The sequence below is a fragment of the Mustela putorius genome, unplaced genomic scaffold (assembly GCF_011764305.1).
Source record: "Mustela putorius furo isolate JIRA1106 unplaced genomic scaffold, ASM1176430v1.1 tig00000095_pilon_pilon_pilon, whole genome shotgun sequence".
Taxonomy (NCBI): Eukaryota; Metazoa; Chordata; class Mammalia; order Carnivora; family Mustelidae; genus Mustela; species Mustela putorius.
Genome location: NW_025421280.1, coordinates 31722048 through 32175653, shown reverse-complemented (window position 1 = coordinate 32175653; position 453606 = coordinate 31722048). Strand labels below are relative to the sequence as shown.

Here is a 453606-nt window from a genome sequence, read left to right as displayed (position 1 = left end):
GTTTCTGGGTTTGTCTCTCCTAGCCTCTAGCCTCCGTGCAAGCGCAGAAACAAATCTAGCAGGTGCGTACTAAGTGGTTTTTTGTGAATGAATGATCACTTGGAACTCTCCTAGGAGATCGGTCCTTTGAACTCCACTTTTTACGGATCGGGAAACTGAGGCCAGAGAGGATCGCCTCGCCCTGCAGGAGAGCAACTAGGGAATAGCTCTAGTCGTGTCTGCCATCCCCAAATCCCCTCCCCTCTCCGCTGTGCAGGACAGGCGCCCCGCTGAAGCCTCCGCAGAGCTGGGAAGGGGCCGGGCCACAGAAGCAGCACCCAGACCGGTTCACCCGCTTCCAGGAACCTGGGCGAGGTCCGCGCGTCCGAGAGGAGGAAACGCAGGCCCAGGCCAAGCCGGGCGAGGACCGCACTCGACCGCGGCTAGGAAACCTGACTTCCAGGCCGGGCTGCCGGGTCCGTAACTAGACAACGCGGGGCGGAGCGATCTGGGTGTCAATCACAGGCGGGGGCGGGATTTACGAGTTTACGGGGTCTCGTGCTTTGCTCCGGTCTCGCCCATGCGCGCTGCCCCGAGTGACTTCCAAGAACTCGCCGGGTACTGCGCCGCCGGGTCCACGCCCCTCGCCCCCAAACCGGTCCCTTCCGGAGCCCGCCCAGGCCCTCCGCGCGTGGCCCCCTTCTCCCAAGCACGCCCCTCGGACGGAAGGCGGAGGCCGCGCCGGGGGCGTCTGGGGCTGGGGGCCCCGCTCGGAATCAGGTAAACGGCGGAAAAAGCGGAAGGGAAATGGGGATTGCCAGGGTTTGAGGCTCACGCTCCCCACCGCCGTCGTGGTGGCTGCTGAAGCCCCCATGTGTCCAGAGGAGCCCAGAACCCGACACCAGCGTTCGGGGGGACCAGAGCCCCCCGCAGCAGTGTTTGGTGGAGCTCAGATCCACATACCTAAGTTGAGGGGAGCCCGCACCTTGCCCACCCGTGTCCAGAGTTGCTCTCGCTAGGGTACTTCTCTGTTTCCTGAGGCTCAGCCTAGGGCTTTTATTCCGCCAGGCTGTGTTAAGGGGAGTTTAGGTCTCCCGAGATTTGTGTCCAGGAGAGCTGAGGCCAAGGCCTAAGGCCTTCTACCTACTGATTCAGGCTTGAGACCTCCCCCACCGCCACCTCCCAGCCTGATACTTTTTAAGGCAGCCCCTCTCAGCAGAAATCTCCCTGGGTTCCAGGCCCCCGCCCAGATCTTTTTATTTCTCTTGGCCTTCCAACCTCCCTGCTTCATCGGTCCCGACTCCCCCCATCCCCTGCCTCCCCCAGCACATTGTTGACTCTCAGCTAAGAAATAATCTCAATGTTCTCTGACCCCCCACCGTTTCTGCTCCTTCCCGCACCCTGGCTGCTCCCCCGGGCCCCCTTGGGGACCTGCCTTTCCCCGCCTGTTACCGACTGGCACCAATTAATTTCCTCCTCAGCCTGTCCACCCACATCTGGTGGCCAGCTGCTCGCCCTCGCCCTGCCCGCCCCCAGGGTCTCCCAGGGAATTGCTAACAGCTCTCCTCCTCCCTGCGCCCCTCAAATCCGGGACGCCCCACCAAAAGCACAGACTTCCTCCCCTCCCCCACCGGAGTCTGCTAATCGGAAAAAGCTGGCCGTTAGGACCTGGAGAAGAGAAGATCTGAAATCAGATGGAGGAGGGGTGGGGTGTGAAACTTTCTGAACCAGAGATGGGGGGGGCGGGGTGGCGTGGAGGGAGGAAAGGGGTGGAGGGAGGGAGGCAGGAGTTTAAGTTTTACCTAAAAAGCTCAGATCAAAGCTTTCTGGCCTCCAGATGGGGACTGCAGGGAGGGCCGCCCCCACCCAGGGGCAGGCAAAGCTGAGCACCCCCCTTCTCGGAAACCCCCTGAGATGTGTCGGTGACAGCTGTGCCCCAGCCCGCGCCCGGCGGGCTTCCTTTTCCTGTGCTCACTCTCCCGACAGCCTGGCCAGCAGCCTGGAGACACCGGTCAGGCCCTTTTGAAGGGGCTCCCCAGAGGGGGAGGGGACTGGCGGACAACAATGGACTTCTGTAGCTGCCCGTCGCCAGGGGCTTCCTGTTAACCCTTCTCTTCCGTTGCAGTCTGGGGAGCATCTCAGAGCCCTGGACTGCGGAGGGGACAGGGAGGGAGGGCGTTGACCAAGCAAGCAAGCAAACACACAGCTCTTTTTCTCCTGTTGCGGGTCTTGTTTTCAAAAGTGATCAGAAACCGTGAGCTGAATGGAGACCTTGCCTTCCCATGGAGTCATAGAGCCTGGTTCTTGGCTTTCTGTTGAGCTGAGGGCTGGACAGCCAGCGGACAGGGCTTGGCTAGTCTGGGAGAATCCTCCATCTGGAGCACCCAGCCATCCCAGGATCTCTGGTGGCGGGCATGGCTGGGCTGAGGGACCCAGGTGAATCCAAGATACAGCCACGTTTGCCGCCCTGTCAGATGAGCTGGGGGTCACTGACTCCTGAGCCAGTTCCCTGGGTGGTCTGGACCTCAGTTTCCCTGTCTGGGAAGTTCTCCCAGGCGCCTGAGAAGAGCACAGGGTGGTCCTCACCGGCCAGAGTGACCTGAGCCGGGACTCCTGGAGATCTTTTGCTGTTCCTTGGAGCCCCGGGAAGCCATGTTGGGGAATTAGCTGCTGTGTTAATCTGAGGATGCACGCGAAGTCCCTTCTGTTTACAGAGCTAGCCTGAGAAGTTCACCCTCAAGAGATTCTGTGAGCCTCCGTGAGCCTCTAAGGGCCTCCCCAGTGGCCCCGAGACAGCACCTGGCCCTGGAGGCTTTCCAGTTGTTATAGACCAGATAACAAGCCCTGTTTTAAGAAGAGGCTACATTCAGGGGCCTCCCACCAGCCTATGGTGCTTGGCTCCTCCCCTGTGTTCACTGACCCCTCCCTGCAAGCCTAGGTCAGAATTAAAGTAGGCACTTTCCCTGGTCCCATTCTACGGATAAAGGAATTGAGGCACAGAGCAGGTCTGTGTCTAGTAAAACAGAGTCCACTGTTTTTCTGTCTCTTCTGGATTGGGGAGGCAGGTGTTAGGTAGGGGCCCTTGTCCACACCAGTGCCCCACGTCTTCGTGCCATCACTGGGTGGCCTTTTCCCTCTCTCCCTCCATCCTTAGCAGACTGCCCCCAGGTTTGCCCACCAAATGCCCTTTTCAGCTTTTTCAGAACCACTTGCTGGGTAACTTGGTACCATCTTTTCTCCTCCCCCTTCCGATGGCGAAAAGCCCCCCCCCAAGGGCCAATATGTGCACACTCAATCCAAGGGCTTGATGAGGACAAAGTTGGTTTGGGTTTTTTGTTTTTGGGGGGTTTTTTTGGTAATCATTATTTACTGAGCAAAACCAAACTTCTAGACTGGAAAGGATGTTGCCAGGGCCCCTTGCTGGTGTCTGGAACAGGAAGTGTCTCGCTGCTTTTGCCTTTCAGCTCGGAGGGCAGGTGAGGAGGGTCTGCTGGAGGCCTGGCAGCTGGGGTTTAGGCCACACCGGGGTTTGGGCGCCGGGCCAGCTTACTGCCGCCAAGCCTCCACCTGAGGCCCCGTCCCCTCCCCCACCTCCCTTCTGTGGCCCGCCCTTCCGGAATGAACCTTGTCCTGGCTTCTGGCCACCAAGAAGGCGAAGCAAGCCTGCAATTACTCACTGCTGGGTCCCTGCGGGCTGCCGTGCTCAGACTCATCCGGGTGGGGGTGTGGTGACGGGGTCCTAAGACCCTTCCCCTCTCAGGCTCTGTGTCGGAGCCGGGCCCGGAGTCTGCAGCACCGAGTTCCCCTATTCCCCCAGCTACCCTCGAAATCCCCACAGATGCTGCCTTATAAACAGATCCTGGAATTTTCAAAGTGCTGTCGCCTTCTCTTCTGCGAGGGGTGGGTGTGAAGCCAGTTCTGAAGAAAACCGAGAAGCCAGCTGCAAGAAGGGGCACGCGCTGAGACCAGCAAAGCTCTCCTTCCTGCCAGGGTCTTCCCCCTCCCCGCCCCTTGGTTTGGCTCTGCTCTGCGGCTGTGGCTGCTGTGAGGCCCTGGGGCACTCGGTATATGTGTGTGCATCAGCAGCGCTTCTGTGTCTTCGCCTGGGCGTATTTTCCCATGCCTCCTTCATTTCTCCTCAGGCCTGTCCTTTCTCGTGGCTCTGTGTCCAGCCTTGGGAGGGGTGCGGGCATCCATGGACAGGTCCAACCTCCCAGTAGGTGCACTGTAAGGCTGGGAAGGCCAGAGCCAGGATCCATCCCCAGGATCGTGTCTCCAGCTTGGACCTGGGTTTCTTTTCTTTCTTCTTTTTTTTTTTTTTTTTAAAGATTTTATTTATTTATTTGACAGACAGAGACACAAGTAGGTAGAGAGGCAGGCAGAGTGAGAGAGAGAAGAGGAAGCAGGCTTCCTGCTGAGCAGAGAGCCGGAAGCCGGACTCCATCCCTGGACCCCGGGATCACGACCTGAGCCAAAGGCAGAAGGCAGAGGCTTTAACCCACTGAGCCATCCAGGCTCCCCTGGATCTGGGTTTCTGGTCAGACGGGGAGGGTGGTCTCAGTCTCCTCAACGGCCAGAACTCAGTCTAGGGGCTGTGGGTTACACACACACAAACGCGCGCGCGCAGCTCCCAGGTATTCTCCATCAAAGGTGTACATTCTAGAAAGCTGGGGAGGGAGTTCCTCAGAAAGCTCCTGCCAGCCACACTCCAGGTTGGCTGGGGTCTCACACGTGCGTGGAGCCATATGCTTCCTGCTCCGCTCACGGCCGGCATGAATCCTCCCTGCGACCTTCTCCGAGTCCCTTGCACCTGAGCCCATCCTGTCCCGTTGCCATGGCATCCTGGAGCCCAGAAGCCAGATGGTCTCATGTCCCCTAATGCCCCTTCCAGACTCAGACGGTTCCGAGCTCAGCAAGAGTTCCCCCAGCAGCCCTGGGTCCCCAGCGCGCCCTGGGGCTGTGTGCCCAGCAGCTCATCTTTTCTCCTGATTGCAGTGATAGCACTTGTCCAAATCCAGCTCAAAAGTGTCAGGTGTTGGGTTTTTTTGTTTGTTTGTTTTTTGTTTTTACATAAGATCTACGTGCAACTTAGGCCTTGAACTCACCAGAGCCAGCCAGGTGCCCCAAGGCAAGGGTCGGATTTGAATTCAAGTCTATGGGACTTGGAGTCTGAGGTCTTAAGAATGACAGTGGGGTCACCGGGGTTGGGGGTGGGGAGGCTGGGTGGCTCAGTTGGTTAAGTGTCTGCCATTGGCACAGGTCATGATCTCAGGATCCTGGGATCGAGCCTGGGCCGGCCCAGTGTGGGGCTCCCTACTCAGCGGGGAGTCTGCTTCTCCCTCTGTCTCTGTCCCTCCCCCTGCTAGTGCTCTGTTCACTCTCTTTCTCACCTAAATAAATAAAATCGTAAAAAAAAAAAAAAAAAGAATGACAACAGAGCCAACTGGCTGGCTTATTCTGTACAGCCTCTGACTCCTGATCTCAGGGTTGTAAGCTTGAGCACCACGTTGGGCATAGAGATTACTTAAAGGAAAAAAAAAATGGCAACAATCATAAGTAAGCCAGAGCTGGCTACTTAAAGTATTTCGCTCAGAATCCTCACCGTTGGACTTACTGGCATTCTCATTTTCACGTTGAGGAGACGGAGGCACCCTGCGGGTAGACAGCTTTCCTACCATGTCTAGTCTTTATGACTAAAAAGTACCGCAGGTTGAATTCGCACCCGGGCCTATGCTGGCATTTCTTGGCTTTTGCGGCTGAATCTCACACGTGGGCGCTGGCCTCCACCCACTAGGTACCAGTAGGGTGTCTTCCTGCGGTGGTGGCAATCAGAACTGTTCCCAGATGTGGCTGACTGTTGGGTGGGGAGGGGAAAGCTCACTGCCCTCTGCAGAGCATCACTGCGTGTGCGCACGTGTGCACGTGTGTGTGTGTGTGTGTGTGTGTTTGTGTGTCTTAGGGTATAGCCTTGACTTGAGTCCTGGAGATGGAGGAGGCGGTTGGCAGGTCCTGGCATGTTGGTGGGTGGGGGGGATCAGCAGGGCCACAGTTCTAGGTCACGTCCCCTCCGTCCCTGGAGGGAGGGGTGCTGGCTCGCAGGCCGCTGGTGGCCTGACCTGCCCAGGCAGTGGCTTGAGCAGTGCCCCAGGTGGGTGGAGACAGGCAGCCCTTCCTTCCTGGTTCCCAGGGGTGGGCGGTGGCAGCAGCAGCTGCCCCAGAGCCAGAGGGAGTGGGGAGCCCCGACCCGGCCCCTGGACTTACTGAGTGGGTGCTGGGGTGTGTGCTCTGAGACCCAAGGCCCTTGTGGACGGGCAGGAGAAACCAGAGGCTAAAGTAGGTCTCCCCGCCCGCCCAGCCCGGGCTTCCTGCCAGCGAATGCCGCTCTGATGACTCATGGCCAAGTGGAGGAGAGAAGGACTGGGCAGGGTGGGGGGATCCCCCTCATTCTTAGTTTCCCCAGCATCCCTATCCTGACCAGGACCCTTGAGGCCACCTCTCAGATTGGTCACCCTGGCTCTCTTCCTCTCCCTGTGTGCCCCCTAACCCGCCAGTGGGATTTCTGTTCTTGGCACCATCCTGGGGCAGAAAGGCGGAAATGAGTGTGGGGCATGGAATGTCTCTGAGGTTGGAATATATTTAGGCCTGGACGAGAGAGAGGGAGAGGGAGAGAGAGAGTGTGTCAGTTGTACAGAGCAGACTTCAGCGTCGGCTTGGGGTGGGAGGCTTCTGTCTTCTCTCTGTCTCTCCTCAAGACAGAGCTTCCTGGTTTCCCAGGGGCCAAAGAGAAAGAGCAGGGAGAGCCAGATGAGGCTCTAAAGGTGGAGACAGGCGCCTGCCCAGCGCCAGACAAGACCGTTTACCGCTGAAAACCTGAGGCCCAGAGAGGTGAATTTCGCGAGGTTGCTCGGGAAGGAAGGAAAGGGACCCGGGTCGGCTCGCTGATCTGCTGGCTACAAAAACGGGTCTCCTGCTGCCCTCTAGATACCAGCATCCATTCATTCACGGAGCTCTTCTGCGCGGTCAGGGCTCGGGTCCCAGTCCAGAGGCCCAGCCCGCAGGAGACCAGGCAAACTGGACCAGGGTCTCCAGACCCCAACCTGCGGGCTGCCTCCTCATGTCCTTGGCAGGACCCTCTAGTTCAGAGATGGCTTTTGAGTTATTAAACAGATGAAAACGAAAGGAATAGAATTCTCTGTGAGGGGTGCCTGGGTGGCTCAGTGGTTAAAGCCTCTGCCTTGGGCTCAGGCCCTGATCTCAGGGTCCTGGGGTTGAGCCCCGCATGGGGCTCTCCACTCAACGTTGAGTGGAGAGCCTGTTTCCCCCTCTCTCTCTGCCTGCCTCTCTGCCTACTTGTGATTTCTACCTGTCCAATAAACAAATAAAATCTTAAAAAAAAAAAAAGAATATTCTGTGAAATAAAAAAATCAAATGAAATGACATCTTCTGTGCATACCGTCCTGCCCGTTCACCTCTGGCTATTTTGTTTGTTTCGTTTTTAAGGAAGTTAAAATACATGCAACCAAAAAATTTACCATCTTAGCCATTTTTAAGCATACAGTTCTGTGGTATTAAGTGCATTTTTGCATTGTTGTGCAAGCCGTCCCGCCAGATCTCTTGTAATCTGACCCTTTGTCCCCACGAATCCCCCCCAACCCCACCCCGCACCCACCACCTGCCTTCTGTCTCTGAATTTGGCCCCTCTGGGGACCTCATATAAAGTGGAATCAGAGAGTGTTGGTCTTTCCGTGTCTGGCTTAGTTCACTCAGTCCAGGTTCACACGCGGAGCGGGTCACATGCCGAAGCGGGTGTCAAAATCTCCCATCTTTGTCTATGGATGGACCGCATTTGGCTTGTCCCTCAGTTCATGGATGGACACTTGCATTGTTTCCATCCATGTTTTAACTCTTGTGAATAATGGTGCTAGGAACGTGGGTGTGCAGCTCTCTCTTTAAGATTCTTTTGGGGGATATACCCAGAAAAGGCATTGCTGGGGTCCCGTGGTAATTCTATTTTGATTTTTGGAGGCATCGGTATGCTGTTTTCCATGGACGCTGCACCCTTTGGCAGTCCCACCAACGGTGTGCAGGGGCTGCGGTTTCCTCATTTCCCCGCCGACACCTGTCTGGGGCTTTGGGATGGTAGCCATCCTGATGGGTGGGTGGTGGTGTCTGGCTGTGTCTGGCCTCCAGCAGCGCACTTGTAGCAATGGACACCCACAAAGGCAAACTTATTTTCCATTCTTTACGGATGTTTGCCAGTCCCTGGACTGGACAGGTGATGGGGGGTGGTCCCTATCCTTGGAGACCTTGTTTTCTTTCTTTCTTTTTAAAAAGATTTTACTTATTTATTTGACACAGAGAGAGATCACAAGTAGGCAGGGAGGCAGGCAGAGAGCCCGATGCGAGGCTCAATCCCAGGACCCTGAGATCATGACCTGAGCCAAAGGCAGAGGCTTAACCCACTGAGCCACCCAGGGGCCCCGAGACCTTGTTTTCTATGGGGCCGGGGGCACAGGCCATGTCGCATAGTCTCAGGTGGCCAGCGAGCCAGCTACACATCAGCACTATGAGGACACATGACAGGGTCCTGGGGCGAGAGTAGTGGTTCGCTGAGGAAAGCAGTCGGAGGCAGCCTGTCGTGGGGGGCACATGGGAATGTGTGACTCCCCATCCTAGGCCAGGCAGTTGGGTCTGTGTGTGTTGCAGCAAAGACCCCTGATCGGGCCTCTTGTGACCCGTTTCTCTCAGGCAGCTGGGGGCCTGGGGAGTACCTCGGGGTCTTCAGGGACTCCTGTGTCTCTCCGCTGGGAGAGGCCCGGCCCGCAGTGGCTGCTGGCTCAGCAGGGTGGTGCTGGCATGTGTGTCTTCTGACTGTGTCTGGGTTCAGGACGGTGTCTCGGGGCAGTTTTGACCTGGGGGTTTGGAAGGTGGCAGATGGGGGGAGGCAGGAGGGACAAGAAAAGGGGGCTGGGGACTGTGCCATCCTCCGCCTAGTCTCCCGGCGCTGGCCGGCCCGACGCGGGGCCAGGCCGGGCTCCTGCACACGGCCTCTAACCCTTAACCACGAGAGCCTGTTCTGTCCTGTCCTGCTTCCAGTGCCTCTTTCTCCTCGGTTCTCCCGTCCCCCGCATTTTTGCAGTGTGGGCTGGGAGCAGGGGGCCAGGCCAGCAGTGAGCCCCGCAGGACGGCGGGCGTGTCCTTGATGGGAATGCCGTCGCAGCCGCCGGGCTGGCGGGCCTCCCCTTCTGGGTTGTCTCGGGAGAACTCGCACCCCGTTCCTCTGTCCCCTTAATGCTGGGCTTAACATGTGAGACCTTTGCAGAAAACCACTAGAGTTTCCCAGCGTTCTGGAAGAAGGCGGCTGTGGCCCTGCCTCGGTTTTACTGGGCTTCTTTGACTTTACAGGCCCCCCACCCCACCAACTGTGGCGGCTCAGGCTCTCACCTTAGCCAGAGGGTGACAGGTGTCCCCAGAGGGTGTTCTCTGTCAACAAAAACTGCGGTGCTGCTGAGGAAAGCTTCTTCTAACATTGATGCACTGATCGATGGATCCCATTCGTTCACTTCCCACACATTCGCTGCGCTTCTGGGGCAAACCGTCAAGGGCTGGGTGCAGGGCCGCCCTCGTGGCCGTGTCCTTGCTGTACTGGTGAGGACAAGCTCAAGTCGCCAGACCCTGAAGGATTCAGAACCATTGTTCAAAAAAATCCCTGCACGCCTGTGTTTGTCGCAGCGTGATTCACAGTCGGAAAGAGGTGGAGACGACCCAAGGATCCACTGATGGAGAGAGGGATGGGGGCGCCTGACTGGCTCAGGCCGTAGGGCGTGCAACTCTTGATCTCAGGGTTGGGAGTTCAAGCCCCACGCTGGGTGTAGAGATGACTTAAAATCTGGGGGGCGCCTGGGTGGCTCTGTCGGTTCAGAGTTTGGCTCTTGATCTCAGCTGAGGTCATGATCTCAGGATCGTGGGACCGAGCGCCACGGGTTCCGCCTCCCTCCCCCACCTTAACTCTCCCCTGCTCAACCTCTCGCTCTCTCTCTCAGTGAATAAATACGTTAAATGAAATAATGAAATCTCTATTTGACACAGAGAGAGAGAGAGCACAAGCAAGGGGAGTGAGAGAGGGAAAAGCAAGCTCCCCACCGAGCAGGGAGCCTGATGCTGGGCTCGATCCCAGGACCCCAAGATCATGACCTGAGCCAAAGGCAGACGCTTAACCGACTGAGTCACCCAGGCACCCCCTCCACCCCAAATAATGGGTCAACAATATGGTCCATCCATACTATGGAATATTATTTGGCCATAAAAAGGAATGAAGCTCAAACGATTGTGTTCGGTGAAAGAAACCAGTCACAAGAGGCCACGTATTATAACTTCATTTACATGAAATATTCAAAACAGGCCAATCAACAGAGAAAGTAAATTCGTGGCTGCCAGGGGCTGGGGAAGGGGGAATGAGGAGTGACTGCTTAATAGGTACAAACTCTCCTTTGGGGATGATGGCAATATTCTGGAGCTAGAAAGTGACTAGCGGTTGCAAGAGAGCGTGACTGTGCTAAATGCTGCTGAATCATACACTTTAACATGATTAAGGGTTAATTTTATGTTACGTGAATTTCATCTCAATTAAAAAAAAAAAAAGACAAAGGCACGTCAGCATGCTGGGTTTCATGCTTCCGCCCTGGCTTCAAATAAAAAGATTTACAGTGGTGTGTGGTGGGAGGCAGGGCAGAGCCCGAGCGAAAGGAAGGAGTTTCCCGGCATTCACCTCCGCTCCTGCGGGCGCATGAGGCTTCCTTCCCCGCAGCCCTGTGTGCAGCCCTGTGTGCGTGAGGGCAGCTGGCCTTTGGGTTGTGGGGAGGGTGCCTCCCGAGGGCCTGCCCCTAGGAGCCACTCAGAAACTGATGTCTCAGGATGGTGGGGGGAGCAGAGTCACCACATAGACCAGGTGCTAACACTTGTCACCCAGGCAGGAGGGGAGACGGGGCCAGAGGACCACTTTGTTCACGAGCCCACGGAATGATGACAAGGGATCGGTAGAAATGGGTCATCCTGTATTCACTTAGTTATTCAAATAATCCTCCTGTCCCAAGGTCACTCTTTGGTGAGTGTCAGTGCCTTCGGGCTGATATGACAAAAATGCCATAGGCTGGGTGGCTTATGAACAGCGGACATGTATTTCTTACTGTTCTGGAGGCTGGAAGCCTAACACCAAGGCGTGGGCATATCTGGTTCGTAGACTGGATTTTTTTGCTGCGTCCTCACGTGGCAGAAGGGACGAGGGAGCTGTGTGGGGTCTCCCTGTAAGGGCACTAATCCTGTTCGCAGAGACCAGTGATCTCAGCACCTCCCCAAGTCCCCGCCTCCTAGTACCATTACTTTGGGGGTTAGGATGGCACACACCTCCCTCCCAGGCTTCCCCAGCACCGATTTTCCCTTCAAGTCACTGACCATCCAGCCAAACCTTGGCCACAGCCCACGAATCAGCATATGATTACACATCCGGCCTTTTCTCCTTCCAGCTAAAATGAACAGCCAGGTGCCCTGCTGGGAGTTCCGCCTGCAGGGAGGGTTTCCTTTCAGGACAGCCATTCTTCCAGAATGTTCCAGGAAGGGATGTGGTGCTGCAGCTGTCTGCTTTCAGGTGGTGCCTGCAACCCTGGGGAAGGACCATCTGTAATCCCTGCCTGAATTTTCTCCTCCTTAACTGATCATAGGGACCTTCCCATGAAGCTACAGGTGCAGGACGGCAGAGAGAGAAGGAGGCATGGGGCCCGGGTGGGGAGTGGGGAGGGGAGGACTCTGTACCACGTGACTTTTTGCTTATAACAACATGGGTTTGTATGATCATTATATAACATAACATATTTTTAAAAATCTCGATCAGGGGGGCACCTGGGTGGCTCAGTGGATTAAGCCTCTGCCTTTGGCTCGGGTCATGATCCCAGGGTCCTGGGAGCAAGCCCTGCATTGGGCTCTCTGCTTTGCCGGGGGGTGCCTGCTTCTCCCTCTGCCTGCTGCTCCCCCTGCTTCTGCTCTCTCTCTCTCTCTGAACAAATAAATAAATAAAATCTTAAAAAAATATATAAAAATAAAAAGCTGGATCCTCTTTCCAGACTCCCTGATACAGTATTAGAAGGAGCCGATATGGGGCGAGAGGTGGTGCTGGAACCGTCCACAGGCTTGTTTTGCTAAACGCAGCCCGCTGCCCGTTTCTGCACAGCCTGCAAGTTGAGAATGGCCTTTTCATTTTTAAATGGTTGGGGGAAAAAAAAACACGATGTGAAAATTAGATGCAATTCAAATTTCGGTGTCCAAGGGAGTTGGAGGGATGGGACAGATGTTGTTTAAGGGTACAAACTGGCAAGAAGTAGGAGATAAGTCCTGGAGAGCTAATGCACAGTAGAGTGAATATAGACAACAATATTGTATTATAACCACCAGCCTTGCTAAGAGACTAGAAGTCTTAATTATGCCAGCTACTAAAAAGAGATGATAATTACGTGATGTGATACAGGTGCTAATTATCGCCACAACGGCAATCGTATTACAATATTTAAATATATCAAATTAGCATGTTGTACACCTTGAATTCACACAGTGTTGCACATCAAGTACCTCGCAATGAAAGAATTCGGTGTCCATCGATAAAGTTTTATTGATATCACAGCTGTGCTCATTCATTCACTATCATCTGTGGCTGCTTTTTTTTTTTAAGGTTTTATTTATTTGACAGAGAGAGATCATAAGTAGGCAGAGAGGCAGGCAGAGAGGAGGAAGCAGGCTCCCCGCCGAGCAGAGAGCCAGATGCGAGCTCAATTCCAGGACCCTGGGATCATGACCTGAGCTGAAGGCAGAGGCTTTAAACCACTGAGCCACCCAGGAGCCCCTGTGGCTGCTTTTATCCCATGTGGCAGGCTTGAATCATTGCAACAGGGATTCCCTGGCCCACGAAGCAGAAAGTATTTCCTGCCTGGCCTTTTGGGGGAAGTTTGCAGACCCTTCTGCTCTACAGGGCCTGGGACCCCAATGGCAACATGCCTGGGATGCTTCCTCAGTGAAGAGGTGGGCAGGATTTGGAGTCTCTGTGGAGTGGGTGTGGGACACACAGGGGATCAATAATCGCACCGAGAAGGGGAGTATAAGGACATTCCCCAGGGGCAGGGGACATCTGGATCTTCAAAGTGGAGTGGGATTGAGCACTGGAAGGGGCCGGCTGGCGGCGGGCACAGATGGGGTGCATGGTAATGGCTCTGCCCCAGCTGGTAGATGCTTAACCCACTGAGCCACCCAGGCGCCCCTCCTCTTTCTTTTCTTTTCTCTCCTTTCTTTCTTCCTTCCTTCCTCCCAACAAAATACTTGTAACATTAGGTTAACCTTTGTTTGTTTGTTTGTTTGTTTATTTAAGTGAGCTCTACACCCAGTGTGAGACTTGAACTCATGACCCTGAGATCAAGACTCGAGACCCTCTACTGACTGAGCCACCCAGGCGCCCCTAGCTTAACCATTTTATTTTATTTATTTTTAAAGATTTTATTTATTTAATTGATATATAGAGAGAGACAGCTAGAAAGGGAACACAAGCAGGGGGAGCAGCAGAGGGAGAGGGAGAAGCAGACTCCCCACTGAGCAGGGAGCCCAATGTGGGACTCAATCCCAGAACCCTGGGATCACGACCTGAGCCAAAGGCAGATGCTTAACGACTGAGCCCCCCAGGCGTCCCCTAACTTAACCATTTTAAAGTGTACAATCGCCCGGCATCTAGCACCTTCACCCTGCTGCACGACTATCCCCTCCATCCATCTCACAACTTTCCCATGGCCCCAGGTAAACCTGTAGCCATTAGCCGCTACTCTGGTCCCCCCTCTCTGAGGCTTCAATCTTTCTCTGTCTCTGTGGATCATTTGCCCGTGCTGGATATTTCATATCCGTGGAATCATGGATTTGTGGTCTTTTGTGTCTGACTTCTTTCAGTTAGCATGTTTTTGTGATTCATCTGTGTCCCAGCGTGAATCAAAACTTCGCTCCTTTTCTGGCTGAATACTTTATTGTATGGTTAGAACCCAGTCTGTCTATCCATTCATCCATCGATGGACATGTGGGTTGTTTTGTTTTCCCCTTAGCCAATAACTTTTTGTGTATGTGTGTGTGTTAAAAGATACATAATAGGGGTGCCTGGGTGGCTCAGTGGGTTAAACCTTCTGCCTTCAGCTCAGGTCATGATCTCAGGGTCCTGGGATTGAGCCCCACATCGGGGTCTCTGCTCGGCGGGGAGCCTGCTTCCTTCTCTCTCTCTCTGCCTGCCTCTCTGCCTACTTGTGATCTCTGTCTGTCAAATAAATAAATAAAATCTTAAAAGATACATAATATAAAAATTTACCACTGTAGGCAAGTCTGGGTGGTTCAGTCTGTTAAGTGTTTGCCTCCAGCTCAGGTCATGACCCCAGGGACCTGGGATTGAGCCCCACATTGGGCTCCTTGCTCAGCTGGGAGCCTGCTGCTCCCCTGCCTGGTGCTCCCCCTGCTTGGGCTTGCTTCCTCCCTCTCTCTCTGTGTCAAATAAATAAAATCTTTTTTTTAAAAAGATTTTATTTATTTATTTGTCATAGAGAGAGAAGCGAGAGCAAGCACAGGCAGACAGAGTGGCAGGCAGAGGCAGAGGGAGAAGCAGGCTCCCCGCCAAGCAAGGAGCCCGAAGTGGGACTCGATCCCAGGACGCTGGGCTCATGACCCGAGCCGAAGGCAGCCACTCAACCAACTGAGCCACCCAGGCGTCCCTAAATAAAATCTTTTTAAAAATTACCATTGTAACCATTTATTTTTGCTTTTTAAATTATTTTTACTTTTTAAAATTGTCATACAAGACATATAAAATTTACCATTTTAACCATTCTAAAGTGAAGGGTCAGTAGCTTTGCCTACACTGACACTGTCACACAGCCATCCCCACCATCGGTCTCCAGAACTTTCTCATCTTCCCAAACTGAACCTCTGTTCCCCTTTTTCCTCCTGCAGCCCGCGGTAATCACTGATCCACTTTCTGTCTGTAAGTCAGTGAGCTTTTACAAATGAAAGTCTGAGCATGCCAGCTCTCCTGAGCCTTCAATGGCTCCCTATTGCCCTCAGAGACCAAATAGTCCCAAGGAGGATGCACTTTGCATCTTGGTCCTCAATTTGCTCCTCAGTCTCATGGACACCTTCCCTTCCCCTTCTGAGGAAGGCTGGCCTCCTTACAGTGCTTTGGACTGCTTACTCACAGCGTACATCCTAGTTAAAATTCATTACGTCCGTGCTTTGTCCTTTGGTTTGTTGATGTAGGTCCCTGGATGTGCTCTCTGCCTTCTCCATCCGACTAGAGTGTGCTGTCCGCCTCCTCCATCTGACTGGAGGGTCTGGGCAATGCCTATTTTACTCAGTACCATGCATCCCTGGCTCCTGAGCCTGTGCCTGACACATAGCTGGTGCTCAATATATCATGGAAGGCACAGCAGAAAGTGCGGGTGCAGCGGGACAAAGGGAGTGGTCAGCTGCCCAGGGTGGTGAGCGGACAGAGGCAGGAGATGGATGCTAAGAGGCTCTGGGTGGGTGTGGGCGCTCCAGGGCTGCAGGATGGGTGGGTGGATGAGCAGAAGGCGGGGACCAGCTGGGTGGAGGAAGCAAGGGGCATGGAGAGGTGGACCCTCCCACCCAGGGCAGAAGCGCAGGCCGGAAGTGGGGTCCAGGAGAGGTGGGACTAGGAAGGCAGGCGGATGATGCTGTTGTATCTGGGCCCATCCTGCATGTGAGGGGCCAGTCCAGGGCCAGAGCCCTATCAGGATGTCTCTGTGTCCTCCATGGGAGGTAAGTTCCCCAGGCAGGCTTGACCCATCTTGGCTGAGGGAGGGGGGGGGGCATTTGCACAATTTGCATTTTCTGGGGCCCAGCTTTGGCCAAGGAGAGAGGCCTGTTCAAAGTCAGACTTGGCTTTCCCCCAGCTGGCTGGCCTCCTTATGCCTGATGCTAAATGTTGGCTTGTCACAGTGTCTGCACGCAGGCACACGCCTGCACCTCTTGGAGTGGGGGGTGGGGTGTTTGCCATGCTGGGGCAGTATGGGGGCGGTGTCTCTTAGCAAGCCAGTGGCCGCTCCCCTCCCCACCCCGGCGCCCTCCCCACGCTTCTTTTTATATCTCACGTTTACAGGGAGCCTAAAACGTCTGAGCCTGCGAGGGAAGGGGCGGCAAGGCGGAGAGGCGGGGATGCCTGAACCCAGTGCGGAGGGAGGCTGGCTGGGTCAGGGGCGGCCGCTGGCTTCCTTCCATCAGTCCCGAAGCATCAGATGGTGCTGAGCCATATTTAAAGGCTGATTTCTCCGCCTCCGCTGCGGGGTCCTCACCAGGATGAATGAGTCAGAAGGAGGCCTGGTGTGGCCTCAGGCCTGACCGGGTGTGCCCTTAGATGCTGGGAACCTCTCCCCACGAAGCAATCCCAGAGCAGACCCGGCTGGCTGCCTGTTGACCTGAGGTCTCTCTGGCTCAGCTCCATACCAGAGCCCAGTGGATGACCCCCGAGACTCAGGGGGACCCCATGGGCGGCTGGAGAAGGCCCGAAGTGTCTCCCTGGCCTCCTGCAGGGGCCTTCCCAGCCAGCAACTCCTGCGGGATTCCCAAGGCCCCTGCCTCCTCCATCCTCCGGCGGGGAGGGGGGGGGGCGCACAACCCCATTCTTTCCCTGGCTTTCTGGCGTCATCACGTGCTACCGTGGTGGGCTCTGCTCACACTCACATCCTTCCGGTTTTACTCCTTTTTTGTGGATTACAAGCCTGAGGTCCCAGGGTGGGGTGGACCTTCGTCAGCTCCAGCTGCTCCCACAAAGGACCACAGAGTGAGGGACTTCTAAACGACAGACATTGATTTTGCACAGGTCTGGAGGCCTGTCCAAGATCAAGGAGCCAGCAGGCGATGTAGCTGGGGAGAGCACTCTCCCTGGTTCATAGGTGGCATCTTCTCACTCTGTCCTTGCCAGGCAGAAGGGCGGAGGGAGCTTTATGCGGGCCGAGCTGCCATTCCCAGGGGCTCTCCCTCATGACCTCACCACCTCCCAAAGACTCCATCTCATAGTACCGTCACCATGGGGGTTAGGGCATCGACACAGGAACTGGGGGTGGTGATGGGGACAGTCATAGCAGGATGTGTGCCTGTGTGGGCTAGATGCAGCAGGACAGGGATTGGAGGACAGCCTGCCCCCCCATCTCTGCAGGCTTCCCCAACTTTCCCCAGATCCAAGCCCACAGATGGGGGGATCCTGCACCAGCCACTCATGGGCAGTGGAGGGGGTGATCATCCGGGCACAACAGAGCTCAAGAACGATCCTGGGGGTGGGGGGTGTATGTGCCTGGGTGATTCAGTTGTTAAGTGTCTCCCTTCAGCTTGGGTCATGGTCCCAGGGTCCTGGGATCAAGCCCCGCACTGGGCTCCCTGCTCAGCTGGAAGCCTGCTTCTCCCTTTCCCACTCCCCCTGCTTGTGTTCCCTCTCTTGCTGTCTCTCTGTCAAATAAATAAATAGAATCTTTAAAAAAAAAAAAAAAGTACAGTCCTGGGAGTGTGAACCCACACCTGTGCCATCCAGGACAGTCGCCTCGAGCACTGTTGAAACATGGCTGGTCCAAATTGAGAGGTGCTCTGAGGAAAACACACAGGTTGGGTTTTAAAAACTTCCTAGGGGGAAAAAAAAATAAAAAGATTGTAATACTATTTATAGTGGTTACATGTTGTAATGGTTGTATTTTGGATTTGTGGCATTAAATGAATGTATTATTTAAAATATAACCTCACCATCCTCCAAAAGCTTAACAAAGGGCTATCCTGGGACCCAGAAATTCCACTCCTAGGTATAAACCCAAAATAATTGAAAATAAGCATTCAGATAAATATTTGTACACGGCAGCTTGGTTCACAGCAGCCAAAAGGTAGAAGCATCACAGATGTCCATCAGCAGATGAACGGATACGCAGAGTGTGGTGGAACCCTACCATGGAACGTTCTTCAGCCATAAAAAGGAATGAAGTCCTGATACGTGCCACACGTGGGTGTGCCTTGAAGACATTATGCTCAGTGAAAAAAAGCTAGACTAAAAAGTCACATATTGTATGATCCCATCCATGTGAAATGCCCAGAATAAGCAATTCCATAGAGACAGAAAGTAGACTGGTGGTTGCCAGAGGCTGGGTGGGGGGGTGGGGAATGACTGCCCACAGGGACAGGTTGATTTCAAAACTAGACAGAGGTGATAGGTTGCATAATGTTGTGAATGTACTAAGTGTCACGGAATTGAACTTTTTTAAAAAAAGATTTTATTTATTTATTGGACAGAGAGAGAGAGGCAAATAGAGGGAGAAAGAAAAGCAGACTCCCCACTGAGCAGGGAGCCTGATGTGGGGCTCAATCCCAGGACCGACTAAGCTACCTAGGCACCCCTTCCAGGGGGCTTTTGATTGTCTTCTGTTCTTGAGGCAGTAGGACCTCACTGTCTGTGGCCAGTGGGGAGGGGTGGTGGATAGAGATTGGTGCAAAGTTTGGTCCACCTTGGACTTCTGACCACCTGAAGTTCAAAGACCTGGAGACTGTTGTTTCTCGCTGGTGGCTTAGTGGTGTGCACGCCCAGTGACCCTGGTGGCAGGGAGGCAGCATTTGGGAGTGGTTTAGGATGAAGGACAAAAGAATCAGAAAAAGGGGTCATGGCACGATGGACAGGGCAAGAGGTCACTATGTCCCAGCCAAGAGGGGTGTGGTGTCACCCTGTGGGAGGCAACAGGGCCAAATGGAGGGAAACCAGCTGGGTGAGTTTTTAAGGTTCTTCCTTTTCTCCCCCCTGTGTGACTTTGGGCAAGATCTTGGACAAGTGATTGAACAGGTTTCTCATCTGCAGGTGTCTTCCTCAACTTCTCTTAGCCAGCCCCTCCTCGCACTGTGCTCCCAGAGCTCCTCTCCCGCCCTCCCGCCTCCCCTGGGCTCTTCCTGAGAACGTGGAGGCAAAAACAGGGAGACCAGCCTCTCTGGCTCCTGAACGCCCCCCCGCCCCCCGTCTTCCTGGGTCATCTGTCCTGTTCTGAGTAGTTGTTAGAAAGTTCCTCCCATAGAGCGGCCGGGCATTTACATCCGTGGTGTCCCGCTGGTCCAGCTTCTGTCTCTGGAGCCGGGATTAGGGGTACTTTTATGCCCCTCCCTCCACCGCCTCTATTCCTCGCTCCACCCCCTGGTTCCCGGATCACGCCTTAGCCATTCGCTTTCTGGCCTCTAGGTGGCGCTGCTTATTCGATGCACCTGCGTATTAGATTGACCTGTCCTGCGGGTGCAACCTTAGCTCCACAATAGCTCCCCTGCGCCTCCTTGGGGGGCCAGGAACTGCAACTGGGCTGGGGACACCACCTTGAACAAGGTGCAGACCTCTGAGAGCCTTTTGGTTGTCCAATCGGCTGATTATTACAATGTGGTCTTTAATCTTACAGGGAAATGTGGAGTTCAGGAGGCATTTTTTGGAGAAAAAGGCATCTGGGTCCCTTCATTCATTCATTCATTCATTCATTCATTCATTTATTAGATTTTATTTATTCATTTTCAGGAAGGAGAGAGCACTAGCAAGGGGAGCTCCAGGCAGAGGGAGAGGGAGAAGTAGGCTCCCCACAGAGCAGGGGAACCCAATGTGGGGCTCCATCCCAGGACCCTGGGATCACGACCTGAGCCAAAGGCAGATGCTTAACCAATTGAACCACCCAGGTGCCCCCCTCCAGCTCATTTTTCACAGAGGAAACATAGTCTTGGAAGATATGTTGTACATGGTGAGGCTGTTCTCATGTTTAAGGGCTGGGGCAGGGTGGGTGGGGGGAACGGGGGGGTGGGCCTGGGCAGAACTGTGTGGGAGGCTGGGAGGGGGCCTGGAGCTCTGGGAAGCTCACAGGGCCCGAGGTAGTGGGCACGCTGGGAAGACTGCAGGGGGGCTCGGGCTGCTATTCCAGGCAGGCACAGGAGTCCAGATGGAACGTGGGTGTTACGTTTAGCAGATGAGGCTGTCATGGCAGATCCAGGGCAGGGGTGGAATGAGAGCGGTTCCGTGTCCACCCCCTCTGAAGATGCTTCTCCGGCCAGCAGTCCTTGTCCCGTCATCCTCCGCAGCGATATCCCCTGGGCCCTCAGCAGGTGTTCAGCTGTCTGAGTCCACTCAGGCTGCCGTAACAGAATCCTGGAGCCCGGGGGGCTTATAAATAACAGAGAGTTATTGCTCACAGTTCTGGAGGCTGGAGTCCAAGATTAAGGCGCTGGCAGATTTGGTGTCTGGCGGGGTCCGCTTGCCTCCTGATTCATATACACCGCCTTCTCGCTCTGTCCTCGTGCTCTCGAAAGGCTGAGAGCACTCCTGGGTCTCTTTTACAAGGGCACTGATCCCATTCATGGGGGCTCCACCCTCATCACCTAATTATCTCCCAAAGGCCCCACCTCCAACCACCACCACACTGGGAACCAGATCGTAACCTTTGAATTTTGGGGGGGGGGGGGACACAAACATTCAGTCCATACCAATGGCCAACATTGGCAAGTGTGTGGGCGACTCCTCATCACAGTAATTTTGTGGCTGAGACACAGCCTCAGGGTGAAGTTAGCTCCTGTAGGGCACACAGAGGGCGACGGAGGTTGGGGCGGGCCTGAAAGCTCCCCCTTCTAATGACTAGGTCTGTCTAGTGATCAGCCGGATCCTGAAGCTTCTTAGGGTCAAGGTGCACCGGATAGGCAGCGCCACCTAGAGGCCAGAGGGCGAATGGTTAGGCGTGATGGGGTAACTGATCAGGTAACCCGCGGGGTGGAGCAAGGAGTCCAGGCGGTGGGTTGGGAGTGAGGGGCATAAGAGTACCCCTAATCCTGGCTCATTAGCATAAACTCAGGTGTGATCTAAAGGGGCTCCTTCTGGGGACGCCTTGCTGGCTCAGTCAGTGGAGTACGTGACTGTGGATTTTGGGGTTGTGAGTTCGAGCATCACGTTGGGTGTAGAGATGACTTTAAAAAAATCCTTTAAAAAAGTTGGGGGGGGGGCGCCTGGGTGGCTCAGTGGGTTAAGCCGCTGCCTTCGGCTCAGGTCATGATCTCAGGGTCCTGGGATCGAGTCCCGCATCGGGCTCTCTGCTCAGCAGGGAGCCTGCTTCCGTGTCTCTCTCTCTATGCCTGCCTCTCCGACTACTTGTGATTTCTCTCTGTCAAATAAATAAATAAAATCTTTAAAAAAAAAAAAGTTGGGGGGACCCCTTATGAATGATAGAAGACATTCATATGACTTATGAAATTCCAAGGGTTTTAGAAGATCTGTACAAGGAACTGGGGACAAAGACCAAATATATTTCTTTATATATATATATATATTTTTTTTTTAAAGATTTTAAAGATTTTATTTATTTGTCAGAGAGAGAGAGAAAGAGCACAAGCAGGGGGAGTGGCAGGCAGAGGGAGAAGCAGGTTCCCCAATGAGGAGGGAACCCCATGTGGGACTTGACCCCAGGACCCTGGGATCATGACCTGAGCCAAAGGCAAATGCTTAACTGACTGAGCCACCCAGGCATCCCCAAATGTATTTTTTATTAAATCACAGGGACCTTATTTGGAAATAGGATCTTTGCAGATGTAATTAGGCTAAGGACAGAGATGAGATCATACTGGATTGGGGCTGCTGCTAAATCCAGCAGAAGTGTCCTCATAAGAGACAGAAGAGGATACTCAGAGACATAGGGACAAGGCCAGGTGAAGACAGAGACAGAGATTGTGGTGACACAGCCACAGCCAAGGAATGCCAAAGGATTGCCAGCAACCACCAGAAGCTAGACGAAAGCTGTAGACTGATTCTCCTTCAGAGGCTTCAGTTGGGAGCTGACTCTGCCAATACTTTGATTTTAGGACTTCTTGCCTCGTGAGTTGTAAGACAATACATTTTTTTAAAAAAGATTTTATTTATTTATTTGACAGACAGAGATCACGAGTAGGCAGAGAGGCAGGCAGAGAGAGAGAGGGGGAAGCAGGCTCCCTGCCAAGCAGAGAGCCCGATGCGGATCCCAGGACCTGAGCCGAAGGCAGAGGCTTTAACCCACTGAGCCACCCAGGTCCCTGTTTTTTTTTTTTTTTTTTTTAAAGATTTTATTTATCTATTTGACAGACAGAGAGACAGCTAGAGAGGGAACACAACCAGGGGGAGTGGGAGAGGGAGAAGCAGGATTCCCGCCGAGCATGGAACACGATGCAGGCCCAATCCCAGGATTCTGGGCTCATGACCCGAGCCGTGCTGAAGGGAGACTCTCAAACGACTGGGCCATGCAGGCGCCCACATTTGTGTTGTTTTAAGCCATTCAGACTGTGGTAACTTGTTATATTGGTCCTAGGACAGCAATATTGCTACTATGTCTTTAATTTTTTTTAAGCCGTTTGTTTTCCTTTTACTTTTTCTTACCTATCTGTTTTATCACTCTAAGTGCGCATCTCTGTGAGATACCTGGTTCACTGTGTCGGTGAGGCTTTTCCAATGTGCAGCCTCCTGGCTGCACATCTTGTCCCAGTCCTCTTCCTTCTGGTTGCTTCCGAAAATCAGGACTTCACCTCAATGCTGTACAGAGCTCCTGAGGAACTAGTAGTTCCCATATTGGGGTGCTCTGGTTGGCGCCCACACACGGATCTGGCTTTCCCACAAGTCTTTGAGCCAAGCGCTGTCACCCATCCACACTCTGCCGGTCCTTTGATGACAGCTGATGGGGGTCAGAGTTGCCACCCCCAAATATGCCACTTTAGCGAGAGGATTATTTTAAGCTGAAGGCAAGTGAGATGCAGAAGAGGCCTCTGTTCTCCCCTTTTCTACCTAAAAGCAGGGCATACATTTCCTTTTAAGAAAGTGACATAAATTTCCCTTTTTGAAGATGTCCCCTTTTCTCCTAAATCAGGAAGAGAAGAGTGACTCATCACTGAAGATAGAGAGGCACCAAAACGAGCCTGTATCATCAACAAACCTTATGAAAATAACCTTTATCTTCCATTCGTTTCTACCAGACATTTCCTAGTCATTTCCCCACCATTTATCGTCCCTGGAAGCCCAAATCCCCTTTTCTTTGTTAAAATGGTATCTAAACCCCTGGGTCTAATCACTTCTTTGAAATTCACTGCTTTTCTATGCATGTAAATATTCATAAAAATGATATGCCTTTTCCCTATTAATCTGTCATTCATTAGCTTAATTCACAGGCCACAGTCACTGAATCTAAGAGGGTAGAGGCAATGTGTTGCCTCCCTGACACAGTGGTAAGTTCCCATTTCACAGACAGAACATTGAGGCTCAGAGAGATAGCAACTGGAGGCTGTGGATTACAGGGAAGCAGTTCCTTGAAGCACTGAGGACACATCTGTAATAAGCCTGGGTCTCTCAGACTGTTTTCCCCAGGAGGGGTGCTGCCCAGGGCATTTGCATGGCAGGCTGGGCTTTCAGAGTCTCCATTTCCTTGCCCCTTTGTCAGCCTTCCAGATGTTGTGGCTAAGTCCCCGGGGACTGAGGGATTTGTGAAACCAGGGCTTAAGCCAAGTCACGCCCTCCCTCTTCCTCTCCTGATCCCTCTTTCTGAGTCTCCTGGGCCTTTTATACCTGCTCTAGCCTGAAGGTGTGGGTGGCGGAGGCCTGGGGTCCAGCTTCCTGACACTCAGCCACAGGTTTGGCCTTTGGGTCCTGGGGTCGTTGGGGGGCTCTGGCAGTGGGCCTTGTTCCCTCATGGACAGATGGCTGTGGCTTCCCTGGCTGCAGATGGGCCCACGTGCTCCTAAATAGCCTCGGCACCATGGGAGGTGGACCTCTGCCAGAGGCCAGCCCTGCCTTGGGCAGGCAGCTGCTCTAGAAGTCTGCCGGGGTTGTGATTGGCTAAAATGCCTGGGCAGGAAGTCAAAACCCTCTATTTAGATTTTTGCGGGACTGGTCACTTCCTAGATGTCATGATTATAGAAGGAGGTCTGCCTGCCTTGCCGTTTGGAGTCTCTCAGCCTTCTTGGCCCAAGGTAAGGTCAAGGGTGGTTGGGGTCTAGAGCAAGGTCTGTCAAACTTTCTGCTTTGGTGCCATGGTGATAATGTCATTGGTAAGCAATTGCTCACTCTGAGACGGGGAGGTTCAGAGAACACATTATATATTACGATACTATTAATAATGCTATTAAGATGTCCTGTGCCTTTAATACTTTCATTCTCTCACACGTGTGTGGTCGAGTTTCCAGAAGATGTGGGATATTGGAGCAAGCTGAACGCAGAAGCAGATGTGAGAAGCTAGCTGTCTTCTGTGAGTTGACATGAAAGAGATGCAAAAAACATAAAACAAAGCCTCTTTTTTCATGTTTTTTTTTCCTTGAAAAAGTTGTTATTTTTCATTAAAAATATTATTACTCTAAGTTTATTTTATTTTATTACTATTGGTAGGTTTATTATTGATTGCGATTTAGAAACTAGTATGTAGGGACGCCTGGGTGGCTCAGTCGGTTGAGCATCTGGCTTCAGCTCAGGTCACGATCCCAGGACCCTGGGATTGACTCCTGCATCTGGCTCCCTGCTCGGTGGGGAGCCTGTGTCTCCCTCTGCCTACTTTTCCCCTCTGACTGCCGCTCCCCCTGCTTGTGCTGCTCTCTCCCTCAAATAGATGAATAAAATCTTTAAAAAACCCCACAAACGTAATACATAGTTTAAAAAATTCTCAGTTTTAATTCCTAAATGGTAAACATAAGTGACTGTAGTCCACATTAATAGATATACTTTGGAGTCCTCAACAATTTTTTTTTAAAAAGATTTTTATTTATTTATTTGAGAGATAGAGTGAAAGCATGAGAGGAGAGAGGTTAGTGGGAGAAGCAGACACCCCGCTGAGCAGGGAGCTGGATGCGGGACTCGATCCCAGGACTCCAGGATCATGACTGGAGCCAAAGGCAGTCGCCTAACCAACTGAGCCACCCAGATGCGCCCGCCCCCCCCAATTTTTTTAAGAACGTGAAGGAGGAGGGGCACCTGGGTGGTTCATTTGGTTAAGCTTCTGACTCTTGATTTCAGCTCAGGTCATGATCTCAGGGTTGTGGGCCCCAGCCCCATGTCAGGCTGCAAGCTCAGCGTGGAGTCAGTCAGCTTGTCCTAACCCTCTGCTCCTCCCCCTGCTCTCTCTCTCTCAAATAAATAAATAAATAAATAATCTTAAAAAAAAAAAATAAAGAATGTAGAAGGCGCTGATACCAAAAAGTTTGGGAATGTCAGATGTAGGACAAGGGCCCAATTTGGTCCACTGCTTTTGTTTATAAATAAAGTTTTATTGGAACACAGCCACATTCACTTATTAACCTATTATCTCTGGCTGCTTTCCTGGTACAAAGGCTGAGCTGAAGAGTTGCAACAGAGACTGTCTGGGTCACAGAGCTGAAAATATTACTCTTTGATCCTTTAAGGCAAAGTTTGCTGGCAGCTGATATAGACTAATGCGCTTAATTGTCATAGTCTTATTATTATTTCTGTTTTACAGATGGAACAACAGAGGCACAGAGAGGTTAAGTCACTTTCCTAAGGTCACATAGTCAGTGAGGCTGGAGCTGAGCCGGGAGTGGTTCTAGGGAGGGTTCAGGGCCAAGCTCCTCAGGTCCAGTGACTGTCCCCAACGGGGTGTGGTAGATGTTTGTGGTTAGTCTACCGCTGCCTGGCCTCTGATTTTCCTTCTTCTGTTACCCAGATGTTCCCTGAGGACCACCCCCCTCTCTGTGTCTATAGATTTTGTGGGGTTCTCTGAAACCCTCTCTAGAGAGGTGCTCCAAAGAAAGGCCTCTTAGCTCAACTTGAACAAGGGGTTATAATGGGCCTTTTGATCACCTGAATCAACACAGCCCTCTCATCTTCTAACCTCACTGACTGCAGTTTTGTAGCTCTTGGCCATATTCACAGAGGCATTCACAGAACAGGCAGGGAGGTGAGGCCCTGAGGATGGGGGTCAGGAAGGGGGGTCTTCTACCATCTCCATCTGTGGGGTCAGCTTCCATAAGTCTGTAGTGGGAGGGTATAGACAGGTGCCCTGGGTGGGCTGTCAGTCCCTTCTGTAAGCACCCCACCTGCCCCTATACGTCTGCTACACTGCTGGCATCTTGAGCTGGCCATGACCATCCATTCGCACCCATGGGTGGGCTGCTTTGACTGAGCTCTAGGACTCCCCACTGCCAGGGTGTTTCCCATAGAAGTTCTGCTAATGTTTGGGACCTCACAGGTGCTCTCTGGGGTCCCAGTGGCCCAGTCATGCAGGATGGTCATGCCGGATGGTTGATCTTCCAGAACGGTTGCTTTTAGATAGAACCTGTTTGGCAGGCAGATGGCTGGAGACCTGGGTGCCTGAGGATGGAGGTGTGGGGTGGCAGTGGGGGCACCGCTCTAACTTCCAGCCAGAACAGCTGGCAAAGACCTGGCTTTTGGCCTTGGCTTTCCTCGGCTTGTTAAGGTAGCCAGGATTTCCAGAGCTCTGGCCGCTAAGTGCGGTGAGGCACAGAGCCTGTCTGCCTTGTTCTTTGTTGGCTCTGGAGCAACACCCAGACATCGCCAAGACTGGATGCCTAGAGAGTCACAGCTTCCTTGGCTACTTTCAAATACGTTCAAAGGGCCTCCTTCTACCATTCCCCCAAAGAGACCTAGGGAGCGCTTTGCATAGGGATAAAGACCAATGCAATCAAAAGCCCTTTGATTCAACTTTTTTATTTTTTTTTTCTTTTTGAATGTCATGCAGTAATTCACAGTCCCAAGCCCACAGTTTTCAAACAAGGTAGGAAAAAGGAAAAAAGAAGCAAAGGAAATCGGTGGTGGTGGTGGTGTTTTTTTTTTTCTTTTTCTTTTGTTATTTCAAGCAGGACCAAATGTCAGAAAAAATGCTTCTTTTCTCAATCATTAATTTTTTTGTCCTTTTTAAAATTGTTTTTTTTTTAAATTGATTTCTGCAGGCAGTAATAGTAGGGTTTGGTATAACCAGCAAGCACTCCTGTGTGTGTCTGAGAACGTGTGTGGGGTATGAGTGTCTGGTGGAGGTCTGTGTGGGACGCTGGGTTTCAGCTTCACTTCTGGCTTCTCCGCCACACGGGCCACCAGCTCGCGTTCACCAGGGAAAGGAAAGATTCGATTGAGATGATAAAACTCATCAATAGAAGCGATTTTTTTTTCTCCCCTTTTTTTCTTTTAAAAATGTTTTTTTTTTTTTTTTAAATTTCCATTTTTCCCCAAGGTTCTCCAAAAATGGCTGAGTTAATTCGAATCCCTTGGCTGTGTGGTTTGTCTGCCCCCCCGAGGGCCCCCGTCATGCGGGGGAGGGTCGGAGTTGGGTGGGGGGCGCATCACCGCCCAGGAGCGGCTTTTCTGGCCGAGGGTCTTTGCGGGACACCCTGGTGTGTCCGGGTCCTGGGGACTCCCTCCAGAGCCCGGGGTCGTCCGGCAGGTCCTCTCCTGGGCCCCTTCCGGGCCTCCCCTGTGTGCTGGGCAGGTGGCAGCGAGGTGGCCCCGCGGCCTGTGCGCGGCTCCTCCCCGTGGGGCGTGTGCGTGGGGTGCGTGGGGGGGCCGGGCGGGCGCGGGTGCCACCTCGCCCGGGCTTAGCACCAGTCGTCGTCGTCAGTCTCGCTGTAGGCTTCGTGCAGGCCTTTCCTGGAGCCCGGCCCGCGGGGCCTGGCCAGTCCGTGGGCCAGGTAGTAGCCGTTGGGGAGTCGCCGGCCGTGCCGGGAAGGCGAGGCGCAGGCCGGGCCTGGGGCCCGGGGAGTCCTGGGCGAGCACGTGTGTCGCGCAGGGGGTGGCGCGTCGTAAGCCGCGGCCCGGGGCTCCTCCCCGCCAACGCCGCCCGGGCCATCGGCCTCGTCGTAGTCGGAGCCCCGGTAGTAACCGTGGTGTCGGGGTCCGGGGGGCCCCTCGGACGCGTGCGCGCCAGACGCCGGCCACCGCGCCCCGCCGTGGCGACACGCCCTGGGGGACTCGCTCTGGGCCGGGCCCGGGACCCGCCGCTCCATCGCGGGCGAGCGGCTGCTGCCGTGGCCCCCCGCGGACGGCCGCTCCCCGGCCAGAGGCTCGGCCGCGGGGCCCGGGTACCTCCGCGGGCCGCTGGGGGCCGCCCGGCCCGGCCGCGCCGCCGGCTGCTGCTGCTGTGGCTGCTGCTGCTGCTGCGGGGGCCCCGAGCCGCCGGCCTTACGGATCACGGGGGAATAGGACACGTGTGGCCGGGGGGTGGAGGGGGTCTGGGGGAGCTGGCGGCGTCCGCGCCGCGGAGTGCTGGTACCAGATGTTGAGGGGGCTGGGCTTCCACTTACGGAACTACTGCCCTACACGAAAATTGAAACAAAGGAAATCAAAAAAAAAGATACAACAAAATCAACCAGAAGGAGACGGAGGAGACACAGGGGACGGGCGGGAGAGAGGGAGGGGCAGAGGAATACCAAAGGGGACGGAGGAGGGACGGGGGAGGAGGAGAGGGGGACACAGGACATTTGAATGGAAAAAAAGGAGAAAAGCAACAGCCACAGGGCAGAAGAGGTGAAGGAGGAGGAGGAGGAGGAGGAGGGGGAGGAGGAGGAGGGGAGGAGGAGTCAGACAAGGAGGGAGGGGAAGTCGAAAACCAACACAACAAAGTGAAAAGAGAAATGAGAAATGGAGTTTTGTAAGTTTCGGGGTTAAATAGCAGAAGTTTCAAAAATTACTCACAGGCGTCCAGAGGACAGAAATCATAATCGAAACAAAAACGGAAGCCGGGTTAAAGGAAAGCAAAAGGCAGCAGGCAGCCAGCGGGGGCATGAGCCATAAGGACCACGCTGGCCAGAAACTCAAACGTGATCCACAACCAAAGAGGAAGCAGCTGCGGGGCAGGGGAGGGGGCGGCGGGCGGGCAGGGGGGCTGGGGGGGCAGAGTGGGGAGCCAGTGCCTACCCCTGCCGGGCTTCTCCCCATCCCCGGGAGCTTGGGGACCCCAATGGTGGGCAGGGTTGGAGGTCACAGTGGGGAGGGAGGACCCTGCCTGGAGGAGCTCTTATGGTGTGCCCCCCGCCCCCACACTGGTCTCCCAGGGGTTCAGGTCTGGGGCGCCCAGTGCCACACCCACCTGCCGGTGCGCTATGTGTTCACGGCCCTCGCTGGGCGAGCGGGACCAGCGTTGGTCCCGGGCCCGGGCCCGGCCGTGGTCAGGCGGCTCCTGGGTGTAGCGCTCCTTCTCGGAGGGTGGGGGGTGCGGGTGGTGGTGGCGGTGGTGGCGGTGCTGCCGGTGCCTTCGGTCCTTGGGCCGGCCTCGCTCCTGGTCTCGCTCCTTTGACGGCAGGTCGCCGGACTGGGTGGTCATGCTCAGGTCTGTCCCCAAGCCTGGGCCCGGGTTGGGGTGGGGGTCAGACAAACAGATGGCCGTGAAGGAGGAGTGGGTGAGATGTGCACCCGGGAGGTCACCTGGGGGGGGGTGCGGGCTCTAGAAAGGGGCCTCTTCTCTTGGACCAAGGAGGTCTGTTTGGTCCCCAGGCTCTGAGCAGCCCCTGGCCCAGCTCGGGGTCCCTTGGTCCTGTCCCCTGAGAGTCCTGTTCCACACCCAGGCCACTCCTTTTCTCTCTCCATGTTTGCCCTACTCTGCCCTATTTTCCTCTCCTGCCCTCCTCTGTCTCCTGGGGCCCGCAGGGCAGCCCACCTGTGTCCACATCTGTGTAGCGGCCCAGGGAGCGCTCAGAGGCTCGGTGGCCGCGGTCCCGGCGCCGCTGATGGTGCCGCTGGTTCTCCTCAGGCGGCACCCTCTCCAGGGAGTAGTCGTCCAGGCGCCGGGCCTTGGGGCCCAGCACGGAGGCTGAGCGCTTCATGGGGCTGGTGTCTGAGATGGTCTGGGAGGGTGGACAGGCCAGCGGGCCAGGGTCAGCCGCCTGCACCAAGTGGCCCCGGTCCGTTCTGCCCCATCAGCCCTCAGTGACCAGGTGTGACCACCCGGGGCAGAGTCCGAGTGGGCCATGGGGCTCGGCTTCCGATCCACCAGGATCCCAGGATGCCTCTGCCTCCTCCCAGGCCCATCCTGGGCTCCTGCCGGGAGGCCCCATCCGATGCCCTCCTGCTGCTTCTCAAAACCACCCCTGGAGGTACCACCGCCCAGCCCTGGCCATTCAGCCAGAGACGCACAGGCAAGCTGAAGGGGACAGCTTCTCCCATCCAGAGTGTCCCCTGGGGCCGCGGGGCTGCAGGGCCCTGCCCTCAATCCTGCCTACTCTCCTCCCACGGCAGGGCAGGGGGGGCGGCAGTGGTCAGGCTTCCTATGTGCCCAGGGCCAGGCACCAAGAATCCCAGCTCACTGTCCTTCCTCGGGTGAGCTGGGACCGGTCTTTCCTGGTCACCCAAGTCTGGCTCCTGTAGCCTGCCCTGGAGGGGCTGCCCTGGCACCTGAGGCCCTGGGGGGACCCGCTCTTCTTGGCCTGCAGTCTGGGAGCCTGTGGGAGCTGCACCTCCCAGGTCAGGCCCCGGAGAGGAGCCTGTGGTTCTCTGCTGCTGGGAGAGGGGAGGAGGAGGATGGTGCCCGGGGCTGGCCCAGCTGAGTGGTCAGTGGCACTTCGGTTTTAAGGGACATGAGGCTTCAGCACCAGAGGGTCAGAGGTGCGTCCGGGGAACAAGAGCCTCTGAAAAGGCGTGGGCCCGGTGGGGCTGCGGATCAGGTTTCTTGGAAAGATGGCACCTCCTGGCTTGGGGGCTTGGGGGTGAAGATGGGGGAGGGGTGGGGGGGCAGACCCCGCCCCCCCGGCAGGGCACACAGAGGACACAACACACAAGGATGGGGCTTCATGGGCGAGGGGGGTGCAGTCTGCAACGAAGGGGCGGGGTCCAAGGGGTGGAGAGATGACAGGACTCCCACGAGGGGGGGTGGGCGGGAAGAGGGGGCCGGAGCCCAGCTGGGAGGCGGGCGGTGAGGTACATACACTGAGGTTATTCCCACGTGGCCGGCCCCTTCTCCTCTGTCACAGCCCCACGGGATGGTGCACACAGAAAAACAGAAAGAAGAAAATAAATATAAAAGCCAAGAGGGAGAGGGAGAGGTGGTACACGGAGATGCCACGGTTGGGGAGAGAAACCTGGGCAGTGTGGGGGAGGGGAGCAAGGGAAGCAGGGAAAGAGGTTAAAGTCCCTGGTGCGTGGGTGACCCCAGGCCCGGCTGGCCAGCCTCCCACGGGCACAGAGGAGACAGACAGGAGACACCACAGACAGACAGATGGCGGAGGCACGAGACCGACAGATGGGATGGCGTGGCCACAGGCCCCTGGCCCTGGGCTCTGCTTCATGCAATGCGCCCCAGCCCTGGCTCCGGCTGACACTCAAAGCTTGGGGAGGGGGCGGCCGTCAGCTGGCTTGTCCCACCCCTCTTCTGGGGCCCAGCGACTCTGTCCTGGGGGTGGACGGGGTAAGGGGGCTGGCAGCCACATGCAGCTAGGTGCCCCCCGACCCAGGTTCTCTGCAGCCAGAGGCCAGCCAGGTCCCTGAGCCACCCTGGCCCCGCCAGGCACAGCACAGCCTCCCCCTACCGCTGACCCCTCCGTGCAGACACCACGGCACAGCACACGGGAAGCCCGCCCCGGCCCCACATGCCACCGTGCCTCTCAGGCTGGGCGGGCAGCCAGCCATGCTTCTGGCTTCTGGCCCCTCTGTCCCTGCAAGCCTGGGGCAGCGGGATCACACATCTCCCCACCCCACCACCCGCCCCGCTAACCAAGTGGCCTCTGCAGCTGGGCAAAGCAGCCAGCCACACACAGACACACACCAGGCATACGCCCCTGTTCCCCCCACTGGCCCCCACAAAGACCAGACAGGAAATACAAACCCCAGCTGCCTCCAGGCCCACCCCAGACTCTGCTACCAGGTCCTAGGACCTGCCAAATTCCTGATAGCAGACCTATGTGCATGCGTATGTGTGTGTGTGTGCAGTGTGAGCACATGCGTACATGGTGTGTGTGTGTGTGTGTGTGTGTGTGTGTGTGTGCGCCGCGCAGCTCACCCAGCCCCGACACACCACCTCCTCCCAACACCCCCACATGACCTCCACATCCCCTTGCCTTGGCCCCTCCAACCTGGATAGCTGGAAAGCACTTGGCAGTGACGACTGTGTCCTGCTCCAGGGGAGCCCCTTCCCTTCTCTGCTCTCCATCAGAGAGATGCTCAGAGGGCCAGGCCTTCTGGGCCCTCCAGGATGGGCCTGCCCCCTGCTGCGGGGAGCGCAGGTGGGTCCCCCCGCCAAGCCCGGGTCCCAGAGGAAAGAGATTCCCTGGGCTGTGTGTTGGACCCCAGGGGCCCAGGAGTCCAGCCCCAGGGGGGGTGGGTGAAAGCCCTCACCTGGTTCTCCGCAGGGAGGCGGGGCATGGAGGCGGCCCGGGCCTGGCCTTCCATGGGGAGGTAGTGCTCGCTGTCCGAGTAGCCATCTCTGCCCATCTCTCGTAACTCTACAGACTGTGGGGCATCAGGGCAAGGCCAGCTGAGTTCCTGGCCCGACCGTTGGGCCCCAGGGGTGGCCTGGTGGGTGTGCGGCTGTGGGGCCCACACCCTTCCCTCCTGGGCTGCCTAGGCCTGGGAGCTGGGAGGCAGTTGGGGGGACAGAGGCACCTGGGAGTTGGGCTGGCTGTTGGGCATGTCGGTGGGTGGCCCCCGCTCTGGGCTCCATGTTCCTGTCTTCTGGAACATCTCCTGGGCTCGCTGGGTCACCCAGGATGGGCTCTCCTTGATGCTGCTTTCATGAGCCATCCTGTGTGTGGGGGGGACAGAGGACAGGGTGGCGGTGGGCACTCCAGGGGTGTCTGCACTGGGGAAGGGTGCCCCCCTGCTCTTCCATCCCCACCTCCTGGCCAGAGCCACACTCACAGGCCTCCACCTGGGTCCAGCTGGGAGGAGGGGAGGGCGTTCTGGCTGGGGCCCCCCTCCTGGGTTGGAGACGGGGGCTCCATGCGCTGGAACATGAGTGGTGTCCGGTTCTGGAGAGGCAGAGAACAGTGTGTGGGTACAGGGTGGACAGGCAGGGGCAGTGAGTAGGCTGGGGAGGGTGTTCGAGGCTCCGGGTCTGGCCAGCTGTGCAGAGGACACTCAATGCTTCTCCCCGCAGCCCCAGCCCCCCAGCGCCGTCATTCTTGACACCCAACACACACACACACACTCTCTCTCTCTCTCTCTCTCACACACACACACACACACTCTCTCTCTCTCTCTCTCACACACACACACACACACACACACACACACACACACACACACTCAGGTTCGCTCCATCAGCCAGTCCGCTAGACTCTTCCCTGCAAGTCCGTGTAGAACAGGATCACTTCTCACTGAGCTCTGGCCCTATGGCCTCGCCTGGACTGTGCCACTCACCTCCTCCCCTGGCTCCCCGCTCCAGCCCTAACCCACCCCGGACACCAGAGGGCGCCAGCGACCACCTGAGTGTGGTCACTTCTCTCCGGGGGCGGGGCCTCCCATCAGACCCGGACAAAACGTGTCAAGGGCCTCCAAGGCTCTCCACAGTCTGCCCTCTCACTTTCTTACCCTTGTCTCCATTCTTTTTTTGAACTCACCGCCCGGAGTTCAAGACCTGAGCTGAGATCACGAGTCAGATACTTCACTGACTGAGCGACGGGGCGCCCCCTTGCCGCCCCTCTTGCTCTCTGTGTTCAGCCATATTGGCCGCATCGCTCTTCTCCAAACTCAAAAGTCTTGCCACAGGACCTCCGCCCTGCTGTTCCCTCTGCCTGGAGCCCTCTTCCCTCAGACATCCACATGGCTTTCTCCCTCTTCTTTTCCTTTGGGTCTCTGCCCGACATCACCTCCTCCAGGCAGCCTCCCTGATCACCGGTTTCAGACTGCACCCCTCTCCCCCAGCATGCCTTCTTAGGACACTTACTGTTCCCTGCCATGTTAGTCACTTATTATTGTTGGAATGTCCGCTCTGCAGTGATTCTGGTCTGTTTTGCTCACAGCTGCACGCCCCCTCCCCTCCCACCCCCCACCCCCAGGTCTGAGAACAGTGTCTGGCACACAGTAGATGCCCAATAAGTGTTGAGGGAACAGATGAATTCATCGGGGCCGCCTCCTCGGCCCGGCCCTACTTTCCGGTGTCCTGTCCTGCGTCCTGGCCATGCCCTGCTGCTCTGGTTTGTCACTGTGGGGCCCGCAGGGGAAAGAGCACCAGCGGGGAGGGGGCCAGGGCCCAGGGCCCAGGGCCGTACCTGCTCCTCGCGTAGGGCCTGCAGCTTCTTGGCCTTGCTCTGCCGGTAGTACTCCATGATCATCATGGCCGCGTAGATCTTGCCCACCGTCAGGTCTGTGGCTGGGGGCACAGGGTGAGGTCGCCGTGGGTGTGGGCCCTGTGTGTGCCAGCCTAGCCCCTGCTCCAGCCTCCTCTCTCCCTGCCCCCTCCCACCCTGGCAGGGCAGAGCCCAGGGCCAGGCCAGGAGCGGCTCTTACACTTGTGGGGGGTGACCAGCAGGTCCAGTGTCTTCTGGGACAGGTTGGGCCAGATGGCCATCATCTCTTTCCTCAGCTCAGCGTCCATCTGCTGTTTGTCAGCTCCGCCTGCAACGTGGGCACAGAGAGGCCCTGACTGCCTGTCTGGGGGTCAGCCAGACTCCGGGGCAGCTGGAAAGCCAGCAGCTCCTGCCAACTCAGGCCCTGGAATCCTGCTTGCCATGGGTCACCAGTTCCCTGCAGGCCTGACCCAGAGGACAAATGACCATGTGGGCTCTGGTCCGTGGGGGGGCTATGTTGGGGGTGGGGGGGGACAGGCAGCATCAGGAGGAGCGGGAAGGCGCAGGTCCCAACCTGGCTCCCACTTACCCACTGCATGGCTCAGGTGTTAGGCTACCATTGTGGGCCTCAGTTTTCCCATCTGCAAAATGGGATGACAGCAGTAGGACCTACCTCACAGAATGGTCTGAAGATCAAAGCAGCTAGTATGTGTGCAGCCTTAGGACAGTGTCCTGCCAAAGAATGACTATGACAGCAGCCCACAGGTCCGAGGCAGAGCCTCGTGCTAAGCCTCGGAGAGGCTGGGTTGTCCCAGAGGAGCCCTGATAGGGGAGGTTTCTCCCTCAACCAAGTCTCCCCTCCCACGGATGTGACCTTCAGCCACTGCTGATCCTCGGTCCCTCACCCCGCCCACGGAGGTCATTAAGGCTCCCTGCCAGCGATTCCTGGTCCGTCCAGCCTGACTGCCCAGGAGCCTGGCTCTTCCTACCCCTGGGCTTGGCCAGGGGGCTGTGTGATGACTTCTTTCCAATGAAGCGTGAGCGTGCTGAGTGGCCACTTCAGGGTCAGGGGATTTAGTGGCCTGTAGGGGGCATTCCTGTGTTCTTTTTCCAAAACTCTGTCACGGTGGCTGGTGAACAGAGCCCCCTGCCCACCCAGGAAGGACAGAGAACAGGAGTGGGAAGCAAATCTCGGTCGGTGGGAGAACTCAGGGCTGTTTGTTGCACGGGCACGTTCTCCTCCATCTTGACCGCTACACCAGCCCGACCCCCCTTCTACTACTGTTTCCAACTCCCCAGCTCTGGGCACAGGGGCGCTGTTCCAAACTTTTACCAGCAGGTATGGAGGGACAGCTAGAGCAAGGCCCACAAGGCCCCCTGTTGGGCCAAATATTAACCCTGTAGTTGCTGGACTGTGGGGTGGGGTGGGGGAGGTCCCGGAGATGGGGGAAGGGCAGGGGCCAGTACCAGCCAGCAGGGAAGTGTTTCAGAACTCTAGCAGCCATCGGCCTGCTGGCTGAGTAGCAGCTCCTAGCCTCGGCACCCCCAACATCCCACTTTGCCTCCACTCCCCGTGGACCTCTCCTTGCCCAGGTCTGTCCTCCCTGCCCTTCCATTTCCCCGGGCCACCCCTGCCCCGCCGCTGGAGCCCGGGTCCAGCTTCTCAGCAGATGTGGGTCAAAGCATAAACGTCTGCCAGACACTCTCTGGAGCCTTCGCTCACCTTCACACATGTGCCCCTGGACACACACATCTTTACTCCGAGAAAGACCCTCCAGAAGGGCCTTTTTACCAGTGCACAGGTAAAGCTCAGAACTCGTTCTGGAGTGAGACTATTGAGGCCCCGCGGGACTGACCTGCCTGCAGAAGGGCAGGTGCCTCTGCTCAGGAATCTGTGTCCGTCCCCGCCTCCACCACAAGAGGGCGCCGGCCCGGTTGGAGTCAATCCCCCAATGCCTCTGCTCTGAGTTCTCCGTGTTCTGTTCCCTCACTCCTGTGATTGCCCAAGTCCTCACCGTGACCCCACAAGGCTCTGCGCCATCTGCCCTTTTTTCCTCTACTTCCTCCCTTGCTCACTCTGTTCCAGACTGAGTTTGCTGTGCCTCACACATGCCCAGCATGGTCCTGCCTCATGGCCTTTGCTCAGGTTATTTCCTTTGCTAGGATCGTTCTTTCTACGAATATCCATGTGGCTTCCTTCCTCATCTCCTTCAGGTCCCTTCCCAAACCCAAACCCGTCTTCTAGCTGGCCTCCCTGAAACAGCCTCCCGCCATTCCCTTGGATGCCATTCTGCCTCTCTCGCATTCCTTCAAATCACTTCGTGATGTTGTTCCCCATCTCACCCACTAGAGGGCGAACTCCACGGTCCGTTCTGTCTTTACACCACTGGTGATGCAGGGGTGTGTGGTCACTCAGGCCAAGCTGCATGGGGGTGGGGTTGATTCGTGGGTTAGGACTCAAGTTGAGAGTTCAGGACTATCATGGGAGACCCTTGGGAAAATCCCCCGTGTTGTTAAGCTCTCAAGACCCTTGACACTAACTCATAGTTTTTCTTTCCTTATGGGAAGCAGCTGGAATTACCAGCTCTATCTGCTGTCCGCTGTAGCTAATTGAGGTGCCCGGGGTGGGGGGGGGGTTGTGTGGCTCCTTCTCAGAGACCCAGGGAGGGAAAAAAGAGATTGTGGCATTTCCTAGTAAAAGTCACGTTCTCCTTCTAGTTTATAGGTTTCCTGTTTCTGTGAAGAAAAGGAACACACCTGCCATTGAGAACAGAATTGTGTCCCCCTCCCCCAATTCATGTTTGAGCCCTAATCCCCAGTGTCACTGCATTTGCAGGTAGGGCCTCTAGGAGGTAATCAGAGTTACATGAGGTCATAAAGGTGGTCCCTGATCCCAGGGGACTGCTGTTCCTATAAGCGAGAGACCCCAGGCTATGTGAGGACACAGCAAGAAGGTGGCCATCTACAAGCCGAGGAGAAGGCATCACCAGGAACCAGCCCCGCTGGCACCTTGATCTTGGACTTCCAGCCTCTGGAACCATGAGAAAATAAATCGTTTAAGCCGCCCCGTCTCTGGTATTTTGTTACGACGCCCGAGCGGACTGTTGCGCTCGCTCTAGGCATTTGGGTTAGGTAAGGGATCTGGGCAGGGTTTCTCAACCTAGTTAGCACCATGGATGCCTGGGGCTGTATCATTCTGGGTGTGGGGTCACCCCATGCACTGCAGGGTGGTGATTAGCCTCTCTGGCCTCCACGTTCTTGGTACCAGTGACACCTCCTTCCCCAAGTCCTGACAACCAAACTGTCCCCAGACATTGCCAAGTGTCCCCGAGGGGATAGAACTGTCCCTTGGCTAAGAATCACCACCTCCAACTGTTTCTGTTTCAATTCACTGGGAAGTCTCCCATTCGGGATTGTCATTTCACATTTAAACAAAGGGGGAATCCTTTGGGGACTTCAAGGTGGCCTTCTGCTGGGGTCCTGGGGTTCCCTTCCAGGCTGAACTTCAGACTTATTCCTCCTCCAGGGACAGAATTACTAACATCTGGGGTGGGGTGAGGGCAGGATCAGGAGGTCCTCCTGGACGCAGGCAACAGTCCCTCACAAACCAGTTGTGTCCCAGGGTTTACCATCCTGGGTCCTCCCCTGCTGTATCCTGTTTTGCGTGACATTGGGCTCCGAGTCTGTCCCTGGAGGACATTTGGCAGCAGCCTCGGCCTCTACACCCCAGATGCCACTGGCACCAGCTCCCTCCCAGATGTGACAACCAGAAATGTCTCCAGAGTGCCAACAACCCTTGGGGGCAGGATCAGCCCCTGGCTGACCTAGGGTTTACCCCTCCCCCCACCCGAATCCCCAGTCCCTACCCCTCGCCAGCTCTATCTTTCCCCCTGCATGCCTCACCTTCCAACACATTACATACTCCATGAATTTATCATGCTTATTGTTTGTCGCCTTTTTGCCTGCAGCCCCATGAGGGCTGGAGATTCATTCGTCTTTCAGGTCTGTGTCCCACATACCAACAACAGGGCTGGGCACACAGCAGGCACTCAATGAATGCTCTCGTTCAGTGAGCCACGGCCAACGTGGCCAGCAGTTCTGGGTGGATAATAACATGCCAGGAGGTCACCCTCTCTGGTGCACCTGGGTCAAAGCCACTTAGCTCCCATGAGGCCCATCCCAGAACCTTCCACGTTCTGGCAGATCCCACATGCAGAGAGAGTCTGGTCTTTGGGGGAGATTAAAGGGCAGGATAGTGGTCTTTTGGCTCGTCAGCCCTGTGGAATCCTGAATGAGTGTGCAGGCTGGCCCTGGGTGGGGATAGCCTGGGCTGTGGCCCTTTCTAAGACAATTCCTGTTTTGGGAAGCTGAGGTCCCCTACAACAACCAGTGGCATGTCAGGACTGAGGACCATGTGGGCACGGGGGATGCCAGACAGGTGCAGAGATGTCTGGTAATAGTTGGCTCTGGTTTATCTTTTCTCCGTGCACCACCCCCACACCTGTCTGGGCTGATAGTGCACGGTGGCTCCACGTTTCTACAGCTCTCGTGTGCTCTCTGCAGAAGTCGGAGTACTAGTGTGTGGCTGGGGGTTTGCATCTGCTAACTGGGTTTCTGTATGGGTTGGTGGTTGGCTCTGCCCTTAGTGCACAGCCAGGGGGAGCAGGAGGACAAGGGGGCAATGAAAGGACACAGACTGAGTCCCTTGGAGGGAGAATTCAGGGGTTCAGACACAACGTCCAGGAAAAAGAGAAACATGAGAGAAGAACTTTCCTCAAAGATGAGATTCTCCTGGGTGCAGAGAACAGAGGGGTGGGGAGGAGGGACGGACAGACAGAGGAGGGAGAGGGATGGACAGAGAGGGGACAAATAGGTGAGCGGAGGGACCTGCCCTCTTTCTTCCAAGTATCCGGCTAAGAATGACCTCCCAATTTTTGGAGGATCTGTATGACTGAGGTTAGTCCATTCTCCCATATGCTGCCCCCTGTCTGCTGGAAAGGAGTTCAGTGTGTTTAGAAGTAAATGGAGTTGTTGAAAAAAAAAAATAAGTGTTATACTTTCAGCCCTCCTAAGACACAAGTCAACTAAAAAGGCTGTGATTGCCATCACTGTTCTAACTGTTGTCCCCAAGCACTCAGCGAACCTTCCTTAACCCCGGAAACTGGATCAGTTATTCTCCGTGGAGCTCTGGGAGGGCCTGGTGCCCTCACCAAAGTCAGGATAGGGAGAGGTCCCTGGCTCAGAGATGTCAGGGGCGTGACCCTCTGGGGACTGAGTAGCATCTGGAGTATGAGTGACAACAGCAACAAAGTCAGGCACATCCCTGGGAGCCTTTGAAATCCTCATGTAGGGCATCTGGTGGGTGTCATAGAGACTGGCCTGACTGGAGTCCCACAGACGCTATCCTCATGATAAAGGACAACTTGGCATTCTGAAAGAAAGGACTGCTCTATGACCAGCTCCTGGGAGGTCACCTCTATGTCCTTAGAGTGTCCTGCATGATGAAAGTGTCTTTTGGGCACGTGAGATAGTTTACCCCAACAATGGGATTTGTGGTGGGGGTCTTGGGCCATGTGACCCACCATTAGTGTGACCTCTGGAGGGGCTGGAGTCTGAGTAACTAAGTCAGCCAGGCCTACACGTCCAACCTCCAGCATATACTCTGGTCACCAGGGCTTGAGTGGGTTTTCACAGTTGGCCACACTTCAACTGGGTTGTCACATCCTGTTGCCGGGACATCAGTGCTGCCCACATGACTCACCTGGAAGTCTGCACCTGGTCTCCTCCCGTGGACCCTGACCTCTGTGCCTCTGCTTTGCAGATTTTAACCAGTATCCTTCTGTTGTAATAAACCATAACTGTGAGTCCAATAGTGCCTCTTGGTTCTGAGAATTTCTAGGTAATCACTGAATCTGAGTCTGGAGTTCTCTTGGTACTACTGAACAGGTCCCCAGAGAGAAACAGAAGCTGGATCACAAAGGTATTGCAGACCAAGAGTGGGGGCAGAGTTAGACCCATTTTAAAGGTGAGTGTAACATGGCAGGCAGAATTCTGAAGCTACCCCTACCTCCTGCCCCAAGACGCTAGTTATTCGATCAAATGCTAGTCTAGGGACTGCCAGGAAAGGCTTCTGCAAATGTAATTAAAGTCCCAAGTCAGCCAGCTGTAAGATACATAATTTATCTGGGTGGGCCTGACCTAATCAGGTAAGCCCTTGCAAAGCTGAGTTTTCTTTCCACCTGGTGGCAGGAGAGGTCAGACAGATTTGGAGTATACAAAAGATGAGATGCCTCCCTGGGAGCTAAGTGCAACCTCTGGCCAAACGCCAGCAATGAAGTAGACCCTCGGGCCGATGGTCACAGGCCACTGAATACACCTGAATGAGTCTGAAAGTACATTTTCCCCCAGGGCTTCCAGAAAAGAGTCCAGCCTGGCCAACAGCTTGATTTCGGCCTTGTGGGATCCTGGAAAGCCCAGCTGAGCCTGTCTAGACTTCTGACCAACACGACTGAGAGCTATTAAGTGGGTGTTTTAAGCTGTTATGCTTGTGGTTGTTTTTTATGTGGCCTAATTAGCTAATATGTGGACTGAGGCTCGGAGAGGGTGTGATCTGCCCAGGTTTACAGCGAGGACAGGGCAGGGCAGGTGGGGAAGATGAGCCCATGGAACATAACTCTTCCACCTGATTAGAAGTCTGCTGCCTGCGCTTCAGATTCCTCACCTCCCCAGGCTGGGACCTGGACCAGCTTCAACCACAATGATAAGGAAACAGTCTTTGGGGCGCCTGGGTGGCTCAGTGGGTTAAGCCTCTGCCTTTGGCTCAGGTCATGGTCTCAGGGTCCAGAGATCGAGCTCCACATCGGACTCATGCTTCTCACCGCCTCCACCCCGCCTGCCACTCTGCCTACTTGTGATATCTCTCTGTCAAATAAATAAATAAAATCTTAAAACAAACAAACAAAAAGAAACAGTCTTGGGAGCATAGAGCCACAAATAGCCAGGACCTGGGCCGGACTTCTGCTGAGCACTGAGCTGCCTGGTAGGCCTGAGCCACTCACCTCTGACTTATTGCAGGAGAAAGAATTTGCAGGCTGTGCCAGACAAGGGCCTGACCCCCACCCCCCCACATCTGTCCTCTCCTGAGCCTTATCTCTGCTTTTTCTGATTCTCTCTTGCTATACTGGGGGGCTCTTTTTGCTCTCGGAACTTTCACCTGCATGTTTCCTGGCTAACTATGTCTGTCCTCAAACTACTCCCCTCTGCCGGGCAGTGTCCTAGTAGAAGCTGCTAACATCCCTCCTGGAAACCTTCCACCTCCCCAGCAACTTCTGGCCTTGGCTCCTCCCCATCCTCTTTCCCTCGGGACCCTGGAAGGAACCTGGGTCCCTGAAGTTCTGTCTTCCTTCCTCTTCACCTCCTGGTGGCTTCAGCTGGTGGAACCCTAACCTCTCTCTTTAGTGCCCTGATTTCCAGCCCAGGGCTGGACGAGGAACTCAGCCTTCTGTCAGCCCCTGTGCCCCCTGATGACCTGTGTGCACCTCTTTCTCTGTCCTCCTGTCCCACTAGCTGCCAAGTCACATCGGGTCTACTGTCAGGCCTCCAAAGCCCATTCCAGGTGGAGGGGAGGAGGGGCCCTCACCACTCCCCCAGAGCTGCCTGTCACAAAATCCACGGGTCACTCTTAGGCTTTGTCTTCCTTGGTTACTGGACAGTGCCTGATAGGCTGGAGACACCCTCCAAAAACCCACATTGCCCTGGCCCTCACTCGCCTCCCTGGTCACCCCTTCTCTGTTGCCTCTAACCCTGCAGGCTGTCTTTGGGGGCATCCCTCAGCTCACACTCATCTCCTGGGAGAGCTTGTCCAGTCTCCTATCAGCATCTGATGTCTCCCGACTTTTCACCTTCAGCCCAGCCAGGAAAACTCATTCTTTTGCCTCCTTCAGAATGTTCCTGGGTTGTGTCCCACATAGGACATTTAAGCTGGAGACTCCCCTGCCTTCTGTGTGTCTCTAGGCTGACACCGACTTCCTGCCCTTCCTTAGCCCGGAACCTACCCCTTCTACATTTCCCTTGTCTCAGGCAACTGAGACATGGCTCTGTCCTTTTTGTGGTTAGGGCTCAGCCCCTGGTGGTGGCTCTGACTCCTCCTCTCTTTCCTTCATCCCCTCCATTGGTCATTGGCTCCCAAGAAATATCCAGAACCTGAACACTCCACATCCCCTGAATCTAGGCAGTCCTCCTGTGTTCATGGGGTAGTGGCCTCCACTGTGACCTCCTTCCAGACAATTCTGCCCTGTGGCTAGAGGGAACCTTTTCAAATGTGAGTCTGGTCAAGCACCCCCTTGCTCAAAGGGCAAGTTGGTTCAACACATTGGCGGATGGATGGCCTCCTACCCCAGGGCCTTTGTACCTGCTGGCCTGAGCACTTTCTCCCCAGGGGTCCATGTGACTCCTTCAGACCCTGCTGGGGGAAGCCCCTCCCACAGGAAGCGGAAGCCGCGGAGCACAGCGCCGGCCGCTCAGGCAGTGCGGCGGGATGTCTGCCAAGTGAGTGGGGAGTGGGATGACGCTCATGATGAGGCAGTGGCGCATCTGGTTTCATGTGGCGAGTGGGATCCCTGGTTGCCCACAGCTCTCCCCTCCCAGGCCCCAATTCCATCCTGTCCTACCTCTCTGCTCCCGCTCCTGCCCTTACCCTTGGCGATCTTGATGTCCAGGGCTGTGCGGATCAGAGCCATGAGGGTAGAATTGAAGTGGACGGTGTTGTCGTCCGCCACGGGCAGATCCATGCGAAGGAGCCTCTACAGAAAACCAAAGGCGGGGGCAGTCATTGCCAGGCACCCCTCCCAGTCCCCCCCCGCCCCCCCCGTGAGCCAGACCCACACTACCCCGGGAGCCCTAGGAAGAACTCTGAAGGCGGTGGCTGAGGATGCTCCCCACCCTCAGGTTATCCATCCCCTGCGCTGTTTTCCGGTTTCCCTTCGTGGCCCACAGGGAGAGCTCTGGGGCTCTCCTAGTCCACCAGCCCCCGCCCTTCCCTCTCCCGCATGCTAGATCCCAGAGCTGGCATTTCCCAGGTTGGCCAGACCCTTCCTTGCCCTGCCCCAGAGTTCTTCTGGACGGCTCCGCGCCATTCTGACCCCAGAGAAGAAGAGCGCAAGGCAGATCGCGGCAGATCATGCAGCAGCCAGGCACAGTGGTCCCCGGGCCACAGCCGCCGGGGGGGCCACCGGCTCCCGCCTCCTCCCCCGGCTCGGCCCAGACCAGACCAGATGGGCACAGACCACATCATTCCTCTGAGAAGCAGCAGGCAGGCGGCCCCCCACTGACGGGGCAGCCGCTCACGGACATGCAGCGAGGCCATGACACACAGAACGGCAGACAGGGGTGCGCATGCAGACGGAATCTCGAGACTCATTCATAGCTCCGTGGGAAGTGTTTCTCAGGGGCATGTCCAGATCTTGGCTCTGTGCGATGGCAGGGGAAGGGTGAGGGGGCATTCCCGTGGCCCAGGGAAGAAAAGACTCCCCGTGTCCCAAGCAGGGGCTCTGTCCCCCGTGCTTGGTACTGTAGGAAGGTTTGCTGGACTGGTGGGCACCAGCCCAGGCGGAGGTGGCATGGAGATGGGGTTGAGGGTGAGTTAGGCGCTCACTAGGGGATTCAGACATACGTCAGCAGGAAAACACAGAGCTGGAGATGGGGAGAGGGATGGCAAACCCAGAACAGAACACAAGAGAGGGATTGGGGCAGGGAGGGGAGGGAGGTGGTAGACAGAGAAACACACACAGACTGGGCTGCTGTGCACAGCTGTGCAGGTTATGCACTGCACAAAGGGCTAACCGTCTTAGAAATCATAGATTAGTATATTTAAATGACAGCTTTTCAGCAGATAGCAAAGAAGTATCTTGTTTTTGCCAGATGGGTGGATTACAACAATTTTCCAGCAGACAAAATGTTCTGTGGAAAGGGTGTCCTTTTCAAATTTGCACAAAGGTGCCTAAGGACCCCTGGTGGCCCTGCACACAGACCAGGAAGGGAAGGGGGTTCACGCTCTCTCTCTCTCTCTCTCTCACACACACACACACACACACACACACACCCACGCACATACACACACGCACAAGCACACGGGCAGCCAAGCAGAGACCAAGAGAAGGTACAAAAGGAAAGCTAGAGGAAGGATAGGTGCTGAGAGAGGCTTGTCAGAGAGGCTGGTGGGACAGCCTCTTCCCAGTCTAGACTGGGGAGGAGGAGGAGGGACGAGGTTGCAGGGAGAAGGATGCTTGAGGCGGGAAGGAACGGCATTAGCAGAGGGGAGGGAGGACTCTCACAGACACAGGGGACGAGGGGGGCAAGGTGGCTGGATGATGGGGCGATTTTCTGGGAGAGCAGGCGGCAATTTTTAAAGGTCATCCCTGAACTTCTCGTGGATGAGCTGGAGGGAACAGAGCATCTGTCCTTGGGTGCCAAGGGAGATTCCGGGACAGGGGTCTGAGGGGTGGCCCAGCCCAGCCGCCTGGCGGCAGGACCCCTGCTCCTTCAGCCAGCATGCACCGTCCCCCGGTCGGCCATGGTGCTTGCCCGCCCCAGGCCCCCGCCAAGGCAGCGTGCATGGCCTGCATCAGGGTGCCACGGTCCAGGGGTCCAGCTGCGGCCTGCCTGACCACTCTGGAACAATGGAGAGGCATGTTGGGGGTGTCTGGGGGAGAATGGGTGGCATAGGGGTTGGGGCTTGGGAAGCAATTTTGGGGGGGAGGGAGAGGTGGAGGGAGGAGAGGCTCCGGGTACCCCTTGGGAGGTCTCGAGTCCCCCAAGGCCCTAGGTCAGAGATCAGCTTCAGGTGTATGTAGGGGTGCTGCTGGACCTGGGGGCTCAAGATATGAAAGATGGGGGGGGGCAGGGCCTTGCCTTCTTGGGGCCAAAGCCCACCCCCCCTAGTTGTGAGGTACCTGCCCCGGCCTGGGACTGGGTGTGGAGGCTGCTCTAGGTGAGCAGAAAGGAGACGAGGCGGCATTCCCTCTGAAACATGTTTGTGTCCAATTTGGTTCCCAGGGGACCAGGTGCGAGGGGACTGGGGGCACCCCTCCCCCTCCCCCCGGCGTGTCGGCCATAATGGAGTCTCAAAACACCAAGACACACTCATCAGAAAAGACGGACACAGTGTGCTGCTTAGAGTCAAGGGACGGTCATGATCCATTTACTCGAGGAGGAAAGGGCAAAAAAGAAAAAGAAAAAGAGGAAAAAAAAAAAGAAGAAGAGTAGCTCCAGAAAAAGAGACTCGGCTGGTTGTTCCTGGTCAGCGCTGAAAAATCCCCAGTGCCCGACGCCGGTGGTCGGCAAGGGTAGACTACCTTGTAAGCCACTCTGGCCGGACACTTCTTCCCCAGACCCAGGGGCGGAGACATGTGTCTCAGCATCTGATACATGTCCGGGTAAGGCATGCGGCCCCTGGCAGCACCGAAAACAAAACGGGGTAGGAACGGAGAACCAAAGAAAGGGGTGGGTGAAGGGAGAGGGAGAAACGGAAAGAAAAAAAAAAATTAAAAAAATAAAACAAAAAAAAACAACAAAGATAAAAAACAAAACACCAAAAAAAGGAAAAGAAAAAAGAAACCAAAACAAAAATCCAACCAAACAAACAAACAAAAAAAAAACAAAAACAAAAAACAAAAAACAAAAAAACAACAAAAAAAAACCACACGAGCCGAAAAAATAGAGAGAGGAAGATGCAGAGAACAATAAAATAGGTGTTTCAAATAAATGGAAAACAGGAGGAAAAAAAAAATGGAAGAAAAGGTCATTAAAAAAAGATCATTTCACTGCTCATGAGCAGGGAGAGAGAGAGAGAAAAGAGAAAAGTCAGATTCAGTTTTGACTCTGAGCTAGGGTTCTGGTGGGGCTTGGAGGAAAGGCGGGGTCTCATTTTGGAGGGACTGGCACAAGGCTCTGGCTCAGTGTTATTTTAAAAATTGGGTCAAGTTCTCTGGTTTGGCTGAGGCTGGTCTCTGAGGGGGCCTAGAAGGGGAAGGGGGGGCCAGGGCGGTGGGAGGAGGGCTGGGGGCTTTGGGAGGCAAAGGGTGGAGGGGGAGAGAGTGGAGGTGATGGGGGGTCAGTGCACAGCTCCGACCCCCGATGTGTCTGATTTGGGGTGCCGTTGAGACCCTGGGATGGGCAGCTTCAGCTAAGAGCAAGCAGAAATGGCTGAAGGGAACAGAGAGATTATGTCCCATGCTTCATCGAGTCTACGTGACTGCATTCTGTTGGCTAAGAATTCTCTAGTTTAATGCAAGAAAGAGAGATGGCTCTGTTTTTTAGATATATATATATATATATATGAAATATATATATTGAGGAACCCCAAGCCACACTCATTCCATGGATGCTAGCAGGTTTTAGTGGAATTCAAACCTTGCAAGCAACCCTATGAGGACATTTCTTGCCTAAGCCGAGAGGGGGAGATATCACGCGCAATAAACTGTACATATCCTTATAATGAATCCGACCACTGAAAGGAGAAGACAGGGGTTAGTGGAGGCAGGGGTCTGGGCTCACGCTAGCTCCCTGTGCACGCAGCAAGGTCGTGATGCCAGAGGCTGGGGACCCCCGGCTTTGAAGGGGTTGGGGAGACTCAGGGATGAGGGAAGGTCCCTGAACTGTTCCCAGACAGTCCGGGGGAAGAGGGTCTCGGTTGGGGTGTGCGAAAGCTCTGGGCCAGGGTGGGCTGGGGTGGGGGTAGGAGGGGCCCTCCCCCAGGGCTCTCTCTGTAACTCCCTTCTCCCCAGTCTGCACAGGCTACACTGCAGGGAGGGGGAGCTCGAGGAATAGGGGGACAGCATCCAACTGCTGTGACCTAAAATCAAAAGAGGAAGAGTTAGGAACCAGCCAGAAGTCAAGGCCCCCGACCCGTGGCTCACCCCAGCCTCTTGGTCTCACGGAGGACCTGTCTGGGGTTGTGGGAATGGCAAGGATGGAGTCCTCCCCACCTTCCTCCTCCTGGAGGCCTCCCCTCCAGCACTCGGGGTGCCAAGGGCCCCCATTAATGCTTTCTCAGGCCCCCAGCCCGGCTCGAACTAGACTCTTCCATTAGTGGTTGGTGGGCGCTGAGGTTCGGGGTAGCTTCTCTGAGCAGCTCCATGCTGGTCCCCAAGTGCACAGGGTAGAGAACGACCCTTTGGAACCACCACCAGGAGCACTCTGGTGCCCAAGGGTAGGAGAGCTCGCTCCCTTTGTAGCTGCGAAAATGCGAGAACCCCTGAGGCTTTGTGTCTTTGGCTCTGGCCTCCTGTGATAGCTGTCCGGCACCAGTCTGATCTCACAGCCAATGCCACCTGCCAAGGGAGCTAGACCGACCCTGTTCCCATCACTCCCAGGACAGCAGAGGGTAAGAGGCCTCTGGTTTCTTCCCCGTCCTCTGTCTGGCTGGCCTGGCTAGCTTGTCCTCACCATCCTGAGGCCTCTCAGTTGCGGGGAGAATCACAGGAGGCTGAAACCTCAATGTTTGATTCCTTCCTTCTTCTCCCAGAAAGCCTGGGCCTCGGGCAGGCGGTCCCCAACCATTTCACCTGTGGCACGTGAGGGCGCTGATCCTTGTCTCTTTCCTCCAGGTTGACCCCTCGGAGATCCCAGCTAGCTCCCCAGCGACCCAAAGACCCAAAGTCCAGGACCTGACCTAGCCTCGTGGGCTCTAGCAGCCAGGGAGAGGTGGGCGATGTGGCTGGAAGGGGCGGGCGACTCCTTACCACGCTGCGGGGTCGTACTCGGCCCAGACACGCACGTACTCATCCAGGTGGTGGGGACCCAGGATGGAGGAATCTCGAGTGAGGTACTCAAAGTTGTCCATGATGACGGCGACAAAGAGGTTCAGCATCTGTGGGGACCCCGGGGGCCGGGAGGGAGTGGGGGAGAGCGAGACACACCCAAACACACATACACAGAGGCCGGGAGAGAGAGGGAGGGAGAGGGGTGAGATGACAAAAGGGAGACAGAGAAAGAAAAAGATGGGGGGATGGGGAGGAGAGACACACCCTCACACAAGGAGCCCCAGAAATGAATGCAGAAATGGAGATGGGACAGAGAGACAAAGACAGAGACAGAGAAATACAAAGAGACAGAGACCAGTAGTGATGGACAGAGACAGAGCCGGAGAGAGAGGGGGAAGACGCTATGTGAAATGGGGGCCAACCCCAAGGGACCACCATGACCCCGCATCTTCCCACACCATCCCCCCCCAACAAGGCCAAAGTCAGTGCTCCATGTGGATTGTATTCCCAGCTCCAGCACAAAGTAAGCATTCAGCAATTATTTCCTGGATGGACAGATGGACAGATGCATGAGTGAATGAATGAATGAATTTTCTTGCCCACATCTGCACCCCGTAGCACGTTTTCACATGTCCTTCTGGCCCTTAGCACAGCGGGAGATTACATCATTTTGCCTCCAATCCTTTGCAAATGTTGCATCTTTAGTAAACATCAGGATTTGTCTCCCTGTGGGGAGCAGCATCTGGGGAACCCCCCTCTTTTATCTGTAAGAGGCTGGAGCTGGGTGTGGCCAACCCCCAATTTCTGGCTCCCCAGGCACTGGTCAGACAACCCAGGAAGAGCTGTGATTGCTTGGGGAGGGACACATGACCCAAGGTGGTCAATGCGAGCCTTCCCTGGGATTTGTGCTGACACCCTGGCCATCGTTTGGCCTCAACAAGGAGAAAGTCTGAGAGCGAAGCCAGTGCGGGGAGGAGCGAGGAGGATGGGGGTCTGCTGTCAGGATCCCGCCTCACGTGGACTTTTCAGGTACACAAGTCAGTGAGCTGTATGTGCTGCTTACATTAGGGAAGTTTCTGCTACTTCTAACGTGTTCTAGTTCTTGCTCGTGGTCCCTGCAAGCCACTCCTTGAAATCTTCCTTCCCTTGGTCTGAATCATCTCATCACAGCATGTATCAGGCCACGTAGCTATTACCTGCTGACTTGTCTGCCAGTTACCCCCGAAGCCTGAGACACCTGAGTTCTGTCTCTGTATCTCAGTGCCTAGCATCAGGTCTGGCATGTAGTAGGTATTCAACAAAGGTATAGATGTAAGCCTAGTAGGTGCTTAACAAATAACCCGTAATCCTAGGCATCCCTAACTTCAGTGACTCAATTTTTAATTCATCTTCATGATATTGACGAGCTCCCGCTGTGTGCCAGGCACTGTCCTAGGTGCTGGGGATGCGGCAGTGAACAAGACAGAAATCTCTGACATCGGGGGGCTGATGGTCAAGCAGAGACGTCTTCTAGGGTGCCTGCCCTTCTCAGATGGGCTCTATTATAGGATCTTGTCCTCATATGTATCTATAGCTGCTTGGACAGGGTGGCTATTTGACCAAGGGGTGGGCTGGTCCATTCAGATTCTCTCGCCTGGGAACTTGGAATGGGGCAATGAATGGAGCTTGTGGGTCAGCAGCTGCGGGTGCTGGACTCGGGGGCTGAGAGACAGAGCCTACAAGTCTCTCAGTGTGAGGCCACAGGTCTGAAGGGGGTGAGGGTGTTGGACTTTCGCCAACAGATGCTGGCGTCTGGTCAGGGTCTGCGCTCATCTCACGCTCTCTTGGCAGCTGGCTTCCTATATCCTGCTGGTGGGATCCACGGTCAGGAAACTAGACCAGGGAGGATGGGCGAAGGGACCCCTTCTGTCTCCAGTGTGGATCTGTCTTGTGGGTTGAATTGTGTCCCCCTCAGAAGACATTTTCAGATCCTAACCCCGGTACCTGTGAACCTGACCTTATTTGGAAAAAGGGTCTTCGTGATATCAAGTTAGGATGACGTCATACTGGATTGGGGGGGGCCCTAAACCCAATCTGACTGCTATTCCCCTAAAAGAGGAATCTGGACACAGACGCACAGAGGAGAGGATGGAGGTAAGATGCCGGAGGGACAGACCCAAACCAGGGAACACCGGGATCCAGAGAAGCTGGAAGAGGCCTGGAAGGATTCTCCCTTAGAGGTTTTGGAGGGAGCATGGCCCTGCCAACTCCTTGATCGGTTTTAGCCTCCAAAACTGTGGGAGGGTCAATTTCTGTCATTTTAAGCCATCAAATCTGTGGTCCTTTGTCACAGCAGCCACAGGAACTGTGTACAAGTGTCCTGGGGCCATGGACAGCCAGGGTGCCAGGGGCGGGCTGGGGGTGAGTCAGTCCGCCCTCTTTTCCTTTTAATTCCCGAAGCCAGGAATCCCTGATGACTCCAGGGTTCTCTAGTTCTCTTTCAACCCCATGTAGCCAATCCTTGTATTAAGTCTCCTCTAAGATATCTGGAGAGTTTCTGTTCTCTTAACTTGGCTCTGTGGCTCCAGGAAGAGGAGGGACATAACTAGTATCCCATGTAACTAGACTGGCCGTGGGGACCGACTGGCCCTGGGGACCAGCTCTCAGCTCCGCTAGTTTTTTCCTCAGTAAAACCCAGTGACTCTCGGATAGGGGAGATTCTGTCCTTCCCCCAGTCTCCAGGGGGTCACTGTCAATGTCAGAAGGCATATTTGCTTATCACACCTGAGGCTGGAGGCCAGGAAAGCTGCTAACCACACTGCAATGCACAGGACAGCCCCCCTAACGCTCTGCAGAGACCGAGCCAGGCCCAAATATCAGCAGTGTCGCTGCTGAGAATCCCTGGTTAACTGAATCCCCAGCCGGTGCAGAGACGCTCTGGAGGGAGCAAATCTGTGACACAGCCGTATTCTAGAGAAACCTATGCCCCGCAGTGGGAGCCAGGTCAGGGAGGCCCCCCGACCCCATGCTACTTGCCCCACCCCCCCACATGCACACAGACTCACCAGAAACGAGCATAGGAAGATGAAGGAAACGAAGTAAAAATAAGCAAATTCATTGCCACACTCGGGAGTCAGGATGCCCGAGTTCTTATCACACGGCTTCCCACTGAGGCAGGAAAGCATGATGTTGTGCCAAGCCTCCCCAGTGGCACTCCTGGGGGAAAGGAGAGGGGGAACCATCAGGGACCTGGGCACCTGGACCTGGGCGCCAGGCCTGGACATGGATATCCTTCGGGGATATTTGCATGGGGGTCCGGAGTTGAACTGGCATGAGTTCAAGTTCTAGATATGCTACCTTTTTGCTCTGGGAGCTCAGAGAGATGATTCTCATTATTTAGGTGTGCTTTAAAGTTCATTCTGGGGGACTTTAAACAATGCTGATGCAAAAGCCCCACTCTCGCAGACTTGCTTTCAACTGGTCTGGGGTGAGGCCTGGGGACATAGCTAGGTATTTTTTTTTAAAAGATTTTATTTATTTATTTGACAGACAGAGATTACAAGTAGGCAGAGAGGCAGGCAGAGAGAGAGGAGGAAGCAGGCTCCCCGCTGAGCAGAGAGGCCGATGTGGGGCCTGATCCCAGGATCCTGGGATCATGACCTGAGCTGAAGGCAGAGGCTTTAACCCACTGAGCCACCCAGGCGCCCCATAGCTAGGTATGTTTTAAAGGCTCCTCTTCCTCCAGGCTATGATCACCTCTTATTACCTTCTCCCTAGGTCTCTCTGCTCCAGGCACACTGGGATCTCACTGTCCCCAAACATGCCAGCCATGCTCCTGCCTCAGGGCCTTTGCACTCATTATAACTTCTTCCTGACCTGCCCTTCCTCAGATAGCCACAAGATTCCCTCCCTCACCTATTTCTCTCACGCGTCACCTGCCTCCAGGGAGGCATGACCTACCAGCCCTCCATTCCTTTAGATGTTGTCGCTAAATTAAAGAAAAATTTTTTTTCTCATTCCCAAGTGTACATAAGATTTATCATTTTAGGGGTGCCTGGATGGCTCAGTCGGTTGAGCATCTGCCTTTGGCTTGGATCACAATTCCAGAATCCTGGGATCTAGCCCAGCATTGGGCTCTCTGCTCAGTGGAGAGCCTGCGTCTCCCTTTCCCTCTGCCTGCCCCCCCCCCACCTGCTTGTGCTTGCTCGCTCTCTCTCTAATAAATAAATAAAAATCTTAAAAAAATTGATTTTAACTATTCTTAAGGCTAGAGTCCAGTGGCCTTCAGTACATTCACAATACCGTGCACCTACTTGTCACCACTGTTCACCTGTAGAATCTTTCATGCGTCCCACTCATGCAGTCCCTGGCAATCTCTAGTCCTCCTCTTTACCTCTATGAAATGTGCCTGTTCTGGGCACTTCATGTAAGTGAAATCACACATTATTTGTTCTTTTTTCTGTGTGTGTGTGTTTTCTTTTTAAAGACTTCATTTGTTTATTTGACAGATCACAAGCAGGCAGAGAGGCAGATAGAGAGAGGGGGAAGCAGGCTCCCCGCTGAGCAGAGAGCCCCATGCAGGGCTCGATCCCAGGACCCTGAGATCATGAACTGAGCCGAAGGCAGAGGCTTAACGCACTGAGCCACCCAGGCACCCCCGCACATTATTTGTCCTTTTGTGCCTCCATTTCCCTCTTAACCTTGAATTCTATCCCCTTCCTGCACTCTCCATCACTAGCTTACTGATGGCCTTTCTCCTGCGCAGGAATAGAAGCACCTGGAGGGCACGGAATATCTCTTTCTGTTTTGTTCACGGTACCTTCAGCAATGCCTGGCACACAGTGGTGCTCAATAAACCTCCCACGGATAAATGAACGAGGGAACTCTAATGCGCATCCAGGATTAAGAAATCAAGCCTCAGGGTCCAATTAGCCTCAGTTTCCTCACCTGTCAGATGGGGTTGCCAAGAATCCCCACCTCACAGGACGGTCAGGACTCAGTGATGTAATGCCTGAAAACGCCTTCCATGCTTGTATCCTAGGACCTTTAGCTTCTGCTTAGCCAGGGTCCCTGGGCCCCCCACAAGCCCATGCCAAGCCTCATTGGAGCAGAAGGAAGACAGCACGCCCCCTATAGGAAGAGGAGGGAAAGGACATGCCCCCTACAGGAAGAGGAGGGAAAGGACACGCCCCCTACAGGAAGAGGGGGGTAAAGGACACACCTCCTACAGGAGGAGGAAGGAAAGGATACGCCCCCTACAGGAGGAGAAAGGAGAGGACACGCCCCCAACAGAAGAGAAGCAGGAAAGCACATGCGCCCGCTCACCTGAAAAGAAGCATGAGGGCCTGGAAGAAGGTCCGAAAGTTATTGTGCTCAGTGATTTGGAACTCATCCTCATCACTGTCCTCATCCTCCACGTCGATGCCGATGTTGCCAAACACCTGGGGAGTAGGAAGGTCATGAATGACCAGGGGCACCCATGTCCCCAGTGGCTTCAGGGAAACTCCACTCAACCATCATGGCTGTCTCTCCAAACTGGGTTCCCCTAACCCACGCCTGCCTAAGGATGGTGGCCCTCCCAGGGAGGGCTCTAGGAACGCTAGGGGATCGACACTCACCTGCATCCCGATGATGGCATAGATAAAGAAAAGCATGGCAATCAGCAGACAGACATACGGCAGGGCCTGGTGGGGAAAAAAAGGCAATAAAAGAGAGTGCCAGGGGCCTCTTACCCAAACCATCTCCCTCCCCGTCCCAGGGTTCTGCCCCACTGGGCTGGGCAGCCCCAAGCTGTGCCAGAGTGGTGCCAGGGATCCGTGGGCCTTTTTGAGGTCATAGTGGCAAGAAGGCATCAGGGGGACTCTCAAGCTATACCAGGGGCCCGCGGTTGAGGGACGAGCTCTACAGATCACAGACTCTCAGCAAAGGACACCACAGAGGCATTTCCACCTCATTTTTACTTTCAGCCACAGCAGGGGTGGGGGTAAAAATCTTCTCAGCCCTAGACTGGCAGCAGGGGCTCACCTTGAAGGACTGCACAAAGGTCCAGAGAAGAATCCGGATGGTGTAACCCTGACGGAGGAGTTTGATGAGCCGGGCAGCTCGGAAGAGGCGGAGAAAGCTCAAATTGATGAAGTTATTCTGGGGAGATGGAGAGAAAAGGGTGACCATCCACCCACCCCCGGGGGCTCAGAGCCGTCACCACTCACAGAGGCCCCTACATGAAGCCAACCAACAGGAAAAGCAAGCCAGACCCCAAATAAGGAGGGAGAGAAAGCACTATTAATGCAATGGTGCGGAGGAAAAACGTGGAAAAAGGAACAAAGTTGGGGGGGGGGGTTGGGAGGAAAAGGCAACTCAAAAGCATAAACCCTCCCTGCCAGCCCCACCCGCGATGGGGAAAAGGAAAGAAAAAGGAAGGAAGAGAAAGGAACCGGGTGGGGTGGGGAAAAATAACCAAAGAACAAGTGAAAGAAAATATATCCGAATCATCCAATCAGGAAAAAAATCGAGATGGTTTTTGTTTCTCCCAACAACCAAATGCACTGAGACGATAGGACACAAGCGGGTCAAGTTGCCGAATCCATCACACGTGTACGATGCACAAACACCAGGGCAGGGTCGGGGTAGCCAGCGCGCAGGCCTGGTGGACATGTGCGGGTTCCCAGGGCATGTTACGCTCTGGGCCAGAAATGCATCTGTCATGGGACTCAACGGGCCCCCTGCCCTGCCCTGCCCTGCCGAGCTGCCCACCCGCTCCTGCCCGCCCTGACCTCACCCCACGGCCAAGAGGAGCAGCGGCTCGAGCCAATCGGAGAAGCGGAAGAGCATCTTTTCTTACCCCCTTGGCGAGCGGGAATGGGGAGGACGGGAGGGAGCTGGGGCTGGTCGGCTGCAGGGCGAGTCCTCGCTGCCCGCTGAGTCGGAGAAGATGCATTTGGGGCCCTTTTCCCCCCTCTCAGGGATGGCTTCTCAGCTTCTGGGGCTGGGTGGAGTAGCACGGGACCAGGCCTGCGGGAAGCAGGAAGTACGCAGCGCCCGTGGGTGGGTGAGCTCGCCGACAGCCCAGGCCCACCAAGGGGCCGGTGCTGGAGGTGGGGCCGTCCCTGCCCCCAGGACCTCCCTGCGTGGGCCCTGCCTCTGCTCAAAGACCCCCTGACTAGTCACTGCCTCTACCTCCTCCCACCCAAGCCGGGAGAAACCCCCAGGGAAGGGGGCGCGGTCAGCTGGGAGGGGGGCCAGGAGAGCAGCGGGAGGTGGGCCCCTGGCTGCCCCCCGCCCCGGGTCGGGGAGGAGGGGTGGCTGGTCTGCTGGGGCCTCAGCGTCGCTGGTGGGGGACACGTGGCTCAAAGTCACAAATGGACCAAATGTGACTGGCGAAGCTCTCTCGTTGGGCCTGAGCGGTTTGGTTCTGATTAAGAAGAATTGCCAGTGTTTAAAAATCAGATGTCTCCACCAAATCTGGTGATTCTGGCAACTCTGGACCTGCCTCCAGGCTGGCAAAAGTTGTCTGGGGCTTAGATATGGCAGCCCCCATGAAGTGGGCCATGTGCCCTCTAGTTTGACGAGGTCCCCCACGTTCTAGAAATGGCACCCGCTTTCCTGGTCTATGGCACGGGCTTTGATGCCAGAGGCACTGGGGTGCGAGACCTCCGCCTTGGGCAGACCAGGAAAGCTCCGCTGGTCACTCTGCCCGCAGGCTGGAGGGGGAGGACCTTTACCTGGGCTCTGCTCTAGGGGATCTAGAGAGCCCTAGACATGGGCCATGTAGCAAGATTTCCACTGGCCTCGCCCTCACCCTTCACATGCGGCAGGGACGACCATACAGGCTGCCCTGACAATCACAGCACTCCTTTTGCTCTCAAAAGCTCGGCTGATGAATTCTATATGGGCATCCTACTTGGTGGCTCCTGGGGGCTCCCCAGCTACTAGGTCTGGCCTGGGAGCTGAGAGTCAGGGATGGGAGTTCAAGGAATTTCTGGGGCTGATGGCGGGGGGGGGGGCTCTGGATTGGTTGGCAAAGTCTAGGGTGCTCGTTGGGACCCATCAGTTGGCCTTTGGGCTTCTAGGATGGGGGAGGGGACTGGGAGAGCCTATCCTGACCATCCTGGGCCCAACCACTGTGAGAAGCTCCCAGGGGCCCCAAACAAGTTCCCACTCCCAGCTCAGCTGAGAGTTGCCCCCTGTGCCCAGCTGACCTGACTCCCAGCCCTGCCTGGCTTCCCAGCTCTACCTGGGGATGGGGCCGATGGCCCAGGTGTCCCCAGCCCCTCCCGACCATCCCCAGAGTACAAGCCATCCCTTCACGGGGCGGGTCATAACATGTGGACTCTGCCCAGCATGCAAAGGCAGGCGGGCCTGGAGCAGCTTCCGGGGACTCAGGGTAGAGCGGGGGAGCCTGCCACCATGCAGGAGAAGCAAGGGGTCTCGCAGGGGGACACGTGCAGAGAGCATGCTGCCCTTCTTGGAGCAGAGGAAGGAGACACATGGGGGAAGTAGGGGTGGAGATGAGAGAGGTCCAGGGGGTGGGGGCAGGGGAAGGTACTTGTATGCCCTCATCCACCCCTCCGTCGTCTTCTTGGTTCTGCATCAAGTCCTTCAAGTGCTCGCAGAACTTCTGGAGACTTCCCTCTTCCTAGCTTCCATCTTTCCATCCACAGCCCAGGAAGGAGCAGCTGTGCTCTCCTCCAAGCATGCCCCGTGCGCCCTGGTTCAAGGGTGATGGGGTGGGACGCAGGCCCGGGAAGGCTTGTCACGCTCAGGAAGACACGAGAACCAGCCACTGAAGGGTCCAGAGAAATCCTAGCATTTGCAGATCACACCTCCGCAGACCTTGCCCCTGCGCCCCAGATCCCGTAACCACCTGCCTACTTGACTTCCCCCGGGGTGCCCTTAAAGGCACCTCAAACTCTGTGTCTACATCTGCGCTCTTCCCCCAACCTAGTCCTCTTCTGGTATTCCCTAACTTCTGTCTCCCAGTTCAAGCCAGACTCAGATCCCTCCAGGTATCTTTCTCCCCCAGCCCAGACCCAACCCATCCCCAGGTCCTGGAAAAGCCCCTGCTTAGGTGGCCAGTCCCCTCTCGAGGGGATCCTGGTGCTCCCTCGTGGCCTCAGCCATCTTGTCTAATCACACTTCCGTAGCTGCATCTGCTCCAAATCCTCTCAGGCTTCCACAAGGCCCCAAGGGCTTATCCCCTCCTAACGTTTTCACTTTCCCTGGGTCAGCCTTCCTTCACTCTCTTTGCTCCCACACCCCCTCACTGGGAGACCCAGACACCTGCAGGATTCCTCTTGCCACCGGACCTTTGCACATGCTGTTCTGGGCCTCGAACGCCCCCCCCCTTTTGTTAACAATGCTTATCCTTTAGTTCATAACACAGTTGTAATTTCAGGTGGGTTTGAGAGTGGTTATTTGATCAATGCCTGGCTTCCTCACTTTGGCTTTAGGCGAGAGGGTGGCAGTGATGGTGTCCCCTGCAACCCACTTCCGCTTGCGGCACCACATTCAGAATCATGAAATGTCTGGGGGATGAGCGCACGTGGTGTTGCTAGCATGGGAGGGATCCTGGTACGGGGGGGGGGGGCGTCCTTCAAAGGGGCGCAGAGTTGGTGGGGCTGAGGCAGGGGAAGATAGAATTTACGAGAATGAGAAGTGTGCAAGGAGCAAGGAGTGTGCAAGTATGCAAAGAGGAAGGGAGGGAGAGCGATGGAGATGGTGCGTGCTGGGGCAGGAGCGTGGGTGTGCAGGGAGGGACAGAGAGGGACAGGTATGCATGGATATGTGTGGAGCAGAGAGGAGAGAGAGGAAGAGCACCCAAACAAGAGAGTAAGGGGGAGTGTGGGTGTCGGAAAGGGGGGCGGGCACATGGGTTCAGCGATGGTGTGCATGACCTCCTCCTTGGACTTGGAAATTGACGTCTTAGCCAGTCAGACCCACAGGCCTGGAGTGGGGTGAGTTAGCCCGGTGCCTGGGCTCCGTGAAGCTGAACAGGAGACAGGGGCGATGAGTGGCTGGCTGAGGGCTCCGAGTGTAGGGAAGCAGGTAAGGGATGGGGTGGGAGACCCAGCCAGCTGACTAGTCTTGCGGGAGGCATTACACAGGGCAAACCCAGTCTTCTCTTGGCAAAAGCTGTAAACCAACCCATGAAGAAAACCCCAATTCAGAACCCCATAAAAACAATGAGAAGGGGGGTGGCAGGGGAGGGAGGGAAGGAGGGGCTGTTGGAATGAGGAGGGAGTGGGAGTGGGCTGGGGAGACAGACAGAGAGATGGGGTAGGGGGGCTGGGGAGGAGCATCAGGCAACCCAAGTCCAAAGCCCAGGGCAGGACGTGCAGTGCTGACGCGAGAAGATGCGTTCACAGTTAATGTAAGGCATTTAGACTTCAGAAAGAAGTAAGACCAACCGGATTCTAGATGCAGATGTTGAAGATGGAGGGGGAGCGGGCGGGCGGGGGCAGTTGGGAGGCGTGTTCAGCGTTTTTTAGGTTGATTTGTAACCAGTGCCAAAAAACCAATGGGTTTCGGTTCCCGGGCGGGGAGTGGGGGTGGTGGGTTGGGAGATAGTCATTGGTGTATGAACACACAGACCACGTCATGGATGAACAAATGAATTTCATAGTGCATTTTGATTGGATGAGTTTTTCAGACGGCGTTGTGCCAATATACAGTTTAAAGAGCAGGCATGAAAAGAGACAAGACAAGAAACACAGTCATTATCCATTGAACGCAGGGCAAACCCACGTCACCCGGCCACTTGGGGGCGGCAGCTGAGGCCCAGGGGGTCCCCGGAGCCCTCTCCCTCCCAAACCGTGGGGACTTGGCCTCGCGAGGGTCTGGCTCTTCCTGCCTCAGCCTGAGCTGAGCTCTGGCTTGACCTAGCGGGCTTACCTGGGAGGCAGAAAGGGGACGCTGTGGGCTCCTTGCCCCGCAGGTTGGGAAAATTAACATCCTAAAAGTGTCCACACACCCACCCTCTATCTTTCCCCTCCAGATGATTCTAATTCAGGGCCCCAGGGAGATGGGGCCAGGGAGGTGGTTGGCCCAAACCCCAAATACCGCAGACCCAAATACCTTCACGGTAATAATAGCAGTAATAGTAACCACCATTTGGAAGCAATCTATTTCCTGGCAGGTTCTGTGCCAAACCCTTCACGTGGATTGCTCACACCTGTTGAAAGCTGCCGACTCCCTCCCGAGATGATAGATCATGAGTCCCCTGGGGGCGGGACAGGCATTCTTGTCTGTTTTCGCTTTGTCTGTTCCGGGCACTTACAGCAATGGCTGGGATGCAGCAGGCGCTCAGTGAATGCCTACTGAATGCATGGGGGAACGTGGACCTTGCAGGGACCCAGTGAGGTTAACTGCAACCACTGGACCCATTCTACGTGAGAGGAGGCGATGCAAGCCAGTCGAAGTAAACAGCTTGTAGGGAGGGGTGTCCGATCACTGTACTAGTCCTGATGTTCTTGAATTGGGGGCCCGGTGCCTCACCCTCCTGTCCTTCCCTAACCTGCCAGCCTGGAGGATGGGCCATTGGGGTCCAGCCTGATGGTGCCTGGAGGTTTCAACTAACTTTCTCCACTTGCGCGGCTGGGGTGCTGGGCCACCCTTCCGACCTCTCAACCCAGAGGGCCACTGGTTCAAAACTGTCGTGTGCTCAGCTGGATGGTGAGATATTGTGACTGCCAACGGGAGCTCTGGATCCCTTAGAAACTCAAGACAGTGATGAGGCCCTCCAGGTCCTTGGCTCCTGCAGGTGGACCCTCCTCATTCCGGCTTCAGCACCTGGGCAGGTAACATCTCCCCATGGTGGCCGTGTGCTGGGCACTTTGTCATCCTGTTCTGCCTCCCTCGCCTCCTTTCTGTGAGTGGTCTCTCTTTTCTGATCCCTTCAGCTGAATCCTCCAAGGGAGTTCTTTGCTGTCCTGACCCCCTGACCTGTACCACGGGCTAATTCACGTGAACTGTTTGGCACAGCACCTGTCGTGCATCTGAGTGGGCCGTTCTCGCCAGCCATTATATTTATTGCTATTATGATGAGGTTGATGCGCCCCGCCCTGCCCTTGGCTCCAACAGTCTTTGCCCTTTTGCTCTCCCTGTGAGGCTCTCCTGCCCTCCCCCTAGTCTCCTGAGGGCTCCCAAGCCTGTGCTCACTCGCAAATGGCCAAGGAAGGGGTCTGAGATACGAGCTCTGGGGCCCTGAGTCTTTCAGATGAGGGGGAAGGACGAGGTGGCTTGTGGGGCCACCGCAGAGATGCCCAGAGACCCCCGCAAGTCACAAGTCTCCCAAGCCTGGGGATGGAAGAGGGTGGACATCCTGGGAACCTTCCTAAGGTCCTGGCAGTGGTGTCCCCTGTTGGCTCAATGGCCACGGCTCCCTCCTGAACCTCCCCCCACGAACCAGAAGGTGGTTAGTTCAACCAGAATGGACTTGAAGCTGGTTTTTTCTGGGTCCCAAGACTGTGTGGTGTTTGGGGGCAGGGCTCAGCCTTGGGGTCTTGTAATTGTCCCAATGCACTCATCCATATTATATATTCATAAATCAACAGCCAAGAGGCAGGGAAGTTCACGCTGCAGAGCTGGCCCCAGAACTGTGGCTTTGGGCTCCCCCGTCTCCCTAAGTTGCCCTCCTGAGGGGCTGCCCTTGTCCCTGGGGTCCCCAATTCTCCCTCTTTGGTCACGGTCAAGTGCTGGCCCCAGTTAGCTGTGGCTCTTGGGACCGCTGCTTCTGGAAGATTCCCCCATTCTCCACCCAGCCAGGAGTTACCCAGAGAGAAGCTGGTGGGAAACTTACCCCAAACTCCGTCACGAGGATGTCGGTGATGCTGCCCAGAACAGTCACAAAGTCGAAGATGTTCCAGGCATCGCGGAAATAATTCTAGAATGGGGACCCACAAGACAGGGATGCCAACGCAGGGCTCCACGCCCAGCTGCCACGACCAGCCCCGGGGTACATTAGGGGAACAGCTGCCGATCATCCCGAGTGCCCACAGCATTTATGGTCATTCAAATGGCAAAATGCTGTGTGGGCTGCTCAGTATCATCTCCTCTGAGCTCCCCCTCCCTGGGACTAAACAGCTCTCCTGGCCCCAGAGGGGGGTCTCTGCAGCCTGAGTCAGCTCTGCTAGAGAGAGGGCTACCCTGTGGGCTTGCCTGTCCCTCTGACATACAGCTCCCTGACACCCCAGATGCTTTATAAATGATGTCACTGGGATCCTCACGTAGACCCTCGGAGAAAAGGATTATCAACCATTTTTTACAAGGTGGCTGAAGCTAAGTGAGGCCACTCGCCCATCTGAGGCAAACAGCACAGATGTGAAGAATCAGGATTTGAACCCAGGCCTGGGTGAGTCCAGAGTTTGTGTTCAAGACCCCACTCGTTATAGCACGCTAGCTAAGAGTGGGTTGTGGGTTCATATCCCTGCTTTGCTACCATCGTGCTGTGCGGCTGTGGGCCAGTGACTTAACCTCTCTGTTCTTCCACTACCTAATCTGAAAAAGAGATAGTAACAAGCACAAAGGCCTTCTGGCACACCGCAGGCTTCACTTCCTGGTCCCCCTCGTGGTTCTGTGGGGCCACGTGTCTCATTATAGCCAATGGGTTTTGAGCAGAGATGGTCTGAACCACCTCCTGGCCAGTGTCGGGCTCACCAAACTCTTTTAACCCTGGGCTTGGTGACTGTCCATGTTCCAGGTGGTGGCTGCTCTGTGGGCCTGGGTCCCTGTGTAACTATGAGGCAAAGAGCCTCCTCCCTTTGAATGTCAACAAAACATTTGTTGACCGAAGGGATTTAGATGTGGGGGTTGTTTGTTTCCGCACGTAAACTTGATCTATCCTGACTGGCACAGCCCAGGCAGGGTGCTGGCTTGATCGGGTCACACAGGGACAGCACACTGCTGTGAAAATGATGAAATGTTTCCCACGGTTTGAGCTCACACTGAGCAGCACCTTTGAATCCAAGGGTCTGGTTGAAATAGACAGCCCTGCTCTCAAGGCTCAGGGCGACCCACGCGACACGTAGGCCTTTCCAGCATCCTACAAAGCAGAGGCCAACAATGGGCTCGGGTCCCATACTGAGGGATCCGTTCCTTCTCTGAGTGTCTGACCCTGTGGCAGCCCTCTGCCTCAGAGAGAAGAACCCCGACTTTGGAGCTGCGCTTTCCAAGATCAAATTCTTTCAGCCTGAGTTAAATGTCGTCGGAGTTGGACTGGTTGGGCCTTAGAACCCCCTCCTGGAAGCCAGGGGTATAACAGCAATCAGATCAGGCATGTGAATGCAAGCGTGAAGTTTGGTTATACAGTAGGTGCTCAATGAATGGATGCTATTGAATACTCAGCTGAAAGGAATTCAGGTTTTACAGGCCCTTTTGGTGTTTTCATAGATGCTGCCAGGGCCCTGACCACCTCCCCTCATATTGTGACTACACGTCTTCAGTTACTCTGCCCAGGGGCATCCTCTTTGGATGGGAAATTAAAATTCTCTTTGTGGGAAATTAAAAGCTCCCCAGGGAGCAGCCCTTGACTCTGACTGATGGGCACTGGGGGATAACTACCCCAGCTCTCTCCTCCCCTCAAGTGAAAGAACTGTGACGTATGTGCTCTCTGCTGCCTCCTGTTGACCCTCAATGGAGCTGTGTCCCATAATACCCCCTGTACTGGCTGTCTTCTGGCTCCTGCCTCACTCCCCACCCCCCACGCTGAACTTCCTGGGCTTTTCAGGTAAATTCCTTGCACTCACTCCTTATCTCAAGCTCTGTTCTGGGGAGTCTCAGTGAAGGCAGCTTTCTAGGTGTCTGGCCACAGGCCTCAAGCCCCTGGACTAGGAAGCTCCCCCCATCGCCTAAATTGCACATGGTGAACTTGGGGCTTCATCTACACTGGTGAGAGAGGCTCCACCCCCATGGGATGGTCAGGGGTGGAGGAGGTAGAAGCCCAGCCCTCGGGCAGAGCCACTTTCATTACCAAAAGATGGACTGGGGATTCAGAAATTGCATAGCACAGCTGCATCGTGCAGGTCCTGTGCCTGAGCCCACACCACGCTCCCCTCAGCCCTGGGAGGCTGGCATACAGCATTCCTATTTCTAGAGTTGCCTTGCTTGAGGCCAGGTAGCTAGAAAGAAGCTGGGGCAGGATTTGCACCCAGATGCGGGCACGCCAGAGCCCAATCCCCATCCCCCACGCATGTCCCGCCATCCATCCTGGTGGCAACCCTGGGACCCCAATGCTGAGTTGGTGCCACTGCTCAGGATGGAGGGTACCTCCCCCGCCTGCCTGGTGTTCAGCACAGGACCTGATAGCCCAGGCTGTCTCTTGGACTCGGCTGGGCTATTTGTTAAAGATACAGATTCCAGGGGTGCCTGGATGGCTCAGTGGGTTAAGCCTCTGCCTTCAGCTCAGGTCATGATCTCAGGGTCCTGGGATGGAGCCCTGCATGGGGCTCTCTGCTCAGCGGGGAGCCCTCTTCCCCCTCCCTCTCTGTCTGCCTCTCTGCCTGCTTGTGATCTCTGTCTGTCAAATAAATAAATAAAATCTTAAAAAAATACAGATTCTGGGACCCCCACCTGACCAAGGGAATCTGAACTTCTGGTGTTGGCTCGGGGGCACCATTCAATTTTAAGAAATCTCCCCAAGCGGTCCTAATAGGTAAGAGGGTCGGGAGCCTCTGCCTTGGAGGAGAAGGGGTGGGGGTGACAAGGCTTCCTGTGACCCTTCCTGGCATTTACGGGACACTCCATGCCAGGCTTCACCCTCGTTTTATCCAGACACACTTAATCTGTGCTGGGGTTTGCAGGGGCTCTTTTGAGGAAGGGGAAGAGGATGGGCCCTTGCGATGGTGGGGGTGTGTGTGACACAGTCGAGATGTGATCTGAATTGAGGGCTCTCTGGTCCCAACAATGACACTCTTTGCTGTCTCAGGAAGCCATGGTGAGGAGCCAGCCTCCACCCCACTGAGAGCCTGGCTGTGGCCACCGACTGTAGACCATTCTCCTCTCCTCAGGGAGGTGGACTCAGCGGCTGGTGGGGAGGAAGCCATCTTGTATCGAGTCTGAACTCGGCCACTCACTGGGGGGGCTTCTTGAAGTCACCCCAACACACAACCCCACCAGTTCAGGCTTTCTCCACTTTTTTTTTTTTTTTTTTTTTGGCTCTGAACCTCCTTGGCTGGGAAGACCTTCTTAGAGGAAGCTTTGTAAATGAATAAAACAAAATACCCAGGATGGCAAGGGCCCCTGTTATCTTTAAAATACGCTGATCACAGTATTTTTTTTCAATGATCTAATTAATTAATACACTTCTTTGTTAACTCACTACATAACTTCTAACTATAGGTTTGAGAGTCATCAGCATCTGAGGGTGAACATAAAAGAAATTTGGAGGTGCCTGTGAGGGTGAACATAAAAGAAATTTGGAGGTGCCTGTGATCTCTTATCACGCCCCAAGAAAACATCTGATTTTTTATTGGGAACCCAGGCTGCACTGAGGGTAACATGGCAGGGGGCTGTCTGCCTTCAAGATGGAAGGAAATGTGAAAGTCCGATTAGTGGCTTGTGGAAAATAAAGATGTGGTCCCCCCCCCCCCCGTCTGATTTCACACACACTCCCCACACTGATCAATGGGCCTCTGGCTAAGACCTCCTGTATTAGTGGGAGATGAAGGCAAGCTAGTGGGGCCCCGACTGCATTTAAAAAAGAAAGGCAGGGGTGTGTGTGCCTGGGTGGCTTGGTAGGTTAAGCCTCTGCCTTCGGCTCAGGTCATGATCTTGGGATCCTGGGATCCAGCCCTGCATCGGGCTTTCTGCTTGGCAGGGAGCCTGCTTCCCCCTCCCCTCTGCCTGCCTCTCTACCTATTTGTGATCTCTGTCTTTCCGTCAAATAAATAAATAAAATCTTAAAAAAAAAAAAAAAAAAGAAAGGCCGGGCCATCAGTGGACACACAGCTTAGTGACAGGACACACAACAAGGGCACAAATCATCTCTGCTGTGTTTGGATGTCTGCCTGCTGCCTCCCTTGTAAAATGTACGTATTTCTGTGGATTGTGGTTTAGAATGGCTGGAATGCCATGGGCTTGGCCTGTCTGGATCTTGCTTTCCTTAAAGTGCAAGGTAATTAGGCCCAGCGCTTTGGATCACTTCGAGGAATGACTGCACCAGGATGCGCAGAGGACCCAAGAACCCTCAAATGTTGGGTCTCGTTGCTGTCACTCGGCAAGCGTGCAAACACCTCCGTGGGGTCTGTGGGCACTGGAGGGATGCTCATGCTACTGGGGTTGGGGGTTGGGGGTTGGGGGTCCTGGGGCAGGTGGGGAGACCAACACCCCAGGACCCAGTGCCCCTCTGGACGTCCCCCACAACCCACGGCTCTAGCCCCAAGGCCGTGCTTACCAGAATCCCAAAAGCCATGACTTTCAGCACACATTCCAGAGAGAAGAGGGAGGTGAAGACGATGTTGAATACTCTCAGTGCGTTTTCATAAGCCACCGAGGCCCCATAGAACTGGAGAAGGGAAGAGGAAAGACAGTGGAGTCAGCGGGCAGGGCGGAGGCTGGGGAGGCAGGTGGCTTCGCGACTATTCTGCCCCGGGGCAGGTGGGACTTGGACACTGGGCTTCCCAACATCCTGTGGAGGCGACCCAGGTCCCAGGCAAGCCCTCTGTGGGCTAGGCTAATCTTTTCACAGCAAAACAAGCACTTTCTCAAGTCCTGCCTTAGCATCCCAGATCCTAGGACTGCCTGCCTGATGGCACTCCTGGGGGGACGAAGGAGGACATGTGTAGCATCTTTCTGCAGGACTTTCTGTTTGTTTGTTTGTTTTTTCCCTTCAGATCTCTCTCTCTTTAAATCCTTACCTGTGAACTCCCATAAGATCACTCCCTAGCCCAAGACTTAGAAAACCTCCAGGACCCCCAAATCGTTCCTTGTATGCCTTTCTAGTCAGCAGCCCACCCCAGAGGTAACTTCTTCTTTTTTTTTTTTTAATATTTTATTTATTTATTTGATAGAGAGAAATCACAAGTAGGCAGAGAGGCAGGCAGAGAGAGAGGAAGGGAAGCAGGCCTCCTGCTGAGCAGAGAGCCCGATGCGGGGCTCGATCCCAGGACCCTGAGATCATGACCTGAGCCGAAGGCAGAGGCTTAACCCACTGAGCCACCCAGGCGCCCCCAGAGGTAACTTCTATTCTGACTCCCTCTGAACTCTTCTTGCCCAAACTGTTTAATTAACGTTCAAGTTTATAACCTTGAGCCCTGAGAACCAGGTTACAGGAGACATGGCAGGTAGACGAAGAGGTTACAGTTCCCCACGAGAAAACCAACGCACCCGGCGGGGGGACCATTTTCCTTCAACTCATCTAGTTTCCTCAAGAAGTCCACAGCATAGGGGACAAAGAGGAGGGGCGAAGATGGAGTTGTAAAAGACAAAAACCAGAGAAAATGGGTAGCCATTTGGATTTTGGCTCAAAAAACAACTCCTGGGGCACGTGGGTGGCGTGGTTGGTTAAGCGTTAGATTCTTGATTTCAGCTCAGGTCACGATCTCAGGGTCGTAAGATCGAGCCCCATGTCAGGCTCTGAGCTCAGTAGGGAGTCTGCTTAAGATTCTCTTTCTCCTTCTCCCTCTGCCCTTCCCCACTTCTAAAAAACAAACAAAAACCCAACTCTTGCTGTAAAAGACATTTTGGGGATGTATCTTAGAGAACTGTCACTCATCTTGTTGAGCTTAAGAATATGGAGGAAGGGGCGCCTGGGTGGCTCAGTGGGTTAAGCCTCCCTCTGCCTTTGGCTCAGGTCATGATCTCAGGGTCCTGGGATCGAGCCCCATGTAAAGCTCCCTTCTCAGCGGAGAGCCTGCTTCTTTCCCACTCCCCCTTCTCCTGCTCTCTCTAATAAATAAAATCTTAAAAAAATTTTTATTTATTTATTTGATGGGAGTGGGGGCACAAGTAGGCAGAGCGGCAGGCAGAGGGAAAGGGAGAAGCAGGCTCTCCACTAAGCACGGAGCCTGATACGGGGCTTGATCCCAGGACCCTGGGGTCATGACCTGAGCCGAAGGCAGCTGCTTAACTGATGGAGCCACCCAGGTGCCCCTCTAATAAATAAAATCTTAAAAAAAAAAAGAATAAGTAAGAAAACTTCTTCTTAGAAATACATACTGAAGAATTTAAGGGCAAAATACTGCGGTGTTTGTCATTTAAAATAATTTAAAAAATAGATGAAATGTCCAGAACGGGTAAATCCATAGAAACATAATGCAGATTGGTGGTTGTTGGGGGCTGGGGGAGGGACCCGGGGTAGGGGTGGCTGGTCATGAGGATGAGGGGGGTCCCTTTTTGAGGCAATGAAAATGTTCTGGAAGTAGGGAGAGGTGACGGTTGCCCAACCTGGTGAATGTACATTGAACTGCACACTTTGAAATGGTTAATTTTATGTGATGTGAATTTCACCTCAAGAAAACAGAGAAGGTAGATGAAGCAACCTTAGAACCGTGGGCACCTCTGGGTGCTGGAGACTAGGTACTCATGAGAGTGGGGTCTGGGGACCCGCGGCCCCAGTATCCTGGGGGATCCTGACTTGGAATGTCAGGATCCCAGCCCGATTCTGCTGAACCGAATTCTGCATGTTAATGAGACCTCCAGATGATCCGTGAACACACGGCAGCCTGAGAAGCGCTGTGCTATACTATTCTTTTCTCTTTGAAACTGCTCATGATTCTAACAATGAAAACATAAAAGAACTTGCTTATGGGGAAGCGTTTCAAGCAAAAATAGGCACTGCTTTTTTGCCAATCCAAAAATGAATAGCTTAAACATCGAGTGTTTTTGAAGTGTCAAGAGATATGCTCGTCTCTTTGCCTCAATGTCCTCATTCAATCCTTGTTCCCACCCGGGGACGGGAGGAGCGTGCTATTATGGTCATCCCCATTTTATTGACAGGGAAACTGAGGCCTGAGCATTGCTGGTCCCTTGCGCAAAGTTAAATGCTGAGATAAATGGCAGAGCTGGGCTTATATCCGGCCCTTTGGTTTCCAAACCACAGGGTGAGACGTTCTGACTTTTCACCCTGAAGAGGCTCTGTGGCCCCAAGAGTTGCGAGGTCCGTGCCTGCACCTCCTTCCTCAGTTTAGCCACAGGACATTTATAAAGGGCCTCCTGTGCCCTTAAGGGCAAGGATTCCTTGAACCCCAGGAATTCAGGGGTGACAGGGACTTGCCTGGGCCCTCGGAGCTCACAGGCTGGTGGGGGAGCGTGCTGGGCAACCCGACGCTGATATGATATGGCTCATAGGATCACTGGTGCTTGCAAAGACAGGTGCCTCGTGCAGTCATGGGAGGTCGGGAATGGCTTCCTGGAGATGCAGGTGGAAGGAGCTGGCCAGCCGAGGGGTAGGAACTGTGTGTCCGGCAGAGGGAACAGCCGGAACAGAGGCTCTGCAGTGGTGACGGAGTGTGGTCTGCCTGGGAAACTTGGGGCACATGGCCCCAGGGGGCCAGAGGAGGGCGGGTGTGAGGGGCGGGCACGCATGGGGCTTACGCAGGCTGGGGGCTCACCTTCATCATGAGCACGATGGTGTTGAGAGCGATCATGGCCATGATGGTGTACTCGAAGGGTGGGGACACCACGAACTGCCACATTCGGTACTGGAAACTCTGCTTGTTCTGGGGCATGTGTCGGGTCAGCGGTTTGGCACTGATGGCGAAGTCGATGCAGGCTCTCTGCAGGAGAGAGGCCGGTGGTGTGAGGGCCGGGGGTAGGAGAGCACCCCCCATCTCCCTGGCCACGGCTCTCGGGCACATCTGCTCGAGCCTGTCCCTAGCCGGGATTCCCCACTCCCAGAAGTCCTTCACCAGACCACTTTCTTTTGCCAGCAGCTGCGGCTCCTTGAGAAGTCATGGTCTGCCTGATCTTGCGCTAACATGCCCCTTGTGACCTCCCCGAATCCCCGCAGCAAACACGGGAAGTGGGTACTCTCGATAACCCTACTTTGCAGGGGAGGAAAAGAGAAACTCAGAGAGGTTAAGCCCCTTGCCTGACGCAGCACAGCTGCCAAGTGGGCCAAACCTGAACCTGAACCAGAGTCTGATTTGAAGTCTGACCGTGCTTTCCTACTGAATATTTTGCTTCTTTTCCTCCTTTGCTTTACAGGAAGGAGGAATAATGGCTGCTTAGTCTTAGGGGCCAACAGAGCAGAGGAAGGATGGATTTCAGGTCCTCTTCCTAGCTTGGATGATTCTAGAAGGGCAAAGAGCCAGGTCTGTCCTCTCTGGAGGACTGGATTTTCATTCATAAATATTCACGACCCTGCCCTCGGGGAGATCATACTCCCTCACCCCGCTGATACCAGACATTGATGTGTGACTTGCTCTGGCTAATGAAATGTGGACAGAAGGGACACGTGTCCCTTCGGGGCACAGAGCACAAAAACTGGACCGGGGTTTGCCATTCTCTCTTCTTGATCTGCAGAGACTCAGAGGGTAACCAGAGTAAAGATGACGTGGACCAGAGTCCCCCAAGACATGTGGTGTTAAGCAAGAACTCCATCAATCCCTTTGTGGGTATCTGGCGCCGAGATTCTGGAACGGCAAAGCTATTCCAAACTGACTGATACAGACACCTGCGGTCGGTGTGTCTTCCTCTGAGAACCCCAGGACGGGCTGTCCAGCAGATGGACTTCTGCCTGCAGGATGCTGCTGTGCCCACCCCAGATGCTCCCAAAAGCTGTTTCCTGGGTGTGTGTGTGTGTGTGTATGTGTGTGTGCGCATGTATGTGTGTGCGTGCGCGCATGTATGTGTGTGTATGGGGGGGGTGTCCTCAATTTTTAAACAAGGGATGCAGGCAGGAAGTAGCACCTCATTTTTCTCCAGGCTGTATTCCTCCATCATCTTGTCCCCCTGCTCCTGGAAGGTGATGATGATCAAGGCCACAAAGATATTGACGAAGAAGAAGGGGAAAACCACGAAGTAGACGACGTAGAAGATGGACATCTCCATGCGGTACCCGGGGCTGGGGCCCTGGTTCTCAAAGGTGGCGTCCACGGAGTGCTTGAGGACTCTGTGAGGGGTGGGGTGGAGAGAGGGGGCAAGTGGGTGGGTCACAGGAATGGAGGGAGATGTTAAGAGAAAACAGCAAAGAAATGAGAGTAGTCATTGTTTTCAGATGCCAATGACTGTGGTGACTTTACAAAGCCAGAAGTCTTCCCACCTCCTTTTGTCTGTGGGGAGGATCAAAAACAGCGTCCGTTACCTTCATCAACGCTTCTGGAAGGTTATTAAGTGCTGGGCATGATTTTATTTATTTTCTCGGCCACCCTCTCAGGGAGGTTACCACTGGCTCCTTTTTGCTCATGAGGAAATTAAGGTTTAACAAATTAAAGTGACCTCCTGAAGTTCACCCACTAAGGTCTGGCCAAGTTGGGATGGGAAACCAGGTTGGTGGTGATGGATGGGAGGGTGTATAGGGTCATGGAGACAGAAAGGAGTGTGTGTGGGGGCATTTAAGCACAGCTGGTGATCGGAGCCAAGAAGGGGTAGTGGGGATGAACGTGGGTGTGTATGTGCGTAGCTGCTCTGAACGGTTGCACAGATTGTGCACTGCTCAAGGGTTCTGTGCTTAAGGGGTGCCATTCATACTGTAGTCATGATAGATTTGTGTATTTATGATGACAACTTTTGGGCAGGTGGCCATGAAATACCTCATTTGAACAAAACCATTAAGTATATTGCAATGATTTTCTGACAGATGGAAGTGAAGTCTGCTGAGGAAGCGCTGTCTAAAAAATTTTCTCCGAGGTGCCGTATGGGCTAGCACTGGCCCCATGTAAGTGGGTACTGAGTGTGTGTGTGTGTGTGGGTGGGTGGAGAGGCACAGGAGGGCTGCTGTGTTTCCTGAGAGCAGGACGGAGGGAGGCGAGGACGAAGAGGGTGCACTGGAGTCCACTTGCATTTCTGAGACCTCTGGGAGGAGGGCCAGGACTTGGGTGAGGAGCGTGAGGCACTTGCCTTGGACACAAATTAAGGAGGTGCCAAACCTCTCAGTCATCAGGAGAAATATCATTTTACTGCAATATTTAAGCAAATTATTACAAATGCCAAAAAGACCTATGATGAAAAAAAAAATCAACATTTGAAGTAAAGACAGGTCCAGCTCTGGACTTGCACATGATTCAGCCTCACCCAGGCCCTTGCCCTGTTCTGGGCGAAGAATGATCCTGTGGTCACAGGGACTTGGGAAATGTCATGTCCACACACCCTGGTCCTGGAGATCTGCACTCACCGGCACAGGAAGGGTTAAGAGATGGGCCTACCTGTGTCTAGGAAGCCTCCCTGCAAATTAGAAGCAATGCCTATTCCACAAACAGAGTCTGGCAGACGGAGCTCAGTGAGGGCTGGGTTCCTGTCCCACAGGCCCAGCCACACGTTGCGCAGGCTGGCGTTCCGGTGACAGCCCCTCACGCTCCTAGCGGGGTCTCCACCTTGGGAAGCCAGGAGCCAGCCTCTCCTCAGCCAGGCCTTCCTCAGTACTGGGCTCTCAGATCCTCCCCCGTCCTGCTCCCTAGCCGCCCCCCGCCCCCAGCTCCACCGTGGGGTTCTCTGGTGGGCCACTCACTGTGGCCAGCCTTCTCCCGTGGACACAGTGAAGAGAGTCAGCAGAGCCCACAGCACGTTGTCATAATGGAACTCGTATTTCTTCCACTGTCTGTCCCGTGCCTTCACCTCGTTCTTCTCGTAGAGGAGGTACTTGCCGCTGCCACAGAAAATGGGGGCCATGAGTAAACAGAAGAAGGGGACACTCATCTCCAGCAGTCAGAGAGAGAAGAAAGAGGAAGAGGGGACCACCAGCCCCCACTGTGTCCCTCAGCCCAGGCAGCAGCCTCCAACGGGTCTCCCTGACGTCTGTGTGCGTCCACTTGGAGACAAACCCCCACATGAGGCCGGACTCAAAGCCACGAGCCGACTCAGGACCAAGCACTCTCTTGTAACACAAAAACTTCCGGTCCTGCAGGTGGGAGCCTCAGCCTTGGGGGGTTGAGAGCAGGACGAGAGAGAGGCACATCTCTGGGTTCCTCAGGCCGGAGGGGGCGACTGCTGCTCTTTTTCAGGGCAGGACACAAGGCTCAGCCCCAGACATGTGGCCAAGTGTGTGGGGTCCTTCCAATGTCAAGACCTAGCCACCAAAACAAGAGGCTGCCATTCCCTGCCTAGTCAGGTTTTATACCGGGCGATGGTAAAATTTACAGGGAGCTTAGTTAAAGGCTTAGCAATTTCTATCACGAGGCTGACCCAAAGATGGGGGCGACTTCTGGTCTACAGTTTCTCCTCCATGACTCCAGAATCTAGAAAATTATGAAAACTAAACACTTTTCTCTTAAGTCAGGGGTGGCAAGTTATGACCCGCAGACCAGATGTGCATCTGTTTCTGTATGGTCCACAAAGTGAGAACGGTTTTCTACCTTTTTCAGTGGTTGAAAACAAATAAAAAGAATGCATTCGTGACAAATTAAATTTGTCCGGCATTCACAATTTTCATTTCTAGAAATAAGAACACAGACATGCCCGTTTGTCCCCGTGTTGTGTGGCTGCTCTGCATTAGGATGGGAACGGACACGGGCTACTGAGGTCTGTAGGCCCCCTAGAGATCAAGCACATAGGATCCGGCCCCTGGCAGACAAAATTTGTCTACTTCTGACCTAATTTGTTTGGCAATAAAACCTGACCCGACTAGACCTGAAGCTCTTCACCCTTGTCATTTGTCCCATTTAGTGCAAACAAGTGGCATGGTTCCCAGAAAACAAACAAACAAACAAACACACAAAAACAAAAAATCGGTTTGATTACAGGGATGCCTTAGACCCAGCTGAGGGTGCGACTGATGTCCTATGTGTAACTCGCACTATTTGATCTTTCTAAAATCGCAAAACATTTTCACTTTGAAACGCCATCTGCCGGTAAAGGTTTTCCAAAAAGGGAACGTGGACGAATATGAATAGCCCTCACGCGACAAAGGTGGGGACCGGAGCGATGCACGGCAGATGCAAACACCAAAACCTTTTCTTCCCACTCCAGTCCCAAGCGGGTTGCACCTGGGTCATGTCCAGGGGGTTTCCAAGCCCAGGGGCGCTTCTGGCCCCTCCCCAACCCTCCCCTGGCCCGCCCCGGTGCGGACACACCGAGGAGAGCAGAGACCCACCGGCAATCTTTCTCGAACTCCTTGGACTCGTCAGTGCAGTGGAAGAACTTGCCCTTGAACAGCTGCACGGCCACCACAGCGAAGATGAACATGAAGAGCATGTAGACGATGAGGATGTTGAAGACATTCTTGAGCGAGTTCACCACACAGTCGAACACGGCCTGGGGGGCGGGGGGCGGAGAGGAGAGAGGGCATGAGGGGCTGTGGGCTTGCCCGGCTTCTGCCTCCAGCAGCCCGTGGTACCAAACGTGTGGTCCGTTTGTCCACGTTCCAGACAAGCCCTTTCCTGTTGATTCCAGGTCCCTGCCTCCCTCTCTTCCTTCTGCCCACTGAGCAGTAGGGGGCGCTCCGGCTTTGGGAGCTGACCTCCCAGGCCCAGGAGATTCCATCCTGGGTGAGATGGCATCTTTCCATCATCTCCCAAAGAAGGCAGGGGTTCCTCTCGCAGCCTCTTCCACCCCGTTCTGCTTCTAACCATAGTGGGTCCTAACCACAAGTGGGTAAGGGTCCTCCAGCCCCCTGTAACTACAGGCCAGCTTTCCTGGGGGTGGGGGGCGAAGGGGGGGCTGAGTGCATAGCTTTCAGGGGGCTTGGGGAGGGGGCTGCTACCCAGAAAAGGGTGAAGAACCACAGCACCCAATAGGGCTGGACTGCATCGTACGTGTTTCAGCGCAAGCTTTCCTGCCCAAAGGGCTGCCACATATCTGGGAGCACAAGTACCAAAGTCATGGGGGAGGGGCACATCCGGGTGACAAAGGACCTTCCTTTAGGTCCTGCAGGAGCCCAACGCTAAGTGGTGTTGAACTGCATGGTAACAAAGTCATTCACTTTCCACTTTTTCCCTTCAGTTCTTTTGGGTGAAGGAGAAAGTCTTGCTTTGTTGCCACTGTGAGCACCTAACCCTGATACTTTTTTTTTAACCTGGGAAGAGCAAGTACCCATGTCCGAAGCCTTTTTCAGGCAATCTTTCTGCCTAGATCTTAATAACCGTGTCTTTTGGGGGGAATGTATTTAGTTTTACCTTCTGTTAACATTGGGTTCCAATTTGAGAACCTTGGCATAGCATTTCCTTTTAAAACACATTCGTTTAAATTAAAAAAAAAAAATGAGGACTTTTCATGAAGTAGGAGATAATACAGGTGGCCTTCGGGTGGAACATCAGTGGAAAAGGTGTGTTTGAATGACTGGGTTGCATTTCCTTTTCTTTTCTCCCGTGTCTCCTGAATGACAAGCTTGGGAAATACTGGTTCATACTATTTTGGAACAGGAGATAATAGAGCCTAGAACAGACTGGTGAAAAGTAAAAAGTTGTGTGGGAGCAGAAACCCAGTTTCTGGCTTCCCACATTATGGTTGTGCCCTATTTTATCCATATGATGTCCTCCTGTGAATTAGGAAAAGGGATCTCCACCTTAAGACATTTCATCTAATGGAAAACTGTCACAATACACAGATTTTGTTAGATCAACTCACTTTACTGCCATCTGCTGGAAAGTTCTAATAATAAATATATCCATATATGACGGATGTGATGTTATCAGCACCCCTTTCAATGTCGTGCCTTTGAGCAGCATGCAACCTGTCCAACTGTACATGGCAACCCAGACAGGCCTCCCACATGCCCCAATCTCACCTTGAGCTTTGGCAACCGCTTAATGGTTTTAAGAGGTCGTAGCACCCGGAGGACTCGGAGGGATTTAATTGTGTTGATGTCCTTTCCTTTGCTATTGCCACTGTGGAGGGATGTTAGGGTACGGAGAGGGGAAGAGAGGGAGCAGAAGTCAGTCTGGGTGGTGGGTGGCCCACAACTCCATGTGACCCCCCCCCACCCTCTCAGGCCTAAGGGTCTGAGGGGAGCCTGGCACAGTCCTGCCCTTTCTGGGGAAGCGTGGTAAGCATTCCTGCTATGTTTGAGCTCAAGAGATAATCAACAGATGGCCTTCTGTGGTTCTTGTCTCAGGATTTGTTAAGGTCCTCCACCACTTGGCCTGGCTTGAGTAGCTGCAGGGGTGGCAGGGGGGTGCTCAGACCTAGCAGAGGAGAGCTGGCTGCCCTTGTATGCTGGCTGGGGGTGGTCTTGGTGGGCTCTTCCAACAGGATTCAGGAAGTACTTAATGTGGTCCTCCCCCAGTATTCTCTGAGCCCACATGAAAGGAAAGAACCAGACTTCAGATGCCCATGTTGAACCTCTGCCAGGATCCCTTAGCCCGTTTTTCCGGAGAGCTGCATAGAGGTTTTTTAGTCCGGGGTCTATTGGACTTGAGCCTTTGCCCTATGGCCCCTGCAGATGCTTTCCTACCCTTACCCAGCCATGATGTGGGTCCCCCAAGAGGAGGGCATTGGGTGCAGCCATCAAGGTCTTGTGGTTAACAGAACTCACCATCTACCCAGTCTCCCAAGTCAGAAACCCAAATGTCACATTAAGCTTCCTGTCCTCCATCCCCAGTGGGTTACCTCCATAACATCTCCATCCTCATCCCTGGGCACTATCTTATGCTGGACTCTCGTTACCCATTTCCCAGTCCCCCACACCCTCACTCCCTGTCTCTCTCTCCTTTGATCTTTTCTGCACACAGTGGTCAAAGTCAATGACCATTTCGCTCTCCCTCTCAGAATCCTTCTGGAGCATCTGAATTACTAGAAGTGGAGACTTTGGGCGTGGCATTCAAGGCTCTTGGAAATCTAACCCAACTTACCTTTGCCTTTGCATTCCCATCGACCGTGACACACCCTTTGGTCACAAAAAGCTACACTCTTTGTTCTCCCTCTGCTTTTGCACATACTGTTCCTGCTGCTGGCAATGCCCTTCCTCCACCTCTCCATTCACAGGACCACGCAGCCCCCAAAGCCAAGTTAGTTGGTCTTTTATCTGACAGCCTTCCCTGATTGCCGCTGGGTTTTACCGGCCCCTACTCTGCTCCACAGTCACCTCTGCTTCTGTCTTTGGCTTCAGGCTTTAGACAGACAACCCCTCAAAGGCTCGAATTGTGATTTATTCATCTACGTGTCCATTTTCCCTTTCATCTTGGTTCTTGTCCCAGCCCCCATCATGTGCCTGGCATGTGGTCTCAGGACGCCCATGAATGGATCTAGATCAGAGTTCTTTGAGGGTCCTGCAGTGAACATCTCTCTCTCTTGTTACCTCGTGGGTCACATGGAGAGCTATCCCAGGGACCCCCACTATGATGTGTCTGGGTATCTGGGCACAAAAACAACCCTTTTTTTTTTTTTTTTTTTTCTTTTTCCCTTTTTAAAGCCAAGGTCATCATTGTTATCTCAAGGCCGTGCCCCTGAAGTGACACATGTCAAGAGAGTCACTGAGGTAATGTGAGGCAGAACAGGGACACAATGAAATAATTAGACCGCACAGGGAAACCAGTGATTTCTTCTTCAAGAATGTTTTAGGCCTTTTGCTTTGGTAAGAGTGGAAGGTCTCCAAGATGTGCTAGGAGGTCTGTAATGTTTCCCTAACACTCACTAATTTCTCTGGAATTCCTAGAAGCCAGCTTGAATGTGACAAGTCACATTGTCACTGTTTCATGCCTGTGGGATTCACATTTCCAGCCGTGGTTCTGTCTGAGGTTAACAATACTGGTTGTAACGGGATGATCTAGTTTCCCAGCAAAAACTGAAGCACAGTTTAGACTACGTGTTGGTGGAAAAAATGTCAAGCAGGTGGACATCTAGGTTGTATGTGGAACCGGCTACAATCGAAGCACTGAATGGCTGACATTTGGAAGCATGACTCCCATGGGCATATCCACTCTCTGAAAAGGACTCCCTGGCCTCCCCCCTGCGGGGCCCTCTCCCCCCACGAGGTACTTTGGCCTCAGGTGAGGCTGAGAAACAGTCTTGTTTATTGAGGCAGTGAGGAGTGTCCCTGGCAGTTTGGGTTCTGAGCATGCAGGAATGGCTGGCTCAAGGCGCGCTCACAGAAACAACCCAACTTCGAACCGGCTTTGCTGAAAGTGTAGATGCTCCATGGGAGGCCAATTTCTCCTTTTAGAGCCCAAGTCCTGGTTGTGTGGCTTGTCCTATCTCGGGGTCTGGACACGCTTACCACTCTAGGAACCGCCCCACCACGTTTGTCTGCCTTGTTGAAATCACACCTTGCAGAGGCCCCGCTTCCCCATGTCCTTTCTATTCTCTGCCAAGAACTGGACTCATGGTGGGTCATGGTGGGAGGCAGTGGCCAAGACCCCTTAGGGATCCTCCTCCCCGCAGAGAGACTGAGGGCGGGCTCTGGTCACTGCAAGCAACGGACGGCAGCAAAAACAGAAGGCCGTGGAAACAGGCCCAGAACCAACACAGCTGCACCAGGGCATGGAGAACGAGAGACAAAATGAGAGAGAGAGAGAAAGAGAGAGAGAGAGAGAGAGAGAGAGAGAGAGAGAAAACTTTACCGTGTACTGCTCCTGGTGAGGTGGCATCGGAAGGAGAGACAGATCGTAAGCGGCCTCAGAAGAAAGAACACAGAACACACACATACACACGCACATACACCTGAGCGCCCCCTGCCCTACCTGGGCACCAGGAGGGGCAGCCTCAGGCTTGTGGTTCTGGCCGACATCCAGCCTTCCATCTGGAAGCCCCCCGTTCAGTCCCCTGCCCTCGGCAGGCTCCCGGCACTGCCCAACAACACCAAGAAAGCCAAATTTCCAAGTAGCAGGACAGCCAGAAAGTTGTCAATGACCAAAGGCAAATTCACCACTGAAGGTCACTGCCAAGAGCTGGAGAAACCCCTTTTCTCCAGAGGTTCTGGGGCTGGAAGGTCTTAGAATGGCTTGGAAATTGTGAGCTTTGGAGTCGGGTGGGGGGCACTGGGGTTTGAATCCCAGCTCTGCCCCTAATTATTGTCCTCATCTGCAAAACAGACCTTGGGGATTCTGATGCTTGATACATGGCCTAGCTATGGCCTTGACTTTACTCCCTAAGTTAGGAAGGAGAGGGAGGTCAGCAAAGAGTTCCAATTTGGGGTGTAGTTAGACACAGTCTTGGGGGTCCTGAGCCGAAGCTCTTGGCATCTGACTCAGCCCCTGCACTTATCTTTGGAATCAGGCTTGGTCTCATGACAACGCTCCAACCATGGCTGGAGGTCAAGGCCAGAGGAACTTGAATGTCATCAGAAACTCTTCTACCATAGGGGCACCTGGGTGGCTCAGTAGGTTAAGCCTCTGCCTTTGGTTCAGGTCATGATCTCAGGGTCCTGGGATCGAGTCCCACATCAGGCTCTCTGCTTGGCAGGGAGCCTGCCTCCTCCTCTCTCTGTCTGCCTCTCTGCCTACTTGTGATCTCTCTGTCAAATAAATAAATAAAATCTTAAAAAGAAAAAAAAAAAAAGAAATTCTTCTACCAGGCGGGTACTCTGTGGAACTTCCTGTCTGTTGCCTCTTTCAAAGCTAGTGACTTACCTTCCTTCCTTCTTTCCATTTAACATTTTATTCAAAGTTAGTGATATTTCTAAATGCAGAATGGTTTAAATGTCTACAGATATTCCTGCTGGATTTTTCCTGCCCCCCCCAACCTTTTGATTTCATCTTCCAGGTTCTCAAAGCTCAAGGTATCTAGGACTTATCATATACATGGAATCGTGTAGATTCTCCTCGGTGGATTATTATAGATCTTTCAATGACAGTGATTTCTGCCTGACCTCCTGACTTTAAGTGTAAAATGTGAGCCTTCTGAATGTCACTATGTTTGCCTGTGGCACCATCATGCCTGTTTTCCAGATGAGGAAGCTGAGGCCCAGAGAGGGAGAGTGACTTGCCCAAGGTCACACAGCTTGGAAGAGGCAGACTGAGATTCAAAGCCCGGTTCGTGTATCTTGCACTCAAGTCTTCTTTTCCATTTTGTCACACACAAGAAAAATCATGTCTTCAGTGCAGGGGCTGGGTTGAGGATGGGATTAAAAATGCGGCAGCCCGAGGGCTCCTTCTTTGGCTTCCTGGCAGTTCGGCTCCTGAGCATGCAAGAGAAGCTTGATCAAGGCGTTCTGCCAGCTGTGCTGGCCTGCCTTGAGGGAGGAGTGGCAGCACCAGATGGACTCTTGGCAGTGAGGGCAGGATCACGATCTGCCAGCTGCTGAGACATGTCAGTTGGCCACCCCGATGCATGGGCACAGAGCATGAGATCACGTGTGACGGCTCATGAGATGGTGTGTTAATGGTGGTCGCGTGGACACGGCACAGAGTCGGTGGAAGGAGCAGGACACACACACACACACACACACAGATTCGGGTGAGGTGCAGGAGGGGTGGAAACTATCAGCAGAGCTTCAACACATCCCTTGGAGAACCACAGGGATAGTTTTCCTACATCTGAGACGGGGCCACGATCACAGCAGAATCCTTGCCTCCTCCCCAAAAGGCCAGACCAGCAAGATTCCTTTCAACGAAGAAAGGAGCAGCCTTGTGCCCCCTTCCCCAGGCTTTCGAGGAACCTGGTGGCTAAGCGGTCAAGTGTCCTTCTGTTGATTTGTGAAAGCTTCCACGTTCACAGCTGTGAGATGGGCAGCACCCTGGAATCTGTCGGTTGAGCCCCACCTTAGCGATCCTGCCAGACTCACCTCTGGGCCTCAGTTTCCTCCTCTACAGAATGGGAACAGTGAGACAACTTCCCACAGGAGGTTGCCGGGGGGATTAATTATATGGAGTTTGTGATGGACTATCCAGTCAAATTTTTTGGCTTTATGGGGAAACTGAGGCACAGAATGGCGACGGGACATGCATATAAGAGACAAACTTGTAGACTTGCAGGAGGCTCTTTCTAAAGCAATAAGACTAATTAACACCTCTCGGGGGTCTCAGCCTTGTCTGTGAGGAGATGGGCACTGGACTGATAAATTGAGCTAAAAGACCAGAAAGGAAAGAAGCAAAGGACTCTGGGGTCGGGCTCTCAGGCTGAGACCCTCAGAGACTTCCCACTCCTACCAATGTGATATCCATGTAGTAACAAGAAAAGATAGTAAGAAAGTCCTCATAGGGCGAGAAATGTTCTCAGGCAAAAGAGGCCAGAAACCTGCAGCCAGGGGCAGGATTCTGAGACCTTGCTGAGGAGACCTCCTGAGGACTCCTGCTTTGGATTTTGGGCAGATATAGCCCTGGGCATGCAGGAGTGGCTTGATCAAGGTGCCTGGCCAACTGTGCCAGGCCTGCAACCCTGCCTTGAAAGAGAGGTGGCAGCACCAGATGGATTCCTTGCAGCAAGGTAGGGAGGGTCTTGGCAGGGGGGTCTCAGGGTCTACCTCTCCTATCCCCATGACCATCACACAAAGGGACTCGCATGGATGTCAGCTCTCCCAAAACCCCTTGAGAGCGGCCAGCACTTGTCAGGATCCCACTGGAAAAATTTCACACCCCCAGTTCCTGCATGATCTATAAGCCCATTGAGGCTTAGAGGATGTCCTTAAATCACAGTCTGGACCTTTTCCTTGCATACGAATTAAAAAAAAAAATACAAAATGGGGATTTTCAAGGTCATGGGTTGGCTGGCTTTATGCCTGTAGCAACTTCATAGAAGCAGTTTAAAAGACTGACTACAAATATGCTGCCAGATTTCTGTGAGTTGTAGGCTCATTTTAAATGCCCTTGTATAATTTCATATATAAAATGAAAATTCAAAAAAAAAATCAGCTCCCTCTAGCAGATTCTTTTGCAACACAAAGAATCATACTGCTGATTGATTTTTGGTGGAAAAATAATTTTGATTTTGCAAATTGTTTGCTTAAAGTAGAGCCCAATTATAGCTCCAGGGATCCTAGAAACAGCATATTGTCAACTACAGCTTATTATGGCGAAAGTTCTCTGGTTGAAAGTCCCACGTCTTTGGAAGACCACCCATTCCCCAAATTGTGAGGTCAAATTGGGGGATGGAGGCGAGGCAGGGCAACTGTGGAGTCCCCCTCCTTCTTACTGAAGCATGTTGGCTCCGACAGAGGTCTGGGAAGAAAGTGCCAAGGCCAAGGGTGAGCTGATGGGCCCCTGTCATCACTTCTTTTGTTCTATACCCAGTGGTGGCCATGGAGAGCAAAACTCCCCACCCCAGGCAGAGCTGGCAAAGGAGTGGTTGTGTGTGGACAGATGGATGTGGCTGACAGGGTCCGCCTTGACCTATCATCTCCCGAGCTCTAGGAGACTTGATGGCTGCTGGGAGGAAATCACCCTGGAAGGCTAGAGGAAGTCTGAGCGAGGTGCCTGCTAACTTGCCCTCCCTTGCCGCAGAGGCTGTCCCGGGTCAGAAGTGTCCCCTTTCTCTAGGCCACACAGGTTAGGTAGATGGTCAGGCCCAGGGGGCCAGGGTCAGAGGAGGGAGAGAGAGAAAGAGAGAGAAAGAGAGAGGAGAGGAGATGAACCAGACAGACGGACAGAGACAGAGAGAGACATGTATGTGCTGGGGAGGGCTGGGTAGGCAAAGAGAAGCAGAGAGACAGAAGGTGATAACAGAAAAGAGAAAATGCAGGGTTGGGGAAAAAAGGAAGAAAAGGATGAAAAGGGAGAGACACACAGAGAGAGAGGGAAGGAGGAATGGAGAGAAACAGAGAAGGAGAAAGAGCAGGAGAGGCAGTTAGAGGGAAGAAGAGAAAAAAGGGGTAAGAGAAAGAGGCAGAATGAAATAGGAACGAGGGAGGGAATGGGATTCGGGACAGAAATGGAGACAGACAGCACGGAAATAATTTCCACAGGGGATAGAATCACTCAGGCTGAGGGCAGTAAAATATTTTGGCTCCTCAGAATTGAAATTTTCTCAGGACCTAGCACGGTGCCTACCAGATACCTTGTAGGAGTCGTTCAAATACCTGATGGAGGGAGGAACGAGCATATTTCGTGACATCCTTAAATATACTTTAAAAATCTTTTTGGAAGCAACTGGTGCTATCTTGGTAGGAAACAAATTGTATCTTACTTGTATTTTCCATTTCTCCGAATTCTTTTTTTTTTTTTTTTTTAAAGATTTAATTATTTATTTGACAGAGAGAAATCACAAGTAGACGGAGAGTCAGGCAGAGAGAGAGACAGGGAAGCAGGCTCCCTGCTGAGCAGAGAGCCCGATGCGGGACTCGATCCCAGGACCCTGAGATCATGACCTGAGCCGAAGGCAGCGGCTTAACCCACTAAGCCACCCAGGTGCCCCCATTTCTCCGAATTCTAAGGAGGCTGATTTTTTTCCCCATTTTTTTTTTTTTAGTTGTCAGCGTTCTGCAAAATTTTTGTTTACATCCCTCATCCATTTATCTACTGAGGTTCATATTTCTTGTTGATTTGCAATTGCTTTTTATATATGAATGCCAATAGTTCTTTGTCTTATTTGTGGCAATCTTTCTCCTCTAATTCACCGTGCACTTATTTAATTTTTGAAACTTCAGAACATGTTAAAAACATAGTCAAATTTTGTGGTTTTTTAGTGTTTTCCATTGCTCTAATACTTAAGTACTCATTTAAAAAAGGGTAAGAGAGAAGGAGGGAGAGGAGGAAGGAAGGAGAAACAAAGGAGACAAGGTAGAAGGAGAGCAGACATAGAAAGAGGAAAAGAAAGTAGAAGAGAAAGGTGGGGGGTGGGAAGTCTGGTCAGAGTCAGAAATATATCAGCCTCCTGACCCTTATGGTACCTCTCCACCAGCTTGGAGACATCCAGAACCTTGGAGCTTTCTGGCTGTTCTGACATAAGCTGACTTCATTGTTTTCCCACAGAAGAATCCGAGAGTGGCCACCATTAGTCCCTAAATTGGAAATGAGCCACCACTCTGGCCTCCTGACAAACCAAGTCTTTGTTATTTGGTTAGGGGGACATTCAAGAACCCCTAAAAATCTCCTGAGAAGGAAACTAGGGGGCAGAGGCACAAAGGAAGCCTCTGATTTCTCACTATGGGGGTGAGATGAGTCACAGTCCCTCCGAGACTTTCCTTTCTGGGAATGATCCATGGTGCTGGGCCCAGACAGGTCCCCAAGACAGTTCGTTTCTGGATTAGGAGCTGGTTGGGTCTTCTCAACCTGCTCCAAACATCTATAATTTGAGGAAAGCACTGCTAAGTTTGCTATCAAGGCCCTAAGATCTAGTGGCTGCCCAGCCCTTGGGAGCAATCTTGAAACGGGTTCCCACAATTTGGGTGCCATCTTGGATGGAATGGCTGCTTGGCCCTTGGGTGCCATTCTGGAATGGCTACCCACAACCCAGGTGCCATCTTGGAGTTGCACAATGATGCATGACCTTTCTGGAGGCAGAGAGTCCTAGGACTTCCAGGAGAAGTAAAAGACACATGAAGGGAGTCACAGGTCTACAACTACAGGGCCTTCAGGCACAGGGTAGAGGGGGGTTGAATTCTCATGCACATTCATTTCCTGGTTTTCTTTTTAAGGGGCTCTCAGAGAGACAGCGGTTGGGGTGGAGCTTGTAGAGCAGAAGGAAGATGAGATGTCCCGGCGGGGCTATTCTACTGAAAGCAGCAGAGCAAGGATTCGGTGACGCGGCTGTGTGAGGAGGTAGAAGGTAGGGTCCCTTCTCCTTCTTCCTGCACAGTGGACGTCATGCAAAAGCCAGTTGAAGCTCTTCCTGGAGGCATGCGGATGTCTCCCACCCCCCAGAGCCCACTCTCCCCATCTCTACACCCTGAGAACATATTCCCTGATCCAGTGGGCTGCCCCAAACTAAGGGCAGGGGGCAAAGAGGCAAGTAGAAGCCTCAAGAGGAGACTTACGTGAAGGCAAAGGCCACCAGGGCCCCACTGACCACTATGAAGTCAAGAATGTTCCAGAGGTCACGAAAGTAGGCACCCTGGTGCAGGACGAGCCCCAGGTCGATCATCTACAGGTGAGAAGAGATGGTGCTCAGATCCCGCATCCCACCTTGGGGATCGAGACCCACCTTTCCAGCCTCTGGGGGAGGGGCACCAGGAGGCGACATAGTGAGGGATGGGACAGCAGCCGGAGGTCGTGGGGGAGCCCAAAGTATCTCCCCATCTCATGAGAGGCAGTTCTGACTTGCTGGTTCTTAGGCCCAAAACCTCGGGGTCCCCCTCGACTCCTCTTGGTCTTATTCCCCACGTGGAATCCATCAGCAAACCTTCCAAGAATCTGCCCACCTTGTCCACCATCACCCTGATCTGCCCCCCATCACCCTCTGCCTGGACTAGTATGATCGCCGCCTGCTCCTGGTTCTCCTGGCTCCCACCTGTCCTGCCCCTGCCTCAAGTCTGTCCTCCCCAGCAAAACCAGAGGGTGCCGTGGGCATGGGTATGAGTTGAGTCCCTTCTCTGCTCAGAATCTTCCATGGCTCCCGCCTCACTTGGAGCAAAAGTCAAAGCCCTGCGGGTTCTGTCCTGTCACCCTGTTCTCATCTCCCTGCCCTGGTTTCCCATTTTTCTCACTCATTCCTTCCAGTCCTTGCTGCTGCTCCAACACACCAAGCATTTCTAATCCCCCGGGTAAGCCACCCGCCTCAGGGTGGCATTCTTGAGGTTGAAGATTCCCTTAGATCCCTGGCTCTCTCAGCACTCACCTTGATCACCATCTCAAAGGTAAAGACGCCTGTAAAAACGTAGTCAAAATATCGCAGCACCTGCAGGGGATAAAAGCAAGGGGGCAACAGATCACTAGCTTGCTCCAGCAGAGTCCCCATGAACCAAGTGATGGCCCACTGGGGTGTGTCGTCTCCAGAAAAGTCCCCAAGGAACACACTTTCCGAAGCAGAGAGGAAACATGGCTGCCACATACAGTTGGGCAGGGTGTGCACCGCACAAGGGCCCATCCCATCCTGTCTTAGTACAGATTTCTATGTTGTGTATGAAACTTTCCAGCAGATGGCAGCAACGTCCTAACAAAATCACTCAGGATGGTTGGTCTACCAGTGGGAAGGGTTTCTTGATTTGCCCAAAGCTGAAATATAAACTGAAGGTGGTCTTGGGGGAGTTCAGGGAGGACTGCATCCTTGTTGGGGATGAGTCTGACCTCTTAATGCCTTTGACCTTTGGGGCATCCTAGGTGAGAAACTGTAGGGTCTCTTAAACATGACCACCTAAGTCAGACCCCAGGGGGTCAAATTCACCACTGTGGTCTCCCTCCCAGCTCTGCGGCCACATCCTCACCATGGTGGGGTGGTTTGCCCTGCACCCCCTGCCGTACACAGATAGGGCCAGGCAGAGAGGTTTCTGCCTAGATGCGCAGCAGTCTGCAGCCTGTCCCCTCTCAGGCCCTGTCACCACACACCTCTGGTGGAACCTTAGTGTGAGGATGTGACTGGGCTAGTACAAGGGTCTGGCAGGTGGCAAATACAGGGGCCTGACTCCCATCACACTCACGTTAGGAAGGAGCTGATATTTCCTGAGGCCCACCACCAGAGGACGTCTGTGAACACCCGAGTCAATTTCAGGTCCTTCTCTGCTCTAGAATTCTCTGTGGCTCTGATCTCACTTGAGGTAAAAGTCATAATCCTCCTGCCCCCGCCCCCGCCCCCCAACCAAAGCCGTGAGCACTCTGGGGGGTTCACCTCTATGCCTTCACCTCCTCTCACTCCCCTTTGCTCTCTCTGCTCCTGTCACCCTGTCTTCACCCCAGGGCCTTTGCACAGGAGGCTACCTCTGCCTGGAATGCTCCTCCCCACATCCCACTGGATGCCCTCTCTCTCTCCTCCTCTATGGCTTGGCTTACACATCACTTTCTCAGTGCCGCCTTCCCCCACTGCCTGTTTCAAGTCCTACTTGCACTTTTCCTCACCAAGCCTACCACCCACCCTGGCAAACTATTTGTTATAATTTATTATAGTCATTAGTGATCTTAAAGTCCATGTGCCCAACCCGATGTCAGCCCCATGAAGGCATGAACATTTGGCTGTCCCTGTAGCCCCTCTGGGTCAATATCCAGGTCCAAGCATAGAGCTGGCACTCAAGAAATATTTGCTGAGGGACACCTGGGTGGCTCAGTGGGTTAAGCAGCTGCCTTCTGCTCAGGTCATGATCCCGGCGTCCTGGGATCGAGTCCTGCATCGGGCTCCTTGCTCGGCAGGGAGCCTCCTTCTCCCTCTGCCTCTGCCTGCCATTCTGTCTGCCTGTGCTCGCTCTCTCCCCCCCCCCTCTGATAAATAAATAAAATCTTAAAAAAAAAAAAAAGAAATATTTGCTGAATGAAGGCATGAGTACTGGAACTGTACTGGGTCCTGTAGGTGCTGGGCTCTGTGATCCACGTGGTTGCAACTCACATTCCCATTTTGTGTGGTGCTCAAAGGGCCAGTAGGGATCAGAGTGGTCAGGATGGCCAGCTTCCTGAGGTGGGGCGACAGGTGCAAAGGGCGGGGGGTATCTGGGTGCAGAGAAAGCATCCGGTTGCACTAGGTAGAGGGCTCAACAAGGTCCAGGACCTGGTGTTCTGTGATCTCTGGGGGACCGTTTATACCCTGTCAATCCTGGATGCTTAGCCCTCTGCCTGGCAATACTGGCTGCTCATTTAGTAATGACTAAGCAAAGCAACGAGTGAAAAGCAGAGAGAGAAAATGGAAGGCAGGGAGCGGGGAAGGGCAGCCTGGGAGGTCAGGGGAATCTACTTCTGGAGAACGGAATGAATTAGATGGGGCAAGAGAAAATCAAGAGACCAACAAATTAGCTTTGACTATACTGAATATGGAGATCCTTTGACCTTTATGAATGGCAATTTCCTGTGGCTCAGTTTAATCCGATGGTGTTCTCAGACCCATTTATCGAAGAGAAATGCAAATCAAAGTCACAGACAGATTCCCCTCCATAGCCACGGAGTCCGCCAAGCACACAAGTCTCCAGCACCAAGTTCTGACAGGCTTGTGGAGCAGCAGGAGCCCCCCACGCTGCCTGTGCGAGCGTCATCGTATCATCCAGCAAACACCTGGCTGCAGCCGGCAAGCCTGACTGCACACAGCTTCTCTGATCTAGAAACTCCGCTTCTGGTTCTCTATCCTGAAGAAAGTCAAGCCCATGTACCCCCAGAGACGCACCCGGGGTGGGGTGGGGTGGGGTGTGTGGCCAGTGTTTTCACCTGGAAATGATGCAAACAGACATCAGCAGAGGAATACGAAACAGCCATGAAAAAGAATGACCGTCACTCCTTGCCACAATGTGTTCCTCTCACAGGGGACACGATGTCGGGTGACAGAAGAGAGGCATGGAAGGATTCTATCTGTTGAGGGTCAGAGAGGAGCAAAACCAAAATCTAGTGCTTAAGAAAGCACGAGCCCATGGGAAAATGAGAGCAGTTAAGCTCATTCCAGAAGTGGGGGAGGGGGTGTTGTGTCATGGTTACCTCCAGGCTTCGTTTCCCAAGGTCGGTGTGACGGACACTCAGGGCAGGGTCGTTCTCTGTGGGAGGGGCTGCCCAGGTGCACCGTCAGGGGGCTGAGCAACACCCCCGGCCTCCGCCCTCCAGACGCCAGTGGCTCCCTGCCACCCGCCCCAAGTCACGAAATGTGCCCACAGACATTGTCCCCGCTTGTGAACCTCGACTCCAGAGAGAAGAGGTGCACCGGGGAGGCCGTGGTCACGGGTGGTTTGTTCTATTTCTTGCCCCTGGGAGGGGTTGTGGGGGCTTTAAATCCTTGAAGAGATGGATCATGCGTGTTTCCTGCACTCTTCTGAGGTCTGTTCTAGTTCAGCCAACAAAAGAATGGGGGGAGGGGGTCCCTGGGCATCAGCTGGCAGTGCGGGGCCACAGTGTCCTTGAAGGCGGTGGGGTTTGAGGAGAGAAGTTTCAGCTGCGAGATGCAGCCGGAAGGGACCAGGATCTGAAGCTTTGCAAATGCTCCATGGGGGCTGGTCCGTGCCTGGCTGGGTTCCCTCAGCCCGGGCACCGCAGCAGCACCCCTGCCAGCCAGCGACCGAGCCTTCTCCTATGTCCTATAGGCGGCAGGGGGTTTGCCGACCCCTCTCAGGATGCCCCGTCCTGGGCCTGGCTCCCTGCCGTCCCTGGGGGAGAGCAGGCAGCAGGAGATAACAGGGTACAGCCCCAGCCCTGCCCTGGTACTAGTTTCTTCTGGGAGCCTTGTTCTAATTATTTCCTTGTAACTCCCCCATCGGGTCCCCAGGGACCCTGCCAGGCCTGCAGGGGAAGGGAAAGTGCAAGGTAAGCTCCTGTCATGCAGCCTTGACTTCTGGGGCTTTCTAGTCTCGCCAGGCTCCTAACCTACTTAGTGAGGGCAGCAGGGCCCAGCTCCCAGCGGGAAATGTTCCTTTGGCTCTGAGTGGGGGCAGGGCAGCGATGGGGGGCAGGAAGGAGCTGGGGCAGGGGCTGCTGCTGCCAGTCCAGAATCTGCTACGTGCCCGTCTGCCAATCTCTTGCTTCCCCGTCTCAGCCACAAGCACAAACTCATTCTTGCTTGGCAGGGCACAAGGGGAGCTGTGCTCAATAAAGGTGCTCAATAAAGAGACCGTTGAAGGAAGCAGCGGGAGCCCTAGGGGAAGCAGAGTTGGAATTGTGCTGTGTGATCTTGGTCGGGTCCCTTAGCCTCCCTGAACCTCAGTTTCCCCATCTGTCCCATGTGGGGATATTTGGGAGAGCTTACGTGCCAAGTGCCTGAGGTTGTGCCTGGAACACAGCAAGCACTCAATTAACAGGAACTGCTAGCAGACCCTGGACCCCTAAAGGGAGAGTTTTTTAGCCCTCCAAAAAGTTAAAAGTGTCGGCTGTGTTTCTGAGTCAAAATAGTCCTTTCTTTCAAAGCTCATGTCCAAACCCAGAAGTCTGTTTGGTGACACCTGGCTGTCCAGGCAACTGGCTGTGGAGGACCCCCTGCCTGAGTACCCCCATACCTGCCACGCACAGCGTGCGTCCCTCCATATCACTCAGCCTCACTCCCTCTACCAGGGATGCCAGCAATTTCTAGCCCTACCCACTGTCAGCCAATTTCCCCTCTGCCACGTACACATAGCCTCTGTCCCCTCAAGTAACAGCCAGCCCCCAAGCACCTCCTCCAGGAATCAGAACTTCCCCTCCCAACCAGCAGCCATGGTGCACCCAGGGCTATGCCCAGGGGTACCCCTGACATTCCTTCCACCATGGCGATCAGCTTTCAGGGATGCAGGACAAAGGAGCCCGGAACAGAGGAGCCCAGCCAGGAAGGGGTCTGCTGGGTGGGACTCACGTTGTTTCGCGGTGCGTTGGGCTGCACGGGGTCCTCAGCCGCCAGGGCGATGCTGCTCATGGCAATGACCATGAGGATGCACATCTCAAAGTAGCGCAGGTTCAGGATGTAATGGCACAGGCGGCGCAGGCTGTTGGGGACACGTGGGTGTGCAGAGGTCTACTCAGATCGTGGGCTTACAGACCCTTTGCTTCTGTAATCTTATTTCACCTACCACTTCCCAAGGTCCCGTGCCCAACAAAGTATCAAGATCCTCCACCTGGGGGCTTTCATGGAGGTCATGGAACCCCAAGAAGGTGGGGGGGCCCTCAGCCAGGGGAGATATTCATAGGCCCTGTTGATAAGTTGATAGTTTCCCCGATTCTGCAGGACATGAAAAGGTTTTTCATGCATAAAATGTCCCATGGTCAAATAAAACAGGGAAATTCTGGGTTAAAGAGATTTTTTTTTTTTTTAATTAATTGAGTGACCTTAGGCAAGTTACTTATCCCCTCTGTGCCTTAAAGCTCTCATCTGTGAAATGGCCATAATCATGGTGCCTACCTTAAAAGAATGTGAAGATCAAAAATGTTAATATATGCCTGGCACATAGTAGGGGCCTCCAGAAAGCTACTGAAATTATAGGTTGCAGACCTTATCAGAGCCTTTGATGTGGTAATGGGATAATACATAAGTACCTAACCTCTTAAGTGGAGCTAATAATATTTATAAATATGTCATAAAGTTGTGTGGATGGCAGCAAGGCTGTGTGTGTGGTTAAGAACACGGATGCTGGCATTGGTCTGTTTGGGCTCTCCCACTTGCTTGCGGTATGACCTTTGGCAGGTAACTTCATCTTCCTGGGCCTCAGTTTCTTCATCTGTTAAGTGGGCATAAGCACAGTACCAAACTCATAGCGTTATTATGATAATTTTATTATTTTTTTTGGTAAAGCACTCACAACAGTGCCTGGCACTAAATACCACATAAATGTTTTCCTAGTAAAATAGATAATTTCAACCACATAAAAAAGGAAGCATGTAGGATGAGACTCAAAGGTCTCAAGAGGCAGGTAATAGAAAGTAGTTACTGACCAGCTTCTTTGACATGATTTTTGTCAGGAAGCATTTTGACAGACCAGGGTTTCAAGAAATGTCCTTTGGAAAAATGCAATCCTCAAAGAAGCCACAGTGAGATGCACGTGATAAATTTCTCTCCTAAATCATCTATCTTCCTCAAGGATGCCCAAGACAAAGGGCTATGGAACTCAGAGACCATCTGCCTAGAATCCAAATCCTTGGGGAGGAGAGGTTAGGAGAAAGAGCTCAGGGACCAGGGCCGCCATGTATGATGACATAGGTTGTGCACTGCATAAGGCAAACATTTCTTAGGGGTGCCTCTCATATTACAGGTGGTGTAGATTTGAATATTTATGACAATAATTTCTAGATGATAGTTGGAAAGGGTCTTTCACCCTACATCAATACTTTATGAGAAATTTATGAGATTTTTATCTTTATGAGAAATTTCTTACAGGACTCAAGAAAAGGGCATCATTTTAAAATTTGCTCAAAAATCCCCTATGGCCTAATGGTGATCTTGGAGACCATTCTCCCCAGTACCCACTGGGTGGGCCTGCCGTCTGGCTTGACTTCCACCAACCCAGCGGAAGCCCCAGGCACCCTGCCCTGGCCACAGGCCATACTCACGGGTTGGTTGTAGAGAGGATAAACATGGAGCTGTAGGGAGGCATGGGTTTGGGGCCGTCTTCCCCGGGGTCGTCGTCTTCCTCCTCCTTCTTCTCTTCCTCCTTTTTTGGCAGTGGGTCTGGGTTGGCGTTTTTGTTCACTGTGGGGACAAGAACCAACACAGGGCTCCTTCCGTGATTTCCCATAAGCCTCTGGGGGTTCCCGTCCGCTCCCCAGAGCAGACAATAAGCAGCTGAGATTTGTAAAGTGTCCACAGTACGCCAGGGACCACATTAGTCCATTTAATACTCACATGACCCTGTGAGGTTGGTACTTTATACTCTCCATTTTACAGAGGATGAAACTAGCACAGAGAGGTGAAGTGACTTGCCTAAGGTCACACAGCTGGGATGTGGCAAAGCTGGGATTTGAACCTGGTCCCAGAGTGCCTGCTCTCAACCACTCAACAACCCTGAGGCTGGTGGACGTTCATGGGATGGTAACACAAACCTACCCCCATCCCGTGGGATCATCACACCGTCCTTGGAGGCAGGGAGCATGAGCTCCAATAGACCCATTTCACAGATGGTAACCCTGATCCCACCACCATGAATACCTCTCTTTCAATGGCAAGGGCCACTACCCTCCCAAACATTGATCCTGCAGCCTTGCTTTGCGTCTCTGGGCAGGCTGAGTTTCTCTGAGCCTCAGTATCTTTATCTATAAAACGGTCACAATTACAAGACCCTCCTTGTAGGGCTGTGGTGAGCATTTATCAAGCAGATTCATGAAATTCTCCTGCATAGAGCTGGCACTACCAAGAGGGCTATTGTTACCATCTTTGGAAATAACTAGCTCAGTGGGTCATCTCTAAATTCTCACTGCTTCTCTGACCCCAATCGTACATGGTTGGGGGACTTGGAGGGAGGTCACAAACTGCCAATCCCTCAAGGGCCTAGACCTGCACTAACACTTGAAGAGTACGATACTCTGTACGTGTAAAACACACTGAATTTCGAAGACCGAGTATAAGACAAAGAAGGTAAAGTAGTTCGTTACTGTTAAAAATGTTGATTACGTGTTGAAATGGAAGCATTTAAGATACAAATAAATAACACTTCGGGTTAAATGCGATTAAAGGGAGGGAGAGAGAGAGACTCCCAAGCGGGCTCCAATCCCAGCGCAGAGCCTGATGCTGGGCTCGATCTCACCACCCTGAGATCATGACCTGAGCCGAAAGCAAGAGTTCGATGCTTAACTGACTGAGCCATCCCGGTGCCCCTCTTTTCTGAAATCACTCCTTCCTCCCTCCTTCTCGCCTTTCTTTCTTTCAATAGGGCCACTAGAAAATTTAAAACTATACACGTGGCCCATGTCGCATTTCTTTTGGACAGCGCTGGTCTGGGGAATCATCTGATGCCTCCTTGATTTCCATGAAAAGGACCCTTTGCTTGTCAAATACGGTGGCTTCCTGGCTTCCCTGTGAGAATTTGGGAGGCAGACAATATCGCTGAACTTCTTGGAGGCCATGTGCCAGGTCACGGTGTATTATCTCATTTAGCCCTCCTGGCAGTCCCATGCGGGCAGGAACTGCATCTATACCCATTTGGAAAGGAAAAAACTGAGGCCACAGAAGTAGGTTCACTGTCAAGGGTCACTTGGCCAAGGCTGCCGGGACTGGGCCCTGCTCACCTCATTGGCCCCAGGGACATCAGGTGCCCCTCCCAGTGCCGGGGGTGGTGGGGGTCTCACCTTGGACGACGGTGTGGTTGAGAGGGGCCGGGCAGGCTGGGGGGATGTCCACTGTCGTGTGGTCGGGTTTCCTGGCAGTCTTTGCTGAGTTGGTCTGGGTGCTGCTGGGGTTGGTAACGATAAGGCTGTTCTCGGGGGTCTTGGGGGGGCCGGGGTCAGACGGGTCCCCAGGGTTGTTGGGCGTCCGGCGGCTGGCGGCATTCTGGGGGTTGGTGGCCGTGGGCGGGGCTGGCGTGGGTCTGGGTTCGGTGCTGTTCCCGGTCCTGGCGGGGCTCTGGGGCAGACCGGGGCGGCCGAGGCTGTCGTGGGCGCCGGCCGACCCCGCGGTGGCCAGCTTGTTGTTCCTCATGTTGTCGATGTCCTCGGCCAGCGGTGGCTCTTGGCGGCCCAGGTCCTGCTGGATTGGCCGGGTGGTCGACAGGTTGGGGCCTGACACGGGGACCCCAGGGCCCTGGTTCTCTCTGCAGAAGGCAGGCCAATGAGAAAGGACCCGTAACTGAGTGAGAATAATAGGACGAATGCTCTAGACCCTGCCTCAGCTTCTACCCTTCAGGGTATACACTTGGACCCAGAGGCCTGGAGCTCCCCAGGCCCTGACACGAGAGAGGCCTGGCTGACTCCTGCTTGGAGATCATGACCCCATGGAAGAGTAACGTCCCGGCCCCCCAGAATTCAGTGTGGTGCTTCTCTTGCTGTTTCCTCGGGGATGAGGCTACTCCTGTGGGGAGAGACCCGAGGGTAAAAGAACTTTCTGCCAGAGCCTGCCTTCTTCCAAACCAAAGCCCCCTGCCTCCGCCTATAGGTCCCCCCACCGGAGCTCCTGAGTGGGACTGGGGTCCATAGTGTTTTCAGGGGTGGTTAAAACTGATAGGGAGACACCATCTTTTTAGGGATAAAACTGTCTCATGGCTTTACATGCCTGATGTATTTATGTCCCCTCCCAATATCCTAGCTCGGGAGAGCACACTATACACCCAAATAAGCATCATAAACACGAATAAACCTAATAACAGCAAACACTTCAGTAACAAAGCTCTCAGCGGCTGCTCTAAGCACTCGGCTTATGGTAACCCCATCATCCTCAGCTAGATAACGAGCCCCATTTTCCAGATGAGGACACTGAAGCTCAGAGAGGTTTAGTCTCTTGCCTAAGGCCACACAGCTGGTAAGGGAACGTGATAATTTTTCATGGGGATACAAGTGTGATGGCCAAAGCATTGCAGGCAGAGGGAACAGCCAGTGCAAAGGTCTTGAAACGGGGACAAGCTCATGAAGTTTCAGGACGCTGGTATGGCTGCAGCTGGAGAGTGGGGGAGACAAGGCGGGTAGGAATTTGGTGCCTCAACTACTCAAATAATTAACACCGTGCAGACGGACAGAAGAGTCTTGAGTGTTCGGTGCAACTGGGGAGAAGAGAAACATGTTAAGGGTCTTGGCTGGGCTTTTTCTACCCCATCGCCGTTTGGGACATCAGCTCTGGGAGGCAAGTGGTTTATTTCTGTCTTTCTGTTCACAGCTGTGATTCCAGTGCCCAGAATGGGGCCTGGCACACGGCAAATGCTTGGTCACTTTTTGTCAAGTAATAAGTAGATGCCCCCACTTTTCAGATGAGGACACTGAAGCCCTGAACTCCCACGGTCCCAGCCCTCCCATCAGGCCCCGCCTCCTCCCATCTGGAGACTCACCCCTAGCTTGCTGGGCACCCCCAGGAGCTGTGGCCCCGGTGAGGGTGGTGGGGGTCTGGGTCCTGACTGGTGCCTGCTGGCTGCATGTCCATCCTCAGCTGGCTTCAGCTCTGCCTGCCTGTGCCAAGCGGACCTGGCTCCCAGTCAGCTCCCTGAGGGTTTGGACCCCAATATGCTCTGTTTGCTTTTAGACCACCCTTTAGACCTTGGGTCCTCCGATGAGGGGTCTTGTCCTTCCCTAGTTCCTGGGCGCTGGTCCCAGCAAAGCCTGTGCCCTGGGAACCCCAGGACATGTATTGTTTATAATCTCAACGATGTCTCTCCCTGGAGGGCTTTGCAATCTGAAACTTATCTCTCCGGCTCTTCTTAAAGGCAACCCCAATTCTGCTTCCTGTATCCTCCGCTTCAGCTCATAATAGCTCACACGCACTGAGCACTTGCTGTGGGCCAGACATAACATGCCTCTCAGACATACACAGATCATCTAATCCTTAGAATCACTGGGGAAAGTGGGCAGTGCTATTAGTCCCATTATGCAGGTGAGGAAAACTGAGTCCTGGAGAGGCCAAGGCATAGTAGAAAACGATGTCCTCAGGCTGCACACGTTCATTGACCAGCAGGGAGGTCAGGTAGGATGGTAGGCACGAAAACCCATGCCCAGTTTGGAACTCTAAATCCACCTAACACTTCCTCGTCTTAATTTTGCATTTTACTTGCCAAAGTCCACGGTGTTTTTGGGAAGCGGAAGAGAGACGAGGGATTTTATTTTCAGACTTGCGTCTCTGAGTCTGCACGGGGAGAAGGGCAGGCCCAGCCGGTTTTCTCACTTCTCAGTCATGTGAGTGAGACAGACTGGCCTGGCTTTGAGTCTCAGCAAAGCCCCTCACCAGCTGTGGGACCCTCTGTAGTTCAATTAACCTCTCTGAGCCCCAAGTCCCTTGTCTTTATATTGGGGATAAAGTAGCAGAGCCTTCCCTATGACCGGGCGGCTAAAGTGGGGATCCTGGAGCTGAGTGGCTGCAAAACCATCGGCAAGTTACTCAACCTTGTTCTTCATCCAACACATGTGCGTGGTAACCTCCTTGGGTCTCTATGAGGCAACTCCCGGGCCCGGAACCTGTTGGGATCTGCCCTGCCTCGCTTAGAACCTGCTTGTGACTAGTGATCCTTTATCCTTCTCAGCATCTCCCTTTTGGAATAGGGCTGTCTACCTTGTGCTCATCCTACCCCTGTATTCTGCCGGCAGAGAATTTGTCTTCTAGTTCATGTCCACAGATGGGAGGAGATTTGGCCTCTAAGTGGCTCAGCCCCAGAGTCTCAGCCATACCCAAGTTAGATGATGGGATGTAGGATTTCTGAGCTGATACTGTGAGAGGCCAAGACTTCTGGGGATGTTGGCATGGGGCGGGGGTCAGAGGGCAGACTGTAATGGGCGGAATGTTGGCCTCTCAAAAGATACGCCCACCTGGAAACCGTGAATGTGGCGTTATTTGGAGAAAGGGCCTTTGTAGACATAACTGAGTTAAAGATCGTGGGATGAGGGGCACCTGGGTAGCTCAGGTCATGATCCCAGGGTCCTGGGATCGAGCTCCGAGTTGGGCTCCCTGCTCAGCGGGACATCTGTTTCTCCCTCTCCCTTTGCCCCTCTCCCACTTGTGCTCTCTCTCTCCTTCTGTCTCTCAAATAAATAAAAATCTTTTTTTTTTTCAAATAAATAAAAATCTTTTTACAAAAGGGATCATGAGATGAGGTTATCCTGGATCAGGCTGGCCCCTGAATGCCATGACCAGTCCTTGGAAGGTCTGGAGAGGGGGAGAGAGAGGTCTTGGATGGTCTTGGAAGAGAAGGAGAGAGGACACAGGGGCCAAGGGGTGGGTCGTGCGGTATGAAGCTGGAGGTCAGATGTGCAGGGATGCATCTGTTGTTCAAGAAGGACCCAGCCTCCAGGACGCCAGCAGCCCTGGGAACCTCGTATGGTGCCCGGAGAGTGACTGTGCGTCAGCTGTAATGGCACGGAGTAAATCAAGTCTCCACCCGTATTTCCCCAATGTCTCATGCAGCCCACAAATAGGTTCCTATTTCGAACCCACTCCTGGTCCTTTTTGAGAAGTTGTTCATGAGAGGAAAATCTGGTTGGGAGTATTTTCTCATTGTTCTTATCAATTTTGCAGGGCGGGGGGGGGGAGAGATAGCCATCCCTAGCACAAAGCAGGTTCGGGTAAATTACCACTTCAGAGAGAACCTAGATCCTTCGGCCAGCACTAAAGAACACACAGCTGAGACCTGGTGCATCCACGGGGATGGCAGCCTCGTGCCCAGGACCAGGAGCCCTTGGCTCCCTCGGCCGGCTTGGTCTACTGAGAAACTGGAGCCAGCTCAACCGCAGTGGCCGCACCTCAGTCTCCAGGAGGCTTCACTGCCAAGCGTCTCCAAGGAGAACTCAAAAGGGGCAGAAAACTTTGAAGTCAGGCCCCTTCCCCCTTCCCTCTTGGGGATGTGCATCAGCTGCCCAGAATAGGCAGCCGGTTGCATAACCCTGTCCCGCCCTGCATCTCTCTGCCAGCTAATCACTTCAGCGTCCTTCTGCCAAGGGCCATGGACACCTTTTCCCGGGCGTGCAAAGGCCCCCGATGCAGAGGAGGATGGTGCCTCCTCCTCTGCTTCCTGGTGCCACTATGTCCTAAGGACCTTTGTGTATTATTAGCTCATTTAATCCCCATATCCACCACCACTGGACATGGGATTAGGATCAGACCCATTTTACAGAGGAGGAAACTGAGGCCAGGAGAGGCAAAGGCCAGATGTCACCCAGCTCGGAAAGGGTTGTGCTGGACTGGACTCTGGTCCTACAGATTCTAAGGCAGGATAGATTCTGTGAGGCTCAGGGGTTCAGGATCTCCTTTTGCTCTTTCTGGGGAGTGGGTTTCACGGTGACGGCAGCAGGTGGAATGAGGGCGCAGAGAGCCCAGATGCTAACTCCAGGGTGGTGCAGGTCTTGGCAAGAGATGCCTCTGCTCAGCCCCGTCCAGCAGGAGGCACTGCCTGGCTACTGGGGAGCGGCAGCCACTCTGCGACCCGCAGCGTTTTCCTGGGAGTGGGGGACATCTCCACCTTCGCTCTGATGGCCTTGGGGTGCCACCGGGCTCAGCCACCTGGGGTGGGGGATCTGGGGTCAGTGGCTACAGAACGATGTAGAATGAATGACAGAATGTGCTTACGTCCATGTTTCACTGGGGTGAGCTTATGAGAGCTACGGGAGGCCATTTAAAGCTGGGGAGGAGAGGGTGTAATCCAGGAAGAGGCAGAGGGAATCGAAAGGGAACCCTTATATGTGTATTATCCATGTTCTGGTGAATGAAATACACAGCGCGGATCTGGGAAAAGGCCGAAGAAATGATAAAAAGGAAAAAGGCAGGTGGCAGACCCCTTAGGCAGGGCCACTGGCTTGTCACCATGGAGAACTGAATGTCTTTTTAGTATATTACATTCGTGATTAAAGTTTTCTCTTGGCCAGTTTTTTTTTTTTTTTTTTTTTTTAAAGCAGATGAATGCCTTGTCTTGCATTTTTTCTCTCTAAAAGTGTTTGAATCTTCATGAAGCTCTATTTCCAACGAGCATTAGACCCTTTTTATAAGCCAGGAGAATAATGTCTTCCTGGCCAGGGCTTCGAGTGAGTGCGTCCATTAACATGGTAATAGGAGCGGCCCCCTGGTGCAGGTCTGAGGTGGGAGTGGGGAGGTAGTTTCTTCCTCCAAAGGGGAGGGGGAGCAGGGGCCATCTGTGGGATTTGGGAACACTGCATTCTCATCACACCGCTGCTATCTGCGAGCTGCCCTTGGGAAAATCTCTTCTTCTTTCTGGGCCTCAGTTTCCCCATCTGTGAAAGGAAGGGCCTGGAGTGATCACTCTACAGGCTATGGATATGAAGTTGTTTTTTATGTCTGTTGATGAGAAAAAAGAATTTTTTTTTTTTTTTTTGGGGAGAGGAAGGGAGAGAGGTGGGGTGGGGGCAGAGGGACAGGGAAAGAGAGGATCCAGAGTAGTCTCCGTGCTGAGCACGGAGCCCAACGTGGGGCTGGATCTCACGACCCCAGGATCATGACATGTCCCCAAACCAAGAGTCGGACAATTAACTGACTGAGCCACCCAGGTGCCTCTATGAGAAAATCTTAACAGTATAAATGATAATAGTAAGAGTAATAGCTAATACTTCCAAAATGCTTGCTGTTACCACCTCTACACATAGTTAAGATATATTGAGTACATAGTAATAATCTTCACCGTGATAATAGCTAACGTTCACTGAGCACTTATTATACACCAGGCATGATTCAAAGCCTTTTACATATATTAACTCCACTGAACCTTCCACTTACGCTCGGCAGTAGGACCGCTCTCATACCCACTTTACAGATGAGCCAACAGAGGTGCAGAGATGGGAAAGGACATGCTACAAGTCACAGAGCTGGGAGGTGATAGGCAGGAGTGTGACCTCTGGCTCCAGAGTTCTTGCTCTTCACCACCAGGCTGTGCTGACATTCCATCCCTGTCACTCAGCCTCCTTCGATCATAGGAGTCATATAGCAACAAGTAATAGTAATACCAGCAGGAGGGAGAAGAACAGCCTCGGTGAATCACGGGTCCTTAATCACGGAGTCATGTTCTAAACACTGTGTTCCACCTAAAAATCCTTTCTGTGGCCTCTCCTTGCCCTGGGAGGATTCAAGGTCCTGCTGATCCATCACTGTTCTTTCCATTTTTTTTTGTCTGCCACTCTCTCCTCACCTTCCAAACTGCAAACCGGCTTCCTTCTGGTTCACCTCAGGGCCTTTGCACATGCTGTTCTCAGCCCAGAACAGTCTGCTCCCTTCTCAGATAGCTCCTGTTGGGAGCCTGGTCTGGGTAGAGGGGGAGGGGGAGAGAGAATCTCAAGCAGACCCCCCACCGAGCACAGAGCCTGCCGTGGAGCTTGATCTCACAACCCAGGGATCATGACCTGAGCCCAAAGCAAGAGCTGGACACTCACCCGGCTGAGCCACCCAGACACTTCTTGTATGTTTTAAATACACTCCCTATTTTCCTGGAATGCAACTACTGGACACATTGAAGGAAGACTAGACTATTTCACAGGGAACTTCACCAAGAGGTATTCTCCAGTTTGGAAGATCTCCATATTGGTGGCAACCCCCTCATGTCACCTGAGTTGCCCACACCACCCAGAGCCAGCCAGCGTCGGCACCTGTCACGCTCATTCGTGGTGCCTCTGCACACAGGGCCCTGTGTCACTTTACTCTGTCCTCTAGACCCTCCTTACTCAAAGTGGGGTCCCTGGACCAGCATCAGTCTCACCTGAGAGCTCCTTAGAAATGCAAAATCTCAGCTGCACCTGAGACCCACTGATTTAGAAACTGTATTTTAATAGGATCCCTAGGGATTCATGTACACATTCAGTTTTGGTAAGTGCTGGCCCAGTGCCCATGTCATATAACAGAGCCACTTAAACACATCATTAAAAAGCCAATATGATCCCCTCGTGGTGATATAAATGAAGACAAACAGGATGTCAGTGAAAATAAGAACAACTTCTGTTTCAACATGGTTGGGCTCCTGTATGTAGCATTACTACAGGACAGTTACAAAATATTAAGAAAACAAAGATGCTTTTGCTACTGGGTAGGGTGCTGGCCTGCAAGGGGCCTCAGAAAGCCTCCGCCTTGCTCTCGTTTCAATTCTGAGGGCCCGGAGGGGCTTTTCAGATCCCTCAGGAATAGCATCAGGTAAAAAGATGGTTGACTCATTAACAGCTAAAAATGGTCTACTTTTACCCAGCACTTACGTGTCAGCTGTTCTTCTTCGGGCCTTTTGCATGAATTATCTCTTTGAATTCCAGCCATGACCCAATTTGATCCCACCATCTCCATTTTACAGATTGAGAAAACTGAGGCCCAGAGATCTTTAGTCACTTGCCCGCGATCACACAGCAAGTACATGGAAGAGCTGAAGAATTTGGGGGTAGGGGGTTTGGCAGGATTTCTCATAGATTATCCCTGAGATGCACAAGGGGGAAATGGTGAGCCTGCAGAGGCTGGCGGCCAGAAGGCCTAGTTTCAGGCCCCTTAGTGGCGGTAGAACCCTGTGCCCGCAGCCCAAAGGCCTCTCGGTTCCGCATCTGTGACAATGGGGTGGGCGGAGGAAGACTGAGATGCTCAGCAGGGGCCAGCATCATTACCACTACTGTCACCCACCAGCCAGCCTCGAGGTCATCCCCACTTACTTCCTCCTCCGGTGCCTGCGCTCCCGGTCCTCCCTCCGCGCATCCGCCTCGTATGCAGCCGGAGGGCCGTGCCGGTGCCGCCGCCTCCGCTCGCCGCCGTCCGGCCCCTCGCCATCGCCCTCGCCGCCCCGGACCGGCCGGCTGCCCTCGCGGTGCCGGGACCTCCGCTCGGCCTTGTCCTCCGCGCCCTCCTCGCCTGGCCTGCGGTGGGTGCGGTGGCGTCGCGGCTCCCCGTCGGCGCCCGTGCGGGGCGAGCTGCTCCGGCTCTCCCGGCTGCCGCCCTGACGGTGCACGTGCCTGCGGTGGGGGTCCCCGACCTTGGCCCGCTCGGCCTCGCCCTCCCAGAAGCCCGGCTGCTCCAGGCTGCCCTCCCGGGCGTGGTGGTCCGACTCGCGGCCGTAAGGCCCCTCCCGGCTCAGCTCGGCCTCCTGGCTGCCGGCCCAGGCCCTGCGGGGGTCCAGGCCCACCGAGCCGCTGGGGTCCCGGGCCCGGTCGTGGAAGCGGGCCTGTTTCCTGAGGAAGTCCTCGGCTCGCTGCTGGCCGAGGCGCTGGTCCACCGTGGGCTCGGCGGCCCGGCTCTTGTTGGTGTTGTTGTTACGGTTCTCCTGGGGATCGACCACCAGTGGCCGGTCCAGGTGGGTCTTCATGTCCGGCCGCAGGTGCCGGGCGTAGGAGGCCTTCCAGCGCTCATCAGGGTCCATCTCGTTGTACAGGGCCTCCCGGCTGGCCAGCAGGTTCTGCTTCCGCATCTCACTGGTCCGCTGTTCCCACACCGACTTGGTGGGCTTCTGGTTCTTCTGTTGCTCCTTCCTGCAAGGGGAGGGCGCGGGGCTTAGAGCACCGCTGGCACTGTGGCCTCCTCTGGCTGCTCCCACTAACGGGAGTCTCAGCCTAGGGGGCGTCTCAGCCCACGTGGTCTTGGCCCGAGGCACTTCGAAGCTCAGAAGGGTATCTTGGCCTGGCTTGGTTATCTCCGCCCAACCAGCTTGTGCAGAAAACTCAACTTGGCTGGACATCCTGGCCTAGCAAGTGCCTTAACCCAGGTGGGTGTCTCCATTCAGCAAGGGGTCTTGGTCTGACTGCATATTTTGTCTAATGGGGGCTCTCAGCCCAGATGGGCGACCCTGTTGTCCCTTCTACTCTTTTCAAATTGTAGCACATGACCTCCTGGGGGTGTAGCATTGACATTAAAAATATTTTAACTTCTGAGACAGCCAATCAAAAGGACATTGGCCTGGAGCAGATTCTGGAATTGTCCACGGGGTCTGCAGGAGCCTTCGGTTCTCGGTTATGGGAGGTCTGGGTGGTCCCAGGGAGAGCTGGGTTGGGTACTTTGGAAGTCTGGGGGACAGCACCTCTTTACCTGCAGCTGCCGATTTACCCACAGGGCCCCTGCTGGACTGCTGGCCAGGCCAGAGCGCAGCCTGGAGATTACAGACTCTTCCAGGGTTTCTGTGTGCACTGATAGTTTTATACAGACCATCCACAGACCATCCTCCAAAACTCACTGGTCTGATTATTTGCTTTCCTAGGCTCCCCTTTCAGAGCCACTTCCTTCCGCTTTGGCCAAGAAAGCCCCCTTCCCACCGTCACGTGATGCGCCACCCCACAGTGTGTAAAGTCCCTGGGACATCCGACATAGGCACGGTTCGGAGTATTGGGGTCAACAAATCTCCCTTTAATCGAGACACCTCAACTCCCACCGCCTCACCACCTCTGCTTCACCAGCAGACTCTGTCCTCTCTGCCTTCATGATCTGTCTGGAATTCGGCTACATCCATCACCCTAATCTGGTCCCACTATCTGTTTTGCAGGGACCAATGTAGTCTTCAACCTGGTCCCCTGACTTCCACCTTGTTCCCCACAGTCTGTTTCCCTGAGAACTGCCAGAGGGCGTCTGTGAGCTCCCAAGTTAGGTCCTGGCCTTCCTGTGCTCAAGAACGGTCTATAGTTTCCCCCTGACTCAGTGCAGACGTCTGAGTCCTGCCCATTACCCACAAGGCCCTGCACGATGTTTGCCACCTGTCTTCACTTCCTCCCACTCTCTTCCCTCCCTCCCTCTATTTCAGTCACCATGGCCCCCTTCATGTTCCCTAAACACAACAGGCACTCTTCCTGCCTCAGGGCCTTTGTATATGCTGTTCCTGCTGCCTGGTATGCTCTTCCCTCACCTCCTTCCACCTTCTCAGGGAGGCCTGCCCTGACAACTTTATTTAAAAGTCCACCTCTCTCGAGCTCTAGCAGGCCCTCCACCCCTTAACCTCTTGTTAATGCTGTCTCCCCAACAGCTAGAACAGGGCTTGGCACAAAGGAGGTGCTTATTAACTATTCATCAAGTAAAAGGGTATGGAAGAGCAGAAGTCCCTCATTCTAAAGCTCAACCCTGTTGGGGACTGCTCCCTGCCCCCACATCATGGATGGGGAGGGGGTAAGGGCTGAGGAGCCTGGAGAGTGTTCTGGACTTGGGGGCACTTACACAGCTATGGACATGTTGGCTGCCGACAGGGGACTCACTTCCGCCACCTCCTTGGCTTTCTGTAGAGCAAGTTTCTGGTTGGCTGCTTCTTCTTCTTCTTGCTCATCCTAAAAGACACACGGAGTCCCCCTTCACAAAATAGGAACTAGGCCTTGGGGCCTCCCCTCAGACCCTACGGCTAATGAGCGGCAACACATGGAATATTTAGAAGCAGATGTGGCCTGGGGGTTGACCCACCAGAGCTGAGGCCCACAGAAAGGAATAGAGCCCAATGTTGGTCAAGGGCACGGCCACCCCCTTGATGTGCAGCCTTGACCTCCAGCTCGTTATTAACCCTATTTTGGCACACAGCCAGGAGAAAACAAAAGGAAAAAAGACCTTTCCTTCCCCACAACGGGGATTTCTCTGCGCCCTGTCTCAATGAGCCAGAAATTAAGGCAGAGATTTTCCTCTCGTTTTACCTTCTGGGTTGTGCTCTCTGAACCAAGACTTTTCAAAAACACTGACTAGCCCCCACGTGCAGAAAATCCCCCCCTGGAGTCCCATGGCCCATCCCATGCACCGCCGACAGCCTCCAGAAGGGGAATCAGGAGAGGAGCTTATGTTCTCAGCCGGTTAGGTTCAGAGAGGAGGAGGATGGGGGAAGAGGTTTTAAAAATACATACAGAAAAAGATGTTTTGGGGCTTTAAATCCTTCTTCAGCCTTCATGCAGGGCCTCATTCGTAAAACAGAAAAGCCAACAAAGAAAAAGCAAAGAAAAAGCAACGAGAAAGAAATGGCCAGAGATGAACCCACCCGTAAGAAGAGTCATGCTGCCGGCAGGACGCCTCTCCCCCTGTGCGGGGATCTCTGGGGCAAGCAGCAACCTTACCACCTGGGAAGTGGTCAGATCAGGACACTCTGCCAGTGACAACACGGAGGTGGGACCCGGCCGGCCACCCCTTCTCATAAGGCCTCCCTTCCTCCTTGGCACCTCACTCAGCATTTCTCAGAGCCCAGTCCCTGGACCACCCGCCTTAGTGGCACTGCAAATGCAGACTCCCAGGCCCCCGGGAGAGCCCGGACTGGGCCCTGGAATCTGCATCTTCAACAAGCACGCGGGTGAGTATCAAGCATGGGTCAAGTTTAAGCAGCCGGGAATGTGGCAAAGAACGCAAGTTCTAGACCCACCTGGCTTCAGACCCCAGCTCCTCTGCTTACTGTTGATGTCAGGCAAGTTGCCTCTCCTCTCCAGGCCTCACCAGCCTCACCTAAAATTTCTACTCTCCCCGACTTTCCCTCCCTCACTCATCTCCCCAGCACTTCTCCCCATCTGACAAATTTCTTTCTTGTCTGTCTCTCCCGCTGGAATATCAGCCCCAGTGAGGGGGGGGGGATTTCTGCTTCTTCTGTTCACTGCCACGTCTTTGGCTCCTAGAACAGGCCATGCTCACAGTAGGTGCTCGATAAATGCTTTTGGATGAATGACACAGCCTGTAAACTTGCTTCTTGGGGTTTCTGTGAAGATTCAATGAGATGAAACACCCCAGAGGCTTAGCAGGGTACCTGCCTCGTATGAAAGACCCAAGAAATGCTTGTGGAATAAATGAAGGAATCACTGTGGGTCTGGAAGAGAATGTTCGTTCTCCAAAGACCGTCTTGCCTCTCTTGCTCCCCGGCTCCCAGCCTCCCGACGCACCCGCTCCCAGAGACAACCTCTGAGGATAGGTTCATGGAACCTGGATGAGCACAAGGTCTGATCAGCCCCTGCAGCCAGCCAGCACCATAGTGACCAGGCCCGGGGCCGTGTGCTTGGGGTAGCAGAGACTTCCGATTTCCCCCCTTTTGGAGCGGGGCCCAGGAAACTCTCTCTCCCTCCTGCCAGGGCCAACAGATGGAGGGTTTGGCAGCGTCCACTCAATTCGGTTCAACACCTCCAGGCTTGGGAGATGGGGCCATGAAGCGGAGGGATGCCCTAGGCCTGGCCCTCCTGGGCGGACAGAAAGGCTCTGCACATGTTCTCTTAATGGGATGGGGCTGTTTCCCAACACCCTCCTTTCAAATTGCAAAAATAGGTGCCTGGCTTCCTTTGCGCAATGCACAACCTGTATAACCATTCCCCACGGCCCTGCTCACGGGCTATCCCAGGGTGGTGAGCTGTGTGACTGAAAGTTATGTTGCCTCCTCTGTGCCTAGCTGAGCTGGACCCGAGTACCAGGGAAGTGTGAAGCTGCTCGAAGGGGGCATCCACCAGAAAGTTTTGCCCGGGGCAGTTCAATATTACTGATAGGACTGAAAACTGGACTTCTCGCACGGATGGCTCTCAGCCCCGTCTCCCAAAATTGTCTCCTGACTTCATTTTCTTCTGCTCTTCCTTCATTTCTGCTCCTTGAGGGCATCACATCTCTCCTTTCTCAGCTCCTAGCTATGCGGCAAGGCCACTGAACCCCTCTGGACCTCAGCTTTCCCATCTATGAAATGGGAAGCAGAGTAAATCCCCATCTCTCACTGTGGTTGTTATTTTGTAACTTTTCCTGCTCCAGCTGGGGCTCCAGCTAAAGCCAGCAGAGCCTGTAGTAGAAAGCTCAGGTTCTAGAGCTTGCCAGGCCTAGATACCCAGCCTTCCTTTTACGAGCTCTGCCCAGTGAAAGCTCTAGGGCCAGATCGTGCCTCGTGACTAACACAGGCTTCCTTTATTGAGCACTTACTGTATAGCAAGAACCGGGTTGAGTGCCTGACATGCGTTGTGTGATGCTATAAATAGTACCTGTTATTATCCTACCATCTGGGGCCAGTGACTTGGCCTTTCTGAGCCTCAGTTTCCCCTTCTGCAAAAGGGAGATGGCAGCAATGCCTGGCACTGTAAGCATCAATTAATTCTTTACTCCAGTCACTTGGAGGCAAAGTCTGGCCAGCTCCCAAGCTCCCGGGTACAGGCATTGAGCCTCAGGACCCTGTGCAGGTTCTAGTCCATCTGTCCTATCCTTTCAGCTCTAGGGTGGTGACAGTGCCTGCTAGCCGGGGGGCTACACCATTCCTTGGAGGTCCCTTGATGCCGCCCACTCCCTCTAAGGGGCACTCCAGTGGAGTGTGCCATCTGTTTCCTGCGGCAGACCTGCTACCTTAACCGCCTTCCACCTCCTCTGTTGTGGGATCCACTTGGTGCGGGACAGTCTGTTTCAGGGAGAGGGTGGGCCTCCTCCCTGGCCCAGTGCATCCAGGGCGAAAGCTCTAACCCTGTCCACAGCCCCCACGCCCAGCCCAGTCCTGATCTGCCACGAGCGGGTGGTAACTTTGCCACAGGGAGAAATGTTCTCCCACCAACTCCACCTTGGTGAGCTCCTGGGCGTTGGCCAAATTGTCCACCGCGATGGCTAAGAACACATTCAGGAGGGTGTCTGCAGGCGCTGGAGTCAGGGAAAGCACCGCCACTGGGACCCTGGCTACTCGGAACCTCCTGGGTAACTATCCCCCCCCCCCCCCCCCCCCCAGCACCCTCTCCATGCCGCCCACCTGCTCCACCAGCCGCCCGGGCCTGCCCCACCTCCCCCACGGAGGATACAGTTCCCGAAGAGCGTCAGCACGATGAAGTAGATGGAGAACACCATGCCGCCCTGCACACCCCCCTGAGACTTGATACCGTCATACATGACCTCATTCCAGTCTTCGCCCGTCAGGATCTGAAAGGGGATGGAGAAACACACAGCCAGCTCCTCTCAGCCACGGGCCGCGCGGAGACGAAGCTGGGGGGCTGGAACCTGCCTGCGGTGGCTCTCCCTGGGCCCTCGTCTTGGGTGTGTGTGTGGGGGGTTCTCATCTCGTTTGTGAGTGGGAAGGGCCATCCCTGTCCTGAGGGCCCTCTGCCCGGCTTCTAGGAAAAGGTGACCTTGGGGGAGCTACAAATCTTTCTGCAACTCTGTCTTCCCTGGTGCGACAAGGGATTTGTTACAGATGGGAGCTGTGCCCCTTAAATGCACTGCTTGAAGCTCTCAGCCCTGATGGGACAGTATTTGGGGATGGGGTAGGTGAGGTCACACGCTGGTGGGTCTCTCGGGATAGGATCGGCGCTGTTCTTTCTAAGAATAGACACCAGAGAACACGCTCTGTCTCTCTCTCTGGGCCAGATACGGAGGTGACCATCTATAAACCAGGAAGAGAGTCCTACCCAGGAACAGACCCCGTGAGCGCCCTGGTCACGCACTTCCAGCCTCCCAAGCTCTGTCACTTAAACCACATTGTCACTGGTCCTTCTGGATTGCTGGGCCTGGGGGCAGGGCGGGAGCCAGTGACCAGAGGACACATGAGGTACAGGGATGCAGGAACTAAGATAAGTTACCCAGATGCTTATGGGATGCCATGCTCATTGGAAAAAAAAAAAATCCAGCTTCCCTCCTTTATAATATTTTCATTAGGATAAAGTAAATATAAAAGAACTCCAAAAATGTCAATCCGTTAATGCAGGCTTCTCAGCCTCGGTGCTGCTGACATTTGGGGTTGGGTCACTCTCTGCGGGGGGGGGGCTGTCCTGTGTACGGTGGGGAGCTGAGCCACGGCCCTGGCCTCCACCCACCAGAGGCCTGCAGCATCCCTCCCCCAGAGCTGTGACACCCAGTAGTGCTTCCAGAACTTCCAAGTGTCCCTGGAGGACAGAATCCCTCTTGGACAAGAAGCCCTGTGCTAAAAATACATGGGTGGTGATTACGGCTGCTAACAGTCATGCATATGGGGGCTCAGAACTTCATGGACGGTTGCCCTTTTCCAACCCTGGTCTAGGGGGTCTCATTTAGAAATTACCCTCCCAGAAGTGGGAGAGAGTGAAGTCATACTTTCCATATACTCTCTGTCCCCCTCACCCCAAAGAGGCAGAAACTACCAGAAAGGCTCTGGAGGTCCCAGCCAGGATAGTCCCAGATGTCAGGGCATATGTCCTGCAGAAGTTGGTTTGGGGAGATCACTCAAAGGTCTATTTGCCTTAGAATATGGGATCAGGATGTCTTCCAATCTGAGGAGGATGGGCCTATTGCTACCCTCTGTCTTTTACTTCCTCTATTCTGATGCTTTGACATGGGGGGGGGGGAGGGGCATGGCTTGCTGACCTTGGAGGGAATTAGGGCTGGCTAATTCCTACAAAGAGTAATCAACTTGCTTGTGAGCACACTTTTCAAATGCAAACCAGTCAATCCAGAGCCTGTACTCCCAACCACTTTCTCCAGAGGCTCTTACACTTAGAGCCCCCAATCCCCTGCCCTAGGCACTCAGGGCGGGTACCGGCCAACCCAAGCAAGACAGCCCTGATGCCCAGAGCCCACTGAGATCATTCAAACTAGCCAATTCTGAATCTGCTTAGCCTGCCTCGCCGATCCCTCTTGCAGAAACCACAGTCAAAGCCTTGGGTTCATGTTCCCCCTCCCTTTCCTTCCTGACCCACCCTGGGGCTTCCCGGTGTGGCCCTGTGTGGCAAGCATGTACTCCCTCTCTTGGGTTCTGCACGTATAACAAGCTGTCTGTCCAATGGCAGTGCTCCACTGATCTGTTGGCCTCACCATATCTGAATTAATGATAAAACCTGTATTTTAAAATAGAGGGGGCAAGGCAAAGCAGAGAAAGAGGGATTTAAAGAAGCCCCTTGTATACTGAATGGGAGCGTTAAACTTTTTGACACCAGGGGCATCTCCCGTGGGGCTGGGTGAAGACCGTACCTGAAACACTGTCATTATTGCTGCTGGAAAAGTGTCGAAGTTGGTAGGAGGAGTCCCCTCATCAAAATTAAACCTGCGGGGAGGACACACGCATTTCACATTGGCCCCACCCTGGGTGCTCTGAGGGCTTGGCTCAGCATCCTGTCTCCAGGGCAACATCTCCAGCATCTCTGTTCTCCAGAAGGACCCCCTGACTGGTACCCGGGGCCCCTGACTGGTACCCCGGGGTGAGTGCATTGGACATCGAGGCCATGCGGAAGGTGGTCTGAGGGATGGAGGTGAGCCTGAGTCTCTGGATGCTTTGGACCTGGGTCTGGGGACACTTGACCTGAGGCAAGCAGAAGTCGGGGAATCTGCTCAGCACTTACTGGCCGCCAAAGAGTTGCATTCCCAAAAGGGCGAAGACAACGATGAACAGGAAAAGGAGGAACAACAGGCTGATGATAGATTTCATGGAGTTGAGAAGAGAGACGACCAGGTTCCTGAGAGATGCCCAGTACCTGCCAACAGCGGCCAGGTGGGGGAGGGGCGGTGAGGACAGGAGAGCTGAGCCCACTTCCCACCGCGTTGGAGGGGGCTCCAACCCTGGTCCCCCTCCCCACCCCTGCTGGGATGCCAGGGAGCTTCAAGGACTTACTTTGTGACTTTGAAAATACGCAATAACCTGAGGGCTCGTAACACGCTGATTCCAAAGGATGTGCCGGGTTTTATGACGGCCCAGATGACCTCGAAGATGCTCCCGATGATAACCTAGAACAGAGAACCTGGTCTTATGTCCAGGGACCTTGAAAACATGCCCTGGCTCTAAAGCTTGCAGGAATCCAACCAAGCTAGCCCCTGGATGGAAACAGGGGGAGGGTCTCAGACTCCTCTCATCTCTTTCTTGAAGTTGATTAATAGGTCACACCGAGTAAAGAATTCCTGAAATGCACAACTGCAAAGTGAAGATCCATGTAACTTCCATCTCCATTAAGAAATAGGACATGTCAACACCCCAGAAGCCTCGAGAGACCCCTAGAGATAACCACCATCCTGAATTTTGTAATAACCATTTCCTAGCATCTTTAAAAAATGGAAGTGAAATTCACATAAGACAAAACTCACCATCTGAAGCACGCAACTCAGTGGCATTTAGCACATTCACAGAGTTATGTGACCTTCACTTCTCTCCAGTTACCAAAATATTTTCATCACCTCCAAAAGGGAGTCCAACCCCATGAGCACTGCCCCCATCCCTCCACCGCCCCAGTAACCACTAATCTGCTTCCGGTCTCAATGGATTTGCCTGTTCTGGACATTTCATTTAAATGGAATTATGCAGTATGTGACCTTTTGGGTCTGGCTTCTTTCACTTAGCATAATGTTTTCGAGGTCCTTGCCTTTTTAAAGTTTTCAAGCATCATCCCTAGCCAATACACTTTAATTTTATCCATTTGAACTCCCATGGGCAGAACCATGCTGTACGGACTGATTTTTGTCAGGGTCTGCCTCCTTTTGTGCAATACCATGCAGGTGAAATTCACCCAGCTGTTGGGTGTGACTGTTGCTGGTTGTCTCTCACCCCCGTGGAGAATTCCATTATATGGCTAAGTCACAACTTGTTTATTTATCCGTGCTACTGTAAAGGGATGTTGCATTATTCGGTTTGGGACTGTTACAAACACAGCCACACAGATCATTCTTGTGAGTTGCTGTTGCATGAACCTCTAGAATCGCCAAGTCTCCCCTGCAAAGGAAGGTCTGCACACCTCCCTCCCACTGGCAGTTGGCTAAATATTTTGGGGGCTCTGCATCTCCACCAATATTTGGGATTACCCTCTCATTCCTTCTGCATTCAGCTGAGGCTCTCGCATCCAGGGATGACCCCTATCCTTCCCTTTCTGATGTCCCCAGGCCTCAGCCATGTTAGGTAAGAGCTGCAGAAATGAATTCTTTACCAACCAGAGCACTTACCCCACAGTCAAAGCAGTTGAAGGAAGAGTGGAAGTAAGGCCGCGTCCCAAGCCCGTACATTTTTATAAACATTTCGGACATAAAGAGTCCTAAGAAAATGAATTCTGCATAGTCTAGAAAGGAGTGGGGGGAAACAGAGAGGAGGTTAGGTTTGTGGGGTGGGGGTGGTTCCCCGTGGCTTTGACTTTCCTGTTAATAGCTATCCTGTCCTGCTCTGGCCTGGGAGGCAGGGACAGAGGACAGTTGTTGGTGGCCTCAGCCAAAGATTATGCAAGGCTTCCTTTCCATGGGGCTCAGGTTCTCCTCTGTTAAAGGGGAGGAACAACAATTGCCCACCCCCCACCCTCCAACCCACCATGGCCTGACTAATCTTAAAAAGGAGTGAAGAAAAGTTCCGTGGCTTTCCACCTTGTAGTTTCTGCCCTGGTTCAGTGATAACAGCTGGACACGGGACATGGCCAAGGACCTAGGTTTTGTGATGGCTGGTGGGTTCCTGGGTGCTGAGCATGTTTTTAAAACTAATGAACCAACAAACTAACTGACTAACTAATAAAATAACAATGGTCCCAGGATGTTAGTGTGTCATAATCTAAGAATGATGATCAATCTCCTTTTATATTCCTGAGCTTGCAAGGAAAAATAGAAATAGAAATCATAATGGTGTCCTTTTAGTAATCCTTGTGTCGGGGATTTAGCTGGAGATTCAAGGGCAGCCCATCTAAGGTACAGCTTTTCTGCCAACTTGGAAAACCCATCTGAGGTCCCCTGGAAGAATCCTGTCTGACTGGTGTCTAAAAGTCTTGAACAAGATCAAGCATTCTTGTTCTTTGTTGAGAAGGCATAATGGTGTAAATGCCCTGGGGAGAGGTAACATAAGGGTAATTTGTTTGCTCCAGCAAAGACATGGCTAATTTCAGGACCCTTTCTCGGAGAGCTTTCTTGGTAGGGTGGAAGGATGAGTCATCAGGAAGGGTATGGATACTCACCCAGTGGATGGGAAGGGGGGATATGGCGGGGTCTGAGGGGGAAGAAAACGCATAAAAAGGAAGCTGGAGGACCCAAACTTCCAAGAATGTCAATTTTGGTCACATAACTAATTCTGTTTGAAAGTCAAGGGTATTTATTATACCATTCTTTTAAGAGATGGTTTGAACTGTCAAGGTCCTTCATACTCATTCCTGATTGAAACTTCCCCTTAGTTTTTTGGACTCAAGGGAGCTCCTAGGATCTGAAGGAAATCAGGGTCTCCAGGATCATCAGGCCAAGATATCAGTGAGGGAAATATGTCTACAACATCTGGTGTATTCTAAGAACCACCAGAAACAACTCTGAGAGTACTTAAGAGTTTCTGAGGTGCTTGCTTCCCAGTTACCATGGAAACCTGATTTCTGGCAATGCACAAGACCTGAGAGAATTGTCTATAGCACTGGTGGGTCTGGAAGAACTTTCAGGGCCGTCAACTCCAATTTCCAGATGAGAAATTCAAGACCCCAAGAAACTACCACACTTCACTGATTCCAAGACAAACACTTTTGTTCAGTTTGACATCTGTGAATTCAGGGTATATCTTAAAATTGACATGTCCCAGTTTAAGATGGTAGCACTGCTTTATTTCTTAGCGGCAAATAAAAGAAAAGGGTGCTTTATAACTGAAGATGCTTTCAACTGATGAATGATGGGAGTGACTTGTCCGGGGTCACATGATGAGTTAGGAGCAGTGCAGACACTGAGAATCCAGGTCACCTGGTGACCAGGGAAGGGATCTGTCATCAGATCCCTTGGATTCTAGGTTCAAATCCTGGCTTTGTCACTTACTAGCTGTGTGACCCTGGGCAAGTTACTTAACCTCTCTGTGTCTCAGTTTTCTCAACTGGGGATAATTAGAGGACCATTACAGACACAGAGTCCCAGGGCAGGAAGTTCCAACCCCCTGCTCCTGAACCAGGACAGACAGAGCAAAGTGATTAGTGTGGAGAATATAGGAGATTAAAAATAGACTACAGAAGAGGTTAAGACAAGAAGTAAAGAGTCCTCATTTGTAAGACTCGAGGGGGACCAAAGCAATTACTAAGGTTGGAACTAGGTCAGGGCTCTCAGAAGGAGAGCTGGTCCCTGGGGGGTGTCCTGAGGGGTCAACAAATGTGACTGAGAACAAGAAAGGTTACAAGGAAACAATGACCTGGACCAGGCTTCTGGGCCTCTCTAGCCTGAAGACTAGACTACCTCCAGTGGCTGTCTGGGTGAATTCCAAATCAGGTCAGAAGGGGAAAGAAGCCACAGACCTAAGTTCACAAACATGCAGGAGGAGAGTAGCCAGCAGGCAAAAAGGTTTAGGGAAATCTTCTCTTAGGGTTCAGAAGTCCGAGCCAGGGCATGGACTCGCCTTCCGCACTGCCCAGACACTATTCTTATTGATTCCTCAGAACTCTTTGTTTTTTAAATCCTAGTCAGAAGTCTCCCTACCTTTCACTGCTACTCCTCACCCCCACCTGGCCATTGACTCTGATACTGTCTTATGCTAACTCCTGGAATCTGGGAATAGGTCCAGTGGGGCAAAGCCTTCCTTAGGGGTCCTTGTTTCCACTGAAGGAGAAAGAGGCCCTCACACTTGTTGGAGGAGATCTTCTAGAAATGAATTCTAGGTTTAAGGAAGTCAAAAAGGGCAAGAGAGGAAAGGCAGAAGGTTTGAAAGAAGAGGAGAGAAGCCGGGAGTGTCAGAAATGAGTAGAGAGATTGGGGACAACATAAGGGCCACTCTTTGTCCCTAAAGCATTCCCATCTCTCAACCACAAATTACTTATTTTAACATCCTCAGAAATGGGCCCATTAGTTAGATGTGTGTTTCTGTCTCTATCTGGCTGTCCTGTGGTCTCAACCCTTTTCTGTCTCTCTTCCAATGCCCCTCTCACCCCTATGGCTCTCTCCTAAAAAAGCACCACTGCAGTATTTGGTGGCCCGCATTCCAGCTTCCAGCCCCCAGGCCCAAAGGAGTTGGGCTCTGATATTGTGGTAGCAGTTACAGACACATCCAATCGAAAGGACAGGTTCAACATGAGCCAAGGAAGGAACACGCGCCACCGGAGGAGGACAAGGGGAAAAGGTTTAGGAAGGGATTAGGGAGCGGGCGGGGGCAGGGCGGGGTGGTACTCACAGAGGAAGTCGGAGAGCCACTCGGGCTGGTTGTAGTGAACAATAGCAACACAGAGCGTGTTGAGGGCTACCAGACTGAGCACAGTCCAGTAGAAGGCCTGAGTTTTGACCATGCGGCGGATGTAGAAACGCATCCTCCTCTCCTTTTTGTGAAAAAAAGTCGAGTTCTCCAGCTTGGCACTTTTAATGCTGGCTCGGGCGAAGGGAGACCCTGCCAAGGAAAGGATGGAGAATGTCAGGGTGTTCCTGTGGAGGAAATTAACTGATGTGCGGCCCAGGCACGGAATCTGGCCAGGGGATCCATTAGCCTCCCCGGTGAGCACTCTGGCCCGAGGGAATGATCATGACCCAGGGCTTAGCTTTCCAGAGATGGAGCTAACAGGAAGGCGGAAATACCCAACGAGCGCTCTGGATGTCGGGGGTAGGCAGAGGGCTCTTCGCTGATGGAGTCAACTTTCTGTGTCTCCTTCTCCTGGTCACATCTGATGATTCTGGGGGTCATGCCACGGGGGGGATGAGGAACGAGCTCAGGACCCTCAGTGCAGAGGCAAGCAGCAGAGCTTCAAGCTTGGGAGGCCTCCCGGAAGAGGTGTGAATCGGACCCTAGTTTTCATGGACACCTCACTTTAGGCATGATCACCGAGGAATGAGCCTCCAAGGGATCTGCCTGCATATACTTTTACTTGTGGAACATCTACTATGTGCCAGACTCTCTTCTAGGTGTTCCAGATACACTAGTTAACAGACAGAGCCCTGGCTTTCTGGGTCCAATCTCCATTTGGGGAGAGAGACAGGAAATACAATAAAAAGTAAATTAGTAGTGTGAGGGAAGTTATAAAATACTTTGGGGGAAAAAGAAACAGTAGTGTAACGGGATGGGGAACCCCAGGAAGGGCCATGGGGCAATCTGCCATATTAAGTCAAGTGGTCAAGGTGAAGGTGTTGACCTAAATCATCTCAGTAATGAAGGAAGAGTTAACAGGTCTTGAGGCAGCAATATGCCTCCTGGCATATTTGGGGAGTGGCATCTGGAAACCAGTATGGCTGGAGCGGAGGAGGTGGTTAGGACAGGAAGCGGACAGTGTGGAACAAGCAGTGCATTATGGGCTGTGCCGAGAACCTGGGCTTTTGCTCTGAATGAGATGAGGACCCCAGAGGTCTGAGCAGAGGAGGGACAGGACCTGACTCAGGTGCTCACAAGCACCCCTGGGCAGCCATGGGGGGAACAGACTGTGGAAGGCCAGGGCAGGAAGAGAGAGGAGGCGACAGCCCTGGTCCAGGCCAGCAATGATGCCACTTGGCTCCAAGGTGGCAGAGAAAGCAGAAGAGTGGGCAGATTAGGGATGTGTTACTTAACGGAGAAGTCAACACCCACCGCGGGATCAAGGGTGGGTATGAGAGAAAGGGAGGAGCCAAGGTTTTGGGTCTGAGCCCCTGGAGGGACAGAGCTGCCATGCGGTGAGTGTGGACGGGTTTGTGGGGCGGTTTGGAGCTCGGTTTTGGATGAGCTGTTTTAATCTTCTAAATGATTTCTTCTTGAAAACGTTCAGTGGCACTCATTTGTTTGTTTATTGTGCTTTGGCTCCTTCACTCCTTCCTCTGTTCACAGCTTGTTCACTGACCCACGTATCCATTAGCTGATGTGTCCAGTTACGCGTTCGTCCACGCGGCTTGTGCACCAACCCCATCCCACCAGGCAGGCACGGGACATGGCAGACATCTCGCAGGATGCCACTTCCTTCCTGGTCACCAAATTCTACTCAGCAGCAGCGGGCCAGGCATGGTGGCTGGACCCCAATCTCATGTCTATCACCCGCCTGACCTCACAGGCATTGAGAACCCCAGGGTGGCTCTTCAAGGGCCTTCCCACTTGGGACATTTCTGGCCCCGGTCTCTGCAGCTCCCGAAGGTGTGCCCAGACCCGCAGGCATCCACAGGGTGTGGCAGAGAGAAATGAGACTCTTGAAGGTCTCAGGTCAGGTTCGAATGCTCCGTGGGGAGGAGGGAGAGAAAGAGAGTTGGGGTAGAGCTCAGTCACTGGGCAAGAGGGTCCCCATCCCTACTCATGGTGGAGCCACGCTGAAAAGCTGGCTCTTTCACCAACCACCAAATGACCTTGGGCAAGTCACCTTGCATCTTGGGGCTCCAGTGTCTCAATCTGTAAACTGGGGACAACCACACTTCCTACCTCGCAGAGCTGTGGGGAGGAATGCATCTTAGCATGATGCTGGCACAGTATGCTTATTGGCCATGATAATCTTCTATAATCCCAAGAGCTACAGTGAGGATCTGGTTCATGCACCAACTTATAGAGCAAGTTTTTCCTGATCACTGGCCTGGAGACACATCCCTCAATCCCAGCACTCACAAGGAAGGGAGAGAGAAACAAATGTTAATTGAACACCTACTACATGCTAGGTCTCTATTAGCTATATTGTACCTGTGTATTGTCATCTGTGTTGTATTTCACGCTCCACCTTGCACCATCCTTATCTCTTATTTTTTCTCTGTGGTCTGGAATTATAATTGTGGGCAATCTTTAGATCTTAAAAATACATTTTTAAAAGATTTTATATATATATTTTAAAGATTTTAAATTTATTTGACAGAGAGAGAGAGAGAGATCACAAGCAGGCAGAGAGGCAGGCAGAGAGAGAGAGGAGGGGAAGCAGGCTCCCTGCTGAACAGAGAGCCCGATGTGGGGCTCGATGCCAGGACCCTGAGACCATGACCTGAGCCGAAGACAGAGGCCCAACCCACTGAGCCACCAGGTGTCCCAAAAGATTTTATATATTTGACAGAGAAAGACACAGTGAGAGAGGGAACACAAGCAGGGGGAATGGAAGAGGGAGAAGCAGGCTTCCCGCCAAGCAGGGAGCCTGATGCAGGGCTCGAACCCAGAACCCTGGGATCATGACCTGAGCTGAAGGCAGATGCTTAATAACAGAGCCACCCAGGTGCCCCTTAAAAATTTAAGGCACCCTTTAAAGATATAAGAGATTTTATGAAACCCAACAGATCCAAGATATTATAATTTCCACATAGCATCAGTATAAATCTATGTTAAGGAGATAGTTTACACCTTTTTTTTTTTTTTTTTTTTTTTTTTGGTACTAGGACTTCAGATCTGATGTATTAGAATGAAGCACATTTTGGTTCTCACAAGCTGTACTTAAGGGATCAAGAGCTACAGGTGGCCAGTAGCAGTCTAGAATGTTCTCTGGTGAGGACAACAGTCTGTCACCAGGCTTGATCTGGGGATTTGGGTAATTTACTGGTCCTTAAAATTCTCTGTAAATGGAAATAGGTCCTGCCTAAGTTGTGGGTTGGACTGTGTGTCTTAGAGAGATGTGCTGAACTCCTAATGCCTGGTACTCGAGAACACGACCTTACTTGGAAGGAGTCTTCGTGGTTGTAATCAGGTTAAGACAAGGTCACACTTGACTTGGGTGGGTCCCAAATCCCACGACTGGTGTCCTTATAAGAAGAAAAGAGCCACACAGGTGCTCAGGAGGGCCACGTGGCAACAGAGGCAGAGACTCAAGTAATGCACATAGAAGCCAAGGATCCCCAACACTCCCAGAAGCCACGTGGGGCAGGGAACAGATTCTCCCCTGAAGCCTTTAGGGGCAGCACAGCCCTGCCAATATCTTGATTTTAGTTTGGACTTCTCACCTCCAGAACAGTGAGAAATCAGATTTCTATTGTTAAGCCCCCAGTCTGTGCTATTGAAATATGGCAGCCCTCATAAATGGATACATGCACCCCATTCTGCATAAAACCCAGTTTAAAAACTCCTCCTTCATGAAACTTTCTTTGCTTTACAACCAAATACCTCCCAGCCCACACAGCCAGCCATTAGGTTCCTCATAATTAGTCTTTGTCGCTTTTAAGTAACTTAAACTTATCTAATTACTTTTTTCATTTCAGAAGTAATGCCCATCACTAATTTGTATGTTTTAGAAAAATATCACATAGAAAGTAAAAATACCTTGCAATCCTCCAAATTCCACATTAAAATTTTTTTCAATTTCCACATTTTTATTAAGTAGCTCTTATACTTAATATTGTTCTTAAAATGGGATCAAAATTTTTATATAATGCTGTGCAACTTGCTTTTTTCACTGAGAAATTGATTTCAAACATTTTTCCATGCCAGTAGAAACCTTGTTCTTTTTCCTGGCCATGTAATAGTCCATCATGTATAAATCATGTAATTTCTTTAGTCATTTACCCATTTCTGGGCATGTGGGTTGTTTCTGGTTTTCCCTCTTTAAAAATTTTTTTTTGTTTTATTTCTTTATTTGACAGGGAGAGAGAGAAAGAGAGCTAGAGAGAGACATGAGAAAGGAGGTGCTACAGAAGGAGAGGGAGAAGATTCTCCACTGGGCAGGGAGCCCGATGTGGGACTTGATCCCAGAACCCTAAGATCACAACCTGAATGAAGCCAGATACTTAGCCGACTGAGCCACCCAGGTGCCCCATGGTTTTCACTTAAAAAAAAAATATTATATTTTTAAGTAAGCTCTACACCTAATGTGGGACTCGAACTCATGACCTTGAGATCAAGAGCCGCATGCTCCACTGACTGAGCCAGCCGGGCACCCCTGGTTTTCACTCTTTTGAACACCAGAAACAACACTGTTGAGAAGAGGCATAGGCCTTTTGCACACATGGAAGAAATGCTTTTGAAGTGGAAATGCTAGGTCAAAGAATATAAACATCTATAATTAAATAATACCAAACCATATATCAGAAACACTGCGGATTACACTCCTGCCAACAGCATATGACTATGCTCATTTCCCCACATCCTTGCCAACACTGAGTAGTATCACTTTTTCATTTTTTCTAGAATGACTGATGAAAATAATTTCTCCATCAATTAAGAGCAGGTGCCTAATCTTATCCATAGGGGAGACCCTGACTTGAGTATACCAAATTTTTTTTTTTAGCACCTGGCATTTAAAACAAGAGGTCTGAACAAAATGTGTCCGCCTATCAAAATACAACAAAACGTTAAAAAAAAAAAATGGAAGCAACCTAATTGGCAAAAGGTGTGGGCCAGACAGAACCCATCAAATACCCAGAGCACCGACAGAGTGCTCCTGTTCTTGAACTTGCTGGAAGGAAGGAAACAGATAGAGTCCACAAGTTGAAATAGGTCGGGTTCATCATTACAAGGAAAAGAGTGTTTTGGCTAGAAATAAAAAATGCAAATTAAAACAAGCTTTAAGGTATCATTACAGACTTACTTCACTGGGAAAGAAAATGAAATGGAAAATACGCAGTGGCCGGGGTGTGGGGGGGAGGGATCCGTGATCATATGAGTACTTGGCAGGTTTATAAATGGGTTCAGTGCTTTGGAAACTCAGAATGGCTCTGTGAATAATGAGTTGAAAAGCTGTTAATATCTTTGATCCTGTAATTATCCCCAAGGAAACACGCCCAAAGGGTGGGGGGAGTAATTGTGTATCAATGTTCGCCGCGGTGCTTCTAGTTGGGGCAAAAATTGGAAACAACTCCCAACACCATATGACGGAACCACAGCCAAGCAAACTGTAGTGTAGCGCTCTTTTGGAGTATGGGCACTGCAGGGGGAATGATGTCGAAACTTAGCATTCAGGTCAAAAACTAGGGTGGAGTGAAAACAGCAGAGTATAGAACAGTTGGTGCCTGTGGACTAGAGCTATGTGTGTATGTTAAATTCCCTTCTCCCCTTCCTTCCTTCTGTTTTTTTTTTCGGGGGGCAGAGGGGCAGAGGGAGAGAGAGAAAATTTTAAGGGGGCTCCACGCTCAGCACAGAGCCGGCTATGGGGCTCGACCTCAAGACCCTGAGATCATGATCGGGGTTGAGATCAGGAGTTGGACACTTAGCCAGGCACCCCAGAGTATTTTATTTTTAAGTCATCTCTGCACCCAACGTGGGGCTCGAACTCACAACCTCGACATCAAGAGATTCGTACTCTACTGAGTCACCCAGGCTCCCCTCACCTTCCTGCTTCTCTGCCTCTAGTTTTTCCTTGTCTCTCTTTTCTTCCTTCTTCTTCTCTCCCTCCTCCACCTCTCCCGCTCTCCTCCATTCTTCCTTCCTCCAGCCATACAGTTTAAATGACTTCTCCCCTCAGAGTCACGGGAAAGGGTAAATGTCTCCTCCCCCTAAACACTGCCCTTTGTGTTTGTCCCCACAGCAACAGACCGAGTACAGCCTTTCCCATGGTCCTCTCTGCTTTCACTGCCACGGCGAACTCCTACTCATCCTTCAGTTCTCAGCTTCAGTGTCACCTCCTCTGAGAAGACTTCCCTGATCACACCCCACTCTTCCAGAGCAGGCCGGACCCAGGGCATCTCCTCCACGGCACCATTACCATGACAGGTTTATTTCAGTAATTATCTGTTCAACATCCGTGTGCTACACGGACTGCATGCTCCGCGTGGGTAGGGATTTGGTTCCTGTCTCATTCACAACGGGCACCTAATAACAGCAGCCCCTCAATGAATACTAATGGCATCTAGTATCATGACTGGGAGCTTATTCTCTGACAGACACCCTGCTAAATGCTTAATGTGGATTATTTTAAGTTTTCACAACAGGATTAGGAGATAGGCACTGCTGTTATTCCTGTCATCGTATCATCTGCCCCAGGACACCCAGGTGCAAAGGGGTCAGATGAGGGACCCAAGTCGAGGGAACGTGGTTCCCAGGCTTCCAGCTCCCATCTTTCCTGCGATCAGTGAGAGTTGAGCGCCAGGCTGGGGCAGGAGGGACTCACCCACAGAGGCGATGTCGGCCAGCTGATCTTCAGCCTCCTCCGGGTTGAGCAGGTCTGTCTTGCTCTTCTTTATGGTGGCTCTCCGCAGAGCTCCAACAATGGAAACATGGCAAGAGAAAAAGACGTTACCCTTTTTGAGAAAAGAACCATACCTCGGTGTCCTTGGGTTCTTGGGGCCAGGGACTTGCCATGTGTTGTTGGGTTAGCTAATCCTCGTGGCCATCCGGGCTGGTGGGAAGTAAGAGTATGCCCATTTTATAAAAGTGGAGACCGAGGCTCATGGATGTCACATGACTTTGCCCCAGGGGTAAAGATGAGAACCGAGTCCTGTTTGGTCTAAGTCTGGGCTCTCAGCCACCCTTCCCCTTTGGGCGTGCCTGGGACCGGACATACAAAGACACCCATGAAAGCAGCACACCTTCAGCACACTTGCAGGCAGGATGGGACTGTGGACGGCTTTGCTCAGTATTTAAGTTCTATTCCTTCCCCACGAGCTCTCCAGGGGACAGTGAGTTCAGTCACATACACCCCCCATGAGTCCATCTCTTCCCCTTCCCCCCAAATTGTAAAATCAATTTTGTAATCTATGGAGATCAAACTCCAGCTCCTTTACTTCCTTTTCAATCTTGGTATTGTTTAATCCAAAGTCCTTGCTCTGTCTAGCCAAATTTCTAACACGGGAGACTGTCCTGAATAGTAAGCTGGATTCTTGGCTATTGATCTATTTAGTGAACACAGATGGGGCTGACCCTGGGCCAGGCGCTGTAGCAGGCATTCTATTTGCAAGCATTAATGCAATCTCCATAAACAATCTGGTGAGGTAGGTATTATTACTCTTGTACCCATTTGATGGATGAGGAAGACTGAGGCACCTGACTCAAGCACAAAGGGCAGGTCAGAAAATGTAAAGCCTACACCAAGGTCCTGAAATGCCCCCAAGAAGCAGATTTGCACCATGCTTGTGTCTTCCTGGTCCTGACCTGATCTTGTGTTTGTTCTTGGAGTCACCTGGGCCCTGAGCATCTATTCCCTGGAGGCCTCTTAGAACCAAAGAGTCTGTTCTCCCAGCCCTGGCTGCTGTAGTCTCCCCTGGGATCCACCCCCACACCCCGAGCCAGGTTCAGAGCAGTTACCATCAAAGGGATGCCTCTGCTCCCCGTCGGTTTCATCCTCCGCGAGGATCACCTCTTCTAAAGAGGAAGAGCACATAGTTAAGCTCCAGCGCCTGCAGGCCCCTCCTGGGCTGGGTTCCCTTGAATCAGGAAGGAGAAGGGTCTGCCCAGCCACCTTCCTTCTCCTCTTGCTGATTGAGGCAACTCAACCAGCTACAAATGTGCTGCTCTGTTCTTCCAGACTCCCAGTCTCACTGCAGCCAACACCACCTCCCTCAAAATGAAACGCAGCTTCCTTACTGTGACCTTTATCAGGCCTTGCCTGATGTGGCCCCTGTCACCCCTGTCACCTCCCGGTCCTTGCTTCCTCCCATTTTCCTCTGCACATATTCTGCTCCAGCCACACCGGTTTCCTGGCTATCACTCGATGCTGCTCCCACCTCAGGGCCTTTGCACTTGCTATTTCCTCTGCCCGGAACTCCCTTCATTAGACATCCACAAGGCTTCCTTTGGGTTCTGCTCCAACGTCAACTCCTCAGCTATTTCCACGCCACCTCGTTCGGACCACCCCACCTCCTCCAGCTTTTTTTCCACTTCCTACGCTGTTTTATTCTTCTCAGCATTGGGGAACACTCAACACCAAATGCCCTTGTTTATTTTCTGTCTCCTTCAGTAGAACATTTAGGAGCCCCAAGCGTGAGGATTTGGTCTTTTGGTCACTGCCATATCCTCAGTGCCTGGAACAGTGCCTGATACACAGGAGGCGCTCCATAAACGTCTGCTGAATGGCCGAACCAATAAACACGCACCCACTGTGTGTTGGGCCCTGCCCTTGCTCGGTGGCTTAGCTTGGAAGCTCTTACTGCACAGTCCCCAGCCCTGCAAGGGAGATGCTATTGTATCTCCACTTAACAACTAAGGAAACTGGAGCGCAGGGAAGTGAGCATCGCGACTAGGAGGTGGCAGAGCTGGGATGTAAACAAAAAGTCCCTCAGCCATTACGTGACACCTTATCCTGGTGTCACCCTGAAAGTTTCTCTACCCTGTTCCCGATTGCCTGCTGCAGAGAAGCGAGGCCACCTGACCAGGTCCTCTTTCTCCTGCCATCAGGGCCCTCCCTTCCCCCACTGGCGAGCTGCATGCAGGACTCCGTGTGCTCCGAAACTCTCGGAATGAAGGCCTCACCTGCTTTTGAGATCCACTCCATGTACCCATTGAGCTCTCGTTCAATCTGCTGCTGCCTCCTGAGCTTCAGAAAAGCCCGCCGGTTCTCCACCCGCTCCCTTTCTTTGGCAAACTCTCTGCAGAAGCACGAAAGAGCCAGGTGTGGCTGTTGTTGACATTTTAGGGAGTGTGTGTGTGTGTGTGTGTGTGTGTGTTTGGGGGTTCAGAAATCCCTGGAGGGCAGGCAGTGGACTTTAACACGAGAAATCATGTCTCCTGAGATATCAGAACACCACAGGGGTTGGGAGTATTTCTGCCAGCTTCCCACCTTATCCAACAACTGCACTCAGGTAGAGGAAAAAAGTAAAGCCACAGAACCATGCCATGCCAACCACTGCTGGCCGCGTACCCCACTCTGATTCTCTGTACTCTCAGGTAGAGAATATTTTCAGCCCTCTTTTAAGTGAGGCCAATGAGACATAAGCTGAAGATTTCTGGGGTAGCCTGAAATATATCCTTCCCCTTTTTGTTCCCTCTCTCTTCGTCATGTTTGGAGTGTGCAGTGGCCTCTCTTGTGAGTGTGAGGCAGCCGTCTTAAGACCGTGAGGCATCCATGAGACTGAAACCCTCTGTCTGGTAAGGATGTCAGAGTAGAAAGCTAGAATGAATTGGGGTCCCTCACGTCACCATGGAGCCACCATTCCAGCCCCTGGACTTCTTGTGATGAGAAAAACAAAAATCTATTTATGGAGCCCCCCAATCTCCAAACCCACATTCAATCCTGGGGATAAGAGACACTATGTGTCATGAAAATGCGTGTTTGATTGTATACGGAAATATACAGTATATTTGGAAAATGGGAAGGGGGAACCCAATCTATTAGTTTTTAAAAAAATTTAAGTTATAAAAAGTAAAGCACTATAGAAGTTTCTTGTGTGGTGGTTGTGGTTGGGTAAGACTTCTGAATGAGAGGTCTGCATTGGAAAGAACCTTCCCTTTCTCTGGGTGGAGGTTGCTCAATGCCAGGGGTACAATGTTGTGAGCTAATGTTGGACTGGATTCCAGACCTCATGAGTCCTTTTCCTGGGCGCTTTTAGCAGTGCACAACCTGTGCACCTGTACCTGACTTGCTAATAACTTCCTGGCTAACCCAAGACAAGGGAAGGTCTATTTTCTGCCTGGAGAATGAAAACAAAGGTTTGATGGTCTCTTTATGGTCAGAAGATAGTGAGGGGGTGTGGGATGGGGAGACTAGCAGAGACTTACCCTGACAGCACACCCAGCACGAGGTTCAGCATAAAAAAGGAGCCAATGATGATGAGGGGGATGAAGTACAACCAGTTCCAAGTGTTCCCTGAGGCATCGTTGCTCTGTGGGAAATGAGGACGGAAAGTAGGTGAGAGTTCATGGGACTCAAGTATGACCTGACAGGTGGGAGAAGGGGGAGCTCTGCCCTCAAATGTCCTTGGCCTGTGGAGTTCTGGAGCTCTGGAAGCATAGAGAGAGAAATGGAACTGGATCAATTAGTGGGGGAAACCCCAGAGGTACCATTAGACAGACAAAGCCCCCTCTTAAGCATGTAGGCCTCACAGGACCCAGGAACTAGCATGAAACTCAAGAGAACATCCCAGACCAAACTCCAGGAAAAAAGAAGGAAAAAAAAAAAACCCCAATCAAAATGTAGAAATGATCCCCTGGTTCCCTCCTTCTCCCTGATATAGTCACACTCTTCCCTTAGAGGAAGTGCATGAAGGCAGGGCCTGAAGGCCAGGTTAAATCACCAAGACAGATGGCAGGGCAGTGAGCCTTTTCCTCAAGGGTCTCCCTCCTCTATGCTCTGCAGCCTCAATGTGAACCACAAAGAAATTCCCAGATGTGCCCAGCTCAGTTTTCGAAAAGGCAGGGAAGATGTCTACAAGTCAAACATTCTTCTCTGGATGGCAGAACACTGTGCCAAGAAGGAAGTAAGAGGAGGGGATGAAAATCAAGACTAGAAAGAGAAAGAAAGGGAGAAATATAAAAACAGGTGCTCATGGAGTACTTGTGCCAGACGCTCTATTAGCTATGTTAGCTTAGTTACTCATTTAATCCTCATGATGACCCTATTCTACCATCATGCCCATTTTCTAACTGGGGAAACTGAGGCCCAGAAAGTCAAAAGTGCCAGTCCAAGGTCCCAGAGCCAATTGGTGGTAGACATGGGACTGGATCCAGGAGGTGGGGACCCAGAGCACATGGAGGTAACCTCTGTGCTGGGGAAGCCCTGGTGTCAGCAGCTGGAGCAGAGGGAGCCTTATGGTGGTTCATCAGGTCTGGGACACCCATGGAACATGGCTTTAAAAGCTCACCTTTAAACACACCCATACGATGCTACTTCTCCTGCCCCTGCTCCCACCAACCACAAATACTAGGATGAGAAAGACTGATTCTATCAGGTGTTGGGGAGTCTGAAGAAACTGGAATCTCCCTTATGTTGCCCATGGGAGGGTAATATGGTGTATGAGTGCTCTGTGCCTGTGGTAACAAAGAACTACAACCAGGGGCCTTAAAATAACAGAAACTTATTGTCTCACAGTTCTTGGAGTCCAGATATTTGAGACCAGGGTGTCAGCTGGGTTGGTTGGTTCCTTTTGGAGGCTCTGAGGCTGAATCCATTGTATGCCCCTCCCCTGGCATCTGGGGGTTTGCTGACAATCTTTGGCGGTTCCTTGGCTTATAGACACATCACCCTGATCTTTACCTTCATCTTTGCATGACATTCTCCTTGTGTGCATGTCTGTCTCTCTGTCCAAATTCTTTCCCCTCTTTTAAAGATGTCGCCATATTGGACTAGGGCCCACCCTAATGACCTTATCTTCCACAATGATCCCACGTCCAGTGAAGGTCACACTTTTCTCGTACTGGGTGTTAGGACTTCAGTATATGAATTGGGGGAGGGAGGACACAATTCAATCCATAAAACATGGTACAACCACTTTGGAAAAGGGGTTGGGAATTTCTACCAAAATTAAATCACATACTTGTACTACCACCCAGAAATTCCACTCCTGAGTCCTGGGTCGTTACCCAACAGAAATATGAATGGCATGGACAAGATTGTTCATAGTGGTGATCTTCATAATAGCCCCAAACTGGAAATGGTCTGAACCCTCATTAATAAGAGGTTAAATAAATGGAATGTCATGCAATGAATGACTGCCACTTGTCACATGAAACCTTACGGAGTTAGTTAGTGTCAGGCAAAGGAAGCCAGACAGAAAAGAACATGTATGGAAGATTCCATTTCTACGAAATACAAAAGCAGGCAAACTAGTCAACCATGTCTGAGGTCCTGATGGGGCACCCTTTGTGGAGGGGGCCCCACGGGGCTTTCAGGGCTGAGAAGGTTCTGTTTCCTGATCTGGGGGTTGGTCACACAGGCGTGCCCAGTTTGTGAAAATTCATCAAGCTCCTCACTTAAGATCTGTAGGTTTTCTGTATGCTTATTTTACTTTACTTTTTAACCATATTTTTTGGGGTCAACTTTACCTTAAAAAGGAAGAAAATTTTGACCCATGGTATAACATGGAAGAATCTTGAGGACACTATGTTGAGTGAAATAAGCCAGTCATAAAAAGGCAGAGGTTGGGGGTGCCTGGGTGGCTCAGTCAGTTAAGTGTCTGCCTTCAGCTCAGGTCATGATCCCAGGGTCCTGGGATTGAGCCCTGCATCGGGCTCCCTGCTCAGTGAGGAGTCTGCTCCTCCTTCTCCCTCTGCCCTCCGCCCTACTTGTGCTCTCTCATGCACTCTCTATTTCAAATAAATAAATAAATTCTTTAAAAAAATGCTTTATGATTCTACTTCTATGCAATCCCTATAGAAGTCACAGTCACAGAGATAGGGAGTAGATGGCGGGCACCAGGGGCTGCAGGAGGGAGCAGGGAGTCAGTGTTCAGTGGGGACACAGTCTATTTGCAAGATATAATGAGTTCTGGAGATGGGTGGTGGGGATAGCTGCACAACAATGAGAATGTACTTACTGCCACAGAACTGGACCCTTAAAAATCATTAAGACGGTAAAGTTTATGTCATGTACCACCATTAAAAAATGGAACACAAAGCGAACCAACAAACAAAGCCAACTTTCATCATGGACACACACAAGTTCTGGAAACAATATGTCAGGGCTCCTCGTTCATGTCCTTCTTCCAACAAACACCCAAAGTTCTGATGTTTTGCTTCTAGAAGGTTCTGGAAGAAAGAATGGAGTCAGCAGAACAGGGCTGGACAGGAAGGCAGGACTGGGTTTGTGCTTTTCCTTTCCAGTGCTGCGGCAGCTGAGGCTTCTCATGCCTATTCCTTAGGCTAAATATAGTCCAGGGAGAGAAAGCCCGCACCAGCCAACACAAGAAAAAGTCTGGGCCATCTCAGGAAACAGGTTTGGGATGGGGACAGAGTGGCGGGTGGGGGAAGAGAGGTGGGATGGAGCAGGGAGAAACAGCAGAGGCCCCTCAGAATTGAGGCAGCCCCTCCATCTCAGACTCTGCTCCCAACCCAGCTCCCCAGTAGGCTTAGGACCCCTCTGGTCCATGACATGTTGCCCAGCCTAATAACAGACATACCCAGTGCCAGGCACTCAGTCTACCTGAGCTCAGTTAATCCTCTCATAGACCCCAAAAGGTGGTACACAACTCTTCCCATCCTCCTTGGAGGGTAAGGAGAAGTAAAGTTCCATGTCCAAGGTCCATTCTGGGTTGCCTTTTGTCTCCCCACTCTCCCAGTACGTGGGAATGTGACTTTACTTGGAAATAGGTCTCTGCAGCTGCCATCAAGTTAAGGTGAGGTCATGATGGTGGGGGGGGGGCTCATCCAATGTGACTGGTGTCCTTTTAAAGAGGAAAACACCAGGTTGAGACAGGGACCTGCAGGGGAGAGGATGGCCACATGGCTATGGAGGCAGAGTGTGGAGGGAAACCAAGAAGCACCAAGGGTCAACAGCCACTGGAAGAAGCCAGAACGAGGTGAGGAAGGGTTCTACTGAGTCTCAGACGGAGCATAGCCTTCCTGACATCTTAGTCTCTGGTTTCTGGTCTCCATGAGATGGCAGCCACAGAAAACAAATATAGCTACTAATTGGCAGAGGTATCCCACCCACCAATGCCCCTGTCTGCCCCTGGATAACTCTTCTCTAGTCACATGGGCTCCTTTCAGCTCCTCAGATACACTAGGCATATAGTCCCATCTCAGGACCTTTGCACCTGCTGCTCCCCCCGTTGGAAGGCTCTTCCCCCGGATTCCTACATGGTTCCTCCCTCACTCTTCTTCAGGTCTTTGCTCAAATGCCACCTTCTCCAAAAGGTCTTCCCTGATGGCTCTTTATTTCTAATCCCATTTCCTGTGCCAGATTTTCCCTTAGCTTCACCCTCTCTATACTTTTCCTATTTCTCCTGCTCACGGCCCATCTCCCCAGCTAGAATGTCAGTTCCACAAGGTGCTCTTTTTGGTTCTTGTTCACTGCTGTATTCCCTAGCACAATGCCAGGTAGGCAAGCAGTGCACAATACATGTTTGTGGAATGACTGAATGAGAGGAGGGTCCAAGTTCCCCACACATCCCGCGTCATCAGTTCCCAAGCTGTCCTCCCTCTCCCTCCTCCCTAGTTTGCTCTTCTCCCTGGGACTGAGAGAGAACTTGTTCTCTTTCCAGTATGGCCCCTGGGGTCTGCTTGCGAACAGTATGGGAACTACGTTTCCCAAGAAGGCTAGAGCTGCCACCGCTATTCTGATAGCAGACAATGTAGGGGGTCCAAACGTCCCCTCCTGGGTCTGACCTCCTTTGGCAGTTCAGAAAAGGGCGGGTGTGTGCACGAGTCTGGTTGGCGAAATGGAGGAGGATGGAAACTTGCTCACCTGTCATAATCAGGAATCCTGAAAAGGACGGGTTCTTAAGAGTCCTGTCTTTTTCCCAAAGGCTCAAAGCATTCCAGTGCTTGGAACACTTTTTCTTATTAGTGCTGTCACTAAGTATTTCTGGTGATATGGTGGGATGGCCCGTCCCAGTCCCCCTGTGGTTGGCTGAGGGCCTCATGCTGAGTGCTGGCCGATAAGGAGTGAGTGGAGACAGCTGTGCCACTTTGGAACACTGAACTGTCACCGTGGGACCCTTGGGGCTTTTTTTCTATTTGGGACAGCAAGTGGCAATGTCCTAGCTGTTTTATTGGCTGGCTTCCAAGTGGCAATGGTGAGCACAGCCCCTTCTCCCTCACTGCCAACCCATGCTAGACACGTAGTGTGAGCAAGAAAAGAGATCTGTTGTTAATGTCATGGAGACTTTGGGGGATGTTTGTTACTGCAGCATGACACATTTTCCTGGCTGACACACCCTGATATCTCCTTGGTTTGCTCCTTCATCTCCTTCAGGGCTTTCTCAAATGCCACTTTCTCATTGATCCTTCTATGGATCTCATGAGGAAGGTGAGGAAAAACAATGTCTCTGGTATGTCTGATGGAGAAATCGGTACACCAAAAGGTAAAGTTCAAGATTACAACGCACTAGTTGTATCTGTTCTCTGAGCCTCTGTCTGGAGCCCAGTGTCCCCTGGAGCCCAGAGTCTCCTAGATCTTGGTGTGGTTGATGCCTCCTCATCACTCACTCTTCAGTTCCACTGTTCCCAGATCAGATAAGCCTTCCCAGCCCTCCTGACCCACAGGAGTAGTTCCTCCCTCTGGCACTGCCAGACATCCTTTCTCTTCCTGGCATGCTTTGTTCTCTGATTCACCTTGTCAGTTTATACCTTCGCTTGTTTGTAGACAGTCTTTGTTCCTAAAACCTCACCTCCCCAGTGCCCAGAACGGCACCTGGCATACAGCAGGTACTTACTAAGCGTTGGTGGCATGATGAATGCAGGTAACCTTGAGGTCCCTGGAATGGGTTGTTTAAATAATACCAAGGGCAGGGACACCTGGGTGGCTCAGTCGGTTAAGCGTCCGGCTCTGGATTTCAGCTCAGGTCATGATCTCAAGGTCAGGCTCCATGCTCAGCAGGGAGTCTGCTTGAGATTCTCTCTCTCTGCCCCTCCCCCACAAAATAAATAAATAAATCTTTAAAAAAATAGTATCATGGACAGGAGACTGTGCTTATCTCAGGTCCAAATGATCAGGCTGTTTCCCTGGGAACAAAGAGGCAGGTAGGACAACCACTGTCACTTTAGTGACAAATACCCCTTGATTCCCACAGTTTCCATACCCAGGGGATGGGGGAACCAGGCTGAGGAAGGCAACGTGACTCGCCAGCTCGCACAGGGTGTGGATAGCACAGCTGGGGCTGGAACTGTCCTTCTGGCTTGCAACAGAAAGATTTTTTTTCTACTTCACCTCTTCGCTGCACTTACATAGTATTTTATATTTATAATAGTTGGCCCGTGAGAGCCTTAAAGGAGAGACTGATTCATCCCCGCACTGCTGGTGCCTAGCGTGGCGCCTGGCGTTTAGCAAGCGTTCAATAAATACTCATCAAACAAATTAATGGCTGAGTCCCAGTAAAATTCTTAAGTGCTTTCTGTTTTATGGTTTATTTTCCTCTTTTTTTTTTTGAGCCTGGTTCATTCAGAAAAAGTACAGAGGATGTTAAGAAAAAAAATACGCAATTCAGGAGAACACCCAATTCCCCAGCATACTGGATAAAAATGGTGCGGGTTTGACCGGGAAAGAGCCAAGGTCCCACAGAGGCTGTGAGGGAGGTCGTATGTCCCAGTTTATACTCACTGTAGATCACACAATGCCTGTTAATTATTTTTTGAGTCCTCCTTTCCTATTTGCTCTCAAAACTGTCCTGGTTTGGATGATAAATTACACAGCCTCTCTGCCTATTTGGTCCTGTCACCTCCTCTGGCCTCACCAGCTCCCTCATTTCCTTTACTCACTCCCCACCTTGCTGCTCCTCATAAATGCCAGGAACATTCCTGCCCCAGGGCCTTTGCACTGGCTATCCTGTCTGCCTGGGCTTCTTTTCCCTAGCATACTTGCATGGCGACCCCCTCACCTCCTTCAGGGCTTATTAGAAGAACTGCAACCCTTCACTTTGACAATCCAAAGCTCCTCTCCTGTTCAATTTTTCTCCTAAGCTCTCTTTCCCCTCTTACACAGGACTCCTCAAAGTTCAGCCCACAGCCTAGCCACTTGTGTTTGTAAATTATGGTTTTACTGGTACACAGTCATGACCATTCTCTTATGTATTTTCTCTGTGGCTGCTTCTGTGTTATGACAGCAGACTGAGTAGTTGTGAGAGAGATGGTGAGGCCTGCCAAGCCTAAAATATTTAAGATACTCTCTGCCCTTTACACATACATATATAATCTCTAAATTATGTTGATGATCCCAATTCCCTGCTTCCTCCACTAAAATGTCAACTCTCCCCAAACAGGGATTTTTGTCTCTTCCATTCACTGCATATCCTGAGTGCCTGGAAGAGTGCATGAACGTAGGAGGCATTCAATGAATGTTTGTTGAATGAATGTATGACCCAAAGTCCCCTCAGTTTTGGTGATTTGAAATTGGCCAAAAGGAGCATCTACGAATTATAAAGGGTTTGGGTCAAAGATCAGTTTCAAGCACAAGTGACCATTTGTTAAGGGACACACAGTTATAATCATCAACCATGCACAGTCTCGCTGTCTTCCTAACTGACATTAACTGAAGGAGAGAAACAGAGGGAGAGACACACAGTAAAGCAGAGAGGTGGAGAAGGAGAAGACAGGTGGAGGAGGAGACAGAGACAGATACGACATAAAAGACACAAAGAAAGAGGGGGAGGAGGAAGAGAAGGGGAGAGTCAAACAAAGGGGAGGGGGTGGGATGATGAGTTCCCAGTGCTGGGTTCGAATCCAGATTTCACCACGCTTGGCTATAGGACCTTGGCAGGTTGCTTTATCCCTGTGGACCTCAGTTTCCTCATCCGGATGATGGGTCTAAAAATGCCTCTCGCACAATGTTGTTTTATGGATTGACTGACAGTACAAGAAGATGTGTGGCATCTGATAAATTCAGTGAATGGCAGCCAAAAATGAACTTAGGTAGTGTTGGTCCTGCCAGGACCCCCATGCTGTTCACGACAGGTCCTGGGTGAAGGACCCATACCTCTCCCCTTATATCCACCAAGAGAGGGCAGTTCCCATCACCCACACGCTGCTTCCAGGCTGCTTTGGGCCAGCACAGCGCTCCTGAGCTTCCCCATGCCGCCGCCACCACCTGGGGCAAAAAAACCAAGTTTGGGCCACTCTATCACGTGACCGATGTTCACTAAACTCACTGGGTAATGATGCGTCTGTCAGATCAGCATCTTGTACGTCTCAAACTTGTATGTCAATAACACAAAAACCATAAAGAATCCCTGAATTCTCTAATGTAGGCTCTTTGGCCCCTAATGTACGTTTTCTGCCCCAGACTTAAAGAGAGTTTGAAGAAATTACTCCTTTAAAAATTAAATGGCTCGGGGCACCTGGGTGGCTCAGTGGGTTAAAGCCTCTGCCTTCAGCTCAGGTCATGTTCCCAGGTTCCTGGGATCGAGCCCCACATCAGACTCTCTGCTCAAAAGGGAGCCTGCTTCCTCCTCTCTCTCTTTGCCTGCCTCTCCATCTACTTGTGATCTCTATCTGTCAAATAAATAAATAAAATTAAAAAAAAAATTAAATGGCTCTCCATGCTCAGCGGGGAGCCTGCTTCTCCCACCCATCTGCCCCTCCTCCCACTCATGCTCTCTCTCTCAAATCAAGAAGTAAAACCTTAAAAAAAAAATTAAACTGCTCTCCTTCCTTTCCCCCATATCTCTTTCCTGGGGTTCAGTTCAGGGCACCTGGTCCTGCACGTCCCGGCCGCCAACCTCCGGCCACACTCTCTATCTCGGAATCTTATTTGTAAAACGGGGGATAGTCCTCTCTCCCCCTCAGGTTATTTATAAACCAAACTCCTGACTTTATTTGAACTTTGTCAGTTTCCCATTAATGTCTCCTTTCTGTTCCGGAACCTCATGTCACATCCAGTTGTCACATCTCCTTTGGCTCCTCTGGTCTGTGATAATTTCTCAGTCTTCCCTTACATATATCATGACCTTGAGAGTCTGGGACAGGACTGGCCAGTATCCGGCGGAACACCCTCCAGTCTGGGTTTGTCTGATGTTTTGCTCATGATTACACTGGGATTGTGAATCTTAGGGAAGAAAACCAGAGGTGAGGTCCCCTGCCCATCACATCCGTCAGGGGTCATACGATAGTGTGTGTGTGGTTGGGGGGGGGGGGAGCGTCCGACCTTGGTCCTTTGCTTCAGGTGGTGTCTGCGAGGTTTCCCCCACTGTAAAATGACTTCATCTCTCCCTTCCCTACTCTATTCTCTGGAAGTGAGTCACTAAGTCCAGCCTACCCTCCAATGAGGGGGGAGACTCAACCCTGCTTCTAGAAGTGGAGCATCTGCATTTATATTAAACAGAATTCTTCCATAAGGAAGATGTCCTTTTTCTTCATTTAATTTGTTTATTTAATAGTAAAACAATAAGAATGAGCATTGATTATTGCTATATTAATTGAGCCTTTGGTGTTCACTCTCTCTGGACGGGTGAGTAGCCAACACACTGTGGACACACCCAGAAAATATTCATTTCCCCCCTTCTCATAATAAGCAAAAATATCTTTTTTCCCTCTTAAATCTATAACAAGACAAACCTATTTTTTTTTTCCTGATTACAAAAGGAAATTGTGCTCACAGTAGAAAAATTGATAATACAGAGAAGAATCGGGAAGATAAAGATTCCTGAACCCCACTCTCTAGAGGCCATCTTGGTACAGTGCGTTCCAGCCTTTCGTTCCCTAATGTATATTTTCAAATGTACACACTTGAGAGCAGAAGATGGGACAGGCTGAAGTGGATCGCAACCCCTACGATCATGTGTGGAAACCCTGAGCCCCAGTGTGATGGTGTTAGGAGGCGGGGCCTCTGGGAGTTGGTCAGGGTTCGAGGGGGTTACACAGGTGGGGCCCCCATGATGAGGTTAGTGTCTTTATATGAAGAGACACCACAGAGCTAGCTAGCTGTCTCTCTCCTGGCAAGAAGCCGGCTGTCCTTAAGCCAGGTGGAGAGTCCTCACCGTGTTGGCCCTATGGTTCCAGCATCCAGAATCGTGAGCAATGAGTTTCTGTTGTTGAAGCCGCCTGCTGCATACTCTTCTAATGGCAGCTGGAGCTAAGACATAGGTTTACCTAACCTTGATTCTTTAAAAAAAAAAAAAAATCAGTTCTCCCCACTCGTCATTCTACAGTGTGCATTTCTACGCATCCGTAAATATTCTCCCAACAGATGCTTTTTAATGACGACGTAATATTCCATCATACGAAGGGACCATACGGTACTGAACCAGTTGCTTCCAGTTTTGTTCTATTTTTACAAATAATGCTGAGATGCACATCCTGATATAAATCTTTGACAACACTGCTGATTAGCTGGGGTTAGGCTTTTTCCAGAAGGCGCTTGATTTAACCAGGAAGCCAAGCAGAAAAGAAAAGGAACAAATCAAAACTGGGAAAACCTGGAAGGGGGCTGAACATGCCATGTAGGTGAGCTACTGCTGTTTCCTTTGCCAAGAATGCTCTCCCACAAACATCCGTCTGGCGCTCTCCTTCTCTCTGGAAATGTCACTTCCTCTGAGGAGCCCTCCCTGATTGCTGACCTAGACTAGCCCTGCCTTCCTCTTGTGCTCTTTTGTCTTCACAGGGCATGTCACCACGTCCCCTGTTATGCATTTGCTTACTGTCTATGTCCCACCATAGATGAAGTTTTTGATTTATCATGTTTAATGTTTCTGTCCATCTCCCCTATCAGAGCGAGGGTTTTTGTCCATCTTCTTCATGGTGGTGGGTTCCTTCCCCTGCTGCCACCTGCCCATTTCCCAGCATACCGTAGGTGCTCAACAGTTAGTGAATAATCAAATGGTTATCAATGATATTGAGAAAAGAAATGAGATGTTGGGATTGTAAAGTCCTGCCCACCCAGGCAGGTGGCATCCATCTGGCTCATGGATTCTAAGAAACCTGGAGCTGGTGCACCCAGACTCTCTACTCCTGGGTCTCACCTGCCAGAGGCCAGCGAGGCCATGCCCACGGGCCTCGGCTCTAGCACAAATACAGAGGATAAAGATTCCAGACCTTGTGGCTGCCTGTGGCCAGATGCATTGAGAAGGCTGGGCTGGCAGAGGGCAGAACACAACAGCAGAGCCCAAATGCCTAGAAAAGCAGCAGCTCTGTCCTCAGCAGCAGAAACTCAAAGGCAGTCACCTTCGCCCCCTGCCTTTGACAATGAGAGGCTTTAATGGTTGTATTAAGTTTGTGCCTTAATTTGAGAAGCCCTAGACAAGGGTTCAGGTCCAGTAGTTTATCTGGGAGGTGTTATGGATTGAATAATACCTCCCCCCAAAAGGATACATTGAAGTGTTAACCCCCAGGACCTCAGAATGTGACCCTATTTGGAAATCAGGTCATTGCCGAGGTCATTAGTTAAGACCAGAGGGTGCTGGAGTAGGGTGGGCCCTAATCCAACATGACCTGTGTCTTTATAAGAAGACAGCCAAGTGAAGATGGGTTGTTCACGTGGAGGGCAGAGAATGTGTAAGCCAGGGAATGCCAAAGATTGTTGGCTAGAAGCTGGAGGAGGGTCAAGAGGGCTAATGCATCTGGCACCCAGACTGGGAGACAACTAATGTCTGTTGCTTTAGCCACCACTTCGTGCTACTTTATTACTGCTCTAGACTCACATCGGGCCCAGATCATGGGTGGAGTTTCTACTCACAGGATGATGGTGGGATGTAAGTACATGTAAAGTTCTAGAAGGCTACTCGGAGTTAGGAACAGCTACCAGTGTGTTGAGGGTGAGGGTGGGGAATGAAGTGGAACCCCACAGCTCACTCTACTTCGTCAGGTGCTGCTGGGGTTTTTATGATAAGAAATTCATATGTTTCTGAGAGCCATGCCTACCAGGGTGGAGAATTCAGCCTTATGCAGAGCTTGCTGAGGACCAGGCACTGTTCTAAACACTTCACATGTACCCAGCTCACTCAGTCCTCCTGCCCTGTGAGGTAGGACCGTGCTTCTGCTCATACTGCACAAGTGGAAAGAGGTACAGAGAGGCCAAGTGACTTGCCCAAGGTTGCACAGCAAGGAAGTGGTAGAGTCAGGATGGGGACCCAGGCAGTCTGGTTTCTGACTGTGCTCTCACCACTTCCCCTCCTCTTGTTTCCCCAAAGACAGCTCAGCTCTAAGCTTCTAGGACAAGTATCTCTTCCAACAATGGTGCTTATGACTAGAGAATCTTCTGGAAATATGTCGTCCTGCTCATGCTTCCTCTCCCACTACTAAGTACATCCCCAGTGTCTTCCTCTGAACCTCTGGACACTTTCTCTGGACACAACCCTTTCCCATGTTCACAATTTTCTTAGCTTCTGTTCCTCAGTCCCATTCTCTGTCCAAGTTCCTTACCTTCCTGGCCCCGGGCTCTGTTTCACTTCCAGCAGGGCTCATTTCCCTCTGCAGCCTCCTCTCACACCATCCTTGCAAAGCAAAAATCTAGAACCCATAAAAATCCCCCAGCAAGCTTTTGCCGATTGGGTGTAATCTTTGATCCAAGCTCTTTGCAAGTGAGGCCCAAGAGAGAGACTGAACATTTCTTAGATCTGTGGTCTGTTTCTAGGATGCTATGCTTAGACAAGGTCTTTATACAAATTAGGACACCATGTCTCCTTCTTACATTCTTTATAGTTGTCAAAAAACTGTAAGAATGGTGAACTATAATACCAAATACCACTATTTGGCAATACCAATAATATAATACCAAAAAATGGTAGTCTACAATACAAATTACACTCCTGAGATGTGGCTTGTGCAGTATGTGACATGCTCAGCTGTCCATGGCACTTTTGCAATCCACTTCCAGGCTGTACTCTCAGCCCCACCCAAAAATGAGCCACTGATCAAAAGGATAGATAGGTTCTTGCAAATCTCCATCCACCCCCAAGGGGGAACCTTCCTTAAGAAACCTCAACTGCCACCAGGAGGAGACTTCAGCAGCCCCCCATGTAGGAAGAAACATGGTGTTGCTTCCCCAGCAGGCCAAGCCCTGGCTCATATGGCAGAACCTTAACTGGCAATTTCAGCATTTACGCAGGCAGAGAGGACACCTCTGTGAGTCAACAGAGGTATATGTGGACCAGCCCAATGAGGTCACTACACTTGTGGCACCTTGTATTCCTGACTCTACCCATCTCCAGCTGCTGACAGGTGACGACCCGGCGGGGGGAGGGACAGGGGGGTGAGGAAGGGGTGCTGTGTTTAGGGCAGAGAGAGTTCTAAAACCTGTACATCTAAATATCTATCAAAATTATAAATACACTTTAGTTGTTGACCCAGTGATCCCACGTCTGGGAATGGACACCACCAACCCCTGCTATTTCTGCACAAGGATGAAAAGACATAAATGCAGTAGGGCTCATGGCAGCTCTGAGTTCAATGTCAGAGGATGGGGAACCACCCAAGCATTTGTCTCTGGGAGAACTGATTAAATGAACCACAGCCCACCAAACAATGGACTGCTATGCAGCTGTACAAAAGAATGAGGTCATGTTCCATGTCCTACCATGGAAAGATCTCCAGGATATGTTGTCATGAGACCCCCCCCCCACCAAAATCACAGAATAAAACAGCAGGCATAGAATGCTACACTCTGGGCTAAGAAAGAGGGAGGAGGATATAGATTTGATTACACTTATATTTGCATAAACACAGAGAGCATACACCAAGGAGCTGAAGGGGTGGCACCTGGTGGAGGGATAGGAAACAGGATGCAAGTGGGGCAGGTGGGCCTGTCTCTAATGTTTTCAAGATCTCAGACAAGAGTACTGATGGAGGCCCACATACTCTGTGTAAATATTTAAAAGCTACTTAATAAAATATGCTGTATGCTTCGCCTTTGTAAACATAAGCACTGGGAAGGTCAGGGTGGAATTTAGAACCTAGACGTCTGCCCTGGATCATGATGTGAACAAATCCAGCCCTGCCCCTGGACCATGCCTGGCCTGCCTTCTCTCCCACTCATGGCTCCATCTGGCCCGGGGCAGGGGGCTTCATGCACACATGCATGGACATTTCTGCTCACATGGCTAAGCTCCAGTCACATTTGTGCCAACAGATGCTCCTAGGACACCTGGCCCAGTTGGAGAACAGATCCACAGAAGAATCTCATGCAAGTCCACAGAATCTGGACTTGGGCAGAAAATTCCAGGATCCTGGATAATCCAAGAAGGCTGTCTAGAAAGTGGGATAGCTGGTACCAGCTTCTGAAAGATATATCCCCTGTGCCCCACGGGCTCCTCACCCTACAGAGAAGGAGTGTGGCTGGCAGAGGGCCCCTGAGGGTCCCAACACAGAGTCCCTTTGTATATATCCCGGGATATTACTCTTTTATCCATATGGGCTTGTGAATCACACATTTACATATTAAAAAATCTAAAATTATACTTAAACATTTTAACAGTGAAAATTTATGCAGCATCTAAGTGCCCTCTATATTTCCATGTCCCAAGGGGCCTTCTCTACCTAAAGTTCTGATGCCTCCTGCCCCCTCGCCCCGTCCCACCTCACCGGCTCAGAGTCCCTCCAATTCAGCCTCAGGAATTGGCTGGTCCAGGAGGGCCACCTCTCCCCATACTTGCATCACTTACGTTGTAGAGGAGGTCAGTCCACCCTTCCATGGTGATGCACTGGAAAACTGTCAGCACTGCAAATAGGATGTTGTCGAACTGAGTGATCCCATTGTTGGGCCCTTCCCAGTAGGGCTGACATTTGGTCCCATTGGGGCAGGTGCGGGCGGGTTCCTCTGTCCCACACGGAGCCGGAGACTCACCCTGAATGTCATCTATGAAAGGGAAGGGGAGAAGAGTCAGGGGAAAGGGCTAGGAAAACCAGCTCTGAGAAACAGGGGCTGTAGAGATTCAATATTGTTGGAAAAAAATGACTATTGCAATGAATTTATCAGTATTTTTTTTTAAAGATTGGCTTTGTTGATCTATTCATTGTTTTCTGTTTTATTAATTTCTTCTCCAAGTTTTATTACTTTCCCTGTATATTTCCTAAACTTTTGAGATGGATTCATTTCTTTTAAGGCTATCAATTGCCCTTTGCGTGCAGGTTTAGTTGCATCTCACAAAACTTGTCATGCATTATGATCATTATCACTCAAGTAAAATATTCAGCAATTTCCAATATTATTTCTTCTTCGACCCATGGATAACCAAGATGCATTTCTTATTTTTTTTTAACTTGCCAGATATTTACAAAAACATTATAGCATAGGGGCACCTGGGTGGCTCAGTCGGTTGAGTGTCCGACTCTTGATTTCAACTTGGGTCATGATCTCAGGGTTGTGGAATCAAGCCTTGTGTCAGGCTCTGTGCTCAGCATGGAGTCTACTTGTCCCTCTCCCTCTGCTCCTCCCCCCACGCTCTCTCTCTCTCTAAAATAAATAAAATCTTAAAAAATAGAATAGCATAATGAATTTCCATGTACCTATCACCAATTTCAACACTTACCAACTCAGGGCTAGTTTTGTTTCATCTGAATCCTCTCCGCACACTTTGCCTTGCGCTAGAATATTTCTAAAGCAAATCTCAAATACCCTATCATTTCATCTACAGAGAAGAAGCATGCCTCTTAATTTCTTAACTTTAAATGAACTTAAATTAACTAAACTTAAATTAACTTAACTTCCAAACACTTCCAGGGTTATCTTTTTGTTACCAAGTTCCAGCTTAATTACACTGGGGTCAGAGGATTATATTTTGTATACTTTGGTCCTTTAAGATCTGTTGAGATGTGCTTTCTGTTCCCTGATATAGAGGGTCTGGGTGAATATGCCACACGCGCTGTGAGATGGTTGGGGGCAGCGTTCTCCAGACTTCCATTAGGGCAAATATGTGAGTCACGTGATGCTGTTCTTCAGTTGTCTGACAGATTTTTTCTTTTTTTCCTCTTTTCTCCCTTCCTCTTCTCTCCCTGTTTTCCTCTCTCCCTCCCTTCCTTTTTTTTTTTTTTTTCTTTTCTTTTCTTTTTTCTTTTCTTTCTTTCCTTTGAGATGTACTAGGCTCAGGGAGCTGTTCTGGGGGCGAGGGAGGCCAGTACACACAGTACTTACCCTTAGGCACAGGAGCTAAGTTTTCTCCCCAAACAGCAAGAGGCAGATTGTAAAAATGCCACAAGGAAAGAGACACATGCCAACAGATGCCCCTTTTGCTGGCAACCAAAGACAACTTCCTGGTGAAGTTGGGCTGGGTGCCAAAGGTGGGGTCTGAATTCCAAGGTGTTGATGGGGAGACCCTGGAAACACATAGCATCAGGGGACCATCGAATGACCCAGGGGTGTCCCCACTGGACCACAGCAGTGGATACAAGAGGACCCTATTCAGTGAGTCACACTTTTGAAGGTTTTCAGAGAGCAACACTGTCCGCCAAGAAAACAAACAGCCAAGTCGGCAAATTCAAGGTCTCCACAAAATAAAAATAGCTCTCAATGTATGTGCTATAGGCACAAATTCCCAACCCCCACTCAGCATGCAGCAGAGAGAAATAAACCAGCACAGAAAGCGTGAATCTTACTGGCCTTTGAAGCGTCAGTTAAATAAAAACTGTAGGTCACGCAAAGAGACACCCGCCACTCTCAGAGCTGACACCCACTGCCCAAGAAGAAATGAGAACATCAGCCACTAGTTTAAGTGGCTGGAAATGCCTTCCTCATTTATGCTGGATTTGGTACAGGGGGGTTAATATTGAACAGATATAGATTGGAAGGCAACATCTTATAAACATCAGGCTCAGAGCGGGGAGAAGAAAATGCATGGGCTCCTATATGAAATGAGAACCAGTGTTTGTTGGGAAGGTCACCTCTGTCCAGAACCTTCTATGTCTCCACCCTGTGACCAAGTCTGGCTCAGTTCCCACCCCCTGCGGCCCCCTGCGTCAGCCAGTGAACTCTGGTCCCTCCTTTTCCTCAGGGCTACAAGAGCTCCCCAATGTTCGTCCATATTTGGTGGGGAGATAAAGCTCACGCCAGCCTTCATGGCTACAAACTGATTGGAGACGAGGAGTCTTGTCTCCTTAAACGATTTTGGAGGCACTTGGAAAGCAGAATGCCTTCCACTTTACCTTTGCATTTCTCTGAGTGTTTGGCACGGTTCTGGGCACGCGGGAACCGGGTTCCCGAGGATAAAGAGACGCAGCTGAAAATCTGTCTCTCCTTGGCAGTTTGGCCCAGTGGTTCTCCTGATTTCAATCCCCCCTCAACCCTCCGCCCCCCCATCACGAAACACTCTGAGCACTGCTTCTAGAAAAGCAACCGTCCAGAGAGTCTGAGGAATTTGGTTATAAATATATTTTAAAATTAACCTGCTGCCTGGGTGTCTGTATATATCTGTCTCTTACTCACACGCCTTATATTTTTAATCGCGAGCTTTTCAGTCATCCTCCTAAAATGAGGTTTTCTAACCCCCCCAGCTGCTCCCCCCCCACATCTGCCCCCTCACAACCCCACTCAGACCTAAGCCAGTTGTGTCTGCTTGACTAGAAAGACCAAAAAAGAAAAAAAAAAATCACCTCAACAAAACCCCAAAACCTAGGCTCCAGGAGTCCTGGTTTCTCTGCTCTTGGCTGACTTTTCTGAGGGGCCCTGCCCTGTATCTCTCCCTCCTGTGTTTCCGCCCGGGTGACGAGGCCAGGCGCAGAAATAGCTCTGCCTCAATTAACACCTTCTTCATCGGGGAAAGAAATAATTAGGACATCCCATATTGAGCAAACTTCACAAGCCCAGGAGAGAAGGAGTCAGGAGGAGCAAGAGAAAAGGAGCAAGAAAAAGGACATCTTGAATAAACGTTTCCAACTGAGTTTTCCTTCCCTCTGGGGTGGTCTTGGGCCATGGCTCCACCATGTGGGGTGCGTGGGAAGCCACTCCTGAACAGAATCTTCTTCCCAGAGAGACGGGCCTAAAACTCCTTTCATTTCTCACAGGGGTTCCCCTTTAGCTTCACCATCCACGCTGTCTATCCCCTGAATTCATGGTTCCCTGGTCCCATGATCAGCACTGCCAGCCAGCCCATCTGGACCAAGATGGCCAGTGGTCCCAACACAGACATCCAGGCTTCTGTCCTTATCCGGTTCCATTTGGTTCTTGGGCTTCAGAGAGCGAAGGAGCTTGGAGAGCAGGACACTTAATGGAAAATGTATCTGGAGGGTGCTGGGGCCCCTGAGTGTGTGGATAGTGGGGGACACCACCCTGTGACATTGCTGATTCGGAGCTGAGTCCCAGAAGTGAGCCTCCTGCCTTCCTGGCTTTTCTCTGCCTGTCCCCCAACCTTGCATTTCTTCACCCAACCACTGAGGAGATGCCAATGACACAGAACCCTGCTTGTGCTAGGTTCTGATTGTTGGTGTTCTGCCTCCCAGCTGGGGTGTCTTCAAGGTACAGTCTGGGGGGGGGGGGCGAGAGGGCCGCCTTCTCTATTCCTTTTCTCCAGGCAATGGGGATTGCCCCCCAACAAAGCAATCGGACCCCTTCCTTCATGACCAGGCTGTCCCCTTTCCTCCTGCTTGAGAACACAGCATGGGATGTGGTCCCTGCAAGGTTACGAGGCAGAAGCTGCCGGCACCCTGTCCATATCCTGCTGTTGGCCTGGCCTCCCCACCCTCTCACCTGAAAAGATCTTTCATGCCTGCTCCAGCCCAGCATGCAGGTCAGCCAGCCGGGCCGGGACATCAACGCCCACCCAGGGACAGTCCTTGTCAGTGTCGGACAGAAATTGGTGGATAAGACCCTGACTCCCTTGCCCCTGGCTGGGATGGGTCTGAGGCGTGTGTCCTATGCTACCTCCCCAGGCTGCACAATGGGACCGGACCCCAGCTGCCCACAACGGTAGCCTGCTTGATAACACTACACCCCTTTACTAGATGTCTTCCTTTCCTGTCTCATGTCCCCACTGCCCCTCTGGCACTTCCTGGGATCACTTCCCAAATTAACTACTTACCCCTGGGACAGTTTCTGGGGAACCCCAATGCAAGGCCCTAGAACAACCAAGACCCCAAGGGCTATCTCACCCCCGGCTTTGCCTGGAGCACTTTGCAAGGAAGTTCTCCCAGTTGCCAGGAGAAAGAAGCAAAGCCCTGCATATCCTTTCCAGGAGCTTGTCCCCAAGGGAGGAAGGCTGGGGGAAAGAACCCAAAAAACAAAAACCAACCACATCATGCTGCTTGGACCTACCTGTCCCCTCTTCAAAGCAGGTGGTATGAAATTTTCCCATATAAAATTCTAACCCTATGATTGCAAAAATAAGGATTGCAAAAAATAGGAGGAGGCCGATCTGCAGCAGGGGGATCATTGCCTTCATGATCGACTTCAGGACGACTTGTAAACCTGAGAAGACACAGAGAGAGCCCCACGGCTCTGTGAGCAAGCACCCCAAACTCTAGGAACCCAGAGCACACGTGAGGCTGGGGGTGGGGCGATGTCGAGGGAACCACACAGGCTGGTTGTCATAAAATGGGAACAAGCCCTCCTAATATTTTAAGGCACTTCTTCTTTTAAAATATTTTTAAAGCATCTGACATACGCTGTCATTTGTTGACCTTTTAGCTAAGGAAGGGGTGGAAATTGATTGCTTTCTGAGCCATATTCCTGGGTGTTGGGGAAGCTTTTACCCAGAGCGGGGTGCTTTTTCCTAATTTTTCCCACCAAGAGGGGGCGTCTTTTCCTAAGTCATGCAGAGGCACCGGCGAAGCCAGCCACACCTCTGTGCGGGGTACAGCAGTCAATGTCCCAATTCCAGTCCTGAGAAACCAGACATGGTTTCATTGGCTTCTAGCACAACCCCATGAAGTGGGCACCCGTATAAAATTACCCCATTCTGCAGAGGTGGGAAGCAAGTCCGAGAGAGGTGATTCGACCAAAGGCGTCAGAAATAACAGAGCCGGGACTAAAACCCAGGTCTGAGGGATGTCAAATCTGTGTGGTTGTAGCCACTGTGTTATTAGGAAAGTTTACGGTTAAAATCAGGGTTCAGACAAAAAGCCCAAGGCCTTGCTTCCTGATTAGAAGAACTTTGCATGGCTCAGGATTAGCACCTCTCAGCAGGTGGAAGCCCTAGGGCTCTGGACACTGCATGCCTGCATGCGGGTGAGTGCCGGGGGTTGGGGTGGAGTGGGGGGGGTGGGGGGGGTGGGGGGGTGGTTCCAGCTGGCTGCTAATGGCTCCCTGCTGCCCCTCCTCTTTATACAAATGCCCTTGGTTTTCAAGAGCTGCCTTACCTGAGCAGCTCTTGTCTTCCCACCGTCCCCCACCCCCTGCCCCCAATAAGTGACCAGAGAAGCATAAAAGGCCAGCCGTCCCTCTGCCTCGGGCTGGAGGATAAGTTTGGTGCTCCTCACACTCCTGAGCTTCCCGCAGGATCAGGCCGAGACTGTGTCCTTGCTCGTAAGCTTTCCTCCTGCCTTCATTCATTCTCTCCTGACACCCGTCCCCAGATAAAGCAGGGCTATCTGAGCACCTAGCTCAGTCTGCATGGAGGGGACCGACCTAGTCGTCTGCTTACTAGCAATGTGACCTTCAGCAAGTCAGGTCACCATTTTGAATCTTGGTTTCTTCATCTGTAAATGCGGACTGGAATAGCACCTCCTTCTCAGGATTAAATGAGAGAGCACATATCTGGCAAAGTACCATCACGGGTGCTGAAATTCTTGTTAGTATTAGTTTGGAGATGACCCCTTAATGCAATGCAGGCAGCTCCTGGAGTCCTACGGACAGCTAAGCACAGTGCCTTCTTTCTACGAAAAGACCCTGCTGGTGGTGGTCGTCTGGGAGATCTTACGTTTAAATCCAGATGGCAATGAACTTGACAAATGAAGCTAATGAGTAAAATGGAACTGATAATAGAACCTACCTCACAGGCTTGTCGTGAGGACAAACGAATTTTTAAAATGGCAAATACTCAGAACAGTGCCTGGCACATAGTAAGTGCTTTCTTTTCTCTTCTTTTTCTTTCTTTCTTTTTTTTTTTTTTAGTAAGTGCTTTCAAATTAGTAGTAGTAGTACTAACTGAGGCAGCGAGACAGAAAAAGGTCAGCCCTGTTTTGTTTGGTTTTTGGTAGCCAAATCTACGTCTGACCCTGAAAATGGCAGCTGTGCCCAACGGGTGGGGCAAGAGCACCCTTGGAGGAAGAGAAAGCAAGAAGATAGGACGAGTATGGGCTCTGGAGCTCATTACTGTCAGGCTGTCAGAGCTCAGGTGCAGAATTTAACCTGTCTGAGACTCGGCCTTTTCATCTGTAAAATGGGTTCATTGGGCCACTGAGAAGACAAACAAGACAATGCATGTAACATTCTCTCTACAGTGTCCAGTATGCAGCAGGTGCTCAACAGATGGTCATAGTCACTGCCACCAGTGTTAGTGGCCAGGCTTGGGGTCACACTTGCTAACTCCTAATCCTGCCATTTTCAGTCACATGACTGTGCTCAAATTATTCAGCTGCTCTGAGCCTCAGTTTTCACATCTGTAAAATGGAGATATCAGCACTCCCTCCCAACTTCAAGAGCCTTGAGTACTGACTGAGATGTATCAGCATGGTTCCTGATAGACAGCAGGTGCTCAATAAACTGGTGCTGTGGTTATAGGTGAGGCTCCTGGCTTGCTTTCGAAAGCTCACGGAGACCTACTGCCAGGTCCCTGGGGGTCCCTTGGGAGCATCCCCCCCAAAAGAAGGCGGCCCTGGTACAAGCTGGGAAGCACTCAGGGGCCGCTTCTGAGATGCTCTGCAGAGGGGAAATTGAGGACTCCTAGGACCCCTGATCAGACCCCTTCCAGGGTTGGAAACTCACGCACTTGGGATTCCAGACACCAGCTTGAGCGGCCTCAACACTCGAACTGCCCTCAGCGTCCGTAGGTCAAACTCCGTCCCAACAGTCGCCAAGATGCTGGAAGAAAGAAGCCAGAGCGGAAAACAGAGGGTGGGTTTCAGGGTCAGACGGGAGTGGGGTTTGACGTCATTTATTGGCTAGGCGACCACAGGCAGGTGACTTTACCTTGCTGGCCTCAGTTTTATCTCCCGTGTTTACCGTACCTGCCTTAGAGGATAAAAGGTGATTTACAACGACCCCAACAAGGTGTATGGTTCATGGTGGTAATAAACACCAGATTGAGAGGAATAGAAGCTTCCTGTTGGCACGTGGTTGGGGTGACATTCAATATATTTCACATGCACAATTGGAATGAATCGTGGGGAGGCCCAGGGGTCCTGGGGAGCATCCAGGGAGCATGGCAGACCCTTCAGGGCTCAGTGCTTTTTACCAACTGGCAGGAAAGCGTTTCAGTATTATAAGCCCAGCCTGCATGGGGTTCAGATCCCGGCTCTGCCATTTCCCACCTGGGTGACCCTGGACAAGCCAGTACACCTCTCTGTGCCTCAGTTTCTCCTTTTATAGAACAGGGATAACAATAGTACTGACGATGCCTCAAAGGGATGTGGGGATGAAATGGACTGATACAGGGGCTGTGGTTGGCATGGTGCCTGGCACACAGGAAGTGTGCTAAGCTACTCGGAAATAAATGAAAAGGGGAAAAAAAAAAACCCACAGAAAACCAAACCAAACAATGAGTGTGGCTCTGCTGGTGTGCAGCTGAGGGAGCGTGAGGAGGCCGGGGTGGCCAGAGCCAAGCCAGCCAGGCTGACAGTGAGGGCAGGGTGGTGACGGGCAGATCATACAGGGCCCAGTGGGCCGTGGTACGGACTCTGGTTCCTTCTCTGAGTGACGTGGGAGCCACGGAGGGTTCTGAGCACTGGAGGGATGGGATGTGACCTGTATTACAAGAAGATCCCCTGCGGGGCAAGGCCAGAGGTTGGAAGCGGGGGTGAGGAATGGGCCACCACACTTCCAAGTGAACCATGTGGGTCTGGGCCAGGCTGCGTTGGACACAGTGGTAGCACTGAGAAGAACTTGATCCCACCCTCAGGGGACTGCACAAGTGGGTGAGGTTCAAACTTGAGTCCCTGTGGCCGCAGGCTGGAGAATAAAGAGGACCTAAATACAGTCAGGAGAGCTGGGGACAGCATCACCATGGAGCCCAAGTACAAGGAGTTAGCACAGCACAAAATCTCAGACCCAGAGTTAAACCCTGGCCCTACGTTTTCACAGTGTGTGGCCTTTGTTCTAACCAGTCTAAGCCTCAGAAACGCAGATAATCCGACCTCCCCCTGGCCCAGGGCAATCTTAACCTGGCACCTAACATGTACTATTTTTCATCCCCCACGCTGGAAGGATGAGAAGGAATTAAGAGGGAATGGGACAGGGTTGGGTGGGGAGGCTTCTGTGGCCAAGAATGCCCCACAAAGACAAGCTTTGTTCAGGGTATTGGTGGGGAAAAATGGGTGGGCTGGTGTTGGAGGCTGTGAACTGGGGGCTGAGGAGGTGGGTCTTGTCCTGTGGACAGTGGGAGTCATGTAAGGTTTCGGAGCAGGGGAGGGATGTGATTAGGGTTGGCGTGGTGAAGACAAGGCTGACAGCTGACAGGACAGATGGGCAGTGATGGAGGCAGAGCGAGGAGGGAGCGGTGAGAGCAGGCCAGCGTAATGAGGGCTGGAACTAGGACAAAGGCAGTGGGAGTACAAAGGAGGCCCCAATTTAAATATAGCTGCCATTGATTGCTGGGCATCGGGGAGCTTGCCTGGGCTCATCAAATCCTCCCTACATCCCAGCAGTCTGCAGGATGAGTCCCATTTTCCAGAGGAAACTAGAGCCTGGAGAAGTTACTAATGCATGGAGGTCCGTACCACTGAGCAAGAACTCAAAGCCAGGACCCCAGGACTCCCGAACACCCGTTTTCTACCTCACATGGCTTTGAATGGGGTGGAGGCCATGGTGGGAAAGGGAGAAAGGAAGACTGGCTTCCTGGTTCTGAATTGGCCACTAAGCAACAGCTATTCATTTATTCAATGCGGGTTTATTGAGCACCTACTATAGGGTGCCTGAGGACACTTCCATGCACAAAGAGACAATGGGAAAACATGACATGTTAGATCATGGCAAGTGCTATGGAGAACAATATGGCAGCCGCCAGGGTTTCCCATGGAAAGATTGAGTGGGGTGGGAGCTAGAAGAATCAGAGAGGCCTGTAGCGTTTTGGCCTGAGCTACCTGAAGGATGAAGTCTCTGTAAATTTTAATAGGAAAGGGGTAGGTTTGGAGGAAGATCAAGACTGGGCTGTTGACATGATGAGTTTGAGATGCCGGTTTTCTGTCACTTCCTTGTTCAAACCTTCCATTGGCTTCCATCAGGCTTAGAATATAATCCAAACTCTACCATGACCACATGACCTTGCATGACTTGACTCCCACTGACTGCCTGTCCCACCACATCCTGGCCACTCTGATCTTCTGTTCCTCCAACAGAAGGAAGAGCTCCTTCCTGCCATGGGAATGTTATAGCCATTTCCTCTACTGCAAATGCCTGTCCCCTCAACTCTCTCCCTCTCTGCCTTGCTGGCCCTCTTCAAACCCTTCAGAGCTCACATTTTGCCTTCTCAGAGAGGATCTCCCTGGCTCCTCTTGCTAAGGAGATCCTTCCCTCTGAAGGATTATATAGCTTATTAAGTTGCATTTATTCTTCACCCCTTCTTTTACAATGTGAGCACCATGAAGACAAAGTTGTTTGTTTATAGTGCCTGTAGCCCTGTTTATGGCCTAGCAGGGACTCAGTAAAAATCTGGTAAGTGAGAAAAGAGTGGTGGAAAACAGGGTTATGGTAGACCAGATATCCTAGGGGTAGATAGGGCAAGTGAAAAAAGCCAAGGCCCCCCAGTGGAATGTTGGGCAAGAGCGACATTTTAAGAGAAGGTGTTGAGATGCTGGCGAGGATCCGGAGAAAGGGGAACCCTCCTACACTGTTGGTGGGAATGCAAGCTGGTGCAGCCACTCTGGAAAACAGCATGGAGGTTCCTCCAAAAGTTGAAAATAGAACTGCCCTATGACCCAGCAATTGCACTACTGGGTATTTACCCTAAAGATACAAACGTAGTGATCCGAAGGGGGACGTGCACCAGAATGTTTAAAGCAGCAATGTCCACAATAGCCAAACTATGGAAAGAACCTAGATGTCCATCAACAGATGAATGGATCAAGAAGATGTGGTATATATACACAATGGAATGCTATAAAGTCATCAAAATAAATAAAATCTTGCCATTTGCAATGATGTGGATGAAACTAGAGGGTATCATGCTTAGTGAAATAAGTCAATCGGAGAAAGACAACTATCATATGATCTCCCTGATATGAGGAAGTAGAGATGCAACATAGAGGGTTTGGGGGTAGGAAAAGAATAAATGGAACAAGATGGGATCAGGAAGGAGATAAACCATAAGTGACTCTAAATCTCACAAAACAAACTGAGGGTTGCTGGGGGGAGGGGGCCGGGAGAGGGGGGGTGGAGTTATGGACATTGGGGAGGGTATGTGGTATGGTGAGTGTTGTGAAGTGTGTAAACCTGGTGATTCCCAGACCTGTACCCCTGGGGATAAAAATACATTATATGTTTATAAAAAAATTAAAAATTAAAAATTAAAAAAAAAAAGAGAGAGAAGGTGTTGAGGAAGGAGCTTGGTGAAAAAGAGGAAGTCATGGAGGTTGCAGGAGATCTGGCAGAGGAGGTTATCCCCAGGGGTCAAGTTCAAAAGTGTTTTGAGAAAGGCAAAGCCGATGGTCTCTAGGGCAGCCTGTGGATGAGTCAGGTGCAAAGGATGAGCAGCATCAGGTGGCTGATGGCTGGAGAGAACAAGAGAAGATGAACCAGAGGGGCGCCTGGGTGGCTCAGTGGGTTAAGCCTCTGCCTTTGGCTTGGGTCATGATCTCAAGGTCCTGGGATTGAGTCCTGCATTAGGCTCTCTGCTCAGTGGGGAGCTTGCTTCCCCCCACCCCCACCCTTTGCCTGCCTCTCTGCCTACGTGTGCTCTCTGTCAAATAAATAAATAAAATCTTTGGAAAAAAAAAATAAGAAAGAGAAGATGAACCAGAAAGAAGAGCCTGGGTATGAGAAAGGAGATTTTAAAGGTGGGAGACGCTAAATATGTTGACATGTCCAGAGAGAGAAGTCGATAATGTATCCCTTGGCCTTTAGAGCTGCCTGATATGGTAACCACTAGCCACACACAGCTATTTAAATATACCCTTAATTTAATTTAAGTTAAATCAGACGTTTAGTTCCTCAGTCACATTAGTTGCACTTACATGTAGCTGTTTAAATATATAATTAAATTAAATTAATTTAGACATTCAGTCCCTGGGTTGCATTAGATGTATTTCAAGTACTCCCTAACCACATGTGGACAGTTGATTTCCATCACCGTAGAAAGTTCCACTGGATGGCACTGCTCTTGCATGCCCCCCACCTGCCACCACCAGGGCAGGAATTTTCATCTGTATTGTTCACAGCTGTATCCTTGGTACCTAACACTGTGCCTGGCATATAGATAGGTGCTCAATAAATGCTTGTTGAATAGATAAGAAGGAAGTTAAAAGTTAAGAAAGCCTAGTAATAACTAATATACTCTAAAAGAGATGGAAGGCTGGGTAGATGACAGGACTTCTGTTAAACTAGGAAAAGAATCATGGAAGATACTGATGGTTGTTTATTCAATAGTCAATCCTATCCCCTCCCTTGTCAGTGGAGTCTGCCTTCCATCAAAGAGTCAGAAAATGCCCAATAGTCTCTTTTCTTCCGGATTCCCTTCGATGGGAGCATGGGTCACATGATTGGGTCATATGCCTAACAGGATCTGAGTGAAAGCCTGCTGGAGGCTTCTGGGGATGAGTCTCCCTCCCCCGAGAGGAGTAACATGGCAGGAGAAAACCCCTGCTCTTCTCTGGCCCAACATTTTCTGTAGACATCTTGAAGCAAGATGGCCATCTTGGGACCATGAGTGGTAATGATTACCAGGAGAGTCCTTACAATGGAGATGACAAGAGTGGAAAGACGGGAAGTGATGTCCTTGGGGACATCACTAAGCTGTGGAGCCAATCCTGCAACCAACCGCTGGGCCTCCAGACTTCTTACAATGTGGATAACAAACATCTTTTCTAGTGGATAAGAACTAGGAAGCTTAGGTTCAAATCCCCATCCCTCCAATCACTAGCTGTGTGACCTTGGGCAAGTCACTCAATTTTTCCGTTCCTCAGTTTCCTGAGGAGTACAATGGGGACTGTACTTATCCCAACAGGTGTGGGGGTTTATGCAAGATGCTTGGAACTGTGCTTGGAATTTAATAAGTCTTCTATAAATATTTGCTTTTTTCTTCACCATCATCATTTGTATTCTTGCGTTATACAGTTATACCAGACCCCACTGATAAAGGCAAGTCGTTGAGTTTTCTTCCTTTGTCAGGTTGTATGCTCGCTGCTTTACATACTCAGACCCATGCCTCAGAATCTTTACCAGGTGAGTGTTCTACTCTCATTTCATTGACAGGGAAACTAAGACCCAGGGTGAGCTACTTGTCAAATAGCTAACATGTGGTGCCTAGCTCCTGAGTCTTGCTGTGCCACCTCTAGTTCCCCTGGTTAACCCTACCTTCCCCTCTGTCAGAACTTTAGCTAAGTTCATGCCTCCACCCGAGTGCAGAAAGGAGCTAGGTTTTTCTCTGCTGCCTGAAAGTCACGATGTCAATAAATATTTGTGGAGGAGCAACTACTATGTGCCAGGTAGGTGAGGAGGGAAATATGTGCAAAGGCCCTGGGGCTGGAGAGACCTCATGGTAAAGGGTGAGGTTACTGGCTGAGAGAGAGTGGTAGAGGACAGGAGAGGGACAAGGAGGTGTCAGGACAGTCAGAAAGCAGAGGAGAGAATGGGGGCTGCTCTGGACCCCTGACCTCAGGTTAGAAGCACCTGCCAAGATTGACAGGGTCAGATCTTCGTGAGATGGGTACTTAGAAGCATAACTTCTTCTCATGCCTTCTATATTCTTGCCATTCATAGATTGTGCAAATCCTCTTCAAGTTTATTTTTACATCACTTGGCTTTTACCTCCTCTTGGGAAAAGTATTTCTAAAATTCCTTTTTAAAAAATCTTCAAACTGGGAGAGTCAAGTTAATCGCTTTCCTCAGTTCATGGCATCTTTCCACCTTTGGTCTGTGCAATGCCCCCTCTCTGCTCATTCATTCCTTCATTCATTCCTTCCCTCTTATCCCCAAGCCCTACTTTCATTTGTCTCTCCTGAGAGACAACCAATATAATGTTTAATTTGGTCTTATTGGAGTGCATTCTTGCAAAACATGTGCTTTATTTTGAGTGCTTATATTTTTAACTTACATTGACGGCACGAAGTTAAAGCATATTCTGTTGTTTCCTGTTTTCACCCAGAACCATGTTTTTAAGCCCTATCCTGGGTGGTCTATTGGATGTGCCATCTGGAGCTTTCACTGGGCTCGGGGCTCTCCATAGGTGTATCTACCACATCCCTGTTCTCCAGGGATGGACACCAGCTGGCCTCCGGCATCCCGTCCACAGATGCTGGTGTAGTGAACATTCTCACACCACTCCTTACAGACCCAGTGAAAATCTCCCTAGGGTGGATGTCTTGGGGATAACTGTGGTGAGTCTGACTTAACCCAACTTAGCATGCTGATGACCTTCCACATGGAGCAGCCCCCCAGCCATACCTCCAGCCGTGGGGCAGGAGCCTCCTCTGTTCACACATTCTGCGGACCCTTGGTTCATCCACCATGTTGATTTTTCCCACCACGAGAGGCATACAGAAATACTCGCAGTTTTAATTTTCATCATTCTGATTACAAATGATTTTGAGTACCACGTCATATACTGATTAGCTTTTCAGACTTCTCTTCTCTAATCTCCCTGATCACAGTTTTTGCCTGTTTTCCTATTGGGATTGTGTGTTATTCTTGTTGACTTGCAGACATTGCCTAGTACGGTCTTAATCAGCGCTGCCCAATATGGCAGCCACGGGCCACATGGGGCTCTGGACACTGGCAATGTGGCTGGTGGGAGTGAGAAGCTAAATTTTGTTTTATTTTTTCTTTCAAGATTTTATTTATTTATTTGTCACAGAGAGAGACACAGTGAGAAAGGGAACACAAGCAGGGAGAGTGGGGGAGGAAAAAGCAGGCTTCCTTGATGAGCAGGAAGCCCAATGCGGGGCTCGATCCCAGGACCCTGGGATCATGACCTGGGCGGAGGGGCAGCTGCTTAACGACTGAGGCACCCAGGTACCCTAGGAACTGAATTTTAGGTTGTGTTTACTTTTAATTCATTACACTGAAAACAGCTGCATGTGGCTAAGGGGTAATGTAATAGATAGCAGTGAGTTATTAATCTCTGGTCAGTTAATTTTCTACCATCCTGGGCACTATATACAAATTTTACTTAAGTTCTTTCTAGGCACCAGAGGCTATTCTATAGAATTTATAAATGTTTACTTGCTTTAAACTCCTAACAACCCCATAGGCAGATATTATTCTTTCCATTTTGTTGATGAGGAAACAGAGGTACAGAGAGGTTGAGTAACTTGCCTGTGGATTCACAGGAAACAGGAAAGCAAGATTGGGATGTGGGCAGTTTGGGTCCTGAACTGTCCCCATAATGAACAGAACATTAGTTTTCATCTAATCCATTATCATTAGTATTATTTTTGTCTTAGAGTTTGTGCTTTCAAAGTTCTGTTTAAGAAGTCCTTCCCCTACCCCAGGCCACACAAATATTCTCCCGTGTTTCCTCCTGTAAAGGGAAAGCTCTGACCACTGACACAAGGTCCTCTCGAGCATCTTAACCTCCACACGGAGCTTTTCTTCCACTTATTTGTCTTTTAAAGTAGAGGATTACACAAAAGGACACGTTTCTATTTTGGGTGATTCCTGAAGCTCTCTTAATGTGCAGTGTTTTCTTAAATAAAAAGCAGGAACAGATGTAAAAATCCCAGAAGGAGAGAGTTAAGTGATTCCAGAAAAGATGGGCCCTCCAGAGAAGTGGGGCTGCTGAGGGAGGAGAAAGGGATGGCGGCTGAGCCAAGACAAGTGGGTTCGGAGAAGCGGCAGGTCTCGCTGGCCTGCTGAAGGGCACTGTCGCGGTCGCTCGCTGATCGTGAGGCTGAAGGAGGCGGTAGAAGGGAGACCTGTCCCTGAGACACGGTAGCCAGAGCAGGGAAGAGAACTGGAGGACTCTCTGGGGGCCGAGAGGCTTCCACATGGAGGGGATCTGTCCAAGTTTGCAAGCAAAGTGTACCAAGTCAGTGCGGAAGGAGAGCCTGAAGGTCCAAATGAGACATTTGATGGAGTAAAGCTCTCGAGGAAATGGACGAGTACATTTTCAATTTAATTCCCAGACATTTAGCAAGTACCTCCTGAGGGAGAGGCACTCCCAGGTCAAAGTAAAAACAAAAGCTCAATTCTCACCCACAGCTGGTGGGAGTTGAGACCGGTCCCACCACGGCCCAGAATTGTTAGGGCCATTTCCACCAGAGCTAAATGGACGCCTCCTGATGACCCAGAAACCCCAGTCCCGGGAACACCTCCTGCCAAAGACAAGCATGAGAGCGTCGACAGCTCTCTGTAATAGCTGCAAAGCTCAGTGCACCGAAATGCCCATCACCCATGCGGCACATGTGGCCATGACATTGAACGCCGCACAGTTCTGGCAGTAGCACGGGCGGATCCCACACACACAACAGCAAGGGAAGGAAGACGATGAGAGTGTGCCCTGTGACCCCGTGAGTTTATAATTCCAAAACACGTCTTGAGACTAATCCGTGCCCTCCTAGGTCAGGGTGGGGTGACCGGTGACTGGAGAGGAATGAAGGGGTTTCTGGATGTTGGGGGAGATTCTGTTGCTGGATTTGGGTGCTGGTTACATGAGTATGTTCAGTTCTGGAAAGTCACTCAAGCTGTACCTGCCATGTGTGCTTTTCTGCGTGTATGTTCTACTTCATTATAAAGCTGAAAAAGCAGAATGAGGAGGAAGGTAACATTTATGGAGTGCTTGCTGGGGGCCAGGCAGCGGGCATTGTTTTAATCAATCCCATGATGACCCTAAGAAGTGGGGCCTGTCATTCCTTCTGCTTTCCAGATCAGAAAGGTTGAGTCACTGCTCCAAGCCCACAACGCTGGCACATGGCCAAGCTGGGCTTTGGTCCCACCTCCCATACATTTCTAATTACTCTGCAACACTCCCCAGGCTTGGAAAAGTAAAAGGCCATGGATTTCGCTAAGACAGAGGAGAAGAAAAGAAAAGATGATGATCCTGAGGAAATTTAAAGGAAGTGAGTTCATAAAAGTTGGCAAGATCTCAAGAATCGAGGGAAGACTGGAAGCAGATGTGGGGTGAATTTAATAAGGCAGTGACTTAAGATGAAGACATATTGAGGGATATTGAAGATCTGAGTAAGAGCCACCGTGTAGGACAGAAAGGAACCTTCTTCACTGGTTCTCTCGAGGCCATTCTGGCCTCAGTGATCGTTTCCCAACATGGCAACAGCTAATACCTTATACAGTCCTACTTCCCCATAGCCCTTGTTCATGGGCATCGTCATCACGGCAGGTAGGCTGACACCCATTTTGATGAAGAGCAAACTGGGGTTCTAAAAGGCCAAGTGTCTTGTCTGAGATCATACACCACTAAGTGTCGGAGCCAACCTTGAACTGAAGCCTCTTTTTTCTGCCTCATGAGGTAAGCCTCTAGCCAGGCGAGCATCTCATTCGACCTCCCTGCTTCTCCCCTCTGCTCCTTTATTCAGAGAATCTCCTCCCCATGGACCCACAGCTCTGCCTGCCTCAGAACTGCTTCCTTCACTGTCCAGCCTCATGCCTGACTCCTTTCTCTTCCATCCCATAATCCGCAGGGGCTCAGGGTACATCAGAGACTTGCCATGATGGTGGAAATGTTTTATTTTGAGTTGTCCAATACTGCAGCTAACAGCCACGTGTGGCTAGTGAGCACTTAAAATGTGGCTGAGCAACTGAATTTTTCTTTTGAGCTTATTTTATTTAATTTACATTTATATTTTATGCCATAGCTACATACGGCTAGTGGCTACTGTGCTGTACTGTGCAGCTCTGGAGCTGCATTATAGAGTAGATTATATAAACAAGTGTACGCAGTCAGTCACACACTGCTGTATGCTAATTATTCCCTGTTTGCCCCTCAGGTCCATTCTCCAGCTTATGCTGTGCCCTGTAAGGTTGATTCTTGTGGACTACATCTCCCAGAATGCTTTGCTCTGGTTCCTGGTTGGGTTTGGCCAATGGGAGGCCCCAGCAGAAGGTGAAGGAGAGAGGGTGTAATATTGTTTCCACCCTCTCTCCCTGGTTCTGAGCCTAGTTCTTCTTGTGTGGTCCTGCCTTGGCTGAATTCTAAAAGTGTTAGGGTAGCAAGGGCTTCCCTCATGGGATCTCAACATCCCTTACTTGTTTCCTTTTTCTGCCCCCACTTCTTTAAGGAGTTTCTTCAAGACCACTCTTCATTTGAAACCATCTCGTGGGTGAATTCTGTTTCCTGTGGAGAGCTTAGACCAATAAAAGGTGAGAAGAATGGATGATCCATGAAGAGTGCCCATCCGAGTGTCCTGAAATCCCCCAGTTTCTGAGACAAAGGTTTCTGGAGAAGCGAAGACTTGATTCCAGGTCTCCTAATCACAAGGGGCAGGGATACCATTTGCCTATTCCAAGTAAGTCTTTAAGTTGGGAGAAAGATATTCCACGAGGTGCTTGCCTTGCCCCACTACAAAGGAAGAGCAATTCCTCTCCATAGGAAGCTCAAGAAACAGAGGAAGTAGAAGAAGACAGGGGTGTCTGAGAGCTGTCCTAAGGTAGGACTCCTCAGGGGAAGATCCAGGAAGATGTGGAGCTCAATTTCCATTGTTTTTGGTCTCTTTTTCCCAGGCACTCAGCTGGACAGCATAGCCCAGCCTTGTTGGTAGACATGGCTCTGTGCCTAATATCTGGCCAGTGAAAACAGAGCAGAAGCCATGTGGACTACCTCTAGGCCTGGTCCGGAAACATGTCCTGGGTGCCCTCCTTCATTCTTTCCCCTTCTGTGGCTTCATGCCAAGAGGCACAGAGACTTTGGAAGCCCCGGGTTGAAGATGAGGAGCAACAATATGGAAGGAGCCTGGGTTTCTGCCTCCCTGCTTGGAAGGGAGCTGCCCACTGTTTATGAATTCGTATTTTGGACTTTGTGTGTGTGCAAGAACCAAATTCTATTGTGTTTGAGCTCTTATACATCTTGGGAGTTCTTTGTGACAGCAGCAAGCACTTATCCAAGACACATATTAGTATCTTAACTTATCTAATACACAGTGACTAGGACACTTGTGCAGCTAAAATGTCAGCCCCATGAGGCCACAGATCTGTTTCTTGTTTCCTGTTGGACCCTTAATACATGATAGGTCTCAATAAGTAAGTGTTTGTTGACTGAGGTGTCAGCTTCAATTTTTTTCAGCTCAGTGGAAGGCATAGGAGTAAAGCAGATGTGAGCTGTGGCTCTCAGGTGGGAAGGGGCTGGGTTTATATCCTGACCAATTATTTACTAACTGTCTACTTTTGGCAAATTCCCAAGCCTCAGTTTCCTCATAGGGAGAAGAATGATATAAAAGCCTTTTCTCTTTGTGGGCAGTGGGAGGATTCAATGTGACCATTCATGAAAATTGCTGAGCACACTGCCTGACGCATAGTAAGCCCTCAGGAAGTAGTGGTCACGATGATTCGGACATTTCTTGTTCTCTGGGCAAACCAAACTCTGAAACTGTCGCTGCCATCAGGTCTGACAAATTTCAGGCCCTGAGGTATGGGTGGGGGAGGGGAGAGGCACGGCTTGAGCCTGGGATTATAGCCAAAGACCAACTCAGGAAATGCTATTCCACTCCCATGATCCTTCTACTGTCCCAGGAGGGCTCGAGACTCCATTTCTCATCCTGACCTCAGACTAACTCTGCGGGAATTAGACTCGCTGTTTCAGGGCTTGGAGAAGCTGCCTCTGGATCAGAGGGCCCCACTGGGGCCCCAGAACTTGGAGAACCCAGAGGAGTGCTCAGGACTAATGGAGGAAACGAGCCATAGTTTAATTCAGGGCTACTACATTTGGGGGGTATTGTTCTTATTACAACCGGCCTGGAGGTATGGGTGGTTGGACACATGCCTTAGGCTGATCAGATTTTTCTCCCCCATTAATTAAAATGTGAATCACAGCTGAGTCACTGAAGAAAGAAAACGGTCAATGAACAATTCTAACTTCCTCCCTCCTTCCTTGCTCAGAGAGATGAGTCAGCAGAAGTCCGGATCCGAAAGTGAGAAGGGAAAAAAGCAGAAGAGATGCAGAGCTTGGGGGAAGCAGGAGCAGAGCAGCCCTGAGTCACTTAATTCTTTGTCTTAGCAGAAAACAAGTCCTCAAGTTCCCGTCCCAAGGCATCAGCCAAACCCCCTAATAAGCATGCCTCTATTTCTCGTTTTACACAGACTCACGGTACTCTGAGTTTTACACGTGCCCCAACAATCTCCTTCCTTACTTCTTTCAGGCAAAGGTAGCAAAGGTAGGTTCCTCATCATAACAGAACCCACCTCAAGTCTCCATCCTTCCGCTTCATTTCCCCCACAAAACCCCAAGCTCCTCTGGGAATTCACACACCATGATCACATTTCGCAAGCTAATGGAAGAGTGGGGAAGCCATGTTGCCTCTGATCGGTAGTGAAGGACAATCGGGAGCAAATGGAAGATTCCAGAAGTGGGTGTCCCTCGGATCAGGGTGGCCATGGAGTCTACTAGCTGAAAGCAAGACACCTGGAGCCAGACTGGGTCTGAATCCTGGCTCTGCATAGCACTGGGAGAGTTAGTCTGTCTTTCTGAGCCTCAGTTTCCTCCTCCACGAAATGGGGATAGTAAAAACACCTACTCATGCTGTAGTGAAAATGAAGTAAGTACCCACTACAAATTAGCAGTGATGATATTCATAAAAACAACGTAACCCAGGCATTCCCGCCTCACCCCTAAGGTCGGCAGTCAGCAGGAGGCACAGGACCTGAAGCACATACCCAAGCAAGGATGTGTTGCATGTGCACACGTGCAATTTCCTCCACAAAACGGCCCAATAGCACATACTTCATTCCCACACTTCATTTCTTCATCATGAATTTTCAGGAGAATTATTTTTATTTCTGTATTCTCAAGGGGTTTCACCAATCACCCCATCTTGATCCCTTGATATTCAAACCATTCTCTTTTACAGAGCTTGTGGAGTCTTGGTCCCTGTTGATTTTTAACCAGATACACACCATCCAGGTGTAATTTGCCACTACTGAACCTTATGAAATTCTACTTTTTGTTGTTGATGTTTTTTACAAGGTTGGAAATTTCAAAGGCAGTCTGCCTTGAACTTGCATTACATTGCAGGATGATATTTAACGATCTAGAACAGTGGTTCTCAACCAGGGGTAATCTCATCTTCCAGGGGACATATGGAAATGTCTGGAGACATTTTTGAGTATTATGATGGGGTGGGGGTAATCCTACAGGCATATAGTGGGTGCTGGCCAGGGACTCACATCCTCACATTGTAGGATGCTAAGCATCCTACAATGCACAGAACACAAAGAATGATCTGGCCCCAAATGTCAAAAGTGTGGTGGCTGAGAAACTCTGATCTAGAACCTGATTAACAAGGATGTGGACCCAGTGGGCCATCGTTGCCCTGGGGTGAGATATTTTGAGTCAGAACTCATTTTTACAAGTGGCCAATTTCTTAGTGACCAAAGAGCGGATTGTGTTTTTTGGGTCCCTCAGCCTCCTTGTAACTGTAATAAATTTATGCCAAGCTTGAGGCTCTGTAGCCAGACTGCCTGGATTCCAATTCCAACTCTGCCACTTCCTAGCTATGTGATCTTGGGTAAGTTATGTAACTATTCTGGGCTTCAGTTTTATCACCTGTAAATGTGGCTAATAATAGTGCCCACTGAATATGGCTGTTGCACGAAATGAGTTGGTATGTGCAAATCACTTAGAACAGTGCCTGGTACATAGAGAGTTGGAGGGTGGGTGGGAAGTGGCCTGAATTCCCGGTACAAACACGGTACAAGAATGGTGTGCTGCGTGAAGATTCACATTCTCCTTCTGTGGGGTGGCTGGGAAATGGCTGTTAGGTCAGGAACTACACCTCCCATTCTCCCTTGCATCTAGGTGGGGCCATGTGACTAAATTCTGGCCAATGGAATGGAGTCAGAAGGGAGGTACATCACTCCCTGGCCAAGCCCACAAATACCTCTCATTCCACTCTCCCTTTCTGCTAACCTGCTGGCTGGGAGCAGACTCTTAGTGCAATACTGGAAATTACATGTTGAAAAAGGCAGGGCCTCAATCACCCCAAATCCCTGAGTGACTGTATGGAGCCATATTTTCTCATCTACCTCTTCACCCTATACCATCTCTCACCAGTTGCACTTTAGAAGTTTATTTTTCTTTCATATATTTTCTTAAGCTGGAGGCTTTTGGTTTTATCTGTTATAGCAGCTGGTGTTAACTAACACAATCTCTTCCCTCCGCGTGGCTCCTGTTCTCCCTGCGAGCAAATCTTGTCATCTCCTCACCATCTGACCAGCTTTAAGATGTCTCTGAACTCTTTGTTTCATAGCTTCCCCCACAATCTGGCAGATAGGCAGGGGAGAAAGCCCCTTCTCCCAGTGGGAGTGGATTCCTCAGGCCAGAATCTTAATAAAGATCTGTGAGATACAGGAACAAGGAGGACCCCAAGAGACCTAGCTCTTTAGCCAAGTTTTGGATCTCAGGCAAATTAAAAGGGCAAGCGAGGGGGCATTGGGGTGGCTCAGTTGGAGTGTCTGACTCTTGGTTTTGGCTCAGGTCATGCATGATCTTAGGATCATGAGATTGAGCTTTGCACCAGGCTCTGTGATAAGCATGGAGTCTGCTTAAGATTCTCTCCCTCTCCCTCTGCATCTACCCCAACTCATACATGCACATGCTTTCTAAATAAATAAATAAAGGCATAAGTGAGATTTGACTCACATTAAATTTAAACTCATATTAGTGCCTACAAATGGTAGTAATATGTGTCAACACCTCAGTCTGCTTAAGTGCTCAAATGTCACCTTCCCAGTAATGCCTGCTGTGACCGCACACCATTGAACACGGCATCCTGTAGCACCACCCAATACTGGCAACCTTCTTACCCAACTTTACCATTTTCCCATGGCACCCTTCACCTTCTAGCATCCTGTTCTTGTTTGTAAACCCCATCCTGCTAGATCATAGGTCACAGGTATCCCCATCACCTAGAACAGTTCCTGGCACATAGTAGCTGTTCAGTAAATCAATGGATAGGTAAACAGAGAGGGAGGGATTGGTTTGGTCAAGTGCTCTGTGCCCAGAAAGCCCTACGAACTTTATGTGTAAAAACCTACCTGAGCACTCACGGCATTTCAGGAAAGTGGAGATTCTAATGATCTCCACTTTACAGATCAAACAGTAGGTTCAGAGAAGACACTCAGGAAGGAAATGGGAGGGTCAGGATTTGAACCCAGGTTTTCTGTCCTTAGGTCTAGGTCTTTTGGAATTTGTTTTGTTCAAGCCCACATCATAGAGCTGACATATCCTAGACAAGCCCAAGAGGATCCTAAAGCAAAGCTGTTCATTTAGTCTGTTTGAAAAATATACACCCTGTTGTATATTGGTCTGTGAATATGGCAAGCCCCACAGAAACGTGCCTGGTGACTGTTATAAGGGTGGGGAGGTACACGTGATCAATCCTGGCCCCTTCACTCACCGGCTGTGTGATCTTGGGTAAGGGGTAACTTAACCTCTGTGTGCCCCAGTCTTCTCATCTACCAAATGGGTTGCTGGGAGGGTTACATGTGTTGATATTTGCAAAGTGCTCAGGAGAGCTTCACAGGCACACACATATATGTACACACACACACACACACGGTGAAGCTTATAGTAAGCACTGTGTAAGTGTCTGTGAATGAAATAAAGGTCACAGTTCCTGCCCCAAGCTCAGGAGAATGGGCAGGCCACCTGAGTGCAGAGCAGAGCCCTGCACTGAATCCAGGCTCACTGCCACCTGCAGAAACATGTGTTGTGGCCTAAAGAGCTGACAGTGGCCTTCTGATGATTCTTGATGATTTTGAGGACAAGCTTCTCAGTGCTGAAATGATGGCACCAGGCGTGGGCTTCTAGGCCTTCCATCAGGAAGATGCCCTCTCTCAGGAAAGCTGAAAGCGGGAAGGGGCCCAGCTTGCCTCAAACAGGACAGGAAATGGCCCAGAGCAAAGCAGAGGTGGTCAGGGGGAGAAAGCACGAGAGCTCTACCCTGCCTGTCCTCCACCTGCCTGGCACAAGGATCTAACGTTGGCTTCGAGATCGTGTAAGCCCCATGATCTTTCCAATCTGCAAAGCACATGGGTCACCAAAGTGCTTTCCGGAAGTGAGGTAACAGTACCCAGGGACAGGTCGCTGATGCTAAATGTGGCCACCCTGAGGGAACATGTGTGGAATTCCATTCAAGAACTGATGACACCGCAGGGCAGCGGGAGAGAGGCCGCTGGTAGCAGTGATGATGATGGAGTGATCTGAAGGCATTACTATTCCCATCATGAATATAGGCTCTAATATTTATTAAACGCTTACAAGGAGTTGTGCCCTCTTCTAAGAGCTTCACATGGATTATACCAGTTAATTCTCTTCAGAACTCTAGGAAGGAATTATTATCCCACTGAACATTGGAGTATTATTATCCCCACTGAACAGATGAAACAAATGAGGCCCAGAAAGGTTCAGGAATCTGCCTCAAGTCACACAGCTTACAAGAGAGGGAGATGATTTAAGCCCAGGTGGTCCTCATCATTCTCACTGTTATGATGATGTTCTGAGTATTTGACAACACTTGCAACCCCCTGAGGCTATTACTGGGCCCATGTTCTAGATAAGGAAACTGAGGCCCAGAAGGGCTGGCTGACTTGGCCAAGGTCACAGAGGCAGGAGGTGGCAGAGTCAGGATTCATTTGCACTGCCTTCCTCTCTCACTGCCCACACCAGAACCATTGGAGGATGTCTTCTACAGGAGAGCTTTACAAAGCAGGGAAATGGATCCCTTCATTAGTTCAGGATTGCCTCAGTTTGGGGTTTGAGGAGGACAAGTGGCTGATATATTCCACATCCACTGTCTGACCTCCAAGTGGGGCTGCTCAACTTGGCCACGTTCGGTCTGTCCCTTGATACTGTGCAGGGCAGAGAAAGTGAGTAGACATTCCTGTACCTAGGCAGGTGGACTCCTTCATACATACCTGCATTCTGGCTATCATGGTGCAACCAGGGTAATCCTTCTAAATAAAGATCTGATTGTATCCACCCCTTGTCTGAATCCTTCCATGGCTCCCTTGTACTTTAAGGCTAAAGTCCCAACCCCTTAAAACATGGCCAGGTCCCTGCTGACCTTCTGTAGATTCTTCTTTTGCTGCTCTTCTCTTCCAGCATACAAGCACATGTGCGTGCACCCGTGCACATATGCACACACACACACACACACACACACACAGGCATGCACACAGCTCCAGTCACATTCTCTTTTTTCTGCCTGAGTTCTGCATCCAGACTGCCTGATTTTGAATCTTGGCTTTGCCACTTGGGTGAATCACTTAACTTCTCTGGGCCTCATTTCTCCCAAAAGGAAAATATTTTGCTCACCTCCGTGCTTCTAAATCCTAACCCCCAATGTGATGGTATTTAGAGAAGGGGCCCCTTCTCTAAAGAGGTGATTAGGTCATGGGGGTGGAGAGACTCCAAGGGGACCCATCTGTGAAACAGGATGAGGGCTCTTACCAGACACCATATCTGCTAGTGTTTTGATCCTGGACTTCCCAATCTCTAGAACTTTGAAGAACACAATTCTGTTGTTTACAAGTCACCCAGTCTATGGACTGGAAATGAGTCTGAATGAACTAAGACAACGACCATTCTCTGCTGGTTTTGGGGAAGATAACGCACACACGTAGTATGCAATTCAGGAAAACATAGTGCATTTGCTGTGAAAAGGTAAATTTTCTCTGCACACTTACTGCCAAGTCCCTCAGAATCGCCCTAGAGAGGCAAACACAATGATTAGTTTCTCCGGCAGCTTCCATGCAGTGCTGAGGGCATGTTTCCCATCGCCCACGTGATCAGATCAGTACCTCAGAGATCAGCACCTCTGTGCTGGGGCTATGAGGTCAGCTCCCTGTTGGAGAACCAATCTAACCAAAGGGGTAACCTTCACAGATGGAGGCTGAGTTGGTCCAGTTTATGGACTGTTCTTGCCCTCCAAATGTCGCTCATGTCCTTTTCGTCAGCTCTTGGCTTCTGAGGACCTTGTTGGTTTCAAAAGGTCAGACAGGAGTTGGTCAAAGGAGCACCAACTTGGCCTGGGGAGGGAGACGCATGGCGAGGCAGCAGTCCCCAGGGTGTCCTCGAGGGGCTGGAAGGAGGCCTGGTGAGCCTGGGCTGAGTGGTAGGATGAAGGGTAAAGAAGGGGTAGGAGGCAAGGAAGAGAAGCGAGGTGGATCGTGAGCTTTTTAAAAATGTATTTTTGTAACTCTTGAGTTGAAAATAGGCACACCGACTTCATGCCGACTGTTCTGTCTCAGTGACGTATCCCCGCTCGTGGGGGCCTTTCCATTCAGCACGTCTCTGTGGCAACGGACCACTTCTCATTCACGCCATCTCCAGGGTTACCTTGCTTGGCTCATTCATGACTGTTGCCACGGAGACGGGCCCATTGATACAATCTTGATTCTTTGGAACTTTGCTTTCCGGAATGATAGATAGCGTGCTGGCCTTGGGGTGGGGACAGGATCACGGTAGGGAGTGGAGTGAAGAGTGTTCTGGAAAGAGTGGGGGTTGAGAGACTTAAAATCCAGCAAGAGGAAGATGAGGTGGTGGGAGATGGGAGAGAGGAAGAAGTGAACATCACTCGTGGCTGACATTTAAGATGGCTGGTCTAACAGTCCCACAGGTACATGTGTGGCCTCTCTGTTGGACCTGAAGTACGAATACAGCAGGTGCTCAGCCATGCCTTTGTTTGCAGCTGTATTACCAGGGCCAGCCTGATCCAGAGCACCTCCCCACCTGACAAATAATTATTGAATGGACTAGACTTTGTAGTTCAAGAACCTTCCTTGAAGGGCACCTGGTTGGCTCAGTCGGTTAAGCTTCTGACTCTCGATTTTGGCTCAGGTCATGATCTCAGTCAGGGTCTTGAGATGGGCCCCCATGTTGGGCTCTATGCTGGGTGTGGAGCCTGCTTAAGATTCTCTCTCTCCCTCTCCCTCTGTCCCCCCTCCTCTCCATCCCTCCTTCCCTCTAAAAGAAAAAAAAAAAAAAGGAACCTTCCTTGATAAACTGTGAGAAAATAGAAGCATTAGAAGAGAACTCCCATGGCCCCCACCTGATGTCTCCTCCCCAGCCCCAGCACTTATAACCACACTGTGCCTTCCCTTGTGTGTGTGTAGATGACCCGTGTCATCTCCACACCCAATCCCATCCCTTCTGGTCCACTGGGAGATATCCCTCCTGCCAGCCCTCTCCTTTCTGACATCTCTGTGTCTCTCCTTCCTACGGGGTTATTCCCATCAGCATAAAATCTGTCAGAATCTCTTCACTTTGAGGAAAGAAAACCCCTGAACTCCACTTCTCCCACCAGCTAACACCCCATCTCTCCCCCTCTCCCTGTCACAGCAAACTCTTTAGAGCCATGAGTAATGCCTCCAAGGGTCTCTGCTTCTCCCTCTGCTCAGAGCAGCTCTGGCAAGGATCACCGAAGACCTCCATTCTGCTGAGGTCTCATTTCTCATTTGAATCCACCCATTGGCCTTGGTGGACACTAGCGATCATTCCCTCCTACTGCACAGTGTCCAGAACCCACACTCCTCTCATTGGCTCCTTCTCTGTCTCCTGTGCTATTCTGTCCTCATCACCCCAGCCTCCTTAATGTTGGAAGAGCCAGCCCAGGCTCAGTGCTTGGTGCCCCTTACAATCCACTTCCTTATCCACTTTCATAGCTAAAAATAACCTCCGCAGGCTGATACTGTCACATTTGTATCTCCAGCTCTGTCTCTTCTTCCTGCACTTCAGACTCCAAATACCCCAACACAAGAGCTACCCTCCTTACCAGGCAGGGAAAACTTAGCATGTCCAAAGCTCAGCTCCTAATCTGCACCACCGCCCTTCCCATCACAGTCAATGGCAAATCCATCTCCCCAGTCACCTCCTAATTAGTGTCCCCACCTCCACAATCCCTTCAGTCTATTCTTGACACAAAACAGGCAAAATAATCCTTTTAATTCCTCAGTCAGGGCTTCCCTGATTAAAGGGAATTAAAGTTGCAACCCTACCCAACATTCCCTCCGCTCCTTCTTGGCTATATTTTTTACTATAACACTCATCACAATTTATGTACTCTGTATTTCATTTATTAAGGTTATTGTCCATAGTTTGTCTTCCCTCTACTAGATTATCAGCTTCATGAATTCTGGAAACTGTATGATGTTCCTGGCACCTAGAAAATGGTCTTGCACACAGCAGATGCTCAGTAAATGTTTGTTGAATGACCGAAAGGAGGACAGGGAGAAAGAAGGTGGTGAGTTAGGCAAGGGCCAGTGTGGCCACAACAAAGAATTTGTCGTTTTTCCTGAGGTCAGTGACTTCAAACTGGGTTTCTCAGAGGTGCCTCAGGGGCCACCTCATGGGCAAGGGGAAGTGAGGTGTAGACTGGGCAGGTGGAACTTTCTGGAAAGTCCTTATCTTCTTCAAAACTCCTTTTTTATTGCTTTACCTATTGGGATTCAAGTAACACTTTAGAAGTTCAGCTAATGGTAATGCACCAAAGTTAATTTCTTAGTTTTGACCAAGGTACTGTGACGGTAAGTTATGACGGTAACACTGGGGAAACTGGGTGAGAGGTAGATAGGAACGTTGTACTATCCCTGCAACCTTTCTATAAACCCCCAATTCTCCTAAAATTCAAAGTTTATTTATTTTAATTTTTAAAAATATTTAATTTATTTATTTTATTGAGAGAGAGCAAGAAAGTAAGTGCAAATGGGGGGAGGGAGAGGGACAAGCAGACTCCACGCTGAGCTGGGAGCCTGATGTAGGGCTTGACCTCATGGCCCTGAGATCATGACCTGAGCCAAAATCAAGAGTAGGATACCTAACTGAGCCATGCAGGTGCACTTACTTACTTTTATTCTTTGTTGTTGTTGTTGTTGAGATAGAGGGAGTGTGCATGTGTGTGGGAGCAAGCGGGGGGGCAGTGGCAGAGGAGAGAGAATCCCAAGTTGACTCCATGCTAAGCAGGGAGCCTGACGCAGGGCTCGATCTCACAACCCTGAGATCGTGACTTGAGCCAAAATCAGGAGTTGGACACCTAACCGACTGAGCCACCCAGGCACCTCTAAAATCAGAAGTTTATTTAAAGGTAAGATTAATTTGGTAGAAAGGGTCCCATTGATTTGAAAGGGTTTGAAGACCACGATTTCAGTGTCTGAAGTGGGAAGTGATTTGATAAACTTAAATATTAGATGACAATAGTTTGTTTGGAAGTTCAGATGGTGGGTGAGGGTGTGGGGAGAAGGATGCTGGCGGTGGAAGCCCAACAGGATGGTGGCCCCAGGTCCAGGTGGTCCAGGTAAGGATGAAAACCCTGAACTCAGGAAGGATGAAGGGGATGCAGGAAAATGGACATATGCCTCCCAGACACCTTCAGGTGGTGGGCTTGACAGATTTCGGGTGGATGAGGGGAGAGAGGGAGAGAAAGAAGGCAATGATGGTGTCCAAGTTCCTGGTTTGGGTGAGTGGGGTGGGTGTGGTGTCACTGAGTAGGAGGGGAAGGAGAACAGGCTGGGATTTTAAGTGATTTGAGTTGCCTGCTGATTAGCCATGGAGCTCCCCAGAGAAATCTGAGCACAGGCCTGGGGCCGGGGCTCACAACACAGACTAACTAGATGTTCTCCGGTTTCCACATTCTTGTCTGGGCATCTTGCTAGGTTATATTTCTCACCACTGCTTGCATCAAGACAAGGTCATGAGACAATGTGGCCAGGGGCATGTGGGAGGAAGTGATAGAAGCCATTCCCAGAGCCTGGCCCCTAAAACCTCCTGAAGACCCTCTTTTCTCTCTTCTCCTATCTACATCCAACTACAGAGGATCCAGAGGAGGACTCCATGGCCCTTGCAGATGGTGGAATCCAAGGTGCATAGAGCCTGGGTCCCTGCATGACTACATAGAGCACAGCCCAACCTCCCCCTTCTGATCAAACTGTGACACGTGCAAGGAACAATCCCAAGCCACTGAGATCTGGGGGTTGTTTGTTACAGCAATTAGCCTATCCTAGCAGATGTCATCAGTGAACAGGTGATAATTCAGTTTATTTTAATTTACTTAAATCGAGCATCTATTTGGTAGTCATTTTTCTTTTCTTTTTTTGGTCACTTATCTTAGTATCAGGGGCATAGATATAAATAGAAATGTGACATGGCTCCTCTCCTTCCCAAATACTGTATTAAATGTCATACTAATAATAGCTAACACTATTCCCCATATTGTTTCATTTCATCTTCAAAAGAACTTTATGAAGAAGCTACTCTTATTGACCTCCATGCTACAGACGAGGAAACTAAGGCTCAAAGAGGCTGGTAACTTGCTGAAAGATACACAGGTGGTAAGTGGCAGAGCTGGGATTCGAACCCAGGTAGCCGGGTTTCAAAGTATGGGCTCTTAACTTCTGCTCTATGTATGCAGCACTTGCTCTGGGACATGACAAAGGGAACAGAGCTCAGCTCTGGGGAGTGGAGATAACCCCTGAATGAAGAAGGGAGGAGGGTGACGTAGGGGCTAGCACAGTATGAGCACACGCCTGGAGGTATGAAAAGGCTGCGTGGATGGGGGTTGGGGGAGAACAGGAGACGTGAGTGGGGTGGGGGGAGACAGCGGAGCAGGGGGAGACCACCAGGTAAGGCTGAATCTGGGAGCCATGCTAAGGAATTTGTGGATTGTACCTTGAAGTCTGCTAGGTGGACAGAAGACCCTCATGACCCCATAACAGGAACTGGGAAAGAGTCATTAGAAAAGAAGAAATGCAAGCCAAGAAGCATCAGTGAGCTGAAAAAAGAGAGTGTCAGCATGCCTCTAAATCTTCAAGAACGAGAAGTTCTGAGATGCCTGAATAAGACAACTGGCCTACACACGGGGGACTTTTCTCCTTCCCAAAGTGTCGTGGGGAGTGTGGGAACACAGGCTGCTGGGATGACACGGACGTGGAAAATGGGCCACATTCTCAGGAAGCTGGAGAGCGACAGGGCAGTGACTTGAGAGGGGGGCAGAGGTAAGGGCAGAATTGGGGCCATGGAAAATCCTGTCTTTCTCTGAGACAGAGACAGGGTGAGGTGTGGAGTGGAGGGAGTGGTACAGACACTAAAAGGTGTGTAAGGAATGGCACTGGACACAATCCCAGAAAGCCCCTGTGAGCTCCCTCTGAATTCCCCATATGCCGGCTTTATTACCCCAAGGTGAAGACAGAGGTGCCCACATGTCAGAGCTGGGCTGACAAGGTTCTCCTTTCTGTGTCCAGAGCTGCTGAGTGATACATTTAGAACCAGCCAGGGTCTCATCACTTGGAGCCCAGTCTCCTGATTTTACTGATGAGGAAAAAGTTACAGAGTGGCTGAGAAACCTGTCCCAGGTCGCCTAGCAAGTGCACGACAGATCTGGAGCTAGATGAGTCTCTCATCAGCTTGGCCCATGTCCTTCTGTTGGCTCTAGGAATTCTTTTTGTTGTGGTTGTTATTTTATTTTTTTATTATTTTTTAAAGATTTTTAATTAATTTATTTGACAGAGATCACAAGTAGGCAGAGAGGCAGGCAGAGAGAGGAAGGGAAGCAGGCTCCTTGCTGAGCAGAAAGCCCAATGCAGGGCTCAATCCCAGGACCCTGGGATCATGACCTGAGCTGAAGGCAGAGGCTTTAACCCATTGAGCCACCCAGGTGCCCCATTATTTTATTTTTATTGGTGTAAAAACACAACACAAGAGCTACCTTCTTAACCAATTTTTAAGTGCACAGAGCATTATTGTTGACTCTAGGTACAGTGTTATATAGCAAATCTCTGGAGCTCATTCATCTTGCTTGGCTGAAACTTCAGGCATGTTGATTAGCCATTGCCCATCCCCCACCCCCAGCCCCTGGCAACCACCCTACAGAGGCTTATTACTCTCAGCACAGTGCCCTCAAGATTCATCAGAGTGACTGCATATTGCAGATTTTCCTTCTTTTTTTTTTTTTTCAGGCGGAGTAATATTCTGTTGTATGCATGGATCACGTTTCCTTGACCCACTCATCTGCCAACAGTCACCTCTGTTGTTTCAGACCTTGGCTACTGCGCATAGTGCGGCAATGAACACTGGGTGTTAATATCCCTTTAAGATCCTGATCTCAATTCTTTTGGATAAATACCCAGAAGTGGGATCGTTGGATCATATGATAGTTCTATTTTTAAGTTTTTGAGGAACTTTCACACTGTTTTCCGTAGCGGGTGCACCATTCTGCATCCCCACCAGCCGTGGGCAAGGGCTCCAAATTCTCCACATCCACGCTGGCACTTGTTGTCTTTTGTTTTTGCCGTAATAGCCATCCTGGCAGGTGCGAGGAGTCTGGCTTGTGACTTTCTCCTGCTTGTGCTGGTTCCCACGGGACGTGGGAGCAGGGCTGAGAGAGCCTCCGGCAGGGATGGAACTGCTCTCTATCTGCACTGTGCAATCCAGTAGCCACCCACTATGTGTGGCTACTGGGCACTAGAAATGTGGCTAGTGTGCGTGAGAAACTGAACCTTATTTTATTTAAAGATTATTTATTTGACAGAGAGCAGAGCAAGCGAGAGAGAACACGAGTTGGGGGGGGGAGGGGCAGAAGGTGAGGGAAGAAGCCGGCTGCCCACTGAGCAGGGAGCCTGATGCAGGGCTCGATCCCTGGACCCCGGGATCATGACCTGAGCAGAAAGCAGATGCCTGACTGAGCCACCTAGGTACCCTGAGAAATTAAACTTTAAATTTAACTTGATTTTCGTTGATTAAAATGTTAGGATGGTGGTTCCTCAAACAACACCACCACCACCACCAAACTGAAACACGGAATCACCATATGATCTGAAAGTCCCACTTCTGGGTAGATATCCCAAAGAACTGAACACTGGGACTTGAACACCCATACACCCGTGTCCATAGCAGCATTGTTTGCAGTAGCCAAAAGGCGAAAGCAAGCCAGATGCCTATCAGTAGAGGAATGGATAAGCAAAAATGTGGTGTAACTGTAGAATGGAATATTAGTCAGCCTTTAAAGGAAGGAAATTCGGACACCTGCCACAGCATGCATGAACCTTGAGGACATAATGCTAGGGGAAAGAAGCCCTTGGCAAAAGAACAAATACTGTATAATTCCACTTACATGAGATCCCTAGAGTTGTCAGAGTCATAGAAACAGAAAGCAGACGGGAGGGTGCCAGGGCCTGGGGGAGGGGCAAACGGGGACCTAATATTTAACGGGGACAGAATTTTAGTTTTGCAAAACAAAAAGAGTTCTGGAGATGGATGGTGGTGATGGTTTACAACAGAATGAATGTACTTGATGCCACTGAACTGTTAATCTAGACATGGTGGAAATGTTAAATTTTGTGTTATGTACATTTCACCACAATTAAGAAAAATGTGAATAGCCGCATATGGCTAGTGGTGACTGAATTGGACAGGGCAACGCTAAGAACGGTTCCAAGGATGTTTCCAACGACCATCTCAAAACTCACGGTCTTTCAAAAGAGACCAGCGTTTCCCTCCCCGAGTGGGCAGCCACTTGTCCAGGTCAGAAAGCAACTGCCAAGAATGCGCTGGACATTGGCAGGCAGCCAGATGCCAATCTGTCAGCTTGCATCCGGAGGGCTAGAGAGAAGCCGTGCATTAGCTGGGCTGCTCTGTGCTGCCTGCACACGCTCGGTGTCCGGGTCCCGGGGGGTTTCCACTCCACTGGGCAGGGACAGGGAAGGAAAGCTGTCACGCTCGAGTTTCTGCATGCCCAGTAGCTGTGGCGACAGCAGGAGAGAGTGGCCGAGGGCTAAGAATGGAGGCACCTGGCTTCCCAACTGGAAGAGCCCGCCCACAGTCCATTCTGGAGGCAGTAAGGCAGGTTCCACACAACCAGGAGCAGAATCTCTGTTCCTATTCGGCTCTGCCTGCAAATGCCTGGTCTTCTGCACTTGGCTTGGACCTCTCTAGCCAATTTAGCAAAAGGAGTTAAATAAGACCCAGGGCATCTTAGATCAAGCTGCAGACCCCCTACCCCACTCTGTTGTGGGCTTTCCTAGTCCCATGTTCTTTTCCTTCCTGGCACTTAGCACAGCAGAAGCTCAGAAAGTATTTGGGACAACACTCGTGAGGGGGTTAGAACACATATGTAGAGTTAGATCACACACGTTCAAATCCGGACTCTGTCGATTACTGTGTGTCCTTGGGTGAGTTACTTAACCCCTGTGTTTCAACTTCTCTGTGGAATGAAATTAGTTAATTCCTGTAAAGTCCAAAAAACAGTGACTGGCACCTTGCAAGTAGAATGAAGCAGGACCCCCAGAGGTCAGAAGCTGAATTCCAAAGAGCATTCTGGACAAAGCAGGCTGAATGGCGACCCCTCAAAAGACAGGTCCAGGGGTGCCTGGGTGGCTCAGTGGGTTAAGCCTCTGCCTTCAGCTCAGGTCATGATCTCAGGGTCCTGGGATCATCAGGCTCTCGGCTCAGCAGGGAACCTGCTTCCCCCTCCCCCGCCTCTCTGCCTGCCTCTCTGCCTACTTGTGATCTCTGTCTATCAAATAAATAAATAAAATCTTAAAAAAAAAAAAAAAAGTTCCATATCCTAATCCCCAGAAACTGTAAGCGTGGCCTCACTGGGGAAAAGAAGGGATTTTTGCAAGTGTGATTAAGTTAAAGGCTTCCAAAGGAGAAGCTTCTTCTTGAATTATTGGGGGGAGGCCCCGAAATGCAGCCACATGTATACTTATAAGAGACAGAGAGAGTTTTGGAAGAGAAGAGAAAGGGGTCATGTGACCACAGAGAAAGAGACTGGAATGATGTGACCAGAAGCCAAGGACGGCCTGCAGCCATCAGAAGCTGGAGGAGACAAAACTTGGAGCCTTCAGAGGAAGCATGGCCCTGCTAGTATCTTGATTTCAGATTTCCAGCCTCCAGAACTCTGAGAAAATAAATTTCTGTTGTTTAAGCCACCAAATTTGTGGTACATTTTGCATCAGCTTGACGAATATAGGCAGGCAAAAATGAGGTGATGTGCCTCTGCTCTCAATTCTGCCCATTCATTTTATAGCAACTCCATATAAGAGACATCCTGTTTGACAGGGTGATTAAATAAATATGGTATTAACTACTGAATACCCATCAAAACCCACCCCTCCCCCACTGCCTTCTACGGTCAACCAAGCCTGTGGCTGCCCAAAGAAAACTACATTTCCCAGCATCCCTCACAGCTAGGTGTGATCACATGACTAAGTTTCCAGCAATGGTCTGTGAGCAGAAGCGACACAGACCCCTTTCAGGTCTGAGACTTCAGAGACGGGGATACCCCTCTACCCTTTCTTCTGCCAGTCAGCTTTGTGCAAATGATGCCAAACACCCCTGATGGTTGTAGAGCAAAAAGAAGGTAGAAACCTTGATCCCTGAATGACTTTGTGGATTGGGGCACCCCTGCCAATCTGTATGGCTCAACTCAGAGCTATTCTGGAAGAAGTAACATTCTTTATTGTTTCAAACCACTGGTCTTTTGAGAACTCTTGTTACAACATAGTATTGCCATACAATATAACAAACACTGATTGTGTACCTAGGATGTTGCAAGCACTGGAGATGTGACAATGGACTGATCAGGTAGGACCCTGCTCTCATGGAACCCACAGTCTCATGGGAAGAAAGGAGATCATTAAAATCTCAACGATAATATAACAGGATAAGAAATCTGGTAGAAAGGTATTCTCAGAGAAAAAGGAGGCTTCTGACTATGGACTTGGAGGCTCAGGGAAGGATTTTTGGACAAAATGATACCAATTCTGGGACCTGAAGGCAAGAGAGTTAGAGGAAGAGGAGGAAGTATTTCACAGAGAAGGATGAATACCCCTGAGGCTGCCCAGTGAGAGAAAGCACAGGATGCTAGAGGATCTTAAAGAAGTTTGGTAGTGTTAGAGAGGAGAGATGACACTGGCAAAATGGACAAAAGCCACAGAACACAGGGTCTCAGGTGCTCTGCTAAGAGCACCGATCCCCTCTGGAGGACTTTATGAGGTGAAATGACTTGGTGAGATTTATATTCCATAATCCAAACCATACATATTCCAAGGGACCAGCCCTTGACTGGCTCCTCGGGGATAATCTTGGAATATCCTGTCTGCTGAGAGTGTCTTTGTATATTTGGGGCCTTGGGCCACGTGAGGTAGTCCATGCTGACAGTGTGATTTATGGTGAATGTCTGCTTGTGTTCATCTGGGGCCGTGGGGCATGCTGTGCCTTTTTGATCCCCGGGGGTGCTGGGGCAGTTAAAGACAGTCACATGGGTGTTCCACACTTCTGAGACTGAGCCCAGTAAAAACCTTGGACACCAAGGCTGGAGTGAGGGTCCTCGGTTGGCAGTACACCACACATGTTGTCACCTGTCATTGCTGTTGAGCACTCAGATTCCCCTGGGAACAGGGAAACAGAAAGCCCTGCCTGGTCTCTCCTAGATGCTTCCCTAGCTCTTTTCGCTTTGAAGATTTTAATCTGTATCCTTTCCCTGTAATAAACTGTGACTGTGAGAATTGCAGCTCTTCTGGGTCCCGGCAGCCCTTCTAGCAAATCATCAAATCTGAAGGTGGTCTTGGGAACCCCTGATATATAGTCTTACAACCTTAAATTTGCTTTAGGCCAATAAGATTCCTGTTCTAGGTGCATCTCAAGAGGAGGCAACTCCATTCAACACATTTTCAGAAGTCCTGCCTGCTTGTCAGGCACAAGGCTTTAGCGAATTCAGAAACAGACAACGCTGGTCCCTGTCTCCAAAGAGCTCAGAGAATGGAGGACAAGATAGAAAGGAGATCAAGTCAGTATGCTTCATACTTGAATGGCAGAATGTGTGATGGAAGGTTAGTGAGTTCATTTCTTTACTGTCTGGCCAGGAATGGGGAGAAGTTGTAGCACCTAAACTCATACACCAAGTTGATGGGGCTGTGTGTGTGTGTGTGTACACACAATGTATACCTTAGGGGTAGGGATGGGGGAGGAGGGAAAATGGAGCAGTCAGTGCTTCATCGTGGACCAGCACTGAGTCCCAGAGAATTTTCTTTTAGAAACTCTTGGAGCAATGTGGAGTTTTGGGTACTCAGAGCTACCCCAAGAAATAAATAAGGCTTTGGACCAATATTGGCTAAAATCGAAAATACCATCCAAGAAAACCTATATCCCCCACCCCGACTTCTCCATCCCACAGCCGTTTTGCCCTGCCCTGCAGGAAATGCCCCTAACCAAGACTTCACTGCTCTGCCTTCCCTTTCAACTACACTCTCAGTAACAATCAAAACAGCCAACACATGCCAAGTACTGCGCTTGATGCTCTGCTCATTTATATAATCCACAGACCTCTGTTTCTGGTAAAAGGAGGCTGGGTAATCAGACTGGACCTCTTGCTGGAAGCAATCACAAATCCTGCATAAAAGCTAAAGACCCTCATGTTGAAGCATGGAAAGCCCAACAATGTAAGTAGATAATTATCGGCTTCAAATTTAAGTGAAACCAGGAGCCTCCAGGAAGCAGGCAAAGCATCAAACCCACTTCTGCTCCAAGGACATTTGCCTAACCCAGAAAACAGCTGCCTCGAGGTTCACGGCCTCTTGGGGATCAGGAGCAAAAAGCAAAGCCCAAGGCCTACGAAGACTGAGAAATCTAAAAGGAAACCTTCCCACCTCGAATTGGGATAGGGCTCCAAGGAGCTACTGCTTTAGGGTAAGAAACCTGGAGCCAATTTACTCCATCCTCTCTTCCCCAGAGATTTTCAAGAAAGTTGCTCTGGCATTCAGCAGAGGAGAAAAATAAGTCTTTGCGAAATTATAACCACAAGCTGGCATGGTTTTTTGGAAACACTGGTGCCCTAAATTCTCAACATGTGGGTGGTCCAAAAGTTGAAGCAGGCCTTGGAATGGGAGCACCCCAGACACCTGGAAGCAAGTAAATGCATATTTTCCAGGAAGGATATACCTTTATCTCAGGCCCCAGAGAATTCCCCCTAACACTGTCTCAAGGAGAATGAGCTTCATAAACAAGAATAGGAAAACACTCAAAGCAACAAGAGATGGGGAAGAAAAGCCGTTAAATATTTAAGTTATCAGACACTCATTATGAAAGAATTCTTTGCATGTTACATTTAAGAAAATATAAAATAATGCCTGAAAATATCTATAAAGCGATTCTCAGCCAGCGGGGACTCTGACCCCCCGGGGACATTTGGCAATCTGGAGACATTTTTGGTTGTCACCACTTGGGAGAGACAGGCAGTGCTCCTAGCCATCTCCTGGGTGGGGACCAGGGATGCTCTTCAATGTCCCACAGCACACAGGACAGCCCCTCACAGCCAAGGATTATCAGCCCCAAATGTCAACAGCACTGAGGTGGAGAAATTCTGCTGTAGGAACACAATCCCCTATAAAAGATGAAGCTGGTTTCAAAGGATCAGGTAGAACTCGTGGAGATGAAAAACCTAATGGGCGTGGTTAATGGCAGATCAGACAGGGCTAGCGAGACAGTCGGGAAGCCTGTGAGAAGAGGGTCCCGTGATCCTGCTCCTTTGATGAATAGGTAAACTGAGGCACCCAGCCTGCTGAGAAGTCAGTCCCCAGCTAGCCTCTGCCAAACTTGAGATTGGGGACTCCAAACCACTCTGCTGTTCTGTTTAAACCCGACAGAGGATTTCCTCTCCCTGCCTGTGTCTCTTTCCCGCTTGATACTTTCTGTGGCAAAATATTTTGAGGAAACTAGAATTTGTCTAAAATGTCTGACAGAAGACACACGGTGCTGTATTAGCATGCAGGCAACAATGATGAGGGAGGAAAAAAAAAAAAAAAAGCCCCACAATTTCCATCTCTAAAGCACTGACCTTCCATTAACTAATTATATCCCAGTTTACAGCAAACGGGCTTAGGGTGTTTATCTTCACACAGAAGCAGGGAAAAGAGAAAAAAGGCACCAAGGAAAGCCTTCCCTCTATGAGCCACTGGAGGCTGGGGTGTGGGGTCCAAGGCCACCCTGAATTTGCAACCCTGAGTTCTCACTGCAGGATCCCAAACAAGGGACTTATACAGCCTGTGTTTCAGTTTCTCTCTCCATCAAATGGAGATCACTAAAAATCAGCCTCACTGGACTGCTGCAAAGGCCCAATAAAGTGTGTGTGAAGGACACGGCAACATAGCCATTGGTCAATGTGACCAAAGATTATTGCTATCAGAGGGGCAGGAAAGCACGGTGGTAGAGAACACAGACTCTGGGACCATACTCCTGCATGTGACTCTCAGCTCCACCACCTGCTGGTTCGCTGTGTGGCCTTTGGCAAGTTACTTAACCTCTCTGTGCCTCAGTTCCCTACTGTATAAAATGTGGATAATAACAGTTCTTAGATTACAGGCTCTTCCGTGAAGATTAAATGAGCTACTATTTTAAAAGGGTCCAGAATAGTGCCTGGCTCATAGTAAGTGCCAGTGGCTGGTATTCTTATTATAATTTCAGAGAATGATTAAGCTGAGGAGTGCAGTGTGGCTATCCTGAGACTCTACAAGGGCAGGAACCAGGCTTGTCCTGTTGACTACTATATCCTGAGGGCCTGGTATACAGTAGGAACTCAAGCAAGTAGGTACTTAAGCAATTTTTGAATTGATAAGAAATTTCCCCTCTGGGATGCATGGGTGGCTCAGTCAGTTAAGTGTTCAACTCTTGAGTTTGGCTCAGGGCATAATCTCAGGTTTGTGAGACTGAGCCCTGTGTCAGGCTCTGCGCTAGACGTGGGGCCTGGTTGTGATTCTCTCTTTCTCTCTCCCACTGCCCCCCACCCCCTAAAATAAATTCCCCTTTACCTGACAATATTGTCCCCAAACACAAGGAAAACCATGACTACCATACACTGAGAATTTATCCTGGAGCAGGCCCCCTACTGCCCATCCTCACAACAATGCTGTTTCACAGATAAGGAAGCTGAGGGTCAGAGTGGCCCCATAGCCAGTGAGTGGAAGAGTCAGAATTTTCATCCACTTCTATCCTGATTCCCAAATCCAGTGCTCGGCCACTTTCTGCCACCTGCATTCTTCTCTTCAACCTGGCCATCCTCAAGGAGTTCAGAGCTAACTCCTCTGCCCTGAGAGCCTTCTTGCTTATATATCTTTGTTTTTCCCTTGATTCTGTATTTTCACTTCTCTGGTTGGCTCATTCCTTGCTTCTGATGGGGGAAGGTATTTAGTTCCATGCCTCAGTTTGCCTGCTCATAAAAGAGAGAGGAACAATATCTTTCCCCTAGAATGGCTGTCGGAATGACATGGGTGAACAGTGCCTCATGGAGATCAAGGCTCCATAACCACAACTGTCTCTATAATCCAAGTGTCAACTAACACTACCCCTCCTCGCCTTGATCCTGGCACTTGTGCCTTTAAACAGGCTGACCACCCTCTGGGCTGGGGCTGGGTCTCCTCCCCAGTATTTTACTTTGTCCAAACTGACTTATCTAGCAACTCCTCCCCCATGAGGCCTCTGTCACGGTGTGTGCGGGTGCACGCGCATGCGTGCATACACACACACACACACACTCTCTCTCTCTCTCTTTCTCTCTCTCGCTCTCTTCTTGCAGCCTCTCCAGCCACTAAAATTAGCTCCATCTCCAGTCCACATCCCCAGCGTGCCTGTCCTGGTTTCTCTGGGCTCCCAGCCACTTGCGGTACTGTGTCTCAGATGCCACACGTTGTCTCTCTGATGCCACAGTCGCTTCCCCAAACAAGGGGTATCCTGAGATACCAGAGCAGGTAGGGTGGGAAGGAAGACATTTCACCCATCTGCCTCCCCATGTGTTGAAAAACAGCTGAAGCACGAGCTGCCTGCTCCCCACCCCTATGTCTAGCTCCAAAAGGTCGAAGAAAAGCTTTAGCCAGTGAAACCTCCAGGGCCCCAGTGAGTTAAATCTTGATTTTTAAACAATGGAAGAACGATCCAGCAAGTCTACTTCCGGTCTGCACCCCAAAGAGCCGGAAGCAAAGACTCAAAGAGCTACTTGCACACTCGTGCAAATATCAGAGCAGCATTACTCATGGTAGCCAGAAGATAGAAGCAGCCCAACTATCCACTGATGGAGGAACGAACAAACAGAATGTGGTATGCCCATACAATAGAATACGATTCAGCCTTCAAAAGGAGGGAAACGCTGACACTTGCTCCAATGTCAGTGAATCCGGAGGACATCATCCTGAGTGAAAGAAGCCAGGCACAAAAGGACAGATACTGTGTGATTCCACTCACAGGAGGTCCCTAGAGAAGTCAGAACCACAGGCATGGGAAGTAAATGGTAGACGCCAGGCACTGGGAGAGGGAGGAGGGAGCTGGTGTTTCGTGGTGATACAGGTTCAGTTTGGGAAGATGAGAATGTCTGGGAGATGGAGAGTGGGCATGACTGCAGGACAGTATGAACGGACTTAATGCCACTGAGCTGGAAACTTAAAAATGCTTAAAAGATTGGGAGGGAGACAAACCATAAGTGATTCTCAATCTCACAAAACAAACTGAGGGTTGCTGGGGGGAGGGGGGTTGGGAGAAGGGGGTGGGGTTATGGACATTGGGGAGGGTATGTGCTATGGTGAGTGCTGTGAAGTGTGTAAGCCTGGTGATTCACAGACCTGTACCCCTGGGGATAAAAATATGTTTATAAAAAATAAAAAATTTTAAAAAATGCTTAAAAGGGTCTGTTTTATGTTAGCTCTATTTCACCACAATTAAACTTCTACTGAGCACCTGCCAAGTCCAGTTCTAGCTCTGGGATACAGCGCTGAGCACAAGAAACAGAAGCCCCTGCCCTCATAGGGCTGAGATTCCGGTGGTGGAGTTGGACAATCACCAACCAATGATAAGTAAATGTGGTCTGGTAGCAGCTCATCAGGACTGTGGAGGGAAATAAAGCACAGAATGGGGAGTGGGAATGTCAGGAGAGAGATGAGTAAGTTATAATCCTGAAGAATATTTGAGCAAAGCAAATGGGGCGGAGTTAGGCAAAGACGTGGGGGAAGGGTATTCCAGGCAGAAGGAACAGCCTGTGCAAAGGCTGAGGCTGGACTGTGCCTGATGTGTTTAAGGGACAACAAGGAAGGGCACCTGGGTGGCTCATTTGGTTAAATGTCTGCCTTCGGCTTGGGTCGTGATCTCGGGATCCTGGAACCGAGCGCCGTATCGGGCTCCCTGCTCAGCAGGGAGTCGGCTTCTCCCTCTCCCTCCACTCTTCCCCCCACTTGTGCTCTCTCTTTCTCTCTCAAATAAAGAAATTTTTAAAATATTTTTTAAAAAGGGACAACAAGGAAGCTCATGTCGCTGGAGCACAGTGAGTGAGGAGGACCGCGGGGTAGGGGGAGATGGGGGCGGGCAGGGGACAGGCCAGAGCTTGTGGGGCCTTGTGGGCTACAGGCAGGACTTGGGTTTTTTTTCTCCAAGGGAAGTGGGAGCCATGGAGTGTTAAGAGCAGAGGCCAGACACAGCTGTCCTCAGGTACTCACAGGTGCCCTCTGGCTACTGTCAGGGGGACAGACTGTGGGGAGAGGGGGAGGGGGGAAGTTAAGAGACCAGGGTACAGGGAGAACAATGATGGGAGCCCGACCAGAGGGGGCCAGGAAGGTGGTGAGAAGTGGGTGGATTTCTGGGTAGATTCTGAAGATGGATCCAACAAGACTTGCTAACAGACTAGGTGTGGGGGCTTGAGAAAAAGAGGAATGGAGAGACCCTGAGGCTTGGACCCTAGCACTTGAATGGATCTTTCCCTTCCTTCCTTCCTTCCTTCCTTCCTTCCTTCCTTCCTTCCTTTCTTTCCTTTTCTTTTTTCTTTCTTCTTCTCTTCTCTTTTCTTTTCTTCCTCCCTCCCTCCCTTCTTTCCTTCCTTCCAAGATTTTATTGATTTATGTGACACAGATAGAGAGAGAGAGAGAGCGCGCGCACAAGCAGGAGGTATGACAGGCAGAGGGAGAGGGAGAAGCAGGCTCCCTGCTGAGCAAGGAGCCTGACGTGGGGCTCAATCCTAGGACTCTGGGATCATGACCCGAGCCAAAGGCAGACTCTTAACTGACTGAGCCACCCAGATGCCCCTGGACAGATTATTCTGAGACAAACAGGGTGGCAGGTCTAGGTGACAACAATGAAAGCTTTTTGTAGGAGGGATATTTGATTCAGCACCTCACGTGTCAGCTGGAGATGGACCCTCAGAGACATGGAAACTGATTTGTACCAAGAGCCTTGGATCAAGGACCTGAGCTGGGCTAAGGCGGGCTTTGGTCCGGCTGAGGGTGCAGATCAGAGTGTCCACCTGGCTCTTGCTGTCTCCTCCTGAAACAGGGGAGCAAACAGGCCTGATGCAGAGGACTCAGGCAGCCCCTGGCACAGAGCATGTGCATAGTAAATAAGAAGAATTATTACTATTAGCAGGAAAAACATTGCCATGTATCTAGCTAAACTCTCCCTGGCAGGTCCACCAGCTGTGACCTCTTGGAGCTAAGTCAGGCAGGCTGGAAGCAGTCTTCACATCCCTGATTCCAGGGTCTGATAATCCTGGAATCAGCATCGTCTGCTCCATTTATTGCCTGTGCCTTTAAGAGTCAGGCTTCATCCTTGAAATCCCAATTCTTCCACTTCCTAGTCATGTGGCCTGAGACAAATGCTCTAGCTTTTCTGAGCCTCTGTTTTCTCATCTGTAAAATGGGGATGACATCTTGCACCCACGGGAGGCGGGGACCGAAGGGAATGGTCCTTGTAAAGGTCCTGGCTGCAGAGAACACGGCCATAGCCAGTGCCTCACCTGTGGTCACCATTATTACTGACACATTTACTTGCCCTGCAAATGAGGTATGACAAGCCCCATTTCACAGATGAGGAAGCTGAGTTTCAGAGAGACGAGAAGGTTCACCAGAGGCCAACAGAGCAGTGGAGGAGAGCGCAAAGGACCCAGCTGTCCAGATTCACCCGGCCTCCTGACCGGCACGCACCCTCCTCGGGACTGTTCTTGTTTTCCCAGCTGTATCATAGGGACAAGGGCAGCCTCTAAGGGGTATACTTATACTCCCCTAAGGGAGAGGGATATACTTGGAGGATTACATGAGATAATCTACTCGATCTTGAGGACAGCACTGGGCACATGGTAAGCTCTCAGTGACTGTCAGTGCTGATCCGTAATGCCCCCAGGTCCCTAAACCAGATACTGAGGAAGCTCACGTTGGTATGACTCCAGGGTCCAGCTCTTGATCGCAGCTCTGCTGTTGAACCTACAGCTCAAAAATATGCAAGCCTTACCTGTTCCTTTACAAAGGACTAGGAAATGTAAAATTAGAGGCTGTTCCCCCAATCCCTTGTGTTCTCAAAGACCCCATCGCTCTTGGCTTCCCAGGATGCCCCTTGGCTGGCACAGCCCCCCGAGTGAGGCCAGACGGAGAGCAGAAACTTTGCTGCTCCTATGTCTGCAGCATTCGCTCAGGCTTCAGAGCAACATGACTGAATTAAGGATATCCCGTGCTTCCTACTGTCCATCCCTCAGCAACGCCTGGGCAACCCTGCCAAAGGGCATGGCTCTTTCCACCGCCAACTATGAATTCATTCATTCAGTAGATATTTACTGAGCACCACTTTCAGGTTCTGCACTAGGCTCTGAGTTCAGTCTTTGTCCTCCAGAGAAAAAAGACAGGTGACTAACCCAGTATAGAGATGACACCAGATCCCATAAAGAAGGGACCTATACTGGCCTGATACTAAGCATGGTGTAGGGAGGTCAGGAAGGCTTTCTGGAGGAAGAGATAGTTAATATCAATAAATACATACTGCCTTGAGTCCCCTGAATGCACCCCCTGGCACCTTGGTCCCCCTCTAGGTCCCCTGGACCTTCCTATGTACAGCAAACTAAAGGTCTACACTTGGCACAAAAGAAGAGATTCCTTTCTAACTGGTCAGTGCTCGTGTCACTCCAGTTGTTACATACTTTAATTATCACATCTGAATCAGAGTTAGCTAGACACAGAGAGCATATTCTAGATACAGGCAACAGCATCTGCAAAGGTCCTGGGGTGAGTGGGCAGATGCTGCTGATGGAGGAGGCTGGCATCCCTCTCCCTATTTTCTCCCTCTAAAATGCAACTGGTTCTACAGAGGGGGGATCTGCATCCAAGTCCTGGTCTAGAACTTCCCATCTGTGTGACTTTGGACAAGTAACTCTTCCTCTCTGGATCTAGTTTTCCTCAACTGTGATACTATTCATGGAGCTATGGGGAAGCTGGAGGGCAATGAGGGTGTATAAGGGGTGTGGCCCATGGCAGGTGCTCAACTAATGCCAATTTCCTTTCTCTGAGGTTGACCTCCCCTGTTGGCATGCATTCTCAGAAAGCTGGAGTTTTGGGAGGGAAGGCGGGGTGGAGGGAATGCATAAAAATAAGGCAGATGCAAAACAGAGTTAGGGCATGAAAAAGGGCTGTACAGATGCCTGCCAGTCTGGTTTCTATCCTCCTGAGCTGATAGAATTGGAGAGGAGGTTTCCATTCAGCTCTGATTAGGAGCAGATGACATTTCAAAAAAAAAAAAAAAAAAAAGGAAAGAAAGAACGAAATCAAAAGCCCAGCTGACATAAGGCGCCAGGCTGTATGGCTATGAACTGTGCTGGGTTTACATAGCAGGTAAGAAATCTGTTCTCATGCTTCAACTGCCCATGAGGACTCAGAACTCAGGTATCAAGTTGAGATTTGATAAAGGTTGTGTGGTCTTCTCCACCTTTAGTTCCCAGGGGGCCATATGATGGGCCCTGGGCTCTCAACAGAGCCTTTACTGACGCTTTCTCTCCTTTCCACTGTATGACTGACATGGTAATAATAACCCGTCATCCTTGTTTCTTGCTACAAGTCGGAAACTAAAAGGAAGGGGAAGGTGTGGCACCAATGACTAACAGAAGTCAGGGCAGAAGTCCTCAGGGGACAGAAATCAGGTCTCAGTGTTCCCACTGAATAACTTCTTAGATACACACCCTTTGCAATATGATGTACCACTCCTCCCACCAAGAGATGGGATTTATTGCCCCATCCCTCGAATCTGGACTGGCCTCACTGCATACTTTGGCCATCAGTCGCCAAAGTGAGGACACTACATTCCTGGGACTAGCCCTCCAGGGGCCTGTGTACTCCCTCTTACTCGAAGAACGCTGCTTCTGCCATATGAACAGGCCCACATTAGCCTGCTGGAGGATGAGACCAGGTGCAGCAGAGCACAGTGGTCCCAGCACAAGGCCATCCTAGACCAGCCTATAGACAGCCAACACGCAAACAGCAGAGCCACCCAGCTGCCTCACAGCTGGCCACAGCTGCATGAATGTGCTGATCTGAGATCAGATAAAGCACCCTGCTGAACTGCCAACCCTCAGAGCCATAAACTAAATAAATGCTGTCACTTTAAGCCACTGGCTTTTGGTACTGTTTGTTACACGGCACTATCATGACAATATATAACTGATATGCAGAAGCACACAGAAGAGATGATTATAAGGTGAATGAAGACAGTTTTAAAATAAAATAGTCTGACTTTAAATATACCCTTTAGCCATATACAAAATCAAAAGTTAGAACCGTCTCTAGAATGGTTAGAAAAGTGAAATGCTTTCCCAGGATCTCTCGGAGCTAGATGTGGCCATGAACGTACTGCTGGCCATGAGATATAGGTAGAAGCCTGGTGGATGGTTTCTGGGAAAGATTTTGCTTTGCATGATGCAAAAGTTGGCAGAGCTGGGTGGGGTCATCTTGTTCTTGCTTCTTCCTGCCTGGAAAGTGGACATGATGCTAAAAGCTCCAGCAACCATTTTGCAACCATGAGACAAAGGCCAAGAGAAAGCCAAGAGATTGGCCAATAGGTGCCAGCCCACACCAGCCCACACCCACTGCCAACTTTTTGTAACATGACAAAAAATAAGCCGCCATTTGTTTAAGCCACCACAGGTTGGATCTTCTGTTACTCGCCATTTCTGAGCCACACAAGATTCCACAATAGGAACATAGGAATCGCACTTTTTCTTTATTCAGGTGTGAACACATGCGTTGCTGTGCCATCCTCAGTGGCGAGATTACCCTGCTAATGCAATTCTCACCTCATAGTGAGAGAAGACCAGTTTGTTCATTTGTGCCTTTCTGGAACAAATTCTACTCATTGCTGCCAGCTAAAGACAATGCAAAATGTTGCTAACTCATCCCCAGTCCCGGACCCTGGATCCCACCTGGATCCTATTTGGCTCCTCTGCTTCAACATTCTATTCCTATTATTCACTCTGATCTCTATTCTTCTCTGCACAGAAGTCCCGTGCCCATCATGCCAGGGAGAGAGTCCTCTGTCTCTAGAGTATCACTGAAGCCCAAACTCCCCAAAGATTGAGGGTCTGGCTTTCAGCTGCCCTTCCTTTATCCTTTCCCTACAGAGCCATTGTTCTCACTCCCCATATGGGGCCAAGAGGGTGAGATTTGTTTTCCTTTCGTTGATGCAGACTAAAGATGAACTGACCCCCAAAATGCTTCACCAGGAAAGCCAAGGAGTTGAGCGACAACTCACGGCAGAACCAGCTAAGAGTAGCCATCAAGACAGACACTGTGGGTGCTATGCCTGTGTCCCACATTGCTCATTCTGAACATCTAGGATGTTCTGGACACAGAAGCATGCTCAGTCTGAGTGCAGGGCAAAACAGGAGAGCAAGGGAGCCCATGCCCCAGGAGGATCTCCCAGCCCAGTGCCATCACTCCATATGTGAGTTGACTCTGAGGGGCGTGTGCTACCTGCCTCCCAAAGTTCTCCAGAGAGATGAAGCCAGCACCAAGTGTGGCACTTGGTGGCACTAACTCATTGCCTAATGTAAACTTTATTGACTGTCTTCTCTTCACTATCTCACCCCTCTAGTCCCCATCTGTGTCTCCTGGGATCTACAAACAGGCTACTTGCCTTCAAATCTTTGTCCCAGCATCAATTTGAGTTCTGTATTGCAAACACCAAAAATTTTTTAGGAAGCTCAGATAATCAGCTGGAATCCAGAGGAGGGGACTTGGAAAGTGGGCCAGAGCAATGCAGCCAGACCAACAATCCCCACGGTAGCAGGCTGCTAGGAAGGAACCCAGACCATCCCTTCGTGTTTCAAACATTCTGCTTTCCAGTTCCTTGGTCAGGGAGTGTGTGATTGGTTGAGTTTGAATCACACGCCCTGATTACCAAGGTCTGGAGAGAGGACGACTCCCTCTTCCTGAAACCTTTGGTTTGTGAGCAAGTGTGATCCAGGAGTACTACGCACAAAGGGGTGCTCTCCCCAGATTGGAAGAGGGGGTTAGATGTTGCATGCGAAATTATCAGGAGCCAATGTTCTCTACATCAGACTAACCGGTCTGTGGAACTGGGCCTGGAGAAGCACTCATAATTATTATCATCATTATAATTACAGTTATTAGTGTTAGAATAGCTAACAGCACTGAGCACTTATTCTGTGCCAGTTTTTAAGTGTTTTACATGTATTATCTCGTGGAATCCTACCTTTTGTGGTAGGTACAGCTCTTCTTCCCATTTCACAGATGAGGAAGCTGAGGCCCACAGAAGCACCAAACCCCTTCTTCCTTTCTCTTCAAACCATCCTTCTGTAAATACCATCCATAAACCCACCCTACCACATGTCAGACACAAGCTCATTAAACCTTTCAAATAACTCTACAAGATAGGGCATGATACCCTGTTTTCCAGGTGAGTGAGCTAAGATCTCAGGGTGGCAGAGCCACCTGCCCAAGGTCACACGACTTGGGAATGGAGCTGTGTGTTGAATCTGTTCAAACTCCTGAGCCCACAGTACTAACTATGTGTGTGTACGTACCGGCTGCCCTCGTTTCTAGAGTTGCCCACACAAGGAGGAGCTGACTGGCAAAGCAAGGTTGCAACGCGAGCCCTCTACTACCCAAGTCCTTTTTGACGTAGGACTCACCTCCAAAACCAAAATTCACCAGACATATCACTACTGAGAAGTCACACCAGGTTGAACCTCAATTTCTGCTGCCTGGTGCATCATATCCTAGTTCTACAGGACAGAGCCTCTCAAGCCAATTTCCTATATGTCACTAAGTGAAACCACCCCAAATGTACCTTCCCCATTTCAGGAAGATCTGTCTGGATGTTCCAGTATGATGTAACTAGAATTTTATTTGGCAAGAGATATGTAACAATATGTGATACCCATTTTCTTCATCTTTCTAAACATGCCCAGCATTTCACTCTCCTAATAAAACAACAACAATAGCAACAACAAAAACAAAACAAAACAAACCAAAAAAACTTTTGTAAAGGAGAGGGAAAAGACTAAGGAAATCAAGCTAGTTCCCATTGAGTTTACTCAATCCTCAAACCCTGGTGCAGATGGTAGAAACTACCAAAGCTTTTCCTCCTTCCTTCACTTTTCAATCAGACCTTTGCCACCAAGATGTCATGTGTCCCCGTTCCCCCTAGGACAACTCTTTAGAGTCACTCTTTTCCTCCTAATGTAAACTTTCTCCTCTCTTTAGCTGCAACTGATGTGGCTGACTGTGGCTTGCCTCTTCCTAACTACCTGTCCCCTGAACCTTCTGTTTCCTTTTCCTCTCTGGTCCCTGAGTGCTGGCCCTCCCCTGACCCCCTGTTCCTGTCCCTTATAGCACCACACCTTTAGAACTCAGGCACTTTCCAGGCTTAACCAACCTCTTTGTGGATGACTCTCAAGACCAGGCAGGCCAGGCCGACTTTAACTGTTACCTATATCTGTCTAAATGACTTTTCTACTTTGATGTCTTACAGGAACCTCAACACGACTGAAATAAGTTCTCCCTAGAAGCACCCTGTGCTCTTGCAACGGCACTAGCAGGATACCAGTCAACAGTCTGTTGATTATCATGCTCTGGAATGTTTTTTTTTTTTTTTTTCTGGGAAAGTGTCCTTAAATCCATCCTTCCCTTCCTATTTCCATTATCATCCCAAATCATCCCAGACATGGACTCACCTCTATTCTAGGACTGGCTCCACCACAGGAATCCTCCTTCCTCTCTCCCTCCTCTTGACTACATTTTATTGCTAAAAATTATCCATCTGATCTTCACCTCAACCCAATGAGGTAAGTATTAATATGAGTCTCATCTACCAGATGAGTAAAATAAAGATGAAGAGTAAATCATGTGCCAGAAGTCACACATCCTCTGAGCATGAGAACCAAGAATGTGAATTCACATCCACAAAGTGATGTTCTGTCTTACGTGGGAGAGTTAAGTTCTGATTCTGAAGTAAGTGCACAAAGAAAAAATTGCAGACTCAAAAAACACCTTTGACAAAACTTTAAATCATCCATAAAGTACAATATGGATAGTTTTGCACATTTAAGCCTGGGCAGTAATAAGCATGTATAATGTGGACAGTAATATGTGATATAAAAGAATGTGAATAGTATGCTTTATTTGACAGATACCTCTAACTGTCCCAACAGCCATTTCCTTCTCCCCCATCTTTCTTACAAGCAGAACTAGCCTTCCAGAAAATGGCAAATATACCAGACATGCATGTTTCTGGTCTTCCCTGAAGCTGGAAATGGTCTTGTGCCCCGGGTATAGCCAATCAGATGTGGAGGGAAACCTTCTGGGGGAACTTCTGGGCAAGATTTGTTTCTCCTAGATAAAAATGAAAAGCCTCCAGTGAGAGTTTTCTCTCCTTGTCATTATTTTCCTGCTTTTGAATGAGCCATGAGAGGATGAGATGTGGCAGCCATTTTGCCACCTTGGGGCAACAAATCATGAGGTAAAAATTCAACTCACTGAGGCGGGTAGGAAGACATCACTGAGCCATTCAATTAATCCTCGCCTACAGATTTGTGGATTTCTAAATCAGGTAACAAAAACATCTCCTTCATACTAAAGCCCCTTCTAGATATCTCTTCTTTTACTTGAAGAGAAAACATTCCTAGCTGAGGTACTAGGCTCTAGGAAGAACATGAATCATACTCATTCCTTGGGAAAAAAAACTCACTAAATGCAATGGCAGGTAGAAATGACCACACAATTTAATTATTATATTCATCTTTTTTCTTTTTCTATGGGTGCCAATTACATAACAATGATTTTGTATAAGTCAGATGTGCATAGAATGCAGTTCTGCTACACACTTTGCAGTTTCTGCTTTGAAAACATCCAGGGCTATTTCCTATGAATCAAAACTCATCGGTCTAATTTACAAAGACCTCTCAGTCTGATTTCTCCTGTCCACTCAATATTATAATGATTCAACTTCACATCCCTGGCATACTAATGTAAAGCAAAGGAAAGGAGCACCAGCCACATTTTAGCACCCAGAGCAGGACTTAAGAGTTTTCAGTTTCCTTTCTGCCTGTTTCTACTGCCTGTTTCATGTCCTAAAATTCTGTGGGTGGCCTCCAAATATGCCTGTGAACAGTGAAAACAAAACAAAACAACCCATAACCTTCGACACCAACCATGTCTCTTCAGCACCACACAAAAAAAGTGACTCCTAAAATCAAAGCTTCTTAGGGTGGAAGGGACTCCCGGGCATGAATTATTTGATACTTTTTTGCCTGTGATGTCTCCGAAAGAAGTTTACATGTAGACGAGTTAAACACTTAGAAAATACACTCCAGCTGTCTGATTCAGTGTGCAACCTGCACAAGTTTATACAGTAGGCCTGAGAATGCTCAGACCCTGCTCAGACCACACCCCCTTCCACACAATCCTGTTCATTCTTGTGCCACTTTGTTATTGCAAGGTAGCTAACAAAGTTGGTTCTAGAGGAGTTTTAGTCCATTGAGAACTCAAGGCATAAGACACGCCATAATTCCTAGGGCAGGATGACAGCAAATGGGCAGACTTATCATAGCCACAGTACATATGATAGTTAAGTTGAAATTTCCAACTGCCCTCCAAAACTGCACCATCTGATCTAGACCAGGCGAAATGCAGGGGCACTTGGGAAGGGGCTTCTGTGCCTTAGTTTATTGGACACTGAGACTTCCCTCCATATTGGCAGGTTATAGGTACCATCAATTCAGTTGTTCTGTCAAAAACATTTATTGAGCACCTCCTGTGTGCCAGGTGCTATTCTAGGTATGGGGGAATAGCACCAAGAGCAGAAGAAACCAAATCCCTGTCTGCAGGGAACTTACCTAGTGGAGGAGACTGGCAGAAAAATGAAGTAAAATACATAGTTTGTCGGAAAGTGGCAAGAACACAGAAAAAAATCTAAATAGAAGAAAGAGGACACGAAGTGTGAAAAGTGTTGGAACTGTAGATAAGGAGCCAGGGGACATTGGTGTAAAGTCTTAAAGATGAGGAAATGGATTGAGAAAAGCATACCAGGTATAGGGCACTGCAAGTGCAAGGGCCCTGAGGTGGAAACATGTCTGAAGTGTTCAAGGAGCAGTGAGGAGCCCAGAGCCGCTGGTGCCAAGTGATTGGGGGTGGCTACTGATGAGGGTGGGAGGTGATGGGGTAGATCATGCAGGTCCTTGTGGGCTGTGCTGAGGACTTTGGCTTTTACACTGAGTGAGACAAGAACCATGAGAAAGATGTGAGCAGAAGAGTGATTTGATCTAATTTATGTGTTAAAAGGATCCTTCTGGCTGTGTGTGCTGATAACAGGCTGTAGGGGAGGAGGGCAGAAGCAAAGAGACCTAGGTACAGCCTGCTCCATCAAGGCTGAGAGATGATGATGGCTCAGCTCAGGTAGTGGCAGGGGAGGTAGAAAAAGACAGAACCTACAGAATTTGCAAAAGGATTGACCACAAGGGAGAAGGTGTCAAGATTTTTAGCCAGAGCCCCTGGAAGGATGGAGCTGCCATCCAATGATGTAAAAAGACAGGAAGGGAAATATGAGAAGGATGCCCAGGAGTTCAGTTTTGGACATCATGACTGTGAGATGTCTGTGGACTCCTCCCCATGTGGAGACTGCAAGAGAACTCTGGGCAGAAGACTTAAGTTTGGGGAACATTGGTACTGAAGGTATTTAAACCTTTAAGATTGGCAGACAAAACCAAAAAGCTCATCATAGCCAGAGAAATAAAGAAAAATGGGGCTTTGATATTCCTATACTCCGCCCCCCAAGCCTCAGTTTTACCATTCTATTACATGACCTCATTGAAGGTGAGAACTTGTCATCTCTGGGTTAGGCCCAGGTCCTGCCCAGAGAGGGGACTGTCCACTTTCTACAACCTCTGTAACAACAGAGCATCTCCAATGCCTGTAGCTCCTCCTGCATAAAGCAAAGCACAGTGTCTCTCATTTGGCAGCCTCTTTCTCAGCCCCAGGCACCCACTTGCTTCCCGTTCCGCTGAGATTTCCTCTGCCCGCCAGGCAGCCGCCTCCCTGCCCTGGTGCGAAGAGAGGAGTCATTTAGCCCTGCAAACTGTAGAGGCAGTGGCCAGATGTCTCTCTGGAGGCAGGCTGGTGTTTGTCATAGCAATTCAAGAGGACAAGACCTCGATCAGCCCCTAAACCTGCTGAGAGATGGATGGCAAGGTCTTCTCCAGCCACACAAGGAAACTGGCCAAGAAGCGCAGTATGGAGCAATGTCACCTGGCCATCTGGTCCTCACTCAGTCCCTCCCCACTCCAATCCGAGGGAGAAAGGAGGAAGTCTTTATCTGAAGTGTGCTGTGCGCTGTCCGGGGTGCTGAAATCTCTAACCTGCTAGGCTTCAAGCTATTATGGCTCCAAGACAAGCACTTTTGGGAGATGATCCATGGAATTAAAAGGGATAAACTAGAAAGCATGAAGTCGGTAAAGGGAGCGCTGATGAATGGGTATCATTGTGAGAAACTAGTATTCAATCCTGTGGAAGGCCCTTTGAGAGGTAGAACACACCTCCAAGTCTCACCGAGGAACAGGGAAGCCAGGCCTATTTACATATGGACTCCCTTTCTCACTGGTTAAGGGGCTGCTTCTGGGGGTGTTAAATGTCTGTCATGTGGCTGAACAAACTCCTGCAAGTCTGGAGAAGACCCTCCAGCAGAGATGCAGAAAAATGAGAGGTACAAGGGGGTACTGGAGGTTACAAGGTACAAGGAGGTACCTCCTTTGGTACTGGAGGTACAAGGAGGTTAGCTTGCATGGGAACTGCCCAGGAGACGTAAACTCAGAGGTGAGCAGGACGAATATGGAGTGGGACATTTGCAGGATCTACCACACACCTCCAAAGGAGTATGTTCTAATTTCTTTCCCTTCAATTCACCAACTCCCATTTATGAAGAACTCAGAACGGTCCAGGGGCTCAGTTCACGGTGTTGGCTACAATGTTGCCTTTCTAATCCCTACCACAGCCCAAAGAGGCAGATGCTATCCCTTTTTCCAGGTGAGAAAACTGAGGTTTGGAGGGATACATGCACGTTCTCGAGTTCATCACTGGCAGAGATCCTTCCAACTCTGAAGCCCAAGTCTTAACCATTAGCCTGGGCCAGTCTTCCATGTGTGGACATCTCTTCTGCCCATTTTTTCCCCCTGCTGTCATAGAGTCCAAGATGGGAAAGCAAAATAAAGATCCTCCTGACTTTCCTGAAAAACTTCATTTTAAAGAAATGGTGTAGGACTCAAGAATATGGATTCTATCTCCAGATCTAATGAGTTCAAATCCTAGATCTACCACTTATGAGGTAGATGACATTGGGCAAGGTGTTTAGTCTCTTTGAACCTTGGTTTCTTCAACTGTAAAGTGGGAGTAATAGTGGTACTTAATTCAGAGGGCTATAAAGATCACCTGAACATATAAAGTGCCTTCGAGGTTCTAATTTGTCAATGTTGCCACTGCTACTAGTAACAGGTATTATGTTCATAGGGATACTGTGGTGAATATGGCTCTTTGAATTTAACTTGGGCTTCAGGTTATCCTAGTTTTAGGGCATGGTCCCACTAGAGTGGTTGAGATCCTGATCCACCCTTTATTAGCTGGAGGATCCCTGAGGCTCTCTGAGCCTCAGATTCATCTCTACAAAAGGCTTGCGGAACTGAAATGTGATAATACACATAAAATTGTTAATAGTGCTGGCACATAGTAAATGCTTAATAAATAATGGGAATAACAAGCATGGCAGCCAACAACATTATTATCACCATCACCATATTACAAGATGGAGAAGCTACCTCCTGCTGTTAGGAAGTGAGGCTGCTCCTGGTGGAACACAGTTCAGCAAATATCATGACACCAAACACTTTTGAACAATAAAAAGATCAATGCTCTCTCAAGGATAAAACTCTGAATGATAAGAAGCATTTGTGCCATGGTAGGGAATTCTTAGGATACCCAGGATGACTGATCCACGGTGGAATGCGGGGCGGGGGGGGGGGAATTAATGCAGACAGAAGTTAAAATAAAATGCAGCTGGTATTTACAGGAGCTGTTAGTTGGTCTCCTGAGTTAGAGTGCCAATTGGGTTTTGTTGTTGTTGTTGTTGTGTTTAGAATGCTGTTTTTATTTTCAGGCAACTCAGAACAGCAACGTGGAGGTGAAGGAAGGAGGAGAGAGTGAAGATTGGTGATATGTGTTTGTTAAATTGATCAAAGGGAAGACAGTGTGAGGTGTGTGACTCTGGTCAAGTCATTCTGACTCTGTTGGACCCCAGTTTCTTCAGCTGTGTAAGGGGGAACTGGGATTACTATCTGAGACGCCCTTTCTATCTCTCTGGAAAGGGGCTATAGCTGGATACTTGGACAGAAGGAAGGAAAATGCAAGGCTCTGATGGCAGAAACTCAGCGGGGCATTATATTATACCACTCTCACTGCCCCCAAACTGGGGTTCTAGGCTCCTTGACATGAACACAGATTCTGATTCAGAAGTTTCCTGATTTGCCATTATCTCAGTGTAACTTGAGTTTGGGCAAATAACTTAGCCTCTCTGTGTCTTAACTCTCTTGTGAGTGAAATAAAGGGTTTGGACCTGCCAGAGTCCATTGAGTCCTAAAATTCAGTGATGCTATGAAAGCAAAGCCGTCCTTTCCTGATGGTCCCCCAGTAGCTGGGTATTTTCTTCAGTTCTGATCCTCAACAAAACTGTCCAAAGCCTGGGGTAGCTGGTAGGACCTTCCAAAATGGAATAATTTTTACAGAGTCATGAAATGTCAGAGTTGGCAAGGACCGAGAGTTCATCTGTCCCATGCCTTACCTGAGTATCAGAGTATCTGTCATAGACTCCCAGGCTATTTAGCTATATCGATGCAATGATCCCCATTTCCATAAACAGCTTAGTACATTTTCCTGAACACTCTGTATCTCAGAAGTATTACAGCTTTGCAGCCATTTATTTTACTGAGCAACTATGCCAGGTACAGGGCTAAGCCTATGAGCACAAAAACAACTGTATTCATCCCTACCCTGGTCATGTCCACAATCTCCTTTGTTAACATGCACAATTGCATTATTTGACCTCCCAGATGTTCATATATATATTTGAGCACTACAGTCAAAGCTCTGTCATCCCAGAAATACAGCCAAGCTTCTGAAATCCTCCTCTTACACGATTTCAATTTAACGATCAGACCTTCAAATACAATAGAAGCCCACTTCAAAGGGGTTTGATAAAATTGCAAAGTTAGAATTTCTCTGAGGCCTTGAACTACACAGAACAAACCAGACTCCATTGGTATGATATTTCCTGCCAAATTTTACAAAAGAAGAAGGCAAGAACCCTATTAATCCATGAAAAAATGAATGGTGTTTTAATGCTGCGGTTTGCTTAGAAATGTGAGAAGACAATGAGTTAATCAAAAAGTGCTCATTAGGGCCATGTTGTCAGATTAATACCCTCACATCCCCTCCCCCTGGAATGCAGAACTAAGAGTGCACCGCCTTTGCTTGGCAGTGCCATTGCACAGAAAGCTGAGTTTGCAGGGCTTGCAGTCCCTACTCTCTGTTCCTTGCTTGCAGCCCAATGGGAGACCAAACAGCCCACTGGAATTTGAAGTAATGAAATTTGAGTTATGTGCTTGATTTGAAGGATATAGAACCACTAGACAATAAAGAAGGGTCGCCAATTATGGGAGAAGCAACAGGGAGCCAAGCAGGAGAAAGGAAGGCAGGAAAAATGCAGAGGGAAAGGAAAAGGGGTAAGAAAGGAACAGAATGGCGGCTCCTTGTGGTGTTAGGAGCAGGACCCCCTAAGAATCTAATGAAAACTACAGACCAGAAAAATACACATACACACATAATTTTTGCATGCAATTTCAGAGGATCCATGAATCCCATTAATTCTAATGCTCTCATCCTCAGGACCTATCTCCGATAAAAAATTTCTCCTCTAGGGCCTCATCAGATGTCAAAAAACTAGGGAAAAGATCACGTTGTTGTAACCAAAAAGCAAATGCAAATACCCAAGTGGCTAACTAATTTATCACACATCCGCCTTTCAACTTAATGACCATTGATTGAGACTTATGATATGCTGAATGGCATACGAGCTTCTCTGATATTCCAAGAACCATGTTATAAAAAACAAAAAAACAAAAAACACAAGGATTTTAAGGCTTCTTCCTGCCAGCAAGGTCAAGCCGGCCCCTGCCAGCAAAAGTCAGCCCCCAGGGAGTATAAATTGGCACAACCACTTTGCAGAGCTATTTGGCAATGCCTCATGAAGCCAAGGATGCACAGAGTACACAACTCAGCAGTTCCAATCCCAGGTAGATTGCCCTAGAGAAATCCACTGGCAAGAGTGAGGGGACAGCTTGGTTCAAAATAGCCCAAAGCTGGAAACAACCCAAAAAGATAAATACATGGTAGAATACTCATACTGCAGAATACGATGCAGCAGGGAAAATGGATGAATGAGACCTAGTCTTGTCAATCACATTAATCTCGTGGTGAGTGCAGAAGGAAGGCTGTAGAAGGAAATGTTTACACAGAAACCTAAAACTGTGTAAGAATGCACTACTTATATTTCTCATATATTTATGTTGTCAAAATATAAAGCAGATACTACATATTTCCTATACCCTTATTTACACATATATAAAAGGGCAAATACAGAACTGGAAATGCTAAACACAAAACTCAGGAAGTGTTTCTGCACCAGGAAGAGAAAGAAACAAGGACAGGGAAGAGAACACAGGGGACTTACACTGCAAGAGAAAGATTTCATTTGGGGGCGCCTGGGTGGCTCAGTTGATTGAGCGTCCAACTCTTGGTTTTAGCTCAGGTCATGATCTCAAGATTGTTGGATAGAGCCCTGTGTCAGCCTCCACACTCATCGTGGAGTCTGCTTGAGTGTCTCTCTCCCTCTCCCTCTGCCCCTCCACCCCCCCTCACAAGCTCTCTCTTTCTCCCCATTCCCCCAAGTAAATAAACAAATCTTTAAAAAAAAGAAAAAGAAAGTTTTCATTCCGATGGTAGGCTGTTGTTCCATCACCTACCTGTCCTCACCTCTTCCACTCTCTCCCTCACTCTGTTCCAGCCACTCTGGCTTTCTCACTGTTCATCAAACGTATCAGACACAGTCCAGCCTCAGCACCTTTGAATGTGCTATTCCCTCTGCGTGGCACTTTCCTCCTTTAGCTCATTTACTCACCTCCTTCAGGTTTTCATTCAAATACTGCCTTCCCAATAAAGTCTTCCCAGTTTTCCAGTCCTCCTGCTCATAGCATGTCTTCTCTGTTGATTGTTTCTCTGTAGCCCTCACTGCCACCTAACACACTAGATATTTATTCATTCATTCATTCATTTAGTTTTTCTTCACCACTTGACTATCTGTTGCACAAAAGGAGGGACTTGTATCTGTTTTGTTCACTGCTGTGTCTCAGAACCTGGCACATAAGTGTGCAAAAAATATTCATTGAATGGGTATTTGTATACATGAATATTTGTTATATTATTCTCTATTTTTTGAATGTCTGAATAGTTTGTTTTGCACTTAAAAAAAAAGATTTATTTTAATTTTTTATTATATTATGTTAGTCACCATACAGTACATCATTAGTTTTTGATGTAATGTTCCATGATTCATTGTTTGTATATAACACTCAATGCTTCACACAAGGGAGGGGAGCACGACTGTGGTAGGGTGGAGCAAAGGGAGAGGGAGAAAGAGTGCATCTCAAGCCAACTCCACACTGAATGTGGAGCCTGATCCCATAACCCTGAGATCAGGACCCAAGCCCAAATCCAGAGTCAGATGCTTAATGGCCAGAGGCACCCAGGCACCCCTTTGTTACATACTTTTAACAACAACAATAACAAAGTCAGCTATTAGGATGTTTCACAGACAAGTTTCCTACTAAGGTAAGAAAAAGATGCCCAATATCACAACATGTTCTTGGAACTTGCCAAGGTCCCAAGCCACAGAACTATGCGAACAAGAAACAGAGGACCCTCAGGGAGCACTCAAGCCCACTAGAGCTAGCCCAGGGTACCCACAACAGACTACTCAAATCTGAATGCCTCTACCAAAACAGCCCAATATGACAAAGCTCTTTTTGGGAAAAGCAACATTGCTCTGAAACAACAAATGTGCTCAAAACCTGAATTGCAGGAGCACAGCCACCACAGCATGGGTGCTAAGACCCATGACATCTGCCAGGAGAGACGGGCTCTGAAACAGAGCCTAGAGGAGAAATTTGATCCTCGAAGAGAATTACAACCCCAAAGAGGATGGCTGTGACCCCACAGAGGAGAGCTGTGACCCCATACAAGGGAGCTGTGACCCCACAGAGGGGAGCTGGAACTCCACAGAGGACAGCTGTGACCCCCAAGGAGAACTGTGACCCCACAGAGAACAGCTGTAATCCCACAGAGGACAGCTGTGACCTCACAGAGAACTGTGACACCACAGAAGACAGCTATGACCCCCACAGAGGGGAACTATGAGCAATGAATAGGGGTCTTGGAAGACAAGCCAGTCTTATCTTGGAGGAGAAGAGTGGGTGGGCAGAGGAGCCAGAAATGAGCACAAAATGGTAATGTCTATGCTGACATCTGTTACAGAACTTTGGGGTCCCTGAAAGAGCCTGACTCGCTACTCAGCAAATCCACCTTCCTTTCTTCTAAGCACAGTCAAATGTTTCTCAGCTTCCCCTGCAGTGATGTGTGTCATGTGAATAAATTCTAGCCAAAAGAACAGGAAAGGAAGAGGCCTCTGCCAGGCCCATAAAACCTTCCTAGTACCACTTTGTGTGCTCATTTCTCTTCCGTGGTTTGGTGTAGACAAGCACAGAGTTCTTGGAAGCTGTGAGTCAACAATGAGGAGTCACAATGTGGCAAGGGCCTGGGTTCCCTCAATTACTGCTTGAAGGAGAGAGCCCTGCCAACAAGGAACAACTGTTTTGGACTTTCAATGAGTGAGAAATAAATTTCTGTTATGTGTGAAATATTACCCAGTTTCTTTTATTGTTGTTGTAACAGCTAGTGTTACCTTATACAGAGGGTCCTTCATGGAAAGTGTATACACACTCACCTTTCAACTGTGGCATGCTATATACAGATCCAAAAACTCTTCTAAGATGGTCACTGTACCTTATCTAGCTTGGTTTTCTCCATAGCCCTTCCATAAACCATTACACTCAGAAGTCCTCAACAAACATTTACCAGCTAGAAATCAAGACCAGCTTGGAATAAAGGCATCCCCAAGTGAGACAAAAGGACCACATATGCACAACAGTTAAAAACTTGATTTCTGGAATCACATAATAATATTAGGTTCAAATTCCAATTCCACTAGCAGGGTGATCTTAGGCAAGTTCATATCTGTGCTTCAGATCTCTCCGTGGTCCCACAGGAATATTAATATTTCCTAATTCATTGGGTTGCTGTGAGGATTAAATGAGAGAATGCACAGAAAGCTCTCTGGAAGCAGTCAACACTAATAAGCCGTTATTCTAATTGTAACCAAAAGCATCTACTGCAACATGCAGCCAGAGTATGGAGATGGGTGCAAGATGCAGAGGAATGGTGAAGAACATGGGAACTCAGCCTTCCCGAGCCCAGCCTGTACACACCAACCAAGATGTTTCCAAAGTCTTTATAGTTCGAAATAATTCTAAGAAGCACAGCATCTGACACTTACCCTGTTAGCACCACCACAAAGTCCATCACGTTCCAACCATTCCTTAAGTAAGAGCCTTTATGGAAGGCAAACCCCAGGGCGATGATTTTAATGCCAGCCTCGAAACAAAAAATTCCAATGAAGTATGGTTCTGTATCATCCTGGAAGGGAGAGAAGGTAAGGTCAAGATCTTTGGCTGGGCAGAGGGTGGCATAATTGGGGACCTTGCCCACCCAGACATCTCTACCCATTTTTTCTCACCTCTCCTACCCTCCAGCACCCATTTCCCCCCAACACATCCTTCCCAGAGTTCTCTTGCTTTTGCAAGAGAGGCAGAAGCGTGGAGAAAGTACCCTCCTTCTTTCCTTTTGGCCAATCTCACATATTGCTTGGTCAAACAGAATTGTTTGTTTGGATCCATGATGTCTAGTATAGCAGCCACTGGTCACATGTAGCTATTTAACTGTAAGTTAATTCAAGTGAAATACAATAAGAATTCAGTTCCTCAGACACAGAAGCCACATTCCAGTGACTATTATATCAGACAGTGCAGATGGAGAGCATTCCCATCACTGCAGAAAATTCTACTGGAAAGCACTGGTTCATTATGTCTGTCACACAGATCACTCAAGGCCTTTGAGGTTAGACCCCGTATACTAACCTCACCCCTGGATCTGACACTCGTGAAGGGTCTCAGCTGGTATGCACCAGCACAGCTCTTCAGGTTGCTAAAATACTGGAGTGATACTTCTGCATTTGCTGGCAAATGGCGAGTGTCCTGGTCCCCAGACCCTCACTGAACCTCCTGTGAGTTTCTGGCTTCCAGCTGGTAGTCTATAATATTTTAAATTAAGCTGTAAGCTCCACTCCATCAGAGCCCCTACATGGATGTTTTCCAATCTGTTATGAAGTTTCTCAAGCTTCAATCCTTTCTGCCTTCATGATTCTTTTCCTATCAGCTTGCCATGATACTACTATTTGCTTTCTATTTTTCTAGCTGACTCTCTTACCTTCGCCTTAAACAAAAACCAAAAAAAAAAAAGTCTTGAAATCATAAGTTTAATAGGTTAGTGATATGTTTTAGAATACATATTATAATTCATACCTATTAACATTTAGGTGCCTTGAGAACCATCTATATTTTGTAGATTAGGAATGAGTGGATTCTTACACCCCCCCCCCTCTACCTACCCTTGAGCTATTACAGCTGGATCTGAAAAGGTGACAGAAAGGAAAAGAAGTCTCCTTCTTTGCACTGTCAGAATGCCAGGAGAGGAACCAGGGGGCTTAGGGATGGGTAGGAGGATTGAGAAAAATCTTAGTGCTAGTTTGTAGCTCTGCTGAGTTTCACCAAATGAGTAACTTTGAATGAGGACTGTGAACGTCCCCCAGAGCTGATATCCATGACAGGAGACACAGAAGATAGAAGAACAAGCCAAATGACACCAGATGCAAGGAACCAAGCTAACATCAGAATGTGGGACATGTCTTAGGGCTATGGGACTAGTTTCTGCAATAAGTCAAGGGCAGGAGTAAAAACAGTTACTTTAGTTTAAAGGGCTTATGCAGGAATGCCTGGGTGGCTCAGTTCATTGGGCATCTGTCTTTGCCTCAGGTCATGATCTCAGGGTCCCTGGATCAAGGCCCACATCAGGCTCCCTGTTCAGTAGGGATTCTGCTTCTCCTTCTGCCCCTCACCCTGCTTGTGCTTGTGTACTCTCTCTCTCTCTCTCAAAAATAAACAAATAAAATCTAAAAAAAAATAATAAAAGGTTTAAGCAACATAACAAAATCTAGGCCCTGCTTGGATCCTGGTTTGACCAAACTGACCAAAAAATGCTATTTCTGAGACAAACACGAAAATCTGATTCCTGACTGGGTGTGACATGGTTCCAAGAAACCACTGCAAGTCGTGTTAGGTGTAAAAATGTCACTGTGGTAATGGAAGAAAAATGCCCATATTTTTAGTGATGCAGAGTTAAGTAATTACATGGCAAAGAACTGACAAGTTGTGTGGGATTTGCCTTCAACGATTTTGCCCAGGAAAAGACAAACCAGTGAAATCCAAGGGGACAAGCAAAGCAAACAGGGCAACGTCTTGAAAAACAGTTGAATCTAGCTGAGGGGTTCATGGAGGGGTTCATTGTATTATTCTCTCCATTTCCATGCATACTCAACATCTTTCACAAGAATTTTGTTTCTAATAGGATGTTTCTATGGACCACATAAACACTTGTCAAACACTGTCATCCTGGTTGGCATTGGGTTTGCCAGGTCTGGAGGGATGAGTCATGAAGGCCTCTCTCTCTCCAGATTATTGGTATTCATGAAATTTAGGCTTCCCAGGCGGGGGGGCTCATGATCCATGATCCAGCTCTTGGCTCCAAGACTGAGAGTCCACTCTGCCCTCTGTCCCCACCCCCACCCCCAGCCATGGCAGCTTGCCTCTAAAGCAAAAGAGAGACCCCCTCAAGAGAGACATCACTTACCAGTCGTTCAGACATTGGGGTCTTGTCATCGTCGGGTAGGTGTTGTTCCAGAGCAAGGACAATGCAGTTTGCTATGATGGTGGCTAAAATCATATATTCAAAGGGAGTATGGAGGAATTAAGGAAAATCTTTCCAGCTTGTTTAGGCTCCCAGCAAAACTCAGCAGAAGGTAGAGAGATTCCCCATTCTCCCTCTGCCCCCACACATGCACAACTCCCCCCCATTATCAACATCCCCCCCCAACCAAATGGTGCATTGTTATAATCAATAGATTTACACCAACACAACATTATCACCCAAAGTCCACCGCTTACATCACGGCTCACTCTCGGTGTTGCACACTGAGAAGTCTGGACAATAACATGCACCCACAACGAGAGTGTCCTGTGAAGTAGCATCATTGCTCTAAAGACCCAGCAGATGACTTTTTAAGGAAAATGTAGATGTTATTCTCCATCTCACCTCCAACATCCACAGAGCAAATATTAATTCAGCACATACTGGGTGCCGGGCCCTGTTCAGGGCACTGGGGACACAGCTTACAGTAAAAGAAAGAAAAATCTCTGCCCTCATGGGGAAGAAGTGAGTGTGTGAGACAACCACACATATAGAGCATTACAAGGTGGTGAATGCTACACAGAGAAAAAGCAGGAAAGGAGGTTGGGGGTTGCAATTAAAGTACGGTAGTCGGGGTGCCTAGGTGGCTCAGTTAGGTAAGCATCCAAGTCTTGATTTCAGCTTAGGTCATGATCTCAGGGTTGTGAGATCAATCCCCACATCAGGCTCTGAGCGTGGCAGGGAGTCTGCTTGAGATTCTCTCTCTCCCTCTCTCTCTGCTCCTCCCCTTCCTCATGTTCTCTCTCTCTCTCACTCTCAAATAATAAATAAGTAAACCTTTTTTTTTTTTAGTAAATCTTTTTATAAAATAAGTGCAGTACAGTGTTCCGATCTGATGCCCAAAGCACAATCAACAAAAGAAAAAATAGGCAAACTAGACGTCACCAAAATTAAAAACTTTTGTACATCAAAGAGCATCATCAAGAAAGTGAAAAGACAACCAACAGAACAAGAGAAAATATTTGCAAATCATGTATCTGGTAAGTCTGGCATCCAGAATATATAAGGAACATTTGTCACTCAACGACAAAAGGGAGTCCCAATAAATAATGAGCAAATGGCCTGAGTAGATATATCTCCAAAGAAGATATTCAAATAGCCAATCAACACATGCAAACATGCTCAACTTCATCAACCATTAGTGAACTGCAAATCAAAACCACAATGAGGTACCACTCCCCATCCACTAGAGCTAAAACAAAACAAAACAGAGCAAAAACAAAACAAACAAAAAACCCCACAGAAAACAGTAAGCATTGGCAAGGATGTGAGAAATTAGAACTTTTGTGTGTTGCTGGTGGAATGGTGCAGCCTCTGTGGAAAATAGTTTGGTGATTCCTCAAAAAGCCCACAGAATTACCATATGATCCAGCAATGCATATCCTAGGTGTACACCCCAGAGAACTGAAAAGCAGGTACCGAAACACATATTCATAGCAACACCACTGCAACAGCCAAAAGGTAGAAGCAGCGTGGATCACGGATGAACAAAAACTGGTCTATCCGGACAACGGAACCATCCTTGGCCATAAAAATGAAGTGCTAATACACAGCACAGTGTGGAGGAACCTCAGAAACATTGTGCAGAGTGAAAGAAGCCGCGCATAAAAGGCCACATACTGTATGATTCTGTGTGTGTAAGATGTCTAGAACAGGCAAATCCACAGAGTCAGAAAGCAGATGGGTGGTTGCCAAGGGCCGGGGGAGGGGGTTGGGAAGTGACTGCTTAATGTTTTGGAACTAGACAGATAATGTACAACAAACACTCTGAATGTACTAAATGCCACTGAATTAGTCACTTAAGAATGGTTAATATTGTTACATGAATTTTACCTCGATAAGTAGAAAATAATATGGTGGTCAGGGTAGGCCTCGGAGAAGCTACCTTTCAAGATCTGATGGAGGGAAAGGGTAGTCTGTGTGGTTATTTCCAGATGTGGCATTCCCTCTCCCTCCAGGCACAAACTCCTTCTTGCCTCCTGGGAAAACTGCTCTGGGCGGACAAGGCCTGGTGACCTGCTGGAGGGTCTCTACTTGGGGAGGGCCATCCGTGCTCACTTTACATGAGGACCTGATCTGCTGATCAGCTGGTGAACCAGAATGTCCCCTGTCCCCCTGCCAGACCCACACAGGCACTGTCCAGTCAATCTGGGTGTAGAGAAGTGGGTGTCAGAAGGGAAAGCCACAGGGTACTGTTCAGTCTGGAGTAGAGCTTCTCCACCTTGGTACTACTGACATCTGGGGGCAGGTCATTCCCTGTGGTGGGAGTGATGAACAACAGCATCTCCTTCTCTCCAGTTCCGACAACCAAAACGTAACAACATCCAGATATTGCCAAGTGTCCCCTAGGAACACCGGGTCCATTGTTCTATGGAAGGATCAAAGAGCATGCCCTGGTGGACTTGGCCATGTGAAACCCCTGGCCTCCTCCCAGCTGTCTCCCTTGGAAGCCTAACTTGCCTTGTTCTGTCCTTTGGCCCTAGAGTTAGGTTGGGCCTTTTGGAAGCTCCATAAAACCAAAGGATCTTATAGGCTGGTGGAGTGAGAGTATATACTCACTTTCCAGGTGGGAAAAGAAAGTCTGGAATGGACAACCTTGGGGGTAAGAGCCTAAGTAAACCAGGAAAACCAGGCCTTTGTCACCGGCTTCGGCCTTTGCCTCCAGCTGAAAGCGGCTGAGCTGCGCTTCGTGCACACTCTGAAAAGCAAATCTGACACTCAGGGCAATTTGGGGAGCCAACAAAAGCCGGCCCTGCCGACGAGTGCCTCTGATTGGCTTCCTGCCTCCAAGCTGACAGTCATTAGGAGCACAGAGAACAAAGCTGGGCTATGTTGCACAAATATTCCATTCTGCCTCACCCTGCAGCCCAGAAAATAAGAGACAATATTTGTATACAGAGAAGCAACGCCAAGCCCTTCCCTGGCCTCCCCTTGCCGAGGCTTCTGAAGCCATGATTTGAATCTGATGATTTCACTTCCCTTCCCTGCCAACTAGCTCCTTGCTCACTTCTGTGTGGAGCTACTGGCTCACTCCTGGGGTAGAGGGGGTGTGTGGCCTCCTGCCCCTAAACAGCTGGGATGTGACTTCCTCTCCATCAGACTTGAGCTGAGGTTCCAGGAAGAGTCCCAGAAGACTGGCAGCAAGCAGCACTTTCAGGGTTGCATTATCAGGATTTCAATTGTCCAGTGTCACCGGATTTCAGGCCCAGAGCTCTCCGGATAGAGGAATGAAGCCACAGCATGGGGGAGAACGGAAAGAGGCTGCCCACTCCTACCTTACTGCTTTTTTCTTGTCAAACATGGCAATACTGGCTATCAAATATTAACCCTTCTCCCTCCATGCACACATGGATCCCGCCAATGTCCACAGATCTGCCCCCCCATGGGAACTGGCAACATTGACCTCATACCCTTGCTACTGAAGAGCATCAGCTGCATCCTTTAGAAATGCAAAGTCTAGCCCCCCTCCCCCCTCGCTGACCTGCTGAGTCAGAATCTGCATTTTAGCAAGATCTTCAGGGGATCTGTGTGCACAGTGAAGTTTGCCTTAGATCTATTTCAAGGGTAGGAGGAGACCAGGTAATTGTGGCTTTGAGTCATCTTAAGAGAGGTGGGGGCTCCCCTCTCTCCTCCACATTCTGACCCTAGGAGGAAACTTTGGGAGCCCCAGACCAGTCTTCTGGCTGCACACAGGTAAAGGGGCTGGTAAGAAACCCAAGATCTTGATGAAATAAGAGTAAACTGGCATGAGACAAATATGCAGAAAAGAAAATTCCAGCTGACATGGAAGGAGTCACAGTCTTCCCATGACTCCCATGTCACTCAGAAGAAAAGCCAGTCTTCCTGGCAGCCAGCAAGACCCAGCATGACCTCCCTGCTCTCATGACCTCTGTCTCCCTGTGTTGGCTCAGCTGCAGCCACACTGGCCTCCTCCACATTCCCCAAACACGAGGCATGTCCCACACCAGGGCCTTTGTACCTGCTGTTCTCTCTCCTGTAATATTTTTTCCCCACAGACCCACATGGTTCCCTCCCTCACTCCCTTTAGGTCTTTACTCAAAGGTCACAACCTCATAAGACCTTTTACCTCTTGCCCTGCTTATTTTTTTCCTCGGCCCCGTCCCTGGTCAAATATATGCTCTATTTTTCTTCTTTATCTTGTTCACTGTTTGTCTTCGCTAATAGACTATAAGCTCCATGCAAGCAGGGATTTTTGTCTACTTTGTTCACTGCTTTGTTCTCTGCACCTAAGAGAGCATCTGTTTTTATAGTAGGTGCTCAATAAACACCTGAATAAGGAAGGAAAGGTGGGTGGGTCCTGGTTTGTGCATCTTCTCTCCCCACTCTGTTGTATGCCAAGTCTTGGTGGCCATGTCAAGAACATAGCTTCTTAAAATATGCATTGAAGTGGTAGGCACATGGACACAGAGATGGGGTACTGTGTTCTTGGCATGGGAAGAGATGCCTCACCCCAGGCAGAAGTCAAAGGTAGTCCAGGCAGGGGGAGGTGAGGCTTTCTCAGCCCAACCCTGAGTCGTGCCTGTTCCTCCCAATTTAGAAATCCTGGGTTCTAACTCACAGCTGCGGTGAGCAATGCTTCTGCTAGCTGAGCTGAGCTTTCCTGCTCCCGGATTGGTTCAGGGAGAAAGCACCTGTGTCAGCGGGATCCAGAATAATCAGCCAGCCGAGAGGCCAAGGGGAGGGAGTGCGGGGAGAAGAGATGAAAGGGGAGAAGCATCCCTGATGGGAGGAAAAGCTGGCTCCTGAAATGGCTTGTGGAAGTCAGGATAGCAAACAGCCCTGCAGGCAAGCGCAGACACACAAAGCTCCCCGCCTCCAAATTAAATTGATCAGGACCACAGAGGCCCCAGAAAGGGGTTGTGTGTGACACTGGAAATGACCAAGTGATTCTTCCCAGGGAAGAAGAGCTGTATCTGCTAACAGGATCTGCTCTTGGGATCCAGAACATCAAAGAAAATCAGTTTGCAAAGTAGGCATGGCTGATGGTTCCAGCTCCTTAGCAAGACCTTGTAGAATGTCTAAGTAATTCATCCTTCTCCTTATGATCTCCCATCCCTACCTTGTTCCCAGCTTCCTGTGGTTGTTGTAAAAATCAAATCAGGTTTTTTAACTCATCAAGACCTTTCCTCTAATATAGGGGCTGCCTGATGTTCTGAGGAAACAGATACTTCAGTGAGTCAACCAGGCAGTTGAACTTGTAGAGAGAAGCCAAACAGACCTTATTTTCATGTTAGTTCCATGCTCTTCACAATTACCAGGAAAAGAGCGGGGGGTACCAGGGTCCGAGATGTATGAGTTTAGGACATATTCTTTGCTTCGCTAAACAAATGCCAGCATTTAACTTGGCAATATGATAAACTATTATGGGCCCATTAACAGGCACAACAACCTAATTACAGCTGTGTTTATCAACTGCTTCATTGGGCAGACACTGTGCTAAGCATTTTACACTCGTTTCAGTTAATTTCTTGCAACAGTTCTACAAGGTAAGTTGCAAGCTCCATTTTCCAGATAAGGAGATCAAGGCTTAGAGAGGTTAAGAGAATTGCTCACTACCACAGAGGAAATACTGGAAGAGCATTCACTCACCCCAACATCCATGCTTGCAAACCAAAGACCATCCAGCAGCTTACTCTTATTAGAAGGTGGATAGTTTTTTCTTTATTTAAAAATTGGAGTTGGGGTACACCTGGAACCTTAACCATATGGATGAAACCAAATGGATTAGACCTCAACTGAATCCCAACTACCACAACTGAATGTAGTTGTATTCATGATCAACAACCGCAGGCTAATCCATGCCCTCATAAACCCATCCCAAGCGGGCTACGTTAACGAAAATTTTACCTTCCAATACTCCAGAGAGTGTCCAGTTATCAGACATGGAGTTTGAACTCTCCAATGCATAGAACAGCCAAAAGCCAAGCCTACAAAAGAGCTTTCCACCAGCCCATTAGCTTGAGACTCTAGTGGTGACAACACGACTCAGGGCGACTCTGGGTGCAGCCTGGGAACTTTTCAGCACCATGGCCAGCGGCAAGCGGAGACGCTTAATTTCACATCCATCCAGACATAGCAAGCCTGGGGCAGGGCAAGCAACCAGCGTCAAAGATTAACACACTCTAGACATTTGTAAAGACCTACATTTCACATCTAGGGTAGAGAAAAAAAAATTCATTATGTCACCAGGAAAATCAAATGAAGAAAAAATTAAAAACCCAACACCAAATAGATGTGATGTGTCATTTGTTTTTTAATATAATCAAAGAAATTTCAACACTTTGGTTCTATAGAGAGAAGTCTACCCAGGGCATCTGGATCAAGCTTCTGCTCAGAAAACTGGAAATACTACGTGAGAAGTCATAGAAAAAGTAGTTAAAAGGGTTTGGGGGTCAGGCATGGTTCTGATGTTGGCCAAAAAAATCTCCTTTTCTGAGCCTGTTTCCTCATATAAAATTAAAAAGTCATGCTTACATTGCAGGGCTGTGAAAAGAATGAATGGACACCCACAATACATTTAGAACAGGACCTGGGATATAGTCTGCACTCAATACATATGTATTTATTATTTACTCTGGTTCCTGCATTGGATCTTAATATTAAGAAAACTTAACATGTTTATATAAAAAAGAAACTTAACATGCTTATAAAAGCATAAGATAGGGTTCATCTCCTTGTGATCATGCAATCAGTGCTTATATTATTATGTTTATGACAATGACAGCTACCAGTATTATTAATCTATCCTATGCCTTTTTTGCCATCCAAGTCTCAGTCCCTTCCCTTCACTGGAAGCTTTCAACATGCACTCCCATCATGGCTGACCGAGCCTTCTCTCAAATCTGAAATCATTCCCCAAACAGGAGGCAGTGAAGTTAGGCGATCCACTCCACAAATACTGGGCTCAAAATAAAAGTTGCAGGGTGCCTGGGTGGCTCAGTGGGTTGAAGCCTCTGCCTTCGGCTCAGGTCATGATCCCAGGGTCTTGAGATCGAGCCCCGCATCGGGCTCTCTGCTCTGCAGGGAGCCTGCTTCCTCCTCTCTCTCTGCCTGCCTCTCTGCCTACTTGTGATCTCTGTCTGTCAAATAAATAAATAAATAATTCTTTAAAGAAAAAAAAAAGTTGCAAAAATCTCTAGCAGGTATCCCATATAAGTGGGATTATACAACATGTGATTTTTTTTTTAAAAGATTTTATTTATTTATTTGACAGAGAGAAATCACAAGTAGATGGAGAGGCAGGCAGAGAGAGAGAGAGGGAAGCAGGCCCCTGCTGAGCAGAGAGCCCGATGCGGGACTCGATCCCAGGACCCTGAGATCATGACCTGAGCCGAAGGCAGCGGCTTAACCCACTGAGCCACCCAGGCGCCCCAACATGTGATTTTTTTTTTGTCTGGCATCTTTCATTCAGCATAATGATTTGGGGGCCATCCATGTAGGGGTGTGTACACGTACTTTGTTCCTTTTCATGGCTGTGTAGTATTTCATTGTGTGGAATGCATTCCATTTTATGGATGTGTGTGTGGGTGTACTTCAATTTATTTATCCACTCACCCACAGATGGCTATCTCGACCTTTTTGGCTATCCAGGATCTGTGACTCAATAGAGACAAAATACAGAGTCACGTTTGCCAGGAGGAGGTGAGGAAATCAGGAGCAACTGCTTCATGAGGCAGGATTTCCTTTTGGGGGTAGGAAATGTTTTGGAGCTAGATGGAGGTGGTGGTCACCAGATGATGTGAATATTCTAAATGCCACTGAATTGTTCACTTTAAGATGGCTAATTATATTATGATACGGAGAATCTCTAAAAAAAAAATCTTCAATTTCTAAAAAACTGTTGTTGGTTGTGCTTCTTTTCTTTCTCCTTGATTCTCATAGTTCCTATTATATGCTGTTACTCACTGACTTTCCTCTGAGCCATGAACCACGAACAGAAACACCACCCAGGCAGCTCTCAAGATCTTTCTTTTTAAATAACTGCTTTTAGTTATAAAAAGAATGTTTATAACATTTTTAAAGAAAAAAAAAGTTGCAAAAATCTCTAGCAGGTATGTTTATTGTATTCTTTTTAGTTTTAAAATTTATATTGTATTATTTAAAAAATGAAAAGCCCTTACCCCAGCCCACAGCCCAGGGATAACCACCATTAGCAGTTTGCTGTCTATTTTCCAGATTTTTCCCTACACATGTTCTTTACCCTGGCTGCTGTGTCTTCTTGAGTTACTCTTCCCCTAAATATGGGCAGGGCTCATTCCCTTGCGTCCATCAGGAGATACCAAAACATTATCTTCCCAGTGAGACCTTCCTGGCTACCAGGTCTAAAGTCTCAGCCCCACCAATACTGCCACCCCCCTCCCTGCTTGCTTTTTGTTAATTATTTTAGCAACTTATCACATCAAACTACGCATTTTACTTATTTACTTTATTACGTTGATCTCTTACTGGAATGTCAGCCCCATCTGGGGCTTGTTCTCAGCTATGTCCCCAGGATTTACTGCCCAACACATAGCAAGTGCTCGATAAATACCACCAAATGAGTGAAAACAAACATACGAAATCATATTTTCCTTTTATAAAAATGCCATTGTGTTATGCAATGTTCTGACCTCTGCTGTACCCCTCACAGCACTGGACCCGTTTTCCCATATTGACACACTGGATCGCCTTCTTTTAAAAGGCTGTGCAGTATTCTTGTGAGTTAATGCATCATCATTTCACATTTTCTTATATGCTTCCAGTTTGTCTCTATTACAAAGCTGTGATGAGTAACCTGCTCACACAATCACATTCCCTGAGATGTTCCCTCTGTCCAGGCAAGTCCTTCTCCCCTTGTGTGGTACTGTCAACCTGTGCAGTGATCAGTGAAATCTTCCATGTCCTTGGCACTTGGCATCTTCTCTGAGCATTTCATCAACCTCTTAGCTTAAACTCAAACCTGGAAATTCCGTGAGGGCCATCAACTCCAAGGCCAAGGAGATCACTGGCAGCTTCAAATTAGTCCCCGAGAACAAAAAGAAAATCAAACCCGAGGCAGATATCTGCCATGATTGCCCCAAGGAAACCCAGTGAGGCCAAGGAGAAGGGCCCCAGGAAAGCAAGTGAAAAAAAGGACCCTCTGAATCTAAGTATGGTAAGACTACCCAAGAAGCCAGGAGAGGTGAAGAAGGCCCTCTCTAAACTAGTTGCAGCCAACAAGAAGGCCCCCAAGATAGGGTATAAACAAGCCAAGAAATTCTCCCTCTTCTGACCAGACAAGCCATGAAAGTCTTTCCCAGTGTCACTGGACTCAGCAGGAAGTCCAAAGTTAAAGGAAGTCCCAGCAGCCAAGATGCTAAGGCCCACAGGAAAATAAAAGCTGAGAGTCAGACTGGTAGAGCCGGTTACTCTCTATGACTTTCAATTTCCACGGGAAGACTACTGCCTATGCTGGCCCCTTCCTTCTTAATCACTGGAAGAGATCCTTACCTCTTCATCAATGCCCCTTATGAACTTCAAGGCACTCCAGCCATGCATGCCTAGGAGCCACACCGGCATCTTCAAAATACCCTTTCCCAGCATCCTTCTCTTTAGCCGCAACTCTCCTCCTCCCAGCTTACTAGCTCTCCTAAATGCAAATGAACATCCATCCCATGAAACCCTGCCACTCACTGACTCCACCATTTCTCAGCACCCTCTCCTCACTTCATTTCCTTCCTTGTCAACCTTACAAAGGTTGGCTATATATCACTTCCTTGCATTTCCTTTGCTTCTGGAGAGAGCCCATCCCTGGTGAACCCAACCAGTTGCCTTTTTCATGCTTGTACAGAGGTACATTCCTGAATGAGATCAATGATCTGGGCTGATGATGTTAAATTCATTATCCTAAATCTCAAAATGGGCATTTGAGAATTCTAGCATCCTAGATGGGAGAAGATACCAGTCAGTGCGTACTGGTGTACTGCTAGGAATGACCCACTTTTGGGAAGTTAATATTCTCCCATCATTAGAAACCCCACCCTTGTCTCAAAATTTCCCTCCAGACGCAAATCCATTTCTCTGTTACCCTTGATGAAGAAGTTGACTGCATGTATTGCTTTCACTTCTCCACTTTGATTTCTTTTTCTTCTGCCTGCTCCTCCAGGCTGTCTTCCAGCTCCATCACTTAACCAAAACTCTCCTAGTGAGGATCACCAAGGACCTCAAGGTTGCCAAATCCCAGGACCTTTTCAGGCTCATATTTCTTGGCTCAGCTTCTTTTTATCTTTTTCTACTACCTTCTTGTCTCTCTTTCTTGCTCCTTTCTTACTCAATCTCTCACCATTGGTCTTCTCTGGGGCTTAACCCTAGGTAATCTATTCTCTACCCATATCCACTGTCTAAAGGCCTCAGGTATTGGGATGTGTTTTGCCACTCTCCTGAGTGCCCTTCCCCCAACATATCCACTCATCATTCTGCTTGGTGTCCTGGGAGAGACAAGGTTGGCTCCTGTCTCATCTCCTGCCTTCTGGGAAGGTTTGTTCAATGGGAAGCGCCAGCAGGAGATTGGAGGGAAGAAGGAAGACTTGGGGTATTTCTTTATCCCATATGCGCCCCACGACAGTGTCAGGTTCTGTTGATGGCTGTGTCTTGTTGTGCCTTCTGACAGGCACTTCTGACCTCATAGAAGTGTTTACTTTCATTCCCTAGGGCTGCCATGGTGAATTACCACAAACTGGGTGGTTGAAAGAACAGAAATTTCATCTTTCACAGTTACACAGGCCAGAACCCCATAATTAAGGTATAAGAGCCCCCTCTGAAAGCTCTAGGGTAGGATCCCTCCCCTCCTCTTTCAGCTACTAGAGGCCCTGGGTGTTCTCCAATTTGTGGTCACATCACTCCATCCTCTCCCTCTGTCTTCACATGACCTTTCTTATGTCTCTCCCCTTCTCTTCCCTCCTAGGAACACTTGCCATAGAAATGGCTCACCATTACATTCCCAGCGCCCCTTCCAGTACCAGGCACCTAGCAGGACGCCAATCAATGTCTGTTGAACAAGCAAATGAATCCACATCTGTTTTATTTCTCTTTACCTCTCAACAGCAATTCTTTCTGCACCTTCCACCCTGTTTTCCAGCTCTCTCTGCTGTTGTACTGCCGAACCAAGTCAAACAGACTTTCCAGAATGTCCCAAGCCCCCACTGCAGCTCCTTCACATGTTCCCTGGACACATCCCCAAATATTTGGGTCTATCTGGCCCTTTCTTCTGCTGGCCCCACCATCTATGAAGATTCTCCTTGAAGCTTTATCTTAAAAAAAAAAATAAAGCAACATATTCTGTGCCTCCAAAAGAAGCTTTTACTTTTGCAAACTCTATTGATTTAATCCTAGAGGCTGCTGGCAGCAGTCCTAGGAGCTTAATCAATACGACAACACCCAGCACAGCCGGGACATCAGGGAGCCTTGGCCAAAACCTTCTGCTTGGGTCTTCACTGGCCCTGACTGAATCTCTTGCAACTGCAAGATTTACAGTAGGGCACGAGACATTTGCAATTGCTCCAGGATCCTGCTTAGGTGAGCAGAAGAAAATGTCTTCAAGCTCAAGGCACTTCAGAACTATTTGTTAATTTGCACTATGGTTGATTCCATGGAGGGGGGGGGGTGGGAAGAAAGCAAGAAATCAAAGAGAACAGAGAAACACTGCAGGTTCTAGAACTCGGGTATAAAGAGCAGGAGTAGAACTGGCAAAGAGAAGGTGGGGAGAAGGAAGAAGAAGTGTGCAAAAATTCAAACTTGGGGGGCACCTGGACGGCTCAGTGGGTTAAGCCTCTGTCTTCGGCTCAGGTCATGATCTCAGGGTTCTGGGATCGAGCCCCGCATCGGGCTCTCTGCTCAGCGGGGAGCCTGCTTCCTCCTCTCTCTCTGCTTGCCTCTCTGCCTACTTGTGATCTCTGTCTGTCAAATACATAAATAAAATCTTTTAAAAAAAATTCAAACTTGGATTAAGTTAAAACAGGAATTCCTTCACCCCTCAGCAGATACTAAATGATCAGGGAAGGAGAGAGAGAAGGTCATAAGAAGAAGGTGGTTGAGGGTAACCGAATCAGTGCCCAGGGCTTTAGAAACCATTCATCTGCTTGAAGGAAAAGTCAAACAATTCCTTTCACTAACTTTTTTCAAGACTGAAAAACAGGGAGAGGAATCAGAGGCCCCATAGAAAGCAGGCAAAGGGGAATACTTGTTGGCTAGTTTAAATGCACATTGGGGTGCCAGGATAGCTCAGGCAGTTAAGCAATTGACTCTTAATTTCAGCTCAGGTCATGATCTCAGGGTCATAGGACTGAGGCCTGAATTAGGCTCTGTGCTGGGTATGAAGCCTGCTTAAGATTCTCTCTCTCCCTCTCCCTCTGTCCCTCCCTGCTCCCTCTCTAAAAAAAAAATTAAAATTAAAAAAAATTAAATGCATGTTAAGTATACATAACTCTCACAAGAACACTGTGTTTCAACTTTAGTCCCAGAGCCCAGATGAGGAGGTATTCTAGCCCCAGTATTCTACATCTTGCTGTAGTCAAACATCTCCCAAATCTCAGTGGCTGAAAGTACCATGGGACTATTTTCTTGTTCATGCTATGTGCCCACTGCCGGTGGGATGGGGACTCTGTTCTATGCTGCCCCCTCTCCAGTGCCTAGTCTGAGGGAGGCTCCATCTCTGTGCATGCATGATGGTGGAGGCAGCAAAAGGAAACACAGTGAAACATACACTGATTCTTCAAGCTTCTGTCCAGAAGCAACACAAGTCACTCGTCCTCACATTTCATTGGCCAAAGCAAGTTATAGAGCCAAACCTGACTTCAAGGAGGTAGGAGAAAGAACACTCTACTGTGAAAACAGAGAAGAACTAGAATTATTAGCTGAGGAAGGTGAAGGATTTCCACTCAGGTAGACAAAATGACATGCCCAAAGTCGAGCAACGTCAAGGGTGGCAGATGTGGGATCAGAGGTCAGGACTACAAGGCCCCATGCTCTTTAGATCCTATGGTCTTGCCCATGACAGAAGCTGAGAATAAGACTTACAGTGGAGGCAGTGGGGAAAGCAGTGGGGAAAAACAGAAGCTGATCAGTGGGTAAGTGGAGGCAGAGGGAGGGAAAGCTAAAAGAAGCCAGAAAGTGAACACCAGAGCCTAAGAAGAGATGTCTCATCTTTAGAAACTACAACACATCACACACATCAGGAGAGGGGTGGGGGAGTTTCATACCATTTTCAGAGAGGTCAACAGTAACAGAGAATGGAGAGGAGATTTATCTGAAGCCACATAGGGAAATGGGGGCACAACCATGAAGAGAACCTGAATGCTTCTTGCTTTGTTCCCCAAAGCCGCCATCTTGGCTCAGGTCAAAGGTCCAACAAATGCTGGTTGGTGTTACAGCGGCCCCAGAAAGCCAAGGCCAGGGCTTGCCAGGACTCCCATCAGATGCACTCTCCCTCCCTAGACATGTTCCTGCACAGTTCTGGGAAACCTGGACCAGAGTTTGATGGTGTTCCAGAACGGATGGCTTGGCCCTTCTGACTACTCCTCGCTCACCCCAACCCCAGGGCCGAACTGGAAATAGGACAGATTCTGACTGCAACACAGCCAGCCAGTATTCGGGAATTCCAAATAGATGGGTAGCCCATTTAGTTTTAGAGCAAGGCTTCTGGAAAGAACTTGCCGTTGCTGCCAATGAGTCATGGCCATTTCAGTTATGAGAACCCACTATGTGTCACCCAAGTGCTGTTTGCACATGAATTCAATAAGCCTTCACCGCCTATCTGTCCAGAAATCCTACTGGTCAACCTTCAGATTATATCCAGAATTGGTGGTTGCCAAGAACTGAAGGAAGGAGGGGGAATGACTACTACCCTGTATAACATTTCTTTCTGGGGGATGAAATGTGAGTCTAAGTAGAGCTGATGGGGGCATGCAATCTAAGCCACCTCCCCATAGGCTAGCCAGATTTTATGACAATTTGTCATCCTATGACATCACATGACATCGTTTGACAACTTGTCAGCCCCACTGTCTTCACAATGGACAGGGGGCTCCATGGGCTTAGAAACCTCATGATGGTTTTCTTTCCATCCCATATTTGCAGATTTATGGATAAATGAGGACCCAAGAGCCCCTTTGTCCATGAGGAACTCCTAAACTACTCCCCAGACAAATCCTCATCTCTCTGTCCTTGGAAACTAGAGAACTAAGCTCCTCCCTTGAGCTGTTTTATAGATTTTTCCCCCCTTTTTCCCTTTCATTCTTTATTATATTTATTTATTTATTTATTTTTGTCCTTGTTTCTTCACTCTGGAAGCAGACAGTTCTGGCCGGAATGCCACCTGCATCCCTGTAACACACACACATCATTGTATGTTGTGACAAGTGCTATGAGGAATGATGAAAGAAACCAGGGAGGGGGGAATGGGTCAGGAAAGGCACTGAAGATGCACTATTTCATGCAAAACCCAAGGGATATTTAAGGGTTCACCAAGTGAAGAGTTGGGGGAAGGTCCAAGAATTTCACAGCAGCTTTATTAGCAATGGCCAAAATGAGAATGAACCCAAACACCCATCAACAGGTAACTGGATAAGCCAAGTGTGGGCTTTTCCATACCACTGAATGCTAATCAGCAATAAAAATGAATGAAGATATATGGCACACTCTCTCAACACATTTATGTGCAGGTGCTGTTCTAGAGGAGAAGAGGGAAGAGCCACAAAGTAGGATGGATGCAAGCAGAGGGAAAAGCCCGTGTGGAGACACTGAGATAAGACTGTGCCTGGTGTGTTTGGGTCAGAGAAAAGAGGCTGGGGTAGCAGAGAGGGTGAGGGGACACTACGGGGAGAGGAGCTCAGAGATCCTCATGGGTTTCCCCAAGGCACAGAAAATCAGCCATGGGCAAGGAGAGTGGTAAGTTCCAGAGCTCAGAAATAAGGGAGGGATGGTGCGCCTGTGTGGCTCAGTCAGCTAGGTGTCCAACTCTTGATTTTCATGATCTCAGGGTTGTGAGATCGAGTCTCGTGTTGGGCTACACATTGGGCATGGAGCCTGCTTACAATTCTCTCTCCCTTTCTGTCCATGTCCCCCTCACTCACTCTCACCCTTTCTCTCTCTATAATAATAATAAACAGATTTTTAAAAGATTTTATTTATTTATTTGAGGGGGAGAGAATGAGCAAAAGCATAAGCGGGTGAGGGGAAGGGAAGAGGGAGAAGGAGAAGCAGACTCCTTGCTGAGCAGGGAGCCCGACGTGGGCTCAATCCCAGGACCCTGGGAACATGACCTGAGCTGAAGGTAGATGCTTAACTGACTGAGCCATCTAGGCACCCAATAATAAACAAATTTAAAAAAACTAAATGGGGCACCTGGGTGGATCAGTGGGTTAAAGCCTCTGCCTTTGGCTCAGGCCATGATCTCAGGGTCCTGGGATCGAGTCCCGCATCGGGCTCTCCGCTTAGCGGGGAGCCTGCTTCCCTTCCATTCTCCTGCCTGTCTCTCTGCCTACTTGTGATCTCTGTCTGTCAAATAAATAAATAAAATCTTAAAAAAAAAAACTATATAAAGGAATAAGGGAGGAGGAGAGGATGGAGAGAGGCCTGCCTGAGCTTAGAAAATCTGCCACCCTCACCCCCCATGTCTTATCAGACAAATAAGCCTAGTATTAGAACAGCCCAGCGGCCTGACATGCTTTGCTGAAAGACAGGAGGAGCAAAGGAGGGAAAGAAAAGCTGGTTTTGTAAGACAATAATATAAACAGAGAAATATGGAAAAATCACTGATACATAATAACACATACTAGATTCGGCCCTGGCAAACTATGGCCTGTGGCATGTTTTTAAAATAAAATTTTATTGGAAAACAGCCACACTTGTTCATTTACTTATTGTCCATAGGTGCCTTTGCTACAACAGCAGAACTGAGTGGCCCCAACAGAGATCTGTGGCCCACAAAGCTTCAGATCTTTAATATTTAGCTCTTTGCCGAAAAAGTTTGCTGGCCCCTGTACTATAACAAAAAGACAGAACTACATATTACTACACTAAGTCTTTATAGCATATATTAACATACAACTCTATAACATAAGATAATAAAATCACTAATATAACAACTACATTGAATGCTTATTCTATGTGGGGCAGTGGACTAAGCTTTTTTGCCTCCATTATTGCACTAAATCTGTTTAACAGCTCGCTGAATTAGGACATTATCATTATGTTTCTTACCGATTAAGAAGCCAAGAGCTTGGGTTCAAATCCCACCTCTGTCATTCGTGGGGTGTGAGACCCCAGAAGAGTTACTAAACCACTCTCTGTCCTGGTTTTCTCCTTTGTCACCTGGAATGATGACAATGCCACCTACCCCTCAAGGCACTGAGAGGACAAACTTATTTGATGCAACTGAGGCACTTGGCACATCGTCCAGAACTTTCGAACAGAGGCACTGGGAGGTAAAGTCACTTGCCTGTGTGGCCAAGCCCAAGGGGTTGAGCTGGGATGTGAACCCATGCAGCCATCACTACCGGAAGCAGGGATGCAGCAGAAGTGGGAAGGTGATGAAAACCCAGAACCAAGAGCTCATGAGAGCAGAGGGAGCAGAGCATATGGGCCTAGGGGACATGGGTCTATCTGCCACACTCCTCAATGCAGGGTGGGGTGGTTTGAAGGTTGGGACCTGGTAGGTTGGCTGCCAGAAACAAGGAACCTGCTCTTCCGCTCTCTGTGGAGGGGAGGACAGGTCAGTTAACGTTGAATAGAGGAAGGCAGGCCAGTGACAGCCCTAGCATCACAAGGGTTCAAAGAAGTGGGCAAGGCTGGGAGGGGACAGGCCATTGTTACAGCCACTGGGCTGATCCTGGAGGGGGCTGGATACCGGGAACACTGCTAACACAGCTGGGCTGGATTGGGATAGGGTGGACAAGAGCCATTGTTAGCATGTCCAGACTACAATTTCACTTGTGCACCTACTTCTGGCTGCCAAGACAGGCTCCAAAGAGAGGGAGGGCAGGAAGCAACTCCTCCAATTGCTTCCTGCCCATGGGACCTGAGTCCACGTTCCTGGGCTCAGGCTGAGAGCCCTCTCCTAGGCAGGAGGCCCTCTCCTTAGGCAGGAAGCTTCCCTTGCTGCCCCATTCAGGCACTTCCCTCCACCCCAGCCTCAGGTTAACCTGAGGACCTTGCTAGAGGTATAGACTGCCCTCTAAGACCCCAACTACCAGCTCTCTAAGCAGAGGGCCCCACGCTTCCTGGCATAGAAAGGAACTCCTTTCAAAGATTAAAAGATTTCCACACAGAGTGAGAAAATAATGAGGGAGAGAAAAGAAAATTATCTAGGAGGGCACATAGCACCCAGTAATCACTACCACCACTAATAACAACAATAACAAAACAACGAAGTAGACTTTTGACACCCAGGAACTAGATTTCTCTTTGTGAAAAAGACAATGGGATGTGTTCACTGAGCCTCGTCCTCCTAGATGCACACATGGACTAAATGTCCCAGTGTTCCCTGCAGTTAAGTGGGCTTCAGGTGCTGGCTGTCTTCAGCTACCCAGAATCCACCATCTCTCTTCTTTCTGCTATGCCTGGGGAGGCTGAACTGCGTAGATGGCCTCATTGAACTCCCTACCTTCTGGCTTCCAGTTGGGTTTAGACAACGGGGAGCCATGGCAGGAGATGCGGGGAGTGCATGAAGCTGGGGTATTCTGCCAATTTTCTGAGGTTGCAGCTTGAGTCAGACAGCTTTTGTGCTCTCTCTCATCCCATCTCCCAACCTCCTTCCTCTCTGTTTTCGTTAATTTCCCACACCTCTCTCCCTTTTTAAAAATTAATTAATTCACTCATTGGAGGGTGGGGAGACGGGGAGAGGGAAAGAGAATCTTAAGAAGACTCCAGGCTGAGTGCGGTGTCCCTAGGCGGCGTGATTTCCTGACTCTTAGATCAGGACCTGAGCAGAAACCAAGAGTCGGCACCCAGGCACCCAGGCACCCAGGCACCCCTGCCCACATCTCTTAATTCAATTCCTGAAGAGCGTCTTCTGTTTCCTACCGATACACCATGGGATGAATTTCTAGCCAACAGAATGCTGGCAGAAAGAGGAAGAGAGGTTTACTACTTCTGCTCCAACCCTTAACATACATGGATATACCTTTTCTTTTTTTTAAGATTTTACTTATTTATTTGACAGAGAGAGATCACAAGTAGGCAGAGAGGCAGGCCGGGGTGGAGGGAAGCAGGCTCCCGCCAAGCAAAGAGAGGGGTACGGGGCTTGATTCCAGGATCCTGAGATCATGGCCTGAGCTCAAGGCAGAGGCTTAACCCACTGAGGCACCCAGGCGCCTCTGGATATACCTTTAAAGAGATGACTCCTACCCAGTCTCTGAGGTTGGCTCCACCCCCAATACCAGCCCATCATGTGACTCAAATCTAAGCCAATCACAGCATCCCTTTCCCACCTCCCAATTCCCGGAAGAGATTGGTTCATGCATGAGCACCTGATCCCAGCACAGCCAATCAAAAGCAGTAAGTCATTTGCTGAGAATGCTGGTAAAAATGGCTGAGAAAGAGAATTAATTTGGATATTTTGGGAGGACCAAACCGTTGGAACGGCAGTCATGTCCTGGCCAAAGGGAGAATGGAGCTAGCTTCAGAAAGCAGGGCCCGGAAACCAAGGCCTAATGATGTCATCTGATCCCTGGATCCAGACATGCTGGACACCATCACTCCCTGGACTCTTCCGTCCCTATCTATTAAATTCTTTTCTTGTTGCTTAAGCCCCTTTGACTTTTCTGCCCCTGGCAACAGAAAGGCACTAATGGATTTAGTAGGAAAATGTGTGTCAGGTCTAAAGTTCAGAGCAGGTATTTTATTTTCATTCTCCCTTTACAGTCCAGGAAACTGAGGTCTTGTAAGCTACTCAGGTGCACCCAAGAGGAAGTGGTCTGCAAGCACCTGCATGGGGAGCTGGTGTGTGACCTCCTATTAACCAGATAGGGCCTGAAAGTCAAGGACTGGATTCCTATCCCTAAACCAACATCTTTTGTATGATCTCTGGGGTGCCAATTAACTTCCCCTCATTCTATAATAAAACAGATTAAAATCCTTGTCTCTCTCCACCACGCACCTCCTAGGGTGGGCTGGGGGGTGAAATATGAAGCAATAACGAAAGGCATTTTGAAGGAAAGACCATCAAAACTCATTGTTGTCATTGTTATTAATAAATGGCCATTGTTGAATTGCTTCCAGAAAACCCTGGGGGCCGGGGGCTGTCCAGCTACTCTCTTGGCTAGAATTCCAAAGACCATCTGTGGCAAATACGTCCTCCAGAGCACATACCCTTGGCATGAACACAAACTGCTTTTCTCACCCAGAAAACTCAACCAGAAAAGGAACAGAGATAGAGAGCGGGGAGAGGAAGGGGGAAAAGATCACGCCAGCTCAAACAACTTTCAATCTGAGCCATGATTTCTATCTCCACAGCCACCATTCCATTCCAAGGCACATGGCCTCTTCCTTGAAGGACTAGAGCCAGTTCCTCACTGGTCTCCTGGCTTTTTGTTCTCGCCTAGGGCCCAATCCATTCTCCACACAGTAGCCAGTTGCATTATAGTACGGCTTCAGTGGCCAGATGGTGCCTTTAAGATAGATACCACCTTCCTAAACTAAACATCTGCCCCAGGACTTTTCACATGCTGCTTCCTCTGGTTAGAACATCTTTCATATTACTCCTGCCCTGACTCTAGCAGAGTTGCACTAAGGACTCAGTTTATCACACTTCCCTGGGTGGGGCAGATGGTGGTGTTACATGCTCCTCACAGAGCAAGCTCGAGTGGTCTCTTCTTATAGGGCTTACAGCATTTGTGACTGTAAACTAAGTAGCTACAACTATTTATCTGTCATCCTTGCTGAACTGTAACCTCCATGAGAGCACTGTCCACATCTGTTGTGTTTATTGCTGTAAACCAGTGTCTAGTACATAGTCAGTACTCAAAAAGTATTTGTGGCTGACCCATTGAGTACAAAAACAGATCAGACCAAAGGAAGTAGGAGTTAAACAGTCAGAGAGGTTGTCTCATAGATCATGAGGCAAGTCATTGGAATAAATGATGCTGGGACAACTCTTATGGACATTGGAGTTCTACTGCATACTATACGCAAAAATCAATTCCAAGTTGATTGAAGACAGAAGGTGAGAAAAACTATAAAACTTTTAGAAATAGCATACAACATCTCCATGACCTCAGAATAGGGATGGTTTTCTTATATAACATATAAAACCCATAAACTGTAAAGAAAAAGATTTCTAAGTTCAACCACATTAAAATTAAGAACCACTGTTGTCAAAAGACATCGTAAAAAAGGATCAAAAGGCAAGCCAAGAGAAGATACTGCACATCCTATAATGATGAACGACCTATTTCCAGAATAGACTGGGGCCATCTACAGATCAATAACGGAAAAAAAAAAATCAACCCAATAAAAAAAGTGGACATGGTATGTAGGGTGCTTCATGAAAGAAGGAACTTGAATGCCCAATAAATATAGTAAAATGCGTTCAGCCATTTTGTAATCGGGGAGCACAGGCAAATCACAACCAGAAATCACACATCTACTAGAAGGGCTGCAGCTAAAGTCTGACAATAGCAAGTGTTGGTTAGGATGTGGAACAACTTGAACATGCACTCACTCACAGCATGAGTGTAAATCAGTACAAACACTTCGCAACACAGTTTTATATATTTAGTCAAATCAAAGATGCACTAATTTTAATATCCAGAAATTTTGCACCAAGGCCTCTATCCTCAAGAGACTACTGCACCCATGCAGCAAAATCCATAAAAAACAAGCAATGTGGCTCCTGACGGTGCCCAAAAGGAAAACAAACTCACATGTTCATCATCAGTGAACAAATATGACCACGAAGGAGCCACAGAGACCACAATAAGGATGAATTTTACAAATATAATTGCAGACCAATGAAGCAAAACACGAAACCATTCATATCACCGAAGATTATTTATACTAAGTTCAAAACCACAGAACGTTTAACTACATCGCTTAGGGATGCACACCTAGGTGGTGAAACCACAAAGAAGAGCAAGCTAATGGTTCCCATACAGTCTTCACCAGTGCTTTGTGAGCCAGAATGGGCCTATGGGAGAATCTGAGGGGTCAGTGGCTCTGGCTCTTGAGCCACGCAAAATGGACATTTGCTTCAATGGTTGGTCTTTAAAATGTCCATCTATGTTCCTGTATTCTTCCCCAGGTTTGGTCTCTCTCTCTCTCAGGCGCGCGCACGGACACACACACACACACACACACACTCACACACTCAGCCAAAGACTGACGAGACACAATGAGACACGTACACCAAGGGATGGTTTCTGAAGAGAAAGGGAAAGGGGACAAAAAACCCAGAGAGAAAATGAAAAGATAAGAGGGACACAGGAAATGAAAAAGGCAAGACAGCAAGAGTCAGGAAATGAGAAATGGAGAGACAGAGGGAGGAAAAGATTGTCAAGGGTAATGGGGAGGGGAAGAGATACAAGACACAATATTCTCCCTCTTGTTTCTTTCTTCGCTTTTACTGGATTTCCCATTCCTCTGCCTCCCCATCGGCTTCCTCACTGTCCGTCTCCCCCCCACGCCTCACCCCAGCACCACCCTCCGTGGCCTCCCTACAGTTCAGTCTCTGCTTCTCAGATCCCTCCCCCCCACCCCATCCTGCCCCTGCTTTCCTTCCCCCCTCATTTCTTTCCCCCTCCTCTTCTTCCTCCGCCACCCCTGCCCCCCTCCACCTGCCCTTTGAACATTCATTTGTCAAGGGGTTGCTCTGTGCCAGACACAGTGCTAAAGACAGAGGGAGGCCACAGCTGGGGGACAAGGGACAGTGGGGCTCAGACAGGGACCTGGGGGCCACCTGCGACTCTCTCTCCTCATTAACTTCACTATCAAACACTCCTGGCGTCACAAGTTGTAGGTCTTCTTTATGAAATATTTAACTAGGAGAAATCCAGCTGGGAGGAAACCTCTCATTTGTGGCGGCGCCAGGAGAGCAGAACATGGGCCTGCTGCTGGCATTCACTTGGGATGATGGCAGGCCCTTGGTGCCCAAGGGGGCCACAGGTGGGGGCCAGGAAGACTCTGACACCAAGAGAGCTCACAGTTTCCCTTGGATGCTTCAACCCCCCAGGTTGAAGGGGGGCAGAGGGGGAACTACCCAAACTCCAAAACCAGAATAGGTCAATCCAAGAGACAGGACCAGAGGAGCCAGAGCCAAGGGTGGGGCAAGGGGTAGGAGAAGGCAGGGGATGGGGAGTAGCCTAATGAGGGCTGGAATTTCCTTTGGGGGATGATGAAACTATCTTGGAACAAGACAGAGATGATGGCCACACAACTCTGTGAACGTGCTAAGTATCACGCAGCGGTGTGCTTCAGAATGGTTAGTGGTTAATTTTATGAATTTTAACTCAATTTTTAAAAACCGTTAAAAAAAAAAGGGTCTCATTTCCTGCACTCCAACTATTAGCTCTAAGGCTGCTGACCTCAATTTTAAGAAATTAACACATTTATGTAGGGAGCACTCACTATGTGCATCCCAGGCCCCCTGCTCAGCGCTTTGAACTCACAGGACCAAATGAGGGAGGGAGATGCCAGCATGTCCTGGAACTTGAGGATCAGAGAGGGTAAGTGACTTGCCCAAAGTCACACAGCTCCAACTCCAATCTACCTGCCTTCCAAGAGTTCTTAACCACCTGATGGACTCTCTGCCAATCCTAGCTGAACTTTAGAACTACCTGGGGATTTTTAAGAACACCACGTCCAGGGGCAGCCCTGGACCAATCTCACCAGCACCTGTGGGGTGGGGCTCAGGGCATCAGCATTTCTAAAACTTCTAGGTGATTCCAAGTCTAGCCAACCTGAGGATCTCCTTGAAATGCAGATTGGGACTGAACAGATAGAGGGGTAGGGGTGGGGACTGAGATTTTGTATTTCCAACAAGTTCCCAGGAGATGCGGCTCTTGCATGTTCTAAACAGCATATCCTATATTCCACAGCAATGGAATGTTCTAGATCTGTGTCATTCAGTAGCCACCAGCCACATGTGGCAATCTAGCACCTGAAATGTGGCTCTTAAAACTGAAGGCCTGACTTTTGCTTTTTGTTTAATTTAAATTAATTTTAAGGCAATACAGCCACACCTGGCTACTGGCTACTCTACTGGGCAGCATGGGTCTATACAATCTCCAAGGAAAGGAAAAAATGGGATCTCAAACGGTTAGGAAGAAAATGGTGCCTTAAAACCTTCCTAAAGAACCTAGAGACAAAAATAACCTGGAGTGTGATCCCCTTGCCTGCACCTTTAAGAATGAGAAACACTCTTCCAAGAAAGGAAGAAATGCGAGAATCCCTTGGGTCTTCTCCATCTTTCCTTCTCCAGCATTGCCCACCAGCTCAGGGCCCCTCACCCGCCCCCTTCACCAGCCTTCCCTTGGGTCTCTCCAACCAACCCCTTTCACCCCCTAGACAAAGCCACCTATGAAACAGACCTCTAGGCTCACCCCACCAGCTTCTCACCTTCCCTGCTCCAGAATCATGCCCACCCCCATCTTGGGTATCCTCTTGTCTTGGCTCAGCGCCAGCAGTCTGCCCTCACCGTCCTGCTGTATCTCCTATCCCTACTTTACTTTTGTACCATAGCATTTACTACACTCAAACAGGTCCTTGGTCTGTCTTCCCAGCTAGAATGTCAGCCACATCAGGGCAGCCGCCTGTGTCTGTCTGTGACTGACTGTGTCAGTGCCCAGACCAAAGAGGGAATAAAGAGCTTCTGCCACTTGCTAAAGCATGTACTCTGTGCCAAGCATGATTTTTGACATTCACCATCGATTTCACCCTTCTGGCCTCCCTAGGACTTAAATACTATTTTACTCACAGACATTGTACAGATGAAAAAAAAACCGAGGATCTCTGAAGTTAGGTAGCATCCCAAAGGTCACAGCCCTGACAGAGGGAAACCACCCAGTCCTGAGTGACCTCAAACCCTGTCCCTTAACTACTCCCTTGTGCCAGCTCTTGCCCACGGGCACTCCAACTTCTCTGGAGCATGAATGCCTTCCCAGACACAACCTGAGCTTTTGCCCCTCTGGGACTTTGTCCCTTGCTGTGCTGATACCTGTCCAGTGAGGTTCCCCACTCTCTAGATATGTGACCTTGGCAAGTGACTTTGGCTCTCTGAACCTCAGTGTGCTCATCTGTAAAATGGGGCCAAAAATAAACCCACTGAACTCTTAGGGCAGGTATAAAGATTAAGTCAGCCAAAGTAGTCTTCACACAGCCTGAGAGTCATCAGCTATGCAGAAAGAGAAGCTATTAACCATTGTCCAAAAGCACCCAGGGTTCCCACATCCTCCCAGAATAAGGCACTTCTTTGCCAGGGCTCCTGAAATCCAGGACATGAATGAGCAGAGGAGAGAGGAGAGGACCCACTCATCATGAATGTGGAGAATGGTCCAGGTGCTTCTCATCAAGTTTTGGGGCAAATGAAGGATCCTGTTTGGTCATTTAGAAGAGCCGTGGCTGGCACACAAGCTTGGACAGCTTGCTCTAAATCACACGGTGGCTACTGCGCCCTGAGACACCAACAGGGGTCCACAGAAACACAAACTATTGCACTGATGAGGGGGAATGCTAACGCCTAGCCCCTTGAACAACAGTGCAGCCTAACTTATTCATCGTCCGCTGGGTGCCAAGCACTGTTCTAGGTGCTGCTTGAGCCTTACGACAACCCCGCGAGGTAGACATGATGTTATATGCATCTCGCAGACGAGGAAGAAGATGCCCAGCAGGTTAGGCAACTCACCCAGGATGATGAAACTATAAAGAAATGTCGAGATTCGAACCCAGGAAGACTGGCTCTACAGCCCTCCCTCTTAACCACCGCGCTGGGCTGCCTCAGACCCAACAGAGAGCCACAGAACCCCTGAGTGTCTACATCTGGTGCATTTCCCCAGAAGATACCTGCAAAATATCTCTAGAGAAGACAGAGCAAAGACATGACCAGGGACATCATGAAGGAAATGCAGATGGCCCACACAGACCCAGAAAATGTTCTACTTCTTCAGTTCCTGAAAGTACACATTGTACCCCAAGGGGATCCCACTTTTCGCTTATGTCTCTGGTAGAGATGAAAATCAAGGGCAAGCCAACTGGTTCACGGAACCAAGGAAAGGGGACCTCCAGGTCTGAAAGAACATGGACTTCCTGCTCCTTACCATTTGGCCCCAAAGCCTGACATATGACCCAGCGCTGTCATTTCCAGGACTCTGTCCTAAGGAAATAGTCATATCTTGTCACCTTCCTGACCTCATCTGCCCCCTCTCACCTGCCACATAGTAGGTGCTCAATAAACATTTGTAAGTAAATGAATTCACTGTGAATGAATGAATGCACTTCTCTCTCTGCTCCCATCTCTAAACTAACCTGCCCCGGGCACTGTCTCTTGCTCATGCACAAGGCCAGCCTGGGATGCTGGGTCTAAAGGAATAGAGAACCACGGTCTACACCAACAGCACCCACCACACCAGGAGCCCAGAGAAGTGAGACACGATTTAAAAACTGGGCAACAGAAGGAGAAGGAAAGAGAAGGAAAGGCCGCAGCAGCTTTCATTCCAACATTTTCCAACTCCGGCTGAGATTTCCTTCTATATACTCATCTATATTTACATCAACGAATCTGTCGGTAGCAAGCCTGTTGCTGATCGTGTGAGATCTAAAGTTCACAGAAAGCTGGCTTAGACACCCAGCTAGGAAGAGAAACTGTAAATTCAATTTAAGTCACCCAAAAACCCGAAATCCACCCACTCCCCTCCAGGAAATCTGTGATATCTTTTACATCAGGATCTCTCAATCTCAACTCTACTGACACCTTGGGCTGGATGATTCTTTCCTGGGGTGGGGTGGGGTGGGGGGGAACAGATGGGGCTGTCCTGTGCATTTTAGGACACTCAGCAGCAGCCCTGGCTTCTGCCCACTACATGCCAGTAGCACCTTGCCCTCCACGGTCACGACAACCAGAAACATCTCCAGACATTGCCAAAAGTCCCTTGGCAGGAGAAAGCACCCCCAGTTCGAAAGCACTCTTTCCATGCAGCCCAGGAAAAACTCCGAACCAAACAGCAGTTCTTTCCCTGCCCCTCCCCATCAACTTCCCGAACTTTGAGTCACCTGGTCTCGAAATCTCTTTTACAGATTCAAAGACAGTGCAGGTGACAGTTTTCAAACTTCAGCACCTTATCTAGAGCAGGATTTTATTCCGAAAATAATCAGAGCCGTGCACAAAGAGGCACCAAGATGTTCGCTGCACTGTTGTTTATAAGGAAAACAAACATACAACTGAAGGTGGTTTCATGAAGTAGGATACATCCATAAAACGGAGACTGTCAGATATTAACAGCAGTCTTTTCTGGGGTTGTTGCCAACCCATACAGCACCACTGTGTGAATTTAAATAAGACACCCCTTTTTCAAGTTGTTAGGTCCATCTGTCAGAAAGTTGTCATAATATCTTCATTTTTCTAGAATAAGATACTAAGCTTTCATCAGCTGGGAAATTGAAATAATAAATGTACAGCTCCATGATGTCTATGAGATACGATACCCTTGTGCAATGTACAGCCTGTGCAACGGTACATGGGAGCTCTGATGCTTTCCAAGCATATCTAGTGGCATGGAAATGTGTTCACAAAAACTCATAAAAAGGGACAGAATGAAATGCATTAAAACATCTCTAGAGATTCCCTCTAGATAGGAGACTATACATATATTCAATATTCTTTGTACTTCAGATGTCCAATAAATGAAGAGGACAGACCTCTTGGAGGATGCAAGCCTTGCATTGAGACCTAAGTAAGGGGAGTCAACCCTGGGGAGACAGGTGGAGAGAAGAGCCAGCACAAACGCCTTCGCCTTCGGATGCAAGTGAGCTGGGTGTGGGCAAAAATGGTCAGTGGAGCTGAGACAGAGCTGAACTGGCAGAGAATAGATGAGACAAAGAGAAGACAGTGACTAGATCGTGTGGGGCTTTATAGGACAGTGATGCATCTGTAGTCTGTAATCTGTAATCTCTGGTCAGTGAGTAGGAATCGAGGGCATTTATCCAATCTGCCACTATCCACCGATGGGGTAAATTCCAAGGAATTCCACTTCCAGTCCCAGTGAGGAAATAAATAAAACCAGGTGGTCCCAGAATTTTCATCATCTTTGTCAACAACACGGTTTATTTTCCTCATCATTACTCAGTTAACTAACATTTATGCATGATACAGCACCGGCACTGCTGGGGGGTGTGAGGAAGGCGAAGTTCTGTCTCCTACCCTCAAGAAGCCTTCTAATTAGGGAAGCAAGCCCTAAACACACACTTTCACTGATTGTCACAAAAAGCATGCAAGAGTCATTTGATGCTGAGAAAAGTACAACGAAGGCGGCAAGTGGAGGGACTTCGTCATCAACAACCCAATCAGAACACCAACTATCACAGACACCCAACATGGACAACCACCTGCCAGACACACCCTTGTCTTCAACATCCCCCCCGCCACACTCACCCATCGCTCCACGCATCCATCTTCTTACCCTTCAGTCCAGTGCAGTCATCTGCCCATCTACTCATCCACCCAAATACTCACCCATCGGTCACCCAACAGTCTACTACTCAACCTCTCATCTATAACCCATCCACTTACTCATCTGATCACCCACCTACCCAACACCATTCATTTTCTTCTTCCTCTCTCCCTCTTTCCCTTCCTTCCTTCCTTCACCCCCTCCCTCCATCCATCTGTCCAACCACCCACAGATCCATCCATCCATCCATCCACTCATCCCATACTAACTGCATGGGATGACCCTTCTCCCCTACAGACCAGAAACATCCATCCTTGATGCATAACTTAAAAGGCTGCACTGTGGCTAGGAACGGGCCAGACGCTTAAATTTTTTTTGCATTCGAACAACTCTTCCAAAGGGAATTCAAGTCTATAAATGTGTTTGACTATTTCAATTAGTTCAAGACCCCAACTCTCCAGGCAGGAACAGGGGCCATCTGGCTGAGCCAGCCCTTAGAATGAGGAGGAAACGGAGAACCAGCTTAGCCAGGGCCTGTCAAATGGCTGGTGTTCCTTAAACGCTGGTGAATCTCAGCTGATTCTAGCTGAAGCTAGGTTCCCAAGTACCCAGACTAAAATTAACACCTTGAATTCATTCATTCAAAAATTATTTATTCCTCACGGCAGCACTGTTCAAAATAGCAAACATACACGCACGCACAGGCACTCATACACACATGCAAACTGGAAACATCCCAAATGTCCATCACCCAGGGAAGGGGATACATTGTTGTATCATCACAGAATGCAATATTAGGCAGAGAAAAGAAATGACCTACAGCTACACTCAACAGCAGATGAATCTTAGAAACATACAATTGGGTGGAAAAGTACAAGGTCCAGAAGGCTACAAAGTTCAGAAACCAGGAAAACTAAATTTATGTGAAGGTGCATGTGATAAAACCTGTAAGAGAGGAAGAAGGAGAAGAGAAGAAGACACACACACAGTCCAAGAGACAGCATCCAAGAGACAGGGGCTGACTTTGGGGAACGCAGTGGGGGAGGAGCAGGAGGAAAAGGGAGGTCGGAGACCACAAATGGAATTAGGTTACTGATATGTTTAGTTCAGGGTTTCTCAAAGCCCACTCCCAGACCAGCAGTAGCAGCACCGCCTGGGAACATGCTAGAAATGTGGGTTCTCAGGCTCCACCCCAAACCTCCTAAATCAGAAACTCTGGGGGTGAGGTCTGGCCCCCTGTGTCTAAATAGCCCTCCAGGTGATGCTGATGCATGCTAAGGGGTGAGCACCTCCGTCTCTTACAACAGATGATGTTGTAACCCCTAGAGGGCTGGGGACCACCCCTGGAGGACCACTACTCCAGTCTGTGACGTATGTAGCTGGTCCACCAGCATGTCCATATCCTAGCACAATAAATAAGGAAAAACAAGTGGAAGGACAGATAATATTGAGAACGTATGGTGAAGCTCTAACAGGATTAAAGCAACAGGCTCATAATGGAAAGCACGAGAAAACACCCCACGGATATTTATTCAGCCCCTGTAGGCGCTGGGCTCATGGCCAGCGTGGTGGCCCCATGAATGCAGCCCTCACTATTGTGGGGTCCGAAGGCCATCCTTTTGACAGCATAATCTTATAAACCACATGGTTTCTGGGTACAGTATCTTTTACAGTATCTCCCAGAATTCCCTGGGTGTAGGGTTACTCTGCCGATTTTACAGATGAGGAGACTGAGGCGCCACTAATAGGGGCTGGAGCAGAATTGGGCAGTGCGGGTCACCTATCCTGAAGCTCTGTACGCTTTGCCTCCACCCTAAGTCACCTCCCCTGTCCTGCCTCTTCTCCTCCTCCACTCCTTAGTGCTATTGCTCAGAGAGAAACATTCCTACACGGACTCCACGACTTGCCAAACATTTCACGGAGCAAAGGAAAGCCGGCATAGCCTCCCATGCCTGTTATCTTTAATAAGGAAAATAATAAAGGTCAATGAGATAAAAGAGCATGGCATGTTCTAGAAGGTCAGAAGCCATGTTACCCTCCCTTCCCCGCCACTGGCAAGTTCTAGGTCTGCCTCTGTGTTCCTCTGAGACGCATCTGTCAACTTACTCTTGAAATCAGACTTAGCTCTTGTGCAAAAGTACTTGCATAAAAATACTTTAGAAATTGATTTAAAATTATATATATATATATATTTTACACACAGACCTAAAAGGAGAACAGTACTTAACAGCATGAACATTATTTACTGGCAGGTGGGCGACAAAGCTGAGTTTCCCTCACAGCTCCGGAGACACGGCCCAGCCTCTGCAATAATGTCATTCTGGGGAGGGACTGCTAACTCTGAATTCCAAGTCCGACCTGAGCCCTGAGTACCTCCACGAAAGACCAGAGGATGTTCCCAGTCTGAACAGAAGATAAAAGTCATCTCTGACCCAAGAGAGACGACAAAACTTGATCTGGACTTAACTCAGAAATTTCACTACAGAGCTGGGATCTCTCTCGCATTAGCTGCCTTAAACAGGCAGCTTCCGAAAGCACAGTTCATTCCAATAAAAAGCCCCAGCTTTTCAGAGGGGAAAAGCCACCTATCTTCTTCTTTCCCGCATACTAGCACCACCTCTTATTCCCCTATTCTCTCCCTTCTTGGGTGTTAAGGACTCACCAGGAGGGTGACCGGTGTCCTGCTTTGCCCAGAACTACTAGGTTTCCTGAGATGTCAAAACCAGGACAGTCCTAGGCAAACTGGGACATCTGGTCATCCTATCCAGACAAGGACTAATGCCCAGTGGTTTTGGAAACCCAAGTTGCGGAGCCCACCCCCTGGTTCCCTCTCCTGCAATGTTCTTTGGCTTCTCTATTCTCGAGGAGGTATGGGACAAGTGAGAAATAAGACAGAAATTGGTGAGGAGGAAGTACATTTTAACCCCAAATGAGCAGGGTTCTGCTGTTAAACCCCACCACTGGTTGCCTGGGGTGACCTCAGCAACTGTCCTAAGGCGTTTGGTCTCCATCCTGGGCTGGACTCTTGGCCAGCTCCGAAGAAGGAGATGGGGTGTGAGAGAACAAGGAAGCTAATTACATACTTTAAAACTCCCTCACCTTGTCACCCACAAAGGGAGGGATCAAGGGACAAGAAGACAATTAATTTTATCTTAGACCGAAGGGAATAGAAAAATAGGTCAAGTGGGCACGAATCTTCCCCCTTTAAACCTTCCAGAAAGAACAGCGAATACAGAACATCTGAGGGTTGCTTTAAAGAGTGCCACACTCAGATTAAGAAATCCAACCTGGCCAGTCACGGGGCCACTCGTACCCAGAGAACCTGATTTCCAGCCAAAGTTTCCAGAAAAGACCATTAGGGGTAAAAGTGCTCTCTAACATTACAGCTTATGTATTTTGGAGCTTCTTCATGCCTGACACAACCCGAGTGAGCATTTAGCACGTGTGAACCCACTTAACCTCCCCAGTTCTCCAAGGGGAGACACTAACCTCATGACGGACACTGAGGCTTTGATGCCCAAAACAGCCTGGCTGGGGAGCTGCTCAAACTTGGGACTGGCCATCCCACAGCACAGGATGCTTTCCCTCTCCTCTGTCATATTTTGGGGTACCACACCAATCCTTCCCAAAGAGCCGAGTTAGCATTCCCCAAAATGTATTAACTGTGGGGCTTTGGGGCTTTGACGGTATCTGGATCGAACCCACTTTCGCGGTGCCGCCTTCCATTGTTGATGGAGGGCTTATGTGCCTTGCTACTGGGGAACGGGGAGGAGAGGGGGTACATAAGCCCCAAGCACCCACGAGACATCCCTCCACGTCCCTGAAGAAGGACTTCACTCTCAAGAGCCACTGTCCCCCCAACTCCTCGAGCACTGTAACTTCAGAGACCTTCTTTGGTTTGATAACCTCATGTACACATCCTCTTTCTGATTCCCTTCCCCACTGGTCCCCTGTACCTAAAACCCACTGAAAACCTCAAATGTTGGACTAAGGGCAGAGCAGATCTATAGGGTGTGCAAATGGGTGGTAAGAGGCTTTTTCACTCACTGTAAGAACATCTACGGAGTACTTACTTCGTGCCAGCTGTGGTGAGGCTGCGGGGACAAGGGTGACAGGCATGGACAGGTCGGAGCCTCACAGCCTCAGAGCCTGACTTTTTACCATGAACGGTGGAACCAGTGCACTCCAAGTAAGAGAGTCCCTTTCCCCACACTGGAGACCCCCTTCCTGCCTCTTCCCCATTTCTCTGATGGGTACATAATACTACCATATCCAGCACTGTCTATACACTCCCACAATCCTTTACCTAAACCCTAGACGCCAGACGTGCTTTGGAGTTTAGAATTTGGTGCTTTTAAAGGGATAATGAGGACATGAACGTAAAATGGGCACAGCCACTTGGAAAAAATAGTTTGGCAGTCTCTTATAAAGTTAAAGGTATACTTAACCGCACACCCCAGCAATCTGACTCTTGGGTATTTACTTACCCAAGAGAAATGGAACGTACATTCCCAATGTTCCCACTAAAACCCATCTGCCAATGTTTACAGCGACCCTAGTCACAATTGCCCAAGCTGGACACATCCCAAATGTCACTCAACTGGGAAATGGATGAACAGACTGTGGTCCAGTCATCCCATGGAATACTACTCAGCACTAAAAAGAAACGAACTACTCCTATGCACAACAAAAGGAATAGATCTCAAATGGCTTCATGAAAGCAGCAAGGCTTCAAAGGCTACATACACAGGGATTCTATTTCTATGACCTCCTGGAACAGGCAGAAACATAAAGATGGAGAACAGATCCGTGCTTGCAGGGGTCTTGGGTAATGCAGACTCAGAAAGCATTACGGGATCTCCTGGGATGATGAAACTGTTTGAGATTTTACTTTTAAGTCATCTCTCCATCCAACATGGGGCTCGAATCCACAACCCCAAGATCAAGAGTCGCACACTCCACCGACAGCTGGCTAGGCTCCCTGAAACCATTTGCTATCTTTGTTTTGGTGGTGGCTCCGTGACTGCATGCGTCTGTCAAAAACTCACAGTGCTGTATGCAAAAAAGGGTGAAGTCTGCTAACTAATTTATACCTCAATAAACCTGATCTTGGGGAAGAAAAAAAAGAAGAACAAGAACAAGAACAAGAAGAGAAAGACCCTAGGATGTACCTATGATATGACCTGGCTACTCTCAGTGGACCCCACAGATCACGGCCTGGGCAATCCCTAGAATCCTGCTGGAAAAGCAAAACTCTGGGCCCCACCCCAAACCTGCTGGGCCAGAATCACTATCTGAACGAGCCAATCCTCACACACATGAAAGTATGGGAGACACTACAAGGCATACATAACAGAGCATATCAAACATTTCTGCATCAGAACACCTCAAAACGTACATCATGGGGGAACAGTCAAGATTGTACGTAAAGACTATAAACTCAGGTCAGTTCCAGGTAGGATTTTACCCCTGCATGATCTGACGTTTTGCTTTCCAGAGCTTTTGGGGTTTGGGGATTACAGAGGAGGGATCGCACCTTTGTGGGGAAGAAAAAATCCCAATGGAAAAGCCATGCTAATTCTTACTTCCCAGAATTCTGCTTTTCTGGAATTACCAGCCGTGCCGGTCTAGTAGAAGTTTCATAGGGGTCACACTGTCTTGCCTTCTATAGTAGTATCTTCTAGCACATTCTACTTTTCAGGATGAGCGGAGGGCTTATAACATGCTCCAACTTCTCCCAGGGCTCCCTCTGGTTCCCATACAGAACATTCCTCTTTTAAAAAACTAGGGAACACCAAGCGGCCAATGTCCACAGGTTACCTGATGTGATGGGACTCGACTCCTTATGGAGATGGCCAGAAACATGGATGAAAAGCTGGAATCTTGCGGCCAAATCGGGAGACCGAGTGGGACAGCACACAGATCTGGGCCGCGGCTCCTGCAAAAGCCCCAGTTCTTACATCGTGCTCAGTGGGAAATCTGCTGGCATCAGCAGGACTGGGAGAAGATGACATTCACACTGGCGTTTGGTAGCACATCAGAAGGAATGAGTGGCATTAAGTAGGGGCTCTGGTAAGGTTGACAGATGCACCCTATTAAGCTGACAGATTTGAGCTCCTTAGAAGCCAGCACCAGACCCCATCATGGCCGCACTGAAATGAGACTCCCGATCACCAAAAACATGGAACCAAGGTGTGTGGTCAAGACGGCCTGCCGCCCAGCATACTCCGAAAGAAAAAGGCAGCAGTGTGAATCTGAACATCAAAGATTTCCATTTGGGTGTTCTTGCTTCAGAAGAGAAAACTGAAATGAAGGAGAACCCTTAATTCCCACTGCTGGCTTCAAGCTTGGAGGGGCCGAGAGAGTAGGGTACAGAAGGGTAAGGCATTGCTGTGGCCAAGTGCCGGAGGGCATGGAGACTGGAAGGCGGCCCCCTCCACCAGTGAGCCATGCTAGAATTTGCACATGCAAGTAATACCCTTGGGCCCTATGGAGTGTATAGCCAAGTTCACGGAACGTTCGCCTGCTCCTCCCGAGACAGTGAAGAAGGTCCTTTCCATAGTCCTCTGCACCCTTAGTGGATGTCATTTCCAAACACACACCCAGCTACACATGCATCAAAGAATGGCAGGGCAGTTTCATTCCCAGGCGCAGACCCAAGAGAAATGTTCAACCCAAGACGTGTACAAGAATGTTCCTAACGATACAATCTGGAGACTGACCAACTCACAAGTAGAGGGAACAAGTACACTGTGGTAGAGTCACACAGTAAAATGCCCAGAGCCACGAGAAGGAGCCACCTCCAACCACTTGCGGGAATCTCGATGATTCTCACAGGCATCCTATTGAGGAAAAAGAAACCAAACACAAAGGAACACAGTCTGTGCCTCCACTGACCGGAAGTCCCAATGGAGGAGAATGAACCTGTGGGCTTAGAAGTCAGAGTAGTGGTTAACCTTGTGGCGTGAGTGGTGAGGGGGAGGGAGGGAGCGGAGGGGGCCTGAGGGGGGCATCTGGGGAGCTGGTCCCAGCCTCTTTCTTGTCCTGGTACTGGTTGCAGTGGTTGTGATCACTTTGCGAACACATATTAAACTGGACTTGACTTGAGTACTTTTGCATACATATATTAGCCTTTATTCTAAAAGTTCAGAATAAGTACCGAAAGACATTATCTTAAATGGCAGAAGCGTTTGGATACAGAAGCCAGCGTCTGCTCTGGTACCCTGGCTCGACGGCATTTCTCCAGTCCATCTCTTTGTGCTGGCCCCCGAGTCCCTCATCCAGCGCCCCTGCCCCCAGCTCTCTGTCCTCTCTCCTCTCAGCCCCCCAGCCCCCAGAAGGCTTAGACCTGGATTACCCTGCTGGGTGACAGATTGGGGGGGATGGAGAGCTTTCCCTTCCAGAGTGGGGCTGTATAATGTGTTTGCTGCCTCGGGCCAAAAAGAGAATAAAAACTGTCTGCAGAGAACAAAATGCACAAACTCACAAAGCAAGAAAGCCAAAGAAAACCTAAAGTACCAGCAGAATGCTCCCGATTCACCTGCATCCCTCCCCAGAGATTCTTCCTTCTGAGAGGTCCCTGGCAATCCCCTCTCTCCCCAACAGCTCTCTGATCTGCAGGATTCAGTCTGGACGGGGTGAGCTGAGGACACAACATTAGGACTCCCACCTCCTTCCTTTCCTCTTAGAAGACTCCAAATCCAGGCTCCAGAAGGCGATCTAAAGCCATTTTCAACATGGAAACCTGTCAGCCCAGTGATTCCCTCCTGGACACCCCCTGGAGTTATTTGAGCACGCACACATTAACATCATGCCACCCTCCAAGCCCCCACCGCTCCTGAGGCAGAGGGTGGGGAGGCAGGCAGAGTGATCACAAGACCCCTGAGCATTTCAGTGGGTCTTCACAAGGTTGGAACTTGGGAGGCAAAGTCCGGGCTCCCGGTTTGTGCACCAATCCAGATGACATCGTGCTCATTTGCCCCTCCAGAAAGACCCCAGCTGAACCTCCTCATTTTGACCACCCTCAAAGTAGACTGTTCACACCAACACCTCACAGCCCTCTTAATTTCAGCACCCAGAAGCCAAAAGCTTGCTCAATTTTGAGTTCCCCTAAAAATGAATCCACTAGCCACAGAGCTCCTCAAATAAGCAACCCCAGGACCACCCGGGGCCCAGCCCTGTTGAGTATATAACAGTTGAAACCAAACACAACAGAATGGGGGCTCATTGCTGAGCCTCAGGGGCCCATCCAGCCCCGTTCATTTGTACACGGAGGGCAGCCAGTTGGAACCAAGCCAAGGAGCAGCACATTTGGGCATGGCACAGTGGCCAGTCAGCCTGGGGAGCAGGGTGCGTCCCCCCACTTGGAATCTGGGTCATGCTTAGATAACTGCTAGAAAGCCCGACTAATTACCCATCCTTGCCTGCCTACATCTCAACAGATGTTAAGCCCTCCTCAAGGTTTATTTCAAGCAGGCACAGATTTAAAGAAACACAAGGGGGATCTGCATTTTGATAGCATCTCAATAGAGAAAATGTGGTCTTCACCTTCTTCCTCTGGATCTTTGATTTAAAGGGGAAAAAAAAAAAAAAAAGGCATTTACCTGCCCAGAGGTGTCCACATGGAGGCTGATTCTCCTGGTGTCCCCTCCCGGTTCCCTAGGGTAGGAGAAGGCAAATCCAACCCAAGGCCTGACACCGTACCCTAGGAAGGACCTGCCACCTCATTTCCTCTTGCCCTGTCTTTCTTATTGAAATAGTCCATCTACGTCTTCCAGGTCAGGGCCCCAGAGAGGGCAAATGGGATGTTTTCTGTACCCCAAACGATGATGAGGTCCCTGGGCAGTGGCTGAAGGAAGTGGGACCAGCAGACATAGGGGAGAAGAAGTGCCCTCCAACCCACCACTGCCTTTTTCAGATGGGGGCCAAAGGCCCAGACCGGGATATGAGCTCGGGCAAGTGCTGGCCCCTCCGTGTGAAGGCCACATGTTCTTCCACCAGCTCTTGGCCCTGGGAACCCCTAACCGCCCTGCCCTAGGAGAGCGGTCCCCTCTTCCGGGGAAGGCAGGGGTGGAGAAGCCAGTGAGCTGGGTTCGGTCTCCGGCTCTGGAAGCTCCCGTGGATTCCAGCGAGGGCCACCTAAGGAAACCCAACCAAAGCCCCCGTGGTTCTCCTGCCCTGGCCAGAGAGCCCAGGCCCCGGCCGGGTCCATGATCATTTGGGAAAACTCTGACCCATCCAGAACTGGCTCTGAAGCTCCCACCCAGGCCCCTATTACGACCCCAGGGCCCAGCCCTCGTTCTGGAATCCACTTCCCCGGTTCCCCCACCCCAAGCCTCCACGGTAGCTCAACCCAGCTCGGGGTGGAGAGATTCTCCACACTCCTCCCCGGTGCCCCCTCTCCCAGCCCCTGGAAGACCCCCCCACCTCCCATCAACCCCCGGGTCTCTCTCCCAGCCTGGAAGAGGGGAAGCGGAGGGAGGAGGGGGAGGCGCAGCTGCCGGGGTTCGCTGCCGGGTTCGGGCAAAGGATATGGCCATTCGGTGATCTTTTTGGCGTATTTTCTCACCACGTTGTCCTCGCTGAAGAGGAATAGAGACCGGTTGACCGTGAGGCAGTTCTGTCGGACGGGGATGGGGTTGTAGAGGGCCATGGTCCGCGCTCTCTGCGCCATTGACTGCTTGTACATCCTTTGCGCCCCGGGCTGCCCGCCCTGCCGGCTGCCCCCGGCTCCTCGCCCGCCTCCGGCGCCCACGACCACCCCGGCGGCTGCCCCGGAGCCTCCTCCCCCGTAGCGGGCCGGCATCTCGTCTCCGAAGCGGGCCATTCTGCAAAGAGCAAAGGGCTCCGGGTTACGCTGCGGCGAACGATGCGGAAGACGCCGCCGCCGCCGCTGCCGCTGCCGATGCTGCCGGGGCTGTGAAGACGGCGGCTGGAGCTGCGACTGCGGAGACGCTCCACGGCCCAGCCCATCGGGCGGCGGCGGCTCGGCGCCTCGGGTCGGGGGCTCACAAGGCGGCTGCCCGGCCCCAGCCGGGGATAGCGGCTCGGGACATCTTCCTGGCTGACCCCGGAGAAGGAGGGGCGGAGGAGGGTGCGGGGGCGGGGCGCGGGGGCCGGGGAGGGGGAGGGGAGAGGGAAGCGAGGCAAAAAATAACCGAGGAAGGAATCCAGGCAATCCCCAGTCCACCCACTCCGGAGGGAAAAAAAAAAAAAAAAAAAAAAAGACAGTTAAAAAAAAAAAAAAAAAAAAAAAAAACAACGCACACCCCCTTTAAGACACGAACGGTTTGCAAAGGACGCCCCCCCGGGACGCAGTGGAAGCTTCAAATTCCTCCGAGGTCCGGGTCAGGCTGGCATCTTGCAAAAGGAGTGCGCTCGGCCCATTAGAAAAAAAAATTGATTAAAAAAATAAAAATAAAAACCAGGTCCTTGCGGGGGGGGAGGGCAGCCCCCAAAATTTAAAAAAAAAATCCCTCTTTCTGCTTGCTTGAGTTCCTAGACCTTAAAAAGGCTGAAAGATCTGTAGCCAAATAAATAAATAAATGAAATGAAATGAAAAGAAAAAAATATTAACGGGAAGGGAAAGAAGGGGAGGGGGAGGGAAACGCTCCGGTGGGCTCTTAAGGAGTCTTGAAGCCGCAAGGTCCGGGTGATTTTTTTTTTTTTTTTTTTTTTCTTCCTGAATCACCAGCGGCTGCCTCTTCTGTTCACGAAGGAGTGTGAGTGTGCGTGTGCGCGCAGCCTTTCGCTCAACCGTGCCTCATCTTGGGGTTAAATTGCAGCAATGAAATCCTGAAAATTCCCAACAGGGGAAAAAGAGAGAGAGGGAGAGAGAGAGGTATGCGCCGTTCGCTTAGCCACTCAGTAGCTGCTCCCGGATGCTGCAATGCCTGGCGTTCCCCCCCACCCCCCCAATGCCTCCTCCTCCTCCTCCTCTAGGTTTTGCTAAAATAAGACGGGTGTGGAGGGGTGGGGGAAGAGAAAGGAAGAGGGAAAATGGGCTCAAAGGTCTAAACCACTGGCCAGCGATGCTCCAAAGAGGAGCGATTGATGAGTTTAACGGGAGAAAGACCCACCCAGAATGTCGACACATGATGGCCCACGACCAATCGCGGAGGCGCGAGGGGACCCGGCTCAGCGGAGTTTGTGGGGGAGAAGTGGGGAGAGCCGGATGGTCGGGAGGCAGGGGGGAAGTTGGGACGACAGATTCCTCCTCCCCTGGGAGGAGACCTTGTTTTCCGAAGGGTTTCATTTCGGTTGCAGACAACCGGACGCTCTCAGCATCTTGCAAGGAGGAGGTTAAGAGGAAGAAACTTAATGATAAAAAGAGAAGGAGATTCGTGTCCAGGGGTGCAATTAGTCCGTCTCTAAACAAATCTGGTCCGTTGAGCAAAACACGCTTTTTGAGGAAAACGATTTGGGGGCACTGCTGTCAAAGTTTCAAGTCACTGAGGCCGGGCAAGCTGGAATAAAAGGCTTAGCTCCTCTTTGAGAAAACTCCAGAGGTGGCAAATCTTAACTGCTTGAGGCAGATAACTAAACCAGGTCCTAATATTGGGCATCGTGTTCACTTCCCTCCAGAACCACTGCAGTTTATTTCCCATTCCCTTTTTTGTATTGTGAAGTTGAATAAACACACAGAAAAATGCCTACAGCATAAGTACAGTTGAAGACTTGGTTGTGAAACCAATGCTCTTGAAACTAACACTCAGGTCCAGGGCTACCAGTGGGACATCGCCAGCTTCCCAGAAACACACACACAGGTCTTCCCCCAGCCATAATCACTGTTCTGACTTTATACTATTAACAACCTTGCTTTTCTTTATACTTTTACCTTATTGTGCATTCCCAAATAGTACAGTTCTACTTGGCATCTTTTTGGATTCTTACATAAATGGAATCATACATACAGTATATATCCTGTGATGTCTGGCTTCTTTGGTCCAACATAATGTCTTTAAGACTCATCTGTTGTCATGTGTAGCTGTGATTGATTCACTTTCACTGCTACATAGTATTCCATTGAAAGAGTATGTCACAATTTGTTTACCCATTATCCCACTGATGGACATTTGGACCGTTCCCAGTTGGGGCTTTAGACATTCCTGCCCCAAATACTCTGTGCCTGTGAGCATGCATTTCTGTAGGAATAGCCTTCGGAATGGAATTTCTGGGTCCCAGAGTATGCCTACCTTCAGGTTTGTAAAATGTCACCAAACTGTCTTCCAACGTGGATGTACCAAGAAACCACTGAATTTTTAGGAATCCATGTATAGGCTTAGAGGGCAGGAGTGAGGGTAAGGGTTAAGAAACAGGATGAAGAAGGCAAATATATATATATTTTAAGCCTTAGCTAGTTGAATTTGAGTTGATCACCCCCATGAGTATTTTGGAACATTCTAGAAAAGATACATCTTTATATAAATTCCCCATTCTGTGCTATGAGTCATCCTTTACAGGTTGCTTACAGCATTTTCAAGATTTTCTAACTTGTGGGACGCCTGGGTGGCTCAGTTGGTTGGACGACTGCCTTCGGCTCAGGTCATGATCCTGGAGTCCCGGGATCGAGTCCCGCATCGGACTCCCAGCTCCATGGGGAGTCTGCTTCTCTCTCTGACCTTCTCCTCGTTCATGCTCTCTCTCACTATCTCTCTCTCAAGTAAATAAATAAAATCTTTAAAAAAAAAAAAGATTTTCTAACTTGTCAAAGTATGGACAAAATGATAAAACCAAGACTAACTAGAGTTGCAAGGAGATGGAGCATATAGGATTCTCGACAAATAGTAATGATTTTTGTATTTCCTGTTACTTCATATCTCAAGGGCAAATGATAGCCAGTGGAAAACAAGAAGTAATCCCAGGTGCGTGGATGCCAAAGGCCAGTCATGTAAGAAGATCATGTTGTGCAAAGCAAACTTACAATAACTTGTTTTTATGGACTTTCCTGAGAAGACAGTGGAGTTTTATAGCACAAGTGTTACCTACACAGATTTCCAAAGACCCCAAAGTCTTTCAGGAAAGAGTGACATCTCCTTGATAAGGTATTTATGAATGTTCATACATGCAGGTGAGAACAGAGGATCCCCAGCTATATACAAATGCATGGACCAATCTCACAACCATTATGCTAAGCCAAAAAAGCCAGACACATAGTAGAACATAGTATATAATTCCTATTATATGTTGTTCATACAAGGGCAAATGAAAAGATATATAGGCACCTCTATGCTCATTGCAATGTTATTTACAATAGCCAAGATATGGAAGCAAACAAGTGTCCATCAATAGATAAATGGATAAAGAGGAGGTGGTATATATATACACGCACAGTGTACACACACACAGACACACACTGGAACTATACTTCTATGAGTTATGCAGTTTTCTGTGTGTGCTATTCTTCAAAAGAAAATGCTTGTCATGCTTCTGAATGTAGGTCCCAAGTGGCATCACTTGGCATGGTGACCTGTAATTCTCATTGTGCACTTTGACTGTGAAGTCCCTACAACAAACACTGGTTTTTATTTATTTATTTATTTTAAACTGGAAGACAACATTCCTCTGGAATGCTCTAATCCATGCCTTGACAGCAGATAAGTTGACTACATATCAGAACCACTGACAAAGTGTTGTATAATTCAGACTCCTGGGCCCTCCCCTCTACCCAAATTCCCATTCAGCAAGTCCTTGGGGGTATAGCTAGGTTTGGCAATCACTACTCTGAAAGGCGAACTTACCATCCCTATCTTGGCATTCTCTAGATTTATCAAGGGGGCATTGTTGGCATTTTTGGTGGAAAAATTCTTGTTGTTTGGGTCTGCCCTGTGCTTTGTGGGCTGTTTGGTATGCCTGGCACATGCCCACTAAGTGTCAATGGTACCCCAATCTTGTGCCAAACAAAGGTATCCATACACAATTCCAAATGCTCCCCACCAAAGTGGCACAAAGTCTACCCTTTCCTCTCACCAAATGGCATTCCCAAAGTGTGTCTGATTATGAAGTTCGAAATATCTGAGTATACCTCTTCTTCCTCAGAATCTTCCTAAGACCTCCAACCCCCTCAATTGCTCAATCAGCCTTTTCTGAAAAGAACTTAACTCAGGCCCCCTAAAGTGTGACAGGGCTCCAAATACATTATCCTTATAGATTCACTTTACAAAAACAAACAAACAAAAAAATCATGTAGCCAAAGGAATGAATCCCTAATGTTAGAATCTTAATATCACCTAGGAAATGGGATGGATGGGCAAGAAATCTTCATAGCCCCTCAAATAACTTTAGTAGGTAGTATCTTGCATCCCATTAATCCAAATTACTAATGTTGACCAGTTAGAATGGTATAGAACCTCATTAGCATCATAGATAGAAGCAGTTTAACAGCAGGCCTCCAGGAATGAGTCTCAGCCATTGGTTCTAATCTAACACATCTGCCAGCTGGAGGTTTAATTTATCAATCAGCAGCAGCATTACCATACTGGCTTTGAGAATGTTATTCAATTGAATAGGGCTAGCATCTCTGAAATAAGTTCTCCAAATAAAAAACTGCAAATCGCATTCATTTGGCTGTTAAAACAATTACCAGCTAATCCAGTCATGTTGAGTTGCAAAAATGGATCAGCCAAAAGACATTTGGTCTCTGCCTTCTGGTCTGGATACCAGTCTGGGAATGAGTACCAAGATCTTTGGGAGATAGAGAGTATAAATGACAAAAAATAAATCTTATAATCCAGACATTTGTGGGTCACGATGTAGCAGTAATAGTGAATCCAGAGATGGAATGTGGCCGTCACTCCAGACATGACATTACAGAGCAGTACATGCCCTACAAATTTCTAAAAAGAAATGAGGCAGAGCCTCATTCTGGGTGCAGACCTGGATTCAAATCCTAGCTATAGTGCTTCCTAGCTGTGTGTTTTTGGAAAAGCTCTTAGCCTCTCTGAACTAAAACTTCCTCATGTGTAAAAAGGAGACAAATCTCCTTACTCCACAGGTAAGGAGTAAGGACTGAAAGGACTAATTAAGATTAAGCTTAGCACAATGAATTAATAACACAATTAGCACACAATTAATAACCAAGAAATGGTAAATAGATGTTTAAATCACCACCATCTGGAAAGATATTCCATGTTCATGGATAGGAAGACTCAATATAATCAAGATGCCAGTCCTTACCAGCTTGATCTATAGATTCCCTGCAATCTCAATCAAAATTGCAGCAAGTCAAGCTCAGTGGGAAATCTGCTTAAGGATTCTCTCTCTCCCTCTCCCTCTGCCCCCGCAAATAAAGTATTTTTAAATTGCAGCAAGTTATCTTGTATATATTGACAAAATCATTCTGAAGTTTATCCAGAGAGGCAAAAGACCCGGAATAGCCAACATGAACAATGTTGAGGGGAGGAAAACAAAGTTAGAAGACGGACACTATTCAACTTCAAGACTTACTATAAAGCCACAGTAATCAAGAAAGTATAATATTGGCAAAAGAATAGATAAATAGATCAATGAAGCAGAAGAGAGAGCTCAGAAATAGGCCAACTGATCTTTGACAAAGGACCAAAGGAAATACAAAGCAAACCTGTCTTTTCAATGAATAACACTGGAATTACTGGACATACACATCCATAAAATGAAAGAAGTCTGAACAGATCTTGTGCTTTTCATATACATTAAAATGGATCACAGATTAAATATAAAAGCAAAACTATAAAACTCCTAAACGATGACATAGGAGAAAATCTAGATGACCTTGGAATGAATTAAAAAGTTGAACTTCATTAAAATTAAGTCTCTGCTCTGCAAAAGACACTGTCAAGAGAAGAGAAGACAATCCACAGACAGGGAGAAATAATTTTCAAAGATATGTATGATAACAGACTGTTAACTAAAATATACAAAGAATTCTTAAAACTCAACAATAAGAATGTGAACCTGATATTTAAATGAATCAAAGACCTTAACAGACACCTTGACAAAGATACACAGATGGCAAACAAGCACATGAAAAGATTCCCTGCATCACATGTCATCAGGGAAATACAAATTAAAACAAGGATATACCCCTACACACCCGTTAGAGTGGCCCAAATCCAGAACATTGACAACACCAAATGCTGGCGAGAATGTGGAGCAACAGGACTCTCACTCACAGCTGGCTGGGAATGCAAATTGGTACAGCCACTCTGGAGGACAGTTTAGTGGTTTCTTACAAAATTCAACTTTCTCTTACCATAGGATCCAGCAATGGCACTCATTGGCATTTACCCAAAGGAGTTGAAGACTTCTACACAAAACCTTGCACACGGATGCCAATAAGCAGCTTTATTCATAATCGCCAATACTTGGAAACCCAAGGTATCCTTCCATAGGTAAATGGATAAACTGTGGGACGTCCAGATGATGAAATACTATTCAGTGCTAAAAAGAAATGAGCTCTTGAGAAGTTAGAAGGCATGGGGGAATCTTTAATGTGTATTATTAAGTTCAAGGAGCCAATATGAAAAAGATGGACACTGCATGATTGCACCCATATGACATTCTGGAAGAGGCAAAATGACAGAGACAGTATAAAGATCACTGGTCACCAGGGTTAGGTAATAGACAGATGGAGCACAGAGGATTTTTAGGGCAGTGAAACTACTCTGAGACTACAATAATGGATCACGTCATTACACATTTCTCAAAATCCACAGAAGGTACAATACCAAGAGTGAGCCCTAATGTAAACTATGGACTTTGGGTGATAATGTGAGTCTGTGAAGGTTCATCAGTTGGAACAAGTGTACCTTCTGCTGAGGATGTCGATGATGTGGGAGGCTGTGTGTGTGCAGGGAGTGGGGTATATGGGAAATCTCTGTACCTTCCACTCCCTTTGGCTGTGAATCTAAAACTGCTCCAAAAAATAAAGTTTATTTTTAAAAATCACTGTAAGTCACTTTTCCATACCTGGGATCTGAGTCTGTGTATGTCACTCACCCAGACTGATTTCAATATTGGAGAATTTTTATTTTTTTAAACAAACTTTTTATTTTGGAAGAATTTTGGATCTACCAAAAACTTTAAGAGATAGTACAAGAGAATTACCCTGTTGCTCTTCATCCAGCTTCCCCTCATGTTAACATCTTATATAACCCATAACTAAGAAACCAGCACTGGTACAATGGGAGAGAGAGAGAGAGAGCGTGAGCGAGTGCACTTGTATATGAACACAGTGTGGGGGAGCACAGAGATGGAGAAGCAGACTCCCAGCTGAGCGAGGAGCTGGATGGCTGCAGGACTCAATCCCAAGACCCTGAGATCATGACCAGAGCTGAGGTCAGACACTTAACTGACTGAGCCACCCGGGCGCCCAGGTAGTTTATTAACTTAGCCCTAACTTTATTCAAATTTCATTAGTTTTCCCACCAATAACCTTTTCCTGTTTGGAGATCCCAGCTGGGATGCCACATGCTATTGAGTCATCTGGTCTCCCTACTTCCCTTTCTTTGCGATCGTTTCTTTCCTTGTCTCTCACAATCTTGATAATTTGTGGGAGTACCTGGTCATGGATTTTGTAGATGCCCCTTGGTTTCGGTTTATCTGCTATTTGCTCATGATTAGACTGGAGACTCATTGGGAGACAGTTGCCTGCTGTCTATATGGCTCTGGACTCAGGAGAGAATTTGCAACAGGGACACGTTTGGGGGGCAGCCCTTAAGCGATGTCCACATCCTGATTTCCAAAACCTGAAAACGTAATCTTATTTGGAGAAAGTGATCTCCGCAGATGCGATCAAGTCAAAGGATTTTGGAGAGGAGCTTATGCTGGATTATCCGGGTGGGCCCTAAATCCAAGGACAAGTGTCCTTATTATAAGAGACCCAGAGAAAGAGAAGACAGACACAGAGGAAACAGCACATGCAGACAGAGACAGAGACAGAGACAGAGGCGAGGCAGAGGTTGGTGTGAAGCCTCCATAAGCTGAGGAATCCCAAAGGTTGCCAGAAACACCAGAAGCTGAGAGAGAGAGGCAAGGAACAGATTCTCCCCAGAGCTCGTGGAGGGTTTATGGCCCTGCTGACTCCCAAATGGTGAGAGAATAACTTTTCGTTGCTTTAAGTGACCTAGTTTGTAGTAAATACGGCAGCTCCAGCAAACCAGCATGGGGACCATCGCTATGAAGGTCTTGGAAGTGGGCGGAATAATTTTGGACCATGGACCCAGAGAGGGCTGAGGCCTTAGGAAGGAGTCCTGGGAAGGGCTGACATTTAAAGGCAGAGCAGAGAAGCAGAAGCCTCTAGTGCAGGCTAAGAAGGCACCATCAAGGGCGTTGGAGGAAAATGTTGTGGGTGATGCCACAAGAAGCCCCAGGGATGGGCGATCTGGTGTCAAATGCTGCCAAACATAAAGCCAGATAAGGACTGAAAATACCACCCTCGTTCTGCCACACATATGATAATGGCATTAAAGTCACAGCTTTTCAAATGAACCATTCTTTTTTTGATGGTAAAATATGCATCACATAAAATTGACCATCTGAACCATTTTTAAGTGCACAGGTCAGTAGCCCTGGATATCTTCACACTCTTGTGCTACCAACCCCACCATCCTTCTCCAGAACTCTTCCATCCCCCCAAACAGAAACTCATCCCCACTGAACATGGACTCCCATCCCCCTCCCACAGCCCCTGGCACCTGCCATTCTAGTTTCTGTCTCAATGGATTTGACTCCTCTAGGGACCTCCTATAAAGTGGGATCATACAGTATTCGTCCTTCTATGACTAACTTATTTTACTTAGCATAATATTCTCAAGGTTTGTCCATGTTATGGCATATGCCAGAATTTCTTTCCTTTTTTTTTTTTTAAAGCTTTTATTTATTTATTTATTTATTTGAGAGAGACAGAGATCACAATTAGGCAGAGAGGCAGGCAGGCGCAGGAGGGGGTAGGGCACAGGCTCCCCGCCAGAGCAGAGAACCCGATGCGGGGTTCCATCCCAGGACCCTAAGATCATGACCTGAGCTGAAGGCAGAGACTTTAACCCACTGAGCCACCCCGGTGCCCCAGAATTTCTTTCCTTTTGAAGACTGAATAATATCCCACCATATGGTTGTATCATTTCTGTTTATCCGCTCATCTGTCAGTGGACCCTTGGGCTGCCTTCTACCTTTCAGTTATTGTGAACAACTCTTCTAGGAACATGGGTATGCGAAACTCTTTGGGTCCCTCTTCTCAACTCTTTGGGGTATATTCTCCGTCCCAAAGTGGGATGCTGGTGCATATGCTAATTTTATGTTTCATATTTTGAAGAATTGCCATACTGCTTTCCCCAGCGACTAGAGAGTCCTTCGCTTTTTAGAAGTGCATATTAAAATATTTACAGGTGAGATCATGTGATGTCTGAGGTTTGCTTTAACAGAACCCTGGGTTATGTTAGAGCAAATTAAAGGTTTGCTTTTATTTGCAAAGTAAGGTTATGTTAAAAGTTTAAATACAGTATCATAAGATGAGCTATGAGTGGATAATAACCAAATAACGAAAGACGGATATGGTAGGCTATCATTCTAGTCTCTCTTCTTTTGTATTTGTTTGAACTTTTCCAAAAGGAAAAATACTCTTGTCAACTACTTGAATTATTCTTGATTCACATTGCAACGGAAACCTCGCACTTAATTATGGAAACAAAAGTACTCAAGCTTACTATATTCTCAGGCAATTACAAATTATATTCAGCATCTAACCCTTCTGTAAGTCAGGAGCTTGATTAAATGCTTACTTATATATTCATGTGTATCCTGAGACATTAGCAAGGAGAAATTTAATCAAACGAACCACATCTGCTTAGGGAAACCCCGTCTTGGTTTTTCTGGACTGAGAGCTGAGCTAGGTCCCCTCAGCTTGAAAAAAAATAAGTTCTGTCACATCTGGAGATAAAGACAAAGAAAACAGAGCCAAACATGCTACTTCATTTGCAACACTCAAGAAAAATGGCCCACTCCTTTGATTATTCATCCTTGCAACAAATGTTGCATGCAACAAATGTTTACTGAGCATCTCGTCTATATCAGGCCCTCTGCCAGGCAGCAAGGAGACGTACAGCCATGAATAGAACAAATATGAAATTCATGTTCTACGGCAGAGAAACCCGAAAAAAAAAAAATGAGTGAACTTGGGTAGATCTAGCAAATGTCAGGTAGAGATCGTCTTTAGAAGAAAAATTGGAGCAGAGAGGGTGTCAGACAGAAGAGGAGGGGAGTTATTTCAGAAAGAGAGCTCTGAGAAGGTGGCATTTAAGCTGAGACCCTTGGAAAGAGAAGAACAGAGGTGCAGACATCAGGAGAGGGGGGCCAGGCTGAGGGAACCCCAGCAGCAAAGGTCTGTGATGCTGGTGACTGCAGCAGATGGGAGTGGAGGGGGACAAGAATGAACTAAGGGAGGTGACCAGGCAAACAGGGCTGTAATCCCATGTAAAAAACATGTACTGTTTTAAAATACAGGTTTTAGGTGAAACAGGCAACCCTTGATCTCAGGGTTGTGAGTTCAAGCCCCACCTTGGGTGTGGAGCCTACTTTAAAATAAATAGATTAATTAAAGAAAAATGCCCCAGTAGGGCATCTGGGTGGCTCAGTCAGTTAAATAAAGTGTCTGCTTTTGGCTCAGGTCATGGTGCCAGGGTCATGAGATTGAGCCCTGGTTTCTCTCTTTCCCTCTGCTGCTCTGCAACCCCCGACCCCTGCACTCTCTCGTGCACACACACACTTTCTCTCTCAAATAAATAAACAAAATCTTTTTTTAAAAAATGCTCTCACTGTATTTCATATGTACCTTCTTTAAAGCATCTGGCTTTTAAAAAACAAGAATAAAATATAGGTTTTATTGCTATTCAGATATGGTGAGGCCAACTGATCAGGAGCTGACTGCCATGGGATAGAGAGCTCATTCTGCTCACAGATGCCAAGAGAAGGGGGGAAGCCATGTTGCCATGTCACTCAGGGCCACAGAGGGAAGCACCAGGTTGCTCAGAGGGGAAAAGAGCAAAAGCAAAATGTGGGCAAGAACCTCTGCTGGGGTTTCCTCAGGAAGGAGAGACAGAGTGGGGTAAACAGTCTTAGGACTGGCCATTTCAAATAACTTCAGGGCTCTGGGATGGGAGGCTGTCCCTGGTTGTGTGGAACCTGGCCCTGGAGTGATCAGGGCTGGTGGATGGTGGCCCTGAGTGTGAGAGCCCCCCAAGGAGGTGGGGGGTGTGGGCTCTGGATTGGTGGGTTTGTATTTGAAACAAAAGCTCCCTGGTGAGACTTTTACTCTTTCAAATGATCAGCCATCTCTGCGACTGACAGTCAAAGTTCCCGAAACACACAGCTTATACTTTTAACTCACCTGAGAGACTTTTCCTCCCATAAAGTCACAGCATGTCCCTTAAAATGTTTTGAGTTCTGGGACCCCAAGGTCCTGCCTAACCTGTTCACTGCTCCTGCCCCAGCAACCAAGAAAAGTCAAAATAGGACCCCGTTGCCTCAAAAAGGGAACAGAGTGAGTTTCAGAAAAGTGCAGAATGTGAACCATCTTTCTAAAAGAGAGACAGAATACATGAAATTTTAAAAACAGTTGCTGGGATTTTTTAAAGAAGAAGCAAAGGATAAACCACAGACCAAATACAAACAATGTCATAAGAGGGAGCGAGAGGGACAGGGGCCAGGGACAGAGATGGGAGAAACCCGGTGCTCACATCTGGTTAGAATCACAGCAGCATTACTTGCCTGGGCAACATGGACTTACCCCTTTTATTTTCTTCTTTTTGGACCAGTGACGGAAAAAGAGAGCAGGAAGCATGCACACAACAACAACAACAACGGAGAATGTGGTAAGAGTTAAACTTGGCGACAACATGAACAGGAGCACACACGTGCCTACAGGGTTTCACAGAAATATGTGCATATATCTGCGATGTCCTTCCATGGCTGTTCAGCCTTTTCTGTTACAGAGATGACAACAGCTAAATAATCTCACGTCCCATATGGCACCCCGACTGTCACCAAGTTAACATGCTTCATGTTAAGGAGGGTTTGTGATGAAAAAGAAGAGCTTCTGAATTATGAGAAGGTAGGTGTGTCATGGGTGTGGCGGGCACCGTCCAGCCTGAACCTGACCACTTCAGTGCATGCAGGTCAGACTTTCTACTGCCAGCCCCCCAATTAGTGGGGGATTAGGGGAGGCTCTTTCTGGCCACCGCGGTGTGCACACAGCAGGCTAGGATGCTGGGAGATGAACGTTCCTGGGAGCATCCTTCAACCCATGACTGATGGAAGCTGGTGAATAAATACCCCAGCTCCCTTGGTCCTGGATTTTGCGTCGCTCTGAGAAATGTGCTCTCTGTCGCCCACTAGAGGTCCCCACTGGTAACTGAGTATCAGTTGCTCCTGGTGATTTGCCTAATGGCAAACCCATTACTGGTTCTTCCCTTCTCTGCTCCTCTGTCAGTGTGTCCTGGGATCTACCCCCAAAGCAGTTGAATCTCTGCTTCCAGATCTGCTAAGACAACGGAGTTGGTCAGAGTCTGTTACCTCTTTCAAAATTTTTGGGCCAAATGAAGTTCCGTCCCTCCTCCCTTCCTTCCTATTTTCCTTCCTCCTACTCTCTCTTCTTTCTTTCCTTCCTTCCTCTTCTCCCCCTTATTCCCCTTCTCCTCTCTCTCTCTCTCTTCCTATTTCTTTCTACAAAAAATATTTAAGGGGCTTGTAGGATAGAAGTTAAATATAAATCAGGAACCCCTGATAAAATGTGCTGCCCAGACCCACTGTATAATACAAAACTCCCAGAACTGGGCCACCTGGGTGACTCGGTTGGTTAAGCATCTCACCCTTGGTTTTGGCTCAGGTCATGATCTCAGGGTTCTGAGGTCGAGCCCCACATTGGGCTTCCACTCCGTGTGGGGTCTGCTCGAGATTCTTTCCTTCTCCCTCTACTCCTCCCCCCCCCCCAACCTCTGCTTGTGCTCTCTCGCTCTCTAAAATAAAGAACATCTTTTTTTAAAAGATTTTATTTATTTTTTCGTCAGAGAGAGCGAGCGTGCGCGAGCGTGCACACAAGCAGGCAGAGTGGCAGGCAGAGGCAGAGAGAAGCAGGCTTTCCACAGAGCAAGGAGCCCGATGCGGGACTCGATTCCAGGACCCTGGGATCATGACCGGAGCCGAAGGCAGCAGCTTAACTGACTGAGCCACCAGGAGTCCCCAAGAAAGAACATCTTAAAGAAGAAAAATCTCAAAATTATTTGTCAAAAGATTTGAAGTCGCTGTCTTTACAATGTAGCCACAAGCCTCATGTGGCCACTTGAGCACTTGACCGATTCACGTTGAGACATAAGTATAAGAATACATACCAGATTTCGAAGACTTAGTATAAGAAACAAAATTCAAAATATCTCATTAATAATATTTATATTCCACACAGGTGGAAATGATGACATTTTCAATGTGTTAGGTTAAATAAAATATATTAAAACTAACTTTATATGTCTCTTTTTACCTCTTCTAATGTGGCTACTTGAACATTTAAAGTTACACTTGTGACTGCTGTTGTTTTTCTGTTGAAGAGGGTCAGCCTGGGTGACCACCCAGCTATGCACTTCCGAGTTCCATGACTTTCCCCACCGTGAAGATGGCTTCCTTGCTCAGGAACGACACAGCAACAGTAATAATACCCTTCCTCCATACATTATGAGGAACTATCACTTATTGTCTCTGAGCTTCAGTTTCCTTTTCTGCCAAATGGGGATGAGAGCAGGATGCATGCTGGGGAATTACAGCAGGAGTAAATGACACCAGTCTGGGTTGCACCAGGCACAGGGGAGTAAAAAAATGAGTTTTGGCTTCCTTGAGGATATTTACTGCATGTCGGGTGAAATTGCATCTCATGTCCAAAGGAGGCATCCAGCGCTCCAAAAATAAGGAAGGCAGAGGCAGGGACCCATCAGAGACACAGACAAATAAAGGAAGCAGCAAAGAAATCTCAACAACACTCATCCGAAGAGAATAAAAGTTCCATCTCAGATGCTGTGAAGTGTGTAAACCTGGTGACTCACAGACTGTACCCCTGGGGATAAAAATACATTATATGTTTATTTTAAAAATAAATAATTATTTAATTAAAATTTTTTAAAAGTGAAATATACATCCAAAAAAAAAAAAAAGTTCCGTCTCAGAATTACGTGCAGAGAGAAACAAGAATGCATTTATGTTCAGGTTGCTCAGACACATGTGGTCCAACAGAGAGACCATCCGGGTTCACTTGACAGAACATTAAAACTCTCTTCTATGTTTTTTTTTTTAAGATTTTATTTATTTATTTGACAGAGATCACAAGTAGGCAGAGAGGCAGGCAGAGAGAGAAAGAGAGAGAGAGAGAGAGAGAGAGAGGAGGAAGCAGACTCCCTGCTGAGCAGAGAGCCCGATGCAGGGCTCAATCCCAGGACCCTGAGATCATGACCTGAGCCAAAGGCAGAGGATTTAACCCACTGAGCCACCCAGGCGCCCCTCTTCTATGTCGTTTTTATTCATTTCCCTGGCATTGCCTGTGTCTTTTGTCACAGGAAATGCTTTCATTCCAGGCTGACAGAAATCACTTACTCTCCTACCTGAGACGCTGGCTCAGGAACGTGTCAAAAGGTGTCATGAACTCCCAAATCAAGAAAAATCCCGTCATCATAAGAAAGAGATTTACTTGGGCTCACAGATGTGTTATAAGACAGCATGATGTGTGGTCGAACTATGTGGCTTTGGGCAAGTTGCTCAACCTCTCTGGCTTCAGCGTTCACTTGTAAAACGGGGAAATTACACTTAATTGGTGGTTGTGAGAATTAAATGAGATAATCCACACAGCACGTCAGACAGACTCAGAGCCTGGGTCTTGGTGCTGTTAACTCTCCCTGCCTCCAATCTAGACTCATGTTCGTTACCAAAGATATTCCTGTCCCTTCAGATAAGCGTAAACCTTTTCTTTAAACTTTCTATAATTTGCTTTAAAGTGTTTTTCAGGTGTCCTTGCGTGGCTCAACAGTTAAGCAGCTGCCTTTGGCTCAGGTCATGATCCTGAGGTCCTAGGATCGAGCCCCGCATCAGGCTCCTAGCTCCGTGGGTAGCCTGCTTCTCCCCCTGCCTGCTGTTCCCACTGCTTGTGTTCTCACTCTCTGTCAAATAAATAAATAAAATCTTTTTAAAAAATTAAAAAAAAATGTTTTTCAAAAGTAAAGTAATTTCCATGGTTAAAAAAAATATTTTAAGCCATTGTCCTATGACTACCCCAATATAAAACCCAAGGGTATTCTGTTGTATTTGTGCCTGGTGTTCCCCCACTCCCACCCCGGCACTGTGTTTTTATTTCATAGACAGAGGTCATTATAGCATAAAGATGTTTTATATATAATAGTTCCTCATCATCTGAGTATTCATTACATGGCTCATTATCCAGATATCCACACAGCTATGAGCTTAGGGAAGCAAAAGTCATCCTAACATAAACACGTTCACTAATGAACCAATAACTTCACAATTATCCATTCCAGAGACTAGCACAAACACCGCTTTGGAACCCATCGGATCGATGTGTTTGCCAATGTTTATCTCAGACTGTTGATGGTTGTCTGAAATCCAGTGATATAACTTGAAATGATGTGAATTGACTGCAACGTGAAAACAGGAAATCTTTGCAAAAGACAGCAAGATTTCATGAAGTCAATGCAAGTGATGTAGGAAAGCCACTTGCAGCGTAGAGGGTCCCGCTGCCAAAGGAGAAACCTGGGAAGCAGGTCAACAACCGCAAAGCAGAAAATAACTGGATGACAGTGAGGAAGGCTTCAGATGAGAATGAACTAATGCGTACATGATTTTAAAGGCCCTCTGGGGAAACTGAGGAAGACTTTGCATCAGTGTGCAAAACTACTCCCTGCATGATCACATGACAAAAATCAAAGATGAGCTGAAAGATGGTCTATTGTCCAACCACACGATTTCAACAGGAAATGATGCACATGTAAAGATGTGTTGACTGTTGACTCTCATTCTTTGTTAATTCAAGGAATGGGAGCAGGGGTACCTGGGCAGCTCAGTCGGTTAAGTGTCTGACTCTTGGTTTCAGTTCGGATCATGATCTCAGGGTCCTAGGTTGGAGCCCTGCGTTGGGCTCCGTGCTCAGTGTGCAGTCTGCTGGAGATGCTCTCTCTCCCTTTGCCCCTTCCCCTCTTTAAAATAAATAAGTAAATCTTAAAAAAAAAAAAAAAAAAAAAAAAAAGAATGAGAGCAAATTTGCAATCATTGTTTATGCTTTGTTCAACACGATTGAAAGACAAACTTATGTTTACGCAGTTTGGATTCATTTCATAGGACAAAGTCCTACCTGGATTCTGAGTTTCAATGGGTTCATTCTGAGCAGCTCCTCCTAGTACTAATTATTCTGGAACAGAGAAGGTTTCCTCTACCACCTTCTCACTTGGCATCATATTATAACCATCCTTTTAAAGGCCACATCTACTTACTTATTTCCCTTTGACAAACTTTTAATAATGTTTCCAAATAGATGCTTTTAAAAATAATAGGGCAGGGGTGCCTGGGTGGCTTAGTCGTTAAGCAACTACCTTCAGCTCGGGTCATGATCCCAAGACCCTGGGATTGAGCCCTTCACTGGGCTCCCAGCTCAGCAGGGGAGTCTGCCTTCCCCCTCCCCTGGCTCAAACACTCTCTCTCTCACTCACTCTCTCTCTTTCAAATAAATGAATAAAATCTTTAAAAATAAATAAATAAAATAAAAAAGTAGTAGGGCAATGAGTAACATTGGTGTTTTGAAGGCAAAGATATTGTCCTCTTGTCCGGTGTGTGGAATTACTGGGTCAAGTGTAGAATTATTGCATCTGCAAGATCCTTGATACATATTTCTAAGTATCTTTCCAGAGTGAACATACAAATATCCTCTGCCTCATCTATTAAATATTTGTTGAGGACCTACTGTATGCCTGGAGCTGTTCTGGGCACCCGGGACACAGCCCAGAACCACATGGTCTCAAATTCCTGCCCTCGCTGAGCTGACATTCTAACTGGGGAAAAGGGCCAATAAATAAAGAATTATTTAATATGGCAGATGTAGCATAGAAACTTGAAATCAGGCACGGGAACCAAAGTATGGTCATCAAAGGATGACCAAGGAAACCTCCTCAGTCAGGTAACACTCAAGCAGAAACTTGAAGGAAGTGAAGAAAGGAGCTATCAAAAGTCTGTGGAGAAGCATTCCAGGTTGAGGGAACAGCAAGTTCCCTCAGGAATGTGCTCAGTGTGTAGAGATAAGTAGGTGAGAGCAGACCGTGCGGAGCCCTGCGGATTGCACTGAGAACTTTGGCTTTTATTCTGAGTAAGCTGGAGACCATGAAGGTGCTGAGAAGAGGAGGACTGACTCCAGTATTCAAAGTCTCTTCTGACTGCCTGAGCAGAGACAAGAATTCTCGAGAAGCTGGGAGACCAGAGAAGAGGCAATTGCCTTAGTCCAGGTGAGACACGATGGGAGCCATGACCAGGTGAGTGCTCTGGAGAGTTAATTCTGCTTATAATTTAAAGGCAGAGCAAACAGGTGTTGCTTATGGATTGGACATGGGGTGGCATCGAAGGGCAGGAGTCAAGGACGCCTTAGGGATTTTGACACAAACAGCCTAAGGACAGAGCTGCCATCGGCTGAGATGGAGGAGACCAAGGGAGGGGTGGTGTGGGAAGGGAGAGCGATCCACATTACCACGTCCCTCTTGAATTACAGAATCACCCCACAGCAGCATTCATAAAGAATGAAAATGCAAACATCTATTAATAATTATTTGCAAATGCTGCACATTAGGTAGTTTAGATAAACCCTGCTCTCTGGGAATTTTGCCAGAAAAATCCCGAACTAAGCTTCTACAGCTATCAAAGCCAATAAAAGGCCATCAGGGAGAATATGGAGAAAGGCGAAGTCTCTGCCTTGTGTGAGAATCTATTTAATCTAACATTATCATTCCTTCATCTACCCTTCTATAAGCCCGGGGATCATCTGAACATAAAGATAAACCTAAGGAAACTGAAGGACTGGAGTCCAGAAAACAAAGTAATTGCGGGAATAGGGTATTTGACAATTTCAGGAGAGATTGCCTGAGGACTCCTCAGTCTACCAGAAGACTAAATGTAACCACCTCCTCCCACGGGCAGCCCCCCTCTTCTCCCTCTTCGCCTCTGCCCTCTGCCAACACTGGATTAGGGTCCTCATTCCTACTTACACTGTTGTTCCTGGAATGGTTCGCCATATTGTAGCTTGTTTACTTATTCATTTAACAACGAATTATGAAGCGTCTGTTACATTCCAGACACTGTAACAGACACCTGAGAAAGTGTTTCAGAGACAGCTGGTTGCCTACCCACTATCCACTGGTGCCTTCTTCTCTAGCTTTCAGAACTACATTTCCTGGGTTCCTCTACAGGGAGGTATGGCCATGTGAACAATGCTGACCAGTGAAACATAAGGGCACTGGCCTCAAATGACCTTTGTCCTTTGACCTTCTTCTTGCCTGAAAGGCAGATGTGATGTCTGGGGCTGCAGCAGCCATTTTGAGACTGATAATGGGTGCGGGGAGTCCTTGGGCCACATTTTTATTTTGTATACAGCCAAATAAAATTCTTGACTGCTACGTGGAAATGGTCTGAACAAGCGGTCTTTCTTTACCTGTTTCTTCACACAAGACTGCTCGAGTACAAAAACCAGTTTTATTTAGCTTTGTAAGCCCTCAAGAAATGTCAGATGAATTAACAAATGAGTGAAGTAGCTCTACTTTCACAACTGAAAACCAGTGGGCCAGATTTAGGGTCCCCACAAAATGCATGGCGGGGACCATCTGAGACCCCGCCACCACCACCACAGTTGTCCACAATGAACTCCTACAGCCTTGGAAAACCTCCTCAGCAGAATGGGAGTAATCACAGTATCTACTGGGGGCTTTTTGTGAGGATCAAGTTAGTGACTGCAGCTAAAGGATCCAGAATGATCCCTGGCCTGTTCTGGGAACTGTTTACATTGCTATCATGTCCTGACTTCCTGAGCTAAAGCAGATCCCATCTCCCCACATCGTGGCTAGGCTGCTCCTGTACCTCCTTGGTCTCCTTCAGAGCGCTCTTCACAACTATCTGTTGCTTATTTATTTAATGAGCATCTCCTCCTGAGAACGTGGTTCTCCATCTGCCCACTCTATCCCCGCCAGACCCATTCTCTACCCTTCTCTCCTCTGAATATCACCCAGTTCCTAGGCCCCCTGGATTCCTGTTGCTGTCAATGGGAGGCACCTGCTGGAACCCAGAGCAGGGAGAAGCCGGGGTGGGTACTTCTTCCCCATTCCCTCTCTGCTTTGGTGTCACATCTCTGGTGAGTGGCGGCGTCCCTCCACCATGATGGTTCGTTCCTTCCAAGCAGCTCCTCCTCCATCATCTGCCATGATGGCTCCTACCGGGCAGCCCCTCCTCCCTCATTCCAGCTCTCCCTGGCTCTGGCGCTGCCTTTGCTTCAATTCAAGGGTGGTGAAGTCTCTCTGCTACTGCCGCTCTCAAGTGGCCCCAACCCTTGTGGGCTCCCTTACCTCTGTCCACACTTCTTCAAGCCACTCCCTCCCTCGAGCCTCTTCATATCAACTGTGGGGTGGGGGTGAATTCTGTCTCCTCTTTGGAACTTGAGAGATACCTCCCACCTGGTGGTTAAACTCCCCGTGGGCACAAAACACACATCTGCTGTACTCACCAGTGCAGCGGACACAGCACACAGCCTAGTGTGGAGAAGGTGTTTAATAAACATTGGTGGAGGGGCGCCTGGGTGGCTCAGTGGGTTATATATAGCCTCTGCCTTCGGCTCAGGTCTTGATCCCAGCATCCTGGGATCGAGCCCGCATGAGGCTCTCTGCTCAGCAGGGATCCTGCTTCCCACCGCCCCCACCCCCCTGCCCGGCCTGCCTCTCTGCCTACTTGTGATCTGTCTGTCAAATTAAAAAGCTTTTTTAAATAAATAAATAAATAAATAAATATTGGTGGAATAACTACTGTCAGTTCCCATTTTAAAAAGATCAGAATTCTAAAATAATAAGGCACCACTATTTTTGTCCATTAAACCAACAAAAATAGTTTAAAACATAATACTAGATTCAGGTTAGTGTGCATTCAAATGGGGACTTAGGCATTGCTGGTAAATGTGCAAATTGGCACCAGCCTTCGGAGAAGTCATTTAGCCATATTATCAGAAACCTTTAAAAATGGGTCCCATTTTTTTTAACCCAATAAAATACTTCTGGCAATCTATACAAAGGAAATAATCCAAAGAAAGGAAAAGGTATATGAAGATTTTATGGTAACATTTTTGTATAATGTTTAAATATGTCCAACAATAGGGAAATTAAGTAGGTTCTAGAGGGAAAAAAATTATATGACCATTAAAAGGATAGAATGAAAATGTGATGCATAATCCGATTTATTTTAGTAAAAGTTCCTTCCCTGGTTGGATCATACAGTGAGAATCAAATACACCATGCTGGGTGCCTATCAGTAAACATGACTAACAAGATCCCTGCCCTCAGGGGGCTGACTTTCTAAAGAGAAGAAAAACACAAACAGGATGAATAAGTAAAATGTATACATGTCCGATGGTGGCAATTACTCAGGACAAAGGTAAAACAGCCAGCTCTTATGTGAAGTTCAAAGCAAGCACAACTGATCTCTGCTTATGAATGAACTGGGGAGTTTCCATGCAGTGGGATATGACACAGCAGTGGAAAAGCCCTAACTTCCGACCCACACATCGACTCTTGACGATACGAACCAGCAGTTGCCTCAGGGGTGGGGGTACTGGCCTGGGATGGGGCATGACGGAATGTTCCAGGTGTGGGGGATGTGGGGGTGGGCGGGGAGGATGGAAGTGTTCCTTATCTCGAACCAACTATGGTTCCACAGCTCTCCACGGAGCCAAAAATCTACTGAGGCATAAGGTTAATTTTTGTGAACTCGGCTATGTGGTAGCCCAGATTAAAAAATTAAAAAGGACTGGGGCACCTACCTGGGTGGCTCAGTTGGTTGAGCCAGATCATTTGATTTCAGCTCTTTATTTCAGCTGAGGTCATGGTCTCAGGGTCATGAGATCAAGCCCTGCCTCAGGCTCCACACTTAGCTCAAAGTCAGCTTGGGACTCTGACTCTCCCTCTGCCCCTCCCCCAGCTCATGCTCACAGGTGTGCTCTCTTTCTCTCTCTCAAATAAATAAATAGGGACACCTGGTTGGCTCAGTCAGTTACAAGTCTGCCTTCAGCTCAGGTTATGATCCCAGGGTCCAGGGATCGAGTCTTGCATCAGGCTCCTTCTTCAGCAGGGAGCCTGTTTCTGCCCAATGCCTCCCGCTCTCCCTCTAACAAATAAATAAATAAAATCTTGAAAAATAATAAACAAATGGGGTGCCTGGGTGGCTCAGTCATTAAGCCTCTGCCTTTGGCTCGGGTCAGGATCCCAGGGTCCTGGGATCGAGCCCTACACTGGGCTCCCTGCTCGGCGGGAAGCCCGTTTTTCCCTCTCCCACTCTCCCTGCTTGTGTTCCTTCTCTCGCTGTGTATCTCTCGGTTAAATAAATAAATAAACTTTTAAAAAATAACAAATAAATAAATAATATTTTAAAGATGTAAATAAATAAATAAATAAAATTTAAAAGTGCCAGGAGAAAAGAAACAAGGGGAAACTGGGGCTGTAAAGAGTTGGTGCCGGTGGTGTAACTGCAGCTTTGCCAGGGTGGGGGGGGGGGCGGTGGTCAGGGAAGGGACCAAACACCTGAAGGAGGTGAAGGGAGGAGCCAAGCAGATGGCAGGAATGAGCCAGAGGAATGAGAAAGCCCTAAAAGGAATGTTAATAATTAGGTATTAATAGCTGGACATTGATTAGTACATATCTTTGAGGTCCTGCTCTGGATGAGGGGTGCATTAAAAGAAAAAACTAAAAAAGAAAGAAAAAAGAAGGGCGCCTGGGTGGCTCAGTGGGTTAAGCCGCTGCCTTCGGCTCAGGTCATGATCTCAGGGTCCTGGGATCGAGTCCCGCATCGGGCTCTCTGCTCAGCAGGGGGCCTGCTTCCCTTCCTCTTTCTCTGTGATCTCTTCCCTTCCTCTCTCCTACTGTGACCTCTCTCTGTCAAATAAATAAATAAAATCTTAAAAAAAAGAAAGAAAAAAGAAAAACTGGACAGAGAGCCCTTATCTTTTTATTAATCAAATAATGACATCAACAAAAGTTAAATGATGATGTTGACAAGGACCATGAAAGCAAAGCGCGGGATGCAATAAAACAGGGGTGGAGGGAGAGAGACAGAGACAGATGGCAGAGAAAGAGAATGGAGAGAGAGACAGAGGCAGAGACAGAGAGAGATGTCAGTAAGGTGAATTATATTTGGGGTTTTCTGAAGGCTCTTTTCCACAGCTGAATAATAACAGTAATAGCCTAGTAATTAGTATACAGCAGCTCAGTCTCTCTCTTGCCTGGGGCTGGCAGAGAAAATAACCACTTGTTCTGGAGAAGGGACCAAGGACTTAAGGAGACATTTGAAAGAAAAATCAGCCTAGAAGTCACGCATTGGAGAAAAACAGTCTGAAGATTCTGGCAACATACAGATACCCTGGGGTCAGGAAGAAGGTAGGGGTGTGAGAAAGAGAAAGAAAAAAAAAAAAGAAAAAGAAAGAAAGAAAAAGAAAGAAAGAGAAAGAAGAAAGAAAGGGAAAGAAAGAGAGAGAGAGAGAAAGAAAGTTCCTTCCTATGTAGGTATTCTTTTTTCAAGATTTTATTTATTTCTTTTTTTTTTATAAACATATATTTTTATCCCCAGGGGTACAGGTCTGTGAATCACCAGGTTTACACACTTCACAGCACTCACCAAAGCACATACCCTCCAAGATTTTATTTATTTCTTTGACCCAGAGAGAGAGACAGCAAGAGAGGGCCCACAAACAAGGGCAGTGGGCGAGGGAGAAGCAGGCTTCCTGCTGAGAAGGGAGCTTGATGTTGGGCTTGATCCTAGGACCCTGGGGTCAATGACCGAGCCACCCAGGCACCCCTCCCGTGTAGGTCTTGATGTTCACCGGGATCTTGGTAAAATGAACTGGAAAGACTTGACTCTAAAACTCTGTCTTCCCAGATGACGTTCCTGATCCTTCACCACCAAAGCCACACCCTCTCATATGGGTGTTTTCTTTCAGTTACCTTAAATCATGGAGATGGATTTTGTTTATCCAACCGCCCTGTCTTTCCGGTGCTATTTGTGACACAGACAATGATATAGATCTGGCCCATCCTACCTCTTCTTCCTCCTAGGCATATGGCAAGGAGACATGCCTTAGCTTTCCCTGCAGTTGCCTGGGGCTCTGGAACTGCATTCTGTTCAAGGACGTGTGAGCCACTTACAAGCCTGACCCATAAAAAATGTCTGGTCCCAGGGCACCTGGGTGGCTCAGTTGGCTAAGCATCTGACTCTTGATTTCGGCTCAGGTCATGATCTTAGGGTCTTGAGATCAAGCCCCAGGTCAGGCTCCTCATTGAGCTTGGAGCCTGCTTGGGATTCTCTCTTTTCTTCTCCCCCTCTGCCCCTACCTGCTCATGCACTCTCTCTCTGTGTCTTTAAAATAAATAAATAAATAAAAAATAAAGACTGGTCCCCCTGTTCTTCTCTTCTTTCTTTCCTTAACCCAGCCAAATTCAAAAGCACCATAAGACAGAAGGACCCTGGATATCCAAGTCACCATCTGGAAAAAAACCTGCCAGGGGAACCATCCATCTTGGACAACTGAATGAGCAAGGACACTTTCACTGTGTTCAATCGTGGAGCATTCAAGGCATATTTGTTAAAACAGCTAGCATTACTTATCCTATCTAATACACCACCACCTCGGATAGCCAAGTAAGCAAGAAGGAAACTTGCACTGTGTTCAGGCCCTGAGTGTTCAGGGTTGATTATCTGTTACAGCAGCTAGCATTGCTCCTCCTGTTGAACACACCCTTTCAGTAATGGTGTGTGTAGCCAATACGTTTTGAGGAAAGTTGACATTTTCTCCAATTCTGCTATGAAACCTTTACTTTCCTGCCCTTGAGGAAAAAGTCCCACCTTCCTTTGGGACTCAGACCACCCATGTAGCATCTCCATCAATTCCTGGACAACCCCATCTCTTGTCCCTCCCCCCCCCAGGTCCCCCGCAAACTGTTTCTTGCCTCCTTGCTCTTGTTTTACGCTAACCCCCACCTGGAATGTCAAGGGGATGTGGCAAATGATGCCTGTGTTTTGGTCTACATGGACAGAAGTTCTGTCTGCTGCTGTGGGACAGACTGAAAAGCTATTGGAAGTATCACACCCCTGACTTTGACCTTGGTGATACCGCTTTCTAGCCACTAGACAAACTAAGCATGGAAGTTTTTAAGACAACCCAGTTCCTGAAGCAGAGAACTGGGATTTATTTTTTACTCCTCCCTCTCCCTTTTTCCACTATTTGACCGGTCACCAGGATGTACTGATTCTATATTCAAAGACCTCCCAAATCCATTCACTTCTCCCCATCACCACTGCTTCCTTCAAATTCCAGGCCACCATCTCAGGGTAAAGTCCAGGTCCATGAATGTGGCCCAGAGGCCCTGCACAATCTTGTCCCTGCCCCAACCCTGCCCTCCTCTCTTTCATGCTCTCCATTCTAGCTGACCCAGATTCCTTTCAATTCTTTAAATGCACCATCTTCTTTCCCACCTCCAGACCTTTGTGACACTGTCTAAGTAGCCAAAAGACCTCTTCCCTCCTCTCTGCAATCAGAAGCTTTGCTCTTCATTGAGAGCCCTCCAGGTATTTGCCAGACTAGGATGCTGGTCAGCAGAGACCACATCTGAGTGCTGCTCACTCTTGTGTTTGCAGGGTCTAGCTTGGGGCAGGACACAGAGCAGGTGCTTGGGAAGATGTCACTGAGTAAATAATCGGAAGGATGGATGAATGACTTTCTCTCTCAAGATGATGCATGTGAATCTGAGTCCCAAGAAAACCAGTCCTTTCAACAACTCTACAACCATGGGGCCACATTCTGCTCATCTTTGTTTTCAAGGACCTTGCATTCTCTTGGGTGGGAGGTGGGAGGTGTTGGTGAGCAATAATGGCAAGGGAGCAAGAACCATACAACACAAAGAAGACAACTCAACATGGGCTCGGGGGAGGGGAGGAGAGGGGAGGTGACATTTGAACCCGAGACCGCAGACATTTGAAATTAAAATGAAACAGGTGAGAATGCCAATTCCATGCCAAAAATCAAAGCAAATGATCATCAGAGTGTGTTGACTGGCAGCGGTGGCTCGGGTTTAAAAATAGACCTGCCACCTATTTTGCATGTCCTGCCTCTGCTTCAGTAATCACTTTCCTGGGTGCCCGAGGAAATACAACAGCCCTGAAACAGATGACAAGGGGCCCATTTTCACTCCTAATAAGAGAAAGCAATTAAAACTGCACCGAGATGCCATTTTCCCTCTCCTGCAAGGGCAAAACCCCAAAAGTATGGCAATGGTAGGGGAGCAGGATGCTGTCAGATCGCCTTCAGGTCACACTCAGGTCCCCAAGGAGATACTCAAGGTTGAGATGGAAGAGGGAGCCTCAGTTTCTCCCTCTCCCTTAGCTACCCCTGCTCTCTCAACCGGGCAACACTGCCTCTCTAAGAATAAAGACACTCCTACCGAACTAATCTGGAAAGATCTCTGAGAACATACGGTTAGGTGGGGGGAAAAAGCAAAACACTGAGCTGCACGTGAAGCACGTGGTCTTTTATGTAAGAGAGGAGGGGAAATTAAATAAGTGCACACACTTCATGTGCTTGCATGAAGTAGCTCTGGAAAGGCATGTACAAAACCAAGAACATTCAAGGCACAGGAGATGGAATGGCCCCACTTGGGGAGGAGTAGGACAGGTAAATGTATTAACTACTGAAACATTAGCAATTAATTTTGAATGGCTAGCGAGGCTCATAGGTACTCAGGAAATGCTTCTGTCACCTGGTAAATGACAGGGCATGTGCCTTGCAGTTTGCCACAGTCCCCACCATTCCCTAATATCTGCCTGATATAGAGGCCTTATCTAAAGGGGGTATGTCTCTCAGTGCCAGCAGGCTGTTGCCACACCTGAATGTGGGTCCAAAGTGGCCAGATTCCCTCATTTTCTAAGAGACATGGACAGGACAGATTTTTCCATAAAATCTTCCAGATTTTAAAAGTTGGCAGAGGCTTCTTTTTTTTTTTTTGGAAAGTGAAAACTACAATCTGTACACAACCTCTGATCTAGAGAAATGCAGACTCTGTGCCTCCTTGGGAAATCTTCTGGAATCATTTTCTTGATGAGTGGCAGTGTTTGTGGTACTTTAAGAAACTTCAGGGCAACTATTTTATGTGTGGTATGAGAACAGAGATTCCAAGAGGCAATAACATATGCTGGAGAGAGGCCACCATGTATAGTTGCTCAAGGCATGCACTGCACAAGTGCCCCTAGCCACAGAAGAAAGAGGAAGGCTGAAATACAGTCCACTGATGGAGACCTTCGTGATAGATGGACCATGTTGGTATCCCTATCAAATTCAACATCACTAAAAGAGGCAGCCAGATGTGACATGCCACCTGATGAGGCAACAGGAAATACCTAGCACTGTCAAAAACTCACTCTTGCAAAAACAAAACCAAACCACCAAAACTGAATCTGACTGATCCTCTAGTTCAGGGATCATCAAATTATGATTTCCCACGCAAATCCAGTTCTCCACCTGATTTTACAAATAAAGTTTCATTGAGACTCAGCCACACCCACTTGTTTCCCTACTGTCTATGGTCATTTTCCCAGCACAATGACAGAGTTGAAAGCAAATCAATTGCAAAGACTAGAATATTTATTATCGAGACTTTCAGAGAAAAATTTCAACAACCCTTTTGCTAGATTGAGGCACTGGTTCACAGGAAATACGGAGGACAGAGGAGCACGTTAAACCAACACCATGGGGAATGCAATCAGCAAAACCCAAAGTTGGAATGGTCTTAGGACAAACAATCCAGTTCCTTCCATAAATAAGTGACAAGAAAACAAAAAGGGGGCAGAACTGGTGTAGATTCCCAGAGGCTTGCAAGACATATCAGCCAACAGAGAAATGGGGATCATGAATGGGTATTTGATAATGTTAAGGAATTAGTCATTTTTGGTAGATGTGAAAATGGCCTTGTGCTAAATGCAGTGGTACTTAGTGTTAGATCCTGAAACAGCAAACAGGACGTTAATGAAAAAACTGGTAAATTCTAAATAAAATCTGTGTTTTAATTAATAGTAATGTACCGTGGTAATGGATCACACTAATGTAAGATAATAACATTAGTGGAAACTAGATGAGGGGCATCCAGGAATTCCCGTTACCTCGGCCATTTTTCTGTAAATCTAAAATTATTCCAAAACACAAAGATTATTTTGAAACAATGACATTGTCATTGTAGTTTTTAATAGACTCTTTATCTCTTAGAGATAGAGGCTATAAGTTTAACAGATGAATGATAGAATGTCTAGAATTTGTTTTAAAGTAATCCAGCAAAGTGTAGATCGTAGGTGGGGGGTAAGGAGAAACCAGACTAAGCCACAGGTTGACAATGATTAAAGTTAAGAAATGCATTCATTTCTAAGGTCGTTTTCACAATCCTCTCCAATTTGGTGTAAGTTTGAAGCTTTTCATGGTAAAAAGATTTTTTGAAAATTACAAAGACTGGAGGGGCACCTGGGTGGCTCAGTCCATTAAGCATCTGCCCTCAGTTCAGATCATGATCTCAGGGTCGTGGGATGGAGCCTAGCATCACACTCCCTGTCCAGTGGGGAGGCTGCTTCTCCCTCTTCCTCTGCCCCTCCCCTCCACTCGTGTTCTCTCTCTCTAATAAATAAGTAAAATCTTAAAAAAAAAGAAAGAAAGAAAGAAAGAAAATTTAAGAGATTAGATCTACATGGCCTTAAAGATGCTCTTTGAGGTAGACTGTATACTCCTGGAAGAAGGGGCACCTCAATTTCACCTAAAGGCACTCTCCACTAGTCAGGTCACATGTCCTGAATTGCACACTCCCCCAACTGCAGTCCATCAGGATACCCAGGCCTTGGCACAGCTTTCCATGGAGTGATGAGACGATGTGTGTGTCTGACCTCTGGGGCTGCTGAGTTCCCCTGAACTCTTAACCACCTCCATGGGACATTGTGGAATCTGCCTCAAGCCATGTTGCCCGGCAGTGACAGCAAAATATCTCACCTTGCCCCCACACATGTAAATTTGGACAATAAAGCCCATAAGAACATTTCCTGGGGACATCAGCAAAGAATGAAAGTCTCTTACAAGAGCCATGGGAAACTGCCTTTTTTCCACTGGGCATGAACAGGGAAGCAGATAGCCCCAATTACAATAGCAGCCATCCTAAGACCTAGGGTCCTTGAGAAATTAAAACAATGCTAGATCAATCCCATCCTGAAGCCCATACCACCTCTGTCCTTCTGGTCATGAAAGATAATGCTTTCCTTTGCCATTCAGTCTGCCTGAGTTCACTGTGACTTGCAGCCCAACACCCTACCCTGGTCCGCTCACATCAAGCCCTCTTTACAGAGGCCCATGTCTATCTCTTAATTCAAACCCATGCAGGTTTGCCAGTAAGGAGGGCCACGAGTACAACCGTGTATTTGAAAGCATCAAACTCTGAATCCCAGTTGAGATGATTCAAGTTTTTACGGGCATTAGTCATAGGTCTAACCAGATTCAGAGCTCTCTTTACCACCCTCTTCAGTTAATCAAACCGGTCACTCGTCAAATCCCCCCTAGCCCATCCCTTCCTCTCCATCCCACAACGGCTCCGTCCAGGCCTCCATCACTGCTTGCCTGTACTGTTGCAAGATGCTTCCTCTTGACTCCCCTGCCTTCAGTATCATTTCTCTTCAGTCATCCCTCACACTGCCCGAGGAGGGCTCTTTCTAACTCACACAGCCGATCAAAAAAATTCCCTGGCTCAAAATTCTTCAATAACTCTCTTTCTCTATTTTGTTAAATTGTAGCAAAATACACATCACAGGACATTTACCACCTTGACCGTGTTTAAGTGTACAGCTCTGTGGCAAGAAGTGCATCCGTGTTGCTGAGCAATTCTCACCGCTGTGCATCTCCAGGATTCTTTTTCCTCTCCAAACTGACACTCTGGGGGCGCCTGTGTGGCTCAGAGGGTTGAGCCTCTGTCTTCAGCTTAGGTCATGATATCAGGGTCCTGGGATCGAGCCCCGCATCGGGCTCTTTTGCTCAACGAGGAGCCTGCTTACCCCTTTTTCTCTGCCTGCCTCTCTGCCTACTTGTGATCTCTCTCTCTCTCTCTCTGTGTCAAATAAATAAATAAATAAATAAATAAAAATCTTAAAACAAACAAACAAAAACTGACACTCTGTCCCCATAAAACGCTAGCTTCTCATCCCCCTCCCCCAGCACCTGGCCCCCACCATGTACTTTCTGCCTCTATGAATCCCACTCTTCTAGGGAGCTCACGGAAGTGGAATCCTATGGTATTTGCCCTTTTGTGACTGGTTTCTTTCAGTTGGCATAATGTCCTCAAAGGTCACCTATGTTGCGGCTTATGTCTGACTTTTCTTCCTTTTTAAGGCTGAATAACTACTCCATTGTATGTCTCTATTGCCTTTTGTTTACCCATCCACCCAATGACGAACACCTAGGTTGCTTCCACCTTTTGGTTCCTGAGGATAATGCTGCTATGAGCATGGGGTACGCATACCTCTTCAGGACCCTGCTTTCCATTCTTTTGGATCTATACCCAGACATGGAATTGCTGGATCATATGGCAATTATGTCCATGATTAACTTTTGCTTCTACATTAAAGTCTTTTGCTGTAGGACTCTGCCTCCCTCCCAGCATCCACACGGTTGCCAGAGGCTGTCCTCTGTCCATTGGGTAAAGTCAAAAGCTCTGATTTGACTTCTGTCTACCAGATTCATATCTTATTGCATCCTTGAACCGCAAACTCTAGCCCAGAGATACTGGTTGCCTATTAGAATCCCCGAGAGCAGGTCAGCTTTTAAAATTGCTACCCTCAGAGAGACTGTTTCACTTGGTCTTGGGTATGACCCTGGTGTTGGTGTCACGTGGGCAGGCTGCTTGGAGAAGCACAGGTGGGTGTCTGTTTTCAATCTTTCTGTTCCTCCAACACCTAAGTTACTCCATACCTCTAAGCCTTTGGGTACCAAGCTCCCTCCACCCTGGAATCTGGAAGCCATTTCCTTCCTCAACTGTTTGACCCACACCAGCCCACATCAAGAATCATACACTTCATAAATTCTTTTCTAATATTTTTCAAGAGAATCAACCAGTCCCTCATGGTGTCCCTGGGTATCCCCATCTTACCAGGGCTTCCTCCCCTCTCTAGAACATAAGCCCTTTGAAAAGAAGGATCGCATCTTAATCTTTACTCCCCCCAATATAGAACAGTTGCTGGCAACATGGAGCCCTTGGCCAAGAGTCATCTCATTAGCACACTTAAGACACTTGTATCACTCAGAAATTCCAAGAGTTTCAGGAGCTGTCTAGGGGCTGAGGCAAAGCCCAAATATTTTTTTATTATAACACAAGCTAATGACCTCATTCCAGTACCGGAGGGCAGCCATTCCTGAAATCTGATCTTATTTCAAGCCCTGGATGCAGCCATTCCTGAAACAAACTTGTTAAATTACTTGTGTCAATACACACACACACCGCTTTTTGTTTTTAACCTGAGTCTATTTGCATTGTGTTTCTATCTCTCACAACTAAGAGAATGTTGACTGATCCCCCTGGGTTATCCTATCCATCTGGAATTCCAACCACCGCCCCCACCAACACATTTATTACCCTGACAAACTTCAGCTCGTCACCCATACCCTGGCTCAATGCTTCCTCCAACTGAGAAGGCTTCCCTGGTTCCACAGAGCGAACCCAGGAGCTCCCAACGCACCCTAATGTGCCTGCCTGCAGCATTCCTGTGACGCTGTGGTGATCTCTGTCAGCCGCACTAGACTGCTCTTCCCAGGGAGGGAGCACTACGGCCTTTTCATGTTTGTGTTCCAAACACTGACCCCAGCAGCATCCAGCAAATAGCTGTTGGGTTGAATGAACGAGTAAGTGAATGATTAAATAGTAAAGTGTCGCCTTCCTCTGACAATGGTTTTATTTTTTAAAAGAAGGAAAACAAAAGACTCTGCCTCTAATGGATGGCAGTGACGCATGCATTCTCTCCTCTGATTAAATAGCAGGCAAGGTGTGTGGGAAGAGAACAGAGGGACCTCGGAGACAGGCAGATAAAGGAGTGGGTGGCGCTTGCCAGCACAGACCTTCCTTCCACCTTCTACTGTGTGGCCAGCCCCAGCCTCCAGTGCCCACCTGCCAGGCTAAACTCCTCTGGATCCCCCGGAAATAATGAGAAATCATTTGTCCGAGGAGGGGGGCAGGGGAAATGGGATGGGGGAAAGGGAGGAAGATGTGTCCGTCTCCTTCCAGCTGGCTCCAGCCTCCACTACTGCTCCCCGAGTGGGCCAAACGCATCTTCTAATTTAGTTCATTCTTCTCTTCCCAGACACTGGTAATGGACCCACACAGAACACTGTCAGCATTCAACCACCCTCCCTCCCGATGAGAAAGGAAAAGCGAGAAGGCATGCAAAACAGAGAAATGCACGACAGAAGAAAGGAAGCGAAAGTCTAAAGGAGGAATAACTCCAGCAATGGCTAGTAAATATAGCTCTTGCTGCACATCACGCGCTTGGCTGAAAGCTTGACGTAGCATAACTCAATTGACCCTCTTCAAAATGTATGAGGCAGGTTGTGTCATTGTCCCCATTTTACAGATGAAAAGAGAGAGGAAGAATATTGGAGAAGACAAAGAAGAGATTTTATTTTTGTTTGTCTCTTCATTTAAGGATTTTTTTTTTTTTTTAAACAATTCTTTTTTTTTTTTTTTTTTTTTTTAAGATTTTTATTTATTTATTTGACAGAGAGAGATCACAAGCAGGCAGAGAGGCAGGCAGAGAGAGAGAGGAGGAAGCAGGCTCCCCACTGAGCAGAGAGCCCGATGTGGGCCTCGATCCCAGGACCCTGAGATCATGACCTGAGCCGAAGGCAGCGGCTTAACCCACTGAGCCACCCAGGCGCCCTCATTTAAGGATTTAATTATTTAATTATTTGAGAGAGGGAGAAAGAGAGAAGGAGGAGCAGAGGGAAAGAGAAAGAGAACCTCGAGCAGACTCCCCACTGAGCACATAGCCAGACACACTGTTCCAATCCAGGACCCTGGGATTGTGACCTGAGTTGAAATTAAAGAGTCGGATGCACAACCAACTGAGCCACCCAGGCACCCCAAAGCAGGAATTAAAAAAAAAAAAACATATTCAAATGAAGGCATTGATGAATCCCAAGCCCTGAAACACAGATTAGCACATAGTAGGTGCTCATTAAGCAATGTGAAATGAAGGTTGTTAACAAATCTTAGCCCCCATCATAAAGACTCATCATCATCCCCTATTTTGTAGGAAAGACACACCCCAAAGCAATAAGGATGTAGGTTGCTAATTTTGCTTTTTATGCAAGTGGGCCCAGCCCCGCCATTAATGGGAATTATCTTGGAGGTGAGGGGAGAGGTATGGGGGGTAAATTCAGTTTTAAAAACATTTTTTAAAACATCGAGTTCTTAAAAATAAGAACCCACTGATTTCACAGTAAAACATATTTTGGGGAGAAAGATAACACATACAATACTTCCCATTGCCCTTAGTGTGAGATCACCACACATAGACTTTTAACAATTTTGGATGAAGTGACTGGGGCTGAGGCTTTTTGGGGGGCTTTTTTGTTAAACGTGGCCTTGAAAGTTAAGAGGCTCTGGAAGTTTAACTCTGAAAAGGCTTAGGGGTATTGGCAGGATTGGCCTGGGGATATTGCCTTGAAGTCATGTTTGCAGAACAAAACTACTGCTTCTACTTGGTTGAATAGTTGTCAAATGTTGTGTAACTAATTACCCCAAAACTTCACAGCCAAAACCAAAAAACTTATGACTTCACAGTTTCTGGCAGGACTTAGTGGGTGCCTCTGTCTTAAGCTCTGTCATGAGACTGCTGTCGAGATGCTAGCATCCAGAGCTGTGGTCTCATCTGAGAGCTCAGCTGAGGAAGGGTCCAATTCCAAGCTCACTCACATGTTTGTTGGCAAGATTCAGCTCCTCCCAGGCTGTTGGCTGAAAGCCACTTCATCAAAGCCAGCAAGCAAGAAAGAACCAACCAGAGCAAGACAAAAGCCACAGGCTTCTTGTAGCCTAATCGGGAAGTGGAGCCTACCACTCTGCTGCATTCTAGTTGTTAGAAGTGAATTGTTAGGTCCAGTGTATAGTCAAGGGCATGGAGATCAGGAGGTGGGATCATTGGGACCATCTCAGAGTTCCCCACAGTTGAATTGAGAGGCCACTGGCTTAATGGTCAATCCCACAGCCGGACTGCCTGGGTTTGAATCCCAGCTCTGCCAACTCCAGCTATGTGACCTTGAGCAAGTTACGTAGACCCCTTGTACCTTAGTTTCCTCATCTAGAAAGTGGGCATGGTACTAGTACCTACTGAGCAAGGTTGTATAGGGATTAAAAGAATTAGTATAAGCAAGGCACTCAGACCAGTGTCTGGCACACAGTAAGCACCACGTAAATGCGGGCTATGGCTGTCACAAGTCACACATCAATAAAAATAGCAAGGTTTCCTAAAGATGTCTTATTCACACTTACAACTAGGCAAATGGCAACTGTCTATGACAAAGAAAAAGAAATCAATGGGGTTTCTGTTTATTGGAAGTTCAAGAATAGGTAAACCCAACCAATAGTGATAGGAAATTGGAATATAGTCTGGGCAGGAGCACTGAGCAACCTTGTGAAGGGCAGGACTGTTCCATATCTGGATGCGAGCGATGTTCACATAGTTGTACAGCTTGGAAAAAATTCATGGCACTATGAATTGAAAGCAGATACATGGTACACATCTTGTCCAGTGCTTCTTATGCTTCAATTTTTAAAAACTTTTAACATGTTAAAAAATAATAATTCTAAAAAAGCGCCATGAGCTTAGCTGGTAGAGAGCTGCTCTTGGAAGTGGAAATGGACAAAGCCCCAGGATGAACCATGGCCCCAGGTCCTGGTGTCCCTGAGGAGGAAGGAGTTAGTACATCTTCGCCAGCTCCCTTTGCCATGACAACAGGAGGCCAGAGCACTTAGAGACACTGGCCTCAGCACTTTTTAATCTGAGAGCTCTGGAAAAAGGCTCTGAGTCGGGGGAGGAAGAGGAGAGCAGAGAAGAACTGGCTGGCAAGATGCTGGGGTGGTGGAAAAAAATGCTTCCAAGGCAAAAAGGATTAAGAACCAGCTCTTCTGGGCTCTGGATGCATTGCCTGGCAAGCTGGAGACATTCCCACCCATTCCTGCCTCCTCTAGAGAAAAGAGAAGGCGTGATGTTTAAGCTTCACCAACAACCTACCCTCCCCATCAAAAAAAAAAAAAAAAAAAAAAAAGAAAGAAAGAAAGAAAGAAAAAAGAAAAAAAACAGAAAGAAAGAAAAGAAAAGAAAAAAGAAAGAAGGAAAGAAAATAGAACTCACTTTTGAAGTATTTTTTTAAACCCTCTAAAAAATATTTAGTCAGAAAGTGTTCCCAAGAAAATTGGGTACAAATACTAGGTCACTCTAACTCAAGAAATGCATGCATCTATTTGGGCTCTGTGACTGGTCAGCAGTCTTTGGTGGGGGCATATATCTCAGGGTGCAGATGCTTAATCCATAGATGTGTCATCTAAACAGAAAAAAAAAAAAACCCAGAAGATTTATCTGTGCTCCATTACTTTTCAAATACTAAGATTTCAGGGCTGGGAATTGGCTTTGCTCCTGGGAATAAGCCAAAAAGGAAATTTTAAGTTAACCCAGGAACAAAAACATGATTGTGAACACAACGTTATCCACAAGTGAACTGCACACTTCATGAATAAAGGTTGTCAAGTTCTGATCCTCAGGAATTACCTTCCTGGAAGAGATCACTGGTGTCCACCAGCATCCTGGCGGGAGGAAGGACTACATTTCCCAGAAGCCCCTGTCATTCTGCGTGGTCATGTGACCAGTGATTCACAAGCAGAAGTTTTAGGGGCTTATTCTGGACCTTAAGGAAAGGGACAAGGGACATCTCTTCATATTTTGGTGTAAACCTTGGTGAGCCAGTGAATGGTGATACCCAGAGGATGGTATCCTCATCTGTGTTCCCCAAAAGGAGACCCTGAAACAAGGATTCTAGTGTTATTTATTTGCAAAGTGACCCCAGAAAACACCAGCTGGGGAATGGGGAGGTGAGACAGAGTAGGGAAAGTAGCCAGGTACCACCATGGACTTCTGGGATTCAATCCTGCTGGAGAGTTCTCGAAGGCAGCAGAGGACATGCACCCCGCCAGAGCCATCCTACCCAAGGGGGAGGGAACTGGGGTATTCATCCCATGACTCGGCAGTCATTGGTTGGGGATGCTCCCTGGAGGGGACAATCTCCCCCAACACTTGAGGCTTGCCTTGTTTGTACACACAGGGAACTCTGGCTGCCAGGAAAGGCTCTGAGGCTGAGAGAGGCAGGTGCTGTCTTTTGAGAATGGGGCAGGCAGGTCCAGAAATGGAAAGTGCCAGAGGATCTGTGTGTGGAACAGGGCAGTGTCTGCAGCAATGACAGAGCTATGTGACAGAGGAACCTGGACAATTGCCTGAAACAGAACCAACCCATCACTGCAACAAACGAGATTTAACAAATGAAAGAAAGAAACTCCTACCCTCATGAAGACATTGAATTTGTATTGGGCTTCTTGTTATAGCAGCCTAGGCTTCCCCTAATGAGTACATCCGCCTTCTTTCTTTCCCCTGAACTTGGGAGCTACAGCTCCAGACATAATAACACCTGCGGTCTTCATACATTATTTCAGTGAATATTCACAGAAACCCTACGCCAGATACTACTGGTGTTCCACCCACAATGTCCCCCATCTCGAGGGAGGACAGCCAGAAATGCTGGGGTGTAACATCCTCAGAAGCAACTAATATCCTCAACTAACTGATGAGAACCCAGCCCTCCCTCTCCCCCCCAACCCCCCGCGACGGCTGTTGGGGGGGGGGCGGGTGGGGGGGGGAAACTCTAAAAATCATGCTCTCTGCTGCCTCCCAGAGGCCTGTGGTGGAAGTGAGCCTCAGCTGCCCGCTGGCTTGAGAGCGTCCATTAACAACCCGTCTTCCCTTCCCTCACCGCACTCCGTCCCTCCCTCCGGTGTGCCCTAGACCACCTCCCAGGAAACTATCTGGACTTGAATTCTGATCCCAGGATCTGCCTCAGAGACCCAAGCCAAGACTTGGACTATTATCACTTCCAATTTACATACCGGGAAACAGAAAAGTCATTCCAGGTGACATAGGAGGAGACTGGGAAGGGGAGGGGAGGGGGGAAGGGGGAGGGGGGGAGGAGGGGGGGGGGGGGGGGGGGGGGGGGGGGGGGGGGGAGGGAGGGGGGGGGGGGGGGGGGAGAGGGGGGGGGGGGGGGAGAGGGGGAGGGGGGGGGGGGGGGGGGGGGGGGGGGGGGGGGGGGGGGGGAGGGGGGGGGGGGGGGGGGGAGATAGAGGGAGGAAGGAGACAAAACTAGGGCCAAATCCTGTTTCCTAACAAAGGGGAGGCGAGTAAGCCCCTCACTTTGGGGCCAGAATTTGACAGCTGCCCCGCCAGGTCACAGGCGGCTGGGGCTGCCACAACAGGATGTAGAAACTAAGCAACTCCAACACCAGCAATGTATTGTTTCCCAGTTCTGGAGGCCGAAAGCCCAAGATCAAAGTACTGGCAGGGCCAGGCTCCCTCTGAAAACCCTCCGGAGGTCTCTGTTCCAGGCCTCCCTCCTCCCTTCTGGTAGTTCTCTGGCCTGGGGCAACATAAGTCAGTCATGACATGGTGTTCTCCCTCAGTACACATCTCTGGGTCCAAATTTCCCCCTTTTCTAAGGACACCAGTTACATTGTACCAGGACCCACCCAATTCCAGTCTGCCTCATCTTAACTAATCACATTGGCAACAACCCTATTCCAAACGAGGGCACATTCTGAGGTCCTGGGAGTTAGACCTTCAGGATGTAGGAACTTCAGGGGGTGACACAATTCAACGCATAACACACACCGAGCCATATTGGAGCCAGAGGTCAAAGGAAAAATCAGAAACACTGATCTTGCTCCTGTTTAAAATTTTGGTGTTGGGGCGCCTGGGTGGCTCAGTGGGTTAAAGCCTCTGCCTTCGGCTCAGGTCATGATCCTGGGGTCCTGGGATGGAGCCCCCCTTTGGGCTCACTGCTCAGCAGGGAGCCTGCCTCCCCTGCTCTCTCTCTGCCTGCGTCTCTGCCTACTTGTGATCTCTGTCAAACAAATAAAATCTTTAAGAAAAAATATAAATAAAATTTTAGTGTTTTGCTCATTAAGCTGTTCGCATTGACTTTTGACTTTTTACAATACTGCATTAAAATATTTACTTTCATGACCGAGTTTTTTGGTGCCCCTTAAATTCTGTACGCAAAGTAAATGCTTTATTTGCCACACCCAGTCCTGGCCTTGTCTAGCATTCTCCATGATTCCAAGTTTGCAGCCAGTGGTTCCCCAACCACGTCTGCAAAATCTCTGTCTGCCCTCCCGTGGGCTTGTTCAGGCCCAGGAGGTAAAAGGAGCTGGACCCTTCTAATCTGTGCCTCCTGCCATCCTGGGCTTCATTTAGCCAAGCCGGTCAGGCTGTCCACCCAGGCAAGGAGATGTCTTCTTGCCCTGGGAGCAAAGCAGCCAATGGCCAGGCTCAACCCCCTCTCTAACAGTTCTCAAGTCGACCCCTCAGCCAATCCAGCTCTGCCTTGTTCCTCTACTTCCTGTGTCCTTCTAGTTTGTGAAAAAAAAACCTTCCAGAAGCAAGTCTTTCTGCTTGGCCAGTAATATGCAGGAAGCATGACGTCCGGGGTCTTGAGATGCCGTGATTTGGTGACATTTACTTGGACCATTTCAAAACACACACAAGTCCTCCTGGCCCACCACCCGTGTGGATGCAAACCTGTGGCAGGGTTCGGTGTTCTAAGATTTGATTAGAAAGATTCAGCTCTAGCCTTCCACCCTTCCTGTCCCCCCACCTCTCTCTGCCTGCCTCTCTGCCTACTTGTGATCTCTGTCAAATAAATAAATAAAATCTTTTAAAAAATAATTTAAGGGGCGCCTGGGTGGCTCAGTGGTTTAAGCCTCTGCCTTCAGCTCAGGTCATGATCTCAGGGTCCTGGGATCGAGTCCCACATCGGGCTCTCTGCTCAGCGGGGAGCCTGCTTCCCCCTCTCTCTCTGCCTGCCTTCTGCCTACTTGTGATCTCTCTCTGTCTATCAAATAAATAAATAAAAATCTTTTTAAAAAATAATTAAAAAAAAATAAAAAATAACCACCGCCACCATCTTTCTAAGAACCGGGGGAGGAGCTGGGAGCGCTACAGGAGAGGAAGAGAAGGGGAGGAAAACCATTCAGGGGTGTAGGCACAATCCAACAAGGCAATTCTGGAGAGAGCTATTTTAATTCATTAATATATTACCCACTTTTATGCACAAAGAATACATCTCAAATTACGGGGAAGGTTCAAACTTGACAGATCTCGTAGTAGTGACAAGAATAGGAATAAGAATAAATAGGAAATAATTCAAGGCACCCCCTGCACGCCAGGCATTTCTCTCACCTGATGACACAGATATGATCATTATCTCATTTTACAGATGAGGGAACCAAGGCCCAGAGAGGTGAAGTGACTTGCCCAAGGTCACACAGCTAGTACGTAGCAGAGTCAGAACTCAAACCCAGACATTTGGAGACACTGTCCATTCTTTAACGTGTAGGTTACAGCTGTCTCTATTCTTATCATTGCTATCATAATATCACTGCTTCTTCTAATAATGATAATATTAATCAGTATGGACATCTAACGCTAATCATTACTAGTTTGATTGTGATCCTAACCCAACACTGTATCATTTAGAGGGTTAAAAGACATGGAATCCTATGCAGAAATGTTAGCCTTGGGATATCCAGGATCCTGTTTTTGGATTCTGAGAGGAGGCTCCTGGCACCTCTTTACTGGGCTGGGGCATCCATCCCGAGGCTCCTCTGGGCTGGACTGCCAGCGGCTCCCAGCCCAGTGCCCAGCCCCAGGTGGGCTCAGCTCTGGTGCTCTTCCTGCTCCAGGCTCCCACCCCATCCCTCTCCACAGGCATCAGGCAGGGACTGAACTCGGGCTGAACCCACATTCTTATTCCGCTTCCTCCCCTGCCCTTTCCTGTATCCCTCATTTTCTATAGCCACTGGTTCTCAAACTGGAAACACCCCCAGAGGTTCTGCCTTAATAGGTAAGGAGGAAAGCCCAGCTATCAGGATTTTTTATTTATTTATTTTTTAAATTATTTTTAAAAAGATTTCATTTACTTATTTGACAGAGATCACAAGTAGGCAGAGAGAGAGGGGGAAGCAGACTCCCCGCCGAGCAGAGAGCCCAATGCGGGGCTTGATCCCAGGACCCTGAGACCATGACCCGAGCCGAAGGCAGCAGCTTACCCACTGAGCCACCCAGGCGCCCCATCAGGGTTTTTTAGAACCTCCCCAGGAGATTATAACGTGCAGCCAACCTTGAGAAGCACTGCCTCAGAGGTCACACCCCCTCAAGAAATCCCCTGCCCAAGATTCCCCATCTCCGACTCTGCTTTCAGGGAACCTGAGTCAAGATACATGCTTTTGGCAGAATACGCCCTTACAGTGGGCAAGATCTGTCACTGAGGGTGCGGAGAATTTCTCTTCCATGCCTCTGCCCAACTCACAGACGGGACAGTGCCTTGGTCATGTAGATGGAGCAGCGAAACCAGGGGTGGCTGAAGCGGGCAGGAGAGGAAGGATGTGCCTGTGTGAGAGGGGGATGCAGGGAAACGGAGACAGAGACAGAGAGACCCAGAGACAGGGGACAACCAGGGAGAAGAAGAATTCAGATAGAGAGAGAAACAGAAGACCAGAGAGAGGGGGAGGGAGGGAGGGAGAGAGAAAATACAAATTCATAGAGACAGACAGAGCAAGAGGAAGCCCCTTCTACTATTGAGCTGCACCCGCTCTGCTAGTAAAGACCCCAACCAGGATATCTCTGACCTCTGATCCTGCTTCACTTGGGGGCACCCAGAGACCTGCCTCGGGACCCTCACCTACCAGCGGGAGGGAGGGGGCCTTCAGGAGGGTCCCCAGAGTTCCCAGCTGTCTGATCTGATGCGGCCAAGGCAGCACGTCCTCAAGGCTCTGCAGGAGCTCACCAGCTTTGGTTAGTTAAATTTAGCTTAGGTTCCTCAGCTCTTAGTAAATTGCCTCTTTGCAGAAGAACGGAAGAGGACTAAACCTGTTTACAGTGTTTGAAACCCACTCACTACAATATTTTGCAACCATCACAATAATGAGTCGGATTCCCATTTCAGATGTCTCTCAGGAGCTCAGGTGGGTGCGGGGACTTCCAGAGCCACCTGGCATGGGGGTTCGTTAGGAGACTACACGCTGGCATCAGGCAGACATGGGCTCAGTCCCAATGCTTGCAACTGACCTGCTGGGGTCTGTGAGGTGACTCATCAAGGCTCCTGTCAACAGACTCAGTGATCTCTGCCCCCTCGGGTTTCTGTAACAGACGACATGAAATGCTGGGGGCCGGGCTTGGTGGCCAGAAAATGCCAGAGACCAACAGCTCGGTGGTGCCAATGGAACAAGATCTGAGGACAGGATGCTAGGAGTCAAATGCCACTTGTGCTCTGTGGGACCCACGGTAAGTGATCTAACCTCTCTGTCCCTCAGTTTCCCCGTGGACAAAATGGGGACAAGGATAATGCCTAACTCACAGGCATGTTGTAAGGTGACTTGAGTTAATCCTTGAAAGCATTTTGCAAATCTGCCATGCAGAACAACTCCAGAAGGCACAAGCACATACATCGTCTATGTAAATGGCACCCCTAGAGTTTTCCAAAGCAGCAGCTGACAGCTGTTATTAATGCTTTTATCCACTGAGCTGTCTGTTGTGGGAAGGACTGTGCTGGGTGCTTTATATCCATCCGTCACTTCGCCCTCCTAAGAACTCTATGAACAGGTATCATTATGATCCCTTTTTACAGCTGGGGAAACTGAAGCTCAGAGAGGTTGGAACACTGATGCATAATCACACAGCTGGGAAATGATGGAGTAGGGATGCAATCCTAGGTTCATCTCTGGCAGTGGGCCAGGGCGGAGTCACCCAGTTAGTTAATCTAGTTGGATTACCGTCAGCCTTAATCTCATCATTAGCTACTCCTTCCAGGATGGGCTGGCATCGGCCACCATGGGTCAGTATGACCCAGGGAGAAGTTCACCAGGGTCTTCTGGGAAGAAAGCATCTTGCTCTCAAGAGAAAGCATCGCTGGAAGCTGTCTTTTCCTCTTCCTAGACATTAACTGGGGTAACAACCATCTACAACCATCTACAGAGAAGCCAGCCTGAAAACAAAACCAACTCCAGAGGAGAACGCTAAGAGAATTACAAAGAAAGCTGGATCCTTGATCTAACTGTGCTTGAAGCCCATATGTCTCTAGTAAAACCAATAATGAGAATAGGGTTTCCTTCTGGGATGATGAAAACCTCTTAAAACTAGACAGAGAGGATGGTGGCGCAATATTGTAAATGTGTTAAACGCCCCTGAGTTTTCATATGAAGATGGTTAGTGCTTAAGTTTTATGTTATGTGAATTATACTTCAGTTTTTAAAGTATGAGTTGGGTTTTCTGTTACTTGCAGCCGAAAGCTTCTTAATCATTACCTCTGATTCCAAAGCAGTGGGTTTTCCACTCCCCACCCCAAATCCTCTGAACACCATTTTCTATATCTATAATTCTCAGATTCACTCATAATTCCCCCTTGCAGACCAGGCTTCCTTTATACGATCCCAAATCATCTCACCATTTAATAACAAGTCTCTGCCTACAGGGCGGCTGGTGGCTCAGTGGGTTAAGAATCTGCCTTCAGCTCAGCTAATGATCCCAGGGTCCTGGGATCAAGCCCTTCATTGGGCTCTCTGTTCAGCAGGGGAGTCTGCTTCCCCCTCTCTCTCTGCCTGCTGCTCTTCCTACTTGTGATCTCTCTCTCCCTCTCTCTCTGTTAAATAAATAAATAAAATATTAAAAACAAATAAACAAACAAACGAACAAACAAATCTCTGCCTAAAATTCTGAACAAAAGTCTTTGCACAAGAATCTACAGTGCTGGGGAAAGCCATGAGGTCACTCATTTAATCAGCCATGTTTATTCAGCAACTACTACAGGCTTTGCACTGCGCATGGCCATAGCAAGGATTCAAACACAACTCCATAAAAGGTCTCATTCATTTATTCCTCTAACCATTCATTCATTCAAAAATATTTGCTAAAGGGGGTGCCAGGGTGGCTCAGTTAGTTGAGCATCTGACTGTGGGTTTCAGCTCAGGTCACAGTCTCTCGGTTGTGGGATCGAGCCCTGCATGGGGGCTCTGTGCTCAGTATGGAATCTGCTTCAGATTCTCTCCCTACCCCCCACTCGCAAATAAATAAATAAAATCTCTAAAAAAATTTTTTTGAACACCTACGGATTCCCTGGAAGTTCTAGATGCTGGGATACAACAGACGGACCAAAGTTTTGCCTGCGGAGGGCTATCGTCCTGGGATACAGATGGAGAGAAACAAGCAATAAAATAACCACAGCGAAGGACTAGGTGTTAAATAGTGATGCAGGGACTGTAAATGTTATGGAAGTTTCAAGAAGGCTTTGCGGAAGCTATTTTTAAAGAATCGATAGTATTTGGGAAGGAATTAGAAGTGAAGGGAAGAATGTGATCACACACAGCAGAAGAGAGACCAGCGCGCAGTATCTGGGGCAGTCAGGAAGGCGGCGATCAGAGTCAGAATGGCCCAGCGGTGCCGCCGTAACAGACGCCCCCCAGCCCTGGTGGCTTAACAGAACCAACGTTCATGTCTGGTTCCGGATGCATGTTCAAGATGGGAGCAGGAAGCTGGGATCTGGACCCAGGTTGACAGAAGTCCATCTTGTCACAGCAGGAAGTAGGGATCATGGCATGACCCACATGGACTTTCAAGACTCCACTTATCCTCAAGGCTTATCCTCAAGATGGAGGAGGCAGAGGGCCAGCCGTATCAGCAGTGTTCAATATCACCGGTGCCTATGATGATCTCCACTTCCTAACTGCTCTTCCCATTAGACTGTAAACTCCCCAAGAGGAAACACCTCCGCCAAGCTGACTTTGCAAAACTGTTGCAAAATAGCTAACACTCGCCATCGGACCCCTTGCTCGCTCGGTGCTTGGGACAACACAGGAGCAGAGTCAATGTCTGATGAAAACTCAGATGGGAAGGCTTGGCAGCATTGAACGGAACTCGTCGTGGATGGAACTAGAGGGGATTATGCTGAGCCAAGTCAGTCAATCGGAGAAAGACAATTATCATATGATCTCACTGATCGGAGGAATTTGAGAAACAAGACAGAGGATCACAGGAGAAGGGAGGGGAAAATGAAACAAGAGGAAACCAGAGAGGGAGACAAACCATAAGAGACTCCTAATCTCAGGAAACAAACTGAGGGTTGCTGGGGGGTGGTGGGGAGGGATGGGGTGGCTGAGTGATGGACACTGGGGAGGGTTTGTGCTATGGTGAATGCTGTGAATTGTGTAAGACTGATGATTCACAGACCGGCACCCCTGAAACAAATAATACATTATAGGTTAACTTAAAAATAAATAAATATAATAAAATAAAAAAGAATGGAACTCCTAAGAGGTGGCAACAGTCTGAGAAAATGGCCAGGACGTTGGTCTGGCCGTGGGCACGGAGACTGATGAAGACCAGAACTCAGCGTCAGAACCAGGCTTGTTAGATCCCCGCCAATGCAGGATGAACAAGACACTTCAAAGCAAGAATGGAAAATGCTCGGTGACACACTGAGAGGAGTCAAAACGTGACTCCCATGTCCTGATGACGTGGCCTCCAGGACTAGGAGAACAGAGGAGCTGCCCCCCCACCCACCCCCATCCCCACTCCACACCACATGACCCAGGATCTGGCTCTTCAGCCGTTGCTCCCCTGGAGCTCCCTATCTCTGTCCACTTGATCTCTCAGTTGGGTCTGACGCTGTGGACCCCGTTCTCCTTCTTGGAACACTAGCTTCCCTTGCTCTTCATGATGCGGTTATAACCTCCTTAGCTGGTTCTTCCAGGCAGCTCCAAGGATCATGCCTCCTTGTTCTTGTTCTGTTCTGGAATGACCTCCTGCTTATCCTTAGGTCTCAGCTCAGGAGACCTTTAGAAAGCTGTAGCTAATCCCTCTGTTTATACATCTCTTAAAGTATTTACCTCACTGGACCAGCTTATGGCTATGTCTTGGATTTCACTGAGGGCACCAACTGGGAAGTATTCACCCTCATATCTCTGACATATAACACAGGAGCTGACGCCCACCAACTCCTTCAGCTGCATTTCTCACCACTCTCCGCCTCACTCACCTTGCTCCAGCCACACCGGTTGCTTTGCTGGTCCTCAGACATACCAGGCATGCTCCCGCCTCAGGGCCTTTGCACTTGCTGTTCTCACTCCCTGAAACTTCCTTCTCCCAAGAACTTTGCATGGGTGGCTCATCTCCCTCATTCAGGACTTGACTCAAACGTCACCTCACCAGATGGGCCATCCCTGACCACCTTTTCTAAGATACTCCTGTCCCATCACCCATTATTCCATCACACTGGATAACGCACTTGTCATCCTCATTCTACAAATGTGTCAACCGGGGTGCATAATATTGGTCCAGTAACTAAAGGAGCCTAGATTTGGTACCAGAAGTGGGGTGCTGTTGACACACTACAATTACAAAGCTGGCAAGAAGTTGGGCCAGGATTTGAACCCAAGCACCCTGGCTCCCAAGTCCAAAGGCTTAACCACTCTGCTCCGTGTTACAATTCCTCCAGTCCCTACTTCTACCTCCTTCTTCCCTGCTCTGTTCTATCCTCTAACTTCTGACAGCCTCCTGGGTAACCATCCCCAAATAAGAAACTCCAGAGTTCCCTCTGAAACCACCTCTTCCTTTGTTCCCTAGATGAAGTTGGACTTAATTTGCTTTGTGGGTTGTTTTTTTTTTAAAAAGATTTTATTTATTTATTTATTTGCGGCAGGACGGGGGCAGGGAACACAGAGGGAGAGGGAGGAAGCAGACTCCCCACTGATCAGTGAGCCTGACTTGGGGCTCGATCCCAGGACCCCAGACTTAACTTGTTTTTAATTCAGGGAGTCTGTGACTTTGGTGAAAAAAGTCACATCCTAGTTGTCACTACCTCTAGCTGAAATTATGAACGGAGGCAAAGAATTGCAGTAGTATTAACAGTGTTAACAACTCCTGTGACTTTGTCATCAACAGCAAACACACTTCCTTGTCACATTACAATGATTGCAGAGATCTTGAAATACCATTTACTCCCATCACTACCCAAAATTGTAAGGCCTGTCACTAGATCACGGGTTTTCACGTGTTATTAAAGAGGCATATTTGTAAGAGTATGACAAACCACTGGTTCAGGTATTTTGGTTACTAATTTTCACTATAATTAGTCTTCTCTGTGTTTGATTTTATGCATTTATTTTTAGAGATTTATATATTTAAAAGAGATAGAGTGGGAGAGGGAGAGAAAGAAACTCAAGCAGACCCCCACACTGAATGGGGATCCCAAGGTGGGCTCCATCCCAGGACCCCAAGATCTTGACCTAAGCTAAAATCAAGTCAGACGCTTAACCCACGGAGCCACCCAGGCACCCCAGATTTTATGCATTTAAAATTAAAATTCTGAAAAGGGGTCCCTGCACTTCCTCAGTCTGCAAAGTGTTCCTTGTGGGTGTGTCTTTGCTGATCCTCCCCTGTGGCATGCTTCTCCAGCCCCGTTCCCCATCCTCTACCCACAGGAAACCCTCCTCACCATCTCTATGACCCACCCCTGACTCCCCAGACTATTTCTCCTACCCATGCACCCCCATAACTCTGCTCACCCCTCTCTTCCAACACAGCCTTCTCTGTTACAGGAAGCTGTGGTTTCCTGCCTCAGAAGAAACATTCCTTGAAGTCAACACTTCTCTTGTCTCTTAGGAAATCCAGAACTCAATCAGGAAATGATACCAGAGGTGCCCAAAGATGGCGGTGGGGGGAAGGTGCCTTTGAGAGTAGCAAATGGGAGGATGTGGAGGGGGGTCCCCCAAATACAAATCCCAGACTGACTGTTCCCCCAAGAGTGGAAGGATGCATGGGGCATCTGGGGTTCTAGGTTCTAGTCCTCCCCAAAGATTCCTGGGTCCCAAATGTGTCTCAGACACAATCACCAGCTGGAGGGATCCTGCAGGGCAAGGGAGGGTCTCAAAGGTAGCCAATGTGGACTGATGGCTCAGAGGTTTCCGACCTATTCTAGACCCCTGTCTGCCTTCGAGGTACCCATACAGGCAAGCAGGTCAAATGCACTGGACAAAATTTTAAAATACTTAACAACCAGCAAGAGGCACCACCGCTGGAACGTGGATCATCAGGAGGTGTGGGAAGACCCAGGAAGGGACCTGGTGGGTGGGGGAGGGAAACTCAAGGCTATTTACTAACTGGTATGGAAATATGTTAATATTTTAACAATAAGCTGTACCAATGTGTCCCAGCTGAATATCTGAATACACAGAGAAGAGATCATTGAAGCCAAAAGAATAAGAATCCAAACCGTGAATCATATGAGCATAATTCTGTGTTGGCTTAGGAATGGATTAGACATTATTTTTTTAATCCCCCAGTGGATGTTATGTTTCCAAGTTGTGTATAAACCTAGAAACCTCCTCGGAGTATATCGTAAGTAAAATGAGAATCGATGACCTTGGGGCCTTGGTTCTCAAGCAGGATTCCATGTTAGAATCACCTGGAAACTTTGAAAATGCCAAGCCCCAGAGGGGGATTTAATGGGGGGTACAGATGGCCTGGGCATCGGGGATTTTACAATTTCCCAGGCGATCCTGATGTGCAGTGGAAGTTGGGAACCACTGACCCAAAGCCATGCTTCTCAAAGTGTGGACCCTGGACCACCAGAAGCAGCGTCCTGGTGAGCTTTTGAGAAATACAGATTCTCAGGCCCCACTCCAGGCTGCCAAATGAGAAACTCTGGTGAGTCCAGTGATATCCATGCTCTAGCAGGGGTGATGATGGGTGCCAAGGCCATGAGGGCTGGCAGAATCAAAGAATCTGCTGCTGATTATCCTGTAAGACAGCCAAAGCCACATGGCCATACCGTCACCAAAAACCTTTCCCCCTGCAAAGAAATCCAAGATTCCACTATGCTGCTAACCTGCGGTGGTCAGCCAGAGTCTAGCACACAGGCCTGACTCAGGACTGGAGATCATGAACATGGATCTGAAGAGAATGGGTCAGCCCATTGGCTGCCCTTGTGGGAACCAGCCAAGCTGGCATGTCAGGTAAAGGCCAGGAAAGAAAACACACAAGAAAGGGTCTGAATTCTGTGACGGAGAAACCCAAGGAGCTCTCCAGCCTGGCTTTATTTGATGAAGCCTCTTTGAAATGGAGCATCTACATTCTAAGAAGGAACAGAAGAGTTCCACAGTGTTCCAGGGGGCTCGCCAACAGACCCAATACACGGGCACCGTGTCAGTTTGTAAAGAATTTCAGTCACACATGTCTGCTGAAAAATCCCACATACTCGTGTTACTCCTTCAGATGCTTCCCCATTTGGGGAGGCATTTGGGGACAGCTGTGAACATTTAAATGCCTGAAAGAAGGTCCCAGCCCTTCTCTGGCCTTGGAGGAAAAGGCCTCCCGATTTTTGGAAATGAACCCAATGGAGCCAGAAGGTCATTTCTGAGCTGTGTGACTTTGGGAAAGTTTCTTAACCACTCTAGGCTCTAGTTTCCTGATTTAAAAAGAAGGAAAGGGTAATTAAAGAACTCACTAAGGCTTTCTTAAAGTTAAAGGAAAGTATCAGAATGCCTATTACAAGGATGCCCATTGCATCTGCTTAATAAATAACAAAATTTGTTAATAAATAACAAAAATAAATAGACACCCCAATGTCTTCAAGCAGCATATGAGATTGAAATGAGTTCGTGGCTAAGAGATGAAAATCTAACCTCAAAATCTGGGATGCAAGCTACTATAAAGGGCCAGAGAGTGAATGCTTTCAGCTTTGGGGTTCATGTGGTCGTACAGTCTCTGCAGCAATGACTCAGCTCTGCCTTTGGAATGTGAGAGAAGCCACAGAACGTGTGTAAATGAATGACCATGTACCAATAAAACTTTACTTACAGAAAGAAGTGGTGCGCCATATCTGGCCTGAGAGATGGAGTAGCTTGCTGACTCCTGCTGCAAACCATAGAGAGAGGTTAGTGGGGACAAAGAGAAGATACTTGATGTGGTTCTTTCTGGAGAGATGATGATGCCAAAGCCCTTTAGCCCAGGGCCAGGCCCACGGTGATTGTGGGATAAATGAAGACTGGTCTCTGTGTACCCCCTGGGTGATGTGTACAGTCGCTTGTCTGCATGTCTGCCTCCTCCATCAGGTAAAACCCCCTGGGTACATCACACAGGACTTGGAATTAAAAGATGCCCTGGATTGAGAACTGAAGAGAAAAAGATGTTCACTGGCTCGAAGAGATTGCAGATCTCAAAGCCAGAGACAAAGAGAGGTCATCACTATAGATGTTCAGGTTCCCAGGGATCAATTTACTCAACAAATACGGGTACCTTCTATGCAACGGGGGCACTGCAGTGGACAAGGAAGACAAAAGTCCTGCCTTCATGTCACTGGCAGTCCAGTTTAGATGGAAACACCCAATGGCGGGCAATGAACAGACTGATGTGATCCACAGTGTGGGCCTGTGCTGAGACATCTGTGCTGAGATTGGAATGCAAGAAGGAGGCAGCCATGCCAAGGACATTCCAGACAGAAGCAACAGCAAGTGGAAAGGCCCTGAGGTACAAACACTACTTGAAAATGCCAGGAATAGAAGATAGGCCAGTGAGACTAGACTGAAGGGAGAAGAGTCATGGTGGAAGTTTATTCAAAGATGAAACCGATGGTTCCCCTCCCTGGAGCAGGGGGCATGAGAAGTAGGGGGAAGAAGTGCAGACAATCTGGAGAGCACAGGTGCAGACACTATTGAGAGAACCTTGGGGTGTCAAAAGGACAGACTTCTAGAGGGTTGGAAGCAGGAAAGAAGACTGGAATCGACCATAGACAAGAAGGTAACTCTGAGGGTCATTTGTTCACAAGCTGCTTGGGCTCCAAAAATGAGCATGGAAAACCTGGTAGATCATAGATCATAAAGGATGGGGGGGGGCAAAGTGGGGGAGGGGGACAGCACCATGGGACAGGGATGCTCCCCAGGCCCTCCATGGCTAACTACAGCCAAAGCTGCTATTGCTTCAGAGGACAAAAAGAGGGTCTTACTGCACTAAAAACCAGCCAGCCGCACTGAAAAAGAAACTCCCTGGGACCAGACCTATATTTTTTTAAATATCAAGTAGGCTAGAACTGTCCAGCTGCCTCCCTTAAAAAGAAGGAAAAAAAAAATGCTCCGTTTTTCCAGGCAGGTCTATAAAGGTCAAATTTGGTTTAATTGTGATGTCTAAACAACCTGCTATTGTTTTTTTTTGTTTGTTTGTTTTTTTTAACTATTAAACTGTGGCCTCTGAGTGCTTAACTGTTTACCCTTCCTGGGACTATAGCAAACTGGTATCAAGGCTCACTGCGTGCCTGCATTGTTTTAAACGCTTTTAAACGTCATATAATGATACATTAAATTTCATCTTTGTAGGAATTCCAGAAACAAGCGTGATTATCCCCATTTTACAGATGAAGAAATTGAGACACAGGGAGAAGAATGACCCTCCTCTCGAGTGACAGAGTCGGTGAGGGCAGAGCTAGGATGTGGACTCTTGCCATCTGGCTCCCAGTCCAGGTAGCCAACCACACCCCAGCCCAAGGCCAGATGGGCTCCAGGACCCACCTGAAGCCCTCAGCCCTCTGGGAACCCTTCAAACCCCAAGATCCCTTCCCCCCCATTCATCTTTACCAGCCCCTTTCTGCAAGAAAAAAGACACTGCCATATATGTAATGATGAAGTATCACATGATGAAAATTGGATTCACGCTTTGGGGCTTCCTTCCATTTCTTAGAACACTGAGAAGGGGGGTGCCGGGGTGGCTCAGTCATTAAGTGTCTGCCTTTAGCTCAGGTCATGATCCCAGGATCCTGGGATTAAGCCCTGCATCAGCCTGCTTCTCCTTCTCCCATTCCCCCTGCTTATGTTCCCTCTCTGTCAAATAAATAAATAAAATCTTTTTGAAAGGAAGGAAGGAAGGAAAGAAAGAAAGAAAGAAAAAAAAGAAAAGAAAAGAAAAGAAAAGAAAAGAAAAGAACACCGAGAAGGAAGAATGAGCCCGGGAGATGAGTACCTGGGAAGGTGAGCGGACCGCCTCCCACTCTGAGCTGCTCGCTTACGCTCTGCTTGGGAACCACAGCGCCACCTGGTGGCTAGTCGTGGCATCAGCAAACGAGCGGGGTGACTGGGAGAACCCAGCTCCCCTGGCCTATCGCCCAGGCCACCACCAAGGCCGACTGTTCCAGCCCAGGGGCCCACAGACTCCTGAAAATGGCCTATTTTCAGCTTTGCAGCCCAGAGTGTTACAGACTCGACTCCACCCCTGTGATGCTGAAGTAGCCTCAGGACCACAGGTGTGTAAACCAACCAAGGTGCATTCCAAAAAAAACTTAACACACGCTGAATTTTGAATTTCATACAATTTCACATATCAAGAAATGTTACTCTTCTTTTGAATTTTTTTCAACCCTTTAAACATATGAAAACCTTTCATAGCCCTTGGGCCATACAATAATAAGTGTCTGGTCCGATTGGGCTCCCTCACTGTGAGCTAGGCACCCGGCAAAGAACACGCCAGGCAAAAATTCTTGCCCTCGGGGAGCTAGTGGAGAAAATACAAATAATCAACAAGATAAAAAGCCAAAGGTGTGGGACGCCTGGGTGGCTCAGTTGGTTAAGCAGCTGCCTTCGGCTCGGGTCATGATCCCAGCGTCCTGGGATCGAGTCCCACATCGGGCTCCTTGCTCAGCAGGGAGCCTGCTTCTCCCTCTGCCTCTGCCTGCCATTCTGTCTGCCTGTGCTCGCTCTCTCCCCCTCTCTCTCTCTGATAAATAAATAAAAAATCTTAAAAAAAAAAAAAAGCCAAAGGTGTAATAACTATGAGCTGGTTATCAGTGCTCATCAGAAAAATAAAGTAAGTCGGAAGGAGGAGGTACATATAGAGGCTGAATTTTAAACAGGGTGGTGAGGAAAAACTCGCTGAGGAGGTAACCTTTAAGTAAATGCTAGAAGGAGGTAAGGAAGGAGCCATATGGGTGTGGGAGGAAAAGCTATTCCAATCAGAGGGAACAGCCAGTGCAAAGGTCCTGAGACAGGCCTGCCCTGATTTTTAGTGAAGAGGTCCCGGTGGCTGAAGCAGGGTGAGTGAGGAGGAGGGTAGGAAGGGGTGACAGCAGGGACATGACAGGCAGATCGCACAGGACGATGATGGCCTTAGGGAGGACTTCGGTTTTGACCCAAGTGAGTTATGAGCCGCAGAAAACCCAGATCCATCTTAGCAACCCTTGAGGTCACATGTGGGTTAAACATGCCACCTTGGGGTCCAGTGGCACTAGTCATTTTATCAACAGTCTCCTATAATCCTAAATAATCCTAATTTGTCCGCCAAAAGCCCTGGAACTAGCTTATTGTGTACTGAAGATGAAAGAGATGGGGGCAAGGGTGGAGAGTAAATGAGAAAATGGATTCACTAGAAGAACTGGCGTTGGGGTGTCTGGGTGGCTCAGTGGGTTAAAGCCTCTGCCTTTGGCTCAGGTCACGATCCCAAGGTCCTGGGATCGAGCCCCACATCGGGCTCTCTGTTCAGCCGGGAGCTTCCTCCTCCCTCTCTCTCTCTGCCTACCTCTCTGCCTACTTGTGATCTCTGTCTGTCAAATAAATAAATAAAATCTTTTTTTTAAAAAAAAAGAAGAATTAGAAGAACTGGAGTTGCCTTCTTCCTCACCTGGCACGTCCCCTCATCTCAGCTCAGGCTCCAGGGACCAGGACGATGCAGGTTGCCCACCCCAGCCCCAGCAGGATGGCTGAGCCTGAATCCCGATGTCCTAGAAACAGCCAGTTCTGGCCTAAGAGCCCAGATCCTGTCACCCTGTCCCGACAGGTCCCAGATGCCTCAGTAACCCTGGGGACCTGCTTGCCCATTTGCATAAGGGGCGACCTAATGGCACAGAAATACCACCGCCAACTCACGGCTTCACGAGCTTGCTGTGTGCCCAGGATGAGTTGCGGAGCACAGAAACGCTGGAAAATCATGCCACTCTGCACCTTCTATTTAGAACAGTGGTGATGTGGATTAAATGAGTTAATGTATAGAAAGCGCTTGGGGCCATGCCCTGCAGATAGTAAGTGCTCCACAGACACTGGTTATGGTCGCTATCCTCACAGCATAATAAGTATCATTCCCAGTTTTCATTGCAGTTTGTTGGGCTCTCCTCTCCTTGCCCCCCATTCTCTCACCCGGGCCCTCTGTTCTTTGACAATGACCATGACAGTGGTGATGACTCAGAACCTAGCTGTTGAGACCATCCTCCTGCCTCACGTGGGAGCCTGTTAAAAAGAAATGGAGAGTCCCAGGGCACCCCCTGCAGCCCTGCTGGATGGGAACCTGCATCTCAGGAGGCCCTGTAGGGGTTCGCTGGCACAGGATGAGATCTGGCCTGGAAATGCTCCCCAGGGAGACCCTCTTCCTCGCTCTTCTTGCTGGTCACCATTTGTTTCCTGTTGGGTTTTCCTGCAGGTGGACAGCATCATTATGGCCAGAGCAGACTGTTGACTGATGGGTCCCCAAGATCCCCCACGGAGCTGAGCACAGAGAGGGTGTCCTAAATATTGGTAAAAGAAAGAAGTAGGGACACCTGAGTGGTTCAGTCCATTAAGTGTCTGCTTTGGCTCATGATCTCAGGGTCCGAGGATCGAGCCTTGTAACAGGCTCCCTGCTCAGTAGAGAGTTTCCTTCTCCCTCTGCCCCTCCCTGTGCTCATGCTTTCTCTCTAATAAATAATACAAAATATTTTTAAAAGATATAATGACTGAATGCAACACACAGACCTTCCTGATGCAAAGAAATTGGCTGTAAAAAGACAAGTGGAGGTATTTAAATGAGGAGTGGAAATTAGGTGATATTTTTAAAAGTCACTGTTAATTCTGCCAATGGGATATGAGTATGAGAATGTCTGTGTGGTTTAGGGATGTCATCTGAAGCTTGTGAAATCATATAAGGTCGGGGATTGGCTTTAAAATAGCTCAGAGAATAAGAAAGACAAAAATGGATTTATGATGTAAGTCTGGCAAAATTCTGATACTTATTAAATTTGGGTGATGAGTACATGGGGTTCACTGTTCTATTTAGCGTGTTTGAACATGTTCAGAAGTAAGAACTCTGACAAACACAGTATTCAAAAGGTGAAAGTAAACTTCAAGAGCAGGGGAGCTTTTGTACAATTAAATTCCAAAAATTAAAACCTCTTAAAAAGGGGCGCCTGGGTGGCTCAGTGGGTTAAGCCTCTGCCTTCGGCTCAGGTCATGATCCCAGGGTCCTGGAATCAAGCCCCGCATCAGGTTCTCTGTTCAGCAGGGAGCCTGTGTGCCCTCCTCTCTCTCTGCCTGCCTCTCTGCCTACTTGTGATCTCTTTCAAATAAATAAATTAAAATCTTAAAAATAAATAAAATTACCAAAAAAAACCTCTTAAAAATAATGTCTCCCTTGGGGCACCTGGGTGGCTCAGTGGGTTAAAGCCTCTGCCTTCGGCTCAGGTCATGATCCCAGAGTCCTGGGATCGAGCCCCACATCGGGCTCTCTGCTCAGCAGAGAGCCTGCTTCCTCCTCTCTCTCTGCCTGCCTCTCTGCCTACTTGTGATCTGTCTGTCAAATAAATAAATAAACAAAAATCTTAAAAAAAAAAAATGTCTCCCATTGGTGTGTCATTCTTTTGACATTTCTATTTTATGTACATAATTGTATAGGGCATATGATAAATATAGCAGGATACTTACATAATTGACAAATAAATGAAAACATATATGTTATGATGTGCTGAAAGCATGTCTGTTTTACTGGTGGGGTAGGAGTTCAGTTTGGAGCTCGTGGCTATAAAGATTGGGAATCTTCATATGGTCCTAGAAAGCAACAGCAATGGGAGATTGAGGCACGAGTTGGCCATTCAAGGAGGTCGTGGTGGAAGTGACAGGGTAACCAATGTCTCCTGATCTGAAGACCCCTCCTTCCGCTGCTTCTCTCTTTCTCCCTGATACAAATGACTTTCTTTCTGAGTGATTTGAAAGTAAATCTCCACCACTTCCATTTTGGCCAATAGGTAAGAGTTTGGGTTCTGGGGGCATCTGGGGGACTCAGTTGGTTAAACGTCTGCCTTCAGCACAGATCATGGTCTCCGGGTCCTGGGATCAAACCCTGCATCTGGCTTCCTGTTCCGTGAGGAGTCTGCTTTCCCCTCTCCCTTTGCCCCCCCTCCCCCACTTGTGCTCTCTCTCCCTCTCTCCTCTCTCAAATAGATAAATAAAAGGTTAAAAAAAAAAAAAACAAACTTGAGTTTTAGAGGCCAACAACCCTAGGGTCCGAACCCTGGGTCTGCACTTTCTAGCTGGGAGGCCCCCAGCACATAACTTTACTTCTCCCAGCTTCTTGGTTCTCACCCATGAATTAGGCAATCCACTACGTGGCAGAACAGGAGGAGGCAACAAATCATAGAATGTCTGTCAAGCAGTAGGTGCCTGATAAACATTAGCTGCCATTATTATTATAAGTTATAATGATCATGTTCCTTGGCCAACAGGGACTGTTTTTTTTTTTTTTTAACTTCTTTAATTCACTGACACTTTTCCTTTCTCTAAAAGTGTCTTTTCAGCGGTCTGCAGAAATAACTCACTTTAAACCCTTAAAGCAGCCTCCCTGGTTCTGGGAGAATGAATCAAATTTCTTTTCAAAAGGAAAATAAAAGGAAATGGGAGAATGGAAATAAACAGAGACTCAGGAGGGAAGATACAGGATAGAAGAGGCAAGTTCTGGAGAGGGAATGAGAGAAGATGGGTGTTGGACATCACAGCTGCAGACATTAAATGCACCCTAGTTATTTAAGGAAGGGTGGACGGACAGATAACCAGATGGAAAGACGGATGGGTAGGTGGGTGGATGGATAGAAATAGGACAGGTGAATGGATGGATGGATGGATGGATGGATAGAAGGATAGGAGGGTGGGGAGGAGGCTAGATAGGTGAGTGGGGAGGAGAAAATCAGAAGGAACACACTGTGGGAAAATAAAGCTTTTTCACATGGCCTTTCTACATGATGCCCCAGTATGCCACCAGATGTCAGCCTAACCTCAGGAAACTGCCTCAGAGGCCAACTTACACCCCCTTTCTATGAGTTTTCATCGCACTCTCTATTTACACATCCCTCACCAACACATCCCCAAACCCAACTGGCATTTATAACGCAGCTCTTCCTCCCAGCAGACAAAAACTCCAGGGAAGGCTGGTGGAGAGCCCTGTGTGGCGCTGGAGACCGTGTTGCTAATTTCCCAGAGGTCAGACAGGATGGAGCCCAGAGAGGGTGGGAGGCGGGATTTCAGGGTCCCCAGGAGTGATTAGCATCCAGGCCAGCCTCCGTTCCAGTCGCCCTGAAACTGTATTCAGAATCCCACCTTCTTAAGGTCTGTCTGTCCAAGAGTCCACCCCAGTTCTGAGCCTTTGCCAAAGAAGCTCTTGAGAAGAAGAAAAAGGAAAAAAGCACCAGCTTTCCTTCTGTACCTGGGACTGAAAGGTTCACACCCACTGCTTCGATGTCCTCCTAGAAAGAGCGATTTCGCGGTGAGGGTAAGAACCCAGGGAGGCCACTTGCCCAAGATCACAGGAACAGAGCCGGCTCAATGCCCACCCTTCCTCCCTAAGGCGACTCCTAGGAGAAGATCCGCTTTCGGGGTCACTGGCAAAGAGGGAGAGGGCCCAGGACGGGAGTCCCCAGAGCCAGCACATTTCCCCAGCCCCCCTCTCTGCGGCACTATAAACTTCATCTCCAGCCTGCAAACCCTCGGGTTTGGTCTCAGCGCTTGAGGTTGGAATGCGACTCCCGCTCCCCACCCCTCCCACTCCCTGAAAACAGCATTTCTCAGCCGGTTTCAGGAATGCCTCCCATCGTTACTACTGGCCATCCCGTCCGAGGGGACCGCCGCAGACCCCGGCGCAGGGACCTCCGCGGACGGCCTGGGGCGCCTACCCCAACACCTGTGTTGCTGCGCGCTGGGCTGCGCAGGGGTTCGCAAGGGCTTACGGCAGTCCCTGGGGGGTGCTGCCCCCCCCCCCCGCCCGTGTCCCAGCCCGTCTGCCCCGCGTACTCACTCCCATTCTTTCCTTCTGGCCTGGGGGGTGCTGTGGACTTTGTGCGCCTGGTGGGCCAAGATGACATCCCGGTGGTCCACGACACCGCCCCGCCGCTTCAGAGGGGGGCCCTGGAAGCCGCCGCTCATCCAGGGGCCCCGCGCGTCCTGTGGGGCTCCGGCCGTGCGGTCCACACCCGGGGGCCCCGAGCCGCCGTCGTGCAGAGCGTCATAACTGCGCGGGGAGAACATGGGGTCCGGGACCCGGGAGGCCTTCCACATCCATGGACCTCGCTCAGAACTCGCAGGGTCTTCGGCCTCCAGCACAGCGCGCAGCTAGAGGAGAGAGCAGAGGGCGGGCGGAGGGTTAGCGCGGCGCGCAGTGCACGGGGACAGAAGGGAAGGGAGCCCGGGGGTGGCCACTCAGTGAGCGGCCCCCGGGCCCGCTGAGCGGAGTTTAGTATTTCCTTGGCAACTCGGGCGGGAAGCCGGTTCTCGGTTCTCGGGAGCTGCCCGGCAACCGCCGCACCCTGATGGAGGGACACACCACAGAGGGCGGGACGGTGGATGGCTGGGCCCCTCAGTGTTCCCCTCTGGAAAATGGGTCATCGGGACCCTGTTTGTTCACGGCTCTCCAGTTCCCGGGCCTGTGAGCGTCACAGAGTGACTTAGAAAACCGAAAGGGCGAAGTCAAGGGTCGGCTTTAAAATCCACGTGGGACGACTAGAGCGTATCATGCTTAGCGAAATAAGTCAATCGGAGAAAGACAACTATCATATGATCTCCCTGATATGAGGAAGTGGAGATGCAACATGGGGGGTTAAGGGGGTAGGAGAAGAATGAATGAAGCAAGATGGGATTGAGAGGGAGACAAACCATAAGTGACTCTTAATCTCACAAAACAAACTGAGGGCTGTTGGGGGGAGGGGGTATGGGACAGGGAGGTGGGCTTATGGACATTGGGGAAGGTATGTGCTATGGTGCGTGCTGTGAAGTATGTAAACCTGGCGATTCACAGACCTGTACCCCTGGGGATAAAAATACATTATATGTTTATAATAAATAAATAAATAAATAAATAAATAAATAAATAAAATCCACGTGGGGTGTGGCTGTCTATCTGGTGTGCCTACTCTTTGTCACCTGGCTGGGTTTTTGAAAAAAGGAACAGGGTTCCCAACACTCACACATATAGCAGGTGGCTACTGAGCACCAGAGAGCACTTGGAGGAACTCAGAGTCCCTAGATCTTTGTCTCCATTTTTCACTCACTTATTCACTCAACAAACGCTAGGGAGGCAGCCGCTGTCGAAGAGCCCTTGCTGGGAGCTGGGGACACAGCCCAGAATGAGACAAATATCCTCCTGTCGTGGAACAGACGTTCTACTGGGGGGCAGATGTATGCTGAATTTTTTAAAAAAGTACATTATGTAGAGATTAGGGGCTCAAAGTATGGTGGTAATTAATCAGGAAAGGTGTGTTTGTTTGCGGGAGATGTCATAATAGAGTATCACAGAGTGGGTGGCTTAAGGAACAGAAATTTACTTCCCCACAATTCTGGAGGCTTGCAAGTCCAAGATCAAGGTGTTGGCAGCACTGATTTCTTTGGAGCCCTCTCTTTGGCTTGTAGGTGGCTGTCTTCTCCTTGTGCCTCCACATGGTCTTTCTTCAGTGTATGTCTCTGTCTTAACCTCTTCTTACAAGGACACCAGTCACACTTGATTACAGCCCACCTGTATGACCTCATTTTATTCTAATTACTTCTCTAAAGGTTCTCTTTCCAAATACGGCCACATTCTGAGGTATTGGGGGGTTGGTGTTCCAATATAAGAATGGGGGACCTAATTGAGTCCATAATAAAGGAAGTGTTGGGTGAGCTGGTTATTGTACTAAATAGGAGGTCTGAGATGGCCCACTGAGGGAAGGACATGTGAGCAGAGGTCATAAGAAAGTCATGCAGGAGTCATGTGTGTATCTGAAGGGAGGAGTTTTCTAGGTAGAAAGAAGAGCAGGTGCAAAGGTCCTGAGGCCAGACAATGTGTGACTTGCTCAAGGAGCAATGCAGAGCCCCTAGCAGTTGTTAGGGATTGAGGAGAGGGTAGAAGGGAGGAGGGTGGGGATGCAATGGGGCAGAGCTTATGGGACCTTGGGGACCATGGGGGTGACTCTACTTGCTTCCTCCTGGAGTGAGACAGTCCATGACTTTTGGAATGCCCACCTCACCCAGCATCATATTTTCAACCTCGGACTTATTTGTGCCACTTGAAAAATCCCCACCACTAGCCACTCTGCATCTGACTAAGAAAAGCAAACCCACTGGAAGGCTAGCATGAATGAAATAGAGTTAGGAGGCTGAATCTCATGCACAAATGTAGTATAAGTCACCTTAACACCCAGAGGTGTAAGGAGATGGGTTCAGGCCACCTCTGGATTGCCAAAATAAACAGATAAATAAAATAGGTGTGGGGATGGAAGCTTATCTCCCCCAACCCCCAATTATCTCCTCTCATCCTGCTGGAAGCATCCAAAGTGCTCTCCTAGCCCTCCTAAGCAGATCAGTTCATTATCAGTTTAATGACAAGAGTTTTTTCCAAATCTTTCAAATGGTGGAGTTTAATAGATCTATCCTTCACGATGCCTTTACACTCCAATTTACTCTCATGAAACCTTACTCTAAAACATCTGCAATTGTGTATTTCTAAAGTCTTTGTGTTTTTCTGCGTACATTTTCTTTGTGTGGAAAACAAATTCTGTTATTCCTTTTATAAGCACACACACGGAAGGCATTTTCCTTCCCATTTTACAGAAATAAAGCTGAGGACAGAAGGTAGATTCACGTGCCTTGCTATCAGGTTTCTACCTGCAGGGGTTGACCCTTCCTGCCAAAAAAAAAAAATTATTACTGCATCAGTATTAAAAAAAAAAAAAAAAGAATCTAGCTGACAGTTTGGGTGTGTTGTGTATTACCTATCACTTTGCTAAAACCCTAGAGACCAGGCACAGTTGAAGCACCTTGATGGAGAAAGTTCCGCATGTCTACAGAAGGTGTATTTATACCCAGGAAGCTGGGAGGAGGAACAGGAAAGATGAGACCTAAGGCATACACTCCAGGTGACATCTGAGACCTCCACCTGCTTGTTCCACAGCCCCAAGCCAGGATGTTCCGTTCCCCACCCTGCCCTACAGCACACACTCCCGGGCTCCCCATTTCGATGTGGGTTTCCCAATTTACCCTGATGCCCAAACCACAAAATGAACGGTCACTCCTGGCTCACTTGCCTCCACTCCCTGCATCAGATGCATTGTGTCCCAACCACTCGCCTCCAAAATATATCCTGAATCTGATCACTTCTGGCCACTGCATGCCCCCCACCACAACACTCATCTGGACTCAGGTAGCTGCCTCTCCCGGGCAGTGGGCTTCCCCATTCCCACTCCCACCTCCCACCCTGCACACTGCTTTGCAGCCAGTGGGTCCTGAAAGTCTGTGGTCAGCACTTCCCCTGTTACAGGACTAAAAGCCACACCCTACAGGGCTGTCCCCTCTCCTTGAACTCATCCCTTTCTCTTCTCCCTTTTGCCCTCTTAGCTCCACCTCTGCCACTGCTGTTCCCTCTTCCTAGAATGCTGTTCCCCGCATCTCCAGCAGGCCATCTCCTTTTTATCATTTGGGGCTCTGATCAAATCCAGGCACTCCCCATCACATCCTCCAACCGGTCTTCCTCATGGCGCGGGTCCCTCTCTGGGACTGGCACTTACGAGCAGCCTTGGATAACATCTGCCTCCCCCAAAGGAAGTCAGCACTGCCAGGGCAAGGATCTTGATCTGCTTGTTGCTCCTGGGTCCCTGGTGCCTTAAATATTTCTTGCCTGAATGAATGATCTCAGGAATGGGTTTACCCAGGAAAACATCCTGAACCACCTTGCAACTGCCTGGGGTCCGGGACTTCTGAGTAGGAAAGGGATGAAGGAGAAAGAAGTGGGAAAGAAGACGCCAGGTCTGACCCCAGCACATGATCAGCTAACTCGCTGTGTCGTCCCCAGCAAATTACTGAACCCTCCAAGTCTGTTCTCTCCTGCATAACACGGAGATGGTGATAGGTGCCAGAGAGAGCCATCATGAGGGGTCAGCGAGCCAGCCTGTGGGAAGGCAACATCCTGAGCTCTGCACTAGCCCATGAAAAGCACGTGGTCAACACTGGCTTTCCTGTTGATTCTGTGGCAGGCAGAGCCTGGCAGCCGTGGGGATGGGGGACAGCTGCTCCAGCCACACCATCCAGCAGGCTCCGAGGAGTGGTTCCAATGGAGCCCCAGCTGTCCCATGTGTACACACGAGAAATAAACACCTCCCCAGCCAATGGGCACTTCCCAGCCGGGTGTCCGTCCCTGGCACCAGCTGGGCCCCATGGCCAGGTGTGCTGTTCCCTCTCTCTGTTTGCCCAACCACAGCGCAGAGGAAATGGCAAAGCATGTGGGGTTTGCTTCCCTCAGAAGCAGCCAGGTTCCACGAACAGACGGTGCAAAGAGGAGACAATGGGGAAAAGCAAACAGGAGAACATAAGCCACATGAAGCCTGAGGCCACAGAGAGCTCTACTGTTAATGCTTTAAGAACAGAATTCTACAAAGCACCAGGTATCACTGTATTCACCACTTTCCGAATCCAAATTGAAGCCGCACCTGTGGTGGGGGACTGACCCCCACTGCCATGCCTGGACCAGCCTGAGTTTCCATGGCAACCGGATGGCGCCTGGAGATGCTGTGATTAATATGGGCTGGTGCCAGAGCTCTGGGGAAGGAGTGGGGAGGGAGGCGACCAGAGGGAAGTCTGGAGGCCTGCTGTGGCCCCCTGCACATGGACAGGAACATTTACACAGCTGTGCTAGGGACCAGGAGTCACCACCCATGAGCGAAACAAGCACTAATTACTGGTAAAGCAGCTTTAGCTCCCGTGAAAATTAGTGGGAGTATGGCAATGAAGCGAAAAAGCTAAGGAAAACCGTTCTGTAAAACTTCTCAGGCTCGTCCTACACATTGGAAGGACATAGGATTCCCCGGTGCCAGTGGATGTCTTTCCCCCATGTCTGGAAGCAAACGGAACAACTTAAAACAGTCAGGTAGTTCCATTCCTGAATGCATAAAGCTGCCAAAAGTCATAATCATAAAGCTCTATTTATAGTAGCTCCAGGGGCGCCTGGGTGGCTCAGTGGGTTGAGGCCTCTGCCTTCAGCTCAGGTCATGATCCCAGGGTCTTGGGATCGAGCCCCACATCGGGCTCTCTGCTCAGCAGGGAGCCTGCTTCCTCCTCTCTCTGACTGCTTCTCTGCCTACTTGTAATCTCTGTCTGTCAGATAAATAAATAAAATCTTTTTTAAAAAATTATAGTAGCTCCAAACCGGAAGCAACCCAAAGGTCCATCAATAAGAAAAGGGGAAATAAACAACAACATAGCCATCTAAGGGAATACTATGCAACAATGAAAAAGAATGTGCGGGGTGCCTGTGTGGCTCTGTTGGCTAAGGATCCTCCTTCAACTCAGGTCATGATCTCAGGGTCCTGGGATCGAGGCCCAATTCGGGCTCTCTGCTCAGCATGGGGAGCCTGCTTCCCCTCTGCCTCTGCCCTCCCCTTCCCCAGCTCGTACTCTCTCTCAGTCTCTCTCTCAAATAAATAAAAATCCTTTAAAAAAAAAAAAAAGAATGTGCTAAAGTCAATATGTGGAGGAAACTCACAGACAGGCACAGAGCAGACCCCACTGCATCATTTCATTGTCATGAAGTTCAAAAACAGGCGGAATGAATCTACAGTGATGAGAATCAGAGGAATGCTTTTGACCTTGGGGGTGGGGAGCTATGGACTGGGATGGAACACAAGGGAGCCTGCTGGTGAGACTTCCAGATAAAATACAGAATGCCCAGTTGCATGGGATATACTTACACGAAAAAGCACTTCACTGCTTCTCTGAAATTTGATTTCAACCAGGTGTTCTAAAATTTTTTTATCTGCTTAACCTGGCAAGTCACTGGGTCGGGGGCGGGGGGGGGGGTGGATAGAAGTTCCTTGACTCTTGACCTGGTGGGGACCCAGTATATATGCATGTGTAAAAAATCATTTGAGCATTTTCCTGCATGTTACATCATAAAAATTTTTTAAAGTTGAAAGAAGCATAGGAAATTCATTAAGAAGGATTAGACATGCCCCACCTCTTAACAGCTAAGTTTTGAGTTGGGTAGGAAAAGAGCCAGAGGTCGGGTCTCCCCTCCTAAATACAAGTCCCAGAGGAGGTGAGAAATCTACTCCCTCGTGTAACAGATAAGACTGAGCTTCAGGGGCACCTGGGTGGCTCAGTAGGTTAAAGCCTTTGCCTTCGGCTCAGGTCACAATCCCAGGGTCCTGGGATCAAGCCCTGCATCCGGCTCTCTGCTCAGTGGGGAGCCTGCTTCCCCCAACCTCTCTGCCTGCCTCTCTGCCTACTTGTGATCTCTTGTTTGTCAAATAAATAAATAAAATCTTTAAAGAAAAAAAAGAGACTGAGCTTCAGTGAGGCAGTGAGTTACAGTGGCTTACCCAAGTTCCCAGAGCACAGAGCAGACAGGCCAGGGATAGGGGACCTGGGTTTATGGACCAGGGATATGGGACTCCCAAGACCTTTCTCTGAGGTCCAACCCAGAGTCCGGCCCTGAGCAATTTTCTTGCAAGGCCCACGTCTCCTGAAACATAAACAATCCATGGCAGTCGGGATTTTGCCCCCATGATCTTGAGGCATGGTGCAGAGAAGGAGAGCCATCTGCCGGCCAGGAACACACTCCCAGGGCTATCAGGTGTGTTAGAAGCAAAATTTCATGGTGCTTATTAACCTGCCATCCCTTAGGGGTCTTTTTGTTACAGCAACACACTTGTCTGGCAGCTCGGGCTGCCAGACCAAGTCAGAGATTGAGTGGCTTAAGCAACAGAAATGTATTTCCTCACACTTCTAGAAGCTGGAAGTCTGAGACCAGCACAGTCAGTTCCTGGGGAGAACTCTTCCTTAGCTTGCAGTCGCCACCTTCTTGCTGTGTCGTCCTCACATGGAGGAGACTTTAGAAAGAGCAAGCCTTCCAGGGTTGCTGGAAGGTTGCTGGAAGGACACTAATCCCACCAGGAGAGGCCCCACCCTGGGATCCCGTCTAACTCCCAAAGGCCCCATCTCCAAGGCCATCACACGGGGGGTTAGGGCTTCATCATATGAACCGGGGGGGAGGTGGGGTACACAACTCAGCCCACAACATTCGCTAACTGATACACTACTTGAGAGAAACAATACTGGTTCCATTCAGTGCATGTTTTCCTTGTGCTCTCGAGGCTTTGCATTCAAGAAGAGCACACGCAAGTGTGGAGTCCTGTCCAGAACACCAAAGTGTTCATTAAAAAGAGAGCTGGGGGAGCCTGGGTGGCTCAGTGGGTTAAGCCTCTGCCTTCAGCTCAGGTTATGATCTCAGGGTCCTGAGATAGAGCCCCGCATCGGGCTCTCTGCTCAGCAGGGAGCCTGCTTCCCCCTCTCTCTGCCTGCCTCTCTGCCTACCTATGATCTCTCTCTCTCTCTCTCTGTCAAATAATAGAAAGAAAGAAAGAAAGAGAAAAAGAGCCAGGAGGGGCGCCTGGGTGACTCAGTCAGTTCAGTGTCTGACTCTTCATTTCTGCTCAGGTCATGATCTCAGAGTCCTGGGATCAAGCCCCCATGCTCAGAGGGGAGTCTGCTTGAAATTCCCTCTCCCTCTTCCTCTGCTCTTTCCCCTGCTCATTCTCTTTCCCTCCCTCTCTCTCTCTCAAATATAAAATCTTTTTTTTTGAAAGAGGGAGATCGAGCTAAGAAATAACATCTCCATGTGAAATCACCCCCCCCCTTCTCTCTTGTTCTCTCTCGACCTTTCCTCTTTTTCCTCCTCTTGTTTGAGGCTCTCTCGGGCAGTTTCACTCCTTCCTGTCTCGTCTGTGTGCTTAAACCTCAGTCAATAAAGCATCTTAATCTCACCCTGCACAAAGAAAGGTTGCTTAGTCCCACAGAAATCATATCCCCTCCAGAGGTCCAGGCTGACGAGTGTGAAATTCAGCGGACCGTGGATTTGAACAGCCAGGAGGACGATAATCCAAATGTCATTTTTAACCGACCTTCAAACGCATTTGTCACCTCCTGGATGATGTTTTATTTGGCTGATGGTAAAAGTAATTTCCAGGCCTTGAACAAACAGTCTGCAGAGCAGGTAGCCAGGTTTGGGGCGAGTGTCAAGGATCTGCCTAGAAGTAAAAACTTACAACGGGGAGGAACAAAAGCAAAAATCAATACATGGGACTATATCAAACTGAAAAGCTTCTGTTCAGCAAAGGAAGCCATCAGAGAAATGAAAAAGCAACTTACTGAATGGAAGAAAATGCCTACAAATCGTAGATCTGATAAGGAGTTGGCATGCCAAATCTACAAAGAACTCATACAACTCGGTATTAAAAAAAAAAAAAATTCATGGGCAGATGAACTAATTAGACTTTTTCCAAAGAAGACATCTGAACGGCTACCAAGAGAGTAAAAAGGTGCCAAGTAAAAAGGTGTCACGAATCATCAGGGAAATGCAAATCAAAACCACACAGAAATATTCACACCATTAAGATGGTTATTATCGAAAGGTCAAGAGATGACATGTGTTGGCAAGGGTGAATGGAAGAGGCAAGCCTGTGTACTGTTGGTGGGAGCGAAAACCAGTAACAAGCAAACAACCCAGATGTCTACCCAGAGATAAATGGATAAACCCAATGTGGTATATAGGACAGTGGAATATTATTCAGCCCTTAAAAAGGAAGGAAAGTATTTTTTTAAGGATTTTGTTTTTAAGTAATCTCTGTACCCAACATGGGGCTTGAACCCACAACTCCGAGATCAAGAGTCCTACGCTTCCACTGACCGAGGCAGCCAGTGGCCCCCCAAAAAGGAAGGAGATTCTAATACCTGCTGCAACACTCGTGAACGTTGAGGACATTGCGTTGAGCGAAATAAGCCAGTCACAAAAGGACAAATCTTGTCTGATTCCAATTTCATGAGGTCCCCAGAGGAGTCAAATGCAGAGAGACAGACAGTAGGATGGTGGGAGCCAGGGGCTGAGCCGGGGAGGGAGGAGGGTATGGGGAGTCCATGTTTCATGGGGACAGAGTTTCCGTTTGAGAAGATGGAAAGGTTCTGGAGACAGATGGCAAGAATGATTGCACAACATGAGTGTCCTTAATGCCACTGAACGGTATGCTTGAAAACTGGCTAAAATGATAAATTTTTATGTTATGTGTATTCTGTTAAAATTTTCTATGTGCGTGAAAAGAAAATCCTAAGAGGTGTTCCAAAAACACCCACACATCTTTTTTTTTTAAGATTTTATTTATTTATTCAGTGAGAGAGAGCATAAGAGGTGAGAAGGTCAGAGGGAGAAGCGACTCCCCATGGAGCTGGGAGCCCAATGTGGGACTCGATCCCTGGATTCCGGGATCATGACCTGAGCTGAAGGCAGTTGATTAACCAACTGAGCCACCCAGGTGCCCACCCACACATCTTTATAAAGGTCCTTACATATTCCCAGTGGTCCCAGTGTATCAACCTTCTGGCCTCTGGTCCTGACACCCACTCACCGAGAGCACAATAAGCAGAGACAGACATCTACAAAGGCTCCCCGATTCCAGCAGTGTGGACTCACCCCACACCCCACCTTTGCACAGAGACGCAAAGAGCAAGGTGACATGAAAAGTAAAGCCAGGGCCAGCAAGAACTCTCATTGCTTGGAGCAAAACTCCAGAACTGTCCCAAATACATGAGAAAAGAGCTGAATAAAATGTCAGGCCAGATGGCGGAGGCTGAAGGCTGAGCTGAGACCAGACTGCCAACGCGACTCTGAGCACGGCTGCAAAGGTCCGTCCCCTGGTGAGAAGAAGCCACAACACAGTTATGGTCTGTTTTCACCTGCTTTCTCCCTTGCTGGCGGATCACAGCACAGCTGGGACATGCGTACTCAACTCCCACTGGCATGGACAGATCGCCTGGGGATGGCTGGATTTCATGGGCAGCCCCAGGACATTGGCTAGGACTGAAGAAGGAGAGAATCTGAATCTCAGATTCTGCCACTGAATCTCAGACTGAATTCTTTCTCCCAGTTTCATTCAGGTCATGACTTTGTTATGTTCCCATCGCTCGCTTGCTCACTCACGTATTTATTCACTAGCCCAGCAGTATTTATTGGGCTCCTACTGTGTGCCAGGCCCTGTTCTAGACACTAGGAACCCAGCAGTGAACAAAAGGGACTCAATCCCTGCCCTTGCAGAGCTGAGATTCCAGTGGGGAAGACAGACAAGAAACAAGATAAACAAGTAAAATATCCAGAATGTCAGATAGAGAAAAGAAGCCAGGTGAGGAGGGGGCGCCTGGGTGGCTCAGTGGGTTAAGCCTCTGCCTTCAGCTCAGGTCATGATCTCAAGGTCCTGGGACTGAGCCCCGCATTGGGCTCTCTGCTCAGCAGGGAGCCTGCTTCCCCCCATCTCCCTCTGCCTGCCTCTCTGCCTGCTTGTGATTTCTGTCTGTCAAATAAATTTAAAAATCTTAAAAAAAAAAAGAAAGAAAGAAAGAAAGAAACCAGGCGAGGAGAAAGGAAGGGGAAGTGGCATGTCACTTAGAGAAGATGGCCAGAAGAGGCCCCATTGAGGAAGAAACTTTGGAGTAAAGACCTAAAACAGGCGTAGGGGAGGCATGAGGGTGTCTGGGTGGAGAAAAGCATTCCAGGCAGAGGGAAGAGCCAGTGCAAAGGGCCTGTGGCTGCAGGAGGCCTAGTGTCCTCAAGGAGCAGCATAGAGGCCTGTGTGGCTGGAGTGGTGGAGCGAGTGAGGACAAATGGAAGGAGCTGAGGACAGAGAGGTGACAGGGACAGAGGGTGCAGGGTTTTGTGGGTCTTTGCTGAGTGAGGTGGGAGCCATGCAGGATTCTACGCAGAGAAGGCAGATGCCCAGACTCGGGTGTTCACAAGGGCCCTCTGGTTGTCAAATTTGCAAGAAATTCAAAATGCAATGGAATTCATCCTCCCAACCACTGTGGGGCCCCCTCTCCCCTTCCTTCACCCCATATTTTACTCATCATCAGGGCTGAGGACTCTACCTAGTACTTCCTATCCCACTGGCCATGGTTTGGGCTCTCATTTGCCCACTCAGATGAACTGTAATGCCTTCCTCCGTACTCATATCTCCCTGAGTATCTCCTCCCCCTAATTCATCATTGACTGAATAGACAGGTCACCCATTGGATATTTCCAAAAGGACTCCCCCTGTGCCGATCCTAAGAGCACCCCGGACTTCCACACCTCTCTGTCTCCATCCTGAATGCCCTTCCCTCTCCCCACCCCAACTCCAGTTCAAAAGATGCCTCTGCTAGGAAGCCTCCAAGGGAATTCAATTAGCCAGTGCCCAAACTCCATATCTGTCCACACATGCCCATGGTTACCTACCTCCAACACCTGTCACTCCCTGCCTGGGGCTCATCCTGGCCACAGGACTGAGGAATGGGCCAGGGGCCCTGGGAAGTCGAAACCCTTGGATAGCCCTCAACCAGTGATTGATGGGAGTTGGTGGAGAAATGCCCTCAACTTTGCAGCTAGCCAGCCTGGGATATTGGATCTTAGATCTGCCACTTCCTGCTGTGTGACCTTGGGCAAACCACTTCAGCTTTCTGGGCAGAGTTGAAACTATAAAATAATTTCTTTCTATGTAACATGCTTAGGACAGTGTCCTGTTCATGGTAAGCCCTAGATAACACTGTCGTTTTCACACCTATGGCTACCAGTGCAACTCCCTTCTCTGCTGAATCCTCCAAATCTACTTCAGTGCCTGGCCTGCAAGAAAGACACAGGTAGTACTTGTCGAAAGGTAGATCAGTGATCGCTCTTGTCCAGGCTGGGGAATAGGGCAGCCAGATCAAAATTCCAGACGCTGTCATTTATCATTCTTTCTCTCTCTCTCTCACTCTTGCTCTTAAACTTGCTTGACTCTATCTGTGCTGGACGGTTTAAAAGTAAAAAGGTCAAGGGACGCCTGGGTGGCTCAGTTGGTTGGACGACTGCCTTCGGCTCAGGTCATGATCCCGGAGTCCCGGGACCGAGTCCCACATCAGGCTCCCAGCAACATGGGGAGTCTGCTTCACTCTCTGACCTTCTCCTCGCTCATGCTCTCTCTCACTGTCTCTCTCTCAAATAAATAAATAAAATCTTTAAAAAAAAAAAAAAAGTAAAAAGGTCAAGGGCGCCTGGGTGGCTCAGTCGGTTAGGCGTCTGCTTTCAGATCGGGTCATGATCCTGGGGTCCTGGGATTGAACCCCTCAGGCTCCCTGCGCTGCGGGGCAGTCTGTTTCTCCCTCTCCTTCTGCCCTTGCTCATGTGCTCGCTCTCTCCTTCAAACAACTTTTAAAATTATTTTTTAAAGATATTTATTTATTTGACAACAAGAGATCACAAGTAGGCAGAGAGGCAGGCGGGGGGGGGGGGGGGGAAGCAGGTTCCCTGTCGACCACAGAACCCGATATGGGGCTCCATCCCAGGACCCTGGGATCATGACCTGAGCCAAAGGCAGAGGCTTAACCCACTGAGCCACCCAGGCACCCCTAGACAATCTTTTTTTAAAAATAAAAGTAAGGGGCACCTGGATGGCTCAGTGGGTTAAAGCCTCTGCCTTTGGCTCAGGTCATGATCTCGGGGTCCTGGGATCAAGCCCTACATCTGGTTCTCTGCTCAGCAGGGAGCCTGCTTCCCTCTCTCTCTGCCTGCTTCTCTGCCTACTTGTGATCTCTCTCTCTCTGTCAAAGCAATAAATAAAATCTTTTTTAAGGGGCGCCTGGGTGGCTCAGTGGGTTAAGCCGCTGCCTTCGGCTCAGGTCATGATCTCAGGGTCCTGGGATCGAGTCCCGCATCTGGCTCTCTGCTCAGCAGGGAGCCTGCTTCCCTCTCTCTCTCTCTGCCTGCCTCTCCGACTACTTGTGATTTCTCTCTGTCAAATAAATAAATAAAATCTTTAAAAAAAAAAAAATCTTTTTTAAAAAAATAAATAAAAGTTGGGGCGCCTGGGTGGCTCAGTGGGTTGGGCTGCTGCCTTCGGCTCAGGTCATGATGTCAGGGTCCTGGAATCGAGTCCCACATTGGGCTCGATGCTCAGCGGGGAGCCTGCTTCCCTCCTCTCTCTCTGCCTGCCTCTCTGACTACTTGTGATCTCTCTCTGTCAAATAAATAAATAAAATCTTTTAAATAAATAAATAAATAAATAAAAGTAAAAAGAACAGACTGCCAGGGTGGGGGCGGGGATGGGAATTTCTCCCAGGGACGAGTGTTCCTCCAATGTTGTTTCTTAAACTAAACCAACCTACATCTGTTCTCTCTAATGTCCTCGGCAGGAGTAGGAGGGTATTTTGGCCCATACTCTGCATCTTTGGATTTTTTCCCCCCCTGTTCAATACGTGTTTCTGACCTCGGGTGAGGGTTTCATTGTCCCCCCTAGCTCATTCTGCCCCTTCGGCCAGTCATTGGCTGGGTGTGGTATGAGTGTGTTAATATGTTATGACATTAATTCATTATGATGATAATTATTCGTGCAGATGGGCTTTTTTCTCTCAACAAATATTTACTGAATGCTCACTGGACGCCACCATGATTCAGCTAACATGTGCCCTGGGATCTTAAAACTCTCAAAATCATCTAGAACTATCACCCTTTAAGGCTGCAAGAAACTTCAGTGATGATATTTGCTGGAGAGACAGAACTGGATACAAAAGTTGGAGCCACTTTAGAAAAAGATGGTTAGCCCTCGCACCCAGTCTTAAAAAAACGTTTGAAGACTGCGCCCCCCTCCACTTTGTTCGTAGTAACTAATGAACATGCGATTAGTAGGTCCAGTGATGCAGTTCTGTACCTCCTATCGGACCTGCAGGGATAGGTGGATCGTGTGAAAGGCAGGAAAGAGAGAAATGGGAGCTACAAAAAAACAAATTAGAAGTGAAAGAAAGTCCATTTTATAATGCCATTTACGATTTTTTAAGATCTTATTTTTAAGTAATCGCTACACCCGATACGGGGCTCAAACTCACAACCTCAAGATGCAAAGTCATGCACTCCAATGACTGTGCGCCCCTGTATGATTCCATTTATAGGAAATATGGAGAATAGGGAGACCCACGGAGACAGAACACAGATTGGCGGTTGCCAGGGAGGGGGAAGGCAGAGCGCCTGCTTCATCAGTAGGAAACTCCCCTTCAGGGTGATGGAAATATTCTGGAACAAGAGAGAGGGGACGGTTGCACAATATTGTGAATGTACTAAATCCCATTAAAGTATACACCTTAAGGGGCGCCGGGCTGGCTCAGCGGGAGCATGCAACTCTTGATCCTGGGGTTGTGAGTTCGAGATCCACATCGGATGTAGAGATTACTTTAAAAAATAAATCTTCCCCCCAAATTATGCACTTTAAAATGGTAAATTGTGCATTATGTGTATTTTATAATTTTTTTAAAGATTTTATTTATTTATTTGACAGACAGAGATCACAAGTAGGCAGAGAGGCAGGCAGAGAGAGAAAGAGGAGGAAGCAGGCTCTCTGCAGAGCAGAGAGCCGGATGTGGGGCTCGATCCCAGGACCCTGGTATCATGACCTGAGCCAAAGGCAGAGGTTTTAACCCAATGAGCCACTCAGGCGCCCCTGTATTTTATAATTTAAAAAGAAAAGAAGAAATTGGACATCCGCCCTCGTTCTGGAAAGTACTTTAAAAGTAGCCAATTTATCAAAAGCCTAACGTCCTTGACCTTTCTTTTAAAACTCACCGTAACTACATCCAGTGACATGTCCTCTTTCTAAAATAATGTAACTTTTTTTTTCATTTTGAAAAAAAGAAAGAGGAGCGCCTGGGTGGCTCCGTCAGTTAAGGGGCTGCCTTTGGCTCAAGTCATGATCCCAGGGTCCTGGGATCGAGCCCCACCATCAAGGTCCCTTTCCCTCTGCCGGCCACTCCCCCTGCCTGTGTTCTCTGTCAAGTGAATAAAATCTTTTTTTTTTCCTAATAATAAATAATGAAAATAATTTTTTTTTAAAGAAACAAATTTTAAAAGTGAATTTAAAAAGAAAAAATGTGCTTATTAAAAAAGTAGCCAAGATTTCGTGAGCACCTCCTGTATACCCAGGACTGTACACGTCACCTAGCCAGGCCTTCCAGGAACTCTAGGAGGAGGGCACTAGGGTTCAGCTGGTGGTCAGCCAAGAACAGTGACACACTGAGGGTCCTGTGATGCTCCCACCAGCTCTGCAATCGGCAGGGCTGGGTGGGACCTAAGACTCTGCATTCCTCTAGGGTGCTGCTGGCTCTTTCAGAAGGAAGGTCTGGGGATTCTGATGAGCAGCGGAGTCAGTCAGCCTCCTCCTTCAGACAGGCTTAGCCTTGCCAGAGGGGGTAGAACAACCCAAGAGTCCTTGCCTGTCACAGTGGAGACAGAGAGGGTTGAAAGATCCTAGAACAGAATTTCCCCTCACTTGCCCAGGTCATTAGGGCCCTCTGGTCTTGTAAGCTAACATTTCAAAAAGAATCATACAATAAATAAGTAAAATCCTTGGCCAGAGTTTCTGACGTCCCAGAGCTGCCCTGGGCATTACTTTGCGGGTCATTTGCCCAGTACTTTGTTCAATGTCAAATCCACCCTTTGTCTCTGGAATCTTGGTCTTGATCTTTCTGTTTATTGGGGTGGGGGGGGGTGGGGAGAAGGCGGTAGACACACAGCAGAACGGAGTTAAATCTCACTTATTAAACCCTCCAAGAGGTAGGATGGCATTTAGCCCTAAGGGACATCTGTAGGCCTTTCTGCAAATCTCTGGAGGAAAAACATACCAACAGGGATAAACCCAGCTACTCAAGATGTATGGAGTTGTGGGAGCTTCCTGCAGCCTAGGTTTGGGGTGTCCTACGGCCTAGAGATCAAATGGGACAGGAGGGACCAGCAGCCAATCCAGACCCCTGGCCTCCATTCATTCCCCATCCTAACACCCTCCCCCCACCCCCACACCCCCACCCCACCCCGCCAGGGGCCCAAGACTGTCCCTGGAAGAGTCTGCGTGGGAAATGGCAAGGATGGTCTGAAGTCCTGAACTCTGAACAGGAAAAGCGACCGGTGGAAGCCATCCCCAGGACCCTGGCTCAGAGCTAAAGAGTGAAGGGGCGCCAGCGGGGGCTCCCCTTCCTGTTGGTTCAGCCCTAGCGAGGCTGCCGCCTCCGGAAAGGTGCTCATTCCTCCTGTTTACAATCTATTCAGGTTCCTTCTCGGGGCTCAGTCTCCCAGGCCTCCCAAGCAGGAACCCCCGAGAACCCAGGAGGAACCTAGCCGCCAGCCTCCCCCCTCCGGCCCCTTGCGGTCTCCGCCTGGGCACGTGTCCTGCAAGGCTGTCGCTGTCCGGCCGCTAGAGCAAGAGGGAAGAGAGAAGGATCCCGCTGCCAGTCTCTCTCACTCCTGAAGGAACAAAAGCCACCCCGAGAGTCAAGTGTGTCCAAAATAAAAGGGAGGGATTGGCCTATAGGGGAGACAAGCGCTGTCGCTGCTTGTCATTTGGCGCAAGGGAGGGGAGAATATTAAATATTAAGCGGAGCAAGCGGTTTCCTAAGACGATGTAATTATTCTCAACAGCCTAAACTCCATCTGCCATCTCCCGTTTTCCAACGCATTCACGCAAACTTGAGCACAGAAAACAAGGCCGGGCCACACCAGGCGGAGGCAACTTTTGCTTGGGGGGACCCCCCACCACCACCAAAGGCAGAAGCGATGGGGGAGGGGAGGCGCGCATGATCCCGAGCCCCGTCCCTTGTAGAGCCTGCTTGGGTCTCAAAGCAGAGAGCCGCTCATGTAGACTTGAGTGAAGGCGGGATGAGAGCGGAGGACACACAAAAAGTACAATTTGGCTTCGATCAGAAACTAATCACTGGGGAAACAGCACAAGCCCAGGGCAAGTGGCAAAGACAGAGGCGCGGCAAGGTGGCTAAGAGCGGTTCAAAGAGACTGGATTTTTAAGAAACCAGTACTCGCTGGAGACGAGGGGTCTGCCCCCTACTTCCTGCGCAGAGAAACTATTCAGAAAGGGGAAGCGGTTTTTGAGACAGAAACAAGTAAAATCTGGAAATAAACGCTCTCTCCCCACCGCACCCCACCCCCAAATACTATTCTCAGGAAGGGGATGAGGGAGGTCATCGCGTTTCCACCTTTGCAGATGGAGGTAATGTTGCAGCAAGGAAGTAAGAACTGGATTCTCCCGAAGGACCCAGCCCCGGCGTCCCCAGCCCTGGAAGCCCCCACTCACTCACCTGTATCTCATGAGCTCCGGGGCTCCTCCCGCGGCAAGGCTAGTGGACAGCGCAGCGGGTCCTCCAGCTGTCCTGAGGGTCCCACCTTGCCAACGTCTGGAGAGCCAAGCCGGCCGAAGCCCACGCACCCATTGCCCATCCAATGGAAAGGAGAAGAAGAGAAAGAAGGGGGGACCCAGGAGCAGCCGTGTTCTGAGCTGAGGGCTCCCCACAAAGGCAAGCGCCAAGTGGGGCTGCTGTGCCAGCTGCCAGGGGGAAAAAGAGGAGGAGGAGGTTTCCCTGATTCTGGGAGGAGGGGCGGGGGGGGGAGGACCGACAGCTCAGCAGCAACTGATCATTTCCAGCAAAGTGCTCCGCCGGGACCCAGCTCGGGGAGGTGGATCCAACCAAAGACGTGTCCCCGCATTGCTCCTCAGGGGAAAATGAATTTGTTGCTGTTTTCTCTGAGCCCCTGAGCACCGCACGGCGACCTCCCAGCAAGCACGGGGCAGGACCCTAGTTCCTAGAAGGATGCTGTTTATTCTCCAGCCCCCCCCCCCTTCGGATGGGCTTCTCTTAAGCCGCAGAGGAAAGATGGTAACATGAGGGCTCTCCCTCTTCCTCTTGGGGGGTCTGCGGAGGGGGCGTGTAGAACACGCGTGAGCAGCAGTCTGTGGAATCACGCTTAGAATTTAACCGTCTCCCCTCCGCCAATCGCAACCTAAATTATTGATGCTCGTACAAAAAAAACAATCATTAGCAGACAGCTGCTAACCCCCTCCCTGAGTCCTTTCTGTTCATTCTCCAAACAGCTTTCCCTTACCCACCCCCCACCTCTCCTTAGCCCGAGGGGCTGTATTATTTAAACAGAAAAGCAGAAAAAAGGAAAACAGCACTTCCAAGCAAAAAAAAAAAAGGCAATTGATTGCAAGTTCCAGGGTTTCCTGCCACAGGCAAGGACTTATAACTGAGCCGACCCTCCTGTGATTCTGTTTAAAGGGGCCCTCTTAGAGAGGGTAATGTTTTTCCTCTAAGAGGCTTCTGGGGGCACAGAGAGACCCCATATTTTTCCGAAGTAGGGATATCTATCTTACTGGGGAAAGCACTGTTTTTGCCTTTTTTTTTTTTAAATTGAGGTCTAATTGACGCAGAACATTTTATCAGTTTCAGGTGGGCAACCTAACGATTCGATATTTGTACACACCGTGAAATGATCACCATCTATATCTAAGAAAGTGGCGTGGTTTAGACGGAAAATGGAACTCAGGCTGGGTGTTCTGGAATCCTAAGGGAACAGTGTTCATTTTTCAAAATCTGTTGATGGTATTTTCATCGTGTTGGTTTTTTTAGATCCTTATTGGTTAGAGATTCGTATTGAAGTATTTATGGGTGAGAGAAGAAGATGTTTCCAGGAAACCACCAGAACATCCATCAAGGGACAAATGGATGAAGACAATATGGTATATCCATACAAACGGAATATTATTTAGCTGTAAAAAAAAAAAAAAAAGATTGAAGGGCTGACTCACACTAGAATACAGATGAACCTTGAAAATGGGATGTTCAGTGAGAGAAGCCAGACACCAAAAGGTCACCTGGTATATGATCCCATTTATATGAAACATCCAGAACAGGCAAACCCATGGAGGTGGTAAGTGAATTTCTGGTTGGGGGAGGGGGGGGGGATGGGGAGTGACTGTCATGGCCGCAAGATCTCTTTTGCTCTGAAACTAGACAGGGGCCGTAGTGGCATGGCTATCAGTGTCCTAACCTCTGCAGGCTTGTTTGCTTTAAAATGGTTAATTTGCTGTGATAGGAATTTCAAAAAAAACATAAAAAACAAAAACAAAAACACCAAAAAGGTGAGGGAAAGAGAAACACAAAAAGCAGAGCGAAGCCCATTGTATTTTTCATTGTCTTCTCCCTGCCGTGTGTATGCCTGATATTTTCACTTTTAAAGAGATGGGGTGGAGTGGAATAGGGAGAAAGCAGCCCTTGGACCTGGTCCGGACCAACTGAAGGAGGTGGGGGGCTCCCCTGCAAGTGAGCGCGACCCCCAGTTCAGGTGAGCCCCTGGCCTGCAAAGGGAAATCACAGGCCGTGGGGTCCTGTGGTCTGGGACAGCAAACAGCCCCCATGCCATCTTGCCAGCCCACCACCCCAGACAAGCCTCAGCCTCCTCGTCAGTAAAATGGGGCTAATCTGTCTCACCTTCTGGGGATTTTGTGAGAATTATGTGAAATCCTGTTGAAAAGTGGGAAGAATTTTGGCTTCTAAATCCATCTCTGGAAAGAAACAAGAGGACTAATCACAGGGGCTCTCATGGGGGTGGGGACCCTGCCTGAGAGGACAGGGATGGAGGTGGCTTTCTCTGCTGACGTTTTTATATTTAGGGGATTTTGCAACATGTGAGTACAGATTAAAACATTAAGTTAAGAAGTGAGACTGTAGGGGTGCCTGGGTGGCTCAGTGGGTTAAAGCCTCTGCCTGCGGCTCAGGTCGTGATCTCAGGGTCCTGGGATCAAGCCCCCTGTCAGGCTCTCTGCTCAGCGGGAAGCCTGCTTCCTCCTCTCTCTCTCTCTGCCTGCCTCTCTGCCTACTTGTGATCTCGCTTTCTCTGTCAAATAAATAAATAAATAAATAAATACTTAAAAAAGAAAAAAAGAAGTGAGATTGTGTATGTCAAGATTGTGTATGTCACTTTCTCTATAAAGGACGAGATAAACATGTTAGGTTTTGTCAGTCCTCTGATCCCTGTGACATACACACGATTTGGCCTATCGAAGTACCACAATGTGTAAATAAATGGGCAAGGCTATGTACTAATAAAACTTTATTTTAAAGACGGGTTACAGACTGAATTTGGGCCCTGGGCTGTAGTTTGCTGACCTCTGATATGGAAATTCCTTAGCTTCTGCCACATATCGATTGTTTTTCTCAATTCCAGTATTGGAAATGCCACTGGTAAGCATTGGTAACTGCCACTGGTAAGCTGTGTGGCCTTGGGCAAGTCACGGAAGATTCCATTGCCTCCTGTTCAAAACTAGGATAATAATACTTGAGGGAGTTGTTTTGAGTGTATACTGAGACATCCAATATTTAAGTGCACTGTGTACTCTAAAATGCTGTGCAATGTAAGATATTATTATTGTTATGCCGGAAGCCATAAGTCTGTGTAATTAGCATTGAATTTTCCTATTTTTAAAATCACACAACTTGTATGAGTCACGTCATGATGAACATAAATAACCATTCTGGTTTCCTTTGAAGTCCTTTGAAAATGTCAAAAAGTTCTGCTTTTTCCCTTAGGCAAATGAGACCATCCTCAGTCAACCGTTGTTTAAAACTCTTGTGTCTTTTGGAAGAGTTGTGATCTTGGATGGATTGAACAATTGACCCCAATTATTCACTCCCTGCTGTATCCCTATCTTTGCCATGTTCTCACTGTGGGTGGTGCATACCTTCCCAACCCTTGGCTTTGGACTTGCTTCGATCAATGGCACGTGGGCAGAGGCAGCAATGAACCAGTTGCAAGCCTGGGTCTTAAGAGGCCTCAAGCACTCCCACCTGCCCTTTAGCACCTCTATTCTTGCTGTGACAGCAAATGCCCCGGGAGGAGGATGAGAGACACATGGAGCAGAGTCATCCAGCTGAGTCTTTTTCAGATTAGCCAACTCCGGCTGACTCACAGGTGCACGGGGATCTATAACCATTGCTTTAAACTACAGAGCTTTGACTTATTTATAAAGCAACATAATTGTTGACAATCCACTGAGTCACTGACCCAGGGAGGGAGCACACAGCTTGTGAGTTGTAAGCAGAATCAGACTGAATTCAAAGTAAAAAGGGAATGAAGTCAGCCCAGTAGCCGAAGTCTGGGCACCTTCTCCACCATTCCACTTAAGTTTCTAATTCTGCTCACAAAAATGATGCCCGAAGAGAAACATTTCAGAAGGCAGCAGGACAGGCTGATCCAATTGAGGAATTGGAAGGACAGTGGGTGGCTGGTCCAGTAGGAGTACATAAAGTGCTCCACACTTAGCTCTCACTGGACTGGCTGCTCCCAACAGCAGGGGTGGCCAGGACATGTGGATTTTGGTGAACACTCAGCACAATGCCACCATGATTTGAAGTGTGGTGAGATCACACAATAACGTCTCCAGGAGATGGGAGATGTTCACTAAATGTACTTCTCTCTTCTCTCCCCACTGAACTTGCAATAACAAAACTAGGCCTCAGGGTCTTCATACTGCTGTTCCCTCTGCCTGGAATTCCCTTCCCTCGGCTAGTTCCCCAGCTTACTTCATCACTTTGTCCAGGCCTCTGCTGAAACAGAGAAGACATTTCTATTGACCTTATCTGAAAAACAGCCACAGTCACTCTCTACCTCCTTACCCTGCTTCCCTCTGTTGTCCTTTCTTTTGTGCATCTTTCGCTCCTTGATATTAGACTATATAGCTATCTGTTTATGCTTAGTACCCCCTGAGCAGAATGGAAGCTCCGTGAGGACAGGAGCTTTGTTTCATACACAGCTGCACTTCCAGCACCCACAATTGTAGCACATAGTAGGTGCTATCACATAGTAGGTGCTCAATAAGGATTTGCTGAATGAATACAGGAGTGAGTAAATGAATGAGTAAAACGAGCTCCTCTAAAATGTTTGTCAAATGAACAAGCGAGTGAGCAATGAATGAATACCTTCCTTTGTTCTTACATCTCTTTAAATAACGAAAAAGTTTCCTCTCCTTCCTCCTTAAGGAAAGGCAGAAGGGTTTTGCTGAGAGAAGATAAAGTTTATTTCTGAGGGAGGATAGAAATGAAGAACGTGTAATTTCTAAGAGGAAAGAGAAGATGGTGTAAAGCTCCCTCCAGGCCCAGGATCTATGCAAATTGCCACACATCTGGAACAGAGAAGGACATCTCAGGCTTTTGGACTGAGATGTATTAATCAGTATAGGACAGGTGATTCCATGATAACAAATATCTCCAGAATTTCAGTGGACAAAATGGTAGAAGTGCATTTGCACTCATGTGAAATACCCTGCATGGCATATTCTGCTCCACATCATTGTCATTCAAGGTCCCAGACTGTTGAAGTTCCCACCATCTAGAACACTGTTGGTCACCATGGCAATGAAAAGGAAGATGGAGAATTGTGCCCCTGCTCTTAAAAATCTTCCTCGTAGAAATGACTCCTACCACTTCTGCTCATTTGTCATTGGCCAGAACAAATCAGACATCACATTCAACTTTCAGAGCATAGACAAGAATGGTCTCCCTCTGTGTCCATGTATCAGCTAGCTTTTGCTGTGTAACAAACTATCCCATAATTAGTGGTTTAGAACAATTTAAAAATGTATTATTTGTCCCAATTTTTTAGGTTAACTCAGTGGTTCATCTGATTGTGGCCAGGTCAGCTGATCTCTATAGTCTGCTGGTAGTTTGGCTGGGACTAGGTGATCTATTATGTTCTCATTTATGTCTAGTGGTTGACATGTCTAGTGGTTGGGTTCTTAGCTGGGAAAACTCATCTCTGCTCCATGTGGTATCTTATCCCCTAGGAGACTAGCCCAGCATTTACACAGTGGCAGAAGAGTTGTAAGAAAGCAAGAACAGAAGCTGCAAGTCCTCTTGAGGCCTTGACTTGAAACTCTCTTGCCATCATTTTTGCCATATTCAATTGTTCAAAGCATGCCACATGATGCAACCCATTTCTTCATGGCCATCAGGAAATAGGCTCCACTTCATGATGGGAAAATGTGCAAATAATGTGTGGCTATTTGTAGCCATATAGTCTGGAGTAGAAAACAACCAAAAATTCAGAATGGCAATAATGTATCACTCCCAAGATGATCATGAGATACTCCAATGAGTTTCTCCATAACCGCTATTTGGAGATCTCTATTCCAGGATATGAGGCAACTAGAATCAGACAGGAAAGAAAGAGATTGGCATTACACCAGGTCTGCTGTATACTGCTAGGGTAGGCCCTAGATTTGTGTAGTGCACAACCCATACAACCAATATAAGATAGCCAGTCAGTATCCCCTGCCCCATTCTTTTATCCACCTCTAGAAAAGTGTGAGTGTGTGAGTATGAGTATGTGAGTACATGGCTCTGAACCTAGAACTATCAAATGTCCTGTATCAAGAGCTTTCACAGGTCCTGGTCCAAAAAAGCAATGTATCAGAAGTTTGGGCTTCCTTTCACCCCTACCTGATTCTTTCTCTTTTATATTCTCTCTGTCTGTCTGTCTGTCTGTCTCTCCCTCTCACTCCTTCTCTCCAGTATATATATTTCTTTTTTTTAAAAGATTTTATTTATTTATTTGACAGACAGAGATCACAAGTAGGCAGAGAGAAAGGCAGAGAGGGAGGGGGAAGCAGGATCCTCGCCGAGCAGAGAGCGCAATGCGGGGCTCGATCCCAGGACCCTGGGATCACAACCCGAGCCAAAGGCAGAAGCCTTAACCCACTGAGCCACCCAGGTGCCCCCAGTACATCTATTCTGACTCATCCCACCAACTAAACATCAAGTCATTTCTTATAATGGGCGAGAAACACATGTGGTTATGCTGAATATCCAAGTACCCTCAAAATCTGTCTCAAGGGAACTTCTTGACTCAGATTTCAAGAAAGCATTTGCCTCTTCAAAGAAGACAAGTTACTCAACACTGTAATATATATACACACAATTTCTTTTTTCTTTTTTTTTTAAGATTTTATTTATTTATTTGACAGAGATCACAAATAGGCAGAGAGAGAGAGAGAGGAGGAAGCAGACTCCCTGCCAAGCAGAGAGACCGATGCAGGACTTGATCCCAGGACCCTGGGATCATGACCTGAGCCAAAGGCAGAGGCTTTAACCCACTGAGACACCCAGGTGCCCCTATATATAAAATTTCTTACTCAGGATTTGAGATGCTGGGAGGAGAGAAGCTCACTGAGGTAAGATGGGGGTTATAGTCCAAAGTCCTATTTGTATAATTCAAAACCACTCTGAGAACCCATGTACTCTGGATTTCAGCCAAGAACATTCGAGAGTCATGTCCAAACCAAAGAATAAAAAGAAAGCAGGACACCTGAATGTTGAAAAGTCCTATTTCCTCAAGCTAGTCTCCTGACATCAAGTTCATTGAAACTTGAGAAGATGTATGAACTTTCTTCCACCTCTCACTCATGTTTCATTTGAGGCTCCAGAAGAGCTGGGCTGGGGGATGTATCCCATTCACATCTCATTGGCAGGATAGTCTTGGGTGCTTAGCTGGGACAGCTCATTTCTGCTCCATGTGGTATTTCAGCCTCCAGTAGACCTGCCCTATAGATTAGCTCTATGTATATCCATGTACATTCCATATATACCCCTGAATATATATACAACATTTTTGGCCACTGGGAATTACCTAGAGATTAGTCCCCAACTGAACAGTTGAGGCAGACTACTAGTTGTCTCTCAAATTCCATCTTCCCCACTTTCCACAGTAAAACAGTTTTAGCTGGGCACATGGCAAAGGACAGCATTTCCCAGCATCCCTTGCAGCTTGGTGTCGCTACATTCTCACCAAGGGAACATGAGCAGAAGTGATGTTTGTAACTACCAGGTGACCTACTTAAAGAGAATCCACTGGTCCTGAACTTTCTCTTTCCATATTCCCCTGGACTGCATTATGGATGTACTGGTGACCAGCTTTAACCACGCATATGAGGACAATACCCTGGGTGATGACAAAACCATAAGTTGGAAGGAAGCTGGGTCTTGGATGATCTCAAAGGAGCAGAACCATCTACTTATTCAAGATATCTACTTTCCTCCAAGCTATTACATGAAAACTAAATTTCTTTTTTTTTTTAATTTAAATTCAATTGACATATAGTGTATTACTAGTTTCAGAGGTAGAGTTTAGAGATTTATCAGCTGCATATAACACCCAGTGCTCATTACATCTAGTGCCCTCCTTAAGGCCCATCCCCCCATCCACCTCCCCTCCAGTAACCCTCAGCTTGTTTCTGGGAGTCAAGAGTTTCTTACAGTTTGGCTCCCTCTCTGATTTCATCTTCTTTGATTTTTCCCTCCTTTCCCCTATGATCCTCTGTTTTGGTCTTGAATTCCACATTTGAGTGAAATCATATGGTATTTCTTTGCTTGACTTATTTCACTGAGCATAATACCTTCTAGTTCCAGAAGGTATTTTGGTGGCTAGAAAAAGAAATTTTTTCTCATAAAAAAGATTTTATTTATTTATTTCTTTGAGAGAGAACACAAGCCGGGGGGAGCAGCAGGCAGAGGGAGAAGCAAGCGTCTCACTGAGCAGGGAGCCCAATGCGGGGCTCAATCCCAGCACCCCGGGATCATGACCTGAGCTGAAGGCAGACACTTAACGAACTAGCCACCCAGGCATCATGGAAAAAGGAATTTCTATCTAGTATGAGTCATTGTATTTTGGCTCTTTTTGTTACAGCAGCTGAACCTGTGTGCTCACTATTATAACACATAGTGTCTATAATTATTGTTCTTAATATCTACCCCTAAAGCATACTGTTCTTTGGAGGACCTGTGTTTGAAGTGAATATTTTGACTTTTTGTCCTGCTCAATGTTTCTGTATCATTGTTTGTGGATACTAAACTTTTGTTCCAGTGCCAATATATCCTATATACACTCTGACCATATGTATCTGAATCAGATATTGAAATCCGGATATATCTGCAAAAGCATTGGGGGTGGCAAAATTCTGAGCATGGCATCCGCAGTCCTCCAAATGCCAGTCTGAATCCTCATTTGACCTCGTGCTAGTACACCAACTCACTTACCTTTCTGGTCCTCAGTGGACTCTGCTATAAACTGCGGATGATAACAGTGCATAATGTGAAAAGTTATGGCAAAGATTACATTAAAAATGCAGGGGCCCCTGGGTGGCTCAGTCAGTTAAGCATCTGCCCTCGGCTCAGGTCATGACTCCAGGGTCCTGGGATCAAGTCCTGTATTGAGTTCCCTGCTCAGCAGGGAGTCTGCTTCTCCCTCTCCCACTCCTTCCCTCTTGTGCTCTGGCTCTATCTCTCCGTTAAATAAATAAATAAAATCTTTTTAATAAGATTTTATTTATTATTTATTTGATAGACAGAGATCACAAGTAGGCAGAGAGACAGGCAGAGAGAGAGGAAGGGAAGCAGGCTTGCTGCCGAGCAGAGAGCCTGATGCAGCACTCCATCCCAGGACCCTGGGATCATGACCTGAGCCAAAGGCAGAGGATTTAACCCACGGAGCCATCCAGGCGCCCCAAATAAATAAAATCTTTTTAAAAAAATCAAAAGTGCAGATTGAGGAATGCCTGGGTGGCTCAGTTGGTTGGGTGGCCAACTCTTGATTTTGGCTCGGGTCATGATCTCCAGGGTCCTGGAATCAAGCCCTGCATCAGGCTCCCTGCTCAGCATGGAGTCTGCTTGTCCCTCACCCTCTGTTCGTTCATGTGCTCTCTCTCTCTCTCTAAAATAAATAAATAAAATCTTTTTTTTTTTAAATGGAGGGGCACCTGGTTGGCTCAGTAGGTTAAGCCTCTGCCTTTGGCTCAGGTGATGATCTCAGGCTCCTGGGATTGAGCCCCACATCGGGCTCTCTGCTCAGTGGGGAGCCTGCTTCCCCCCGACCCTCTGCCTACTTGTGATCTCAGTCTGTCAAATAAATAAATAAAAGCTATTCAAAAAATAAATAAAAATAAAAATGCAGATTAAGAACATAACATAACAGCGAGGATGCATTGTATGTTAACTTCTGCGACCATCATTATCATCATCATCTCTTTCTTCTTTAACCAACTTTCAGTCTTCAGTTCATCATCAGTTACTTTCTGAATCCCTGTGATTTGGGTCATTTTTCTCAGCAGCCTACTTGACCTGATTTTCTTTCTTCTCCAGCCACCAAGGAAACAGATACAAAACAGAAGTTTAGATTCTCCAAGGAACCCCCAATAAATCTTAGGGCTTGTCGACCTAACACGTGTACATCCATCATGACATCTGATTTTGAGCCAGCCCTCCTGAGAAAGAAGGGTCATTACTACACTATTTATGTTCTCCTGATCATATTCTCTCAGTCAAAAGAACAGACAGCTGGCCAAACTTATAATGCCATGGTGGCAGAGGTCTCTCTCAGTCCAACAGCTGATGCTGCACACGCACGGCAATGATGGGACATATGACATGATCCTCCATCAGCACAGTGAATGCCTCTGCCATCTGCCCAGGCCAGAGAACGGCTGCTTATCTATCCTGGGCAGAGTCCAGTGGCAAGTAACAGAGAGGGAAGAGCAATCAAGAGAGAGGAAAACAAGAGACCAAAATTCGAAATAAAATGTCTTCATTCCTTGCCTGCATGAGCCAATCATTAAAACCAAGGAAGGGCACAGTGACGTGTTCAAACTCTGACATTGACCCCAACTGTGTGCAGACCTCCGCTCTGCCACTTCCTACTTGCATGATTTCTAAGCTGCTGTTTTGTTTGCGAGGGCAGCCAGAACTCAATACCACAGACTGGTTGGCTTAACTGACAAAATGTATCTGCTCACGGCGCTGGAGGCTAGAAGCCCAGAATCAAGGTGTCTGCTGGGCTGGTTCCTTCCGAGGCCTGTGTGGGAGATCCTCTCCAGACCTCTCGCCTTGGCCTGCAGATGGCAGCCTCCAGGCTCACATGGTGTCCTCTCCAAAATGCCCCCTTTTTTCATAAGGTCACTGGTCATACTGGATTAGGGTTCATCCTAATCACCTCATTTTAACTAATTACATCTGCAGTGACCCCATTTCCAAATAAGGTCACATTCTAAGGGACTGAGAGTTAGGACTTCAGTATCTATGACCTTGGAAGGTGCTATAGAGTGAATGTTTCCCCAATATTCATTTACTGAGAGCCTCACCCCCAAGGTGGTAGGATGAGAAGATGGGGCCTTTGGGGATGATAAGGTCCTGAAGCAGGGCCCTCGTGAATGGGATTAGTGCCCTTGTAAAGGAGACCTCTGAGAGAGAGAGAGCTCCCTCAGCCCTTCCTCTGTATGAGGCCACAGGAAGAAGGCAGCCGCAGATGGACCACGGATGGAAGCCGGTCTTCACTGCACATGGAATCTGCTAGCACCTTGATCTGAGACTTTGCAGCCTCCAGAACTGTGGGAAATAAATGTCTGTGGCAGTCTGCACATTCTGTGATAACAGTTCCAACAGATTATGAAGGGGGAGACAAAATTCAACCCCTAAGTGTTATTTAATCTGAATCTCAGTTTCCTCTTTATAAAATAGGTTAAGAATCTCAAATGGGGCGGGATGCCTGGGTGTCTCAGTCAGTTCAGCGTCTGCCTTTGAGCTCAGTTCATGATCCCAGGATGCCTGGGATCAAGCCCTGAACCAGGCTCCCTGCCCAATAGGGAGTCTGCTTGTCCCTCTCCCTCTGCCCTGCTTAGGCTCTTGCTCTCGCTCTCTCACTCTCTCTCTATGTCAAATAAATAAATAAAATCTAAAAAAGAAAAAGAGAAAGAAAATATTAGATTAGCAAAAGACATACGCTTGCAGGTGGAGGCCAACCACTCGACAGGATGTGGAGAAAAGCCTCTCGTATCAGATAAGGATCCTCAGTAACACAAAACACATTGTAATCGACTTCATTGAGGTGCAAATTACCTACAACGCCATGCACCTATCTCAAGTGTCCAGTCTGATGAGTTTTGACTAATGTATACACCATGTAACCATCAACACCATCAAGACTGGGAACATTAACGTCACTCCAGAAGTTCCCTGCTGCTCCTTTGTGGTCAAAGCTCCCATTCCTGTCCCCAGACAACCACTGATCTGTTTTCTGTCACTACGGCTTAAACTCAACTAGTCAATAATTTTATCTAAATGGACACATACAATATGTCCTTTTTTGTATCTCACTGCTCTGACTCAATGCTTTTGAGACTCATCTAAATTGGTCTGTTTATCAGTATCTGTTCCTTTTTATTGTGCTCTGTTTTATGGCCGGACCCACGGTTTGTCCGCTCACCTGTTGATAGACATTTGGCTTGCTGCCGGTGTTTGGCTATTATGAATAAAACTGCTATGAACGTGCACATAGAAGCCTTTGTGTGGACATGTGTTTTCATTTACCCTGGGTAAATACCCAGGAGTGGAATTGCCGGGTCATCTGGTGAGTGTAAATTTAACTCCAGGAGAAGCTACCAGACTGTTCCACGAGCCGTGGGCATGTCTCCCCATCCTCATTCACACATGGTACTGCCTGCCTTTTTGATAATAGCCATTCTAGCAGGGGTGTATACTCATATTTCATGGAGGTTTTCATTTTCATTTCCCTAATGGTTAATGATGTCGTACACAGACACATGTATGAATGAGCTCTAAAGAAATAAAGGGTTGCCCAGAGATCAGAGAAGGGGGTAAGCCAGGGGGTAAGTATGCAAGATGGCAACACAAAAAACTTGTAAAGCATAGGAGTTGGGGGGTTTTACTCACCCTGTGGGATGAGGGACGAGGCCTCATGTCCCTGGTGAGTGGGTGATGAATAGGAATTGACATTCCTTGTAGAGAGCTGGGATGCTGGTGGGATCACACCCTAGGGAGTGGGTGCCAGGAAAATCTTGTTTACCAGCCTAAGAGAATCACAAGGAAGATTGTCTCTTCCCTGCACATTAAAAGATATATAAAATAAAAGCCAGTGCGGGCTAGGATGTGGAAAAATGGACATTAATTTACTCTGTTAACTAGATACATTGTTATAAACTTTGGGGAGAGCCAAGTAATAATTAAATATTAAATATTATCTTAAAATCTAAACACACTTAAAAAAAATCTAAACACACTTGCTTATATCCATTTGGGATTTTTGGAAGTTTGTAACAGAAATTAACTAAAGGTAGTCTGAGCAAAATGGTGGTGGGTAATTATGATGATAAAGGGGAAATAATGGAAGATAATGCAAGATCAGAGGAACTAGGACCAGTCATCCTGAAGCCATCAGAACCCAGTAGAACTTCAATGTGTCTTTAGCCATGGGAGGTCAAGATCATGAGCCTTCATTATTACTAAAAAGACAAAAGATGCCAACCAAATGTTGGCAAGGATGTGGAAAAAGGAGAACACTTATACACTGCTGGTAGGAATATAAATTGGTAGAAAAGTTTCATAGTATTATGGAAAATAGCATGGAGGTTTCTCAAAAAATTAAAAATAGAACCACCATATGATCCAGCAATCTTGCTTCTGGGTATACACCCGAAGGAAAGGAAATTTGGATCTTGAAGAGATGTCTCTGCTCCCATGTCCATTGCAGCATTATTTATGATAGCCACAACATGGAAACTACCATGTGTCTGTCAACTGGTGAGTAGATTTTTTTATAAAAAATATGAAAAAATAAAAAATATGAAGTTAAGTAAGTGGGATGAAACCTATGGCAATAGCACAGAACTGTAAGTTTTGTTTTGGAAACTTTAAAAAAGATTCCCTGGTTTAATCTCATTTCTGTAGTCTTCAAAATCAACTTCTGAGCATTATACTGGAAATCCAGGAGAACAAGAAGGAGCGAAGATATAAACAGGTTCAGAAATCATGAGTGAGAGTTGGTGCCAAAAGGCTGGATGAGCTCCCCCTAGGGAGTTTGGGAAGAAATAAGAGTAGAGGAAAGGCAGGCAGATGGAGAAGAAGAAAACAAAGCCACCAAGGACAGCCAAGGTGAGCGGGATGGAGCTGCAACTTGAAAGCCATGGGCTGGCTGAGTTCCAAGGTGGGAGCGATCTACGGTGCTAAGTGGTAAAAATGGACAAGGAAGTTAGGACTGAAAACTAACCATGGGCTTGAGCAAAAGATGAGGTCACCAGTGACCTTGACAAGAACAATTTGAGAGGAATGGTGGGTTGGGAGGCAAGGCTTGGAGTGAACAGAGAGGAGGAAGCAGAGTTTCAAAGTACAGGCACCTCTCAAAACAGTTGGCTGAAAAATGAGTAAGCAAGCCTGATTGCTCCAGGGTTGTCACGGCAACCGAATAAGACAATGATGGTGAATGCTCTGTTCTTAAAGGAGGTATATATATAATTTTTTATTGAACTATAACTTATCTACAGCCAAATTCAACCTTTGTTATGTAGTCTTGTAAGTTTTGACAAGTGTCCATAGTCAATGAGCCATCGCCAGGATCAAGATATAGAACAGTTCCACCCCCCCTAAATGGCTCCTTTGTGACCCTTTGTAATTAACACCTTCTTGTACCCCCAGCTCCTAGCAGTCATTGATCTGTTTTCTGTCCCTATGATTTTTCCCATCCCCAGGAGGTCCTATAAATGGAAGTATACAGTATGTGGTCATTTGAGTCTGGCTTCTTTTACCCAGCATAATGTGTTTGAAATTCATCCCTGTTGTATCTTTCAGTATTTTATTCTTTTTCATTGCTGAATAATGTCCCATTGTATGTGAAGACAGCTTGAACAGTGTGAAACTCTATAGAAAATCATAGGGACTTACTATTCTGGGCAAAATATATGCATGAGGCGGCGGGGTGAGTGTCTTAGTTTGGGCTCCCTCAAAGACAAATTCTTAGACACTGTTCAGTGAAAAGTGGTTCATTTTCATTTTTTGTAAGTTTTATTTATTTAAGTAATCTCTACACCCAATGTGGGGCTCAAACTCATGACCCCAAGATTAAGAGTCACATGCTTTTCTGACTGAGCCAGCCAGGCACCCTAGAAGCTGTTCTTTTTAGGGAACAGGCGACCCAGGAACGGAATGGCAAATGAGGCAGGGGAGGAAGGCAGCCAGTGCACAGTGTGTGATAAGCGAATTCCCACAGAGGACAACTAGAAATCAGTCCCACTGGTGACCTCTAGGAGGCAGCAGAGAATACAGACCTCAGTATTGTCCAGCTGTGCGTGAGACAGCTGGGGCATTTATCCACCACCTCTCATCAGCCACAGCTTGACGGCCACTCATGGAAGGCATTCTTTCCCTAGCATTTCCCACCTAACTGCGTAGATCACAGTGTGCACCTCAAAGGCTAGAAAAAGTCCTCAGGCTAATGAAAGCAGGTGCTGACCGTTGGAAGTTGGACCAGGGTGTGATGATTGTGAACCAGAGGAGATGTACTAGGGACTGACAGCCCTTGTGACCAAACTGATAGACAGATCGTGAACTACCTTCCCCTGCATTTTCATCCCTTTCTTGAACTGTAAACATCCAATATTTTTATAGCTACTCAAGATGTTTTGCATGAAGACCTTCTAAATCATCTCTCTGTCCTCTAATTGGGCTTGTCACTCAGGGCTAGTATTGCTATATTTAGCCTCCCTCCATATAGGGTCTGAAGGTCTATTTTTGGATCTGTGAGTCAGGCATGCATATCCCAAGTATGCGTGTTCGTGTTGCAATTTATCTGTCTCTGTGGGAAAACAGAGTGTCACTTTCCCTTTTTTCTCCTGGCTTGCTGTGCCTACCCTGACTCTCATCTGGCAGCTTTCTTGTGTATATTGATTTTCGTAAATATCTTCCATGGACCTCATAATTTCCCAAATATTCACAACTACATTATTTTACTTACTCTGCATTGTAACAGTAGGAGGCCAGCAGGGACCTCCTGTGTCTTAAGCATTTAACAGATGAAGAAAATGAGACAGGCTTATTAAAAATCACTTAAGTTTCCAGTACATCATTTAGGAGGCTTCTCATTGGGAATAACTAAAATCTCAAACTGAATTGAACATGAAAGAGAATTATTAGATGCTATAAATTGAATTATGCTCCCCTAAAATTCACAGGTTAAAGTCCTAACCCCTGATATGATTGTATTCAGAGGAAGAGCTTTGAGGAGGTAAAAAAGTTAAATTAGATCATAAGGTTGGGGCCCTAATCCAATAAGACTGGTGTCCTTGTAAGAAAAGAAACAAATACAGATCTCTCTGTCTCATGTGTGCACTGAGGGAAGGCCATTGTGAGGGCAGAGTGAAAATATAGTCACCCATGAGCCAGGAAGACAGCCTTGAAGAAAAAAAAGAAACTGAATCTGCTAGGACCTTGATCTTGGACTTCTAGCTTCCAGCAATATAAGAAATAAATTTCATGGAACATCCAGTTTTCCCAGCCAAGAGGAGCATGTGACTCTTGATCTCGGGATCATGAGTTCAAGCCCCATGTTGGGTGTAGAGATTACTAAAAAAAATTAAAAATAAAAATACAGGGGCGCCTGGGTGGCTCAGTGGGTTAAGCCGCTGCCTTCAGCTCGGGTCATGATCTCAGGGTCCTGGGATCGAGTCCCGCATTGGGCTCTCTGCTCAGCGGGGAGCCTGCTTCCCTCTCTCTCTCTCTCTGCCTGCCTCTCCGACTACTTGTGATTTCTCTCTGTCAAATAAATAAATAAAATCTTTAAAAAAATAAAAATACATACTGAGGGTTGCTGAGGGGAGGGGGGTCGCGAGAGGAGGGTGGGGTTATGGACATTGGGGAGGGTATGTGCTGTGAAGTGTGTAAACCTGGCGATTCACAGACCTGTACCCCTGGGGATAAAAATACATTATATGTCTATAAAAAATAAAAAATTTTAATTAAAAAAATAAAATAAGAATACATAAAAAATAAGTATATTTCTATTGTTGCAATCACCCAATCAATAGTATTGAGTTATAGCAGCCCAAGCAGACATAATAAATGAAAAGTAGGGTAAGTTTCTAAGACAGGCATGATGTTCCAGCACAACAATGTCAATAAGAGCCTCATTTTTTCCCATTGCTCTGCTCTGCCCTCCACGGTGTTAGCTTCAAGGTTGATCATCCATCCTCAGGGTGACAAGATGGCTGCAGCTGCCCCAGAGCTTCATGCCTCCAATCCACATCCAGGCAAATGCACCTCAGAGTTATTGCACCAGAGGGTGAGGGAGCTGGGGTCTTTATCCTCCAGCTCCATGCATCACTGGGTGTGGGCTGCTCATGGGGGTATTTACTTCCTCCCACATCTAACTAATCCCATTTGTGATCAGCATGAATTCCTGCAGCCTGAGAAAACCCTCAGGCTGAGTCAGAGTTGCAGACAGCAAAAAGGCTTTGATGTGTATAAGAAAGTTGAAAGCCAAGGAGATAGTACAGACAGTCAACCTATCCACCTACTAAGTCAGTACTCAATAAATATTTGTTGACTGAGGGGCTAATCACATGGAACTTCTTTGATCCTTGTAAAAGTGCAGAGCCACAATGATGTTAGTGTAAGGACCTATTTAGAAACTGACCCTGATCCCCTTCCCCCAGGGGATTTACTTGGAGACAAGTCCCAGAAACCAGCTTCAGGTAACAAAGCCCAGATACAAAGGTGGGTCAGGACAGGTGGAGACATCGATCAGTGGGGGGGTGTGTGTGCATACTGTCTCCCTGGTTACCAAGGAGTATGGGCCCCGTCCTTTGGGAGCCTTTTTGGCGCCAATCTCAATCAAGGTGTAATAGGCTGGTTCAAATGTCTACTAGCATAAGTTGTAACTCAATTGGTCACCTAGCATCACTGTGGAGTTTCCTTTGTGTGTTACAATCTCATTGGCCACCTGTGCGTGGCCAGGCCTGACCGCTAGTCTGTGAAACAGAGAAGGGTTGCCCTGTCTTGTAAGAGGTGCGGCCCCGAACGTTCGGTTAGATTCTTGATGCTTGGTGCGAAATAAAGCTTTGCTTGACCTTCGCTTTGTATCAGTCTCGCTCCTTTAATCACAGACCCATTATTGGGACATAACAGTTAGAAACAATACAGCCACAGATTTTTTTCAATCAAAATCAGTAAAAGTATAATCAATCCTACACCAGGCAGCTGAGAAGTTAGAAGCTCTGCAGGTTGGGGGTGTGGAAGCACATGGCCTGGGAGTGTGTGTGTGTGTGTGTGTGTGTGTGTGTGTGTGTTTCATGTGATTTTATCCCCTGTATGAATTTGTAGAATCACCGTCACAATCATGATACGAACCATTCCATCTCCCCACAAGAACTCCCACGGGCTAACCCTTCGTAATCACAAACTTCCCTTCCTTTACCCTTGGCAACCACTAATCTGTTCTCCATCTCTATAATTTTGTCACCTCGAGTCCAGTTCTATGAATGAAGCCACACCACACGTGGTCTTTTGAGATTGGCTTTTGTCACTCAGCATAATGCCTTGAAATCCTGCCAAGTTCTTTCGAGGGTTCATGGTTTGTTCCTTTTTACGGCCTAATAGGATTCCACCTGGGGGGCAGGGGGAGCATTTTAATCCTACAGGCACAAGCTCACAAAGACTATGCACCCTGTATGGAGCAAACCAATCCCTGTTAAACAGTTAGTCCTATCCCTTCCCTCTGCTGGGTGGTGAAGGGCCGGGAGGAGGGAGGGACAAAACCCAGTGGTTTGTTGTTTTAATCACCGACACTTTGATGAGGGAGCAGGAGGCTGCCTGAGGACAAAGCAAAAGCTGGCACCTCGCACCCCCTCTCCACCCGCTCCCCTTGGTAATATGCGTGACATTCCTCAGGCACCCCGACTGCCACAAACGAGAAACAAATAGTTAACTTGCAGAGAACACAATCCTGCAAGACAGGAGTCTCCCTTGGTTTACATATATCCTAGAGATCTACAAACAAAGAAGTTACCTTATCAATAGCACAATTTCCAGAGGCAAATAGCTCAATTCCTCAAGCTCTAGTATCACCCCCCTCTCCATAAACAAAACTGAAGAAGGCTGAGGTAGAAGGAAATATAAATAAAGTTAAATCTCTTCTGAACCTAAATCTCGCTGACAAAGATGCTCCATAGCAGGAATATGACATCCCACCAGGAATCTCCCAACTATCTTGATGTAAATGGCTTGCCAAAAGGGAAAAGACTACATTGATCAAGCCACAATACCTCCGGAACCTAGTAGGCCCTCTTTAGCATATGAAAACTCCGTTGAAACCTCCCTTTCCCTCACCTTCCCTCAACCGCAGAGTACAGAACCCGCCATCCCTCACAACCCGGGGCAGCAGCTCTTTCTGCCCACGGGTCCTGTCCCCTTGCTTTAATAAACCACCATTTTGCACCAAAGATATCTCAAAAATTCTTTCTTGGTCATCGGCTCCGGACCTTAGCTTACCGAATCTCACCTAGGTTCTAGAACTTCATCAACTTCATGCCCTCAGTGAGGGAGGGATGGGGTTCTGGCCCTAGGGTAGGGGAATGGCCGAGCACACAACCCCCGATACTGGACCAGCGAGACCCACATAGATTATTAGTCATATATACTCATAGCTCATGGGAGTATATGACTTATTAGTCATATATACTCATAGCTCATATACTCATTGTTGGGCTAGTGGAAAGGGCTACTTAAGATGGCGAAAGTTCCCGCCACAAGACCTGAGCTTGGACAAGAGAACAAAGACCCAAGCAGGAATCAAAACCCTCCGGCCTGGGGCTCCCATGGACCAATGGGACCCTGACAAGCAGGAATCTGAGACACCCCGCCCCAGGCTCCTGTGGACCAATAGGATCCCCACGAGCAGGCGAGATATCCAAATAAGGGAAACTTCCAAAAGACCCCTGAGCTTCCTCCGAGACCCCTTAAAAGCCCCCTCCTCCCTGCCTTGGGCGCGACTTCCGCCACTCTGCTTTCCAGAGTTGCGGAACCTCGCCCGAGGGTGCCCACCTCCTCCCGGCACAACTTTCCTGGCTCCCCTTCTCCTGAGCCCTGAAACTTCGCCGGAGAGTGTTTTTAATAAATCTTGCCTTGCACCCACTTTGCCTGGTGATGTGTTTATCTCGCCGGAAAAACTTTACACTCATACTCATGGGAAAAGATGGGCACCATGGGCCATGCAGGGCCACGTTGCGGGGGGGGGGGGGGGGTGGCACCAGGGGGGTTGCCTTAGGGAACAGAACAAACAATGGGCGCTGTGGAGGACAAGTTTTGTTGTACCAAGAGGTGCAGGTGGCCCTTGCTGCCCACAGGAGGGTGGGATTGGCTAGTTTCAATAATTCCAAGGATGGGCCGGTTTATAAGTGATGAGGGAGCAGGAGGCTGGCTGAGGACAGAGCACAAGCTGGCGCCTCGCACCCCCCTCTCCACCCGCTCCCCTCCGTAATATGTGTGGCATCCCTCAGGCACCCCTGACTGCCATAAAACGATAAATAGTTAACTTGCAGAGGATCTGCAATCCTGCAGAACAGGAATCTCCCTTGCTCTACAGATGTCCTAGAGATCTACAAACAAAGAAGTTACCTTACCAATAGCACAAATTTCCCGAGGCAAATAACTTTCAGTTCCTGAAGCCCTCATGTCTCCCTCCCCACCATAAACTGGAGGAGGCTGAGGTAGAAGGGCATGTAAATGATAGCAGGATCCTAACACCCCACCAAGAATCTCCCTTCCCTTCACACACCCCCAACGGCAAGGTACATAACCTGCCATCCCTCAAAATCCGAGGCAGCAGCTCTTTCTGCCCACGGGTCCTGTCCCCGTGCTTTAATAAACCACCATTTTGCACCAAAGATGTCTCAAGAATTCTTTCTTGGTCATCGGCTCCGGACCTTGGCCCACCGAACCTCACCTAGGTTCTAGAACTTCATCATAAGGAGGCTTGCTTGGCCCATAACCCTTCAGCATGGGAGTCAGGTGGGGGAAGAACTGTCATCAGGCCATCTAGGCCCCTCCCGGTTTCGCCAGATGATAAGGCTGCCCATAATCTTGAGCTTTAATTTTAGGTATTATACCACACTGCTTCAGGGAAATATTTTTGAGGATTTATTATAGAGCAGTAACATTTCCCTGAGGGGTTCCATTCATAATTGTTGGGAGTTGCACAGAAGTCGGGTTTTTTTCCTTCCCTTGTCCTGGGAACTAAGACCCAGTGATCTACAGTCATAGAGAACTTCAGCCTTGCTGCCACAGAGACCACTTTTCTCACTCGTGGGGAAAAGGGGAGTTTACAGGAGGATTTCCTGAGGCAATAAGGCACCTGGCCATCGACGATTCCACGTACTTGATCAACAGCCAGGAAATGCTGGGAATTTCCTGGGATTGACAGAGAGGGACTCTTAGGATCTGTGATTTATAAGAAGAAATACATATTTGGTCTCTATCCCAGTTCCTGGTGTAGAGCTCCTAAATCCCTTGGAATTTCCTGTGATAAGCATGATCAAGGTGTCTTTTGTTATGTTAATGGTTGACTTTTGGAACACTCCTAAGGCTGAGGGCTGGTTGCCAGGGCAGCCAACCACATGATCAGAGAGGGTTGAACGTTCGGTCCCACCCTCTAACCTCCGCAGAAGGAAGAGGCAGGAAGTTGAGCTCAATCACCAACGGGTAATGATTTATGGAATCAGGCCTGTGGATGCAGCGTCCATAAACACAAAAGAATGGGGTTCAGAGAGCTTCCGTGTTAGTGAACCACCACCATGCTTGCAGACTCCAAGGGTCAGAAGCTTCTTAATTTGGGACCTCACCCTCTGGAACCATCATCATCCAGCTGTTGATTCATACCCTTGAGTATTCTTTGTAATAACCAGTAATCTGATGAGTAAACTAGTTTCCTGAATGGTGTGAGACACTCTAGCCAATGCATCAAAGAAGGGGGTCATGGGAACCCCTGATTTATACCCAGTAGATCAGAAGCACAGATACAAACCTGAGGTCACAATTGGTGTCTGAGGTGAGCACAATCTTATAACCCCAAACCCTTAATCTGAGGAATCCAATGCTGTCTTCAGGCAGACAGTGTCAGAATTGGGTTGAATTGTAGGACACCCAGCTGGTGTTGCAGAATTGCTTGGTGATATGGGGGAAACCACACAAAACCAAGGATATTGGTATCAGAATCATCAGGATCAAAACATTTCTTTGGAGAGAGGCCTTCTCTATCTCCTCATTCTGAACCAGGCCCCTTGGTTCTACTCCTGCAGCATCTCCATCAGAGAAACTCACCATTGTCAATTACACACCATTTGTGTCCTCTCCGAGGTGAGCATCATGAGTCAGAAAGCATGTGGTCTTTGTTCATTGCTGTGTCCCCAACAGAATATCCCAAGAACCAATACATATTTATATAACAAATGAACTCACTAATTTATATGCACTTACTAACTTGCTGTGGTTTCTGATTTGAGGAAATCATTAAGGAAGAAAGTAACCAACCATTCTGGTTTGCCCTGAGCCAAAGGAGCTCCTAGCACACTCAGCTTGCAGTGCCAACACCAGAAAAGTCCATGGCAACCCAGGATGATGGCTTCCCCTATCGTAAGGCACTAAATGACAAAAGAGTAACTCACCCAAGCCTTGTTCCTAACCCAGAAGATATGCTTCCCAAAAGGCTCACCCACTGCTTTCCCAGAGTGATCTCCATGCAGCCATGGAAGCTTCCTTGGGTAGTCAGTTCGTTACCCTATTAACAAGTCCCATCCTTCACTCTTGTTGAGTGGGAGTTTGGGGGCTCTAAATCTGAGATTGGGGAAGTATCCTTCCAGAGTGGGTTTGCCTGTGCTTCTTCCAGGAGCCAAGACCACCACTGAACTGGGACCACTTGGCCTCCCTTCAAGCTTCTTACCTCTGAGGGAGAGTCCCAGACCTCCCAATCCCTATCACGCTCAATTTCCCAAGAGCAGGGATGCTGGTGGCATCTACATCCATGAGTGACCTCTTCTGCCCCAGTTCATGCTTCTTCTTTATCCTACAAGGGGAAATCCTTGGAAGTCCTTTACATCTTGTAGGACCAACAATGTTCCTAAGAATGCATCCTTCCCAGGGCACCTGGGTGGTTCAATGGGTTAAGCCTCTGCCTTTGGCTCAGGTCATGATCACAGTGTCTTGGGATCAAGGTCTGCATTGCACTCTCTACTCAGCAGGAAGCCTGCTTCCCCCTCTCTCTCTCTGTCTGCCTCTCTGCCTGCTTGTGATCTCTCTCTGTCAAATAAATAAATAAAATCTTAATAAAAAAAAAATGCATCCCTGCCCAGGTCTGTTTCTATAACAGGAGGCACCTCCCCAACATTGTGATTGCTCTGTGTCATCTTGTCCTGGAGCAGTGTGGCCTGGGCCCTTTGGGTCTCCCAAAGTCTCAGGAAAGCAGCTTTCCCTTCATCCATGTAGCCTCAGAACCTGTTCAAGGACCCTCCTGGGACTAGCACCCATGCCACTCCTTCTTTTCCTCCCTGCCTCTCAGATCTGTGGGCACCAACAGCCTCTCTCTCCCTCCCACGAAAGCCTGAAGCCCAAGTGCAGAGCTATGTGGCACGAGGCACTCAGGGCCCCTCATCCAGGAGACGATGAATGGTAAGAAACCCCAGGCAGGGGTTTGCACCCATGTGGGGAGGTGCCAACTAGTCTCAGCTCAACTCCGGTAAAATCCAAGGATGGGAAACTTCTATTTTGTGTTTTGATTTTTTATGTGGATTAATTATCTTTCTTTTTTTGTTTTCTATCTACACCCTTGGGAGCACAGCTTCCTCAGAAAAGTTCCAGCTTTCCTTCACCATACGTGATGGTCACCTAGAGAGCAGAGGAACCCTTGCTCCAAGTTTGATCTTGATCTTGAAGCTGGTGAAGGTGGAGCGCCCACAGGCCGAGGGGGTATTAAAAAAAAGAGGGCTTATGACTCATATAATTGAGATCTCCGGGGAGAGCAGGGGCGGCATCCCTAGCAGTTATGAAATTGTTTGAGAGCAAGGAAAAGTGCCTGGCTTTTATGAAAAGGACAAGAGATAACATGTTGGTGAGGATGTGGAAAATAACTTGGGAAGGTAAGTTGGGGCAGCCCCTATAGAAAGCAGGCTAGTGATTCCCCAAAATATTAAAAATAGGGGTGCCTGGGTGGCTCAGTGGGTTAAAGCTTCTGCCTTTGGCTCAGGTCATGATCCCAAGGTCCTGGGATCAAGCCCCGCATCGGGCTCTCCGCTCAGCGGGGAGCCTGCTTCCTCCTCTCTCTCTCTTATTGCCTCTCTGCCTACTTGTGATCTCTCTCTCTCTCTCTCTGTCAAATAAATAATAAAATCTTTGGGGCAAAATATTAAAAATAGAAACTACCAGCAATCCCACTTCTGGGTATATAGTCATAGGAAACGAAATCAGTGTCTCAAAGACCTGTCTGTACCCCCATGTTCAGGGCAGCGTAATTGACAAGAGCCAGGTCTTGAAAACAACCTAAGTGTTCATCCATCCACAGATGAATTTTCCGATGAACACTCGCCTAGATTAGCACAGCCAGGCAAGCATGTCTTTAAAAACCTCTGCAAGTAAAAAGGAACAAGGTACTAACACCTGGTACAGTGGGGATGAAACGCAAAAGCGTGCTGAGTGAAAGAAGCCAGTCACGCAAAGCTGCACAGTGATTGACTTCATGCAGACGAAATGTCCAGAATAGGAAATCCGTAGACACAGAAAGCAGATAGGTGGTTGCCAGGGGCTGGGGGAGTGAGTATTAATAGGTCAAGTTTCCTTTTGGGATGATGAACATGTTCTAGAGCTAGACAGAAGTAGTGATTACATAACACTGTGCATCTACAAAAGGCCGCTGAATTGCATATACTATAAAATGGTTAAAATGGTAAACTGTATGTTATGTGTGTTTTACCACGATCAAAAATTTAAAACCAGGGGCACCTGGGTGGCTCAGTGGGTTAAACCTCTGCCTTCAGCTCAGGTCATGATCCCAGGGTCCTGGGATCGAGCCCCGAATCAGGCTCTCTGCTCCGCAGAGAGCCTGCCTCCACCTCTCTCTCTGTCAGCCTCTCTGCCTACTTGTGATCTGTCTGTCAAATAAATAAATAAAATCTTAAAAAAAAAAAAATTAAAACCAGGCCACCTGGGTGGCTCAGTGGTCATGATCTCAGGATCCTGGAATCAAGTCCCTCGTCAGGCTCTTTGCTCAGCGGGGAGACTGCTTCCCTTCCTCTCACTCTGCCTACCTCTCTGCCTACTTGTGGTCTCTGTCTGTCAAATAAATAAATAAAATCTTAAAAAAAAAAAAAAAAAGATTAAAATCTCCATGAACGACGTGGATGCTCAGCCGAGGAATCTCTCCACATCACCTGGGCTTAAATTTCTGGCTCTCAGAGGGGCATCCTAGAAGAATCTAGTGGGCTCCTCTCCATCTGAGGAGAAATATGCTAACACTGAACCACATCAATGGAAGGTAGACAGGGCTTTCAGGCAAACTTGGGAGGTCAGAGAAAACAGTGGGTGAGAGATTCAAGCTTTGCCCAAAAGAAGACCCCTTTCTCAAATGTGTCCTGGAGGCACCACAGCTATTTGGATGACTTTCTTTTTTTTAATGGAGTTGAGAATTAATGGGGCACCTGGATGGCTCAATCAGTTAGGCATCCAACTCTTGATCTCAGCTCAAGTCTTGATCTTAGGGTTGTGAGTTCAAACCATGCCCTGGGCTCCCCCACCCTGGGCATGGAGCCTACTTTAAAAAAAAAAAAAATGGAATTAAGAGTTGTGAATGAGAATTGCCATGTTTTTCCCATGGCAGCACTGTTCTGGGTTAAATTGTGTACCCCCTGGCAAAAAGAAAAATATTGGAGTCCTAACCTCCCTGCACCTCAGAATGGAATCTTAATTTGGAAATAGCGTTGGTACAGATGTAATTAGTAAAGGTTGGATGAAGTCATACTGGACTAGGGTGGGTTCCCATTCCAATAGGACTAGTGTCCTTAGGAAAAGGGGAGATTTGGACCCACACACTCAAGGAGAAAGCCACATGAAGATGAAGGCAGAGATTGGGATCCTGCTTCTACAAGCCAAGGAATGGCAAAGATCTCCCACAATCACCAAAAGTTAGGAAAGAGACATGGGACAAATCCCTCCTACCCCAAATTTGGTTTTCCTACTAAGTCTGACTGCCAAGGAACTGTTTAGCCTTCGAGTTTGTGGTATTTATTACAGTATCCTGAGGTAACAAACACAAACACCCAAGGAATGGAAAGTATGTTTGCCAAGGGCTATCTAGAAACTGGAAGAGTTTTGAACAATTGGAATCACTGTCAAGTTACCTCTCAAAACATAGACCCTCGGGGACATTTGGATGACTCAGTCAGCTGAGCTTCCGACTCTTGATTTTGGCTGTGGTGGTGGTCTTGGGGTTGTGGGGTTGAGCCCTGCATCAGGCTCTGTACTCAGCATAGAGTCTTCTTGGGATTCTCCTCTCTCCTTCTGCCCCTCCCACTGCTTGCAGTCTCTCTCTCTCTCTCTCTCAAATAAATAAATCTGTAAAAAAAGGAAAAAAAGAAACACCTTATTGTTTACTGAGCACTTAAATTTGGTATTTCACTTAAAATTCTGGCTGCCAAATATTACCTCACTGCATTATACACACATGTTACACCAACATGTGTAGGAATTCCCATAATGTTCTTTTTTTTTTTAAAGATTTTTATTTATCTATTTGATAGACAGAGAGATCACAAGTAGACAGAGAGGCAGGCAGAGAGAGAGAGGGAAGCAGGCTCCCCGCTGAGCAGAGAGCCCGATGTGGGGCTTGATCCCAGGACCCTGAGATCATGACCAGAGGTGAAGGCAGAGGCTGAAACCACTGAGCCACCCAGGCGCCCCAAATTCCCATAATGTTCTAAAGGAACTTTTCATCTTTGTGTTCTCTCGAGTTGGCCATGGTTTTCTTTCTTTTGGAGGTAGTGGTAGTGGGGTGCCTGAGTGGCTTAGTCAGTTGAGCGTCCCACTCTTGATCTCAGCTCAGGTCATGATCTCAGGTGGTGAGATCGAGCCCCCAGCTTGGACTCCATGCTGGGTGTAGAGCCTACTTTAAAAAAAAAGAAAAAAAAAAAGCTTCATACCATTTTTTTTGGTGGGGAGGCAGAAAGACAGGGCAAAAGAATCTTAAGCAGTCTCCACACTTAGGGTAGAGTCCAACCCTCATCTTGCTCTCATAACCTGATATCATGACCTGAGCTGAGATCAAGAGTCTGACAATTAACGGACTGAACCACGCAGGTGCCCCGAGTTGGCCAGGGTTTTCTTTTCTTCTTCTTCTTTTTTTTTTTTTTTAAGATTATTTATTTATTTATTTATTTATTTGACAGAGAGCAGTGCGGAGAGAAAGAGAAGGAGAGAGTACAAGAAGGGTGAGTGGCAGGCAGAGGGAGAGGGAGAAGCAGGTTTCAGGCTGAGCAGGGAACCCTAGGCAGGGATCAGTTCCAGAACCCTGAGATCCTGACCTGAGCCGAAGGCAGGAAGCAGACGCTTAACCTACTGAACCACTCAGGCGCCTCAGCCATGGTTTTCAAATGCTGGTTTTTTTACTTAGCTAATGGTAAATCATTGTGGGTTTAGCTTGTTATTGTCAATGTAATTTGTTGTGGGGTGTTTGGCAAATCCTACAGGGCTTAATAACACTTATTTGCATCAGCAGTATGTTTGGTCTATAATTTTTCAATAAGTAGACTTTAAGTCATGTATGCATTGAGTGAAAATAGGAATCATCTACCCTTGTATTGCTAAAGCAGATGTACCCACAATTCCCCAACTTTTAGGATGACACTCCATTTTTCCATCCAGTTGTTTTCCACTGGAAGGTGGGAACAGGTGGGGTCTTCATTCCCCCCTAATTGTATTGGGGACCAAAACAACATTAGTGCTAATGGCTCAGTGGACTTTATACATACCAGTGGGAATTTTCTGGAAAGTTTATGTGGTAGAGCAGTGAAGTATATATTTGAAAAACTGGTCTTAAATTGTGGAAGGACTGAAAGCTTGATCTACACAGCAGTTGGCAAACTACTGTAAGGACCAGATAATAAACCATTTTGGGTTGTTTTTTTTTTTTTTCAGGCTGTCCCATCTCCATTGCAACTCTGGTGCTGTAACACTGAAACAGCCCCACATTGTAGGTAGGTGAGTGGGTGTGGCCAACAAAACTTTAATCACAAACACGGGCAGTCAGCAAATCTGGCTGGTGGGCCACAGTTTGCCAACCCCTGGTTTCAGAGTCTGGACTTCCTTGTGTTGAACCCCTGAGAATGTTGCAAGTGTGAATTTCAGATCCCGAAGTAGATACTTAAGGAAAGATGGTAATTTATTATTTTTTTTGTAACAATTTTATTGCTGGTTCAAACCCCCATTCCGTGGGGTGGTGGAAACTTCATTTGATTTGGGTGCATCTAATCAAAGACCCAGGAGGGTCAAGTAGAAAAAAACAGAGGAAAGGCAACTTAGAGTTCACTGCAAATTTTTTGAAAATTTAGGAAAAATATGACGTCCACTGGTTCAAGAAGCATAACCGATCCCAAGCGGGATAAAACAAATAAATGAAAACCTAGATGCATCTTGGTGAAACTGTAAACACCAAAGACAGAGAGATCGTTACAACAGCCAGAGAGAAAGTACACATCATCTCCGAACGAAGGCAGGTCAGCGTTAATGAACAGACTTCCAACAGCAGTGATGAAAGGCAGATTGCAGTGAAATGTAATCTTGACAGCTTTGGAGGAAAAGCCAGTCCCCTCCTCAAAGACCCTTGGCAGCTTGGGGGCCATGAGCGCCGAGAAGACCATCAGGAAGGATCACGGGGCCCTGTTGTCCAAAAGAGCAGGGTGCCCATGGAAAACAGGAGAGAAGGTAACAAGATGGCTGCCATTGGGATGGTAAGAGCAGCAAACCTGTTGTGAGCAAACTTTTGCCTGGACACAAATGAAACAGTCCCTCAGAATTCTGCAACACAGTGTGGAAGAGTGGTGAGGTCCAAGGGCAGAGAATAAAAGAGTAGTTGAAATTCAAGCATTCATGTTAATGTGGCCTCATCTGTATTTGTAGGTGAGCTGGGACTGACCCACTTGCTTCTAGAGTCTGCTAGGTGAGCAATGAGCTCTGAATTTTTTAAAACAAACTTTGACTCATGTTCAGCACTAAATCCATTTCCCTAAGATACAGTCTAATGCACAGATTGTAAGTGATGTGTTATTGAGCATGGAAACAAGATATAGAAGCTAAGAGACCCAGGAAAACAATGGTTCAAATAAGAAAGAAATTTCATTCTCTCTTACTTAGGACTCCAGACATGGGCAGGAGGTCTGACACAGGCAAAGTTTCACTGTACAAGATCACCAAGGGACCAGTTCCTTCTACCTCATAGCTCTGCCATCTCTAGAGTCTGTCTTTATCCACATGCCCAGCCTGGCCTATCCCCATGTCCTTGTTCCAGCTGTCATGGGGTAGGGGTGTGGAGAAAAAGTGGAGGACAAGCATTTCCTCTTCTGGAAGCAACACAGAAATTTATGTATTGCTTCTACTATATTCTATTGCTGCTAGGACCTTGATCACATGGTCCTTATGTAGTTGCAAGAGAAGCTGCATAACCACGTCCTCTACCAAAATTCAAGTGAGTCCTATGACCAAAAGTATGAAGTGGGGAGGGATTCCTGGGGTGGATGGCAAATCCTGCCATGGAGGGCAGAGGCAAGCATGCGGTGACTTACTTACAATTGTTCGCACTAATAGTAAAATCATACCGGCTAATGTTTGCATATGATATGTCAGGCACTATTCTAAGTATTTTATTTGCTTTAACCCATTCAGTCCTATTATTGTTAGTTACTAGTATTAATCTCATTTTGTAAAAGAGAAAATTAAGATCTAGAAAGGCTAAGTGATGTAACCAGTGACACACAGCCAGGAAGTACAGCTGGAGTTTTAAAACTTTGGCCGAAAATCTTAAGAAAATCCATTTTCAAAAAGGTAACTTTGCATTCACCTGCAAAGCAATTATGTGGAGGGATGCTAAGGGTATTCCTCTAACTATGGACAAGAAAGCTCACAAAGCAGCTGACTGGAATTTAGTACAAAGAAGGCACACTGCTCTTGAACATAGAACAAAAGCCTTCTCCTTGCTTCATCTCTAAAGGCAAACGCTTTGAGAGAACATAGTCTGTTTGCCCATGAGATACATTCAGAGCAATTTCAATCTCAGGGTTTAATCCTCCTGCCAAATATGGGTTTTGTTACTAACCCCCTTGGTTAGAAATCTTCAGGACCCAGAAAACATTCCTTTTGGGTCTCTAACACACAGATGCTAAAAGCAAATGTCTGTCCCTTGGGAACCTTGGCACAGAAAAATCTGACAATGGCTCTCTTTGCCACCAAGCTACTTTGGGAATTAAGATCATTAAAGGCTAATAGCAGCTGTTAGGTACTTAGCAAATGTAGCTAATCAGCCTCCCACACATGGGGAAGTGTTCTAAATTCACCACTGCTGCTAAATCCCATGGTGACAGCGATATTATCCGTCTCCCTCCTGACCAATTACAAAGAACAGGATAACCACCTTAGCCAAACAGCAGAGGCAGTGATATGTCGCACCTGTGATCTACCACAGTCTGTGTAGCCAGGTTGCAAGTTGAGAGTGTCTCTGGACTGAGAAATATCACAGTAAAAGTGATGTGTAACAGAGGCTGAAATTCATTGAGGTTTATCATGCTCCAGAGTCTATCCAGGAAGTTCAGATTCAGTAATCCAGGACAGAGGTGGAGATTTGCAGTTCTAGAAGGTTCTCAGGTGTTGCTGATGTTGCTAAGCCACAAAACACACTTTACCGAGCAAGGATTTCAACCAGTTCATGCCCCTGCCTCTCCCCAAGAATTAGGAGCTAAGTGTCCAGATGCCCGAATTCTAGTCTGAGATCTCACACATGACAATAATTGTTTCCTAAAAAATGTTCCTCTTTCTGTGCCATACCCCTTTTCTGGAAATTAGTTGGATTCATATATTCAGGGTTTTTTTTAATAGGCAGATTCTTTTTCAAGGATTAGATTTCTCCCAGGAAGGTGCCACACTTCCAAAGAACAGTAACCATAAAATTGTGATATATGATACCACTTTCCAGGGGACTGCGACAGCTGTCTCACCCTCTGTCTTATTCTTACTCTCTAACCCAAAATAATATTCATTGAGGCTTTATAAAAAAGTTGACACAAGTCATTCTGTGCTCATTTCAACAAGAAACATTGGCTACATAAAAGTAGAAACATTCTCAGCCTGGAGGGATATTATAATCAATAGCAAAACCATTTCAGCACCCCCAAACACTTAGAAAATGTATCCCTGTTGCAAACCCAACTCCAGCCTGAAAAATCAGCACATTCCAATAGTAAGCCAAATTCATTTCACAGAGGAGAAATACAAATGGTCAATAGGTGTAGGAAGAGATTTTATATTACTGGCAAATAATTGAAGTTTAAACAAGGTGCCATTCTTCACCTGGAAAATAGGCAAAAACCAAAAAAGAATATTAACACCCAGTGCTGTTATTGGTGAGAAGAAATGAGCACTCTAATTTACCATGAGGGAGAGTGTACTTTAGGAATCATGTGTTTGTAGGTGACAGGATCCTGATTCAAAATAGCTTTATCATAAAGGGAAGCAGCAGGGGGATGTATCAGTTGGTGACTCTGGGAAGGCCAAAGTTAAATCCAGCTTCAAGAATTACTAGAGCCAGAGCTGCCAAAGATGTCATTAGAACTCATACTATCTCTCACATCCATTGTCCATTGGGTAAGGAATTCCCTCCTTCCCATAACCTAACCATGACTGCCAAGGTAGATGGGATTGCACTTCTAGAAATGCAATACATCCACACCCTTTTCATGTGACCATACAGTGCCCTTCCACTGTGGGTGGAGTGTATTTCCCCAACTCACTGATGCTAGGTTTGATCAGATGACTTGCTTTGGCCAATGGATCTTAGCAGATGTGAACAAAGCTTTTAAATGTTCCTGTATGATTTAATTTGGCTCTTGCACGCCATTCTTTTGTTAGGAAAAGAGCACGGCCTAGGGAGTTGCTTCCCCTTTATCTTGGGGCACAGAGTTAACAGACATGAGAAAAGTAAACCCAGTCCTCAACTTGGCACCAGCTAAACCCAGACAATCCACAGCCTGAAGCAAAATGACCCAGCCTGTTCAAGGTTTTTGCCCATTTTGTTTTCATGTATTTGTCTTACTGGTTTGTGGGAGTTCTTTATATACTCTGAATATGAGTCCTTTGAGAATATGCCATCTAGATTATCTTCTTCAATTCCATGACTTGACTTTATGTTCTCTCAATGGGCTCTTTTGATGAAGAAAATTTCTTAATCCTTTTTTTAAAGATTTTATTTATTTACTTGAGAGAGATAGAGTGAATGAGGGGAAGGGCAGATGGAGAAAAAGAAGCAGGCTCTCCACTAAGAGAGCCCTATGCAGGGCTTGATCCCAGGACCCTAAGATCATGACCTGAGCTGAAGGCAGATACTTAACCAATTGAGCCACCCAGGTGCCCCAGAAAATTTCTTAATCTTGATGAAGTCTAACTTTGTCAATATTTTACAGTTCATGTATTTGGGGTTTAATTCAGCTTCTTATTCAAGCAAAACCATATGCTTTGTCATTGAAATTCACAAAGTATATTCAAATTTTAGTTCACTTTAATTAGCAAAATTTCAAAAACTTTAGGAGCATTTATTAATTTTTGCCTGCAAATGCAGAAGAAAGACATGTTCTGTTATTATTTTCGGTAATGAAAGACAATATGAGCCTACAAATCATTTTGATGTTGCCTTCCTAAAAGATTTTGGAAGGCAATTTGGGTCACATGCAGCTTTTGCCTTTTTCATTGCCTTCAGAAACCAAATCATCACATAAGGTGCAACCCCACTGTAAGAAAAACCATAGGGGCTCCTGGGTGGCACAATCAGCTAACTGTCTGCCTTTGGTGCAGGTCATGATCCCAGAATATTGGGATCAAGTCTTGAACTGGACTCCCTGGTCAGCAGGGTGTCTGCTTCTCCCTCTCCCTCTGCCCTCCCCCTGCTCATGCTCTCTTGCTCTCACTTTCTCTATCATTTTCACTATCATTCCCCAAACAACCCATGTGCTCCTCTACATTTCCCAATACCCTGTAAATTTTTTAAAAGATTTTATTGAGAGCGAGAGCACGCATGCGGAAGGAGGGGCAGAGGGAGAGAATCTCAAGCAGACACCACACTCAGCAGGGAGCCTGCCTTAGGACTTGACCCCACAACCTTGAGATCATGATCTGAACCAAAATCAAGAGTCAGACACTTAACCAACTGAGCTAACCAGTTGCCCCCTACCCCTTGCATTTTTATTAGGATCCGATGGCTTGTTTCAAGCAAAGAACTGTGAGCAGCAATGATTCATTCTGTTTCCAGACTGAGGTGGTTAAGAACCAGGGTCTCTCCTCTGTCCAACAACTTCATAAACCATGTCTTTCCATTTGGTGCTGATAAAAGGTGGAAGATGGGCTGCCCAACCTACCTCAGAGTGCATGTGAGTGATAAACAAACCTTTGTTGTGTAAAGCCCCTGAGATTTCAGGAATTGCGTACTGTAGCAGCTGACATTGCTTAATCTGACCCAAGGAACTCCCACTAATAGAAACTAACCAAATCTCTGCATGTGAAATTCATTTCCAAGCAGTTTCTGTGTCCTCAACTCAGTACTCAGGTTACCTTTGGCGATGTTCTGCATCACTAATTTCTTAGGTCAGATATTCCCAGAAGCAGAACTGGAGACAAGAACTCAAGTGCAAGTGATTTATTAAGAAGTGCTCGGAGCACCTGAGTGGCACAGTCAGTTAAGTGCCAACTCCTGATTTAGGTTCAGGTCATAATCTCAGATTCCTGAGATCAAGCCCCGCATCAGGTTCTGAGCTGGGTGTGGAGCCTGCTTAAGACTCTCTCTCTCCCTCTCCCTCTGCCCTTTCCTCTGCAGCTGCACCTCCTGCAGAAAGAAAGAGAGAGAGAGAGAGAGAAAGAAAGAAAGAAAGGAAGGAAGGAAGAAAAGAAAGCACTCCCAGGTAACTAATAAGGGTTTGGGGCATCAGGACAGGCAAAGGGAGGAAGCCACACAAATACGCAATGCCAAGTGCAGTTCTGACTTCAGACTGATCCAACAGAGAGCTCTAGGGCATAAATTATGCCTCAGGAAAGTGAGCTTGGCTTTGGAAACCTGTATTCATCTGTTAGGGCTGCTATAACAAAGTACCAGGGACTGGGGGGATTAAACAACAGAAATGTATTTTCTCACAGTTCCAGAGACTGGAAGTCCATGATCAAGGTGCCAGGAGGGTGGAAGCCTAGCAAGGGCTCCCATCTTGGGTTGTGCATGGTTGCTTTCCCACTGTGTGCTCACATGACCTTTCCTTGGTGCATGCATGAAGAGAGCTCTAGTTTCTCTTTCTCTTCTTAGAAGGACACTGACCCTATCTGACCAGGGCCTCACCCTTAATACCTCATTTAATCTTAATTGTCTCATAAAGTTTCTATCTCCAGATATAGTCCCATTGGGGATAGAACTTCAACACGTGAATTTTGCAGGGACACAAACAGTCCGTAACAGCCTCCTAAATCCAATAGCAATTGGCCACCTAGGATGCGGGGGCAAGGTAAAATAAACTCCCAGGCACTTCTGGCCCTCAGATTGGCTCCAGTGCCCATAAGGGACCCTCTGAAGGTCACAGGTGTGAACAGATAGCAGGTAAGCTTGAAGAAGCTGGGGGATGGGCACACAGAGCTGGGGTCAAGTACTTCCTGATACTTTGGTGTTGTATCAGTGAGAAACAGCTTATGAATCTCTTTTAACAGGGGAAGTAAATTTTTGAAAGATTTTATTTATTTATTTGTTTATTTATTTGAGAGAGAGAGAAAGAATCAGCACAAGCAGGCAGAGGGAGAAGAAACAGACACCGTACTGAGCAGGAAGCCTGAGTCAGGGCTCTATCCCATGTCCCTGAGATCATGACCTGAGCCAAAAGCTGATGCCTAACTGACTGAGCCACCCAGGTGCCCCTGAGGGAAATAAATTTTAATTGTGTATTTGCAGATTTCTGTCACTCCATACCAGGCTGCAGAAGTCTTCTGCTAGAGTCAAAAATTTCCACAGAGTTAGTCTCTGATCTCTCACAGTGTGGCCATTGGACCAAAAGAGTTCTCAGATTTTTCACAAAATCCATAACGATAACCATAGAGCTTTGACTTACCTTCATTCAGATGGTCCCCAAATACTGCCAGCACCTGGTTGATCTCCCAGATTGTTCCCCTGCTTGATTTCTGAGAGTGAGCAAAAACGCGAGAAAGTTCTGCCCAAAGCCCAGTTAAGCATTTGTCTTAAGAGCATTCGCCTTGAAAGCCAGCCAACTTCTGTACAATAAGAAAGAATCCATTTTCTGCTTCTATTTCTTGACCATCCCCCATGAAGAAGCAATGATTCAGGTCTTGGGCTCTGTGGAAGTCAGTGGTTGGCACAGAGGCAATGAGACTCCTATCAGCAGACTGGCAGTCTCTGACAATGGTGTGTGCCTACAGAGAGGCTGTGACTCAGGAGGGCAGGCAGTACTCCATTATCCCCCAGAGCAGCCATGCCAGGTGTGGTGCCAAGAACTGCAGTTGCTTCTGAGCTGGAAGAAAATCAATGGTTTTCTTCCAGTTGAAGTTGTGTTTAGCAAAAAAAATTGTTCAGACTCTTACAGATATTGACAGCTTTGTCATTTTCCAAGTAGGGTCAGAAGAGGGAAATTCTTGGATGGTGTCAGTGGGCACATAATGGGTGTGCATTTGCTCTTTGCACCAGAAAAGTCTGCAGTGCTATCTGGCTGCATGCTAAGGGGAAACAAAGGAGCTGCCAAATCCTCCTCAACCCACTTCAGAATATAAACAGAACGGTGAGCAATTCTGAGCTGATAACAAATGCAGTTCTTTGGTTTTCTTTCCCCGTTTCAAGTCACAAATCAACTCAACCATTTCTAGGACACATGGCTTTACTGGGGATTCTGTTCCAGGAGCTAGAGGAGACATCAAAACAAAGTCTTGTGCAGGGGCAGTACCAACTCTCTGTAAGGTGTTTGCCTTTCCAAATTGTGCTTTCTTCACACACACACACACACACACACACACACACACACAAACACACACACACACACACCGAAGTTCAGGTTGGATAGACTTAACATATTCAGTCTATTTTGAGAGTGTCTTCAACTTCAGAAGTTCAACCCTGAGACAGGATTTGAGGATAAGTCAAGTGTTTAAGAAGCAGTCCCTGGGAAGCATCACTAGAAAACAGGGAAGTAGGATGGAGAGAGAGAAGGCATATAGTAAAGGATGTGTTGGTATCCTACTTACTACTAGCAGGTAACTAGGGTTTAATCCCTCTGGGGAAGTCTGGGAGCCAGTGTAGAACATGCCCCTGAGAGTATGGCCCCCTGAGGAGCGAGGAACTGGAGTATTGACCCACCACCTTCTGTCAGTCATTACTAAAAGTCTTCTCTCAGGGGACTTTGGTTCCCCAGCATTTCCAACTGCCACAGTGTGGGCAAAACAGACTCTGGCTGCAAGAGAAGCTCCCAGGGAAAGAAAGGTCACTGTTCACTCGATTCCCCACATCCTCACCATCCCTAACAAATCTCTCACATAGCTTATCTCATCCTGACCTCCACATCTTGGATGTTTCAGATTCACAAGGGAAACCATTTGTCAAACACTCCACTGACTCCACATAAGCAAAAATCATCCTTCTGATGCCCTAAAACACAGCTGTTACAGCAACTATTATTACCTTAATTAACACAGAAGGGTATCTATTGGAGGTCACTTCCCAAAATGTTAACTGCAAAACCATAATCCTGGGTCATGATTCAAAGACCAGGAAGCTGGACCAAAACTTCTCTTGAAACTCCCAAAGTTAGGCCCTGGGCATTGGAATTCTGCTAGGAAATAAAAATGGAAAGCCAAGATATCTCCAGTCATCCATAGCAGTACTAACAGCCGAAGCCGTGAAAAGATGGCCTCCAACTCACCATACTTTCCAAACCTAGTGGGCTTCCAGTTGGTTGGACATGATTCGCCTCCAGCATTCTACCTGCAAGGGATTCTTTGAAGTGCCCTGTTTTGCTGCCCAGCCTCTGCATTACAAGAAAACAGATCAGGACATTGGGATGGATGCTGGGTGCGAATCCACCTACACTGAACACTAGCAAAAAGCTTTAGGACACTTTCTGTTCTTTGACATTTTCCAACATGCCACTGACTTCTTTATAAACAAAAGTAGATAACCCATAGTCCTAATGACAGGTGTCTTAGTCTGAATGTCCTCAAGAGCAGCCCTAGAGATAAATACTTCAGTGCAAGTAGTTTACTGGGGAGCGATCCCAGGAAGCTGGGTAAAGAAGCGGTGAAGCAAGATAGAGAAGGGAAGTCAATAAAAGGTGTGATGATGGGCATGGTATTGGTTAGCTATTGTTGTATAAAAAATTTACCCCAAACCTAGCAATTTAAAACAGCACACTTCAGGGTCACCCGGGTGGCTCAGTTGGTTAAGCATCTGACTCTTGGTTTTGGCTCAGGACATGATCTCAGGGTCATGGGATTGAGCCCTACATTGGGCTCCATGCTCAGCTCAGAGTCTGCTTGGGATTCTCTCTCCCCCTCCCTCTACCCCCACTCTCTCTCTCTCTCTAAAATAAATAAACAAAATCTTTTTTAAAAATAATAAAACAGCACACTTTGTTGTCCAACAGTTTCTGAAGGTCACAAATCCAGGGATGTCTTGAGTGGACCCTCTGTGGCAGGGACTCTAACAGGCTGCCAAGATGTCAGCCAGCACCCCAGTTTCAACCAAAGCCTTGATTGACAAAGGATCCACTTCTAAGATCATAAGGTTGTTGGCCAGATTTGGTTCTTTGCAGGCTGTTAGACTTGGGATTTCAGTTCCTTCCCAGTGGTTGACTAGCATGGTCCTTCATTCTTTGCCACACAGCTATCCCCACATAGTGAATATTTCACCAAAGCCAGTCCCTTCCCTGCTAGCGAAGGGACTATCTATGGACCATAACCAGGGAACTGACATACCATCATATTTGCCACAGTCTGTTGATTAGAAACCAATACAACCACCCTGTAGGGCAAGGGATGACATGAGATGTGAGTACCAGGAAGCAAGCACCATTAGGGACCATCTTAGAGTCTATGAGTCCCGGGCACTTTCTCCCTCTTAGCAAGGAGGACTCAATCCCACCAGGATGCTCTGAGAGATGCCCCCAGGGCTGTCCCACTGAGATGTAAGGAACATCTTTCCATCAGCGCTAGTCCCACATTGTTTGAGGGCCACTCTGGGGGTATTCATTTTACAGCCCTTCTGACTTGCCTACTCTTTAAGTCATTTGAGCTGATACAACAAATTGCCATAAACTGGGTGGCTTGAAAACAAGAGAAGTTTGTCTCTCAAAGTTCTGGAGTCTGGAAGTCCAAGCTCAGAATGCCAGCATGGTCAGGTTGGGTGACAGCCTCTTCCAGGTTGCAGACAGCTGACTCCCTGTTCTGTCTTCACATGGACTAACACAGTCAGAGAGCTGAAGGGAGTTGTTGGTATAAAGAGGGGCTGTTGGTGCCAAAGAAAGAGGTCGCTGGGGGTCCTTTCATAAGGGTACTGATTCCATTAGAAAGGGCTCTACCCTCAAGACCTAATTCCACCCCAGTGGTCTCACCTCCAAATGCCATCCCACTGGGGACTAGGATTTCAACATATGAACTTTGGAGGGACACAAACATTCAGACTGTCATATCCACACAGACTGAGAACCAGCGCCTTAATGTCCACACCCCAAACCCCAGAACCTGTGAATATGACCTCATTTGAAAAAAGGACCTTTCAGGATGTAATTGAGGATCTCAGGATGAGATCATCCTGGATTTTGGGTGAACCCTAAAAGCAGTGATTGACATCCTCCTAAGAAGAGGAGGTAACACACAGAGAGATAGGTACAGAGAAGAAACCCATGTGATGACAGGGGCAGAGGCTGGAATGATATGGCCACAAGCCAAGAAATGCCAAGGATTTGGGGGAATCACGAAGAGCCAGGACAGAGGCATGGGATGAGCTCTCCCTCAGAGCATCCAGAAAGAACCAATATTGCTAACACCTTCATTTTGGACTGCTGACCTCCAGAACTTAGAGATTTCTGTTTATAAAGCCACTGCTTGCAGTCGATTTTTACAGTAGCCCTAGGAAGCCAGTCCAGAGGGCCGAAGGCAGTTGTTGGTGTAGAAGGGAATGGCTTGCACGTGAATTCCAAGGCGGTCCAAGGTGGGAGGAGAACCCATGACATCTGCTGGAGCAAGATATGATTTTTTTGGATTTGGGGGAAGGGTTGTTTGTTTTTAATCTCTGTAAAACTGTTGTAAATGCAACAAAGAAATCACAAAGGTGACAGCATCTCATTCCCTCTGGAGAGCTGATGTCGACTGTATTTCTGACTATCCAGCATCTAACCTTCTACTTTCCTATCAGCACCCCTTTTCCCTTTCATCGGGGGATAGTGGGGGTGGGGGTGGGGGCAGGAAATTCTCCTCTGAGAGTAGTCTTTGCGTAAGAGCTGTTCCAACACCAGTGGCCCCTCCTGGGGCAGACAAGAGATCCATGCTTGACCAACCCCTGTTCCTGTTCCTTGCTTTGGCTCCAGGGTGAGTGGCCCACAGTCACTTGGGGATGTCTGAAAGGGTAGCACGTGTCGAGAGCTGTCTTCTGTGTGACCTTGGCTCTGAATCCTCTCGCTGGCCCCCAAGGAGGAAGGCTCATCAAACATAGACATGCTGAGGATAAACTTCCTATAAACTTTTTATCCAGCCTGAATGGGCACAGGCATCCTGTGATAATACATAAGTGACCAGGAGAAGGGATGCACTGGACCCTGGCTGGGAGCTCCCTAACCACTCCTCAGGGTGTCCAGTGGTAGCTGAGTACTAACAGAAAGAAGGGGAACTCAGAGCAGAGCTGTGCTCCCAGTCCTGAGGAAACCCACTGTGCCCAACTCCTATATCAGGGGCTGTTGTCTCCAGGCAACTAGGAAACTTGGGAGAAACTTCTAGATGCTGATATTGACACCACTTCTCAGCCCTTTCCTCTCAAAGTGGATTCTAAATTCCTGGATCTGGGGAATTCTGCCATGGAATGCAGTTGTCTTCACTTGGGTCCCCCCCAGAAGTTGGCACTGACCCAAGGGCTCATAGGTAAATTGTCTATTTGGGAGGTGACTCCAGGAAATGCCAGTTTGGGATTGAGGATGTGAAACAGAAAGAGAAGAGCAGCCCATACAGGTGCACTGATAAAAAGGTGACCCCACAGGCCCCTGGGGCCCAGTTCTACTGGGGAATGTTGTGGGATAAGGCAGTACACACCCCTCAGAATCATCCCACCTGAGCCCAAGGGAGCCGGGGCAGCGACTCACCAGCTGCTATCAGTCATGGGCTGACGGCTGCTGACGGTGGCAGGAGTGGGATAGTGGGATGTAGCTGCTCATTCACAGGCACTTCCAGCCTGCTGTGCAGCCTTTGGCAACTTTAGGCAAGGCCGTTGGGCAAGCAGATGCGGACCAGGACTATCTGCTGAGGGTTACAGCCATGCATTATTATCATCGGCAATGCACAACCCTCCTAGTGCCCATTAGACTCCCAGAGCTCCTCCTTCCGTTTCTCTCCTTTCTCCAAGCCTGTTTCTCCAGTTTCCACTCAATGCTGAGCACCTCTGATATTATTTCTATATAACACATCTTTTTTTTTTTTTTTTAAATTTTATCTATTTATTTGGCAGACGGAGATCACAAGTAGGCAGAGAAGCAGGCAGAGAGAGAGGAGGAAGCAGGCTCCCTGCTGAGCAAAGAGCCCGATGCGATGTGGGGCTCGGTCCCAGGACTCTGGGATCATGACCTGAACGAAGGCAGAGGCTTTAACCCACTGAGCCACCCAGGCACCCCTAACCCATCCTTTAAATGTAAGACTCACCAAACCCATTTCTGCGGCCTGCAAACGAAAATTGCATTTAACAGGACACCTGGGTGGCTCAGTTGGTTAAGAGGCTGCCTTCGGCTCAGGTCATGATCCCAGCGTCCTGGGATCGAGTCCCACAACAGGCTTCTTGCTCAGCAGGGAGCCTGCTTCTCCCTCTGCCTCTGCCTGCCTGTGCTCACTCTTTCTCTCTCTCTCTGACAAATAAATAAATAAAATCTTTTAAAAAATAAATAAATAAATTGCATTTAACTCTATAAGCAAGGTTTTTAATGACACTGGTTTTTGACTAACAGAGTACAATGGTACCTGAATTGTGACAAGTGGGAATCCCGTCAATCTAGTTCATGTATTCTTTTGATAAAATTCTTTAGTTTTGAAAGCCCTTTCCTTGCTTTCCGATATGAGTAGATACTCTAACCTCTTCTTTTTTTCCAGGGCACAGAGGTTCTTTTTTTGTCTTTGTTACTTCCTCTATTCCCAGTGCCCAGAACAGAGCCTGACACTGAATGAATGAATGAATGAATGATTGTGTTTTACTCATTCCTCTGCTTCTCTCCTAATAACTTTCTTTTTAAAGATTTTTATTTATTTAAATAATCCCTATATCCCACCTGGGATTCGAACTCACACCCCCAAGATCAAGAGGGGCACATTCCTCCAACTGAGTCAGCTATGCCCCCCCCCATAATTTTCAGTTTACATCATCTCTCAAGTCAGAAATTGGAACTTGCACGTTTTAGGGAGGCTCGCAATCCTCTCTGAAGTGAGACCTCCCACTGACATCCCTTCCTGGTAGCTAAGCCCAGTCTAGTCACAACTCCTGGATCTGTTAAAAATAGCTCAAGGCAGCCTCGACCGCTCCCAGGATCCTGGCTAATTTTAGGACAGAGGAGGGGGTGAAGGAAAAATGTGACCAAGAGTCACCTCCAGGGAGAAGTATCCCCTTTCACTCACTCAGGACCAGGGGCCTCACCCACTGCTCAGAGATGCCCACTCCTGTGAATGGTTCAAGTCAGAAGTAGATGGCCACGCAACATGGTTTCACTCAATATTGGATTCTGAATGCCACACAGATTTCCTGCTCTGTTGGGTTTGCAAAAAAACACAGTGCCCCAGGGTCCATCAGAGAGGCCACTAAAATTCAAAAAGTCTATGGAGGCTCTGAACTTTGACTACAAACTGCTGAAGAACGGTCAATCTTTAACTTGAGGAATATACAGATCAACTCATTCATTCAGTTCATTGTCCCAGGCGCTTTTCTAGGTTCTGGACTTCCACAGAGACTGAAGCAGACAAACATTCCTGCCTTTATGGGGCTGGCACCCCAGTCGGGGACTCCGACAATATAATAAGCAAGTAAACTATGCAGTCTGCTGGCTATTGTTAACTGGAATGGTGAAAAATAATGCAGGAAGGTGCATGGGTGGTCCCTGGGGAAGGGCTTTGGATGGACCACATTTCTGATACTCTGACCCTGGGGGCCTGGCTGAGCCTGGAAAGACTGCCCCTTGCAGGGTTACTCCTAGAGTTAGTAAAGGGCTCCAATCCAGATTCCACAACCCAACCGACTCTGTTCCTGGGTCTCCCACTCTGGGCCACTCTCTACCTGCCTTATTAACCACAGGGCCAAAGAGCAGACCAGTAGGGACAGTTCTTATGCTTCAGAACCCACTGAAATTATTCAGACTAGTCAATTCTGAGCCTGCCTGTCCTGTCTCACATGTTCCCATCTGCAGGAATCACAATAAAGGCTCCCGCCCTGTCTCTCTTTGCTCTCTCTGCCTCCTGCCTGGCCACAGTGCTTCTTGTCATCCCCAACAAATGCTTGCCTGGGATGAGATTGTTTCTGCTGGAACAAAGAATAAAGGACAGATATTGAGGATGTAGTAAGCAAGCAGTCTGCACATTAAGCATGTTGCATTTTCCTTCTGGTTTTTATTTCTCGCACAGGGTTTCTATCCCATGCACCTGTCCTTACCCTTCAGTGCACACCGGCCTGTCTTCCAACTGCCCAAACTGAAGGCTTTTGTTTGCTGCCGAATCCTGCTTTGCCACACACAGGCGACGGAATTAATGCTCCCGGGGAGCAGCTCTCTAGCAGTAACTGACAAAGCCAAAGTGCGTGGGTAAATACCCCAGCTCTCTCGCACACCAGTGGAGACAGCCCTGAGGCATGTGCCCTATGCTGGCTCCCAGAGGTCCCCAGCAGGACGAAGCTTCATTTGCTCCACAGGTAATTCCTTGACGCAAACCTTTCCTTGTCTTCTCTCCTTCACCCGAAATAAACTACTTGATCCAATCCTCGTCTTGGAATCGGCTTTTGGAGGAACTTGAGCTGGAGGGAGAAAAAGGAGAAGAAAAAAAATGTAAAAGAAAAATATCCATAATCCCTTTACACTAACATTGCAACTTTTTTTCAGAGGAACTTTCTTCCAGTCACTGCACTCTGTCTGCTACATTCTTCAGCGTGCTCTGTTTGTTTTTGTGGTGCTGGTGATAGAGATGGGGCTCTTGTGATTAAATCATTGTAGAACAGGACAATCTCTAGAAACCCACTGCCTACATCTTTAACCTTTTGATTGTGAAATAATCACAGATGCCCAGGAAGTTGCAACGAAGTGTACAGGGAGGGTCTATGCACCCTTCACCCACCGTCTCCCAACATCTTGCATAACTATAATACAACATCAAACCAGAAATTGACATCACTGGTATCATTCTACAATTGGCAGAGCTTATTCAGATCTCATCGGTTAATATGCATTCATGACTGTGTGTGTGCCTGTGTCTTGTGTGTGTCTGGGGTGTGTGTAGCTCTATGCAATTTTGTCATGCACAGCCTTGTATGACCACTAGCACAATTAAGAAACTGGACTGTACCGGCACTATAAGACTCTGTCTTGCTACTCTCAAGCCACTAACAGGTCCTCCATCTCTGTAATTTTATCACAAATGTTACATAAATGGAGTCATGCAATATGTATCCCTCTGTGATTGGCTTTTCTCACTCCACATAATTTCCTTGCCTGGCTGAGCCTGGTCAACCACAGAATCGTGAGAAATTACAATCGCAATTGTTCTAAGCCACTGAGTTGGAGGACAAATCCTTACTCAGCTATAGCTAACTCTCAAACGGGTAGTATAGGAGAGAGACAAACTATTGTTTTAAAGCCCCTAAAATTTAGCCTATCCTGACAGACCTGCCCTCACTGTGTTCACCCTCTGCTCAAATCTGTGGTTTCAGATATCTGAGCACAACACTGGCCTCAAACAAATATGATTTACTTGGTCTTAGGAGATAGGCAGGGTTTGCCTGCTATGGACAGTTAAGAGCAATGGCATCTTAAGATGTCTGCTTTTCAAAAAGAGAAAGTGTTCTGACCCCTTTCATTACTCTGGAGATATTCAAACACCATTCTCTTGCCATATTCAAGGTACTAAAAGGCAGGTCTCTCTTTTCTAGAACAGACAGAATAAGCCGTGTTTGCTCCTCGCCACCTATGTTCTCCTACATTTCCCAGACTCCCTTGCAGTTGGGACATGCCCACGTGACTCATTCTAGCCAATAGATGATCATGACTGGGGCAGAAGTAGTGAAGAGCTGATGCACCTGTCCGGAGAGGCTAGGAGAGGCAGGTGAGAGGTGGGGCTGATGCTCGGTGCAGGAAGGCTGGCTCTCTGAGTTACTGCGTGGAGGCAAGCCCTGCTAACCGGCTTTACAGAAACGAGAAGCAGGCTTGTTCTGAGGGAAGCCACTGAAGTTTCCAATTTGTTTGTTATTGCCACTGAACGAAGCCTCACACTGACTCACGAGCCTGCTTTCTGGAAAAAGGAAGAATTCTTGGGGACATTTTACAGATGTTACGTTTCATTTTCCGCAGCTACAATTTGTGTAATTCATTTTGCAAGAACCTTCAGAACTTAGTGAAGGACCAAGATCAGTCGGCAGCAGTTTGCTGATCCCATTTGTTTTCATGAGAGAGGAAAAATCATTTATTACAGTGACCACCAAGTGGTCTCTTTAAAGGGAGATGTAGCCAAGAACCTCTCCCAGGAGTGATACACATAAGTCACTTCGCCATTCTGGCCTTCAGTTTCCCCATCTGGAAGGCTGGATGGAAAAGTCTCTGCAATCCATTCTCTTATCAAAACAACAACAACAACAACAACAAAACAAAAACTTTGATTATAATTTCTCTCTGGATAGTTTGGGAAAGGAGAGCAGGAAGGAAATTTGGGAATAATTTCCTTTCAAGTAGCAATCCCTGAAGATCACAAAAAGGTTATAGTGTGAACGGGAGCAAGGTTTCTAAAAACTTCTCCACTCCTAGGGAACCTGCTGTCCTAAATTTAAACTTGGCAGAGGTTTTGGCAACACCCTCATGCCTCTTTCTGCCAACAAACTCATTGAAATTAACAAATGGCCTGTTTGCTTATGTTTGGTCTGTCCTCAGTAAGGGAATGGTTTCGTGCACATAACTGATTATATCCATATTTACTTGGAGTTTTTTCTCTCCTGTCTGCTGTTGTATCCTCAGTTTGAAAGGTCACATTCATCACATTAGAATAGGAGAGGTTGTCACGCAAATATTTCATGTAAATGCCTAAGTGCCTGAGGCAGGATAAGAAAAAAAATTTTTTTTCAAAAGAAAAATAATTATAACAGCTCAGGCACAGGTCCTAAAGTTGTACATATATTACATTTAGCAACATTGGACTTCATTTTAATTGCCTGACTTTCTCTGCATATGTGATTACATTTGCCCAGACCAGTCCAATAAATATGTGGTACTACATAAAAATGCAGCTATTATACTAAACTGTGAAATCGAAAATAATCCAAACAAATGCTAACACCCTGGTCTGAGTGTCCATCATGTCCCCCTGGGCTGGTACCTGGCCCAGGTCTCCTGGCTTCCACCCTTGCCCCCTAGCATGCTTCCCCTGCAGCAGCCAGAGGATGCTGGTAAACACCTGAGTCAGGGCACATCCCTCCTCTGCTCAGAATTTTCCATGGCTCCCACTTCGCTTGGAGTAAAGTGTAAAGTCATACCCACGGTTCACAAGCTCCTGTACCATCTGCTCCTGTCACCGTCCTGCCCTTATCTCCTCCTTCTCTCCAGGCTCATCCCATCCAGCCATGGTGGCCTCCCTGTTGCCCAAACCTGCCTGGCATGGTCCTGCCTCAGGGCCTTTGCACTTGCTGTCCCCACTACCTAGAAAGCTCTTCCTCCCAGCTTCCTCCCTCACGTGCATCAAATTTACTCAGTTCTCACATTCTCAATGAAGTCTCACTACCCAAGCTGCAACATACCCCCCAACACACCCTGATCCCTTTACCCAGTTCCAGATTCTTTTTCCCATAGCACTCACCACCTCTTTAGCATACATACACACTGTGTATTTTTTTGTATTTATTGTCCATCCCTCGCCTCACTTAAATTGAAGACCTGTGAGATTAGGAGCTTTGTTTACGTACCCCTGTATCTCAGTCTCCTGGAAAATACCTGGCCCATGCTAGGCTCACATTAGTTGAAGGAATGAGTGAACCAATGAATTAAAGACCTGGTTTGGAATATCTAACTTTGGAATGCCTCGAAGTTGGCTTTTTTACTTTGAATAGGTTTTCATTTCTTTTTTTCCTCTCTGTTGTATCCTGTTGGAGCCCAAACCCCATTCCTCCACCCTCTAGAATTCTCTCCCTCTCAGACCTTATAGGCCTCAGTCTCCAACTTCTGTATTTTTACTAAACCGGAATATCAAGGAATAGTATTCACACCTGGGCCTTCCTGGGGGAAAAACTGCTCTGCAGGTTTCACATAATCAGAGACCAGGGTTTCTCAGCCTCAACACTTAGGGGTTCCAAATCATTCTCTGCAGCGGGGGCCAGCCCGCCCATTATAGGACTTTCACAGCATCCCTGACCTCCACTCACCAGATGCCAGCGCCTCCCCCTTACCCCCATTCCTGACATTTAAAAATGTCTCCACACTTTGCCTAATGTCCCCAGGGGCCAAAGGCCACCCCAGGCTGAGAGCAACTGAGTTAAATGTCCCTGGCAGGTTACCAAACCCCCATTCCAGTAAACTTCCCAGATCGGCTCTTTGGATTCATAGTTAAACTAGCACTATCTTCACTGATACCCATTTCAGACAAAACCCAAGTACACACAGTAGCCAACAAGCCTCCAATCAAGCCCAGAGGCAAGCACAGAACCACTCCCACTATGTTCCTGCCCAAAACGTGCCTTCATATATCAGGAGGAAACATCAGACAAACCCATACCCAGGGGTCGTCTACAAAATACTTGACCTTAACTGTTCAAGAGAATCAATGTCGGGGCGCCTGGGTGGTTCCGTAGGTTAAAGCGTCTGCCTTGTCTCGGGTCATGATTCCAGGGTCCTGGGACAGAGCCCTGAGTCAAGTGGAGGGGAGGGGAGTGGAAGAGGGTCAGGATGGGTGGTGGAGTGGGGGAAAGGAAGCAAAACGGATGTCCACGTGGAGGCGTCTGCAACAGGAGCCCCAGACAACACTGGCAATAGGTAGACATTTCTCTGCCTTGTGAGAACAGATTGAATGGAGGGAGTTGAGAGGTGCGGAGGCAATGCAGCCAACATCCCCAAAGACAGCTCTTCAGAAGGCCCTTTCACATCATTCCAGACAAATGTCAGCTGGGGACTGTAATGTCCTGGAGTGATTGAATGTCAAGTGCAGACGGAAGACAAGAGGGAGCAGAAGCTACGCAAGAAAATATACCCTTTCCTCTCTTGCCGTATCTGGGTCAAAACACCCAGCTGGGGGACCAAGCCCATTTTCTCAGCTGTCTGCGAAGTTACGGCATCTGATCCACGTCTCCCAGGGCATGAGATGGTCGGGCTTCCTATTATTAATTGATTTGTTTGGCCTACGTGTGTAGGGTGCTTGTGTTCTGGGTGTTAGGCTAAGCTTTGGAAATCACAGAGGATTCTCCCCGTTGCTGTCCAGCGAGGGAAAGAGAACTGGTGGGTTAAATTGTTGGTCTCACTTCTTCATCCCTCCCCCCGACCCACACCCTGAATCATGGGCTTCCATTGTCGCTCACTGGAGGCAGAGGCCCTGCCCCCTGTGTTTTCAAATATTACATATTAAGAGGAAGCTTAGGGACGCTTGGGTAGCTCAGTCCATTAAGGGTCTGCCTTCAGCTCAGGTCGTGATCTCAGGATCCAGGATTCCCTGCTCAGAAGAGAGTCTGCTTCTCCCTCTTCCTCTGCCCCTCCCATCTGCTCATGCAGAGTCCCTCTCTTCCTAATAAAATAAATAAAAAATCTTTGTAAAAAAAAGCTTAACGTATAGTAAGGCCGATAGATCAGATGATTCCTGCTGACAAGACAATTATTACTTGAAGATTCCAGGAAGAGAGGGCACACCTGCCAAGCAGGGCCACACGAGGCATTGGGTGCGGGTGGAGGCACCAGGGGGTTGAGGGGAGACCCCAGGGTCAGCCAGGAGGCAGAGGCATGGAGGGTATGAGCGGGTCAGGTGCCTTTCTTGTGATTTTTCTGGGAAGAAACAGGTGAGGCAAGGTTGGGGATTGGCAGGTTTGAATAATTTCAGCAGGTTGAGGGACATTGGGGCTGCCCCTTCTTGTCTGATACCTGCCCCTGAGGTGGTGATTAGGGCTGGTGGTCAGAGCAGGGGGGCTGGGATGTGAGCTCCAGGTTGGTTGGTTTGCCTATGAAAGGTGCATTTAGGTGCAAACTGTTTACTATCTCCAGGAATAGGCTAAGCCTGGGAGGTGCAGTCCCTCCCAGGTCAGCAAGACCCCAGATGTCAGAGCATCACAATACAGACAATAAAAGACATGGTTAGGGGCGCCTGGGTGGCTCAGTGGGTTAAAGCTTCTGCTTTCCTGGGATGGAGCCCTGCATTGGGCTCTCTGCTCAGCAAGGAGCCTGCTTTCCTTCCTCTCTCTCTGCCTGCCTTTCTGCCTACCTGTAATCTCTGTCAAATAAATTAAAAAAAAAAAAAAAAAAAAAAGACATAGTTAGTACACCCGGACCTTGGGTCACACGACCAGCTTCAGTCAATGAAATGTAGTAAAGGAATCCCTGTGTCAGTTTCAGCCTAGACCTCTAGAGAGAGTTTCCAACTGCCCTCTCCTGTCCATTACCATCTTGGGGAGAGCTACTCCTTTGGCCCAGGCCCCAGAATAGACACAGGTAGAATAGAGCTGAACCCAACTGCAGAGAGAAGCTTGAGGGTGAGTCAAGGCCACCCAGCGGACCCTCACCAGCAGCAACCAAGTCCCAACTGCAAAAATTGGAGTAAGGGGGGGATTCATTTGCTCTTTCCCTCTCTCTGCCTGACCATTTGAGCTGGGACATCCACCCTCTGTGCTCCTCGTTCTCAGGACTTCAGCCCCAGACTGGAACACACACGTTGGCTGTCGGGGGCTCAGGAATTTGACCAACGCCACATGGGGAGCTCCTGGGTCTCCTTGAAGATGGCGGATCATGGACTTCTCAGCCTCCATAACCAGGTGAGACAACACCTTATAATATATGTCTTCCTATATAGATACAGATATTTGTTGATAGATTTCTCTCTATTCGTAGAGAGAGAGAAGTGAGGACGGCTATGGACTGGGGCCTATGAGTTGTTTCTCCGGAGAACTGTCACAAATAAAGACTCGTCCTGACTCACAATGGCTTCCTCTTAATGAATCACATATGCAAAGACCTTGTTTCTAAGGTCACATACTGAGATTCCAGGGGCACACGACTTTTGAGGGGACGCTCTTCAACCCTGCACAGATAGTAAGTTGAAATGCTGAGCCAGGCCCTTTTTGGTCCCATGTCCTGGCCTCTTGGCTCACCTCCGATTTCAGCCCAGAAATGGCAGAACATCACCATGCAGAAGTTCTGCGCGTCCGCCATGCCTCCCGCCTCAGGGCACTCTGAGGCAGCTCCTGTTTCTGCCTCAAAGCTTTTCTGAAGCCTCGGAAGCCTACTCTCCATGTAGGTGCGGCCAGAGGCAAGAGGGGATCCAGGCCCCCTGCGGGAACACAGAGCCAGTGGAGAATGAGTCAGTGAATGAGTTCGCCCCCTGGTTCAGTTGGTTAAGCGTCTGCCTGTGGCTCAGGCCGTGAACCAGGAGTCCCAGGATCGAGTCCCGCATGGGGCTCTCTGCTCAGTGGGGAGTCTGCTTCTCTCTCTGCCCTTCACCCCACTTGTACTCTCCCTCTCTCTCTCCAACTCGGTCAGATAAATAAATAAAATCTTAAAAAAAAAGAGAGAGAGAGAGAGAAGAGTCAGTGAATGAGACTCTGCCCCATCCCGCCAATGGCCATGGTGAATGTGTCCTTACCAGGTACCCCCAGTGGGAACTGACTCAATAATACTCCCCATATTAACTTTCCCTCCTAACCTGCCTCCCTCTGTCAACTCCCCTACTGCTTCCTGAAACCACTTACCAAATAAACTGTCAGCAAAGGGAAACTAAGACACAATAGAAGAGAATGCTTTTGTTTTATTTTTGTATTTTTTATTTTAATTCCCGTGTGGGTAACATATAGGGCAATATTGGTTTCAGGGGTACAGTACAGTGATTCATCACTTCTATGCAACACCCAGTGCTCACCATGGTAACTGCACTCAGAATCCCCTCCACCGGATCACGCATCCCCACCAAACTCCCGTCTGGTAACCACCACTGTGTTCTCTAGAGCTAAGAGTTTGGTTTTGGGTTCTCTCTCTCTCTCTCTTTTTTTTTCCCTCTTGTTCATTTGTCTTGTTTCTTAAATTCCACATATAGGTGAGATCACACGGTATTTGTCTTTCTCTGACTGGCATTAGACGTTCTAGGCCCATCCAACAACGTTGTTGTTGCAAACAGCAGATTTCATTCTTTTTTATGGCTGAGTAATGGTCCATTGTGTATCTATACCACATCTTCTTTATCTGTTCATCAGTTGATGGACAGTTGGGCTGACTGCAGAGTTTGGCTATGTTAAGTAATGCTGCACAAATATACGGGTGCATGTATCTCTTCAATTTAACATTTTTGTATTATTTGGTTAAATGAGCAGTAGTGTGATTACTTGATTGGAAAGTAGTTCTATTATTAATTTTTTAAGGGACCTCCACGGTGGAAATAGAATACTTTTTTAATTTTTTAATATTTTTTTATAAAAATATGTTTTTATAAATTTGGTTCATATTCATTATTTTAAAATTATAATATTTTAAATTATTTTTTAAATTTTTTATTAACATATAGTGTATTATTAGCCCCAGGGGTACAGGTCTGTGAATCGCCAGGTTTACGCATTTCACAGCACTCCCCATAGCACATACCCTCCCTAATGTCCATAACCCAACCACCCTCTCCCTACCCTTCTCCCCCTTGCAACCCTCAGTTTGTTCTGTGAGATTGAGTCTCTTATGGTTTGTCTCCCTCCCCATCCCGTCTTGTATCATTTATTCCTTTCCTACCCCTGAAACCCTCCACGTTGCCTTTCAACTTCCTCATATCAGGGACATTATATGATAATTGTCTTTCTCTGATTGACTTATTTCACTTAGCATAATACCCTCTAGTTCCATCCACATCATCACAAATGGCAAGATTTCATTTCTTTTGATGGCTGCATAGTATTCCATTGTATATATTCCAAGATGTGGTATATATACCACATCTTCTTTACCCATTCATCTGTTGATGACATCTTGGTTCTTTCCATGGTTTGGCTATTGTGGACATGGCTGCTATAAACATCCAGGTGCATGTGCCCCTTCAGATCACTATATTTGTATCTTTAGGGTAAAAACTCAGTAGTGCGATTGCTGGGTCTATTTTCAACTTTTTGAGGAACCTCCATGCTGTTTTCCAGAGTGGCTGCACCAGCTTGCATTCCCATCAACAGTGTAGAAGTGTTCCCCTTTCTCCACATCCTTGCCAGCATCTGTCATTTCCTGACTTGTTAATTTTAACCATTCTGACTGGTGTGAGGTGGTATCTCTTTGTGGTTTTGATTTGTATTTCCCTGATGCCGAGTGATGTGGAACACTTTTTCATGTGTCTGTTGGCCATCTGGATGTCTTCTTTGCAGAAATGTCTGTTCATGTCCTCTGCCCATTCCTTGATTGGATTATTTGTTCTTTGGGTGTTGAGTCTGATAAGTTCTTTATAGATTTTGGATACTAGGTATAGATAAAGGATACTTGGATATAGATAAAGGATACCCTTTATCTGATTTGTCCTTTGAAAAGAAGACTTTAGGGGTGCCTGGGTGGCTCAGTGGGTTAAAGTGTCTGCCTTTGGCTCAGGTCATGATCCAGGGCCCTGGGATCAAGCCCCACATCAGGCTCTCTGCTTGGCAGGGAGCCTGCTTCCCCCTCTCTCTCTGCCTGCCTCTCTGCCTACTTGTGATCTCTGTCTGTCAAATAAATAAATAAAATCTTAAAAAAGAAAGAAAGAAAAGAATACTTTTAAAGGTAAGGAGTGATCATAACGTCAAATGCCATGGAAAGATCACAAGTAACCATCATAATGAGACAAGCAAATAAAAAGGTATTTGGGGGAAAGAATGCCATTTCATTTTTTTAAGATTTTTTATTTACTTATTTGAGAGAGAGACAGAGCATAAGCAGGGGGAGCAGCGGAGGCAGAGGGAGAAGCAGGCTTCCCACTGAGCAGAGAGCCCGATGTGGGGCTTGATCCCAGGACCCTGAGATCATGACCCGAGCAGAAGCCAGTCACATAACCGACCGAGCCAGTCAGGTGCCCACGAAAGCCATTTCAAATCCCTTCCCAGGGCAAAAGGAGAAGCGTTTAGTTCTATTCTGAAAATAGTGAGCTAATTCAAATTTACAGAGAGAGCATATAAATGGGCTCCCTCTATTTCTACCTGTCTTTTCTGTTCTTCCAGCATGTGGGTAGAGGGATTGGAGATAATGAAGAGAACAGAGTTGCTAAGGAGACACGGAAAAAATATGAGAAATTTTCATAATATGAATTCATACCTAGGGGCCAACCCATCCCACCTGTATTCATTCCAAGGGAATAAAAATATAATTTATCTGCTTAAAAAAATAATAAATTTAAATCCAGGTATAAGTAAAATAAGCCAGACACAAAAGGACAAACGTTGCATGATACCACCTACATGAGGTCCCTAGAGGAGTCAAATTCATACAGACAGGAGGGAGAACTGCGGATGCCAGGGGGAGGGAGCCAGGAAGGGAAGTCAGCATTTCACAAGAAGAGCGCTTTAGATCTGGAAGATGGCAAAGCTCTGGGGAATGGATAGTGGTAATGGCTACGTGACAACATGAGTGTACTTCATGCCACTGAACTATACCCTAAAAATGGTTTTCAGTGGTTTATTCTATGTTATGTAAATTTTACCACAATAAAAAAAAAAAAAAAAAAAAGAAGAAGAAGTAAAGAAAAAACAGGGGCACCTGAGTGGCTCAGTCAGTTGGGCATCCAACTCCTATTTCTGCTCTGGCCGTGATCTCAGAGTGATGGGTGGACCCCGGAGTCAGCTCCGTGCTCAGCTGAGAGTCTGGGATTCTCTCCCTCTACCCCTCCCCAGCTCATGCTCGCCCTCTCACTTGCTCGCTCTCTCTCTCAAATAAATAAATAAATCTCTTAAAAAAAAAAAAACGGTAGAAAGGAAACATTGTTTCAGGCAAGAACCATCAGTAGATGCTAAAATTAGCGATCAGAAGTTTAATGAGAAATGGGATATTTGCAAAATCTCAAAGCATCTCTCCTTCTCTGCAAGACCATCAGTATGTTACAAACTTCACAGTGGAGAGACCTAGTAGACACCACCTTAGCCAAGTTTTCTTAGACAATACTGGGATTGAACCAGTCTGTCCACTAGATATGAGTATCTCATCAATATTAATTTCCTGATTCTGAGTATCATAGTTTAGTTTTATAGGAGGTTACCATTTTATAGGAGGTTACCATTTTATGGAGGTAAACAATATATGGGAATTCTTCATGCTGTCTTTTTTATCTTACTGAGGGGAAACTCACATAACAAAATTAACCAGCTCCGAGTGCACAAGTCATGTAGTACATGCACAACATTGTGCAACCATTGTCTCTATCTAGTTCCAGGACATTTCCATCATCCCAAAGGAAGACCTGGACCCATGAAGCGGTCACTCCCCATCCCCACCTCCCCCAGCCCCTGGCAACCACTATTTCTACTCTGTCTCAGTAGATTTTCCTACTTTAGACATTTCTTTTTTTTTTTTTAAAGATTTTATTTATTTATTTGACAGAGAGAAATCATAAGTAGATGGAGAGGCAGGCAGAGAGAGAGAGAGGAGGAAGCAGGCTCCCTGCCAAGCAGAGAGCCCGATGCGGGACTCGATCCCAGGACCCTGAGATCATGACCTGAGCCGAAGGCAGCGGCTTAACCCACTGAGCCACCCAGGTGCCCCTTAGACATTTCTTATAAAGAGAATCCTCGAGTCTGACTTCTTTCACCAACCCCCCGCCAATGTTTTCAAGATCCATTCACATTATAGCCTGTGTCCATGGCTGAATAACATTCCACTCCATTCTATGATCTCCTACATTTTGTTCGTTCATTGAAGGGCATTCCCACCTTTCAGCTATGGTGAATAACGCTGCTGTGAACATTTATGTACCCGTTTTTCTTTCCAATATACTTGCTTCCAACTTTGTGGGGTATATGCCCATGAATGGAACTCCTTGCACTATTTTTGCAATGTCTTCATAAGTCTGAGATTACTTCCAAACAAAATGTAAAATCATCATCACCATCATCATCCTCGTGGTCATCCAGGTAAGGGTGGTGAAGAAATTCACACTCCTGGAGCCAGTTGGAAGGAAGGGATAAGTCCAAGTTTTCCTCCTGAAGCAGCGGCTGAAAATCCGGCAACCAGGACAGATCTCCTGTGCCCTCCTGTGGGCGCCTTGTGCTGGAGTCCCAGCACGGCTCTGAGTTTGCGTTGTGAGAACCGCAGGGACTCTGAGCCTTTGCAGGCAAGAGCATCCTTTCCAGGCGAGAGCATCCTTTCCACCAGTGCGATTCCAGGCAGCAGGAGGGCAGGCAAACTGGGACGACACAGCAGCAGCCTGAGAGTGAAATACTGGATGAAACGCATGACTTAAGCAGAATGTGGCTTACACGAAAGGTTTCAAGAGCCTCCTGGGGGCTGCAGATAATCCTCTGTTTTGATCTTGGTGGTGATTACATGGGTATGTACATGTGTAAAAATTCATCAAGAGGTATACTTCAGACTTATGTATTTATGGACCTAAGTTTTAGCACTGAAAGCTTTTCCTACCCCTGCAGTTCTTCCCATCTCCAGCTAACTGCCCCTTCTCAGTCTCCAAGGCTTTCTGTCCACGCTTTAAATTTGCCATAGTTATATATATACCAAGAGTTGGCAAGTCTTTTTCTTTAAAGGTCCGGGGAGTAAATATTTTCAGCTTTTGGAGCCAGATGGTCTCTGTCACAGTGATTCAACTCTGCCCTTGCAGTGTGAAAGTAACCAGACAATACATAAATAAATGAACATGGCTGTGTTCCAATAAAACTTTATTTACAAGCATGGGTGGGGGGCCAATTTTGGCCCTAGAGCCACAGTTAGCCGGCCTCTGGTATATACCATGTTTTAATTGCTTCATCTGTTTCCTCTATCAAGTGTAACTACCTTGAGGGCAAGGGCAAGTTTTTCCATCCCTGTGTCTTCACCTGGTCCACTGCCTGTGCAAAATAAATGACTGTCCACAAACAAATGAATGGGTAATTTAATTAATTACTTGCTCAGTTTGCACTTAAGTGAGAAGTGGGAGAAAAGCAAAGTTGAGTAGTAGTATTAGGGCATGGCAAAAGATGCAACCCCAACCCTATGCATACAACACCTTCGGGGAACCCCTATAACTATAGGGGTTCTGGTTATGGCATTCAGACTGTTTCCTGAGAGCAGGGTTTTCTTTTGGGGTGATAAAAATGTTCTGGAATTAGGGTGCCTGGGTGGCTCAGTGGGTTGAGCCACTGCCTTCGGCTCGGGTCATGATCTCGGGGTCCTGGGATCGAGTCCGCATTGGGCTCTCTGCTTGGTGGGGGGCCTGCTTCCCTTCCTCTCTCTCTGCCTGCCTCTCTGCCTACTTGTGATCTCTCTCTGTCAAATAAATAGATAAAATCTTTTTTTAAAAATGTTCTGGAATTAGATAGAGGTGGTGGTTACACAACACTGTCAACGTCCTCAGTGCCATTGGATTTTTCATCTTTAACTGGTTAATTTTATGTTTTGTGAATTCTGGTTTTTTATTTTTAAAGTAAAAAAAAAAGAAAGAAAAAAGAAACCCTGCAAATTTGAAAACTTTGCTGGAAAGGAAAAACAAAGGCTCCCTCTGGCTGCTGTGTGGAGAATACACTCTACAACCAGGCCAGAGCAGAAACTTGGACCCTTCTAGATCCTAGAGCGTCAATCATTTTACTTCTGTTATTTCTGAATTATTTCTCGGTTTGGTCTGGGTGTTACTGTGACTGCTTAGCTTCCTTGGTCTTGGGATCTGCCCAGCAATAAGGGTGCTGCCACTGGGAAAGTTGGTGGCGTCCCCTGTTTGAGGATCTGAGAGGCACTGCCTGAAGTTGGATATTCGTGGCACTGGCTAACTCCCAACGAGGGCTTGCTCTGTACCAAGCACTGCCTAAACCCATTTCAACTTGACCGTACCATGAGCTGGTGGGCTGTTTCATCATTATCTCTGTCGCAGCAGACCCTCTGGTGACCCATGTCCCTTCCCCTCAGCCCCCTTGGCTTTCAGCGTAAGGGGACAGTTCCTACAAGCTCTGAGTCACCTCTTGGTGACAGTATCACATCTCAAGTCTACACCACATGGATACCCAGTTCCTACCACCCCTTCCAGCTCCACAGGGCAGCTTAAAAGTGGGGACTAAAGAAAGTGGGTGTACAGATTGCAGATCACATCGGCATAGAGCATGTCTCCTAGTAGGATATATTCAAGCAGACTGCTGTTCACCAGATGTGTCTCCCCAAAATGGGCCTGTTGAAAACTAACTCCCAACATGATGACAGAGGTGAGGGCTTTAGGAGGTGATTAGGTCAGGAGGGCAGAGCCCTCGAGCATGGGATTTGGGTCCTTGTATTTTAAAGACAAAAAAAATAGGCAGTGGATGCCAGAGGCTGGCGGTGGGGAGGGGACGGGGAATATGTGTTTCACAGGGACAGAGTTTCCATTGACAAGAGTCCTGGAGATGGATGGCGGGTACCACTGCACGACACTGAGACTTCATACGGCCGAACTGGACACTTAAAAATTGTTAAAACGGTCAATTTTATGTTATATCTATTTTATCGCAATTTTTAAAACTGATTTTCCAGGTATAAAACTGGGGTCCTATTTCTGCAAGCAGTTGTAGTAAAAAAAAAAAGGGGGGGGGGAGGGCACAACCTCAATATAATTGTGAGAAAAACATCAGGAGGGAAATTCTACAATATACATGGTCAGAACGCTTCAAAAATATTAAGATCAGTAAAGCCTGAAGGCATTCCATGGACCAGCAGAGACAAGCAGATGTGACAGCTAAGTGAAACGTGGTGTCCTGGGTGGGCTCCTGGACCAGGTACAGGAGATAGAGGACACTAGTGGGAAAGCTGGCAAATTCTTAAGAAGGTCCCTAGTTTAGTTAGTCGCATTACCCCAAGGTAGATTTCTTGGTTTCGAGAAATGTTCTCTGGTTACGTAAGATGTTAACACATGGGCAACTGGGTTAAAGAGTGTGCTGATCTCTCTGGACTTATCCTTGGACCTTTCCCATTAATGTAAAATTATTTCAAAACAGGGAGTTTAAAAAGAAAGCCTCCAGGTCTCAACCCTCAACCAATGGAGAATGTGATCCAGTGGACAAAAGTTTGCGGCTCCAGTTTTCAAGTGTCTGGTTGAGCTCTCCCTACGGCTCTACTGTTGGGAGAAATCTTTGTCCTGTGACACACAGCAGTGACCCCAGTAGCACACCTTCTCTTGGCTTTTCCTCCTCCTTTTTTTTTTTTTTTTTTTTTTTTAAGATTCTATTTATTTACTTGAGAGTGAGACAGAGAGAATGAGAGAAAAAGCATGAGAGGAGACGCAGACTCCCTGCCCAGCAGGGAGCCCGATGCGGGACCCGATCCCGGGACTCCAGGATCATGACCCGAGCCAAAGGCAGTCACCCAAACAACTGAGCCACCCAGACGCCCTGGCTTTTCCTTCCTGGTCAGTCTCCCAGCTCTCTTCCTCCTACTCCTTGGGGTTACGTCTGGCGAGGACCACTCCCTTACCAAACTGTGGGGAGGTTTCTCGAAGCTCTCTTCCTGTCCAGGCCTTGTCCTTGTCCTGCTGAGCCCAATTTAGTAAGAATGCCCTGACCCTTGACACTTAACAGAGTTCCTCCTAGTAACTGTCCATCCACTGATTCCTCTACCTTGCCCATTGGCTATAAATCCCCAACTTCCCCTACTGTATCAGGAGTCAAGTTCAAATTTTTCCGCCCTCCCTGATTGCAGTACTCTTGAATAAAGTCTTCTTTGCCTGTTTAACATTGCCCCCATGTGGGTGCCTGCATGGCTTTTTGGGTTAAGCCTCTGCCTTCAGCCCAGGTCATGATCTCAGGGTCCTGGGATTGAGCCCCGCATTGGGCTCTCTGCTTGGCAGGGAGCCTACCTCCCCCTCTCTCCTGCCTCTCTGCCTACTTGTGATCTCTCTGTTAAATGAATAAATAAAACCTTTTTTATAAAAAATCGCCCCCGTGGGACTTTTCTTTGGTACCCCATGAGGAAAACAAGGCACAGAGAAGTTAAGGAGCTCTCCCAAGGTCACACAGCCAGGAAATGGAAGAGATAAAGCACTGGCCAGGTGATGGCCCAGCACCAGAATGTGCCCTCCTGACGACCACACTAGCCCACCTCTAACAGTTAAAGGATTTTCCGTTTTAAATTTCACCTACTTAGACCCAGTTTTATATCCCCATAGCTCCCTAATACGAACCCAAACAGCCTTCTTCTGCCAACTTATTTGAATAACGTGTGTAAAGCAGAGAAAAGTGACAGCTTGAAACTACTCTAATTTTACTTACAAATAATTGAGGTTGATTCATGCTGTTTTCTCTGAGACCTTCCCCCCACCTCCAAAAAAAAGTAAGAAACGGGTACTCTGATTGGTGTTGCCCAATGCCAACTCTGTCACATGTATCTGTTACAATTTCTACAACTCTCCCTCGAAAGCAACACTCAGAAGCAGTCAGTGGCAAAGCTAGAGTATAGTAAATGAGGGATATTCCGAGAGAAGAGAAAGTTCACTTTCCAAAACAGATGGAGACAGAAAGTTCCGTGTTCGGTGTTAAGAAGTTCATTAACAAGCCAAGAAAGAAAGGAAGGGAGGGAGTGCAGGAGGGAGGAGAGAAGGAAAGAGAAACACTGAGTTGCTATAACAGACACCCCCGAAACAGGGCAGTTTAAAGAACACAGAAGTGGGTGGCTGGGGGGCTCAGGTCATTATTCCAGGGTCCTGGGATCGAGTCCCACATGGGACTCCCTGCTTGGCAGGGAGTCTGCTTCTCCCTTACCCCTCCCCCTGCTCATGATCTCTCTCTCTCTCTCTCTCTCTTTCTCACCCTCTCTCACACAAATAAGTAAATAAAATCTTTAAAAAAAAAAAAACTGAAGAACATAGACGTATCCACCTATGTCAGGTGATGGCCCTCAGATGTGTGAGGCAGGGGTGTGTGCTGTGCACCTCTGGTCCCGTGGGGCCCATGTTCTTTCCATCTCCTTGCTCTGCTACAGTGTTCAACTCCTAGGGCTTCTTTAACAGAGGGCCATGTACTAGATGGCTTAAAACATGAGGAATTTCTCTCACAGTTCTGGAGGCCAAGAGTCTGAAGTCAAGGTGTTGGCAGGGCCATGCTCCCTCCAAAAGCTCTAGGGGAGGATCCTTCCTGGGCTCTTTCCACTCCTGGTGGCCCCAGAGGTTCCCTCCACATCCACTCCAACCTCTACCTCCGGCTCCACATGGCCTTCTTCTCTCATTTGTCTCCGTAACGTCTTCTTGTTACAAGGATACCGGTCGGGTCATGATCTCAGGGTCCTGGGATCGAGTCCCGCATCGGGCTCTCTGCTCAGCGGGGAGCCTGCTTCCTCCTCTCTCTCTCTGCCTGCCTCTCTGCCTACTTGTGATTTCTCTCTGTCAAATAAATAAATAAAATCTTTAAAAAAAAAAAAAAAAAAAAAAGGATACCGGTCATATTGGACTAGAGCCCTCCTCTTAAAGACCTCTTCTTAACTTGATGATATGTGCAAAGCCCCTATTTCCAAATAAGGTCACTACCAAGGTGGGGGAGGGGGTTCCCACACCTCCAACCAATTTTCCGATTCTTCGGACACCAACTGGGTGTCCAACGATTCAAATGAATTCTGACACTAACTACCCAGAATTTGCGTCAGACCCCATGAGTTAAGGGCTCAGTGTCACAAGACTGTCCCCACTTTGGATGCCAATCACAAGTCCCAAGCTTCCCATACTTCTGAAAAGCCGTCTAGAAGTTAGGAGTTCCTGCAGTGCCCTACTTGGGTCAGTAATTTGCTGGAACAGCTCATATGACTCGGGGAAAACGATTTAGTTACTATTACTGGTTGACTATAAAGGATATCATGGCTATAAATGAGCACAGATGAAGAGGTACACACGGTGAATTCTGGAAGGGTTCCAAGGGTAGGGGCTATGTCCTGTGGAGTTAGGCGGCACCGCCGTCTTGGTACCCGCATGTGCTCACCAACCTGGGAGCTCTCCAAACCCCATAATGTAGGGGGTTTTATGGAGGTTTCATGACGTAAGCATGAGGGATTAAATCACTGGCCATTGGTAATGGCCTCAACCTCCTGCCCCTCCTCCTTCCCCAGAATTAAGAAGGATGAAGATGAAAGTTCCAACCCTCTCTCTAATCATGTGGCTGGTCTTTCTGGCAACCACCCCCCACCCTGAAGCTACCTAGGGCCCCCCGGCCCCCAGTCACCTCATTAGATTAAAAAAGACTCTCATCACTCTGGAGATTCCACCAGTCTTAGATGGGTCTCGTGTCAAGTACGAGGAACTAAAACCCAATATTCTAACAAGAGATGCTTCTATCACCGCTATCACTCAGGAAGTTGTAAGGGTTTTAAGAGCGCCGTGCCAGGGACCCCTGGGTGGCTCAGTTGATTGGACGACTACCTTCAGCTCAGGTCATGGTCCCAGAGTTCTGGGATCGAGTCCCGCATCGGGCTCCCAGCTCCAGGGGGAGTCTGCTTCTCTCTCTGACCTTCTTCTCGCTCATGCTCTCTCTCACTGTCTCTCTCTCAAAAAAATAAATAAAATCTTAAAAAAAAGAGAGAGAGAGAGAGAGGTAAAAAACAAAAACAAAAAACCCAACTCTGTGCCAGGAACTGGGGACATAAACCAAATATACACTTTTTAGATCACAAAATTACAGTCACATTCACGGGTACCAGGGATGAGGACTTCAGCTTATCTTTTGGAGGGACACAATGCAACTCATAAAAGCTGTCACCAAGGACACTGTCCCCACTGCAGGACTAGTGCTGGCCTGGGGGGATACCTGTGATTCTAGCTCCAGAAAAAGGAAAGAAAGCACAGAGGAGCATTATACCTGGTGTTTTGAAGGCCACAACCAGACATGGCACATCTTACTCACCCCTGCTCATTTTCCACTGGAGAGACGGGTGTCCCACGGCCACCAGCGAGGTAAGCAGCAACAGGTCCATCATTATGGAAGGAAAGCAAACAGAAACAAATTTTTGGAAGACAGCTGCCATCTTTGCCAAAAGGGGGGTAAGAGGCAATAATTGAATAAATTCAAACCTGTGTATAATTTTTTGTAAGATTTTATCTGACAGGGAGAGATACAGCAATAGAGGGAACACAGCAGGGGGAACGGGAGAGGGAGAAGCAGGCTTCCTGTGGAGTAGGGGGCCCGATGCAGGGCTCGATCCCAGAACCCTGGGATCATGACCTGAGCAGAAGGCCGGCTCTTAAGGACTGAGCCACCCAGAAGCCCTCTGTGTATCACTTTTTTGAAAATTGTTACTTTGAATCACTTGATTTTCAGAAGAGTTGCTGCAGACTGTAAGGAGAGTCTCCTGCACTCTGTGGCAGTTCCTTAGTTTTTTTCTTATTTTAAGATTGCCGGTAACAGGGGCCCCTGGGTGACCCAGTCCGTTAGGCAACTGCCTTCAGCTCAGGTCATGATCTCGGATCCTGGGATCAAGTCTGTGTCTGGCTCCCTGCTCAGTGGTGAGTCTGCTTCTCCCTTTGCCCTTCCCCACTGCTCCCCGCTCCTATGCTCTCTCTTCTCTCTCTCTCAAATAAATAAAATCTAAAAAAGAAAAAAAAAAGATTATTTGTGATATATTTTGTAGACTATTAATACCTCAAATTGGTTTGTCTGATGTTTGTATCAGTTTTTATAATAGCATTTTAATTTTATTTCTTTTAACATTAACAGTCGCTTGCTTGCAACAGATTAAATGATAGACAAGGTTTCCACATATTTTTCTAATAGGAATAAGGTGTTGACACTAAGATTTCAACACTCTTGCCTGTTTTCCCTCTAGCTATATGCTTTTGTGCAACTTCCTGGAATAGGAGTGTATTTGTGAAGGAACAGGTAAAATATTTTAACCATAGCTAAGGGTAAGGTGGTGCAAGGATCACAAGTTCTGAGCACTGTGCTATGAGTTTCACGTGTTTCTCCCCATTTACCCTCACTGTACCCTGTGAAGAGCCGGTATGTGAGCCATTTTGCAGATTAGAAAAACTGATGCTGAGTGGTGATATAATTTGGGATCAACACAGTCAGTCAGTAAGTGGCACAGGCAAGGTTTAAACCCCAGCTTCTCCACTATGCAGTGCTGCTCATCAATTATAACAGGACCCTTCCTCCTCAACCAAAAGCCAAGCACAAAATATGTCTGCTGTGTTTCTTCAAAAACCACGATGACCCAGTATTCATCTTCAAGGGGCTTACAATGGCGAACTGCCCCCCCCCCCAATTCACTATCTCTTTATTCTATTTAGTAATAGAACTTCCTGGATTTTAGATTGGGGGCGGAATGCATGAGCCCCAGCTGGAAAGTACATTTCCCAGGAACCCTTGCAGCCAGGTGTGACTACGTAACTATGTTTGAGTCACTGTGATCCCAGCAAACACATGAGAAAGTTGGAGGTCATCTCCTTAAACACAAGCTATTTGCCCTAACTTCCTCCTCTCCCTTTCTGTTGGTTTGAACTTGGAAACGGAGGCAAACTAGCTTTTACCACGTAGATGAGGACAACCCCTAGGGGACAGAGGAACAATAAGATGAAAGGAATCTGAGGCCCCAGAAGACCTGGTAGAGCTGAGAAAGAGAATTAATACCCACCCCTTTGCACTGTGTTTGCTTTTAACGGAAGATTTGGGTCCACATGAAACCTGTGACATGCATTAAATGGAATGACATTTAAAAAGGTTGTTATAAGCATTCCGTAAAGCCTGAAGCCAAGCAACCGGTTATTGTGAAATTATGTGCAGCAAGGCACATACAGAAACTTCCCAACTTAATGCAAACAGAAAAAGGCACCCACTCTAAGACACCAGCTAGAAGGTGCACTGTCCTCCAACTTGGGAAACATAGCTACCCTGGATTTCAGCCCCTGAAATCCTGACGGATTCCCGTTCTCTCGGCCAGGCACAACCCTCAGTCAGGTTGAGGGAGAGGTCTTGTATCTAAATGAATTTTATATAAAGTGAGTAGTTGTCAGGCACTGAGGATGTTTTCTATTTAAAGAAATTCTGCTATGAACTTCTTTGCAGAGACTGCTTTCCTAATGGAGTTAGTCACCACTGAGTCATTTCTGCAAAATTCAGATTCGTGATTTGGTCTAAGCACGATCTGGCCGGAGAAGTCAGATAAATTATAGATGCCGTAAATAAATTATAGAGTACTCAAAGGCAGAAAAGGAAAGAAAAAGTGACATGTGAAGGTGAATGGGATGGACTCTGGAAGTTCTTAAAGTGGTCTCCACCTGCCCTAATCCTGGCCGGGATCCGCCCCCCCCCCCCCGTTATCATTTAATTAGCTGCAGATGCTCCTGGGGATAGGAAATCAACCTTTGCCCAGTTGGAAGTGAATGAACGAAGGGACGATGAACAACCGGAAGAAGTTTCACAGAGTTTGGGCCAAAGACCGACCATTAACGAACCAAAGGGACTCAGGGGCTTTTTGGCCCCGCCCCGGTTGCCCGGACAACCGGGCCCGACGCCAGGGCTGAGCCTCAGGCGTGCGCGCATGCGCCTTGGACCCAGCCAGGCTAGCTCCCAGCCAGGCTGTCCCCGCCCCCGCCGCCGGGAGCCTAGCCCAGCCGGGAAGTGGGATTTCAGGGCCCCGGGAGGGAGAAGCTCGTCTACACGCCCCCAACCTTGGTGCTGAGCGCCTTTCGGAGAGCTCTGGAGAACAACCCCCTCCCGCCTTCTAGCCCGGCCCCTTCCCTCAAAGATAGGAGAAAGTGCTCCAGTTCGGTAGCCCCTCCCCCAGCCTCAGTTTCCCCATTTGTAGAAGGTGGGTTCACAGCCCCTCTCTCAGAAGCTGAAGATTTAGAAAATTGAGAGCCAGGCGGCCTCCGTGGGGAGCGCTCGCGAGGCCTTTGTAGCGGGAGTGATGGGGTGAAGTGCTCTCCTAAAACAGCCCTAAGAGGTGGGTGTTATCATTCTCCCCATTTTACAGGGAAGGAAACTGAGGCCTAGAAAAGTGAAGGGGCCCACCCAAGGGATTCAGCAGGTGCCTGGCAGGACTAGGAAGGGAAGATGCCCACCTTAGGGTAACCCGACTGGAGAATCTGGGGTGAGCCTTTGTGGTTTGGCAGGGGTGGGGAGAAGAAGAGCAGGAAAAAGCAGCCCGGAATGACTGGACACCATCTGGACCATTATCAGGATGGGGACAGTGTTGGATTTAGGAGCCCAAAGATGCTAACCTTTGAATCAGTGCCTTTGCTGGCAAATTTTTCAGCCCACATGGCATCCCCCACCATGGTCAAGGCAGCCTACCCAGTCTTCCAACCCGAACTTCCATTCTGGGTTTCGTGCCTCTACTGCAGAGTTTCTCAACATCAGTACTAGCGGCATTTAAGGCCAGATCATTCTTTGGGGGGCAGGAGTGGGGCTGTCCTGTGCACTGTTCGTGTTTAGGAGTTTATCCAGCCTCTACTCACTAGATGCCATGAGAGCTACAACCCTCAAATGTCACAACCAACCCAAAGTATCTCCAGACACTGCCAGATGTCCCCTGGGGGGGGGGGGCAAGAACCCAGTTGAGAACCACTGACCAGAGCCAAAAATCAAAAAGATATATTTGTCAGTTTTCACTAAATAGATTTTAAATTCTCTCACCATTGTTCTGTGCTCTGAAGTATATGCTATATTAATTCTCTCTAAATGATAGGCAGATTCTTTTTTTTTTAAGAATTTATTTATTGGGGCGCCTGGGTGGCTCAGTGGGTTAAGCCACTGCCTTCGGCTCGGGTCATGATCTCAGAGTCCTGGGATCGAGTCCCGCATCGGGCTCTGTGCTCAGCGGGGAGCCTGCTTCCCTCTCTCTCTCTGCCTGCCTCTCCATCTACTTGTGATTTCTCTCTGTCAAATAAATAAATAAAATCTTTAAAAAAAAAAAAAAGAATTTATTTATTTATTTGACAGAGAGAAATCACAAGTAGGCAGAGAGGCAGGCAGAGAGAAGACAGAAGCAGACTCCCCACTGAGCAGAGACCCTGATGTGGGGCTCGATCCCAGGATCTTGAGATCATGAGCTGAGCTGAAGACAGAGGCTTTAATCCACTGAGCCACCCAGGCACCTAGGCAGATTCTTAAAATAGCCAGATTTTCTGGAAACTAGTTGTCCAATTGGAGTTTATGAAACAGTGGATGTGGATGGACAGTTCAACTGAGCAAACCAAGCACTGGCCAAGACAGGAAACCTTGGGTCTGTCCTTATTTCTGCCATTACAGGCCCCATGGCTTTGTCACTTAACCTCCTTGGACTCATTTTTTCCCCTCTGTCAGATGAAAATAGTGAGATGATTTCTAAGGACCTGGAAGCACTCAGATTCTTTTTTTTTTTCTTTCTTTCTTAAGATTTTATCTATTAGAGAGAGGATGCCCAAGCTGGAGGGTGGGGGCAGGAGGGCAGAGAGACAAGCAGACTCCCTGCTGAGCGCAGAGCCTGACCCTGAGCTCAATCCCAGGACCCAAGACTATGACCTAAACTGAAATCAAGAGTCGGAACCTTAACCCATGAAGCCACCCAGGCGACCCTTGAAGTGCTCAGATTCTGACAAGATCTTCCCCTCCCCTCGCACTCCTTGGAGTTATTAAGGTCACCCACCTCCCTCCCAGTGTCCTCTTCAGACTCTAATGTCTTTTGTTACTTCTCTCAGCCTCCAGGCTGGGACCCTCAGACACATCTTTCAGAGTCAGTTTTTCCAGGTTGTTGTTACCACTCAGACAAATTTAGTATTATTCCTGATTCTAACAAGTAAATTATGGTGGTGTTTAACACGCCAGTGGCAGGGGCTTGTTTGTGGGAAATTGTGGTATTTAAGCACCAGACACCCTGGTGTTTCCGTGAGGAAAAATAAAATGAAATTAAACACCGGCCTTGTAAAATGGTCCATGATGTGCTGCTAAATTATAGGAATGTCCCAAGCATCCACATAAATTATTCTGACCTAGTAGGATTCGTACAAAAAGACATAGATCAGCCCTTGAGTTAATTCTCTTCAGCACCCACCTGCCTTTCTATGCACTCTGCAGTGGCCGGGTTGGGGTAATAGCTCAGAAAATTCTATGTCCTCTCCGCAAAGAACAGGAACTTGAAATAAGGAATTGAGATCCTATTCCTAGAGAATGGTCTGCCCAGGACAATCCAACCTGAACCCACCAGAATGTAAGCTCAGGAGGGAAAAAAAAAAGACGGATTTGCATACAGCTTCATCCCCGGTGCTTAGAACAATGTTAGATACCTAGTAACACTCAATAAATACTTGTCAAATGAATGAAGGAACGAAGAATACCTGGCTTGTTTGGGTAAGTAATGAATAAAGACGATCTAAACATTTTTGCTTGGAGTTTGAGACTATGTTCTACAAAGTATTGGTGAAGGCGCCTGGGTTGTTTAGCGTCTGCCTTGGGTTCCGGTCATGATCCCAGGGCTCCCTGCTCTACGGGAAGCCTACTTCTCTCACTCCCACTCCCCTCTGCTTGTATTCCTGCTCTCACTATCCCTCTCTCTCTCTCTGTCAAATAGATAAACAAAATCTTTAAGATCTTAAAAAGAAAGAGAGAGAGAGAAAGAGAGAGAAGGAGGAAAGGAAAAGAAAGAAGAAAGAAGAGAAAGAATCTCTTTCTCTTTCTCAGGAAATGTACAGACATTTCCCTCTCTTTTTGCCCCTTCCCCTCATTTCACACCTTTTTTCTCTTACCCTCAGCAGTACTCATTGGACAAAGCATCTCCTGCCTCATTGGGTCTGCTCTGTGTGAGCAGTGCCTTTCTGGTGGGCTGTATTTACACGTGCTGTTGGTGGCCAGAGACAACACTTGGCCAGAGACACCAGAGACACCCGTTGGTGTCCTTATTATACAGGACAGAGGGTGGGGGTGGAGGTAGGGGCTTTTCTGTGTTCCCCAAACCTGATTCCTGCACACCGCCCTTGCCATGTTGCCCCTGGTCTTATCCCAGAAGTTTGCTCCCTATGCTTGCGTTTGCTGTTTGGAAACATCACCTTAACACACACAACGCCAAACAGGTGGATGCAATGAAGAAATGTCATTTGGGAATGGAAATTCACAAGCAAACTTCGTGCTGATGCCTTCTATCCCAAGGGGTCAGATCCTGTTTCTTAGCATTTTTATGTGTGTTTTTACTAGAATCCATCACAGAAGCAACAAAGGGACAGACTTCCTCTTAAAAAATGTCAATAGTACTCATTTCTTTTGGACAATTACTTCTTTTTTTTTAAGATTTTATTTATTTAACAGAGAGAGAGAGATCACAAGTAGGCGGAGAGGCAGCCAGAGAAAGGGGGAAGCAGGCTCCCTGCTGAGCAGAGAGCTCAATGCAGGGGCTCCATCCCAGGACCCTAAGATTATGATCCGAGCCAAAGGCAGAGGTTTAACCCACTGAGCCACCCAGGCACCCCTAGACAATGATTCCTTAAGGTGAAGAATCATCTGTAGTAAAAATCTGTATTTGTCCCAGAGGGTGATACAGGTAGGGGAACTCCAACCCTTTCATATTTCAGTTATCTCAACATAACAGTTATATCAAACCTAACTCCCACACATTTTCAAAAAATTTTAATTTGTCCTAATCATGGTCTTACAGGTGACATCCTGGATACAATTCTTTTCTTCGAGGCCATTTCTCCTACAGAACAATGTTTACTATCATGAATGGAAACAGTAACTCAACCTCAAGGTGTCCTCAATGCAGAAGACCAAAAGTTAAAAGTACTGGTTTTCTGGGGCGCCTGGGTGACTCAGTGGGTTAAAGCCTCTGCCTCCGGCTCAGGTCATGATCCCAGGGTTCTGGGATTGGGCCCCCCCACCCCCCCACCCCTGCATTGGGCTCTCTGCTCAGCAGGGAGCCTGATTCCTTCCCTCTCTCTCTGCCTGCCTCTTTGCCTACTTGTGATCCCTGTCTGTCAAATAAATAAATAAAATCTTTTTTTTAAGTACTTGTTTTCTCATTTAAACTTTGATAAACATCAATTAATTTATACAGTGTAAGGGGCACCTGGTTGGCTCAGTCGGTTAAGCGTCTGCTTTCAGCTCAGGTCGTGATCCTGGGATCTTGGGATCCAGACCCACGTCAGGCTCTCTGCTCACTGGGGAGTCTCCTTCTCCTTCTGCTCCTTCCCCTGCTTGTGCTCTCTCTCTCTCTCTCAAAGAAATAAATACAAATTTTTTTAAAAAAATTTTATTTACACAATGCAAAAGTCAGGGGGGGAGCCTATTTGCTAAGCCAATTCACCACACACAGAATCTAGAAGGACCAGGCATCATGCTAAGTGCCTTCCCAACATTATCCCGTGAAACCTCTCCAACAAATTAAGGGTCATTATTTCCATCTTTAGCTAATGAAATTGAGCCATACAGTAGTGAATGACTTGCCCCAAGTCCCCAAACTAAGAGGCCCTTGACCTTAGAAATAGGATCCGTGTGTGTGCCAATAGCAGGGATATGGGCTTCAACTTTGTGTCAAGAACTTCCTGAAGCATAGATCCTGCCTCCTCCTCAATCATTCTGCCCTTATCCCCAAAAGCTGCACCATGATTCTGGAATGCCCTTCCCAGCCCACAGCATTCTCTTTTCTTACTCAAAATGTTTTACAAATTCATTTATGGCATTCACAGCATTCATTCCCACGAGCAGAGCCAAGATATTCCACTTTATGTTTGAGCAAACAGAGTTGAGGTCCCCAGAGTTAGAATTCAGCTCCCTTCCTGCCCCTTTCCCAGACTGGCTGATTACCCTCCTCTTTCCTTGGCCCTACAGGACATCCCTTGGCCCGAGTTTGACATCTTTATAGAACAGTCTCTTCGTATCTCAGGCTGATGTTTGCGTTTCATCACCTGCCTTGTGTGTGAGTGATAAAAGAGGTTGCACTTGTCCCTTGACAGCCAAAGATTCTCATATCTCCCCTCCTCTAAATGGTACAAGGTGGAATTTTATGGCTTTTCCAACACTATTTCTTCATTCACGTTCAGGACAAGGATTCAAGGAAAATGCAGATGTGGGGGATGCCTAGGTGGTTCAGTCAGTTAAGCATCTGCCTTTGAAGTTCAGGTCATGATCCCAGGGTTCTGGGATTAAGACCCATGTTGGGTTCCTTGCTCAGCGGGGACCCTGCTTCTCCCTCTTCCTCCTGCTCCCCCTGCTTGTGTGCTCTTTCTGACAAATAAATAAAATAAAATCTTTTTAAAAAATCCAGACGTGGTAGGCAAGATTTCTGGGATTGAACGCAGCTCTGCAGCTCCATCTTGTCCATCAGGATCTGTGAACATTACTCTGCCCCATTGTCCCTTCATCCAGCTCAGGAGTCACCTTCCCAGCGGTCTCGTCTCATGCCTGTCCACTCCCAAACACTCCACTCTTGTTAAAGATTCTTCCGAGTTCCCATGGCCCTTAGGTTTAGGGCATATAACCCAAAGCAGCATAGCTCAGAGGTTAAAGGAACAAAGTGTAGCATCAGCAGATGGAGATCAAATCCTCCACCCCTCGGGGCGCCTGGGTGGCTCAGTGGGTTCACCCTCTGCCTTTGGCTCAGGTCCTGATCTCAGGGTCCTGGGATCGCGAGCCCTGCATCAGGATCTCTGCTCAGCGGGGAGCCTGCTTCCCCTTCTCTCTGCCTGCCTCTCTGCCTACTTGCGATCTCTACGTGTGTGTGTGTGTGTGTGTGTGTGTGTGGTCAAATAAGTAAATAAAATCTTTTAAAAAGAAAATCCTCCACCCCTCACTAGCTGTGTGGCTTTGGGCTAGTTACCTAACTGTTCTGGGCCTATCCCCTCATCTGTAAAATATGAAAGATAGAGTATCCATTTTCTAGGAGCAGCATTATCCGAGATGATAGCTGTAAGTGAGTGGTGAGTGTGATGAAAGATGCCTGGAGAGTTACCAGCACTTAATAGGCTGCACCATGATCACGTAAGAGCTGGCTTGTGTTGACTTTACAACAGGGCCTAGCAGCGAACAATATAGTAGCAGTGGTAGTAGTGTTGTCAGCATTTCTCACACTGCCTTGATAAATTGCCATTTAAAGTGTCTGCCTCATCTAGTGTGTCATTGGCTTTCTGAATCTCATACACTAGGCACCTAGTAAACGGCTGCTGAATGACCAAATGAAGAAACATTCTGTTGGGCCCTACTGGGCATGAAAGTAAACTCAAAAGCCACTCCTTGGGCGCCTGGGTGGCTCAGTGGGTTAAAGCCTCTGCCTTCCGCTCAGGTCATGATCCCAGGTTCCTGGGATCAAGTCCTGCATCGGGCTCTCTGCTCAGCAGGGAGCCAGCTTCCCTCTCTCTGCCTGCCTCTCTGCCTACTTGTGATCTCTGTGTCAAATAAATAAATAAAATCTTAAAAAAAAAAAAAAAAAGTCACTCCTCTGTGCAGAAGGCACCTCCAGGATGGTCTGAAGACTCAAAGGCAAGGGCCAACCCACTTCCTCTGCAAAGCACCAGAGAGTAAATTTTTGAGGCTGTGTGGGTCACACGCTCTCTATTGCAACTATTCAACTCTGCTCTTGTAATGGGAATGCAGGCGTGGACAACTGAATAAATTAATGGGCAGGGCTGTCTTCCAGTAGTACTTTATTTACGGGCCTAAAATGTGAACTTCGTAGTATTTTCACAATCACAAAAGGTAATTCTTTTGGGTTTTTTTTTCCACAACCATTTAAAAATGGAAAAATAAGGGCATCTAGGTGGCTCAGTCAGTTAAGCGTGGGGGACTACTGATTTAAGCTTAGGTACCCATCTCAGGGTGAGATCGAGCACCGCTTGGGGCTCTGTGCGCAGCGCAGAGTCTGCTTGTCCTTCTCCCTTCCCCCGACTTGTGTTCCCTCTCTCCCAAATATAAAATGGGAAAATAATTCTTGGATCTCTAGCCGTCCAAGAGCAGGAAGCAGGTATGACTTGGCCCGCCGGCCGCAGGCGACCCAACGTCAGGCTACCGCCCGCCTACCCCACTGCGCTCCCGGGAAACCGAGCCTCGCATTGGGCCAGGCAGAGTGGGCGGGGCCTGAGAAGCATCGCGACGCCCCACAGTTGGAAAGCGAAAGCCCGGATTGGTCCACTCCTTTTGGCATTCAGCCAGTCAAATCAGAGCGGCGGTAAGGCTTAGCCCCGCCTCGCGCCAGCGTCCGCGTGACGCGGGGAGTGCGTCACGCCCCCTTGCGCGCCGGCACTCACTTCCGGGCGCTGGCACGGCGTGACGTCAGGAGGAGGGTAGGTAAGTACGCGCGGGCGGAGGGGCGGTCGGGTCCGGGGAAGGCCCGGGGTCTGGTCGTTGCTTCCCGCGACCTCGGAGCCGTCCGATGGGGGACGAGCGCCCTCGGGGCCGTGGGGCTCTGCGGTTGTGGGCGCTTCTGCGGAGCCCCATGTCCGCGGGCCATGTCCCAGCCGCGACCCCCTACTGAAATCCCCGGGCCCTGGCCGCGACCTCAGCCCCATACCCGGGCCGTATTATGCCTGAAGGGCCCTTGGGTTTTCTGAACTGAAAAATGGGGCCAGTGAGCCCCTATCTCACTGGGTTCTGGTGAAGATTTTGATGCTTGTAAAACGGTTTGGCATGAGAAATAATCGAATGTACCAACATTGAACTCCGCATCTGGCGCTGGACTAAGTACTTCAACTCACTGAGTTTTGACAGCAACCTTATCAGGTTGACTCTTTTGTAAGCCCTCTTTATAGATGAGAGAACTGAGGCTCAGAGAGGAATGCTTTGCCAAAAGTCAAAATGCTAGCAAGCAGAGTCCGGATCCAAGCCCAAGTACTGTGCCCTAAGCCCGTGGGGTTTATGATTACTACTGACACCAAGGACTAGAAATTTCTATACATGCATCCCATAGCCCCACCTGTGCCAGTCCCTGGGGTGGAAAACGCCGGTAAGAACCCCAGCTCCTAAAAATGGGGTACCCTGCAAACACTTCCCAGTGTCTTACTTCATCGAACCCCAGAAAGTCCTGTCACCATCATAGACTCTTTACAGATGAGGAAGTATGAGTTCAGAGACCCTCAGACACTGGCTGAAGTCACCCAGTTAGGAAGGAGTGGAGCTGGGACGCAGGCCCAGGGAACTGTGCCCCAGAGCCTGAGTGGGCACTTTTCTGTTTGGTTGACTAAAGCATTTTTAGGTTGGAAATAACCTTGGGAAAATCTGGTCCAGGGACACACTTTACAGATGGAGGATCTGAGGTGAAGAGATGTTCAGGGTCATGATGGAACAGTTTACATCTAGAACTTTGCACACCAGCTTTGCCTCCGAGCCTGGGCAAGTTACTTATATCCTCATTCCTCAACTACAGATAATAGTGACATTATACAGACGAAACAAGGCAGCGATGTCAGACTTGATAGAGCGGCTGGCATGCAGTAACTGGTAGAGGGTGCACAGCTAAGTGGCAGAAACAATTAGATACTTTCTGACTCTAGCACAGGGAGCCAAATAACTACACCCACAGGACAAAACCAGGCCACGGCCTGATTTTGTATAGCCTGACAGCTAAGCATGGTTTTGACTTCAAAAGTAGTTGGGAAAAATCAAAAGGAAGTATAATATTTTGTGACAGGTGACAGCCATATGAAATTCAAAATTCAGTGTTCATAAATAGAGTTTTGATGAAATGCAGCCAACACCCATTTACCTATTGTCTACAGCCGCTTTCCAGCTATGACGGCAGAGTTGAGTCATTGGGACAGAGGCAGTTGGGTCCGCAGAGCCAGAAATATTTACTGTCTTGTCCTTGATAGAGAAAATTTGCCAATCTGCATTCTAGAATACACTTCAGTCCCTCGTAGCATCTCTCTTTGGTGTCAAGTAGAACTTTGTTTTATTTTACCTAAAAGTCTCTCCTGCAAATACACAGGAGGAGGGTGGTCACCCACCGCCAGCGCAAGGAACCTTCCATCTGTCATGTGTCACCTGCACTAATTCTTAGGAAACGTCAATCAACTGTGAGTGGTTCGTGCTGTCAGCGTTTAGCAGGGGCTAGGCCCTGTCCCAGGTGCTGGAGATACACACAGTGCAACCTGGCAGAAGAGACAGACTGCATAGACAGGGTCATGTGATAGGAACCCCAAGGAAGAAGTGACTTTAGATCAGGTAGTCAGATGAGGCCTCCGCCAGAGATGATGTTTGAGCTGAGATCTGTGACAGAGAACAGACAGCCTGTGGAAGAGCATTGAAGCCAGTTGGCCTGCACCTGCTGAGCCTTCGAAGGCAGCCAGGGAGCCAGTGCGACTGCAACAGAGGGAGGGAGGGGGTGGGTAAGAGGCATGCTTGGAGAGCCAGGCAGGGGCTCCAAAGGGTATGGGAAGGGTTTGGACTTGATTCTCAAACCGATGGTGATCACTGGAGGGGTTTAAACAGAAGAACAATATTTCAGATTTAGATTTTAAGATCTCTTTCTGGTCCCTGTGGCAAAACAGACTGTGGCAGTAAGGGCAGAGCCAGGAGACCAGGGAGGAGGCAGCTGCGGTTCGGGTAAGCCACGATGGGGGCTGCAGAAGGTGTCAGGTGTGAAATATATGTTGGATGGAGAGTGAAGAGGACACGGTCTTTCTAAACAGACAAACACTGCTCTCTGGAGGATCGTTGAAGCCGCTGCTGCCACACAGCCCACGGCATCTTCGCCAGGAAGACTTGGCCCCTCCACCAGGCTCCCTGGGAGGGCAGCGCTGGGCAGGGGGTTGACCCTGCACAATTTGTGTCTTGGCGTCTTTTCAGATCAGCCGTGCTGAGGGTGAGGACCGGTAGGCAGTTGCCAAGATGGTGAGTGGACAGCCTTGTGCTTGTTGGGTTTCACTTCTGGTCTTTGTCAGGCCCCCCACGTGGCCCTTTCCTTCCCGCTCCCTAAGCTATAAGGTGGTATTTCCAAACTCCGGATCGTGATCTTTTTGGTACAGTGGTTCTCACACTTTGCCATGCACTAAAATCACCCAGGAAGCTTTTTTATCTTATCTTTTCTCTTGTTTTTTGGTTTTTGTTTTTTTAAGGAGGTGAAATTCATGAACTGTTGTAGAGTGTATGATTTAGTGGCATTTAGTATTTCATAATCTAGTTCCAGAGCATTTCCATCTCCCCCAAAAAGGAAATCCTGTCCTCCTGAGCAGTCACTCCCCAGATCCCCTTCCCCAGCCCGTGGCAGCCACCAGCCCACTTCCTGTCTACATGGATTCGTCTGTTTGGGACAGTCTGTGTAAGTGGAATCATACAATATGTGGCCTTTCACGAGTGGCTTCTTTCACTGAACATAGTGTTTTTGAGTTCCTCCACATCGTAGCAAGAATCAGAACTTCATTCCGTGTTACCGCTGAGCAATGTTCCCCCGTTTGGATCAGCCGTATTCTGTGTATCCGTTCATCCACCGATGAACGTTTGACTTGTTTCCACCATTGGGCTGTTGTGATTAGGGCTGCCGTAAGCATGTGTGCACAAGGATTTGTCCAACACCTGCTTTGCAGGATGCTTTTTTAAAAGCCCCCTGTCCGAGCGTCACACCTCAAAGCAACCCCTGTCAGGAGAACTTTTGGGGCTGGGGGCCAGGCATCAGTATTTTAGAAACTCCTCAGGGGGATAGAATGTGCAGCCCAGTTTGAGACCCACTCCTTTGGTGGGTGACGAGGTCAGTTTATGGGGCGGCTGCCAGCATTGAAAAAGCAAGACCCTCACAGTGGGGATAAGTGTTCTTTCACAAAACCTGCCTTGGGCTTCACTGGGTTATGTGCGTGTGCACAGTGGCAGTGTTAAATGCGTCTGGCTGTCAGTCATGGTCCCCAAAACACTGAGCACCCTTGCTTTAGGAGAGTTTGATTCTGGTGGAATTTTCCACGGTGACAGCGGTGGTTCGCTAGTCCCCAAGTCACAGTCTCTGTGGAGACCCTCAGAGCCTAGGGCTTCTCTAGGATGTCCCTCGGTCTCCCTCATCCGGGCCCTGCCTCTTGAGGCTGCGCGACAAGGTCTCCTCCAGATCACCCTCTCTGAGTCCCGTCTCTCTTCTGCTTCCCAGGGTGAAAGGAAAGGCGTAAACAAGTATTACCCTCCGGATTTCAATCCTGAAAAGGTAAGGGCGGGTCCCCTTCCCCTTGTCCACACGCGCAAAGAGACTGCGTAGAGCAGGGGGCCCGTGGCACATCATCCACTCCTGGAGTCAGAGCCACGGCTGCAGAGTGTGGGTGGCCTCTGAGGGCTCGCTGCTGTGCATGTGTCACCTGGGGCTCAGGGCAGCCTTCGTTCCCAGTGGTAAATGTGGCTGTGACATCAGTAACCTTTTACCAGCTTGCTGTGTCGGGAGGTCTGATGCTCTTTGTCAGGGCCCCTTGCTCTCCCGGCCCCAGCTCCTCTGGCTCCCTCGTGGTTCCCTCTGCTTGGAATCTCTTCTGTCCACAGGCTCCCTCCCTTCCTTCAGATCTCTCCCCACAGAGGGCCTCCCTGACCACCATCTCCTTTTCTGTGCATCGCCTAGTACTTGATTTCTCTTTGTGCCCTTATAGCTCCTTGATGCGCTATCCCTTCATTTGGATATTGTCCGTGTCCCCCTTCTAGAACGTCTGCCTGAGGGCAGAGATGTTCATCCGTCTTGTCTCGTTCACAGCTGTGGGCCCACATTGTAGGCGCTCTGGAAGGGCCTGGGAACGAATTGTCCCAACTACGTGATCCGGGGCAGTAACTGGCCTCACTGGGCCAGTTTCCCCATATGTCGAAAGGAGGAAATAGAAAAATAGCCCAACATCACAGGATCCCGGGCTCGGTTGGTAGAGCTGTGACTCTTGATCCCGGAGTTGTGAGTTTGAGCCCCATGTTGGGCATAGAGATGACTTAAAAATAAAATTTTAAGTGACCTTTTTAAAAATATACAAAAAAACCAAGATGAGGCACGTGGAGTGGCCAGTAAGCGCTAACCCGCGCTGTCCCCTCGCCTCATTGTCCCTGCAGCACCAGAGGCCAGGACAGTCACCACCCCGGTCGACAGTTGGGGGAAACAGAGGTTGGCAGGCAAAAGGCAACGTCACTCCCCAGGGTTACGCAGGTCTTTCATCTCCTAAACCGGAGAGCAAAGATTCCGTCTCCTGTATTCCTGATCCAGCCCGGCTTGCTTCCCCCAGCCGTCAGTGCCCCCACAGTTTGCCCTTAGCACCAGCCGCAGGACATGAGCAGGCGGCCTCTCTCGGCCTGGGAGAGCCCGCGTGGCTGTGCTAACCCGCCCCCTTGTCCTCTCTGCGCAGCATGGCTCCCTCAACCGGTACCACAACAGCCACCCGCTCCGGGAGCGGGCTCGGAAGCTGTCACAAGGCATCCTCATCATCAGGTAAGGCCCCGGCCCCACCTGGGGACCCCTGCACTTTGCACCACCCGGCATCAGGCTCTAGGAGAATTTGGCGCCCTTGATTTTGCCCCATGTCACGGGGTCTCAATTCCCGGAAGCAGGAAGTCGGCCTGTCGGTCCACTGTTGCCACATCATCAAATGATAAGCATGTATCATATGTTGCTCGCGGTTCTGCAGCTCAGCTGGCTGCCTCTGCTGGCCTTCCCTGGCCTTGGCTGACTCGGGCTGGGCTCTTTCACCTGTTCGGGGGCGACCTGCCTGCAGACTGGCCAGGCCAGCACGATTTGGCTCTGCCCCACATGTGTCTCCTCCTCCAGTCGGCTGGCCTGGGCTGGGTCACATGACAGCGCCCAGGTTCCAGAAGGGAGCGAGCACAGGTATACAAGGACTCTTGAGGCCAAGCCCCAGACTGGGCATACTGTCCCTTCTGTCTCATCGATTGCCCAAAGCCAGTCATGTTGTGGGGGTGGGGACCGTTCATCTCATCTCTTGACAGGAAGCATTGTAGAGTCACATCACAAAGGGTACGGGTAGGCAGAGGATAAATAATCCCAGCCATGGCCGCATCGAGCCAGGACAGTGGCCCTTCTCTCAGGGCTCTTTGGTCTGTGGCCCACGTCCCGGTGGGTCAGCGGCGACAGGAGACAGAAGCCAGCCTGTGTTGCCTTACAAGGATGAGTCCTTCCTTCTCTGCGTCATGGACACTGACCTCAGTCTCTGTGGTACACCTTGGGCCTGAGCAGAGGATCCAGCAACAGTCGTGAGAGGCAGGAATGTCAATGGAAAAAGAATCAAGATCCAAGTGCCATCATGGCCTTGGGAGGCACCAAGATGAAGGTCACCTCGAAACACCCCTCCCCACACCTCCAGCCCTCTGGAGGTGGCGCCCCACTCGGCCGCCTCGGGCTTCTTGACTCCGCCTCGTCATTCATCACTTCGTGGTATTTTGAAACACGAGGTCTGTCACTCCTGCACATGGACGGCCAGATCGTGTGTCGCAGACAGAACCACAGAAAAATCCAGGGACCATACAACGACTCCGCTCAACTCTGGTTGGGCCACTGCCCCCCTCCAGTTGGGTTCACTCATGGGGCAAGGTGTGAAGATAGGGCCGCAGCGGCGGGTCCTCACCCAGACGGGCTGAGCCAGCGGGAGAGAAGAATGATGGAACCGGCCTGCCTTGAGGGATGCCCTCCACTCTCTGTCCTCCTCGTGCACGTGCCCTCTGCCTCGCGGCTGTGGCGGGAGGCACGGGCACGCACACTCAGGCAGGACCCAAGCGGACAGGCGCTGATGAGCCGTTTTCTACTCACATAGGTTTGAGATGCCCTATAACATCTGGTGTGACGGCTGCAAGAACCACATCGGCATGGGTGAGCTTCGCCTGCTCCCACTCCTCACCCCACCCCCAACCGTCCTACCCTGCAGGCGGCGAGCCCCTTCCCTGCCTGGCCCGTCCACACCGGGGGCCCCAATCAGGAATACGAGAGGAGAGAGGCATCCCATTGACCAGCGGGTTGTGGGCACCTCGCTGCAGAGCAGTGAGGAGGCCCGGCTCTGCCACTTCCTAGCTGGGGGACCCTCCGCAGGTGACTTAGTCTCTGTGGGCCTCAGTTTACCCAGCCATAAATTCAGGTGGTATGGGCGCCCCATGTATGTGGCTTACAAAGTAGATAGCACACAGCGCACGTGAGGGCTCGTGAACTGAAACTGCCGCTGCCCTAGCTCTTACCTTTAAGGTCTGGACCCCGTCCATGCCACAGGTGGATGGGCAGACAGGCACGGCTCCGTGGTCCCAGGGGCGGCTCTGAGACCATGGGGCGGTGACTTGACCCGCCTGGCTTCCGTTCCCAGCTCTGTGACTCAGGGACCCTCAGCTCCTCACGCAGTGCCCGGCCCAGGTCAGCAGCTTGCTTTGTAAGCAAGTGTGGTCGTGGCTCTTGGCACGAGGGTCCACCTCCTCTCACAGGGGCCATGGAAGAGCAAAAGGAGGGACTGGGCCACCCCACTGCTGAGGAGGAGGAGTGACACCCCCCTCCCTTGCCAGTAGGTCCCCCTGATCAGACCCAGCCCAGGGCCATCTGCAGTGAAGGCCACTAGTGCCCAGGGAACAGAAACAGGATGTAGCCTGATGCTAGAGGCAGGTCACCCTCAGGGCCATGAACCAAAGCCGCCGCCAGGAAGGGAGAACTCAGGCCACACCACCCACCAGCCCAAGCTCTGTTTTTGTAGTTGAAGCTGTTTTCACTGCATGAGCAAGATTAAACAGATCAGGAGTATATGTCATCTAATTAGTGGGAAAAAAAAAAAACACAGACATTAATAATAAAAGCCAACACTTCTTGAGCACTTGTCACGTCCCAGGCCCTGCGCTAAGTGATCCGTGTGTACTGTTAGCTCCTGGGGTTCTCATAACAGCACTGCGCCTTAGGCGTTATAGTCTTCCTTGTTGTACAGATGGGGAAACTGAGGCCCAGAGGGCCAAAGTAGCCGGCCTAAGGTTACCTGGCTAGAATGCGGTGGAGTCGGGATTTGAACCCGGGCCCTCCTGCTAACACCCACCCTCCTCTGTGACTTGAGCACCTGTTGTAGAGCCTGGACATGGCTCTTTCCCACCTTGAATTTTAAGGTCCTCCAGAGGTGTGTCTGGAGGAGCTCCACCCCTTTGTGCCCCCCCCCCCAGGGAAAAGCTGCTGAGCCTTCATTCTCTCCCTCTCCTCCCAGGGGTTCGCTACAATGCCGAAAAGAAGAAGGTTGGCAATTACTACACAACCCCGATCTACAGGTACAGGCAGCCCGGCGGGCATCTCTGAGGGACACGTCCCATAGCTGGGCGAGGGGCCTCCAGAGGAATCTGAGTCAGAGGGTGGCCCTTCCATGATGGCCATTCCCTGCAGTCCTCTCCCGGACACTGTCCCGGTCTGTCAGGGCATATCCCTCTGCCTAGAAATCTCCATGGTTCCCACCTTCCTCAGAGTAAAAGCCTGAGCCCTCCCCATGGCCCACAGGGCCTTGCGCGCTCTGCCCGATCCCCTCCCTACCCTCATCTCGTCTCACTCTCCCCCTTGAGGTCCCTCACACACCCCAGGGAGGCCCCCATGTGGAAGCCTTCAGCCTGGAACGCTCTTCCCCAGTCACCTCCAAGGCTTCCTCCTCTTGCGTTTCTGCCCCAACACTGCCTCTCAGGCCTTTTCCAGAGCAGCGCCCACCACCAGACACTGGTGGCTCATGCATTTGCTGCCTATGTGGCCTCTGCTGGAAGGTCGGTCCCTCCAAGAGCAGGCTGGTGTCCCTCACTGGTGTGTCCCCAGCAGCTGCCACTCAGCGTGCCACAGAGCAGCCTAACTCAGGAAGGTGTGTTGGATACATGAGTGAACAAGTGAGCAGACGCCAGACTGCCCGTCAGTCTGTCTGACCCGTGGCTCTCACCCCAGATGCAGAGCTTGGTGGGTAGGTACTCAGTGAACACTTGTCACGTGACACGTGACAGAAGGAAGCAGGCAGGGGTGACAGGTGACCTGGGGCCACTGCAGTGTCCTGACTTTCGCCCTCTGCCCACCCAGGTTCCGGATGAAATGCCACCTCTGCGTCAACTACATCGAGATGCAGACAGACCCCGCCAACTGCGACTACGTGATTGTAAGCGGCGCCCAGCGCAAGGAGGAGCGCTGGGACATGGCGGACAACGAGCAGGTGCTGACGACAGGTGAGCGCAGGGGGCGGGCCCCGTGGCCAGCCCGGAGCCTGAGCAGGAGCCTCAAGGGCCTGCTGCCTTCTGGCCGCTGCAGAGCACGAGAAGAAGCAGAAGCTGGAGACGGACGCCATGTTCCGCCTGGAGCACGGCGAGGCAGACCGGAGCACACTCAAGAAAGCCCTCCCCACCCTGAGCCACATCCAGGAGGCCCAGAGCGCCTGGAAGGATGACTTCGCACTCAACAGCATGCTCCGGAAGAGATTCCGGGTGAGCGGGGGCGGGGGGCCCCTGAGGGGCGGGCGGGGGGCACTGATACTGGAAGGGAGAGAAAACAGGGGCAGCCTTCGCCCACCACATCTTAGCTACAGGTGGGTCATTTAGCCCTCTGAGCCTCAGTTTCCCCATCTGACCACATCCCCACCTCCGGGCACCCATGAGGAGCCCCGGCTTGCCAGGCGCACACCTGCGGCTCAGCTCATAACACGTATTTCATGGGTCCACTCAGCTATCCCCACACAGAGTCCGTAGATCGTCAACCCACCCCCGCATAATTGCCAGAGTCCTCTCGTCAGTGTCTGGTGGTTAAAAAAAAAAATTTTTTTAAGGGAAGGTCACCTACAATGAAATGTAATCGAATCGTGCATATTTCAGTACACGAATGCTTGGCCAAGACCCTTGTCCTGGTGTGGCGAGTCACTGAGGGTGCAGGAGCCAACGACTGGGACACAGTCCTGCCTCCAGGACACCCCAGGGTCCTGCTGTCAGTGACCACAGTGACTTCTGAAGTTGTACGAAAGATACTGGCTGGAGCCCCATCACAGGGAGTCAGGGCCCAGGGTCCGAGGGTACCATGAATGGATTTTTCACCCTCTCGGGCATCCGGCGGGGCACTGGAGAATCCTGCAGGATGCGAGAACCTTCCCTCTTCCCTCCCTCTATGGGCTGCCTTGTGCCCCCCAGGCAGGCAGGAGCTCCCCCAGTAACCTCCAGGGGGCTCCAGCTGTCACCGTCCTCCAGCTCTTGTTCCTTCCTGCTTCCTTTCCTTATCATTCTGTGGTCATTATTAGGAGTAAAACTGCTAGTTTTCTTACTAATTATTTGTTAATGAAAACATGTGCTTGCCACCAGGCCTGTGCCCTGAGCTATGTGTCCCCTGCCTTTGGGGCGTCTCCCCATGAGGTGTCTAAGGACCCCCAGACATAACACCCCAACAAGCCCCCATCTGTCCCTGAGCCACCCACCCACAGCAATAGAGGCATCGCTGTCCTTCCAGAGGTTCAGGCCCTGAAACCTGGAGTCGACCTTGACTTCCCCTCATCTCTGTCTCCTGCTGGCAGATTTTTCAGGGTCTGACTCCTCCCACAGCCCCATCATCCCCAGCATGGACCAGCACAGACTCTCTGCCCTGGTCTCTAGGCTCCTAACCACCCCCCCAACCCCACCAACACACACGCAGTATTTGTTCCCCACATGGCCACCAGGAGGCACCTGTGAATCCTCCTCTCTCTGCTTTGAACTCTCCAAGGCTCCCACTTAAAATAGAAGCCAAAGCCGTCCCTATCGCCCGCAGCCTGAACGATCTCATTCCCCTCCCCACTTTCCCACCTTCCCTCACTCACTCTGTTCCGACCACACTGGCCTCCTCACTGTTCCTCCGAGCACACTTCTGCTTCTGGGCCTTGGCACAGGCTGTTCCCCCTACCTTGGAACACTTTTCCCCCAGATATGCATATGACTCCTTCATTCACATGTTTTTTTCTCAAATGTGACCTTCTCGGGGAGACCTTGCCAGACCCTTCCCTCCTCCTGCACCACATTTACAGTTGAACCCCTCGCTCCCTGCCCCCTTCCCAGTGTTCTTTTTATCCTCGCCACCTTGTGTCTGTCTCCCACTAGAATGTCAGCCCCCCGAGGGCAAGGGTTTGTGTCTGCTCACTGCTGCACTCACTAGAGAGTGCCTAGAACAAGAGCTGGTACAAGCTGGCCATTCTGTAAATTTTCATGGAATGAATGAGCAGAGGACTGAACAGTACGTGTGTTAATGACGCTCACAGCTCGCACTTGTTGGGTGACTTCTGTGTCCCGGGCCCTGTTGGAGGCCCTTTCCTCAAATGAGCTTGAAGCAGAGGAAGCTGAGTAGAGGAACACAGCCCACGTCAGCGGGCAAGGAAGAGGCAGGTCTTTGACACCTTTCCCGCACCCTGTCCCCCACCCACAGGAAAAGAAAAAAGCCATGCAGGAGGAGGAAGAGAGGGACCAGGCGCTGCAGGCTAAGGCGAGCCTGGCCATTCCACTGGTGCCCGAGACAGAGGACGACCGCAGGCTGGCCGCCCTGCTTAAGTTCCACACCCTGGACTGTGCGTGGGGAGCCAGCGGGCCTGGGGGACTGGGCGGGCAGAGATGGGGGTCCTCAGCCACGAGTGGGCCGTGGCAGGCCAGGGCAGAGGGCAGCTTTGGACCTCCTTCCCTCTCTTCCCTCCCAACCCCCAGCCTACGAGGACAAGCAGAAACTCAAACGGACAGAGATCATCAGCCGCTCCTGGTTCCCCTCCGCCCCAGGACCCACCACCAGCAGCAGCAAAGCCGGCAGTGTCCTGAAGAAGCTGGCCCAGAACCGCAGATCAGCACCGGCCTGCTCCCCCATCACTGTAGGGAACCTGGGCATCGTGCGGCGGCGGTCCCGGGAGGTCTCAGAGAGCCCCCACCACACAACGGAGACCCCCAAGTCTGGGGAGCCATGGGTGCCAGAGAGGAACACCCAGGATGGGCCCACATCCCCCCGAGACTGCTCTCTAGAGACGGCTGAGACCTCCAAGAGCAGGGGGCCTCGGGAGCAGGAGGGGAAATGTCAGGACAGGCCCCAGTCCCCACCAGGCTCCTCTCAGGAGGACACGCCACACCTGTGCACCCTCAGCTCCTCTCTTGTGGCTGATTACTCCGATTCAGAGAGTGAGTGAGCGGTTCTGGGGACCAGACCCGCTCCAGAGGCTACGACTCGCCCAGGAGGCCCGTGGGACTGCAGCCCTGCTTGTCCACCAGCCCCCGGATCGCTCCGATACTGCCCCTTCCCAGACCTCGCTTTCCTGCAGCGGTGGAGTTAATTTATTTGGTCCTGGAGAGGGTGTTTGTGCCTTGTGGGACGTCATCCCAACATTAAAGACCTGCTTCTTTGTCCTTGCCTCAGGTTCCTAGCCAGGCCCAGGGGCTGTCCACGACCCCCAGCCAACTGAGCTTCGGGGACTGTCACCAGCCAGTGTGATGCTGCCACCACAACTGTGGCCTCAGCCATGACCCCCACCTGGCATGACTCAAGGTGGTGGCTCTGCAGTCAGGGCAGACTTCCCAGAGGAGGCAGCACAGGCTGTGTGAAGGGTGGAAAGGGAACCAGGCTGTGGGAACCACACAGGAAGGCCAGGACTGGGAACATGGGCGGAGCCTGAAGCAGCTGGTCCTGGAGTATGCAGATGTGGGGTTTCTGTTATCCCCAGCCTGTGGGGATGCCTTGGAAGGTCCTGAAAGACCTTCCCCACTTCCCTACCATGATGCGTTGTTTTTTTTTTTTTTCTTTTTTAAGATTTTATTTGTTTATTTGAGAGAGAAATTGAGAGAGCGCATGATGGAAGGTCAGGGGGAAAAGCAGACTCCCCATGGAGCTGAGAGCCTGATGTGGGACTCGATCCCAAGACTCCGGGATCATGACCTCAGTTGCTTAATCAACTGAGCCACCCGGGTGCCCCATAATGCATCTTTTGAAGGTATCTGGTAAAGCGAGCAGAAAATGGCTCAGAAACAGCAGGCCAGCCGTGCCAGCCTGCCACCTTCTCCCAAACTGTGGAAAATGAAGATCATTTAACAAAAATTGATGGGCTATTTACAGTGTGCTGGCCACTAACCTAGGCCCTGGGGATACAGTGGGATACCAGACACGCTGCCCTCTCAGGGCTGAGGTTCTGGCCAGATTCTTATTGGCCTTGTCCCTCAGGGGAGATGGTGGCCCCAGTGGCCACCAGCCCACCAGCCTTTGCTCCCAGCTGGGTTGGGAGGTTTCAGGGCAACAGTAAGACCCCTTGGTCCTTGGAATCCCCCAATTCGGGCCTTTCTCTACTTGAGACCACCTTCAGCACTCGCTCTGGCCAAAGTCAGGCGCCTAAGGGTGACTTGGGGGATCATGCTATGATTCTGGCTGGCTGAACACAGGGCCCAAAATCCAGGAGTTGCCCCATAAAAGCTGCCATCCGTGCTTTTCAGGACGCTACTAACTACCCGGAGTCCACAGGGAAAGTAAGGAAGGGTTAGTCACGTGGACGGAGGGTCCCGTAGATTTGCTGTGCGCATGCGCCTCCTAGGGGGCGGTGCGTCGGCCCCGCCCCCTCTTCTAGGCTCGTCTCGCGTGCGCGGGTCCCCTTCACTGATTCTTGAGCGGCCGTGTGCGAGGAGCGATACCATGTCCCTGGAGGCGATTCGCTACTCTCGGGGCTCCCTGAAGATCCTCGACCAGCTGCTCCTGCCCCAGCACAGCCGCTACGAGGCAGTGGGGTCCGTGCGCCAGGCCTGGGAGGCCATCCGCGCCATGAAGGTGGGGCCGTACGGCGGAGCTGCGGGGCCTGGGTGGGAGGTGGCGACCCCGCTTGACGCCAGGATCCCCCCTCCAGGTGCGGGGTGCCCCGGCCATCGCGCTCGTGGGCTGCCTCAGCCTCGCCGTGGAGCTGCAGGCGGGCGCGGGGGGACCGGGACTCGCCGCGCTGGTGGCTTTCGTGCGCGACGCGCTGAGCTTCCTGGTCACCGCCCGGCCCACCGCCGTCAACATGGCCCGCGCTGCCCGCCACCTGGTCGAGACCGCAGCCCTGGAGGCTGAACGCGAGGGCGCCACGGAGGAGGCGGTCCGGGAGAGGTAGGGGGACCCTGTGGCAGGCGCTGCTCTGCGTAGAGGCTATTAACTCATTTCTTCGAGACCGACCCGTTTTACACTAGGGAAACTGAGGCATGGCACATCAGTCCAGGGCCACACAAGCAGGACCAAGAGTCCACCCCAGGTGGCTGGGACCCAAGATCTTTGCTTTCAATCCCTTGACTCTGCCTCACCAGAACACGCCCAGCCCCTTCTGCCTTAAAGGTCCTTTTCAGAGCCGTTTCATTCTTCTGGTTTCTGCTTTTGAGGAATTTTGTTTCCAGTTCTGATCTCTTCCCTGCCCTTTTGTTTTTCCACTCTGCTCTGCTCGAGCTAAGTGATTATCTTCGTGTTCCTTGACCCCACCAAGCTTACTCCTGTCTCAGGGCCTTTGCACGTGCTGTCTCTGCAGGCTGGCAATGCACAGAGCCAACTCCATCAGGTTTCTGATTTCTGTCTTCCCCAAGCCCTCATGTAACCCAGCTCACCACCCCTGCTCTGTCCCCTGATTCTCCTTCACTTTATTAACTGTTCACCGCCTGACTTCCCCACCCTACTGTGAGCTCCACAGGGGGGCAGAGATTTTTATCCTGTTCATTGCTGTGCTGCCCCACACATGAGATAAATGTGTTGTGTGGTGGGCAAATGGTGTGACAGGTGACAAGGGCAGAAGAGTGTAGGCCCCATAGCCTGGACATAGCCTGGAGAGGCTTTAAGCCAGAGGGCTCCTGCACAGTAGCATTGGCCAGGAGGAGGGATTTACCTGGGCCCCAAGGCCTGGTGGCTGGTGCTGAGAGCCCCTTGTCGGCCCCAGAGTGATCCGCTGTGCTGAGGACATGCTGGAGAAAGACCTCAAGGACAATCGGAGCATCGGGGACCTAGGAGCCCACCATCTCCTGGAGCGGGCAGCTCCTGGGGGTGGCAAGGTGACCGTGCTGACCCACTGTAACACTGGCGCACTGGCCACTGCTGGCTATGGCACAGCTCTGGGTGAGTGGGCATCCATGGGAGTGGGGATGGGCCCTTTTTGGATGCTAGAGAAAGAAACCCTAACCACTTTACCCAGCAAAATGATGTGAATTTACTCTTGTACACAGGTGCTTAGGGCCTTAGCTTTAGGTATGGCTGGGTCCAGGGATCAAAGAGTGGCATCAGGATCCATCTGTCCCTGTTCCTAAATTCTGCCCTCCAGGGCGGCATCATTCTTATGCTCCACAGGTCAGCAGGAAGGTTGCTGGGATTCAGATCATGAAAAGTCGAGGCTCTTTATGCTGACAGTGCAGAAAAGGCTCCTCATATCTCAGGAGCTTTGATGGGGTCATTTGCCTTTCTAGGATCAATCAGTCCAGCCCAAGCCGTGTGCCTAGAGAATGGGAGGATGCAAGGGCTGAGAAGGGAGGGGTCCCCCAAAAGAAAGATTGGGCTAGCCCTGCCTTTGTGCCTGGGGACTGAGGCCTTGATGGCAAGACACTGATTTATTCACTCAACAAACGTCAATGAAGAACCAGGGTGCCCCACCATTCCTGCAGACATGCAGGAATTCCTCCATTCATTCAGCACTTAGTAAGCACCTACTGTGTGCCAGGCACAGTTCTGGGCACCGGGGACCCACCAGTGGACACAGTAGACAAAATCTCTGCCCCGAGGAATAGGAAAGTAGGAGGAACAAACACAACCAGTCAATAACTGTGTGTACTGTGTTCACAGGTGATAAGTACTAAAGAGAAAGAGCCAGGAAGGGGTCAGAGGTGTGGGGTTTGCTGTGGGAGAGCGAGGTATCAGGGAAGGCCTCACCAAGATGTTCTCTGAGCACCCACATACTTGGCAGAGGGAACAGCTACTGCAGGCGCCTGGGGATGGGACTGTGCCTGGTGAGCCTTTGGCGAACCGTGCTGATGTTTTATTTATTTATTCTGAGAGAGAGACAGCAGGGAGGCAGAGCGAGAGAGAATTAACACAGGGCTCGATTCCACGACCCTGAGATCCCAACCTGATCCCAGGTGCCCCTGTGCTGTGCTTCTCGTGTGTCGCCCTCCGTCTCATCCTGATGTCCTGGTGGGCCGGGCCCCACAGGTGTGATCCGCTCACTGCATACCCTGGGCCGTCTGGATCATGCCTTCTGCACAGAGACCCGGCCCTACAACCAGGGAGCCCGGCTGACTGCCTTCGAGCTGGTGTACGAGCAGATCCCCGCCACCCTCATTGCCGACAGCATGGCAGCAGCTGCCATGGCCCACCGGGGCGTGTCAGGTCAGTAGGCACGGCACCAGTGGGCAGGGCTCCAAGTGTCCCAGGCCAGGTTATGACCCCCAGCATCTTGCTCCCTAGCTGTCGTCGTGGGAGCCGACCGGGTGGTTGCCAATGGTGACACAGCCAACAAGGTGGGCACCTACCAGCTGGCCATCGCTGCCAAGCACCACGGCATCCCCTTCTATGTGGCTGCCCCCAGCTCCTCGTGCGACCTCCATCTGGAGTCGGGCAGGGAAATCGTCATTGAGGAGCGCCCGGGGCAGGAGCTGACTGATGTCAACGGGGTCAGGATTGCAGCCCCTGGTAAGCTCTCCCTTTATAGGGGGTCACACAGCACCTGGACACCTCCCCTTAGGCACTGTGGCCCCTTCCCAGGGTCTGGTGGATCTAGGGTAGAATCAGCCTTCTGGGGCCTAAAGCTCTCCTTCCAGCCATTTCTTAGAACAGAAACATCTTGAAGGTCAGACTCAAGGTCAGAGTGTAAAACTAGTGAGTTAGGAGACTGAGGGCAAGTTGTTCATCTGGGCTTCCTCCCGTGAAGAAGTAAGAATATTGTCTCACCTAGTGCCTATGGAGAGTCACTGATGTTCTCAGCTTCCCCGTGCCACCCGCCTGCCATGCGCAAGATGCCTGACTTCTGTCATCCCCCAGGGCCTCAGTGTTCACATCTGTAAAATGAGCTCTTTTTCTTTTTTTTTTTTTTTTTGAGAGTTTATTTATTTATTTGACAGACAAAAATCACAAGTAGGCTGAGAGGCAGGGAGAGAGAGAGAGGTGGAAGCAAGCTCCCCACTGAGCAGAGAGCCCGATGCGTGGCTCCATCCCAGGACCCTGGGATCATGACCTGAGCCGAAGGCAGAGGCTTTAACCCACTGAGCCACCCAGGCGCCCCTGTAAGATGAGCTCTTACCACCACCCAGCTCACAAAGCCCGGGGCTGTCAGTGAGTTCATCCACGTGACGTGGAGGACAGTGCCTGACCCTTGCTTAGCACTCATTAGATAGTAACAATTATGACGGAAAATACTTTTATAAAAAGGACCAGTTAAGATCCTCAAGTGCTGAAAATACTGTGGAGCTGCCACCCGACTCCCAAGTATGTATGGAGCAACAGCAAAAATCACAGTACACAACTAAGTGGAGGGAAGTCCTAACATCCTGTTGTTTTGTGCTCCCAATTTCTTAACAGTGTTTTAAAAACAGATATATTAATTCTATAAATTTTTTTCCTTCATTTTGTTTTTGGTGCCCTTGCTTTCCTGGAGGCATATGAGCACTGGCCAAAATCACTGTGAGTAGAGAAAACAGGCCACCATTTTGCAGCCTGTTGTGTAGAAGGTTGGTACTCACTCAGCAAATATTTTTGAGTACATGGCCGAGGTGTGCTAGGGCGCTGGGGATACGGGAGTGAAAAAGATGGAAATGCCTCTGCACTCGCAGAGCTGACAATCCAGTGAGGGTGGGGGTTAGGGTTAAACAAACAAGATAAATAACAAAACCGCTGTGTATGTTAGAAGTGGATTATGAGCGCAGGAGAAATGAACAAGGTGAGGATGGGCATGGGAAGTGTCCATGAGGGGAGATTTAGACAGTGATTGGAGAAGTCCTCTCTGGGAAGGGGACATTTAAGCAAAGACCTAAAGGAAATGAAACCGTGAGTCACGTCCCTACTGGAGGCAAAGGGGACTGCCTGTGCAAAGGCTCTGAGGTGGGTTCTTAGAGCTTCTTACAAAGATCGTTGGAGCAGGCAAAAGTGGGATAGATGTCTCTAAGTGTTCCAAGCCTTCTTGGACAGTGACGGCCCAGGAATGGTGGGGAGCAGGGTCTGAACTGGATAGTAGGGACTAAAGCCCCATGTAATGCCTTCATGCAGTTAGAGAATGAGCCATCCCAGATTCTCAAGGATTCCCCAACTCATGAACCACCATGGAGGAGACAGGTGACAAGAGCTTGAGAACTTCTCACACAGCCACATACCTGCCTTCTTGCCTCCCCGTTCTCCTGCAGGCATTGGGGTTTGGAATCCTGCCTTCGATGTCACCCCCCATGAGCTCATCACCGGTGGCATCATCACAGAGCTGGGGGTCTTCGCTCCCAAGGAGCTCCGGGCAGCCCTAAGTACCACCGTCTCCTGAGGGTAGGGACCCTAGATGGACCCCAGAAGCAATCAACCTCACTCTCCATATCCTGCCCCCATTCCCTTAGGTTTTATAATAAACTTATTGAATGGCTTGCCCCTAAACTGACCTTCTTCCCACAACCACCCTTCTTCCTAGAGCAGGGAGAGCACACAGGGCCTTTGCATGACTCTTAAGAGCACTGTAACTGGATCCAGCCTGCCTCAACTTCAAAACCTGCCTCAGCCGCTTTCTCTACAGTGTGATCATGGCCAGGTCCCTTCACCTCTCGCACACCTTGGTATTCTCATTTATAAAATGGGGACAGTACTGCACTGCCCTCTTAGGTTGCTCCAGGGCCAGAACTAGGGCAGTGCTTGGGGTACGGAATTTTAGAGGGGACACTAAAAAGCCCAGTAAGCAAGATAATAGCTTCGTGAAATATTTTTTATTTTATTTTTTCTAGAGAAGAAGAGTGAAAGCACAAGTGGGGGTGGGGACAGAGAGAGGGAGAGAAGCAGAATCCGTGGTCAGCATGGGGGTCTAGACCTCAGACCCTGAGATCATGACCTGAGCTGATATCAAGAGTTGTATGCTTAACCAACTTGCCACTCAGGTACCTCTGATTCTATTTCTTTAATACTAATTTTTTTTTTTTTTTTAAGTAATCTCCACCCAAAATTGTGACTCAAACTGACAACCCCAAGATCAAGAGTCATGTGCTCCACTGAGGCAGCCAGGCATCCCTAAAATTGTATTTTTCTTAAAGGCTTTTTAATTTTTATTTTATTTTATTTTAAGATTTTGTTTATTTATTTGACAGGCAGAGATAGATAGGCTGAGATAAGTAGGCTGAGAGGCAGGCAGAGAGAGAGGAGGAAGCAGGCTCCCTGCTGAGCAGAGAGCCCAATGTGGGGTTCGATCCCAGGACACTGGGATCATGACCTGAGCCGAAGGCAGAGGCTTTAACCCACTGAGCCACCCAGGTGCCCCTTAAAGGTTTTTTTAAATTTTTTAATTTTTATCTATTTTTTTTAAAAGATTTTATTTATTTATTTGACAAACAAGAGATCACAAGTAGGCAGAGAGAGAGGGGAAGCAGGCTCATTGCTGAGCGGAGAGCCTGATGCGGGGCTCCATCCCAGAACCCTGAGATCATGACCTGAGCCGAAGGCAGAGGCTTCGGCCCACTGAGCCCCCCGGGTAGCCCCACAGATTTTATTTTTTTAAAGATTTTTAAAAATTTATTTGACAGAGATACACAGAGGGAGCACAGGCAGAGTGGGAGAGGGAGAAGCAGATTCCCGGCTAAGTAGAGGACGCCATCCTGATCGTGACCTGAGCGACCCTGGCGCTCCTAAAATTTTATTTTATTTTATTTTTTTTTTAGATTTTATTTTATTTATTTATTTGTGAGAGAAAGAGCGCACAAGCAGGCAGAGGCAGAGAGACGGAGGCTCCCCTCCAAGCAAGGAGCTGGATACGAGACTCGATTCCAGGACCCTGGGATCATGACCTGAGTTGAAGGCAGCGGCTTAACTGACTGAGCCACCCAGACGTCCCCTAAAATTTTATTTTTAAATATTGAGAAAACTATATCAATTATTGAATTTCAGGCACCCTTAAAGTATGCACCAGTGACTGCCTCAGTCGCCTCACCCTAGTCCTAAATTTTGTGTACGAAGGGCATAAAACTACGCTTTACAAAACAAACGAGCTCTTCGTAAATGTTATCTTAATATTATAACCTTGACTTGGAAGTTTTTGCGAAGGTTTGTGTTATCGGCTGCTATGGGTGCTTAACCCCAGTAATGCTTTGCCACGTTGTGTCCCGTGAGCCTTTGCGCCCCGCGTCCCCACTGTATCCCATCGTGCCCTGCGCATTCCGGGTGCGATTGCGTACAGTCCCGCCTTTTCCGGCGCATCCTGAATCATGGCGCAGGGACAGCGCAAGTTCCAAGCACGGAAGCCGGCGAAGAGCAAAGCAGCTGCAGCGGCCTCCGAGCGCAACCGGGGCCCGAGGAAGGGTGGTGAGGAGCTGTCAGGGGTCTGGGGGGCGAGGAGGGCCTAGGGCTCCCCAGCCTTACGCAACTGCGTCTCTTCTTAGGTCGTGTAATCGCCCCGAAGAAGGCGCGCATCGTGCAGCAGCAAAAGCTCAAGAAGGTGAGTGGGGGTGCGCGAGCGGCCAGGGAAGGATCCTGGAGGCGGGTACCTGCACCCGGTGGAGGAGCCTGGAGAACTCAGGTCTCCGAGTCTCAGTTTTGACCCCTGTGTCATGGGTACATCACATACCACATTCAGCGGGCCTCAGAGGAGCAAGGCCCGCAGAAAGTCTAAACGCACGTTAGCAGCTGTCGCTCTTATCGTTGTTTAAAAGAAGTCCGGACGGGAGGTGGCGTGGCAAAGTCGAAACCGCATCTTTGCAGAAAGGCAGTGCTGCGTGCGGTGGAAGCCCTATCAACAGCTAGTATTTGTTTTTGCTTTTGTTTTTAAGATTTTATTTATTTATTTGACAGCGAAAGAGGGAAGAACACAAGCAGGGGGAGGGAGGGAGATGCAGGCCTCCCGCTGAGCAGGGAGCCGGATGTGGGGCTGGATCCCAGGACCCCGGGATCATGACCCGAGCAGAAGGCAGACGCCCCATGACTGAGCCACCCAGGCGCCCCAACAGCTAGTATTTCTTCACCCTGAGTCTCTTAACCTGTAAAATGGTCATAGTAATAACACCTTTCTCCCACAGTGGTAAGGATTTAATGCCATGGGGCACTTGTAAAGCGCCAAGAACAGCACAGGACACAAATGAACGTTACTTGCGTTGGTTGTCATTTTTGTGGTTGTGTTTAAATGCAGCTACTTTACATAGGTGGGTAGGGTTGACTTTATAAAGAAGTTTAAGGAGATTTGAAACTGGTTTTACTGGAGTCAGATTTGAGTTCAAATTGTACTCCACCCTACCTAATATGTAATCTTGAGCAAATTCTTAAAGTTTCTCCCAGAGCCTTGGTTTTCTGAGACCTGGGTACGCAGAAATCTGCTTACCTCCATTTGGCTGCGAGAGGCGGGCTGAACATCTTCAAAACGAAGCTCCTGATCCCTCTCCTTCCCCGACATGACCCTGCCACAGTCTTGATTCAGGAAGATTCTGTCCTTCGAGATCATCCAAGATTCTCTCCTTCTCTGACCTCTGTGTATCATCTCATCCTTTCTGTGTTTGGTATTAGTCTAGAATCCACCCATTTACCGCCTACCTTGTCCCACCCCATCCACTACCACCTGGACCAATGTGGGGACATCCTTCCTGAGCCCCTGCCTCCTCCCACAGCGGCCAGAGGGCGCCAGTGAGCCCCCAGGTCTGGTCCTCTTCTCAACCAGCTGAGCCACTCAGGTGCCCCCTGGTCCTCTTCTCAGAGCCTTCAATGTTTCCCACCTCAAGAAAAGCCCAGATCTTCTCCGTGGCCCGCAAGGCCCTGCGTGATCTGCCCTTGTCACCTCCCTGCCCTCCTCCCGCTCTTCCCCTTGCTCCCTGGTCCCTTAACAGAGTTCTTATTCCCACCTCAGCACTTTGGTACCAGCTGTTTCCTCTGCCCAGATTCTTCCAGAAATCCACACAGCTCCCTTTCTCAGTCTAGTCTGACTGCAGGCAATGCTTCTGAGCAGCTGTCCCCAGTAACACGCACCCCTCACTCGTTATCCTGTGTTCTTTCTTGGCTAGCAGCGCTTACCTTCACTTTAACCTAGCAAATCATGGGCATGTATGTCGTCTCATACACGCTGAGTGCCAGTTTCCAGAGGGCAGAGATTTTTCTGTTTTGTTTGTTTTCTGTTGTGTTTCCTGCACCCAGTTATGTGACCGTCATGGTGGTCATAGTTGTGGGAACTCATAGGCTGGACAGGGAGGTTTGGGAAATATGATTAAACTACCACTTTTGGACCCAAACCCCTGTGCCTTTGCTTGTTCACATCTTTGTGTCTCAGAGCCCCAGTCCGCCATCTGCCAGGCAGAGATGACATGGGCAGGCAGGGACTGCTGCCTGGAAGCTGAGACCGAAGGCTCTGGGCATGCTCCAGTCTCCCTTCCCTCACTTGCTTGGGGAGGCCTGGGCAAATGCCTCCTCACTACAGGAACCTGTTTCTCCATCTGTAAAATGGGGCTGAGCGGAGGTTTAGAAGCTGAGGTCCAGAGACAAGAACAGGATTTTTTCTGTGTAACGCCCCCAAAGAGTGCAGGGCAGAAGCAGGACTTAAACCCCAGACCCTCAGACACTGTTTCGGGGGGAGTTGCTCATCAGCCCCCTGTGCACTCAGCAGAGAGAGCATGGCGCGTTAGGCGCTCCCCTCCGTCCACCTCAGGTCCCAGTCTCAGTGCCCTGTGGTTGCCCCTCACAGGACCTGGAGGTCGGGATCCGGAAGAAGATTGAACACGATGTGGTAATGAAAGCCTGCAGCAGCCTGCCCAAGAGGCTGGCACTGGTGAAGGCCTCTGCCAAGAAGGAGGCAGCCTCTTCCTCCTCCACCAAGACGCCTTCCTAAGGACATCAGCCCATTGGAGGCCGTCGACACAGCCTCCATGCTCAGCCCTCTGCAGGGGACCCAACAGGTGGCACCGCAAGGAGGAGCTGGGTTCCCCGGAGCCTTGGGTCACATGTACCTCAAGTTTCATTTGGGGTCCAGCCCATGAGCAGGTGATCAGCGGACCTGGAGTGGACTGGTCAGCTTCCCGGGGTGCCAGGGGCTGCAGAAGGAAAGGAAATGTTCAACTTCCTGCCTCCCCCTCCTCCGGTCTTGTATCCACTGGTTTAACCCAGAGCAATAAACCAGTGATTTCTTCTGCGTTCCCGTGCTCCTGGGAGTGGGCCAGTGCTGGGGCTGCGGACCAGGTGCCCCAGTTAGGTGAGTCCCATCAGTTTCCACCAGAGACCAGCCATGGGCCCAGGGAGGGACCAGTGGGCTTCTGCACCTTTGCCCCTCTGGTCTTGGGTGACCGCGCCAACCTCCTCACTTGCCTGCACACCATCAGCAGGCATGCCTGGGTCACCACCTCTACCCGAGATAAGCCAGGCGTCTTAGGGAGCCACTCTCCCATCCATAGGACAGATGCTGAAGCCACCCGGTAGGGGCTCAGTGCCAGTCTAACCAGGAGGTACGTGGGAACCGCTCGGGGCCACCTTGATCTTGAAAGCCCTAACAGCTTGTGTTCATGTAGTACCACCAGTAGTCCAGGCACTGTTCAAGTGTTTTCCACGCCACCTCAGCCCTTGTGATGCCCTGGTTAGGTCGTGTCGTCGACAGAGCAGAGATTTGTACAGCCACCAGCAGGGTCCCCGCTCCCCGCTGGCCAGCCGCTGTCTCTTCCCAGACCAAGATTCTGTCCTGCTTCTCCTAGGCCCCTCCATCATTGCTTGGTGGTGGTCTGCCGGAGTGAAATGTGCCTGAGATCAGCCAAGAAGCTGACAGCCTTCCTGCCCCAACCCCTGCTGGGGTGTGGGGAGTGGGTCATGGCTCAGGAATTAGGCCACAGTCAGGGTGACACTGAGCTGCTGCCTTGGGGGAGGTGGCGGCACCTGGGAGTGGCTGGCCCCCGGCCAGCGAACCCACCACAGATGGCTCTTCTGGTCCCACATGACGGTGGTCAAAGACTTCTGAACTACCAACATTTTTCTACAAGGTCGGGGATAACCACTGTTGAAAGCGCTTAGCCTAGAATTACTGCCTGCCCTGGCTGTTCCACTCCGAGGCACATGCCCAGAAGGGTTGAGAGCAGGGACTTGGCCAACAGCTGGTGCGGGCATGTTCACAGCAGTGTCAGTCACGGTCACCTAAAACTAGGAGCAACCCAGGTAGCCCTCAACAACACAGGGGGCGGGTGGCATGCGTATCTGCACTGGGACTATATGCTTCCTCGGTAAAGAGGTAGGAAGCTCTAATGTGCTACAATATGGATGCCCCCCAAGGATGTGCTGAATGAAAAGTCGGCCCCACAAGGCCATTGGCTGTAGGATTCCATTGATGTGAAATGTCCAGGCAAATCAACAGAGAGCAGACACTGACCTGGGGTAGTGGTGGGGTGTCCATGATTGATGCAATTGCTAATGGGTACTGGAGTCATGTTTTGGGTTTTTGGTGTTTTTTGTTTTGTTTTAAGATTTTTATTTATTTATTTGACAGAGTAAGAGAGGGAGAAGCAGGCTCCCCACTGAGCCTCTGTTTTCCGCTCAGGTCATGATCTCAGGGTCCTGGGTTTGGCCCCATATCGCGCTCTCTGCTCAGCAGGGAGCCTGCTTCCCCCTCTTTGTGCCTGCTTGTGATCTCTCTGTCAAAAAAAAAAAAAATGGTTTTCTACATACAGTGAGCAATTTCACACAATACGGATTTACATTTTGAAATACCAGAACTTTCAGCAGCTGTGCCCAAACCGATGGAAAGACTGTCCTGGAGTTTCCCCAGACCCAGTGCTCAGGTTTCAGCTGGGGTGGGCTTGGGGAAAGGAGCTGCAGGACTGGAGGGCAGGGCTGCGTTCAGGCGTGTGTCCTGCACACCCTTCCTTTAGCCCACTCAGGCAACCCCAATGCCTGTGCCATCTGCCCACAGCGCAGCAGCATCTCCCCTAAGCAGGCAGTGAGTAGCTTCTGCCTTTTGAGATGGACCCCCTCTGCCCACTGAGCAGATTGATTGTACACCTGTTCCGTGCCAGCCTCAGCAAGGGAGAGCTGAGGACTGGCATCCTAGTAGGGAAAACAGAAAACTGGGAAAGCCAGCCAAGGCTGCCCCCTGCAAAACAACCCCCCCTCCCACGCTTCTCTGTCTTGCCTCCTGCTATGGTTCCCTCCCCCTCCCGGACGTCCCCTCAGAGACCCTTCCTCTGCCCTCCCGCACCTCCACCCCCAGCAGTGGTCACTCCACATGGCTCTAGGCTTTTCTCTGGGTCTTTGTCCACCGCTGTGTCCCCAACACCTAGGACGGTGCAGGAGGTGCTTAATGAACAGGTGTTCATTGAATGAAGGAAGTTAAGAATTCTTTCCCTTTTTTTTGCGAGGAAAATTTTGCATTTCAATGAATCAGTTCTGATTATTCAGTGCATCATCTCTATGCAACACACCCTTCCGGGTTATCTGATTCATAGCATTGTCTTTGAAATCTCAGTTCTGTAAATTGTAAGCAACTGATAGCAATATAAAACCACTTATCTGTAGACATGCAAATTCCATTCTGGCCAGCAGAGGTCTCGTGGACAACCCTCCTCCACTACAGAAAAAAACAATTTGCCCCCATCTGCACGTTTATTTGCGCAAATAGTCTGATAATGTGAAGTGCCTGCTCTCCAGACTCTCTTTGAGCCGTATAACATCTGCCTCGTTCCCACGTGAGTTCAATAAAAATGTTAACCTGTGTCCATCTTTATGTGCCTGTGAGAATCATGATTATTCCCTCTTCTGGAAATTATTCGTTAACCTTTATCTGGAATCTCAGAAGAGCGAGCACTGGGACACGGTGAGCTCCAACTGTCTTCTGGTGCCTCCCTGGGCCACCAGGAGGCACAAGGAAACCAGGCCAACCCCACTGAGGCCAGTGGTGCCCAGATGGGCCAGGGACACCTGTAAACCACCTCCCTTTGTCCCTCTGACCCTCCGGATGACTTTTGAGGAGGACCCCAGGGGCGAGGAAGGGCATTCAGGCGCTACAGGTATGAGGTCTGGAATGTCAACCCACTTGTTCCCCCTTCTCCCCACCCCCTCGGCCTCCCCAAATAGCCTCACTGCCCTGCATGACTTTTCCCTCTATGCTTGTTCCTTCACCTGTCTACAGAAGCCCAGCACTGGGGCTGAAACCGAGAGCCCCAGACTCTGAAAAATACCTACACCTTGAGTGCAGTGCCAGTTTCGGCCCCTTCCTGGGTGTGTGATCTTCAGCAAGTCCTGTCACCTCTCTCAACTTCTGTTTGCCCATCTGTAAAATGGGGACCCTAACACCCCCTTGCTCAGTGTGGAGACTTCTGGAGCCTGAGGGCTGTGAGAGCTGCCTTTGTCCAGAGAGTGGAGAGCAAGACTAGCCACTCAGCCTGTCCTCTCTTGCCTGGCACACTGGCCCTCCCCACAGGGCCAGAGAAGTCACTAGATGTGGCTTTTTCAGCCTTTCCTCTCCTGCTTCCGCCATCCCCCTCCGCCTGAATGCCCACTTCTCCCAACGAGGCCCTGACGCTTAGCCCATGAACCTGTGTTCCGAAAGGGAAGAAACGAAAGAAGTAAATCTTGCCAGTTGGGCAGGCCAGAGGGGCTGCATCAGTCAGAACCAGGAAGCGAAACTGCCCGGGCTGGTTTCCTGCCTGAGTCAGCAAGGGCAGGGGTTGTGCGGGGGGCTGGCCAAAGACAGGAACCCTGGAAAGTTAGGGTGGGATGGCCACAAAGCTGCCAGCGGGGGGCTGTTCCCCTCCAACTGAGTCTCCAGGGCCACCCCATTTCCCATGCTTCTCAAGGACATGTGGGTTTGGGATCCGGAGCCTTGGATGCCTAGACAGTGAGCTCACAGAGGCCTGGCGGGGTAAACGTGGCTTCCATCTGCCTGCAGCCCAAGCTCTTTGGCTGCAGGGAGAAGGCAGGACATGTGGATGACTGGAATCCTGCTCCCAATCTCTCCTAACTAAAAGTGTTGTTAGGAGGAGATCTGGTCGAGAGAGACTCCCAGGGTCCTTTCTGACCTCATATATTCTCTGGAGATCACTGTGTGGCCTTGGGCAACTTTCTGACCTTCTCCGGGCCTCATTCCCCCTCATCCATAAAATCAGGAAAATGGAACAGAATGTTGGGGCTTCCCAAACTGCGTTTGATCCCTAGCCAATGTGACAGAACCAGCCCACCCACAGGGCTTGAATGCTGGCCCTATCTTTCCCCTGCTGGGGGCCTCGGGCATGTCACCTGACATTTCTGGGCCTGTTTTTTTCATCCCGGAGATGAGGATGTTGACAACGTTAACATCTATTGTTAGACAATAAACATCCTCACTCAGTGAAAGCCCAGTCCTGGTTCCTCCTAGGGTAGACAACAGAGCAGAGCAGCCTCCAGTGACTTCTCTGATTCAACATCTTAAGACACCCACTGAAGCATTCTCGGGGAACCGGGACCCAGGCTTAGCTGATAACAGCCATGCACCAGATGCTGAAGAGGACTGCTGGTAAGGGCAGCCCCGGGGTCCTGTTTGCGAGGGGAGCTGCTGACATGGGGGCTTTGCTGAAGTCCTTCCTACCTCTCCCCACACCCCAGTGACGCCTTCCCTATCAGTCCGTCTTTGCTGCCAATCCTTTGTAAGAAAGGCGCAGGGCAGTAAGTCTAGGGCTTCCTGGTCTGGGGGACTTCAAGCAAGCACTTCCCCTCCAAGCCTCAGTTTCCTCATCTGATGAATGGAGCCCGCGCTCTCCACTTTGCAGCACTGGTGGAAGGCTGAATCACAATAACACCAGGGAGCAGCGAGGGCACCACCGAAGCAGTCAGACGCCATTGCCATTATCCAAGTCCTTTCTGTCGCTGTCACTGTGGCGGGCTGTGTGGCAGGCTGTGCCTCAAGACCAAGCTGTCCAATAGAAGTTACAATGCAAGTCACATATACAGCTTTAAATGTCCTGATACCACATAAAATATAAAACATAAAAGGAAACAGGTAGAATTAATTTGAATAATGTATTTTATTTACCCAAACTTACCTAAAATATTATCTTTTTGATATGTAATCAATATAAAAATTGTCTTCAATATAAAAAATGCTTAATGAGCTATTTTACTTATTTTTTTCTTTTTGCCTACTTAGTCCTTGAAAATTCCATTTATAGCATAACCCAATTCGGCCCAGCTCAATTTCAAGGACTCAGAGGCCACCTGTGGTTAGTGGTGACGACGCGGGCCCCCCCCCCCCCCCCCCCCCCCCGCCCACAGCACAGGTTGGAGGGAGTTTCCCGAATGGGGAGCTGGGGACCGGCCAGAAAGTGTGGCTGGAAATTCCTGGAAGGAAAAAGCCAGAGTTTCCATAGGCGGTGGGGATACTGGGGACAGCGATCAGGCCACACTTAGGAACCAACCTGGGTTGTTCCGCTTCGTAGACGTTTCAGCGGAATGGAGCAGATTATGAGTTGGTTCAGTAGGTAAGTTCACATGGAGTCACTGCTGTATGCCCGGTGTTCGGGTGCTGGCGGCGTAGCAATGCACCAATTACACTTACTCCTGCCACTGGGGGTCTCGGTGGAGAGGGAAGAGACAGAAATCAAGCAAGTGCAGAACTAGGTAAAGAAATGTAGCGATCGCGGAGAAAAGTATGGTTAAGGGGAAATGTAGGGTTTTCTAAGGACAGGGGGAGAGGAAGGATGGCGTGGGCCGCGGGGCGGGGCTGCGATCAAGACCACGGGCGGCTTCCGGCAAGAGAGGGTGGCCAGGACGGATCGGATGTGACAAGTATTAGTTGAACCTTTTGAAACTGCCGTCTTAATAGGTCGAAAATCAGCCATTTCATATGACTCAACGTAATATTCAGGGCACAGAATGGATTGAGGGTTCTTAGCTTGGGGCATGGGTTGGGCTCTATTTCTAGAGAACAGGTCTGTGGCCCCCAAGAGCTCAATCGAGGGGCCTGTGATCCCCTCCACCCACCTACCCCAATCCCACAAATATCAAAACTTGACTCAGCGCCCAGAGAGGCTGAGAGAGTTTCTCGCCTCGCACAGCCCAGAGGAAGGAGGGGCTGAGAGGCTGGCTTGGAATCCCGCCGCTCAGTCTCGCTCCCCGGCCGAGTCGTGTTGATTGTCCCCTTGCGGAGCCCGGAAGCGACCCTCAGTAAACAAAGCCGTGTGTGGGCGCAGCCCCAGCTGCCCGGGGCGCGCTGTCCAGCCGGAGGGGGGCGGGAGAGGAATGTTGTGAATGAACCGAGGGTCCGCCCCGAAACTCCGCATAAGGCCGGGGCCGCGGGGGGTCCTCCCACTATGATTGGCCGCCGGCGCCCCATGATTGACAGCACAGCTCTATGAGCGTTCTGATTGGGCTTCCTCGAAAGGACAAGCAGCACATCTAACAAATGAGAAGCGAGAACTTGAGGACGATTCTGGCGGTGCAGCCAATAGCGGAGGAGAGCCACGGAGGCCGAGGGGGGGGCCAATGGGGACGGGCGGCGGGGGCGGGACGACGGCGTAGGATAAAGCGGCGACTGAGGCAGCTTCATTGTTGTGAAGAGTCTTAAAGGGGCCGCATCACCCGGCCGGCCCGGCGCTGGGCGGGGGTGGGTGCGGCTGGGGTCCCGGGGCGGCCGAGCGCCGAAGACGAACTGGAAGGCGGGTAGAGGGCGCGGGAGCCGGCGACTCAAAGCGGGCATCGGACTGACCCCCCCAACAGGCCCCGCCCCGGCCCCGGCCCGTCGATGGACCCCCCCGCGGCCAAACGGAGCCGGGGCTGCCCCGCCGGACCCGAGGATCGCGATGTCGGGACCGGGGCCGTGCGCGGCCGGGGCAGGCCCGAGGCGCTGCTGGACCTCAGTGCCAAGCGAGTAGCCGAGACCTGGGCCTTCGAGCAGGTGACGAGGGGTGGGGGGAGGGACGCACCCCCAACCCCTTCTCCGACTAGCCTTCTCCTCCCCTGCCCAACCCCCAGCCTCCGGACCTGCCCGCATACGAGACACTCCCAGAGATCCCCTCCAGGATCCTTAAGTCCGCCCCGAAACACCCTCTCATCCTCCCATTTCACTCCTTCAAGCCCTGTGACCCACCCCCATTCCTCCTGCCATCGCAGCCCTCCAGCCCACAGGACACAGGGATGTCCTCAGCACCCTAGATCCTAGCTCAGGACACTTCCTTCTCCTCCTGCCCCGGGGTCCTCGCACAACCCTGGGTACCCTCTTTTCCCACCTCAACCTCAGCTCTCAGTTAGGACACCCCATTCAATTTTCACTCCTCTTTCCAACTCCTACAAGCCACCCTGACTTGGAGGACACCCCCCATCTCATCCCCTGGAGACTCCAGATCTCTGCCCCACACCTCCAGTGAAGAACTCCCCCATTTCTACAGACCCCAGCCCCAAGATACTCTTTTCTGTCCCCGATCTGTGCTCCAGAACCCTTGTCCCCTGGGGAACCCCCCCCCCTCCTCCAGATCCTTCCCTGGAGTCCTGCTTCCCTCCCTCAGTACTTTTGGGACCACCTCCCACCTGGGGCTGCCCAGCCCCTCCATTGTCAGGGTACCCTCCCACATTCCCCTCTTTCCCCAGTGTTCACCCTCCCTCTGTCCCCCAGCCATTCTAGTCCTTCCATAGTTCAGCAGCAAGGGCAAGGCCTGGGTCATAGTACCTGTATAGGTGCACCTAGACCTCTGATAGTTTCTGGGGGTTCTACAACGATGCCCCAGGGCTGGGGCGGTTAGAGTCCCCTTTTCCAGCCTCAGAATGAGCCTCTGAAGAGTGGAGATGTGGCCAGGCTCTGAGCAAGCCCTCTGCAGTCCCGTAGGCTCTGTTCTCTATCTGGCTTTGGGGGGTATTCTTTGCTCCCTGGCCTGTCCAGAGTTAGGAAGTCTGCCGGGACTGATGAGTCTGAGCCAAGTGTGGATGGGGCAGGCTCTGATTCATGGCCTGGAAAATCCCTCCTTAGTCATCTGCCAACTGTCCCTGAGACCTGAGCTAGTCACTGGTCCTCCCACTTCCCCCAGAAACCCAGGACTGGGAGCTCTGGGAGGTCGCTGCCCCTTTATCGTGCATGAGATACCCAGCATAATCCTGAAACCATCTCTGGTGGTTCCCATGTGCCTGCCCTGACTAGGCCTGGTGCTAGGAAAGCTCTTGCCCCTCAGAAGCTCCTGGAATCCTCTGCAGCCCTTTGGAGTTGTTGTTCTCCCTCCCACTTTGAGGAAATTGGAGCACAGAGAGGTTGAGAAACTTGCCTAAGGTCACTCAGCCAGGGAGTAGCAAGCCCAGATTGGAACATTGGTTCAACCAGCTTGATTCACTGCCCCAAGCCCACAGGGGTGGTGAGGACACCCCTCCCTTCCTGCAGGCCCTTGGAAGCTGAGAACGGAGCCTATCTTGGGACTCGGAGCTCGCCAGCTGCAAGACCGAGCAGGTGCATTCACCCCACTTCTGAGCCTCCGAATGTCCAGGCTGCAAAATGGGATGAGAACTAGTATTACTGAGATGTTGCCATGAAAATTATGGGGAATCACATACACAAAGCATTTAGCATAGTGTAGGCTGAGAATATGGAGGCCTAATCACTGTTGTCTCCCTTTCTCCTGCCCCTTCAAAGCCTGGGAGGGGAGACTACATTACATCAGAACCTGGGATCTGACATGGGGTGGGGGGAAGTAGCAGAAAGTTCTAGAACACTAAGTACAGGCCAGGTGTTATTGCAAGCTTGATACTCAGGAGGTGGGTGCTATTAACATCCCCACCTCGCACTTGAGAAAACAAGCTCAGAGAGGCCAAGTGACTTGCCCAGAGTCACACTGCTCGTAAGTGGCAAAGCCAGGATTCAAGCTGGGTTTCTAACCCACCGCCCTTCCCGCAGGTGGAGGAGCGGTTCTCCAGGGTGCCAGAGCCGGTCCAGAAGCGCATTGTGTTCTGGTCATTCCCACGCAGCGAACGGGAGATCTGTATGTACTCGTCGCTGGGCTACCAGCCCCCGGAGGGCGAGCACGACGCCCGCGTGCCCTTCACCCGCGGGCTGCACCTGCTGCAGAGTGGGGCCGTAGACCGCGTGCTGCAAGTGGGTGAGTGCTCGCCCCCACCCCCCTGCCAGGGAGGCCAGGGCGTCCAGCACAGGCAGGGAGGGAAAGAGAGGGAGAGGGGCCTGGGCCGAGGCAAGGGGACATTCCAGACTATACTGGCTTTGATGCCCAGAGAGGGTTTTACAAGATATTCTGAGCTTAGGGTCAGAGATCTGCCTAGACCCCAGGTAGGGGGCTTAGACGGGGCTGGGGGGGAAGGATGGAGGGCGGAGGGGAGGTCCCCGAATTTAGGCAGCAGGGACCAGCTAAGGAGGGAGGACTGAGGCTACGTCCAGATCCTATGTGGAGGACCTCTGTGCGGGTTGGATCCGGATTCTGAGCTAAAGACAAAGGTGGTCCTCAGACAGCTTGACTGGTGGGCGGGAGAAGAGGCGGGGACACAGGGAGGAGGGCTGGTCTGGGGCAATGCCCAGGAGCTATTTGCAAACCAGAAGTGAGACCAGGTTTCAGACCTCAGGCAGAGGGACCCAGTGATGCTCTGGGGCCGAGGTTTCAAGCCTGAGGTGAGAAGTAGTCTAGACCTCAGGCAGAAGGACTAGACTACTAGAAATTGGGATCAGACGTTTAGAGATGGTCCTACATCTAAGGCAATGAGGCTTAGGTGGGAGCCTTGAGTAGAAGTTTAAGATCAGCTGTGAGGGGTGGTCTTAGACCTTAGGCAGTGGAGTCTAGTGAGGGAGGGTAGGGGCCAGAATTTTGGAACTAGAGGTGAAAGAAGATTCCAGACCTCAGGGAGTAGGGCTCAAAAGGGGGCAAGTAGAGGTTGAGCCCGAAAGCGAGTAAGCCCAGGAACACTTCACCTCCTAGCTGGAGGCAGGGGCTTGGCTAAGGTGACCCTCCCTGAACCCTGTCAGCCTGGGGCCCCCCTTGCCTGGACATGGCCCAGCCCGCCACAGGCTTGGCCATTTTCAGCCGGTATGAGGAAGCCGCCGTCTCTCTGCGTGACGCAGCCAGGGCCAGCTGGGGCCTGAGCTGCCCAACCAGTTGGATAAGCCTGGCATCTGGGCTCCCCAGGGGCCAGGGTGGGGCAGGGGGTGATGGGGTAGCCTGGCCCCCTCGGCTGCCACATCAGCCCCTCACCCCCAATTGTCACAAGCCTTGGGCATCTTCCCAGGAAGTTACAGGGCTCCTGGAGCCCAGGCTGTATCCACAGTAACCCAAGGGCTGAGAAAACCACCTTCAGCATCATCACTATAATGTTCTTCAGAATTAGAGCAGGAGCAAGCATTTATTTAGGACTTACTGTATGCCTACAGGGTTCTAAGCACTTACCAAATATTAGCTCACTGAATCCTCTTCAAAACACATGAAGAGGAGGTCACTACCCGTTCCCACTGGATAGAGAGGTTAAGTGGCTTGTGCTAGTTACTCCACGGGACTGGCACCAGGGTCTGGCTATGTGCCGTGGTCGAGCACCGCTATCCGGGGGTGACCCAGCGGCGGCTGGCCTGGCTTTGGTCTTAGGGTTCCATCTGAGCGGAAACATCCGGGAGCTGGGGGGCCCTGGAGAGCCCGAGCGCCTCTACCACGTCTCCATCAGCTTTGACCGCTGCAAGATCACGTCGGTGAGCTGCGGCTGTGACAACCGTGACCTCTTCTACTGTGCACACGTGGTGGCTCTGTCTCTGTACCGCATTCGACATGCGCGCCAGGTGGAGCTGCGGCTGCCCATCTCTGAGACACTGTCCCAGATGAACAGAGACCAGCTGCAGAAGTTCGTGCAGTACCTCATCAGCGCCCACCACACCGAGGTGCTGCCCACCGCCCAGCGCCTGGCTGACGAGATCCTCCTGCTGGGCTCCGAGATCAACCTGGTGCATGGTAAGGGCACCCGGGGGCCCAAGGGGGGCAGCTTCCGTCTTGGGATCCTCGGGTCCCCTGGATCCTTGAGCTGGGGAGAGCACCGCGGCCTGAAGTCAAGGTCACACACCTACTAAGTGGCAGATCCTGGATCTGACCTGGCCCCGGGAGTGGGGAGCTTCAGCCCCAAGGTGGGGGTGCCCCAAGAGCACAGGAGCCGTCTGAGTGTGGGTGGTTGGAGGGCAGGAAGGGTGTGTGTGGACGTTGGTGGGGGTCGGGTGGGGGATGGACCTGGAGGTGCTGTGAGCTCTGGGGAGGGTTTGGAGAGAAGAGGGGCTGTGGGAAGATGGAGGGTGGGGGGATGGATAATGAGATATGGGGTGACCTGCTGGTGTGAAAAAGCGGATGGGGTGAGTGGATAGATGTAGGATGGTAAGTGAACACGGAGCTGCCGGGACTGACAGCCCCCGCGGGGTCAGGTGGGAGGGGCTTTGACTGGGATCAGGGTGGACTGATGGGGGTGGGCAGAGGGTGTAGAGGGAGATTGGAAACCCCAGTCTCACTGTCCCATCCTCCCCGCAGGTGCCCCAGACCCCACCGCGGGTGCAGGCATCGAGGATGCCAACTGCTGGCACCTGGACGAGGAGCAGATCCAGGAGCAGGTGAAGCAGCTGCTGTCCAACGGCGGCTACTACGGCGCCAGCCAGCAGCTGCGCTCCATGTTCTGCAAGGTGCCGCGGGCGGGTGGGCGGGCAGGGGACAGAAGGTTCTGACCCCTGCGCCCCGCCCTCTCCTCACCGTTGGTCCCTGCCCTCATCCTGGCACAGGTGCGGGAGATGCTGCGGATGCGGGACTCCAACGGGGCGCGCATGCTGATCCTCATGACCGAGCAGTTCCTGCAGGACCCGCGCCTGGCCCTGTGGCGGCAGCAGGGCGCGGGCATGACCGACAAATGCCGGCAGCTGTGGGACGAGCTGGGTAAGGCCCGGGGGTGCACAGCAGGGCTTCGGCGCCCCAGCGGGCTCTGGCTGCCAGGGCAGGCTCCCCCCGCCATTAGCGTGCGGCCCCTGAATCCCTTCCGTGTTCACTAGCACCTGTGATGCGGGAGGCACCGTGCGGGTGCAGGTGTGGGGCTGGGCGGGAAACAAGGGGCTGAACCCCTGCACTCCTAAAGCTGACACCTGTTGGGGAGACAGACAAAGAAATACTATAGACGCATTAGTCCTTTTCCTCTTTTTTTTATTTTTTAAGATTTCATTTAGGGGCTCCTGGGTGGCTCAGCTGGTTGAGCTTCTGCCTTCAGCTTGGGTCATGATCCTGGGGTCCTGGGACTGGGATCATGCCCCACATTGGGCTCTCTGCTTAGTGGGGAGCCTGCTTCTCCCTTTGCCTGCCTCTCCCCCTGCTCATGCTCTCCCTCTCTCTCTCTCTCAAATAAATATTAAAACTATAATAAAAAAAGATTTTATTTGAGAAAGAGATCGCGAGAGGCACAAGCAGTGGGGAGAGGGAGAAGCAGGCTCCCCACTGAGCAGGAAGCCCGACATGGGGCTGGATCCCAGGACCCCAGGGATCATGACCTGAGCCTAACGCAGACCTTTAGCTGACTGAGCCACCCAGGCGCCTGGCATTAGTCCTTTTCTGTAAGGGCCGGCAGCCAGTCACTTTGGCTTTGTAGGCCATTGTTCTGTCACGGCTTCTCGATCCTGCCCATTGCCATGGAAGAGCAGCCTCAGACACGCCACCAGATGGGCACGGCAGCACCCCATACAGTTTTACTTACAGACACTATTGATGGGAAGTTCATATAATTTTCACAAGTCACAAAATATTCCTCTGATGTATTTCCCCCCACCATTTAGAAATGGAAGAGTAGGGGCGCCTGGGTGGCTCAGTGGGTTAAGGCCTCTGCCTTCAGCTCGGGTCATGATCCCAGGGTCCTGGGATCGAGCCCTGAGTTGGGCTCTCTGCTCAGTGGGGAGCCTGCTTCCTCCTTTCTCTCTGCCTGCCTCTCAGCCTACTTGTGATCTCTGCCTGTCAGGTGGATGAATAAAATCTTTAAAAAAAAAAAAAAAAAAAGAAATGGAAGAGTAAATCTTAGCTTGCAGGCCATTCAAAACCTGGTGGCAACAGCAAGCGGAGTCTGATGGACTGGGTTCAAATCCTGACTTCCCACTTCACAGCTGTGTGACGTTGAGCAACTGCTTCTACCTCTCTGTGCTATAATGGGAAGAGATTATCAGTTGCAATCTCGGAGGCTCAAGATGAGGGCTAAACAGAGACCAGTGCCCAGCACACAGTAGGCTACTGTTGGCATGAATGTCTAGCCTCCCTCATGCCCACGTTTACCGGCTGCCCTCTGTCCCTAGGGGCCCTGTGGGTGTGTGTTGTCCTGAGCCCCCACTGCAAACCAGAGGAACGGGTGAGCTGGCTCCAGCTGCTTGGCAAGTGGGACAAGCTGGATGTGTGCCCGCTGGAAGAGGGCAACTACTCCTTCGACGGGCCCAGCCTGCAGCCCAGCGTGGCCCTCAGCCCAGGTAGGAGAGGGGACCCCAGCCCTTGTCTGTCCTCCCCACCAGGACGGAGTGAGGGCCCGGGCAGTCGGAGGCACATGAAGTGAAATGCTTAAGACGCCGGTGGTTCTGGGCTGGTCTCCCGACTTGGCCTCCTCCTGGCCAGGGAGGTCAGGGGCAGGGGTGACTGAGCGAAAAGGAAGAAGATACTGAGAAGAGAGAGGCAGAGATGGAGGGAGGGGGGAGAGGAGTCAGAGATGGGGTGGGGGGAGGAAAAGAGGAATGGAGTCTGGGGAGGGGCAGGGTGGGCAGACATGGACAGTTGGTCAACCTCCATAGTCCATTGGCATGAAGGGATTTAATAGTCTCCCCCGCACACGCACGCATACACACACACATATAACACACACACACATATAACACACACGTTCAAAGGGCTGTTTAAAGGATTTGGGGAGGATCGCCTGGGTGGCTCAGTTGGTTAGACATTTGCCTTCGACTTGGGTCATGATTCTGGGATCCTGAGATGGTGCCCCGTGTCGGACTCCCTGCTCGGGGAGGAACCTGCTTCTCCCTCTCCCTCTGTCTGCCGCTCCCCAGCTTGTGCTCTCCCTCCCTCTCTCTGTCAAATAGGTGAATGAAATCTAAAAAATTAATTAATTAATTAAAAAATAAAGGATTTGGGGAGATGACACACCCCCATCACTGTGCCCAGAATCTAGTACCAAGCTGGCCTTAGCCCGAATGCCAGGGCCCCCCTTACCAGGCCATGTGGGTGCCCCTCCTGCAGGTCCGGAGGAGGAGGAGGAAGAGGAGGAGGTGATGGCCGCAGGTTCCCGCCACACCGTCTTTGGCCGCGCCCTCCAGGCCGGGTCACTCCACTGGAGTGACACCCACCTGCAAAAGATCCTGGCCAGTGACTCCTATGGCCCCAGCCTCACAGGCACCATGGGCAGTGAAAAGCCAACCTTTGACCCCCAGGGCCGCCCACTATGGCTGGGCGAGCCCTTCCCCACAGCCTGTGCCCGAGTGGACACCCTGCGTGCCCACGGATACCCCCGCCAGGCCCTGCGGCTGGCAGGTGCCATCGTCAACACGCTCCGGCTGCAGCGGCGGCATCAACTTGAGAGCTATAAGCAGCAGAAAAAAGGTGGGTGCCACGACCGCCCTATTCCCCCAGGGCCATAGACACAGACGCTGACTGCTGGGAGCCATGCACCCCTAATGTCTGTGGGTTCTGCTCCGGGTCCCACCCCCTGGGAAAGCCAGGCCACCTGGAGGAATCTTGAGCAAAAAGAATTTAATACAGGAGATTGAGGGCTCATAAAAGTACCGCAAGGGCTGCGAGATTGAAAGTCGGGGGTGCCATTGCTCAAGAACCTGAACTTCAAAAGCACATGGATTGCAGCAAACTGCTGACCGTGAGCTCAGCAGCCTGCAGCCCCCGCTGGGGGCCGTTCCCAAGAGAGCACTCAGAACCTGCTGACAAAGCCTCCTGTCTCTGCCCTGTGGACAGCTGCACACCTGCTCATGGGGGCTACAGGAGAATCAGGGCTTCTTCCTGTCCTTGCCTCCGCCTCACTCAAAGAAGCCTGGGACTTGTAGTTTCTAAGCTTCCCGCTTCTGTGCTATGGAGCCCGTGCCAGTTACACGTCTTTCAGGAACGGGGTCCCAGTGTGGCCAGATCTTCCAATTTTTCAGGACAGGCCAGAAATCTGCATTATGTGATGTGCAATTTACTGATTTTTAAACATGGGAAACAAATTCAAATTTGCATGGGGGGGGTAGCCATGTTGTATGGGCTTAAAAAAAAAAAAAAAAGAACATGTTTGTTGATGAGCTATGGGGAGGCAGGAGAGAGGCCACCAGTTTTGTTGTCTGGGTATAGGTCTGTTATCAGGAAATTGAACCCCAGGTGTCATGGAACTCTGGGGGAACTGTGACCCCAGAAGAGTCCTGCCCCAGCCTAGAGGCATAGGGAAAGCTTCACAGAGCAGGTGAGAGCTATGCTGAGATCTTACAGATGTATATCAGTTTCCCAGGAGAAGGGGAGGGAGGAACAGTGTTCTAGGTAGAAGGAACAGCAGGGGCAGGAGCCCAGAGGCAGGAGAGAGCTAGACTCATGGGAGGAGATTGAAGAATGGGGCTTTCAGAGGGGGCAGGTGGCCACATGGGGACCTGAAAGCCAGCTAGGCTCAAGAGAGGTGGGAGCTAGGAGAAAGACGGTGGGTGTTTTTGAAAGCGCCCAGTTTCACCCATGTGTCCCTGCCAGGCTGGGGTCTGGCTGTGGGACAGGAGGCCAAGGCTGTGGAGGTGAGGGCTGCTACAGAGCTCATGGGCAGACAGGATGGCTCACGGTTGGCCAGGTAGTGGGCGGGCACTGGGAGGCTGGGCTGGGGGTTCAAGGAGAGAAGACCCCCTACCTAGAATTGTGGAGGGTCGGCATTGAGCCCCTCGTACTGCCTGCAGAGCTGCTGCAGAAAGGTAACACCTGCATCACCAACACGGAAGGATGGGTGGGCCACCCACTGGACCCCATCGGCTGCCTCTGCAGGGCACTTCTGGAAGCCTGCCGCCTGGAGGAGGAGACACTTGCCCTTTACCCAGGTACCCACACTGGGGCCCCTGGGAAGAAATGGGACATTTCCCCTTCCCCCTCCCCAGCCCAGTACCCCAAGAAAGTGGGGCCATACTCTTATCCTTAGTCAGGTCTCAACACTTGGCCACATGCCCTGGTCAGTGCCAGGAGCCAACAGAATTCCCTTCTCCTGAAAGCGAGGCCACCGCAGACCCACCTATCTGCTGGTAGAAGGTGTCTGGTCAGTGCTGGGATCTGCTGGGTTCCCCCACATAAGCCCAACCCCCCCGGTCTCCATGTTTGAGTTGAAGAGCCCCTGGGGTCCCCAGAAGGGGGGCACCCCCCTCCAGCAACCCTGGTTCCCATTTCCCACAGACTCTGGCCCCGAGAAGCGGAAGGCAGCCTACCAGCATGTGCCAGTGCCCGGGAGCCCCGGGGAGTCTTACTTGGCGTTGGCCCTTGAAGTGGCACTGCTGGGCCTGGGGCAGCAGCGGGCCCTGCCGGAGGGACTGTACGCCCAAGACAAGGTGGTGCGCAGCGAGGAGCAGCTGCTGGCCCTGCTGGAGGAGGTGGAACTGGACGAGCGGCTGGTGCAGGTGCTGCGCAAGCAGGCGGGGCTGCTGCTGGAAGGTGAGGCCCCGCCCCCAGACGGGGAGGGGAGGGGCCCTGTCCCCAGTTCTCCAGTGGCTCCGCGGCTGCTGGATCAGGAGGCCCTGTCTTCTGGCCCTTACATTTCGCTGCTACCTTAGCGGTACCTAAAGGTGACACCAGCCCTTAGCTCAGCTCCCTGGAAAGTGCTGGCCTGGGGAGGAGCCCCCTCCCCCCGCCACTGGCCACTGGCCACTGACCACTGGCGTCAAGGGACCCGGTCCTTGTGAGGCCCCACCCCTGGAGCAGGTGTAGCCCCACCTCCACCTTCCGGCCCCGCCTTGTTTCTGCGTCCTGCCCCCCCCCCACGGGGTTCCCGGGTCTCCTCTTCAGATTTTGCCCCTCTCTTCTGTCTCAGTCCTGCACTCCCTCCCACACCCCGCCAACCGCTAGCCCCAGCAGCTCTCTCCCGAGCAAGTCCCGCCCCTCCTCATAGCCTGGGAGGTGAGGAGACCTGGGGATGGGGTGGACATGAGCCCTTGCCTGGGGTCTGAGCTCAGGATGCCCCTGCAGGGGGTCCCTTCAGCGGCTTCGGAGAGGTGCTGTTCCGGGAGAGCGTGCCCATGCACACCTGTGCCCGCTACCTGTTCACGGCGCTGCTGCCCCACGACCCCGACCTGGCCTACCGCCTCGCGCTGAGGGCCATGAGGTGAGAATGGGCTGCTGGGGACTCGGCCCAGGAGACTGGGCAGGATTGGAGGGTCGCCCTCAGAGCCCCCATCCTCCTGCCCGAAACTCACAAGCTCGTTAATTCCGTCTCCCTCAGGCTGGAGTCCCCCTTTGCCCTGTGCTTTTTTTTTTTTTTTTTTGTATTAAGTATACATGTGTATTTTTATTTCAAATTTGAGAGGGATCCACAGGGAACTCAGAATTCTTCTCCAAACATTGTCCCCACTTACCAAATCTCTCTGGAGACAAGCCATGTCACCACTTTCTTCTTATCTATCCCACAAGAATCAAGATTTCTGCAAACCCATAATCTGGAAATTGAAGGCTGGTCTTCCTTTTACACCCATGATGCATCCCATGTCTGTTCCTTGCTCCTTATTTTCAGTGAACTTGGCATCTTAAAGGTTTGGTAAGGGCTGCTGTAAGGAGGTATCATAAAAGAATTGACTTAGAGTAGATAGACAGTTGACATATTTCCCAAAAAGTGTTGCTGGGAATAACCTTATCATTTCTCATGTGTACCAACTGACCTCAGAAACAGAATTTTTAAAGGCCCTCTGGGTAGTACACTATGCCCAGCAAATAAGGTGAGTTCTGTCCCTGTCTTTGAGCCCATCATCTAGAGATGCTTCTTAAGTATCAATTTAGCATGGATCTTTCCAGAATATTTGGAAAAAATAATCTGTGAAGAGCTGTGGTTTCTAAGCCAGGAAATAGCACGTGACAGCCCCTGGGCCAGATGTGGCCTGCCACGTGTTAAACTCATGAGATCAGAATGGTTTTCACATTTTTAAGTGTTTGAAAATAAAAAGAATATTCTGTGACAGGTGGAAAGTAATATGAAACTCAGGTTTCAGTGTCGAGCAATAAAGTTTTATTGGCACACAGCCACGCTCATTCATTTAGGTATTGTCTGGGGCTACTTTTATGTGGCAATGGCAGAGTCAAATGGTTGTGACAGGGACCAAATGGCCCCCCATAGTGCCAAAAATATTGACTGTTTGAACCTGTGCAAAAACAAACAAAAAAAAATGTTGCTGATCCCTGGTCCAAATCCATGACTCTCATTACCTCATGTAATCTTTTTTTCCCCCCTAAGATTTTATTTACCTATTTATTTGAGTGAGAGAAACCAAGAGAGAGAGAGCATGAGCAGGGCAGAGGCAGAGGGAGAAGCAGACTCCCCACAAACAGGGAACCCGACTCAGGATTCAATCCCAGGACCCTGGGATCATGACCTGAGCTGAAGGCAGATGCTTAATTGACTGAGCCACCCAGGTGCCCCTGAAGAACTTTCTAAATACAAAATACATGCATAGAGATGCAATATACCCCTAGTGGGCATGTAGTCATTCCAAAAACATTTGCTGTCCATCCACCTGCTGTGTACTGGACATTGTTCAGGCTGCTGGAGATGCAGCAGTGAAGGGAATCATCAGAAATGCCTGCCCTCATGGAGCAGACGTTTCAGTGAGGGAGATAGAATAATACGTTATTTTAAATAAATATTAATTAATAGGTAAACTATGTTGTGTGTCAGGTGGTGACGTACAGCAAAGAAGGCCTGGGAGAAGTTGGGAGTGGGAGTTTCACATGTAGGGATCTCAAGGAAGAACCCACTGAAAAATATTTGAGTAAAGACTTGAGGGAATTAAAAGGCGCCGCAGTAGCTCAGTTTGTTAAGTGTTTGCCTTCAGCTCAGGTCATGATCCCAGGGTCCTGGGATAGAGTCTCGAATCAGGCCCCTTGCTTGGCAGGAAGTCTGCTTCTCCCTCTGTTGGCCACTCCCCCTGCTTGTGCACACACATACACCCCCACCTACCCTGACAAATAAATAAATAAAATCTAAAAAAAAAAAGAGAGAGAAAGAGACTTGAAGGAGGTGAGGGAGAAGCACAAGGATGTCTGGGAAGAGTGTTCCTGACAGAGGGAACAGCATAGGCAAAGGTCCTGAGGTAGGACTGTGCTTGGTTGTATTTGAGCGGTATTGAGGGGAACAGTGGCTGGAGCAGAGTGAGAAAGGGAAGGCGGGTGACCGAAGGATTACCAGAGGGCTGCATCAGGACATGGTCTCACATTTTTGTCAGCCCTTGGTGCATGACTAGAGCATTGTTTATTTAATCAACCCCAAGTGAGGCGCACCAACAGGACTCCAGTGAACATCTGGCACCCACATCCTCCATCATCCCGCGTGCCTGTGGCTTTGCTGGCCCAAGCAGGGAGGCTCCAGTAGAGGGAGGAGGCCCTAGCCTCCTTTTACCGTGGGCTTGCTTCTCCCCCTCTGCCCCCACCAGGCTGCCTGTGCTGGAGACCGCGTTTCCCGCCGGAGAACCGCACCCCAGCCCGCTGGACTCCATCATGAGCAACCGCTTCCCCCGCTGGTTCATCCTCGGTCACCTGGAAACGCGCCAGTGCGAGCTGGCCTCTGCCATGCTGACAGCCGCCAAGGGTGAGGGGCGGAGGCTGCCCCCGTCCCCCTGCCATGCTCCTCGGCCTCCTCTTTCCTCCTTTCCCTCATCGCTTCTCTCGACTTTGTATCCTTTCATCAAATTCTCAGTTTTCCTTGAGCACTTTCTAGATGTCTAGACCAGGCACTGTCCCAGGTGCTGAGGCGTGAACAATCCTGTTCCAGCACCTTCGGTGTTCCATTGGGGGGGGGGGGGACAGACCGACCTTAAGCAAGGTCAAACACTTAGTGACGTCACACAATGAGCAAGAACAGAACCAGGGCTGTGATGGGTGGGGAAAGCAGGCCAGTGCTTAAGCCGAGAGGGCAGAGAGCTCTTGCCTGCATCTGGTGTCCTCGTCACCTTGAGCCGCCATGACAGCACTGCAGACCAGGTGGCTTCAGCAACAACTCCGGAGGCTGGAAGTCCAAGGTCAGGGTAGGGTATCGTGGCTTCCCAGGGAGGACTCTGTTCCTGGCTTGCGCACGGGCCACCCTCCTGCCTGTGTGTTCACAAGGCAGAGAAAGAGAGCACTCCCGATTTCTTCTTCTTTCCACGAGGACACTCACGCCTTTATGCTGGGGATGAGGGCTTCCCCAGGAACCTGGGGAGGGCTGTGTCCAGGCTGAGGGATCATTCCAGGCAGAGGGAACAGCCAGTTCAAAGGCCCTGAGGCTGGACCGTGCCTAGTATGTTTTGAGGAACAGAGGAAGCCCGTGGGGCTGGAGCAAAGTGACCAAACTGTAGCTTCTGGGCCAGCGATAATAGCAATAAAAGCTCACAGTTGTACAGCTCTTGTCCCGTAATCCCGTAAAAGCCTTTCAGGTACGGGCTCACCGTGGCCCTGGGAGGCAGGTACCATTGCATTAGTATAACCCATTTTACAGATGGGGCGGCCGAGGCACAGAAAAGTTAAGTGACTTGCTGGGCGTCACATAGCTAGTGAATGGCGAGGCGGGGATTGAGCCCTGGTGTTCTGGGTCCAGAATCACTGCCCTTGACCATTATGGGTCCCTAGCTGGCTTGCTCCCGCTGGGTGATGGGGAGAGGAGAGGAGAGGGGGAGTGCCGAGAGTGGTCTGGATCTTCCCAGAGCCATTGCCAGCTGCCTCTGCCTCCTCACACGGGTACACCTGGGCGAACAGGTTGGGCAGCAGCCAGGGCTGGTGTCCCGTGGGCCAACCCTGCCCTCTTCCCTCCCTCCACCCCAGGAGACCCCAAGTGGCTGCATGCCGTGCTGGGCTCCATCCAGCAGAACATCCACTCGCCAGCTCTGCTCTTCAAGCTGGCGCAGGACGCCTGCAAAACGGCCACCCCGGCCAGTGCGCCTCCCGACACCACGCTGCTGGGCATTGCGCTGGAACTGGGCCTGCAGGTGAGGGTCAGCGGGGGGCGTGCTGCCTGAGGACAGGCCTGAACAGGTCCCAGGAATGAGGGACAGGTCCCGCCAGTGGGGGACTCCCAGGGCAGAGTGGGAAGAGGAGTGGCCCCTCCTGGGGGCGTGGCTGAGGAGGAGGACGCCTGCCCGTGAGTGGGTGGGCCACAAGAAGAAGCTGGGCCTCGGGTGCTGACCTTGGTGTGGGGCCTGGGACTGCTGTGCCCACTGTTAGGGACCATGGTGGGGGCTGGGCCTGTGGGGGACCAGCCTGGAAGGAAAGGTTGCTGCTGAGGGGTGGGGCCAGGGGAGGGTCCTGAAAGCCGATGAGGTCTGTGGTTAAAAGTCCTTGAGGCAGGACCTGCGAACTGGGGCCATCCCCAGGGGCCGGGCAAGGGCTGTCCTGCTGGGGCAAGTCAGAGGCCAGCATGGGTGCTGCTTGTAGGTGAGGAGTCACCTGCAGGGTGTGGGACCCGGAGGGGCGGGGCCTCAGACTGTGGCCAACGTAAAGTAAGAACGGAGAACAGTTTGGGGCAGGCTTATGGGATGGGGTGGGGGTGGGGATACTTTCCCAGGGAAAACTGGCCAGCAGCGGGCCTGCAGAAGGCAGAATTTTTTTTTTTTTTTAAAGATTTTATTTATTTATTTGACAGAGAGAGGGACAGATCACAAGTAGGCAGAGCAGCAGGCAGAGAGAGGGGGGAAGCAGGCTCCCCGCTGAGCAGAGAGCCCGATGTGGGGCTCGATCTCAAGACCCCGAGATCATGACCTGAGCCGAAGGCAGAGGCTTTAACCCACTGAGCCACCCAGGCGCCCCCAGAAGGCAGAATTAATCCCCAACAATCTCCTGTGGGGGACTGGAACTCTTGGAGGGGGCATGGGGAGGGGACCCACTCCTTAGGAGTTTGCTGAAGGCAGAGTTCACCAGACAGGACCTGGAGGAAGGCAGACAAGGAGGTGCCTATTGGGGGTAGAAACCGAAGAAGGTAGGGGACTATAGAGCAAGTGCTTTGTTGGGGGCCGCAGAGGGGAATCTGCTGACATGAAGCAGGGAACTTTCCAGAGAGAAGGGACAGGTTGGACTGCTGTCTGGGGTAGGCGCCACAGGGCCGGAGGGTAGCGCCGGCCATGATAGCAGTAACAGTAACGGCTGGCCGGGGCTGAGCGCTTTCAAGCCACAGATATTGTGTAAGATCTTTTTATTATTATTATTATTTTATTTTTATTTATTTTTTTAAAGATTTTATTTATTTATTTGTCAGAGAGAGAGCGAGCAAGCACATGCAGACAGAGTGGCAGGAAGAGAGAGAGAGAAGCAGGCTCCCCGCTGAGCAAGGAGCCCGATGCAGGACTCGATCCCAGGACCCCGGGATCATGACCCGAGCTGAAGGCAGCCGCTTAACCCACTGAGCCACCCAGGCGTCCCAAGATCTTTTTTTTTTTTTTTAAATACAACTTTATGGGGCGCCTGGGTGGCTCAGTGGGTTAAGCCGCTGCCTTCGGCTCAGGTCATGATCTCAGGGTCCTGGGATCGAGCCCCGCATTGGGCTCTCTGCTCAGCAGGGAGCCTGCTTCCCTTCCCCTCTCTCTGCCTGCCTCTCTGCCTACTTGTGATCTCTCGCTGTCAAATAAATAAAATCTTTAAAAATAAATAAATAAATAAATAAATACAACTTTATTATTTATTTATTTACTTTTAAAAGATGTGCTTATTAGAGAAAGCGAGCGTGAGCGGGAGGGGCAGAGGGAGAAGGAGAGGGAGAAATAGATGCCCCACTGAGCAGGGAGCCCAACACGGGGCTCGCTTCCAAGGCTCTGAGACCATTACCTGAGTTGAAGGCCACCGCTCAACCAACTAAGCCACCCAGGCGCCCCTGTGCAAAATCTTTACCTGAAAATTTACACTGAATTCTCAGAAGAGTGCCCCGCCCAAGGTAGAGGTTTTAAATGCCCATTTTACAGAAGAGGAAACTGAAGGCCCCGGAGGTGAGGTCGCTTGCCCAGATCACGTGGCTCACCGCCGAGTCAGCCCCCTCAGGATCCCTGATCCCCTCCGTAGGCCTGCTCGAGGTTTGGGTGATCCGCTTCTCTCTCCCCTCCTGTGCCACAGGTGATGCGGATGACCTTGAACACCATGACCTGGAGGCGCCGGGAGATGGTGCGGTGGCTGGTCAGCTGTGCCACAGAGATCGGTGAGTTCCCAAGCAAACCTGCCACCTGCGTCCCTGTGGAGGGGGAAGCAGAGCCTTTTCCCTGGCCCCAGCCCCAACTCAGGGCTGCGCTGCTGGGCAGGCGGGCTGGGGATGGAACTAAACAAAGGCCTGGGAGCTGGCCAAGCTGAAGCAGCTTGGAGAAGGGACAGGAGCCTGGAAGCATAGCCCCACTAGTGCTCTTCCTGCCCAGTCTGGCTGCCGCACCCTGCTTCCTTCGGAAGGGCAGTTTCTGTCAAGCTCGGGAGCAGAACCAGAGGGATCGTGTCTTTAGCTCTGGCTGGTGGGGATGGCGGCGGGAGGGCAAACCCGTGCGCATGGGGGGAGCGGTCCCTGTCCTTCCTGGCCAGCTTTGCCCTCTTGCATCCCCCAGGCCCACAAGCCCTGATGAATATCATGCAGAACTGGTATTCCTTATTCACACCGGTGGAGGCTGCCACCATCGTGGCGGTGACGGGCACCACGCACGCCACGCTGTCGCGGCTGCAGCTGGACGCACCCCGGAGGGAGGAGCTCTGGGCCTGTGCGCGCACCCTGGCCCTGCAGTGCGCCATGAAGGACCCGCAGAACTGCGCGCTGCCCGCGCTCACGCTGTGCGAGAAGAACCACGCGGCCTTTGAGGCCGCGTACCAGATAGTGCTGGACGCCGCGGCTGGCGGCCTGGGCCACGCCCACCTCTTCACGGTGGCCCGCTACATGGAGCACCGCGGCCTGCCGCTGCGGGCCTACAAGCTGGCCACGCTGGCCCTGGCGCAGCTCAGCATCGCCTTCAACCAGGACAGCCACCCGGCCGTCAATGATGTGCTCTGGGCCTGCTCACTTAGCCACTCTCTGGGCCGGCACGAGCTCTCCGCCATCGTCCCCCTCATCATCCGCAGCATCCACTGCGCCCCCATGCTCTCCGACATCCTGCGCCGCTGGACTCTCTCGGCCCCCGGCCTGGGGCCGCTGGGGGCCCGCCGAGCCGCCAAGCCGCTGGGTGCCGACCGGGCGCCGCTCTGCCAGCTCCTGGATGCCGCGGTGGCCGCCTACATCGCCACCAGCCACTCCCGCCTCACGCACATCAGCCCGCGGCACTACGGCGACTTCATCGAGTTCCTGGGCCAGGCCCGTGAGACCTTCCTGCTGGCGCCTGATGGGCACCTGCAGTTTGCCCAATTCTTGGAGAACCTCAAACAGACTTACAAGGGCAAGAAGAAGCTCATGCTCTTGGTGCGGGAGCGCTTTGGCTGAGGGGCAGTGGGCAGCGCTGGGGACCCCCTCGGCCCCTGCTTCTGTGGCACTGGCTCTCCATCAGGGGCCTCAGCACTGGAGGCCCATGTGGCATTTCAGTATTAAGTCAGGGAAGGAGCCTGGCTGGAGCTAGGTGGTCTTGCCTGCCATCCCCTCAGGCCTTGCTGGAGGGAGGACATGGCCCCCGGGGGTGGGGGGGGTGGGCAGGGAGAGGTGACGTCCTGCCACATGCGTGCCTAGGAGTCTTCAAGTGAGTGTTCGAGACGCAAGGATCAGAAGCCATACCACCACCCAGAGGCCTGGAAGGGGGTGTGTGCTTGGGCAGCTGGTTTGACCCCACCTTGGGCACCCCAAAAGCAATAGGCAAGCTCTCCCTCCCCAGACTTTCAGGTCTGGCTTGGACTGGGGATGGGGTTGGGGGCTGCAAGGCAGGACTTTCCAGAAACTGGCTCTTAAAGTCAATGTAGCAGACCCCACACTCCACTCTGGGTGCCCAGGAGACTTGTGTTAGGGTGTCTAAATCTCCTTTTATACCCTCCCCTCACTGCCTCAGGGGCCCCATTTCGCAGCCCTGTGCCCTGGCCAGGCTGCCCAGCTGGGACTGATGGCTCATCCCCACTGAAGGATTTAAAGAGGCCTCGGGCCTCAGCCACATACCTCACCCCCTGCCCCGTCCAGCCAGGACTCCCATTCCCGAGGATGCCAGGGTCCCAGGTTGGGCTCGAGGGGTCACTACTGTCCCTCTCCCTACCTGCTAGTCACTGGACATACAACTCAGGAACTGAGCCAGGCTCACGCTGTCCTCCAAACCTGGTGTTGGAGGGAGACAAGCCCAGGAGAGCCAGGGACCCCCCCCCCCACGCCCCCACCCCCCGATCTGGAAAGGAGAGAGGTTGGCATCTTGGCATTTTCTGGCTCTGGCTCTGCCTTTCTCCTCCTCCATGTCCCTGCTCCACCCCTTCATCTTCTCCCTTTCCATATTTCCCTCTATTTCGCCTTTCTGTTTGTGGCTCTGAATCTCTGCTGCTTTCTCTCTTGGGTCTCCCTTGCCCCACCTTGGCCCAGGGAGGAGGAGGGAGAGTGTCCCACCCCAATCACCCCCTCTGTCTTCTCCTCTTGTAATTAAGGACAAAATCATGTCATTTTGTAACTTTTTTCTATTTATTGAACCGTATATTGTATTTCCTTTTTCTTTTTTTTTTTTTTTAATACTGAACACTGCTTTTGAGAGGGAGGGGTGTCCCCTCCCCCGACCCCAGGCCAGGGCTCCCTGATCCCTCCACAGGAAATCTCCAGCCTTGCTTGCTCAGGGCACAACTTCAAGTTAGGGGTGGAAGGAGGGCAGACTGCTGGTTTCACCCAGGGGCTGGAATGTAGATACTATCAGGGCGAACTCCCAAGAGGAGTGCTTTATACTGGTCACCTGTGACAACGCCTGTCCCAACGGCCCTATGAGTCGGGAGGAATATCCTTCCATTTTACAGACGAGAAAACGGGGATTCCAAAGTTTAAGGAAAGGATACCCATTAGGAAGAGGCATAGCTTGATTAGGTACTATGACGGCTGCCACTGACCCTGGCCACCTCAGGCTTCACGGCCCTTGCAGTGCTGGGAATGGCCACTAGAGGGTGCCCTGGCTCCAGACACCGCTCCTGGGGTTACTTGTCTCCCAAGCTGCTGAGCACGGGGGCCGCGTCAGGTGCTGGGTGCACCTGGGTGGGGAAGACACACACCCTCCTCCTCCCACCCACATCCCCAACACACAAAGATGGGAATCCTGGGCATGGTGGGCGGGCTCCGGCGTTGCCGCGGTAGAAGGGTGGGCGTGGTCAGTGAGGGGCGCGGTCCGGGTGCGGCCCTGGATTCCTACGCTGCGGAGGAGGCTTTCCAGTTCCCACCTAGAGGGAGCGGTGTGGACTGGAAGACTGCAAAGAAGGCTCTTGGTTGCCTTCCTTCCCTGGCTCCCTGAGAAGCAGGACCTCCTTTCCGATCTGCCTGTCTTTGTAGAGTGACAGATGGGTGAACAAAGTGTGTCTGGGTCACTGTCAGGGCCGGGGCAGGCGAGGACAAGCTTCCCGGAGGGGCGGGGCACAGAGCGGTGCTAGGCGGGGCTGACCGCTAGAGGGCGACAAGGCTGCGCGTGCAGTCGTGGGCGGGGTATCGACAATGCTGGGCACAGCGATTGGCTCGTGGCGACGCCCTCCGCCAAAGAGGGCCAATTGGAGAGGGACTCCTCTCCCGCCCCACCCCGCTGTTCCCGCAGGTATGTGCTCTCGGACTCCAGCTGGCCGGCGTGCTTCTTTGCGCCGCCTGGAGGCCTGCTCGGGTAGAGGCGGCAGCCCCGGAGTGCTCGGCATTTCTTTCACCCTTTTAGTCTCAACTGCGGGCAGATGCCGTCCTCGGACTTGGCTCCCTCTCTAACTGTGCCCCTCAGCTCTCAAAGTTATCCGAAAATGTCCCTCTTGGGGATTTCTTCGTGACACATGCACGTCTCAAGCCCAGGTCCCCTGCCGGCATTCCCAGATACCAGCACCCCAGATTTTCCTGAGTTGTCCCTTATGTCTCAGCCACCCCCAAATATCACTAGCTCAAGATCCTCCGGTCCCAGTTATCTTTGAATGCCCAGTGTTTCCCTCAGAGTCACCGCTGGCTGCCACCAAAGATTGTGTTCAATCCCCCCTCCACTGGGGCCAGGCACATTCAGGTCAATGCCCTGGGCTTGGGGCATTCCTCATAATGACCCCATCTAGATCCTTCCCAGAACAGTGCTGCCTATCATCACAACAGCTCTGAAAGTCAGGGTTTCCCTCAGGGTCACCCCCTAATCCCAGGACACCCCTTAAGGTCACCTTTCCAGCCTTCTCTGCCCATGTGACTACGTTGTGCCCTTCCTCGGAACAGCTGGGACAGGAATGGAGATCTGGGAGGTCAGGAGCTCAGGGTGCGGGGGGCCACCAACCCTCCCCACCCAAATTCCAACCCTCCCCACCCAAAAAGTCAAACTGCAGGGATGGAAGGAAGGAGTAAGCCCCAAACACAAACTATCAGACCTTCAGGAATGAGGCAGGGGGCAGCTTTTATTTAGCTGGACAACAGGAACCACACACAACACAGACCCTGCCCCTACCCAGGGTGGGACACGAACCCCAGGCCAGGCCTGACACCTTAGGGGGCTTCTCTCTGGTTCCCCAGTCTCACTCCAAAAAGAGCCCCATCCCATCTGATTCTGGACAGTCTCCTCCACTCTTACACACCCTGGCACCACCAGAGGACTGAAAAGTCCCAGTTATGTCCTTTCTGGGTTCACAGGCACCTTGCTCCCCTCCCCTCCCCTCGTGCCAGGAGGGTGTCACGGCTCCTCCCTCCAAGTTTGGAAGCTGCAGGGTTCTGTGAGAAGGGGCCAGGCACACTCAGGTCAGGCCAGCCTGGTTCCGGAAGCTGGAGTTGGCATTTAACGGTCTGGGGGCCCAAGGCAGCTTCCTCTTGAGTAACAACTGGCTGCCGGGAAGGTACAGGCCTGGCCCATGCCCCACCAGGCTTGGGAGAGAAAGGCTCCAGGCTGGGAGTGTTGTTGGGGGGGAGGGGTGCAGACACAACTTTTCCTTTATTCGTGGAAGGGCCAACCTCCCCAAGAGTGCAGGCCAGCTGTAGGTATGATTATGCAGGGGGGAGGCCCTCCCCAAGTATAGAGCTGGGGGGGGGGCCAACAGACAGCTGGGTCCACCTAGCCCATTCCAGGCTACCTCCCTCCCCAAGTCCCTCCCCCAGACATAGGTCTGGGTCTCCCCCACCCCCCCACAGGCATCAGTCCACCCGAGGAAGGCAGGCGCCACAGACTCCAAGGGGGCTTGACTCCTGTTCCTGCTGAACTGAGCCAGTCTGCACAAATCAACTGTGTTTCAGCTCAGTAGGCACGGGAGGCAGAGCCCAGGGAGGCCCGGACAGCCAGCGGGACAGGCAGGCGCAGAGGCAGAGCCAGAGGAGGCGGGGTCCCGGGGGGCGGAACTTAGCCACTGTGAACACGACTTGCTGTGGACTCTGCTCACAAGCAGCTAAGCCCTGCTCCCCAGGCCAGACATGGACAGCAGGAGCCTCTCTGCCACCCAGCCCCAGTCCGGTTCTCAGCAGTGGCGGTGGCGGCAGCCCCAGAGGCAGGGCTCAGGGTCGGTTGGAAATCCCTGGCAATGTGATTTGAGACAGGCAGCAAATCCCATCCCCAGGAACCCCAGCCGGCCGTGGCACAGGGGTGGGGGGGCACCGGGTGGGGCCAGCGACTGACACCTGGGGGAGAGAGAGAGAGAGCAAAGGAGGTAATGAGATTTGAAGACGGCTGTCCCCCAGGGCCCCACCGGCTGCTGCCCACTGAGGGAAGCCCTTCTCCCCGCACGCAGCAGCAGCCGAAGGGAAAGCTGTACCACGAGGCCGGGCACCCCCGCAGCAGCCATGCCCACAGTCCCAGAGGGAGAAAGGCCCAAAGGGATCCTGGAGGATCCCAAGGAGGCTGCAGGGACTCCCAGAGCCAGGTCCCCCCCCTTATCCCGTCCCCCCACCACCACCAGCAAGCCCTGGGCGGGCTAAATGGGGCCATGAAGAGAGGAAGTCGAGGGGGTGGCAGGCAGGCGGGTGAGGAAGTGATCTCACCCCAGCTGGCGCCACTTCCTAGAAGCCTGAAGGGCAGGAGGAAACCACCAGGGCCTGCCCCCCCCCCCGCCCCGTGGCCCCGTCTCCTCAGTGGCCAGGCCTCAGCCCACACCCCACCAGAGCGGATGCCGGCGGTGGGTGTCCAGCTCTCGCCTTGGGCACACACATCCCCAAGCGCACCAGACCCAGGCTCAAAGTGCAAGTACCCACTTAGCACTTTCCCAAACGCCTTCCAGGCCTCAGTTTCCCCATCTGTAAAACAAAGCCAAAGGCCCCAATTGCACAGCACAGGGAGGTTTCACCAAGAGTGTGTATGTCATTCAGCAAGTGCCCAGCACCAGGACCACCTTCCAGAAATTTCAGGAATCAGTGCAAAATGAAATCATGGGGCTCCTTCTTCACAAGTTAAGAATGTCAAGACGCTGACAGCAGATCATTAATCCAAGCCTCGGGTCGTTCTGAGCAGGTGAGACCCTCTGAGCTGCACAGTCACAAGCCTGTGACGCCGCCTTATGTTCAGTAAATGGAGATCTCCTTAATGGCAAGAGCCCTGTGGCTAGGACATCCCCAACTCTGGAGCCAGTCTGGGCAGATCTGAACCTCAGCTCTGTAGCTCTGTAGCTAGATGACTCCTAGAAATTCACTCTCTGGGCCTCCCCTTCCCTGTCCGCAAAGCAGGGATGATGTCGTGGTAAAGATCTCAGAAGTGACACGTGTAGCTAGGATGGGGCTGTGCTGTCATCATCAGGCAGAAACACAAAAGACGGTGGAAATGAGGACTCCGGATACGGGTGGGACTCTGGTGCCCAGAGGTGGGCACCAGGCGCGCGCCGCTGGGAGACAGGTGGACAGAGATGTCCCGCTCTGTTCCCGGCCCCATCCCTTCCACGCACACACAGACCCCAGCCACCTGCTTTCCTAGCAGGCCCCTGCCCAACCCTGTCCCCTCAGGGTCTGGGGGCACCAACCGGGAACAGACAAGGCCCTGCAGGGCGGCCGGCCTCCCTGGGCCGCCTCCGGAAGTGAGACAGCACATTCATGTCCCAGGGACGAGAACGGGAAGGGCGGCCATTTGGCCAGGCCCGTTTCCTGTGGGGTTTCCCCTGCACGGAGCCCCGGGCCGGGGCCAAGGCCACTCCCCATTCCCAAAGGCACAAAAGGCCTGGGTCTCTCATGGATGGGGCACGGCCACGCAGGTGCCCAGGACCCCCATTACCCATGTGTGCCTCTTGGGCTCACGGGAGACAGTGTCCCAGCAAGGCCAAGCTCTTGGCAGCTAGAGGTGTGGGGAGAAGATGGGCCCCTGGGCCGGCCAGAGGGAGCAAAGCAGGCCCCAGGCCACACGGACTTACGCATGTATGCATGTACGTGTGTGTGCCAGAGAATGGGCCGCAGACAGGGCGTGGAGGCAGGAGGAGAGCAGGCAGGCCTGCTCCCACCCCCCCCCCAACCCCGTGCTCCAAGAATGAATCAGGGGCAGCTTCCGCCGGGGGCGCCACCACCGCCGCCCCCAAGCCTGGTCCCCAAATACTTTCCACCCTCTCGGAGCAGCTGGGATCGGAAAATACCAAGGGCTACAGGCCCCGCCCTGCCCGCCACCGCCCGCCCTCCCAGCCTGTCACTAACGCTTTGCCTAATGGGCCTAGACTCTCCGCAGAGGCTCCCTGGGCCGGGCCCCGAGCCAGCCGCCAACCTGGGCTGCCCAGCCAAGTGCCGCCTGACCACCAGCCCCCCATCCATTACCCCGGTCCCAGCACAGCGACCATGACAACCCGCCCGATGGGCAGCCCTGGGAGGCTGGCACCTGGGTGGTGGAGGGCAGGAGAGTGGCAAGTGGGTGGGCCCCCGCTGCCCACCCAGGGCTGGGGGGAGGGGGCAGTCCCAGGAAGGGGTGAGTAAGTGAGCACTGAATCACTTGTTATAAATAGGGGAGCCATGCAAGTCATATCCCAGGCCCCACTGCGCCCAGCCCCACCAAACTCCAACCCCTGCCTTCAACTTTAATCCCCCTAGGGTCAGTCACAGAATTCCCAGGGGCCCCCTGACATCCACACTGAGAGCCCTTAACTGAGGGGCACACCCTTCTGTCATGTTCACCCCTTGCCTTGTCCTCACAGGTCCACGGCCCAGCCCCGGGCTACGTTTCGGGGGACCACTGGCCTCAAGGCAAATCACTGGCTTCTGGGTCCCGTCCCCCCAAATTCCCAGGCCCAAGGCTCAGCGCCCCCAGGATCCTCAAAGCACTCTAAGGGTGTGGTGACCACAGTTCTGGATGGTGATGCCAGACCCAGGCCAGGGGAAGGCCAAGGGTCTTAGAGGCTCAGAAGTCAGCTTCCTGGCTGCTTACCGCTCAGGCCCCCCATCCCAGACCACCCAGTCCTTCTCTGCCCAGGGCCACAGCTCAGTGACCACACCCAGGGTGGCGCCAGCTCCAGCACCCTGGGGCAAGGCGCCGCTGGAGCGTGACTCAGCCGTGCCCAGCATGGCGGCGTCCTTCTCTGCCCAAGGATTCCCACACGCCCACGCCCACTGCCCTCCGCGTCTTCCTTCCCAGGTGACCAGCCTTCTGCAGACACACCTCCGTGTCCATCCGGGACACCCGAAGGCAGGAGAGAAGGGGGCCAGAGCACCCCACAAAGGATCTGAAGGCAAGGGCCTGCCACTGGGAGGGGAAGCACGCTTCTCTCTGCTTGCTTTCCAACGCTCCCCATTTACAGATGGAGAAACCGAGGCCCACAGGAATTCGGAGTCAGGCCCAAGGTCAGGCAGTAAATCTAAGGAAAAGTCAGGACGGCTCCAGGCAGAAAATGTATCTAAGTGGGAAGGGGCTGGCCAGCCGGTGCCGTGAGGGGTAGGAAAGGTGTTTTCTTAAGACCTTCCCAGGGTTCACCGCAAACAGACCTCCCCCCTCCACTTGGCTTCCCAAGGTGAAGGGCACACTCTGAAAAACACCTTAAGGTCTATCCAAGCACCACCACCTAGGCCCATAGCAGGCCGGGCACCCTGAGCCCCTGTCCCCACCCTGAGCCTAGGGCCAGTCACCCTAGGACTGCAGATGGGACAGGGATCTGCCCAGCAGTGGCAGCCTGCACAGAACATCTGGCCTTCTCTTAGCAGCAGGCAGGGGGAGCGTACGTGGGTTCCCGGGAGGACCCCTGGAGCATCCGCTGCCACTGTCGCTCTCCAGTGAGCAAGGGTCTGCGGCAACTTGGAGGCCGGGCTAGCACAGATAGGCCCGACCCCCTGGACACACCCTGTCACGCATGTGTTCCGCGTGCCAGCCCTGGGCCAGGCCGGCGGCTCTGGGCCCCCTCTGAAGCCCACAGACAAGGCTGGCCAGTTGGGGTCTTGAAGGAGCTCCCAAAGGACATCCTGCAAGGGCAGAGGCCAATGGGTGCCCTTCTGGGAGCTAGGACAGAGCTGGCAGCAGGCCCCAGGGCCCGTGCCTTCCCAGGACGGAGGCATGTGAACACATGCACACGGGCTGGCCTGGGCAGGGTGCGTGGGCGAGCGGACAGGGTGTGTCCCACAGCACCTCGCCTCTAAGCCGGGGCACCTGTTGGGTACTGCCCTCCAGCTCCGGCTGCCAGAGGACACCCTTTGTGCCAGGGGTCCCGCACCCATCCCAGCCCTACCCTCACATACCACCCGTCACCACGAGCGGGCAGCTGGTTAGGGCTGAAGCGGGAGGGGGCAGGTGACAAGAGGGCCAGCTGCACCTTCAAGGCATTCAGGAGGCCACAGGGTCTGGCTCGGCCTGGCTGGGCTGGATAGGCAAGTCAGTGTAAGGCCGGGGGCTTTGGTGGCAGTCAAATCCAATGCTGGGATCAGAGGTCAGTGAGGGGCTAGAATGCAAGGTTCAGGTTTTAGTTGGGGCCCTTCCACCCTCCCGGAGCCCAAGGACATGAGGACTGCGGCTACACAGGGTCGGGGAGTCAGCCCTCCAGGACTCTCCCAAACCCTGGGCCAGGAGGAGCCAGGAGCGAGGAGAAGGGTCCCCCAGTCTCCACCAAGCTGGGGCTACAATGCTGGGCCCCCACCCCATCTCCTCAATGGAAGGCCTCCGCTCCACTCATTGGCTGACATGTCGAGAACTTGACTGTGACCCGCCATCCAGGGAACTCTGGGAGACCCCTACACACTCCTCCACCCCATCCCACCAAAGGCCTGATAGGCCCCCCAGGAGCCCAGGCACCGTATATGCATCCCTTCTAACCCCAAAGCACGCATGTGCCCTCCCCCTTCCCACCCTGCCGCTGAATCCCTGCCCACCTTGACCTGCCCCAGTGTCTGGGGGACCCGCCCTCCCCACCACGCTCTCATGGGTCTCATGGGTCTCCGGTGGGGGGGAGTGGCTAGGGGTCCCCACTGGGCTCCCGCGGAGCGGGTAAAGGTTGGGCCGCCCTTCCCCCGCTCCGTAGGGGGCGCCCCAGGACTCTGCCGCCGCCGCCGCCGCCGCCGCCGAAGCCGCCAGATGCACGATCCCCGCAGCCCCCCAACCACCGGCGGCGGAGCGGCGCCCTCCCCCTCGCGAAAGGCTGGGACCCGCCGGGCGCACCCCCACTCCGCCCACGAGTCCGGCGCGGAAAAGTTGCCGCCGCCGCCGCGGCGCCGCCGCCTCCCTCCCGGTTCCCTCCCCGACTCACCCGCGGGGGAGGGGAGCCGGCACTCGGGGCTCGGGCCGCCGCCCGGGGCCCGGCGGCAGAGACGTGGGCGGACGGCTGGCCTAGACGGGCCGGGGTCGGTCGCCGGCCGCGATCCATCCCACTCACTGGCCGGCCCGCCGCGGGGCCGAATCGCTTTTAAAACCTTCCCGTCTCCTCCCCCCCCGGCCGGACAGGGGGCGGGCGCGGGGCGGGGCGGGCGCCGCCGTCATGTGCCCCCGGAGCCGGTCCGCCCCCACTTTCTCTCTCGGGTCCCCCAACTCAGCCCCAACTTTCTCCCTCCTTGTCCCGACTCTTACCTGGGGCCCCAAACGCAGCCCAGCTTCCCCCTCCGGGTCTTGGACTCTGGAAGCAGCCCCAGATTTTAAGCGAAGGCTCTTCCTGCGGGAGGCAGGACAGAAGCAGGGGTCCTAATCCCCCCTCGTACCCCAACACCCTTCTTGGCAAAGTCCTGCCCCTGCAGGAAGAGAAACCCAGGAGGCCATGGGCAGGGACAAGGGACAAGGGACATGGAAGGTGGGAGGCAAGGCGCCTGACCCAGTACATTCGGCTACTGTGTACCCTTCCCTGGAGGGGCATGGGCCTGGGTATCCTGGGTTCCTGCCAATGGGCCTGGGTATCCTGGGTTCCTGCCAAGCACCAACCCACACTTCCTCCAGTTCTTCCCCAGTGCCTTCTTCAACCCCAGGAAGTCCCTCTTATCCCACCCAACCCTCCTCTGCTGCCATTGAAGACTCTGGCCCAGAGTTCAGGTGGTGCCAGGATCAAGGTACCCTCCCCACTTTGGCCTCCCAGCATCCCTGCCCCCCACCTACCCAGGGGCTCTGGGAAACTCCCCAGCTCCTGGAGTATCCCTGGGATAGAGTCCCTCCCTGGATCCCTCCCTCCTTCCCTGCCTGCGTCTGTCCCACCACATCCTCCACCGACCTCCCCTCCACCCAGAGAAACACGGCTGCATTGTTCCCCAGGACGGGGCCCTGCCTTGGGGCTTGGCCTTGTGCCCAGGTGGGGGGCCAGGAACAAAACTAAGCAAAGGAGGGGCGGGGTGCCCTCTGCCGCCAAGACAGCCTCCTTGAGCATGCTTGCCTGCCACTTTGCCCTCTACAAGATAGGACAGGAGCCGATGGCCGCCAGACCACCGCTGCCACCACCACCACAGCGGGTCGGGTTCTGGAGCCAAAGGACCCTTCACCGATCTGTGTGGGCATTGCTTTGGGGGAGTGTTTTTTGACACCCACTCCCAACATTTCTGAAGTCATGTAATCGGCGCTGGGGGTCAGATTCTTCACCACCCTCCTCCTGGGCAGTGAGAGGAATGCTAGGGTGTGGGGAACCCAGCAGCAGGCCCAGGCAGGGGATCAGAGGGGCTGGTTGGAGGCCTCTGGGTCACGTCGCACCCCAGAATTCCTCCAAAATCCTCCATTTCCTCCGTTCAGCTCAGCAAGCTCCCACCTTGGATCTTAGTGGGAATGGGGAGAGGCGGGTAGAAGCCACACCCAGCTACCATCCCATGGGACCCAGCCTGGGGGGTTCCTGGGTCTTTCTTCTCTGTGGGGCCCAAGGGGCAGGCTGGCCCAAGCTGCAGGATCTGGCAGGTTGGGGCAGGAGGGGGCAGAGCAGCCTGTGGGGCCCTGGGGGAAGATTTGGGGTGGCACAGAATTCCCCGACTCAGGGTGGGGCCGAGAGAGGGGTGGGGCACTTGCCACATGGCCTCCTGAGCAGCTATAAACAGAGGAATGGAGTTCTCAGGGTCCAGGGTCTCCCTGTGGAGACACACACACAGGCTTCTCATTGCCTAAATAGAAAGTGACCAAATTACAACAGGGCACCCCCTCCACGCTGCCCCTCCAGAATGCTTCCTTCGGACCTCAAGACAAAGCCTCCCATCCAGAGCCATCCTTCTTCCGTTAGTAATCCGGTTGGGCACACATTTAAGAGAAATGCCTCCTCCATGGTGTCCTCCAGGGATATCTGTGCCGTGGCCTTGTATAAAACATTACCTGCCCATGGCTCAAATCATCCCAGCTCACTAAGCATCCCTCAGCACAAGCTTGGAGGGACCTCCCAGTGCCACCAGCCTCCCTCAGGATCCCCCGACGTTTGCCCCACATGCCCTCGTCCTGGGCTGGCCAATTTACCCAGGGACAGCAGCCAACAGGGATAGGAGCTCTCCAAACCGGCCAGCTGATCCTTTGTCATGATAGGGAGGGGTAGGGGGACAGGGCCCGGGTGAGGCCAGGTTAAGTGGTCAAGTGGGACAGTGATCACACACGCGCACACACACACACACACTCACACACGCCCATTTGTTTATTCTTCAAACATTCATTGAGTGCCTGCTGGGTGCCAGGCACTGCACTGTTCTGGGCACTGGGGGACACCGCAGAGAACAAGCCAGAAAAAAATCTTTGCCGTCATGGCGCTGACATCTGTAAAGGAAATAAACACACACAGAAACAGATAGGCGTAAAGATACACTGCATGTTGGGTGCTAGGTGCTAAGGGAGGACAGAAGGGGGGAAAGGAGAGGACGACGGAGCCGGTGGGGACCAGGTCAGGACAGGCTGCTTGAGGTGGAGATGACATTTGAACAAAGACTTGTAGGAGGTGAAGGAGGTGCCTTGCAGACATCTGGAGGAAAAGTCCAAGGTGGAGGGAACGGCCAGTGCAAAGGTCCTGAGGCAGGAACATGCTGGGGGATTTGAGAGACAATGAGGAGACCAGTGTGCTGGAGAGAGGAGGGGAGCGGAGTGGAAGAAGAACTGACTTTCAAATGCTTGTTCCCTGACTTTCTAGCTGAATATCTTTGGCCAAATGATCGTACCTCTCTGAACCTCAGTTTCTTCATCTCGAAAATGTACAGTTCGCAGTAGTCACAAGGCTCTGAGAGGAGATGAGAACTCTCGGGGCCCAGGGCCTGGGGTGGGGTGAAAGTTGGGTAAGGGTGTGTGCAGAGCCCTACCTGGTCTAGGGACTCCTGTAGGCCTGGGATGGGGGGCGCTGGGTCAAGGGACCCTGATAGAACCAGCCGCCCCGTAGGTCACCCCAGCTCACACGTAGGGCTGCCTGCCGGGCCCCATGGCAACGCAGCACACAGAGACATCAAACAGGCCCTGCCGAGGAAGTCCCACGTCACTGTGGTTAGCGTGGCTCCTCCCAGCCCAGCCCCCCTGACGCGCGCGCGCGCGCGCTCCTCCTTGCCAGTCAGGGTCCCTGCCTCCCATCGCCCTGGTGACAGGAGTGACCCAGGATCCCACCACCTGTCCCCCCACTGGGGCTCCGGAGAAGGACAGTATGAGGCGTCCCCGATTCGCCGCCGCTCACCCTTCCACTCTGCGCCTCCCACCCGTGTGGGAGCACCAGGAAAGCCCTGGCCTACCCACCTAGAGTTCAGAGAAGCAGAGGCCTCTGCTTCTCTGGAGACCTGTGGGGACCCCCTCCCCCCCAGCCTGGCGCCTGAAATCCCTAGGGCAGGGTCTGGGTGTTGCTCCGGGGCCCTGGAGGGGTGAGTCAGACAGGAATAGCCCCCAGGCCTGGCCCAGCCCCCACCGGAGTACTGACTCACCACCCACCCAGCACCAGATGACATCAGGGCCTGGCCTGCCACCCTCACTTGGCGCCGCGCCAGAATGGGGGCGCCCAAGAGGTGTCCCATCTGGCTGTCCTCTCCCCTCGGACTGGGGCCTGGCAAGCGCAGGGTTAAAGAGGGGCCCTCCTGAGGGTCTCCCCCATAATCCCATCCCCCCCCTTTCCCGGGGATTTCGGGGCCCCAGCCCCTCTGACGTCACTGGGGGTTGCTATGGCAACTGGCCGAAGTTCCCAAATAAAATTACCGCGGGCGGGTTAAGTTTCCAAGGAGGCAGCCGACGGGTAAACAATGGCGGTGGCGGGCGGGGCCGACGAGGGGCCGTCTCCCCCTCCCACCCCTCACTCCGCTGGGACCCGGGGTTCCCTGCGGCGGGGAGCAGTTTCCCCCCGCCTCTCCCGCCCGGGACCCTAGAACACCGAGGGCACCGGGGCACAGATTGGGGACAGCGAGGCCACCACCCGGAGAAGCTGGGGATGGGGTTGAGGGGGTACCTCGGACGCCAGGCTAGGGCGGCGGGGAACAAAGGGGGACCCGACGCCTGGGATCCGCCCTCCGCACACCCCGCCTCCCCACGCCCCCCCCCCCCGCCCCGACCCCGGCCGGCCGCCAGTCCAGCTGTGGCTGCTCCCAGCTGCCTGGCTCCCCACATCTGGCGGGCCGCGCGCTCACTTCCTGTCGCCCCGGCTGCCTGGAGGGAGGTAAAAATAACCCTCCCCCTCCCCCTGCCGGCGGGCGCGGACGGCGGATCCTGCCGGCCTGGAGGAGGACGAGGCCGAGCCGCCGCCGTAGAGAGGAGCCCCCCAGAGGCCGCCTCCCGTCCTTCCCACTGCCTCGGTGTCCTGGGAGGAGGGGCGCAAGGGGCGGCGGGTGGCACAGATCCCAGGCTGCGGGAGGGGACCGAGGATTCTGTTGCCTTCGGGCCACGAGAAACCGAGGGAACCTTAGTGTCCGGGCCCTGTCCCCCACTCCGTGGAGGAGGGGGTGTGCCAGTCTTAACCCGCTGGTGGACTGCAACCAACAAGCCTCGCTTCCAGGCCAGGGTCACTCATTATACAGAGGGGTTACCAAAAGCTCTCTGGGCCTCAGTTTACCCATCTGTAAAATGGGACGATGGTGTTCCCCTCAAAGTGCGTTGGCGCAATATTGTTAACTATTATCTTTTCCCCATCCCTGGGGAGGCGGAGAATAGGGGACTTGAGACCTTGGAGTACTCCCACCAGATAAAACACAAGACACCCTCTTAAATTTGGATTTTCAGATAAACAATCATTTTTTAGTCCCACACAATACTTGGGACATATTTATACTTAAAAAGTGGTTTACTGGGGCACCTGGGTGGCTCAGTGGGTTAAAGCCTCTGCCTTCAGCTCAGGTCATGGTCTCAGGGTCCTGGGATCAAGCCCCACATCGGGCTCTCTGCTCAGCCAGGAGCCTGCTTCCTCCTCTTTCTCTCTCTGCCTGCCTCTCTGCCTCCTTGTGATCTCTCTGTCAAATAAATAAATAAAATATTTAAAAAAAAAAAAGTGGTTTACTTGTTCTACACCTGAAAATCAAATTTAAGTGGGTCTCCTGTATTTTTATTTGCTGCATCTGGCAACCACCATCATCTCTGGTCTGAAAGCACTCCCGACAGACACCTCCCGGGTCTCCTTGCTTCTGGCCTTACCCCTTTCACCCCTTCTCCGGAGACAATAAAATCACATTTTCCCTCTACCATCCCGAACAGAAAGTTCCTCCGTGATCCCCACCTCTTCTGAGGACAGTCCCTGCTTGTCAGATCCCCACTTCTCCCCAGCCATTCACACTCACCTGCCTGCTCCAGAGCTTCCTGGAGATCCTAGGGCATTACCTCCTCCTGGAAGCCTTCCTTACCTCCCTCCATGACCCTCTGACTTTAGGCTCTCCAGGAACCCCGGATACTCTTCTGTACTCCACTTAACCATGTGAGCAATTTATTCAATCGTTTGAGTAAAAAATATATATGTAATTTCTTTTTTTTTTTTTAAAGATTTTATTTATTTGCCAGACAGAGATCACAAGTAGGCAGAGAGGCAGGCAGAGAGAGAGAGGAGGAAACAGGTTCCCCACTGTGCAGAGAGCCCGATGTGATGCGATGCGGGGCTCCATCCCAGGACCCTGAGATCACCACCTGAGCCGAAGGCAGAGGCTTAACCCACTGAGCCACCCAGGCACCCCCGATATATATTATATATATATATTTATATTTCTTAAATGATGCAGAGGGGATCCCTTTCCAGACAGATGGTCACTTCCCAGTGGAGGTGAGAGGGTCGGGAGAGGCACATGTGCACCCCACCTGCTCTAGTGCTGGTGCCTGCTCTGTTCCCCACCCATTAGGGGTCCAGTGGGCAGCTTGGTGAGGTCCTGGGGAACCAGAGCGGAGTGATAACTGGCTTCTGGGAACTTTCTCCCTGCCCTCAGATAGCCTGGCAGTCCGGGAGGGAGCCTGGTACAGCATCTGGAGGGGAAGACATTCAGCTGTCTTGTGGACAAGCCCCACCACACCCTTGCATGTCCCACTTAACCTTCGGGGTGGACTTGGCCTCATACCTCTGCTCCAGTTCTCCCAGGTAGGATCGCGGCCCGGATGGCTCCGCCTGCACCTGGCTGAGAGAGGCATGGGAGCCCACGACACCCTGCTTGGATTCAAACTTGGAGCTCCCCATCCTCTGGCAAAGAATTTTGCCTCTGAGCCTTAGTTTCCCCATCTGTAAAGTGGGAATAATACGTGTGAACTGTCAGATGGCAATTGTGAACATTAAGTTAGGTAATATACATAGGTACACGTGTGTAGACCAGCCTGGAACACAGTGTATTCATTAAGTGTTAACTCCTTTAGAGGGGAGGAGGCGCGGAGAAGATGAGGAGAAGCCAAAATCTCCCACTACTAGTCCTCCTGATCCCCTAACCCCAGGCAGGCACCCTAAGTCCCTCTACAAAAATGGTTCCGACCCCTTGGCCACAGCTCCGTCCCAGCTCCTCAGGGCTCCTCTCACTCCACCGCGAGTGCACGGTACCATCCCCTGACCCCGCACCGGCCTTCGGCGATGCACCCTCTGTCCCCCGACCCCCACGGAACCACAGCAGTCTCCTGAGCCCTCCTGTGTGCGCCCACCAGGACTGCAGGCCTGATCGGAGTCCTTAATCTCCGTAAGGCCACAGGTCCCTGAGCCCCGCACGGCTTCCACCCGGCGGGAGGCTCGAACCCGCTTCTCGCGTGCGGACGGGGCGGGCCCCCGGGGGCGGTTGCCCGGCAACTTGCTGTTTGTTAGCGCGGGGGGCGGGGCCGGCGCGCGCGGTGACTCACCGCGGCGTGATGCGGCCGGGCATCCAGCCCGGCAGCCTGGCGGGCGGCCCGGCTTCTGCCGGCCCCCGCGGCTGGAGGGGCCCGGCGGCGGGGGCGTCCCAGCCCCCAAGTGGGTGCCCGCGGCCCATGGGGAAGCGGCGGAGCAAGGCCCCAGCTCTCGGGTTCGGTTCGAATTCCGACCCAGCTTCTCACTGTTGGTCTGTGACTGACGCGCTCCTTGCCTCAGTTTGCTTATCGGTAAAATGGAGGCGACGTTGCAGGATGCAGTAACCCACCAGGGGTGCACAAGGCAGCTGGCATCATTACCCAGTTACACTCCAGGCCAGCCGCTGTGGTATCCCCGACTCGGTTTGATCTCCTGTGTCTCTGGGCAAACTCCATAATCTCGTGGAGCCTCAGTTTCCCCACCTTAAAAGGATGTGGCAAGAATTCTCTCCCTCGCGAGTGGTTTGAGGATCCAGGCATCAATAGGGAGACAGCGGCTGGCACATCTCAGTCCCGGGGGGTCTGCCCCCTTCCAAGGAATGGAAGGAGTGTAGGAAGTTTTCTCGGTGGTCTGAGCCCTCTCTGGAGGGCAAGGAGGTCAGCGTAGGGCGGGTGCCCATGGAAATGGGTGTGGGTCACAGGCCTGCCGTAGGGTGGCACGGACGCGGCTGCAGAGGCCCCCATCCCGAAGCCGGAGCTGGCAGCACCTGCTGCAGGCGGGCAGAGGGGGGCCTGGGCGTGAGTCACTGCCCAGCAATGAGGCGTGAGTCATGCAGGGCGGGGTCCCCCAGCAGCCCCCCCAGCCGCTCCCACAAAGGCTCTTTGAGAAGAGCTCCCCACCCCCTCCTCCGGTCCTTTAGGCCCTCTGGAGGTTGGGATGTGAGGCCAAGACCCTGATGGGCTGCCCCCAGGAGCCCTGCCTGGCCAGGGAGGCCAGTCTGTGGAGACAGTCTGTTTCCGCCATGTCTGTGAGAAGTGACCGTGGGCAGCGGGGTGTCCCCTTGGGAATGGGGTTCCAGGACGCCTGAGTCACTCCAGGGACAACAGTGGGTCACATGCACACTGTGGACAAACTGAGTCAGGCCGTCTGGTAAGGCCGGCAGGCAAGGGCCCTCGGACTCAGGCTTTGTGGAAACCCCAGGAAGAGCCTTCCCGCTCCCCTCCTTCCCTTGCTTGGGAGCCTACAGCTCAGGGAATCCTCTGGCAGGAAAAGGGGTGCTGTGGGCACATCTGGCCTCCTCCCCCCCCTTGACCAGCTCTCCCCCCCAATCTTCCCTGCTTGCCTACCATGGGGCCTTCTCCCCACCTTCGCTATCCTCAACCTAAGGAGAGTGAGGCACTCTGCAGGGTTAGGTCCCAGAATTCACAGGGATCACGCACTCAGTCAAGATGAAACTTTTTTTGTTTTGGGTTTTTTTTTTTTTTTAAAGATTTTATTTATTTATTTGACAGAGAAAGATCACAAGTAGGCAGAGAGGCAGGCAGAGAGGAGGAGCCGCTGAGCAGACAGCCCGGTGTGGGACTCGATCCCAGGACCCTAAGATCATGACCCCAGCCGAAGGCAGCAGCTTAACCCACTGAGCCACCCAGGCGCCCTGGGTTTTTTTTTTTTTTTTTTTTTTTTTTTTTTACAGATTTTAATTTTAAGTAATCTCTACGCCCAATGCAGGGCTTGAATGTACAACCCCAGGATCCAGAGTCACATGCTCTACTGACTGTGCCAGACAGATACCCCGCAACACTTTTTAGAAGACTTTATTGAGATAAAATTCACATGTCTTATGAGTGTCCTATTCAAAGTATACAATTCGGAGTTTTTAATGGAGTCACAGAAATGTGCAGCCACCACTACAATCAATTTAATTTTTTAAAAAAATTTTTAAAAAGGGGTGCCTGGGTGGCTCAGTGGGTTAAAGCCTCTGCCTTCGGCTCCGGTCATGATCCCAGGGTCCTGGGATCGAGCCTCTCATCAGGCTCTCTGCTCTGCAGGGAGGTTGTTCCCTCCTCTCTCTCTGTCTGCCTCTCTGCCTCCTTGTGAAGTCTGTCTGTCAAATAAATAAATAAAATCTTTAAAAAAATTTTTTAAAATATATTTATTTTTATATATTTTATTTATTTATTTAACTTTTCTAGTTTATTTAATAATTAAATAATTATTTAGTATATATAGTATATATTAAATTATATTAAATAACTATAATTAATATAATTATAGTAATATAAATTGTATTAAATAATTAAAATAATATTTTATATTATTTATTTTTATTTTATTATTTATTTATTTATATTTATTTTAAATATATATATTTCTTAATTTTTAAAAAAAGATTTTATTTATTTATTTGACAGAGAAAGAGAGAGATCACCAGGAGGCAGAGAGGCAGTGGGAGCAGACTCCCCACTGAGCAGAGAGCCCGATGTGGGGCTCAATCCCAGGACCCCAAGATTATGAACTGAGCCGAAGGCAAAGGCTTAACCCACTGGGCCACCGAGGCACCCTTATTTGATTTTTTTTAAAGATTTTCTTTTTGGGCACCTAGGTGGGCCCGTTGGTTGAACCTCTGTCTTCAGCTCTGGTCATGGTCCCAGAGTCCTAGGATCAAGTCCTACATCAGGTTCCCTGCTTAGCGGGGAGCCTGCTTCTCCCTCTTTCTCTGCGCGCACACACTCTCTCTCTCTCAAATAAATAAATAAATTATATATATATATATATATATATATATACCCACACATATATGTAAAAGATTTTATTTTTTTAAAGATTTTATTTATTTATTTGACACAGAGAAATCACAAGTAGGCGGGAGACAGGCGGGGCAGGGGTGGCAGGAAGCAGGCTCCCTGCTGAGCAGAGAGCCTGATGCAGGACTCCATCCCAGGACCCGGGGATCATGACCTGAGCTGAAGGCAGAGACTTAACCCACTGAGCCACCCAGGTGCCCAAATATTTTATTTTTAAATCATCTCTCCACCCAACCGGGGCTCAAACCCACAACCCCAAGATCAGGAGTCACAAGCTCCACTGACTGAGCCATCCAGGTACCCCCCAAAATATCAACATGTTAAATAAAGACAGGATCTGATAGGGCTGGTATTAGGGAGATGTGAGAGAGGTGAATCATAAGTGAGCAAAATCGGGTTTTGCCTAGACCTGAGCCTTCTGGGGAGGTTACCACTGGTCACACGGGGCTATGGAGATGTGTCTTAAGTGTGGATTATATTTTTTCCTTAAAGAATGTAAACCAGGGCAAGGGGCGCCTGGGTGGCTCAGTGGGTTAAGCCGCTGCCTTCGGCTCAGGTCATGATCTCAGGGTCCTGGGATCGAGTCCCGCATCGGGCTCTCTGCTCAGCAGGGAGCCTGCTTCCCTCTCTCTCTCTCTCTGCCTGCCTCTCCATCTACTTGTGATCTCTCTCTGTCAAATAAATAAATAAAATCTTTAAAAAAAAAAAAAAAAGAATGTAAACCAGGGCTACCTAGCTGGCCGAAGTCGGTGGAGCCCTCGACTCTTGATCTCGGGGTTGTGAGTTCAAGCCACACATTGGGTTGTAAAGATGACTTTAAAAAAAAAAAAAGAATATAAACAATTTCATTATTTTTTATTTGATTACATGTCGAAATTATAGTATTTTGGATCTGTTAGTCTAGATGAAATACATTATTAACATTCATTTCACCTCTTCTCTCTTTTTTTTAATGTGGCTACTAAAAGTTTTTAAAAATCGCACCTGTGGGGCACCTGGGTGGCTCAGTGGTTTAAGCCGCTGCCTTCGGCTCAGGTCACGATCTCAGGGTCCTGGGATCAAGTCCCATATCGGGCTCTCTGCTCAGCAGGGAGCCTGCTTCCCTCTCTCTCTCTCTCTGCCTGCCTCTCTCTCCATCTACTTGTGATCTCTCTCTGTCAAATAAATAAATAAAATCTTTAAAAAAAAAAATCGCACCTGTGGCAGCTCACATTTGTGGTTATTTGTGGTTCGCAGGAGCCTTCTGCTGGCTGCCCATTTCCTTCCTTCGCAGGGACTTCGGCAGCTGCCTGATCACACCACTGACACCAAGTTGCCCAGTCATCACTGTCCTCCATCTCTGGGTAGTACCTGTCACCTTAGTCTTGTTTTTTTTTAAAGATTTTATTTATTTATTTGACGGAGAGAGCACAAGCAGGAGGAGCAGCAGAGGGAGAGGGAGAGGGAGAAGCAGGCTCCCCCCAGAGCAGGGACCCCCATGCACGGCTCGATCCCAAGACCCTGGGATCATAACCTGAGCCGAAGGCCGACACTTAGCCGACAGAGCCACCGAGGCCTCCCTCCTTGGTCTCTTCTGCCTCGGTTTCAGGACACTACTTTCTCTTGGTGTCCCTCACCCTCTTCAGTCCTCTTTGTGAAATGCCTCCCAAGTGTATCCTCCCCAGGCATAGCTTTGGGCACCGTATATTTATGGCCCTTCTCTGAATGCCTTCCCCCAGAGTGCCCCCCCGCCACAGCGGCCTCCGACTCTCCCCACCCCAGCAGACCCCCACCTTTCCTCCTTGGTTCCTCACCCCCACACTTGGTCCATCCCTCAGCCCTGTCGGCCCCAGTTCCCGAAGCTGTCCACTCCCACCTGTCCCCCAGAGCCCCCTTAGTCCAGTCCCGTGTACTTCCCCCTGGACAGCCACACTTGCCTCCC

General features: G+C 50.0%; 5 protein-coding genes and 3 long non-coding RNA genes across 37 annotated transcripts; 4 read left to right on the top strand and 4 right to left on the bottom strand.

Moving 5' to 3' along the window:
- Positions 1-26703: 26703 nt before the first annotated feature.
- CACNA1A (calcium voltage-gated channel subunit alpha1 A) lies at positions 26704-314212 on the bottom strand. 15 transcript variants are annotated; one of them, XM_045083255.1, is made up of 51 exons: positions 313659-314212; positions 296317-296630; positions 239121-239414; positions 201839-201944; positions 199371-199510; positions 145833-145924; positions 143219-143371; positions 138639-138832; positions 124177-124280; positions 122932-123047; positions 121768-121824; positions 120635-120727; positions 113863-114072; positions 110712-110824; positions 109396-109508; positions 109127-109258; positions 108759-108831; positions 106622-106739; positions 106390-106457; positions 103080-103186; positions 100604-101413; positions 92645-93105; positions 90914-91052; positions 89226-89355; positions 84627-84686; positions 83827-83933; positions 77540-77551; positions 74770-74869; positions 73138-73298; positions 71557-71694; positions 69801-70002; positions 68501-68665; positions 65344-65454; positions 60754-60837; positions 58364-58369; positions 53982-54098; positions 53576-53641; positions 53283-53398; positions 51023-51173; positions 47958-48085; positions 46627-46723; positions 42914-43019; positions 34439-34546; positions 34201-34301; positions 32849-32958; positions 32594-32732; positions 32327-32440; positions 30922-30957; positions 29658-29844; positions 29091-29344; positions 26704-28317 (listed from the first exon to the last, which is right to left on the bottom strand). In XM_045083255.1, exons 2-51 carry the CDS (start codon positions 296574-296576, stop codon positions 27601-27603), a joined length of 7776 nt encoding a protein of 2591 aa, XP_044939190.1. In that variant the 5' UTR covers positions 296577-296630; positions 313659-314212; the 3' UTR covers positions 26704-27600. The 15 variants fall into 15 exon arrangements, with proteins under 15 accessions (XP_044939190.1, XP_044939191.1, XP_044939201.1 ...); XM_045083256.1 differs by lacking the exon at positions 46627-46723 and adding an exon at positions 45570-45666; XM_045083266.1 differs by having other exon boundaries at positions 120635-120724.
- Positions 314213-385399: 71187 nt separating this feature from the next.
- On the top strand, positions 385400-397441 carry YJU2B (YJU2 splicing factor homolog B). Of its 11 annotated transcripts, none has more exons than XM_045083228.1 (11): positions 385457-385479; positions 387116-387203; positions 387819-388020; positions 389258-389311; positions 390474-390556; positions 391893-391948; positions 393300-393360; positions 394139-394281; positions 394364-394536; positions 396488-396626; positions 396760-397441. In XM_045083228.1, exons 3-11 carry the CDS (start codon positions 388018-388020, stop codon positions 397224-397226), a joined length of 1179 nt encoding a protein of 392 aa, XP_044939163.1. In that variant the 5' UTR covers positions 385457-385479; positions 387116-387203; positions 387819-388017; the 3' UTR covers positions 397227-397441. The 11 variants fall into 11 exon arrangements, with proteins under 11 accessions (XP_004748349.1, XP_012909559.1, XP_044939163.1 ...); XM_045083223.1 differs by lacking the exon at positions 385457-385479 and adding an exon at positions 385486-385911; XM_004748292.3 differs by lacking the exon at positions 387116-387203 and having other exon boundaries at positions 385400-385479; positions 387976-388020.
- Positions 397442-398611: 1170 nt separating this feature from the next.
- MRI1 (methylthioribose-1-phosphate isomerase 1) lies at positions 398612-407992 on the top strand. 3 transcript variants are annotated; one of them, XR_006607630.1, is made up of 8 exons: positions 398612-398845; positions 398922-399160; positions 399972-400147; positions 401231-401407; positions 401486-401710; positions 403414-403543; positions 405631-405686; positions 407910-407992. XR_006607630.1 is itself a non-coding variant. In XM_013054101.2 (7 exons), exons 1-6 carry the CDS (start codon positions 398714-398716, stop codon positions 403539-403541), a joined length of 1077 nt encoding a protein of 358 aa, XP_012909555.1. In that variant the 5' UTR covers positions 398612-398713; the 3' UTR covers positions 403542-403543; positions 403990-404307. The 3 variants fall into 3 exon arrangements, 2 of the variants coding, with proteins under 2 accessions (XP_012909555.1, XP_044939110.1); XM_013054101.2 differs by lacking the exons at positions 405631-405686; positions 407910-407992 and adding an exon at positions 403990-404307; XM_045083175.1 differs by lacking the exons at positions 405631-405686; positions 407910-407992 and having other exon boundaries at positions 403280-403414.
- CUNH19orf53 (chromosome unknown C19orf53 homolog) lies at positions 405102-408355 on the top strand. Its single transcript, XM_004748277.3, has 3 exons — positions 405102-405553; positions 405631-405686; positions 407910-408355. The coding sequence occupies exons 1-3, from the start codon at positions 405457-405459 to the stop codon at positions 408051-408053; spliced, it is 297 nt and encodes a 98-aa protein (XP_004748334.1). The 5' UTR covers positions 405102-405456; the 3' UTR covers positions 408054-408355.
- Positions 408356-414652: 6297 nt separating this feature from the next.
- On the top strand, positions 414653-433914 carry ZSWIM4 (zinc finger SWIM-type containing 4). 2 transcript variants are annotated; one of them, XM_013054098.2, is made up of 15 exons: positions 414966-415064; positions 416532-416597; positions 417042-417243; positions 418726-419082; positions 419644-419792; positions 419889-420039; positions 421431-421598; positions 422365-422724; positions 424044-424181; positions 424528-424782; positions 425314-425449; positions 427764-427918; positions 429127-429290; positions 431401-431482; positions 431874-433914. In XM_013054098.2, the coding sequence occupies exons 3-15, from the start codon at positions 417129-417131 to the stop codon at positions 432731-432733; spliced, it is 3090 nt and encodes a 1029-aa protein (XP_012909552.1). In that variant the 5' UTR covers positions 414966-415064; positions 416532-416597; positions 417042-417128; the 3' UTR covers positions 432734-433914. The 2 variants fall into 2 exon arrangements, with proteins under 2 accessions (XP_004748330.1, XP_012909552.1); XM_004748273.3 differs by lacking the exon at positions 416532-416597 and having other exon boundaries at positions 414653-415064.
- Positions 433915-435792: 1878 nt separating this feature from the next.
- Positions 435793-442014, bottom strand: LOC123392925. Its single transcript, XR_006607640.1, has 2 exons — positions 441094-442014; positions 435793-437014 (listed from the first exon to the last, which is right to left on the bottom strand). It is a non-coding gene; the product is annotated as an uncharacterized LOC123392925 (long non-coding RNA).
- A 2485-nt stretch (positions 442015-444499) lies between these two features.
- On the bottom strand, positions 444500-446334 carry LOC101689375. 3 transcript variants are annotated; one of them, XR_001178746.2, is made up of 3 exons: positions 445611-446334; positions 445001-445151; positions 444500-444730 (listed from the first exon to the last, which is right to left on the bottom strand). It is a non-coding gene; the product is annotated as an uncharacterized LOC101689375 (long non-coding RNA). The 3 variants fall into 3 exon arrangements; XR_199138.3 differs by having other exon boundaries at positions 445604-446333; XR_001178745.2 differs by having other exon boundaries at positions 445872-446333.
- A 1454-nt stretch (positions 446335-447788) lies between these two features.
- LOC101689190 lies at positions 447789-448940 on the bottom strand. Its single transcript, XR_001178767.2, has 3 exons — positions 448764-448940; positions 448199-448356; positions 447789-448106 (listed from the first exon to the last, which is right to left on the bottom strand). It is a non-coding gene; the product is annotated as an uncharacterized LOC101689190 (long non-coding RNA).
- Between the last annotated feature and the right edge of the window lie 4666 nt (positions 448941-453606).

Excerpts from the sequence above, each read along its gene's own strand:
- YJU2B (XM_004748292.3), top strand. Across the intron at positions 389,312-390,473 it reads CGGATTTCAATCCTGAAAAG|CATGGCTCCCTCAACCGGTA; the intron begins GTAAGGGCGGGT and ends CTCTCTGCGCAG. Across the intron at positions 393,361-394,138 it reads TACACAACCCCGATCTACAG|GTTCCGGATGAAATGCCACC; the intron begins GTACAGGCAGCC and ends CTGCCCACCCAG.
- CACNA1A (XM_045083255.1), bottom strand. The coding sequence starts at position 296,576 with ATGTGGAAGGCCTCCCGGGTCCCGGACCCCATGTTCTCCCCGCGCAGT. Across the intron at positions 101,414-103,079 it reads GCCAACATGTCCATAGCTGT|GAAGGAGCAACAGAAGAACC; the intron begins GTAAGTGCCCCC and ends CTCCCCTTGCAG. Across the intron at positions 34,547-42,913 it reads GGACATCAAGATCGCCAAGG|GCGGAGCTGACAAACAGCAG; the intron begins GTAAGGGCAGGA and ends CCCACGTTGCAG.
- CUNH19orf53 (XM_004748277.3), top strand. The coding sequence starts at position 405,457 with ATGGCGCAGGGACAGCGCAAGTTCCAAGCACGGAAGCCGGCGAAGAGC. Across the intron at positions 405,554-405,630 it reads CCGGGGCCCGAGGAAGGGTG|GTCGTGTAATCGCCCCGAAG; the intron begins GTGAGGAGCTGT and ends GTCTCTTCTTAG. Across the intron at positions 405,687-407,909 it reads AGCAGCAAAAGCTCAAGAAG|GACCTGGAGGTCGGGATCCG; the intron begins GTGAGTGGGGGT and ends TGCCCCTCACAG.
- MRI1 (XM_013054101.2), top strand. The coding sequence starts at position 398,714 with ATGTCCCTGGAGGCGATTCGCTACTCTCGGGGCTCCCTGAAGATCCTC. Across the intron at positions 400,148-401,230 it reads TGGCTATGGCACAGCTCTGG|GTGTGATCCGCTCACTGCAT; the intron begins GTGAGTGGGCAT and ends CGGGCCCCACAG. Across the intron at positions 401,711-403,413 it reads GGTCAGGATTGCAGCCCCTG|GCATTGGGGTTTGGAATCCT; the intron begins GTAAGCTCTCCC and ends GTTCTCCTGCAG.
- ZSWIM4 (XM_004748273.3), top strand. The coding sequence starts at position 414,912 with ATGGACCCCCCCGCGGCCAAACGGAGCCGGGGCTGCCCCGCCGGACCC. Across the intron at positions 424,182-424,527 it reads GACACTTGCCCTTTACCCAG|ACTCTGGCCCCGAGAAGCGG; the intron begins GTACCCACACTG and ends CATTTCCCACAG. Across the intron at positions 427,919-429,126 it reads CATGCTGACAGCCGCCAAGG|GAGACCCCAAGTGGCTGCAT; the intron begins GTGAGGGGCGGA and ends CCTCCACCCCAG.